Consider the following 576,716-nt stretch of genomic DNA (forward strand, 5'->3'; position numbering starts at 1 on the left):
TTTCTTCTTTTGTCTGTGCCTGTGACTTACAGTGAGCATGGCAGTCTGTGTACAGATCCACTCTGTAAACAGCGACCTTCAAGATAAATTGTCCATATGCACTTTCATCATTTGTTCTCCCTCCTCTCTTTCAGGGTCGCTTTAGCCCCTTGGGATTGTGCAAGTGAGCAGGCATAATGCATGCCGTGTGCCTGTGCGCAGTGTGGAAGCAGGATATGTGTATATCCATCCTAAAGCTATTGCTAACTGAGAAGTGTTTCATCCTGAATGTCTCCGGCGATGTGCTTCAGGTTAGCATGTCTGGAAGAATTCCAGCTATTTTTTTCTCTTGAGTTGCACCAGCCAAATTTTACTTGTGAAAATTTGCACCAGCCATATATTTTGAAATGTCAAATTTTAGCTATGCTTTCTCTTTTTCAGCAGACTCATAGATGCAACACAATGGAACAAGAGGGATTTCAGAAACTCTGAACAACCACAAAGCCATAATCGTCCCACTTATGTAGACATTTCTCAGGCAGTGAGAATAATTATAGACAAAATTACTGTAAGTATTAACCAAGAACATTTTAACCCTGGAATGTGCTTCATCTCCAGCTGCTGGAAGAACCAGTGGTATTCCTTCTCTTGTAGTTTCAGATTACCTTATTTCTAAAAATAGAACTGTAAAAACCAAACTGTAACCAGAGAACCCTCCAAGCTAGTAAAAATGGTTTTTAATTGAAAGGGCATTTTGAAATCCCTATCCTGAAAAGACCGAAATCATTTATGGGTGTCTTGGAGAAGAGGGAAGGAGGAAACGTTTCCAAGAAGAGTGGACTGTTCTTCCAATAATAAATTATAATCAAAATTACTGTTTAGCATTTAGAATTTACAACCTGGCAGTGGCCTGCTACTGCCATATAGGCAGTAGTGAAAATAATCAGTCACACTCTTTGGTGCCGTAAAACCACTTTGCGCTATAAAATAGTGGCAGTGGCTGCCCCCTTGACCAAGTAGCTAGTAAGTAAACAGGGAGGATTGCTTCTTTTGAAGTGTGTGTGTGCTGTAGAAACCATCCAGCCACATTCCTTCTTCCCTCTCCTTGCAGTTGGTGTATCAAAGCAAAGGAAAAGGGCTGAAGGACAGAAATTTTCTGACCAGGTTTATTTGAAGACCTTTCTGATTTTTTGTGGTGAACAAGAAGCTTCCTCTAAGATAAAGGAGGCAATCCTGAGAAACAAGGAGCTGCAGTGATCCTGAGTACAGATGATGGACAGGTTTAATCTTCATGTTTCTATCCTAAGTGTAGAATTGGCAGCACTGAAAAATAACATAGGGTTCATGCCTGGCTACTGCTACAGACACATTTCTAAGAAGCTGAGATTAATATCTGTCCATAATGAAGGCAGTTTTGGTAAGATCTCTTCAGCAAGTGTTAGAAGAAAATGCAGAATTTACCTCCACTCAGAATTAACAACTTGAATCTTAATATATGGTAATTATGATGTGACTGGACTCTCTAATCACTGGTTTCCTTTTTGATTTTTAAAAAAAAAAATTTTAGCTTGCTTGCTGATCATGAATCATAACTTTGTTCCAAGAGGGAGGGGAGATTCCACACTTTCTGCTTTTCAGAGACTTTTTCAGTGACTTTCAAACTAAGAACCCTCAGGACTTACTGTATCTCATAAATACAGTCTCACTTTGAAGTCTAGACTAGAGGAGTTAACTGTAAGCCCAAGTGAAATGCTTTTTTTCCCCCTCTTGAATGTGAAAGTTTGTACTATATCTAGGAATACTGCTACTTTATTGGAGAATTGAAGCAAGCAATTGCTGTAATTAATTCTTCCAAAGAAGCAGTAGACAGCCAGGCCACATATGACTTCTGTCATCTCAGAAAAATCTAACAGAATTCTCTCTGAGTCAAAGGTTAAATACATAAGCTGTAAAGTGAGCATCCCTAGGAGGAAAAAGAGAAGCTGGACCTTAGTTTTAGAGACCTGGGACACTGGAAGGAAATTATGATCCAAATTATGTTCAAGGCTTTTAAGTAGAATTGACCAAAAGAGCAGTTATCGCCTAGAAGATCTTTGGTATCTACAACGGGGAAAAAGCATTGACAGATGAGTGAGGAAATGGTGGGAAATGAGGATATTTAGAGAAAATAATTGCTAGTACCCTGAGGATTTTAACCTGGCCAAGACACTAATGAAAATCTCTATTGTGATTTAAATGCAAACCACCACAGAACATGAAACTGTATTGAATGGGATTTTCCTTTGAGAATTAGTGATTTCCTTGCAAGGGCCAATGTAATTCATTATTCTACAATGACACTGGACATGTAAATAATTTGTCTAGAAAGAACTGTCTTTCAGTAACTGTGTACTCTGGGAGAAGTTTGGGATAGGTTGGTTATCTATATTTGACATTGGATTAGTTTCAAATAAAAGAAGCAGCAACACATTAAGGATAAATGCTATAATACCTGAACTTCTAAATGGCAGAAAGCAAGATGGAAATTCAAGAACTGCTAGGCCTGAGAGGAAAGAGGGGTTGAATATAAAGGACAGAGACGTTTGATGGTGAAACAGTATCCAGGAAGTGAGATAGGAAATGGAGATTGTTTCCTTGCCCAGAAATATGAGAACTAAACCATTTTCTGGCAGCAAAAAGAGCCAGAATACAGAGGAGTAACTGGATGGGCTTCAAGAGCTTGAATGAATAGCGGAAGGGATAATAGGAGAAGATTGCAGGGTATGCAGCATGTGCAGAAAGCGTTCTGAGGCACAGGGGACAAGGAGAGGCTCTGAGAAGGGAGCGAGAGATGCAGGCAGACATTGATGGTATTTTGCATACAGTATGGAGGTGGGGAATAATGAACAGTACAGAAGGAATAATTTCATAGATCCCGAATGGGATGTCAAAAGCAAGAATGAAGAAAACAAAAATAGTGCAAAAAGGGTGGAAAAGATGGAGGCGGGAGGGAGGAGGAGCGGGAGGGCCAGGAAATGTGGGAGGTATTCAAAAATAAGGGAAGGAGTGGGAAAGGCAGATAAGGACAGTAAGGGGGAAGGAGAAATTTTATGATGATCTGTAAGTATGAATCCAGTGAAAAAGGTGATTTATCTAAAAAAAAATTAAAATTGAATACAGTATCAATATACAATACTGTATATAGTTCATTACATCTTTTATTAGATACTCCCTAAGATCTTTGCAGGGCTAGAATACATAGGATTTGAATTCTCTAAGTAATTTGTCTTAGAGAGGCAGTCAATAAATTAACCATTTAAACAATATTCTCAATCTATCAAGTCAAATCCCAGTTTATGGATTTTGTGAGATAGAGTATTTTGTTAGTTGCAGTATCTCTGCAGATCGACTCTACTCCAATAAAATGAACTACTTATTTTTGTGGCCTGTGGTAAATTTCAAAGTTATGCTACAATTTATTACTATATTTTCAAATTATGTAATAAAGTAAAAGAAATCAAACAGTATCTCTCAGCTGATGGACCCCACAGGTGACAAAATGCGTCATAGGGCTCCTGTGTCTCCAGTGGTATGAATTACTTCAGCCTGCTGGAGAAGAAAAGAGTAGGGAAAGAGCACTAAAACTAAAGAGTGAAAACCAGGCATCTTTGTTGAATATAACCCAAGCAGACTCTATGGACTTGATGCATAGATGGCTGTGTTGTATTCCCTGGCCTGTGGTCAGACTAGACAGTCTTTACCAGCATCTTCAGTAGAAGATAACATGGAAGATAAGAAGGTATCAATAAGAACTGGGATACAAGAAAAACAGTAACAAGGAGAAAAACTGAAGTTAGCACTTATCTGTTAAAAAAAAAGGCTTTTCATTAATAGATTTGAAATAAGTTTTCCAATAAATTAGTGGAAACTTCCATTATTCCCATTACAAATCGAGAAACTACACTGAATATTTTATTATGTTATACATTACTAGGTAATACTGTATCCAATGATATCAGGGACATTCTTCAGCCAGTTAGAGAAGCACCATCTGTTTGAATACTGGCTGGGCTTGTTTCCTGGTTGGCTTTGGGGCACAAGTTGTTTGGGCAGATAGGGCGTGGATTTCTCATGACTGTTTTGTCCTCAGAATGCCTCACAAAGCAAGAATTTCCAAACCATCAGTCATAAATCTCTCTCTTCCTTTACCGGCAATGTTAATACATTTTGAAATAATAGAGGTTCAGAAGTTCACTAGGAAAATATTGGTTTCATTGCTCATTGCAAAAGCTTTTATTCGTATGTAGCTGTAATTCAACATCATGTTAACGTCAGCAGGGTACATAGCACGGTAAATGTTCACATGTTTTGACTAAAACTCCAGCTAATTCTAATCTAATTAGTAAAATACAATGATGGTTTCTGCAGCATTCTGCATCATGGTCTTGCTGGTTTGCTCAGGCTTCTCCAAGTCATTTAGATCAGGATGCTGGTATTTTTCCTGAAATACAGCTGTCCAAAAAGACTGCATTAGCTGACTGTGGCAGATAAGATTCTCACGTTCTTGGCAGCATAATTTAAAAAAATTCACCTGGAGATTTTCATGGTCCTGTAATCAAATAAAGAAGAGTTAAGTGGGCTATTTTGAAAAGATTTGGGACTTGCTACTGGAGTTTAGGCTTCTGACTGTAGAGCCAAGAGGGACAATAATAACCTGCTGGAATGAAGGAAAGATCTGGTGTATATGTTTGTAAAGATCATATTAGATTTCTCTAATAAAATCAAATTCTGAGCAGGTTTCCTTCCTACATGGACAGTGTTCCTTCCTAATGCCTCCTTCTAAGCTGTGATTTTGCTCTGATGGAAATAATCCTTCCCTTATTGGTGTTATCCTCAAGCCTGGATTCTTTCTCTGTCTGCTCTGCTGTTTCACTCTCTCTGCTTCTTTGCTTCTCACAAAGAGGCCAAGAGTTGTGACATTCATGGAAACACAGATCTTGCGTAGAGTATATTGCTCCAATCCTGTACCTCCAATCCTGCTTCTCACTACGATGTGGCAGGCATTGGTGCCAAGCTCCCTAACTGGAGTAAGACACCAAGCTCAAACCTCTTGCTGCAGCTATGAGGAATGGAAACATCTCCTGAGACAGCAGGACAGGCTTTACTTCCCTTGGGTCGGTCTGTCTGTGGCTGTGACAATCTTATTGTGGCCATGGCTGAAAAGCTCCAGAACTGCTGTGAGCTTCTGGGAATGTGCTCACTGTGAAGTTGGAGGTTTTGAGAGGGTAGCAGGTGTCTGCTTCTTCTTAAAAATCCTAAAATAGGGAAGAGGGGATAGAGGAAGAACACTAGAAATAGTTTGGATTTTTTCCCTCCCTTCATCTCATGATTTTCTTTCTCACAGTGCAATAATCTGCAGCCCTCCTGCTGCTGCAGCCTTCCTGAGACCTTTCTCTGTCTCCCTGCTGGTTTTTTTTCCTCTGGGACTGTGGCTTCCCTGGTTGGCACCAGCATCCTGCAGCTGGGAAGAAGCCTTTGGGGAAGGCAGTGAGGCCTCCAGGGCGTTTGCCGGCAGAGATCATCCCTGCAAGCTCTGCCAGTCTCCAGCTGGCAGCTGTGTGCTCCCAGAAGCCACCAAAATATAGATGCGGCAGAGCCATTGGGCTGGAAAATTCCCATAGGAGTTGACCACGCTGTTGCTCTTTTATCCAGCTAGGCAAACCCACCCAGGATGTCTAAATTAGTCACTATTGGGAACTTTGCATTTTCCCCAGTATAGCAGAAATAGTTAGTAGCTGAAAAATTACTTATCTCTGTATGAGTGCATAGCTCAAAACAACTTCTGTATTAATCCACCAAGAATATACATTAATCTGTAAGAAGCTCTAAATGTTTTTAAGCTTTGTGCCCCATTCTCTGCTGAAATACCCTGTTTCTCCTTCTGCCTGGTGTTCAGGGCTATGGACTTTCCTCCCTGAGCCTGAAAAAGGAGTGCAGGAGACCTAGGTAAGTGCAGAAGGAGCAGTGATGGACAGAGGACAACGTAAGATGATGAAGCTGATAGATACATTATAGGGATACATTATAGGCTACAGGTATGAAAGCTGGGAGAGACTAGTACGAACTGTAGGACTGGAATGTATGGTTGGAACTACCACCATAAGAGACAGTTTGAATCCAAGCTAAAGTGTGTCAGTGTGAACTGTGAGGCACTGTAATTAATGTCAGGCTGAAAGGGCCAGAATAATTTATGAGACTGAGAAGATACAGGGTTGAGAAGCATACAATTAATTAATGTTGATATGGTAGGCATGCAGGATTGAGGGGAAGGGATCCAGATTTAGCCATTTGGAATTTAGGGAAAAAATGAGTCTTTCATGTGACCAAACAGAAGTCTGCGCAAGTATATGTAATTTATGTGAGTTATAGGATATTTGTCACTATTGCAAAACACTGCCTGTTTTGAAATGCTGATGCCATCTGCATCACTGGGCCAAATTCTGCTTCAGGGACACTAGTGTACTGGCAAATTCACCAGGACTGCTCAGACAAAACAGTAAAATGTAAGCAATTGACTTTTTAATTTTCAGAATCATATTGCATAGCAGTCCTTGACAGCATGCTAAAAACATCTACACTGCAGTTATTAAGTCAGTGTTTTTTCCGAGTTACAGAAAACTTGTGAAAAATCCTAGTGTCTGACTGAAATCACTTACACCCATTTCTCACTGATGTAGAACTAAAGACACCCATAAAGTAACTGCAGAATTATACTGAAAATGGGCAACCATTCACTATGGAACCATATTGTGCAAATTCAAATGCAAAAGGAGATTTAGACTCTATTTAATAACAAAAGGTAAGTCAGATGGATGTTAGAATCCCTACTATATGAATGTAAATGGAAAGAAACACTATGTGTCTCTACTTTCCCTAGCAGTGCCCCCTGTCTCTAGGACCTTGTGTGACAGCTGATGAAGCAAACACTGTTGCAGAAAGGGGAAACATGGTGATGCTGCATGGATTGGGCAATGGCTCCTGGCTGCTGCTCTCAAACCCATCAGTGAGGATCTGTCTACAGCCTGTCTTCTAGGGCAGCATATGGTTTTCTAAATGTTTTTGCAACTATAGGATGGTACACATCCAGGTGGCTTTCATTCCCTGACAGAATTTTAAAGAGATGTTAACAATGTTCACACTTTATGGTTTGACAGTCTCTAAAAATTACCTATTTAAACCTTCTCTCCCTCTCTGACAACACAAAGCCCAGCTCCTCCTTCAGATGTGCAGAGCCACAGTTCTCATTGCAGAACTTAGAGAGAAATCCTGTCAGCAGAGCCACCACTGCCCCTCTGCCCTTGGTCAGTGCTGCAGCTCTCAGTGTTTTGTGCCCATGCCACTTACAACTGAGAGATGGGAATGTTTCCATGCTCAACAAATTCAGCGCCTCAAATTGTTTGAGGGAATACCAGTGGGATTTTAACAGCTGAGTAGCTTTTGTAATGTTCAGCCTTTCATTTTAACAAAAAAAGGGGTGATTGTTTTTAGGAGATCCATTAATAATACAAGTGTACAAGAGAAGCATGCTTGCATGACCAAAGTGTTAGTCTTCATAGTCATCTATCTTTAAAGATAAGGAACTTCCCCTCATTACTAGATCTGGAACTTTCCTCTCATCTCTTTCCAAATATACACATCTCTACTGTCAGAACAATGAAGTCTGATTCTTACAATGAGGGGCAGACTAAAGAAAGCCAAAGAAAGTACCTCCGTCACTAAGTTTAGAAAAGGAAGTTAATGAGACTTCTGGGAGGTGCGGTAAGTGGAAAATTGCAGCACACCAGGGGATGTTTAAATGACATGTAAGCACCAATACTTTTTTTCAAGTTAAGGACAGAGAGCATAGAATGTTTCATTTCCAAATGGACATCTGGCAAATATTGATCTACAATTGTATTTAGTGTGTAATGGAAAGTACAGGTTGTGACATGAGCAGTCAATAGTTTTTTTAGATTATTGATCCTTACAGTAGCTATTGATTGTTTTTTAGGAGATAGCGCAGTCTATTTTTTCATTTAGCTTAGGTTAAAATAATTGAAATTGCAAGTTGTGTGCCTCTGAATGTGTAAAGGGACTCATTATGCAAATATTGTTCCCCATCACTGGGAACACATAAAAATTAAATACTCACTTTTAAGTGGTTTTCTCTCCCATATTATTTAGTAGGGTTACTCAAATATTATACCTTTGATAAGACAAAAAATGAAGTTGGCTTCAGAAGAGTTCAGGTGCCACCATCTCCTCTTTTTTGTCTGACTTGAATTTTTTTCCTCAAAAAAAATTTCTATGAATAAAGTCAACTGTTAGAATGAACACATAAGGGATCTAGCTGATTTCTCTAGGCATATAATCTTATCACTCACTCTCATCCCATGTGATATAACTGTTGCTTTATTCTGAAGAGAAAATATGCTGTTGCCTACCACTCGGGGATTTTATATAAGGTTCGGGAAGTACACTTGCATGTACCGGATTTTATGAATTGTAAAATAAGTTGGTAATATTTTTTGTTCAACTGAAAAAACTGTACATGTAGAAGGACTGGTATACAAGAAATGGCAGTAAACTACAAGCCAGGTCATGCCTTGAGGTGTTAGTTCTTGTGATTGCTATTTATATTTCAGTGCAGACTGTAGTCTTTCTTTTGACCAAGGTGTAATATTCCCACTACTGGCAATTGCCAGCCAATACTCCAGCCATTCTGTAAATAAGTTAATCCTGTGTTTGCATTTGGTCCCTCCTGCAAGAACTAGACACAGAACTGAGATGTTTATTTTACAGACTCAGTGCTCATCTATGATAACTTCTGAAGTAAATAAAATGTCAAATGTATGCATTGAGCAGTGCTATTTATGTTATCTAGACAAGCTGAGAACGCATCATTTTGCTGTACTGCATTTTCCGAGATCCAAGAAAACAAACCACAGATCTTTCTGCTGTTATCTAGCAAGTAACTGTATACCACTTTTAAATCAACAGCAGCAGGGAATAGAGCTATTTTTTCAGGTGTCGTATATATCCTGATTCACTGTCTGTCCTGAAGGTCATGAGTCAAATAATTCTGGGAATAGACTTTTGTCTAGTCCAAAAACATTAATCACCTAAAGTTTTACATCTAAACCCAAGCAAGCAAAAAAAAAAGTCTAACTGAAGTGTAACAAATATGAAAACTTCCCTTATAAATTTAAATTAAAAATGTCTTTTAAATTATGCAATTTCACCACTGCAGAATCAAAAAACAGGCTGAGTATTCTGAGATTTCACCCTTGACATTGTTTCAAGATAAATTTGTATAACACACCTGTGAGGGCTATTCACTGTTACCACTGCTTATCTTTTTATTTAAGAATTTGGGATTAAGAATTCAAGACATTTCATGTTCTGCTAGGATTACATGGGCTATTTGTTTAAAATTAAATATTTCTCTTTTATGAGAGGACAGAAAAAACTGCAAAAGCCTGCAGTTCCTTATCTTAGTGTTACAAAAAGGTGAATCTGACCTACAATGTGAAATCTGAAACTGAATCAAAACTACATAAAAGAACCTAAACTTACTTTGGTCAAGGCCTAGAGTCAGACCTTTCTTAAATGCAATTTGATTCCAGATGAAGGGTTGCAAACCATCCTTCACCTCAGTGATGATTCGGGTTAAGAGGTGTATGATTAGATTGGATCTGAACCTACCTTTGAGAACTGCTATCAAACCCCAAAAATATTTGGGCAAGCTTCTAAACTTTCTTGGCTTTTATTGACATCCAACCAGCAAAGAAAACAGGAAAAAAAGAGCTTTGTTATAAAGACAGCATTTTAGTCTTTGGGACAGTGAAAAGTACTTTAACTTGATGTCTGTTGATGCTTCATTAATTTTGCCTTGATTGTAAAATAAAGGCTTATGCAAGTGGCTGTAGAACCTAAAAGGCTGTTAATATTCTGAAATAACAACTGAAGCAGCTTTCTTCTGCAGTGTGGTCTATTTTAGCATTATAAATTCACTTTGGATAGGACCTCCTCTGTTAGAGAAAGGTTTGGGGGTTTTTTCCCAATCTCTTCCTTTCTATCAAGAAATAAGTCAGCATTTTAAGCATTTAAATGTCCTCTGGGCAGTAGCTGTTTATCACACAAGACAGTATTTCAGGACATCTTTATTTTCTTTGAGAAACTCTGCAAAAATACAGTATAATGTCATTTATTGCTGGATGTGCATACAGAGTAATATTGTTCTGTTGCCTGGTAACAAGCAAGAGGCAGGCACTTTGGAAACACTGATAGAAAAAGAGAAAGGGAAAGCTCAAATGCATACACTTGAGCAGAAGGCATATAAAACTGGTATTTGTTCCAGGTAGATCTGAAGAGCAGTTTGGGTCAAAGTACCCATAAGGTTTTGTGAATTTCTTTCACACTGAAAAAAACAACAGGGTATTTTCTTGTGTTGGAATTTAATGACTAGGTTTATTTTTTCAAGTCATGTTTACAATTTGCATACTTTGGAAAGAGAAATGTTCCTTTTTTTCTCAATATGCATTCTTGAATACTTTTTGAAGGTGTGTTCTCCTTAGAATAGCACACTGAGAGTGTTGTAACAAAACAAATATGCAGAAGTGTTTTGAACTGATATTCTTAAGAACTGTGAATGATGATGAACATATTTTCAAAGCCAAAGTGCTCTGACAGTTTCTGAATTACTGAAGTCCTAGCTATCATAATAAAAACAATCAACAAACAATAGATTTGCTGAGTCAAACAAACAATCATGAAACAAAAACAGGAGATATTTTCGCTGGAGTTCAGTCTCGCCATTGCTTCCTGTTTTACAAGCAACAGCAAGCCAGCATAAAATCAAGGTAGACAAGATTAGTTCATAGGAGCCAATTCAACCTTTGGCCAAGCTCAGGCAAAGTGTTCATGAGGGCTTTAAAAAGCTGGGTTGGGTTAACGTGTTGTTCTCAGATGCCCCCCTGGTTTCCTGCTCCTGCCCAGTGTCAGAGACAGACGGCCTTTTGCAGGGCCTTCCTCACCGCAGAGTGGGCAGGAAGTGCCGAGTGCCTGACAGGCAGGTTGTTGCTGCAACACTGTTTTGAGAAGTGAAAAGGCTTGTGTAGCCCAATTGTGATTTCAGATAGTCTTCAAATTTCAAGGGGCTAATTTGAATAGAACTGAATATAACTTTTATTTTTTTTCTGGCAGCTAGTTAAACTCTGAGACTTTGTAAACTTGTTGGCTTTACCTGTGGAATAGTGTTTTACCTCCTGCTGAATATCAGTATGCAAGCAAGGAGGAGTTACACATCTTTGGATGTTGGTCACTTCACTGATTACTGTGTACTAGAAAACGTAAAATCAGAGAGAAACTCCTCCCTAATAATCTTCTGAGACATTCAGCTGGTGGCAAAGAGTTCATGGGCAGGATGAAGAATGCATAAAGAAAAATAATCGGTGTGTTAGCTTTTCACATTTCCTCTTCCAGAACAACTTGAAGAATATAAAAATATACGTAGATAAGCACTAGATAATTCTCAATTAGGACCTCACTGATTAATATTTCCTGCTTACTTATATAGATAATGTATACATATTAAGACCAAGAAGAAATTTTTCTCTAATAGAAAGCCTTGGAATTTTTCCTAAAATCATGAATCTAACTTATTTTACGTAACTCTGAAGGAAGCTGGAAGATAAGCCCTGTTGTTCTGACTCCATGATCATCTCACTTGTTAAACAAATGAAATTTATCCTAGTAGAGTGGTTCACTGAGATCTTAAAGCCTTGTTCTCAGTATGTCCCAGCAGAAACAAGTTATTTTGGAGTATAAGTGTCACATACAGATGGACTTTCCTATGAGGTCCCTTTCCCTTCTGTGCATGGTACCTCTGAGAAAGAACCTGTAAGTGACAGAAATTCTTTGTGAATTTCTGTTAATGATGCTGCATGGGAAAAATGCATCAGCAATGAGGGCAGACAGCCATTCAGTCAATGTAGAGGAAGAATAAAAACTAAGTCTGAGCTATGTCTCACATAATTGAAAAATCTACTTGCTGAATTATAGGGCAAAGAAGCAACACTCGGCTGTGACATTCAGCAATACCAGTTTATCATTGGAGATGCTGAGGCATCTTGATGTTCTTATTCCATAAAAAATGCTAATAAGTTTGGGGTCTGGTTGTTTGGCCTGTTTTTAAAAAAAACACTCCCTCACAAAGACACAGGAACAAGCCAAGTTGCAAGTGTTTCCCAAATACCCATTTGAGACAGAGACAGAGACTTAGCCATGTTCTGGAGGGCAGGTTTGAGGTCACCCTTAGACTCTAGTATGTCCTATCATTGCAATCTTAACACACCAAAACACTGCAGAAAAACATGATGACAATTAGAAATACCTTATACTTACTGTAAGTAATCATATACCTTTTCTGTGGGGTTGATTGAAATTTGCTACATTAATTATTCACTGAATACAAACGTGCATATTTCAAATAATCTGGAGGGCAATTATTATTGCATAAAATATTTGTGCAATAGTAATAATTGTGTATGATCTCATGGAGAGTTCAATCACTCAAAGTGCTAAATAGTCTATGTCCATTGAACAAAATATTTCAGGGCAGGTTTAGCTTTACACAAGTAAGTAGTCCAATTGACCTCACTAAGGCCTCTCATCTACTTAAATGTCAACATGTATCTAAGTGCTTTCCTGGATTAGGGCCAGAACATTTTGTCTTTTGTAAGACAAGGTCCTAAGAAAACCTGTTGCAAATGGCTGTAGTTTGCAGAGTCCTGGAAAGAAGAAGTAAAAATTAAAAAAGGACAGTATCACATTATAATATTTATTTAAGGATTTATTTATGGTTTATTGTTACTGATTGGCATTACTGCAGAAAGGACTATTGTTATATAAAGACAGCAATACTAGAGAAAGGAAAGGAAACATGATTAAGTATAGGAATGGAACAGGCCTGAAAAGCAGTGGGATTTCAACAGAGATCATGATTATCATACTAGTGACTCAGAGTTACGGGGATCTTTTACACCTATTTTGCAGTGGGGGACTATTTTGTGCGTTACTCCTTCTGGAGACCCAGCAATGGAGCTTCAAAACCGGCTTGCCTGAAGGACTGAGTACACTGTTTCCCTCCTGATCCCTCTCTCTCTGGAGGGTCTGAAGTCCATGAACTGCAGTCCACAAAGGTCCATTGTAGCTGATTGCTCTTAGCAAAATATGGAAAAATCTGAACACAAGTGATCCTCTCTACCTCGATGGAAGTGAATATAAGGTGAGCCCAAGCATGTCACTGAATCAAATAGAATTCCCTTCAGGGAATGTAGATGTGGTTTGCAAGTCATACTCTCAGTTGGTGTGGCCAACCTGACTTCATGCTCATATTAGTAGATAGAGTCTTTAATTTATGTGTTCAATTTTTCAGCTGCTGCTTTTGTACAAGAAAGAATTGTCCTGTATGTAATTCATCTTAGTTCAAAGCATGATAAAGAATACCCCAAGAGCCCTACATTACAGAACAAAATACAGACATTCAGATAATTTCTGTAATTTTAATTAAGTCACAGATCATAAGATGTAAAATATGTAATGTCATGCTGCTGCTCAGCACTTTTTCCTGGGCATAACTGGGAATAACTGTCTTCTTGTTTGTATTATACTGACTTTTTGTCAGTCTGAGAACCAAGGAATCAGTATATCAACTATACCTATATACCTAACTATACATCCTTCCACACACAGCCAGTACTACTCTTTAGGCTAAGGTAGAGCAGAAGAGAGGCTATAGCTAACTATAGTCTGCATTTGAAAGGAAAGAAGCTCCATATGTAGAATAGTTTCAATACTTGGTGGATTTGTAATGGTCAAATTGTTGTGTTGAAGTGTACAATCGAGATGGAAGCTTTGCCTGTCAGATATTTCAGAGACATTTGTGCTAGTGAACTGAAAGGTCAGTCCTTAACTACAAGTAAAAGGAAGAATTACTATGGAATATATCTGTATATCTTACATTACCCCTATTTAAATGTAAAAATACACTAGACAATTTCAGGAAAACTAGTTCACATATAATGAAACTATCTTAATGCCTTAGGTTAAAGATTTTTCTTCCACTGAATGAATTTTGGATTCCCACTGGATTTTTAAGTCATTCATATATTAAAATCATAAGTTGATTTCAAACCCCAGTCAAATAGAGTACCTATTTATGGAACTTACTGTTTTTTTCTGGCCAATTTTTTTCTTTTTCTTGGGCAACTCATTTTTACATTTATAAGCAGTATTTGTGAGGTGTTTTCCATTTTCCATGCTTAGTACTGTTCTTTAGCTTTATTCACTCCTTTCACATAGTTTGTCTTGCTGGAAACATCTGCTTCATGTAACTTCATCTATTTTTTTCCAGAGCACAGCTTTGTATTTTGTTGGTAAAATCAAAGGATACTCAGCACAGAATGTGGAAAAAAAGAAAATAGTTGGGAATTTGTGTGTGTGTATGTGTGCATGCATACTCATAATCCAGAAATCATGCTGATAAGCAATGCAAAACAAAGCATTATTAATAATTCAGCAAACTAGATAGAAAAAAAAGCATAAGAAACTGGTTTTTTCTTCCAGATGAACAATACTTAAGCATTTTAAGTGGTGCCTCTTCAGTCAGAAGAAATTACTGAAATCAGAAGAATTGAAAGTTCTGAGATAACTGGTCAGAAAAAGAGCTGAACTTAGTCCTGAGAAGTTGGGTTAAACACACTTGCATTTCTAAATACCCAGGGAACGTTTGTAAGGCTTTAAAAGATAAGAAATTAAGTAAATCAGTCCCTGAATTCCATTGCCTATCTTATGTTAAAATGCTGCACTTAATGAATATTAATCAAGATAATTTTCCTTTCATTGACACCATCACCCTTTGCACCTGTACAGAATAATTTATGCGAAATGGCTGCTTTTATTATAGTGTCTCTTACTTGAGGCTTCAAATAAGATTAAAGTGTATAAGGTGCCTTAAAATAATTAAAAGAAATGAAAAAACAAAGATGTGGACAGGTAGAAATCAGTGGAGTGAGTAAATATACACTGGTGAATCCTTTTGGCACACACAGTGCTTCAGCTGTTCGCTGCTCTTTATCCTAAATTCCTTCTAGCTATGCATATATACACTGGAAGATATTTTTCTAGGGAAAGACATTCTAGAGAAAGATGATCAAGTGCTCAGGAAGAGGCTCAGACATTTTGGAGGTCCCAGTTCCTAAATTACCCAGAGAATGTCGATGCACTCTTTTGCGAGCAGATGGAAGATCCCTCTGTTTGTGTTCCAGGCTGCAGATGCTCGGTGCCAGCTCAGAACTGGATGATGCCATATAGTTATACTCTATCAACAACACTGAGCCTTGATCTTGACTGGGGCCTTTAGCCTTCTCTGTAACACAGATACAAATGTAATTAATTTTTTAAATATTAAAATCAGTAATCTGATCTTCATAGATATGGAAATTCATGTTCTATTTCTTGCTTAGGAAGAATTTAGGAAGTTAAGGAGGAAAATTGAGAATTTTAAATGGAGTAAACACCTCCAACCCCCCTTTCCCCAGAAAGTGACTTTATTAAGTATTGAAATGACTAGTGTCAAATAGTGAAGAATGCATCTAGGTCTCAGCTGCTTCTGCTGGACAAAACACACATGGAACATATCAATGTTGGCAATGTAGTCTGAAAGAGAAAATCCCATCTTTACCCTGTGTCTGTTACTTCCTCATTGTCTCTGATTGTGAGGAGCTCTGCATTATAATCATTACATATGATTGGTCTAGTTTTCTTCTTCTGTGCAGCCATAACCCTTAACAGCTAAGTCAAGTTCTTTGAATTTTATTGTAATATGATATTGCAACATATTCTTTGAAAGAATATGTCTTTCTTCCATCTGATCAGTCTTGTTTAATTTCCTACTGTCTTTTTCTCTCTTCATATCTGTTTTCCAATTCCAATGATTAGCAGTTCTTATTCTCTTTCTCCTACCATTGCTTTCCATTTACCAATTCCCTGGCTTTATCTCCCTCCCTAATTTTGACTTGTCCTTTCCTTCACTGTTCATTGTTTCATTTTTCTCTGTCACTATATTAGTGCTATGGAATATGATGACAGTAATCCTGAAACTTGTTATAAGTAAATATTAAGAGTTTTTACCATTATGTCATTATGTCCATTCTCTATGCTCTTTCCTTATATACTACTTTCCTAACTTTTCTGGAGTTTCTTCTGTCCTTGGGCAGTGACTTAGGAATGCTCAGAAGATCAAACTTCATTGTAGATTCTTATCTTAGACAAAGGAGGACAAAGAAATTTGTACAATGAGTTCAAGAAAAGTGTATAGATCCCTACAGAGAGGAGAAGCTGGTTGGGAGAAGGAAGGAGGGACAGAAAGGATTAACAACTGAAGGATTAACAGCTGAAACAACTTTGTTTTCACAGCCTCCTGATATATGTAGGAAAAAAGGTGAAATAACTAGAAACTCTTCAAATACTGCTTAGTTTTGTTGTTGTCCCACTAGAGATTCTCCCTCCTGGTGACTTCTTCTAGAAGTACGTTGCCATAGCAAAGAACAGAAGTGCGGAATGTCCTTCTGGTTTTTGGCAGAAGAAAAATGGTGCTTTCCCCTTACTTCAGCTGCTGTTTACTCAGAAAATGAAGTTTCTGTATATTAACACAGAGATTTTGTATATATACAGATATCTGAAATACAGGGAAAGTTACATTAGTGGTCAGGACCCTGATTTTCATGTATGGTTTATACAAAATAGAAATGTTTCAGAGAAATTAGGAAGATTATTATATGCCTACTGCACTCCTGTCAGTTTGTGGTAACGGTACAATGGATGATTAGTTAAGGTCTTCTGACCGGATGTTTCAACCATAAAGCTATTTCTAGTAAAGAAGTTTTGAATATGTATGTGAAAGCATGTACAAAGACTTAAGTTATTACCATTTTTAGAGCTAAAAATAAAGAAAACAAATATGACGGTTGACATATGCTTCAGAAGTTGGAAGACTGGATAAGACCTGTCCTGATTAATGCAACATTTCCCAAACTTACCAGCCCTATGGGACAGGAACTAATATTTGTTGCTAATGTGAGCAACGTAAAAATTAATGGGATTAAGGAACATCTTTACAAGCTTTAGTACAGGATACAATCTCACTGACTGTTTTCTTGTAGTCTACCTGTCTTCCTGTCAAAAAGCATGATAAAAATGTTCCCCATTTGTTAACAAACCTTTTTAAAACCTGATTCAAATAATTTTGTGATTTTTTTTCCACTTACCAATGGAAATTGGAACTTTGTGATTTTTCTCAAATGGCTGAAAAGAAATGCATTTATGTCTTGGAGTATGCAAGTTTAATCAACTTTTTCTCTAACTCTATTGTGGACATGTACTAAGAATAACATGTAGTTTCTTGTAATTCAGAAAAGTTGATAGGCAAAAGCGAATAATGTGAATTTTGACTGGAATTCAATAGAAGAACGTCATTCCTCTTTTATACACATATATGCCTCCTTTTGTGGTATTTTGTCATAAGCTTTCTAACAAGACAAACTGACACCAGCATTTTGTAAACCGTCTATCAGCAGAAGTGTGTCTGTGTTAACTCTCCTATTTAGGTCCTCAAAGGTGAAAACATAACACACTGCAACTCCCACTAAGCACACGTGGATCCTCATGGACATGACGAAATGAAGACAATTTTAGAACGAATTTGGGCTGTTGAAAAGATTCAACCTATTTTATTTACTTACCCACGTGTACTGTAGAATATGCAGTTTTCCTCAAAGGAGTGAAAGTGTTTAATATTCCGCTATGATGAGAATTCACAAAGCGTATAATGCTGAAATTACAAACTAAAAACTTTGTGGGTTTTTTATACGTGCAAATGTCATGAAGGCTTTCGATCACTATTAACACTTTGGTTAGTTTGCAAAAGTTTAGGTTTGAAGAAGTTATAAAAGCTCATTGTGGGTTATTTTATTTTCATGCTGCAGTAATAATAGTCAGATGCTTCAAATTATAAAAACAGATAACATGCAATGCCTTACGTCCTACAATGCTTACTAACAAATGGTAAACTGAAATCCAATCCTTTGCAGAATTCTGGCTCTCAGCCCGTTTTTGTAACTCTGTAACTTCTCCTTAGAGGGCAGAGTACAACGCTGGGAGATGGCAAACACTGTATGCTCTTTTTAATGATGCATCAGAAACACTTCAAGAACAGGTTTGTTTGTCTCAATCTCTCTGGTAAAGCATATGTGCTGCAGCTGAAATGTGCACGATGCAAGTCTTTTCCACTGTGTCTGCCCTTCCTAGTAGAAGAAAATGTGAATCTTGCTCCATAGAAACCTTAGAGACTATAACCGCAAATATTATTGCTACAAAAAAAGTTTTTTTCCAAATGGTGATATTAAAGTAGAACAAAAAATATTTTATTTTCAGCCTTTTCAAGAGTGGCAAACTAACAACATGCTATTAGAGTATAATATGCTCTAATTTCTAGTTAAGGTAACTTCAGGATCCCCAAGAGTTACTCAAAATTAGTGCCTAGGTCAAGACTTTTGAAAAAAGACTTAATTTCTAGTTTGCAAATTGAGGCTTTAAGGAAGGCCTCTGATTTCCAGAAAGTCCTTCCTCTCTGCTCTTTAACTTTTCCTGAAAGTATCATCTCTTAAAAGGGCAGGGAGGGAATACTGTCTTTCAGTTTTTAAAAATCTTGACCTTTGTTTAAACATATAAACACAGAGTCTCATTTTCATAACAACATGATTTAAAGCTATGTTGCAAACAACTAACCACCACAGAATAATAATCTTAATAACAGTTTAGAGAAGAACGTTTGAATTATCTTGATTTAGGAAAACCCTTGTTCTGGATTCAGTAGTCCATAGGGGAAGAGTAGATTTACTGTTAAGCTCTTGTTGATTCTCAGCCATCACATTTAGTAGGCCAGTAACCGAACTAATTGGCTTTATAGGTAGGATAGAGAGTAAACACTCCTTAGGCTGCATTTAATAGGCTAAAATCTTCTTAATTAAAAAAAAACAAACTCCTACTTGGAATCACAGAATATCCTGAGTTGGAAGGGGCCAACAAGAATCATCAAAGTCCAGCTCCTGACTTATTCCTATACTTACTGCTAGTATAATGAACTTTCCAAAATTACAAACAAAATTATTTTCAATTACACAATGTTAATAAATGCTTTGTGGTAAACAAATCTGTCAATTTAGCCAACATTTGCCTACCTATTTTTGCTGACTTTAGTGCACATCCATGAATATTCCCCCACTTGTACGGTCTGCTCTTTTTAGGTGCATATAACACACCTGCACTTTACAGATGTTGTATAAAATAATGCATTATTTATAGCTAAACTTTGCTTTGGATTAATTATGAATCAGGTTCTGTCTGTATACTTAATTATAGACAAGTATAACAAACAAGGATGTGCTAGACTGTGACCTGAACAATCAAGTCAAGCAATTGAAATTATCATCAGAATTGTAGAGATACTTAAAATAATGAAAAAAGTATTCCAAGCATACATGTCAGGAAAAAAATTAAATAAGATAATTACTAATTAAAGTTTCTCATGTTTGGAATAAAAAGCATTTAGTATATTAGTAATAATCTGGTATTTGGCTTATTTAAACACTGGTCATGTAGTCACTGGTTAGGGGTTTAAACATAGCCTGTTTCTTGGCATGTTTCTACTGCCACACTATTTGAGTTAGAAAAGTTCAATGGGTAATATTAGATTAGCTGAGGAACTCTGATATTTAATAGGATTTTATGTAAATAGCTAATATGTGCACATGACAGCAAGTTCTTACAGTTAAATATTGTCACAGAAGTGTCTTTTGATTCCATTATAATCCTTACTTCATTTAACAATTAAACCAATGGAACCCGCTGAGGCCACTATTGAATCACCTTGTGATCTTCAAAAAGTTGTGGCAAAGAAAGTATATGGTTTACATTGGTATTACATGAACTGCTTTGGAAACCTGAGCTCACAGGGAAAAACAAGGTCTCTACAGAGTAAATCAGTCTCTGTAGCCATTTCTGGGATTTGTTTTATCAGAAATGCTTTGTTTTGTATATGGAAATATTTCTCAACTTAGTGCATTGAAAATGCATCTGAATAAAGGTGTGGAAGTTCTGTAAAAGAGAATGGGGCAATAATAAAAATCAGTGAATTGTCATCAGAAGAAATCTCAGGTTTGAAGAATTAATTATTGCTATCTCCATCTTTTGAGCACAAACTTTCTAGTCTAGTGTCTGACACAACGATTTTATCAGTAATTAAATTTCAGTATTTAGAATTAGCATAGTGCCAGTACTATTACACTGATTTGCAGGCATGTGTCCTTAAGATTAGATTCAGAAGTTTTACTCATTGAATCACCACCTTCACAGTCAAAAGTCTGGCAATGTCTGCAGGTCTTGATATCATTCACTATAGAACTGCCAAGGCTAAAGTTAAATGATTTCTTTTTCAGTGGTGTTATCTTGTTTCTATACAGGTTGGACAGATAAGCAGAGTTGAAAAGGGAGGGTTTTTTTAATCTTTTTCTTCCCTGTGATAGGACTGATCAAATTTCGCTAAAGGCCTTAAAACTGATGTTCTAGTTTGTGCATCTTAAGTAGCAAAATGACAGAAAGCACACATGTTCCTCACCAGTTTACTGGCAATGCTCTGTGACAAAGGATTCTAATAATACTTTGTACCTGTTGCATATAAATCTCATCCTCCAGAAGGAACAGCAATGAACCTAATGACAAAGTGCCTCCTGTAGGGATGGTTTGTGATGTCCACATCTGTAGATACAATACTGAACATTCCTTGAATATTCAAGTCTGACTTTTCCTAGTTAAATGGCAAGTGTACCGGTGTTAGGTTCTGAACTTCCTCTACCCAACTACAAATGACACTGAGAAAGAAATATTCTCCAAATACTTTCATTCAACCTGGATCATAATTTATGGACCTTTTTTTGCTGTAGTGATGAACACCATTGCCCAGAATATTGCATGCAAGTCAGGGAGTATATTGTAACAATTTAATATATGTGATTATTATCTACCTGAAGCAGATTTATTCTGTGGGAGTCGTGTGGCACTTCCATGACACAAACCCGAGTGGGTTCCTGTATCTCAGTTCCTAGAATTCTCACCTCAAAGGTGAGTTGTTTGGTCCTTTCTTTGCTTCCAAAATGACTATTTAAATACCATCCATGAGCAGATTACTGCTAAACTGCAGTTACATTCCCATCTTCTTTCCAGCACAGTGTTTTTTGGTTTCCTTTCTATAGTGTGGCACATCTCACAAAGGAAAATGCTCTCACCATAGCAAGTCTGTACGTTGGCAGCTGTTTAAATGGCAGTGGGGATACAGATGTGAACCCCTTCAGGAGGAGGGCATTGAAATAAGGGCTCTCATGCTCCAAGTGATCCAATCAGTAAATGCAGGCAGAGGACATCATCCTTGTGGCTCTGTGTTTTGGAGGAGTGAGCTGTTTCTTCATCTTCTGAAGAGGAGGAGGTACCTCCCCTTTGGAGACAGCTCAAGGCAGTGGGCCACCAAGGTATAGAGGCACTGCACTGCAGTCTGTGGTAAAGCCTTGAAGCCAGGGGATAGAACTGGAAACGTACCGTTTACTCCAGTGTTTCCACCAGGATACTCTGCACCAGCACACTGAAAGGAGGTATTCATGTGGGCTGATTGTAGGTATCGGGGTGTGTGACCTCTGGTGCCAAGGCTCCAGACGCAGTCAGTGCTCTTCAGAGGGCAAATGGGAGAAGCTAAACGAAAGGCGCAGTCCTGCTCTTCAACTATAATTCGTGTTCAGCTCCTGCATTAAGCACTTCAGCCAAATGCTGAAGGTCAGATGGTGTGGGCTTAGGTGTCTCTATGCACTCCTGTTTCTGTGATTCCCAATTTTGCCTGTGCTCTCAATGCCTCCCTGACTGACTCAACTTCTGAATTTCAAGCAGAGGGCCAAGTGCCTCAACTGAGGAATTTCATTTCCCTTTATTCACCTTAATTGTGAAATACCAAGTTCTTGCGGTACGCAGCCGTGTTAAGAGGTAAAAATAAACATGTAGCACTCTGAATTACTCCTCGTACACCAAGTCCCTCCTGTTTGTCTCGCAGCAAACCTAAACGATGGTATATGGGGTATGCAAGGGCTCTCCAGCCTTGCTTATTTTGTTGTGGACATAGGGTAACTCAAGTTGCAGTTTCCGTTAAGCTGTTAATATTCCTGCCCTCCACCACCTTAGTTCCTTTATTAATTAATTAAACAATGCGCTCTCATCGGGCTGTCAGCTCCCGGCAGGGCGCGGGCACGGTGGCTGGGCCGCTGCCCTCCGCCCTTGCTGCGCACCCCGGCGGCCGCGACCCCGCGGGTGGGCAGGGCGAGTGGGGGCGCGGGAGGTGCGGGCAGAGCTGCCGTGCGGGGCGGAGGGGCGCGGAGCGGAGGATGCGGCCGAGCGCGGGGGGGCTGGCGAGCGGGCTCTTTTGTGTCAGCCTGGGGCCCGGCAACAGGCGCGGAGAGGGGAGGGAGCGTGCGGAGGAATCCGGCGGCGAGCGCGGAGCGAGGGCAGGGCGGGCGCGGGTCCTGCCCTCGGGCGGAGCGCCCCGAGCTGCCGGAGGGGGGTGCTGGCGGCGGGGCCGCCCAATCCGCGCGGGGCCGGCCTTTGACTGGCGGGGAGGGGAGGGGGCGAGCCCGGATCGCTCGCTGTGCCTTCCCCGGAGAGTTTCCCCGCGGGGGCGGCCGGGGCTGCCTCTCCCCCGGGTGCCGCCGGCGTTTTCCCGCTGTTGCCGAGAATTGGGCCGGGGAAGGCGGCAGCAGCGGCAGAGAGCGAGGGAAGCAGCCACATGAATCAGTTTCTCTCTGTATCCGGCTCCGGGCAGAGGCGGCGACCATAGCGGGGAGGAGGGGAGAAAGGAACAGCGGGTGCTGCAGCAGCGGCACCGGGGGCTCCGCTCGCCGCCGAGGTGGGTGGTGGGTCCGCAGCGTACGGGAGGGGCGGGCCGGTGCGGGGGGAGCGGCGCAGGGGCCGCGCTGCCGCTGCCCCGGCCGGACTGTGCCCCCCGAGGGGCGGCTGGATGTCGGCGGGCAGCGGGAGGGACGGCAGAAAAGTTGCCGAGGGCGCCTGTGGGCTGCCCCGCGGGGCGGCGGCGCTCCTGTCCCGCCGCTTCTCGCCGTCGCTCGTGGCTGGAGAGGGGCTGCGGCGGATCGTCCCCGCCGTGCGCGGGGCGGGCTCCCCCCTGGGCCGGGGCCGGAGGGTTTGGGGCGTGTTGTTCTGTAAGTTCTCTTTTCGCTCCCGCTTCGTTGCTTCAGCGATTGTGGGTGTCGCTGTGGTCGGGTGAGAAAATACCGCCATCAACGCCTCCCGTCTTTCCTCGCTGAGCAGCCCCAACAGCGCAGTTCCTCTGGTCTCCTCCAGCCTCCCTCGCCCCACGGGGCCGGGGCGGGCCGGCCTCGCTCCCCCCGGCCCGGTGCCCCCGCGGCGGGTCGCGCCTGTGCCCTGCGGGGCGCCCGGCGGGGACCCCTCTCCTCCCACGCGTGTGCGCGCAGGGCAGCGCGCCGCGGTGCGACGCTCCCCCGCCTCGAGTGAGAGCAGCCTGTCACGTTTTGTCTCCTCTTGCTTTCCCAGGTGCTGCGGGACTGGTGCACGCCGACCCGCCACCGACACGTTTCGTCCGTCCCCCATCCCTCCGGGAGCTACGCGGCCTCGGCTGCCAAATGCGCGGAGGGGAGAGACTTGGGTTCGCAATCCCCCGACCGTAAATAGAGAGAAAGCGGAAGGAGAGCCACCGCCGAGCGGCCGCGGGAGGAGGGGAGGGGGGCAGCGGTGGTGCTTCTGCCGTACCCAGGGAGGCTGATGGCGGAGTTTGGCAATGGTGGCGGCACCGGCGGCGGGGGGCTGCCCTCCTCCCCAGGGCCGGTCCAGGGGAAGGTGGCCTTCAAGGCAGGAGATGGGGAAGGCGGAGGCGGCGGCGGCGGGAGATCCCGCTTTGACAGTGCGGGCAGCCGGGTCTCCAACGGGGACTGTGCCCAGCCGGGAGCCGGCGAGGAGCCGGGCTCAGCTCCTCCTGCAAGCCCAGAGAGCAGCAGCAAAGAGAAAGGATTTTCCACTAGTCAACAACGAGAAGGCAAACCCGGCATCCCCCGGAGGAGCAGTATAATTAAGGTAAGAGCTCTTGCTCCTCCCCATCGGGGTCTTAGCTGTTTCTCTGTGACAGAGGCAGGAAGATGCGGGCGATAGATTTGGCTCACAGAGCCTTGGCTCTAGATGAAAGGACAGGCGACTTTTTTCTTTCTCTTCTTTTCCTCCCCCCTCTGGTGGGGGGCTTGATTTTTCCTTTGTCAGAAATGGACAACAGTGAGAGAGGATGGCTTTGTATGCATCCACGCCTGGGGTGGGGGGGCATCATGTTTTGAGGTTTATCAAAGCAGAAGGCTCTAACTCCTCTTAGAAATGGCGAGAGAAACTAGCTGGCTTGTGATAAGACAACATGGGCACCAGCCTGGCAGGGAAAGATGTGAATTCACAGTATGCTTGTTATTTGGGATGCACCTGTGCAGAGCAGTTTTGTGGTTCCACTGACTTGTGTGTGTGACAGGCACACAGCAGGTGATGAGAGATTCAGGATCTCATTGGGCTGGGGGTGGGAGAAGGTAGAATAGGGAACATTCTTCTTGTTGAAAGTGACAGCATGTTTAACAGTAGGCTGTGGTGTACTTCACCTATAGAAACATCTTTATACTTAGCTCTGCATATTCTGAATGCTAATGTTTCAGCTTGAAAGGCAGGAGGAGAATCAATGGGAGAATGTAGCTTGGGAATAAAAAGCATGGGGTTGGGATTTTTTATTACAATTATTTCCACAAGTGCAGTTGTTCTCTTTCCTTACTGCTATGGTTCCTGAAAGCTGTTTTGGATTACCTTTCCCAACTCCAGTGAGAAGGTTCAGAGAACATAGAGAAATTGCTCCATTAGTGTAACAGCTGTAGTAGCTGTAAAATGAAGCGCAACTTCAAGTACTTAGAATCTGAGGTTAATCAAGATCAGCTAGATCTAAATTAAGCTAGATGTGTTGTCTTCTTAGATATTTATATACCTACAAAATCAGCTGTGGTGGGCTGACCATGGCTGGATGCCAGACACCCACTAAAGCTGTTCTATCACTACCCCCCTCAGCTGGACAGGGGAGTGAAGATAGGACAAAAGGCTTGCGCATCAAGATAAGGACAGGGAGAGATTCCCTCAGCAATTGCTGTTGCGGACAAAATATACCTGATGTGGGAAAATTAATTTATTGCCAATCAAATCAGAGTAGGATAATGAGAAATGAAAGTAAATCTTAAAAACACCTTCCCTTCACCCTGCCACTCTCCAGCAGTGCAGGCTGACAGGCAGTGGGAATTGTGGTCAGTTGTTTCTACTGCTCCTTCCTTCTCGGGAGGAGTCCTCACACTCTTCCCATACTCCAGCATGGGCTTCCTCCCATGGGAGACAGTTCTGCATTAATTTCTCCAATGTGAGTCTTTCCCACGGGGTGAAGCTTTCCATGAACTGCTCCCATGTGGTTCCACCATGGGGTCACAAGTCCTGCCAGCACACCTCCTCTGGTGTGGGCTCCTCATTTTCAGTGGGTCCACAGGTCCTGCCAGGAGCCTGCTCCAGTGTGAAATTCCCCCAGGGTCACAGCCCTTCTTCAGGCATCTGCCTTCTCTGCTGTGGGGTCCTCCATGGGCTGCAGGTGGATATTTGCTCCACTGTGGATCTCCGTGGGCTGCAGGTGTACAGCCTGCTTCACTATGGTCTTACCATGGACTGCTGGGGAATCGCTGCTCTGGCATCTGGAGCACCTCCTCCTACTCCTTCTTCGCTGACCTTGGTGTCTGCAGACTTGTTTCCCTCATATATTGTCCCTCCCCTCTCTGGCTGCAATTGCTTCCCCCCACCGTTGTTAAATCTGTTATCCCAGGGCACTGACATAGTCACTGATGGGCCAGCCTTTGCCAGCTTGGAGCTGGCTGGCATTGTCTGCGTTGGTCAAAGGGGAAGATTCTAGCAGCTTCTCACAGAAGTCACCCTTGTAGCCTCCCTGCTACCAAAATCTTGTCACAGAAACCCAAGACATTCCACCCCTTGCCTCTCTGAATTACATATTTGAGAATGACCATCAAAATCCACATTTATCACACCGTCTTCACAAATTTCAGTCACATCAACAAACAAAAGAATTCCCCACCAAAATCAAAACAACGCCATCACAACACCAAACAAATGGGGACAATTTGCACACACAATCCATCCCTGGTCTCTTCACCACAGTTAGAACAGACATTCCACATAATCAGTCTGCGCATTACCTGTTTTACCTCTATTTTTCTGTTGGGTGGGTGATAGAAAATGTGTGGCATTTCAAGACTAGTAGTGTATCAGAAGTTGTGTTACTGTGTCCTGGACCTTGCTGTAAAAACCAAGGGAAGGGCAAGGGCAGTGAGCAGTGGAACACATTTGACAGCCTGCACCCACCCTTCCTGTTTGAGCACTGATGCTGGGTGTGTACATGTGGCGCGCGTGTGTTAAAGAAATTACAATAGACAAGAGGCGACTGAGCATGTTATTGGAACAAGTTAATATTTGCTGGATTTGCCAGTGATTTTTTCACAGGTTTGGGAATTACTAGCACTGTTTTGTTTCCTCTGTGGTAGCCCAAGAAAGGCAGTAGTGTTGCTTGCAGTGTGTATCATGCCACTGTATTACTTTGTAGTGTGTAATTTAATTATACAGCAACCTTCTGCCTCTCTGGGGACCAAGCAAGGTCGCAGTAGCTAGGGATTCGTGATGTATTAAGATCAAGAAGCATGAGATAAGGAAATAGGTTTTCAATTACGTTTCATGGATATGCAAATCAAGGTTCTTAGTTTCTACAGAAATGATAGCTCTTTGGAATACAAAATTATTCAACTTTCTGCTGTTATTACTGATGAATACCATTTTGCAGGTGTGAACAGTACTCTGTTTAGTGGCCAAGAACTGATTACTAAAACTTTGCGTTATTGTTTGAATAATTATCACTAGTGGCAAAATGTGCCAACAATACATTTAAAGTTATGTGATCCATGTTTATTTTAGATCTGACTGTTTTAATACTGCTGGGAAAAATTACTCGTCTTCATATATTCTGAGTATTATTCTGCCTGCTTAGTTCAGCAGTTCACAGGTGGTTTGAATCCAGTTGTGCTGGTGCCTAGTTTTCTCTTTGAAACCTTTTGGAACTTATGGCATAGGTAGTAAACCTTAAGATGCTTCTTGCCTGCTCTTGCAGAGCAGAAGTGTGTAAATAGAGTGGAAAAAGTAAAACGTAATATATTTTTTGGAAAGTGTTTTAATAACATCACTACTGTAAAACTGCACTTAAAAAGGATACTGAGTAACTTCAAGAAACAGGTCTTTTCCATGCAGATGTAGATTTCATACATTCATGCAAAACATGACATTGTTAGTTGATCTGTAAAATGCACCTTTATGGAAAATGTAGCACTTTAAATGTTGTGTCTGCCAGTTACTGTGGAGGCTTTTGAGTTGCAGACAGAAAACTGATATTTGAATAATAGTTCCAGTTGAGATTAAATTCTTTAGAACCACATGTTAGTGCATGAAAATCAGGAGCATAGATATGTATTTTATTTTGGTTTCAATCTGTGCTTCCATTGGTTGTCTATTTTCATAACTCATGAGAGGAGCAGTTGCTGCCAATTTTCCCTTTCTTACTTGCAGTATTTATTCTATCTCTTTCCCTGGTAGCTCCATAATTTTTTTTCTGTCTATTTTTATTTGTTTTGTGTGCCTTTATCATTCTAAGGTTTTTGTTTTTGTTTGGTGCAAGATGATGTACAAGGTTGAAGTGTCACCTAGGATGATGACAGGTGGTAGGGTCACTGTTACTGGAAAAACGAATGCAATCTTCATACATGGTAGTTTACTTGGCCTTTCACTCTCATATATAAACTGTGTTTAGACTGAAAGGATTAAAGATGGTACTCTTCATTTGCAGGAAATTTAATGGCATAGCCTATTTAATTGCTTGCCTTTGCTGAACCAAATTTGAGGGCTAGGGACTACATACCTGTGTTTATAGACACTTTCTCCCTTTCTGTTTTTTAACCCCCTCTCTCTATGAGAGTCTGATTTTTTCAAGAGGGGATAGTGACGATACATTGTGCATCCATGGGATTTAGGCTCTCAGGAAGCTGATTTGTGAACTAATTGATGTACCACTTATTTGTATATAGTGGTTTTGGGGGTCAATGTTTTGTTTTTCCGTAGTGTTTTCATTGGTGCAACTAACTGTGGTTTCCTATAATGTACTTTCCTACAACATTTCCTATAATAATCTGTAAAATCAATTTACGTCTTGCAGTCCGAAGTGGATTTAAGCATCCTCTGAACTTTTCTTAGCTACTCCGACGGTTGGCAGTGAGCTTGCATTTTTGTATGAGGTTCCTCCATGCCTTTCTTCAAGGCACTTTGAGGTGGTAGGCGTTTGAGAATCTTTAAGGCAGCAAATGACTTGTGGTGTATGGGTGTGTTTCCCCAGAGCTTTTTACTTCCAGGGGTGTCCAGTAAATGCCTCATAGTTTCTCAAAGTTATAGACCTAGACAGAAAGAGATCCAGAAGGATAAATGTCTTTATTAGGAAACAAGTGGTAGTAATAAAATGAGAAGAGAGACACTTAGGGGAGACTGCAGTTATTTAGGAAGACAAGGCAGAGAACTATGTAGAGAAAGGTGGCTTTGGCATTCTGTGAGCAGGAATGTTTTTATTAACATGTGTATGGAAGCAAAGTCCAGGGTGTTTGTTTTGCATATACCAATACTGATGTCAGCGTCAATAAATTTCTTGGCTGATAACTTAAACAAATTTGTATCTCTCTTTGTTATTCTGGGTGCAAACTCAAACTTTCATTTTGTCAAGTCATGCACTTGCTGAACATTGTCAACTCCTAAGTTTCAAAGTTTGTGAGGAGAGCCAAATTTAGCAGGTAGATACTCTAGGGGTATAATTTTCAGCACAGCTTTGCTTTTGAAACTAAACATGCTTATGTCTTGTGTCTTTCTGTGACATACAGCATACGCATCAAGATCTTCTTTTTTCTTGTTATAAAGCCAGTATATGTTGCTATCTTGTTCAGTCTTCTATGATCTCTATTTTATAATGTGTACCTTTTTTATCGGGTGTACGAAAGATGAAATATGAGAAATGTTACTCTGTTTTCTACCACTATTGATTGTTTTAAAGGCTTTAATATAAAGCCTTTTGTGTTCATGGTAAACTGTAAAGTAGCATTTTCAGTAGATTTAGATTCTCTGCAGTCCTGAATTACCTTAACCACCATGGTGTGTTTGCAAGTTGTGAAGGCCCAGGAATAGATCATACATATTTGACTTTCATCTAAAATGATAAAAAGGAATTAGATTGCTGGAATCAGTTTAAAGTACATGAAATTAGCTGCTTTTCAGTCATGTGTGTGTGTGTGTATACACACACACACACACACATATATATACATGCATTTATGCCCAAGTAACTTCTCATCACTGTGCCAGACATTTGCTAGTAAACTTGACTGAGCAGCCATAGGCTCAAAGGTGCTAAAGCTCCTTAAGTTCAAAGAAAGCAGACATAGAGAGGAAAGAAGAGAACTGACATGTATTTTGTTTCCTCATGTCCTTTCCTGGAAACAAACTGCAACAGTATCAGCTGAATTCCTCCTAGTTAGGCAAGGTCTGCCTGGAAGAATGACCTCAGTGCTCCAACAGTAGCAGATATTTTGCCGAAAGCACATGTGCTACCTGACACCAACACTGACAGCACAAAAAAAGTACATATATTTAGGAAAGAAGGCTGTGATAGTTGAGCTATCCCTACATCTGATCTTAGACAGCCGTTCCACTAGACAGTGTAGGTTTTTCTGAAAGGCTGTTTCTGGATGTGGTTTTGCTTGTTTTTTAGTTTCTTTTTGTTGATTTATTGTAAATCTGTATCATCTCTCTGGTTTGTCAGATAGTGTGAGAGACCTGAATAGCTGACTGCAGCTCCATGAATCCTGGAGCTGTCTTTTAGAGGATGCTGTCTCTGGGATTTGTTGGACTCTCAGCTAGACTATAGAAGATTATCAGCACCTATCCATGTTTGTATTCCTTTTCCTTCATCCTCTACTACTGATTGTGTGCTGTCTTCCTAATTTTTAAAATTATAATCTATATTTTAAAAGAATACTCAACACCATAACAATCCTAAATCCTATCTTCTGTGATACAAAAGTTGTATACTGTAGCTATTTGCATAGAGTGTCATGTATATACATTAGACATGTATCAGGCAATTTACTACTTGTTAACAGTGACACTGGATTGAGATGTGTCATGGTCACCCGGTGGGTATGGTGTGAATTGCATTTGGTATATATTTTTAATTACAGTAGCAGTTTCTGTAGTTTTATTTGAATACATGGAACACAATTTAAAGAACCACAACAAGGTGTTTGTAGAAATGTATACATGAGGACACCAAGTTCAGTATGTAATTTAGTTAGCTTATGTACTATAGCTCGTGAAGATAAAGTATTTTTTCCAAAAGCTGACTTGGAGCAGGAGCTTAATTTGGATGAATTTAGCTTCTCTGACTTCTCTTCTGGAGGAGCTTATCTGTCTATTTCTGTTGACTGAGTAAAGAGTTTGGCTAGTGTGAAAAATAGTAACTCCTTCACCTCCTCTGCTTACAAAACCTTAGACTATCCACAGAATGTGTTCATTCTGTTCAGCAGTGAAAAATTATTTAATAGCATTATGAATACTTGATGTGTTTTTACTTATGCCTGTTATCAGGTTTTATGAAAGATATGACTATTAGTTTAGCCTATTTTTAAACTAGGAATTAGAGCAGTGGTCTTCTCATGGCTCACAAATAATACATTGCTCCTATGATTTGATTGCATTCATGGAAGATTAAAAAAAATTAAACAGAGACTGACAGGACAAGTTAATTTTGTAGTTTTGTAGCCTTTGCTGATCCATGGGTGATATTGCCATCAACCTTTGTATTGTTTGCACTGACTCTATTAGGAAAACCCCTTAAATAACATTTGCCGATTGTCAATCTTTAAGGGCCAAATTAAGTTGAATCAGGTATTATAATACTAGTACATGGATTGTGAATTATTTATCTTGGCACACAAATGTGGACTTGCACTCAAAATTCAGAAATCTAAATATAAACAGGTTAGCAGGTAGATTTTGGGAGAGGAAGGATATATAGTAATTTATGTTTAATGTACACAGAGAAGCGGAAAATATGATAAAAATCAGTAACATATATGTACTGAAGAATGTTTAAAAATAGGGCTGGAAGAGACCTCAAGAGGTCAGTCTGCTCTGCTCCACTGCTCTGCTACAGGATCAACTGTTAATAAATTTCAGTATGATGCTCTTTGTCTTTTAATCACCTTTTGTTCATGAACCTTCTATGCAGGCTGTTGGCTGATTGTTCCTGTTTGCACTAGGCAAAAGCAATCATCTGCACAGGGTTTAAAAGCTTGTACTTGTCCTGCTAACTGCATTCTAATTATTTCAGATTATATCTTCAGTTTCTCAGGTTCTTTCCAAGTTTAACTTATCTTCTAACATGCAGGCAGCTCTTCCCCCTCCAGGTAAACATCCAGTTTTAACTATGCTCTCTTTTCATGTATCCTATATGATACGTGATTTTTTCTTTTTTTTTTTTTAATTGATGTGGATTATAGATTTGAAATACAAGATCAATTTCTTTACTGCATGGTTAAACTAAAAACTGGTTATTTGTACTCTTCACCAATTGGGCAATATGATGTTGCAAAATCTAGTTCAGAAATACAATTTATGAGAAAATATTGTTCCTTCTAAATAGATTAAAATAAGTACAATTATACATTATTACAGGATTGCAGCATTGGCATAAAAAAGGGTCTTTGAAAGGTACTGGTTCATTTGTCTTTAGGAAGAGTAAATGACCTCTTTCCCTGTTTTGCAGCTGTGTTTATAAAGACTATTGTTACTGTTTTACAGTTGATTTTCACATCTGGCATGCCTTTAAACATCGAGTAGTGCCATTGCTGTACTTCCTTCTCCTTGTTTTAGGAGATTAGGCATGAAAAAATCCTTTGGAAGGATATGTTGCCCATCCTCTTGGCTGCAATACATCTTTAATGTGTACTCAACTAGTTTCTTTTCCAGAGCTGTCTGTATAGACTCATCTGTCCCTTGCTTCTGAAGAGGAACATCCCTGAGTTCCCTCACCTGTTCCCATCTAGACCGTGACCTCTCAGAAGGTCAGCGTTCAAGACAGTGAGTAATGCAATATAGCATGTGACTGGAAATCAGCAGTACTGAGGTTCACAGTGGTGCAGGCTTGGGAAAGTGAAATATCTATGATTCATTTCTGCCTCTCCTGGGATTCTTTTAATGTCATTTGACCCTTTGGAATAACTAATACAATATCCCTGAGTACTTCCGATTGTATACCCTGTTGAGGGATCTTTTCCGATACCAAACGTTCATGTTTTGGAAATAACGGTAGGCAGACAGGAAGTGTCTTTAAATAAACAAACCAACCAACCCCTTTTCAGAATATCAGCTGACAGTTTTATAAAATGAAAAAGAAAAGGTAACAAGATATTAAGCTAGATTTCAAAATTCACAGTAAAAAAATATGCAATAGAACAAACTTATTTGTGGGTTTTATTTTGGTATAAGAAACAAGTACCTTACAAATATATAGCCGATGATTGATATGATGTGTATTAGGGTCATGACTGTCCTAATACCTTTGCTAAAATTGGTAAAAATGGTTTGATGCTTCCTCTAAACTGTGAGATAATCAGTATTGCAGAAGAAGAAGACCTGCTGCTTTTTTGGTAGAAAGCACTTCCACAGAATTTTCAACATCTTTTTATGGTTAAGTTATGATTATACCTTTCCCCCCCTATTTTCTGAACCTTTTTTCTCCTTACTTGTTACCGGCATTATTGTTTTGCTTTCACTAAAAAAAGGCAGAGCATAATGAAGTTCTATATATGCTTTGATGTATTAGCATCCATGTATGTGAACATATCTCCATCCTTACTGCCCCTTTTAGTGTAAGATAAGAGAAAAATGATTGTGAAATTCTGCAGCAGCAGAATGGTCTGCTAAGGTTTTGTTTCCTGAAGCTTCTCTTACGATGGAAAATCCTGGATGGTTTATGTATTTCATTACCTGTTTCCCGGTGACAACAGTATTTGACATTGTCTGTCAACTCTAACTGCAGTCCTTAAAATAAAGTGTAAATGATGGCTCATTTAAAATATATAAATTAATTGCTTAGTTCTTTGTATTGGAGTGAAAGCACCGAAATTCACTTTGCTGTCAAAGCTTTTGTTTAGATTTTCTTCCTGTTGTTGGTGCTTTTAGGACAGGGTGTTGTTTATTGATTTTAGCTAACTCCTGTAAATGGTATAGGAACACACAAAAAAGAAAAAGGCAAGAGATCAGCTTTGTAAACTCTACCATTTTTTTCCTTTAGTAAATTAGAAGCAGAATGAATATCTTTCATGTATGTATTGTAGGAAAAGTTAGTTTCTGAGTTGCTGAAATAAGTCTTACATTCATTACAATATTTACTTGTTTACAAATACATGCATTTTTGCTACAAAATATAGGAAAAAAGTAATAGTTGGAAATAAAACACTTCAGGAAATGTCTTGAATCAACTGAAACTTATTTTGTCATTTACAGAGAATGATCTATAAGTATTTCTTTTTTTTTGAGATACGCTGATAGCAGTTTGTTGCAAAAATCATTTCCAGTGTTAAGTCCTAGACTTCAAGACTGATATTTATGTGAAATAATAATGTATTTAATCATGGCATGTTACTACTACATAGTGGAGAAAGCTAGAGCAGACTAAATAGTTTGAGCCCATGTAGTTTTATGTTTTTCTTGCTTCTGAAGGGCCCTCAAGAGCATTATATGGCTTACTAGATGTACTTCCTTCGTTTGTTAGCCCCAGCTCTCCTTTAAGTTCTCTGTGTTCTTCCCAGCTGTAGTAGTTGCAGTGATCAGTTTCAGAAGCATTGTTTGCGCTTGCTGCTTTTCAGGTTTATTTGTTCCTCATCCTAAATCACCTGTACCTTGTGCCTCCTGCCTGGCCCTTCTTCAGTGAATGGTTGGCCTGATCTGGAATCCACCCTGAGCGGTGGCGTAGTGTGAAGACACTGAGTGCTTTTAGTTGTGTGTTATCTTTTTGTATTTTGTAGATTTAGAAGTATGCTGTGGAAGAATTCATAAGTGTTCCACTATCTTACTCAGCCTGATTCAGGTTTGTGTCACCTTGCCTATTGTGTCCCCCTGCCTGTTCCTTCCATCTCTGGTCTCTCCCCATCCGTCACACAGCTTGGCCTTTTTGCTTCATCTGTACCAGACTGATCATATTCTGCTTTTCTTCTGTAACAGCTGGTGGAGATCCTTCTATTCCCAGCAAAGTACTGGAGCAGAACTCTGTGTGCTCTGTGCAGTACTGCAATAGTTTGTATCTACTTGTGAATCCTCAGAAAGGAGTGGCAAAAAGGGAATACAGGTTCCAATATAAGGCTGTCATGCTTCACAGTGGCTTTAAGTCCCACAGGGTTTGGGGCTTGAACCTATCTATGATGAAGGCTGACTGCACAGCTTGGGGTAGGTGCATCTGTTTCTCCCAGTCTTCAAAAGCTGCCAGCCCTTGTGAATTCAGGAATGGCTGCCAGGGTCAGGCCATTTGGCTCACTGTGTTGCCTCCAACAGGAAGAATAGAAAAAGCCTCCTTTCCTGACATCTGCTTCCAGCTTTAAAAGATCTGGAGCTAAGAAGTCGTTGTGTTTAATGCTTAAGGGGTTTTTTTTCTCCCCATTAATTGTCAAAGGCCAGTTTGCCTTTTGAAAGCTTTTCAGCACTGTAACATTCTTGGAGGTTTAACTGTGAGTTGTGTGAAGAAGTTCTTTTTTTTTTGCCTTGTTTTGCCTGGCAGCCACTTGTTCACCTGCTATCCCCTAGTTCTTGTGTTAGAACACTCGCTTTTCCACAGGTAAGTTGAAAGGTGTTCCTCACATTTGCTTTTTGTAATTTTTTTTTCTGGGCTAAAATATCTTGATATATTTAGTTGCTCCTCCTTACTGAAGTTTTTCTATGCATTTTTTCACTCTGATACCTCTTTGTATATTTTTTCACTCAATTTTATTAATTTTTTGCAGTGCAGGACTAAAGTGGTATTTTAAATGTGTGCCAGTCAAATGTGTTAATACACTATGGCATAATTAAGTTTTAGCAATATTGTGATACTAAGTTGGACTGTAATTTATTTATTTTTAGTGTTGTCATCATCAAAGATTTAAATGCTATCACTGTCGCTAATTGGCAGTGGAAGAGTGCTGCTAAAACCTCTTGCTAAATATTTAAAACCTTCTTTTTGAAGAACTGTGCAAAAATGGCTATGCTGGTGATGATACTTTTGCTGAAAGTGGCTGCCAGTAACATCTTTGCAGGAGATGAAAGTTCTGTTAGAAGTCTTTTAATTTGTTAGAAAATCTTTTTATGGTGCTGTTGACACAACATTGCTGATTAGCACATCTAGTTCCCAGTTGTGGTAGAGTACCTTTATTTGCACAGAATAAAATGGCATGCACTTATTCATGGCTGAGAAATACAGTACGAATAAAAGTGATTTCATTTTATAATAAGCTTTTAAATAGGAAAGATCTTGGTTTTCTAAATAAAATCTGATAGTATTTTGGATGCTGTAGATTTCTGAGTTTTAAGGTTCTTGTCCAACACTCATGTTAATGGATTATTTTATTCCATTTTTTATTTCTTTTGCTTTTATAATGTGTGAGGTTCTTCAGTATGGCTGTGTCAGAGTCCAGAAGAGCCAAGAAGTAATTTCTAGTCTTTAGGAAACTCACACAAAGTATAGCAATCAGATTAGCTTCCTGAAAACAGAATAACATCTAATGCTTCACCTCAGAAAATTATTCATCTGAGGATTAAGAAGATTATGAAATAGTTACAGTAAGCAATGAAGAACAAAAATAACTAGAAGTTTCTGTGTCCTGCAAGATTGATACAACAGCGTTGTCTTGGAAGGAAATCTTCGAACACTTTGTCACTTGTCTGTCTTTCTCCTTTGAGGAGGAAAATTGGTTTGTTTTCTTTCCCTTCAGTACTTTCTGGCTACTGAGAAGGGAAGTAATCCATACTAGCCTATTGCTTCTCAGTTGGGCTGCTGTGTTGAGATGCACCTGTATTATTCTTTTGTGACAAAATCCAGTGTCTTTATGTAGTTAAGTTTCAAAGCTTCAGGTAATTCTGTTGCTTGTTCTAAAATGTCTGATTATGTGTTATTTTTCTTTTGTTTCTAAGTCACATTCAGTTGGAATAGCAATAACAGAACATGGCATGGATTTTTCATTTTTTTACATGTGGAAATTAATATTTCTGTCCATAAATATTGAACCTAACCTCCCAGAGTAGTAGTTTAGGAGTTTGTGCCTTGCTGGGAGAAAATTTCCCTTTTTTGTTCTGGTAATTGCTGATGAATTCTTACATTAACTGGAAATCACTGCTCAAATAGATGCTTTCAGTGTGGTCAGCCATAGAAAATATTTCTTTTGTTCCTACATCTAATCCCAAATCCGGCTCTGTCCTTAGTGAATATATGAAATTTATTATAACCATTTGAGGTGGTGTAAGTAGGATAAAAGCCTGGTGATTAAATCTTTGGCTACTAAAATGATTTACAAGAATTAACCACTTGCCACAGACCTAAGAATCTTTAATGAATTTTATTTAAAAAAAATTGTAATGCTTAGATTTATGGTACAGTCTGCAAACAATCCCTGCATGTATTGAAGATATTCTGAAGTGAATTTATGGAATTACTGAATTTATTTCAGGTCTTTCTCACTTTTTCTGTTGAATTTAGTAAAATTACATTGTGGGATACCGTCTTTTGCCAAGGGAGCCTATCACCTGGTGATTTAACCTAGTGCCTAATTGCCCACTATCAAATAGGTTTTATGGAAGTCTGCTCAGTGTACTCTATCAAATGGTACTTATTGCTGAGGTGGTGGAGAAATAAGAATTTTCCTATGCGTCTGTTAAAATACAGCATAGCTGTTAAATGTTTCAAATGTTTTTGTATAAAATAAATGGAAATAAAATTACTTAGTATATAAACCAGAAATGCAGAGCAACATTGGTTTTTTTCGGTTTGGTTCAGAACCTTTCTTTTAGCTGCCATGTCACTGAATTTTGCAAGAGTCAAAATGAATTGTGGTGAAACCTACTTGCTACTTTTTTCTGTACTATTTAACATATTTAGGATACCATTCTGTGTTCTAGAAATGCACGCCTTATAATCCTTTCTTATTTTAAATGCCTCATCTGCACTGCTTGCAGTGGTTGATGGGAATAAGTCATGGGCTTCTGCTGCAAACTTCTGTTGGCTACTTTGTGAGCCAGGTGGACTTTTGTGTTTATTTCTTTATTCCAGGATTTTTCAAAAATATAATAAAGAGCAAACTCTTGGTCCACTGATTTAAAAATCCTGTGTCATTGTTAATGCAGTTGTATGAATCTTCCTCTTTTTACTTACTTAGAAGACTTTGGTAACAAACTTCATGAAGTCCTTTCAGGACAATGTAAACCATATTGGTCTTCATCTGATCAACTGATTATGCAGTTAAAAAATTCTTAAAATGCTGTTGACAGACAAAACTCCGTAAAAAAAGAGTGAGGCCTCATGTCAAAGCTCTCTGTTTGTTACACTAGAAAGGATAAAAAAATGTTCTGTATTATTTCAGGCCAACAACTTGGCAGGAATTTAAATCTGAGTCCACGGTTTCTGAAACCAGAGGCTTGAGAATGCTAGCAGGTTTCAGGGCTGGTAATGAAGGGGAAATAGGATGATTTCAGAGACAGCTGAGATATACATCATAGTCACAGTGTTTAAAGTAGTTACTTGGAAAATGTAGAATTCTGTATGAAAGCAAACAGGAAGAGATGTGTGAAGTGTTGGTGTTGCATATGTTCCTTGTTGCTAAGTAGTAAGGCAGATTTTGAAAGCTGGTGAAAAAAATAATAGGTTATTGGTTGTAGGTCAGAATGAGTTTTATGGCAAGAATAATGTGACTGAATGAGGGAAAATATTTTTGAGTCATTTACCTACAACTTTGGTAGCTCATAGAAGATTTCAGCACAGTCTACCATTGGGGAAAGGTACACTTTACTAGTATTTTGTGGTGGTGTTTTTTTTTTTCTTTCTGGAATACCAGTGAATTTCTTCCTGTAACGTGTCTTGGGAGATCTTACTGTGAGAGGTAGTTGTTGAGCAGCAGCAAAATCCCTCTGTGACTTGTCAAGTCATTTTCTCACACATTACAGTGGTGGAAATGAATGTGGTATTTCTCAACCCTCCTTCTGGAAATATGGTTCTTTAATGATGGTTCTTAGTTTGAGGTTTGTGTTTTAGTATAAACAAAATAAAATTTTGGGGTCATGTATTTTGTTTCTACCCTGCTTTTAATAAAAGTCATAGTGATCCCAGGGAGTGATCTTGTTCCAGTAGGAAAACAAACAAGACTGCCATTTCAGCACCCACTGCATTGGGGAAAGGGAGAGAGGCAACCCTTTAGAGAACATAAAACTTTTGAACTTCTGTCTTGCATGACGCTACTGCTAAGAAACGAGCTCATCCAGCTATGTTTAGATGGTACAGGTGAACTCTCTTCTCTGTGGTCATTCAGTGTGTTCCATTAGCTGCAGTTCGGTGAGGCAGAGATTGTGCTGCTTGAAACCTCTTTGTTTCCATCTCTGATATTTTTGTAGCTTGCCAAACTCATGACTTGTTTTAAATGAGCAATGAAAAGCCATTTCTTTCTGCCTCCAGTAAATCTTTGTTTTAATGTTTGAATCAGAATTGCAATTTTCCTAATATTTGTTCCTGATTCATAGAATTTATTGGAAAAGCTAGATGAAGGAGTAAAACAGAATTCTACTTGCATTTAAAATTGCCAACCCAAACTTAAAATCAGAGATATTTAAAGTATTTCTGATTTGAGACTAATTAAAAACAGTAGCTACCTTTTGGCTTGTTTTGTGGCTTGGAGATTGAGTACATGGCAAAAGAATATTGTGTTTGAAATGGGCCAACCACCTTCTGCTGTGTAGTGATACCAGTTTACATGCAACAAAGCAAGTCAGAGCATTAAGAGAGAGTGGCTTGTTAAAGGGAAGAGGGAAAGTTACAGAGTACTGGAGTTGCAAATCTCTTATGCTCTTGTTTTAACTTTCTTTTTCCTTTACACTTTCATGCAGTCAAGGATAAAGGAAATGGAAAAATATCTCAAAACTGTTTGAGCTACAAGGGGTAATGATTTTAAGCTAAAAGAGAAGTGATTTAGATTAGATGTTAGGAAGAAATTCTTGGCTCGGCGGGTAATGAGACATTTGAACAGGTTGCCCACAGAAGCTGTGAAAGCCCTGGAAGTGTTTGAGGCCAGTCTGGATGGGGCTTTGAGCAGCCTGGTCTAAGCATGTGCCATTCCTGCCTGTGGGTGGGGGCAGAGGGGTTTGGAACTCAATGATCTTTAAGGCCCCTTCTAACCTAAGCCATTCTGTGATTATATATTCCTCTTCTCCTGGGGCCATCCACAAAGGTGGTAGCGAGGTCCTTGCCAGGAGCTAAAGTAGCTTAATGAATTGTTGCAAAGGCTCTGCATATAAGTTCCTCAGTAAAATTCACTTCCATTGGCTGGTATTCCTGTTGGAAAGAAAGGGTTGGTTTTGGAAGCTTTTAAACGAGTAGTCAAGTGCTGTTCTGTTCAGTGGTGTGCTGTAAGGCAAGCATGGTGGTGCAACAATCTCCATAGTTTGACATGGATCAGAGACTTAAAAACTGGGATATTAATTAAAGGAAACAAACAAATAAACAAATTCTTAAATACACATCTCTTCTTCAGCTTTATGAAGTTTTCTGTTAAGAATGACCTTTTTGCATCTAGTCCACCATCGTATCTCCAGTGGACATGCAGAAGAGTGCTGGAATGCAGGCTCTGAGAATCATGCAAGGAAGGCAGAGCTGAAGATCATCCAGGCAAAGCAGGAGCAAGAGAACAGAATAAACTGATGTGTGTACCCACTGAATAAATACTGCTCAGAAAAGTACAGAAAATAGAGTTGCATGGCTTGGCAAAGAATGAACTGATAATAACTGAAAAAGACAAGTCCGTGCTGGACGTCCGGGCTGCCCTCTCCCTGATCCACAAGTGCTGACTGGATCCTAGCACAGGGAAGGACAAAGCATCAAAGTACCACACTGGAGCCCCTCTGGCAACCCAGGTGCCTCACAGCAAGGTCTCCTGGAGGATACAGTTGTGCTTGGCCCAGTGCAGCCATCACTGCTGCCTTTGCCACCTGGGCTGCTTTGTCCTTGAGATGTTGGCTGCAGTCAGGACTGCCAGCGTAGGGAGCCTGGGTGAGAGCTGCAGCAAGGCAGCTTTGTGAAGCCAAGCATCCAGCTATGCAGCCTCTCTGGAGTCTGAGAGGCCTCAGGGAGGTGCCTGGATGCTGTAACAGCCTCTCCAGCTCCACAGTGCATGGAAGCAAGGGCAGCAGCCCCCATTGTATCAGAAACCTCAGTGTGCAGGAAGGAGGAGGCAGACAGTGAAGTGCTTTGACTTTAGTAATGAAAAGTTCCCTACTTCCCCTTGCCCTGCTTTTTGCAGAGAGAAGTGCAATAATGAACTAACATGTGTCATTATCCCTCAGTATTGGCCTAGTATTTCTCAGTGACCTATTGCTCAAGGGCTCTCTGAGTCAGAGGTGGTGTTCTCATATTTAGTGTCTATATTTAACGGACAGGTTTTGCTCCCATTATTTTTTCCTGGTTTCTTTTTGAACCCTGTGGACTTTGGCATCTGTCCACCATCCTTGAACCCTCTCCACTTTGGCATCTGTAGCACATCCCGTGGCTCAGAGTTCTCTATGTTTGAGATACTGGCTCTTTATTTTGACTCTGCTACCTGCTAATTTAGTTTGATGTCTCCTTAATTCTTTTTGTAGGGTGAGATAGTGAGAAATCATTCCTTGTTCTTTATTTCACTTTTTAATTTGTACTCTGTCATGTTTGCTCTCCTATGAAGTAGCCATGTGTGATCTATAGCTTAAAAGATTTCTTGAGGCCTTGGAATCTTATTTTGAACATAACAGCTATCCAGTCCACTTGGAAAAAATTGAAGCCTTTTATTACTTACGAGCTGTGTTTTTCGGCCTCTTGTTCCTCAGTATGTTAAAGTACATTGGCCACATCTGAAATCCCAATGCATACAGATTGTGGGATATGTTTTGGCAGAGTTAGTTTATCTGATTTAACTGTGAGCCTCCCCTTTGATGGACAGCAGGACCTGTCCACACTAACAGCTTATTTTGACTTTGTGAACTTGTGTGCTGACAGTAATTTCCCACTGATAGTTTTCATTACCTGGGGTTTTCTGAAACATCTGTCACATCAACATCCTCATTTAAAGTTTGGCATTCATATTTCGCTGTCTTGTTTGTCTGTGTTATTTAAATGTCTCCATTCTGTTTTCTCCTCTGTCACTACTGAAGTGTGGTCACTTTCTATCCTCTCTTATTTGAGTATATAGTGTTACTTTGATTCTTCCACAAGGATTCATAATCTTAAACTGTGAGCTATTGAATCTGTAACAGTTTTTCTCAGCTTCTAAAAGGTCAAAAAACAGTATTGAATTAAATCCCTGACACTGTTCTTTTTATTTCAGATGAAGTCTTCTTCCAGCATGTGCTCATGCTGTTTCTTCTTGTTTTGGCAAATATACTTGGAATTATTCTTCCCAGAATTAGCCTCTCTTGGGAGGAATAAGCTATATATTCTTTCATTTATTCTGCTTCCCTTCCATTCACCTTTTTTACCCATATAAGAAAAAAACCCTTCTTATTTCTGAAAATGACTGGAATGATTTGATGACTTCTGCATGTGGGAGAGAGGAAGGTTATTTTCTTCATTCTTGGTGCCTTTTTCTCTTTTCGAGGAGTTCAAGCTGGCCTTTTGTTAACAGAAATTGCTTGCTGCTTGAATCCTTTAATAAAGTTCTTGCACTGAACTGAAGATGCCTGTGGCGATCTCATCATGGGCACTAAAATTCCTCCTTCATGCTCAGCAGAGGTGGGAATTTGTGGTGTGCATAAGAGATGAAAATAAAAAGAAAACTGATCTGTGGTTGTCCGTAGTGTTTAGTAATATACTGATAGGAATTGATAAAATCCAGGCAATTCTGAAAGGTCCTTAGCAGGTCAATCTGAATTATTTGGAACTGGAGAATATTCTGCAGATGTAAAGACAACAATTCTCCATGGTCATCCCTAAAAGCTGAGGCTACAAGAAATTTGTTCCATAGCTCCTGATTAAGATTCAAGCTTTATTGCTGCCATGTACTTACTACTGATTAAAAGAAAGAAGACATAAAAACTAGCTGTATTATTCCATACTTTTTTTTTTAAAAAAAGTATTTTTTATTTTTAAATGTAGATTCATGTTAGATCATAGAATTAAATACAAATCCCAAAAACTTAAGGAAGATGACCTGTAAATCTGGTTTCTTTTAGTAACAGTTTCTGCTTCAAGGATTCCCAGAAACTGTAGTGTTGCTTTCAAGAGACTATTCTTTTGTTACTTTTGATACCAGTTGGAGGCTTTGAACTCTAGTCTCTGTCTAGACCTTTGGGAGAAATCTCTTTTTCTCCCAAGGAAAATATGAAGGATGAATAGTTCCTCGGAAGATTGTTGGACACATTTTCTGTCTAGTGTGCTAGAAACCACAGATAATTTGGAAGGAGAATCTAGAAAAGACAATCTGGACTGTGACTGGTTAGACTAAATAAATGGCAGTTTCTGGGTTACTGAGAAAAAATTTGGAAATGCTTTGGCAACACAGCTGTTGAACAGTGGGTAAAAGGACTCTAATTTAAGATTCTAAAATTATTTCTGTGACTTATAGAAGTGTATACAGGTTTAGTATCAAAAGTAATGAGAATACAACCCCAGAATAAATTGAATTGGTAAGCTTTCTTAGTCACAGACTTACCCATTTTATTACTTGTTCTGCAGCATTTTTCTTGGCTGTTTTTTCTCCATATTGTTTTCCTCTATATATTGATATTTTAAATACAATGAGGACAATGTTATTAATCCCAAGAAGGTACTACTGATGAGCCTTTTAGCAGAAAACAGAGTTGGAAAGGATCTTTAGCTTTCCATGTATAGTGGGTTTGTTGACCTTGGAGTTCAGCCAGGCACCCACACGGCTGCTCACTCGCCGCCCCTCCGATGGCCAGAGGAGAGAGTAGGAACAGCAAAGGCAAGAAAACTCCTGGTTCAAGATTAAGACAGTTTAATAAATGAAGAAAAGAGGAAAGGAAAACAACTGATGCTAAGGCAATCACTTCCCACCTGCAACAAGCAACTTGGTGGCTCTGAAGCAACAGCCACCTTGCAAGAAAGACCCTTCCTTTCTGCTGAGTTTCACTACTGAGCATGATGTTATACAGTATGTGTATGGCCAGTCCTGGCTCTTTTCCCTCCCAGATTCTTGTCCACCCCTGGCCCATTTGCTGGCCTGGGGCCAGAGTGAGGGGGCGAAAAAGGAGCATTAACACTGTGCAAGCTCTATCCAGCAGCAGCCAAAACATTGGGGTGTGATCCACACCCTTTTAATCACAAATTCAAAACACAACTCCATACGGACTGCTATGAAGAAAATTAACTCCATCCCAGCCAGATCCTGGTTTTCCCATGCCCCAAGGTATTGAAGTAATACAATTCTCCCAGATAAATACATGTAGGTATAGTTTGTTCTCTCACATTAATACATGTATCTATGATCTGGAGTTTCTTTGTGTGTGTGTTTCACTTTGGGTACATACTGATGTCTTAAATAAATTAGTTCTTGTGGTTTGATTTTAATGAATGTAGGGAATAGGATACATTTCTGATCAGAAAACTTGGCTACAGCTAGTATGACTTTGAAAAGTGCTTGCCTTTAAATGTTTAACAGCTCTTCAGAGTACTTAATTTTTTAAGTATTATATACATTAATTCAGAATTTTGGCTCAATCTGTCTCAGAGATTGAATCATTGCAAAGTTGGCATGGCATGCAGGGCATCAAGTCTGGCTTTATAATGGCTCTGTCTTCAAATTTCCTTGGCTGCTACTAGGAGCATTTTCTCTCACTTCTGCAATCATACATGCATCTTCCTGTCATTTTGCTAGTGGAGGAGAGTGGCCTTAATAAAAAAATCTTAAGGCTATCACGTATTTCTAATCTTAAGGAAAAAAGACAGATGCCGGTCATTTGGAAAAAGGTGCGGTTTCACTCCTTCCAGTGCCAGAGAGCTAAAATTTTCATAGATTTTTCAAAGTGATGGGATAACTTTCATCAATTCTGCATTTCTTTTCATAGTCTATCAAGGGCATCAAACTTCCTTATAATTTCAGAAATTGTACTTTGTCAGTTTTTAGGAATGATCTAGTACATGTATGTCAGAAAGTCTGATAAGATAATACTTAAATAACATTGTAAAACAGTTAATTGCTTCTGAACTGTAAATAACTTGAATTCAAAGGAAAAGGGCTGTGGCTCGTAATCTGAAGTGCTTTTATTTGGGAAAGGGCAGTTTGTCTTTCACATAAAAACTGTTACACAGAAACTGTAGAGAAATTATCATAGTTATTGTTCCACTGTTCAGATGGATTTATTTCATTTATTATCCAGGTGAGTAGCTGAGCAGGAGTTAGAGAAATAGGTTCTGGATTTTTTATCTCCTATTCTTCCTTTTCTGTCTGTAGGTATTTGCAAAAGAACCTTAAGTAAACTGCTCTTGAAAGCTCTTGTATATTTTTATTTGCATCAAAGTTTGGTTTAGATGGTTGACTTAATATAACTTACAGGTAAAGCTTAAAGTTGTTACCTATGTGTAAACAAAACTATCGATTTTTTAAATTCTCTTAGTGGTTTCTTACTGAATGGGGGGGGGTGGGTTAAAAAGTAAACTATTAGATGCCTACAGAAAAGGCAAATCTTTACTTGAAGTGTTTTCCTGTAACTACCTACATTGGCACAAATAGGTGCAATTTTATACATAAATGGTTTTGAATTAATTGAGAGTTATACCAAGTGCTAAATTAGCTTTAATTGAATTGGCATATATCTATTACTACTTTCTGTAGCCATTGGAATATTGCCCACTGAAGTGCTCTTTGGCTGACATGTGAACGTATATTGTGGATTCTCTGACTGATGGTTCTTGGAATATTGTACAAAACAAGGCAGTGTACATTTTAAATCTGTGTTGCTACAGAGCTCAGTATGTGAGTCCCCTTAGTGTCTTAGGCCCTTCTTGTGGTTTTATGCAACACAAAGGGAGGAATAGGGAAGCGCTTTTGCCTGAACCTGCACATTTGCTGTGCAGTGTTGTAGCTTTGCATGCAGCAGCTGAACAGGCTGGCAAACAGGTCATCAGAAGGCTTGAGAACCAGACAGCCAGGAAAGCAGCCATGGACTGAACTGTTACTGATGGAAAAATACATTCCTGAGCTTGCCGTCCGAGTCTGTCTCTGCCAAAAATATCTGTGAATGGTCTGTCTGAAACATTAGGGAGAAAAGGTTAAAAAGAAGCACAGTATTAGTACTACAAATAGGAGGAAGCAGTGCCAAGACAGTGTTGGATTTATCCTCTTGCCAGATTTCTTTCTAGCTGCAGTAGTGGTAGAGGGACAGTGTTTACTGCAGAATGTGTTTCTTTCACACCGTATGGGAGTTGCAGAGAAAGGACTGCTGTGCTTACACCTGCTGTCAAACAAGTTTTGATCAACTGTTGCTAAGATGCCAAATAGATACTTATTTTGTTTGTGTATTGTTAAGAAAAGTCCGTTAGTCCTACTAAGGCATATTAGTTCTACTAAACTTGCTATCTTCAAACAGGAATGAGAAACTGCTCTTATTTTTAAGATTTAGAAATAGAAGACTACTAGAATTGTTAATGCAGGAGTAAAGATATTGTACCATTGAATAGTTTGAAGTGGGTATTTTTATACTTTTTTTTCCCTTGGCAGTTTTACATTCACAACTTACTCATTATAATTTAACATATAAAACTTCCAAAGTTAAACAGGTGTAGGAAGAGCATACTTCTTAATTAGCATCCATTTAGAAGCTGGGGAATAGTGGTGGGGAAGAGAGTCCCTTTGCAAGATCTATTTCTTCTGCTAGATTCCAGTAGTTATATTTGTTAGTAGGTTTCTAGTATTTGAAATGTAAAACTGTTTTTTTAAAAAAATGCTTAAAACTTCAGAAAAAGATAATATTTAATGGACAAAGGTAGAAAGGATATGTGAGATGTTGTCAAATGTTCAACAACCACTTGGATTTGGTTTTTTTGGTGGAGTGGTGAAATGAAGAAGCCAAAGCTTACTGATACCCCACTTTGTACTCACTAAAGCAGAAGTAAGCAGCTGTTATATAGCTCAGTTTTAAACACTGTGGTGCAAGGGTCATACTGGTGAAAGCAAAAAATTAACTTCCGGTGTGGTGTTGGGGAATTTCTGCATGTGCTGTTCACAAATAAGATCTGACCTGAAAGGTGGTGTTTGCTAGTTCTAAACAACGAGATAATTGTCCCGCTTTGCTGCATTGCCTCCAAAGATACGACTGGGGAGCTGGCTCCCCCCTCACTTACTGAACTTACCTATGGAAGGAAATTTTTATCTAGATTCTGAGGTCAGCTGAACAGTACTGCTTTTTTGACTTGTAGTCAAAAACAATAACAAAGTTGTAGATGAGATTCAGTGCTTTGCTTTCAAAGAAAATGGCATGAGCAAAGGCATTTCTCTAAATTGCAGGAGTATGTAGTTTGAAGACACTTGAAATTAAAAGTATAATTTCTCTGTTTCATTTGAACTTTGATCAGAGTGCTTGTAATATTTAGGCAGGAATAGTATGTTAACAAAACACAGTAAAATATAGAAAAATCACTCAAGCTTGAAAACAGATTGGTGATTCTTAAGTTACTTGTATATAATTAATAAAAACAAGATTCCACAAATATACAGAATGACCACTTTCAGAATCTTTCTGTATAAAGATTTGTAGTCCTGCAGAGACAGTAGCAGACCGTGGCAGACAAGTGCAGTTCTTGGTCTCAGTATAAATATACCTTTGAAAGGAGGAAAAAAGAAATTTTGGTCTTCTTTAGTTGCAGCTAAGATGCAGATGATCAGAACTACTGATTACTAATGATAATCATTACTAATGCTATTAACAATAATTAATAATCATATTCCAAGGAGTAAGAGGGAAAGTAGTTCTGTATTGTCATTTATAAATGTGCCTGCCCAGCCCTATTCTAAGACTAGTGCATTTCTTTTGCAAGGGACTTGTGTGCTGGGGATGGGGGATTTGTCCTGTGAACAGAGTTTTCAAGATTGAGTTTCATTCCACTGCTGTGTTGTTTTTCAGTGAAAAACAGCCCAAAGGTTAAACCATGTGAAACTTTGCTGAGAAGCTTCCACTTCCTTTCTTTCTTACCCTCTTTTCCATGTGAAAGCTCCTCCAGGCTGCCTTTTCCTCCAGTTCCATGATCTTGTGGGTCAAGTAGAACTGCTTTCCAGTCTTCATCAACTGGCACAAAATCCAGTTATAATTTCTTAAGAAAAACGCACGAAAAATCCCAAAACATAAAAAATTAATATGGCTTTTCCCTTTTCACCAATGCTGCTTGTTTTCCTCTGGTTGCTCTCATCAGGCCACTTGCTGTAGTGACACAGTATCTTCTTATTTCTCTGGCTTCTCTGTGCATCATTTTTCTTTTATTTATGCTTTCCCTGGGTTCTAACATTCCCAGTGGGATATCCTCAAGGACTCTTACCTAGCTAATTACAAATGCTGTCTCATTCTCTCTGTTAAGTTCATTCCATGTGTCCTGTCAGCAGTGAAAGGCAGTGTACTTGTACATGATTCAATACTGAAAGATCTGGTAGCTCAAGGGATGATGAAATTCCTGATCTTTAATGGCACATTTAGCCTTATTATTTAGTAGTTTATAGATTGCAGAGTAAAACCTATGGGCTCTTGATTTATTTTTGTAAACTTTGAGACTGGCAGTTTCTATTAACTGTGTTCAGGTTCATTTCCTAACTGTGCCTCTAGGCACTATCACAACATACTGTAGTAATTGTTTAACTGACATAGTTTTGCATCCACTTCTGTTTAAACTTTGGAGGACAGTGTGGAGGTTATGTCTCTTCCTACTGCTGGCCTTCAGGAATTAGCCAAATGTGTGCAAACATTTGTAATCTCTCACCCAAGAGCAGAATAAATTTGCTGAGATGATTCTGTAGTTAGTATGCTTGCAGTGGCTGTTAGTATTTGCTTAGATTTTATGGCATGGCAGCTAGAAATCTGAGTGTGTAACTAACAGAAATTAGTTAATTACAAAGCAGCAGCTTGTACCAATTGTAAATAATGACAGGCACAGAATGCAGCACTGATATTAGCAGCTTGTTTTTGTAATATGTTTATGTAAGTATACTATCTAGATTTTATAATTTAGTAAAACTTAAAAATATTTATATTTGTCTTACTGACATCACAGTTTCCTTGTATTTATTTCTGTGTATATATTATTAAAACAAACCTACAAATAAGATAGTGGATAAGGCAATGTTTTCAAAGCTGCTCCTGCTATTCATATAGAGTATCCTCCTTCACTGAGGACTTTTTAAGTAGAGAATTCTAGTGTTATATATCACAAGGTAATAGTAATAAGGACATGAATTTGGCAAGGTTATATCTGGTGTGATGACAGAAAAATGACTATGAAATTGACTTTCAGGTTTGCAAGTATAATGAATGTAAGTCACTGTTGACCATTGTTAATACTGTCTATAGTAGAAAACATTCAAAACAATAGTTATTTAAAGAGCTTCATTAAAAATTCAGGACTTGAAAATTATTTTTTAACTGGTGTTAAACATTTCTTTATGGTATATTGGGATACATCTAACCATTTACACCATGTTGTGACACATTCTTAGTAAAATGTGAGGTTCAGATGCACTTCTCACTGCTTTGCTGAGAAGCAGGAAGATTTTTTGTTTGTTTGTTTGATTGTCAGTAGTCACAGGAAGTAATTTCTTCCTCTCCTAAGCAAAGCAATTCCAATTCGGCATTCAAAGTTGTCTGAATTGCCCCAGTATCTGAAAGACTTGCATAACCTTTGGTGTTGAATAATTTTTTTGTCTATCAGTTCATTAGGGTCTGTAACACTAGAAAACCAATGTCATTGTTTTCATGTATTGATTGTGTCTGCTGCCCTTGTGTCAGTAAAAAAAACTGGGTGGTGTAATACTGAAAGTGAAATGTGTGAACTACTGATTGCTTAATAGCATTATTACTTCAGTTACTTTTGTTTATCTGAGTACTTGACTGTGCTACTGATGCAACCAGAAGTTTCAGAATAGCTAAATCTGTTGATATTCTGTATAGACAAATACGGGTTGGAAGAAGAGATCTCCGAGGAAGATGATATAAATTCTTTGCTAATGCAAGTATTATAAAAATTGCTCTTAAAGTGCGTGGAAGTTAAAGTTGTCATGTTAGGGTGCACTTGGTTCTAAAGTATTTCAGAAGTATTCTGCAGTATTTCACATGATCTCAGAGGTCTCTTCCAACCCAATTGATTCTATGATTCTATGATTCTGTGACTGTCAGGTACTGACAGGGATTGCATTCTGCCGCAGCATTCAAATCTATTGGGCTGCCCTGTCTGAGGAAATTTTTTTTGCAAATGTAAACATTTACTCAAAGATGAGTCTGCATTTTTTTACATTTCAGGAAATAACATTCCTGGTTAACAAGAACTCTTAATGCTGATGTTGTTCTTAGTTGGTATGCTTTTGTGACCTCATGTTAAGAGTAGGTGAAAATAAAGTTCCTTTTGGGTCCTACCACCAAGGAAATCCTAGAACTTGCAACTTATTGCCAGGAGAGGTAACAACTGTTGACTTTGCCACACTCAGGATGTAATTCTTCAAACTAACTTTTTTCTAAATTTTCAGAACATGAAGTTCTCATTTGCAAATTAATTTTTCAAGGGAAGAATAAATACTATGTGATATTTGGGAAGTAAGGTTGGGAGTCATAGTGTTGTGCTGCAAGTTTTGGTTCAGGTTTTATTTTTCAGAAGCTCTGGACCTGAATAAGGTTTCTATACATTTGTATGTTCACAGGAAGAGAGAGAAATTAATAGGAAACTGGTAAAAGCTCTAGGCAATATAATGACTTACTATGTTTACAGCCAGTTTAGCCCCGCCCCTTCCCCTCTGCCAGCCCCTCATCTTCCCTCTCAACTGAGATTAAAGTCAGAAGTAACAATGCTTGATTCTTTGTTCAGGGTCTCATGCAGAATTGTTCTTGAAGATGTCTGGAAATGAACCAGAATAGAATTGGTTTTAATATATCTCATTACCTATCAGCAGTGATCAAACCTCAGATGTGCCATTTTCTGCCTTGAATAAGTAACATTAGTTCTTAAATGTGTAGAGCTAATTTATTCTGCAAACCAAATCAGGTAATCAGTTTTCATTACTCTTAGCTGACTGCAATTCCGTAAAACTCAAAATATGCACACAGCAGCAGTAGTAAGACAAAACATGCTTTAAAACTGCATTTGTGAATTAAAAATTCTAGTGTAAAATTGTAACTGCATAAGCTTCAGTTGAATCAGACCTTTTTCCAAACTACATTAACTTCATCATAAAAATACTCCACTTAAAAAATATGAGATGTAAGCCTTTGCAGCATAATATCTTTCTGAGCATTCTATAATCTAGAGAAATTACTGATGTTCTGTAATCAGTTCTACAGCCCAGGGGGAAGGGGATATGCTTTATCTGTAGGATGATATACCATGAGAGTATTCTGGAACTGATGAGAGGTTTCTGATTACCATCTGCTGCAACTACTCGAGTTTGAGTGGATTAACTATGTCCACCAGGACCTTAAGATCTTAAATCCAGCTGTAGGCTGTTTATCAGTAGAGGTAGACTATGTAAAATCTCAAGTAGAGTGTCTGAGGCCTTGTTTCCAACAAAAGAAGCTTGGCACTTGGAAGTCACAGTGTTAATCAAACAGTTTTTCAGTCAAAATACAGGTTTTATTCCTTAAATTCTGTTTTTCAATTTTGGAGAAGATCAAATTGGAAATGTAATCCATTGGTTTTAAAGGTGAGGCACTCGCTGAAATGGTTTTGTAGGAGTTTGCCAAATCAGCAGCTATGGTTTTGCTGTCCAAAGAAGCTGAAGATAAAGGTAAATACACTTTTGTTTGAAATTCTGAATCTAAGATATCAGATTCAATGCAGATCTTGAGATTCTTGAACATTTGACTTGTGTGCATCCTTCTGGTTAGGAACACAAGGTGTTTTATGGATAGTTTAAAAAATGAGGCTTTACAATAATAATTGTAACGTTTGATAATTATCTTTATGAAAATATGAACTTAACGACGGTGAAGCTTTCATGTTCAGCCCCATTCTTGAAGAGGCAGGTGTGTAGGTAGTTACAGATAGGCACGTGGGTGATGGGTTTTAGTGAGCAGCTTCATTTTGCCCACTTTTTCAAGTGAGAAATACTACTTTGTGTCTCACTCATCACACCAACTTTTAGGAAAATTGCTGAAATAAAATGATGCGTCTTCTTTTTTAGATTTCTTTAAGATAGGCTAATACATTTAAAAGCTGTAGGTGAGAGGGAAAGACAGACAATTAGGTGAACATTTAAAGTATGTACATAATTATGTGCTCTTAGAGAAACTTGGTTTAAAATACAGCCTTATCTGTGTCCGAAGGAAGAAAATTAATTGCATCAATAAGGATAAAAAGCTTTTTTAGAAGAATGCCAAGACCTTATGTAGCATCTCTTGTGCTTCAGTTGTCAGTCTGTCACAAATTTCTTGCTTGTATGTGGTAGTAATGTAACTCTGGTTCTAATGAAGCCATGTAATTTTTTTTCATCAGCTGTAGTTTGTAACTGTAGCCTGACTGATAAGTTTCCTGCTTGAATGCATTTTGCATTCCTGTGATCTGCTGCATCCTTTATAACTCCTGATGCCAGGTCACTCTGTCAGTTGAACCCTACAAGCCTGAAAGGGGAACAGGGAAGACTTTTAATTATTCTTAAAACAGCTGCAACAGGAAAGAGAATAAACTGTACTTAAACTCTTTTTGGCCCGGTGCTTTTCCAAGCTAATTTTAGTAAACATGTTTTGTACAGGCTGTAAAATTAAAACAGGTGTTCTAAGAGTTGATTTTTAAATTTTTTTTATTGCAGTGGTTGATTAATTAATGTTTGTGGTACAATCAGTGGCCTTACAAGTGGTAGTTAGAGGCTCTTGTGGTGAGGACTTGACAGATACTTATAAATGAAAAACACTTGCTAGTTTTTGCAAAATGGGTGGTAATCTTTCTGGCAATCTAAAATAGCATTAACCAAGGAAGAAACACATTTTTGCTGTTTACTGAAGAACTTGCTTTCTAACTTCATGTTATCACTGACTTAATAAAAAATTGGTTTCAGCCTTTATTTTCTTGAGTAATTGGTTTACAATACTAGAAAGTACAGAATTGTAGAATTTTACAAAACTGTGTTTAGGAAATCATGAATAATTTTGGCTCCATCATGTTTTCTGTTGTTGGGATGTATGCTATGAAGATTTTTGTAGTGTCTGCGAGGAAAAAAAAATCACCTATGAAATATAACTCGTACATACTAGATTCAAGTTCCTACAAAGTTATATAAGGAAGTCCATGGAAATTGTGAACAATAGGATCCCCAATCATATGCTAAAAATGGCCAGAACAAGCTAGCTCTAGTGTAATTTTAGTATTGAGTCCAATTCTGGTTAGTTGCACTGTACTTCAAATCCAGAATACTGAATTTTAACATTTGATTTGAAAGTCTATCAACAAGGGGAATCTGGATGCTATTCTGGAGCTAATAGTTAGAGAGTGCTTAAGCTAAGAAAGTTGCCGTTAGGGAATTAAACAGGGTCAAGTACAAATGTCATAAATTTTGGAACCAAAAGTTCTTATTAAAAAAAAATGTTTTTTTTCTAGTAATTTCCTTAACTTCAGTTTTTACCCGCAGTTTTTTAATAAAATTGTTCCATGTGCTTTGAAGTGACTCCTAGAAGACCTCAGATAGGGTTTCAATTGCTAGTGTTTGGCTAAGAAATTTCAGTTGAAGGTAAATAATACATGCAATAAGAAGAAAGGAATAGATCATTAAGCCAAATGCATATAAAAATGTGGGAATATATTTGATTATATTTGCAGCTTTTATTATTTGCCTTCCAATGGATAATTTTTTTCACATGTAGTCATTCTTGTAAAAGGAATCCTTTCTTACTCCACTGTAGTTTCTGCTTATTTGTGGTTGTTGAGTTTACAGGATTAGAATCAGTTGCAAGGATGGGTTACAGAGCTGACATGATTTTCAAATCACTGGCATTGTCTGTTTTGTGTGAACTAGATAAGGTCATTTTTAGTCATCCCTAATTTTTCTTTTGTCTGTTTTTACAGACAGAATTCTTTCCGGTTAAACCTGTAGATTCATGTGTTACTCAAGTAGGCATACAGAATTAAAAAATTACTGTGATTCACAAGTATATGGCTGGAAATGTCATTCCCTCTCTCCAGTAAGAATGTGTAGCTAATAACCCTTGAAAATGTTTATTCCAAAAGTACAGGACATTCCTTTGGGAGTAATTTGCTACTCCTTGGTAGTAATTGAATATATCTACAAATATTTACATTGAAATGTGAAGGACTGGCACTCTTGGAGGGGGGAAGTTCAAAACTTAGAGAATGTTGGCAATGTCACTTTATGCAGCAACAAAGGAGTTTCTGCTTCCAATCTGTACTTTGATTACTCAGTTGTACATTTAGAAGTGAGAAAATGCCTGGAAGTGTTTTCTGACTCTCATGCCTGAGAACAACATTGCATATCTTCATTACTGTAAAATGTAGAGAATGTATTATACAGATGTAAAGTATTAGAGAATATGTTTGGGTAATACTTAAAAACCAATCTAAATAAACATTTATAATTCAGTTATAATTTTCATTCTTTTTCTGGTGCATTTTACTGAGCCTCAGGATGAATACCAACTATTCTTTTGTATTTCCCACTTATCTAGTGCATGTGATATTTTATGCATCATTTGGGCCTCAGATGTTGTGGATGAACTTGTAATTCAAACAACTTGTTTCATTGGAAGGAAAACACCATTGTTTATAGAAATTCTTGTAAACTTGCTTTTTACAGTGCTTATGTATGTAAATTAGTGAAAGCACTCAAAACTGCCCATCATTTACAGATCTGGGCAATTCTTGCTAATTGTAAAGAACTGAAAAATGAGGTTGAAGTGTGATTTAATTAAGTTGTGGAAGCCTGTTGCTCTGAAATTGGGTCACTTCTATTATGACAAATGGTATGCAAGCATTCTAAACAATTTTGATTCTGTCATATTTGTATCATTAATGCTGATGTGAAGAACGCACATAGTGCAGAAAAACTAATATAGGTGGTGAAATTTGGTGGGTTGCAGTGCCTTGTGCTTGTTTTCAAAGTAGAAACTGTGTGAGACTGGAAGATGTCTATTACCTATCTCATTTATTTTTTGTATTTACATGTACATACATGTACACACTCATACCCCCTAAATTTCTCTTCCTTCCCAGGTAGAACCATTGGAGTTCGGTTATACTCTTATTTTGACTTAGTATAGCCCATGAAGTGTAATGCTCGAGGCTTGGTTCCACTGTTAAAACAGATCCTTTTCTCTTTCAGAAGTTTGAATCTGTACTGTCAGGTGGTTTTAACTCTAATAAATAAGCTATGTATGAGAGATAGTTTTAATACTGGAAATAAAATGTGTAACAAAGCCAGAGTAGTTTATCCTTTCTTTTTTTTTTTTAAAGCGTATTACTTAATTTTTTGTTTTATGAATGGAAAAACTCTGAGAATCTTCAGTCTTTTTATAACTGTTTTTAATATATTGAGAGGTTTGGTGTTTGGTTTTTTTTAATACTAGTTATTGGAGAGTGTGATGATCAGTGTTCCCCGTGTTACCACTGTGCTGAAGAGGAATGGGAGTCAGCTGTTCTAAAAGTGGTTCCAGAGCTATCCTTTCTTCTCTCTGTAGTCCTGAGCTTGAAGGACAATGCAACAACTCTTACTGATCATCTCAGTGTGTTTTGTTGAAAGATTTTATAGATAATAGAACTCCACTGGCTTTTTTACTGACTCATGGCATCTTCTATAAATGAAGTTTGTCTTCATACTGTAGACTGGCTTGGCTAGTCTCCTTCCAAAACCAAGACATAATAAAGAGCAGACACTCTTCTGTATTGCTGGTTAAAAATCTTAGCAAAAGGTTTGTAAAGTATAAAGCTGTGATTCTTTCAGAGAATAGTGCAAATTGGTTTCAAATGTAAGAGTGGCTGTAGTAAAATAAACAAATTAGAAGGTCCTGTGTGACAGTGTGACTTACTGTATGTGCACAAAAACATTTTTGATAAATGAGAGAACGTCCCAGCTCTTACTGTGTTTTCTTCTAGTCTGTAGTTTTTTCTCTCCTATAAAAGATAACTGGTTTTTATAAAGCTAGCAGAAGACAGGTCTTTTGTATGTGCTTCCTGTCTGGAGTGCTCAATATTTCCCACATTATGTGTTTCCCTTTAATGAGCCAGAGATCCAAACAGATTGCATCTCCTGACTTAGCTAGGAGGGAGAAAAACCAAAACAAAAAGTCTCAGCCAAAAGACAACAAGGTATACGATGAACTAATTACCTTGATACCAGAGTTTAATCCAAAGATTTCCAGTTGTTTGTATAAAAGTTAGATTGTTGTTATATGAGAAGATAATTTTTCCAGCCAAGTGTTGTGAGGAAGTGAGTTACTGCATCTGCCTGCTGCTCGCTGATTTCTAACAAATGAGACTAAAAGATATGTCTCAGACATAATGTATTTCTTCTACATTTCATAAACATTTGCAGCTATCTGAAAGAAAGAGGCATTGCTTATTCTTCATTGCAATAACTTGGGGAAAGCACAACCACTATCTGTCCTTTTAGTAGTGACTTTCTGAGAAGGCACCAGATCAGCATTACCCAGCCTTTCCGCGCAAGTGCTGTTCCAAATGAGCTGCAACATGTGCTGTCTCTTGGCTGTCCCAAAGCCATGCAAGCAAAGGCAAGGATCAGAATTTGCTGCATGAGCTAGGTAGGAGCACTGCTGGGGTTGGGAGGGGACAGGGGACTGTAAAAGATGGGAAGAAGTAGTGGAGAGGCACGAGCATGATTGAGAAGATCAGGAACGTGATCGAACAAGAGATTTAGCAGTTGTGGAATCTGGGAATGTGGCAAGATGTGGCTTCAGGTGTGTTGAAGTTGAGAATTACTTTTCTCCTGCCCATGTTCCGCTCTGTCTTTTTAAGGGGAACTCTCCCTGAAGCGCCCTTTCGGACTTGGGCTGTTGTGTACTGCTGCAGCTGTACCAGCTCAGTGTGGTGCAGTGGGCTGCATTCATGCATGGTACATGCAATTTTAACATGAGTTGGAGTCTCTTGAAACTTCTGTAATTTACATTAGCTGATGTGACCTCGGAGGTTGCCCTGGTAACTGGTGTCCCAGGAGCCTCTGTAAATATACTCGAAAGGCGGCTCAAAGTTTACATGCCAATGCAATGTCTAAAAATATTGAGTAATTATGTTTATATTTAAGATTGGTATATCAAGGTGGTTTGGGTTACTCGAGTGTAAAAATAAGAAAAATCTTTAAGATCTCATGCACTTTGAAATTACATGACTTGAAATTCCTAAAAAGGCATCACGAGCACTCTCCCAAATTATGAGCCATTATCTGATGATGCCTTCTACTTTTACTTTAATGACATAAGTAACAAATTAAGTTCATTTAGTAAGGATTATATTTAAGTCATTAGAAGAATGACTTCTGCCTTCATGAGATGAAAGAGGTATGGATCAAGGTACTTTCACACTGTTGGGCTCTAGAAGAAGCTGTCAAGATACAATATTGTAGCTAGGAGACAAAAGTAATGCTGCCTTAAGTGGTTCTTTTATAAAAGCTTCAGTAGAAACCAGTTATGGAATGGTGGGATGTTCAACTGAACAAGTTTCTTCATGTCTAATTCTGCAGTATTCAAGTAGATTATATAGTGGTTGAATTAATTAATAAAATTAATTATAAATATGTAAACAATAAATGATGAAATTAATTAATAAAGGTTGTTTTTCCCCATATGGAAAATCCATCTGGATTAGTGTTATCAGTTGAATGTTTGATACTTTAGCAGCATTTTGGTAAATACAAGTTCTCTTCATTTTAAAGAATAATTCTCTTCGTTTTAAGCATTTGTTCACTGTCTCTCACTCTCTCTCTCTTCCTTGTGAACCTGAGCAGGAAGTGACTGTGTAGTGTTGACACCTTGCATTTGTTTGTGCAGTTCAGAGGAAGAGTGAGCTGTATTACTCCTAGCTTTTAGTTGGAAAGTGTGTAGTATTGCCTATGTCATAGAATGCCCGTTCTGTCATAGTTATCTCAGTTTCTGAAATGCTTTTGCTTTTGTTTTGTGGATTTTCATAACCAGCTATAATTAGAAATTGTAAAAAACAGTCCAGTTTGTTCCATGTAAGACAAAATCGGACTTCTAAATCTATACTTAAATCTTGACAGTAAAATAAGAAAATCACAAATGTGTACACCACTGGCAGTTATTGAATGATGAATAAAAGACTTGAACAACAATATATTAAAATATCAAAAGGTGTAACAGCATATACAATTGATAAGCTTTTGTAGTAAAGTGGGAGTGGTCCATTCCTGAAGGAAATGCATATTTATTTTTCAAAGGGAACCAAAGTGATATTCTTTAAACTAGTTTCTAATAGCAATTTGTCTATTACTGTCTATTATCTAGTAGAAGTAGTTTATCTAAATACTGTTTTTAAAGAAAGAAAAAAGAGTACCAGGTGACTGTATCAAACAAGCTTCAGAAAGTCACTGATTCTATAAACACTGACCTGCTGTGGCAACATAAAAATAAACCTGTACAGAAATACTACTCATCTCTGTTGCTATGTATTAAGGATCTGACTGTGAGGTAAAAAATACACAATCAAGCTCCTTGTCTTTCATATTCCTGTATCTTAGTCTTATCTTTATATTCTTCATATTCTTTATAATTCTTCATCTGAAGACAGCAAGCAAGCCTGTCCCTCAGACTTTGGACTGCCTTTGTAGTTAAAACAAGTGAATCTCACACAGTGAGGCAGAGTTGCAGTCTGGATTTGGAACATTTTCCTGAAACTGGCTTAAGTCTTGGGATGAGAAGCATCCAAAAAATTGCTGTTGTTTAGCCTTCAGGTTCAGCTGTTCAGTTTGTTTCTGGAACCAGCCGATGGCTGTGTGTGCAGTCTCACCATGATCACTCACTGCCATCCAGTTAGTCATTGTTACGACTTCACACACTGACGGATCCTGAGCTGTGAGAAGTCTGTCAGTTTTTCCTGAGGAGTCTTGTATTGCTAACGTGTATGTTGTTCAGTTGTGTCCGCAACAAAATGATGTGTGTGGCAGACTTGGTATTTATAAAGTAATGTTTATACCTGACTTCTGGTTTGGGATACAGTAATTTACTTTCAATCTCAAGCAGAATTGCAATCCTATTACCATAAAACATAGAATTTTAGGAAGGTTGCCTGTGTAAACATTTCTTTTTAGCTGCCAGTGTCTTGAATCAGTGAACAATATACTTGCATACATCTATAAAATGTATCTATTTTCTCTGCATAACATTTGTTCAATCTGGCATATGTGAGCAAAATTAGAATCATCTTTCTGTAGGTGTAATCCTACAGTCACACAAAGTGTGGTGAGCAGCTAGATGGAGAAAATTTTTGGATATGTCTTGAAATATAATATAATATTGTTGGTATGGTGTTACTTTACCAACTATTAATTAGTTAGGAACTAAAAAAGGATTACAGTCCTGTAAGATTTGCCTAAAGTTTAGCATAGCAAGTGATGAGGATGTTGGACTGTTCATTTAGGGATTCCTGACTTCCAGAACTTTCTTAAAAGGTGACTGATTTTTGCTAGGATTCAAGAAACTGGATCACTTGAAAAAGGCATAGTGGAAGCAGCTGAAAGGTGAGCTCCAAAATTCAATAGCTGTTCTAGAAATGCTGTGTCTATGTAATAACACCATTCATAGTATTTTTGAATTTTAAAATGTTTTTAGTGTATTCTAATCTTGCCTAATTTATAGACATCCAGAGTTATCAAGTATTGTTACAATAGTAAAGTGTCTAACATTTCATATATCACTTAGACATTAATGAGAAACTCAGCAAAAAACAGACTGTGAGTCATAAATCTTGAACAGCATAGAAGATGTTCTTATGAGGTTTTTCAGAATGTTTATAATCAGCATTAACAAGCTAATAGGTAAACTGGTATGTGTAGTATTGTTATGAAGGATTTTTTGGCTCTGCTTATATTAACCAGTGAGTAGGCTGTATGCTCTTCCCTTTAATTTACAGAACACAGAAAGATGTGCATTAGCTGATCATTGGCCAGACCTGAAGGGTGGTGGTGAATGGACTTATGTCCAGCTGGCACTCTGTCACTAGTGGTGTTCCCCAAGGCTCAGGACTGGGCCCAGTTCTGTTTAATATCTTTATCAATGACCTGGATGAGGGGATTGAGTGCACCCACCCTCAGTCACTTTACAGATGACACCAAGTTGTGTGGGAGTCTTGATCTGCTGGAGGGTAGAAGGGCTCTGCAGAGGGATCTGGACAGGCTGGATTGATGGGCTGAGGCCAATTGTATGAGTTGCAACAACGCCAAGTGGTGTTTCCCATACTTAGGTCACAACAACACAGTGCACTGCTGCAGACTTGGGCCAGAGTAGCTGGAAACCTGCCTGACAGGAAAGGACCTGGGGGTTTGGATTGACAGCTGACTGATCCTGAGCCAGCAGTGTGACCAGCTGGCCGAGAGGGCCAGTCACATCCTGGCTTGTGTCAGCCATAGTGTGGCCAGCAGGACCTGGGTAGTGATTGTCCCTCTGTACTCGGCACTGGCCGCTCACTGCAGGAAAGCTGGTGAAGGGTCAGGAGCACAAGTCCTGTGAGGAGCGGCTCAGGGAGCTGTGGTTGTTTAGCCCGGAGGAGGCTCAAGAGAGACTTTATTCCTCTCTGCAACTACCTGGTAGGAGGTTGTAGTGAGATGGCAGGTGATCTTTTCTCCCAAGTACCAAGTGACATGGTGAGAGCAAGTAGCCTCAGGTTGTCCTAGAGGAGGTTTAGATTGGATACTAGGAAAATTTCAAGCATTGGAATGGTCTTCCTGGGGAAATGATAGAGTCACCATTGCTGGAGTTGTTTAAAAGATATGTAAACGTAGCACATGGTTTAGCAGCGAACTTGACAGTGTTAGTTTTGCAATTGACTTGGTGGTCTGAAAAGTCCTTTCCAACCTAAATGTAATGCTATAATTCTAGGATTAATGTATGTATCTCTGTAAGTGGTTTTGTTACAATAAAATGCATTATGAATCTTGATGTCTTATAAAGATAAACTATAAACAAAGCTCTTGCGTCAGCTGCATAAATATTACGATAAAGCAATTTCTAACACTATTTGTTAGTCAAACTAATACATCCATTGCCAGTTGCTGTAATTGATAGGCTAGAGAGAAGCAATTTTCCACATAAGAACTAATGTAATGGGAAGGGGCTGTCTTTCCATCCCCTACTCTCTATACTGTACTTGACATTTTAAAGAGTTTTTTAAGTCTTATGGAGCTGCCTTATCTTTGAGGCTGATAATTTTTAGTGTAAAAAGTCGTTAAATAGGAATTCCTAACAATGGATAAAGAAACTATGACCAGCACTGTCACTTTGTTAAGAACACAAGCAACTGCTAAATTATACTGAAATTATAATAGGTTGTTAGACACCAGATCAGTGATTACTGGGTCAGAACCACCTTGTGGGGGTCACAACCCTCACCCTGGCTAAGGGGATAGTGAGTGGTCAGTGAACCAAAGGTCCCACATGGGAGGAGTGGCCACAGTGACCAGAGCAGATAAGGAGGCAACGCGAAATCTCTACTGGGGGCCCTAGCTTAGTCTCCTTGAAGCTGGTAACATGTGACCTTCTAAGTGGTAACCATGTTTTTTCTTCCCTCTTTTTATCTCTTTACTCTTTTCTTCTCTTAATCTCTCTTCCCTTATTCTTTTCTTCCTCTTGGGGGTAACTTCAATACTTATTTTCTGTAAGTGTTGGGTATCTCACTTTAAGTGGCTTGGAGTTTGTGTCTGCTGTGTGTAACTAAAGTTCCTCACTATAGCAATACTTGCTAGTCCTGGTAATCTGTTGTAATGCTTTTGTGAAATTGCACGTTATCTTTGTAAAACCCTTTTTGCCAAAATGCCTATATTGTCACCAAATTAAAAGAAATATCTTCGAGAAAAATGTGTAGTTATTCTCCTGATGTTAACTTGAGGTTCCAAAGAACCAATGGCTTTACAAGGGTTCGTGTGAGGGAAATCTCTTGGAGCCTGAAATTAACATGTACACCTGGTAAAGTTGGGCTGGGTTGTAACACAGGTTGCAGCCAATATGAACCCTCTGCATAATGATTTTCATTCAGTTTATTTCATTGAGCACCACACTACCCTTAGAAGCAGAACAAGCAATTAACATACAAATCGTTCTAACTTGTGATAAAAATTATCAATAGTACATGTGTCACTAATCTGTTAACTTTTCTTTTTCCTACTGTCCTGTAGCTATTTGAGTTGTCCTGTCAGCAAGGTGTTCTTTGTCAGGACAAATAGGATGGTGGTGTTTGTGGTTTTTCCCCCCTTTTTACCTTGTGTTCTTCTTGGGATGGTTTGAATGTGTTTTTTAACATGCCTGATGTCTTGCACTTACCTTATTGTTTCAAGTTTTCTACATATATTCATATTTGTTCTTTTTATGTTTTAAAACTGTTCTTACCCACTTTCCATGGTTGCATTCCTTTGGCTAACAATCATGGACAGTTAAAGCCTTTCAGTGTCAGTATCATTCTGTTCATGCCTTTTCAAAGCCCCTGCCATCTTTCCAGCTCTGTGCTCTATATTGTGTTTTTATTATGGAGTCACAGCCTGTTTATTCTACACAGGTAATCTCTTCCTTACTACTGTCCTTCAACCATAAAAATGTATAGTGTTACATTGCAGACTTTACCAAATCTAAACTGAAGCAGGTAATAATCACCTGGTCATTAGATCATTGCTGTCACAATTAGATAGGCTGAACCAAAGCTTCAGACAGGCCAAAACAAATCCAGACAAAATCTGACATGCATCAAGCTTTTGGTATTATTTTAGCTCAAAGCCTGTTGCCCCTCAGTACCAATGCCTACAGAAGAATGCTCCAGTTAACCTCTTGCAAAGCTCTGATCTCCCCTAAGAAAATTGTTTGAGATTAGGGTAATCTGAAGATAACTTTATTCTTATGGTTTCATTCAGGTGTTCTAATACAGACAAAAGCCTGTTCATGAAAGGAAGTTTTGTGACTTTCTTGTGTGTATCCACCACTTGTCAGTACCTGCTAAGGCCAATAGGAAGGCTGGTTTTTGTTCAGATGCAGTTTACAGCTATCTTGGTAGAAAAAAAAGGTGAATAGTAAGTACAGTGCTGGTTTTAAGCACTTCAGGCAATATGTGAATTTCTTCCATTGAAAGAAATACCATTTAGGGATTTTGACACAGATTAAGATTTGTTCTGAAACCTTTCCAGTTCTCTTTCAAATTTGCCAGGAACTTCTTTTGGAAGACAGCAGGTCATGCTCTGATGAGATAAGCCTCTCTGTGGTGTCTTGCCTAGAGGAGATAAGAAATCTTACTCTGTATAGTAGCAGAGAGCGTAGTCTTTGAAGAGTCAGCTACTCTGCACCTGCCCTTCTTGGAGCAGGGTTTGACTGATAATGTTAAACAACAAGCTTTTGTTTTTCTTATCGAGCCCTTGGGAGTTCTTGGCCATGCCATAATGTCTGCTGAGGAAATTTTAGCGAAAGGCAGTAAAGAGTTCAGGTGTTTAGATCTCAGCATTGTATATCTGCTTCACTTCAGTGAAGCTAGAATGAAAAAAAATAATGTAAAAAGCTGTTCTTTGGGCTAAGATTTTAGTCCCCTCTGGGAGGCAAGACATTGTGGAAAGGAGCAGGATCTTTGCTCTGTGTTGGAGGCAACTGTGCCTGCCACAAGGTTAATGACATGAACTCCAGTAAGATTGCCTCTTCTTGGGGGTGGAAGGAGGTCTACTTAGGGATGGAAGGACATGTTAACTCTTGATGTCTGCTTTTTTGGCAATCTGAATTGTATTGACTCTTCTTTTCTTCCCAACTTCCTAGTTTTGGAAAGCCTTGTCATCTTTAGATCTCTTCTTTTATCAGATTTATTTGAAGTCAAAGAGTAAGTTTTAATGTTAGGAGAAAGAATGCGTAAGAGATAGATGATGTGATCCCTAGGATTATTTTCTTAGGAGACCATCTAAAACATAGTTCATTGGTAGCCCTGGAAACAGCCTGCTTGAATCTCAGTCACTTTTATCATTATGAAGGTTACTCTGCCATAATTTCCTTTCTTCTCATAAATGTTCTAAGAAATAGTTTTTATTGTGACTAAATGCCATTGTGAGAAGTGTGCAAATACTATGATAGGGAAAAGTTTCTATATAAATTGTTTCTATATATTTCTACTGTATTTAAGAGCAGATCATTTAACAGAGATATTTGAAGGTTGAGTTCTTGAGTTCCTTAATGTTCTGGAAATAATATTCTGTTGAATGGGGGCAGCAGAATTATGATGAATATTTAAATGAAAGGTATTTACAGTAAATTACTGAAGCCAAAATTTATCCTTCATGATGGAATGTGTGCAACTGCTCTTAAAAAATGCTAAAATAAATAATCTGGTGCAATAGGCTGGGACCAAATTGTAGTTGTTTTTCCAAATTTGTAAAATGTGTGCACTTTCTCTTGAAAAGTTACTTTCCTATTTCTGCAAGTTCAAATAGCTAATTTACGCTTTGTTAAAGGACTGAAACAGAGTTGCAGCACAAAGCGTTACTGAACTATGGATTCAACATGTATCAAATGTGAAGTTACCAAGGATCAGTGAAATAGTTTTACCACTTATAGTTTGTTCTTTCCTACTGAACTATACTGACAGTTAAAATCCAGTAAGAGGGAAAAATTGGCCAGCAACAAGTTGCTACAGATATGAATAGAAAGTTCTGTTAATATTGCCAGAATACTTTTGGTCTGTTCAATTAACTTTGTACCTCAGAGTATTTGTTGATTTATACCATTTTCTATTATAATGTGACTATTTTTAGTTCAGGATTCAGACTGGATAATAAATAATGAATTTGCTGTTCAAATGTGCAAATATGCAGAACACAATCTTCAAATATTTAATATTTTTGTTAACTTTTCAATTAGCTATTGCATCAAATTAATTCAGCACATTATTTTCCTTTAGATGTATTCTTTCTATTCTTTCTTAGTACAGAAGTGTACATCTTCTAAAGCAGCATTCTGCTAATGACACATCTGCCTCCTCTCAGTTCTTATGCTTCCCTTTGGCTCCTCTGTCATTTCAAACTTTAGTTCTGTTGAATCCTATAGGGCATCATGAGTTTACAAAATTCTGTAGAAATCTAGGTAAAGTTAGTTAAAGATGTGTTTTTAAAATGTTTTATGTACAATCTATTTTTAAAGAAAATTTTTTTTAAAAGCAGGAGTTTTGAATTTTAATGTCAATGCTTTCCCTTTTTTCTTTAAACCTAATAATCTCTTGGCTTTGTAAGAAATTGAAGAGGTAGTATTTTAGTCTCTGTAAGAGTTAAACTATTCTGACAGTTGTTTAATACACAAATTTCATTATGGCTTTTGAGTGCTTGCCTTTCTTTTAGGGTTCAAGTGTACGTATTAATACCGAATGCTTGTCTGCTTTTGAGTAGATATATTGGTACAGGTGGCATGAGGGCCAGCTCTATTTTTAGGGACCACACAGATCCTAACAGGAGGCTTCTTTCCGGTGTAATCCCACTACTAGGAGGAATAAGCTGAGCAACCAAAAGACACATTTGCAAATATAAGTGTGTCCATTCTAGTACTTTTCTGGTCCACTGGTGTCATTTACAGCTGGGATTTTCTTTACATTACTGTGAGTCCACTGTACAGGCAAATCTTCAAGTACAATCTAAATATACTCTCCACCTCCACATCTCGATCATGCTGTCTGCATGCTCGATGTACAAAAGTGACTCCTGTGATATATTTTCTGTTCTGATTAACAGTGTTAGGAAAAGAAAAAGGCCATTTTTTGCACAAAGGTTTCCATGTTGAAGATGAATGTTCAAATAATTTAAAAACAATAAAATATGAACTATTGAAATAATCAAATGTGTTTGGCAGGTTTTGTGAAATCAGTAATTATAACAATATAGAGAGTAAGCAGTTGAACGCAGGAAGCTGAAAGAGTGAAGGGGTTGACTTCTGATGGAACAGTTTAAGTTTCTGTCTCTCTACTATATTGAACAAGAGCAAAACTTCTCCCCTTGAAGTCATTTAATCACTGTATGTTGTCATGGTGGGTGGCTGTAGGGTTTAGATAAGGAAAACTACTATAGTTTCTAGGTATTATCTCAATTTTTCTTCAGGCTTTTTTCGGCCACTCCAGGCATGTACATTTTCTCCTATGGGTTTAGGCAGATGGGCCTTTATGGTGGGACACTGACCTGATTGCAAAGGACAGGCATAGCACATTTTACTGTGGGCAGAGTCAGTGAAGGTGTTTGGTTTCAGAGTCAGCAGCCAGTATTTCAATTTGAAGAAAACAGATGATAAAATTGTTTTGCTTCTGTGATTGGTTTTAGTTTTGAGTGTCATGTGAGTTAATTTTTATGCTCTGCCTCTGACTGTTTGAGTATTTGTGATATGTAATATATTTAGAAAGCTGGATATCATGTATTAAGGTATGGTAAATGACTATTTTAATAAAGATTAATGATATTTCCCATGTATGCCTTAGTGTTGTGTCTGTTATTTTTAATTATCTTTTTCTCCACAAAACACAATTACGATATTACCATGTTTTCATTATTGCCCAAGTGTAAAATACAGTGAGCTCTGAAAATTAAAAGTAGGATTATTTTTGCCTGCCATATTATATGGAAGTTTGAGTGCACACTGTATCTGTGGCCACCCTCCACATCTAGAAGGGTTGTAACCCCTTTTTTTACAATATTTAATTCTTGCATACTTTCTTACCACCCCAAATGCTATAGTGCTAATCTATATTGAGAATTTCTTAGCAACTACTTGCTAAGATTCTGCTGTTGTAGAAGGGAATTGTCTTCACTGTATTTGCTCTTAACTCTTGCATCATTTAACATCTTCAAACTGTAATGTTCTGTAGTGATGCTTACTCAGCATTCTTTACAAGGTAGACTTGTGTCAAACCAGACCCCTTTAAAATACTAAAAATCTGGTGAAAACGGATATACCTGATAATTTTTATTTGCTTAGTTGTAATTATTCGGTAAAGCATAGTTACTGATGCAGACTTATGACTTAATAGGTTTGGATTGTCAAAGCTGTGAACACTCACATAAAGATCGTATGCCTTGCTTTGTATTTTGCTTAGGATAAACAAATACTTTTTACTATTTGATTTTTGTAGTCTCTCTCACGTCTTTCTGTTACAGGTGTCTTGTATTAAATATTTATAGTTCACTGTTCTTTTCTAAGTGCTTGTAACTGTTATGAATAATTAAAGAACAGAGTTAAGAGGGAGAAGGGCATTGATGTAGCATTCAGAATGAAAATTTTCTATGATTTTTTGACAACTGTAAATTACATACATCTCAAAATCAACAAGGCAAACAAGTCAGAGGCAGCCTTATATGGTTAGCAAAGATATTTGGGTACTGACGTCTTCTCTGCTTGTGTGGTTGCTGAGCAGTGATAACCTAAAAAGTACTTTTATCTAATTGATAAGAATTGTTCTCCTTAAAATTCAACAGCTAATTATCAGTGTTTAATTATCATTGCCATCTAAGTAATGAGGCTGGAGTAGCTACTCAGAGAAGAATTTGCAGGATTATATTTGTTTAGCAAGTAGGAAGTTTGTAAAGTTCCAACTTTACTTGATTTAATACTGAATTATGTACATGAACTCTTCATGGCATTGAAGAGTTAGTACTGATAATAGTCACTCTCCTAACTGACAAAAAGGAACTTAACTCAAACCACAAAAGGAGAACAATTCAGCTTGTGAAGTTCCATCTCTTTATTTAAAGTTATCTTGTGAAATTTGTTCATCCAATTACTTAGTCAAGAAGCAAATCTGAAGACACCATTCATCAATCACTGGAATGAAGCAAATCAGTTGGCAAAGAGAAAGCTGCAGGGCAGAGCTGATGACAGTTTTTGGAATGAAAATAAGTTTTACATTTTATTACTCTTAAGCCTGAATATTTGATTTGGATAAAATAATGTTTAGGCTATAGTTTTACTTCCATGTTGTTCCCTGGAAAACACTCAGCGACTGGAAAGAACACAAAAAGACATCAGGAACTTTCCAAGTGAGCTGATGACACTTGGATTGAAATTTGGACAAAGTACACAAACTGACAGTACAGGTGGAGGTGCATATTTTGCCACATCAGTGAAACTGAAAATGTGTGATTTATTAGTAACCTTGTGCTGAGAGGTTGGATGGAATGACCTGTAAGGATGTATGAAAAAAGGCAGTCCTTTAAATTATTTAACACATCCATGGTCAATCTGCTGTTTATTTTTTGTGAGCAAGAGTTGTTGACAGTTCAGGGAATATCATGTAGACTATTTCTCACAGTATATGAGTCATCATACTTTCCTGCTTTCTGGCTAAACTAGGCATTCATAACAAACCCAGTTATTTTCATTTGTTGGCTGTATTTGCAGCATTGAAAAATATGAATCTGCATGGAGTGAGGTGTCCTTTTCCATGTTATTGCTTCTTTTAGTATTTAAATACATGTAACTTCATGGAGTACAAACCTGTGATGACATCCTATGATGCAGGGTCTACAAGCTTGTTTTTGTCAGGTAGTTTGTCCTGGTTTGTTGTGAGTCAGATAGGATAGTGTCTGGGCCTGCTGGGTAGGAAAGTTGGTAAAAAACCAACCAACCAGAACAAAGCAAAACCAACACTTAGGTCTATGAGAAATTCTGGAAAAGGTGCTGGGAGGGCTTTACCAACAGGAGTGGGATGGGGTAGGAGTGCTTGAGCCAGTGCTCACTCTCACCTCTTGCTGGTCATGTCGTTGGCTTCTTTCCTCTGTGAAGCTGGAGAGGTGAAGCAGCTGTCTGCAGACCTGCATCTGAAATTACAAAATAGCTGAAATTACAGCTATTCTGTTCTATTTCAAAGTCACCCACATGCTGTATTTTTGCTTTAAAGCCTGACAGCTGTGTTACTTATTTTGCCAATTCAGTCAAAGTGTTGTTTATGACTGAAACAAGAAATGGAAAATTGCTGTGCTTTCTACCAGGAGAATTGACATGCAGCTATGAATACTAGAAAAAAATCTGATACTCAACTTCCGACAGATTACTGTGATATTCTGCATATTAAATCTTGTTGATAGGTCTTGATTAAAATGCTCATTGAAAGTGCATCTCAGCTATAACGTTTGGGTATTTAAAACATTGTTGAAGAACTGAAAATGAAAATGCTGAGAGTTTGAATAGATGTGCATGTATGCAGGAAGAGCATCTTGCTGGTTTTAGGGATCGCAATGGAGACTCAGAGCTGCCTTCAGTCTTGAGCTATACTGAAACCTGCTGAGCCAATTTGCATGTTCAGATCCTTCAGTACCTTCATATGCAGCTTTGTCATCATCAGTTATAGGTACATATGCTTTTAGCTTGAATATGATAATTGGTGCCTAAAAACCCAAATGGTTATAATTAACACAAGTTTCTCTGTAACAGTTAAATTGGCCTGTTTGTCGTAGTTTAGATATAATTTCATAGTACATGAGAAATTAACAGTCTGAAATACTTTATACTTACTTATCTAGAGCTAAAACTCTTTTCGTGCCATCAAAGAATTTTTAACAGCTTTCTGTCAATGCAGTTTTCCCAGTGTAAGACTAAACAGAACATAGTAACTGCTAGTTTTCATAAACAGTTAATTTATATGAATTTGGTTAAAATATTGGTTGTTTTGATCTGAGATATACATGTATTGCTTTTATTGAGTTTTTGAAAACAAGATACGTCTTTTGCTCCATTGGAAATGCTTCGCAGAAGCCTGAACTGTAAGTGACTCAGTAAGACTAAGAACTGAGATGTTCATGCCAAGCATAACTCAAGCTTTGGCTCTCTCAGTGCTCACAGCAGTCTGGGTAGTTTCCTTAAATGCTTCTTACTTGTTTTCTTTCGACATCAGACGTTTTTCCCCCTTTCCCCTGCTCATCTGTATTGTATGTTAACCCCTGAAAGCAAATGCCATTTTATTTTAGTTTCGTAAATATGCAGATGTACTTGTATATGAAAGAATACCTCAGTGGTATTTGAATTTCATTTTTGCTACTGGATTTTAATATTCAGATATATATCAATATGCTATATAATATAATGTATTATATAGTATAATATAATTATATTATAAAATTATAGAATCCTTGAATAGTGAGTATTGGAAGGGAGCTTAAGGATCATCTAGTTCCAGTGCCTCTGCCATAGGCAGGGACACCTTCCACTAGACCAGGTTCCTTTGAGGGGAAGAGGAGGGGCAGGCACTGATCTCTTCTTTGTTGTGACCAGTGACAGGATCCGAGGGAATGGGCTGCAGTTGTGTTCAGGGGAGGTTTAAGTTGGATATTAGAAACGGGTTCTTCCCCTAGAGGGTGGTTGGGCACTGGAACAGGCTCCCCAGGAAGTGGTCACAGCACCAAGCCTCACAGAGTTCAAGAAGTGTTTGGATGATACTCTTGGGCACATGGTGTGACTCTTGGGTTGGGAGTTTATGGGTCCCTTCGAACTTGGCATATTTGGTGATTCTGTGAAGACACCAATATACAAAAAATAGTAAATAATGGTTTCTTTACTCTTGGTAAACTGATCAAATGACTAAATAAACTCTCCTGTAAGACATTTTTCAAAGAAAACCCGAGTCTATACTTTATTTGCAAAACTATATGCTGTTATTTCCTTGCCCACTGCAGTCACAGTCTTTGAGTTAAATTGCCTGCTATGAAAGCAGCAAGGCCAACACAGGTTACCATTCCTCACTGCCCTTTCTAATGGGTAATATGGAAGTGATTCTCTCACATCACAGAATCTTAAATTTTCTGGTGTATTATTTTGCTGGAAATGACGCATAAGCAAATGAGGCCAAAACCGTGAGAATGCTAATTCTGTTATTTTATGATTGGCAGTTACCAATGTCTTGCTGTAATATTTATAATGTTTATGAAATTGTTGATGCACATTCTGTGAGATGGAGCAAGATGGGAGATTTTGTTTTTCCTAACAGAATTGTTTATTTTGGAAAAGATCTTTAAGGTTGTCAAGTCCAGCTATTAACCCAGCACTGTGAAGTCCACCACTAAACCTAATCACATAAAGCTCTCTTGTCAGGTCATGCAGCATCTGATTTCAACAGAACAGTTTCAACTGCATTCATTTTAGTTGAATTAATTTCTTGATAAAAGTGAATGATTCTGTTCTTTCCTCACATTTGTAAGCAGTTCCCTGATTCTAGGGATTATTTTGAACCAGCTCTGATACTCAGCTGATCACATGGCAAGCTGTTTCACCTCACTAAACTTACAGAAAACCAATTTGGAATAAAATAGATTTTTTTGTTTCCTGAGGTAGTGAGGTTAATTCATTTATTGTGTTCAGACAGGTGCTAATGAGGGCGAGAGGAGCTGGAGTGGGGAGAAGGGAGATGCAGCTGGGGCAGGAGGATGAAGAGACAGGACAGAAAATTAATGTTTTGAAGAGGGAATTAGTTTAATTGTGTCATGAACCACACAATTTGCTCATCTGAAATAATATAGGTCATTTTTGTTTGAAGATTGAGCCAAGACTTGTTCCTGTATCCATATTTCTTTAATCACAGAATTCCTTTATTAAAAAAAAAGGGTGGGGGGAGAATTGTTATTTGTACGACTAATCTTCATATTTTTCTTTCCTTCTCACTGGTATTTATAACATTGTGTAACTGGGTCTGGCTGGGATCAACCCACTACGCATTGGAAAAATACATTTGTCTTAAAAGATTTCTGAAAGCAACAGATATGTCATGAATACCAGCTTGGAGACATATTTAAATGCTGAGCACAAATACAGTGATTCACGACAAGTGGGAGTCCCTGTGCTTTTCAAATAGCTGATGTTTTGTCTCCCCCCAAATGGTTGTTATTTCAATAGAGGACTCTGCTTTGTCTTAAACTGCTTGGTGCTGTGTACAGTTAAACAGCTCCATTCAGAAACTATTGTACACACTGTGATTTAACATGTGCCACTTCTGCAGTGTTTGGGATCTTGTCAGCTGAACTGCTAATTACTTGGAGAATTTTTTCTTGTTTTGGCTTTCACATGCTCTGGAAGCTTTGGACAGCTGTGTTAAAGCATTGCAAAGTTACATGCCTTTTAGTGAATCTGGGTCACTGTGTTAGTAAGGATCATCTAGTAATGGCAAATTAAAAGGTATTGACTAGGAAGGATGTAGATGCTTGGCTGGAGGAATGAGGCTGAGTGGTGGCTGTCAGCAGATTCTTCTTCTGAGTTGTTGATTTCAGGAGAATTAGGCTGAGAGAGGGTGCATTGAGGACACAGAGCTCCTGCCTTTGGAGACATGGTGCCTAATGGTGAAATGCCTCTCCTGCACCACCTTCTTTCTTCTTTCACTCCCCTTTCTTCCATTTTTCTCCCACCCTCTTCCAAAGAAGACTCTGTCTACCTTTAACTGCATATAACTTTTGAAATCAGTGCTATATTTTGTGTAACAAAGATGAAATGTTGCTGATTTGAGTTACCTTTTATTTCCCTTCATTTTTTCTACTGACTTTCACATGAAAACTTGATTAGCCTCTTTCAAATGCTCCATGTTATGTTCCTGAGCGAGTTGGCAGCTTTACATTGGTAAACTATACATGAGTTTTTTTGTGTGTGTTTGCAAAAATAAGTGGTCCTGTTTATTATTGCTGTTTCAGTTAGAAGTATTTTTTTCAAAGAAAACCCTAAATATTTTTGGGATGAAAATATTTATAAACCTAAAGATAATACAATATTTATGTTGCATTTGTAAGTACTTTGCTGATCTATGCCTTCATTTTATATCTCTAAAAGCACAAGGTAAGCCTTGGAAAAGAACAATTTACTGGGGTTATAATATTTTTAACAAAACGCATTTGGAAATTGAATATTTCAAACTACTGACTTTAAGCATCTGTGGGTTTTTTTCCCTTTGATTAGTCTTAACTATACATGGACACACCTGAATGCTTTCTTAGGTATGAAGAAAATGTGTAAAATTCAAGTTTTTTGTTGTACAGGAATCTGAAGAAAAATGCTTAGGAATCTTAAATAAAGTTTCAGTTTTTGTTTTTGAACTAACTACTTCCTGAAATAGGCTTGTTATACATCATATTGTTAAGCCAGGTGATTTTGCAATTGCTGCTGAATTGTATTTGATGAAGATGGGCAGTTTTTGTACTCAGATTGGCTACTTAAATATCACATCCACTATAACAGCAAGTCATCAATGAGTTACATAATGTCAGAAGAGTGGTTCACTCTGTGTTCATCATGAAGATCATTAGGCTGCCTGTTATTATCATAAAGCAGTGAATTATACTGCAACTGTTGGCTACAGATGTACATTAAATTACATCTAAAACAGCTTTTAGACTATGTGACGTGAAATAATTGTATAATTTAAAAAAAAAATTAACCAAACTTAGGCATAGCCTGTGTTCTCACCTACTCGGTAATGTTCAGAGTACTGGCGCAACACTGGCCCTCAGATTCACACACATGTCACTTAATTCAGAACTTAAATGCAGAAAAATTTGATTTATTTAAAAGCTGTTGCAACACTGTACTTCTTGCAGTCTTGTTTCCACACACTTGTATGGACATTGCTATCTTTCCTAGCCTGAATGGCTTACATGCATCTTGTTTCTAAGCCTGTTCCGGATGAATTAAGTAGGCATTCTTGGGACTGTGGCTCTGTAGACTGTGTGCCATCAAGGTGTGTGAGTTTTCTCACAGGTTCTCACAGCTCAGCCATTGGCAATCCAAAGGCCTGCAGTGAGGTGCTGCAGTTGGGAGGAGGTGGGTATATTGTGCCCTGTTTCTTATGTCGTTGTTTGGTTGGCAGAGCACTCCCCTGCTCATGGAGTGATTGGGATCTAGTCACTCTGCCTGGGGATTTTCAAATGCTAAGCCACATGCTCTCAAGACTAGGATGGATCTGCCTTCCATGCTTACATGAACCTCTGGTATATAAAAAAGAAATGGAAGTTTTTTATGGTTAGAACATAAACAAGTTGCAGTAGGCCCTGGCGCCTGGGGAGGTGGGTTATTCCTCTGCAAAGGTAAAATTCAGTGTTCAGGTCCTTGCTACATGGGCTATTTGTACATTCTGCATTCAGGGTCACCAAGTGAAGTGTTTGTGTAGCAGTGACATCAGGGACTTTCACTTCCCAGTTGCCAGGGGAGTACTCTAAAAATCTGTCATTGTGCCACTTCCCCTTGTTACCATTGTCTATTCTTTTTAAAGTCCTCTGTCTCAAAAGCAGTACTTTATTGGGCTAAATGCAGATAGAGGCATTGACCTTCCAGTCCTAGTCAGCAAAACTCTTGAATCAAAGCTGCTGGAGGCTGCTTTTCATGGAGAGAGAGGCAGGATTGCAGACACCCATCTTCAGACTTTGCATCAGTGAGGGCAAGGGTTTTTCTGTCCTGCTCTGTGCTCAGGTTGCAGCCCCACACTTACTTGACAAGCCTTTGCCTTGAGATGTAGGTGTTCTAAATTCCACTGGACCAAGTAGTGCCTAAACATCTTGGTAACACCATGTTTGAATGGGTTTTTTTTTCAAGTACTGCTTCTGGGGCATGATTCACAGGTCATAAGTTCACTCTTTGCTCCCTTTCCTTTAGTAGATGTTTATAGACCTTACACTAGTCATTGTTTCCTCTGTCATCTTGATCTATTAGGTTATCAAATTGCTGTTTGAACTCCACTGCTGTCCCTGTCAGTACCAGTGGTTATTTGAACTCCTTTTTAAGCAATTTTATAATGAAGTTGCATAGATTAAAAGCTTTGCAGATCAGGAATTATGTGCATCTCTCTGTTTGATTCAAGATTCTATGTTGTCTCCAGAATTCTGTTTTGTAGATAGTGTTATCTTAGTCATACGACTATTTCTTTGTCGACACCTTGAGAGAGATAAAAAAAGTTACTGTGGAGATACTCTTCCCTGTTTGTGCTTTTAATCCTTTTTCTCCAACTATCTCTGTCTCTGAAGTGCCACAAATGACAGCTGGGATTATTTCTGTTTTTTAAACTACTAGATGCTTTTCTTTCTGTTGCCAGCAGCTCCTGGATAAACTAAACTCTGTATAGTTGCTTGTAGAGGTTATAAGCAATGTTTCAAAATGGTTTTATCTGGGATCTGGTTTGTTCCTCAAAACTTCTTACAGGTGACCTTGGTTGTGGCACACATAGTGTTAGGAAATGTATTGGTGAGGTTATTATTCTGGTTTCAGTGATTAGTGTCTTCTGAAGCACAGTCTTTTGGCAGAAGTCCTGTTATAACGACAGTACATGTTTTTTGAAGATTGACAACGTGTTCATTGTGTGAGATCCTAGGATGACTGAAAGTTGTTTCAGCACAGAAATGGACAGAATTATGCATGTGCACCATGGAGTCAACATCTCTTCGAACTTCTTGAACAGCAAGAACACTGTAAATCTCAAGAATGCCAAGAAGTCACTTCTGTGTTCATTCAGATGTGTAGCAGTTTTCTAATGTGCCAGTCTTTTTGATTCAAGGCAGACCTAAGACCAGGAGAGACCTGAACCAGTTCATGGATGCCACCCCACTTTCAGGGTGAAATCTTCCATATCATGTAACAGAATATATGTCTCCTTCTCCATGCCAGACTGTATTGCTGAGGCTTGCAAACCTGTTTCACAGTTTGTGTGTGCTCTATGCAACTGCATTCTCAGCTTATGAGTGAGAGTTCCTTCTCTGTTTCTTTTGACAGGTGAAAATTCTCACCGGTGCCTGGTAGAATATCCTTTAAGTTATTCTGTTTATTCAGATTGATAATGACTGCCATGTCTCCATCAGGATGGGCACTTGTACAGGCAATCTGGTTGCTCAGGGTCATTGATCTCTGAACAAGTGAAAACTTCAGAAGGGTGTTCTGGAACTCAGAATATCTTTATGGTCATTTATACTGTTGTGCAGGCTTTATATAAACAAGCTGAGAGGCTAGACTGCTTTACCCTGCAGAAATGCAGAATACTGGTGGACTTGCTTCAAATTAGTCTGGCAGGCAAGCCAAATAATCTTGCAGATGGTAGACTGAATTACTCCTCTGATCCACATGTATAAATTCCAGTTCAGTCTTTTGGTAACTAGAGCTGAGAATGAGGTTGACTTGAGATGGACCTGTTTACATCAGGTGGCATCAAGAAATGGAAGACTTTATTTTTCCTTTGCAGTTCGGTGTCTTGAATCAGATACAGTCCTGATCATACAGAAAGGCATAGACTTTCCTTCTGATCATGGTAAAGCAAGGTAATACTTTCCAGGCTTTGATGGATCTGGTGTCAGGAGATTATCTGTCAGCTGTCTCTGACTGAACAGTCTGAGAAATTTATTCCCCTCCCAGGTCTGTGACTGAGAAATCTGGAGTGTTAAGGAGTTTCAAAATGCTTCATTCCTAACCCTGAAATACTTGACAGGAACATCATTACTCATTTCTGTGGGATTGTTCCTTGCCACTTTTTCTGGGTATGAGATGTAGATAGGTAGCCAGACAAGAAGCTAGGCTTAAAATGGAACAAAAACCTCTGTGAAAAAAATCACATTTAATTTTTTTTAAAGGAAATTTGCTTTTATTTTAAAACAGTCCTTATGCCCAAACTACATGTAATGAGATGCTGAGAGTCAACCCTATGCAGTATCCATTGCAGGTGTTTGATCTGCAGTTAGAAATAAAACAGTCCTCTGCAGCATTATTTGCTTTTACTGGTCTCTTGAGAACTTGTATAAAGCAAATTTTGCTTTGTTAAAGGTACAAGAATTGTATGGTTAATTAATCTTCTCAAACACAGAACAGCAACTATTAAGTCTGCTCGCTTTACTAATCATTGTTTTCAATGTAAGCCTTTTCAGATGCTTATAAATTAAATTACAAAACCAGGATTCTGCATTTTTAATTTAATGAAATTAAAACCTACAGCACATATGCCTTGAACTGGAAATGCATTTTGTAATGCATGGGTTTTATTTGAACATCTGTTCAGCGTAGCAATTGTTAAAGGTTTTCTTTCACTTTCCTTTCTGCCATATAAGCAATGCTGATTTGCACTGGAACACACTTCAAATGGAAAACTGTTTGAGGGAGTATCAACATTCTTTTTTTTATAAAGCTGGCAAAGTAATTTTTGAGCTGTACTCTAATTAAGGTATCTAATGTAAAAAGATAATTTAATGAAAGTATTGTTTCAGACTAAAAGTTAGCTCATCAAGACAAGAAAAAAAAATCCCGCAGCATTTTTCAGTCTCAGGAAATGCAAATAATGAAAGCACACAGGTTTCTTAAATTAAGCTCTTGTGAAATTGATTGTACTTAAGTCATGTGTTACTGATTTATTTGCACGTGTTTGAATTAATTCAGACAGCAAATAGAGGTAGCTAAATAACTTTTTTTTTAAACTTACTTATCTATATATGCCCAAACTTTGACTTGTAAAGTAAGACCTCTGTGTTATAGCTTTAAGACCAAAGGTAAATCACTTTTGCTTCCCTTTCTGACTAGGTCTTCCATTCAATTTCTTTCTAATGATATGCAGATTCTTTGGAAACAGTAAAACTTTAATCCTCTCAGAAGTTCCCACCCGAGTCAGACTTTGTACTGAATTACATCTGCTCCAGTCCAGTCCCTTGTGTTTCAGTGCAGCATCATGGATATTTTCCTGGTATAGGGGTGGGATACATGTGTGAGTGCTGCGTGCAGTCTGTGGGAAGAGCATGGATGGGTGCAGTGGTGACGGAAGCTGCATATAATCAATGCTGTTGATGTCTTGTATGCTTAGAAGAGGATCATGTCTTCCAGATTTTAAGTAGTTAGGACCATGTCCTATGGATTTTATACATGAATTTTATTTTAATGTACGCTGTCAGCATTGAATGGTATTGAAACATTGTATTCTGTTCTGACAAGTTCAGCAATCATCTGTAGGACTCTCTAAGGACTCAGAGGAAAGCTTACTTCCTACTTCTTTGTAGAACTTGTTATCTGTGTAAGTAGGATATTACACATAAAATAAAATGCATCTACGTATACGCTCTAATGCAACATTATTATTTCATTAGCATTCAATATTGGCTTTTAAAAATTTTGTGTTCACAAAAAAGATTAAAAAATATTCTGGAAGATCACTTATTTAAGCAAGAACAAAAATTAAGCTATCATTAGTATTTTCATTATGATAATTCCAGTAAGCATGTCCATCCTCCTGGTCATTGCACAGGCCTCATTGAACTACTTTATGAACTTTCAGCTCTATGTTGAAACCTGTTTCAATGTTGAGCAAAACCATACTGATACATGTTTTGTTTCCCTCCCCCCTCATGTTTACTAGGATGGTACGAAACAAAAGCGAGAACGGAAGAAGACTGTGTCGTTTAGCAGCATGCCCACAGAGAAGAAGATCAGCAGTGCAAGCGACTGTATAAATGCAATGGTGGAAGGCTCTGAGCTCAGAAAGATTCGATCCAACTCCAGGGTGTATCACCGATACTTTCTTTTGGATGCGGACATGCAGTCTCTACGCTGGGAACCTTCAAAAAAGGACTCTGAAAAAGCAAAGATTGATATTAAATCAATCAAAGAAGTAAGAACAGGAAAAAATACGGATATTTTTCGCAGCAATGGAATTTATGACCAGATATCAGAAGACTGTGCATTTTCAATTATATATGGAGAAAACTATGAGTCACTAGATCTTGTTGCTAACTCAGCAGATGTTGCAAATATTTGGGTTACTGGCTTAAGATACCTGATTTCCTATGGAAAGCATACTCTAGACATAATAGGAAGCAATCAAGATAACATGCGGACTTCATGGCTTTCACAAATGTTCAGTGAATCAGATGTAGATAATTTGGGACATATACCCCTATGTAATGCTGTACAGTTTATAAAAGACTTAAATCCTGGTTTAAAAACTAACAAAATTGAACTAAAATTCAAGGAGTTACATAGATCCAGGGAAAAAACTGGTACTGAAGTAACAAAAGAAGAGTTTGTTGAAGTTTTTCATGAGCTTTGTACCAGACCTGAAATCTATTTTCTCTTAGTTCAGTTTTCAAGCAATAAAGAATTTCTAGATACCAAGGACCTCATGATGTTTTTAGAAGCAGAACAGGGTATGGCACAGGTCACAGAAGAAATAAGTCTTGAAATTATTCAGAAATACGAGCCAGCCAAAGAGGGCCAGGAAAAGGGTTGTCTTTCTATAGATGGCTTTACAAATTACCTTACTTCCCCAGACTGCCACATATTTGATCCAGAGCATAAAAAAGTTTGTCAAGATATGAAACAACCCTTGTCTCATTATTTTATAAATTCATCTCATAATACATACTTGATCGAGGATCAGTTTCGAGGGCCTTCTGACATCACAGGTTACATTCGTGCTCTAAAAATGGGTTGTCGAAGTGTAGAATTGGATGTATGGGATGGTCCGGATAACGAGCCAGTGATTTACACAGGGCATACAATGACATCACAGATTGTCTTCCGTAGTGTAATTGACATTATTAACAAGTATGCTTTTTTTGCTTCAGAATACCCTCTTATTTTGTGTTTAGAAAATCATTGTTCTATTAAGCAGCAGAAAGTGATGGTACAACACATGAAGAAAATTTTGGGGGACAAACTACATACACAGTCTCCAAACATTGAAGAGTCTTATCTTCCATCACCGGAATCACTTAAAGGGAAAATTCTAATTAAAGCAAAGAAGCTTTCTGCTAATTGTTCTGGACTAGAGGGAGATGTTACAGATGAAGATGAAGGAGCAGAAATGTCACAAAGAGTGGCAAAAGAGGGGGTAGAACAGCAAAACTCAATGACTGGAAAACGATTTCAGCTCTGCAAAGATCTCTCTGAGTTAGTAAGCATATGTAAGTCGGTTCAGTTCAAAGAGTTTCAAGTTTCATTTCAGCTCCAGAAGTACTGGGAAGTGTGTTCTTTTAATGAAGTGCTTGCTAGCAAATATGCCAATGAAAACCCAGGAGACTTTGTAAATTATAACAAACGTTTTCTTGCAAGGGTTTTCCCCAGTCCTATGAGGATTGACTCTAGTAATATGAATCCCCAGGACTTTTGGAAATGTGGTTGTCAGATAGTAGCAATGAACTTTCAAACACCTGGCTTAATGATGGACCTCAACATTGGTTGGTTTCGACAAAATGGAAACTGTGGCTATGTCCTTCGTCCTGCCATCATGAGAGAAGAAGTATCCTTCTTTAGCGCAAATACAAAAGACACAGTGCCTGGAGTTTCACCTCAGCTGCTTCATATTAAAATCATTAGTGGGCAAAACTTCCCTAAACCCAAAGGATCAGGTGCCAAAGGTGATGTTGTGGATCCTTATGTCTATGTTGAAATACATGGAATCCCTGCTGACTGTGCAGAGCAAAGGACAAAAACTATGCATCAGAATGGAGATAATCCAATTTTTGATGAAAGTTTTGAATTTCAAATAAATTTGCCAGAACTAGCTATGGTGCGTTTTGTAGTACTGGATGATGATTACATTGGGGACGAGTTTATCGGGCAATACACTATTCCCTTTGAGTGTCTACAGACTGGTTATCGGCACGTTCCTCTGCAGTCTTTAACTGGTGAAATTTTAGCACATGCTTCCTTGTTTGTGCATGTGGCCATTACTAATAGAAGGGGTGGTGGGAAACCTCATAAACGGGGCCTCTCTGTGAGGAAGGGCAAGAAATCAAGGGAATATGCTTCTATGAGAACATTATGGATTAAAACAATAGATGAAGTGTTCAAGAATGCCCTCCAACCTATTCGGGATGCTACGGATTTGAGAGAAAATATGCAGGTACAGTTTTATGATGAATTTATTGGTTTTTATGTGTATCTTTGTGTTATGATACATGTAGAATATATGCTTTTAATAGTCTTGTAAGTTATGCTATTTGAGTCTAATTCTGAACAGGTTTAAAACTGGATTATGCCAAAGCAGCCTTTTAGGTAAACTGTCTGCCGATGTATCTGTGAATACACATGTGTATTTTGTTGAATGTGAACTGGAAATATGACTCCAGTGTTAGAAATCAGATCAGTGATGTTGATTCGTCCTATGTCTTTGAAGGAATATTAGAAATACACTAGAAGAAAGTATGCCAATATTTTAGTTTTTAAAAATTAAGTAACAATGCAGGAGGAAAATACAGCAGATAGAAAATGGTGACTTTACTACTTATTAGAGACCTTCTCGTATGTCCAAGTATATTTAGCGTATTGTCACCCATGTTTTTAATTTATTCCCAAAGAGAAGATAGTGGTTTCAGAAAGACCAGTTTGCTTTCCATGATTCTTCCTTAGTAATAACATGTTAGAAATGGAATTAGCACTACAATATTAGAAGGCATCTTCTAGAAGAAATTGCCTTAAAGGTCATGTATGGTAAACACATTAAATTTCAGGAAAAAGTACAGGCTGAGGTGCTTGGTTTTGTGCAAACCCAGAGGTCCACTTCAAAAAATCCATTATTTGGAGATTCCAATAAAGAATCCAGGTAAATAACCCCTTTAGAAATAGATTAAAGTTGAGTTGTAAAGTGCGTTCCATTTAATAAAGCTTTTTTATGAACTTCTGGTGGAATACTAGCAATGATCAATAAAACTAAGAATAATAAATATTAATGGTTAAATTGTTAAACCCTCCTGCTCTTTGGTAGTGTTAAGGGGAAGCTGGTTAAAGGAAATGTCTGAGTCTTAATTCTGGATTTTAGAGGCATATCAGTGTAGATAAATTTTCTTCATGAATAATCTTATATTAAAGAGACTTTAACAGTAATACAATTTTAAAACTATTTTTTTCTCATGTGAAAGAAGAAATTAGTACTTCGTTATGAAGGTCTCGCATTCCACTTGGTATATAAAATTGCTATACTAAAAGATAATTAAAAAATAAGGGGGTGATATTTTAACTCAAATGTTTCGTGTTACAGGCTGCATATAAAGTGAACTTTGTCTATAGTTAACCTATTGAAGGCTAGAATTCTGTCATATAAAGGATATTGTATTTTAAAACAATTTTCAAGGAAGAGCTGAGTTGAGGAAGCAGTGAAAACATGCAGTTTGTGTAGCTACTCTAAACTCTTTAATGTGCATTCTGCAGGAAGCACAGTATAATGATATAATTGAAAACAGGCTCTGTAGTGTGATTTATTTGCATGTGAGATATGAAAAGGTATTCTATGTTTTTTATTCTGTCAGTTTGAAAGATGGGGTATCAACTAAATTTAACATCATCTCTCAAAATGCTATCAAGAATATATTTTAAACACAAGGGAATGTTGCTTTTTAGGGACTTTAACAGATTATATAATATGCACAATTTAAACTCTGCATAACTACAAGTTTTAAAGCTAATAAAAGTAAATCAACCACTCAAAATAAGTATCAGGTTATGTCAGGGAATGTGAGATTTGTTTAATTTCTATACTACTGAAATTTTGTGTTATGAACTGTGATGATTTTTATGACACAGAAGTAATATTGCCACAAGCTGTATTATAAAGGGCAAAGTTGATTGGTTTGGGTTTTTTAATATAAGATGAAAGAAAAGAAAAAAAGAAAGTGTTTAATAGTTGCTCTAAATCTTGTATGCAAATAGCATTTTTTGTTCCTACGTTTCTGTGACAAAAGTTGATGTCATAGCTTGTTGTTACATATTAATCACTGCTAAAAGTATAACATGAGTGACAGAATGTGATGTTGCATGTTTAAATTGCTTAACAGTATAAGGAATAGTCTCTGGATATAGAGAACTCCAAAGGCAAGGGTTGTTGTAGTAGTATATGATAGTCTTGTCCTGCCTGCCATTAGTGAATGTACACCTTCCCTGGTCCTCATTAACCTCTCTGTAAAACTGTTGTTTGTAATGGTTTACTCATAATACTTTTCTCAAACAAAAATGTTTGAATGAACTTTCCAATGTCTGTATTTTCAACTATGTAATTAATGTGTCATTAAGGTGTAGTCCAGTTAATAAAAGCAGTTTCTGTTTCCTGGACATGTAGTAGATGCTACTAAACATTTACTTAAAGTACACTGTAAATTACTGTGGTGGATCCAATTTAGTGTTCACATAATTTTGCATATATGCGTATTTTGAAATGACCTTTGGTATTTTGTCTCATAAGGGGACAGCAAAATATTTCGCATTTGGTTCCAGTTTGCATTAATGTCTTTCTAGAAGACATGTCCACAAATGGGTAATTACCATGCCAGCAAGATGAAAAGTGGTTTGGATTAAAGTCAAAGTCTGTGTCAGATACCCTGCTCGGGTATGACATGAAACAAAGGAACACTGAGCACATTTGAAACTTAAATATACCATATTTTTGGTTTTTTCCTACAGGAACACAAATTCCAGACCTGCCGTAGATCACCAGCTCCCACTTGGTATAAAAATCCTAAATTCAATACATTGCTGACAGTATTCCCATCATGGAATTTCAATGGCTACTTGCAGTCACATTGTATTTCTAATACTGTAAATTTTCCTCAAGTTTTAACATGGCTTTATATTCTACCATACTGGATATAAAATATAACTAATAAATCTTAGGGAAAGGTACAAAATTGGTATTTATATGAAAGTACCTTAAAAATTCACTTAAGTGTGGTTCTATGATAGAAGTACATCGATAGTGGAGTGCTGGGTTTGTGCATCACACCAAAGGGGAGCCAGCAGATCCACAGCACGTCTGGACTGTAGTTCAGGTATGTTTAAAGTTACAAATGTGCTGAATTCCTTCCACTTCACTTTGCTTAATTGGGACATTAAGCAGCTAATATTTTGTTTCTCTTGGTGGCATTTTAAAAATGTTTTTGAAATGTCACAGAATTTTTTAAAATATATAACCAGTATGTTTTAGAAACTGTTTATTTGTATGGTTAATTTTAGCAGTGATATAGATATTTGTTCTAAATAGATTATTTTTTCTGTGACATATATTGAATTGTTTGAATTTTTAATATTTTTTAGAAATGTATGTGTAATATTGGTTGCTTTGCAAAACTGACAGTTCTTCAGGGAAAAGCTGTGGTAATTCGACATTGTAGCTCAACTATAATAGTAAAGTATTTTATCCTGAAAGATGAGACTTCAAATTTCATATTTAACTGTAAAGGAAACTCTTTCTTTCCTTTTTACAGAATGCAGTAGTTTCATTCAAAGAATTATGTGGCCTCTCCCCTGTAGCAAATCTTATGCAGTGCATTTTGGCGGTGTCTATGCACTTGGTTGGGCCTGATAATGCACCCTTGGTAGTACTGAATCTCAGTGATCAGTATCCAACTATGGAGCTCCAAGGGATTGTTCCGGAGGTCTTGAAAAAGATTGTAACAGCATATGAAATGGTGAGTAGTTCTTTGTGGTTGTCTTATATGCTATTTGAAAGGCTTTAAAAATATATCTAATATACAGTACCATGCCTGCTTTGAAAGGTCATTTGAACCTGGGACTCCCTATTTCATGCTTCATTACATGTGCTTGAAAGTTATTCCCATGAATGTGCAGCAGTTAATAGTGTTTTCATACAGAGTGAAGATAGAGATTAATGTACTGCGTGCAGACAAGTAAGTGTACACTTCAGAAAGCAAAGTGATTACAATTAGGAGGATTTAACATGAAGAGGATGTATTAATTTACCTGTGTTGCAGTACCTAGAAACTTACTGTGTATTCATAAACTTCTTACATTAATTTGCTACTACATTTTGCATTTTGTGGACCTTGATTTATTTTGGCTTTGACTCAACATAGAATACAAAAACATCAGGCACTGCTTTTAGGTATTGTAGTTTTATAACCACCTGAAGTGTAAAATGCTACACCTGCTTTTTTATTTTCCTTTTCTATATCTTTCTTACAGATCTCATTTGATTAAGCATTTTTCCTTATGTAAGTGGCTGTAATGTTAACTTCAGCCCTTATATTTAAGTAAATATATAAATTGTGTCTTTAGAGACTAGAAAAACATGTTGCAAGAAGGGAGGAAGGAAGAACTAAATATGGAAAAATACTGATTTACATCTGCTTTGCATTAATTTGAAATGTGGAAAAAAGGTCCAGACGAGTGTGACTTGAAATATCCTCCTTACTTCCACTGAAATAATCTGGCACAGAGGAATTGATTATTTATTCATTTATTTAATGTTTTCTGTCATTTGATACATCATCTGGTGATAAGTAAATGTTTCTAGGATAATTTTGCATTAATTTTGTGCACTAAAATGAGAAACCCCACCTGGCAGGCTCAAGTAATTTGCCACTTAAAAGAAAGAAAATGGAGGAAAAGAAACCAGTAGCCCAGTTTCATATATATCTTGTAAACTCTTTCCTAAAGAAAAAGTAGCTTTAAAATTATTCTATACAAAAGTCCAAAAAGCGCTCATTGATAATTAGCAATTTATGCAGAATTTATATAGTTCAGTAATGCTGTAAATGCAATAGAATTTGATTGGAGTGGTAGCACAGTTACAAGGAGATACTGGTATAACCCTCTTAGTGGTGGCTTACAGGATATCACTATAATTAGGATGGAAAAAGGCTTGATTGTTGGGATTGCATCTGCAAGACATAAAGAAGTTCTATCTTCTTGACAGAGATGTCCCTACCTGCGATGAGGTCTGATGTGGTGATGCTGCTTTTTAGTTATTAAGCTATTCCAGGTAGTTAAGATCTTATTCTAAGTCTGGAATAAATTTTTTGTTTGAATGTCACTTAGAGGTGACTTGTGACTCCAGAAATCTTTACAATCTAAGTTTAGCTTGCTCTTTGTCTCTCACATGTTTCCCCATCACCCCCCATCTTAGAATCGATACATGATTTCAATATTTGTGTACTTGAGAAATCTGTACTTTACTTTCATATGTGAGACTATTTGAATATTTATATAGTGGCAAAAGTTTTTCCATCTTCCATAAAAAATAAAGAATCCATTTCAAATAAAGGGTATGATACTGCTTCTAGCTCTAAATGAGATTTAAGATTATTTTGATAAAATAAAACTTATAAATTAAAATAATGTGATGGATTTTAATTTGTGAAATTTGGGTCTTGCCAATACTCTGTTCAGTCTGACAAAAGATTTTAAGCTATTGAAATCTGTAGGGTATACTGGGAAGTGAAGTCAGCCGTGGGAGCCATATTCCCATGTCCTTATTTCTGAAAGCACATTGTGAAACAGGGGGAGACACCTGTGCCATCCTTTCCTGAGAGGAGAAGAGCTGTGAAGCTGTTTAGTTCATGTATTGGTATTTGCTGTAGTAGCAGATGTTTAGAGTCTGATATTATAATGAATCGCAAGGGGGTTGTATGAATTTGGTGTAAATTAATATAATGAGCCCTCAAAAATTCCATATTTTACATCAATTTTTGGTTTTGGCTTGGGGATATTTTTGTCATGATCAATTAGTATGTGGGTGTAAAATCCTGCTTAATAATGAGAATCTTTATCCAGAACTGAGAAAGGATACATGTACTGTTGAAGGAAGGATTACCTACTTGTCTTATTTTCTGCTGGCTTAGACCTCCATATGGGCTAGAATTATGTGACTGTGTACTTCCAGTGTGTATGAAATCATGTTGATAACAAAGGTAGTGTTAAATGTTCATTAGACAAACGTTGAGTAGTACTGTAAATGCATAGGCTGTCATTACTTTGTGTGCCTTCTCAATGTGGCATATGTAATAGCATTCTCAAAGTATAGCTGTTCCAAGTTCATGATCTTTTCAGGTAATTGAAGGGATTCTCTTATTTGTCAGAAATACTCTTCTGTTTATAAACTGATAATAAACATAGAAAGCAATATTCAGAGAAGATTTTAATTGTTCGGAATTTATGTTGGGAGTACTTAAAGGACTCACTGTGCTCTGTAAAGTGAGAAAGGACCTTTACAGTGAGACAGTCAGTCAACACTGAAATAATTACAAATGAGTACCTTCAGTGTAGTACAGGTCCATGTAGTTTTAAGGAAACTATGGGGGAAATGATAGTAAGTTAGTATATCACTAGATACTTGATGTTTTTTTCCTTTAAGTAAATAGCACATAATCCTTTCTTAAATTGTCTGCATGCACTGCTGTACTAATGGAGCTGTAAGTGATCAAGACTAGTACTATTCATGGTTTAAGACCTTTTGTCCATGTTATAGGAACTGGGATGTCTTTTCAGAATAATGAAAACCAAATGTAAAAGGTATTTTTGTGGAAGGCAAACACTTAAGCTGTGTATTTTTCTTTAGCTTCTCCGCGCTCCTCAGTATTTTTCACCCTACCATTTTTATACTGTTTAACAATGTTTTATTTTTCCCTCTTGTTCATGAACTTCAGCTTCCTTTATGTGATACTTCAGCATGCACTCTGTTGGTGTCATCACACCCATCACTGATCAGTGCTGCAGACTGAAGCTTGGAGTTAAGGCAAGTGCCTCTTCCACACCATTGCATGTTTTATTTAATGTCTTATAACCTTTAAGATAAACAGTAAGTAAGCCTTAAAAAGTTATGCTATGGCAAGAGAAAAAATCTTGCCCTAAGTCTGCAGCATTATTCAGTGATGAGTATAATAGCACTGCAAAGATACAGTAGAGGAGCATACAAATGAAGCCAGCTACTGTTGAGAATTTGACTGTCTCTGTCTGCCCTTAGTGGAGGATGAAGTGCCCCATCTGATGAAGATAAGGTTTTCTGAACTTTGCAAGCAGGCATTTACTTGTAAGAGAAAAACTAACACAGAACAGGCAGATAACTGTACCTGTGTGCAAAAGATAAAGTAATGCTGCTACAATAATTAGGATTAAATGTTATTAAATCCTAATTAGATAATGCTGCTAGTTCCACTTTTTCTTTTCTTTTTTTCAGTTTCTAGTGGTGGTGTGCAGGGTTTTTTTTTTGTCTGCAGACTGCAGTGTAGGAGATCTGTATTGATTTAAATGAAATCAAATTATATTAACAGATTTTGTATACATACCCTAGGGATGGACTTGAGAGCAGGTCTGTGTTTATTGGTCGTGAGGTTGTGAGATAATGAAAATGGGCAGTATTAGAATAGAGTGAAATAGAGTGAAGTTGTTAATTTGGAAAACATCATACGATTGGTGATTAGTAGGTCTGTAGTAAGCTTAAATCCTTATTGTTGGCTCATTTTAGGCAATCATGTAGAAGTTAACTTCATGATACAGAGCTGGAAATTTTGGCAGTGACATAATATGGTAGTCTATATTTGGAACTTGAATGTGTCTGTCCCATAGGGAAGTAGATAGTTTGATACCAAACCTTGTAGTTATGGACTGGACTGTTACTAGTAGGGCCTACTAAAAGACTATCTGAAAGACACTGTGTCAGGGTTTTGGTAAAAGTTAATCATTTTCTTGTACTTCGCCTACGTCACAAAAATTCAGCTACTGCTCAAAATCTTAAATATTCTTCACCTTTAAAACTAATCTCAATGTTAACATAGGTGAATTGGATGGAGCCCTTCTTTAACAGGCATGTTGGATTGAAGCTCATAATTCTGAAGGAAGCAAAGAGTATATCCATTGCCCCTTTCACAGGACCTAAGAAAGAGTGATTAGCAGATGTGTTTTGAGTTATGCTTAGGTCATAAAATCTGTATTAGTTGCCTTGTTGTTGATGTTGGTCCTTGGTTATTTTTGCAAATACAGTAAGAAAGATTACAGTCATTGTGCTGTGGTTACAGATTTCTATCTTGAGAGAAAAGTAGATCAAGACTTTTCTACTTCATCTCAGCCTACTGATGTGCCAGAGTTACTTGGTTGGGAAGCCTTTTTTCCACAAACTGCCCTTTAAGGTTGCAAACTTCTGGGGCAACAAAAAAACTACTGGATCTAGTGCTGGGATTTACCAGCTTATCTCATAAAACTGAGTGGGTGAATAGGTTGCTTCAAGTCTTGCATAACTTTCTTTTGATCTAAATACCCAGTTTCTGATTGTATCAGAGGAGGCTAAATTCAGTGTAGTCACTAAACTCCTGTTACAGAACTCAGTTTGTGGATCTTACATGATTTTAAATTACATTATAGCACCTGACCACTGTCTGCTTTGTGCACTTGATGAAAATCCATTTTTTTCCATCTGGTGCCTTTCCCGAAGAATACCTGACTGGCATAGGCCATGATAGCTGTGGTCAGTTCTCCAGTTGGTTCACGTTTACGAGCCTGTGTTTTCTGGAGCTGAGCTCCAGGGGCGTTCCATGTTACAATTTAACTCCTCAGCATTATCTGGCTTATAAAGAAAATAACTTAGGCTTTGTGCAGAAGATTATAAAAATATTATTCCTTGCTTTTATGCTTAAGAGCTCAACTGCATAAAAATAACCTTGCTAAAACAAAAAGGTAAGAGTAGTCAAAAGAACAGATATCACGGACACTCACTCTTAAGATACCACATGGGGAGCTTGAAGTAAATAGGTACCACTTACCAAAAAAGTCTTGAGGAGGAGAAAAAGAAGGAGGTTCTCATGAAAAGAAGGCAGCATCTTCTGAAAAGCTGAAGTCACAGGCAAACGGGGAAGACAGGATGACAGATATTTGAACCTGCCATGGTTAAATAAGAAAACCAACAGTGAAGAATTTCAATAATGACCTGCATGGACTTAAAAATAACAGTAACATTTCTGAAAATACCAGAAACAGGAAGCCTGTCAAAGAGTGTGTACGATCACTAGTTAATCAACATATGAAAGAAAGCCTCAAGAAAAGAAATAAAACCACAAGACTAAATTAATTTTTGCATCCATTAACCTGTGGAGATTAAGGTTTTATATGAAGTGCTTCTTTATGAAGGACTCATTGGAGAATTCATCTCTAACTGAAATGCTGATAGAAGATATAACCCAGGAAAGCAAGATGACTGAGAAAATAATACCAGAAAGAGGTGATATTTATTCAAGAGTTCTCAGAGATGTCAAGAGTTGACGTATCAAAACTGCTGATTGTTGGGTATATCGTCTCACTTACAAGTGACTGTCAAAGTTGTTACTGTGGTGCCAGTGTTTTAAGAGATTTCCAGGGAAGATGATGAAATTGCAGATCAGACAGACTGACATCTGCACTGTGAAAATGGGTAGAAACTGTTTTTGAAGAAGAAAATTAGAGGAAACATGGAAAAAACATGTCATGTTAGGGAAGAGTCAATACAGCTTTTATAAAATCAAGGGGTCATTATCCTATGAAGTTCTTTGAAGTCAGGAAGCATGTAGACACAGAAGATCAGTCTGATTGTATTTTCTAAAGCATTTGACAAAGTCCTTTTTCAAATCTCATATTGAAATAAAGTTACTGTTCAATTTTTAGCCTTTTTAAATTGTTAGATCTTCTCTGATAGCTGAAGTGAATGTTGAAGTTAACCTGATGTTCCAGCAGGAAAAGAACTGTTAAAGACAGTTGCTTGTGTTGATTTTTGCATTATGGTACATTTTTCCAGTAAGTGGATTAGAGATAGTAGGTATAGCTCCAACAACTTTGGTCTAGCTGAAGTAGCCAAGTACTCTTGCAGATGCATGAATTAATGATGCCTCCAGATTTGCAAAGATCCTCAAGGTGTGAGGTATGTGACTGCTTAGACATTCAACAGCTTTCTCAGTCTTAGTAGTAGATTGCTACAATGTGTTAAAACAATAAGTTTCAGAGTTGGCAATATAAATTCAGTATTTAAATTGTGATTACACACACTCTCGCTATTCCCATTGTTGCCTCTGTCTTTCTACTGTATGCTTGCTTTCATTATCAAGTCTCTGCAGAGTAGAACTGTCTTTATTTAGGTAATAAAGTAATACAGTTCAGTGGTGAAGAGATCTAAGGGAAAACATACATCATTCATTGCAATTTAATATTGCAAATAGCCCAGGTAAGGGGTTTAGCCATATTTAATAAATTATGATAATTGTAGATGCTGTTTTTTGAGATTAATTGAAATTAGTTACTGATTGTGTAGTTTGTCACAAAAACTGATGAAAAACAAAGTATTGATGGAAAATATAGTGAATAGCTTGGGCAGTTTCTTCAGAAAGAGTTATGCTGCTTATTATCAGTTTTTATTTTCCTGTTTTGTAACAGAACAGTGATGAAGGTTGTAATTATGCTTCCAAAAACAGAACTGCAGATGATAACCTCAGTTTATGCTGGGCTTTTCAGTCCACAAGGGCAGAAGCAAACATCTAATTTTGGATACTCAGACTCCAATGCCAAATGTAAATTATGAGCTGTTTTGCATTGAATGAAAAGCTTCAATAATGACAATTTGATCCTTCTGTGAAGGCAAGTTTTCTACCTTTTTTGTTCAGAGCCTGAACGGTGCAGCTTTTTGTATCCTCTCGCTAATCCCATTATGCCTAACGACTGACTCACAGTATTCACAGGAGCATAAAATAATACATGGCTGCTTAGGAAGAGGAGTTCATGTGGCTTACTGTCCTGTTTCTAGTGTAGTCCAATGGAATGTTTGTGGAAGAGCATAAAAATAGGTCAGATGCATAGCAACTTCTCTTAAATGTATTCTATATTTTCAATAGTGGTTCTCTTTTTCTTGATAAATTCTGAATCTTGTTTGTCTTTTTGACTCTCATCTATGTGAAAAAAATTATGGTTATTAGAACTGATACTGGCAGTTTTAGTTTCAGAAATAACACTACCTATTAATTTTTTCACAGAGATGATAGAATCTTCTTCTTGTACAGATAAAAGAAATTTTATTTTTATATGTATATACTTCTTTATTGTGCACTTTTTATATAGTTTTTCATTCTATCAGGTTTAGTTTTAAAAATTATGATAATAATTTTGCTACAACAACCAGAGTGTCAGGACAGCAAAGAGAAATGACTATTGGATTTAAGAGTTTACTGTCATTGGGTGCATAGTTTAGGAGAGAGCTGCTGATTGTTATATATACTCTACCTTCAACCTAGTCTTTCTCATATGCTTTACTCAAGAGAGTGAAAAAAGAAGATTTTTTTTTTGTTATGGATAACTTGTGGACTATTTGTTCCCTTGGTAAATTTTCTTGAACTGTGGGAAATCTAATTCATTTGGGGATACTGCAGAGTTAAGAACAGGCTATGTGATTTTTTTTCTCAGGCCTGAAAGAATTAGTTTTGGTAAGTGGATTTCATCGGTTATGCTCCTGCACTGTTTTATGGCATAATCTCAGCTTGCGTCTTTCTTAGACAAAAATCCCTTTCCATGTATGTATATCCTAGAATATAGAACATTTCATAAAGAGGTGAGAGAGGAAAGAAAGGCTAAGAAAGGTGAATCTGTTCCTGTGTTTTTCCTACTTACGAAGATTTGCTGCCACTATCAGTTAGGTGCAGCTTTGCATTTGTATCATAATATGTTAGTGACTTCAGGAATTATAATGGAAATTTCTTCTGCACTTTTCTTGGAAAAGGATAGTGGTTTAAGTCTAAACAGAAACATAATGCTTAATTATATCATAATATATGTTATGGTTAAGGGAGCTCATCCTTTCACCCTTTTCAGCACTGGTGAGGTCACACCTGCAGTGCTGTGTCCAGTGCTGAGTTCCCCAGTACAGGGGAAGCATGAGCATGCTGAAGAGAGTCAAACGAAGGGCCGCTAAGGTGATGGAGCATCTCTCCTCTGAGGAAAGGTTGGGAGAGCCAGGACTGTTCAGTCTGAAGAAGAGAAGGCCAAAGTGGATCTCGTCAATGTGTATAAATGCCTAAAGAGAGGGTGCAGAGAGGGCAGACAGGCGATTTTCAGTGGTGCCCAGTGACAGGAGAGGAGGCATGAAAAAACCAGGAGGCTCTGTGAAAACATCAGGAAACAGTTTGACTGTAAGAGTGGCTGAGCATGGAAACAAATTGCCCAGAAAGATTGTGGAGATATTCAAAAGCTTTCTGGATGTGCCCTGGGTAGCCAGCCATGCTAGGTGGCTGTGCATGAGCAAGGGCATTTGGACCACATGCTTAGTTGAAGAAATAATTGCCAATGTAGATATTTAGTACATATGCTAAAACCCTTACTGCTTTCAGGGAAATTTGATTTGATATGAGGAGTCTTCTGTATACAGAAGAAGCAGTTCTTTCATACCTTGATGCTTTGGACTATGCTTGGATAGTAGAAACATTGGTTGCTTTTGTTTACAGAGCAGCTTTGAACTTTCTGTGCAAAACCACATGTGTTGTTTATCTGTAATGAAGTTATTACTGATTGTTGTCTTGAGCCAGAAAGCTCAGTTCTTTCGAATGGTGATATCAACTTTACTAAAATTCTTATTTACGTAGAATCACTGAGGTTGGAAGTTACCTCTGGAGATCACCTAGTCCTTGCTTGAAGCAGGTTTGGATAGAACAGGTTGCCCAGAACTGTGTTGAGTTGGCTTTTTGAGTATCACTGAGGATGAAGATACCACAGTTTCTCTGGGAAACCTCTTCCAGTGTTTGACCACCCAAGATTCTTCCTGAGCCTTTTCTGCTCCAGACTGAGCAGTTCCAGCCTTCTAAGCCTCTCCTCATAAAAAAGATGCTTCAATTCCTTAACTCTCTTTGTGGCTTTGCACTGGACAGTAAGTCCATATCTTTCTTGTACTGGAAAGCCTCAAACTGGATTAAACACTCTAGATGTGACCTCACAAGAGGGAGTCTGGGAAAACTCAGCATGGGTTTACAGAGCAGAAATGGGGCTTAGCTAGCCTGCAGCCTTCTGCACTGACTGCTTTGGTGGAAGAAGAGGAAAGCAGTGAATGTTTTTTGCTTTTTAAAAGTCCACTTCTGCTGTTTATGGTGGTCCTGGTTAACAGTTAGATATTTCAGAATGCTTTCAGTGTGGTATCCACACTGTTAGAACAATTCATTTGAGTTGTGAAGTTTTAATATGAGTTTACAGTCTGATTTTCCTTTCTTATTTGCTGTAACACCTTTCTTCTCCAGCAGGAAATAAAAGGCAGTGTGTGCATTTTGAAGCAACTCTTTATGCAGAACAAGCTGACTGTAGCAGTTGGCGCTGAAAGGGCAAGAATAGTTCTTTTGCCTGTTCAGTGCCAGAACAAAGTTGCCTTCTGGTGCGCTGACACTGAACATTGGATGACTTGGATACAATGTATACATGTATTCAATGGTATGTTGAATTGAACTGTGTTTTGTTTGAGTTCCCAGTACATATCAAGGTTCTTCAAGTCAAAGTGTTTATATGCTGTCCCTACCGGAGTTCCTTGCCTTGCTGTTATTGCTTGGGGCAATGGTAGATAACTCTGTGTCACACTTACCTAAGTGGTGCAGGCACTATTAGTGGCTTATGTATTAACAGTTTGAGATGCTGTATGTTTGATTTCCCTTTTTTGTGAAGTGCTATTTGCTGTTGGTGCTGTTGGTACCATCCTGGACTTAAACAGTCTGGAAAATGCAAATTACATTTTTATTATTACTGTTAAGAGCTCCATTTTGGCCTCTGGATACTAAACTGTTTTCAGAAATGGTGTAGTTTGTGGTTTCAGAAATCTATTGAATATGCTGAGATTTGAATGAAAGTAGAATGTGAGCACCATTTTAATGAAGATTTGGTTTATACCTACTGTAAGTATAGTTTCAGTTTTGCTGTTGGAATGTAGGTCTAACAGTATTGGCAACATATATTCACAGATTTCGAGATGTAAGTGTGTGGTGTGCTTTACTTGCTAAAAATAACGTTCACCCCTGGTGTTGCAATTCTGTCAGTTGAAGGTGTTTTCTCTCACTGAGTTTCATCAGCCAGACACAGTTTATCATTGGCTGGTTTTCTGTTTTAAAATGCAGCTGATGTTTCTGTTGGTGTGCTACCAACCAGTTTCACATGTAGAGGAAAGAACAAGTCCTGGGGTTTTTAAGAGATTTCTTTCTCAACCTCTGTAATCTTTGTTAAATACAGGTTCAAAGTATTCAGTGTTAAGTTCAATCTACATATTTTCCCTAAATTGAAGGCATAAACAGGATTGTTTATCTTCTACCAGAAGGCCTGTCTTTGTGAGCCTACAAGAAATTGATCTTCACTCCAAGTCAACTGAAATTGAGTGGTTTCAAATACATGCATATATAAATACATGTGACACTTACATACATGTAGAGATCTACACAGTGTTAGTTCATAGCATTTATCTCTTTCATAAAACAGTTTTGTAAAACAGCCTTAACAAACTTTGAAATGAAATATTATTCCAAAGGGTAGTCTAGACATGTATCTATTTTTAATTTTCTGTAACTGTCTTAATGACTGAGTTCTAATGAGTTCTCTCAGGAGGAGGAGGATATATTTTTTTTCAGTATATGGCTTTTTCATTTGGTTTGTGAAGACAGTGTCACATAAGTGGTGAATGGTACTCTTAACAGTACAGTTTGAAGTAATAATTGTGATTTCTAACCATCAGGAACAATATGTAATAATATAGATCTCCAGTCCCCACTGAGAGCTCTGGATTAATAATTTAGTGTTTATTTCTAAAAACCCTTTATAATAATTCATAATTTTTTATGTCCTTGACATTTATCCTTTTGTTAGACCTTCTGACAGTTTTTTGATAACTAGGTAAAATGTTTGCATGATTTAAGAAATAGAATTTGAAGAATAGATCCAACTGTCAGCCTGGCCTCTGAAAAAATGTTGTGACTTCAAGGCTTATAAAGCATTACACTCTGTATTTCCCATTTTCCACTGGGCAACAAAAAAAAAAAAACAAAACAAAACCAACCAACAAACAAAAAAACCCAAACAAAACCCCCAAAACAAAGCAAAACCAAAAAACCCCCAGCCAAACAAACAAAAAAACACAAAAAAAGGACGATAGTCTGGTATGTAATATTAGAGTACCTGACAAGTTCTCTACGATTGTGGTATGGTGGGAATTGAAGGGAGAGGTGAAGCAATTCCAGCAAGCGTTGTAAGTTCTGTATTTCAAATAAGCAACGTAAGTTAGAAATGGGAATTAGCATTGCAAAAGACTTGCTAGAAAGTATAGCTTACTAAATGTCATATAATATCTGTTCTTTCCTTAGAATAGGCAATACATTTTTAATCATCAGTTGGTAACTCCTTGTTCCCTATCACATTTATTTGCATTTCTATTTTCAGTTTTGTCACTGATAATATTCTTAAGGTTGGCTGTGGTTAGCAAGTACCTGCTTATTTATTGGCTTGTTCAATATAGACTAGTCTAGTATATAGCAGATTCTACCTGGTCTTTCTCCTCCATTTCCACAACTTACTTGCCTTGAGAATTCCATGTCTTACTCTGCTGCCGACATACTGTTTTTCACACTGAAGCTCCTGCTTGCTCATCATTTTCTATTTTGATTTTGTATCAGGCACACACATACATACCAATATCATTTGGACTAGTCTAATTTTCTGTTTAAATATAGCCAGTTATACTCAGCTGTTCCATATGCTGTGTCTACCAAAAGTCTTTCAGTCTCTGTTATTATCTACATGAATGTTTTCATGTTATAATTTTGTCCTGAACACCAGAAAGAATTCACATGTTCAAACACTCTAGAAGAGTAATTTAACAGGTAGTTGAATACATACTAAAGGTGACTGCATGGTGGCAATGTAGGAATGAGGTTATAATGAACTAACACTATTACTTTATTAATCAAGCACAACTAGAAGGTGACACGTACTCATGCACACAGCATAGTGCTCCATTATTTTCTTAGTGAAGGACATAAGAAAATTGGGATGTTCCACAATATGAATTGAATGGTAGTGGCAGGCAACCCCTGAATTATTACTAGCTCAGGCAATTTTGCTTTGTAGTGCTGTTAATCTTAAGTACAGCTCTCTATTTATTTTAGAGGCCAAAGATAAAGAAAGTAGCTGTTACTGGTTTAGTCATATAAAAATGGATATTAGAATAATTTCTATGAAATGCACTGACATTTTTCTTCAAAAGCTGAAAAGTGGGCATTGCTTTTGATCTGAGAGTATTTAGCAGCTTTCCATACTGAAACTGCGAAATATGAAATCTGCGTGTTACAATAAATTGTTCCTCAATGTTAGCCTTGCTGTGATGAAAGAGCACTAATACAGCTATTAGTTTCACTTCTTTTCATCTGCAGATTTACTACAACTTTCTTGCTTTGTCAATACAGAAAGTAAATAAAAAACAGTAATGTAAGCATTTTTATTCATCTTAGAATTCTCTTATTTCTGAAAATCAGAGCAGTGTCTCAGAGTAAGTTTTCTAATCAGCTGAGTCTTGTTCTCCACTGCTTCTAAATTATCTGATGTACATGTAGAGTGTATCGTATGAAGGAAGCAGGGCAGATGAATGTGTTCTGTGTTTGGAAAAGGAGCTAACTGAGATGATTTAGAAAATGCATTATTATACACATGGGGTCAGGAAAAATTAGGGCAGTTGCAATATTTCTTACAGTTCCTATGGAACAAATACCTTGAACAGGCAGCACTATTGATCTCACTGTTTTTATGAACTCCAGTCGAGATGGTGTGGAGGTGAAAGGACTCATATTGATGGAGAATCCCACTCTACTCCTTATTATTGTGTATTAGCAAACTGAAAAAACCAAGAGCCATATATGCTCAACATTTCATTTTTCAAGGTGATTTTCAATGCAGCAGAAAACTACTTTATAGTCTCTTTTCAGCTAGTTAGCAAAAGAAAATCAGTTATTGGAAGTATATTTGTGTTTGGCATCAAATGTTTTTCAGTTCTCTTTAAGTTCATTGCAGAAGCAAATGTGTTACATGACATACATATTGAAACAGCTAAAATCCTTGCCTTTCAAGCAAGTTTTTAGTGACCTTATCTCAATTTCTGAATACTCTTTTAAAAAAGACTGAATAGTAGTGAAACAGTGAAATGGGGCTTTCTCCTTGACCAGTCCGGAATAGTCAGTTTTCAGTGCTCCCTGTGGGAGTGAAATATAGCACTCTCTTATTTAAGTTGTCTTCAATTTGTTACACTTAAATAGTAATCTGCAAAATTCTATTTATAGGTAGTTTTTCCTTGAGTGAACATTGATATTTACATTCAAAGAACAATCCGGTTAAAAATGATTAAGCTAAAGTTTTTCACTTGCAGTTTAAAAATCTGATCAAGTTATTTTTGCTTCATTTATTATAATTTACATTTATTTAAAATTACCCATCAGCTGACATAGTATAATTCAGGCTAAATAGATAATTTGAATTTAAATACAGAGAATCATGATGTGGATATTAAATTCAATTATCCAGTATGATGACCACCACCTACTCAAAGTTTCTTATTTCCATACTGTTTATATGTAGCATAAACTGAAAATTTCAGGGTTTGCATCATTTTCTTTATTGGTTTAAATAGAAATAATAGAAACAGAAATAGACTTATTTTAAAATGCTTTCTCATTTGTTTAAACCAGGTTTTTGTGTAGCTGACAATTACATAAGTCTGTAGAGTAGTTTGTCTATGCAGGTGTTTTTCCTCCTTGCTTGCACACTTGTCATGATCAAAAATCTGAGGCTTACTTGCCTGGTTTTCAAAATTGATTTATGCCTCACTTAGAGGAATGTTCAGACAAACAGCCTCAATGTCATTCAGCTGGAGAAGGCTCCTTATGTGTGAGGAAGGACTGCCATAATAGTCATGCCTCATACAGCAGCTTTTCTCTGAGGAAATGTGTTAGAGAGGTTTGGGTTTTTTTTTCCCTATAACATGGAACATTCCTGCTCATAAGAGCAAATGGTGGTCTCCTACGGACAAGTTCCACATGAACACCCACATAAGTAACATGTCAAACTTTAGTGGTTGTTTTAGTGGCGAGAATATTACCTGCTTCAGTGGACGCCAGAGGCATCAGTATAAAGTGTGTGGCAAAGTTGTTACTTCTCAATACACACAGACTGAAAAGTTTGCCAGGTCCCATCTTAATTACTGTGCAATTATCTGAGTTTCCCTGAAAGGCTTTTTGTTTAGAAAGATCAGGTGAAGGAATAATTTATTTTTCTTATCCTTCAGTACCAGCCTCAAGTGATTTGTTTTCCTCCATAGAGTGTTGTCTCATACATATGTACAGGTCAAGACACAAAAAGGGAAAATGTGGAAAATCTGGAAAAGCAGTGGAATGATTCCTAGGAAAAAGGAAGCACAGGGTGGTGAGTGCTCATCATCCTGAATATTGGAGTGAGTAAGGAAGAGGATCCAGGTTATCTCACCCAAGCCACCAAAGGGAATTACCCGGTGGTATCTTTTTCATCCACTTGCTTTGCTAGGCAATGAGTAATGGAGTAAACATTTTGCTTCGGTGTTCACGGATCCCAGCCCAAAATAATTGTATTTTTATGTCTTTATGCTACATTTAGGGCACTTTTCTATCTTATCATGACCATGAAAATGAACATATTCTTTATGTTAACAGTAAATATTAGATTATTGATTTGAGTTTAATTTTAAGCATCTTTTACAGATTAAAAATTTTAAGTAAAAATTTAATCTTACTGATATTCCTATATATTTTAATTTCTTTTCTCTACAGATGATTCACACCATCAGAACTCTAGTTGAAAATACAGATAGCTTATATGAGAAGATAGTACAGTGTCAGAAAGCAGGTAAGTACAAGCTGCTTTTAAAAAATACAATACAAAACTTACTGCATTTTTATTTCCCAGAACTTCTAATTGAGTTTATTTATTCAACTGTAGCAAAAATAAAAACCCAAACCCAACCAAAACTCAACAATCAAAAAACAGCAAAATCCATACCAAAAATATTATTGTAATTTAGACACATAGAGTAAGGTGAAAACGACATTTCAAACCAGGATCAAGGATCCATAGAATTGCAGCTTGACCATTTCATATATGGACAGTAGCTTGTCACTACAGTCATTTCCACGAATACAAACATAGGATTACAGGAAAGAAAGAGAGTGATCTAATGAGAATGATTTATCCAAAATACTCCGGTGGTTTTGGCTGGGATAGAATTAATTTTCCTCCTAGTACCTGCTATGGGACTGTGTTTTGGATTTAAAACAGGACTAATAATACTGAGATGGTTTTAGATCCTTGGTTAGAGGTAAGGCAAAAGCTATTTGCCCATTTTTCGTATTTTAGAATTACTGCTGTTTTGTCCTGGTTTATATGGTTTCCAGTAGACTTCCATTTGTCTGATTTTCTTGAGTCTTACCAGCTTATTCTACATGAAGGACAGCTGAGTCCAAGAATCCTTTGTTTAAGAATGCTAAAGACTTAAAGCCCATGATAAATAGTAGAGATTTTGATCTCATTTAAATGGGAACCCTCCAGCATGGTGACATAAGCCTAAGTATGGATTATGTAGTAGATACTGCTATTTAGGACAGCTTTAGCCCTGCAGGGTCAAGGTATTTTTAAAGATGAATGAGCTGAATTGAATTACCTTTTAATGTAAATGGTTTTTGAAGATCAGCTCATGACTGATCGATCTCATGATCTCAGTAGATGCGACTTACAAGTATTAATTACAAGTAAAAGATTACATGTTTTCCTATGTAGTTTCTTGATAAGGAAAAAGCAAAATCATGCCCTTGTCTGGGTTTTTTCATTCTGTGCTCAAAGAGTGAAAAAGCTGCTAAAATAAGTGGAAATACACAAGCTGCCAATAAGCAGTAAATTTTTGTTATCATGGACAAGCTTGTAAGAGAATTTTGTTCAATAGGCAAAGTGGATTCGCTCTATTAAACCATTTTCTGTCTTTAATAATAAGACTCTTGGCCTCATAAAGTTCAGAACTAATTTTAAAATAAATGCACTATTATTTTTTTACTTAGATTGATGACCTATTGAGTAAGCAAAGAGATGATTATTGAGATGGTTATTTTCAGAATGCAGGTTCTTTGCTGTTAATATTCTCTTAAGAGCATTAACTATAAGCATCTCTCCTCATTTAGGTTCTTTAAAATTAAACCATATAAAAAAAAGTTTCTACTTTCTTCATATCGGCATATTAATTTCAGCTCAGCACATTCAGTTTTTAATTAAATAGTTACTGAAAGCATTTTAGATACATAAATAATGAAATTATATGGGAACATAGTAATGCTTTGGTTCCCACTGTACTTCTTTACAGAATTACAAAAAAAACCCCACATAACATGAAGATGACTGCAGTGCCATATATTTTGTTGCTATTAAGCCAGTTAAACTTCCTGCAAGAAAGTAGAATCTAGGTGCTAAAGGGAATTTAAAGATAATCCCTAGTATTAAATGATGGGAGGGAAACAATGAGCAAACACAGTTTGCTGGTGACATTTATTTAACATAGTGAAATGTACATATGACTGTGAAACAGTACAGGAGGATCGTTGAGCAACCTGGTCTAGTGGAAGGTATTCCTGCCTATGGCAGAGGGTTTAGATCTGGATTATCTTTAAGGTCTCTTCCAATCCTGAATCGTTCTATAACATCTGTAAGGATAAATTAATGAGGGGCAAAGGGTGCCTTGACAATACGTGCAAGGACTGGTCTCTGAGGTTTCTGTTTTAATTCAGAAAATGAAGTTATTGTATACAGGTCTAGCAATGTCAATTTACTGTTAATATGATACATAAATGTGCATTTCAGCACTGTGTGCTGATAATTCAACCCATAAAAAACATACCATTTTTTTTTCATATGGTTTTAGAGGCACAGCCATCCCTAGTCATCTGTGTTGCCAGAACTCTTGTTCAGAATCTTATTTTCTGAGATCTTGGCTATTCTGTCCATTTTCTGTATTTGACTATTATAGTTTTGCTTTCTGCACATAATTTTCCTGGCTGTTGTTTTGATGATGTCTGTCCCTAGATGAATTTTGGTATTTTTTCCTCGCTGTGCATCAGGACTGAGCTGCTTTTGCTTCTCTTGTCTGTTCATTTGGTGGCAAGAGTTTCCACTGCCTAATAGATTGTCAGCCATCATCATGCTTTCTATCATGTTGTCCCACGGACTCACTGTAAACATCCACCAGGCTACTTCCTTTGAATTTGTTTTTAAAATTATCCCACAAACACAGCTAGATTGACACATGTCCTCCTACCACCTTAACCAAAATAGTTTTCATTGCTTCCCTGTACTCCCTGCTCTGTCCATCTGTTCTCTTTCTTCCTCATACTTTGATTCTGAGTTGTTGGAGCAGGGACTGTCTTATTTATCCCATCTGTACAGTGACTGACTTTTTTTTAATAACGTAACTAGTGAGAGACATGAAACGAGCACATTTTCTAGCATGTACTCCAAAGCAGTCCTTCAGCAGTGTCAGAAACAGGATACTGTTTCAAGAAAGGAAATATTCAACCATTCTGGATGCTGTTGAAGATAAGCACAATACACAATATCTGCTGGCAAAAAGTTGCATCTGAACTTGCATGCAGAAATATATTAGGATGATGGCCATACGAAAACATGGCAAATACTTCTGGTAGCTGAAAACTAAAGGAATGCTATCAATTTTGTTCAAATAGTGGTAACTCTTACTTTCCCACTGTTACTGCTTAAGCTTTGCAGCAAATTAACATGTACAGATCGGTTGAGCTGTTTATTTTACTGTTTGTTCCTTTAACTTGCATTCTACATTGGGTTTTGACTCAAGATCCATCAAAACAAAGCATGTAAAAAAAAAGTAATATTCTATGTTATCACAGATTAGATAATCTCTTAACACAGCAAAAGAAGTTGATATAATTAAATATTGAGGAGCACTTTTGCCTGGATGTATAGGCATGCAATTTATTTTCATTTTTTATATTCAAACAGTGAAAGGCTATGACTAGGTTCCCTATATTTCTGCAGCTATCCCTGACTTGAAAGATAAACTGCATTGTTTATGGTCTGGCTACTATGGAGTTTACACAAATTCTGCAGAACTTGTTAATCTATGCCTACTAAAATACTGCCTCTCATCAGCAAGTCTTGGCTTTTGATCAGAAGCCACTGCACATAAACCATCGTTCTGTAAATAGGGAGTGAAGGAACACTGCTTATCTGTTATTGTTTGCCTTCATAACTGATAATATTTAATTTGTTTGACTGTGTCAGTAGATTCACTGTCAAAAGTAAGGCATCTACAGTGTTTACCACCATCAGATAAACTCCAACATCATCTGCTGTGACTAAAACAGCACTTTGAGGCCCTCTCAGCCAGACAGCATGCTTCTGAAATACCTGCTCTTCTTGTTTTCTCCATGTTCCCATTTTTTCTAAGCCAGTCATCAAATTGTTTTAACTTTCTCAACACTTGTCACATCATCATTTTCAACATTTCTTGGCACAATAAGCTAGCTCTCTCTGATAGTTAAGGAAATAAAGGGCATGTTCAAGATAATCCTTTTATTTTTGGCTCTTAACTTTCTTTCTGTATTCAGTCCATCATTGTTTTTTTTTTTATTTCCTCTTTGTTCTGTCTGCTCCATTTTTTCTATTTTTTTTTCCTTTTTGCCTTTCCTCCTCAAACAAGTCCACTAAGCCTCTCCAGGCACAGCTCCACAACAGCTCAGGTTATACTGTTGTTGCATATGTTCCCTGGCTCTGTAACCCTGTTCCTCTCCTGTGCCTTGAATATTCTTGAAGATGCATTCTACTGCGGAGAGTGGGATATGAAGCCTTGCACTTAGATCAACTTACTGGTCAAGTATTAGTGAATAAGTGATCAGTCATTTTTCTTCATGCTCAAATCTTTTTCACTATGGTTATTCACATCAGACATACACCATATTTTTCCTACAATGCTCCTCACACATAGCTCATTGTAAAACATTAGATGGTATTTTCTGGGGAGGAATGTGATGTATTTTGCACATGGATGGATGATTCCTAGGAGACATGTCTTGTACTTCTTACTGATATCACTCATTGCTATAGGACAAATACTTTACTAACACTAACTTTTGCATTACTCTCTTGAGTTTGCCCCTTCATTGCCTTTCCCCTCCCTACTTGTAATTCTAGTCCAATAAAAGATCAGATTGTATTAATGATGGCTATCTAGAATTGCACATGCAACTTGCAACAACCTCAGTAAGAAAAAGTTATTGGAAAATGTGTTTATGTGCTCAAAATCAGAATAACATTGTAGGAAGCTAAAATAGAATTCTCAATTTTAGATAGCCATTCTCAGTACAGAAATATTTGCAAAATTAATCTTTTATATTAGGTTGTATTTCTAGCTGTTGCCCTCTACTTGCAAAATTATTAAGGAGACAAGATTAATTACATCTCTCAAGATGTAGAGAAGTATACTAGAGTGCACAAATACAGCACACATTTGGTGTACCAATATCTGCTCAAAGGCTACACCGTTACCCTAAATACAGTCTAATCCAAAATGAGAGGGAAGTATGAGCAGTCTGTTTACTCCCCCATGGGCTTTCTGTATCTGCGTGTGACAACATAACTAGTACAACAGGTGCTGACTGAGACCAACCAACAGTTCCAACATATCCGTAGATGGGAATTATGAAAAAGCAGAGGTAGCAAAGTGTTATAATTAGCATGGTTGAAAGACAAATTTTGTAGCATGCTTTATTAGCTCAAGGGCTGAAAAGTTGAACAGGTTTTCAGATAAAGAGTCCTCTTCTTTATATTTTAAACAACAACAACAGATACCAAGTTAAATACAGGTTGGGGAAATGGCTCTGGGTTTAAATTAATTGTGTTAATGAAGCAATTTGAAAGAAAAGGGTGCCACATTTGTCAGGTGCAGAAGGTGCAAGTAAAGAAGGAAGTTAGATTCTGAAGTGAAAGAGATTCATTACTACTGTCAGTGAAACAACATGGGCTCAGCCAGATCTGAACACTGGAGAAATTATAATGTCTTTGATTAAGTCTGCTCTCTAGCATTCAATAAAATCAGAAACTTTTCCATTAAATTTCATTGGTCTCTCTTGAGGATCAAGGCTGATAAATAAATGATGGAAACAGCAGTCTGTGGAAAAAAAATCTGCTCCCTTATACCTCTGCATTTTTGCCCTTTATCGACAGTTCATTCTCATACATGTAGTGGCTTAACTTCACCTACATTTAGAAATACAGTCTGTCTTCATGGAGGAATGTCCTTGTGGAACAAAATTTTCTGTACATTGGAGGTAGAACCCTGTAAGTCAATTTTCTGGAACAACCGTTTTAATATGTGAAGGTCTGGTTTTCTGTGTAGTATTTTGTGTAAGTGCTGTTTTGGAACTACAGAAGTAGTGTTGGTGTGGGTTTCCTGTGTTTTGTCAGGTGATGTTATTTTTGTTTACTTTGGTTTTGAGATGTTAATCTTATATAGAATTGTCTTGAAAGTGTTTGAGGAAGGTAGAGCTGGTTACTTAACTCTTGGAAGCAAGAAAGTTGTAATTAAATCAAGGCCAAATGTTACAGGTGTCCTCTTTTTATCTTCATGCCAGCATAAGCTTGGTGCTGCAACTACTTTCAGTCTCTTGTGACTGGTTCATAAAGAAGTTGGTGACTATTTTATGTCCCAAGTGGATTCCCAACATTAAAGAAAGTGTCTTATACTGAAAAGTGAATTACTGTGGTTGAATATGAGTCTGGATTGAAAGACTACTAGTTTCATCCTTGCAGAGAGGATGGTGTTCAACAAGTTGTGATGCCATTGTCATTTGGGATGTTGGGATAAGTTTATCTCAAGCATACAATTTTAGTTTGCCCCTTATAAAGAATAGTAAGGTACCATGCACCTAAGTAGGGGCAGTACATCTATATCTGTGTCTGGGGAACATTTCCACTTGCTACAGAGCTAGTGTGCATTGCCAAAGAAGTTGAAATAATTAAAAAATACCAAACAACTAATAAAGGTAATATGGTTTTTTATCAGGTATTAATCTAAATATGTTGAATGCAAATAATTCATACCTTGAGCTTCTTGAAGCTGAAGCACAACACACCTAGAATCCACAAAGAAACTCTGATTCCCTAGTTATGACATAAAATATTTTTAGTGACTTCGAAAGTAGGTGAATGGAAGTATTTCAAGATCTAATCCTTGTTCCTGTTAAGAATTTTTTTTGCAGTCAGTAGTGATTCTTAGATGATACAGAGGTACTCAAAGTAATTGATTACGGTTCATTCTAAATCTTTGTGTGAAGAGTGTTCTGTAAGCAAAATAGTGATAATTTCTAAGTATAGTGACTTCAGTAGCTTCTCTAACATGATTTATTTGATTTATTGGTGATGTGATCTGGTAGTCACACTCCTTTCCCAGTCACGTTTTCTGACAAACTTTTCTTTAAAAGGAAGTTGTGAGGCTGAAATACCTGAGTATTTAAAAAATGTAATCTAAACTAAAAATATTTTAAACATATTAAAGAAATTAAAGGCCTAGCTTTCAAAGATGGGGTCAAGAGTAGCAGTTGTATAAACAAATTAAATATTTATGTTTAGATGTATTTAATTGCTTCACATATAATATTAATATTTATATGTGGAAATTACTACTTAGAGCTTAAATTCTTTTCTAGAACTCTTTGTTTTCCTATATTACCATTTAACTTACACAGTACAGGAAGAAATATTTTTCTGTACAAAGCACTTGGATTTTTTTATTGTAAAAAACCAAATCTGTGTATTCAAATTATTCACAGAATCTTTATAAGTATTTGAGATGTGTCTACATTGTAATTGACCTGCAAGATGTGGTAACCTAATCAAGAGCTGTATGGTATTTTCCTTTCATTTAAAAATATTTAACATTTATTTCATTTTTGTTACTTATTTATTACTCTTTTTTGAAAAGTATTTCATTTGCTTTTAAATCAAAGTGCTCTACCAGGACTGAAATAAAACAGATTTGGCTTGACTGCAGTTTAAGTGTTTCCTCCCTGGAGTGTTACCAGTGTGTATCTCATACTGTCATAGTTAAATTTTGTTTGCTACTCATTTTGTATCAGGCCTACTCAGTATATACATTTATTGCCAAAGTTTTACCATTGTACTATTTCCCTGATAAAGTTCTTCGTTAAGAGAAAAAAAACTACACCAGGAGGAGTCCACCTGCTGTTTAGTTCATGTCTCAGCTAGGTTGTAAATCATGCTCTTGGCAAGAAAGCTTTCATCAAAGAAAACAAATGAGTATGTCAAGTAGAGATTTGGCTTAAGAAGAATTTGTATCTCCATTCTCAGTTAAAGAAAAGGTGTGAATTTTTTTCCTCTAAACTGAGATTGTGTGCCAAGGCTTTGTGACAGTAACTCTTACAAAAGCAAATGAATCTCAGCATTCCAAACAGCCTGAACTCCTACAGTACAAACATGCACTCCAGTTTGCCATATATCAGGTTTTTTCACATCTTGATTTTAATAAAAATGTAATTATCGTCAGTGTTCCCACAAGGATACAACAAAAAAGTGAAAACATAAATACATGCAGCTCAGTGACTTAAGGCCACTTTCCTTTTTAAAATATGTTTCTTAACTAATTTAAAAATAGCAGAATAATTTATGTGACATATATATGTCACATTTTAAACAATATCTTAAGTATAGTACTTTGAAACTATAGTGAAAGCCCAGTAATGGGAGGAATAGCCCACCAACTTTCAACAGATGTCACTTCTAGTAAGTAATTAAGGATAGTGAATTTCCTATGAAGTCATTTCATTTTAAGGAAAATAAAAAACTATTTTGTCAGACTAAATACAGTAGTAGATGAGTAACTTTTAATAGTATCTACAATGTTGGTTTTGAGATGCATTCCTAAATGTTTTTTTTAGTGAAAGTACAGTATTGGCACTACAACAGTATGCAGGGAAGCAACAGAAATGCATCTTCTTTATTCCAGCATTTCAAGCATCAGCAAAACAATGACTTGAAGTTATTGAAAATGGGAGAAAAGAATTGTACATACAATTTCAGAAGCTCTTGAATGGTAAGGTATTCCCAAGTGGGATGGACAGTGTTAAAGCCATCTAAAGAATTCCAGGAGTGGGAGAGAGGATCTGAGAGAGAGGGTGAAGCTGAGACAATAATGAAATTCAAACTAGCCTGTTCACTGGGGAACCAGAAAGAGATTCAGCACTGAAGGGAAAACTGTTATTTGGAAGTACTGTTTAAGAAGATGCTTTGTAAGTGTACTGCAGAGGAGAAAGATATGCTGTGAAATCTCCAGTTATGGTTAGGAAAATTTGTTGGCAGTACTTTTTTCAGTTTGAAATGCTGTTGAATCATGCAATTGCTGTTTTGTTACATATATTACAGTGTATTTACGTGACTTAATAGTTGGGTCAATGTGCCACTGAAGAGCTGGTCTTTTTAATGTGGAAGCCTTGAATCAGTTTTTATTATGCAAACACTTAGGAAATTGTATGGCTTCTGTCAGCTTGCCCTTACTTATGGTGGAGTAGGGGTGACTAGACTTACTAATACAGCTTATGCCAACTAAAGTGCTCTTAGTACCCCCAACTCAGAGGGTAATCAAATAGTGATGTCTGAAACCTCATCACACTGTCATAAGCAGTAGAGTTACCACAGCCAAACCAGTTGAAGATGGCTCACTTCAATCCCAGGAAAAGTGGTGGAGTAAATTCTCTTGGAGTAAATTCCAACCACATGCAGAACAAGAAGATGGTTGGGAAGAGTCAGCATGAATTTGCAAAGGGTAAATCTGTCAGACCTGAACAACTTGAGAGCATTCTACAATGATGTGACTGGCTTGGTGGAGAAGAGCAGTGGATGTTTGTTTGGTTTTTTTTTTTTTTTTTTGACTACTGAGGCTTTCAACATTATCTCTTGTAAAGTCTTCTGGAACAAACTAAGTGTAGAGGCTGAAAACTAGCTGGGCAGCCAGGCTTAAAGCATGGAGATCAGGACCATGAAGTCCATCTGGAGGACAGTCACTAGTGATGTGCCCTGAGGTTGATACTAAGAGCTACCGCTGTTGAAATATCTTCTTTTATTACCTGGATGATGCGGCAAAATGCATCTTCAGCAAGTTGACAGAAGATACCAAACTCTATGGAGGGTGGATACAACAAATGATTGAGCTGCTACTCTGAAGGACTTTGCTTAAGTGGGTCATAGGAACCACATAAGAAGGGTTCAGTAAAGAGAAGTGCCAAGTACTGTACCTGGAGAGGAACCACCCCAGGCTGACTGGAAAACAGCTTCAGAGAAAAGGATGTGGGTGCTGTGATGAATAAGTCAAACATACCTAAGAAAGTGCATGGCTAGAAGACTGAAGGAGGTGATGCTTCCCCTCTGGGCAGTGTTGATGAGGTTACATCTGCAGTGTTGCATACAGATCTGGACTTCCTGTACATGAGAGATGCAGACATACTGCTGAGAGTCCAGCAAGAGCCACAACAATGGTTCTTGAATGCACTGGAGCATCTTTCCTGTGAGAAAATGCTTGAAGGGCTGGGACTGTTCAGCGTGGAGCAGAAAAGGCTCAGTGAGGCTCTTGTGTAGTTGCCAGAGAGGTTGTGTAGTCCCCATCTTGGTGATATTCAACAGCCAACTTGACAGAGTCCTGGGCAACCTGTTCTATCTGATCCTGCTTTTGAGCAAGGGGATTGGACTAGACAATATCCAGAGGTGCCTTCCAATCACAGTGATTCTTTGTAAATAAAGATTTTAGTAAAGTTGACCAATCAAAAGAGCTTTTTAGAATTGAGCTTTGTGGCTCCAGATAACAATCAATAATAATTTAATTATACATAAATGTTTATGCAATAGCAAAAATTTAAACAGAAAATACCACCTGCATGGAACACTCATAATCTTCATGATCACTTAGAAAGTTGTGAATAATATCTTTCTTAATATCTGCCACTGTAAATGGAACACATGAGTAACTTGTGCTTTATAAGAAGCAGGCAGTATATACAGAAATACAGTAAGAATGACAGATGAAGTCAGTAGTATGCCTGTTATCATTCAAGCGCTCTCAGGCAGTTTGAAATTACTAATGGACTAATAATTCTAGAAATAATTAGGCCTCATATAAGTAATTTGTTCACTATATCTTAATGAGAGTAAGAGCTGAATTTTCACTTGGAGGAAGATGGAAAATTCAGTGTATTTATAAAAGAAAGGTCATTTATAAAAAAAAGTCATTGTTTTCCTTGCAAGTATATCATAAAGACATGTTTACATGAGTTTATGTGGGCATATAATTTAGTTTATTAATTTGGCTGCAAATGAGAAGGTTTTCCCTCTTTTTTCCACTTCCTGCTATCTTGCAAGATGGCAGTTTAATTTTGGAATTTAACACTTGTGCTACTACTTCGGCATAGTTAATGCAGTCTATCAGGCAAGAGTTTACAATAGAAATAAAATGCCTTTCTACTTGTCCCTACTTGTATGTTTAGGCTTAGAGTATGACAGGTTTAGTGTAGCATGATGAGGAGGAGTTGACCAGTCTGAAAGAGATGCTGAGGGATAGGGAGGTGATTAGTGCTGTTTAAGCTGGAGGCACCTGTTTGCTGAGGGGTTACAAGTGTGTGCCCTGGGGGAATGATCTGGCTTTGTTTCATTTTCTGAAGAAGGGTGATGAGATGTTCCTGCTAACTGCCAAGTATACTTAGCTGGAGTGGAATGGCTTTGGCAGAACAGAAATGTATGATAGCATGAGTCTAAAGAAGGAAGAGCATCACCATGGAAGGGTTGGTGGTGAACAAAAAGGAGCTCTTCTGGCTGGCAGAACACGTGGTCATGTCTGTGATACCAGGGACCTCGTATACATGAGAATAATCTGAAATCTGCAAAGCACCAATTTCACATTGATCGTGAAGTCCCTCAGCATTATTCTTAATACCTCTCTGAGTGACTTTAGTTCAAGGTTATTATCCATCACTAGTGTCCATTGACTTAAACAGCAGTAATTATATAGATGGAAATGAGGTACAGAACTCCAGAATTTTATGACTTTGTCATAGAATTCGCGTACAAATCAGGCAACCTCTATTGTCATAATGGCTCTAGAAATGAAATGTTGTAAATATAGATCTGTACATAATCTTTCCATGATCATATTGGGCGTTTATTTTTTTGGTTGATGTGAACAGAAACCAGGTACTTGAAAACAGTAATGGATTAATGAACTTTAATTTTTCACTTGTTGAGAAATCTGTTTGGGGGAAATATAATATTAACTTTATTTGAGCCTTTAGAGGCAGAGTCATCTCTAAGAAGTGACTGAAAATATACAGTAGTTTAATTCGGGGAAAATATTTGTCATTTATTTTCCTTGTAGCAAAATTCAAAATAGTAAGAAAAGTTAAAAAGAACAATCTTGCCTTGAAATGAATCTATGAATATTTTTTAAAATGTGTGTGTATATATATGTGGGAGTAAGGAAAGGGAATGTACAGTGAAAACATTCATATCTCTTACTTTTAATGAGAGACGTGTGTAGGGTAGAGAGATCATGAAGAGGAAATACTTGGTATCCTTAAAGTTTGGTCTTCTCTTGCCAGCCAGTTTTGAAGTACATACACTCACTGAGCAAGTAGAAGATCTCAACCAACATAGTTAAAATTATAATTTGTACTTTAACTGTAATTTGGTTTTTCATTCATAGATGTGAGTCCAAACCACTTGCCAACTTTTGACATTGAAATACCCCTTAGGTTATTACAGATGGAGATCCTGAGTGCACAGTTAAAAGTATGACTTTAAAAGGAAAGTTGCTGTAATCCATGTTGGGTTGCTGTGTCCCCATGGAAGGACATTTTACTTCCTCTGTATGAAGGAAACTGTTTAAAGTTCATTTTTACATGACTTGTAACAACAGCATGAAAATCAAATCATTATTTTTCTATCTGTGCAGTGTGCTGGGTAAAAATTAAAGCTTTGGTTGGTTTGCTCAATGTTAGGTCAAGCTAATCTGAATTTTGTCAAAAATTTCTGATTTGTGGTTTATCAGATGCAGGTTTTATGGGCACAGTAGTTTGCACAGTGTGGCAAAATGTCCTTGGCAGTTCACTTGGCATTCCTCCTTCACAGTTACTCCTTTTCCTCAGGGGTAAGGTGAGGTGGTTATTTTCTGGGATGGTCCCAGCACATAAGATGTTAGCTGGACAGCTGTGATGTAAGCTTAGTGCATAAAGGAGAAAGGCAGGCACAATATACATTTGTTGGGATAGAATAGTTAATGAAATTACTGTTTCCATCCTATAGTAACTCACATAAAGGTTTTTACATATGGTGCAACAAACTCAGTTGCGCTTAGAGATTATTTTTGCATAGGAAATGCTTGCTGGGCTCCATCTTTTAATAGCAATGACCCATTAGGTCATTCAGTGAATTTTGGCTTACAGATGTTTGTGTCTATTGGCATGTTACATAATATTGCATATTACTATATCAGATAGATATGTGCTTGAAGAATAAAATTTCTGAAGCTTTTGCACTGTCTTTTTACCATATTAGTTTCAAATTGCTATCTCTGTGATCACAAAAATGTATTAAAATAGATACTGTATTCTTTCCTCTTTTATTCTTTACAGCAATGGAATTTCATGAAAACCTGCAGAATATAGGAGCAAGAGAAGGCTTAAAAGAAAGAAAACTGCAAAAATCAGTAGAAAGTTTTACATGGAACATTACAATTTTAAAGGTAATGTGTCTTCCTTTGGTCAGTTACTGTATTTTTCTGTTCAAAACCGACATTTTAATATTGTTACTGGTCATTATTCTGTGTCACAATTCAAATGGATTTATTCACTTCTATAACCATAGTCAGTTTAGTTTATATAACTTGAAACACAGCAAACTGTCAAGGTGAATTTTTCTTCTCTTTTATTGTTGTGGAAGCTTATTTCATTTAGTTTGGCTGACATTTTCGTCTTGCAGTCTTTTAATATTAACAGGATCCTTGCTAATCTTGAATACCTGGGTGAAACAATGAGTATTGATTTCTGCAAAGTGACTCAGGCTGAAAGGAAGCCTGTTTTGTAATTTGAAAGGGAGTAAGGGTGTTAAGGTTAATGCAGTTACTGAAAAACAAAAAGGAAGCTGTTACTACTGCAGTCAGTGATGAATGGTGATTAATGGTAGAAGCAAATTATATTCATAATCCAAGCTGAGTGTGTAAGAACTGGAGACTCCTTACATTTTATTGAATGCATTTGTTTACATTTTGACAAAAGAGTAAGTGATGAAGTATAAAAAAGCTTTCAGTCAGAGACCCTCAGGAAAATGGAATGTGGTACAGTTCAGGTTTGCTATTGCTGGTCTTTCATTTGAGCAGTGTAACAAAATTTATAGAGATAGCTAAACTGCCTCCCTTAATTTATTCTGTTGACACTATTCTTCAAGCCCAAATTATTCAAGCTTTGTGTTTACATCCACTAATGAGTTCTTCTCTCCCACTCAATCAAATATTTCATCACTACATTAAACGATAAAGTCTGTTTTAATTATAAAGAAAATTCTTTTCTTCCACATATTTCTTATTTTTGGTGGTTCTTGAAAATACAATTTCCTATTACCTCTTGGTACAGTGAACTACTACAGAAAAGCATGTATTTATCCAGCTTTTCATGTTGGTTTTAACTGTGAAGCTTTTCACGATGTTGCTTGGTGCTTCATCCTCCTTTCGTTATACTGCACAAGTCCAATGCCAAGGAAAATCAAAAAGGGGAGAAATTTGCTACAGCATGTACAGCTAATACATCGTAAAAAATTGAATGCAGATTCTGCTTATAGGTAAAGGACCAGACTGGCATGTTTCCTTTATTAGAACAGAGTTTCCTGAAGACAGTGTATGGGGTGTGTCACATACCAGTCCTGTGCTTCCGAGGGGATAGAGAGGAGTCAGTTCAGTTGGTTTGGGCTAATGTCGAAAGAAGAAAGTCTTATTTCTTCTTTTCTGTCAAAAGTGTCAGATACCAGCTTGGATAGGCAAATCTGTTTTAATACTGCCTGAAACAGCAGTACCTTTGCTTCATCTCTGTTTTCTATTCAAAACATACAGGATGGTGGAGGGGAGGTTTGCAGTTGGGGAGCGACTGAAATGTGAAGTTATGATTTCTGTGTTAGCCAGGAACTGAAGAAGCCATATGGTAGATCTGGCTTTTCAGAGCACTAAAGGGCTTTTGTGCATGTCCTTAGGATTAACATAATTACGAATTTAGAAGGCCTTCCTTTTGAAGAGATTGTTGAGAAAATATCAATCTGTCCCATAGTGAATATTTTGTTAAAAAAAATGGTGAAATGTTTAATCAGCCTCTTGTTGAAACTTAACAGGAGGTGTTACAGAAAGTTCTGGTATGTTGTTAGATCTTAAAAGTTATTTACAGGTATTACAGTTCAGATGGACATCTGCTAAGTGCTGTTACTCACATTTAGATGTATGGTAAGTTAGAGGTTGTGATTTATCTGAAGCGATACATTGAGGTATTTCACTCCAAATTCTTTACTATGGACTGTAAACATAACTTCTTTTTCTGTCTCATAATTAAGTAGAAGTTGATTAATTTCTAAGACACTATTCCTGTCTGGAGAAAAAGACCTGCAATCATAATTTTGATCTAACTATGTTTTATTATTTCCATGTTTCCAGTTCTCTAAAACCTCTGAGAGAAAAGGGATAGAAAGTGAATGCCCACATTTTTTAAGTAGAAATTGAGCAGGACACTGACAATCCAAGCCACTTTAAGAAGAATTTCTTTTATCTGTTCGATTCCCTGCCTAGTTCAAATTAACTTCCTTCTCAAATAGCACAAAAATAAAAGCCTTCCTATTCAGTGGCTTCAGATTTTGCTGTCCAACAAGCAAAGCCAACCAACACAGTGAAGGCAGTGAAGTGCTTAGATGGATTTAACTTTTTATTCTTCTTGTAATTAGGAAAAGTATTTTGTGTGGACTCTTGGTCATGATTTAGGAATTGCTGTGAGGCTCTGAGCAGCAGTACTAAGTAGTTCTGTGTGAGCGCCATGCTCAGCTCCCTCACAGAGGAGTCGTGGAATGTTCATTTGGTGTAGCTAATGTATTTTCCAAACAGATTAAGCTGCGGTTTACCCTCAAGATACTTATTGATCATTTTCTTTCAATTGGGACATTTTGACTACGGTTGATGCAATGGAAAGTTTGATAAAATAATAAATTGACAGCTTAATTCTAGGGGACATCTCTGTTGAGAACATCTGACATAGCTATTAAATATCTGTAAGTGTGTTTGCACGCATATGCGTTAGACTTACCGTTTTAAAGGATTTAATGTCTCAATTTGAAATCATGTGGCCAAATTTATTATTAGTATAGTATGTTTGAATTCAGCTGAAATATCTCCATCCAATTTGTGTATGTGCATATGCAGACATGCTCATTCTTATTTACCCCATATATGTACATTAGAGACATTTGTTTAAGTTTGAAACATCACTTAGAGTAAATTTAGTCTGCTTTACTGAACTTTGTTGCCTGAGAGATTTGGAGATTGTACACTGTTAGAATATGGATCTCTTTCAAATATGCAGTTTTCAAGATCATTTGCTAGTAATTTATTTATTATTATTACTCAGACTGATAACATTCACGTTTTCTAAGCATAGGGAATTACATTTTCTGCCAGACAGTATACAGTTAGAAAAAGACAATCACTGCAACTGCTCTTGCAGCAGAGTCCTACAACCAACCTATTGTAAAAATGTATGGACTTGCATGGCATAGCAGCTTCGAGGAAAAATCCTCTATAGGCTCAGAATTTGAGATGCCGATAGGAAGAACATAACAGCATCTATAAATTAGTCTTTGCAACAAAGTGCTGTTCTAACACAAAGAGAGAGTTCAATGGAAGTACTCAGAATGAAGATGCGACTCCCAACATCAGCATTTGTTAGATGTTCCTTTTTGACTATGAGTTTTTAGACAGATCACATTAGACAACATGAATTACTTTCTCTTGAAAGAAATCCCAAGGCATGCAGTTCGTGGCATCTGTTATCTCTGTAATAACATTAGTTCTGCACCTACAGTATTTTAAAAAATGTATTTATAAATGGAACATTCAAGGCATTTATAGGACTGCAGCTTCTTACCTACTTAAAATCGTGAATTTTTTCAACAAAATCTCCAAGTGGATTCAGGCAGCCATGGAACATTCATAAAACTGCTGATAGCTGCTGCCTCTTACTAGAGGTCCTTGGAAGACCTCCCACATCCCAGTTCCATTTAAATACCTGAAGCTACGAGTCTGTTGAAGTTGCTGGACTGATGGGATTTGAGCTCCTAACTAAACCCATATTGGGAAGGACTTTATGTCCTGATTCCAAAACTGCACTCAGAGTATGTCAGCTGGCCATGGAACTCTGTAGTATGTCATAGAAACATAGAATCATAGAATGGTTTGAGTTGGAAGGGACCTTAAAGATCATCTGTCTAGTTCCAACCTCCCTGCCCTGGGCAGGGACACCTTGCACTAGACTAGCCTGCTCCAAGCAATGTCCCATTGTATGTAACCCACTGCTCAGAGAAATACTTGGGGAAAGGGTTATGGGCTTCTTGCATTTCCTGGTAAGACTTTGGGTTCCAGAGCCTGAGCTAAAGCCCAGTCATTAATCAGAGTTGCTTGAGATTTTGGGCCAAAAAGGGTGCTCATGCAGTTATATCAAATGTCATCTCTACAGTTTTACCTTCATGCTCATACACCTAGTGAAGGACCTGTTCACCAAAAATCATGAATGAATACAAAACAGCTTATAAAGATAGCTGTGCTGAGACATTCCAGTCGATCCTATATCCAATTGACTCAAATTGTGCCTCATTTCATAGGTATGAGAACAGATAGGATGCATTTTGGTTTTGTTTTTAGTTACCTGTAAGGAGCTATGATATAAGAACACTGCTTCTTAGCCAAAAGCTTTAAAACAAAAGGAATGTTTTTCATGATGATTTTAAAAAAATCAAACCAGACTAGTTGACACAGGAACGTTGGGACAGAGTGGTATGAATTGGACTTCCCCATTAATCCATATATTTTATTGCTGTTACTTATTAAAAGCTAAAAGCTTTTGACTGATATCAGTTGTATTCTTTGATATTCTTTAAGGTATTTTTCATGCAATTTGCTGCTTGAGTCTTCTTTTGAAGCTTGTAAACATCAATACATGAAATAGATGGTATTCAAGTTATGTAGTGCTCAGTTCTGTTAGTGACTTTTAGCCACAGTGAAGGACAGGGAGCAGTGATTGTCATTTGCTGTGGTGAGGAGAGTGCTCTCACAGTGCTCTGCACTTGTGATGTGCAATGCCTAGATCAGCCCCTCTTCCAGTTGGGAACTACCACAAACTGACTGTTAACCACAGTGCTTGGAGTAAATTCAAGTTTTGTGGTATGTTTGCCAGACAACACTAAGGACTAAATTCATTTACATTTTGATTTAATCTGAGATGAAAGCCTGACGAAGATAGCCCTACCACACAGCGGGAAGCATATGGGTTTGGTTCTGCCATGCTCCAGATTCCAGCACTGAGTTCTCTGCGCAAAGCAGCTTTGTTTCTTTGAATGTGGGTTTTTGGTACTCCCTTAAAATGAACCTGCTTGCCTAAAGTTTGAGCTGTTGAGTGGTTTCTTTTATTGATTTTACAGTATGCATTTTATCATAGCAAGTCGCTCCAGTCATTTGGGACTAGTAAGAAGGTGAAGGACCTCTGAGTAGTCCATAGGTCTGCAAGATTGCTGTGTTCCAGTTTGTAGTCAACTTTGCTGTCTCCTTACCTTTGAGTCAGTGGCACCTACTGTGAAAATCAGGATGCATAGAATATAAAGAATTGAAACTGAATCTTAACAGCTCTTGGGCAAGAGTCATTCAATACATATCAACAGAGCTAGGCACTTCACATCAATTACACAGACCTCTCTCAGTTGAGCTTGTGGCATATTTCGTAGCAGTCCTTGGCTCTTGTTTTGTCTTGAGATCAAGACAAACCAGCAGGTCATAACAACACCATTGGTTTCATGAACACCTGTCTAAACATGATATTACTTGGCTAGGTGTGTTTAATCTGAACACCTCTTGTCTGCAGTAATTGAGCCCTTTATCCCAGATTCTCTTTTGTCTGCCAAGTTCACATTCCCTGGTCAGTATTATCGACATTCATAGTTCCCTGCTGAAAATCCTACCACTCCTGATAACCCTTCACTTCCTCCTTCCCACTTGCCTCTATCAACTACTCTGTTCCCACTTGACCCTAATTTTCCCTTCTGGCAGCTTTTCCTGTTGCTTTTTGATTCATATTGCCTCCTCCTCACCACCTCTAGAAATCTTTCCCAATGAGTGTTACTTTTCATTTTCTCATCACCTTACCTAATTATATTCTGCAGTCTCCTCCCTGTTATGTGTTTTTGTTTTTCTTCCTCATCAGCTTTTATTCTCATTACCAAGCTCTCTCACTCTTTTTGAGTTTTTAGTCCTTCTACTTGTCTATAATTTTTAGGCTTCTTTCAACATGATGGATTTTGTCAATCTGTTTTCTTTCTGTATTCTAATCCCAAATGTTTCCTCAGTCTTTCTCTACTCACCTGTCAGATCCAAATTCAATGTTGTTGCACTGTGTTTGTGCTTCATAGTCTCCTCTTTCAGTAAGGTCTAGTATCTGCTTTGTGTAGTGCAGTGCAACTGCCCTTTCTGCAGTCCTAGACTTCTTGCCAGGTCAGTCCCAGAGACTGCTCTTGCCCCCTCCTTTTCTCCATCCACCTCATGTCCAGAGTGTCTGTCTCAGGCTCTTCCTTCCGCTCCTCTGGTCTGGCTTTTGGACTGCCTGCACTCGCAATTGAGTGTTGGTGGCTTGGAGAAGCCATCCTGGAAAAAACAACTTTTTTCCTAATGCACATTCATTATTCTGTGGGAAGGAAATATGTATTGTCTTGCCACATTGCTGGAGCTGTCAAGAGATGAAGGACGATCAAGAATGAAATCCTGAGTGATTATACTAACCACATTCAAAATGTGATTTTTGTTTATTAAAAGCTCATAACTTGGATCCACTACTCTGGGGCCCTGAAGTAATTTGAATTACAAGTCCCTACCCCAAGTGAGAGTAGGGAAGGAAGTATAGAAGATTGTTAACAAAGTTCTGATGGCATTCTCCTGTCTTTATTCTCAGAACTGAATGAACCATATGGATGAGGTCAAAAATTAATACTAAACAGAAATAATAATAAAATTTGCCAATGGCACGAATCCTGCATAGAAAGTACCAGCTTAAGTAGTTAAAGTTTGGCAAGCATATAAGTAACTGAAAACAGGGGGGTTTTAATTGGGAAGTTTTCAACAACTTTATTAATAGACTGTTTGCTAGCAGCTCTGCCTATAATAAACAACTTGATTAAAGTTCCAGAACTATATTTTACTAATCCATGTAAAATGGAACTTGGGCTAGAAACAGATGCACTCCAGATATGACTCATTTAAAGTGCTGGAGCGTTTTAAATTAACTTTTAGTTGTTTGTCAGTTTGGTCTTGGTTTCCTTTAGAATAAAATATTACTGAAGCTTGTGCTGGGATTGGTGAACTTCTAGATTTATTTTTTTCTCTCTAGTGATCAGAAAAGAAGACTTTGACTATTATAGTCTTGGGTAAGGGGAGGGAGGCATTATTTCTTTGAAGAAAATAGAATTTGTTTTCAATTTGTGTGCTGCAGATGCGTAATTCTGCTTACTTCATAGGATAGTATTTATGTTCTGAGTTGCTAAAGAGCGTCAGAAGTATCACACCATGAGTTCACCATGTTTTCATCTGACTGCTGTTCTGCCTCCCATCCTTATTTTTAAAATCAAGATGTAAAGTTGAATTTCAAACTTACTTGGCAGAGGAGGAGGACCAACATGTCTGTAGAAGAAATATTAGCATCTCTTCAAGAGAAGTGTCTGTCAGGAGCCAGAATTTACACAAGACAGACAGGCAAGAGTATCCCAGTTACAGGAGAAGGTGCAGTCAGTGTTCATAGCCTGTTGGACATTGGAGGTATTGACGGTCTCAAGGAACTACAGTACCAGACTTTGTATGTGTGTGTTTCTCCCCTTCAGATATTTCTGAAACTTTGGTGACTTTTCTGTAATCTGTGGAGCACTTCTCCTTTGGGAGCACAGGCACTGCATGATCACTTTGACCCACACAGACTTTCTGCACATTTTTGAACTTTGCTGTGCCCTGCAGTAAGACAGACATGCTCACCACGTTCTACAGCCTTGCTCGTTCCCTGCATGTGGGCAGAGTAGGCAGATTCCAGCTGCAGGGAAGGCCGTTCATAGGCTGCTAGTGAGAGCTGTGGCTGTTTGAGGGCTTTAACTGATACGAAGAGATGAAGTTCTGTAGAACAGAGGCAAATCACCTAAGCCTGGGAGACAATTTCTCTTAGAGCTTTACTTACAGCTGAAGTGCTATGAAGAGGAAGAGTGATGTGGCACTTAAGTATGTGGTTTAGTGGTGGACTTGACAGTGTTAGGTTAATGGTTGGACTCGATGATCTTAAAGGTCATTTCCAACGTAAATGATTCTATGATTCTAAAGAGGGACAGTGATAGCAGACTGCAGACAACCCTGTGAAGTCTTTGTCATCCCTGTCATTTTTTATGTGTTGCTTGCCAACCTGTATTTTCATATTTCATACATTGACAGGCATTGGTCCTTTACTAACCTACTATTGCCTGAATCACATTGCTAGGAAAAAAAAAGCTCTTAAGAACAAAAAAAACAGAAAAGCTTTAAATGTCTCCCTGAAGTATTGAAATCAGCCTCTACAATTTTCTTTATGTGGAAACATTTATAGTCCCAATGGATTAATAGTACAGCACAGATTGCTTACTAGAAAACTGTTAGGCAGAAATTACCCCTCAAATAATCTAATTTCTAGGGATTTTTGTTTATTTTGTGTTTTTTTCCTTATTTTTTTAGTTGGGTTTGGTGCTTTGGGATTTTTGTTTGGGTTTTGTTTTTTGGTTTGGTTTTGGGGTATTTTGTTTTTTCTTTCTTTTGAGCGGGGCAACTATACAAAACAGAAGGGTCAAAAAGAAGAGAATCTTATTATCAATTGTGTATTCCAACTCCATTTTGTTTCTTACAGGGACAAGCTGATCTTCTCAAATATGCTAAAAATGAAGCATTGGAGAATCTGAAACAAATCCATTATGCCACTCTCTCGTGTGGACTAAATAAGCCAGGCACTGAAAATGCAGAAATCTCAAAGCCTCGGCGAAGTCTGGAGGTAATACCTGAAAAAGCAGGTGATGAAAATGGAGAATGAGAGAAGGCTCTTCTCGTAATTTTGGAGTTTATAACTCTGTGACCAATTGTAGCTGCATAGGACATTTGCTTTGCACTTACTGTTGGAAAATATTTGGATTTTTTAAAGCACAACTGGAGAAGCTAATTACAATCTACTGAAACTGTGAATGTATGTAGCAACTCTGCTTGTGAAGGCAATGATATTGTGTAACATGGAAATTACATTATTGGCCTAAATATAACATATATATGTAAAAGATACTGTAATTCAGTATTTGCGTGCTGAAAAGTTCATTGTAGTGCCATTGGGAAATGAACATTTTTAAATGAGATGTAATTAGCAGGAAATACGTTGACAGAATTTGACAAGATGCCTTGATTTTCAAACTGATTTGATGCACAGGTAGTTTATTGCTTTGCACAATTTGTTAATTGTGCTAGTGAGAGGTATTATTCTTTTGAAAATCAGGTCCAAAAAAGTGGAATCCACTTTTCACACTATTGTAATTCAGCTGCTCAGATGTTTGGGTTTGAGGTGGTATTGATTTAATGTTGAGCCATAAATTAAAATGAGAATGTAATTAGACAGTGATCACTGACTTCAGTGCACTATTGGAGAGCCATTATGTAAAAGGAAAATGTGCAATCAATCTGATAGCCTGTGTCAGAAGAAGATACATACCTATTTTGCCTAAGATCTTCTGCAAATGTGTGTAGATAATGTGACCAAATTGCAAGTAAAATGATGTAAATAGTTTTTCATTTTGTGAAGTGAAGTGCTCATATTAAAAAGAGTTTTATGAGATTGCTCCCAAACAAGTAAAGCTTTTAACTAAATTTTAACTTTTTTATTTTTTGAGTATTTTCTTCCTTACAGAATAGGTGATATCTCTATAAGCAGGTTTGTCAAAAAAAACAAACCAATTGCTGTTCTGGTTCTGTTTTGGTTTTCTGACAATATTAGATAAAGGTATTGTAGCTGATAGGCTCATTGTAAAATGATTATTCCAACCTACAGTGTTCTCTTACTGTTTCTGATTTAACAATAAAATGGACTATATAATTACAGAAGCTAATAAATTTGAAGAAAAACAAGCAAAATCTCACAGAGATGAAAATGCAGTTTTTGTTTAGTTGCGGGGAAATGGGGAAGATGGTGATGTCTATTGAAAAGCATTGTTTTAATTAAAGGTCTTCAAGACATGCATTCTACATGGATTTCTTTCTTTTTTAACCAGTTCAAGATGTTCTACATTGAGACTGTGATGAAGACCTACATATGTATAACATTCTGTAAAAGTCAGTAGAGCTCTGAACAAGAACATTGGTATACTTGCACTTCACCTGGATTATTAGAGACTTAATTTTCTAGTCATTATAAAATTTAGCAGGGATAGGACAGAATGAAAACAGTTTGCATAGTAAATGTCACAACTTGAACCTGCACTTCAAATGTCAAACTGTATGGGTTAGGAACAGTTTTAGAAGGTGCTAAGCTCTTTCAGTGTCTAGTTACAGATTGTGTGCCTTAGTATTACGATCTTGCCAGGAGTGAGTTCTGTTCTGTGTTGTACAGAATGAAATGTTTGACCTGTGGTAAATACCTGCAAGTGTTGCTTTTTAGGCAGTTCTTCTCCGTGTTGGCAGCTGGAAGTTTTCTGATTAAACCTGAAGAGATGGGAAGCAACATGAAATTCATGGTTGCTAACTGTTTTCTGAGCCGGTGTGAAATTAAGTCTTCCAGGGCCAAATCTATCACATCTAAATCTGATTTATCTACAGAAAAATAACTGTGTTACATCAGGATTCATCCATGACATAAATACGTGTCAGTTTCGCTTTATCAGAAAACCCAAAGCCTTGGCTGTTGGATTTTTAGTTCTGACTTTTAGTCCTAATTGAAAGAAGCAGACTGTGGAAAAATGTCATCATAATTAGCATTATGCTTCATAGAAGCCTAAAAGTAAGACTCCATTTCCAGTCTAGCCCTACCACTAGGCATTTACAGAATGACATAATTTGTATCACATATGAACCGTTTCTGAAGAGTCTCTCTCCAACCAGGTTATCAAAACCAATGCCCGAGGTATTCTTAGCATTTACATATTTCTGTTTAGCACATTACAACCTGAAAAGTGGTGAGGAAACATTGAAAGCATTCAACGCAGTTTGCTATTTTTTTCTTGGTTTTAAGGCAAAAAATAGGAAGTGAAAAATGAGTATCGCAGGCACTAGGGCTGAGATTTTTTGCATGTTCAACTACAGTATATGTAACTGCTTACTCTGATCCTGTTCTATCTTGTTAGAAAAGATGATAATACTTTTTTTGAGTTATATTGATACATAGTATCTCTTTAAAAAAAGTTAAAATACATGCATTTAGTTAAGTGACTGTCTAAAAATGTTAGAATGTGAGTGTAGTGCTGATTCCTTAAAATGGAGGTCACTTTTCATGCATTATTTATGCTCAGTCCAAATCTCTGTGTACCGTAAAGTCTTAAAATAAGCTGAGTCAAGCAGATACTCTGAAAGGTGATGTGAAACCAAAAATCCTTCAGGGAATTTACATGTTGCAAGTAAAAGAGATCAGAGTAAACACCTGCAAGCAAAGTATCTGGCTCTGTCGTTAAGCCAATGATGATAATTTCAACCCCAAATGTAGTAGTATTTTTTTCTCAGTTTTATTTTCTTAAAGCACTCTTTGCATCCATATTATCAGTACGTTCTTTTCACAAGGTTTACTTTAGATTATATAGAAAGAGGCACCCAATATCCAGTGAGGTATTCCAAATAAACTTAATCACAGTTTAACTTTACACTTTTTTGGGGCTTTTATTTTCTTAAAACAACTGTAATACAGTTGAACTGTTTACATAGTTTTTAACTATGGAAGATGGAGCCAAAATACAGGTGACTATTTATGAGAATGCCTTTTTTGCTTTTGTCTGGGTCCAGTAATCAGTGAGTGAGTATGGATATGTATGGAGACCTAAGTCAACATACTGCTTAATTAAAAAAAAAAAAGCTAAATGGTAAAGGAGAAGTACACACAGATTACCCATGTAGATGCTAACAGTTAATTCTTTTTTTTTAACATGAGAAAAAGGAGGAAGAGTGCCTGTTTGCAAAAGGAGCTTGTCTCTAAACTTCATCTGTGTTCTTCCTGCCTACACTCCCTTCCTCATTGGTTTTGCTTGGCGTTACACAAAGCAGCCATTGGGTATTTACTCACAGAGCCCAGGACCATGCCTTCTACCCTCTGAACACACCAGCCAGCAATAGAAGACAACTCTGTTCTTTAGGAATTCCCCCAGCAGCAGTTACTGAGTGGTGCCTCTGAGCCTACTGATGCCACCAAAATAGCAAAAGTCTTCAAAGCAGAGCTGGGAATCAATCTCTAGTGGGACCAAAGCTCTACTGGTAAATCTGTGGCCCTTCTGCTGTTGATGGTAGTCTTCTACACAGGTCAGTAGGACTGGGATTTAAGTGCAGCGTTGCAATATTTCCCCTTTGTCCAGGTCCTTTTTTCATTTACCTTTTATTCACATTCTTGCATTGGTCCTGCAAAGAATGCTAGTGTGGTGCCCCACACAATTTCACAAGCTTGCCCATGCAGGCATGGTGAAAGATGCTGTATGAGTCAACCTTTTTTTCAGCTACTTTGTATAATACTGGAATATTTTTATAAGGCTCTGTAGCTGATTACTGTATTCACTTTTTCCTGTTTTGAAGTTGAAACAGCAGAGAGCGATGATTCAGAGTTGCCAGCATGAAAAATGGAAGTGAGTTCCAAAAATTTTAACACTGGTCTACAAATCAAATAAAGTAATCTGAAAGGACCCAATTCTTCACTCTTGCAGTGCTTAGATATCTCTTTCATTTGTATGGTTTCGGAGTTTTCTGTTGTATGGATGTTATAAGTAATGCTGATTTCTTCTTGCTATATGTATTGTTTGTTTGTTGCACAGATCAAGGAAACTCCTGAATGTCCTGTGCATGGTGTAATAATCTTCCATTAAGGCTTAAACTACCTGGGTTTGCACTTGTTTTAACTGAAGGTTAAAAATTAATATACAGTGATATTTGCAAGAAGGGCGATCATACATCATACCATTCATGGCACAGTATGCTCTTGCAATGGCATGTCCTTACTGTGAAATCATTCCATCCCTATATAGCTAACAGCCGGAGTGCTGCTGCCGCAGGATGACTGGCCCAGGGGGTTTGGAGACCAGGAGCAAAATTCTGAAAGTGGTGATGTCACCAGTTAGCTCCTTTCCACTCTAATGGGTGTAGACTTCACCACATTTTGTCTTTTTCTATTCACACCTACTCACTCTGACCAATTAGGCTTTCAAATGGAGTATTTAACAACTTGGTGTAAAGATTCATAAATCTGCATGTAACCTTCAGGCTTTTGAACTCCAGTAAACACTTAAATGAAACCCTTCACAATTCTTACCACTCCCTGATTTTTGTTGCTTTCTGTTATGAAAGCAGCTGTGGGACAGGTCAGTCTGATAATTTTCAAATCTAACCTGTGTGATGTTCTTTGTTCATTACAACTTACTTGTTCTTAATAAGAAAAGGCAGTAAAACTCTTGAGGTTTTCTAGTTATTTCTTTTTCTGGATGCTATTAAACTGTCCTTCCTGACTCATCACCTCTGTTCTCTGGTTGGCTGTGGAAAGACAGGGTAGCAGAAAGGAGAACAGCAGAAAGATTAGACACAGGACACTGTATATAAGAGCAACAGTGAGTCCTCACAGGTTTTGGGGAGCATCCATTGTAGTCAACCAAGCTGAAAAGGCATTTAAGAACTGAAATGCAGCATTGAGAAGGAGAAAGATGGGCAGAATTGGATGTAAAAAAAAAAAAGGAAAAAAGAATTTGTAGCCCAGGAGTATAGATAGCCAGAGGACGGCATGGTCCCAATGCAATCCTGTCAGATCCCTAATGCTTCACATTGGCTACTGGTACTTTTGAACAAAAGGTAATGATTTTTTTCCTCTACAGTGTCATCTGGTGTGGCAGAGAGAGCAGTGATGCTGGAAGAGTGGTCAGGTACAAATGCTGAACTCTTTTTTAATTTCTCTTTTTGGGCTCAGCTGCATGTGCCACTTTGGCCTTCATACTTTTCCCATTTGAACTCATAGTACTTCCCACTTAGTGCCACTTTGGCACAGTGGAGTTGAGAGGAAGGAGGGTGTGTGTGTGATCCAGAGGAGAGTGTTGGAGAGGCAGTGTGGGAAGAGGGTACGGAAGGAGGCAGCTTGAGCCGGAGTGGGAGTAGCACAACCAAACAGTGATTCAGCTGTCATGAACCTCTCCTGTTTGTCAAGAGCAATCCAGCCTCACTAAGCCACCTGCAGTCTGTAGAAGAGCTTTCCGAATGAGCTTGGATGTTCTCTTAGTAATCTGTTTTCCATGGAGATAAATGCAGAAGAGCAGAGTTTTTCTGGGCTGGATGTGGCACTGGCTGTGTGTTGGTGACTATCAGGGAGAGGAAAGCAGCAGGGCCAGGAAACAGTGCAGGAACTCCAAGGCCTGGGCTTTGTTCTCTGGCCCTCAGCTTCCTCCATCGACAAATAGGAGGAAATGACACCTACCACTTTTTGAAGTAGCAGAAGAAACATAGTGTGTAGAGGCAGAAAAAACCCAACCCCCGCAGAAGGTGGCTAGGAGCGAAAAAAACTGACTTATAAATAGTGCTTGGTGAGGAGGCAGCACTCTCTGAATGCCGTGTACATTAGGTTTCACTAGATATGTTTGACACAGTGCACTGATGCCTACATAGTGTTTCAGTGGCATGTACTTAAACAGGCTTTCTTAAATGTGCTACTGATTGGTGAAGTGGGTTTTGAAATAGAAATCCTATCAATTAATTATAAACTACAAAATACAAATTCTATTATTTGATTATAAACTAATCATGACTCTGTGGGGTCCCAGGTGCTGGGGAGTTCCAATATTCTTACTGTCTAGTAAGAGAGTAAATAATTTGTTACATTCTTAAAAATACAGACTTTATGATATGGCTCAGAGCATGAAGCACTTCTTTTATTCTCAGATGTTATTTTATAGATTAAAAAACCCTCACAGAAATTTTAGAAAAGCCTTAGGATTCAGCTGTGTCTGTTCAGAATTCTCCAGAACAGATAACTGCTGTGATTTTGATATGTCCTTAGCCAAATAATGATTAAAATTTTCAAGTATGAATATGTAACAAAATCTTCAAGTATATTTTAATATATTGTACTGGTTCTGCTACTTGTGCCAGAATTACTTAAAAAAGACCATTTCTTTGGCTGGAGAAATAAGGATCATGTCTTAGACCAGGAATCTGTAAATGTGGAAGTATGTAGGGAGTTCCCCAAGAGAGTAATGGCTGTTGCTGCATTTCAGAGTCCCATGTGTGTGTCAGGGAGCAGTCAGCAAATGGGACTGGAAACAGCATTTCCTGAGCATCATTCTCCAGGATGCAATGTTTCGTGCTTACATTTATTGGCACACAGTTTTACAGAACCATACACTTTACTCTTCACACCCTTTTGGGGTTTTTTTAAGCCTTGATTCATAATCAGTATTCAAAGTTTATTTTCTGGGAAAGCATTGCATTGATTTGCTAACAGTACTTTTCCACCACTTTTTCTAACGTGATTTTAACAGCTAGTAGCTCACCAATTGTAAGAGCCAGAGTCCTTGAAGAGCACTAATGGTGTCAGCACTGTGACAACACATGGTTCTGGACTGAAAATTTCATCACTATAATGTTAGGCCATGAGGGGAAGGTGGCAGCTGTTAAAAGATTAAGGACAGAACTGGGTATGAGAGATAGGATATGTTCAGTCCTGGAAGAGGAATCAGCTGCTAAATCCAGGTCCTTCCATTCCCCTGTGTCACAGCTGAGACTTCTCAGACATGACAGTTCAAGATAAAAACTCAATTTTGTATTAGAGATAATTCTCTGTAAGTGATGATCCATCACATGTGATGGAGCACTCTGACAGCATCTCCCCAGAAGAACTGTGCAAAAGAAAAATGGCATTTTCTGCCTACATAAAATATCTGCCATAGCTCAATGCCCAGAGGAAAACTACAAGAACAGTGATTAAATATGAACAGTGTTTCAAGCTAATCAGTGGTATGCTTTGCCTACCATAGCCACAAATACTGAAAACAGAATGATCCTGAGAGTAGGACCCTGAAAAGATAGCATGCACCTGTACTGGTAGAGATGCACAGAATGGGTGGGAGCACTGTGCGCTCTAAAATCAATCACCTCCACATTTTTCATAGTCCACATAGGAAAAGAAAACCCCAATCCAGTTTTCAAGCAGTGCTATATTTGTCATGTACTTACTTTCTTGTACAGATACTATACTAGAAAGATAGTTACTAAATAACACTGTAATAAGCAATGCTGGAATTGCAGCTTTTGCAAATTGCCTAGGTATATAACATGCAAATGACGTCAATGCAATTCCCCCAAGTGCAGAATCTCTCTGAATTCAGACCCTCTCATTTAAGATTCTGTTCATAGACTATTCATTAGGAGCACCAGATTAAAATTATCTTATGATCTGCAGTGCAAGTAATAGTACCTCTAACACTAAGAATGGCTATATTTGATCATAAAATATTGCTGTTTCTTAGGTTCTACTGAGCTATTTCAAATACGGATAAAGTAGGTAAGTGGTGAAACACATAGGTAGTAGTCACAGCCGCAGGATTTCACTGAGGCCATCTTTGTGAGCTCAAGAATACCTTACAATTTATACAGAATTACAGAGTTCTAGTGTGTTGCACTAAATAAAGAATGATTACATGTCATGCATTAGGGCCTTAAATAATCTCTATTTCATCATATTTGAGAGAACTGTAAGCTATCTGCTGAAACAACTGATAGAAGTTAATGGCCAATGACAGCTGCTACAGATCTTATGTTTTTTCTGTGGATGTTTCTGGTTTATGTGTAGTGCACATGATGTACAATCGTTTTACCATAAACATGTTAAAAGCAAGCCTCCCTGCTCCAGCATTAGTGACAGTAGGAAGGACTAGACACAGAGTTCAAACCTATCCAGAACCGCATGATTGCACCAAGTCCCACAAATCCTAACTATATACTGGGATTGAGAAACCAGGTTGTGTATCTAAAAGGGTTTTATAGTGGTGTAACAAAGTATCCATGAAACACCTGACATCCAGATACTCCTTAGCTTTGCAGGGCTGCTGCTGACTGCTACATAAAGCTGGAGAGCCAATTTGAATTGCAAGGGACAAGAGCAGTGAGAGGCACCCAGCTGGGGGCATCCAGCTCTGCTTTCAAACTCTTCATTGTATTACTCAGCTCACTGTGAATTTCTGAATCCATTTTTCTTGCTTAGACCTGTGATATTTCTGCTGTTTGCCACTGGCTACCTGTAACACAAAGGTCCTTACACTTAGCACACCAAGAAGACAGCAATCTTTCCTTTCAGTGCTCTGACAGACTCTTCTTAGGGAACCCAGAAACATGGTTTTGTCACATGCTTTTTTCCCAGCCAGTTCCATTGCCATTACTGTCCTCTCCAGCAACTACTGCTGACCTGGAGTAGGCTGCAGCAGGGCTCAAACAACTGCTGTATTGTGTTCTGGGCTCCTCAGTTCAAGAAAGAGAAGAAACTACTGAAGGAAGAACCAGTGGAGGTCTGTGAAGATGAGGAGGTGACTCTTACGAAAAAAGGCTGAGAGACTTGGGCTGGTTTAGCCTGGAGAAAACAGAGGTAATTTTATTAGTGCTTACAAATATCCTAAGTGGGAGAGTGTCAAGAGGATGTGAGCAGACTCTTTTCAGTGGTGCCAAGTGACAGGACAAGGGGTAATGAGCACAAACTGGAATACAGGAAGTTCTGCCTGCACATGAAGAATTTCTTTCCTGCAAGGCTGACAGAACACTGGGACAGATAGCCCACAGATGTGGAATCTCCTTCTCTGGAGGTATTCAAAAGCCATCTCGATCCTGCTCAACCTGCTCTAGGTGAACGTGCTTTAGCAACGGGGGGTTTTGATTAGGTGACCTCCAGAGGTCTCATCCAATCCCAACCATTCTGTGATTCTGTGATCAGCTGTAGGAAGGAATGTTCTGCAAGATCTGAGAAAGAAAGGGCTGAGGTCTGACAGTGAAAGTGCTTCTGAAACAGGACTGAGGGAACCCTGCAGTGTTAGAGAGCAGAGGACCACAGGGAAAGGCATTTGAAAAACTGGTGCTGTTCAGATGCCCTTCTGAACCTTTCTTCTCACTGTCAGTCTACAGTATGTATCAAGTAGCTTGTAATATCTTTGACTAGGAGGAAGAGTAATAATTCCTGAGTAATCACTGCAGAAGAAAAGCAAGTGATGTTTGAAAATGCAAAGAACAAGATAAAATTTTTTATATATAGTGATATTTATATTTATAGTGATTCTATAGGGATATGGTAGAAGAAATAGAAAGGGATGAGAGCTATCTTGATCATCCATCTGCAGTGTGATATGGCATGTTCATAGCTTGGACTTAATTATGTTTTAGGGAGAGACAGACCCTAAATGGAACTTTATCACATTGCAAGTCTTTGCAGCCAAAATCAACAGCTAGAAACAGATAAGCATATATTGTCAAAATTATTCAACAACTATAGCCTGGGTCACTGTTAGCTGTTTCACACCGAGCATGAAGAAAAAAATGAATCCTTTTGCAGTAATTGGTTCTGCTACTGTACTTATCCCCAATTTTCTAAACTGTCAAGCTCATTTCTTCTGTTATATAGATTGACAGTCCTCTCCATAGTAATTCTCATTATGGTTTGAAGGACACCATGGCCTAGTTTCCTGGGGTAAGCACTGAATGAGGGAAACATAGCCTGCTATTACGTTATCCTTGGTGTTCTGTAATGCTGATAGTGATACTGGATTCCTTCTCATACACTGGCAATTTGCTAGACAGGACGGTTGACAGAGCTGTAATTCATCAGCCACAGGCTTGGGTGTAATAGACTGTGTAGATGATTTGAGCTGAAATAAACGGGGATTTCAAAGATCCAGCTGCTGTTTTTATGTATTTTGATGCAGCCACAGGATAGAAAGGGAAAGGATGGGTTACTGAAAAGAGAGGAGGAACTTCCACTAAACCATGTGGTGAAAGATGGGGTTTTCTCTGTGCATATCAGTCCTCCTCTGAAATAATATCCTTCATAGAATTCTATTAGTTCATTACCAATTTGATATGAAAAGGTTATGTTTCTAACCATGCCTTTTGTTCTTTAATTAGATTTTTCTGTTATTGATGCTCTCATAATAAAGATTATGTTTGAGTGGAATTATACACTTACATGACATTTAAAACTGCACAGTAACAGTGTGTGAAGCCATTACATGCAAAAGTGCTATTAACTGCATGCCAGCATCCAATAAACTCTCTGCACTTTTAATCCTTTTTTATGATCTTGAAGCTTATCTGATGTTGTGACATTTTATGGCATTTAAATGTCTCATCAGCAAGACTTTGTTCTTCTCCTCATGTGCACAGCTCTTCTAGGACTGAAAGAGCTCTAACATTGCAAACAAAGCAGGGAAGATTACAAAATAGGATGGATTGCCAAATAGTTCTCAAGTAAATTGTTGTAGTCAGATGAGCTGCAAACACAGGCTGAAAGCTCAGACTTTTCTAGTGGCTTGAAGCATGCTGAGGTGATCTGGAGTTGGAAGGATGCTTACACTAAAAACAAAGCTAAATTCAAATTCAGCTGGAAGGCCTAAAGGAAAGAAACACTAGTCTAGTATCATGAAGATGTATTACCCCATACTGGTGATCCATTGTGAAACTGTTCTCAAAAGCTTCAAACTGCCAACTGGTTTCAGACACAACATGGGGGTTTTGTAAAATCAAAGCTGACACAAGTGAAAATAGTTTAAATGACGTAGAAATTTTATTAACTGTTTCCACTGCAGTGCTTCAAACTCTGATGTATAGCAGTGGGCAGGCAGGTGACCAGCCTAACCTTCCCACTTACCCCAGCACAGCAGCTGCCTCTGCGTCCAACACACACACAGAGCGAGGAAGAGGAGGGCAGGGCAGGAGGGTGGCCAGGTCTTTCCCCTTCGGTAATGCAGTAAAGTGGGATCAGGTGCTTTGCAAGTTGTTATTTTCTCACATGCTACACATTGGGATGCACTCCCCACCAACTCAAAAGGTTTTGGCTTAATGTTGTCAGCAGCTCACATGGGCATGGAGCCTGTCTGCCACTGCGCCTTGTACGCTCTCAGGTAAGAATATGACCAACCACAACTGCATCCATCCTGCACTGCACCTTGGCCATACAGCCAGACAGAGAGGACTCAGCAAATGAGGGGCTGTGAATAGAAAGTGCAGTGAATCTGAGAGTCATGGCAATGGTTGTATTTGTTATTTGTGTGCTTTCCTTGGGCTTGCTCTTCCAAGCAGGATGCTGGTGCACAGCACTGATGAAGGAAGAGCATTCTGAGTCTTGCTGAAGCATTAGATAGAGAGGGCTGCCCTAACTGCTTCTAATATATAAATTGAAAGATTTAACAGCATTGTACAGGTATGAGCAGATCTTGTGCATGGGTCTGGTACATCTCACATGCATCAGAGCCCTTTTGAGGTGAAATCCAGTATGGTATCTTTCTAGTTTCAGTGTCTAAGTCAGCTCATTGCAGAGCTGTCTGTCTCCAGAAACCCATATCAAATGCTCACACTGGGTATGGCTTTACTAGTTGTTCTGTTACTGAGCCAGAAAAACTCTGAAATCAAATGGCTATATCTTGCAAAGAGGGGCCAAGACTCTTTTAAGAAATATAATTTTATCTTTTTCCAAGTAGCATAAAGTTTATGCTTGCTGACCTCAGCTTCCAAATTGCTTTCCTGAGGAAGCAAATTGCACATAGAGGAGTTGTTTAGTGCTTGTATAGAGAGGAGAAATAAGATCTCAGGGGTTTTTGAAGACTGAGCTTAGGCTGGCGTGGCCTGGAATATTTTGAGTGAGAATATATTTTTGTAGACCTCAAACCATACTGTGTTCCTGAGCCCAGCTGAACACATGACTAAGTGTCCATGGGACTGAGCATAGGTGCGCTGGCATCCTGGAATCTGGCAGGAAGACTCTGTGTGGTTTATGTGTAACATGTTACTTGGGGTACACCACAATCTATTTATGGCTACCCTACGGCAGAGCTGTGGATTTTCTCCCTGAGGATACTTCAGCAAAACTGAACCACTTCCATGCTCACTGAGAGATCTTGTGCTATTTAGAATGGACACAGCTCCAGGTGAGCAAGAGCTGGGTCAGGTGAATGTCATCACTGCTGTTGGGAATGGCTTTATGTAGATCAAAATACTCAAAATAGAGCAGCACCACTAAAAATCAAGGTTTGTTGGGCTACACCTCTGGAGCCCAGTCTTTGAAATTACCAGTCATGCTGGAAATAACCACTGGATATCTTCCCTGGGGTACTTTACTCATATAAAACATCCTGACTATAGCCACTGACAGCTATTTATATTCCAATTTCTCCACATATTTTGTGTAAATATTAGTCTCTGGTCCAGACTGAGGTTGTTTCTAACTTTATATCAATTGGTTTCCCTGCCTCTGTTTATAACACTTTTGCCTTCTTCCCTGAAAGTTGCCACAAAGCTAAATTTATTATCTCACCAGCCACTGTTTACTCTCTATCTCTGCAGAAAATGAAAGAAAAAAATCCCAGCTCCATCTCCTCAACATGAGGGATGCCACTGTGCATGCTTAAGTTGATCTCAGATCTATTTTACTGAAAATTTCTGGCAAATACTCTTTCAATATATGAGAAAAAGAGGTATTCAGAAATTTAGCTTGAAACACTTCAGATAATATAGTCTGCCTAACACCACATTTAAGCACTAGTTCACCTAGTGTTTCCTGTCTAGATTCTTCACCTGCAGCAGTTCTTCAAATCCTCATCCCTCCCCAGGAGCCATGACATTATGAAAATGAAAAATTAAACAAGTTTTGTAGTCTATATTTTTCAAAGGCTAATTTTTCTCATGGTAGAACTTCCACTTTATTTCTAGTCTGTGTTTGTCTGTCTGGAGCTTTCACTCATTCACCAGATAAAAGATCCCACTGTAATCAGAAATCTTTCCTGTAGTCCAATCATGATGAAAGATGTATTTTGTATCAGATTGAAATATCTCACTGAAGTGCATTGTCAATGCCTCAAGTCATTCTTTTTTCTTCATTATTAATCCTTTTTGATCTCTCAGCATAAATTCTGGTCTTGACACTACGAAAACATGTTCAGGAATGACAGAGACACAATCCCTGCTAGTGATACATCACATGAGGTCCCGTTGCTAATCAAAGGTTTTTTCTTTCCTAAATGCATTTAATTCTGTCATATAGTCAGGAGATACAAATCCATCTGTTCAAATGTTTTCACTTCACTCCAGTTATATGTGTCCCCTGTAAATCGAATCTTTTTATTTTTTTCAGATAGGTATAAAGAAACTGAAAGCACCCATCAGGCACTACCTGGCATTCAGCTAGAAATTCTTCTTCTGGGTAGTGTCTTCCCATTCAAACTTAATTACATATTAACATCATTAAACTAATTTTAGATAGTTCAAATTATTTTCCATTGAAGATATCAGTCATGACATGGAGCATTTCTGTACAAAATTATCAAGTTATAATTGCATCAAATAAGAAGTTAGGCTTACTTGATATTTTCCTTTGTAAAATAATTTTTACTGAAATGTAGTAAGTCATCATCCTTTGTTTCCCTTCTCCCATAACCCTCTGGCCCAACTGAACAGTGTAAATAAATAGTGTATTATGCTTTCTTTTTTCCCCAGCGTTGCACAGCTGTCTTTACTCCTTGGAGTGCTGCAGGTCTTACAGCTTTTCTGTCCTGAGAAATTTCTCAGTTTACCACACTTAGAAATTAAGTCAAAGGTTCAGAAAGTTTCTGAACAAGTCCTTTAATATTTTTACATGGAAATAGGGAATTCAAATCCATCCTTTTTACTTAAAAGGTACCACTCCTTTGGTTGAAGAGATGTTGTACAACTTTGACATATCAGATTGACACAGTTAGAGCAGATGGCATATTTAGTGTGAAACAACAGTTTATGTTCAATAAACAAAGCACGGAGCAGGGCTTGGGTTTTGCTGCTTGACATCATGTGAATGTTGATGCTCCCTGAACAGGAAATATGAAACAACATTGACTCACTTTGGTGTCTACTTCAAACCCACAAAACATTATTGTTTCAGTCTTACACATCTCAGACTTGGCAAAGACCATCAATTTATGCACTTCTTTTTTTTCTTTTTTCTTTTTTTTAAGTATGTTTTTTTCTGAAGAAATAGGTAATGCTTGTGCTTGCACAGGACTATTATGCTGAGAAACCAGACACAGCCACCCCATTGCCTTGCCTACTTCCCCTTACAGCACCTCTCTACTAGTTTAAGGATAGATTCATTTTACTGAAGCACTACCCGTTGGAAGAACAGCAACAAACAATCCTAAGCTGTATTAATTGCAAGTATCCATTTAAAAAAAGAGAAGCTTTTCAATCTTATTTTTCAGATGTCAGGATAGACAAGAAAACCAGTTTCCAACAATCAAACCACAGCAGTTACCAGTGACTATCTAATGAGTGGCAGGTTTCATTCCAACTAAGGCACACTTTTTTCCCCTTCCTCCTTTCCCCCTTCCTTTCTGGCACTGAAATATAGAGCCAGACTCTTTATGATAACTCTATTTTGCTAATTAATCTAATTAAGTGCTGTATGTAATCTTGCAGTGTAGAGCAAGCTATTCAAGATTGTCATCATTAGGTTAAAGAGCTGACAATTGATGTAGATAATTTTTTCTTAACAGGCTGTAACCTTTCTGCAGGCAGCCCCCTCTCCTGGGGGAGTTCTTCAATTAAATCAATAATGCTTCTGGAGAGAAAGAAGAACTTTGCTTTTTAAGAATCATGTAAACAGATTTTCAGCAGCGTCTCATTGCTTTGCTCAAGAAGAAGAGCAGCAGCTGTTTATTAATACCTGCTGTGCTCAGCTTTGTCAAGCTTGCATTTAAGAATAGCAGCTACTGTCTAGCTATGATGAAAGTTGAAAAATAAGGGTTTTCAAGGTGTCATGCAGGGTCTGGAGAAACCTTGGCAAAATAAAACAGTTTCTGGACTGGATAATTGTCAGGACTTGGAGTTGTTCCTAGGCAGGCTGAGGAAATGAGCTTTAAACTGCTGGTGTATTTGTTATTGTTTGAATACAAGAAGACCTGACAAGAAGATAAATGTAACTGGATGAAGAGGTGGGGAAACTCATCATGATAACTTTTGCCAAGCCTTAAAGCTTTAATGAGCAGGACCTGGTGGAATATTTTGGGTTTGTTTTGGTTTGGTTTTTGTTTTGTTTTGGTTAGTTGGTGGGGTTTTTTTGTTTGTTTGTTTTTTTCGTGTGCCATTATTTTGCCTGCATCAGGCTCAGAAGCCTGGCAAGGCTGAATGTTTCTGTGTCCCTAATGGAGGTAGTCCCTCAGTCCTTGGTGGTGACCAGACACTGATGTCCCTGGTCTAAGCAAGCTCCCAGCAAATTCAGTGGCAACTGCATGCAGCCAGAACAGAGCTGTGCACATGGAGTGGCCAAACCCACATGTGTCCTTCTGAGTGCCCTGGGGGACTCTGTAAATGGGAGGTTCTGCAGCAGCCAGTTATAGATTTTCTAGCACTTAATTCTAGTTAAGATGACTGGTTGCCTTCTCTGAGGAAAGGGAGTGTTGGCAGCTCACTATGCCTGGGTTTCACATCTTTCTCTTGGCTCAGCTCCTTCCCTCTGCTGGCTCACAGTGTCTTCAGGACAGGGCCACAGAGACACCTCTGTCTCCCTCCCTGCACAGCCTGACCTCACTGGTAAAGGCTGGTCTTTGTAAACTCGTTTTGTGTGAAATACCACCTTGCTTGTAGCAAAGATGGCTACTTTCTGTCTTTCTTTTATTTCTCAGCCCTGATCCTTTAACTACAGCAATTGGCAGGTTGGCAGGCACAGGAGGTCTTTGCTGCACAGCCTCTTCTCCTCCGTGGCCCAGTGCCAGCCCTGTTGCACAAGGATCTGGCCAGTTTGGAGAAGTACACGGGAAACACAACAAAACCTTGGCTTCAACAAGAAGCAAGCCTGAAATACCACAGCAGCTTTTGGGTTTCGTGCATTTTAAGATTTTGTATGATGTTATGGATCACCTTTAGCTTGTTTGAGGTGGTTATCTATCATCTCCACTAAATTCTGTTCATTGAAAGCTCCATCAGTGTGATGGCTGGTGCACACTGCTCTGTGAAAGGTCTTTGAGAGTAAGCCACCAATACTGAAAATGGAAAGTAAGATAAAGGTCCCGGTCAGTACTAAACTGGTGGTCAGGGATCCCACTGGGCAGGGAATATTTAGACAAAATGAACTTGGAGAATTTTCAATATGAATTCAGAGAATTTTTCATTTGAATCCTCCTGCCTGGACCTATTGAACTAATTTCTAGCAGGTGCCTTGACTCAAAAGGTTGGCCTTTTTTTTCCCTCTGTCTGCAGCCTTTAACACTCCAATAGGTAATACACAGCTACAAAAACAGACTGTCATTTCTTACTCATTTGCTAAATTGGAATTTGACGCTGTTGTGGACACTACATGTATTCTGTTCCCTGTATCATACAATTACCGCATTTTTTACTTGATTGGTTTTCCATCCTTAGTTCCTAGAGCTAGAAAGTTACTTTGTGCAATAAAGAAAGAGAATTGCAGCTTTTCTTAAAATGAGAAACCAGCATTATAGGGGGTTTGAAGGTTTTATTCAAGTCCTAATTTCACCATCTATGCAGTATTCAGCTATATTTCTCCTACAGATGCACACAGCAGATTGCTCATAGAGAAAAAGTCCCAGTAAAGCCGATTGTGCTATCAAGGGAGGCAGTTGCACAATGTAGCTTTTATGCTATGGCCACAACTGAGAGCTTTCTGTTTGCATCAGAAGGAAAATCTGCTCATAAAAATTAGAGGGAAAAACACTCCACTCATTTATTTTTTTTGCTGCTGTTACGTGTTCAGTGTGGTTTTAGTGGTACAAAAACTATTGACAAGACTCAGAAGTGATATCACAAAAGGCTCTTCATGCAGCAAATGTAGCACACCAGCCAAAAGAATGATACTGAAGCCTGGAGTCTTTGGGACTAAAAAATGGGACTGCAAGTTGTGGAATGGACATTATTTCTTCTATGGGGCATGTACACTAACTATAACTGTAACTATGCTCAGTATACTTCCTTCAGAGGAATTGAATCATGTGCTAGTCAGAGCACAAGCACTGCTGCAAGGCTATTTATGTAGCTACTTGTCTGTGACAGATGCACCAAGGGAAAGGGGGTGCTTTGATCTTAGCCTGAGAGAGCAGAGTGTTGCACACCCGAGCTCTCTTCCTGACGTTGTCATTCAGAGCATCAAATTACACACTGCAGATCAGCTTCCTGAGCTCTGTACCTCAAAAGTGAAACAGATGGGCTATATCAGTTTCCTCCCACTGTTAAATGAGGATGAAGCACATACTGGTGAAAACTCCCCATCGGCAGATTGCTTTGAGAGCTACAGGCTCAAAGGAACACAGAAGGGTTAACTTTATGCAAGGGAGGTGTTTTCCATGTTCTAATTTAGAGAGAAGGGATGTTTATTTTTAATGATTTTTCCATTTGGATTTTGTCTTAGTCTAGTTTTTGAGGGTGGATCTAAATTAATAGAATGTTCATTATGCTCACTGCACAGACATACAGACGATTTTGCCTTTAGGAGGAGGCAGCACATAAATAGCAGCACACAGTGGACATTTCTGCTGTTGTATTGGTGCTATGATGGCTAGGCTTTGTGAACAAAGATTTGGGAAGAGCTGTCCCCATGTGGGTGTGTCTTTCGAGCTTGTGCAGTGGATTTTTTAGGTGAGGCACAGCGTGTGCAAAACTGGCTCCATCCTTTAACTCCTAAGGTTCATCTGCCACAGCCGAGTGAGCTTGGACAGTGACAGTGAAGTCCTCAGGACTAGAACCTAAAGCCCCCGGTACTCCCAGGAGGTCTCCCATTATTTGTGCTATAAAAGCAAAAGTAACCCCTGCTTCTTCTGATGCCTTATGTGATTCAAGGGCAACTAGACTGACATTAAAAGACCCAATTCTATGTAATATATAATTTTAGTCAGAAAATAATATTTGATACACAGTCAGCAACCAATATAAGTCAAAATTAAACTAGACATCACAGATCTATGTTACATTATGATCTCCAAATGGACAAAGCAGCAGTGTAGATTTATATATTCATGTGTCTTGCTTAGCACTGTTTACTTCCTCTAATGATTTCAGTTTACTCAGTCAATTTTCCTCAAGCACAGCTTATGGCTGGAGGGTATTTTGGACTTATTCAGGCATCTCAGAATACTTTACAAATAAAACAGAGCCAACTGACCATAAAGCACATGATATTACCAGTTGCATTATTAACAATTTCTCAGCAAAAGTGATGGAGGAAAGAAAAGCCCGCTCTCTTTGGGGAATGACAGCTACATTTCGGGAAAAGCTAAGAGTGAAAGTGGAATTGTAAATACCTGTCCCGTGTCTTCATTACACAGACAGTTTCTCAGGACAGGACTGTGTTTGGGTAAAGTTACTGCAAGGCTAACATGAGCCGCCTCTATATTCCCTTGAAATCTTGCAGGGATTAGATATATGTTGTTTGTGATCACCTGGTTCACAGAATGTTGTGCTAAGGGTGACCCAAAGAGGCTGCTTGCAGGGGAAACAGGATTGATTTCCTGTGCAGATAAATCTAGGACAGGGAATGGTTCTATTCAGTGTTGAACTGGCAAAGGAAAATAAGGAAAACAAAAAAAGGCAAACACAATATAGGAATGAAAGAGGGAACTTATTCAAAGCAAGAACTAAGATTGCTGGAATCTTGTCTGTTTTTAAAAATAAAATCTTTGTCAGAGTAAGGGGAAAGAGTATATTTAGAGCCAGCAAAACAACCTGGCTTTTCTGGCTCTGTCTATACACAATTTTGCCAGATTCCAGCTAAAACCACCCAGTTTTTCTCCCTAGAAACAAACAACCCTGTTTCCTTCCAAAACTCAAAGAAAGCTTAATTTGCTTTAAACTGTTAAAAAAACCTTCGTGCATCTTGGGTTAGCATTGTGTGCTTGGCTTCAGCATGCTGAGAAATGAAAAAATGCTTTATAATGGAAAAGCTAGTTCATTGCTCACTATGTGGTGCCACAGTAATAAGAGAAATGTGCAAACCTTACCCTCTTAAAGAGGCCAGAAGGAACATGGGATTAATTAAAAACGTTCAGACTCAAGATCACTGTGATCAAAACTATGCGTTCTGACCATTTCCAGCCTCAGAGAATACAGACTTTTTTCGATATTTGGTAATTCAATGAACTACATGACAGAAAGAGAAAGCTACATAAAGCTACACAGTGTTATGGAGTGGGAGGTTAATGAAGTTCATTTAACAGACCAGTGGTGCAAACCTGTTATCAGATGGCTTGTGCAGATCCCAGATGGCTTAAGTAAAGCTGAGAACTTCAAACAGGTACCTCACATCTTGTCTTTGGATTAATAGAGCATCAAGATACAGCTCTTCTGCCGCAAAGTTAATGACTTTCCATAACTATGTGTTTTCACTGAGAAGGAACACATTTTAGCACCACATACCTCTCAGTCATATTTTTTTGTCAGATAATTGAATTATTTTTCTCATAGCAGAACAGTACTGGAAAACCTCAGACTTTGTCCTCAATTGCTGTACTACTTTGTGGATGAAGCAGGGACCATGCTGAGCATGAAACATTACTCTTCCTCCTTTCCTGCCAGTTGAGGAGACATATCTGGCTGCTGGAAGGGAAGAATAATCAGTCCCTCACTGCATCACTGACTGCAATAGCTGTAGAGCAGAAAAAGCAGCAGGCTGGACAGGACAAGATACTCCACTCTGGCTAGGCAGTACACAAGATGCGGAACTAGTTCAGTTTCCAGAAGTCTCTTTGTGTCTGTGACTAAAACTGTAACACTGTCACACATCACCTGGCAAGTTCAGTCTCTATACCACCTAATGTTTGTAGCACCAGTCTTCATACTTGGATATACCTGACATATTTATATTATTGTTTATAAAGTGAACTGTAGTAGTTTATTGTGCTGTTGGCCAGTTGCCCACATCATACAAATACACCAACAACTCTTCTTGGCAGTCTTGGATCCCCTCATATCAGCAGACCTGCAGTGTCCCACTGTCACCCGTTGTCCTTTTGCACACAGTTTTCCCCATTATCTTCTGCAGATCTGTAGGGAGTGTTTACATAATGCAGTTCTTCCAACAGCTGAAAGGAGGGAGATCAAAAGTTTTGTGCCCTTCTAGGAACAAAATCCAAGGCAAGATCTTGCAAGAGTGGGTGTGGTTCTGGGTTCAGGCACGTGATTGCTGTGAAACTGAAAAGCTTCAGGGGGTGTAGACTGTGTGTATATATATGCACACACACATACATATAATCTTCATCCCCAGGGTTATGTTCACCATAAACACCTACAAAGCCCTGTTGAATCCATATTTGTCACCCAGCATCTAAATGCTTTGCTGATTCAGCACCTTGAATGATTACATCTGCATGTGTGCTTGTTGATGAGATGCATGCTTGTGGAGGACTGTAGGAAGGTGCCCCAGGCAACACTTCCAGGAGGGACACCTGAAGCTCCTTTGACCACCCAGCAAGAGCCCCATGTCCCACACTCATCTGGACATAAAATATGTGGCCCTTCCTGAAACTGGGGACAGCAGTGGTATGGAGGAGAGTGGCTTAGGAAGGCAAGAGCTCTGTGACAACAGCTTCCTGCCCTTACCCTGCATCTCCTTGCAGATTTTCTTGGCAGCTGTTGAAGGACAGAGTGGCAGGCACAGACCCCATGGGCTGTGCCTCTGCAGTTTAAATGCTTGCAGGGTGCCCCTTTCTCCATACTCAACCCAGCAGGCAATGGCCGCAGCTTCCCTGTGACCAGAATAAGGCCCCATGTCTGCTTATCCCTAGGGATCTTAAGAGTCAGTACACCCCCAAGGACAGATGTGCAGGCACTAGAGCAAGAAGAGGAAGGTTACTGGTGACCAGGCCGTTCTTCAGGGCATCAAACAGAAAGACATGATTTCTTGAGACATTAAAAAACATTCCCTCTGAGCCCACCCCAAGAGCAAGGCATGCATGGGGATCTTAGCAGCACACTTTCAGGGCACTTAGACCAGCATCGTCTGGGTATGAGAGCAGCCTGCGGCACAGCCAGGGGGGACAGGGACAATGATACCGGGACATAACATAACTATAGGTAACGGGAGTATTAACTTTAATAATATATTGCTTTCACAGGCCAAAACAAAGCATTTTAGTTAAGACATTGCATTACATTTGCATCTGGTGTTTACACAAGTTACTACTTCAATGCCAGACAAATTGTGCATCATCTGTTTGGTAAAGTACTGCTGAAATAGCTGCCTGCAGCATTTCCTCTCTATCTTCTCACCAGAGGCGATGGCTGGTTCTGTGGGCAAGAAAAAGCCAATGACAGTTTCAGTTTAATTTCAGGAAAAATGCTCAGAAACCAGCAACAATTTTATATGTCTCCAAAACTGGATGACTCAGTGAAGTCATGTCTTCAAGGTGGCTCTCTAATCAGCTCTTTTTTATACGTATAAAGAATGATAGCATATGGCGTCTATAAAAGAGGAGGTTAAAACTATGAAAGTTAGCTTTAATCTTGTAGAAGAGTATAAAAGGATGCCTCAGCAGAACTTTGTGAAGGTCATTCAAAAGACTTCTACCAATGTTGCTTAGATAAGAGTTAACTGAGTGATTCATTCATTTTATAGTCCCTGTTTACTTGAAATTTCCTGTTAAAAATACCTTGATCTTTCCTCTTTTCTCTGTGCCTCATGGCTGAGCAAAACCAGTAATTTGCAGTTTTGGGTGTAGAGGGGAGGAGGCTATGGTACAAAAGCAGCTTCAGATGGCACTTCGATGTATCCTTTTTTTTTTTTTTTTTTGCTTTTCAGAAGTTTATTCCATGAAGACACAGCCAGATTGACTTTTGCATTCCTGCACTTATGAAAATTAAAATATGGATATCAGAATGAAGGGAGTAAACAAAATCCTCCTGAAGTGAGATCCTGTTTGAAGGCAAAACTATTCTTTTTCTGTGCCAATATAGAAATGTAACTTGGCATCCTTTGCTGAGATACTTAGGAGTTTGCTCAGACTCTGATACAAAAAAGATATGGTGGTGTGGATAAGACTAGTGAATTAGGGTTAATCTAGCCAACCATGTAGGAATACAACTTAAATGAAACCATTTTATGCCTCCAAAGATAATTCATGAGTAGAATGCAAGTATTTTTCTATACTGTTCAACAGAGGCATATAGAGCATGTCATTCCAGCCAGCAAGGGAAACACTAGTCACTTGTTTTAAATTTGCTTTCTCATAGGTTGCAGACACACTTGCTAAACTTATTTACATTATGAAAGATTGGAGAGATATTTGGGGAATAAAAAGAATCCATAAAAACCTGAAAAGAAATTCAAACAGATGAGTAGGCTGGATAAATCCTTACACAAAACATGACAAACTCCTCACATCTGTGGCAGGTAGTGGATCCATGGATCCATCCGGATTTTCATTTCAAAACCCTGAAGTCTCATGAACTTGAGGAATTCAGCATGGGGACAGCTTGCACAGTCTGCTCACAGAAGTGTTCAGGAGGACCTTAACATCCAGTTAAGGGCAATCCTTTGCATAGGTGTGATTCAGATTCTTCTAGGAGAGCAAGATTAGAGGCTATAGGAGGTTGTGATAAAGGACTGCCACAGAAGGATGAAATTAAGGACATTCCCAGGCAATCTGAAGACAACCAAGTATTAGCCATTCTCATATGTCTAATAACTTTCAAACCTGCATACTTGTTTATGCCATACAAGGCTGATCAAGAAATCTGGCTAATTTAGTGCTAACAATATTGTCTGTCAGAGAGTCGAAGGGCAAAACATGGCTTATGAAAAATGATTGGTGCATAGTGTAATATTTTCAAAAGCCCACAAGGATTACTTTCACCAGAGCCAGAGAGCAGGTCCAGTGCAGCTCTCCAGCTAGCTCAGACATCTCCAAGGTAAGGTGCCACATTGCTTACTACATAACTTTGCAGGACCACAATGCACTGTTGTGGGTCCTGAACAGCACAGCCAGGGAGATTGTTTAAATTATCCTATGTTGCTGCACATGTGCATTGCTCTAGAAGTGTGAAGGTGACTGCTTGCTCTTGCTCAGCTGGCACTCCCAAGGATATTCCTGTGAAAGAGGAGAAGCTTGCTCTGGTGCAACATGAAGTTAACATCAGCCCACTGCTTCCAGCCATGGACATGACCTGTTTGGTGCAAGACAGGAAGGCCACTGCACTGCACTGTGTTGTCCATGTGCATCCCCACTCCACAGTTTGAATAGAAGCTAAAGAAATAAAACTATCTTTTGTGGACAATCAACTCAGGTAGGACAAAAGGGAAATTAAAGCTAAAGCAACCGTGAGCTTATAATGAATAATCCCTCTCAGTTTCATGTGGAAAGGCTTCTGTCCAGAGAACAAAAGGCATTAAAAAAACCAAAACAAAAGCGCTCTAGCTGGTTGTGACGGCAATTGTTGGAGGTGAATGAAGAAGAGAGATACTATGTCCTTGCTTTCCTCGCAGGTGCTGCAAGGGACTGGGAACAGACCGCAGGACCTATCTCTTCTGCCTAGCAGCTCATTTGAACTGTGTTGTTCCTCCTCAGGCCAAAGACCAGTATCAGTCCTTTGCCACTGCATTCAGAAAGGCAACCTTTGGTGAAGGGAAGGGAAAGAAGAGGTTTACATTTTGCTGTCCAGTCTCTGCTAAAAGGGGAAGTACCAGCCACGCTGGCAGGTCTTTGCTTCTCTGTTCTAGCCATGACTCTTTGGAGGAAGCTCCTAGATTTCCTGTGGGATTCATCCCAGACTCTCTAGAAGTGCAGTTGATGTGAGCCACAGTGCAGTAACTCGTGTTAGTATTACCTCTGTAGCTTGGGATGTATGACATTGCAGCATCAAAATTAAATACCCTGAAAAGGCACATCTTGCAGTATTCTTCAAGAGCAGCAGCACTGTTCAGAAGCATCAACAAGCACCAGATAAAAACCCTTTAAAGGATCATGGTAAAACAATAGTAGAGTTAAAGAACAGGGGAAGAAAAAGTCTGTCTCCAGCTTTTTATTAACCTGCCCCCGACTGCCTTCATCATGTTAATTTTGCACTTTACACATGTTAGATCAGCAGGGAGCACAGATGGCTGCACTCACGTGTGAGATTGCAGCCACCTACTGAGGCACCAGCAGCAACTCTGTCACTTCCCTGTAATGTGGGGAGGGGGCTCCTGCCAGCGCAGCACCAGGAGTAGGTCACTGAAGATTAACAAGGGCAGTCAGCACATAATTATCACTCCCCTATTAGCCTCAACCTCTCTGGAATAAATTAAAGTGACATGGTAAGGAGGAGGTGTGAGAAGGTTAGAGTAGGCTGCATCTCTTTATGCTACAGGAAGGGAGGGTCACCTTCCTCGAGGTCCCTGCTTCAGTTCACAGGGGTATTTTACAGGTAACTTCATCTATTTGAGGGGAACTATTAGTATTTGAGCATTTTAGGTAGCTACATTAATTTTCTTTAAGCATTTAATAGTGCTAAATATGAATCCAGAGAAAGTAAATTTTTCTTTCTTTTTAATCCCGTGGCCATAGGTACATCTGTCAGATGGATTGTTTTCACACATCTCTCCATGTTTCTTAATCAATTTATATTACTCTGGGCTTGCAGTATAAAGGACACTTTAAGATGATTAATAGACCTCTAGAGACTACAGCTCCAGAATGCAGGTCTCATTTGCAACAAAGATGACAAGAGCTCAATTAGCAATCTCTTTGCACATGGATAAGCAATGAAGACATGATTTGCTCTGTATCAAGTTAAAGCAGCAGATGAATTCCCAAGGCAGAGCACTTGCAAGGCAAAGTTTGTCAGAGTTATGTTTGCAATCAACTTATGGTTACTTGTTTCATCTCAGTGCTGTCAAATAATGCATGAAATAGCTTGAGCTAATGCACAGTCATGAAACTGGCCACAGCTCAAAAAGGTCACAAGTCACAATTCTGAATGACAGCAAAGCAAAACAACCAAGTTCACTTTTTAGGTGGGAGGCAGAGTGATGTTACAAAAATAAAGCACAAAAGAAAGGGATCCTGCTTATTCTGAGAGACATGAAAGTCAGAAAAATACTGGTCTTGCTGTCACTTCTGCACTTTAATTATTAGTCACTGTCCTCCACACAGTTGTTTTCCCTTCTACTGGTTACACATACAAACTTCTGAACAGCAGCAGAAGCAGCTAAAAAAAAAAAAAAAGGAAGACGTTAAAATCCTAGCATAGCATCTCTGATAGGCCTTGGCACCTTTCTGGTATCCTCCAGATTCCTAACCTCCTCCAGTGAAGGCTGCCATGATATGTGAGTAACATTTTCTCTGTGGGGCAAATAGAAACACTTGGAGGTGTTGCAGAAGACCTGTTGGCTGGGTCACCCTGATGGCTGTGGAGTCTGGAATATCTATTACCCCTCTATGTAGACCTAGCAATCCTCACCACACGGAGACAGCTGCACTGCAAATTTACACAGGTGCAACTTGAGAACTGTTGGTCACCTCTAGCACTAGGGAGGTAGTCAGCCCAGTATCTTCTGTTCTCCTGCAAGCAGGCCTGGCCTCTGTGTCTGCGTGTCCTGCTGTGGCACAGCTAACACCTGAAATATGGCGTCCTTGGAGCAGAAGTCTGCAGCTGGCAAAGCCCATCTGCTGCTGCAGCTACTCAGACTTCTCACAGTAATGTGTGGCTGGCCATAGGGATGGCACAGGCATGTCCTGGCTTTACTGGGCACCTCCTCCTTTTCTCAAAAATAGATTTGTCTTGATACTAGATACTAGCACAAGTTGTCACTATCCTTGGCTGTTTATAGCTATTTTCCACTGGAACAAAGCTATAGACAGAAAGTCAGAAATTGTTTATTGAATAAATAGTTGAATTAAGGTCATGCTTTCCTATGTGGCTGGACAATTTTATCAACTCTCCCTGCAACATTGTAGGGGCAGGAAAACAAATGATAGGATGACTTGGAGTCATTCATTCAATGTTTAGAAGAAGATATTGTGGCTGCAGAATGCTCTAAGCCCCAAAAGACTGAACATCGTGCACGCCTGGATTCTAGTTTGTCAGTGCATTTCTTGCACTTGAATTTCACTATATTTAGCTATTTGGGGGTGCTTACCCTCAAATGCCAATCATCTTGGTTAAATATGCAATGAAGGCATCTCTGAGAAGAAAACTAGTGCGAAGTTCACAACCCCACCATCTACATGCACCAGACTCTGCTGCTCAGCTTCTGCCAGAACTGCTGCCTCTCCTATGTTGCATACAGAGGACATTTTCTTCATGAAAATTCCATGAGTTTTAAGACAGAATTAATAGAAGTAATATGCAGACTATAATGTATCAGTAATATACCAGAGATCTGATGTATCCCCAGTTTGTTCCGCCCTGTATAAGACACTCAAAAGATTTCTGAAGTCTACTCAAACAACCCAAAAGATCCAGAAAACTCACTTAGTGAAATCATACCAGGCAGTAACTTCTTCAGTAGGCAGAGTTCAAACCATATCTATAGAGAGGGGATCATTCTTCTGTGATACTCAATGTTCCACAAATCATCAGAGCCATTTTCTCAAACCTCATGTGTTGCTCGTAGTTTGTCTGTAATTCCCCCTTACATTCTTGGCTTCCTCTTCTCAGGACATTTTCTGGCAATAGACAGTGAGTAATTTCTGCTAAACAAACCAAGGTTTTACAAATTTTACCAGCTGTAATGACCCTTGTGTTTTCTTGCTAACTACAATAAGAAAATGACAGACAGAAAGGTAAATGAAGGGAATGAGATGAAGAGATCCCTCTGTAGCTGCAAATTCCCAAAGCCTGATCCTACACAAAGGTAGGCACCTTGATAATATGAATGGAAGAAAACCATTTCTGCCTTTACACGTCATCCTTTAAAATCACCTCTAAATCTCAGTGACACAGCAACAAACATAATCTGTAAAGTCATCACCAGAAACTTCACAGCTCTCCATATCACTGTGGTGAATACAAACTCTTGTGTCACATTGTGTTCTTAACACTGAATTACAAGATCCTCAAAAGTTGTGCATTCAGGACTTCCTGCAAAAGTTGTTCCCTGATATTAGAAGCAATCACTTATCTGCAGACATTTGCTGCTGAGTGAGTCTGCCAATCATTTCTGTAAAAGGCAATTCTGCCCAAAGGGATTTTTTCTTTTCCCTCAAGAAAGCTCTAAAAGAACATGTTCTTCTGCACAGAACAATGAAAAAACCCACAAACCCTTGAGCAGAGTATTCCTGCCTGTTTTTCTTACTGCTTTTCCACATTTTCTGTAGTGAGCTGGAGCATGATCTTGCAAAGCTGAACACCATGGACTCACCCCACCTTTACCACCTGAACAATGACTGACTTTGGCAATGTAGCTGTTGTACAAAGAGACTCTGTTGGGTACACTGCATGGCATTTGGCCTTTGCTGTGCTGCATATTTGAAAGAAGAATGATTAAAACTCCACTATGAGAATAAAAACTCATCCCTCTCTAGCACAGCTTTGTAGGCACATGGGATAATCTGGCTTGTATTGTCTGGCCATTCAGCAAGATTTTGTTTGGGATAGGACACCAGAAACAGTTAACTCCCCAAGGACTACATGGAAGGTTATACTAGAAACTATCAGAGAAAGTATCTTCATGGTGTTAAATTTTTTTACCTGTGGATCAACAAAAGAATTGAGATTTCAGGAAATTTAGGTGAACACTTTTTTTTTACCACTGCAAAAACATTCATCCCTCTCTTCCTCTCTCTCTCTTAAACAACCTAAAAATATCTCAGCAAGCACAGTTGTACAGCAATGTGATATTTTTACTGTCAGCTCCTTTCCACTGATTACTCTTCCCTCTTGCAGCCCTATTTCAGAATAACTTCCCGTGGCTCACGCTCTGTGCCAAGGGCCTGGTTTGCATAAAAGGCTGTATGCCGTAAGGTAGGATCAGTTTGCCACAGTGCTGCCTTCAGTCATTCCTGTTACCCCATTTTCACCAAGATGTATAAGGTTGAAGTGAAATGCCCCTTTTCCGAGTTGTGCGAGTGCCTGCTGTGAAGATACAGTGATGGCAGGGCTGAATAATTAAGTGATATTGTAATAACTGCGAGTTTGCGCTCCATTAAGTGAGCTCCTGCTGACTGCTTAATGAGCAAAGAAACACTCAAAATGCATTAATATTATTCCTGTTACATTATGTGTAAAAAAGAAGACTCAAGTCCTTAGCAGTAACCACTTGGGAGGCTTTTTCTGAAAATCCAGACCAAGATAGAAATCATGAACCATCCCACTGCTGCACTTTTTAAAAGGCCCAGAAGTTCTTTTCTTTTTGAAGGGTGGAGAATTAGGTAACAATACTGATAGGTTTGCAGTTTCCTCTGTGCAACTTCTGAATCCTTTGTGGCAAAAAAACTCCTCAACAGGTCTCCTCTTCCTGTACCAATCCTACAGTAAGTGTGTCACAAAGGATGTGAAACATGCAGGTCCTTGGCTTGTGTGTGTTAGTAATTTGAGAACCATCTAGATCCTTATTTGTGAATATAACACACTAGATTTACAAAAAATCTAAAAAATCCAGTAGTATTGATGTTGCTGCAAGAAGAAAGTCTAGAGTCAAAGTTTCCCGTCTCTTTCTCCTGCCAGGAGAGTGAGTGAGTGAGTGCAGCATCTTTAGAGGGGAGTCAGATGAGACATGGCCATTGTAAGGAGGCCTAGAGACCACAACAGCCTCAGGCAGCCAGAGCCTCAGGTCACATACAGGTTTTAATTTAAGCTTGCTGCTTTGAAAATAAAGCCATCATGGTTCAGAGATTAACTTGAGGTTTAGGCTTCACATGAATGGTGACAGTCTTAGCACAACAAAGCAAAGCCTTTCTGCTTCACTATTATCTTGTGTATGATCTATGGAAAGATGTAAAGCCTAGATTCCATTATTTCCCCCAGACAGTATTAGAGGAAAAACAGGATGTAAAATTTACAGCTCAGAGCCCTAATTTCTGGAGGTTTGCTAGCTGAAATGGAGCTTTTAACAAAATATTTATATGCTCTTAGAAGCTCTATAATGAAAAAGAAGAAGCATTATTTGCATTTTCACTGGTTCTATTTGAGAATCCTGGTTAACAAACTATTCAATGTATAGAATTTAAAATCAAAGCATGATCTGTATTTGCTTATGAACTCCTTCCTAGAGAAGCATGAAATCTTCCCAAGTACCAGACAGGTGTCATAAGCCTAGTTTCAAGATATGGTATGCTATTAAGGAACTGAAACTTTATACACAAATAATGTGAACTACCTGCTATTTTGGCTCAAAATAACCTGCAGCACCCATATGGCTGTACCCTTGTTTACTCCAACCAACATGCTGAGCCTTATAGGAAATACGGTAAGATAACATGCAAGGATGACATCTCCCCACTTCCTGAAGGACATACTTTTCAGTATATCAAGGACACTGTTAACAGGTAATTTTTTTCTCAGCTAATGTTATTTATCATATCAACTGAAACACAAGGGCTCCATACCCTTAGAAGTCACATTGGTTATTTTGTAAGAAACACAAGAATAACATCTAAAAGGATTAGAACAGAATTGGGAAAATTGCATGTTAATTTTCATTCCATTTTTACAGTGTGTAGCTCCAAGACAGATATCTGGGGTGAAGTAAACTCCAGCTCTGATCTTTAGGGAATGCTTTCCAGTGATGCTCTTGGACACAGCTCTCTTCTCTAGGAACAACTTTAGCAATGTTGGTAAGATGCCTCTCCATCATAAAGGGAATCCTTCCATTGCTCCCACTCCCCAAAAGAAGTTTAAATCAGTCCCAACAGAGCAATATTTCTGCCCTGTGCTGATTTCAGTCTTTTACCATAAGACAGGTGATAAGATGGAGGTTGGGAGGTCCATTAAGGATCTCACTATCTAAGATGTTCAGATATGGAGGAACAGGCAGCTGTTTTGACATAGCAATTGGAAGGTGAAGGTCAAAGTAGAAGACCAGTTTGGCAACTTACTGGCAGTAAGTTCTTTTCATCTTAAAACTTACTGTATCAAAGGCACAGGAGCAATTTGCTTTAAAAACCAAGTTAATAACTGAAGGAAGAGTCTGTCTGTGATTATGACTGTCAAATACCACCATCTTATTTAAGGCCACATAAAGAGGGCAAGCTAGTTATTTGTTTTAATGAGGTATTTATTACACACAAAGGGAACAAGTTAAAATATAGCAACTGCTAAAATGTTTCAAAGCAATTGGGAGCATGTGTTTCTGGTCTTGGGCAGGTCATCTGTGGGTGATTGCCTGATTAAGTCTTGATTAGTTGAGAGAAATGCCTCAGTCCCCGTGGAGGGATGCCCCCAGCAGAAAAAGAGTTTTCAAAGAATGACATGGCCCTCCTTTGTGATATCTTCTATGGCTACCCAAGAAGCCAGCCCCCTCAGGCACCTGTATCACCTCCCAGAACATTGACTTTAGGCACATGAAACCACCTGAAGAAGAAAAAAAAATATATATATAAAGAAGTGCAGTTTAAACTGCAGCTGAGGAGGAGAAGGGTTATGTTTTTGTGGGGGTAACTGTTGGCAGCCTGTCTTGCCTACTTCCATGTCCTGGAACAATGTAGGAGTAAGGTAACCATGTGCTTTCTATGCTTTATATCTTATACTTCACTTTCTTACAAAGTTTATTCCTTTATGCATTCTATTTTACATCTTATGCTAACAGCTACTTTGATTCTTACTCTATAAGCACCTTCTTTACTGTGTTTTGCTACTATAATACTAATAACAGTAACTTGCTTTACACCTTGCTACTTGCAGTGTGCAGTTTCTTTTTCAACATGTATGTTGATGAGAAGCAGCTCTGTTCTTTCCTTTGGTTTTGTGTTACAGAGTGGTGTGCAAGCTATTTTATTGCCCTATGCTATTGAAAGAGTGTCTAGATAAGTGTTTTTGGGTGTCTGTCTTTCTAGTTAATAGTTCTTTGTTGCTAGTTTCTGTCTGTTGTGAAAGTGTTATATGCTGCTGTATTGAAACTTAAGTTTGATATGCTTGTCTCTGTAAATTGTGTTTTTGTGCTAGTTTCTTTTGGGGTCTTTTGTCATCAATTAACTACAATCTTGCAGCTAAATGTTATCACCTGCAATGCAAAACCCACAATAACTGTCACATACTTGTATTAATAAATGTTATTTTGGGAGCTGTTGTGGGGAAAGTTTGTTTCTAGCTATTAAGTGTGGTCTCATAGCAGACGTTAGAAATCCTTCCAACCTGTGTGCTAGCTGTGTTGTTAGGCAGTGCTGGGAAATGTAAGGCTCTAATTTTCTGGAGGTGCTTATTGCTAATAAGTTTCCTTGGCTTAAGTGTGGCCCTCGTAGGGGAGTAAAAAATCTTTCCAGCCTGTGTTCTGTCCAGAGTTTGGCAGGCAGTGCTTGGTTCATAAAGCTTTGATTATCCTGAGGATGCTTATAGCTAATAACTTTATATTAATACAAGTGGGACTAGAAGTCTTTGCATTTCTGTCTCTCTTCCCTTTCACGTGACATCATCCTTGCCCAAAACCCCTTCATCCTTCCATAAAGGCTTACTTATGCTCCCCCAAGATACTAGGTCCTCTGTACATGTTAGAGTTCCCTAGACTAAAGAAGATTATTTAACGTCATCCCATATGTAGGAGTTCATTGGTATTCTTTCTTAGACTTTCAAAAAGAAGTCTTCGTTTCCACATTCAAACATCAAAGCATACCATATTTGTTCTGCACAGACTTCTATAACTTTTTTTTTTGCAGAAAACTTCCTTTCCCACAAAGTAAATGAACTAATGATTCAAATAAAGTTCAACAATTTTATGTAAAAGTAATAGACACCCTGAAATAACAAACCACACATACACATAGAATTGCTTCTTCCTCCTTGCAGAATAGGTTGAATTGCAAAGATTCAGAAATGTACTTTGTGAAAGACTCTGGGGAAAAGAACCTGCTCTAAATTCATTCTCTCATGCTGCAGAGAGATTGCACTACATGATATTGGCTAAATTGGCACGTAACAGTGCAGAGGCTGATGTATCCAACACCCCTTTTTGTCTGTGCTGAATTTATTCCTTAATGAAAGCATAAAGCTGATCCAGCCTTTATTGCTGAAAACCACAGAGGTAAGATAGAGCATGAATTACTTTTCCAATCACTGGCAAAGAATGGGCACTGTCTGTATTTTCAGCATTAGTATACATAGGGAAGTGATAATTCAGGAGAAGTCATGCATCTATCAGTAAATATTTCCATGCCCTGAGAGTTATTGTAGTCACAGAATGATTTGTCAGGGCAGGAACTTTATTTAAATGGAGCAAACACAGTCTAATCCGATTACTTCTGTTGCATGTACCTATTTGATCCAGGCTATTCTTCAAACGTGGCCTTAATCTTGAATTCTGTAGAAAATCAAAGCAGAGAGTAGCCAGTATGCTCTCAGCATCCAGGCCATTGCAGCTTTTTCTTTGCAGCATTTATACAAACAAGTATGTGATATTAATGATATATATATATATATTTATATTACCTTTAAACTTTCCTCTGCAGCCAATTATTTTTCTTTCTTTTCCAAGTTTGTAGTCTTCAGACATGCTGTATTTAATAAACCAACTCTAGCTACCAATCAGAAGTAAAGCATGGTTTCCCCATTACCTCAGCAGCAGAGGACACCATTTTTCATGTATTCATTATGCAACAAATATTAGAAAGAAGCTATAATTATACTCTCCAGAGTTTGGTAAATGGCATACAAAACAGCTCAGACAAGACCTCCAAAGCTGCTGGCAGTAATTTCAGAAGTAGTAAAGCACTTTAGCTATTAAATCCAAATATCCACTTTGGTGGTTTTTAGTCACCTAATCCATTCAGATGTCAACTTCATTGGGTCTTACATCATCAGGAACTTGGTAGAGTGTATTATCCTACCCATGGGCCCACTCTACCCTGGCACATTACATGGGGTTACAACCAAACCAAAGAGCAACCAATCCCTACTCCTGCTTGGTGCATCTTTGCCCACTGACTGTGCTTTCAGACATCTAGCTTGATGATGAGTTGTCACATCAGCCTTCTCCAACAGCAAAATGGAAGTATTTGTCTCCTCAATTCTCTGTATGACACTTGGGTAGCTGATGGACCTTGAAGCAGCTGGGATGGGAGCACAATTTCTATTGGGACTGTAGAGACCATAGCAGAGAGGGTAGTATTTGTTCTTGGAGAATCTCAGAGTCCTTAGTCAAAGGTCATCAACTGAAAAAACCTAGCATGGACAAGTGTACAAAGAGGGACAGAAAAGGTAGTGCTTTGTCTTGCATTGAGGCAATTAAATGAAAAGTGCTTGGCAGCTTCCATTTGTTATGAACCAAATCTCACTTTTAGTCCTCATTTTTTGCACTGTTCCTAGCAAGAGTTATGTGAAAGTCTGAGCTCAGTGTAGGCTTTACTCTTCATTTTAATGGTGTCTGAATTTGCTTCACATGAAGTTGCATCTGGCAAAGTACAGATGCTCCAGGAGAATTTCTAACTTTATGCAATTGATTGTTAATCCTGAAGCAATGTTGGTTAACCTATCCTCGTCTCCCTTTCTAAGTGCCCCATACACTGGACAAATTCAATTCAGGTGCTACCAGACCCGTCCTAGTGAGTTAATTCTGAAGGACAGTGCTACAGGGCTTCTATTTCACAAACACTTCATTAATCCCTAATGTGACTAATGCACTTGTTATTCATGTGTACTTCAATTCATTCTTTGAGCTGTTTGTAAATCTGTTTTGAGGCAACTAGAGTCAACAGCCTTCACATTGCTCTCACGCCGGCCCTCATTATTATCATGGTACAGTTAGTTTTTTACCCTCCCACGCCTTTACTTCGAAAAATTCATCCTCAATCTTTAGCTGAGAAGGTAGTTCACAAAATCACAAGACTCACTCTAGGTATCTAGCTATCATTTCTTGGAAAAAAGAAATATTATTGAACAGAAAATGTGTTCTAGTTGCCAAATATTCCTAAAATTGTCATCCTAATCAATATTATACAAGCATTTTGAGCGAAATCTCTTAGTTGCTTTCATTAAGCTGTATGAAAAGTAAAATAAGGAAAATCAGAAAGACTCTGAATGCAGCAGTAATTAAGTGCTAAAACATGGACTCCATAGCAGAAGTCTAACCAGATGTTAGCTTCTTGTTTACTGTTTAAGAAAATCTATTTAAATGCAAAAGTCAGCAGCAGCAATGAGCTTATGCTTTTCCTTTCCTGTATCTTGAGATCTTTTCTGGTCCTTTATCTTGGGATCTATTTTCTGCTTCAGGTCAGTGTAGATTCATTTTGCCATGGGGCACTTGCAGTTCACAGGGCAGTGCCTGGCCATGCACCACGCTATAGAGGATGTTTGGTAACAGGGTTCTTCATGCTCTGTTTCCTGAAGAACTTGGTTCACGGAGAAATGTGGAGGCTGTGCTCCCCGGCTTGCTGCTGACACTGGTCTGTGGCCAAAGGCTGAGTTTCAGGGGGTGCATGGGATGGGTGAGAGCCATGGCTGTACCTGCTCAGATGGAGATTTCTCCCACCATCACTGGTAGTATCACTTTCCTCCTCTGAAGCACAGCATGGTGGCATGTTGGTGACCTGTGACCACCACCTGTAGCACAGAGCAGCACTCTAGAGGCAGTGTGCCCATCCCCAGAAGGAGAGTCTGTGCACATCTAAAAGAAAGAAAATAACCCCCAACATATTCCTGACTCAAACAGTGAAGAAAGCCAACATAATATCCCCACACTCCCCTGTTGAGCTCAAGTCCCAAGAACAACTCTGTGAAGATTTTCAGCAATAAGCCAATTACAACCAAAAGTGAAACTTTTGTCCCCTGATGTAGCCAGACTGGAGGATATGTGGATGCATGAAAACTAGACTACAACAGCTTGTATGAGGTTGAGTGCCCAGTCCCACCAAAAACCTTTGCAAACTTGTCCTGACCTCCACAGTAGCCCCAGAGCACTGATAGATGATGCTGAGAGCCTGGGAAGCAGAGCATGGGGAGAATGTCTGGCATGGAGCACACCACAGCGTGGGTGCCAAGCACACCATGGATCCCCAAAAATTAGTGCAGCATCTGAAAAAGTGGGCAAGGGCCAGTTGTGTGCTATGTGTATGCTGCTGGTGCTCAGTACTGGGTTGCTGGTGAGTGTCCCATGGTCAGTCCAGTTTGGAGGCAGCTGTTGGCCTGTGATTCTTCCTCTAGACTTTCCCTGAACTGAGATGATCACTTCCAGGAAGCATCAGCTGCTGCCACCCCTTGCTGAATTTTGCTACGTGACTTAGTGCCATTAGCAGCTGTAGCAGGAGTTGCTAGAGAGGATCTGTGGTAAACTGCCCACAGCAGAGGTGTAAAAATGCTTTTAACACAGATGTTTTATGCAGAACCAACCAGATCCATGAGTCCAAGTGTGTCAGTGTCTTTGAAGACCATGGAGTACTTTGCAGTGAGCCTTTCCAGTAACCCTGGATAGGACAAGGACCTGTCACTTTTTATGGGTGTCCTAAATCAACAGGACACACCTGCCATCAGCAGAGATGAACAAGTGCTAGCACATAGCTATTTTGATGGAGTAGGAGGGGAGAGGAAGCTTTCCCCAGCATCCAGGTTTCCCAAGTCACTGGTGCAGCAATTTAGCTGATAAGCAAAATGCTCTCAAAAAGCTTAATCCTCTGTCATTCTCTCTAAATCTCTCAAATTTTAACAGGTCCTCTTCTCAAAAGCAAATAAAAATTTCCCCTCAGTGCCTTTGTTTCTGGAGACCATTTGCAATACCTTGACTTGCTGGCTGCCACCCCAAGGCCAGCAATGAACTACTGATGCACATGGTTATCTAGGTCACCAGATGCTGGATGAAAAAGAAACATACATTGATCTGAATAAGCTGCTGTGGCTGTGGACATCAGTAGAAGTGTGCTGATTTACACTCAGGATGGTCTGATCCAAGCAGGCTCAGTGTCTGTTTTGAACAGAGAAGTCTGAACTGCGGGCTCTGAAAATGGGGATTTACCTCTCCACGTGGTGGTTCTGTATGTGTGGTCAGGTTAGAGAGGACATTTCCCAGCACACTGCTATAACCTTGGGTTAACCTAATGTTCTTTCATCCAAAATATGGTGAATGCCAACCACACAGCTAATGGTTTTGATACTGATACAGCATCACAGTCTGCCATACACACAGATGGCTGGGCATGTCCAAAGACAGACAGGCAGCTTTGTTTGGCTCAGTGTATCCACTGACTCTGATTGCTGCCCACCGGCTCTGCTACAGGAGGGAGATTTTCAGGTCAGAATCCTTCCACATCCAGCAGCCAGCATGATAACAAGCCAGTCCTGGCTGTGAGTGTAAGCTGCAAAGCCCCACTTTCAATTTTAAGCATGTCTCAATTTTAAACTTGCCTGGCTCTGTGCCCAAGGAGCATCCGGTTGCACCAGCCCACCTGCCTGATGTAGATTATATTTCTAACTGGAGATAAGCTCCCTTGCATCCAAAACTCAGTGATTTTATGAAGGAATTTTAAAATGTCATGAATTGAAATGTCTTTATTAATTGTACAAGTTTTGTATATATTTCACTTTTTCTACTTTCTGTAAAGGACTACATAAAATTTCCAAAGGAAATAATTTTGAACCAGGTGGTTGAACTCTCAGACTATAAAAACAGTATATTTGAAGCTTTACAGTTTCTTTCTGAAAGAAGGGGGTGGTATTTCAGTTTGTTGAACTCACCTGTCTCCTACCTGATGCTTCTATTTGTCCTCACCAGCCTTTTTTCAGCAAATATTGGAGCTTGTATTTTTATCACCAGTGCCCAGTGCCTGTACTTATCTTGATCGTGTCAGCATCCACAGTGTGCACTGACAACAAAGGCTGATGAGAGAATTTTGAGCTGCTTCTCTGTGCTTACGAGATCTTTGCTGTGCATTTTCTAAACTTGCTGAAAGTTAGACTTATGTTTCCTGATTGTGAAGGTAAAGGGTAAGTTATTCTTAAATAATGGTACATTGCTCCGTCATGCAGAGTGCTTCCTATGAATGCCTACCCTGAACAGCCTGTGACCTTTGGCATGCTGGTGGCTTTGCAAGGTCAGAGAACCAATGAATGTTTTCTGGCAAGGTGTGACTTGCTCATTTGGGTCAGGCTGTGATTTGTGTTGTACCTTCACATCCTTTGGTGTGGTTTTCTCAAAATGACTTGCAACTGGACCTCTCATAAATCCCACCCTGGGGAAGGCAGAGGTGGGGAGATGAGATGGTTCTGCACATTGTGCACAAGCCAGGAAAACTGGGGATGATAAGAAGGGAAAGTAAGCTCTTGACATATCTATAGAAGCACCACAGAAAGGTATTCACAGACAATGAAAGATTTTAGAAAAGATTTGGCTATTTATATGCAAAAGCATGTACTGATTTTCTTTCTCTAGAAAAGAAATCTGCAGAACCTATACTCATCATATAACTTTTTCCAGTAAGGCCAAATGCACCTTAAAAAGCACTGGCAAAACAGCGACCTGTGCTCATGAAGTTGAAAAATTTTAGACACTTTTTCTCTCTCCAACATGTCTTAATAGGTGTTGGTTTTCTATTCAGTGTAAACTACCAAACATACCAATCTCATCAAGTAAAAAACTCAACACTTAGAAGAATTTTAAAGATACTGTTTCTCTCTCTTTTCTTTTGCTTACTTCAAAAGTCTGATACATGGAGGACAGAAGAGGAGAGTTGTTGCAATCTCTTGGTGGACATACACCAAAAATAACATTTCTTTAAAAACCCACAATATTCACATACGGCAAAAGTGTCAAAACACGGAAAATATTTTTCTTTTCTTCTTATAAGGCACTCTATGATGCGAAATTGCATCTCAGAGAAAGAAAACACCAAGGAAAGCACATTTCAGTGTGTGAAATGCCAGCACACTTAATGATGCTTGGCAATTGCTTTCCCATTTTTATTTAGTCTGAAGCTTAAAGATCTATGGAAGGTAACAAACACTAATTTCCATCTTTTGATCCTCCACCTCAACATTGCAGCCCATGGCCCTTGCACAAGGAGGAGCCCTCCCATGTTCCAAACATGGGGGCACACATCAGTGTGGTGTGACCTTGGGTGTTCTGCATTTGCCCCAAGCACAACCAAGGGCCACCTTCCCCTGTGCTCAGGAGACCCTGCCCCAAACAGGGTTGTGGGCCCTCCTGAGGAACACAGAGAAGTTCTGGTACCAGCTGTACCGACCTCCTGGGTCTGAGGCTGTTCTCCATCTCTGTGGTCTGACCAGGGGGAATACTGAATTTTAAAATTTCTTTTCAAAGAAAATGGCATAGCTTGGTAGAGTGTGTTATTCACACAGTTGTGGTCCAGTGTTTACCAAAATGTGCTGTTTTTAGAAACTCAAATACACACTGTTCCCATTCATACTTCTTTAAAGTTGATGCTTAACTCAAGCCCCACTTAGTATGGGAAAAGGTTTGGGGAAATCAATGTCTTTTTTCAGCATTTTTAAGTCAACACATATCAGAACTTCATCTCAAAAGCAGTTTAAATACACATAGGCTGTTTTTCAAGTAAAAGAATCAAAAGTCCTCAGCAAAGATATTTTACCAGGAAAGGCAGGAAAGAAAAAAAATTTTTTTGAGCCAAGCCAACATTCTTCTATTTTTTTCTTGATTTATAAAAATTACAAAGGAAGTATGGATAGAGAAAATATTAGGCAATAAAACTTACCACAGGGAAGTCATGAGGACTGCTGTATAAGTATTGTGAAATTTTTGTATTATTTCAGATTTTGTATAAGAACAAGGAGCACAGTGGCTGGGTGGTCAGGCTGCAGGCACAGGGTATTGGAGTCCTCAGGTGAACAGCTAAATTTGATCTGAGAATTCAGTTATTCAAGAAGACTAAACACCTGAAGTTTTTATGGGTTATGCCTGGCATCACAAAATTACCAGATGGACTTGACTGGGAAATGACAACAAAAGAGATTTGGAAAGAGGGTCTGCTGAGGAGTTCTCCTATCACAGATTCTTTACAACTTAGTAAACACGTGCAATTAATTGTTTATATACTGGAATTAATTTTCTCCAGATTTTGCAAGTTACTGGTCTGAAGTACAACAAACAAGTTCATTGTGGTCTCAAGCTTCCACCTTTAGGTGCTTCTGTAAGTCACCCTGTGGTATCACCTCGAGGCTGGAGTTCCATCTAACTTTTCTAAACTAGATGAAACTTCATTGAGACCTGATAATCTTTGCAAGCCTAAGGTTTTGTGTTTATTCAAACATTTAAAAAAAAATTTGTGGTGTATTTTAATCCTTGAAACTGTAAGAACGTTTTTAAGAACAGGCTCACATTCGTTTACATTTTCTGCCATGTGTTCCAGTGTGTTGCAAGCCCTCCCATCTATGGATAAAAATGATGCATGCTCCTGAGTAGGGCACAGAGGTATGGATTATCTGGTAGGCTATATGACACCTCTGACAATCTGCCTCTTAGTATTGGTTTGCTTTATATCCTCTCTTATTTTAAACTGCAATTTAATGATACTCTGAAAAAGCTGCTATATTCCCCATCTGCTGCATTCAATTAACACAGCAGGTGGGAAGTAAAGATATTGACAACTATTCTTACATCTCAAAATGATGTAGCCATTTATATTCCAAAATGTCTCATACTGATGTGATAATTTGTAGTATCTTTTAATGCTTCTTTTTATGAATTAAAAATTCAGATAAACCTGATCATGCTACAAACTTTCTCAACTCAAAGCTCTGTGACTGCATGTGATTACTTAAGCAGCGGAGTTCCCACCAGGTCTCTGGAAATGATTACACAGTATTTTGTGTTGTCTCCATGGAGGACACTGAAAGTGTTAAATCAGTGGGATTTGAACAATCAAATTCTTACCATTCATAGAAAATGGAACTGCAATGTCTTCCCCCTACAGCTGATATATTTTAATGCTTCCCACATCCTGTCATCAGCTAGGCTTTTCATAAGTTAAAAACAAAGATAAGTTTGCACAAACCTACCTGATGTAGTCAGACAAGGTACACAAGTGCTACTTGAAGCACAGTTTAGAAAACAGTTCTTATACTTCGTATATGTCTGGAAAGAAATACAGCTTTTTGTATTTGGTAATACCTTTGTCCTGTTTTTGGTGTGGGGTTTCTTTGGTTTTATTTAAGTGACTGCTCTTCAGCTGCATTTATTTCAGCAGTGGGGGACCAAATTCCTCTGCTACCACACTGCTGCTATCAGCTGAGTTATTGGATTAAATCTAGCTTGCCGTTTGAAAGAGCAAAACCTGGTGAAATAATGAGTATAATATTATCACCATCATCTTAATTTTGAGTGTTTGTGATCATGGGAAACTATGCTAGAAGCTTTGTACAAACTCAGAGAAAAAGATGTTCCTGCCCTAAGAACCTATATTTTCAGACAGTTTCAAACTGCATCCCTTCTAGCTCATTTGCTGTTTCTAGGTTTATGCACTTTGCCTGTTGCAGGATCTTCCCACGTACCTAAAACCTCCCTTACCATTTAGTGGTTAAATCCGTTGTGAGAAGCAGGCAAACAAGTTGCCTGTGTGCACGTTTGAAGTTGCTGTTTCTCTGATGATCTTCTTTCATGCTCTTTCATCTCTAAATTTAGCTAACTGCTAAAGCTGGAGCGTGGCAGATTCGGTGACACAGGAAACACTAATGCAGACACTGTGTATAATCCCTCTCAAAAGAATAGCACAGATTATGAGACAGTGTAATTACTATTCTGTAGCCAAATGAAGTTTATTTTATGAAGTTGCACCTTTTCAAGTCTAATAAACCATTAGAATCATTCATTCAAGACCAACACATGCAGCACAAAATCAGAAGTACTATTTAAGGGCTGACACCCAGAATCTGGAAATCTGCTCATGTTAGGATTGCTGTGTCTGTATTGGAACAGATGAGATTGTCACTGCCAGGCACAAGTACACCTTAAATCTGAAATGTAATCTTTTAAATAGTTGCCTCAGTGCCACCTAGTAAGAACATACTGGAGAACCATGGGAAACAGTTAAGAATGTGAAATGAAGTGTTGAGATTTAGAAAAGTACTGTACAGATACAGGCACTGTGACTGAGATACAATGCTGAAACTATACCAAGTTTCATGGAATTGCAGAAAAGTTATACCACGTTAAATTCTGGTTCATTATTTTCAGATACAAGAAATATGCTAAAATATTTAGTTTAGTTGGGATAAATGACAAGCAGTTTTATTCATTATTTTACCACACATATAAAATCTGGTTAAAGTATTAATAAACCTTGTACTTATGTCACTAATTAAAAAGTTTCTAATCACCCTAGTTCTTGGAAATTATACTTCCAGTATTCTAGACAAAAAGCCTCCCTTTTTTTGAGAAAACAGCACAAGCACAGCCCAGAAAGTTTGTTAATTCTTTCTTTAATAAAGAGCGCAAAGATACAAAGCTCCACGACTAAATCAATACCCTGTCAAAATATGATACTGCCTTTCTGCAGTACATACAACTGACATGACATGCAAGAGACTTTAAAGTAATAAATTACAGATGTGAGATACAGTACAACAGTCTCAGATCCATATCTTAATGCTGTATTAGTTTTCACCAACGCATATAATTTTTCTATCTGATTATTGTTATCCATGAACATTATGAGTAGGTCATTTGGAGAAAAAGAATAATATTGTATTTTAAATAAAAATTTCTCTCTCAGTATATTCTTAAAAAACACAAGATGGGGTTTCTAACTTGATGAATATACTAAAATTCTAATTATCTCTGCACTATGACCAAGTATGAGAGACAACATATTTGAGATGTGGAAGGACATGGTACAACCAAAGCAGATTAATTTGCTCTGATCATATTTGTACAATTATCTCTCTGCTTTTGAAGATTTTTATCATGTCCCACTGCATGCTACACATTCAGCTCATTGGTATTCACTGATCAGAGAAAACATCTTGGAAACTTCCAAAATCTTTATAGACTTTTACTGCTGTTTTAAAATATGCAATATTAAAGATACAACTAACTTACAAAAATAAAAAACTTGTACAAATCACACTCTTCGATTGGCAATGAGACTGTTCAAGAAAAGAGTGATGTGATCCCTGAAACAACCAACTAGAAGAGAAATCAAAAGACTGATGCTTAAAAAAAAAAAAAGTAAAAACATTTTCTCCTGCCAAAGTAGTGGAATCTTTGAAGGTCTGTGTATCACAGGATATAAAATTTTTCCCTCTGTCCCCAGAATATTTGTTTACTCTTTCCACAGATACTATTTGAACAGATTCCCCTTTGGTGGTGGTGTGGCAACAAGCCTTGCTGAATGGGTTAAGGCTGGAAAAGCTTAAAAGACCTAAATAAATCAACAGCTACCTAATCCCCTGGCATTCATGCAAACTCAGGGAAATAAAATAAACCTGAAAACAGGCATGCATGCTGAATTCCATAGCGATTTTCCATGAAGCTTAAAATTAAACCAAAATAAACACCTTTCATCAATGTTACGTGTTTAAGATCTTTGATCTAAATAGTCATTTGTTTGCATCGCTCTGTTGCAGAGAGAGATGATGCTATGCCTGCTTGTAACATTCTAGTATTTTAACATTTTACAAGGCACAAATAATCTCCGAAGAACTACAGGACGGCTTTTAAACATGTAAAAATATGGCACCTACCATGTAATTACATGACAATTAACTCTTCAATTCATTCTCTGACACAGACCTTGTAAAATCTAAGACCAGCAAATTACATGTCACCTTATCTTTGGAATACGATGCTTCACTCCATTTATAATTACAGACTAAGCAGCAAATAACTAGCATGTCTTACCTTTCAACAAACATGAGCTTTGCTGTGCAATTATGAAGTTGTTACATGGTATAATGTATATACATCTTAAAAGCAAATAATCTTTTTTTTTTTTTTTTTTTGCTGCTGTTACAGACTGACATACTAGCATTCCTTCCTCAAGCTCGGTGTAGGTCCTGCAAGAGGAGGTGTCCACTCACCACCAGTTTAATTTTGTGAATTCCGACAGAGTTTAAAGGGATCAGAGAGTATAAAAAACCCTCTCATCTACTTGAAAAAGCTCTTATTAAATGTACTATCTACTTGATGGGAAAGAAATACACTTTTCCATAGAAGAACAAGTTACAGAGTTTATTAGAAAATTTCTGTTGGTTAACGCTATTGCATCATTGTGTTTTTCTTGACTAGAAATATGGAAATCATATAGGAATATATGTAAACAGAGTATATAGAAGGTAAGAGCAATGAGACATAAAGTGCTTTTAATTATGAACATTTCATTTCACTTTGCAACCTTCCCTGGTAAGTTATCATACTCCAGCTAGTTTTAGTTCAGCTGGCTCAGGTCTACACTATGAAATACTGTTATTTCCCTTGTACCTACTGTCTTAATTGTGGTAGTCTTAGTAGAATAAAAAATAATTCATGGCAAGGGAAGTAAAAGTAGACAAATATAAAGAGGGAAAGAGGTGAACTGGGAACTCTCAAGGGGAAAAAAAGGTAGACAAAGGGAAATAAAGCTCTGTTGTATAGCTTCCCATTCTCAAGGAGTTTGTCACAGTCTCCTGTAGATGCTGAGGAACAACTACACAAACCTCTGCCTTGAACACACCTCAGGCTATTGCTGGATGCAAACAAAGAAACTAGAATTCCTCAAGGGAGAACAAGCTTACTACCAGGATGATCCTTTAATCTCTCTGAGATTCATTCCCTACTTCTCTAATCACAGTCTCAGAAGTAACAGTACCCTTTCCTACTCAGAATGCCCTGTCATGCATATTTTGTAAAAGGACAATATTAAATCTAGCTTGTCTTTGCTGCGTCAGGTCTGATGCCAAGTATCTACACACTTCCATTATGGTACCTAGCACACCCTATTCTATGTTTTGGAAAAGCAACAGTTCTATAGCAAAAAAGCTCCTATGTAACAGCATAACTAACAGTATATAAGAACTGGGTTTTACTAAGTCTTTATTTAAGGCAGCTATTAAAAGGTGTATACGATTTTTAAAAAGGTCAAATTTGGGTTTTTTTTGGTTTTGTTTTTGTTTGCTGTTGTTGTTGTTTGTTTTTTATTTTTTTATTTTAATGTAGGTTTTTGGCAGCTGAAATGGGTTACCTTTGTCTATTTTCTGTCCTTCTAATCCAAAGAACTATCCAGCTTGTGGAATCATAGGAATTTGAGCTGATTTGTAATGACTGACTTCCCAAACCTCTCCCAGCCTGTTTCTTTAGATGTCCAGTGGGCTGACAATAGCAAAGTCAGAATCTTTGCTGTTATTACTACTGTCATCATCAGGGCTGGAGCTCAGGTTGCTGGAGGAGGCTGAAATGGAACCCATCAGTGGGTCAGAGAATATCAAAGAAGAACGAGATGCAGCTTCTGGCTTTGCTGCTGACTCCTTGTGTGCCTGAAGGGACTGTGCTGGCTCTGGAACAGCACTTTTGCTTCCCTCCTCTTCTTTGCAAACCATAATATAGTCATCAGCACTCTTGCTCTCACTGGTGCTCGAATCAGTCGTAGTCTGTGAGACAATGGCACAAAAAAGGACTTAGAGTGAGTACCAGTTTTACCACATAATGAGTTTTATGATGCATGTCAGGGATATGGAAATGGACAAAGAAATACTTATTATCCAAAAGCAGCAATGTCCAAACAAATTAAAAAATAAAGTTGATATTAACTTTGGATTACATAATTTATTTTTTATTTACAAAAGCATAAAATGTAACATTTTAAAATACTTTATTTGGTATAGCAGTCTTACACATCTTCTCATCACAGTGCACCCATGGAGTGATCACAGCAGCTAAATACCAAACATATACATTACAGTTGTGAAGATTCTCTGTAATAATATGTTTTCTGTAGTAATTAGAAGTAGTTTTGAGTAGTAGTAGTTCTGAGGAATCTTTTGCTCGTTTGCACATACAGTGGGATTTTGGAGCACGCCAGGAGAAGGGTTTGATATAAAATTTCCTAGTAAAACCCTGACCTGTGGAATCTGAGCCACACATAGACTTGGTTTAGTGTGCACCAGTTTGCATTTGAAAGATCAGGGCTCCCAGGGTTAGTGTTGAGTGTTTCCCAACTCTTTCAGAAAATGAGAGCCTATGAAACCCACTTCTGTCTGGTTAGACCTTGGGAAATGTCTTGCCCTGAGCACTCAGGTAGTGAATCAGGACCACGCATCAGTGTATTGGAAAATCCCATGAATTTGCAACCTTATATTCCATTATACTAACCATATGCAGCTTTTCCAGTCAGAGCTATATGTAATTAGAAAGGAAGACTGCCACATAAAGCAGAATAGGATTTCTCAATGTTGACAACTGGCAGCCTTTTAGCTTAGTTGCAACTCAAATGGACAACACTTTATTTTCTTCTGCAAGGGAGGCATTCAATTCCTGTCTAGTGCTATGTTTTCCTAAGAAAAGCATGACTGTTTTCTTGGTTGCTTCCACACAATTTTTCTTCATATTAATAATGGAACCTGCCAAGCAGCCTGTACATACAAGCATCCTTAAGTGGTGTGATACTGAAAACAATATTTTCATTACATGAATGCAAGTCTGAGAAACAGGAGAAGTAAAAGGGCAGCTGGGAAAATGTGTGTGTCCACATGTGTGGCAATACAAGCCCTTCAGCCATGACTCACCAAACAAAAAAATTTAAATTCACTTTGGGGTAAAAGAGAGATTGTGGGTATTACAGGAAAAAAAAAGAAAGCAATTACAGAAGGGAATGACAGGAATGATGAATGAGATACAGCTGGGTCTTCAGCCTGATACGTAAATTGGAGTATGGAGATCACTACAAGCATCAGCAAGCAACAACTGGAGCTATGGTATCCATGGCCTCCCAATAAAATTTACCAAATTTATTACTACAGCTGAAAATAATTTTCTTGCTTTGATTACTGATTATAGATCAGAATGTTCTTGAAAGGGTACTATAGAGCAGGTCAGGGAACAAAACCCACCTGTGATTAAGAATGACTGTGCGATGAAATGAAGGAGCTAGAAGTTCTTGGTTGTAATTTGCATAGCAATACAAATTGTTAAAAGTCGCAATCAAGATAAATATAAGCTAAATGGGAAAATATATTCAAATAAATAATTGTGACTAAAATTTATATGACTAAGGATTCAAATATCTCCTTTTCTAGTAAATTTTGAAAATATTCTGTTTTCATAATTTATAATTTTTGTGTGTCATCTGCAAGTACGTAGGTAGAATAATATTGTATTACAAAATTAGTATTATTATAGGTATAAGATATAGTATTCTGTTTTGTTATTACCTAATGTTAATACTTAATTCAAATGGAACTGTCTTAAATCCAGAGTATTTGTTGTAATTTTACAGGTCCCAGTGTAAGACAGTCATCACACTGAAAGAAATTTAGATCTATTATTTTCTGATACAAACTAATTTTTCTTAATAAAATTCATATAAAACCAAGCAGATTGCTATTCGAAATATCAACAACTAGCCCTTGCTGAGTGCTATCAAAATTGATCTCTAAACTTCCTGATCCATGAAGACCCAGAATAGTTCATATGCCAAAAACTTCAAGCAGTTTCCATTAAGTTATAAACAAATAGATCTATCCCTATAAGGAGAGATATTTCACTGCTTAAACATTTCTGAGCTGAGACATCATCTGTTATTAATTAGCCTTTTGCTTTCATCTCATCTGTTTGAAATGCTGTCTTCATGAGCTGTCAGTCAGTCAGCCGCCTTCTCCAGGGGTCTGAGGACACAGGCAGCACACACCCGTCTGCTCCATCAAAATAGAATCATAAAATAGTTTGGGTTGGAAGGACCTTTAAAGGTCACAGAGTCCAACTACCATAGCACACAGACATCTTCAACTAGATTAGGCTGTTAAGAGTCCTGTACAATCTGACCTTCAGTGTTTCCAGGGATGGCGCATCCACCTCCTCTCTGTGAAACCTGTTCCAGTGTCTCACCATCTTCATAGTAAACAATTTCTTCCTTAAATCTAGTCTCAATCAACCCTATTTTAGTTTGAAACCATTGCCCCTTGTCCTATTGCAACAGGCTCTGCTACTAAGTTTGTCTCCATCTTTCTTTTAAGCCCCTTTCAGTACTGAAAGGCCACAATGAAGACTCCCTGAAGCCTTCTCTTCTCCAGGCTGAACAACCCCAAATCTCTCTGCATTTCATCACAGAAGAGGTGCTTCAGATGCCTGATGATCTTTGTTGCCCTTCTCTGGACCCATTCCTACAGGTCCATGTCTTTCCCCAGAGCTGGAGGCAGTGCTCCAGGTGGGGTCTTACAAGAGAGGAGTACTGGTCCCTTGACCTGCTGGGCCATGTTGTCTTTTTTTTTTGCAGCCTAGGTTATGGCTGGATTTCTGGGCTTCAGTGCACATCTGGGACATGTCCAGCCACTCATCCACCACTACTCCCATATCCTTCTCAGCAGGGCTGCTTTCAATCCCTTAATCCTCCAGCCCAATGGCACTGACCCAGGTGCAGGACTTTGCACTTGGCCTGTTGAACCTCATGAGGTTCCCGTGTTAGTAGCTGCCTGATTTTGTAGGCACCTAGTGCAGTCATTAGACAGGGCCAGGTGAAGCTTTTTTGGGAGCTTCAAATGACATCTTCAAAATTTCAGCACTTTGTTCCCACCCCCTACTCCATAGAACAGAAATATACATTCCTCTGAACAACCACCTCTGCATAATTCACCTGGCTTCTTTCCACACTTCTATTTAAAAGCTCCCAGGAAATGCAGTATAGTCTCATTTTGCAAAATTACACACTTTCATATTCCAAGCTATCAAGAATACTCTAGGTCTTCACATCTAAGATGGCTCCTCCTTGCGAGGGTAACACAGATCTCACCTACTGACACACTCGCCCATGAAGATGAGTATTTCCTTGCTGGCACTCCCAAAGGTGCTAAAAGGGTGTCCTCTCTTTGGCAATGGCCCCCAGCAAGGGCCCTCCATCATAGACACTTTGCACTGGTGTTGCAGTTTTCTAAATTCTGCTTTGAAAAATGCACTCTTGTGCAGTTAAACAATCATCCTGCCCTTTAATAAAGAAAGGAAAGAAAACTACTCATCCCAATTTCTTGTCGTTAGCGTTTGTGCTTTGCAACACTACTTGTCATGCTACCCACACTTTTTGGTTTGGTTAAGGAGACCTATAGCTCACTGAAGTACCAGAGAAGCAGCAAAGCAGAGATACTGACTCCAAAATGCTATAGAAGGGCCTCCTGTATATTTTTTCCTATCCTTGGCATACATTGGTATTTTGGTACTGGTATTTCCAGAGGTAAAATACCTCCTTCCTTTTTCTTCTGCCTGTTTCTCTTTCAGGAAACTCATGCTGACGTGAAACATGTTTTTTCCCATCTGCTGCCACTGCTGAATAAATGAAAAATGACAGAATTATACTTCCAGTAGCTTTGAAAGTTAACAACCTTACGCCTGGTGCCATATGGCTTCTCCAAACAATTTTTCCTGATGAATACCAGCTACTGGGACTAGGCTTATTTCAACTGCCTTCACACTGTGAATGAGTTAAAACTAACTGCAAAGATACAATTCAAGAAATCTTAGAAGAACAGCAGCTCATTTTGCCTCTGTCTTTGAACAGACATAAAGGCAAGATAATGTGTTAATTATCATTCATTATTTAGCAACAGAAGCCTTCTGTTTGTCAACTGCATACTGCTACCAAAGCCAAACATTAAAAAAATGCTCCATTTCTTTAAGCCTTTATCTTAATTTTTTTGCATTTTTAATTTTACAGCTTTCCTTTCTAAAGGGGATTTTGAAGCAAAAAAGAGGACAAGCACTTTAAAAAAAGTGAAAATTATAATTTAGACTTATATAACCAACCACAAAAGACCAGATTTTAATCTGTTACAGAATAGCTACACCTGTAACTTTTTCAGCTGACTTAGAAATATCCCTGTAATTCCAGCAGAGAAAAATCTCTACAGTACAAATCACAACAAACAGAATTACATGCATGGCCAAAGTCACAGAAAATGCAAATACCATAAAATTTATTTAGCAAGAAATGCATTCAATAGTCTAGAAGTGGTTGTTTGTAATCCCCCTTCAGCTCTCAGTAACTACTCCTGGCAACACCCAGGGCACCAGTGCAGATCATTTTCTTCAGCAGAGGTAAAAGCCTGGGCTATGGCCTGATTTGGGCCAAGAACTGATCCCATCAATTAACAGTTTAATTTCAACGTCCTCTAAATTTTGCAGTTTTATTTTCATGTGCTCTATTAAAAGGGATCCAAACTCTTCTCTTTTGGTTTGATTTTAGCCACAGTGATTAAAGATGATGGGCTTGGAAACAGCACATATTAACTAGGGGAGAGTTAGACAGACAAACTACCCCTAACTAACTAGGGATACTAACAGTTCTCCTGGACTGCCATTTCTAACTCTAATCTTTTTCTTTCTGTCAGTGGGACTGCTTCATATTATCATAATTGCAACTTGCAGAAGATAAGAGGAGAGGAGGCTGATCAGTATGAATGTACTGCGCCTCCAAATGTAAATCAGGCTGTTCTGAAGCCTCATTAATGCTCTGCCACAGCTCAGCTTGTACAGCTTCTACGGACATGGCTCACAGTTGACATAGGACCAGTCTTTGAAATTGTGGGACCCACAGAGGTAACTCAGTTCCTGGGGCTGGATGTACATATCCTGACTACACACCGGGATCAGACCAGACCTTACACATTGCCTCAGCAGTTTCCATTGGAAAGAAACCTGTGCAGTTCAGGCTTCACCTGCTCCACTCTCAATACCCAAAGTGCAAATCCCCAGCACCTCCATGACACATGGTTTAGATCAGCCTCTGAGTAAAGGCTTTTCAGCATGAGTTGGGTCGGCACACACACATACAGCATGTTGTCATGTTATAGGTCATTCTACCTTCCAGTTTCTAGAGGTGAAAAATTATCAAAAAACATTATTTGCCATTTTGGGAAGAAAGCCAAAAGTATGCTGTATGAAATGCCAGGAGATAAAGGGCAAAAATAGGAGGTCATTATATGAACATTCTAATATGCTACATCAGTTTAACCTATGGCTTCATTATGGCAGAAAGTAGTGATTGTAATGACAACAGTTAAACAAGCAATGAAAGCTTTCTATCAAAGGTTTGCTCTTTGAAGGTGCCATTACTAAGTATAAAAATATAAATCTCAGCATTGCTTCAAATACTGAAATATAATTAAAATATGTTTTTTAACATAGAGTGTTCTAATTCAGGGGGATTGTGTGTAATAAATCAAAATGATCTTGTGTCATTTTTTGAAAATGAATAAATATTTCCTGCAGTTCCTAAGTAAACTTGTTGAAAGCAAACTGATGGCAGACTCAGTGCTGCCACCAATTTAAAAGTGTGACTAGCAGCAGTGGAGTGGCAGATTAACAGAACTCCAATATAGAAATAAACATATGCAAAAGTACTTGTTTTTAAGATCACATTTGAGTCAGTCTTAGACAGAGAGGGACCTTAGAACATCAAAGGAAAATACACCTGTCTGTCAACTTGTCCTATAACTGTATACTTTGTATGTGAAAACATTATTTACTGATTCATGGAGAAAGTCAATACAATGAAGTAGAAGGTAAAAGCAACTTGCTACTTCCTTTTTGGCACTGGCCATGAATACACTGCAATGCAGTTAATCAGCTCTTACATAATGGGATACTGAAGGACAAGGACAGTGAGAATAATCATGTACAAACATTTGGAGTGGTAACATTTATCTGCAGTTTTTACACCTTGCTATAGGAAATTAATCTATGATTTTGTGATTCAACAATGTCAAAGAGGAACTCCCCCCCCCCCTTCCCAGGTTAAGTCTAACCCAATGCTTAGACTTAAATATCTACATGTAGAGCACAAGGCTACCATAAAAATAATTGACGGGCATAGGACATTAGCTAGAGATACACTTCTAAACCCTCTCCATCTGCACCAAGAATGCTGATGTGTTCCATGTAAAGTCTGGACATGCTAGAGAAAGTCTCCAAAAAATGGAAGGCCACCAATGGCTTGCTTGAGCTATTTTTATCTTACCTGATGTCCTGAGGTGAACTGCTGCTTTGCCATAACTGGTCCCTTTAGGACATCACCTGCCCCCTTGTTCTGATTGTTAGAACAGTAATGATCATCAGCAATAGTGATTTGCTCATTTTCTTCAGCTTCCAGCTGGCTCTGGTTGAAACGCAATGAACCTTTAAGGATATCCTTGATCTGTTGTTGAATGGGTGGGGAAAGGATGCAAAAGTTAAAATTCTACATTTTCTCAAGTTCTGTGCAGAATGCTTTCATACATCATTTCCCCAAAATATTTGCTTTAAAAAGATAAGAAGCAAGTCAATATTCGTATCCACATTGGTGAAAGATACAGACAACAGCGAAATGTAGTTGTATCAGAATCTGGAAAACAACTATGCAAGAAATCTAAAGAGAAAGAAACAGTTAGGATTATTCCCTACCTTATTATACGTTTAACATATGTCACATTTGTTCTCATAAGATGTATTTTGAGAGATCAGAAGACAGTAAATCAGAGCTACAGATGCTCAGCAGCATTCTCATCTTATGTACATAGTAATTTTTCCTTTAATTCAATGGTTTTCAAGTGTTGTTACCTTTAACTAATGGCACAGTTATTGCCTAGCAAGTATATCAGAAAAATGATAGTGTGGCTTAAGTCCAGCTCTCAGTGTTGCACTTCCTCAGTTCTGGTTCGAGGTCACCAAAGCTTGCACAGGAGCAAATACCAAGCAAGTAATTTGAACTCTTTACACCTGAGTTTTACCTTTATAAATAAAAGTACACCACAATGCTTGATGTATTAGTAAAACAGCTACAAAAAGACAAAACAGCAGTATACAAAAAGAATAAAATAGGAAAAAATAGAAAGGCTTAATATCCCTGGTGGGCTCAAGAAGGTTAGGTTAAGTGACAGTAATACCTGCTTCAAACCAGCTAAGGAAACCAGAATTTCATCTTCTTTTTCCAAGTGTTCTTGTAAAATGACTTCCTGAATATTTCCTGCAACATCAAAAGGAAAAAAGGTAAAGAGAGAAAATACCCTAAATAAACTTTACTGTGCTGTCAACTTACCGCTGACTGATGCTTTCAAATAAAATTCCGTGACCTGCAAACACAATTCCCTACCAAAACTTAGAGGCTGACAACCTTGTTAGCTGCAGAAATGAGGTGAGCCTGAGCCTGGCACTACTGCCAGGAGGCTTCCAGCAATGCTCTGCTCCTGCAGGACTTCTATTGCCCCTGTGTACCAAGGGATTCAGGCTACTACTGGCTCCTAGAACACAAAATCTGCCTCTGTGATACATACAGCTTTGAACATGAAAATGCTTTTGGAAGCCTTCAAGCATTCAAGAACATTTAGAGGAATCTGCTGCATCTCATAGAAAGGTTTAAAGTAGAAGTGCAGTATTCTTCATCTTGATCCCATAGCCACTGCAGATGCTAGAATGCTCTTCTTTATAAAAAGATTATATAAAGGTTCATTCCCTTCCAATCCCTTCTTTTAGATAAAAGACCCAGGGCTGAGCAAAACTGACTAGACAGAAGGAGCAGTGCAGTACCAACATTCATGAAGACTCCTGCTTTCCACACGCGTAGCATGGCCCTTCAAGAATGCATTTCAGTACCCTGGCATACAGTGTTTGCAGGAGGCACGAAAACCCCAGGCAATGCTAAGTCCAAACCAGCTCTGCAGACTCTTTAAACTCTGTCAGATTCTTCTTTGGCCTCTGAGCTCTTACTTTCCTCCTCCTCCAGAGGAAAACAGCAAAGTGATGGAGTGGCAGAATGAGATGCTATCTATCAACTAAAAATGACAGGGTACTCCTTTGTGCCTCTCCTGTCTTACATACACAGACTGAGCCCAAATTCCTCAATGACACTCATTTGGGAAGAATGCTTTGCTGCTCTTGAATATCTGTATCTCTGGTACTTCACAATTAGAGCTTCGTACCATTAATCCACATCTGCATTGCATTTGTTTGTTTTTAAAAACATTCTGCTTGTTCAGGGCCGAAATCAGTGAAAAGTCAGAACTGTTGTAATAGATGATCCTCACAAGGATGAATATGATGACACGGCCAAATCTGACACAACATGGGGTTTGAAGTGAAAGCTTTGAGTAATTTGGCATGAGTTTTGTGTTTGCAGAATAAACAGCAAAATAATGAGATGTGGGAGACAGGACAAGAAGAAACATTAAAAGTAGAGAAGTGGATTTAAAACCTCTGTATAAACACAAGTTTGAAATGCAGTGTGGGCCAGATATCACTAATGGGTATAAAGGAAGAATGGAAAGGGCAAAGAGGAGAAAGTATCCAAGCCTAAATACTAAACGAATCACTAAAAAAGCAGTCTGAAAAGTAGAAGGCTAGAGCCATGAAAGGCTGTTGCAGCCCCTGTTTCAGGTGGGTCTGAAGAACCACCTCACAAGTTTCGTTTTCACCTTAAAAAGACATGTTTCCAGCCTCAACCAATTGAAGTCAGACCACCGCAACTGGGGCAGGGTCACTTGAAGTCATATATACCTGTGTTTTTGAATAAACTTGAGATTTGCTTTACATCACATTAGTGTGTGCAGTCTCCCTAGAGCGTGGTCTGCAACAAAAGGCATAGCTGACAAAAGTCAAGGTGGTTCAGTCAAGGCCAAGAGCATTGGTGAAGGTACAAAACCACAGATTTGCATAAGTAGCCTAACTGAACAAGGAGATCTATGTTACTTAGCATGCATTATTTACTGTATTACAGTGACAAGGTCCTGCAGCAATGAAGTCAAACATAGTACAATTGAACAATGTCTACTATTAATTTTACATGAGAAAGACACTGCATTCTGAAGGCTAGAAATAATAAAAAAACTAGATCTTTCTGCAAATATGTAGCATCATGAATTAAGAGAAAACATAATTCATTACTTGCTTTTTTACACTTTATGTCTAAATTGTCTAGTCCTCAATTTGGTAAACAAAATAAATATTTACTTATTAGAGAATAATTTAGATCCTGTTTTCCACTGTTTAACAAGCAATGCGTGATATCCTACTATTAAAAGGTCCAGAACTTGAAACATATCAGAAATCCAAAGTCTTCATAGGCAGGAGAGCCATGCTTGATTACAGCTTGAACCACTGAATTCAACTGTTCTTTCCATTTCTCAGCATTAAAAAGAAAAGCCTTCCATAGTGTTTGAGCCCAACATTAATTAAAACCACACATTAAAAAACTAAGGCATACATTCCTACTAAGCTGATGGACCAAGAAAATAATTCAAAACAAACGTCCAACCTGTTGAAGACTAAACGAAGGAAATCTGAAAAATCAGGAAAATAAGAATGACAGAACTAAAGCTGAAAGACATTCCACATGATCTGAAAAAAATCTACTATTATTGCTATTCTTTAGAGATGTTTTGTAAATGGGTATGGCAAAAAAATGGAAAAGTATTTATCATTGGTACAAAACGCAGTTGTAACTGGGTTTGAAGTGCCAATACACTAAGAAATTTTAAGAACTTATGAATGGAACTATGAGAGTTAGTCAGCAGTAAATATTAATAAAAATATTTGTATCATCACGTATTTACTTAAGAGAGATTAATGCTAGATTTTAATATTAGTTTCAGAGGAGAAAAGATTAAGGGAAAAAAGGTAGAAAGTACAGCAACATTTTCTAAATCTGAACTGTGGAATTTCTCACATTTTTTCTTCCATTGGATTTATCTTTTAAGTACAGTATGTCATATGTCTTGGATATATTTGGTCTATTATTTTTAATTAGTTAAAAATTACTAAAATATATTTTGGAAAAAATTCCACTTGCAGTTTGCTCTAAGACACAATTTTGGACTCAAAGAGCACAATTCCACTTAACCCAGAAAAATGCCCCCTGATGTAAATCCCTGTAAATCAACCACTCTCCCCCCGCCAGGAAGTAACAATTGTGACATAAAGGCATAAACTGGGATATCTTACTCTAGTACAATGAAACAGAAGGAAGGCTTCCTTGTGGAATTAGCAATTAATCTTTCTTCTTAACTATGCCTTTGAATTGCATATGGCTTCTAATCTGCTGCCCTCATCCCTTTTGAATGCACAGTTTTTTAACTATCAAATAAGTTGAAAGTGAATTTATCAGTGCTCATTCTTCCTCCCTGGCTAATGAGTAGAGACGTATTAAAAAAAAAAACAAGAACACTTAGATGAGAGAAGTATACAGGCAACGTGACTGTGCATGAGTGCCTCCTTGATCACATCCTTCTGCTGGGATCACCCTTCCATGTGGACTGGAAGGAGCGGTGGGAAAAACAGGAGTGAGGGCAAGAAACTTGGTATGTATTCTGCAGCTGTCCTGCCGTGAATGCTGCACCGGGGCACAGCAGAGCTCACCGGGGGGACTCCTGTCCAAGCTTCTCCCTCTGCTGGGACACTCAGTTGCTGAGATGAAGAGGGAAACTAAGCTCACATGTTCAGACAAAAGGTTTTTATTTTACCTTTCTGTATCCCAAAAGATACCCATGTAAGTACAAATACTTGTAAATATACTGTTTCAAGAGTTCGAGAAAGCTCTTTTGATATATTGCTCAGCTAAGGGAGTTTTACATTAAGCTGAGATGTAAAATTTAATTATCCTTCCTTCACAAGAGATGTTACTGTACTTTGAGAGAAGTGCTTCATATATATGGATGAATTGGCCACTTACTGATTTTTTTCCTTATTTGATGCTCTATATCAGTACCTTACACTTGTGTGGTTTTTTTTTTAATTAAAAAATAACTACTTCAAAAAAACCCTGCAGTTGTCATTTTGGAAGTGAAAACACGTTCTTACTTAAAAAACCCCAAAACACTGATACAATGAATCAAATAAACTGATTACATAATGAGATTATTAAAAAACAAGTCCAGTTTGATTCTAGGCCATAAATATCTATCTATTGGGATAGCTGTTGTCATTCAAAAGGTATAAAAATCCTACGGTACTTAGGAAACAAGGTTAGGGTGAAATATTCCTGACTGCCTTTTTTTTTTTTCTTTCAAGATTTCATTTAGCTGATGCCAAATGTTTTCTGCTGAAAAAGACAGTATTTTTTGCTATGGAGTTCTCAGTAGAGGAAAACAAGAGGTGAATTTTGCTACTTCTCATCTGGTGGTCAGAGCATGGCTGTGAGATGTACAAGACACCAGACAGCCACTACATGGTTCTGGATTTGATTCAACATAGTTCTAAAAAACCCCTGACTATCACAAAATGAACTATCATACCCTGACTGTGCTCTTGACCAAGACTCAGAATTACTGGAGCTGCAAACCCAATTGTTCTCTTCAGAAAAGTTCTCTCCAGCAATGTTGTCCACTATGATGCATGTCCTCAAATCAGATTCACAAACCAAGGGATGCCTTTTATATAATTGATTAGAATTAATTTTGGGTACTTATTCTCAAAAATGAGGAGATTCATTTAAGTTTGATAGATACTAGATCAGTAAATCGATAATTACTTGATCAGTGAGACTATGATCAGCTGTCTTGATGTACTTTAAAGTCAACTATAGCTATAGAGGACTAACATGCAAATGATTGCATTTATGTTCTTCTTTTCTACAAGATATGGAAAAACACTGTAGCGTATAGTGATTTCATTAGCAACAGTTGAAACAGTCAAAAATTAAGATGAAATATATTTTTAATTTCTTGCTCTTAGAGTTATACCAAATTGTAAATCAGTTCACATGCAAATTCACTGTAGAAGTAATTTTCAAAAAAATCAAGATTTCTATTTCCTCTCCCTAAATTAATTGATAAACTTTAAACTTAAGACATGCTATCATCCTCTCTACAGAGATGAAAGTAGAGAAACACTGACAGCAGCTCCTAGCAGGAAAATTAGAGAAAGCTTAAGTTCTCTCATGGTTGAACTGCTACATATTGCAGGATGATGTGAGCAGTCACAGCTGAGTTCGCAGGCCAGGGAAAGGGGCTGTTTAAAACCTTTCTCTCAGAATGTGGAAAGCTGTTAGGCTTGGTCTAATTATTTTAGAGGTTTATTAAATAAAGTAACTTCACTGAAAATTTCACTTCCATTCAATACAGATTTTGCACGAAATCCACCCAGAGCAGGACTAAATGAATGAGAAAACTAGTCTGCTGCAGATATCCCTCAGATATCCCTTCATGCCCATCCCATCCAGAAGACAGATCTGCACCTCTTCCCACCAAAGAGGTGGGAGGAACAGCTACAGCCCTGCCAGATGAAGGCACAACACACACTTGACATAAAACCAGAAGTAGGTGGAGAAAACTGAACATGGGAATAACTTTTAATGCTCTTGTTCTCTGAGATTGTTTTCTCTTGTACTGCTGCCTTTTTGCAATGCATCTCTCTCCTAATGATTTCTATTTTAAGCCAGTCTCTGTGGGGCTTTTCCAAGAAGATGACTCCTGCTGAGAGGAGCTAACTCGAAATAGCTGTGAGCTGTATTACGAATGCTCCCTTTCTACTACTGGTTCCTGATCAATGACTTCTGAACAATCAACGGTGCCAAAATCATGTTAAATCAACTTTTTTTAACCCTTGCTTTCCAATACTTGGAAGACAGCTCAAACTCAGAATGCAGTAGTACCTTCTCACTGCCAAGGTAGGCAGCAGTAAGGGGAGAACTGAGGCTACCACAATACCTCTTTATTTTTCCAAAAAAAAAAAAAGGAAAAAAAAAATCCTGAGGTTCCCATAGTTGTCAAGGCACAGTCAACTCTCCAGACTCACATTCTAGTACTTTTGTATGACTGTTTTTATGAAATTGGGGTTTACAGAAAATGCTTCCAATATTCACTGCACAATATACTAGTGATATCAAGACTGCTTTTTCAAGAACATTAGGGGGCTGGAAGGGCAGACTTCTGATAATCAATTTTTCTTCTTTTACACAACAAATACTTCTTTCCTACCTGAACTTGATCTGAGCAGGAAAATGTGCTCTCTCCTTAAAATTGGACAGAAAATCTAGAACAGTGGTTTGTGGCCCTTCTAGAAAGACTACACTGTAGGACATAGTGATATTGCTGTTTAATGCAACTCAGGATGTTTCTAACTATTGCATTTTCTTTCCAGCATTAAAAATACAAACAAGAGGAGTTAAATTCCCTTCTAAAACAATAGTGTTCGTGATCTAAGCATTGATGAAGGCAACACTCTAAGTAGCCTAACTCATTTACCTATCTCATTGTGAATGTCATCTCTTGTAGTAACAATTATGCATTATATTAAAAGCATTACTTAGCAACATTTGAGTATTAAAGAATTTAAAGATTTTTAAAAGCTGAAGTATGAAATTATTTGTGAAGTACTGCATTCTTTAAAACATTTATTTGAATATAAATTATGTATTTATATAGTATATACCTCTGATTCATGTGTTGTGTAGAGCACCAAGACTTTATCAATATTTAATGTGTGGTAATGCTTGTGACATCAGAGAAATACGTAGTAAAAAGTCACCAATCAAGTCATAGGAAGGCACAGAATTGCAGATGTACAGAAAATAAGGTTGGTAGGCTCAAGAAGTAATTTTGTCTATACCTTGCTCAAAGACAAGATCAACTCTTAACTATGAACACTCATTTACATGTGGAAAGCAGATTATGCTTAACATAAAACTTACATCTGTGTATTTATGGAAGTGACGGGGAAACTAGAAACACAGTCATATCACAATTCGGCTTCTGCTAAGGGTTTATTCCCTTAAAGATGACATTGCAAGAGAAAGCACTGCCTAAGAGATGCTGGAAAGGAAAGGGTGGATTGTCAGTGTACTTTAGTGGCAGGGAGGTGCTCACCACAGAGCAGGAAGGAGGCAGTGGGAATTCACTGAAAGTTGCCGGGAAAGCTGTTAATTAGGTAATGAGGGGGTGTGTAAACTTCATTATTTTAATCTCCTTTACATTCAGACTACTGGGATTAAAGCATCTGTAGGTGCCTACCACAGCAGGACTTTCAGAACTGGCAGAGTTGTTGTAGAAAGAAAGTAGGCTCTCTATCAGTTGAACCAGTAGTTTTTGACTTTAAGAGTTACCCTCAAGCGACAAAAACGGTGGTTAAAATTCATGTGGCATGAAGAACCACACTTTTGTTCTTTATACACACACACACACACACACACACGCACGCACACATATATGTATAAGTATATATGTATACATATTTGTATATATAAATATACAGAATGACCAGAAGTGACAGTCTGAAAATCAGGCTATACAATAAATATTTGTTTTCCAGTAACCACTCCTATATTTGGTTTAATAAACTTGTAAACATTTTTTATTTGTAAGCTTTTTTTATAGGTTATTTATGGGACTATGTTTGATGTGGCCTTTTTTAGTGACACTTCTAATCACACTGGGTTTATAAACTATGGCTTATTTTATTCATGTCCTAAGCATGAGAGAACTCATTTAATGCACTTACTTCAACAAATTCTGAAGTATTTCATTTCAACACAGGGCAGCAGAGCAATTTCCATTTCATTTTATCCTTACAAAATGTCATAACCTTTCATTTCATCACATGACATAAAACAAGAATTCAGTACTATCTTGCATACATATAACAAGTACTGTATCCAGATCTATATTGGGCAGTATACCAATCCCTAAATATTGAACATTAAATCAACTTTCTTCTCTCCTTCCCTCACTGCAAATGATCCTTATAATGAAATGCATTCTTAAAACAACTGCACTGACTGTTAAAAGAGGGATGGGTATGTCAGTCTAATTAAACCTTTAAAGGTGCTATTTCACACAACAACTAAAATTATACTTGCAACTATATCCTATAGGTTTTTAATCCTTTACTTTTTTATTTTTCCTTCCTTGCTCATGGTGTTTGCAATAATCACAGTGGCAAGGTGGCTTTGAACTGTGTTTAATAAGTCTTCCAAATAATTGTGTGAGAGACGTCAGGAAGTGTTCGTGAACGTTGAAACTGCCAGCATTGCCTGATTGCTGTGGCAGGACATGTCCTGTGATCCCATTCAAAGAACTCTCAAAAGATTGGCTTTCATTTTTCTCCTTACTGAGGTGCCATAATTTCTGGGCATTTTGGAGATACAGAGTTATTTACACACCACCTATGAAAGTTGAGAGCTAACATCTCATTCCAGTGGGAGAATGCTGGTGGTGTTTAGAACTAGGAGTGAAAACTTCACTTTTCCATGTCCCTGCCATAATCTACACCAGAGTGGCAGCGACGTACTGGAATCCTAGTGAAGGACATAGCAATATATTACAGATAGCAGAAGTCAAGCTAGGAAATGCACCATAAGGACAACCCCACCAGCCCTGTATGGATAGCTTTGGCTTAGTGGAGCCAGGATGCCTAAGCATAAACTAACTCGATGTGGATCAGAGCTAGGAGGTTTTAGTGATGTTGCCTTCCAGACAAGAAGGGATTTTAAAACCTGGATATTCAGCAATGTACTTCTGAGACCCACCTAAATGTCTCTCTGGCAGCGGGTAACAGTATGTAGGTGAAGTTAATAAAACCAGGTAGACTTCTGTTTCCTCTTTATAACTGGGTACCTTTGCACATATTTCTAGGGTATTGCGCAGAACCTTGTGAGCTAAATCTTCACAGAGCTGGTATGAATCCTTAGGGCTTTTTAGCTGAGACACTATGCTGTAAGAAAGCAGCAGAATTGCTTCTGAATCTCAGCTAGCTGCGGAAGCAACCTTCTGCATTTACATAGAGCTGCCCTCAAGCAAAAACAAGGGTGGAATGACCTTAGTTTCTCTACTTTTATAACCTGATAAATTGCCCACCAAAAAAACCAAGTTCTAAATATAGATCTCCATATCCAAGTTAATACCAAAACAAAGTTCCTTTAAATTGCCTCTCATGAAAAGGACTTCCTGTGCTACACGTGTAACTATGCGGTAAACTTTCACTTACTTGGAGGTCTGAAACTATGACACTGCTGGAAAAAAATGGTGGTTTCTTCTCTTTCAGAGAACAGTGATGGATTGATTCCTGTCCCTTATAAAGAGACAACACTTTAAATTTCAGCACTTTTCTCTCTGGAACAAGACTGGAAAGTTCATAAAGAACCTTCACAATCTCTCATACTGGCACTTGCCTATGGAGGACTGATACTTCTTCAGGGTTTTAGTTTACTTTTTGTTAAGAGGCTGCCCTAATTGTGGGCCAGTGCTGCTATGGTCCAAACCCTAAAGGTACTAGAAAAGTAGATAATGTCAGATGACTGTGTCATTAACTGGTGTCACGTGAACTGCTGTGTTGGCCTGAGCCTGGGATGCAACGAAGGACAAGTGAGGAATCTTTCAGGAGATGCTATGGGGCCCTCTGAGTCTTGTTTGTATGCATATCTCTTATACAACTTATTCATAATCTGCTCTAAGACATCAGACAGATGTCACATTTACCAGTTACCAGGAAAAATCTTTTTCTGAATGCACTTGCTCTGATGCTTTATTTTGTCATAGTGAAAGAAACAACCAAAATTCAGATGTAAATAACATCATGGCAAAGTTATAATATTGTAATACTTTTTCAGTGTATTATGGCTTTCTGAATCATTGAGCCTTGAGGTATTTATGTGCATTACAGAAGTGTACCTCCCAGAATGAAAAATGCTGAAGAACATTATCATATTACTCAAATCACCAGAGACAATATTATTTGCTGAAAAAGGCCAGTGTGAGAAAGTAACATCAAGAAAATGGATCTGTGATGATGCGTGAGCAGTGATAACTACAATGACTATACTTTTTCACCATTAGCTGAGTAATATTCTGCATTTATATTGTGAAAAAAGCTGCAGGACAGGTTTGCAAGTTTGGATGTATCTTCACTGCAATAATGGAAAAATTGATCATAGGATTTTTTTTAAAGCTATGACAAGCTTGTGAAAAAGGGTGGAAACAGCAGTAAAATCTGCTTCCTGTCTGGCCATTTTACATACCAAAATTTCAACCTTTGTCCTTGGAGGTGTTAAAAGAATTCCCCCTTAGCAGTCCTCCAGTGGTTAATGTAGAGAAGAAAAGTAAAGCTCTTTCTAATGCACAGCCATAAGAAGGAGACAAAGATCAGAGAATGACATTCGTCTGTTTTTATAATCAAACCCCTATTTCTAGTTTCTACACATAGCACCAAGTGGCAATATTTCAGAAACATCATTCATTCCCATGGTAACATCCCCTGATATTACAAGCAGTTAATTATGTCGTTGCCATGTGTTACACTGTGTGGTTTGTTTACGGAAGGAGATAAACATTTAATGAAAGCATCTTTGAATATATGAGAAAAATAAAACTGCCATTCTATTTCTCATAATGTAAATTAGCAGATATCTGTTGAAACCCATGGAAATACAATGTTCTTGGTAAAGAAACATAGTATCATTATAGGGCCAAAAGGTGAAGTTTTTAATTACACAACATTATTTTCAAAAGAGGTATAAAAAATTTGTATAATTGGATTTGATATTAAAAGACCATTAATTACCGGGGATTCAAAACAGAATAGAGAAGGTGGTCATTTTGATAATTTCTCAGCTACAACATGTCATCTCTGTCATGAAGTACCTGCACCTGACTATCATATCCCCCTGGTAAGGAAAAGAAGTCAAGAACAGAGCCAAAAATTCCTAAACTGTCTCACTGTAAGCCACAAAAAGAACATTCTGTAATTGACATTGTGATAGTTTTGTGGTGAATGGCCACTGGATATGCATTTTAATAAGCCTGAATTAATACTGTTTTGTTAAAAAGTGACCTGCAAATATAATACATCAATACAGGAAAAAGAATATTGGCTGAGTAATAAAGTCTGAAAAAAAGGTTTACAGTGTCATCCTAAAAAAAATGTGAGGTTTTTAAGAATAAGAAGCTTAAATTTTATCAAACTTAAAAGGCAGGACTAATTGCTTGACTGACTTATTGACAAGTCTTTAAAATGTTGTCTAACACTTTGTTGAAGGAATTAGTTCTGTAAGGCTCCTCAAATTTTAGGAATCAGTATGTTTTTATCAACAATTTAGAAAACTATTAAAAGTATGATGGTTATGTCTGCAGTTAGAACATTAGGAGAAAATAGAGTATGTTGCACAGTTACCTGAAATAGTCAGCTAAAAAGTCAAATGGCACGAAGTGAATTTTAATATAATCAAATGCAAGGAACACATACAGAAATAAACATTTCCTGATTTTACTCACAGCACAAACGCCTCTGCTTAGAAAGCTGTGATTCACCAAATTTTAAAGGTCATAACGTATTTTCACCTCCACCTAGTGCTGTATCAAAGAGCACTAATGTGATAATGCATTAAAAATGTTTAAAAAGAGGAAGGCCACATAGGGGTAGAAATGACCTTTCATGTGCTGAGCCCATTGCTGTCACAGCATATCCTGGTATCATTAACCCACTTGAAAAGCCATGCCAAACCCCTGAAGAATTCAAAGGAAGACCACAAAACTGATTGGGTCTAAAAAGTAAAAAGTAACCCACGTAAAATGAAACTGAAATGTTCTACTTAGGAAAGACAGCTTTGAAAGATAACTTAATCTTGTATATATGTAAATTAAATGAGGATTTTCAACTTTGCTAAGGAAAGTGCTACAAGAGCCAAAAGCTGAGTGATGAAGGCAGAAAAATTCAGCCCTACAGGAAGACGCAATATCCTTGAAGCTAAGTGTTCTGACAGTTTACAAGAGGAGGCATATAATTCATCAGCTCTGCAGTTCCTGAAAAAAAGCAATTTTCATGCGTAAGAGATACCTGGGGGAGATTCAGATCAGGTGCAGTAGCGCCCCCTGCTAACTTTTCCCTTAACCCAGAAATGACCAGATACACTCTAAGTTTTATTTTGCTGCCCTTCTTTGAAGCCCTGAGCAATGGATGGACACTGGAGATACTCCTCAGGGGGTGTTCTATGATGCTACAGAGAATCCATTTTCTCAGACAGCCTGCTGGAATGTGCTGCTCAGATGAACATACTACAGGTCAGAAGGGATCTTGCATATCAGCAAGAATCTTGGCAGGTCTTTTTTCAAGCCTTCATGTGGACACTTTGCCAGCTCATTTGGGGATACCTAACCTCACCAGCTGGCTACAAGTGCTGTATTTCTTGTGTTGTTTATTGTGCATAAATGCGAATCTCTATAGGATTTAAACACATTAGTGTAATAGAAATTTACAGAGTTAGTAGCCCATGATGTTGACAAGACATGCAGGAATATTGAGAAGAAATACAGGGAGCAGGAGTTAGAAGAAACTAGGCTGGAAGGTTCTGGGAGCACTGCAGGGGTGCCACAATGCCCCAGCACTTCCCATAGGCAAAGCTGTACAAGGGATGGCTCTCCCTGTCCTGTGAGGGTAACCAACTGCTCTACAATGCTCCTGGAGATTACTGGCCCTATATGTTTTTGTTTCCACTATATTTGAGAAAAAGAGTTTAACATCTGGATATGATCACAAATCTTTTGCTTTCAGTTCATGAATCCAGTGCCAAAAGGTAGACTGCTTCAAGTATCTCTATGTCTGGGTTCATTCTGATCTCTAGAGCAGTCATAGCTGGCGAAATACTTGTACTGGAACTGATACCCTTGCTAAATACTCCTTATCTTCTTTCCTGAAGGAAAGAAACTTCAGCTTTTCTTCTTGACACAACGATCTTTTCTCCATCATTTCAGTAGCTAATAATTTATCCCTTTGCTTGCTTCTAATCTCACCATTGTTCATGTACCTTCAGAGAAGGAATTACAATATATCAAACCAAAGCTCCTGGGGTTATAGAGGGTGACTCTGCTTTTCAAGGCTGTGATTCCCAACTTTCAAGTAACGCAATATTTTTAACTTTTCCTAGGTGTATAATAGTGACTAGTAAAACACTCATATAAAAGAAAATACAAATATAATGTGTCTTTCACATCTGAACTTTCTGACTTAGCAAACTTAGATATCATATGCTTAGTTCTACCCACTGAAATATTCAGCTTTAATTTATTGTGTTTAGATGTTGCAGGCCTTAAACAAATCTTAAAATTATTATAATTGTGCCTGGATTTCTTAACAATGGTGCTTTTTCATGAAACTAAATATATTAACTTTTGGAGTTTAGTTCAACACAGTTTAAAAAAGCTACTTTTATCAAAGCCTAGTTAGACATATTTGTATCTGAACAGAGTGATGCCTTTTGTTTACTTTCTCTGACTTGTCTTGGCAACATATAAGTAGAATTTTACATTGGCATATTTGCTGATTCTGTTCCCAGTGCATTGATGTTTGTCTTACAATATTTCTCCTGGTCTGAGCAAAATAGTACAAACTAGCCAGCCTATAGCAACAAATTTTTACATACCAAAGGTGATTGCAGATTGTGAAGCTGTTACATTTAATGAAAGTGTATGGATTTTATACAACTATCCTCGCACATATCAAGTGTCATTGTGGGAATGTTGAACAGCAAATGGACTTCAAATCTGTAAGCTCACATGCTATGAACTCCAAGAAGTCTCTTACAATACAAGAAATCAAAGGGCAGCTGTACTAAAATGCCTCTACCTCCTTTAGCATCATCAGTGGCTATCACTCTCCCAAGTTTAAGAGATGCGGTGCTTGGCAGCATCTGATAGAACGACTGAGTACATCAATTCAATATTCATCATGGCTTATAAAATAATATGCACTGTAGTACATAAATATTATTTTAGTTCTAATACAAACATGAAAAGAGCCTTTGCAAAGATTTACAGGTTAATGCTGGGCACTGCACTTACCAAGATGTGTGTTCATCATCTTTGCACAATATTTGCACATGGCTTCCAAATCGTTTAGCTGTCCTTGTAGGAATGAAATCTGAGCCTCCAATTCTTCCTCCTACAATGAAGAGATTATTAAGATAAAACCCTCCTGACTTTCTGTAATGCAGAATGAAAGTAGTAAATTAACCCTTGACATGCTTAGACCTCTTTTAACTTTTTTTTCCCTTTGTTCTTGGAAATTTTGTCACTTTATGGAAATATGCATCAAGTCTAATTTAAAATAGGAATTAAAAAATATAGTTTTTAGGCCCGAGAGAAGCACTAATATCTAGCCACATGCCCTGTCTAAGCAAGAAGAACTACCTCAGCTAAGAATTCATCTTTGAATGCCTTTGTTGGTTTACAAATCTATCAAGTCTTGACTTTGAAGACCATATTGCAGAGAAAGTTCACCACTGCTTTGGAAAAATTCCTTCAAATCTTATTCACAAACAGTAAATATTAAGCAGGTTTTTGTTTGTTTAAGTATGCAGATGAGTTCAAGATAGTCAGATAAAGCCAAACTCACTTTTTAGAATGTGATTTACTTTTCAAATGAAAAAACCTCCAAAACTGATCAGCAAGAATAGAGGATCAATTAATCTTGATTTAAAGGTATAAGTGATCTTAAACTCCATCAGAAAACAAGACAGAGCCAAGCAGAGGAAACTTTGCACTAATATATCATATATCCAAAAGAGACTGATAAATAAAAAGCAATGTAACCATAACATTTTGCAAGATGTAGCAATATCCCTTTTCCCCTACAGAATTTTTCCTCACACCCACAATCTACAGATCCTAAACATTTTTTCTTTGCTTTTTCTTTATATTATATACTTTTACCTTTTTCCTCTTTACCTCATAGTTTGACCACTTACACCTCAAAGGGATTGACATTATTTGGCAATTTATAGTTGCTGAAAGAGTAACCTCATTCAAAGCCTACAGTTCTGCCACAGCCTACACAAGTGTATTTGCATTGACATTTCTATTCAAGCAATGTTTCTGCAGAAGACTTTTTTCTAGTACATACAGCTAGTGACCACAACAAATAATCTACCATAAATTTTAAATTGCCATTGTCGCTGCCAATACAGCTGTAAGATAGGGAAAGGTGACAATATTTGAATATTCTACTATAAAATAACATAAATTCTAAAATCACTAGCAAGTACTTGAAACTCAGCTTATGTCCTACAGGTGAGTAAGAAAATTTAACCTCTGGTAATAAATATTTCCAGGTTTCCTAGACTGTACTTTTTTCTTATTAACTGATGAGAACTGCAGTAAATTTATCTTAAAATGCTTTTGGACAGCTCACTCCACCCAAGCAGACTCTGCAACTGACCTTTTCAATTGTACAACAGTACCTCTTCTTTTGGCAAGTGAGACTGGTGTTCCATAAACTACATCCACCATTTTCTCCACTCGCTAGGATCCAGCCTGGGGAGCAGCGGTGTTCAGCAGACCTAACATTCACAAAGGAGGGTACTGGGGTCGTGGACTCACACACAGTGCAGGAAGTCTCCTGCCAAGTGGGAAATCTTGCACCAGGCTGAGTGCACACAGGTGGGGTTCCTGACATACCTGGCACCCTCAGGAAGGGCAGCAAGGAGCACTGCCAGTGGGATGTACAAATAAACAAGATAGTGAACTTGACACTTGGTGCATGAGAGATCCATGGCTTTTTGCACAAGATGACAACACTGAAATGGTGATGACTTGGTACAAGGCATAACCCCTGCTTCTGCTGTCACCAGCAGTGCTGTGGGAACCTCTGCAAAGGATCCTGAGGGTGACCTCCCTGAAGGGGAATTTGCTCTGTTGCAGTTGCCACAGCAGCAGGTGAGGAGTTGCAAGAAGAGGCAGGTGTGTTTTATTGCATCAGGGGTTACTACCAGGTGATTGACAAGATCTTTCAAGGTGTAAAACCTCATGCAACAGAAGGGAAGGTGCAATTGATGCAAGACACAGTGGGAGGAAGACATGCACTTCTGAGAGGGAGGAAACTGGAAGCCTGGGATTTCTAGCAGCAGAAAGGCTGACCAGTGTTGCAGAGGGGAAGAATAAGCTTCCTCAGAGGAAGACTATCAGAGCACTACCAAGAAAAAGTGATGAGTGACAGTGAGTGGCTGGTGACCCTCTTCCAGCCTGACTCATCAACTAGGGAGGTTTCTTGCTTACATGGAGCCTCAGTTTATGGTGTTGTGAAAGACTGTTAGGGGTCACCTAACGGTGAAGGGGACAGGAACCCTAGTGTTGTTTCTCTTTAATCTTATGGCAAAAGGGAGAAACCTGGATGGCAGAAGATATATCACGGAGACCGCACATGGTTACGTATCTGGTGGCATTAGCTGGGCTTCAGCTGTTTTGCTTGTGGCACCAGTTTGATGAGGACAGACATCTTAGAGAACAGGTGTACCTGGCAAAGAGAGGGAAGAATCTTTTTGAATGGACTTACTAATCTAGCAGGGAGAACTTTGTCACAGAACAGGGACCTAACCCAGAAATACATGAGGAAGCACCACATACAGACAAGGTATGTAGAAGGCCAGCTTGGCTGAGTAAGGAGCTTTTTAATGAACTAAAATGGGAAAAGCACATATGGAGATGGAAATGGTGGAAATGGAGAGCACATGTGTGGTAAACAATGACAGGAAACAAATGACACAATCATTGTTTGGGCACATGAACAAAACTAGGAAGGACAAAACCCAGCTGGAGCTAAGATTAATGGGGGACATTAAAGGGTAAGTATTGAGAAGGAATTTTATAAGTATGCAGAGCAGCAAAAGGAGAATCAGAGAAAATGTTGCTTACTAGGGGAGATAAGACAACAACATGATACAGAAAAGGTTGCAGCATTCCATACAGTTTTAGACTCTCACTTTTTAGGTCATCTCTGCTCCCAGACTTCTGCATGTGTACAGTTTGGGAAGGAGAGGAATGGCTGGTCGGGGGGAGGAGGAGAGGGGCGTAAGTACCCAAAGAAACAGTATGCAATCGGATATATGGTACCACATGGGTTAGCTCTGTGGGTGCTGAAAAACCTGACCTTGTGATTGCAACATGATCAGCTATTGTGAAAAATCACTGATATTACAGAACATCCTTGATGACTGCAGAAAGTTTAATTTTACATATATATTAAATAAGTGTGAGGAGGAGTATCTAAGGAACTATACAATGGTTGGCCTCACCTTAGTCCTTGGAAAAATCGTGGAGTATGTCCTCTTGGAATCAATTTTCAACATGAAAAGGACAAGACAATAATCGAGAAAAGTAAACAAGGATTTAGCAAGAACAAATCATGCTTGACCAAGCTGGTTGCCTGCTATGATGAAATGACTGGGCATGCAGATGAAAGAGAGAAGTGAATGCAATGTATTTTTACTTTAGTTAGGCTTTTGACACTTATTTCCAAAAGCATCATCATTTATAATATGATGAAGTATGGGCTGAATGAAAGGATTGTATGTAGGCTGAAAACTATTCAGAACCCCAGGCTTAAAGAACGCAATTGATGTCTTGATGTCCAGTTGGTGTGCACAGTAACAAATGGAGTGCTATGAAGATACTGTTCAGTATCTTCATCAATAACCCATATAAGGAGATAGAATGTATACTCAGTAGATTTTTAGATGACACAAAACTGGGAGATGTGGTTGCTGTGCTGACTGATAGAACCTCAACTCACAAACACCAGGAGACACTGGAAGCCTAGGCAAGTGAAACCGGTTTGTGTTTCAGAAATTTCAATAAGTGCAAAATTCTGCACCTGAGAAGAACCCCCAGTGCACCAGTGCAGACAGGGAAGGAACTTGCTGTTTCAGTTCTGCTGAAATGGTTTATGGAGGCTACGGCAGCTGTTGAACTGTTTATAAACCAATAAAGTTCTCTTATCATGAATAATGTAAACAGTTGCACCAGGCTACATTATGAGGAATGTGGTCAGTAGATCCAGGAAAGTCATTACGCCCCTCTACTTTATGCTCATGGGTCCTCACCTTTAATAATGCTTTTGGCCTGCAGTTCAAGAAGGACATTGAGAAACTGGAGAGGTTTCAGTGCAGGGCTATTATGAAGGCTATAGGTCTAGAGGACAGGCTGAGGGAGCTGGGCTTGTTTATTTTGGTGTAGAAATGCCCAGAGGAGATCAATTGGGAGCCTGCAACTACATGGAATGACAAAGATGAGGCAATCAAGCTCTTCCCAGATGATACAGAAGTAATTGTGGCCCAAAACTCCCCCTCAGAAGGTTCAAATTGGTCACCAGGAAAACATTCTTCTTTAGAAGAGCAGTGTAGCACTGGAAGAGGTTACTGACAGAATTCTCTTCTAATCATCATTCTAAGACTAATGTTTTCATAGTACCTTTCTAAAATAGTTCTGTAAAGGTAAGCAGCAAAATCACAAAGCCCCTCAGAAAAAAGAAATTTTTTTTCCAGTATTCTGAATTATTTTTCAGTATTCTAAAGTCAAATTCTTTTTTATTTTGTGTACAAATAGTAGTGCTGATTTGATTTCTCTTATGCATCAACAGAGACTTACAAATTCTTTGAAAGGCTGAGTGTAAGTCAAGAGAAAACCAGTATAGTCTATGCTCCCTTGAGAAACCGACCTTTCAGCTGATCTGACAAACAGCACCAGAAACACATAAACTGTGAGTCCAACTCATTTCAGGCACAGCTCACAAAAGTTAAACAGGTCACCAAAAAACACAGTAATGAGCCAAAATAAAAAAAATCAGTGTCAGCTTACCAAACATGTTCTATAAAGTATTTTCTAATATTGGGAGCTGCATTACATTATGAGGAAGAAAAACAAATCAAGCAGCAAATCAAACAAAGGATTCACTTGATCAGACATGGGAGACCAAGATCCACAAATTGAAAACCAATACTTTCTGAAAATCCAGTTCCAGGGTTCTCAAAATACTTTTCCACACCTTCAGCCTTGCAGATGATGTAGAGCCTTACAGATAAACAATAACATCTTGAACTGAACACGAAAATGAAAAGAAAGTGGGGTTTTTTTGATGCCACAATGATTTACATTTCATTAACAATATAAAGCAGGCTAGAATTTATGTCCCAACCCTCTATTTTAGAGTGCCTCCATATACACATCTCCAATTATCTTCCTGGTTTTGGCAAGACTGAATCTGCAAAAGACTTATATTTATGTTTCTCATATTTGTCTTCTTATCAACATCCAGAACTTTACTTGCATTGTTACATTTCCTTTTTCCTTTTGCCATGAAAACTAATTCCTTTGTGATTAATTATTTGTCACTTTGCTATTTTCCCCCCTAGTCTATACGGTTCTGGTACTCTTCATTTGTCCAAAGCTTGTTCTTCCCTTTTTATTACCTTTCCTTTAATCTATCTTCTCACCTTTACAAAGACAGCTATGGAAATAAATTTTTTATATCCTTCCTTCTCTCCTGAGCTCATAATGAGATCAGCGATGCCTCTACCATGCCTCGTTTTTCAGCAAATTTTACTGTTTCAGAAAAGCAGCTGTGAATAACTGAAAGTGGTCAGCACTTTCATGAACAGATTACACAAAGTTTTATAGCTTTGACATTGTAATCTGATCCTTTTACAGCTCATCGCTTTACAAGCTGCAATAAGGTGTGTGGACATGGGTAAAGACACTGGAATTTGATATCCTACACAAGTGAAGCTCTGAAGAAATACAGTTTTAGAAGAAAGTACTCCTTCTCCAAATGGTTTTTATCAGGTTAAACAAATTGTCTCCCAAACACATGACATGTAGCTTAACAGAGAAGTATGGAAAACAGGGAATATGAACCCAGAAAATCAGGACTGTAATGTCTTTCACAATAGCATTTAGTTTTCAGACTTACTGGTCAGGAAATGAAAGAAAAATTCTACTTTTGTCTGTTTTACCCATGTAGAAAACTTAAGGAAGAGTAAACTTTGTAGTCAAAGGCTTACAACAATGTATGTCCAAGCACTTCATTCATGAATGCTCAGAATGGCAGAACTCCATTTACTTTAAATCTGAATCCTGAATAGGAAATAACTTGGCAGCACTACCAAGTGTTAAGTGTAGTGGAAAAAAATATATCTTCAGAGAGAAGAGTATTTAAAGGTATTTAAGGTGTTTAAACAATAATGCTGCAATTTAAAACATAAGAGGAAAAGTTACAGCACTGTGTTGGCAGAACAGCCCAGTTTTTCTGGCATCTTGTCTGATGTGGGTCAGTGATGGATTGGATGAAGTGTAGTGAAAAAAGAATGTCATGGTACAAACATGTACCACCCAGAATACTCTTCCAGACTACACAGATTTGCAGATCAGGGATGTCTGGAATTAGAGGTGTTTTGTTTTTTTCAGTTCTTACAGCATTCATAGTAAGAGCACTAAGGAAACATCCCCTGAACTCTTGGCAAATTGGCAGGGAAAATTAGAAAATAATTTGTGGAAGTATCAAAACATTTAGAGGAAAATAATGGGAAAAATGACATATACACAGAAATCCTGAAGTCAGGGACTTGCTAAGAGTTTTACGAGTTCTTAAGTTCTTATTCATAAATTACAGAGTATACCTTTTGGATGTTGGAAGCATTTTACCTGTCAAAGAAGATTCAGATGTATGGCATAAACTGCTTTTTCATTTAATTTTATGCAAATTTCCCTTGATTAAAAAGCAGTGGTTACTGTTGCCATTTTGTGAGAATTTATTTCATTTTCTAATCTAAGAATTAAATACAAGATTTAGCCTTATAATCTTGAATCTCTGACAGCTGAATGTTGGTTGACACCCGCATAATTTTTTAATGTTCTATGCCAGCCACAGAATAGTCTGCAGCATATGCTGACATTTAAACAAGAAACCTCTGTTTCTGAGCAATGAATTACATACAGTGGAACTTAACCCAAAATTTTAATTTATTTTATTTACTAATTTAACTTATTTATTATTTAACTGTATCACTCATGGTCTCTTATCAGGACTGAGGACTTGCTCTGCTGGGTGCTGTACAAACATAAAGAAAAATCCTGCTTCTCTGAAGGACTTCACAGTGTAAGCCAAGAGACAACAGATGGCTGGAGACACACATATGGGAGGGACGTGGAAACAATATGGCTATATTAGTCAGTCTTCTAGACATTGTTTCAGCATGAAGCCAAACTGTTGTCGATGGAAAGTGGAATTTTTAATAGAGTTTTCATAAGGCATTTGCTTTGCACATGTTTAGAGAAAGTTTCTTCTTTGTGGAAGGGCCTATGAAATGATTAGATGAAAGTTCACTGAGCACATCAGAGTCAGGGTAGAATGTATATTGTCACTTTTACACTGAGAATTTTGGTACTTGTGAAATTTTTGCACAAAATGGAATTATTTCAAATATTAATATACTACCCAGAGACGACATAAAAAAGTTCAGACACTGCCTTCAGATACTAATTCCTCCAGAAGTAGAGGTTATGTATTGATCTCCTGTGCTGAACAATTACCTGCCAAAATTTCTGTGTTCCTGTGCTACCTGAAGTATCCCCATGCTTAATGTATTTCCAGATATATCTTACTCATGTTTTGTGTTCTTCATAAAAAACTGCCTGTTTTTTATTATTTTTAATCTTCCCTCATCAGTGCTAAACATTTTAAGCACAGTACTTTCAGATAAATCCTACAAAAACATATATTTTTTTTTCCTTTCAACTGCATACACAGTAAATGGAAGCCATTTTATACTATTTGAACACTTGTTAGCCATTTTAGCTGAGACTGCTTTACCATGATGGTATGAGGTAGCTTAACTAGGTACTTTCTTCCCTTTTTTCTTTTCTATTCTTCAAAATTTCTCTTAATTTCACTGTGTAGTGCTAGTAGACATAGTTGCTCAGACTTTATACTTACTGATAGTTACTTATTTCAGTACTTTTCTAAATTAGAACCTTTAACAGCATGAACAGGTTCTCTGTCAGATTAATAAGGAAATTGGGATGCAGTTATCCACCTTAAATAAGGATAAGGGGAATACAAAACCTACAGAAGCATACTTTTGTTTTTTTTAATTAATTGTTTTGCTCCACTGTCTTATCATTACTTTGACCTGTTGCTTTCTAATTTTGCTCTCTGGTAGTGCTGTATATCTCAAAATGCATCAGAGGACATCAGAGTAAGCACAAATAAATTACACAAAGATAATCCTAGAAGTCTGGGTTCCAAATGTAGTGCTGCCAAAGTCAAGACATTTCAGGGTACAATGCATCCTCTTCTGCTCAAAGAAGGAAATTCAGAAGAGCAATTATCTGTTTTAAAACCTGAAACAGAACTGTCACTGTGGACTCTTTAGTGAACATATGTCTGTACCAACCCCCTGAAAGGGGTGGGGGTGGGGAAATGGGACTGAGAAAGAATATGAAAATAAAATTAAAAGTGAAAGAAAGGTCAACTGAATATCCATTCCTAGGAGCCAGGTTATGGACCAACGCTAAAAAAAAATAAAAAAAAAAGCTTCAGAGGGCTGTGATTGAAAACAAGTATCAAAGACAAGAAAGGAATTTTATAATACAGATAAAAAATGTTCAGCTAGAATGAGACCAAGACAAATTTGGCAATAAATTAAAATGCTAGAAGGCATTCACCTGCAAAGGCACATATTTTTGGGCATTAGCACAATCTTTACTTCCTCTGTATGCTTTCAGTAACAACACAGTGAGGGATGGAATCTCATGATGCTTGTCAAAGCTATGTCCATATAAACAGAACTAACAGATTATTAGTAAGGGATTAAATGAGTAAGAATTTCTGCCTTTCCGTAGTTAACATCCCTCTTCAAGATAGAAAACAAGAGCCAACAAAACTGAAAGGGGCTGCAACTCAGATGCAGAACAACCAGTGACCCAGGAACTCTCTTCCAACAGCCAAATTTCTAACACTCTAAAGTTAGTATTTTTGAGGATACACACTCTAAATGCAAGAAAAATTATGGTTTTCACACTTTTTAAATTTGAAGATGGGTGAAATACATATGTGTGTATTTTTTAGCATCATGTATCTGTAGCTTTTCTGAAAAATGAGAAACAAGAATTTGTGATCGACTATTTCTCCTCTTCTTCCAAACTGGAATAACTCTGTTTCTCTTCCTTTCTCCCTAGTTTATATGCTTATTTAAAATTTATAAAAATACAATATTTATTTATACTCCATAGTTATTTACAAACTCTCCTAAGATCAGTGACTTTGAGGCAAAATATCTGTTTTATTGTACTGATGTATGATTATCCATTTATTTGATTTATTGTCTCTTAAAGCTAAAAATATATAGAAATTTGGAAGAAAATGAAAGATGGTGCCTCAGAGGATCTTAGCCCATGACACATACATTTTGTTTCAATTAAAATCCTGAAAATAGCTGAAACTCAGGCTAACAGCTTCTAAACACCAGATCCTGCTGTTGAATTTCCATCTTAAACAGTTCAAAGTCAATTTGCCAGTGTTGTGCTGTTGGAATTAGCTTAGTTTGCCACCTCACACCTTGCCTGGAGATATCAGTGGCAAAGGACTACGAACCTGGAAATTTTCCAAAGCAGCTCCCACTGTCAAACCTATTATTGGAACAGCTTCCAGGTGGCACCAGCCTCACTGTTGCAGAGCTAGTAATCAGCAACTGTACTACTGAAGCACAAGCAGGACTTGTTTTCATCATCTAACCTGGGTACATTTTTCTCTTAAAAATACGTGACTTCTGTACTCAGACCATTTTTCCTTAGCAGGAAGATGGGTAAGGATAAATATGACTAATGAAGAAAGCTCCTGCCTGGAGGCAAAGAAAGCAGGGATGTAAAGAAACCTCTTCTGCAAGCAGACACAAGATGTGGAAGACTTATCTACCTACTGCTTGCACAAGTCCACTGCTGGCACTGCACTGTGAGACTGCCAAGAGACAGTTTAACAATGAAAATCATAAAAATCTGCAAAATTCATGGAATGCAAAAAGCTGTGCATAAGTGACTGTGGATAGGTAGGCACTGAACAACTGAGAAAATAGGCAGTAATTCACTTTATAAGGGAACAGGTGAGAACAGAAGGAGATGTCGGGTACTCTAGAAATTATCCCTTTTAACAGAAATGCTGATAAAAAGTTTCTCTACGTGCTGGTGTTGAGATTTTTGATTTAAGAATATTGGAGTATCTCTTCATAAGTAATAAAACTGATATATTATTTTAGATGATATGACTGCAAATATTTTGGAAATAGTTAAAAAGAAACACAGGCAAACAAGAATGCCATTTTCTCCATTACATTTCATTATCACTTCTGACAGGCTTTCTGCCCATCTGGTACACACATTGCTGGCCTTTAGGACTGCAAAGGCCCACTGTGGCAAATGTAAGAGAAATACGAGCAGGGGAAATAAACTCACCATTTTATGGTTTTTGAGCTCTCTGAAACAATGTGAGAAGTATTTTTGAATGCATATGGGTACGGATATGGAATGATCAATACATAAACATTCTGCAATGAATAAAATTGATGCTCCATGCTTCAATGTTATATTGCTAAAGTATTTGGTTGAATCTTGTTTGAAGAGTTAAATAGGTGTGATGTACTTACATAATTATGCTTCTTGATTTTTTTTTTTGCTACCTGAATAAGCTTTTTAATACACACAGTTCAACTTACACACAGTCCTCTCAAAGTACACCCTTTGTTAAACTCATACTCATTTAAATTCTGAAGCATCAGTTGAAAAATAGTATCATTAAATCTTCCCCTGGTCAGGCTGGATGTGTTTGACCTTTTTTATGATTCCTAACATGATTGAGGATGTAGATCAGAGCAGGATCACTTATCTAGGGGTTTTAGAATCTCTGATTACATTGTTCAGAGTTTAAGGAGGGTAAAATCGAAGTATAATGATTATGAAGGGGCTGTAAATATACACTATTTATATGACATTGTTAAAATAACAGAAGTAAAAATCTTGGTGTTTTAATAGGAAATTGTTTCATTTAATAAAACAATTAAAAATAAGAATCAAGCTATTAAACCATACCACCATCTATTTCAGTGGGAAAAAAAATCTTCCAAACACAGAAACCTTCTTCACTCAAAAACCTCCCAAGTAAAACAATAGTCTGATTTAGAAAGATGATTCTCACCCCCATCCATTTTTTGGTTGAGTTCAGTGCAGATCTCTCAGAAATGGATAGTAATTTTGTGGTGTTATCTTAGACGAGCGGGATAAAGAGATGAGATTTCTACTGAAAAGGAAAGAGGGACAGCTCAAACTACCAACACAGATCCTTGGGTATGTTTTTCTTTGCGACTGGGATGCTGAAACATTAACTTCATGATTAATGTATGGAAAGAGATGCACAGAGCAAGTCCTGTACCTGCTGCTGGTAACATGACTGCTGTGAAGTCTTGTCTCCTGAGTCACTTTGATCCTTTTGTAAACATTGCTGATGGTCTCATTAGTTCATGATTTTGGTAATTTTTAAATTATTCTTGACAGTTTTGTAGGGCTGCCCAATAATTTTTAAAATTCTTACTGACTTCTGCTTCTGTGCAGAAGTTACTGGCAAGTACTATTCAGCTGCACGTATCTGAATCTTTTGTACCAGAGAAATACAACAGTTTATACTAACATTTTTAAAATCCTCCAAATGGCCCCACAGATCTGCTCTGTATACATGTTTATTGCTCGTAATATGACAGAAAAAGCACTGCAGATCCACTTGGAGTTTTCTTCATCTTTTTTTTCCTAAGCAATTAACTTCCTGTTTTTATCACAGTACAGTTTCTTTTGCCTGAAATGAATCACTCCAAAAAAGATAAGGAGCTTTAGGATTCAAAGCTGCCACTCATGCATGCAGCTGTCGTTTTACTAAATTATAAGAAATTTGCAAGTATTTCTAATAAGAACTATAAAAAGCAACTTATTTTTTCTTGTACTGTTTTCAGCTCTTTCATTTGAGGTACAGGATGTCATGTGAACCTAAGGAAGGCAAGCAAGAAAAGAATCATACTTCTAAAATATCTCAGAGATTTTTCTACAAAGTCTGTTTGTGTGACCTGTCAGCATCTGAAATTTAATAGCACTGAAGTATTGACTAAATTGCACCTCTCAGGTGTCTGAATTGTCCAATACCATCAGAATAAGGAAAGCATATATCCTCCAGTACTAACTACTAACTGCAGTTAAATATTAAGACACTAAAGTTTGTTAAACTTATTGGCATTGACAATAACCAAGGTCTTTAACTTTGGGCCTAACAAATCCAACATACTGATCAAGGAATTGGCTGCTGTACACAGACACTAACTTATTCTGGGCACATTTTACGATGCCTAACGAAAAAAGGACATTTCATCATTTAATTTGTATTTCCAAATAAATGTTTGGCATTGGTAAATACTAACCGACAAGAATTTTGCTCAAAACATTTGAAAGATATTTTAAAAATAACAACCACAGAAAAGACATATGGGAATAAAAAATGACTCCAAGAAGTGTACCATGTACAAAACGCATCCTCTTTTTCAAAGGAATTTTTGCATGCATGATTTTTTTATGTGGTTGTCTAGTATTTATTTTACTACCTCTTTGTCTTTTGTATACCACTTCTCCTTGAGTGGAATTGTCAAGTTGGTATGCTTAAAATTAGGTTCCTAAATCAGTAGAGCAGTTGCCTATTCAATTGAAAATAATGGCATACGTTAATTTTCTAACCTGTGGGGGTATTCATAACTAACTCCAAATCAGTCAGACTGGCTATGTAAATCACAGACAGTAACAGTTGTTTATACATGCTTGTGGGGACAATAGCATATGTTGTCAAATTTGATTTAATTAAAAAGTCTGTGAAATCAAAACCAGTGTGATGCATGACACTTTTGATCAGGATATTTTTGCTAAGAAATATGGATTCTGATTGACCATGTTTGTCAATTATTTTAGTAAAGAAAATAAACTGCTCCAGATTTTCCTTAGAAATGTTTCCATGTGGGGAATTCTTTAACTAGTGTATTTTCCAAATGGATAATTTGATTTTACTTAACTTGAAACCTTTTATGTAGAAATTTAGTTATAAACATACAGTTTCTCCAAATCAAACCTTTATTTTGAGCAAAACCATCTTTTCCTGTGTTTTTTTTTAATTAAAGTTTTAAAGATGTTTATATTGTTTGGCTCAAAAGTGTCCTCTCTGGCACATCACTATGCCTGAAAGCTATTTGCAGAATATTCAGCCAGAAACTGGGACCAACCAACCATATTTGCCAGAATCAACATCTAAGCAGTTTTGCTATTAAAAAGAGGGGTAGACTGTCTTTAATGGTTGATGAAGACATAAATGAAACATAATGAGAAATAAATGGACCACAAATGCACCCTATTTCTCAACTCTGCTGAGAAGGAGAGGGCAGTAAAAGCAAGCTATGAAAGGATATGTTCTAGGACTTTATTCTAGCACGCCTGACCCAGCCAGAAGATAAAGAGCACCAGAGTGCATTACAGATTAAAAATTCTTGTGTTTGTTTATGGGAAGACAGTACCATAAACTTAAACTTAAGTTATTCCTGTCAGAAAGCAATAAAGGATACAAAGGGATAGGGAGCCACCTCAATGCCTAGCACAAAACAGACTTTCAAAACCATTTGGTGGACCTCACATTAACATACAGCTGAGTGGCACTCAACAGTACCATGAGAAACAACACAATGCCATGGGCTGCCAAAACATGATCTGATATTGTGCATTCATCCCTGAGGCTGTAGATTAATTTCCTTAACCAAATAGAAGAGGGGACATCTGTTTCTAACAACAGAAGTAAAAAAGTCACTCCATTGATCTTTGTACTTGAGGGGAAAAAATATGTAGAAGAATAAATATAACTCAAATGTCGTAAGTATGAGAAATGGTCACACCCTATTCCTGAAGGCAATGAATCAAGTTAAGTATCAATTTTGATCACAACTCTCAGAGAGGAAGTTCAAAGTGTTGGACTGGCTTTAGAAAAAGAAAGAATTCAGATGTCACATTCCAGGTTATCCTCTCACAGAATCCCAGAATGGCTGAAGTTGGAAGGGTCCTCAGAAGCTCATCTGTCTCAGCTCCCTGCTCAAGAAGGGCGATGTAACATGGGTGGCTGCCCAGTACTGTGTCCAGGGGCCTTCTGAGTATCTCCATGGATGGAGAATTTACAACATGCCAGGGCAACCTATGCCAGTGCCCAGTAACTCTCAGAGTGAAAAGAAGTTTCCTGATGTTCCTGTATTTCAGTTTGTGCCCACTGCCTCTGGTCCTGTCACAGGGCACCACTGAGAGCCAGGCTCTCTCCTCTCTGCACCCTCCATTCTGATATTTATACACATGGATGAGATCCCTTCTGAGCCTTCTATCTTCCAAGTTGAACATTCCCAGCTCTCTCAGCCTTTCCTCGTAGGAGAGACACTCCAGTCTCTTCATCAACTTTATGGCCCTTGGCTGGACTTTTTCCAGTATGTCCATGTCTCTTTTGTACTGGGGAGCCCAGCACTGGACATATTACTTCAGGAGTGATCTGTGACAATGATATTCCTTTTCATCCCATGACACTGTTACAGTAATGCCCTCTGGTCTGTGAAAATCACTTTTTAAAACTCTATGTTGAAGGATGTATTTTTATGTATGTATTCCATTTTTACTTTACTTAGGAAGGGCATTAATTAGAAACACAAGGATAAAGAGAAAATGGATCCTTTTTGACCTGTTGCACCAAGAATAACTGATTTAAAATCACCTTATTCTAAAGAGATTGATGCATGGACTTATTCCAACAAAGGTAATTTTCCCAATAGTTCACAACATAATCTGTGTAATTATTAGATTAAAAATGTAAACCTGTTCAGTTTGATAAATAAAACAAAGGTGTGAATCCATTATGTTTTCAAGTATTCTGCCTCCAAAACAGCTGTAAATGAAGCTGTAAGCCTGGAGAGTTCTGATTCAACTATTTTGGGACTTCAGGAAGAACACTTTGGGGTTTTCTACTCTACACGGAAAACAAGGTATGAAATTTACAGGAAAACAAAAACCAAACATTGTCTTGAGCAAAAGAGAACAGATGTAAATAAACCTTTTCCTCTTGGATCTGCTACAAATTCCATTTTCCTATAATACAGGTCAGTCAAAAACTGAACACAAGGAAATAGATTTTGGTAGCCTAAAAACCTTTCCTAGCTGTTTAATCATAAAATACTACGATATAAATTACATATCACAGTGCAAAGAATTCTTTTGAAAATTCATGCCCTGCTTTGTTTATCATGATTACCAATACACTGAAAATTATCATAAGGACAACAAATCTGTTCCAATGAATATATTTTTGTCTCAAGTTCTTGATGAAAACATTCATATAATATTCCAATATTTGCAAATTATTTACCCGATAAACATGTTAATCGTTAATGGATTTTAATTGAGTATGGATATTGTAATGGCAAATTTTCCTGTCTCCTGTCAGAGAACCGAGAAACTATTCTAAAACTCTAATGGTGCAAAACCCTCAAGTTCTGGCCTGGATAAGAGTTGAAAACAAAAACTGAATATAGATCTTGCTAACTCACTTAAGAAGAAAATTTCAATACTGGTGTATTTACTTTTTTCAACTTATGAGGACAAGCAGAGACATAATTAGTTGTTGTTTTAGCTTTAAATTAAATTCAGTATGTTTTAAATGGTCACAAACCAAAATTACAGCTTTGTGCTGACTAACCACAAAACACAGCTTGTCTTTAGACAACATTAAGGAATTTGGAACAAGAATTAAATATTCTCATTCAGTGAACAAAAACTGAACAAAGTTGCCCAAACTTGTGCATTTTGTTAGAATATTTTGAATATTCAATTGAAGACATGATGTGACTATGAATAAAGATTCTGCTGTTTAAAGTAAAAAAATGACTAGATATTCAGGTTAAATTTCTCTGTAATATTTAGCTCTGAACACCTGAAGAACGCTGTAACATAGAAACTTGGCTATTGCAATTCCTGTTTAATGAAATCAATAGGAAGTTCCATGAGCATACATTTATGAAAAAGGAATGGGGAAAACTACTTGCCTTCGCTTTAAAAAAATACAGCTTGTTACAACTACTACATAACTGTTTTCTAATCAGCAGAGAGATAATGGGGAATGTGTATATAGAATAAACAGGAATCCTCATGTTCCATGGCATACAATGTTTATCAAAGTAGTGCTCCTAAAATATCTTTCCTAGGATGAGAACTGTTTTGGCACAAACCCATAATAAGAGCTGATTTTCTTGGATGAGAACAACCTGTTTAAATACTAGCTTCTTGTGACCAAATGGAAGGTCAGAGCTGTGCAAGAAATAGAACTGTGACTGCAGACTACAGAAGCTACAGACACTGGGAAACCTCTGATGTATTTAGGAATTTCAGGGACAACAGATGGACATGTTTGGATCTGCTAAGCATTCGTGCTTCCTACTGAACAGTTTATTAACTTCAGGACTACAGTAGAGGTCTAAGAAAGCAAATTTACAGAATTTCCCTCCTTCTCAGAGGCAACAGGCACTTTCACAGTTTCTTTTCAGGTAGGATTATGGGATGGAAGCCATAATGGAGATGTCACTCAAGAGAAACAGTTAAAATAGCTTATTTCTGCTTTGGCCTTTAATGTGTGCTTAGGGAAACAGTTCCAAGTGCTCAATGAATGGGAGAAATGAGTGTCTCTAACAAGTAATGCAGTGTGACATTAAAATAGCTTAAAAAAGTTAAAAGAACCCACCGACTCTTTTCTGCTCATGGTTTTGCTTTGTGAACGGGAGCGGGAGATGGTACTGAAAAAGGAATCCTTTTTGGATGCAGACAAAGGTGGAGATCCTGTAAATTCACGTCCTCCAGACAAGCTCTCTATGCTTGGAGATGAACTAATGTTTTTTGAACTTTGGCCTGTAAAGCAAGTATAAAATAACAAAAAGAGTTAATCAGTGGGCAGTTTCCTTTCCCTGTAAAAATGTGCTTGTCTTAATTGACATTCACCAAGATTCACAGATAACATAGAATGAAATGTTAAGTGTGTCAGCATGCACTGAGAGACAGAAGGACTGTTCTCACATGGAACTTAATTTTCGTATGAGAGAAGAATAAAAAATTTTAGTGCGTATATATAGATATATATACAAACACACATTATATAGCGCATATATATATATATATATATATATATATATATATATACACGCTGCACTATGTATATATAAAAATGTAATTTCAGTATATATACCCTATTATATCCACAGACCACGGACCTTCCTGCCCTGTGAGGCATGATGAGCAAAGTACCATCTCATATTAAAAAAAAGTCTGATCTCATCAACACTACAATGGAAGTACTTTTTTCTCCCAACAAATAAACCCTAAAACTTGGCAAAGAAGGCTAAGAACAAGAACTTCAGATTCCAAGAAAGGGCTGGACACCGAAGATCTAGATGACAATATTTAGAACTACAATAGGAAAAAGTAAGTTAAGTTTGGGAAAGAATATAAGTTCTCATGCTTCAAATTTTAAGGCCACCTCCACCTAGCAGATATTCTGATGAAGTCTACTCAATAGTTACTTGTTATTGTTTCATGGAGCTTTTTAAAAGAATCTGGCATTGTTCACTGGCATAGCAATGACATCTGAGTAGAAGCCTGGGGTGGTTCACCATGACAATCTATGCAGTCAGGCAGTCTTTGAGGAGGACCATTTATTCCAGTTGAGGCTCACAAAGTAAGTTTAAATATTTAAATTAAAGTTTTGTTTCTGTTAGAACAAAAAAACCCCCAGTATGTCAGTTTTCATTAACTTTCATTAAGAAAATTTTGCTTTAGGATGTGTGCTAGTTTTAAAATACCTTTCTATCATGTGTATGATGAAGTCAAGCCAGAGTGATTCAATGAAATTCTAGAGTTTTCCATTCTGGAAAAAAGTTAAGTACCACATAAAGCTATTGCTCAGGAATGCTTGCTGTTTCCTGTTTAACAGGTATTCTGATGAGTCTGTTTATGTTCTCCCTTTTTCCTTTGTTTTTTTTTCTGTGTTTTCATGCTGCCATCTAAAGCATCAAGCACGATCCTCTGCAATTAAATCATTCATAGTTTCTTAAGAGAATAAACACAGATTTATTTGAAATAAGCTCTTTGAAAAAGACTGTTAAATGCGAAGAGATTGAACTAGCAAAGAATAAAACACATATCACATGTGAATAAATGGACAAAACCCAAGAAAGTATCTAGGTATAATATTCTCAACATTTGCTAGAAGAAACTGCTTCCCACCTTTGCCTTCAGTCTTTGTTGCCTTATTCTGATCACCTCTCCCATGATGCTCCTGCATATTTTGTCCTGCGCTTCTCCTGCTTCTGTGGACTTTCCTGTCTGCCTCCTCTTCTTCAGACCCCTCCAATTGCCTCTTCTTCTGCAACTTCCTTAGTCTAACTTTTTTCTTTATATATTCTTTACTTCCCACCAACTTCATTCAACTGCATTTTTCTGTTTCTTCCCAGCTCTCCTCCAGTCACTTACTGCCTACCACTTAGTCTGAACAGCTTCCTTCAAAGTGCAGGAGATGGAAGCTGTTGTAGATCTCACATAACTTTTGCCTTCACATTTTAAAAAGAAATGGAACAGGCATTAATCATGTATTTTGTAACTAATCCTACAGATGGAAAAGGAGAAAACACTGCACTACAAACAGCAGAAATAATTCAGTGACAAGGATGTTTTTAGAAGATTTCTAATTTTAGGATAAAATCATGTCACTTGGCAACACAACTATCCTTACAGTAGCCTTTATGTAAGAAGGAGACTTTTTATGCATTTCATAGTGGTAATTTATAATGGAAGTGTGGTTCTGCAGTAGGTAAACTAAAAATAGTTTTGGAACAGATGGAATCACGTATTTTAGCAAATAAAGCATTTATAAAAGCAATTCACACAGCTAAGTCAGAGCAGCCAATAAAAATGCTAAACATAAAAAAAAATCCATTTGGTGTAGAGAGCAAAGTTCAGTGAAAAATAGTTATCATGTATAGACCACACTAAATAGTCTCTCTTACCCAATCTAGTAAAAAGAGGGTATCTTCCACATGGGATCAAGATTAAAAAAACAATAACAGTTAAAAATGAGCAATGCGTGTTTTTCACATACTCTTCACTTCATGACCTGCAGTTGACCCACTCTACTTGCAAATAGGCATATTATGTGATAAAAATCTCACTGACAATATTGAGAGAAGGATGCTTCAAATATATTTGAGGAATCCAGGCACATGAAATAATAAATCTTGGTAAAACAATGGAAAAATTATCTGTAAAGATTTTTTCTTCTGTATTGTCTTTCAGCCATAAGGAAAAAAAAAGTCCAAAACACAATAGGAAATTGTAAACACCGAGAATTGTCCTCATGGCCACTGCAAACAGCTACATGTCAAAAGATGGACCACAGTTTAGAGGAACAAAATATGCAATTGCTTGCATAAAAAACCAAGATTTTGTGTATGGCACAATAAAACTGTCCTAAAAGGGAATTTGCTCAAATAACACCAAGAGCTTTGAACAATCTGGTTTCATGGCCTAGAAAGTATATAATGAATATGAAAAATAAGAGCAATACAAGATACAGTGACACTAAGTAGAGATACAGTAAACCATAAGTGATAAAAGTCCTGTACCTCTATGTTTTATACACAAGTAAGAAGAAAGGTTAGGATGCACCTGGTTCTTCTGCATGAATAAGAAAATATGGGAAAATTATCATTAGGAAGCACTAATTTTTTATTCTGAATCCAACTCTGTGAACAGCAGTTATGAATAATTACAGTGTGTTGCAAGTTGTAAAGCAGAATTCTTGGATTGTAATAGGCTTTTCTAATTTCTAGAGGAGTCACCATTTTTACAACTGTAAATAAGAAAGCTGAAAGAGAAGTCAGACTAATCATAAGTGTTTTCCTTAAAAAAAAAATCAATGATTTTCCCACGACAGAAGTTTAACAAATCACAGAATATTCTGAGTTGGAAGGGACCCATAGGAATCAAGTCCAGCTTTTAAGTGAAGCTGCTGTAAGAACACTTAACTGAGTCACCATGTTGCTTCTGAAGTCTTTCAGATGTATTTTGTGTGCACTGATTTCTGAGGCATTAACAATCCTCATATAACTTTGGAAATAACACTGTAGCACCAACGCAGAGATTCCAGGATCTTGGGAGAATGACACAACTGCCATTTTTGTCTTCTCCGTTGTGTGTCTTAGTGATTATACATCTTTCTTAATAAGCAGCATGATACATTCTCCTCACTCAACAGCCTCACAAGAAGGTAATTTGACAGAGTTTCTAATTTTGGCTTATTCCTCAAAAAATCCCCCAAACAAATAAAAAACTAGAAGTCTTATCCTCCATGTATATCAAAATGCATGATAAAATGCAATAAACTACACTTAATAATTAAACTACTTCATCTCCATCTCTAGCAGCTTAATCAGCAACCTGAGAACATCACTGAATCAAAACTCATTTTCATCCGGTCATTCTGTCAATCTCAGACAAAGACATTATGCCTCCTTGAAAGAACATTAGAGAACTCTAATCTCAGGACATCTATGAGCATATAGCATGTCCTAATGCCTATATAAAACAGGCTGAAGAAACTCCATAAGCATGGAAGTCAAATACATGCTTATGAAACACACAGAACAAATATCTAAGGATCCCTGACATATGCAGTAGTCAGAATACATTGCTGTGTAGGAGGTCTCAAAAATATATATATGCTCACTAAAATGCATAAATAGTTCACAGTAATGATGCACAGGATTTCATTCACTAAAAATATATCAATTTCTGAGGCAAAAAGGAACAACATCACCTCCATGTGCTGACTTCTAAGTGGCTCACTACTTGCCAGTTCCTAACAATGCTGGGGATAATCCCAGGGTTACAAATGCTCTGCTTGAAAACCATTTGGAAAACTACAGTGGGAGTGGGAAAAGGGACAGACCAGTTGGTATTGCAGTGCAGAGGCTGGAGACATGTGATGTCTTGAAAAGAAGAAGAAAAATTCAAATGTAATGTGATCAATAATAAGGGCTTATAATACAGTAAAATGTGATGATGACAGGATAGAAGAAGATTTACAATGAAAGCTAAGCGAATGTCAGGCCTTGAGTAAGTTATGGGGAGAACCATGAACTTTGAAAGTCCGTACTAAACTGTATGAAAAATTCAAAGCTGATGCAAAAAAAAGCATACAAAACTGATGACTTGTCGTGTTTGGTCCCTACAGAGGAAAAGAATAGCTTTCATAGTTATATGGAGAACAAGGACAAAGACACCAAGAAGAACAGAAGTATGGCTCCATATATAATTCAAAACCATTCAGATCTGCTCATCTATTACTCTATTTGCCATAGTCAGGATGTAGGGTATTAAAATTTGCAAAAAGAATGAGCTTGATAAAAAACTTTTCAGATAAATTAGTTTCCCTTTTCCTCCTACAGTGAGACTGAACATCACTTTTAAAATTCATTCAAACCATCTCATCACACAAATCCATATGCCTTTTATTTCAGCCAAGGCAGGTAAGCTCCTCCTTAGTCAAGTGCATTAAAGTAGGTGCTTGACTCAAAATACCCACCTCAAACATAACAAGAGGGAAGTAATGCAGCTAAAAGGGACGCTGATGGTGGAATCGCCCCCCATGCCAGAGAGTGAAATGGGCTACAAAGTGCAGGCACACACAGACTTTTAACGCAGACGGATGCTGGCGCGCGGCGGATGCATGCGCAGGGACGCACACACGGACACACAGACACACAGACGGGAGGAGCGAGCGCAGCCGCGGCTCTCTGCGACACAACAGCGCCGCCCGGCGGCCCCGCGGGCCGTACCTGGGAGCGCCGGCGGCAGCTGCTGCGCCGGGCCGGGCGCCGCCTCTCCTGCGAACAAACACACAGCACACAGTTAGTGTGCCCGCCTCGCCTGCGAACACACAGCACACAGCATTTAGTGTGTGCCCGCCGCTGCAGCGCCGCCAGGGCACAGCCGCAACTGGGCGCGTTCGGCCGGAGCGGAGCACCCTGCTTGGAGCAGAAAGGACATCGTGAGAGAGCGGTGTAGGGCCGGGCAAAGGGAGACAGGAAGGTTTGATAACCAGTGCGTCATAGCTGGCAACCCCCCAGTGCGTTTAAGAGACTGATTTAGATCAATATCTGAACCTAACCAAACAATCAAAACCGTTTTGATGCTGGTATTTCAGCACTGACAGTGTCGTTCTACTATTTGGGAGCATCACAGAATGGCTGAGGTTGGAAGGGACTGCTGGAGGTTACCTCGTCCAAGCTCCCTGCTCAAGCCAGGTCACGCCAGAGCACATTACCCAGGATTGTGTCCAGATGGCTTTTGAATATCCCCAGTGAGGGAGACTCCACAAGTTCTTTGGGCAATCTGTTCCAGAGTTTTGTCACCCTCACAGTAAAGTTCTTGTGTTTGGATGGAACTTCCCGTGCATCAGTTTCTGCTCATTGCTTCTTCTCCTATTACTTGGCAGCACTAAGAGCGTGCCTGGCTTCGTCCTCTTGACACCCTCCCTTCAGATACTTACAGACATTCATAAGGTCCCCCTATCTTCTCCAGACTAAACAGTTTCAGCTTCCTCAGCCTTTCCCCATAAGGGAGGTGCTCCAATCCCCCAATCTTTGTAGCCCTCCACTGGACTTGTTCCATGAGCTCCATGTCTCTCTGGTACTGAGGAGCCCTGAACTTGTATTCTGACTGCCAACAAAATTTCATAGTTGCCTAAGAATATTTGTATGTTTTTTAAAAAGGAAACCCCCCCAGCATTTGTCATTCCTTTAATTGTTACTCAGTTCTGCTATTAGTAAGGACAATTTCTTTACCCTTCTTAAAATGCGTACTCATTTTCTAGAGAAAAACAGGGAGGTAATTTGTTTAAGGCATATTTGGTAACTGCGGAAATTCTGTTCAGTTACAACAAACACCACAGTAGTATGAACTCATAAAAACAAACAGTAGCCTGGAATCTCTTTAAATAGCTGATCACGGCTTTGGCACAACTTCATCTTCAAACTGGTCCTCTAACGTGTCCTTGTGATAAAGCTGGATTCAAAAAATCAAAAGCATTTTGGGTTTCATCATGAAAGGACCTAGAAGAAAAACTGTATCTGGCACTATCAGTGAAGAAGTAAAAGAGAAAGGCTTTTTTTTTTTCCTGGCAATACATTGCCATTTGGTAAATCAAACAGTATCCAGCTTCTGAGTGATCAAACATCCAGTGGAACACAAAGGGCAATAATTCTGGTGTTTTTTCTGTATTTATCAATATTTTTGTCTTTAAAAAACCAAACTCAACTGACATTTCATTTTGAATTTAGGAGTTGAACTGAACTTTCGTGCCAATGAATTACTTCACTGTGCAGGATCAAGAGAATATTTTAATTCCTTTTCTGTTAGCAGCCTACCTTGCATAAGTAATCAGTAATGATACCTGATCTTCTTCTGTGCTGAGGACAGGTTGAATGGGATTAATACATTATTAGGAGGAACTGAATTTCCAATTAGGTGTCTGGATACTTCGTTTAACTGTGATTTGTAATGTTGAAGACTCATCTAGAATTACAGGCTTGCAATTACCTTTTGGTTTGGTTTTTTTTCAGTCTGCTGTTTTTCCATTGACATTCTCTCAGTTATAGGCATTTTTTTCTTACATAATTTCAGCAGGTACCAAAACTTTGGAGTAAGAAATAAATACAACTGACTGTGTAAACCAACCATCCCTCACGTAGAGTACAGCAGCACGAATGATACCTGTCACTGCTGCTGGTTTGTGAGTGGTAATTCTGTCTAAATAGCGCTGTTAAAACTGAGATAGGATTATTTTGCCAGTCCTGCAAGATATTTTATTACCGAGCTCTTCTTCACACTTAAAAGGTAGATCAGCAATTAGTTTAATCTCTTCAGACTTATATCTCTCTACATATTAATTTACATTATCAGCACTCCTTGAGCATTCAAAACCTGAAAGGACCAGTATGAGCAAAAAAAGTATGAATTCTTTTATGCCTTGGTGCCCGTTAGATTTACAGCACTTCAGCCTGTTATACTGTCCAATGTGGCATCTGTGGGTATTAGATCAACTGGAAGTGCAAATATCTATCCATTTAAATCCTAAATCCATACCTCTCCCTACCTCAGCTAAATAACCAAGCTCCAAGATGTTGAGGAGAGCTGAAAACATAGTGAAGACCAAGAACATAAGACAATGAGTGACAGCTAGTTAGTAACTTGGGAGCCTTGTATTTCCAAGTGATGCCAAACAGACACTCAAAAGCTAGAGCAGAATTCAGTGTCGGAAAAAAAAAGCCAGTGCAGAAGCTTAAGAGGCATGTGAAAAGTCCAGCACAAACATAACTGGAATGAGAGCTTCTGACAGCATGGATATATTCTAAATTCCTAAAACTTAATGCATGGGATAGAAGTACCAGCCGCTTCTCATAGCTGTGGGGAGTGACCTCATTCACTGGAGATGCTGCACAGCTCTCTTTAGGTTGTGATACTGTCCTTCTCCATAGAACTGAAAAGACTTATTCTTGCCTTTAAGGTGTGATGGAAATGGTGCTGAGCTGTTTACAAAGGTATATGCATAATGCTTCAGAAGGCTTTTTAGCCTGTCTGCCACAGTGTCATTGCAAATAGATTTTTTTTCTTTGCTAAACTATTCCTACATTTAAACTTACTTCAGAGAGAATTCACTGGGCAGCCTCTAAAAGACTTTGTATTTCCTTTGTCATTTTGTGTGTCTCTTTATAAATTATGACATTGCAAACGCAGTTACTTTCCACAGTTTAAAATTTCTATCCAACTATAGGCAAAATACTTGTAACTATACAGGTCTGAAACAAAAAGCACAGCAAAAATAAGTAAAACAAAACTCACTGTCATCTCAACCTATTAAAAAAAAGTATATTGACATTTTGTTGCCCTTAAATTACTTCTGCAAGAGTTGTACCAAATATGGGTAGACAGAATATGGTGAGAGGAAGCTGCATGTACTGAAGTATTTCAGTATGTTTTATTTACTCTTACCATGAAAATGCTTTGTGCCCTACATCGTAAATTCTTAGTAACTTCACCAAATCTCCATATTCCTGTTGGTAGAGAAATATGTGTGCAGTTTGTACATGACAATGACCAAACATAACTACAATTTTTTATTCTGATTCTTGTATTGAAAGTGTCAGGTGTGTTTCCTAATGATGCAACATATTAATTGGCACATACAAGTATAAAAAGGGTCATCCCTGACCAGCCAGGTCAAGATTAAGCTACAATCGATTCCAACTATAGAAGGTGCTTCAAATGGTGTGCTTTTATGATATTAAGCAGGGAAAGAAAATAACCACGTGTGGACTACTTTTCAACTTGAAAGGGGAAAAAATAATAACGTGATACGGGAACAATGGAAAACTTTTTCAAAAAAGCAAACAAAAGGTCTCTCCAAAACCGTGTAAATAATTTTGGTCTATGCCTAACTTTACTTCTATTGTTGTGAACAGGATTCAAAGATTCACTGCACTTCAGTTTCACATCTACACTGTAAAACCCTTGCTGGAGCAATTTCTGAGATTGTTCTATGATTCTGAGAGAAGCTATGTATTTGGATGTTGCCAAACAGCTGTAGTGGCCCATACTGAAGTGCCTATACCTGTTTCAAGAGAAGGGCTGTACTTTTCATTTCGGCTCCCTCAGTGTCTGCTGGGGATGTGATGCATCATGAAAGGACTAACTTTGGACCATATGGGTGCCACAGGAAAGAGAAAGCACACCACCTCCATCTACAAAGTGTTATTTCCCTTCTCTTCCACTTTCAAATCTGGTGAAAAAAAATGGTGCAATCCTATATAATGGTTCAGGGCAACCAGCACCAGCCCTCAAACTCGTAACAATGACTTAGGATAAGTTGTTAAAAGCAGCAGATATTGTTGTGCTCTACATACTCATCGAAAGCACATCCTGTCATAGGCTGGCTGAAGATGTAAAGCAGCAACATACCTTGAGCATGGCAGAGTATAGGCAACAACAACCAAAGCTGAGCTTGTGAGTCTGTGGTTTGAATAAGCTGTCCTCAAAAAATACAGAAAGAAAGGCTCAAGAAGCACCATTTCCTGAATAAAGTGCAGAGTGTCATCACAAATTATTAAAAGACAAATTCATGTTATTGTTCAAGTAACTTCTTAAATAAGCTTCACACATTCTAAAGGGAGTAAGAATTTGTTTATGGAAATACTATGGAATTGACCTTACTTCCTTCACTTGTATTTAGCTAATATTGTTATGCATGGGATTTGTGCCAATAACCTGAAAAAACATAAAACATGCATGAAATTAGTCACACAGTTAAAAATAGGTTGCATTTAAAAAACAAAAAAAATAATTGGCTCATGTTTATGCTAACAATGTAGTTTGTTGGTATGTCTGATGCAGTTTCTGGTTAATATTTTTTTAAAGGTTTAAAACTTCTTATAGTATTTGTATGCTCCCGAGATAGCATTTAATTCTGTATTACATTGCAAACGTTCTGTTGTACTTGGCACAGGTATCCTGCCTAACAAAATATTTTTTTGGCTGTTTCCTCCAAATATGTACATGATGATATAAAAATCAATAAATATACTTTCTTCAGGCCTTAAGATGTACAATAAAACTTCCCTTTGACATGGCATTGCCACATGTTTCACCTTTACCTTTGCCCAGCTGAACTGGCATGCTTTCGGATTTCATCATCCTCTGCTGCTGTGACTGGTGGTGGTGCTGCTGCTGGTGGTGCTGCTGGTGCTGGGGGGCTTCTGCTGTACTCCTGATGGGCATTGAAGAGGGAGGAAAGCTGCTCCCACTGGCAGGATTGGCCACTGCCCCTCCTGAAACCATAGCTGGAGCAATGAGCTTTCGGCCAAAGTTCAGTAAGCTGTTGGAGACTTTGTTAATGTTCAGAGGGGCAGCCTTAGCACTGGCACTGAGAAAAGAAGAGAAGAAATCATCACATCAAGAAATCATCACAGAGCCATACATGTATCAGTCTCTAAAAATGGGAAGAAAAAATCCAAGATTTGAATGTTATGAAGAAGGTATTTTACAACAGTTGCACTGGAATACACAGAGAGACCACAGGGGCTGTGAGTTTTCCACAACCAGTAGTGGACAAATTTTTTTGGTCCTTTCTCCCTGAAAAATGCAAACCAACCCCAAAGAAAGCAAGTTTGCACCGATTTTCTTAATTTCCATTTTTAAATTAAAAGATACTGAGTGACAAAAATCAATCTAGGCTCTACAGAATAAAAAAAATTATAAAATTGATTTTTTGCACTTTTATTCGAAGACTGCTTTAATATTTACATCTGCTAGATTAAATTCTCTCAAATGTTTAAAATGACTCAAACCCAAACATTTCTTTCAGCAAGCTAAACTAACACTAGACTGAACTTTTAGGTTAGCAGAGCTAGATGTCTCTTGCTCTTAGTTTACCTTCTGCCCAGCCCAACCATTTCAACCCAAGCACTTTCTAACATAATCCTGATTTCTGAAGTGATTTTGCTGAACAACTGCATCAGGATATAATACATACACTGAATCATGATCCTTATCATTGTTACTTTTTATTTTTAACTACAGTGGCTATTTAATTCACTTCAGTTACATGGACCATTAAGAATGAAGAAATTGTCGAACCATTTAATCTGTCTAAACTAAAGAGGCAAAGAACCTTCTGATTCCCAATAGAAGTGTTCACATAACCCATGGATCAGCAAAGCCATTCCTTTTTGTTCATGCAATAATTTCCTGTTTGATGTAATTAATGCTTGAAATACCCTTCACAGAAATATATCAGAATCACAAAGACCTTTTCACTCTTGAGGTTTTATTTTGCTGATTTGTACTTCCATGATATAAATGTCTTTTAAAAATATGAAAAAATGTAATTAAAACCAATACAATCACTGTACTGCAGAAAAAAAATAGCTTTACAATGTTTTGGGAAAGTTTAACTAAAAATAAACTGCAAATGAATTAATATGGGTGACTTGTAACTTGTGCAGGCACCTGGAAAAGTAATTTTGATTTTCCTTTTCATATAATTTCTCCATTTGTCTCCAGAGATGGTTTTTTTAGAATACACAATACAAATGCGCACACACATATACAGCACATCCAGAAAATGACAACAGCTGAGTTGTTTGACTCAGAATAGATACTCAGAATAGACAGAATAGGAGAGATATCAGAATGAAGTATTTGAGCCTGCACACTTGCAAGATACAGCCGAAAGCTGTATGGGGCACTTCTGCCATATACTGGTGATGAAGAGAAGATGGTACATAGAATGTTTAAGGAGGGAACAGCAGTGCAGAGACTGGGGCCAGGTGTTGCTTCCCAGTTTCTGGAAGCTGAGAAGGAATGATTGCTGAATAATAATTAGAGAAGATTTCTGTGTCTCCCTATTTTATTGATTGCTGCCAGTATTTCCGTATTTATCTGAGAATGACTGACAAAGTAAGTACAAAGACAGCATCTCCAGAACAATAAAACACTCTTGAGGACAACCAAATGGCTTCAAAAGCAAACTGAACAGTTGTAAGAGACTGAAATGTTAAAGGTAATGACTCAAAAAAATAAGCCATTTTCAAAAGCAGATTGAAAATGAACAATAGTGAGGTGCTACCTCTCTGAAGAAATTACATTAAACTGAGACAAAGTTCAGGAAAGTAAGAAGACTGTTTATTTCTTACATTTAAATGTCTGATATACTAATGCAAAGGATGATTACAGCCATTAAACATGGATCAATGTCTACATTTTAGCCATCTAAATGTACCAGCCATGTACAACAATTACAAGAAAAATACTGATTGATTATATTGTAGAGTTATCAGCAGATGCATTAAAAAGTAAGGCATCAGTTTAAAAATATGAGTATCAAGGAGACGTGAATTCCATCTATGAAGCAAACAATTTTGTCTCATCACAATAAGCATCATTGACCTTGACTGTGAATGGTGTATTTTTAAACTAGCAGTAGGAAGATGATTCAATCTCTGCAGTTTTCTGCTAAGATAGAAATGTTTTGTTTTAAGGAACCTTATTCAAAGGCATTTCTTTTTTCAGTAAGTAATCATTATGAGTGATAAGCGACAAATACATGAATATGACCAATGAAAAAGTTTTATATATGATAAAATAAGCAATACATATTCGAGATTTGCCAAGATATTTTAAACATGTCATTGAGCCTGTGGAATTGAAGATGAAAAACACCTGGTAGTTGATTTAATCCATCTCTGCTCACTGCAGAAACACTTCCTAATTTTGTGTCTTCCAATTCTCTCTTTAGTCCAATCTTAAACAGATTTACCACATTTGACCTACTCTAAATGTTGCCATTTTGAAATAAATTTATCCCAGCTATTCTGTCTGAACTATTCTAAACAACCCTGAGATTAGCTCAGTTGGCTAAAGTATGGTGCTAATAAACACCAAGGTCACAGTTTTGATCCCTGTAGTGGCCAATCACTTAAGAGTTGGAATTGATGGTCCTTTCGGTGGGTCCCTTCCAACTCAGAATATTCAATTCTGGCTTATCAACAACTTCTCATCTCCTTTGGTGTGTATTCCATGTGTATGTGTACAATTAATTTGTATTTCTACATAGATGCAACCAACATCTTTTAATTAGCCTTTAGGTTTCCAACAGGTGTCATTCTTGTTTGGGCTTTATTATTTACTTATATTTTCAAAATCCTTGAAACATTTCATTTTGAATCTTTAAACAACTTATTTTTCCAGTTTAAACAACTTTTGAGATACTTTTTCAAAAGAATAAATAAATAAAGGATGAAAAGGCAATAGAATGCAGTAATTTTTGACACTCATCCCCAACTTTAAAGCCTGATTTAAAACCAAAAAGATGCTTTTGCAATCACTGTACTTAGCTTTAATTTCTGCTCCTTTGTCCATTTTAAAAAGCTTTTCAATCTCCTCCATTTTAATTTTAGCTGACTTTTAATGTAGTGCATTTAAACAGAATGTGATGGAGGTGCAAAGATCCAAAAGCCAGGAAGTTCCTATGCATCAGCCAGCACAAGATATGACTGGGGCCACATGCAATCCAAGAAACTGACTGTGACAGTGTCAATTAAAGCATCACGTCCTGTGTGGGCTTGCCTGAAGCCACCAGTAATCAGCAGCTACCAGTGACTGGCACCCACCTTGTGGTTACCCAGATAATATGGTCTTGACAAGGAATTTTAGCATTATTGATACAAACCATTTCTAAAAGAAGGGAGGAAAAGTTTTATAAAAATTAGTTCAAACTGGATTTACATTAATTCAACTTAACTTAGACAGCTTCTGGTACATGGATACTCCAGATTGTGATTAGATGCATTATCGGAACTAGTTCAGCTACAGAACTCACATTGGCAGTGTTTTACCGCCTGCCTTTAGTACACACGTCACTGTGTGTGAATGTCCTTAGCCTTAAAAAATGCCAGCAAGTGACTGCCATACTATCTGGAAAACTTTTTTACTCAATAATAGGCAAGGGATAGACTCAAAATAAATGTCCTGAATAAACACATGTGCTTCTAATACTGCTCATCTAAATCCTGTTTGCAATAAACGTGACTGCTGAAACATTTTGTCTATGTAAGGTCTTGGTTCAGTGAACACATATTTGGAAACAGCTTACCGGGTTTTGTTCATCAAGTCTGCTCCACGTGCTTTGTAATAATCTAAATTTTGTTGGAACTGATGAGTCACTGGTCTTGGATTTCGCTAAAAAAGAAAGGCAAAAAAAACTCATTGCAATTTTCTGGGAGATTTAAAGCAGAGACATGAAATATGTTCATTAATGAATATTAGAAACTTAAGAACGTTTTCTTTTCCCAGGATTGTGATTTCTCAAGGCAGTAATATCAGAAACATTAAAGCCAGGACTCAAAATACTTAAAATAATACCAGTTGTTACCAGTAAGTCCATTCTATGCTTACAGAAATTAGTGTTCTTCCACACAGCAATGAGGCTGTTGGCTGCAGTAGCAACATTCCTAATTAAATCAGTAATTCTTGGACAAGTACAGATACCAATATGATTTTTTCCTGCAGCTCAGGTATAGAATTTTACCATCTCCAAGCTAAAGAGATATGTTTTTAAAGAAAATGGTAATAGTAAAGATAAACTATAGCAAACATTTTGAAATCAATACATCACTAGCACTATCTCTTAAGCAAAGAATTGAATTTAGTGAGACAACCTCAACATTCCCACTAGAGGGCACACGGAGCCTTTTTTTTCTCTCCAAATTTCACCCTACTCAAAACTGAGGCCATGAATAAAGAACTGTTGTCTTATAACAAAATGCATATAATTAATACTGAAACCAGAAGCCACTTGTTATTCTCCCGTTGTAACACAATGGAGCTCTTTCATGGAATCACTCTGCCTTCAGTGGTTCTGAACATTAAGTGTAGACCACAGTAAATGCATAAAGTATCTTGATTGAATGAATGCATCCTGAAGGACACTATTTGGAGAGGCAAGTAAATATTTCTAAGTAAAAAAAAATGCATAGAAAGAAAATAATAGAGAATTATAGAGAGGCTCTTTAAACAAAATATATAAATGATAAATGGTTTAAATAATTTCTAGTATAAAACAAAATGTTAAGTTTCTGCATAATGGCCAGATTATTGTATAAAAGAGACCTAAATACTTTCCAAGTATTTGCTCTTAAGATTTAATCATTCATAGGCTATTGCCTTATATTCTGATCTGCCTTCTTGTCCTGCTGGTAGTAAATGCAGTTTTAATGAACTACGCAATGACCTTTCTGAAACAGTCATTCAGAGGTTACAGTTTATTATATTTTTGACAGAGTCAGTCTTCAGCTGTTACAGTTTCATATGTTGTATATTTCCTCAGATTTTGTTATAGACTAGAATACCACTGCCTTATCCTCTCATTTTCCAGATACCTGTAGATAACTCTCCTTCCCTGAAAACCTTATTTTTGGAGGAGGATATAGGAGCTGCCTATTAAAGACCAAAATATTGCATGTGCATAAAAGGAGAGAAGAGGATTTAAAGAGGTGGTAAATAGCAATGGCCAGGATGATTTCTGGGGGCATATTTAAGGGTAGGAATTTCCAGATTGTTTCCTGAAGTTAGACTTGATCCTGTATGAAATATCTTTTTCTTTCTTGAAAAACACAATACACATTTTAAACATATATGATATTTGTAATGTTCATTAAAAAATGAAACAACTAAAAGTTATTAGACAAGAATTAAAAAGGTCCTCAGCTATCCTACGACCCACATCATAAAGACCATTCTACATTTTTTGTACCCAAACAATATTTGTGTAACTCTACCTGTTCGTATAGCGTGTAAGTCAGTGCTCATCAACTGACAGCAATAACAATGGATCAACTTTAGTTACTATTGCTCTAGTTCGGCAATTCAATACATTTCTATGATAATAAAATGAAAACTGACAAGAGTGGGATAACTAATGGTTGTGTAACTTCTATGGGAGTAATAAACAGTGTAACTTTTCTCCCATGAATTAAGTAACTTCTTTCATTACATATCTTGATGACCATTTACAACACGGTGGAAGATTAAGAAATGGTTAAAATAACAGGCACTTCTAAGTTGTAAGACAGCCCTTTGAAAAATACACGTTATCAGGTTCTAGCCAGATTTGCCATTTGCTTGCAATAACAACTCAGTATGTATTGAAAGTTAGCAAAAACATTGAAATTTCTTTTCCACCACCAGTAATAATAAAAAAGATTATTACACATTGTTTCTGAATTAAAAAAACCCAGCAAAAACAATAGGAAAAGATCTTATGGAACAGTATCTTGAAACATATTTATGCAGAAATGACAAGCAATTCCAGACATGAAAGGCTGATCTACTATCTAAGCACTTAAAGCCATTAATAGGAATAATGATCTAACTTGAACATATGAATGAGGCTCAAGCCCTTACTTTCACAGGGGCCTATTTAAACTCCTGTGAGGTTTAATGGTATCAAAGGAAGAAGCAGTTTAAAGTACCATTACATGCAGTGGAAAAAAAAAGCCCTCAGAAAAAATGCTGCTAAAAAAACTTTAGAAATGCAAGACAGTAAATACCAAGGTTTACTTCTGCAACTCCTTTTGTAACACCACTGAGATATCCTTTTGGAAAATTTCAATGTTTAAAAAACTCCAATCTGGCATATATGTTAGCAGCAATACTTCTGAAAACTGAAATTCAGTCAGTAAAAAATATGATTTTATGAACATTGTGATCTTTATGTCACTGTGGTTGTACTTTACATTTTGGATTCTTTTCGATGATTTCAGTAGGTTAAACATAAGAAGCAGAGAGGAAAACCTACACAATTACAATGTTTCTCCCTTAATAATTTTAAACTAGCTCCCCTCTCTAAGCATCCAATTTGAGCTGTCCCCTATATTATATTCCATGTATTAGAAGTAAACGCTAAAAAAAATTATTTACAAAAAAAAAACATAGCTGTTGTTTGAAATATTCACAGCAATGACAGTTTTTTCCTACAGAGTGCAATTTAGAATGATCCATCTTGTATTTTTCATTGCTTAAGCAAGTAAAGTTCTTAATTTTCTTTTTCAATTTATGTAAGTATTTTTACTAGTACATCAGATAATTTTTTTTTGAAGGATGTTAAATTGACAGTGAGACCAGTCCTTCAAAATAGTAGTTTCTTGACTCTCCCTGAGAAATTGTGCAAGGGCATTAGATTAACACATATATAGTTTTCCCCTTCTAAGGAAAGAGAAAGCAGAAAAGCTGTCTGTGCCAATATTAGAACTCCTTTTCTCTACACCCATTTTTTAGGAGCAGGTTGCTGGATTTATAATTCTTCTTAATTTCTATCCAGTGACTGTAGTTTCAACTGGTAGAAAATGCCCAATTTATGATCTAAAAGGACAATGTATGAAATCCAGATATAGAAGCACACATAGAAATTGATGTGATTTTGGACTTTATCTCTTCAAAATGTACTAGCCACAGCCCAAAGGGAAAAGATCCCTCAAAATTTTTCAGGCATCTCTGAGGCACTCCTGCCTCTCTGAGCCCTTCCTGACCTAACAGATGTGCCCCTGCGACTCATTTGCCTGCTGAAGTCCCTCCCTGTCCTCTTGTCTCTGTTCCCAGCCACCACCAGGCCAACTCACTTCAATTCCCACGGCTGGTAGGAGGTTTTTGGGGATTTTTTATTTGCCTGTATCCTCCTCCAAGAGGCCAAGTTAAGTTATACCCACACCTGCACTTTCCCTAGGCTGGGGGACTGATGCTGTGGTCAGAATCACATTAAATGCAGCAGCGATTCCCTAAACCTGCATAAACTGCTGAAAAGCAACTCCCACCAGCTAAGGACCATGCTCCAAATGCTCAAATTCCCTCCTGTAACCCCCTTGTCTTCCCTGGGCTCTGGAGACGTAGCATATTAGAAGTTACAGGCAGGCTGTTCTACAACATACCTAATGTTTCACCCCTGAATACATAGTATTTTTAAAAGTTTACTTGCAGATGCAAGTGGAGGAATATCTATAACACTCTTCTTTGTTGAGGTATTTTCTTTCCTCCCATTTTAGTTTTATTAGCAGGGGGAAAAATCAAATACAGTTTTGCACTAAATCTGAAAGTTCAGAAGAATGAAAAAAGATTTTCTGTATGTCTGACAAAAAATGAAACTTATTTTAGTGAACGTGCTATTACCTCAACACCAAGGAAAAAGCACTTGTCATTAGAGAAATGAATTGCTCAGCTGTTTATAAGCAAAAAGCTCTGGGGGAATTTCTCAAGGCCCAAACCACAAAGCATTGCAGGGTTACGCAAACATATGGTGCAGGTGTTTAGGGTAGACAGGTGGGAAAACCTCAGCTACTGAAAAATATTCCACTTAGTAGACTGTATCTGAAACTAGATAACCTCAATGCAACAGATCAAAACCAAAGAGTAGCAGTGAATTCTACATCCAGGCAGCAATAGGCTTACTAAAATAATCATCTCACTAGTGTCAAAAGGGATTTTTTAAAACTAATTTTTCTAATATATGAAATTCTGGCAAACATTTATTATTTTCCCTAAACTACTAACATTTTATGCCTAAACCAAAGAGCAGAATGAACCAAACATATAGAAAAAAAAAGAGAAGGGTAATGATGTAGTGTTGTTCTATTTATTTAAACAATTATTTTTAAGGAGCCAATATGCTCCTTTTTCCCCTCTTCAGCTGACAGTGCAATATTGGTTTTTTTCATAATTCTTGCACTGCCTAAGTATTACAATTCTATTTTTTAGTTAAAATTCTATTTTTTTTCCTCCTTTATTTATTTCTAATGAAATTTGGAGGATCATGTGACTGTAAATTCAGTAAGGACTCGGAGTCAGGAAAGGTTTACCTTTTCCCGCTAGATTGTCTACACTTCTTTCTTCAATAATGACACAAACATGGCAAAAATTTGGACTAGGAACAGAGCTGAAATATGGCAGCTGAGATGTGGATAACGAGTGCAGTTTGTTCAGTTCAGCAGCAGTTTTTCTATTAAGCACTAATAATTAATATGAAGTGCTTACTAATTATTGCCTTGAGAGAGAATTTCACCTTTCCTCTTTTTATTCTTTTGTCAGATATTCAAGCAGCTGTCTCTATTTCACATGACCAGACTTACACAGTATAAGCAATAGCTTAAGATTACAGAAACGTATCACAATATTTTGTATCCTAGCCAACTGACCCTCCCTAAACTCCAGAGCACTCAAAGCAAACACCATTCTCCCCAAAAAACTTCCCTTTCACCACCTAATTTTCCTCTTCCCTTATTACACCCTTCTGCAGAACAACCAACCTGAGGGAGCACAAATGGTGTTTCACCCACCTATGAACCCATGAGTTAAATACTTATTAGGATGAAAAAAGCCCCAGTGAGACATAGACAACATATTGTGCTATTGCCAATTCAACTGTGGTTCAAGGCCAAGAACAAAATATTATCTAAAACATGGGCTGACACTCTGCATCTCTCAACACTGTGTATGAAAGCGGCACACTATGAAGGGTACCCTGCACAGAACTCGTAAAGAACTTCCTTTAATCGCAGGAGTCAGCAGATCCATGCACTAATACTGGTGTTGGCAAAGGAACACCATAATCCTCAAACTGGGAATTATGCTTCCTGTTTACATTTTTCAGAAGATGTTAAGGATCTCAATCATGGAACTTGTTATTAACAATGCAGTAATAGCATGAAGAGTTATCACATTTAATAGTTTCTTAAGAAAATTGGGGAGTTGTTTTTAACTTTTTTTGCAAAACAACACAATATCCCAGAAAGAACTGAAAAGGAAAGAAAATTCAGTTAATTGGGTCAAGGAAGGAAGAAACCCCTGAACTCTGATCAAGCTGAAATATATTATCTCCAGTTTTGTTATGTGACAACCCTCCATTCCCCTGGCAACTAGAAATTTCAGACACCAGGAAGATATTTTAAATACTGTGCGTTATGGTCTGTTTTTAACTTCATACACACATGCTTTCTCTCACATGGGCATTCTATGAAAAGAGATGAAGAACTGAAAAAAAAAAAAGATATTTAAAAACGCTTTGGTGATTTGACTGAAAGAAATTTCTAGCTGTATATTTTGGCTTCTTGTCCTAACCACTTGGGAAGCCTTTTTTTCTTTCATTTATAGCATTACAGCCTATTGTGTGTTAACAGATAGATCAAACCCTACCAAATCAGCTTTTATTTATATTCTGGACAAAAAGACTCCGACCTGCCAAAGTTCAAGTTCATAACCTGTGTAAAATCCCCATCTTGCACCAACAGAATTGCTTAAGTACCTTTTAAATCTGCCTCTTAATTTAGTTGCCTAGTTTTCAGCTGAACCCTTGGTTTTAAGAAATAAATTAACTAAATAGTAAGGTATAAATCTGACAGTGCTCAGCCCTACCCCATGACAGATTTATGCTTTGGCATCTTGCAGCCCTGCACAGTTAGGAACAGGAGTTTTACAACATTGTGGAGGAAAGCTCCAGGCTTTTGAAGGGAACACACAGCAAGACTCACTTTAAACCCTGGAATGCTCCAAATTATGAGATTTAAAATATGACATCTTTATGTACAGAAAAGCTACCACATTATGGTTTTATTGGCACTCATTTTGGACAACCTGCATAACTCACTGATGGCTTTGTGAGTAATGCAGTTATCCGAAGCTTATACTTATAAAACCCTTCTAACCACACTTACAGCATTATATCTTCTCCAGATACATGCTTGTACACAAATCTCACATATCAGGGAAAAACAAGAACATTTTAAGGTGCTATTTGGTTCTTTCTGCTATGTGGAAAAGAAACAGATTAATTTATGCTCTGCTTGTAATGTGCTATGTAAACCACTTGAAAAAGGTCCCCAGGGGAGTGAAAAAAACTCATTCACAGAGCCCCATGCACTCATCACAGCAAAAGGAATATGACATCCAAGTCCTTTCCTCTAAAACACAGGGAAGAGAAGTTAAGGTCTTCGTGCTGTGGGACAAGCAACTCCTTTCATTTTAGTATTCCAAAAATGAGGATTCTGCAAAGCCACTTTGATCAATAATGCTCCTTAAAAAGATAAAGAACAAAGAAAAAACATCTCCAAACCTGATTTTCCATAAATGGTTACAGCAAAGGATAAAATGTACCATTCCCAGTTTCATCTTGACAGTATTTTTTCTCTCAGCGAAGCACTTCCCAACACAATTGTATTCAAAAATTTTGATTTCAATTAATACATTAATATTTATTATAGAATATGTAGGTATACAAGCAGTATATCTATATCAGAAGAGACTGAACTCAAATTCCATCATAATAGGGTTGATATGATTCAGTAGCCAATCTTCCATATATTATTGAAAAGTTATGAATCTACTTTTATATAACTCACAGTTTGTATTTTGAAAATTTTAGTCAAATAAATGATGATATTAAGAACTTTTGATTAGGTAGAATAAAAGGCTCTAAGTGCTTCTTTTTGATAAATCACCTTGCAAATTAGAAGCACTTAACTGAATTGTCAGGTTGCACATTAGAAGAACCCTAATCACCTCACTAACACTGTTAAATACATTTTATTAGTGTAATTTTATAAGTAACATAATTCTCTTTAGGAGAGGGTCAGGAGCTTTGGATGACTTTTTAAACAGAAGTAAACTAATCATTTGAAAGAAACAGCCCCAAGAAATTCAAAAGCAATAAGTTTTATTGGAAGCTAAATTAATTAAGGGCTTAAAGTGCTTCAACTTCTTGCTTTAGCATGAAGTGCAATCAGAATTGCTTTTACTTTGCTCTGAGGATATCAACTTGCTCAAACAGAAGGAATATTTTAAAATTTTGGCTTCCAAAGAGAACTTTCTCTTCCATCTTGCCTCTCTAAAGTACTTGCCCTCAACATGACAGGTTTTGTGAATTCCCAGTGAAATATTATTGGGAGTGCTAACCAGCATAGGATTCCTTCCCTAATTCCAAGTTTTCCCCCATTACCCCTCTGGCCTGAACGTGATGTTGCCACATGTCATGCCTTCTGATTTAATAGGAAAGACACCTTGATAAAAAGCGTAATTATGGAATCATCAGAGACAATTAAAAATTGCAAACACTGTTTTTTTCTTGTGCTTGCAATTAGCCCAGTGCCTGATTAGCAAGTAGTTGCCTTGACTATTTATTGAAAAATGTGTATGTTACTTGCTGTTCAATGGTAGCAAAAAGTAGAAACAATGGTTCCCAACTCACCTTTAGCAGTCTCCCCTGAAAGACTCTGCATCTCTCCACCCACCCACCCACCCATTCCCAGCCACAACCCCCATTCCTTCCTGCCCTCAAGACCAGTGGCTTTCCTTCCGGCTGGGCTATCCATAATAGGCAATGAGAACAATGAAGTCACCTTGCTGGGCTCTGCTTTTGCTGCCAGCAGTGGACTACAGCACCATCTTGCTTGGCCCCACACAGAGGCACAGCTTTTTCTTAATTATGAGAGGTGTTCTGAAATATTTGCTTTAGTCTGTATTATTTCCCACTACATTCCTATTAATTGAAATGTAATGGCAGTTTAACTTAGAGGCATACAATATTTGTGAGTTCTTAACCAGAAAAACTGGCGTGTGCATGCAACACTAAGGAGAGTGCAACATTTGGGCACTGCATTGCCATTGGCAATCTAAGAGATCAGCTTTCTCCCTCGAGAGATGACTACTGTGTTGCATATGGTACTGAGAAATGAGAAGGACTTCCAAAGATTTCTCATTTGGAAAGTCTTAACTAGATGACTAATCAACCACTTACCAAGGTTTTTTTGTGAAAAGATTGCTTGTGACATACAGGATACATTGAAGATAACTATTTTATGGTGGGTTGATTAAGTGGTTAACATATCAGTAGAGATTGCAATGAACTTTGAGAGAGATGAGAAAGTTACTGTACTATGACTTTTGACCACATCGCCTTTTGAGATTTTAAAATGCACAGGTGCACTGGGAATGGAGGTTTTGAAACAAATGTACAAAAATGAAGCGGATTTTTAATTCATAGTACACTTACTATTTTTATGTGGTACTATGGCAACATGGTTATTCCAAGTAATTTATCATTAAACTCTTAGCTGCCTGTCATACCTTATTCTATTAATGAAACACAATAATGGAATATTTAAATCAATAATTCTCAAAACAAAGCATAGACTATCTCCTTGGAAAACACAAGTTTCTCATTTGAAGAACCTGAACATAAACAAAGAATAAGTTAATATCATGGCTTTTACATGTAAAATAGATGCAATTCTTAGTTATAAAGACCCACAATAAGAAGCTTAGCATACAGTTACAGAAAAAACTGCCTCAATAAATCAATTGTATGTTGATTTATTTAAAGTTAGGTGTTTAAATTACATCTAACTATTGTATTTGCAAATGGGAATGTTAGACCATCAAAAGGCTTGAGTTCCCTACAAGGAATTGAATGTGATTATAAAACTAGAGGTTGAGTGAACATGGTGACCCCTTTTGTTCATAAAAATCTGTCTATCTTGCATTAAACATCCAAGATCTTAAACTTTCAGAAATTGAGGCAAATGGACGTTCTCTGTGAATCACTGAAAGTAAATGCATTTATTTTTTGTTTCTCCTAAGTATTTGTCTTCCAGATAAAAAGATATGTAAGTTAGCTTTATTGGGAAACCTTGTTTCCTTTATCATTCCTATCCCATGTCAAGGAAACTCTCCCTTAAAGCATAGGTGATGTTACTCGTACTGCCAGGTCATAATGCACTGGGATATCCATTATTACCCCAGCATCCTGATAACTTACTTTTCATGCACCTAACCTCCCTAATATATTATTGCTCCTACAGTATCAGCCACATTCTTTATGACCAAAACTAAAAGGAGAAAAGCAAATGTTGGTTCAGAGTCCCCCTCCCCCTTGCTGGTCCCCCTGCACTGAAACGGACCTGCACCCAGCAGTACCTCTGTGTGGAGGTGCAAATTAATGAGCTGCTAATGCCCAAACAGCAGCCAGATCCCAACTTCTGATTGGCTGCAATCTGGTCATTAAAGAGAGGTAATTAATGCCAGATTGCATACACAATGCTAACAAACAAACAAAACAACCCCAAACCTGCTTTTCTCCTGCCACAAACGGCAAAACAACAATACTGACATAACGGCAGCATTCAAAGGACAATTGCAGCTCTGCAGCAGCACCTCAGTTAATGAGTGTATAGAAAAGAATTTATCTAAGAAGAAGAAAGTGAAACTCAACAGCCTTTCAGGCAGATGAAACCAGCTTGGAGAAAACTCTGAGACGGTGGCAGCTACTTAAGAAGAAAATTCAGCTGAAAATAAATGTACAAAGAATTCAGTTCAAAATTTCAGCAATGTGTTTTCCCCTTGTCACATTGCTCAGATAGTGAATAGTGTTAAAAGCTAGAATGCAGATTTCTCCAACTAATCGTTCTATGACTGATCATGACCATATTTTATTGCTTAAGTTTTCTGGCAGTACTTGTACTTTCAGTCACGATGAACTAATATGACTTCTTTGAAATGTCATGTATGCTTCTCCATGGATTTAGTTAGAATTTAATATTATTCTATAGCCACTTTCAATGTCAGCAAATAGCTTAAAATACAATGTTGAGAAAACATCAGCAGCAGTAACTAGAATATTATTAGCATAAGAAACAAATTAATTTCTATCAACCAAGCACATTCTTCTTTTTTTTTTAATTGATGACATGATAAAAGGTGTCTCCACTGAATTACACTCCTAACTAGCTTGCTCAATGAATAGGGTAACTCACCATGTTAAAATATATGCAAGCAAACTTATTTTACAAAAATATTAAGAATAAATACAGTAGGCTCTCTCAGAAAAAGCATAGTTGTCAGGTTCTTAGTATGCAATGCAAAACTGTAATATTCTATGTAGTGCTTTAGTTTTCTAATAAGTCATTGTGATAAGGTTAACACTTCAACATAGAAAAACATACAAATAAGAACACCCAAAGATGAAAATTACTTTGCTTATGTTGCTGTATTAGAATTTTACTTGCTAAAGGGTGGAAACAGATTTTCAAAATTCACAGTTAACTTAAAACAATAGTTTTAAACCTTTTATTCCCAGCCCTGGCTGCCTTCAGGAAGGAAAGAACATCTGGTTATTTAAGGAACACAATATGTTCACATTTTCTATGACTTTTGTTTCTAATTGGTTTTTTAAATTTTTTTTTATTTGAACAACTCTAGTTAGAACTATGTTTTTTAATCACTATATTTTTCCACTGCCCTATCTCTGTATCTCTACATCTTAATTTTGCAGCCTTTGCTTTGAAAATTAACAGTGCTCAGTGGTTTTGATAAGGGAAAAAAATGAAGAAAATGAGCCACTCATAGTGTATTAAATATGCAGACACACACCTTCAGTAAATGCTTTTGGATATACATAAAAGAACCTTCCCTTATTTTTTCATTTCATGTATACATACTTTTAATACCCATTCTTCTGTAAAAAGCTTTACTTTTATATTCAGAGGGACTGTAAGTGCATAGAAGTTACTTTAATATAAATAATTGAGGCAATTATCTGTTCAAATATTAGAAATGTGAAACAAATACTCTGATAAGCAGGTTAACTTCATCACCCTATGCAAAGACAACACCACTGATTTGAGCTTTTCATTCCACATTCTCCTTAGAAGTGGAGCTAGCCAAATGCAGAAGAGACTGAAATTCAATTATTCTGTATTGATCCATACTCATGCCTGTAAAATTAGTCTCTCTCAGACCCCCCCTCAGAGGCAGGTGCATTAACTTGTTTTCAGCTATTACAGAGATGTGTATTTGTCTTCTGTGGAGCTAAAAAAATATCAGGGATGTGGTATCTAAAACATCCTCTCATCTCAGTTGCCAACTGGGGTTCACAGAGTGAAAAGGAGAGTTGCTTGCCAGCATTAGGTTAATAGCAAGCACTAATTACTTTTCGTATTATTTTTAATACTGGATAATGCTAAAGCTTCTAGTATGGTTTTATTCCACGGAAGGTCATGACATAGTACTTGTCCATCTGTAAGAAAAAAATGCCTCCCATCTTTTAAGTATAGATTTCTGCTGACATTTAGGTTGCTCTCCTGGTGATGACTGCAGTGAAAAGAAACAAACAAAATATGACAGGTTCATGAAGCCAAAGTTTAGCTTTCCTGATAGACTACAAGACAAGTAAGAAGCAGATACCTGTTATGTCAGACCATAGAAACAGAAGAAATAATAATGTGCCAACCCAGATTATCTCCAGAACTGGAAGTTATACGTGGAAAGGCATCATCTGGTCCATCTTAACAAGTTCATAATTTAAGAACCTTTCAGTTTTATGTATATACCATCGACCTTTCTTAGTCCAAATATCCTACAACATCCCCTCTGTAAGATTATTTGGCATTTACATAGCTGCAAAAATAATATGAAAGACAACATGTATTAGCAAACTTGCAAGAGGTAGATTCCTGTTTGCTCCTGGCCATGACTTCTAAACTGCATTTCTTGTCCTGCTGAGATGTAAAGCTCCAAGGAGCAGAGAGCAAGCCTCTCTCAGATTTTTGGAACAACACTAAGAATTCTTGGTATGTTCAACAAATAATGAAATAAGCCATTGGACCATGCAAGTGTCCCAGAGAAGAGTTCCATGACTTCATATATTAAACCTAAGTGAAATCTTGGAAGAAACGCTACACAGAACAACTCAGCTCTGGAAAAGGAAAGGTAAAATTGCACTGAAGCAAATCTAATTTCCTATTAGAAACCAGAAGCTGGTGATGGAGAAATGCACAGGAAAACATCAAAGAAGGAAGATAAACCATTGAGCACTGAATTTGCTCATCACCACTAACTAGTTACACTACTGACTAAAATCTTTGTCATTTCTTCTTTTATCTGGAATAAGGGCAAACTGAATTATTTTCATGAAGATAGCAAAAAAAAAGTATACTAATTTTCCCACTTGTATTAGTATATAACCTGTGTACTGACTTTAGACTCCTGAAGCACCTATGTCGCCTTGATTAGTCTTCCCTTTTCTTCTGAAAAATTTTGACAGACTTGGAAAATTTTTATGCACAGGTCTTATAGAATACTGTGACTTCTATTACAGAAATAGGGAAAAAATGGATTGAACAAACATACACTTACAGAGACATATGTGAAACTTAAAATCATACCTAGGAAAATATAAGAGCCAGGTAGTCAAGTCATAGCCTTGAAAATACATTTCTTTGTCAGACACAGGGTTATTTTTTTCTTTTAGAACCATCCTTTAGAACAATTTTACTGTAAGAAGTCCTGATCATTTCATGCAGTCTGAACCCAAAGACCTAACGTAAAATGAGAGGTGGCTTGACGTTCCTTAGGGCTCTTCATTCCCTGGAAATCACAGCTTCCTAACCTTCAGAGTACTTCTGAAGCAGGTAAGTATAGCTCAGAAATGAAGAACAATTGCAACTTATCATATTTAAATTGACAAAGCAACTCCCAGTCTTTGCATCAAAGAGCTTTAAGTACTCAGTCACCTGAGCAAAGGGAGAACTACATGAAAAACATGGTAGGAACTACATCCAATATTTTTCTGAAAGGAGTTCAAGGCACACCTGATAATGTTAATTAATAGGACACTAAGGCCTTATGAGCCTGAGAACTTCATCCTGTTGGAGACAAAAGCATAAAGAGTGGAATAGCGGTCAAGCTCCTTTTGTGTGAAGCTGGTGGTTTACTTTTGCTCTCTTCACCTCATAGGATATCTTGTATGCTGCCTAGTATGTTTTGGAGGACAGCTGAATAATTAGTAAGTACTTTATCTTTCAACATATCTCTTGAATAAATGACAGATTACATATTGAATTGTGTTTGACATCTTAGAAAAATTTTCCTCCCTCTGTATCTTTCTTCTAAAAAATATTTCTATCTTGCTTTGCTAAGAAAGTACATAAATAAATGCTGGGCAGTCTGATTTCACAGACTGCTGCCAAAATCTTAAGAAAGATTTCTGAGATCTAACGTTAGAAACTTTCTTACATACTGAAAAGATGATACACTTTACTTGTCATCATGAAAGAAATCTTTGTGCCTGAGAGGAATGAAGAAGGCAGCTGTAAGGATGCAGATTTCTGCAAAAAACTGATATACACAAAACAAAGAGACAATTTTTTTCTTAATCCATAAGAGTGTAAACATTGGTACTGAATGAAATTTTGCAGAAGGCAGTCAGGGTGCAGAAGTGATGAATTTTTTGCTTTCAAAGATTTTGTGCATCAAGAAGATGAGGGAGATCAGACTTTACACTGGCAACCTACTAATGGGACATGTACAAAGACAGTTCAAAACTGGCAGCACAAATTCTGCTACCTGCCAAAGATCTGAGTACACAAAGGTTATTGTGTACAGCTTCATCTCAAGCACTTTATCCACTACACTGTGGGGGTCTCCTGTACATTATACCCACACATATACACATGCCATTCTAAACCAGCAAGAGGTTTGCTTTTCTTTTAACAGGCGAGTATATCACAAACTGTATGCTAATAATATGTGACCTAAAATTGATAAATTTATACATTTTATTCTGAATGAATCTTTGCAGGCTGAAACACCAGACTCTCATTTTCAGTTGAAAACCATCACATAACTCTTATATATTGGGCAGGGGTAGCGCTTTAAGGATTAACAATGATTAATCTGCTGAAATCCCATGGAAAAGGTCTTTCAGATGAAATTGCATGATTGTTTCTATACAGCTTACCAGGTTTTATATAGTAGCATTAGTGCTACCCTCCAAAGTATACATCATCATGAAAGATGTCTGTGCTGAATACCAAGCAAAGTTATTCTAAAGAGCATAAACACCTGCAGTTACCAGAGCTCCTGACTAACTTCAGCAAAGTATCCTTTAAAGAGTAAAGGAACTTGTTTCTACTCTGTTACCAACGTTTTTTTCTATCTCTTTGTTAGGTAAGAAGAAACTTGAAACTTTTAGTTCCCAAAATGTAGGTTGTTTTTAACTTCATAGCACTGAGGACATTTTATTATAGTGATTTATTCCCTGTATTTACAGAGTGAGCATCTCACCTTTGGATCTCGGAGAAAAAGTGCTCTGAGGATAAGGGAGTGAACGTCTCCAATGGGTGGATAATGCATCAGAAGTCCCAAACAGGTCTGATAATTACTTGAAATCACTACAATGAAAATGAAAACAAAAAGAGAGAGAAAAAGTTACTATCTTATTTTGATACTCCACTATTACCTTTTCCAGTAAATCCATTACAGTTCAGATTCAGCTGTCTTTGCCCACATGGTCTCTCAGAACTGAAGCAGTGCTGAGTGTAAAAGAAGGTATTACATAACCAAACTTCTTGACTACACTCGGTCCAATACAAGTAAGAAAAATGCTAAAGCTATGACTATCCTCGACTTTTAAGTTAGCTCAGATTTAGATGCATAAATTTAGATCTCTGCAGCTCTGCACCTAAAGCCTGCCCAAGTCAGTGCAGGTTGGGGCAAATACAGTCATTGGAGCTTGAAGATCTACACTCCAAAATGGACACTGACTTTTTAGACACTTCTTCACAGACACCTATATTTAAGTAAGATAATTTGTGGCTAAGACTTCATGATAACTTTGCCCCACTCTGACAATTATTTACTGAGAAGTCTTTTATGTTGTTCATGTATACATACATACATACACACTCATATACATACACAAATGTAAAATTATGTCAGCAACTCCCTGTTTTCTCATAAATCAGAAACTTCACAAAATATTCAGGAAAAAAGGAAAAGAGTAGATTTTAATATCATAAACACTTAAAAATATACCTTCAACTGTTTTAGATTTTTTTCACTTATTCAGAAAATTTTCAACATGCTTTGTTAAAGTTTATAATTTTGTTCTAATTCTGCTTGACTGTATCTGAATTTATGTAAGTACACTCTATGGCTCTTTGCTTGCTCTTGTCATCTTTTTTTTTTTTTCCCAAATCAATCTAATTATGAGTGCAATTATTAAAGACATCTTTTCAAGCAGGTCTATGTAAACTACTTCATTTCTTTTGCACCATCTAAATCCAGGCAATCCATCTGCCACAGCTGTCAAAGCAATGCCTGTTAATGATCCTTCCACTGCAACATGAAGACAGCCTTCCACAATAGTAATCGTAAATAAATTTCTAAGAAACTTTACTATTCTGAGAACTTTAGCTGTAGTAACAAATACTTTAATTAATCAGGGTCACTGCAAATAGAAAATTATTTTGAATCCATAAAAGGCAAAATAAGGGACAGTTTTGCAGACAGAGAAATTAAAATGTTTTACTTTTTTTCTTTCATGTGAATAAGCCTCATATCCTCCTGCACCTCACCTCCCTCAACAAGAGGATTATGGGGAAAAGATGCAGGACTGGGCAAAATGAATAATTATAATCTGTGTAAGGAACCACTTTATCATCTTCATTTCCGTTGCTGATCCGACAGCTTGTAATTTCATACATCTGCTTTCATTTGTAAAGCACTCACTTATCCTACTCATTCTTTATCTGTTCTGCCTGTTCTTTTTCCTACCCTTTGTTTTGCTTGTTCGTATTCAGGTACCTGCTTTTTCTTCTTGAAGTCACAAAGCTGGCATAATGAACACAATACAACGGCCTCCGTCAGAGTTCTTTCAGAGAATAATCGAGCACTACATAGTACATACCCAATCAAACTCTCATATGTAAATCAAATTTAAGATACTGAACTGCAGTTATGATAATGCCTTTTTACCAAAGCAAATAAAAACAGTGAATGTTGATATTAAATGCTAAAGAGTTTTATAAATAATAGACAGTAAGACCAGTGTGTTTCTCTTTTGAACAGATAAGTATGTGTTCTATTCTGCAGTGTAAAATGGATTAAAAGTATCTTTTATTTTTCCTGACAGAGTTCTTTGCTGTCCCACAGATAGAGAGAAAAGTAAATATTTAAAAAAAAATAATTTATTTTAAGGGTGCAGGTTTGATCCCTGACACAAAAAACCTTACCATCCAAAGAAAGTCAAGAAACTTCAGCACTTTAAAGAGGAAGACCTGCTAACTTTTCTATATATATTTTTTTAATCTTTGTGGTTTTCCCTATATATTCAGCTGTTCACTTTTCATGTAGAAGTCTTTATAGAAGAGAACATTGTTGCCACTGCTCTGTTTGCTGGGGAAACTGTCATTTGCTGAAACACTTCTTGGTACCTTTGCTTCAGAGTGATCCATATGCTGCCCATGACCCAGAAAGCCAGCACTATCCTGGGCTGCACCAAAAAACAGTGTGTCCAGCAGGTTGAGGGAGGGGATTCTCCCCTTTTACTCTGCTCTTGTGAAACCCCACCTGCAGTGCTGCATCCAGTTCTGGGACCCCAGCACCAGGGGATGTAGACTGGCTGGAGTGAGTTCAGCAAAGGGCTAGGAAGGTGACCAGATTGCTGGGACACCTCTCCTGTGCAGACAGGCTGGGAGATTTGAGGTTGTTCAGCCTGGAGTAGAGAAGGCTTTGGGGAGACCTTATTGTGGCCTTTCAATATATTAAGAGGGCTATGAGAAAGATGGAGACTTTTTACCAAGGCCTGTGATGAAATGACAAGGGGCAATGGGTTTAAAGAGAATAAATTTAGATTGGACATAAGGAACAAATCCTTTACAGTGAGGGTGGTGAGGCAGTGGAACAGATTTCCCAGAGACGCTGTGGCTGCTCCATTCCTGGAGGTGTTCCAGGTCAGACTGGATGGAGCTTTGAGCAATCCGGTCTACTGGAAAATGCCTCTGTCCATGCCAGGGAATTGGACTAGATGATTCCTGAAGGTCCCTTCCAACTCACACCATTTTGTGATTCTTGTCTCTTCAGGACAAAAGGTATAATATTATACAAAATAGAGTTTTCTTAAAAATTATAGAGAAAATAGCAGTAAACCAAAACTGAATATGCCTATTGGAGTTAAAAGAATTTCTAAGAATCATCTGTAGGATGAAGTTTCTGAAAGGAGATTTATCCAGCTTCAGCAGTAGTTGGATGGTGCTGAAGTTCTATGCTGATTTGTAAAAAGCTTGGTGGTTCTTTACCTGTGGTTTTTCCTTCACTCATCGGCTTGGTGAGAGTCATATCTGGATCCAATTTCTCTTGCAAACTGCAAGTTCTTGCTTCCCCAAAGAAGAATCCCACTGGTATTTCCAGGAAAAGGAGTAGAGAAACTCCTCCTCAGAAAAAACAATCTTACTGTCCTTTGATTAATATTTTTTATTCAGTGCTCAGAAGAATATCAAATTACTTTGTCCCTTCTGCTTTGTAACAGATTGACTTTTCTCTCTTGGTCCAATAACCATTCCTGGATACAAGTAGCAATAATAGTGGTGGGAAACATGAAAACTCACCTTACTGTCCTCAACAAAGTCCTAATTTTCTGATACAGGTAAATTCCTAAGAGTCTAATGTTTGATGTCACTGACCCCATATCCAGATGACTTCCTGAGCCTGGAAAGGTGGGACTACTCCCCCCTGCTGCTCTATGCATGGCCATGTCCTCTTTAGTAGGCCCTAAACTGAGTTAAACATAGATGATACGAACATCTTGCACTACAACAAAAATAACTAATCGGTTTCTCTAAGAAGAGGCTGTAACTCCTTTATTTCCCTCAAAATATTCAGAGCACTTTTAGATATGAAAAACCATATTACAAAAAATGACCATACCTAGTCTTCAAGTGGAAACATGATAAAAATATACTTATTCTAACACTGTTCAGTCAAAATTAGCTCCTGGTGCAATAATGGCATTAGTTTACTATGAAAAATTATAGACAGGTCTTCCAGGTTTGTTCATTCTTGTCCTCCTTGCAGGGAAGTATATAAAATACATCTATTTTTGCACCACATCCTTCCATCCTTTCTGATTTTATCAATGACTGCATGTATATCCACACTGGTGAAACAGAAGTAAATACTCATGCTTCTGATTTGACAAATTAAAAAAAATTCTTTTGGCATGGATTTTCCTGAAGAAACACAGAAAATAATGTATTAAAACTCACAGACACTCTAGTACACAACCCTACACTCAGCTTGTGAGGATTACCACTCCACAGACAAAGCTCTGCATGATGTAAAACTGAACAGAGCAGTTTAGAGAAAGGCTGTGTACATGATTATGTATCTGTATCTGTAATCTCTGGAATATATAAACAATAATCTGATAATCTAAATGTTCCCTTTCCTTGAATTGAGCAACAGAGAATTTCAAAACTAAAATAAAAATGAAAAATACAGCAGAAATAATACTTTCTTAAAATCATGCCCTTGAGAGCATCATAACAGAGCACAGAAAAAACTTCATTGATGCCCAAACCAGCAACTTCTCACTCATTCCTAAATCTGTTGGTATAAAAGAATCTGCATAATTTCTTAACTTTCAAATGCTTTTAGGACTGTATAATTATAATTGCTTATATTTGACAATTTTATAATATAATATTTTAGGAGCTCAGTTATTGTTCTTATTGTTGCAAAGTTTTTAAACTAAAAATTTCCTGGCAGTTTATTTAAATTAAAGATGATTATTATAATTGGATGTTTTGAGCTTATGTTTCTTTTCATCAAATAAAGAGAAGCTTTTATAAATTTATTTTATTTAAAAATATTTTTTAAATTATTACAACACATCTTTGAACTCTGTTCAAAGCTGATATATTATCAGCAATAAAAAATGAGGAAAAATGGAAAACTTTTCTCTTACAGATATATAGAAAAATTTTCTTTTATCAAATCAAGAGCTGTAGAAATAGCTGTAGTTTGAGCTTGACTTTGGAAATATATTCAGTTTTTCAGTATTTATGACAGGATATTTTGCTTTGATATTCTGTTTAGAGTAACCAGCTACGAACAAGAAGTTACTTATTACAGAAACAGTCAATATATGAAGTATGAGCTGTCCTGATGAAATGACTTTGCTAGTTATTTGGGCAAATCTGCTCCACTGCAAAGCTATTTACTACACTATTTGCTAAGTCTGGGGAGTTCAGAGAAAAGGAGAGAGTGATTTCATACAAATACCTGGAACACATTTTTAGCTCACATTTTAGTTAACTCATACTGATACTTGTACATGAACACCACAAATCGAAAGAAAACCAACCCGGAACAACTTTGCCTCTCCAAGAAGAGAGAGTGTTCCTACAACCACAGTTCTAATGTGCTTTCTTTTTTCAGACGTAAATAATGACAAAAAATAAAATATTGATATTAAGAAACATTCTTACATGCATTTTCAGTACGTATCTGTACCAAAAATTTTAAGATTGCTTCAGTTTACTGCATGTAAACCAGCAAGATTTAGATCGCAAAACATAATGACCTGGAATCGGATCATCCTGAAACAGCAGCATTAACTTTGAAACCTCTGAACAGAATTAAAAGTCCACTATATGCTGCATGTTTATTAAAAAGAAATTAAAAAACTCATGAAGGCAGGCAGTGAAACGACATGTATGTTTAAAGTACCACGTTATATTTTCATGATTGGGCCTTAAAATAGGAACCACAGATGCTGAAAACTTCCTGTGTCCAAGAATACAAAATTGTGTCAAGTAAGTGATCTTGTTATAACCTAAAGCTTACAGATGGCATATACTTAACTCTGAATCGTATGCTATAGAATTCATATACTTAATGACAGCCATGCATCTTGTTGCAAAATGCATACTTTGTTGGGCCAGAATTTTTTTCAGAATATGATAGGACAGAAATATATGCTCCAATTAATCATTATGTATCTTTCTCCTCCCATTCCCAATTTTATAAGCTAATAATTTCTTGTTTGTCCCAACTTAATATATTTATTGGTCATCACTAAACTGTAAGAATTCACCTGTGTACATACTTAAGGTGTACTAAACCGAAATAAAATAAACTATAATTTTTTAAATATGCCATTCTTGCATAGAATAAACATATTCTGTAATTGTTACTCATCTTTGCATTTCCTTCAAGATGCATCTTCGAAAATTATGAGTCATTGTCTTCTGCATTTTCTCCCTTCTCACTGGGGAGCAGCATAAAAGTATTTCTAGCATCAAAGAGAGGCTTTAAATCAATTCATCAGCTTGGTCGGAAGGTGGAGCTCTATACATACCTGTATCACTTACAGCACATAAAACCTGCAACTCCATATAAAAACGCAGAAGTACGCAGAAAACAAACCTGCATTTAACTCCAAGATACAATTTGTTTCATAAATACAGCAGGACGTGTCTGATAATAATGATCTCCCCTCCTAGTATTTGGAATGATTTACAGTATGTTAAAAAAATCACAATGAAATTTAGCATTTTTTTTCAAGTTCACTTTTTCTTGTCAAGAACAGGCTTTTATTCTTTTTAAAAAATCGTAAGACAGTTGATACTTACAGGCATCTCTGATATATAATAACATGGCTACAAAAATGTAGTCAACTAAATTCAGGGTGATACTGTCAGCAAATAGAGCATCCCAGACAACAAGAAGGTCCTGAAGTGGGAATTCACGTCCAAACAGGAGCCTTACCCATCGCCTGAAAAAAGGGAAAAGTTGTAATTTGTATTTTTCCATTTTGCCAAGTACGATAAAGTCACAACACATATCCCCAGGATCAGCTACAATCCAAAACATTTTACCAGAAAATTTTGCATCAAGATCTGTGATAACTGATTGTACTTGGGGAAATGTTACTGCATCTACGTCAAAGAAATTATATATTACAGACTGTAGAAGCTTCACTGACTAATAATATTATGTGGGTGACCCTCAAAGGACAAAACTTATCAATCTCGTATACCAGATTTTTGAGTATTTAATGTGATAGTGATCTAAGAGGAAAGGTGAGAAAATGTTATGCAAGAATAGCCTGGAACATCCAAAACAGGAGGGTGAAGACAGTGGTTTATGAGAAGCCCTGAAAAGCCCAGTCAAGTGACAGCCAGTTCAGAAGCAGATGCCAGAACAGTTAAAATGGACCAGGTCACACATACTGTGAAGGGGCTTACTCCCTCTTATGGATGACAGTGTTTGAAGCTCCATATAAAATATGCTATGGATGCTATTTTCATTGAATCTAATTTAAATCTTTACCAGATTTCGAGATAATCTGCATGTAGACTATACCATTAATTTCTGTTCATCTCTGTGCTGTTTTCATACCTAGCAAAATGTAAAAATCTGTCTTATTAAATGCAATAGTTTCTTGAGGCTGGAAGCTTGAGATGTAGTAAAAGAAAACTGCTTCTCTAGATTTCTCATTTCTGGTTCTGGCTCTTACACTGACTTTCTTGGTGACCTCTGGAAAGGCACTTTCCTTCCCTATTCCAGAACAAACCCACTAGCTTTGTACCTTTTTAGGCAGGATTATCTAAGGTCACATTTGAAAGAGCTAAAGAATAGTTAGTAACATTAATCCTGAAATAATTATTAAGAAATGGACTTAAAAATAATGAATTACATTTTTAGCTGGGATATGCAAATAGCTACGCATGTGGAATCTGTTTACTCAGTGGCAAGAAAAGATTGCAAATTTCTGCTAAGCAAATTAAGTCATTCTTTAAAATTCACAAAAATTTTTAAAAAGGCAACTTTTCTTCTTCAAGATTAGTTTCACTCATAAGGATTCATGTTTAACCACTTTCGTTCCAGAACTCATTATTGGTTTAAGGCATCTGAGTTTGGTTTTTAACTCTCTTTTTTTTTTTTGACTCCAGTAATAAAAGTTCATTTTTAGACAAATGAATTCCAAGACATCATTCGAGCACATGCTTTGAAGATGGTAGCAATCTATACACAGAGACAGTCTCTTATAAAAGAAATTCAAAGGGATGTTTTTGTAAGTCCAGGTTTGTCCACTAAACTTTTATTCTTCTTGCCACTGGAACCATGTGCACAATCCACAAAAATATCCATGTACAGATTTAGAGATCACTACATAGAATCTTTTCCTTGCAAGACATGTTCCCTTTTAAAAGTGAAATTATGTGATTTCAAAAGGCAGTGCCATCTCATTCTCATATCAAACATTTACATTCCAAGGCCTTGTAAATTTTTATGTTAGCACAGTAATTATAACAGTCCTAATATTAACTATGACAAAAACCAAGCTCTGTGTATTTCCCTCTCTGATCAATCCCCTTTTCTATGAGGAGTTATTTTCAGGCGTCAGAAAGAGAAGTCAGAGGAACTGTTACACAAAAGCAAGGCTTAGCTGGAGCATTTAATGCCATGCCTGTACTATCTACGGGATTTTGCCACATAGTGGCACATTACCCCGCAGTGCGTAGCCTACAGGAGACTATTATCCTGTGGTGACACAAACATTACCCAAACGCTGCGTGAAGCCTATTACTTGCATTAGCAACTCCTCCCACCTGTAAACCCACAACTTGCAAGTTACACAAACTGTTAGGCAAGAAATTTCAGCTAAGCTTGAAGCATTTCAGCTGACTTTGCTTGCAACTATCCAAGTCTCATTCAGAAGCCTTGCTAAGAATCTAATGCATTTCAAGGGAAAAAATACACCACGGTGTAATGGGATTTGCTATTAGTCTTTTATTAGAAATCTCTTTTGCTTCTTTACTACTTCATTATGCAGTGTTAATCGTTTGTAGATGCAGGTTTATTCTGCTCAAGCTGAAGTCATTCCTTTTTTTCTCCTGCTTTTATATTTTCTCCTGGGAAAATTAAATCTCATTCCCCAGAGATATCACGTTTCACAGATGTAGACTGCTGAAGAACAACTGGACTTTCTTCTGCAACCATAATATTACTGTTAATTATTTGAACCTTCCTGTCTTATAGGGAGTAAGCAAGTCATACTGTGGTAAATGCATATATTTTAACTGCTCCCTTATTTTTTCAACAGTGTTTTTAGCTCACAGCATCTATAAACCTAGGACCCTATTGCCTATGAACCATGCTGCCATATGGCAGGACTTCACTCAGCTTTTATATTCATAAAAAAGGATCTTAATTCCTTAACTAAATGTCCACAGTGAAAAGCTGTCTTTCAGACTAACACGTTTTTATTGCTTTTACAAATATTTGCAAAGAGAATTTAAGACACACTTAATAACTGCCTTAGACATGATAAACCTTTTTTTTTTTTTTGAGATGGCAGTCTGTGTTTTAATTATTGTTCTGTCCTGTTAATCTTGCCTTACATCTGTTACACCTGCAGACTATGAGGCTCACAATAGTATACCTTTTATCACATGCGGTAATACAATAATGCATATTTTACCAGGCACACTCAGCAATTAAAATCTACAAAAAAACCCCCAGATTCTTTAAAGCCATAATACACCAAGGTACTACTACCTACACTGTAAAAAATGTAACTGTATCTTCCACTTATGATTCCTATATAATTAAACCAATATTCTCAAGAGATCAGTAATTACTAGCAATAGATAATGATTCATTAATGACCTTACAGTATAGGGAAAGCAGAAGAAAACTGTTCTCCAGTAAAGCCATTAAATAAAGCAATGATCCAGCTTTACCAGTTTTAACTAACACCACAATCATTTTGACTGAGATCTACAGGACAATTCTCCAAGCATCAGAATTTAAACTTACATTATTTTTTCCTTTGTATTTAGATGCTTATCTTCTCCGTCTTCTTGGAAGGCAGAGAATTTCTTTTAAAAAAACTAAATAAGCCCAAGAAATTGTTATAGATGAGGCAAAAGAAACAGTTTAGGAGTGTTCATAAGGCCAAAACAACACAACGAAATCAGAAAGAATAAGAACAACTGTAACACCAAGAAAGGGAAAGCTTCTTCTAAATTACTTCATATAGGACTTACAACTTGACAACAAGGTGCCTAAAAATTCTACTGTTAAGAGCCTGTTTTCAGTCATTTATCCATTTGCTAAACTCAATCTTCAGTGTAATTCGTCTCCAAGCATCTGCTCAAGGCTTGATTTTTTCATTCATTGATACTGTTCATAGAAAAAGGCTAAGAAAACTCTGCTTATGTTTAACTTATTTTTTCCTGCAAGCATTTTGCTAAGGTCTGGAATCAAAATAACAAGGTCTCTGGTATTTTCTTTTTGCTGTGCATATTAAAAACAAAACCCCAAATTTGGAAATTCCTTGTTTGACCTGAACACAGCAGAGTGAAGATTTCCATGGAGCACATTCTGTTTCTTCCTAACTCTTGCCACCAGCCCAAGAATGTATCTGCCATCCTGTCCATCCCTGCTACACTCTCCTTCTTGTGTGGGAAACGGCAAATATGTGTATCATCCCCGGCAATGCCTAGTCCCACTTAGTGGACATGATGATGGAGGATGCTGTTCCTCTGGTTTCCAATGCTTGCAAGACTCATTAGTAGATGTCTTTCAGAGAAATGGAGGGTCAGTAGGATTTTCCAGGATGTAATTTCATTTTCAGTGCAAGTTTTTCTGCTTCTTTTTTAAGAAAATTATTTAAATGGACCATCAGTATCGAAAAGAACACCATTTTTAACAAAACTGAGCCCTTGGAAGCTGAGAAATACCAAAATTAACATCAGTTGTTTACTGACTAAGAAAATTATATGTAAGCTCTGTCTCTTTAAACTCTGTCATGAATTATGTTCAAGCAAACATTTGTAGCCAGTGCAATTTACTATGTAAAGGCATGGTCAATAATTTAGAAGAAAGGGTAGACAGACTTGAGCTGTGATCTGTTTGTTCAAAAGTAAGATATGGCAAAAGGATGAGGAGCAACATTTGTATAATACTTTCAAAAGAACTTAAAAAATTATTCAGAAGATGAAGACTTTAATAGTTTAATGCCAGCCAGTAAGCACTACTCTGGGCAGTCTTGAGCCTGCAGTATTATTTTGGGTGTCTGTGTTTCTAACCTATGGACTCTGGGTGGGCTGCAGATGAAGAAGGCTGAATACCACTGTGGCTGTCCTCCTGCAGAGGTATGCAGCAGCAGGCAGGGCTAACATGGGGCTAAGAGCAAAGAGAGCTGTAAACACACAGTAAAAGCATCCTCAAAAGAAGACATTTGATTCCAGAAACTCTTCCAGATTTGGTAGCTGCAAGAGGTAGTCAGAGGGAAGACAAGCAAGTTCAATCAGAGGATGTGTAAGTTAGTTCCTTTTCTTTTAATGACATGAAGGAGACCAAGCAAGCCAAGCCCGAGCAGCACTGCAGCTTAGACCTGTTATGCAGTCCATTTCTCCAGTGCTCAGTCTCCTTTCTTAATAAATCTTGTTCTTATTAAAACTCTGGTGGCTTTCTACAGTTCAGGATTTTGTCTCGAATGTCATAAAGAGATTAATGAGACCTTCAAATGATACAAGACAGAGAAGGAAACATGCCCATAGCATAATCACAACGTGTTCTTTCAGCTACTCTTCTACAAGGCTCTTGTGGAAGGGCTGTACTGCTTATGGTGCATGAGGAACTCTTAATGATCACAGATGAGTAGAAAGGCAAAACAGCTAAGTCGAACAATTAACAAAATGGCATTTCTAAGATAAACAAAACCTTATTAAAATCCAATATTTTGTCAGAACAGAAAGAAGCATGTAAAATCCCGGTAAAGCCAAAAAAGCTGGTATAAGAAGTTATGTGGGAAGCTCACCAGACTTTCAGGGATTTACAGAGACTTCTAATGTGTTCGATCTAAACACTGAGAATTTTATACACAGCATACCCTCACATGCACACCACCCATGCACGATGTACAGTGTGATATTGTTACAGCATATGCTCCTTTTTTGCCTTATTCTACTTAACTTGTGAAGGGAATGAAAACAGACATCTTGCTAGAAGATGTGTTTACTTCAACCATAAATTCAAATGTTAATTCTGGATTTATTAGATAAAATTATGTGGCCTTTGTCATTTGAGAAGGCAGACAAGATGATCAGATTTTCCTTAGGCTTGTAAAACATTTAAATATTATAGAATTCTACCACACTGTATCCTGCAGCGCATGCTGATTGTAAAAAAGGTGCGTGATAAGGAGGGAGAAATTGTGTGCCAGCATCTAACACATCGTTCTGCTTCTCCTTAGAGATAATAGCAAGTATATAAAAAGACTCTTTTTATGTGTATTTGCCTTACCTCTTTAAGTAATTTCAGAGTTGTATGTGGACTACTATTTTGCTAGAGAATGACATACATGCTTCCATATGACTGTGGTCTAGGTGGGATTGTCCTGTCCTGGACTCCCATGAAGGTTTTCACTGCATCCAGCTTCTTCTGTACTGGCTGCATGACGATTTGGTGGGTCATAGCACCAAGTACATGAAACATTGCCCTAGAGCTGGGTGGATACTCCGTTTCCTTTTTCTGTTTCAAATTCTGTTTGGTTTATTGTCACATCCATTCAGTTTTAAGTTTTATATTTAAAAACCCTCAACTTTAAAAATTATGATAATATACATGAGCTTTCTGTTCCATAGTTTTGATACTTGGATGTTAATGCAAAGATAAAAATTATGGTGCTTGAAAACAATTCAAATGAAAATTACACTAGACATTTAAATTACGGATTCTGTGGGTTTCAAACTCTGCCACAAGTTTTCCTGTCAGAAAAAAAGTATTTAAAATTAAAGAATAATGATAATAAATACTTATTTATCAATATAAATCTACTCAATTTTAGGCTAAGTGGTGAAAAAGAATACTCTAAATAGTTTACTTTGTTGCCTTCTTTCCACTTGGGAAAAAGTTTTGATTTGAAACCTAATTGAAACTTCCTCCTACCTTACATATCCTGAACTTTTTTGTAGTAATTACCTTATCAAACACAGACTAGTGTTATCTCTTTAAAATAAATATAATGATTTAATTTTTACTAATAAGCGACCTGAGCATCTAGTTCTTATGTAAATTATTTCCTTTCCCAATTTGGTTTCTTTAAGATTACTGGCAAAGATTACTCAGTTTTGCATTTAAAAAAAATTCTTTGGGGTTTTTGAAAAATCTATGCATTTCCTTATTAATAAAGATTTTTCTTTCTAAAAATCAATTCCTAATAATTACCTGTTCTCTCCTTCTGTAATTTACCCTTCTCTGAAAATACACTTAAAAACTGTTTTTTTAAGCCAGATCAGTTCTAACATACTCACTTACAGAAATGTGCTGAATTAAAAAAAAAAAAAGTCACTACTATCCTCAGAAAGTTAAAGAAGGACCCAAGGAAGTATAGGCCAGTGAGCCTCACCTTAATCTCTGAAAAGAGGATGAAGCAGCTAATCCTGGAAACCATTTCCAGGCACAAGAAGGACAAGAAAATCATCAGGAGTGGTCAGCAAGTTGTTTTTCTGTAACACTAAAAATTTAAAAAAAACAGAGCTAGGAACTTGAATCCATGTAGAAGAGAAAGCAGAAAGGAATTTCTTAATTTTTCTGCAGGACAGATGGGAGAATCTGGACCTTTACGTGAAAATTTATATTGTGAATGTAACTCTAAGTGATCAAGAGACTTGCACTCCATATAGCATTCAATTTAAACAGACTCTCTGCAAGGGGAGAAAAGTATGCTCTTCAGTTTCTTTTCCACTTCTAAACTTCAACTTTAGTATTACACACACAACACTTTATAAAGGCTTAGTAATTAACAGCTATTACAAGCATTGCACTGACATTGCAGTAAATACAATATCCAGTTACTGAACTACAACAATTTACGGACCGTTCATTAGTATGAAGGATGGATAAAACTGTTGTACTTCACTAGTTACCTATTATAAAGAATGATCATAATAAAATAGCTACCATAATTTTACCCATTGCCGATTTTTTTAAAGGACAGAAGTTCTAGACATTTGTCATGATTTTTTTAAACGGGTGAGTCAAATTGACAACAAATATGATAGCTGAAAGCCGAGGCACCCATTTTTCACATGTTGGCCAAATTACAGAGGTTAAAACATGAAGGGTCTAGCTCTTATACTGTGAGTCATTTAGAAGTTCTCTGGGCTGACCTTTGCTTTTATTCAAAGGAAAAAGACTGAAGAACATTGCTGTGTTTCTTCAAAACAACTAAACAATGCTCAGATTTAAAAAGCAAGGTTCAATGTGATAAAATTATGGTGACAAACAAGAATGAAGAGAGAGGACTGCAACATTCTACTGGAAGAAAACCCCTTTGAAGCCAATGATAAAAACCTTTAAGTCCACAGAATATGGGACTTCATGTCTGACACATATCTAAACCACTCATAGAATGACCAATATCTGCACTCAGAAGAATAGAAGAACCTGAAGGTGTGCCTGTTTAATTCTTACTGCTCTTTGCCTCTGTGCAATTAAAACCTACAGTCCTAAATACTGACGATGCATGTGCATTTTGTTTTGAAAATCACTGCAGTGTAGCAAAAACATTTTCTTTTTTTGAAACAAAAATAATTACAGGTGAATGATTTTAAACAGTGTTTGCTGCAATAAACCTATTGAAACAAAAGAGGCACTTCTAAATTAGTGAAGTTCCTACTGATATCAGCTATTAGCAATTAGGAACTCCACCCCCCATCTTTTCCATCTTTAAACAGCAATGATTAAATGTGGTTTTAAAGAGGAGAAATTATATTAGAAAAACAGCTCTCAGTGTTGCAATTAAAGCACAGTTCTTAAGATGATAAAATAAATTTGTTAATAGCTTTATCCACTGATTCAAGATGTATGCAGTAGATTTAAAAAGATACGACAACCCTTTTGTACAATCTCTTTAAAAATGGAGTCTCTAACATTTGATTATTCCATATTATCAAATCTTGTATTATATACTGTTACTACATTTCTCTGTAGAATCCATTTGGACAAGACTTAATAAAAAAGACATATATTTTGAAATAAAAGGAAGAGAGATAATTTTGTTAATAGCTCGAAAGTAAACAAATAAGTACTGCTAAAATATTATAAAGTTTATAATCTATCTTGGAAACTTCCCTACCACAATTAAATCAAATGTCTTTTCTGTCCATAAAAAACTGAAGTCTAAAATTGAACCATCTTTCTGTTACCCTGTAGTGAAATGTAAGCCCAAATAAACTTTTTTCTGTTATGCTAATGAAAACATATTAAAAATTTCAGTAGATTTAACTTCTTTTAATTCAAAGAACATGTATTAACCTTCCCAGTTCTGCCTCAGAAGGCTTTAGATTTATGATGATTTGGCTAAATTTTTCAGAGATATTAATGAGTGAATTAGATAATCTTGACAAAAGAAAATGTCACATAGGGAGCTGTTGAGTCCCTCTTCCTAGACCAGAAGGAGGGATAGCCTTGGACCACAAATGGGATATGGATAGAATACAAGAAAGCTTTTTATCAGCTGCCATGTAACTCTCCCTGGAACCATTTATGGAACTAAACATGTTATCAATCACTAGACATTACACTGCAAAATGCCACTTCTATTTCCTGGAGCAGAGAGTATGGGCCTTGTGGAAGGATATGTTTGCAGGAGAACCTTTTGCATAAGAATTTTTTTGTATTTTCCATGAGAACTTTGTACACATAGGTAGACTAGCTGAAGGTACGAGTAATCACTCGAATTTTTGTGTTTGTAGCTTTGTTAATATTAAGTGATGTACTTTTAATTATTCAGATCCTATTTTATTCCATGAATTGTTACATTTTGTTTTGGTAATAGCATTGTATTGCATTTGTACCATCCCTCTTCCTTCTGTTCTTTGTTTTCTCCTTCTGTATGCTATATATCTCCCTCTGTATCACCACTATCAAAGATTTGTAGAGCAGCAGCAGAAGAGAAATAACCCTTCTGATGCGGCATAACTGGCTCAACTACACTGGTGTTAGAGGCAGCTGTCATGCCTCAGAAGATGTCATAAACCATCAAAGACCTTCAAAGGGCCCCTGATTTCTATGTTCTTCCACCAGATGACTGCACATGATCCACAGTGTTGTAACAGACAGTGTAAAACTCCCCACTCCAGGGGAGATACCTGGGCGTTCTCACCTGAACCCGTTGAAGTCTCTGTTTCCTGGGCTTCCCCCACCCCTGATGGATCAAGACTGTGACCATAACCTCAACCAACAGAACATAGATGTTGGATCCACAGGTGGTGGTATCTTTTCCCTCCACTACCTACTCTTAACCTTTCTTTCCTTTCCTTATATATTTTCTTACATGATATCTTTATACTATTGTACTGTTGCATTTTTATAGATAATAACCAAAGCAGTGACATACCTCCTTTCCATTGCAACTACATTTTCCTAAAATACTTGTTCTAAAATAAACCTGTTTCATCTATCTGTCTGTCTGTCTATCTCTCTATATATACACACACACAAAACACTAGTCATTCAGCATTCAGTGCTGTTTCACTCTAATCTGCCCCAAGGGATCTATTAACAAGAACCTCAGTTACCCCACCTTCTGGGGCGAGTTGTAACACATGGTAAAATTAAGGATGGCAATATATCCAAGAATATGAATTATAAAGTAAACCGGTAATTTTTAGCTAATTAAAATATATATCAGATTGCCTCCTTTAGCTCATAAAAATGCATGAATATATGTCAAACATATCTGAAGTAAAAGGACATGGCCTTTACAAAGTGATAATCTTTCAGCTGGGCTTAAAGCAGAAGAAATTGAAATTGTGATACTTTGATATGAAGACAATAAAAATCTTGTCAAGTTATTTGGCAGCCATGCTCAGAATAGAACAGGCACAGAATGGCTTTATTAACATTAATAAAATATTACTATACACACCTTTTGCAGGATGCTTATTTTAGTATTTGAAACATTCCTCCTAATTATGCTGAATAGGAACAGAGGTAAAACTAGACTACTACCGATAAATAAAACACAATGTAAGAAAAATATGTAGAGACAATTGGATACCAAAACAGATGGAAAAACCCACAAGATGCTTTCCTCTCGAGAGTCAAAATTAAACAGCAATGAACCCAAAATGGTCAGAATTCCTACTTTCCCCCTGAACTGGGGTTTTATTTCTACAAAACTCTTTATAATAAAGTGTATACTATTTCAAAATCCTTCATGGATCTCCACTCCAAATTAGAAATTTATTTTTTAAAATGAGGAGTGAAGATTTATATCATCGCTGAATTCAATATTACATCTATTGTATGCTCTAAAACTAAATTAAGATGCTGTTCAGAGGCCATATATGCAGCAGTCCATTTCAATCTATTAGTCTGGCTAAATGCCTTCACACATCCAGTGAAAGGAGTCATCATCATCAATCTGCCAGTTTTAGTGACCAGTCAACTACATGTTGATGCATGCACTGAGGAAACAGAAGTGCTTCTTCCCTTCTGTCGTACTCCTAAACATAAGAATCAAGGGAGGCTGTTCTAATAGGTAGCACACAAAATGGTGATTTAGCTCCTTAGTGTAAATAACAGTGTTAGAATCACCACTTTATTTATAACCTTAGTTCTAAGGCAGAATATACGTCTGGAGTCCAATTCCATTATTGGGCAGGGTAAGTCACATATGAGTTAACTTCTTTTGCCTGATAAGTTAATCACACCACTATTATTCAGAGTCTTGCTTTCATTTAAACTGTTAAGCAAAAAAAAAAAAAGCACACTTTCAAGTTGTTTTATCCTTTCAATAAGTACTTCAAAAAAGTTGTTTTACCTATTAGGTACAGGGATATAAGCTCCAACTTTCGTGAAATGAAGTACCTCTGACTGGTGAAGTTTTGTGTTGTGTAGCTGCAGCCTTATGGGAATATGGGAATTCCGCATCTTCTCAGAGATGCACAAGGGCTTCGTGGTCTCATTTAGCTACCTATGTGCCCCTGAAGAAGCCCTGCTAGCAATAAAACACTCTGGTGGCAAACAGCTAATTCATTAATTAACCACAGTATTTGCTGGAAAGGAAAGCACTAAACAACGCTGCACAGAAAGTGCAATTGTGGTTGTTCCAGGTCCCTGTCTGCAGTATGTGCGGCAGAGGCAAGCAATGCCTGTGCTGTTTCTAATTATTCCAATTATCATGGCACACTATGAAAACTTGATTAATAACACTGAAGATATTGTTGTGGCAATTAGCCATATGGTTGTGGGACTTTATTCTGTCACGATTTAGCCATTAGCATCTACTTATGTTTGTCAGAACAGAGCATCCGTGACAAGTTGGAGTTCCGCTCACCTTGCCGAGTCCCTGGTGAGCAACACCAGAGAAATGTTTATTCCTGGGAGCCCCGCGCCTGAGTAAATTTTTCATGTGGCATCCGGTCTGACTGGGGACAAATGTCAAGTAGCTTATGCAACGACCCATCAAGCCAGGCTGTCTCTGCACAAGGTACTTGGTGAGCGTCTTGTCAGGGCAGACTTCTTTCAGGGGAGGATTTGACCAGTAAAATTAGTGTCAAATGCCTTGTATTCAATGTTTCAATGGTTAACTGTTTAGACAGCATGCACCTACCCTTATTTAGATGTGATGGAATGCTCTATTATGATTTTATACACCTATGAGTTACATATTACCATGTGCTTGAAATGTATATCTCCAAGCAGAGGGACCATGGGGCAGCACTCTTGTCAGGCTGGTCAGCTGAACTGACAGATACATAAGCTGACAATTTTTATGAGCCATCTTTTTAAAATGCTAAGTATATGTTAAAAAAAAAAGATTATTTTAAGTGTTCTTTCATTTATTTTGTGGTCAGATTAACTGCTTGTATCTGAAAGTTAGGCTCTTAGACACAAGTAGAAGCTTTAAAAAATTCATTAATAACGGAAGGCTGCCCTGCTTTTCTCCTGAAAGCACAGCAGCAGTTTTAGTACTACTCTAAAACTTTTTGCAGATCAGCTAATGCAAATGTGCTTCTATCAGCACGTCACTCAAAATCAAAATGTTTGCAATCAAAGACAATTCCAAACTTGTCTAGTTGTCCACAGTTAGGAATCAACAAGTTAGTTCTTATTAAAAGGATTAGAAAGCACTCAAGAACTAGCCACTTGCTATATAGGGTTGCCATGCAAATAATGAAAGTGTGCCTACCCATTTTGGACATGAGAAGACAAAGAAATAACGCAATTTTGTGGAAATAATAAAACGACACTATGAAAGAAGTTTTCAAGAAACACACAACTTTAAGAAAAGCCACAGTATTGTAGAAATTCACCAGGCATTGTTAAAACAAATAATAAGAATTGCTATTTTTCATCTATTTTTCTAATACCTCTACCCTAACAGTAGCTTTTCTTTTATAGTCGCTGTCTTCCATCTGTATAGGTCTTTCACATATTCTGAGGAGACAGAGATGTCATTTAAAACCATAAAAGTAATTGTAAAGAAATAAAAATAGAAGAGGACTCAGAGCAGGTGTAATATTTTTAACTAAATTTAACTCGTTATTTAATGACAGGAATTTAATTGACAAGACATCTGGGCATAAAACTTGCTGACAAATGCCTGTGTAAGAAAATGTGCATACCTCACACAGCTTACTACTAATAGGGATATATGAGCAAAATAAATTGGCAAAAGGGAGGGACTGGATCTGCCAGACATCAGACACACAATTTTAATGGAGAGCTAGTTTTAAGACTGAAAAACAACTACTAAAATCTTTTTTGCATTTATGCCCCTTTGATTGAGATGATTGAGTTTGTTTTAAAATAACAGTGTTTGTGGAAAATTATATACCGACTGTCCTAGAAATCCCATCTGTGCACAGATGGAGTGGGTTTGGGTGTAAAGAAGGTAAATAATTAAAAGAGGGAAACAAGGAGAGAAATAAATACTGCACAGGAAAGAAGGAAGAGATGGAAGAGATGAAGGATACACAAAAGGGAGTAGAAGATTTGTCTGGAAAGGCAGTGTCAGTGAGGATTTTTTTCATATTACCTGTGGAGACCAAGTCAGATAACCTACGGGGTAGTTGGGATGCTGGGCTCTGCCCTATGCAGGTGCAAGGGATTTTGCTTTCTCCTTATACATAGTGGATGCTGGCAAGAGGCAAAGGCAACAGCATATGTATGGCCTTGCTCAAAGCTGAACTGAGTGTTCTCTCCAAAGGCATATGCAGAACTCTACCCTTGTCCACCACGTGGATTCTGAGATAAAGAGAGAATACTCTTCAGCTGGAGATTATCCCTGCAGAGAGAAGAGAACTGCTGTCTTCTTGGGCTGTGTTCTGCTCTCTGACATGCTGGAAATCTGCCTTCTACTTTGCAGGCCATTGCAAAAATACAATCAAATGTTACAATTACAATTAAATGGATGAGACTGTAGACGATAAAGTCTTATGATTAGAAAGATGTATCTGTTTTTCACAAATTTTGGACACAGTTTATTTGACTACATGCTACATTTTCAGCTAGTACTGCCACTCTGTTTACAGCAAACCAGAAGATGTTTGCATGTGTAGCAAAGTAACGGGGGACAGGAAATATGAGAGTTTAGGTTGTCCTGAGAGCTGGTCAAACATTCATTGTCACACGCACTCGTGACTGGCCTTGTGTGCACCACAAGTCTTACAGGAAAGACACACTTTAAACAACTCTTGTGTCCCAGCTACAGCCAATTGCAGAGAGACAGTGGGGGATTTTTCTTTACCATTTCTATCTTATTTAGACAGGATTAAGTATTTTCAGGAACCTTCTACTAAGTATATGTGGGTTTCTGATTATTTTTGGTACTGCAAATTTGGCTGGAGTTCTAGACCCCATTTTTGTCTGCTAATTCACTGTTTTAGATTAACTTATTGTTATATATGAACCAAAACCATATGTCACATTTTACAGTGCTCTAACTCAAACAGGTGCTTCATTTCAGAATTGAAAAAAATACTTCTTATTATTTGTTTCTTACCAACCACAAGTATTCCTCCAGCAAAGAATTCAAGTTTTGGTATGCTTCTCAGAAATTTCAGGTTGAAAATAGGCCCTTAAAATCCCTCTCTGACCCTCTATCAGAAAATCTGTTGTACACTTCCAGGTTTGAAATAATACATAACTTAAAATGACACTAATTTGAATTTTATTGTGCTCTTTCTACTTTGATCTGTTTCCTTAAAACTGCATTTAACTTCCGTTTGACGAGAAGCATCTTTTTCTGAACCACTGACTTTCCAATGCTAATGTGAGAGGGACACAATCAACATTATAGGATTGTTTTCAGGCAGCTTGAAAAAGGACCTGACATCCTAATTCTCTGGCATTTCCCACAACTGGCAAGTGCAGATGGGCAAAGTGTCATTCTGATGGGGCTGAGGTTTGATCAGAGGCATTTCCACAAGTGGAGGAGGTAGGCTCTTCTGCAGGCTGCTGCCTAGTGTTTAGAGAAATTGAGATATGGGGAAGGATGTGATCAGATACAGGATAAATGATCCCTAAGAGGTGGTATGGAAAGGGAGGGCCGGAGGCTGGCTGTTTCTAAGGCTCATTTATCTGACCACACTTTTCCATGCTCCAGCATAACGATGCCACAATGTACCTGGAGGGTCAGAAGCCAGAAACACACCTGGTGATGCATCCGGACTAGAGGAGTCAAATGCATCTGCCTGTTAAGCTAAAGGATCATTCCTGGCAGCACAGCACCTAGCACTGGAAACCTGCTGCCAGATGGACTCAAGTATTCCTTTCAGCTTGTGAGAACAGAGTAGCCCTCTTAAGCAGATCACCACACTGACTCGTGATAACGTCAACAGTTCCTTGAGGCACATCCTGACTCAGTTATTGCTCATAGTTGTTTGGGATGTAGGTGGTATTTTATGTGAAGGTACTCATGATATTGAGCATTTAGTTGGTTGTGACAGGTAGAATGCATACTTTGAGAATGTGGCATCTATCTCTGTCAGAACCATGCTGTGAAAACGCTTGCCAACCATTACTATAAACTTTCCTACTGCCCTGGGTGATATTCCACATTCTCAGATATGCGATTCCATGCCTGCTTTTAAAAGGTCACTATTCAGGATACCAATCATTTATGTATTTTACTTTCATACAGAAATGACATGGTCCATGAAGGATCTGTTCACATAAAGTTTTGCATGTCCAAAACAGGCTGACTCACCAACAGCTCTGATTCAGATCAGAGCTGACCATGGAGGTGATCCTTGCAGTATTACCTGGTATTTTTTTTTGTTCCAAGTCTGAGGTTTACACCCAGAGGTTCAAAGAGGTTTATACTCTAAGACCTCACTTGTACTTGAGGGAAACAACTTGTACCACAAAAATGACTGGAGCAATCAGATTCAAATTCCCTGTTCAATTTTCTGTGGAAAATTATCTTCAGAAAATGCACATCATGTCAGACTTCAGCTTGGCTTTGTGAGAATTTGTGAAGTCTTGGGAGTTCATTTTGATTCTTTCCAATCATTAGTAAAAAATGATTTTTTCAATCCAGCATCAACTTCAGGAAAGCACTTGGTGAGGACAGTGAGAAGTACAGTAGGGAGAATAAAAGAAGTGAAAGCACATACATGTTTCTAAAGCAAATGTAACCCACAGGATGTAGCACCAATTTAGGAATTGGGAGGCACAGCCACGGGCAAATTATTGTCCCAATTAATTTTCCTCTCTTTGTGGAAGATAAGCATAATAACTTCCATAAAGAACTATTAAAAGCTTATCAGAGAAGTTCTTCAATTAGAAAGCAGTATTTTAATATAGTGATAAAACAATTATGAATAATTCTTTTCATGAATACCATCATATATAAAATGATGGGGTTTTCAAGCATCAAGCCTAGGGCTGAGATTCACTCATATAAAGGATATTCTTTTCTTAACATGGTCTAAAGTAAGTGAGGGTAATACCTATCAGTTAACCTGACAGTATTAGAAAACAACAAAACAGCACAACTTTTGATTCTGAATGTGTCCTTCAGAAATTTTACATACACAGAAAGAAGCTGAAGATCTGAGGTAAGGGGGGTGCACATTATAAGATAAAATTCTACTGGGAAAAAGGCCCCTGAAGGCTGACCGGTCAAATGTAGAGGTTTTATTTTAGAGATATTAACAAGATTGGATATAAAGAATAAGTTTAGAAAAAAACACCTAAAAGACACAAGTTTTATGGCACACTGTGCTTTCTCTCAACTTTATATTTCAAAATCTGTAAATTGCTTCTCTACTATGCATAGTCAAAATCACCTTACTGTTTGACTTCTCCACTAACAAACTCCACAGGTATCAGATACTTTTCAGATTCTATGGCTAATGATAACTTACTAATAAACTCAGATCGATAGCCTTAACTCAGACTTAGGTTTTCAGTTTGGTAGGTCTACTTCGAACTCGAAAAAGAGCTTGTGTGTGTGAAAGCCTGTGCACTTTATCAACCATAGTGGTTCCTTTAAAGAAAGATTTTAGAACTTACACACCTTGTTTTGTTATTAGTCAACCGTGTCACTATGAACTGTTTAATTACTGGTAAGAGCACATGAATCGTAAACCTTCAGGTATGTATTTCTTGTATTAGGTCAGCAATACTAGCCAAGACATGGACATACCTGTAGTTTGGAAGCATTTTCCCCCCAGTGTCAGAAAACTTCCTGAAGTACTGATGTTGCATTTTTTTAATATCTAATGATAAATTTATTTTTATGATACCTTTTTATGGTTTCAGCCAGACAAGGACTCTATTGACACTGAACTTTCACAGAAACTACTGATTTATCATCATTGCCTTGAAACAAGACATTCTACTGCAAAAAGGGACAAACCAAACTTTGAAATGATTCCATAAACTTTTCCAAAAGTAGTTAGAATTTCCAGAAAACAAAACAGTGTGTTTAATTCTTGAGATTTTTGAGGCTATGCCCCTTGTATTACCTTTTGACTACAAAACACATTCAATTTAATGTTGATAAATGTGTGTATTGAAGCTCAAAGGCATTGAACCCATTGCTGGCAGTTGTGCCACTGCACAGATATACACCATTATTAATTATGTCACAGACAGATTTACCAAGATAACAAGTAAACTCTTAATGGCAAGGATATAGGTGACTTGGGTGCTAATACACTCATGTATCATGGATGATTAAAACTGAAGTGGAAGAAGGATGACAACAATATGTTCCAGTACTATTAGCAATTTTGTACTTATTGATGATGATGCAACTGTGACTGCTGTAGCTGCAAGCATGACAAATGTTTCTAGGGACTGAGGCCAGAGGAGGTGTTTTAACCAAGGAGGTACAAGGCAAATAGCCTCAACCTGCACTGCAGATTGGGCAAAGTACAGGAGCAATGAGCTAGTAGATGCTCTAACTGACATACACACTATGTGGAGCTCGATGACATTTCTATTGTGTAGTTATAACATGGAGTTTCACTACCATGCCAAACTACTCCAGTATAATTCATTCAAGGCAAAAAAGAATGATGCTTCAAAGAGAAAATTTGAAGTTACACAGTTAAAACTCAGGAAATCCACACACCTAATTCCTGTCACATTTTGAAATCGGAGTTCTGCATGTACATCTCCTTTAGCTCTGATTTCTATCAAAAATATGCATAATTTTAACACTAATTTCTATTAAAATATGCCTCATAAAACATAGCAGATGCATGCAGACAATTAACATATTGTATGAACTTCTGCATTTTTTATTCTTTACTGGATCCTCCGTATTGCATTAACTTTATTTTGCATTTTCATTGTTTTCCTTTCACAACCATAAAACCAATTTGGTTTTACTAATGTTATTCTAAATGCTTTCAATTGGATCAATTCACTTATCATTGGGGTGAAGAACTGAGGAGGGGTCAGCACGTACCTTAGCTGCTGAAGTCAATTTTCTGCTAGATTGAGTCAAGAGAGAGAAACTGCATCTGTTTGTATTGTTCTGTATCAGTAAATGAAACTTTCCTCTTTTTTTCCCCTTTTTTTTTCTTTTTGCAACAAAAGCTTGGTATTTGCAAAAGCTGTAAGACTGTGGAGACCATAATCTAAAATCACGAAAGCCACAATTTTTATGACTACAATCTTCTTTTCCTGGTGTTTAGGCAGTGGTTTTGGGGTGGATTGCACTGCATGCGTTCTGATGAGACATTTACAATCTCCTTTATGCAAATTACCCCAGCAGCTGTTTAAGAGCCGTGGTTGTCAGACCAGCAAGGAGAATGTGATTTGGTATGTCACAAATGGGGCAGGGCTTTATTAGGCTCTGCTACAAAGTTTTAGCAGATGCCTCAGCACAGATTCAGTGTGATCCTGTAACCCCATTATAACTTTATTGCTCATGAAAACAGAAAAAACTACCAAATACTATGGGGATTCTCGAAAACAAGCACTTCACACTGCCTATTTCCGAATTAAGTGCAAATAATAAATGTAATCTTATCATTTAGAGTGGAAAACCTGCAGCTTCCCCCAAAAATATCATATGCAGCTGGAGATTTCCTGGGGTAAAACCCAGCAATAACACCCTTAAGACTAAGAGAAAATTTTACAAGTAACCAATAAAGACTTTTTGTCTTTAAAAATGACTCTTCAATAAGCAAATACTACCATTTACAGGTATAAACATTGAGTCTTTGATAAGAGTTTCCATTTGAAAATGTTATGTCTGGATTAACATTGGACATCCCATGATCAGGAGACAGATTAAAAGATCCACAGAGGATTCTTTTAGGCCTGAAAGACAGACACATCTGATTTAGTTCACTTCCCTGTGATTGTATTAAAGGATTTCTTTTACTAAATTTCACCTTGAACTGATGTTTCTTGTTCTTATGCTTGTCATCACACAGCTCCACAACCTCACTTCTACACCATGTCTCAGGACTTACGGCTCTCTTAAAACTTTCTGATATTCAATATATAAATCTCAGGCCATTTTGGATCATTTTGCTTTTGAAAACATTGTCCACCTCTCACTCCCTTTCTGAGCAAATATTTATTCCCTGACATACTTCTATTGATTAGATGTATCTTTTCAACTTGTATTTGACAAATGCTGATGATCAGAATGGGGAAGCTAAATGCTAGTAGCTACACTTTAGCAGTTTGGATTAAAATTCTTTTAATATAGTTAACCAAAAATATGTATGGCATTTCAGGTGAGGTTTTACTATTACCTCTACAATATCATCAACACTTTCTTGTATGTTCTGGAAAGAAAGGTAACCTGATAGCATTTGTCTTTTACACAGCTCATCAATTTGGTGGCTCCAAGATGTTGTGAATCACTTTCATTCTGTTATCTAACTCTGTTGTTAAGCAAAAAAACACAGTTCCCTTTTCTTCTGCTCTATCAACCTGTATTTTGCCAGCTATGCCTCATCTGGCTAAGTGGATAGACGTCACTAATACTGCCACCTAGTGACAATTTATAACATAAAACTGTATTTAGAGGCGAAACTATTTTTGAGGTTTTAAGCCTCTTCAAAAATTTCTCAGAATGCTCCAGCCTTCATTTTTTAAATGCCAATAAGCTGTAAATTCTAAGTCCTCACGTGAGTAATGTGACCAGTCCTTATTCATGTCTACCCAAGGATTTATTGGTAGAATTTGACTGTTACATAAATGCAAAATAATTCCAGAACTTCAATATATTTAACCATTTAGTTGTGTCTGTACGTAAGACTAAAGCTGTCTGCTACTCATCCTTTAAAGTCTGAGTTAAGAATAAAAGAGTTCAAAGCAGATGACTTGAAGTGAAGGAACAGTGAAAACAGCCTTTTGTAACAGAAGCTGAATTTTGACCTCAATTACATTACTTTGCTATGGCAAATATTATAACATGTATAGCAGGCGTCATGAAAAATCTTTCCAGTTGCCACCTGCAAATGCTACAACGGTAATCTATGTACTGAGGGAATTAGGCAAACAATAAAATTTTGTAACGTAACAATTTTAAGTACTACATTCTTTCAAGATAAAAGGTCCATGCTCTGAAAATCTAACTTTCAAAAGTCAACTGAAACTTAAAGGAAAAAAAGAACGTGAATCCACTCTGTGTGTGTGCAAACATATAGTGCAGCCCCTCCTAAAACGTGATTGTCAAGAAAACACATTAGACCACAGAGTGTTGGTTGACTTTAAGACACTGACCACTCAGAACAATTACTAACACAAGCATTGGAATTAAATAGTTTTTTCAGCATGTAGTTTTTTTCATGAGAGATCAAAAGTAACTGCCCCAAAGGGCTTCAAGACAGTATGATTAAAACTAGTAAAATGCAACATGAATGCAACTATCATTTGAAAGTATGATCAGAATAAACTTCTTCCATTAGCTCAAAACTGTGTGAGGATACAAAAGACCTATTAAATCTCTCCTATAATCTACAACTTAACATTTTCTTTTCCCCAGAGACGACTTTCTGCCATTCCTCTTGTACAATAATCTCTTCAATTATTTCATCGGATCCCCCCAAAATGCTGACGTCCATCTTTCACTCAAATTCTTGAATTGTTTGTGCCAGCTTTATACAGAGGGTTGTCTATGACCAATTTAGCATCTGTCTGAATTGAAACTGCCCACAATTTCCTGGGAATACTTCAGTCTTTTTGTTAACATTTCTCTGAACTTGCCTTGTTATCTTTGTAAATACAGACAAGTTTTAAGAACTATCATCTTGAAATGACCATTACAATGAAATACTGTACGAGCTTTTAAACCTGCTGTATGAATTCCCAAGTCAGTTTTCTGACTGTCCAAACAGAGTTGTTTTCTCCTATGCAACACCTCTCCACCTGGACACAATGGAACTGGCTTGGCACTCTCCTAAGTATATATTTCTCCATTTCATATGAAGAAATCTCAGCCTTTCTTCAAGCCTGGTTCAGTTTATGTTACAAAGAGTCTACCTGAGTGGTGAAGGAAAGCAGAAAAGCCCTGCTCTGCACAATATAAAGTTCTGCAGACAGCCTTCCTTAGGTCCCTCAGACTGGATGTCCCACTGTTTCTCCTGCCCACCAAGGCACTCTACCTTAGGCATGAGGAGATCTGAGGGCTACCACTGCTTACAAGTGGCTGGATGAGTCAGCCCAACTGCATTGGCTTCACCTCCATCAACACCAACAGCACCTGAACTGCAACTGCCTCTGTGTTGTGTTTTTGTGAAAATGTGGCTGTACCACTGATAAGGCCAGAAGGGTCAGGCAGGGAACAGCAGTACGGATGTGTTCCCAACTGAAAATGTGTATGTTGCCCTTCCTAACCCTGGTGGTGGTTTCAGCTGCAGACAGCTAAACTCTGGCATTTCTCATGCCTTTAGGAGTAATTATATATTTAAATGATTAAACAAATCAGGAAGAAAACATATCTAGCACAGAATGAAAATAGTTAACATTGAAATTCTTTTTTATATTAGTATCACAAGTTGTTTGTAAATAACACACTCATTTTTGACATGTAAGGAGCTCTGCCATGCCCTGAAAAATAAATTGTATTTTATTGGTGCTCGGGTGTTTCACAACTTCTATTTATTTGCTGCAAGAGTGGAGAATTAAGATAGAGTAGTTTATTTCACCAAAAGACTGACAAATGGCTCATTAGACACTTATGGAGCTGAAGCTAATTGTACGATTTTTTGTTGTATTAATTGTCACTGCCTGCTTAGCTGGCTAACATTGGCCATCAATACAGAGCTTTTTCCTTTCAATCTCCAAAAGAGAAGGGTAAAAAACCCCTAAATTTTAAAATAAACAGAACAGTACTTATTTCCTAATATAAACAAAAATACTATTTGGATTGGAGGAGCATGAGGGAGGAGTAAGGGATTAATGCGCTGGCTGTTCCCCACTGGGGCCACCAGTAACAATCAATCCCAAACAGCAGTCACCTCACATCATCTAACAGCTTGAATCATAGATATTCAAAGATTTTTCTCCCCCCTTTTTTTTGTGTTCAGATTAAATATCATTTACATTGCATCCTCTTTTTTTATTTCGTTAGAGACATAAGGTCAGAATTGATTGAATATGTACTACCTGCATATAATGATTTCCAGTTTTTTACAATCATGTGCTAATGCTGCACAGTAATGGCCTATGGATGAAGAGACAGATGTACTACCAGTCATTCGCTACACATTTGCATTAACAAATCATCATTTAATTGAAGCCCATCCAACAAGTTTATGCTACTTAAATAAAGTTCCTTTCCATAAAAGATGCCACAATGACACATGGTTGTTAACTGCAAGGTAAATAAAAAGTACTATTTATTTTCTTGTCACTGGTTTAGGTTAGTATTAAAATGCCCACTTATTAATTTGTATTTTGCTCAGAAATAAACCACCTGACACCTAACATAGCAATCCAAGCTAGTACTACTATGAGATGAGATAATTCACTTTTAGAAATAATCGTTTTGTAACACCACAATTTCATGCTTTACAGATTTTTATTTCCCCCCAAAATATATAATAGAACATAGTTTATATAAAGCCTATACATGAGTTGTGTGTTAATACTTTTAGGCAAGCTCTAATAATACAAACCTCAAACCCTGCTGCTATCAACATGGGCTACAATTTTTTTTTATGTCTCATTGTTGACTACAAACATTGGCACCACACTTAGAAATCTAGTTGCCTCCCTCTACAATTTAGATATTACTGCTTTCTTTTTAATACTGTCTAGGGAACAATTCAGGTAGGTTGTGATGCCCCTACACGTTTCAGATATAGAAAACCACTATCTATTAATTTCGCCTTTCAGAACGTGTTGCAAAATATTAAAATCTGAGAAGAAAGCATGTCATAAAATGAGGAACCTATAAAACCAATTTTCTCTCCTTCTAGAGATGGTTTAACAGTACTTTCAGCATATTCATTTCATAGTACATTTTTGCATCTGCAAAGCAGAAGAAAGATATTTTGGTACTGTCTGTTAAACTGACAAACAATACTTCGAAGTTAACATGCAGGGACAAGTAGATATATTTTTAATCGTGTTTTTGGCTTAAATCTACATTTTCTAGAAACCACAATCTTTTAGGATGAAAGCACTATATAAATGAAAGATGGTATCACTAATAATAGTTGACATCCTTTACTATGCTGCTATTGGCTTACATCTAAACTCATCATTGCAATCTTTTTTTTACCTAAATACAAAAATAATCAGCTATTTCCCTTTCCTGATGATATACTGAAAATAAAATATTTATTAAAAAAAACCAACCAAAAAAAGAAGTATCTTAGAAAAACTAGAAAATTCTTTCTGAAAGTGGTATAAGGCGGACTTTTTCCAAGCAGAGCAAACAGATTCTAAAGATGAACAGGTATCTTTTCCTTTGCTTCAGGACTGTAGGGATGTGAGGAGACAAGGGAGTCTCCAGGTTGACTGTTTCTTGTTTTTACTGATGACAGAAATGAGAAAAAAATTCACCACACCAAGACTGAGCTACAATGTGAAACTCAGAAATCCATCTTAAAGCTCACTGTGGCATTCAAGAAGAGATAAACACTAAGATTTATTTCCTCAGACAAGAAGTAGTGCATAAAAGCTACAAAATGCAATCCCATACAAAGTAAACAGACATACAAAAAAAAAACAAACCAAAAAACAAACCCTCCTGTGATTTGTCTGCATGTTCTCCAAGCTTTTTTTATATGCTAACACAGAACAGTAATTACAGATCTTGCAAGTTGACTTCTGTTTTCCAGAACTATGAATTGTACGTAAAACATGCCTTTTCATCGAAACAATTACCATTAATCAAAACAGTGAAAGCTAATACCACTCAAGTCCAACCTACTGCTGTGCCCAGCAATATATCAAACTGTCTGTTGTCAAACACACTAAACAAACTTCAACAGAATGTTTTCACTACAAATAAGAGAAAACATGCTTGCTAAGTATTTTTTAGTCAAACTGCAACCTCAGTAATCCATTCTGTCACTGGATTTTAATTTGCAGTAGTCAATCACAGCCTCAGACAGATCCATGTTTGACTTCAGAGAGATAACTCACTGGGACTAACAAATGAGTACCTGCAAATGACTACTATAGCCCCAAATTTGTTTAAGGATTTATATTTATGTACTCAGGTTTGTTTCTTTACACCATCAACTTTTTTCAACAGATTTTGCAATAACAGAAGAAAAAGAATGTACTACTTTTCACTGCTACTGTCCTATGAACATTTACACCTGCTTAAAAGTACTGTATTTTCTTTCATGTTCATAATCATTTAAACTATTACTAGTGTTTCTTAAAATCTTCATTACAAAGAAGGTGCTATCTTAGAATTTGTTCATAAATTAACCCAAGCCTATCTCCAGTAATTCAAATTCATATTAACCACAGATCTCATCTATGATGACATATTATAAACAATCAACAAAACCAGATATACTTACACTTCTCATGGCACCTCCCCTGTCCTAGCTAAGAGTCATAACTATTTTCTTAATAAAGAAATATAGTATTTGGTATCTGACAGAAGAAACTGTTTACCAGTGAAGCCAGTCTTTCTTGCAATTGGTAATCAATGCAGAAACTGAAGTTTTATATAAAAGAAGAGATACAGAAGGACAGGAATATTGGAGTTTAGCAAACAGATCAGGCCTTTATTACCAGCAAGCTCCATTATGGATTTGTGAGCTTTGTAAGCCAAGCTCCCCCAAGTGTAATTAAATTTTTATTTATAATGTGTTTGTGACTGTTAACTTCATGTTGCCTCTGCTTGTTCCCCCCCCCAAATCCAATGTGAAATAGTATTCCATATTTACTGCTGCAGAGAGCGGTGCTTTATTCAGTTGCTGAATTCATCTCTAGCCTTATGAGATGAGGAGTACAAATAAACATATTGTGTATTATTTATACCCAAACACCCCTGTCTTTAAGCATAGATATATACATATACACTCCTGCATGCAGACGCTCTAAGCCAAAACTGAGGACAAAAGAAGTACACGTCAGTTAAAATTGAACACATGTGAGCAAGCATCACTTTTTTTTCTACCAAGAGCACTATTTATCACATATTTATATCGTGGAGAGATAGGAAAGCTTCAGTAAGACAGGGCGATGCAGCACTGCAGAGCACATTTTATGCCGCAAGCCAAGTCTGAGATTAGTGTAAATGTACCAGGAAAAGGTTCTAAACTCCAACAAAGCTGGCACCTACGCTTTATTTTTTGTTCATTTATGAGGAGGACTTCATGAAAAAGCCCTCTGATTCCAAGAATGTATTTTTTATTTTTTTGTATTAACTCTATTCCTGCTTTCATTCAGGTATTACCCTCTGGTACCAATACTTACATAAAAAAAAGAAGCTTAATATAAGTAACCACAGGAGGATCTCTTCCCCCCTTGAAAAACTGCAAATAAAGATGTCAGCTATTGAGTATATTTGTGGCGTCTCCAGCAGCTGCTGTTAAATACCAGCTGGTCTAGCTGATTAAAATTACCTCCGAGTTGGTATTATAAAGATGCCTGGGCAGCGTTGCTGTATTAATGGATTATTGAGTGAGCGATGAAAACCTTGGCCAGCTGATGCGTTTTATTACAGATAGGCTTTATGATGTGTAATCACTGTAATTTTTATAACTAGAGGAAATGGGAAAAAAGAAGAACCTTCTTTCTCCCCTTACTCATACTGAAATCAGTTAAACCAGATTTTTTTTTTTGCCAGTCTGTTACTTAGGAATTAACTAAATAATTTGGGGTTTAATAGTTTCTGCAAATGTAAGACTTTATCCACACCTACACATACACAAAGGATAAGAAGCTATGTTCAAGGCTACCCTGTATTTACCCATTTTACATATGCTTAGGTTTATACATTGGGTATTTATTTCATCCTTTGACTACCAGATGAGTGCCACAACTGGCCAAGTGAGATAAACCCTTGTGCATTAGTTAATGACTGAACTACACTGTAAACACACCTTAATATTCTCCAGGTTCAGCAATTCAAGTGCTTGGGTCTTATGTCTGGTGTCCCTCCATCTTCTCCTTCCCATATTTTTCTCCCCTTCCAGCAACACCTTCATGCAAAATGTCCTTTAACAGTCTCTCAAACTTTCCCCCCCCACACTAACCACACATTTACTATGTTGTCTTGTCATCCGATAGTAGTTTAGTTTTCTCCCAAACTAACTGTGCTAATTATGAAAATCATGTAACTGTTGCCAGTTTTTAGGATTTAACAAAAAATGAATGACTGGGCTCTTGGAAGTTTCAGATATATTGGTGACACATTTTATTATAGATGACTTCTCTTGTGAGGGGATTCAGCAGCCAAATGCCATTTACTGAAAGCATCCCAAGAGAAAATATTTCAATTTTTTCAAGAATAGGCAAACATCAAAAGCTAACTATGGTATCTGAAATTCTTCAGTGGAATGGGAACTGTTGCAATTTAAAAAGAAGAAGTAAAATTAAGAAACAGGTCTTAACCTCTTAAAACTCTCTTAAGGAAACATAGCATTGCTTGTCTTTTCACAGAATAGATAATTATTATTAATACTTCCACAAAGTTTAGAAAACAATTCTCTATATTGTTCAAAAACTGATACAAGTGACAGAATTTTACAGGACCCTACGACATATAGCTGGTTATTATTCCAGCCTATTAAATCTAGAGACAAATTTCTTAGAGATCCTACTACATCTCATACATTCACCTGCAACCTCTACTGAGAATTTTTTACTCAGGCTGGTGGAGTTACGTGAAGTCCTGCAGAAGGATCATTTAAACCATTTGTTAGAAGACAAAGCTGCTCTAAGTCCAACATTTAACAGATCAAAAGACAATTTAGATCAAAGATCCATCAAAAATAGGTCAAACAATTTAATTAACAAGTTTTTTAAAGGCAAGGATGTTACAACAGACAATTTTTTGAAGTTTTTTAATTAAAGGTGAGTCTTAGAAATATTTATGATCCATCCAAGAGTAAAATCACCTAGGTGCTCTCCTCTTTTTTTCATACCAGTAGAACCTAAATTGTCTTATGGTACAAATGTGTGTTTCCAAGTCCGACATCTGATAACCTGAATATGTGACATACATCTCTGACAAATCATCTGGCTGTTCTGAAACACTTCTGCGCTGCCACAACTAGCTGTTGAAATGATGATGCCAGTTGTCTGCAAAAGGATGGAGAAAAGCATTTTTCACTAGGTAGGGATGTTGTGGACGAACAGACCGCTTTCCACTCTCCTAATTTCATAATTTCTTTACAGCATTGTAAATCATTTAGGTTGGAAAAGACCTCTTAAGACCATTGAGTCCAACTGTTAACCAAGCACTGCTGAGTCCACCATGAAACTATGTCCCTAAGTGCCAGGTCTACACCTCCCTTAAATACCTCCAGGAATGGTGACTCCACCACTTCCCTAGGCAACCCATTCCAATGCTTGACAATCCTTTCAGAGAAGGGATTTTTCACAACATGGAAAATTCTTTTGGCAGAACATGTGAACAGGGGTAAGGCAGATGGGCAAAGCCATTAGGACAGGTCAAGAAGTAATGTGTAAGGTGAAACCACACCAAGATGTGAAGCTGCACAGCTCCTGTAGTACGTAATGATAACTGTGAGAGTCCAAAGCACCTCAGCCTTGGGCTGTGCCCACTGCAGAAGGCAGCTGCTCACAGGGGCATCACCATCCAGCACCTGCTGCGTCTCCATTCTACAGCTGCAGCCCAAGTGGATCCTGCAGTCAAGAAACCGCTTTTGGGAGGGAGGCACATTGTCACATTTGTTCCAATAAAAAAATAAAATGAGATAATAAAATAGTGATGGTTTTTGTCTGGCAAAACCCTCATAGTTCCCATTTTCTCAAAACGTGTGACTTTCATTCCTCTGCCTGGAGCCAACCAAAGGTCTGCAGGTTGCTGCCACAAGTTGAAAACCTAGAGAATGGCTGTCTGTCCCAACTATTCTCTGTTTTTCTTCTGTGGTACATTCCATACACTACTGTAAAAGCACATACCTCTTGGGTACAGATCCCACCCCCGACCCTGCAGCCCACTGGTGCTGCTGCTTAGGCAGGGTTCACTGGGGCAGTGATCCAGCCAGGGCCAGGCTGCTGTTTCCTAAGGAATCTGCTGGCACGCCTTGCCTTGCCCTGGCCCCGGGCCAGACTTCAGGTGGTGGCTGCAGAGTCACCAGGACTCTGGTTCAAATCTCCCACGTGGATGAGGAAATTTGGCTTCTCTGGGCTCTCCTGCTGCATATTTTTCATGCATTTAGTGAATGTCCGTCTTGAGCAACCCTTGTAAGAATAAGCAATAAATTCATCCCAAATCCACAATGCTCCAAAGCTCTGTGGCTATTTCCGTGCTGAGTCAGATTTAACATGCAGCACAGAGAGGGGTCTCTCTTGAATCTAACTATTGAGGGCTGGGCAGTGGTGAAGAATAAACAGTGTCAGAGTGGGAAAAAACCATCTCAGTGAAGAGGAAGACATAGTCATAGATAAGACATAGTGCAAATGTGAAATACTCCCAAGTTTCCCACAGACGGACTACTTGAAGCAAGAGTCACCCATGGGGATCCACACAAAGATAGCCAACTGGAAGCACTGAACAAGTAAATTATTCTATCTAGGAAGAAATAATAAAGGAAGGCAATTCTTGAAGTGCTGGAATTATTACAATATACTAAACAAATATCTGCATTTGTAGTAAATACATATACATTGATAAGCTGCAAATTAATGGTCAATTTAACACGCATGCTAAATTCTAAGCAAAACAAGATTCTTAATTCACTTGGGTTAATAAACATAAAATTCTGATAATTACAGATACAATAATGTCATATGAGCACTTTAAACATATGCTGTGGGAATTAAATCCTGGCTATTCCTGCCCACTGAGGACCAGTTTTTAATCTTCGATGCATGATATGCAGTAATGGATTTTACGAGTTGACTTTTTTAAATTTGATGATCAGGTTAATGAAATTTATAATGATATTTTTCACACCAAGTTCAAAATAGTAGTTAACTCCTTGGCAAAGGAATTCAGATTGGACATGTAATGGATGTACCAGCAACTGCTGATGTGAAAGGATTAATCATCATTTTAGACTTTTATTAAATTAGATAAAATGGGATAGGCATGAATCAGAATATATAGCAATTAATCACTGGACTTTATTGAGTCTTTTAAAAATCTTATTTGCTCCTGAGTTGACAACTAATCTAGGTCATTCTGCACCAGTTTGACAAACTCTCCAGATAATGACTGTGACGAGAACATTAATAATATCGTCATTTAACAAAAAATGTTTATTCTCTATGTAAACTATGTTTTTAACATTTGTGGATGCTAAGGGAAATACCTCCATCTTAGTCACCCTACAGCATGGCAATTCAGCTCATTTTTTGCTATTGAAATATCTTGCCTTGGTTTTTTTTCTTTTTTTTTTTTAAATTTAGGTAACAGATAGACCAGTGTGCACAAATGACCAAAGTTTTTGGTAAATCCGACCGGCACTTATTGCAAACTGTTACAGCTACACACACTGGAATTGCTAGAAAATAAAAATTACTAAACTTTTGCAGTTTATTTATTGATCACTGAGAACCACCCCAGTTAAATTACCATAAACCTCAACATCACAACAACTACTAATCCAGCTAATAGGAATTAAGGGAGATGGAAGATACATAATAAGGATCTGGGGAATATGGAATTTATCCCATGAGTGTAGTAGAGAGCTCATAATTTAAGAATGCCAAAACCCAAGTGCATCATGAAGGTCTTGCCTCACAAGTGACATTAATTGCATATCCCACAGATGCTTATTACATATTCTATTTATACCTCTGAGAAGAAAAATATTCGTTTAAAGTTTAAAGGTTTAGTACTGCTTAAACACAATGTAACACAGCTGTCTCATGATGTCACAGGGAATATCAAAGGCTGCCGCACAGAGTCATAATGTAAGAAATAGTTTAGACAGAAGATAAATCAGGGGATGTGTTTCGGTGTGAGAGTCCCAGAGCTCAGAAGTACAGTAAAGCAGAATGTATAACTAAGTACTTTAGTTGGATTTGGGATTACACCATTAAAAAGGTTTTTCTGATTACAGTTATTGAAATAAGAAAAAGGAGAATTAAATCTATTTCAATTATTTAAAACAATTTTTAAGTAACATGTCAAACCACTAATACTAATATATGAATTGCTAAGGTCAAAGATGCCATTATCTTTTCTACTGCTCAGGCCATACAAATAAAACTGTTTCACCATTGTTTATACATATTAAGCACACTGGTATGTTGCAAACTTTCTGTAAGAACTACTTATTTTCTTCTGTTGACTGATTACTCTTTTGTGATTTCTCTCATAGGTAAGTAAGACAATGAGGAGAATTCTTTGATTCAAGATGTCCTATATACATCTACCTAACTATATTTGCATTAGTAAAAATACCAAAGCCCAATATTACTGGTTTTGTATGCCATTCCCCATGTGCCTGCTAGGAAAACTGGAATAAACTGCAATACCCAAGCTTAGACTCTTATAGATCACACAACATTTATTGATGTAAGCTGTAAACAGCTAAAGACTGTGTTTAGATGTTATATGGAATTTTGATTTAAACACTGTAACTATATTTAATATAAAACATATTACACAGTTCTGCTGCTACACTGCACACGTGGGTATGTGCATAGATTTATCCAAAGTACCAAAATATTTTTCACTAACTTTTTCACTTCTGCTAATAAAACCTGGTAGTATAATTGGTAGAAATAATAGCAATCAGAAGTAGGGGGAGTTTTATTATCTTACTTTTTTAAAATTTTATTATATCGTGAAATTAAAACCCAGAAAAGATGACATTTCTTTTCTTTCTCCCCTTTCTCAACACCAACATCAAAATATATTGGTTGTGTGGCATTCAAAGATCATTTTATTGGACACTTTTTCAGAGTTCAAGGACAAAAAATGTATAAAAGGCAATTGAAGTATGCTAACAGTGTCTTAATTTCAAATAAGGTGGTAAGAAATAAAGAAAAGCAGATCATTAAAAGTGACAGATGACAGTGTAAAAGTCTATGATAGGCAATGTTCTCTCATTGACTTCTCAAGTTGATGTTATATTGGGTGATGACATTTTGCTTCTTTGAAATTTGGGAAGAATTACTGTTCTGCTGTCAATACATTCAATACCGAGTAACAAGGTCTAGGTGCATCCCCAGTCTTTCTTACTTAGAAACAGTGTTATCTGAAAATTCAAGGGAGTCATCATTGCCAGTTGATATCAAGCTGCAAATGGTATGTTAAGAGTGTTTTCAGAGGAAGAAAATAGAAGAGCAGCACACCTGGCTTTCTGTAAAAATTCAAGCAGGACTCATTCCTTGATTTCAAAATATGTACTGGAAACCAACTTCTACTCCTGTCTGCTTTTTCTCTTTTTCACTACACCAATTATATTTTTCAATGCTGTGTACAGATTTTCTCTTCTTGCCAGATCTGTGAAGCCTTCATGCTAAGTTATGTAACTTAATCCTTTAGGGCCTTGTGCTATAACATTTAGCATGAGGAGTGATGGAATAGTCTCCTCATTTTCACAGAATTAGTTTGGGGAAATAATTCTATTCTTAGAAATGCTTCTAAAACATCAGTTCTCATGCTTTACCTAGAATAAAATATTGTGAATTCATACAATATGCAAAAGTTACAAAAAATTGTGCACCCTAATTAACAGCACTACACTTGAGCAACCTATTCCTGTGACCTGTGTTAATGGATTTTATTTTTCGGATATGGATGGCTTGCTTTAATATTTCATAGGATACTTTTAAAAATTCTTGCTCAAAACCACATCAGAATCAGCAAAGATACTCAAGGCATGCACCTATTTGGAACAAGATTTTTTTTTTATTGATGAAGCTTCTACTATTCTAGCAAGATGTTGGAAAGAGGTTCACAAGGTCATGGAGACCTACTATCCAGCTCACTCACTTTAAAAGTTAGGGCTGACTGCTGCAATATTTTCAGGGCAGGATCTTTTCCTGTTGCAAAGACTTCCAACACTGCAATGTATCTTTCTAACTCAAGAACTCCCAATAAAACAACTGCCAGAAAAGATTCAGAACATACAACTGGAAATATATAGATTGCCCGCAGGATTCCCCACCTTTCCGCCCCAGCCTCTGAGCTCAGTCTGTAACATCTGGTTAGACCAGAGGGTGCAGAGAGCATTGTCCACAGGGGTAGAAATGGCTAACCAAGAACTATGCTTGGTATCTGAAGTGGAAACAAGAGGCAGACTGACTTGACTGGCTGGTGAACTATTACTTTGGTGGGGAGAAAAAGCAAAAGTCCAAAGTGCTGTATTTTGCTTCTTAACATCATGTCAACATGGGCATGTTAGCACAGTTCCATTTTTCAGGCATATGCTGAGATTATTACTTTCTGTAACAGTTAACTTGACCTACTTATTGTCTTTTTTGTACCAATTTCCAATATGAGTTTTCAAGACTAAGTTCCATGTCATTGAAAGAAACAAAATGATGCACTAAACTAAATAGTATGGGTTAACCTGAGCAGCTGATGTGATTTATGTATAAAGAAAGCAAAAGAGAAGTAAGTACTTGATGGATGGCACCTTAAATTCCTTACTACAGTAGAACTTCATACATTGTTTTGTATTTATCATCAACAGCTATTGTCCACATAAAAGAAAAAAAAACATCAAAAACAGTCTTCCAAACACCTGTATATATTCCTACTAAATTTATCACAGGTCTCAGAAGATACTACTTCTATTCAAATCCACTGGTGTTTAAGCATACTTTTTTTTTAAGGGTATGTGACTAAAGTCAAAATGGAAGCTTTCTTGCTTGCTTCCTTCCCAGGTAAAGATAATTCCCTGTGTTTCACATGAGAAGCACATCACCTGCATCAAGGAGCAACAAAATGACAAATCTGCATTCCATCCTCACACACATCCAGTACTACTCATTACCATCTCAGCACATAATTATGCAGCAGGAGAGTAAAACTCTGACGAACACTTTTGACACCTCAACCAATCCTTCATTCTGTTTATAGAGTGGGCTTTTACATTATTTATATGTTAAAATCTTAAGTCAAAGGTATGACTGAAATACTGTTTGTGACAGTTGGGAAAAAGGATAAAATTGGAAGTTCATCATACTGTAATTTTCAACCTAATACACAACAAGAAGCAGCACAAAATGAAATACACCTTTTTCTATCAATGAACTAAGATTTTTTTAGAAACTCAACAATGAGAAAGAGATATCTATCATTTAAGAATACGAAAGGGTGAGTAGCCTCCCTTCAAAAGAGAAGAAAAGCAGCTTCTAGAGTTAAGCAGGATTTGCTTGCTGCCTGAAGGTAAGACACCTACCCTAATCTTCAAGAATTGTCCACATTTATTTGCACAGAGGAAGTAATTTGAATGAGTAAGCCACTGCAGTACAATTGAGATGTTGAAATAGATGAGGCAATCCCTGTCTGCATCAAAATACATTGTAGCTTTCTCAAGTAGGTCCAGATGTGTTCCTGTCTGTCACCTAACTTTGAACTTAGAAGTTTCTTCTTAAAATGTTTTTCAATATTTGAGACTGAATTCATAATAAAGTCTTCAGATGTCTGAGTCAGCCCCCAAAAGCTCTATCTAAAATTCCAGCAGACTGTATCTCTTAATTTGTGGGACCAACAGTGGACAGTAACCGTTCTTAGAAAGGCTTGTTTATCTGGCATTAAATCCTTAACAAGCTCTCTACTGACAGATAAGTTGGGATTTATATTCCATTAAAATCTGGTTTATATATAACGCTTTGCTAAAATCAAACACAAAATAATTACTGGAAATAAACATCAATTTCAGATATTAAATTCAGGATTAATTTGCTCCTGGACATTCAAATGAGAATTATTACATTGTTCAGAAAGACTTTGGATTTGCTTAGTCTTAGTCATTGCTAGATACTCATTTTAATAGCAAGGCCAGATTTTGGTGGTTCCCCTACTAGAGGCACAATAGCTCAAGGTTGCTTTCATTATAATTGCTGTCCAATTGATTGATGACACTGGATTAAAAGCTACCGAGGAACTGTAATGGCTTTGGACCATGCAATATATTATCTCATTCCTTTTCAGTGAAGTGTGAGAATCCAAAATAAACTCAGGCATCCTGGATAATCTGTAAGGTTCTCCCTAGCAAGACTGATCTTTGATCTACTTTTTATGTGGATCATGATAATTTCTTATTCTTATGACCAGTGGGATTTTGTTGATTTTGTTTTGTTTTCTGGATACAATGACTATGATTTATGTACCTTTACTACACAGGTAAAATCCTTTAAATTTTTCCTCCAGAGACCAATATGATTGCAGAAAAGAATACTGCCTGGTACCATAATGGCATGAGCAAGAAACTAAAACAGGTGGATGCCCCACAGCAGTGCTCATAGCAAAGCAAGTAAGAATAGTAATAGTAGAGCAGCACATCTGCTGTTGACTTTACCGAAACATAACCTTTCCAATGCTATCTTCAAATCTACACTCATGTCTAGTTTCCCTGCAACTTTGTTTTTTTTTAAATTTCCTTGCTTCATGAGATAGGCTTCTTCCTGAGGTATAACGGTGGTATCAGCCTAAAGGGCTGAAACTGCATCTCGAACCGCAGTAGGCAGCGTGTCTGTCTGATTGATCATCACAAAGCAGAGTGGCAGCAGGAGGCACTGAATGTTCTAAGAAGGCCATTTTTGTACTGAGATTAAGCTAGCATGAAATATTTACGCTCACTTCTGCATGTGCTTTATTGTCTGTTGGATATGTGCTTAGAGTTCGCTTTACCAATATAGTACTGCCATCCCTGTTATGATGCAGAAGCTAGTGAGTCTATGCCAAAACTTAATTTTTGTTCTTAAATAAAGCTTTTTATGCTTATGCCTTGTCATTATCTTTCTGTGTATTATTTCTATACAACTGTATCATATATATTTACATGATCTGGCTGTACTTATTGCATACAGTTCTATGAGAAATTCTTTTGATGCAATATAATTTACACTCAGTATATAAAATAAAGTAGTAATAATGATATTACTTGGAACGTTTCCAATTGATTCATCTTTTCAGTGAAATGTAAAAGAAGTCTTCTACCACAAATTACTTTAAATAAAATATCCTAAAATACAGATATTTGAAGACTTTCCTTAAGCCCTGTTTTCTCTAGCTGAGAGCACAACCTGCTTAATTTGTCATTGCAAAGACTGGACACTGCAGAAAAAACAGAATGGTTTTGCAATAATTATTTTGTACTTTCACATGAATTAGATGTAAGGGTCAAAGAAATTAACATCAGAGTACCATTTAATCTAGGACATTAATCATTGTTAACTCATCTAATTCTACAATTATACTGAATATTCAATCTGTCAACCCTCCAGAGTATGCAATCTTCTTGTTCAATCTTAGCATTTTTTTGTTTTTATTTAGAAAAACGCTTATTATCAAGAAGCATGTCACTGAACTGTTAGTATAATCAATTCCATTTTATTTTCAAGCAGTTCTTGTATTTTATAAAGTACAAAATTAGATATGATTAAATAATTATTACAGTTTGGTTAGACTGTACACTATTCACAGTGCTACTAGGAACATGAAACAATGTTATTCTCCAAAACATTATCCTGAGGTCTAACAACAAGCTAGAGACACAGCAAAGAAATAAAACCAAAGAATGATAAGGCACAAAGCCTTAATCTCTGCATTGCTGATTCCATTTCTGCTGGCATTAATAGCAGCTGAATAATTATCACAGGGGTAAGCAGCAGCTGACTGCATGTGAATGGAAGTACGGTCTCTCAAAATTTCCAGCTACACAAATTCCTGTGGTAAGGCTGCTACTTGACACCAACTTGAACAAGCACAGCACAGAAGTGTGGCATAGCCAGGACCCCAGTACACCTTCCTTTACCTAACTGGGTTCCATTCCTGATCAGCAATGAAATGAGATAGCCAGGTAACACAAAGCCCATTCACTGATGCCCCTGGAACATAAGGTAATCTATTGCCTTGAGCTAAAATGTCAAAACATAAACTATCCAGAGAAAAGATTTCTTCTCAACTGGCACACCTCATGGCATGCAGCCTGGCACACCCGGCTGAGGCTGATAGCACTGCAGGTTGCAGAGGATTAACTGAAGAAAAAAACCCAAAGACTTTTCACATTGATATGATAAACACCAAAGTATAGCATTCCACAAAACCAGCGTACAACCTTTGCACTCCTGGGCAGCAACCAAAACTAATGTGTTGCACCACACATACTGCATGATTTCAGGAAGTGTATAACCACATTTTATTTTAAAGGACAGTTTCTGAACATGGAAATGTTCAACCGACTAGGGTACCTGACCTCCTAGCAGAACAAGTTTTGCTAGTGTTTGAAAAATAAAAAGTATTTGTAAACATCAAGGGATGGCATCAACTGTATGAAAATACAAGGACTTGTTTGTAGGTTATAGAAGTTATAGAAGGTTATAGAAGGATGCAAAGTATAAAATACTATATTTTAAAATACGTGAACTGTATAAGGTGCTCAGGTTAGAGGAGACTACCATTAAATACATGCCTTTCATGTTAATTACTTTCTCCAGGAACGACATAATATCTTTGGAAGGAAGATCCCAGTCTTCCTTCTACCATTTGTGTATTTTTGATGTCAGGGCTGACAGATGAATACTTATAGTTGGCAAATCCAACAAACTTCAGCAAAACAATAAACTTCAACAAAAAACTCACATGAATTCTGCACTTGGGTTAGGTTTAGCAATTATTAATAACCTATCCTGTTTAAGAAACGCTGTTTCTAGTTCAAGAAATGCTAAATACAGGAAAAGATCCAGCATCTGAGACTGTCAGCTGGCTCACTACTGGAAATTACTACTCTGAAGTGTTCAGACATCATTAAAGGTGAGAATAATACAACACAGTCATGTTCTTTCCCTTTCTTTTTTTCCTGTCCTTTATATTAAATCAGAAATCAGAGAAGGATATGACCTCACAGGCAACCTACTTTCCTCTTCTGCCAATGCAGGCTCTGTCTCCACGGTACTATCCATTTCTGAAAGCTTTTCAAAGCCTGTCTTTAAAATATTCTGATGGTTTTTCCTTTGTTAATTTTGATATATTATTTTACAGTCTAACAGCTCCCTGTTAGTAAGGCTTTCCTGATAGTCAGCTTGAAGCCTGAAGCTTTCTCTCATAATTCATTCTCTTAACTGTAAATTTCTTTATTCAGATTCAGTTCTATTTATGCCACACCAGACTACATCGTTCTTCTGTTATTATAATGTTATGTTTTGAGCTAAAGTATAATTTTTTCTTTCAATTATTTCTCTTACTGAAAGGCAAAATCTTAAACTGAAGTGAATATCTACAGTACAAATTATTTTTGCCCCAAAGTATCTGTTTGCAAATTTCTGAGGTTTATCTTATTTTCTGCTTGTTTTCATAAACCTTCATAAAAAAGAAACACAGTCCTTTAGTTTACCCTGATATTTATACTGCCTACTTATTCATTACTACCCCTGAAGTTTATTAGGGATGGTTGCTTTCTCTTCCAGATAAGTGAAGATATTAAGAAAACACACAACACTATACTATGCAAAAAATATTGTAATAGGACAATCTGTCCTCTTTGTCCTTTTAATACCTTGAGTTTACTTGGCTTATTTTTCCTATCCCTGTAACCCATGCCTATAAACGGTAATTAAGTTATGTAGAATTATATTTATCTTCCTAATATAAGTTATTAATAAATCTGGGACCACTACTTAGTTCAACTCTTCTCTTGAGAGGATACTATGTTGCAGCACTTTTCATTTAATGGTGACATCAAATTAGACTTCAGTGTTAAGTATTGCAGTTATGGCCTGACATTTACACAGTAACTTTTTCTTCCCTTTCTGAATTTTCTATTGAGTTGTTATATCCAATTCACAATTGCTTTTGGAAATTCACAGCTATAAGTGATTTTTTTTTTTAAATTTAAGGCAAAGTCAATCTTACTTTAAATCCTTGCAAAAAATAATAAAAAGTGTCATTTTTCTGTCACTGCAACAGCACATATGGCTTGCCACCTCCTTAAGGAATTATCAAAATGAATCAAATGTCTAGAATTCCAAACAATGAAGGCAAAATTTTTCTTTGAAACCACAGTCAATTCGCAGTTACTCATGGTTTGTCCAAGTTGCACACTCTGTATTGACCCAAACTGATTATAGCAGGCATAACTGGTTTGGATTAAATGCAGCACAAACACATGGATAAGGCCACATCCAAAATCACACCTAGCCCAATAAGCCATCCTGAAACAGGGTTACACAACACAGAACCAATTGACTGGATATGAAGCAGTTTAACAGACAAAGAACTACCTGGGATGACTCCACATATATGGACAATTTATTATATCCATGCCTTAACTTTTAACATGGCCCCCACTCCTCCCATATTACCAGTATCCAAAACCCCATTATCACAATAGCGAAAAGTTCACTGATTCTGAACTGGTGATAAAATTAAGTAAATAAACCGCTCAATGCTAGTAATTGTTTTGTGTCCTATTATCTCACTTGTTCTTATAGGAAAGGTAGACTATGTACTTGATTCAATATGTAAATACAGACTGCAATGGGAGTCTTCAACAGGGTCTCTAATGTGCAGCTGAATGGACTTTATCTGCACTGGGAATGCCACTATCAAAAATATGGCAATGTGGTGTTATTTACTGTAGTGCTGCAAATCAAGTAAGTTCTAAGAGATAAGTAATTCCTTTTAGTCCCATTCCTCTAATCCAAAATTTAAGGGAAAAATTTCCCAATATAATGAAACAAAAAAAGAAGGAATTAAACAATACTTTGAAAACACTTACAGTCCATAAATCTGTGGAGCAATTTCCAGTCGGTTCAGATGCATGTACAACTCAATATCATGTTTCTTCAGCAGATGATCCTGAATTTGGTTTACCTTTGCTACAATAGCAATAGATGGGCCTAAGTCCTGTGGCCTTGCAAATGGCATAGGTGTAACCATCACATCCTTCTCCTGCAGACACAGAAAAGAGCAGGGAAAAAAAGAACATCCCATGAAGCCTTATTGTGTAAAGGGGTTGTATACAAGAGATTTGGTTTGTTGTAAAAATCGGCTTCCAAATAAACACACTAATAACTAATTTCTTTCATAACAAAGGAATCTAAAGTATCACTTCTGTGGAAGGTATTATAGGATTCCCTTTCCCAGGAACGTGAAGGAGTGCCCCTCAATTCTGCACATCAATTTTTACATGCGCACTTCACTTTTCATGCTCCAACAAAGTGTTGACAGCTTTATTTTAGCTTTAATACCAGCAGTCTGAATCAGTCCAGAGCAAAGCAGATGAATGGTAACTCAGTAGAGAATATATGCCCTCAGAGGACAATAAATTGCACAGCAAACAGGAAATAACTTCTTTTCAAACAATCTTTTCCAAACAGGCTTCCCTTGTTCAGAAAATCTGGTGGCTGTATCTCAAAATCTACACAGCTTTGATAAAGCATCGGAAATTTTTTAAAAGGAAAAGGAAATAGAACAACGAGATGAACCTGATGGTTAGAAGGCAGTTGGTTGGACCTAAGGGTTGTGCAAACTATATCATGATGTACAGCATGATACACACAAGTGAAAACTACTGGAGTGCTTGAACATTATACTGCTTCAAATTTGTTCTTGCAAAAGAGTGAAGCATTATTGAAAAAGAGACAGAATGTGAGAAAGAAATGCAGCAAGTAAAGAACTGCACTGAATAGGAAACATCTAAAAAGGAGGATGAGAAAAAAAGGACAAGTCAAAGCTACCAAGAGAATGAGATGGGAACAGGGAAATAGAGAAATTAAGCTGTCAGGAACAATGTTAAAATTATAAAAGATGGAAAATTGAAACAGTAAGAAGAGAAGACTTTTGCAATGACTTTGTTGCAATTTGTCATCATGACTTCTGACCCAAAACCTTCACTTTAAAAAACAATTGATGTTTTTCTACCCTGTATTGACAGAGAAGCATTATCAAGCTCAAAGAGGTAATAATTTCAGGAGACTTCATTACAGTTTAAGCTCTTGAAAGATAAATTCATTTGGTTTGAAACAGTTATAAGAGCATTATTTTTAACATTCAATATGAAAGAAAGTTTTTTTTTATTGTATAAACTATCCTCAAGGTTGTTTCCTTTGGTTATAGTCCCTTTTCAACCCCATTCCCTCTGTATCAGCATGCTAAGAGACAGGAAGAGAAGTATCGTATTTCAAAATCATTTACAATATGGTTTAACAGTCAAATGGGCAGTGAACATGCAATAATTTCTACCAAAAAAGCCTATTATTTTATGTTCTTCTCCTTTGCTTGAAACACGTTTTCTTAATTATTCTATTTCTGTACTGGACAAAATATGGTATGATGCTGAGCAGTGATTTCAGGTAAAATGTTTTTATTTAAGGATCTGATTGATTATAAATTGTATCTTAAAATCTGCTTAATTGTTGCTTTGCTATGGCAATTGCAGTGAAGGGACTGATTCATCTATTATAGTATCGTGGTTTTGCCATACTATTGTGGTACCAAGGCATACTCATTTAAGATGCTCTAGCAAATCACTTGACAAAAGCTCCCTCAGACTGTCAAATAAAGCTCACTGAAATGGCATGCATTCATTTAAACTCTTTGCTATTCTAGCAAATAGGAATTTAAAATTAAACATCTAGAATCTTAGAGACTAACTAGCAATGTCGCTACTTAGTTAAATACTGAAGTTCTTCACAGTTGCAGGTATGTTAAGAAAGGATATTTCTCACACCTTCTTTTTTAAATTATTCTATTAACTTCTTTATTTCTGAGTAGGGTAGCCTTCTTTCTACCCTGAATTTTATTTCTCCATTGTATGGCTATTTCCTATAATTTCAGACTCATTATTTTCTTAGTCATATGCTAGAATGCAAAATACTGAAAATAGGTATCCACTAATCTCCTTCTATACAGAAATACACTCTTAAAGTATGGTATGATAACATTACCTTAATATTAAATTCCAGTCTATAGTAATTTTTTGCATAAGCATATCAATTTAGCTTTGAAACTAATCATAGAAGTCTGTACCTCTACAGACTCGTAGACTGTGCGTGTCCTATCAGTTGGCACACATCTGGGGTGTTAACTTTATTCTGGTTTATTTAACTTCAGCTTGACCACTGTGTGCATTCATAACTCTGATGACTCAAAAGATCTGTGATTTTAAGCTTTTCTTGATTATTGATATAGAACCTTGATGACAATCTCAACATCAGAATCTCTCTACTTATTTGAATTTGAAATATGAGAAGACTAGCTAGTTACTCAGATTAGTCTTTACATCATTAGTTGTCTGTGGGTTTAAAGTCATCTTTACAAAATTGCAAGACAGGCTATTGAACACTGGCTTCAATGTCGAAATATTCTGAATATCAAACTAATGCAAGCTTCCTCTGTGCCAAAACTGGAGTTATTTGTTGCTTGCAGCATTTGTGCACCTTGGCATAATGCAGAACTGACACATTGCTGACTGTCAGACTGACTGACTATCAAACATGGCTAAGTGTATCCAATAGCACATGCTGGCTTGCCATGTTTAAAAGCACAAGATAAGTAAATGGTATCCATCAAAATGCAGTTTATCAGCATCTCAGAAATTAACCCCATTAACAGAAATCTTCAAAGCATGACAGAATCTGTGAGAACAGCAGCTGCAACCAATAACAAAGCCTTGCCTGTCCATGCCTCCTGATTTGGTGCACTCCACCAAGAGTTCGGTGGATGACCAGAGTGCAATGATGTCATGTCTGTTGTCTCCTCTCTCACAATTTGGTTGAGAAAATGACAATACCTCTAGTCAGTTGAAACTGCTCCAAAAAATCACATAGCTGGTGTGAAATGAACAGCCCAAACAGAAAGATGCTCAAATAAACTAATAAAACCAGACCGCCAAAATGTTTAATTAGAAATGACTCACAGTGCCTGTGTCTAAAGCACAAAAGCCAAGTGGACAACATGACACCCTGCACATACTCACTATATATTAATTTGCCACATGAGAGATAACACCTATTTTCTTTTTGTGAGCTTCTAAATCTTGGAAAAAATTTGAGTGCATATGTTTAGTCATCTATTGATAACTTAAAATAAAAATGATCAATCCCCAAAGGATGCAGTTCACAAGAAAAAGAGGGATGGCTCAGAATGTGCTACATTGTTTATAGAAGAACACCTGATTCACCTCTAAGAACAGTTTCAGTATGAATAGCAGTGAAGTGCAGCTGAAAAAATTATGAAAGTATCACAAACAGTTGCCAAATCCTGTCCCAAAGCATCAACAACATGAACTGGAATGGCTGGTAGTCAATACTAATATAATTTATATATTCATGTATTTAGGAAACAAGTGCTACAGCAGTAGAGAGAGACTAGGACATAGTACAAGTACAAAGCACAGACAGATTTCTCTCATTAACCACTAGGGAATGGAGTAGGTGGAGAAGCTCCTCTAATGGCATTTGGGAGTAATGGAACCAACTGTCAGAGGCTGTGAAATGTACCATGTCTCTCAGAGCACGCACTTCCATTGCTTCCTTTGTGAAGATTCAGACTTTATTATGTAGCTAACTCTCAGTGTCATGATCGTAAAAGGCATATGTACAAGAAGGGATTATTAAAGATTATACGTGTTTGCAAAGAACAAGAACAAACAACTAGATATTAATCCATTCTCTTTGCATTGTTAATTTTTTATGCCATGAAAGGACTGGAAAGGGCAATGTAAACTTTCACCTTCTACCCAAGCACTGCAAATCTGTAAGCAGACCTAGTTATTTCCTGGAATAAAATTCAACTTCAGACTTTATCACCTCTGTCACAGAAATTGTAATACCTTTGAAGACTTTACCACCTTTGTCACAGAAATTGTAACAAACACAATTGAATACACTGAATTTTGAACACTCAGAGAAACATGTCTCACAGCCTCATTGTTGAAATAAAAGTGACTATGTAGCAAGTTCATAAAATTTATATTTCATATGCTTTATCCCTAGCCACTTAGAATTATATCAAAATGCAAGTAGTAATTTATAAGTGCAGATAGCTTAGGCCAAGATGCCAATGCTCCTTATCTAATGAAGTATGCATACAGATACATTTAAATATTCAAAGAAAATAGATGCTTTTATATGAGTCTTGGGTAAAAATAAATTTTTTCAATAGACTGGCAAAACCACCATTCAAACTAGTATTTCCTAATTACAGTTTGCAAACATAGGTTCTGGTGCACACACATGGACATCAAAAACTAACTAAATTCTTATTTTTTTTGATGTACAGTCTATGATTAAAGTTTTGGTTTCATCATATTTGGTTTACATTGTAAACAGCTGAAAACAATTCAGTCTTGACTATGTTAAACACTGCCCACAGGCATTTGTTTAACATGACATTTGCACAGGTTTTGGGCACACAGAAGTGCTTATGACAGGCACTCTTTCAAATGCTACAAACATCACTTATACATACAAAAATCTGTCTTTGCACACTTGGCTTTTGATTACCAAGTGATCTTTCAACAGAGAGGCACTCTCACTTTCCACAAGTGCTTATGACCAAATTCTGAAGAATCTTTGTAAACTTGTTTGAGTCTGCTTTAAAACCAAGTTGCTTAAGAGATATCTTACTAGCTTTAATAACTTCAATCGCATTAAAAATCCCATTTGCTTAAAAATACAATAAACACATCTTAAGACAGTATTTACCTTCTGACTGTCATGTTCAAAAGTTGAAAACCAATGTTCTGCAGTTTTCATAAGACGTGTGAACACTGCACTGCAAGGCAACAACCCAGAAACTTGGTGTTAAGTAATGTATTACAAGTAAGAGCAAATTCAATGCAAAGAAAGTTGTTAAAACTTACTAGGCGTCATGTTCCAGATATTCAGGATTCAAAAGAACTTTCATTTCCTCACTGAAAAAGGCAACAGAGAACCATCCAAATGTGAATGTTTATTTTTGGTCAGCATTGTGCATTACTATTATGTATTTATAAGCCAACTTTCATATAAAGTGCAAATGAGAAAACTAGCCTTTTTAATTAAAAAAGGCAACTCCATTGAACAAATGAAGTCCTTCCTTTTTATAAAGATCAAAAACAAATTAGCTGCCTTGTCTGTACTACAAAGAAGTAACCATCTAATTATTCCAAATAACAAATTACTGAATGTCACAATGTATTATTTGAATATGCTTGATCTAGAATAATTGATTGCTGCACAATCTATCACTGCTTGTCCCAAACAAAAAAAATACGGTTACTGGTCAAATATGCAGTATCAAAACATAAATTCATTTTGTTTTAATAGCCTGTATTTTTATTGTACTTTAACAGCAATTAATCAGTGACAGCACCTCTTTTCCATCTATTTTGCTGCTTAGCTCTACATTTTCAGTACGGATAGAACACAATGGTCTGCATAACACATGGTTATTTTAGGTTACATAGCTCTGAAGAGCATCTTCTAGGTAATTTCAGGATATTTAAGGACAGACATTGAATAAAAGTAAACACTTGTAAATAGTCATCTTTATGCTTAACTGCACTTGGGCAGTCATGTTGAGGGACACCAGCAGAGATTATATTATACAGTACACATAATTAAATTGGTTTTTATTCACTGCTGGACTCCAAAAGAGAATGCAAAAAAACCCAAATGAAATGTCCAAATATCACAAGAAGGAAACTGGTTTTTTTTTTTGTTAAATAAAATCAAAAGCCTTACATATAGAGCAAGAAAAATGCATCTGAGTTTGGTTGTCAGACAATCATGTAATGTAATATTTAATACATATGTGTATGATTGCATTTATACATACATACACACAGCTGAATGAAATGGAAAATCAATAGCTAAACTTAATGTTACTTCTAAGTCAAAGAATAGTCAGATATTGCAGCTACAACACTGAAGTGATGAAAGAAATATCAATCACAATAATCTGTCTACATTGATTATTTTCCCTTTTAAGATATGAAGAAAAAGAGTCAGTGGCAACATGTCTGCTCTGTGAATGTAGTTCTCTAATCTGTCTCCTCTCTGCAATGACAAAAAATCAAACCGCTTCTGGCAATAAGAATGAGGTGAATCTACAGGTAGGTATGTAAGCTTTTTGATTAAGGTTTTCCCTAGGTTTCTTGTCTCCATTTTTTCACCAATCAATGTCTGTGAAGCGGCCAATTTCAGAATCTGTACTAGGGAAGATGAAATAGGGACATTCCCCTCAAAGCATGAGGATGCAATGATTTCTGATATCAATGTATGAATTATAAACAAAGATTTATGGATATTTATAAGTTATAGTCCAGCAAACTTACTTATTTTTTAAGAAAGCAGGTTTTTAATACTGTACAAAGAAAACAAAATGCTTGCCTTGGTTGTGCAGCTTCACTGGCATGTGAAAAAGCCTGGTGATCACAATGTAGGATAAAGACAATGGGAGCTAAAAGTTCATGCATACCCTAAACATAAAAGGAAGCAAAATTATATTTAGAGTTTCTAGTCATGTAATAGCTCCTAATGCATAGTTTAAGACAGATTGTAATATTAGTTGAAGACTAACTAAAAAAATGAACATTTACATTCTTAACAGAACAGTTTCATAATCAATGGCTTTTATGTTAAATTCTGATTAAATCAAAGTATTTATTCTTCTATATATACAGAAGAAAGTTATTCTCGCCGTTTCTAAAACAACACACAACAAATTGGCAATGGTAGGCAACCCTGCACCTGGCAGTTTACTTCAAGATCTATGTTCATAAATATGAATTTTATTTATGATAATTATAATCATGATCTACAGTACAAAGAGCTGCAATAGGGACAAATTACAAAATTTAAAATTATTTTTTATTTTATAATGTTCCAAAAACATAGATAAAAGCATAACAGTATGCTTCAAGGAAGATAAGCGCAACCATTTAGGAAAGAAAATGAAACTGCCATTTCTAAGGACATGACAGTTAAAATAAGTTTCTCGATTTTTTCAGGGTTTTTTAAAGTTGTTATGTCAACATTCAAAATAAAGTCATTAAACATAATGCATAGAAGCTCTGGTACTGTTCCATTGCAGAGTACTAATTATATATGCAATTTGTATTAAGATACAGGAAAAATATAGCAACACGCTGGAATCAGAACAGAAAACATGGATGGACAGCTGAGGACTTGGGCCAGCATTAGAAGCATGACTGGGCCACCCGGGCCAGCCTTCACTACTTTTACCCAGAGCTCAACAGGAACAAAAGAGGAGTCTTGATTTGCCTTGATTCACCTGGGGCTTGACAAAACTGTTATCAGGAGCAGAAGCAACTGCTTCAGGCAAAGCAATCCAGTTAGCAAACAGCAATGCACTGGCAGGTAAGACTATAGACTGCAGAATGAAACCTCATCTTCAGCAGATATTCAGCTCCTTCCCTCAGGTTAGAACAGGGAAAATGAGGATTTAGGGCATCATAACTGGGGACTCTGGTTACCTCAAAGGAGCTGGGATCCCAGTGGTGGACTCGAACAGTGGAGAAGAGCTATGCAAGCTAACAGGGTGGGGCAGGGGTCAGCTATGCCAAAGAAGGGAGGGGAGCCTTTTGGTGATGGAAGGGATGTGGGATGATGGGTTGACATCTGTCTGTTTACCTTTGGACACAAGCATCTCTGTAGGGGAAGGGACTCCTGACCTCAGCCCAAAACCACCAGCTACATCTGGGGCTTGGTGCCAAGTGCCCAGGCTACCCTTGCTGGGTCTGGCTCTGGATGGAGACCTTGCCCAGCTGCAGGAGGAAGAGCATGCTGCCAGCAGTGCTCCAGTTCAAAGGTGCAACTATTTTGAGAAGTGAATCCTCAGTCCCAACTCCAGGTGAGTGCTCTGGGCAGACAGGTGTTCTAGGAAGACTATCTTGTCTATCCTGTTGGCAGAAGAAGCACAAGGGGTAGTCCACCAAGTTCATCCGCATTTCAGGTTGCTGTCAGAAGTAGATGATGAGTCTCCTGACAGGAGCTGTTCTACTTTTACGCTTGCAGTTCCACTTTTATGCTTGCAGTTCCAAGTCAAGAATCCTCTGAACTTGCTTTTTCAGCCCTTTCAGTGAAGGACCAAGGTGAGCAACGAAAGTGTTACACGATTGTGAGCGACCTTGCTGCTTTGATGGTATATCAGTTTATTCTCTGTGCAGCATTTGAGAAGTAGTCAATATCAGTAGATTAGATTATTAGTTTAGAATGTACCAAACAGATCCATTAACTACTAAAAATTTCTAAGTTTTATTGGAAATGATGGAGATTTTCCTTAAGTGATCCAATGACCCAAGTGGCAGATGTGGAAGCCCTCTGCAGATCATAAAGTATTTTGAGTATGCTTGGATGCATGTTAGTGAAGCTTCTCTGTTCATAAGAGGAAATTCCAACACCTAGCAGTGTTGAGGAAAAAACCACCAGTTTTGATAATGCCTCTGTTTGTCATCAACTGAAATCTTAAGCAATTTAATTTTAATTTCTTCAGGATTGAGATGACCAATATAGCCTCAACGGCAGGGCTGAAGTTTGGATGTTTTCTTTCTCTGCCTATTTCTGAACTTTTAGGGACTTTAAAAGGTACTTTAAAAGACGAAGGCTAAATAGAAATTCAGTTAGGAAAACAAAAAATTAATCCAATCTAGATATTTGATCTCGGAAGCTGATGTAAATCACAACAAATGGGTTAGATTACAAATGACAAGTGCAGATTTCAAAAAGTATTATACCCAAAGGAAAAGGAATAGGAGAAACTGGGAGATAGGTCCAGCCTTAAAACAATATATAAGTGGCAATAGTAGTTAAACAAACTGTAAATAACCAGGGTTATTTACATGTACATCTCTTGGTTAATTAACAGTTCCATGTCTAATCTTTTATTCACCCTGATTTACTAAACATGAAATAGGAGAAATGAAAATACCAAAAACTTGACTATCTAATAAAACTACCACCTAAGCTGTAAACATATATGCTGAAGAAAAAGAGAGGGCATAAAATAAGAATTAGTTATAAAAGATAAAAGCACATCAAACATTCTTCCAACATAATAATATACCAACTCTATAATAAAGTAGAATCATAATGTGGCTGCCCATATATAACAAAACCAAAACAAACAGATGATGAAATATCAGGATTTCAAAAAGATACCTCTGATCTTTCAGTTACAAGAGTACTTCAAATGTTTAGAGATTTTTAGCTTGGCAAGAAAAGCTACCAGTGTAATATGCATACACATATTTTTTCAATGCTGCAGTTTACTAAAACTCTTTAGTGTTAATAAGTATGTTGACAGAGCTCAGATAATTTTATGACACTTCCCAGCTACAACAAAATATTGATTTCATAATGCAGTCTATGGTTTAGAAAGAAAACCAGAATTACAGCATTTCTACGATGACAAGTGAATCAATGCATTTCAAAATTATATTGACTTCTCTAAGGGCAATCAAGTCATGAACAAACAATAGTTAGCCTGGTGATTCAGCTTAATTTTCACAATTTATTTTCAGTGTAACTAGGATCAAAATTTTGGCACCAATCTTGCAGATGAACTCTAAGAGTAATTTCTACATATTCTTAAGTACAATACACTATTCTCTTTCGATTCTGTATTTACAGATGCTATTTAAAAAATCAGTGATCTCAGAGAGGATTCTGTCTTTAAAATCTGTAACACAGCTCCACAACATTTTACTCCATTTGACTAGGGACAGAAATATCTTTTTCCTCATCAAATAAAATGTTACTTTACGCTGGCTGAAAACCCCATAAACTCTACTACAAAGATGACTTGCATGCACATATGCATATTAAACAAACATTACTGATTGCTGCTTCAAAGACTATACAATGATGCTATGTAATATTTTCAATAGAATGCTATAAACTCCATGGATGACAAGAGAAGCAATCCCCATGATGGAAACTGCATAGGAGGAGATGCCCCTTAATTTGGGCTTTGTATTCAGGTCACTGTGGAGAGAGCAACTTGTAGGTGATCTCTTCCTGATGAATTAATGGTAACTTTCACTATTTTCTTGAAAATATGCTAGGCTTTGGTGTAGTGGAATTTATTATGGGAGCTGGGGCTTGAGTCAATGGTAAAAGGAGTAAGTCAGGAAGGGTGATTACAAGATAGGTGTTTGCTAAAAGAAGGAAAAACACATCCTGTCACCACCACAAGCTATTTCCTATCTGCTAATTCAGAGAAGGGTAGTGATGGACATGAAACAAATGTTGACTAAAAAAAGAGGGGTATGGGGACAAATAAGCAGGATATTACTAATAAGCTAGATGGAACATTATTTTTAAGACAAAAAGCCCATATAAAACCCCCTTTGTAAAATGAGGTAAAATAAAAAGCAAAGCTCTTAATAAAAGTAACATGTCCACAACAAGAGAAGAAAACCACAACCATTTGCTTTTTTGTGAACTTGACACAGCACCACGAGACTTGTGTGATATACTGAACACACTTGAGACAGGTTAAATCAACAGCTTCCCATGATCCAAATTTATTTAATTTTCTGCATTTCACCTCTCCATCCCGTAGAAATCCCTTCTCTAAACTATGGCATTACTGATGCACACCAGTTGAAAACAGAGGTAAAGAAGTTTACTTCATCAACAGCCTGTAGGCTCGCAAAATTGAACCTGTTCTTTTATCTGCCTATGTTCATTTAGCCCACCAAGCAGTCTTTATTAAAGCTGAAGCATCAGGCAGTCAAAGTTCATTAATACCATTTATATAATCTCTGCAGTTTCAATTAACTCAGCAAGACATTCAACTACATGATAACAGTCTCATTAATTCAATAAAATCCCATAACTATTAACAATATGGTCTATGTTAAACGGGGTGTCACCTAGTAGAAAATAATAGCTTTAACAGCTTGTGATGAAACACAGGGATTTTTTTTTTAAATTTGATCTGGATAAATATTCTGTCCTTATAGAGAAAGGTATTATTTCTTGGTAAAGAATCAAGAGGATTCTAAATGTGACCAGAGGGTAATTAAGTCCTTTTAAGTCATATCAAAGAGTAAAATAAAAATAATATTTCTTGTTCAATAAATGATAGACTAAATGAACAGGAATGTATTCTTCCATTTTCCCATCATCAGTGCTCTGGCCTACATTCACCAGAAAGAGGAGGCTGAATACTGCTGAAGTATTTTCTTCAGCAGTGCTCTTCAAAATACAGCTGATAGATTTCTTTTTTGTTGTTCTCATAAAAGACTATTCCTTGCTCACAGTCTGTCAAACATGAGAAATGACCAGTTGATAGACACTTCATATGTTTAGTAACTATATATTTGATTCTTGATATAATCTGTAAGACAGTTCTTCAGAAATAATTGTTCCTTCAACTCACACATGTCCTTTGTTTCCATGAAACATCCCTGTTCCCTGGCTTGAGGACAGGGTGGTCACAGACCATGCCTGCCTTATTAAATCTTTCACATTTACTGAATCTCTGTATTTTTGTCATGAGAAAAATTTTCTGTCCTCTTAAAGTTGGCTGCTGTAGTTTATCCTTTGTCCATGCACAGACAAGTACCCCTCAGTTTGTTGGTCTCTACTCAGCCTACAGATAATTATGTAAAGAAACAAACACAAGCATCCTTAAATTGATACTCTGCATATCAGTCTTGCTATATGAATTTAGTATCAAGCTTATACGTATTTCAAAACCTTCAGAACAAATGTTACATTAATTTAGGCTGCATCACAAGTGGATGCACAGTTAGTGCAACTTAAAAGGTTTCGTTAGCATTTTACCAAAAATCGTTTGAGCAGACCCTGCTTCAGGTAACACTGTAAATGCGGTATTTTGTAGTAGCCTTATCCTTCGTTAAGAGGATTTTGTCAGCTGCATTGTATTTGAATGCTACAGGCTCTATTTACTAAAATACTGCATGGCTTTAGCACTTTGAGGAAGAACTTAAAATATTACATAAAACTTAAAATAGTGAAATTTGCCTAAATTTCAGAAGTCGTATTTATGCCTTTTGTTTATTCAGTGCCATTTTTAATCCTGCTGCATGCTTTCTTTACCTAAGCAGAGAAAGTCTGTTTTTTTTCACTAATGCTGAAGAAAAGACGTTTATAAAGAAATTAGAAGTTAGAAAACTTAGCAACCTTAAAGAAAACAATTTGAGATACTGTGTTATGAGGAAAAAGCATATGTTATTCAATGAGCTTACTTCTCTTACTATCCAGCTGACAAGCAACTCTTTGATTACTTCAGCATTATGATACAGCTTCAGATACAACAGAGCTACATTATTGTCAAACCATATAGAAAATGTTGAGTCAATGAATGCCACCTGTACAGTATTTTCATTACCTGTTTATAAAGCAACTGCTCATTTTCTCTGGCGTAGCAGAACAAAACATCTGTAAGAATTTTCCTTACATTTTCTTGCTGGAAATACTGCATTTCAGGAAAGCTGAAAATGAAACAATACAGTGAAAGTAAACAATAGAGTGCACAGAATGTCGGTTGCTGGTCTTCTAGAAAAGGTTTTAGATAAGAGCATCTCCCTTGCCTGCTTTCCCACTGCTCTGTGAATTGTGGGTGCTGCTACAGTAAAATGCTTCTAAAGACTTGTTACATTTGTTTTGCAACTGAAAATATGAACAATGTTATTTAATGTACATCACTCTGCTACACAGGTATGATGATATCATCAGTTATATCTAAATAACTAATCCCTTTTAATCTTATGAAAGCTAGAGATCTGCAAGAATGAAATACAGTGGGAGAGACAGAAGAATGGAAGAGAGCACGTCAGAAGAACATACACAAGAGTTCGATATTTAGTGAATTATTTGAAAGAAATATTATCATCTAATGACAAGATTATTAAAATATAATTGACATGAAAACCAGTATCCTAGACTCTAGTATCTCTTACTGTTATCTGTTGTGATACAATACAATTAGGCATTTTACTGTCTTTAACAGCTGTTGCAAATAAACTTTACAATTTGAAACTCTGGCAGGGCAAATCTCCTAAGTGAAACAGAATGAGGTGGACCTTGTGTGAGAATAAGAAAAAAAGCTTCTGTGAAAATCAAGTTATATGCATATAATCCAGAAAAATATAAGTCTTTCCAGTCTGTAACTACTCTGAAACAACTCTCCCCTGTGCATCCTGTTCCTCGACTGATGGAGGTAGGAAATAAAGTGGTTATCAGGACATACTTAAAATTAGAACAAGTGCATGAACAAGTGTTTTCATGGTTACTGAAGAAGCAACCAGATGGCAAAAAGTGTTTCATATAGAAACCATCCCAAACTACATTGCTCCACAGCTATACAGAGCAATAGCCAATAAAGCCAAAAAATCTAGAAAGGTAGAATTCTAAGAAGAAAGGCAAAGGTTTTCCTTTGTCTTTCTGGACAAAAGAAAACAGACAAACACTCAAAAAAGACAACAGCAGTAGGCCTCAGGCTGGGCAGCTGAAATAAAGGTTTTGGTATTATCAGTTTTAAAATTAAATCACATGGACTGAAGAGAAGATTTCTTCAAGCAAATTTTGTTTTTTCCTGTTTCCGAGGTCTGAGCTGCAATGCTATACTTTAGACCAGTTGTATTAAGGCTCTTGTAAAGCCTATCACAGAGAAACAATACAGGAAATTTTAATAAATTACTTCAAATAAGACTATTAGTGTTGATAATTACTGTGGTCATCTTACAGAGGTGGTGACAGGTAAGCACAGAAACAGAACTAATTAAGGCTAGAAACGTGATTTGAAATCTTGGGTGATGGACCTGAATCAAGAGCCAAGGCAGAGGAGACACTGTGGCTTAAAGACAGCAATGCTGAAGTCCTGAGAGAGGCACTGGGATGAGAGGTGTAACGTTTTCCTGGCACCTGGTGGAGCTAATGGTAGACCAACATTTGGAAACTTGTATGCACTTGTACTAATCACATTACTGTAAAGGAAGGACACAGCTGAGACCAAAAGTGCATTACAGCAGATGGCAATTGACATAATTTAGGGGTTTGAAGAGATTATTTCTGAAGGACTGTTATTCAGGCCTGCCCTATGAAGTTTAGGAATAGAAGACTAACAAAGAAAACTCAAAAATACACACAGATATCTGTGAAGATCTGGTAATACCAGAGATTGTGACAGAAAGGATAATAACGAACTCAGAAATAAGCTGGTTGAAGTATTAATTATAGTAAAAGTAAATAGAAGAGATCATGAGGGAACTATCAGTTCAGAATGGATTTTTATGGAGAATGTATAATTTTATGATTAAAGTTCTGTTTTAAGAAATATGGTATCCTCAAATTAGCAAGGTAAGAATGCTTTCCATGAACATGAGAATATTAAATTTAATTACATTTCTGAGAAAGCCTGCATAAGGACGTGGGAATTTTGCAAGACTGTTTTACAACTGCTAAAATCAAACAATGGCACATTCAAGTCCCTGCCTTTGGAAAGTGCAGATCAGCATGAGTTAGTTATAAAACATTCCTTTAGCTGACTTAGTGGTTCCCACACCAGAGGCAGCCACAGTTTGACACAGAAGAAACTCGGTCTCGCAAACAAATAAAAGTATGCACAAAAGTACTTTATGAAAACAAATTTGGTGGCAGACAGAAATGAGACTCTTAACCACTGCCACGAAGTGACCATCTTTACTTCATGAACAGATTCAATCTCCTGGCATTCCCTAACCCTCTGACTCAGCTGGAATGGGGAAAGTGACTAACCAGAAAAAATGGAAGATGCTCTTGCAACTGCAAAGGTTTGGGAAAGAATAACAATAACTGCCCCCTCCATTTCTCACCTCTTTTTTTTTTTGAAAGGGAGTAAATTGGTGTGTAAAGGAAGCTCTCCCTTCTAGCAATTGGTTCTCTTACTAGATTTTGTCTCCTGTGGTCATAATCAATGGTTGCTCTTTCTTCCCATCTCTTCCATATACTTAGAAAGGACATAGCCGCCTAATAGCTTCTCCACTACCTGTTTTATGTTGGATTTTTTTTTAATTATTTTTTTGTTATTTGGGAGATGGATCAGTAACCACCACCACTCATCTTTACACAGCTTCCATTGTCCTAAACTGTGATTGTTACCCCTGAAGCAGAAACGAAGTAGACTAATACATAAAAATACTACTACAAAAGAGAAAAAAATCCACTTCATTAGTCTACTAGGAATGTCCCCCTAAGCATTTTGGCTTCTTAAAATACTGGAAAGAGAGTAATGAAATCTAGCCATTTATAATCCTAGATGTACAATGTGATGCCAACAAGTAAACTGGTATTTTGATTTGAGCTAAACACTCTTTCATCTGCCAATCTGCTGATTTCCATTTCTGCAGAATATTTTTTTAAATTCTTCTTTATCACTTCCCTTCTTAATCATCACAAAATACATCAGCATTGTTCCTTGGTACATCTTTTCAATGACAGTAATTAATCATTGCATTCCCTAGTCTGTTATGAGTTACTATGGTGCTAATTCACACACACCTTCCTTTCTTACTGGAATAACAGAATGCAGTATTATGGTCATAACTCAGTTGGTATTGCTCAGTTAGTATAATCTACACTTAAAGTAAGGCTTTTACTTGCTTTATGATAAGCTTCTTTTACCCTCCTTCCCACCCTCATTTTTAGAAGCCTCTCACTTGAGACAGAAAGAAATGGTGTTTGGTTCAAAATCAAAAGTACACGTTTCTAGACAGATGAAGGAAAATCCATTCTGAACCTCTCAACTACTGCAAAAAAATAAATCAGGCAATTAAATCAAGCAATTAATTAGAAATGCTCATCACCAATGAGTTAGAAGTAACTTATCAATAGCCTTCCCTACTTTGTAAATATTGGAAGTCATTACTATGGAAGAGGCAAAAAATTGTATTAGGTGTTATGGGTTGGATTCCTCTCACCTGACTTTAGATTACAGTTTTGTTAGGCACCAGTGAACTAGAAGCCTTTTATAGTTATTGAATCAAAACATACTTCTCTACAGTGAGATTCATCAGACTTATATTAGACTTTTACTTTAGGAAAACATGACTCGTGTCCTAGAATTGTACAGGTACACAGACTCTATAGTATGATTAGCCCATCTATGAGTACATAGGTTTTACAGGTCTAATTATTAGGCGAGATAAGGATTCTCAAAATGCATTGGATCACACATGTACATACCAACAAGCTTTATCACGTTTCCTTTTAGATAACAAAATCATGAAATTTAAACCAATTTAAACCAACACCAATTTTAACAGCACAATTCTAGCCACTTTTGCTGTCTATTGTTACTTCAGGGAATTCAAATAAAAACATTAGAGAGTAAATTTTTTACTGCTTTGATAGCTGGGATTCCAGTTTGCTACTCTGTGTGCAGTTAGCATCATTCTCTACAGAATTATTTACTTGATGATGTTGGATGATGGAGGACTGAACCAGATGACAAAGAATATAAAAATATGCATTAAATAAGAAACAGAAGCTAGAAGGTAATGATTACAGTAATTGAATATAATTATTTTAACCTTTTATAAAAAGCATTGTAAATTGATGATGAATTTTAAAATTTTAAAATTTGAAATCCAGGAATTGATTTAAAGAATGAAAATGAAAAGAGTGAGTATTTACATTCCAAAGCCAAGGAATGTAGCACTTACTGTTTCTTACACTAATGATAGTTTACAAACAGATACGTACGTATATGTAAAATGCACACGTTGTTTTATGATTAGGCAAACAACAAGTGTACATATAAATGCACGTAGTTTATCAAATAAATTCATGTTACTGACAAATTTTGCTTCTTCATTGCCTGACTTATTTTACTATTCATGACACAATGGACACTGCTATTGTTTCAAGTAGACATAATTTTGTATAAATACATAAAAGAAAATTTCTTAAGTCACTATTACTGATATTAGTAAATATGACTATGCCTACAACTCTGCCATTTGCAACAGTGAGAGCCTGGACTTTGTGTGTATGTATACATATATATATATTTAAATAATAGTCTTACATTTATCATAACCTACATACAACTTTTCATTCTCCAATTATAGTTTAGATATGTATATATTTTAATCTTAGAACATCCTGAACTGTTTCCTTTAACAAACAAAAAATACCATCTGTTGTGAGAATGCACATGAAAGTATACTCAGATTGTAATTATACATCTCATGGCAAAATGCATTCAAGAATGGGTCTAGGGAATGGACACATAAAATATTCCAAAGCCAGACAGCAATGATTTCTTCTGCATGACTTAGTTTCTGTAAATGAAAATGTGTGAGCTTGGGATTTGTAAAATCTATGACTATCACCACTTTTTTCAAGTTATAAGAAAAAATATTTGCAATACAGTAAAATTTCACATAGTAGCAAACCAGTAATTGAATTTAATTATGTTTACACATTACTCAATGCTTCCAGTCTGAAAAGAAATATGTTCAGGAACTGAGTACTTCTAACTCAAACAAGTTCCTAAACAGCAATGACCTAAGGGCCAAGAAGATGAGAACATAATCACAGTAATATTAGGACAAATTTTAAAAGGCATATGTGACAAATAATACTAGAAAAGTGATAAATAAAAATAGAACTGCTCAACTTCTATAGATGAGTGACATTTTCCTTACTAATTACAAATTGCTTATTTTATTATTATTTGAATTAAGTGTTGAGAATTAAGAAAGTCATCTGTTCAGTTTTTTACTATGATTATAATTTAGTTAAAAGGCATTTCAGTTTCTCTTACCTTCTCTTTGCTTCATGCAGAAAACTACTTTAAATTTCACACAGTAGTACATCTCCTAATATCTTAATTTAGAAGAGCTTTTCTTCAATGATACCAATAAATCTCCAGGATTTAAAGTTGAACTAGATTTTCTCATTTTTCATTCCATGAAAGCTGCATTTTTATACATTTAATGTATGTTTCCACACATTCATGTTCAACAAGCCTGACATTTACAGTAACCAAAGTCAGGAAAACACGATATAATGTATTTCACATAAAAAAACAGAATATAAATTTATATATATAGAAATTTCTTTAAAGATCTACATACGTTCTTGTCACATCTTGTTCAATCATTGCTCGAAGCTCTTTATCCTGGAAAAATTTATTCCAGAGACTCTGAAATAAGGAAAAATAATTGTATGAAACCTAATACTTACAACTACATCAGCAAAGTACTGTACAAATATTAACTAATTAATCCTCAACATTCCTAGTAGATAGGTATATCAATATATTGTGAGCAATAAAAAACTGTTGGTGACCAGCATAACATATCTGAGAAAGTCAGTTTAGGTTAGAGACTAAACCATTCAAGTTCTTGGACTCTTGTTCTAGGGTCATTCCATTCGCTCACCAGATGGCTGCAGTTTGTGAGTTACTTGTATGGAGAATATTTAGAAAGGCAGAGTAAATTCAAACTTACCAGAACGAGACACTCAACTGAAAAACACTCAGTTGTTCACTCAAAGAAAAAGGTCCATAACACCAGACTGTACCATATTTTTCCTATGAACATATGGACTTTAATTGGAAGCTGCTGTAATATCCATAATAGGAAATTGTTTGGAAGCAAACTACTTTGTTTTAGTGAAGGAATGTATGATGATCAAACATTATTATTAAAATTACATTATTCTAATACACAGTGAACATCAAGACTGGGCATTCTAAAAAAGATCTGATAGGGAAAACCACGGTGTTTAAAGCTCACTGCAATATAAAAAGTATTAAATGAAAGAATGTGAAGCAGGTTTAGCTTCTTCTATATCTGTTCCTGTGACCATATTTATCCTCTTTCTTTCGTTTCCATGCCTTGTTTACAAATGTTAATCTTGTAAAACCTAACCTGAAAGAAGTCAGAAAGTGTGGTTAATTGTATGGTCCAGAAAGAGTATTGAGAAGTGTATTCTTTATTACAAAGGGGTGGTAGCTTGGCCATATTGATAATGTCTTCATGTGGGTTAGGGTACTTTTCAGACGGCATCAGCACCAGGGAATGAAATACTGTACAGAGAGAGACTCTACCATAGTTCCACAATTTTGTGCTTCCCTGTAAACAATTCTTTGCCATGGTGGCTTATGCTCCACACAAAGGAAAGAGAAAGTAAATTAAGGTTATCTAGTGAGAGGAAGCTAAAATAACAAAAATGTTAATTGGCTTCTATAGTTGTGTTACAACTAGGAAAACCCCTCAAACTTTAGAAGTATTTTTATCTTTGACGTCTTATGTAAAGTGAGTATCTTTTTAACTCACAACTCTTTTCATGCAGCTAGATCACATTTTGAAACTTCCCTGTCCCTACTCCCACCCTGGTCCTTCAGAGCAAAGGATGAAGGAAATGGAAGCTCAGGACACTGAATGGGTTTAACATCAAGTCATGGCAGAGCCTCAAAGGCACTTTGTTCTTTATTCCTACATCTGCTTTGGCCTTTGGCTTTATTTCACAGATTAATCCCCTGCCACACACTCTGACATGTTAACCTTTGCCTTGTCTCCTAAAGACACCACAGGCAGAAAGCAGGTTGTGCTGCTGTGTATAATCACAAACTATAGCAGAAACACTTCAAATCTTCCACATTTGACACAACTTTCTGGCCAGCTGGAGGCAAGAATATTTTGATGACGTGCACAGTCATACCAGCTGCAGAGCTCTCTCCTAAATTAAATAACAAGTACAGTTCCACACTACAAACAAAAGCTTCCATTTGTGGACAAAATGATAGTATCACCAAAGATATCTATGACAGTCTTTTCAGGTGTAAATCTCTCAAATGCAGTCTCTTAAATGCAGCTTCATGGTATTAAGTTATTTTAAAAATTTGATAAAAAAGAATTTTGATGGAAACAGAAAATCTTACAGATATGAGCTATAAAATACTGAGAAAACTTTTCAGGTATAAAAAACTGCAATAAAGAAAACTTCCAAAGCTGAACAGTCTTCCAGAGGAGGATACTTCATTATTTGCTGTTAACAGCATTCACTTCATATTGACTGTTTAAACACTCCTTAAACTAGAGCCATGTTATGTTTAAAATGAAAACACACAGTGATAAAAAGCACATCAGTTAAAGAAATGATATGCTGTGAAATTGTACTTATAGTCCAGCACTGATGTTTTGTTTATCACAGTCTTCCCTCAAATAAGCCCTGAAAAATCAGAACAGCAAGCTGGAAATGAGCACTTCTAGTTGTTCAGCAGAACCTGTGAATCAATTGTTAACACAAGTCAGTTTGGATATTTAGGAGGGAAATTTTAGCACCTGCCATTTTGCCTACTTCAGCAAGAACTTCCTTGTGTCAGTATGAAGATTATGAGATTTTTAGTAGCATGTGCTGATAGAACCAAGGGTGAACTTACCCCCTCGTCCTGAGACAGCGGGTTGTTGATTATCAGATCTTGCTGCCCTGCTTTCCGAGGGTTTGTAATGTGCTAGGTGAAAACAGAAAAAAAAAGTCAAATCCTCTTCTGTTATACTGATAGTATTAATATCTACGTCAAAGTATGAGAACAGTTTTGTACCAACTTACAATTTCTTTGATCTTACTGTAAGAAGTTCTCAAGTCTGAAGTGGTTTTAATCCATTGACTTCTATCTTGGGGTAGAACCTCTAGAAACAACTATGAGCAAAACAAAATAAATTCATTAAGTTTCATCCATTTTACATGGCTTTTCATCTAAATCCCACCAGATAGGATAAACCACCTCAGAAAGACAGAGAAAGCAAAGACCTATAAAATACTCCTGATTTTAGTACTTTTCCATCCATCAATAAGAAGTTAGAAACAATAGCAGTTCTACAGTACAAAATAAAAGCATTAAAGGTTACTGAAGCCACAAATTCAAGATCAATTTCAGTGAAGTTGATTGAGACTTTCAAGGCAGACACAAAATGGAAAGAGAAGAAAATAAAGACAGAAAACTTGAAGCTATTTACACAACACTGATGAGCTAATGCAAGGTGCTTAAAACCAAACATGAATGTAGAGACACTAAGCACTGACAGATATACCCTACCCAACAAAAGAAATATGTCCTAGACTTCTGCAAGACAGTTAGGAAAGTAAACTTTGCAAAAAGTCCTTCAGAATGCCTACATCTCAGTTCTTTCATGTCACTTTAAAAAGGGTTAGAAACATCCATTGGAAAATACAATTTAATTGCACATGAAACAAGATAAAACCCCAGTAATTTCTTGCTTTCTAAACGTTTTTATTTGCACATTGTAAAGTGCTAGAAAATAGTAAATTTGTCAGTAAATACTGACAAACAAAAAATTCCTAAAAGATTAAAAAAACCTTAAAATTTCAGACCCTAACAAAAATACAGATAGTATTTTTAAAACACAGTCCTAATCCATACTGGAACATGCAAATAAACCCCACCTTACTTCTAAAATAAACTACTCCTTGATTTAATTAGCGGCAGGGAAGGATTTGATGCTTTTGTTAGTTCAGGGTTTTGAGTTATGACTCCTAATTTAGAAGCTCAAAAAGAAGAAAACTGGTAAAACAATCCTTGTGACATATATTTATCTGGCTTCCCGAATAAAGTATTTTCATTAATTTTAAATTAGTTCAATACTACATACATTTCAAATTTCAATTTTCCACTTTCTTTCATTCATACATGAAGAGTATTTTAAATTTCTTTTTATAGGTCTCTGTGCCAAACTGATGCTTGAGAAATTCCAAGTGAGGTAATTTAAATGATCTGAGGTAACATACAGCAACTCTATCAGGGAAAATGTTCTTCACTATCATAGTTAGTGCACAACAGAAGACCTGATGGCTGCACAACAAAATTTGTTTGGACTTTATATAGCACCTCAGTATTAGCTTGCTTTCTTTCTTCCCCTCTTCCTTCCCTGCAACTTTAAAAAATACAGCAAGACTCCCAAGGACCTGTTGTTTTTCTAGAAGACCTGGCTTCTCTCTCGATCCAGTCATTACATGAGGAATTGGTCTTTATTTTCCCATTTCACTGGGAAAACCTGCTAGCAGAAGCATCAGACTGATTTTAAGGCAGTCCCACATTCCAAAAAAGATAGTTTTTTAGGCAAACTTCCTTTCTATTTCCAGTGCATGACCTCACTGCACAGATACTGAGAGGAGAGATAGTTGTGTGGCACTCAATTCTAAATGTACCACAAAGACACTGTTCCCTAGGAATCTTTTGCTATCACCTCCAATTCAGCTTTAAAGCAACTTGATGTGGTTAGCAAATGTCCTATGAATTATAAAAATGAGTAGGAAAACATTGGGATGAAGTCTCTTGGAAAATTCATGATTCTTTGCATCAATAATCTTCCAGCGCATCAGGTAATGTGTTGATATATTGCAACCACAAACTGTAAATAAATATTTTCTCTTCTTACCTTCCAGCAAACACTACGGAACCTGCTGCTTCTCAGCTGCCCATTAATCCCCTTCAGCCGTATAGTTGCCAAGTAATTGTTGTTTACAAATAGTTCTTCCCATTCTTTACTGCAAAAGCAAAAGGAAGTATTTTAACAAAAAAAATAAAAAAAAAGCCTTAACTGATTTAAGGACTATACGACACTACGCAATTTTGGGTAAGCAGAGGAAAGGAACTTTTAAAAAATATATATATTTAATTGTGTACCACTTCTAAACGCATGGCTGTTTTTTTGGACACGTTTCTTCTGTGGATTTAATGAATATGTAGATCGCTATAATTATGCCAGCTACTGAAATTCATAATGTCTATGGAGGCTATTCCATTTCCTCTAAAATGTTGGTACTGCAGTTCAGTGAATAAACAAGAAAAATGAATATTAATATAAGCACATTCATGTTTCAGCTGTAGACAAAGAAGTACCTATTCCAAAAATATGCAACAGAAAAGTATACTGTTGACTGTATTAGCTCTTCACATGACGTATTTGCTTAAATGAACCTTCTTTTCTTCTTAATGTCAAGCTGGGCAGTTAAGCATCATAGAAGATGACTTTCTTTAACATTTAGTGCTATTTGCTATTGAAATCATTCCTACTTCTTTCTACATGATCAGTTTTAAAATTTTAACAGGTGCCAGCAACTTTAAAAAAAAACATCAAAATATTAAAAAGCCTCACTGTATAAACTGTTAAAGGCAAGCTTGAGTACTTTGCAGTACCTATGGCTGACTAGATAAACAACCTAAATATGCCTCCCAGGCATGCAGGCACCAGGGGCCTAACACCTGTGCCTCATTAATATACAAGTAAATCTGCTCTACTGGGAAACAATTGGAAATTAATTGTCCCAAACCATCTACAGAGTTTGAATAAAAGAATTAAACGTATATTTCCTGCACCTTCTCCTGAAATGAATCTCAAGAACAATATAAGCCATCTGATAGTCTTAGTAGCCCAAGAGTTGCTCACAGACTTTCTGCAACCACTCTAAATTCCAAAGGGCAATTTCAAGGTAAAGAGCTGGGTGATGTGCAAGGAAATGTTTTTCAGATTTATTTTCAATGTGTGTCCTTAAGGTGAACATCTCCTTCTCTCCTTGTCACATGGGAGACTATTACCTCTCCCTGGGAGACCAAATGAAACCAGGAAGAGGAAAACTACTATTATGACTCCAGGCTAAGATCTCACCAGATTTCCTTCACTAAGGAGGGTCACAGAGTGGGTTATAGTAAGTACCAGCAAACTCTGGTTTTTCAAATTGCTCTAAATACATGCAAGCTGAAGTTAGATAGTGTTGAGCCTTTAAAGCCGAATTGTGAGAGTGAGTTTTTTAAAACATAACTAAATACAGTTGCTGAGAATTGTTGAGGAATGGACTTTGCAAGCCAGGAAATAATGATCACATTCCTCTGTGACAGGCACAAGCTCACAATCCATGCTGAGACCAAAAGTGTTGTGTTTGTGAATGCACCATCTTTCAGCAAGGAACATTTTCTTACAAAAAGGAAAGTGTTTATTTCTGGATCTTGATTATTACTTTGAAAAGTGAAGGTACTTCAGATAAGAGTAAAGATGACTAAAGCAGTGTTAGCTTGCAGGGCTCAGGGCTGCCTTCAGCTTCTCCAAACTGCCAGGGTCCCCAGGTGACCAAAAGAGCAGCAAGTCATTCCAACAGTGTGGGGCAGGTTCCTTCATTCCTGCCACAGCCCCCATTCTCCAAGTCAGAAAGACTATCGGGTCATTTTTGTCTCCCTGTCTCCCACACCTTCTGCAGGAAGCTGCCTACGATTTTGTATCATGATTCTGTCTCCTTTAAATACAACGTATGGTATATAGCAGACACAGCTTGAGAAAAATCTGGGCCTTTCTTTCACAGCCATTTATACTTCAGGAACTACAGTATATTATGCCTATCTAAATAACCCTCCTGTTTCTATCACATATAATATTCTTCATTTGCCATCGTAAATTTTGTAGCATCAATGGTCATTACAACTACTGCCAAGCTGCCTCCCTAAGGTAGCTATGTTTCAAGAGTGACACATTCCCCTGTGCACACAACAGGTCAGAATCTGAAGCTATTCACATTGTTCTGCAAGTGGATGACATTCCCACAATGTCTTTGAAAATGCTGGTGTGTCAGCTAAGTTAGCAAAAGGTTTCAACCAGTGTAACTGTGAAGAGAAAAAACAGAGAGGAAAGAAACTCTTCAGGTTATTTTTCTCACCAACTGCTGGAAGTGATTGCTGCACAGTAAGAAAGTAATTTCATCACTTCTGAAATCGTATTAGTGAAGATATTACGCCTTTTTTTTTTTTGTAAATTTGTAATGCAATTCCAAACACGTTTTGAACCAAATTACATTTAAAACAGCCAAAAGAAATTTGGCAAGATCATATCTCCTCTGCATTTCCCCTTGGCTGCTGGGATCACTAAAAAAAAAGTTATAAGCAACTGAAAAAAAATTACTTGGAAGCTGGAATCTGCCTCAGTTTTAGCAGAGCTGAATGATACTTAAAATCCTTTCAGAACAGCATTCACAGACTCATTTCTCAAATATTCTGAATGAAGGCTAATGAATTAAGCTTTACAATTCTAGAGATTGTTTTAATAGTGATAACACTGTGTAATATCAACAAGCAATTCTAACAAGATATTTAAAATTATATAGCCCTACTATGCAAAACAATACCTAAGAGCCTTGTTAATCCAGGATTGCAGAAAACCTGCAGGTCAAAGTGAAATGAGCAATGAAGACTGGAACTCAAGTCTACCATACCCCATTTGCTTCACTAAAGTGAGAGACTTCAAGAGCCAATTGGAACGACCTAAACTATGAACAAGCACATGCAATTGTTTTTAATCAAACTAGAAAATAAAATGCATAACTAGGTGGTAATAAAAAGGCAAATGCCAATCAATGTTTTGTGATTATTTTATAAATATTTTTCATTTTAGAGTCTTATTTAACTATTCTAATATTCTATTGTACATGTTGTAAAGTCTTCATAATAACATATAAGACCTGCATAAGGAAAGAATTACAGGATTAACATTTCTTTAAGAAACTTAATTTCCCATGCTGTATCTATCCAGTAATTGTCCAGTGTAAAATACTTACTGGCATGAGTCAGGGACAGTTGTATCATGTCATTATGTCATATGCTCAATACGTATGAAAGAAAAAGCAGGCAAATCAATGGAAGTGATGAAGGTTCCAGGTTCGTTCTAGATGCATTGTTCCTAATTCTCATCTGTTCCTTTCCATCTTTTGAAACATACACGTCATAACTACAAGAGTTTAAATCTGTCTGCCAAAAAATTTTATACTGGGGTCTGCTCCAACACACACACTTTCTTTCTTATAAGAAATGAGGTTGACCTCTGATCAAATCATATATAGAAGTTTATTTTTCTCTTTCTTTCTAACAGGAAATGATTTGTGGATGTGATTCTTGTTAAGACAATTACAAGCACCAGATTTTCAGATACAAAAGTCCAAAGATTTGGAACAAATTTGTCTCTCTCAGTTGACTTCTAGAAGGGAGCATAACGAGCAGGACTTTACATCAGAAAGACTAAGTGAAATTTTCCATGTGCCTAAATACTATTTTTGAAAAGGCATTTGAATCCCTAAGGTCTAGTACCTTAGTAAAAGACACTGAACTGGTGTAGTGCTGGGGAGAGGAAACAAAGAATTTCTTCCAGTGACAGACAGGCACAAACAGAACATCCATGTCTGGCTCAGCTGCTAAATTTCAATCTGCAGCATAAGGGTAAAACCAATACATCAAGCACAGATATGTAGAAGAATGCAACGGTAGATCACTTAAGCTCTTTACAAAATAAATTCTCTGTTCAGAAGAGGAAGAAATACAGTGGAGGAAGAGTGGTACAGTACAGACACCAATTACTTTAATTCCACATTTACTGATTTAGAGGATAAAGCTGGTGATAGTTAAGAACGCAGATCCTGCCGAAGTTTAAAGTTAGTGTAAGAAGTACTTTTGTACCATGATGTTGAGACAACACTGAACTCTGAGAAAGACACTAAAACACATAGAAATGTAAAAATGTGAACAGCCACACTGAACTACAACCTACATCACTGAAAATGGGCAAAGATTCAGTTCTGGGACTGTAGGGGCTTAGACCTCCCAGGTAAATATTACTGTCCATAACTACCTTACTTTCAGGTGAAACTACAGGTAACAAAGAAACCAGTATCTATCAGGTCATCACACAGCATGTATCATTATTTTGTCTCATGCATTTTTAAAATATTCCGTGCCAAGTTTTCAAATCCCTTTTATAGTGTCCATGATGAAACAAGACCAATTTAATATTTAGGTAACGAATATTTCTCAGTCCATGTAAGAACACTGCAATACTGCTGAAAGGTATGAACATTTGCATACATATTTAAGATTTCAATCTAAATCTCAAGCCACTCTCTAGATCAATATTAAAGAATAAAACAGATAGCCTCATAACTGATCCAAAGAAAATTCTAGAGCAATGCTGCTAGTATTAGCAAAATCATCTTAAAACAATGGGGTGTGCACTTCCAGAAAGGCCAGTTTCATGTTTTTACACTCTTTTTTGTTTATCTTCAGAATGTTCTTTTTAAAATGTTGAGACCCAAACTTGGCTCCCCAGGGGCACTCAATGAAGCAACAGGCTACTGAACAGGCCATCAGAAAAAACCAAATTCTCAAATTATTGTGTCATATGCTTTGCAATATGAGATTTTTATTGATAGGAACATCAGTAAGTGAATGTAATACCTATATTTAAAAAGTGGCAACAGTTCTTTTCAAACACACTGCATAAACCCAAGAAACATGTATAGTTTGTATTATTTATTATGCCGTAACATCAACAGTTGAGAAAAAAGTGAGGCAACTGCCAGGAATGTAATAAAGACAGAGTTAATTCTATAAAAACAAAGGGAAAAAAAGAATTGAAAGGTAGTATCAAGTAATAACAAGTAGAGTTTCTAAAAAACATTTCTGAAACACACAGATTTTCAGTTGCTACCCTGAAAATCCACTTGACAGCTTTAATGTGAAAGCATACCAATCTGCTTGGAAAATATATGTATTTTCCTCTGTTTCTCAAAGTCCTGCCTCAGGATACAAGGCAGAGCTAACAGCCATGTAAGTGTGAATATGCATGGCTGTGTTGCTGGGAGGCTGAACATTCAAAGGGCAGATTTTTCTAAACAGTTCAGGTTTCATCTACTTTTGGCTGACATACAGTTAAAAAGGTTTGCATTAAGAAAGGTAAAATCACTTTCTTAAGGCAAACATTCCAGCAAATACTTGAAGTTATTAGTTGGCTATGCTCTTTAAGCTACTGGCATGTGTGTAGTACAGTTCAGAAAACCCAAATAAGGCTGCAGCAGCGGCAGGATGCTGTGCCAGCACCCTTCCTAACAGCACTGAGTCAGATGCAGAAGCCTGAGACACCTTTTTCCATATTTCAAATTGTCCACTTTGCCTTGTTGGTTCTCAGTCAGAGCCAGGTTTGGTCCTGAGAGAGCACATCATTTCCAACCCTTTGACAGTTCAGCTTTTGCAGAAGAATTCCTGTTACAGCCATTTCAAATTGGCTTTTGCATACATTTAAAAATGTAGATACTATGTTCAATTATTTTTATATGTATATTGTAAATGAGTTTGTCAGTTGCAGGATCAAAGCTTTCTAGTTTAAATCCCCCCAACACCTTTGAAATCCTTTGCATGCACACCTAGAAGATTTACTTTCTATTTCTCCTGACTACAGAGTTACCTTTTGCTGTTTTACCCTCTGCTAACTCATACCCACAGCTAAGCAAAGATTTATGAATTTTGTGTGTTCACATGCATGCAGCCTTGTTACAGACATGAATTCTTTCAGAAATAAGAAAGGTAAGAGCTTCCTGTAGGACATAACAGAAGTTAGGAGCTACAGCTCTACAAATCATCCCACCAAAAATGAGATTTAATAGTGAGAGGGGAGATACTCGGTTTCTGCTTACTCAAACCAGTTGTAAAAATGCTTAAAAATATGCATCCAAGTTCAAAACTCAGATGATTTTGTGATGTGCAGGGTGACAAATGCAGAATTCTTGTCAGTACTGTTAATTCCATCTTAACTTTGTAAATCCATCCAATGAGATAAGAAAATGAGTGATTTCCTGATATAACTTTAATCTCTTGAACTGACTAGGTCTTATTACCATAACAAAAAACGATGCAGATTCACTAAAAAACAACTTTTTGCTATTTACGTATATTTCAACTGTACCTAATTTTAAAAAAATATTTTATTTTCGAGCTTCTTTTAATTAAAAACTAATTCTTCAAACCTGCCATCTTGCATTCAAGTTTCACATACAGATCTAGAGGTTGTGGGTTTTTTTGATTGCTTTCCTACAGACCAAAATGAAATCACATATCAGATGCATTTTGAGCAGAGTGTAGGAAAATCACAATATTTGGTTTGTCCTCAGTAGTTCTGTTACAAAGGTGTAGCATACAATTCTTTCATTCAGAATCCCACTGAGCTAATGGGAGTGCTGAGGGAGTGCTCAGCACAGAATTGATCTTCTCCAGGTTCTCTTGCTGCTAAACACAAGCAACAACTCTCACAATTCCAAGCCAAGTGTTCTTGCTTTTATGTCACTTCGCATTGCATGGACTAGAAGCTAACACCAACATGATTAAGATCTTAAAACATCAAGAAAAAATTCAATGCCATTCATCTTTCAGTGCTAGTCATGTTTCTGCAAAGACAATGAGACCTCTAAGTTTTAAATTAATAACCAAGATGAAGTTCACTGCATTACTTAGACCCACTGACATGCAGAACTTCAACAAATATTTCACACTCATTATTGCCAGATTTTGTGTTAGAAGGCAGAAATGTGACAAACTTTTGAGGCCAAAATGAAAATCGTAACAGCAATTCAACAACAGACCCCAAAATTGTGTTCCTCTCTTTATCAAGTTTACTAAGGGACTAACAGTGCTACCAAAACAGGAAAATCTTCTTTCAATAAAAAGAAGAAGAAAATACTTCTGAAATTTTTCCAGCCTGATATTTCTGACCTCATATGGCATGCTGCTCATGTGATCTACCTTAGCACTAAATTTTGGTTTGGAAAATAGTATTTTTCAGGAATACAAACCTTATTATGCTCTTGCCAGATGTCTCCTCCTGATTTAAAACAAAGTAATTCCATTTTTAGGATTTTGAGTAATAGGGTTACAGAATGGTTGAGGTTAGAAGGGCCCTCTGCAGATCATCTAGTCCAAATGCCCCTGCTCAAGCAGGGCCACCTACAGCCAGATGTCCAGAACAATTTCCAGAGAGTTTTTGAATACGTTCAAGGAGGGGGAATGCCACATCCACCCTGGGCAACCTGCGCCAGTGCTCTGTCACCTTCACAAGTAAAAAAGTCCTTTCTGACGTTCAGGTGAAACCTTGTGTATTTCTGTTTGTGCCACTACCTCTGATCTTGCTATTGGGCATCACTGAAAAGAGCCCATCTCTGTCTTCTGTGTATGCTCCACTGGGATACTTAAGAGACTTTGAAAAGACCCCCTGAGCCTTTTCTTTTCCAGGTTGAACATTCCCAGCTTTCTCTGCTTTTCCTCATAGGAGAGGTGCTCCCGTCCCTTCACCATCTCAGCAACCCTTTGCTGGGCACTCTCCAGTGTGCCGATGCCTTTCCAGTGACAGGGAGCCCAGCCCTGGACACAGCCCTGCAGATACAGAGCACAGGGTGTGCTGGGCTGAGCTGCCAAAATGCAACTGCCCAACACAGAGAGTCGGAGTGTTCCCTCCCTCCAAGGGACAAGGAGGAAGGAAAAAAACTCAAAGAGGAGAAAAAAAAACCCATAAAACCTGAAATGGCAAGCTTCTTATATTTATGCACAAGAGAGACAATTAAAAACTGAATATGGTGTAACACATATATATATAAACGTGGGAAAAAGCCAACAACAACAAGCACCACTGAGTTGCCCACCTAAATAATGCAGATCCCAACCACCTAGACCACAAACACACCCCAATAGACTTCCTCCAAAGAACATTCAGCAAGAGAGGAGAAAAAATGACAAAAATGACAAATGACAAAAAAAAAAAGTGTACTTCTTGACCCAAACAGCTGTGAAGTGCTGGCAAGGCCTCACACTACCGGTGTGGTGGTAACATGTTCATTCAGCGTCGGCCACGAAGGCGACTGAGAGGGCCCTCCTACACCTGTTTTTATACTTTCTGCAATGTCAGATGATACGAAATAGCTCTTTGGTTGCTTAAGTCAGGTGATGCTTGTCCCCTCTAATCTACGTAGCATTTTCATGGCCTACTAACTGAGGCCTACTAAAATTAAGGCCTAAACTACCACACAGGGGAAGGATCACCAACTCTGATCTGGCGGCAGAACTTCTGCTAATGCATCTCAGAATACTATTAGCTTTCTTTGCTGCAAGGATGCATTGGTGCTTCATGTACAATTTTATGTCCACCAGTACCCCTAGGTCCTTTTTCCAGCCTCCAGCATATCAGCTGCTCCATCACCTCCTCTGGAACCAAGGAGAGGATAACTGGCCTAGTTCCCTTCATGCTCCTTCTTCACCTTCCCGAAGACAAGAGTGACATTTTCTTCCTTCCAGTCCCCAGTCACATCTCCAAATTGCCATGATAGTTCAAGGATTATTGAGAGTAGAAAAGTAAAAGAAAGTAATAAAATGATTTTAAACATTAGTAAATGAAAATATGGCATGAGGTGAATATGGTGTCAATGGTATATATACCAATTTTCAAGTATAACTGAATAGATTGAGAGTAAACTAAAATTTACACTTGCTTTCCATTCAAGTTAAAAAGAAACTACCATTCTCTCTTCCATGTACTTTGTGTACTAAGTCTTTCCATTTTGTAACCAATACATAAAAAAACCATTCTGTCAATAAAAGATGTTGGTACACAACTCTTCCTTTCAGATTTTCTTTGGAAAGCATCTCAACCTTTAAGTAGATTTGTTGTTTGCTTTCTCCTATCACATTGCACACTAAAAGAAAGCAAGTCTAGATTACCATTTCTACCTCTTTAGAAAGTAATATTATTTCACTGGCAAAGTTTAAACAATCCACACTTTATATCCATTGAAATATTTGTATCTTAGAAAAAGTATACTGCATATATGTTTTCAGTTCCTTAATGACAATTTAGTCTTCCTTGTCTTATGACATCCTTTGCCAATTCCATAGGACACCAGGCGAGAAATGTAGACACGATCAGCTGTGAAAAGAAGAAGTAAACAAGACAGAGATGGAAATTATAGGTCCCTTAAACTGGAAAACAAAGGAAAGTAATTTTAAAAGGGTTCATAGAAAACCAGAAATCTTCTAAGCTCTCAATAGATATGACAGTAATCTTGGATTCGGAACAAAAAAAACATTGGAGGAAACTTGTTATCAGTGCAAAGAGTCATTTTCTCTTCCTAGAAAAAGGAGATTTGAAAGATGGAATTCCTAACAACATCACAAACAAGGGAAAAACGAGAGTACTGGCACAGACTGCCACATCCAGAGAAAGACTCTTAGCACATTATGAAGATGAACTTTCAGAAGAATCACAAATTCAAGGAGAGAGTTTACAGGCTCTCAGAAAAAAACCAAAACTCATACCGAAGAGGCCTCTTTGCACATAAATGACATCAACTAGAACAGCGTCTAGCAAAGGGTTTGAAGCAAAACAAAAGAAACATGGGTATCAGTTTTATTACTTCCTTCTGAAAAGACAGGAAGGATTCAAGCACTGAGAAGTCTCTTTACAGAGTGAAGGTGCAGTGCCAACTTGACTGCTCTGCCTTCTGTTTCCAAATTTTTCTATTTCAAAATATTTGAAAAACGCTTATTTTTTACAGGTCTTAACTAAGTAGGGACACACACTGAACAAAGTTAGGAAAAGTTAGATTATAATTGCACAGAGGTTGCTTAAAATTAAAACAATAAAGTAACATCGTCTGCGTATCAACAAGACTAAATAGGCTTGTGTAAATGGAAAATGGCTGCTTCCTAATAGATTAGGGCAAGTTTTTCCACAAGGTGGGGGTATATAAATTGCAGAAATCTTCACACTATGTTTAACGCAGGAAGATGGAGGCTACAGAGCCATTTCTGGCTCAACTGCCAAGAAAAAACACAGGTCAAGGAGGAATCAAACTGATTTCAGTGCCCACTTTTGGAAGGGGGTAGGAAAAAGGAGGAACGGCTTGCACACCTTGCTGTCTTTCTTCTGTATGCCCAGTATCAGTCCTGCAGTTGGCTGGCACACAAGAAACACGGCTCAGCCAGCAGGACCACACCGCTTTTTTGCAGTAAGAAAGGAAACATCTGGTAGGCAGAATCTGTAAGAAGTAAGTGGAAGAAAATGGAATACAGAAATCTTTCTTATACTAGATCTTTGGCCTTCTGAAGTATGAGCAGAAGAAGGAATATGCCTTGTCTACATAACCCACAGTCTGAGCAATCATCACTTGTCATGTAGTTTAGGCCACACAGGAAAGAACTTCATCTTGATACATGGGGTAGAAATTAAACTTTTGTACATGTGCAGAGATGTATTAAGAAACTATTCAGCATAGCAGTCATGGGTCTCTGAATCATAAAGTAAGTTAACAACATGAGTATGAAAAGTGAGCTTTTTTAGGCTATATATTTATTAGAAGCAGTATTAATGTAAGAATCCACCTTGGAAGAAAATAAGTGTCCTTGAGATGTTAGATTCTATCATCCAAATTGAATGTCTGCATCAATGACTCTCCCTAAAAGTCATAATTAGGTCATTAAAATATATTTAGAAAAATAGCCTGTAAAATAAAGTTAAAAAATACTCACCTTCATTTTATTTCATAGGTCACTGTTATACCATCTAATAAGATAATTAAAAACATGCAAGCAGCTGGTACTGAGGCTAAACAGATTAATGTAATAGTCTGTAGTCATATGTGCTGGCAAGGGGTTCACCTCTTTGGCGAGGAGAAGGTCAGCTGCCCTTGGGAAGGGAGGAGAAAGGCAGTATTTCTACCTTCCAGTGGCACTGCATTGCAGATACTGAAACTAGAGACACACACCTATTTTTCTTTTTCCTTGTGGTAAAGTCCAGCCCATTTGGACATCCAGAAAAGGCTTTAACCACAGCAGTAAAATAATATGGTGGAGAGGAGCTCTAATATTTTCCTTAAGTTTCTTACATCCTAAAGATGAAAGTTACTGTATGTCTAAAACCTTGTTCAAATGTTTCTAATAGGGAACTTCTAATCTTGATGACATGGTTCTAGGAAATAATTTTCATAATTTCTGATTAGTAAAGCTTTCTCCCAAGTACACAAAGAATACTTCCATCAAAGCCTAAAGACCAACTAGACAAACTAGAAAAATTCTCTATAACCTGACAAAACACATTCAAAAATTCACAGAATATTTAGAAATATGTGCCAGTCACATGTGCTTTTCACTTACTTTACTTACAAACTTTATGACCTAATGGGAAATGTTCACTATCTGAACACATGCAGCATTAAATCTGTGCCATGATCATAAGCAAGAGTCACAAACTCTAAGGTGACACCATCATATTAAAAACAAAACTATACAAATAGTTCTGGAGCATCGTAAATATATCAAAGGATAATGTTCTATCATCCTTTATTAACTAACACACGCACACACACACTTGGAGTCTTGTACTGGAGAGTGTCAAATTGTCCTTTAAAATCAAGTAACCTCTCCTGGGGTTTATTTTTTAGTGTGGTAAAACAATACACTTCTAAGAGCACTTTAATAACAAAACATATTCACATTCAAATGTTTTTGGAGTTGTCTCTTCTCCTAATAAATTGTAAAGACCTGCTTCTGACAAAATATAAAGTAACTTCTGTTTCAGTAAAAATTTTCAGTCAAATTTTTTATGCATTAGCCTTCTACATATATGACACCTCCCATGATCTAAAGATACCTTTGCCTTTTAGGGCAAAAATTCACTAGCCAGTCTTCTGAACTGAAATTGGGTAAACAAGACTACAAAGTGTTTTACCAAATTACTAATTTACTGAAACAATATTCCTTGACAGTGTCCTAAAATAAGTCCAAATCTCTAATTAATCCTTAAAGAAATAACACTTACCATCGTTACCTTTCAAGGTGCTTTAGGATTCACATTTCATCTTCCATAAGGTATTAGCTGCTCATTTTTACCTAACATGCAGCCTAGAACTACAACTATCAACACAAAATTTAACCTAACCAACATATTTATAGCCAGTCTTGTTCTATGACAGGAGTTACTTACCACTGAGCAACAAATGTTCACTACATGCCTAGAACACTGCAATACTACTTAACAACAGCAATAGCTTGCTAGTCATTAAAAGAGGTATCTTTCATATTTATTATACATATACACCTCCTCAACACACAGGCACGCACACACACACACACGTATGTATCTATCTTCTCTACTATCTCACTTTATCATCTTGACTTTAATTTTAACAATAATACTCTGGAAATTGTATAAGGGACCACTTTTAAAAGATTAATTAACTTTAATTTTCTAAGTTAGGTTATAATCCTCTCATACAGAAGACAATTATTATTCAGTGGAACTTGTAGCCAACATCACATTTATTAAATATGCTTTGGACTAAGGAATATGAAGATACAAAGACCAGCTTTAACCTCCACTTAATTTGTGGAGCAGTAAAGATGGCTGAGGATTCACTACAGTTTAGGCTGATTTAAGTAAATGGTACCATGCGCTGTTCTCCCATTTATTTCCAGCTGTCTGTGCGAGCCACATTCCTTGCGCAGGCACTGATACCCATCCAAAGCTTTGGCAGGAGAATACCGTGAACGAAGTCATCATCAGAAAGCTCTCCCTGCGAAGAATGGGCAGGGTTACCTCCCTAGTTGCCTGGGAGTTGAGTGCTGAGGTATGAGTAGGGCATGGGTAGGAAGAAAGGGTCAGACCCCACACCCACAGCTTAGACTCTCATGGAACTAGAGCCTAGCTGAAGCTGGCTGCTTCTTCAAGTGTTACCCCTTGGCAGGTACAACACATGGAGCTCTTGAGTTGATGACTTTCAGGAATAAGTGTCCTTCAATTAATAGCAGAAAGAGCTTTCAACTTTCATTTGCTCATCTGGCTAAATTCTATCTTGTCTATTTTTCAAAGACTGCTTTGTGGTCTCTGTATCTACAGATGCTTCTCACCTAAAAACCATGAAGGTTATTCTGGATGGTATTTTGAGTCCCTTTTTTAACTTAGATAGTATCCTACATGCATTAGAGGACAAATATGACAAGAAATAGTCAGGCAGAAACCTGAAACGCATCTGCTGACATATTTTTATCAAAATGAACACGCTAACTACCCTAGAAGAGTTTTATATCATCACAAAGTAGGTTTCATTTGAGTGGACTTACTAGGATACAGGAAATTGGAAGGATACCTAAATCAAACCTCCCCAATCCCACCAAGTCCCGGCAGACACACCCTTTTTTCCAACCTTGCTCTGTCCAGAAGCTTCCTCTGGGTGTCTGAATCACAGCAAATTCTTTGCTGTTCCCTCTAGGTCCTTACAAAAGTCTTCCTTTTCAACATCTTCAAGACCAGGCTGTTCACTCTTTGCTCTCCTCAGCAATCTTTCAGTCTCCAGCCTGCAACAGGTTCTCCAGCATCGTGTCCCTCCCTGCCACCCCGTGCCTGAAGGCTCCTCACGACCAGCATAGTGCAGGACCTGCGCCACGGTGTGGAATTCCCCGCCCAGCTGGCTGCAGTCAGGACAAGGCAAACAGGCTGGTTCCTCCTGCCTGACTATACCTCTTTGAAGTACACACTCCAACAGACTACAAACAAAAAATGAATAAAGATGCCAACCGACTCAGTGCACTAAATGATTCCAAAATGATCATGTGGTAAGCTTGCTTTACCCTACTTGAACATCAAAATCAGATGCAACCATTCTGGTTAGCACAAATCATTCTATTAATTTACTAGTCAAAAGGACATAGAATTTTTTGTAGGAAAGGCAGTACTTTGTGGGTGAAAGAAGAAACTGCATAGCTGCTGATAATCTTTCCACGCTCTCAAGCAAAAGACACCCTTCTGGTATATATCCAGACAAGAATCAAGCTCAGTGACATTGCTGCAAAAAGTTACTCAGCATCATGTTTCTTCAACTGGTGTTTACTACCAACAGAATTGAAATATTACTTCCCTGTAAAATAACCTCAAATTCAACTAATCCTGTCTTTGGTTTTTAACCTGCAATAATGATCAAAGAAGATTCTATGAGCTCCAGAGAGCCACTTACTCTGGAGAAGATGAGAAAGGTGACCACTAGTAAGTTGAGTATTTCAACATTTAGCTCAGCTGCTATGAGTTGAGTTGAGACTTTCTACTTTATTGTATACTTTGGAGAAAACAAAATAAAACAAAAAACCCAAAACCTTAAAATATTTAGGCTTATGAATATTGTGTACTTCCAGTAGTTAAACATTTTGAACAACTTTCTAAAGAAATAGTAACAGAAGACAACTTTTCAGATCATTCCTTAATTAAATCCTTCATGTTCTTTAGTCCACTGACTGTTTCAGTTTAGATTGATCAATCTTCCAAAAGACTGTGTTCTTTAAATGGATTTTGCTGCTTATTAAAGCCAATCTTTTTAAACTTAGAAGAAAAATATGAAAAATTACAAACCTGTACGAAATAAAAGTTCCATCAGAATCTGATGTTTGATGTGTGCTTCCATTTTCACTTGATCCTCCTAATACAAAAATAAGAAAAAACACCTTTATTGTAAGACAAACACAGATAATAAATAAAACCATATTGATGAGAATTTCCACTGATTTTACCATGTGGTAACTTATGACAAAACTCACATGAAACTTACAAAGACAAATCTCAACTTCATATCTTCAAATTCTTAGAGCTGTCGTAAGTAGCCTCTGTGTTCAGTTTGGAGTCTGAATGTCTTAAAATTTTGACTGAGTCCCTTCTCAAATTATTAAACACAGTTTTACTAGTATAAGCTTATAGAAGTACACTATGTTTACTCTCCATTTTTATATACAAAAAAAGTTTGCAGTTTACAGTAGAAACTGTTGCTAGTGCAATGTATTTCACACAGTTTCATATTTGGAGTCCTCTTTTCTTCAGAGAGGGCCAGTCCTACCTGAATACTCTATTTGCTCTTGCACTAGATACTACCTTCTAATAATTTTTATTAATAAAAGGCTATCAGCTCTGATTCTGTAGCAAGACAAAAAATTGAAAATATTGAATAAGATTTGTTCAGTCACAAAAAAATAATTCTTTTCTTAAAATCTGAACTTCTCTATTCCTCTTTAAATTACTACACTTCACTAATCCCCATCCTTTCCATTTCACAACATCTTGTGTGGCACTGGATCAGATAGTTTACTGAAGACTTATTGCATTTCCTTAATGTATATTTTGAAAGGTGAGAAGGTTAGGTGGTTACAATCTCCAATTTAACAAAAAAACCTACATAAAAGTTATGCTAATTGCTTTCCTTTTCTCTCTTACTTCTTTCTTAAAAACTTTTCTAAAGCCCTGCACAACTAATGGTCAGCCTGTACAGATCCTTTGCTATCACTTTTTTCCCCTCTTAATCTAATTACAGGTACTACATTTCCACTTCTTCAAATATATGTTATCAGCCATGAACTCAAATACTATAATTTTTTCCATGCAGCAGTATTTGTCAGTATGCTTGAAAGACATTCTCTTGTCGAGTCATATGTGGGTGTGTCGCTCGGCTTCGCGAACAAAGATTTGGGAAGGGCTGTCCCCATGTGGGTGTGCCCTTCCAGCCTGCGCAGTGGATTTTAGGTGAGGCTCAGCGTGCGCAGAACTGGCCCCACCGTTTAAGTCCTGAGGTTCATCTGCCACGGCCGAGCGACCTTGGACAGTGACAGGGAAGTCCTCAGGACTAGAACCTACAGCACCCGGCATTTCCCAGGAGGTCTCCCATCCAAGTACTAATCCGAGGCTGACCCTGCTTAGCTTCCGAGATCCGACGGGATTGGATGTCAGGGAGGCATTTAACTGCCGAGTCATATGCTTTAATCTTTATTAGCTGTGCTAATTTGTAGTATCTCTCAACACTCCCATCTATTTTACTGGTTTTTTTAGGCCTTTGTCTGAAAATGTTTGTATGGAAAATTAAATATTTTCCGATTTAAACCATACCTGGATTACATTTAGTATAAATTGTTCATTTGCACTGCACAATCGTTCTAGTTTTCTTCCCTAGAAACCTTCTTTACATAGTCAAGTAATATTTTCTTGTTAATTTAAATTCTCTTCTTATACTCTAATTCAACTTAACTTTTGCTGATTGCTACCATAATCCCACACTTTCTGATATCCAGGACGTGGCCTTCTTTGCAGATCAAGCTGTTTTTCTGTTTCTTTCAGGATCTTTGCTTACTCCTGGCACTCCTTAAAAATACTTTATCATTCACTTTGGCATAGAACTTCCAAGTGTTTTTTTTCTTATCTAATTTGGAATGCAGGGTTTTTTATTAATTTTTGCACCTTTATCTAAAATAATTCCTAAACCCATGCTACATTTTAGTCTAATATTCCTCAGTCCAGTTGATTTCACTAATTAGCTCTCTCAATTTATTTTGAAAATGGAAATCCTACTCAATCAATCTGCTTTTTGTTTACTAAATTTAACTAAATTAACAACACCCGATATTTCATCCAGGAGCCGACCCTTCCATTATTAATAACCATCTGTTCATTTTTTTCTCCTATCTTGTAAAATAAGTCTCCCTCTCGTATTGGGACAATTCTCAGTAATACGCTTTTTCATATATATCCCATCTCCACATCTGATCCAGAGCATTCAGAGAAGTGACTAACCTATGTTCAGTCTCTTTTAAAGACCCATGTCTAGGTGCAGTGACACTGGGCAACCGTTACAGGAACACAGCACATTAAAATGGGTCCTGAGTGCACTATTGGACTTTATTTATACTGGGACAACTCCTAAGCATCCACCTATGACACTATTCAGACTTCGAAAGAAAACTCATTCACAATGCTAAGTTCATATGCTGAAAATGATCTGTTTTCAAGAATGGCAACACAATCTTCCTCCTTTCTGAAGAATGAAGTTTAAGAATATCTCAAAAAATGCAAGGCCTTTATCATCATTCAACAAAACCATTTGTCCTGCTTGAAGAGTCAACAGGACTTTGCAAAGAAAACCAGGATAATAGCTGTTCTTCCACCAGGATCTCACAAGAAACATTTTGTGGGATCCTGGTTCTGCTACATCCACTGAGCTGTTCTTTACAAACTACTCTAAACATAGCTTGCCTTATTCTGAAGACAATAATTTCCTTTATTTAAATGACCATAAAATACTTTAGCATTCTTAATTATATACCCTTTGTTAATAAATCTCATTATCATCCAAGTTACTGTTGGGGCCTTTTTTGAAAGCTGTGTTTGCTGGTTCATTATATCATTAGCAGCAGCTATCAAAATTGGACAGGACTAGGTGTATTCACTTCCTAAACCCAGGATTTAGTAGAGCAGGCACTTCTGTGATTGCTCTTTTGCTCCATCCCCTTTCAGATAAGTATGTCTGTTATGACACCTTGAAAGATGACTAAGATATCTTTCATTTCATTCAAAGTGATAAAAATCATAAAGCAAAGTGCAAAGCATTAATTGATTTAAAAGAAGATTCTCTAAATTTTACCTAGATTTCTTTAAAAGATTTTCTAGCAAATCCTATTAAGTTTCCATAGTCAATGATACTCGAGGACAAACGGGACTCTGTAGCTTCACTAACTAATGACACTAAATTGTGGAAATCCTTGTCCTGGATCACCTCTCCTCAGGAAACTTCCAGTTACTTCTCCTGAAAGGTATGGTGAACTCTCAGTAGAACAGATATATTACTTCTATCTTCTGCACTGATAATAACCCAACTTCCTGGTAAAAGTGGGAGTGTACTGAGCAGTTATGAATATAAGATTCATGATGGTGGTAACAAAATTTGTGTTCTCCTTTAAAAATCTTAATTGATTCAGTACTATCTGAATCTTTAGCTTCATTTTGAAAGTCAATTATGGGAAGAAGGGCTCTGCTGAAGACATAGAGGATGCTCCATCAACCCTGCCACACATCTTGTGAAAAGCTTTCCTAACTTCAAATGGAAAAGCTCAGCAAAAAAAAAGGCAAAATATATCTTGCCACACTTTCAGAGGAAAGAGAAGGCAAACAAGCAATACCATAACAAGCATCCATATCAAAGTAAGTACAGCTTTCAGCACTAGAGTAGTTACTGTTTTAAATACAGTAATAAAATAAGGCTATATCCTTCCAAAGGGACTGAAAATAATCTGGATAACTTTTTTGCTGTTGCTTTAACTGTAGAAACTCCATCTCCTGGGAATAAAAATTTTCTCTCAAAAGAATTCAGTTAAATTGACTCATTTTAGCAAAACCTGTTTTTGTGCATGAAGACCAGGGGCTAAAGGGAGTTGGGACTCAGGTGGGTAGCTGGGACCTGGCACTACTGGGCAGAGCTGGAAGCGGTTGCAAGAGAATTTGTGTAACTCAGAATTGACACTTTCACTAAGCAGTCAAAAGAATATTTCAAATGCTGGCTTCTTTAGACTTCTGAGATGCATGGAGAAGAACTTACAAACTGCACATTTGCTAGGGTAGCAGATTCACCCAGAACACCTGGGCTTATCACTTGTAGTAACTGTTTTCTTTGTAGAAATATATATGTAAGAATTCTTTGGAAGAATACGTAAGAACATATTTCAGACTATAGACATGGCATAAAATCGGAGAACCCAGAATAAGGAGGATGCCAAATACACTTCCTGAAGATTATCTGAAAACCATGTGTAGAAACTCTAACAAGGAAAAGTCTAATTGAAATATGCACATTATTTCTGTATTTTTATTTTTTAACAACCTATCATACTGATAGAATAACAAACCTATTTAGGTTCAAAAAAACCTCTTAAGATCACTGAGTCCAACTACTAACTGCAAAGTCCAGCACTAAATCATTTCCCCAAGTGCCACATCCTTAAAAATGGCAGGTGTGTTTTAAATACCTGCAGGGATGGTGACTCAATCAGTAGGATCTTTTTCTCAAAAAAGAGCTTTTTCAAGCATAGTTTCCACTTCAGGTAATAAGAAACTGGACAGCATTTCAGAGTCCCAGTCCACAGGTGGGAAGATACTCTGGGTATGCTCCAGGCATAATGAACACCGAGCTTAAGCATCTGCTCAGCAAGAGTAAAAATGCATGTGAAGAATGATGTAGGGATCAGACATTTCTCCCTCATCTCTTTCATTACCTCTCTGAAAACAGCTATTTCCTGTAAGATGTAAAAATTCAGCAGTGGACTTCTTACTGAGGAGGGGTGGGATACTATCACAGCCAGCTGCAAGTTTACGAAGACAAGAAGCCTGAGTGACACAGCCTTGATCTGTGGCTGTACTCCTACTTTAACAAACAATCAAGCTCTCATTTTTTCTTGAGAAAATATGCTTTGATATTGAGGAAACGTCTTTACATATATAGATATTTCTGTATCCATGTATACACCCCCATATGCATGCCTATGTGTAAGCACACGTATATTTACACAGTGATAACCTATTTACCAATCTTGTGTCACCTATCAAAGGGCTTTATGGCTGGCAGTTTAGGAATCTGTGATAAAAGTGATCCTACTTAGGAACTCAAACTGTGCATTTCCCTGCTTACAAGTGTCAAAATGGAGAGAGATTCTTCTGCTGACCTGTTTGCACTCTGCTTAATATTTTTCTTTGTATTCTAATAAAAGGTTAAACTGTTGTTAAAGCACAAAAATTATTTAACAGTTGTAAAAATTCAAGTTGATATAAAACACTCAATCATTAATGCAGTGCTTTTATGATTAGAGACAAGGAAAATTTTCACACTAATCTATGCTTGCAGTCTAAGGTTGTCAATTCTTACAACATGACTTCAAAATTCCATGCTATATTAATTTTCAGCATATTTAAAGCTTAATAATTTAATGATTTATCCAATTTTAATTTATACTTTCAAAACCACTTGGAACAATCTGAGGTGCCACTGGAGATCATAACAGTGGTCCTGGTTAAGTCAAATAATAATTACAGTGCTTTCACTTTAAAGATGAGATTATTTTTAATTATTGAGTGAAGTACTTGAGGTACCATACTTATATAATTACGCTACTCATTAAATGGTTATTGAAAGCTGAAATGTAATTTTAATGACAGCTACCTATTTTTCTTTGCACACTTTATAGATGACAGATCAGTCAGGAATTCTAGTTTGCTCAAAAAATCCTTGCAGCTGCACTGGTTCTTTCAGGTGTAAAACAATTAAGCTGTTCTTTTTTTAAAACTTTAAACATTTTTTTTGGTCAATTGATATTGATATAATACACAGGAACTAGTAAAACCAGAACAATAATACATGGATATTTTTTATTCTTCACAATAGTAACAAAATGCTGGCTCTGAACTATATACACTCCAAACAATATCCCCCAAAAACTAGTGACAATAAAAATATGGAAGAATGATTTCAGTCAAAATGTGTTCCTCGTATAATACAAACAACAACAAAAATTGCTTAACAGCTTGCAGACCTTTATTGTGAGTATAAAGGGGTAATCAACATACAATAAGCATTTTAGTATGCATTAAAACTATATATAATGCCACAAGACTCCTTTGCTTTTTCTAACACCAGGGTTCACAAATCTTCAAACATAAAATTCCTTTGTACTATTTACTCCACAGATAGATATTAATCAGACTGATCTGGATAAAATTAATTCTGATACCTAGGAATCTCTCTGCCAATTGACACCACAGAGCTGTGGTCTCAGAAATGAACACCTAAACACTTACGCTCTGTATTTTGTTCCTTTACATGCAATGTTTGAAATTCAGGGTATTTCTCCATTGTTCCAAAGACTGGTATTTTGTTTAAATTAAGCTTTCCTTTTTTCATAATGAAAACCAAACAGAAGGGTAAATTTGTTTCATTAACAATATTAAAGCAAAGATTTCTGAGTTCGCTGTATGGGGAAAAGGCAATAAAGTTTTGAAGAGGGAAAAACTGCTTTGTTCCTTCAATCCCCTAGTTGAAATTAATTATAGCAAATGTTTATGAAAACATCTGTTCCATACAGTTATAAATTCTTTATTTTAGCATGGGTGATTCCAAGCTCCTCTATAATTTTGAAAGGGAAAAGTCTGACAATTGAAAGGTTTACAAAGGAGCAGACAATTTGTATTTCTACAACACCAAATATGCGTTTGGAAAGTCTTCAGGATTTCTGCAGCAAAGAAAAAACAAAGTAAAATACAAAAAGATGATTGCTTTCAGATTTGGGTCCGCTGATAGACCAAAACGGCAGTGGGAGGAGGGAAAAAAAAAGGAAGAGAAAATAAAAGGAGAAGTAATACCCAAACCACGGCAAACGGGGATACTCGGCCAGCGGCGCGCCGCGGGTTTGCGCCGCGCGGTGGTGCTGGCGGGGCGCGGTCCCGCCGGCAGAGGGCGCTGCGGAGTTTCGGATGGAGCGTCCCGCGGCCCCGCCCGCAGCACCGCACGGAGCGGCTTCACCCACCAAATATAGCCCAGAAAGACACACGGAGCACGCTGGAAGCGGGGCACAACACTGAAAATAATGCCGTCAGCTAAACAATTGAGTGCACAGCACTTCTGATATTTATTAAATAATTATTAGGCTGCAAAGTTGAACGTTTCACTCCGAGCAAGTTCGGTTTTCTGAAATACCATGCAACTTTTGGGTGAACAATCTTTTACGTACAAACATGACGCTATCCCTTGCTTCATGTTCATTTAGCATTAGATGCATACTTTGAACGCCTGCAGTGCAGATTTCTGATAGCATTTCAGTTACATCAGCTCTGCCCTAAAATAATATATTTTGCCACAAATGAAATAAAAAACGTTACAATGAGATAATTAGTGGTATATGCATATAAGGAGTTGTGAGATGAACTAATGAACTTGCCATTCTAAGTACAAAAATCTTACAGAGGCTGAAATATTATGTTTATCCTTCAATATTGACATGAAAAAATATGGTAAGCATTTCCCCATAAACTTATTTGAGTTATTAAAGGAACAACTGTAAAACACCATACAGTACCCACAGAGATAGAAATCTTGCCATAGTGAAAGCTGACTGGTCACATTTGGAAGTAGGTAAGGAATGCTGGAACAAAGGTGCAAAATCAAAGCCTGTTTGAGCTCTGCTGAAAGCTGTTTGAACAATATTGAGAGGCAGGCACACTGGTTTGCATTTAGGAACAAAAACTTCTGGAGATAATAAGAATATTTGGTATTGCATGTTGCTCAAAGCCAGTTAATTCTAGTGTCTTTTGGATTGCTGATTTATGACAATAAAGTGGCATCTTCTATGATCTTTGCATATAAAATCACAATTGCATATGTGGATACGCATATATGAGCAAACTGCATATTCTCCAGGCAAAATCTGTTTAAATCAAGACACATAAAAAAGAGGGTTTTCATTTAAGTGAGAGTGCTGCTCAGTGTTCACAAATCTAAACACCAACCTTGTCATTAAGTTAGTCTGTACATTAACATACTACTGTACCCCATGTAAAACATATGTGTGAAAAAACATGGATAGGAAAAGCTATACAAAGGTCTAGACGATGGATTCTGCAGTTAGAATGTAGCATCAATGTCTAAGAAATGTATTTAAGGGACTTATTTATATTTTTTCTTTTCCTTCTGCATTTACCAAAATACACTGAGCTATAAACTGTACTCTAAAATAAAATCAATATAATACAGAGAATAAGGAATTTCACTCTAATAACACTGAACTAATCATAGCAATACTTCAGGGGAATTCTCAGATGGTTGCAAACTACCAAAATCTCAAATAATTTACATCCAGATGTATTTTAATATAATCTCTGTGAGCACAATGGGAAGACCAAGTTTGACTGTGATAGAAATAGTGATTTAAACACTTCAGAAAATGCACATACATGGAAAAATAGTTTGACTTCCCATTTAGTGGGAACCACACAATACTAGCTTATATAAGCAAATGTGACTCCAGTGAAGTCGATATGCACTTAGTCCAGTAATGCCTCTACTGAATTTGCTACCAGCAGCAATAAGATTGTTTAAACAAAAATATGCAATTCTTCTAACTTGTTTTTTCAGTTACTTCTCCTAGTGCACCTGTCTTTGGCCCATAGTATATTATGTCCATATTACATTCATCAGCTCAGTACTACAGCCTGTATCTGCTACATAACCTGGCTGATGGTTTATGATGTTTAACCTAAACAAATTCCTAGGTTATCACCAAATGTGACTCAAAAGATTTCAGGACAAGATACAGACTGACTGAAGTGGAAACTATATACCTAACAAATAATATCAGTACCTTCAGTAAATTCTTTAAGAGCACACGCAATTTACAAAATTACAGATTAGCAACATTAGCAAAACAGAGAATGGAGTAATCCAGTATAGCCAGGGACAAGTAGGACAATTAGACTTTGCACAGAAAGGAAAAAAAAAACCTGAGAAGCTGCTGAGTTCCCGCATCATTGCTAGGAACTTACACGCTGATGATACACAAATGCCGAGTGACTTATCACTTGCATCCAGAAGAATTTAGCTAATTTTAACTTATAAACAGCCTAAAAGGCCTTTGAGCTATAAATTGCAATAATCTGAAGATGGCAAAAGGCAATAAACATGAGTTAATGACTCAGCATCCTCCTGAGATAGCACTGGTCATGCAGCTTCGCTTAATCTTAGACATGCACAATCACTGTAAAAAGGTGGTCTCCAGAGACCACTTACATTGACAATAAGAAAAACATACCATCTCTTTCTATGTTTGAAGGCTACTATTGTCCTTTAACTTACTTCAATTACATACTAGTTTTAACCAAATTTCTATCCTAGAGATAGATGCAATCTTTCTGTTTGGGATAATAAATCATATGTATGTATAGTCTGATTTTCATATTCAAAAGCAGTAATGCATACTCCATTGATTCTAGGAAAAAAATCCTGAACAAAAGAGATTGAGCAGAAGTCTTCTAAAATTCTGTTGTTTTGCCAAGAATAAATGATAGTAGAAGACAAATAAGAAAGGATTAAGTGCTCTTTTATTGCAATGGAATTGCCCCTTCAACAAGCAGTGAACTCATCTTTAACTGAGAATAACAGGTTTACCAGGTTAAAGGCCAGCCTAACCAAGGAGCCACGTGATAAACAGCCTCATCTCCTAAAGTTAGGGAGGTGGTCTCATGATAACCAGGACTGAGGTTAAAAAGAACAGGGGCAATTCTGCTTTATTTCTTTGTTGTTTATATCAAAGGACTCTACTGCAGCAGGCTGATGACTTACAGCACTACTGATGGATGTCAAAGGCTTCTGAAAGCAAAATGTACTTTCTTGGATCTTCCTTCTTGAGTGCAAATGTGTTTAGGAACACTGTGAAAATCATACCACTTTACTTTGCCCGGCACACACATGCAACGAGAGACAGCCTGAAATCAGAGAATCTGCGTGGCTGTTGTGGTGACAAATGCGTCACTAGCTGCCTTCTTGTCTGGAATGGGAAAACAGATAGCATTTATGGCTAAGAGGCAACCAGAAAGAATAAAAGAATGTTTGAGTAAAAAATTAATAAAAGAAAACATGGAAATTCAGGCATAAGAAACCTAAAGGACAGTGGAGTTACTTGGCATCCAGTGGAAGGGCTGGCACTACCCCCCACAAGACAGCAACAGAACTCTGGGGTTTTGCCCTGAGGGAGAGGAAGCAGATGAGAAACTTCAAGTTAGAAGTTGTTACTGAGATGCAAGACTGGGCAATGACTGGACTCTCATCAAATGCTAAAAGCACACAGTAAGGGATGAAGAAAGTCCCATGTGAACCAACGTGGGAAGCAGCCAGTTACTAAAATGTCCAGGGCCAAAGAGAGGCACTTGGGCACCCACAGCATCCTTTGTCACCCCAGCTTGGCTCTGCCAACTCCTTCCAGCTGCAGCCTCCCCCTTCCCTATCACAGTTCCTCTTAGCATTGCTCAAAGCAGCCAGATCTGTAGGTACGAAAGGCTACTTTGGATTTATATTAACATAAATTGAAGGATAACCTATTAAATTAGTTAGAAATAGAATCCTGCTCACATCTATTTAATAAGTTTTTAATAATGTAACTAAGTAACACTTTTAAGCAGCATTTCACAAAGAAAAAAAAACAAAACCCCAAAAGTGGAGAGATAAACAAAGGCTTATTTATGAAGACAACATACTAGAAGTGCATACATAAAATGTTTTAACTATGAACACAGCATACTAGAAATGCATAGGAGTTTTAGTTCCTTCATCCATCATTCAGAACATAACAGAGAGGACATATTTTATTCCTTAACAAATTGATTACATTAATAGTTTTGAAAAAGCAACATAGTTTTTGGGTAGCGTTTAAAGTTATCTGGGTAAAACTTAAGAGATGTTCCACTAGCAGCAGTCTCTAGAGGAAAGACAAATCAGAAATCCACTGTTAAAAAAAAAATCATGTTACTCTATGGCAGCACCAGTACCTGGCAAACTTGAGCAAGACATCTGAGAAAAAACCTCCAAAACCTGAAGACACTGTCACCCAAACGCAAATATCAACACTGAAAGGGTGTTCCTGCTGCCAAAAGAACAGCCCTTATCCTAATCAAATTAACTGTACAAAAGGAACCTGCACCATGAAGGGACACCTGAGCTTAAACCGGACTAGCTTGGTTTTATAAGATGAAGCCAGAAAGCCCTGGACTCCTAGTTTTAGGCTGTCTTATTAATGCTACTAATTCTTAGAATACATTGTGCATCCAGTAGACCCATAACTGAGAGAACATGAAACGGAGCAGTACCCTAGATTTTCTATAGATTTACCAGAAGAAAAAAACATGTCACCAAACAGTATAAAAGAAGTACTGACCTAGAGCTTTTAAGCTGCCTAATCAAACTATGCCAATGTATAATGTAAACACTAGGTTTTAATCAAAATTCTTGTGAATCAACCTTTAGTCAATTTGGAGAGTACCAACTCTGTACTTCACTGGTGCAAAACCAGATACATGTTATGAATGACAGATCTAGAAAAATCTGAAGAGCAAAGGCATATATGCGTTAGCAGTAAACTCTAGATGTCTAAGAGATGAAAGTCCACAGGTACATCAGAATATAAAAATATATCAAATTGACAGCAAGAATGACAAAACACTTCTATTTACTACAGTTCAAGGTGGTTTGTCAAACAATGATTGCTCTGTTGTAGATACTGAGAAAGAAATTCCCCACAAAACATTTCTGCAATAAAGTATGTAATCCATCATGGGACAGATTTCTGTTTTCCACCCTTGCCCTCCTGTGCAGAAGATAAGTAGTGTCAAAGCCTGTTGGCACTTCATAATGGAACTAAGGATGCAAGTACAAAGCACTTGAAGACATAAGAAATATGAGACTTCTAAAATGCAAATGAGACAAGTATGACTACATTTTTCTTGTGTTTAACAGTATATTGAAGTTCTGCAAAAGGCTGATGATTTAGTTTACACAATAATAGCAAAAATGTTTAGTAGTAGTCAATTTTTCTCAACTGTTACTCCAGTTCTCTAAGACAGAAAACGTCCAACATCTTTTAGCCAAAAAGCAAACAATCTGTGTGCAAGACAATAGCTGTCTTACTCAAGCACCAGCACTATTTGAAAAAGTACTGTATGCTGTAACTGCAGGTTGTAAGACAGAGCAAGAAAGAATGTATACAAGGTTTCTGTTTCCTCTCATAGGGATGACAGTGAATAAAGACGATGAAAATTACAGCATGTGAATACTAGTATAATTACTGAATGGTTCCCCACATAATTATGCAAAACAAATCTATCCATAAGTTAATGTAGCCATTTTCTTTTTGAAACAGAATTTTTGTGCCATCCATCAGTCACCCCGAAACATAAACCTTAGATGACTTAAGTATACAGAATTTACTTATTTGGTCTGTAATATAAGCAATGCATGTGAGTAGAAATAAAGGTTTAATGAAACAAAATAACATACTCCACTAGGGAAAACACATTTTGCCCAAAGAAAAAACTAATGTAAATAAGTGGAGACTTGACTATTTGATAAATATAGCCCCAAAGGTTATACGTTTAGTGAAAGAATATAAATAGTATATGTGATGTAGATTTTTTTTAATTTGACTAGAAACATTAATTGCTTTCTAAACACAATAATGTTCTTTCTTTCAAACTGTGAGGTCTCATTTCTTTTTCTTCAACAAGTAACCAATTACCTAACAAAAATGTTTACATTAATCACAATCACTCTATATTTCAGTTTTTATACCACCTATTTTATTTTTTGCTTAGAACTGAACTCCCTCAGGCATTCTTTTGTGCCAACTGTTAATTTCTATCAGTGATAAAGTTCCCTTAAGCTTCTTTTAACATCTACTGGACATGACCTCATAAAATTTAATGCCACTCATTAACCCCAAGCACTTAACTTTACACAGTAATGTCAGGCATCTGACTTTTCAGTGCATGAGAAATCCAAGTGGGAACCGTTTGAGAGATACAAATTACAAATCATTTGAGTAGTAGAAAGAGTGGCAATGAACAGTATTAAAGGGTGAATAAAGAATTGAGCAAAAGTAGGGTTGTTGTGATGCCTTCTATCTAAAATTATAAAACATTTATACAAACAAGGGGGAGGCTGCGACGTGATTGTTTTGGCTTGTGAGGGGACTGATATTCAGAGCTGAGGCTGAATGCCAGGTTTTTAACACTGTCTGAAGCAAATATGATGTGCTGTCATGTTTTCTTGGCTGTCCAGTCACGTTCAGGCATTTGGGAGGAGCACAGGTGACAGCACCACCTTACATTCTGCAAAGGCCGTGCAACAGCAAGACTGGGGTAAGCCAGAAGAAGCAGTTTCTTCAAAATGCTCCTCCATTTTTTCCTGCCAGAGCCTTGCATAGGTTTAGCTTCAGAGTGTGGTTGCTCCGATTTTGGTTATGTACCAAGAAAGCTCTCGGAGGGACAGCACTGTTTTTATTTTCCCTGAGATGCACAGATGGGTGATGTCTGCTTAACTCATTTAACCATATTTCCCAGTGGCTTCACACATGTTGGAGAAAATGTGGAAAATTCTAGAGGTGAATGGAAAAAAAATACTTAGCAACAATTTCCTGGCTTCTCTTGAACCATTCAAGGACATTCCTTGTGGGGAGTTGAAACTGAGTGACAGCCTGTCATGGCCCCGAGTGTAAAAAAAAAGGCACATTGTCAAGGGGAAAAAAAAAAAGTGGTTTCTTTTCTATTTCTGTTGGCTCAAGAGATATCTAGGCATCCTCATGAAAAAGGACAGTGCTATGCAGCTAAAAACATGGTCCATCAGAGTTCCTGATAGCAATCTGCTTATTCAGCTCTGTTATGAAAAAAATCCCCTCCCCTGCTCTGTGTACAGGGTTCGCTTTTTCTTGGTGTCACATGCTGTTACACTCTGGGTTAAGCAGCTGATGGTGTTGGAGCAGGGATCAATTTAACATTTCTATACAAATTATACAAGGTAGTTATAAATTGCTTCATGAGAAGCCACGTGAGATTTGATGTGATGTGATGACTCTTAAGTGCTACAAGTTTATTTTTCAGCAGCAAAAAGAACCTGCTCTCAGAACTAAGCAGTAGTTCCCGAATTTACTGATCTTAGCTTGAAAATCTATAAATCTAAACAGAAGGAAGTAATTTTGCTGAAGCTGTATTTCCACAGAAAGGTTTTTCTTAGTGAAAGGTAGGTATTACAGATTTGAGATTTTCACATGTGAACAATTGTGACCTCTGATATGAGCCCCATCTTCAATTGCTCTGAATGAGCATTTTAGTTATAAACTGCCCAGAACCAAAATCTACAGTCGATACACATTTCATACTTTTGAAAATGGTTTTGCACCTTGCCTGCCACTGGTCTAAGATCACTTTAGCATAATTACATCTTGATGCAACATCAGTAAGTGTGCATTAGTTGGAAAAGTTTTTATTGCCTAATAGCAGGAGTGGTAATAAAGCAGATGTACACCAGGCCACATGACAATGGCAACAAATTGGTCTGTATTTGGCAAAGCAAAGTATTAACGTTTTATAAACAATGTATGTTATCCTTTTCTAACAATAGGGATGTAAATCTCTGCACAACATAAACACTTAGGCTGATCAACACAGAGATACTGCTGTGATAGGTACTTTGAAGTTGTAGATAAGAGCTCAAGCTGTAAGATGCCAACAAAAATGGAAGTTTATAAAGAATCACTGCCAGACGCTTCAATGTAGTAGTACTTGTGGGACTTTCTATAACAGAAATAGTAATTACCTTCAATGCAGAATGTATTTGCAAAAATAAATATACTGGTGCACATACCACAGCTCAGTTTCCTACTTCAGAACCAAACTTGAAAATCTGTGAATTCTGAGTAAAACAACCCCCAAAATAATCTTTTGCTCAACATCCTCTAACATTCAGTGCCCAAATACGTGTACCTGCCCGTGCACATACATAGGCACCACTCCAATATACATACGCAAACACTACAATCTTAGTGTGAGGGCATCTACCCTGTAGACAATTCAATCAATCTCTCAAGTGACACTCACACGTGCCTGCACACACAAAAGCAGATGTGGCATTAAGATTTACAAAGTTATTGAAACTTTTAACAAGTAAAACGCATCTTTACTTAGCTACACCAGAATGAGGAATAAAGGGGTTTACATATGTTCCAATTCTAAACCTATCAATCAAACCCATGTTATTCCTTTGGGAGCTTATTTACATGCATATTTATCAGCCTCACATGCTAATTCCCTGCTGTTTTATGCCTGCGAGGCATGTTTATGAGTCATAATTGTTGATCTCATTTGATGTATTTCACTGAAGTAAGACATTATTCAGTTATGTGGCCTAATGTCAATGAATTACGATGACCTGATCTTCGACATGCAACTTGCTCTTTAATTTTTATTAGAGAATTACTTATGCAGAAGAAGAAATACAGTAAAATGGAAGATTACATGTTTTTACATTTTAATTTAACTCTTATTTTTGAAACACTCCTCCCTACCTCTAGGCAAAGTTTTAAAAGTGCAATTTCGTAAACACCAAATGAAAAGAATTTTTGCCTGCCTTTTATAGGTGATACTATTTTGTTTTAGCCAGCCACAAGCACTAGGATATGGTTTGCAAAGGGAAAAACAACCACACTCAGTCCAAAACCCTCAAAATTGTTCTTTACCTTAACTTCATAGAAACTGAAACCAGATAAAGACTTCAGAGCAATTGATAAATGAGAACTGCTAAATTAATCCCCAAACTGACTGATCATCTTGGATGCAAAGTGGTGCCTCAATTCATAAACAGAAAATCACTTGATGGTCAAAGTAAAGACCTAAATAGGGGAACAATTATGAGGTGTAAAAACTCCACTGCAGTAGCCTGGGTTGATCCATTAATGGCTATTTGTTGGTGCCAAGCCAGAAATGGCACTAGCAGGTAACTGAACATGGTACTCCTACAATTCTGCTCCTTTCACAAAGACCCATGCTGGCCTCCAACATTTCAAGTAATCTTCAAAGGCCTAAATTACCTTAATTTAATTAATAACATTTCTCAATAATCATGCCTTTTCCCCCCTAACTTGATTATAGCATGAAGGATTCATAAAGTAACTGCTCATTTTTATTCTGTTGCAGCACAGATTTGGTACTATTTTAGTAGGCACCCATGCTGTAGGATCCATAGTGTAAGTTGCTCTTTATACTAGGCCAACAGCAAATTATCACTGTACACATAATTTACTACAGGATTTTCAGATGTTACCACTTCCTATCTTAATAGTCAGTATTGTTTTAATGCAATTATTATATTCTGTTACATTTATCAAAAGTAACTATCAATTGACAATTGATTTCTACTTCACAAAAAAAAAATCAGAAATGTTCAGCTTCTGTATTTAAGAGATTGTCACAGTTAATACAATGTTCAACCTAAATGCATCCTTATGTATTAGTTAAAAAACCAAAACACTTAAGTTTGTTCAAAAGTTTCCAAGTTGCTGCTCTGCACTAGAGCTTATCAAGGACCAAAATAACATGCAAAAAAATAATTCCTTTTTTTAGTCAAGTAATGCAAATTCCAAATGCAGGCTCATTTCTCCATAGGAATCTCAAACTGAATCTGACAAATATGAGTAAGTGTCTTTGAAATCACAGAAAATCTGCAAGTATCTTCCTCAATTTGTGATATCTAGAGGACTTGTAGTATCACAAATATAATTTTCATTTCAAGATGAGAAATCCTTAGGATATTTTTCTTGTCCAGAATTAAATCAGTGGTTTTCATTTATAATTGCTTTTACAAAAATAAAATCTATTTTTCCCTGTAAAAATTAAATATATGAGAAAGAGAGAAAGACCATTTAATACAGGCTTTATATGCTCTTTTTATAAAGTGCAAAGGAGCATTGACTAGTGTGTTACATGTTATTTTTCCAAATCAAAAGTTTGCTCCCGATAGGCATGTATTACAAACAATTTCTTTTTAAAAAATAAATATCTTCACTCAAACAAGCAGTTATTTTCATGGCACAGTTACAAGGGTGTAGCTTTAGTTATGTAAATGCCACAACTTAAACTGTCGTGTGTTCATCATAAATATAAATTTATAAAATACATTAAATTTATTTCTGCAGAAAAATTCCAATTTCAGAACTATTCAAACAGAAGGTTTCACTAGTTATTGTCACAAGAACCCCAAAACAGAGCTAGAGTTTTCCACAGTGTAGGCTGTGATTTACAGCCCTTCTTTCTTTCAAATTCAAATAAGCAAAAGACACAGCCTAATCTGCCAGGGTATTCTTTTTTAATTTTTTTTTTCTGAATAGCAACAATCAATGCTACACTTTTTCTGACAATAAAATCTCAATCTTAATGCACCCAATAATGTTGTGGTGACCTAATTGCAATAATTCAGAAGGGAGCTTTGTACACTTTTGCAAAGAAGTGTTTTCTTTTGTACTTCAAGAAACAATAAACCAATATTGGATTGCAGAAGTTTGGAGGTGGCCCTGTGGCTCCATATGCTTCCTTCCTCCATTAAGATAACATCTGTTCTGGCCACCAGTCAGCAAATCAAATTTGATGAAAATTCATCTGAGTGCAAAGTAAAAATGCCCAATAATGGACAGATTTATGTCTCATTGCTCCACTTTTTAACTATTTCAAATTACGAGGAGCAAAACAACAATGGTATCTTACAAAATTACAACTAACATATAAAAAAATATATCCCTTTATAATGAAACGCAAAAGATTATCACATCATGGCAAACATATTTTCACATGTATTAAATGATCTATCCCTTCAACAGCACTCAATACTGAAACACTATACAGTTAATTTTTCCTAAGGTTAAATCACTGATTACATTACAAATCCAGTTTCTCAGAAGAAAAGAATTATCACCACCATAAAACCTTTATCTGGATGAAGTTTGTGCCTTTTAACTTCCAGGAAAATCAAGAACAATAATTTGTAATGGGATATCAAAATTTTAGTGGAGAAATTTAACATACAGGCTACTTGCTAATATTTTGGTTATATGGTCCCAGTTGCATTAAACTGAATGGGATTTGTTAAAAAATTTGAGCATAGTCTTCCTATTGCAGAGTTTATATATTATTATTACTTTAGTATCCAAGCAAAAGCATTTAATCTGCCAGCTGTTTGTACTGAATTAGGATACTTAGAATTTATCATTAAAGTTGTAACCTCAAAGATCATTGAGCCGAGCCTTTGACCGAACACCACCACATCAACTAAACCATAGTACTTTAGTGCTTATTTTGAAAAACTCTCATCAGAAGTATTTTCCCTCTTAAGACAGGACCTGGCAATGCTAACATATAAAACAATGAAAAAAAATCCAAAAATATGTCCACAATTAGTTCATTAAGCTGGAGTAATATTCCTTAGACTTGCAGCCAAATCATGTTTTAATAGTAACACCCATATATATCTGTACTGAGCCACCATTTACCAAGGTTTGGGGAACAGTTTAAGGAATTCAAAACATTTTAACTTTGATTATTCATAATACTGAAAAGATGACAATGATCTATTTCTTCTAAAATATTTTTCAATTCCTTTACCAAAAATACTTGTAGTTGAAATTTCTAAACTGATTAATATTTAAATTTGTATATAAAACATGAAAAATTGTATGCATGTGTTCTGTACCAAAGTTCTGCTTTTTTTGGTGTATTAGCTACTTGCCTGACAAAAACTGGCTGCAAGAAAGAGTGAGCTGGAGGATGGCATCATCACCAAGGCAGTGTGCTACACCTTGAATGATGGGAGTCAAGTTCCTGGCCCTGCTACAAGCCTCTTGTATGAACAAGCCCTATAATTTCATCAGCTTCAATTTTCTTTTAGCATGAGAACATATAGTCTAGGTATTCCTACCATGTCAGTTACAAGAATTAATTTTGTCATTTCTTTGGTATATGACACCTTCTAAAAGGATGACGTAAGCGCATAGATGCAAAACCAACATCCCAAGTCCTACTTCCCTTTTTTAAGCAGATCAAGTCATGGAGCGCGGACTGCATCATAAGCTTGTCTGATTGTCATTAATAATAAAAATAAGTCTCATTTGCTATATCCTTTTGTGTCATTGTGCTGCAGTTGGAATGTTATAGTCACATGATTACTTATGCAGTTGTCTAAACATCTAACATACTGAAAAAACTGAACAGGAAACTTATGAATAACTAAAATATATTCTAGATCTGACAGAAGTGTTCAATCTTGTCATAAAGCATGTCTGTGTTCATCCATATAAACCTCAAGCTTAAAATAGTCAGAAACAAAACCCAGTGACACAAGATTTAAACACCAGCTCGCACACATGCATTTGAAACATGATGGTCCTTATTGCTTAGACTTGAGTTAATTGGCTATTTTGTTGACTGTGGAAAAAGACAGATAAAAGCAGAAAGGTTACTCACACTTCTCTCACTCTTCCCATTTTTGCACTCAGTTTTGTTTAGAGAAAGGTGTTCTCCCATTATGCTGTATATTTAGCCTTTTTTAAATTACTGTGTATCTTATGAGTAAAATGAAGATGGGACTTTCAAAAATCAGTTATACACACTCTGCCTTTGTGTGGCCATATCTTGACACCAAATGCCTGAAACGTGAACACTTCCAAATCAAGCACTCCAGCTAACCACAATCCTGTACCCAGGGCTAAATGGCTGCTTCCCTTAGACAATAAGGGCACTCAGGCTTGTTACCTTTACAGTCAATTGGAACCCAGCCATTAATTTTAATAGGATCAGGATCAGGTCCCTGACTCTTTTGACATCAAAGAAACATCTTTCACAGTCGTTTTGCTATTAATAATTAAAACTGATTAGTAATAATAAGGTACCTTAACCAAAAAGGTAAACAGTGGAGACATTTATTATCAAAGTAAGAAAAGAAAATTAAAATAATCTCCAACACTTCTGTATGTGCAATTCATCAGGAAACGTTGTAAAAGAACAAAAACAAATGTTGGCTCATTCCAGAGGTTCTTTGTCATCATTAATGTATTCAGGTTTTCACAGCTGAATTGCTGTACTTTGAAAAGATTTTCATGAAAGGAAACTCAAATTCAATGTTTAAACAAAGCTGTCAGGTTACCAAGATTCCTATTTGCTTATATGTCCAGAAAATGTTTTCTCCTTTTTCAAAAACACTCTAGGTTAGAAGTATTATTATTCCTTTGCTTTCAATTTGTTAACAACAGAAAATAAGGTTTTTTAAGCAGCCCATATTTATTTGTTTGCTATTGCAAAGCTGAAACCAGCAGTTGGAAATATCTGTTCCAAAGTGGAGGTGAAACTACCTGGTATGGATATTTTACTTCATTACTAGTTCTGTTCCTCAAATTGATACAAATAGCCTCCTTCTGTTTCTGTCTGTCTGCTTGCCTGATCAGTGGAGCTAATTGTCAGAGCTGGGGAGATCTATACCTAAACAGAAGATATGCAGTTTGTAACCTGCTTAATTTGCCTTATGTCCTGGATGGCCCTCAGTATGTTGTTCATTAAAGTATCAGCTGTTTCAGTTGTAGCAGTGGCAGCCTAAGCATAGACCTATTTTTCTTTGTTAAAAGGCCAGATTGTCAATAACTAATACACATCTTACCAGATAATTTCTATCCACTTGAAATAAATATGATGGTACTTTATTTCTCTACCCTTCCACACCTCTTAGTTTTGCACATTCAAAGAGGACAAGGATAGGGGGTACCCTGGTTACCATGAAGGCTAAAGAATAAGGCTTATTAGCCAATCAGAAGCCTAAAACTAAAGCTTTGCAGTGTCACTAAAGTGAAAGTAGATTGAACCCTTCCCTTGTTAAAATAAGCCATTCCAGATCATATAAATGTCCACACTCATGAAAGACAGGAAAGATCCCATCTGTGCTGATATATTTCTGTTATATAGAGCAATCAATTTCTAATACAATCAAATTTGTGACAGTTAAGCTCTTTAATAATGTTTTAACATACATTTAATCTAAGGTACAGAGTCTGTAACATGAGCTAGCTGCACACAATTTACACACTGCTTTCTAAATTACAATCTTCTGTACATCACAACAGAGGTGAACCCAGACATTTAATTATTATCCTGTACCCAATCATGCTGGCTTCAGCGAGAATTCTGATTTACTAGTCTTTTATGATACATACACAAGTACAATCAAATGTGTACAGTTCAATTTTTTTAAATTAAGAGAATCTGCCTTTTCCATATGTAGGAGATATAGCCATTTAACAGAATTTGATCATTGCTTGGAAACACTTAATATGTGAGGTGTTTATGGGTAGTCACCTTCATATTATAATTTTGTATAAAGTCCGAGTAAAATATTTAAACAAATGATTCCACTCTCATTGTTAGCTTCTGTGTAACTTCTTATAATGAACTAATTCTAACATACTCTTAATTACATTTACAGAGGTCATATTAAAAAAAGATTATTCTGTTTTAATTTTGTTGTTTAGTAGGTTACTATAGTCAAAATGGAAATTTCTTCTTGGTATTGTATGCTCCTCTCAGTAAAAAAAAACAACCAATTTTTCATTCATCTTGCATCCTTTCCTCTTATTCTACAGATATTATGCTACGGCTATACTAGAAAGCAAGAAGAGATCCAACTAGTTGATCTTTAACCTGGATTTGGGAAAAGCTAGGAAAAGAAAAAGAATGTTCAAATCAGCCTTTCCCAACGTAGGGTCACAAGGAATTATTCAAAGAATGACATGAGGCTGACAAGTGATTTATGCCAGTATTTAGGCAGGGACGTATCTAGAAAGAACTGGAAACTCCCAGCTGAGATGACTGAACCTAGGTAGTGTGCCAGTGTCATTAGTGAGAATGGTCTTGCTTTCATATTTAGAGTGAAACAAACACTATTGATTTCACTTGAATCAAGAGAAGTTGTGGATGCTCCATCTCTGGAAGTGATCTAGTGGGTGGCATCTCTGCCCATGGAGGGGGAGTTGAAACTAGGTATCTTCAAGGTCCCTTACAACCCAAGCCACTCTATAAACAGACATTGCTGGCCAAACTGCTCTAGTATCTGCCGTATCAACCACTGAAGGCCATTTCCCTACATGTTATTTGTGTTAGTTACCCATGTCAATCACCTCCAAAATGGATCTAATGTAATGTGCAACTCATGTGAAGCCACCATACAAAAACCCCCAACCAAGCCAAAACCAACCAACCAAAACGCACCAAAAAATGGATGTACCAGTTCTAGATAGGAAAATCCAACTCTAAAAGCCAGTAATCCACAAGCCATGTCAGCTATTCACATTTGCTCCCACAGCTGAAGCAATTAAAATACCCCTGCAGTTCCTAAATACAAATTTGCAGCAAGGCACTGAAACCAAAAGAGCCCACTACCAGCAAATTTCTAAGAGCATGTCAACACCTGTACAAATACAGCCTTTCAAGTAAAAATTGTATGTGTGATGGCTATTTTCAACTACCCCTTTATGAAATGTATGCATTTTTAAACTTGCATAGCTTTTCTGTCTAATACAGAAAGGAGGAAAATGAAGAGTTGTAGGGAAGGAGCTACTGACAGCCTAAGTTAGCTCAAGACATACCGTGCTGCTCCAATAGCGCCTTTGTCACTACAATCCTGTTGCTGCTCAATTAAAAGCAAGCTAAACAGCAGTTATTATTAATAAATGAATATTAAAATGCTTGTTATGTTAGCATATGGCGTTTGAAGATGTAAAAACCATTCTTGCTTATATTCATCCAATATGAAGCAAAACAGACTGAAGACAACCCTTTCTCCTCCCCCATACCTGTGCCTTTAACAGAGAAGCCAAGCCTTGGAGGAGAAGCACAAAGGTTTTGAACAGGATCACTAACAAGAACTGTGCTAGTGGGGCACACAGATTTCTGGCTGGAGGGTGAAACTCACAAATGAAGGACACAGTGCATTCTCAGGGCCGCAGCGTGAAATCCCAAAGACATTAGGAACACTCACAACCCTCAGCATGTTCTGTTCCAATATAATGAAAACACAAAGGTGCATGTATATGTAAAAGGACTCTTTAAAACACAATGCTATACTTCATGCACATGTTGCTTCCTGGAGAGAAGATGAAAGAACTCACATTATGACATACATAACATCATACAATATATCCTGTAGAAAAATATTTGATAAGAAAACAATAAGGCTTCAAGAACTCACTATATTTGCATTCTCAATTGCTTTTACCTGGAAATTACTTCTCACATAGAGAGGTGTAGACCTCTGTGGTTGTCTCCTTTAAATTAAATTATCTCTAAACTCAGAAATAAATAAACGCCATACAGGGCAACCTGCATTAGCATTGCCTCCCTGAGTGAAGGGGCTTGGAAGGGCAAGAAACCCCAACTCATAACACTGAATAGCTATGGACTAATTAGGAGATAATACAATTTGCTGAGAGCAAAAATTTTTTTAACTCTGGCATGAATGTGAAAGGATGTACCCAAGACCAAAACAATCTCATGTGAATTACACTTAAGATTTAGGAATAATGTGCTATCATTATCTGGTTAGGTCCAGAGAAGACAGCATGTACTTTATTACTTCATTCCCCTCTATTTTCTACATGTGTCCTGTATAACACCAACACAAACCAGGTATCTCAAAATTCCACCTAAAGGTGTAGTTCTCCACAGAAATACTTTCTAGTGATCAGGGTTAGGAAGTCAACAGTAGAAAGCATAACTGTCCAAAGACAAGCAATGGAAACACACAGAATATGGTCAAAATGGAAATATGAATGTTCCCTTATCATCCCTCATATGGTTTCATGGCAGCCTTGAGAATCAGGAGGGATGCAACGGTAAGTATGTATGAAGTGGGCAACTTACCTGTCTCACCTGGATTAATTTCAGTCATACACTCCAGTCATTATCTTTGTCCTTCCAGCTACATCAGCCTTCTCTGTCCTCACCACCAACTACAGCCTTTAGACATGAAATATATCCCCGCAAACTCCAAATCCAAAACACTCAGACCCATTAAAGGTTCCCCGTTTCTTCTCTTAAGAACAAAGAACACGTTACATTTTTCTGTGTGAAGTATGCTATTAAATAATAGCTTGTACACTAATTAAAGCAAATGTAATTGTGAGAACACACTGACATTGTTAAACTAAATTACCTAATTTGTTAATAGTTTCATTTCAAGTGACCTTAATTGTATTAATTGTGATATTGAGCAAATTAAATTGAAGAGTATTAAATGCATTGTTCAAGTCTGTTCTTAGAGGATCAACTTTCTCATTGCATCAATGAAATGGGAATACTACCTACTATGCTCTTCAAAACTTGTGACAGAATGTGGTGAACACAACAACTTAGAGTAAAAATTTACAGCAGTTCAGAAACAGTTAACCTAGTTATTTCACTTCAATGTAATGCAAACCTCAAGCATTTGGGAATGACCAAAACAGTTTGTTAGACGCAATGCAGAGAGAGAAGTACAAGAATAAAGTTTCTGAAATTTCATAAATTTACGGCTTATAAAGTGTCTGCTGGAGACAGAGAGCGCTAGGATTCATCAGTTTCTTTGAGATCGAGCTCTGTTTCGGAAAGGATCATTCCAAAAACACTCTTAGAATAAAATAAATAATACCATGAAGATTCTTAGAAGACAAAGTGCATGAAGATGTCATCAACTTACTATCATCAAAAGGAAACATACTAATGTGCATATATATCCATGAATATAAATTCAAATACAACAAGATCCACAAGAAACAATCCAAAATTAAAATTTATTAAAAGAACTAAAATCTTCCGTTTGAACTATCAGATTGCAAAAGTGAGAATTCCTGCATAAATTTCCTAACCATTTCTTAACTATTTAGAAATGGTATTTAAAAAAGCATATATGAGTGAGTATATACAATGTAAATTTTTGTATCTTGAAAAAAATCCCCAAGACACAAGGAAAATAACATAAGCCAAATCAATCAACAGAAAAGGACAAAACCACTAACTTAACTGGGTTTTTTGGCATATTTTAAAGGGATAGAAAAAAAAATCTTGAATCCTAAATTTTTATAACCTGTAAACAAGCACATTCTCAGAATTCATCATAACTCAAGATTCAAAGTTCATCAGTTACACAAAATTTGGAGAGCTACAAATGCCCAGATCTTTCTCCAAATGACACTTACCTCATCTGTAATGATCTACTTTCATTTGTTCAGCTAGGTAACTGTCTCCTGCCTAACACCCGCAACATTAATCCTTGCAGCTGTTCCTAGTGAACCATGCCTTACTTTTCTTAGGTCACTTCTCAGAAATCTCAAGAGTATTTTGAATTTTATGTGCTCTCCATGGTGCTAACAGCTCTGCCCCAAATATACTATGTTTTCTCTCCATTCCTTCACTGAGATTTTAATAAAAGCACTGAGTACTACTAGACTCAACAAACATATTTCTGAAATATCACCCAATATATTCTTTCAAGCTGACAGCAAATGCACAAAAAGTAGCCTATATATGCAGTTTTCCAAGCAGCTATACTTAAGGGCAATCCACGTATTTCTGAGATTTCTTTCATTTTATGAAAACTGTGAGAGAATTTCAGACCTCCAGCTGGACATGACATCTCCTGGTTCTCCATCAAGTTTTGGTATCTGTTACACATACTAAAGATACAATACTTCATGAAGATTAATAAATCTGACTAGCTCTGTAATTAAATATTTTCAGCACCTTTATCAATGCCATGGGGTTTTTTATCACCTCATCTCAGTGAAGGCTCCTATCACTTTGCCTCCAGACAATATTTAAGCATCCAACATGCCTTCAAAAAACCGATTCAGATGTCCTGATATTCCACAGTAGTGCATAGAACATTTCTCATAAACCAGCTCTCCAGCGTTTTTCTGTGGTACGTGATAGAAAAGACTTTATAAAGATTTACACCAAGTTGATTCTGTACCAGGCCTGAAATTTGAGGCTGCACTGAAAAACCTTGTCTTGAAATACTTTTGTGAAGACAACAATGGACAGACTGCACGGGCAGGAAGGACTGTGTAGTTTGATGCCTAAAGACCTAACACCAACTAAGCGCATGCTTTATTTAAAACAAACCATTAAAACTTCAAAGAGTTATTCTGGATATTTAAAGTTTCCAATTAAAATGCACTACGTGTTTTGCAGCAAAAAAGCCTATGAAGATGAAATGGATGCTTTATATAAAATATTTACATAGATAGAACATAAAAAATGTACCATAGTTGGTAACCTTTATGACTTGGGGAACCATGTATTTACATATCTTTATCTTTGCATGTGCGTATGTGTGTGTTGTGTATATATTTTTAACAGTTGACAGCTGTTTTAGAGCATACAGAGATGCCAAGCTGAATGAGGGTCTTGATTACTTCAAGATTAGCTATCTAAAGTTTCTATTCATTTTAAGTGTTGTTAGTGCGAAGAGTCATTAGTCACTTCCTTGTCTCATAGAACATCAGCATACATTTACATTGTTAATGAACATTTGGGGTAAATGAATTAATGGCACTTTTAAACATCAATTCAATCCTAATAACTTTGTATGTCATAGAAATGTTAAGGTTGGGATAAAAATGAGAAACCTTTTCAGTCAAGGTAACTAATCGCTTCTGGGCACAATAAAGGGTAAAATTAATTTACAGTGGTTTTTTAACAGGGTGAAAATTTTGTTTTTTCTTGAAACAGAGTTAAGAGAATTACCAATATTTTTTTAAGGAAAATAGAAATCAGAAAAAATGCTTATCTTTTTCCTGACTGGGATAGACTAGAAGAAAGCTCACTTTCCTCTCAAAAATGGTTATTATTTCAGGTTATTGCAAAAGAGATTACTTTCAAGTTTCTAAAAAATATGTACACTAAAAGGGCTACATATTGTTAAGATGTCAAACAGAATAGAAAAGAAACTGACCTAGAGAAGCTATTTAATTGTCAGATTTTAAAATACTTTCCCCTAGATGTTCATTCTCATTTTCTAACATTGAGAAAGCTTTATAACCAAAGAAGAAATAGTGAAAAAATTAAGTCAAAGGGACAGTGAAGTTTTACCAATATATTTCAAAGCAAAACATCAGCTTCTTCTAAACTCTGTAACAAACCTGACTTAGCAAGACTTGACATAGCTTTTTAATAAGCACTAGTAAACAGAAGATTTATAGATGCATACACCCACCCAGAGTAGTTCATCTGGATGAGGGACATAGAAAATGTGACAAACTTGTTTCAACTCTGTAATTTAAAATAAATTTTTTATTTTGCCCTCCTGATACATGTGTTCAATGACTGGAAAATTACAGGTAGTTAAGGTGCCACTGTGTATAACGGAGTACTTGAGGAATGTTTTCATGACAAGGACGAGCTTTCTCATTAAGCTTATCACTTTCTTCGAACAAACTATACTGTCACTACTAGCAAATAAGTAGAAAAGACGAGTAACACAGACATGCATTGCATTATCCAAGCAGTTTGTTCTCACTGTTCATTAGAGCCTTCAAAATACTACATTTAATCAACTTACTTTATGGTTCATAGTCATTTCTACCTTTAAAGTCTGTTCATTGTATCTCAACTTCAAGGTATTTTTTCAAGTAAGAATAGAGGTGCTGAGTCAAACAAAAAATCAGGCTTTTTGTTTGTATAACCTCATGCAAAATAGCATACTGAACTTTATGGCAGAATTTAAAAAAAAATGGAAACCAAAAGAAATCCCTTAAACCAAAGCAGTGTAAGAGCCCATACTTGAGAAAGTAACATAAAGGCATGCTGCATTTCAATATTCTTATGCTGAAGTCAGTGTTTGGTTTATGATTAAAAAAGGATGACAGCACATTAAACATTTGGCTAATGTTTCTGTCTGTAATTGAAAGTTGACTTTCCGTGGTTTTCATTAGTGTCAGAGTGTTCTACACATACTCTGTGAAATGTTCTTTAAGTTGCCCTGTTCAACTTCATGGAGGGAATTAAACAAATTATGACAGGTACAGTTATCACGACACACTTATATAAGGTTTCTAGCTATAAAGTCCCCAAAAGCACAGAAATACAAAACTCACCTTCCCCTGGCTTATTCAAAAAGCTCTGCAAGGGATCAATGCCTATTTCCTGTTCCTCTGTTTGCAAAGGGTGACTGGTTTCAGACACAGAATGATACATACTGACAATGGTAAATCCCAACTGATGAGTATCTGGAGGAGGAAAACAGAGAAACAAACACTTCAGTATTCCTTTAGCTAAATTTCAAAAACACAAGTCAAGAGGAAAAATCCTTAAAACCTGTGCTTATTTTTCAGGCATATCATCACCATTAGCTGTCTAACAGCAGAACAATTTCCACTCAAATATTTTATTATTTGGAGTCCAAAAAAATTGTTACAGCACTTCCAATTATCACACTGCAAGTAGAAGTCCAAGTGTAGTTTTGGCAGACTGTAAAGCAGGGCAAGAGCTTCTTGCCTTCCTTTTTCTAGCTTCCCCAATTAATCTTTTAGTCTGATTCAAAGAAGCGTTGCTAGTTCTTGGGAATGATGAAGATTATAGAGCAAAACTGAGATAACACCCATCATCATCATCATTCTTCTGGACCAAGACCTCTTACCCCAAAAAAGCTTCCATTGGATGACTTACTTTTTCAGAAATCATGGGTCAAGTATAAGATAACAGAGACAGACACACAAGAAGAGAGAATGGGATAATACCAACTGGCATGATAGGTGAATTTGGTTTTAGGAAGATTTATATTGGCTTTCTAGAAAGATGTGTTAAGGAAGCATTAGAAGAAACACAGTCAAGGATTTACAAGGATGTTATTCCAAAAAAGAAGGCCAAAAGGGGAGAAAGGACAAAAAAAATCTCAGGAAGTAGGAGATGCAAATTCATCTTCACAGGTTCCTGAATGGCATTCACATCATTATCAAGGAATTAACAAGAACCATATTAGAAGTTCATGTGAGGAGTGTTGGAAGCTCGTATTGGCTGTAGCAAATAAGAGAATGCCAATAAAATGGTGAAAAGCAGATGATGTTATGATCAGAGCAGTAAGAAGGAGGAATGACCTTTCCAGTGCATTAACTGTGCAAGAGTACATTTGTCAAGACTGCATTTTAGACACTGTACAGCAATTTATTAACTTGCAACACAAAAAAAACCAAACCAGCTAAATAGGTTTGATTTGCCCAACCACAATAAACACGTATCTAAGACTGCCAGATAAGTTTTAAATATCACTTACTGCAACTGCTTTGTTTACAAGTATCACTACTTTCTAACACCAATAAAATTATATCTAGAAAGAAACAAAAAAACAAACACAAAGTGGTATGCACCTACCCTTCCAGGACTGGTATATTAATGAACCTGAAATCACTTCAATTATGCTTTTCCTTTGGTTCTTACAAGGCATGGCATTGACCATACATGATTTACACCTTTGGTTTACTGTCAATAAATGAAGGGGACTTGGATTCTTAAGACCTTTTCAGTTTTATATACTCTTCTTAATTTTTCTAGTATGTTATGTGAAAAAAAATCCAAACAAAAATCCCTAAATAATAAAAAACCTAGCTCAGCTTCTGTTAGAAATTTCCTTCAAACCAATGCATCTGGGCTGTTTTGTAATGATGCTCTCTCAGCTGTATTCCTGAACAGTTTTGTCCTTTATTTGCCCTGGTACCTGTGTTAGTGAGTGTTGAAGTGATCACATAATCATCTTCCACTTCTTTTTAGCTAGAGGAGAACATCTACAGGTCTTAGGAACTAGAAGTCAGGAACTGAGGGAAGGCAGGACTTACCACTTTTGCAGTGGTACACCTTTAAGTCAAATGATTACAATCGTACAAACATATGGTAAAACAAACCATTAAAACACAGAATTGCCTTGAACAACTCTATACTAGGCTCAACAAAATGTGTTAGGAATGTATGTATACATAATGTGTTTTCTATGTAATTTATAAACTATAATAATGAAAAGTGCATGAATGGTATCTTGAAGAAAAACTTGCTAGCCCCTTAAATAACATTTCAATGTTTACCTGCAGTCCAATGGCTACAAAATATAGAGAGATTTTTATAAATACCTGGTACCTTAAATAAATAAATGAAGAACTAAAAAAATTTTCTTAAAAGGAAAAACCAACAAACACAGAAAAACAACTTTGCAGAAACAATTTTCTCCTGATGGAACTTTAGTTGTTGCTCTCATTCCTTTTGCTGTACCATTTTAAGTATCTTTCTACTGATCTGTTGATTTTGTCTTCACAAAAACTGAAAGCTTATTTTGAAGTATGCTGTCCAAGTTTAACTTTTTATTTTTTATCATCCTTCAGGCATCACTAAGCGTTCTGACCAAAGCCTAAAGCCAAGTGCCTTTGAAACTGAGAACGAGGCACAGAATGGCCTTACCAGCCACTGTAGTTTCAGCAGCCACCACTTACACTATATGCTGCAGACTTACGTTGTCTTGCACCTGCAGTACAGTATTAAATTAGCCCTAGTAAGATTCTTGTCTGTATTCTTCTCTTCTGTATCCACCTTATCTTTTTCAAAATACTCCCCAAATGCCATATCTTTACAGCCTGTAAGAACCATAATTTAGTTTACAGACGGTTAGAGCAGTTTTAAGAAGCTGAATAGATTTACTTTTGATATTCACAGTGATTTCATCAGTTACTTGTGTTTGTTTACAGACACGTAACAGTAGTGTTAAAAAAATCAATACCTATTAGTCTTGTCACTCCTTAGTCCAAGCAATCGTCTTTACTATTTTATACTTGTTCTTTTCTGCTTTACTAATACAGAGCAGAGAAAACTATTAAACAATTATGATTACACTTGGGATCTCACTGTGAGACAGATTAATTCTTTACAGGTTTGTGGTTGATTTGTAATGGCCTATAACATATTGTTCATATTAAATAAGATGCAATTAAAAACCATTCTCAATGTGAAACAATAAAAATGTTATAAAAATCTGAAATTCAATTATTGGATTACAACAGTTGATACTGGCTAACCCTAGTATCTCAGTGAAAGATAAAAGTGACTGCCTTAGCTATTACACTTTTTCGTTTACCTCTAAAGACAAATGGCTAAAAAACTTGAACATGAGGCACCCTTTGCACCACTAGAATTTCAACTATTCTTTAATATACATGAAAAAGGAATTATGGATATTTATGAAACATTTCTCTAGTTAGGTAAATTAAAAGAAACACTAATCCACCAGTGAGCCCAAGGAGAAGGCAGGCATATAAACTCTTTGTCTGGCTACTGTCCTTAAGTGGCTGGGGGAGCCCTCATGTGCCACCAAGGATGGCATTGCAGCTCTGCTCCTCTCCAACCAAAACTTGCAGACTGAATTCAGTCTGCCTTTCAGTGAAGGCAGCTTCTCCATATGTCTGTTCTCATGGGAGATGAAAAATCCCTTCAAAGATAGGCTTATGGACTCCAACACAGAACTCCATCAGGCTCCCTGGGGATACCTGCTTATAGCACAGCATCCTCTCTCCCCATGACCTCCTCCATAGGTAATAGAACACCTGTTTCCATTAGGAAAAACTTAACTGATGTTTACTGACATCTACCTTACTAATAACCTCTTTTTACATAGAAGAGAGTACGAGGAAAAGAATTAGGCAAAGCTTTTACAACTATTTCCCCTCTCTTCCCTTCCCCCAGAGTAAAATGGAAGGAGAGGAATTGCAGGCTTGAGGATGTAGTTAGGTTGAGGGCTGAAGAACTGCACAAGTCACAGCACTTGCCCCACTCTTGCTCTCTGACATCCTCTTACCTCCAAACAACCAAGCAAAAACGCAAAACATTTTATACTTAAAAAGGAAGAAGAGAACTCACTAATTCTGAGGAAGAAGCTGAACAACACTGTTTAATCTTGGATATGCTAAAAATAAAAATTAGATTCCATCAGTAGCAGCAAAACTACTGGAATATGACATTTCTTAAAATTACTGAAGCATACCAAAGTATTTAAATAATACTTTGCATTCATTCTATTAGACTGTATCAACCACCTTCTCCAAATTATCTTTGGGCCTTTATTTCATGCCGTATAGCAAAGTTTACAATTTTAATTACTTAAATTGATGACAAGTAGAGGAAATACTTGTTTAGCTAAGTGATAAATTAGCTGCCCTGTGAAGTCAAATTACGACTTGACTAAAAGCAAATGTCTGATGTGGTAATGGTCTTATGCATGTTTTGTTAAGTTTGACAGCATCATGTTATGAGGGTTCACAACTCTGCCCCTCATTTGTGACTTATGAAGCAATCAAGCATGTTAGAACACCAAAGTGAGGATTCTCCAGAATATGAAAACATTTTTAAGTAGATAAGAAATTAAATATTAGGAGAATAAACATGCATTGTGTTTACTTAAAGCAATGAAGTACAGATGTCTTCCAAATAATCTAAAAATAGTTTCAGATCCTGAGTTTTCTTAACAAGGAATTAAAAAAAACCAAACAAAAACCCCAACAAACAAACAAAGGAAAAAGAATGCTTTCTCTGCCTAGAGGGCTGAGTAGGAGACAGTCCTAAACATGAACTTCAGAAAATGAGGACAATTTGATCAAGACACTCATTAATAGTAATTTTTGAAAGATTTGTTCTAAACTGTAATATTCACTGCTTTCTTCTTTGTTCCAGGAGTGATTTTTACACAAGCTACATGAACCACCTATCTCATAGCACTGAAATCTACTCTCCATCAATCGAGACCTTTACTACCACCATCTCCTTTTAAATATGAAAATACTAGTTCAAGTGCTTCCAAAGGACAAACTCCAAAAAAAATTCCCCACCAGACCCAAACACCCCGCCTCTCCCCCCCGCCCCCGCCAGAGCGGCTCAAAACTAGCCATTTCCATAGGTTGCCAGTACCCACTAAAGAAATATGGCTAAGGAAGAACACTTACAAAGTCAGAAGAAAAGTGCACAATTTGAAAAACTTTGGATAGCACAAAGCAAGTCTGTTTTCTTTTATAAAATGTACCAGATTATGTATCATTAAAAAAGAATGATGCAAACATAAAAAATGGTCTGACATGGTAGAGCAGATTAACATTAACATCAGCTGGGGTCCAGAACAAAACAAACAAGATCATGCCACTGATGGACAGGTTAACAGCCAGTGAGTCTGATGATCACGAAATGCAATAATTTTGTCCCATTTAATAACATTTCCTGCATTTTAACTTCTGCCTGTCTAATCTCTAATACAAAAACAGAGTTACATTGGACTTTAAATAAGTTAATTAAGTATTAAAATCAATCATGTGAAAGTCTTAATATTTAATATTGTTAGATTGTATATCAAAGTGGTTTTATTATTTATTTACTCCAAACCTTTCCAGAATACTTCATGTGGCAACAGGGAGTCTGTATCTCACAAGATAAATGCATTTACAATGCCAAATAAATTATATATAAAAGCATTTGTCTTAATACATGTCATTCAATATTAAATATCACCCATTGGTACCACCCTGAAACCCTAATCCATTTTTACCAACCACACATTTGTATTATTCAAATGTTGTCTATTAAATAGTTGTCTCAAGAGCCACAGTAAAGGAATACATACCTAAGAACAATTATCATAGGAGCTTTAAAGCACTGTCTACAGTTTTAACCCTACAACTTTCATGTCTTACCAGTACTAAAACATGCAAAGTATAAATCCAGGAGCGAATTAAAATGTCAGGAATAAGAAACAACACAAATAGCCTGGGACCATGGCAATGTATTCTCTTGGTAATTCAGATGATAGTTAAAAAAAATAGGACAAAAAACTTTATCATAAATAAACCCTTCATATTCTATTAATTTGAAAGATAGGAAATCTTCCACACATTTGTTACAAGCAGGAAACAAGTTCACACAGTTGCTGGCTTTCAGTTTTCTTGAGGTTTTGTGATTCAGCAAGAAATGATAGTTTGACTAAAGAAGAACTTGAATAATGCAGAGAGGATCAAAATCCTTATGTCATGCTGACCACAAAGTTCAATAGCCACAGCCCTCTCCTAACCTAGGTTACATTTCTCAGTGCTAAGAACAGTGACACCTGACATTTACTGTGAAGCAATTTCTCTCTTCTGCAATGAAAATGGTTACAATTAAAAGTATAAAGGGCATCAACCATCTTCAATTCCTAATACTGCAGTTATGTGTTCAGTATGGTCTCACCTCATAAAAAAACCCAACAAACCCAACATGTCCCCCCCAAAACCAAACCCAACCAAAACCAAAAAATAAACCAACCAATCAAACCAAACCAAACCAAAAATGGCCAAAGCCAGCCTTCATTTTGCAGTTTGATTTTCCTTAAAAACCCCCCAAACCCTACACCTATTTTTAATGCAGACCTATGTGACAACCACAATGATGCTGTTAAGAGAGCACATCTTTAATATAACATTGACTGCAAACAAGAAATACCAGCAAACCAAAAAAACATCCAAAGTCAACAGCTAAATGTAGCCCCTGCCCTGAACATTCCTCCCACCCACTGAATCTTATACGTTTAGCACCAGATGTGAAAATTATGTTGCTGCACTTTCACCTTATTATTTCAGCTGAAGACCCAAATAGTTCCTCGCAATCGAAACAGTCAATAAAAATGAGATGTGTTAAATCTCCTCCCATCATCTGATTCTGCTCAGGCATGGAGAAGAGGAGACTGAGGGGAGACCTCACTGCAGTTACAACCTCCTCACAAGGAGAAGAGAAGGGGCAGGCACTGATCTCTTCTCTGTGGTGACCAGTGACAGGACCTGAAGGAATGGCCTGAAGTTGTGCCATGGGAGGTTTAGATTGGATATTAGAAAGAGGTTCTTCACCCAGAGGGTGGTTGGGCACTGAAACAGGCTCCCCAGGGAAGTGGTCACAGCACCAAGCCTGACAGAGTTCAAGGAGCATGTGGATGATACTTTTAGGCACACAGTGTAACTCTTGGGAATGGTCCTGTGCAGGGCTAAGGCTTGGACTGCATAATCCCTATTCTGTGATTCCATGAATTAGTGTATCCATCCTTAGTCAGACAGCACAAGAAATAGACTGGCTACTGCAGTCCAGAGAGGAGCAAGATGACCTATTAATAGCCCAGAAACTATAACCTATGGCTTAAGACTGAAAGAAACAATGTTTTACTTTAGTGAAAGGAAGATGGGAGAGGAGAAGGAAAAATGCTGTAAGATTTCAAATCTTTACATCATTTGACTAGGAAGCTACTCCTTTTTCTTAAAGTAATCTGGAGGTGGTGAAAACCCTATTCATATTAAAACTATTCAAAAAGTTTGAAACCCATTAAATGAAAGAAATTCCTTGTTTGCTTCATTTTAGAATATATTTTATTTACCTGGTTAAAAAACAATTTAATATAATTTAAATTAAAGCTTTGTTCTTGTAAAGATGGTTAGGTTTACTGCTGCTTATGGTAAGGGAATGACTCCTTTTAACTATTTAAGAGTTTTACTTTCAGGAACACGCAGGCACCATGCTATGCTACACACTTTATGTTTTAGTAATACATACGTAACTCAAAGGGCCAAAGAATGTCAAGACTGAAAGAAATCATCAAAACAGTGAAGTGGAAAAAATGGCAGCTTAGCCTGCAGCCTTACCCAAAATGATAGTAACTAGCTTAGACACTAAAAGTGTATTCAATGAAATAAGTTTCTAGGATATCACAGCTTTAATGTAGTAACCAATTAATCTAGGATACAGCCTTTATTCTTTCACTATTTTTAGAAACCAGTTTCCTACAGGGGCTGACAGAATTTTTATAGAAACACCAGCATGTTCATGCACACACAGAGGCATTTACATCAAATCTTTCTCTTCTAGTTTTCTCTTCTAGGTTTGCAGATGCTAAAGCAGCATGGTATCATGCTGAGGTACAACGAAAGTTGGTATCAGCCACATTTGCTAAAGGAAAAGAACAATTTCATAGGCACTTTCAAAGGAGCAGAGAGAAGCAGGATTTGTTGTGTTATCATACCATTAAGTTTCTATATAACATGATGAACCATAACCCATGTTCACCTATGGGATCCAATCCTGATTGGTGAATTAAAATCACAGTTACACATGAAAATGGGGTGCAAGGCAAAAGCAAAGACAAGGTGCTATCTGAAATCTAATTCTGCTGCAGTGCAATGACTGCAAACTGCAAGGATTTTCCATCACTTCTGCCAGTGGGAGCAGTGGCTTACTCATGTCTAAAAGTCATATTCAGAGAGCAAGAGGTTCAAAGTAGGGTTCCCCCACTAAAAAATATGCTGAAGTTTCTTCCCCTGAATGTTCCCTCTCACGCCCAAAGGCTCAGCCTACGTCAGGCACAGTATTCCTGTCATGTACTCCCTCCTCATGTTGCTTCTCTTCAGCCTTGACACACTGGGAGTAACAAAAACCTTCCAGGGGGCTCAGTATTTCTGTACAATGCTAATTCATACCTATGATATAGTGAGTTTCAAACAGCAGTATCTAAAATAAAATGTTAGAAATTAAAATATCTCAAGCAAAGGAAAGCTCTAAGACTTGGAAATAAGGTATAGACAAAACCTGCTAACTTAGCAGACGGCAGGTATTATATCAAGATACCGCTACTGTATTCTGTGCTACTAAAAAGATGACAAGGCAGTTCTTCCTTTAGCAGGCAGTGAACTTTGCTGCTCAACACATCCTGATGCACCTCTTTTTTCCCAGTGTTCAGGAACTCTTAGTACTAATTCCTGCCAAGGCCTGTAATATTACAAATAGGAGAAAATTATAGAGCAATAATGTTCCTTCTTTAATAATCTGATCTCTTAATATAGTGTTATCTGTTACAAATTATTTTCCCATCCCTTCCCACTCTTCTATTTTCCATTCAAATTTTTGAGCAGCTGGATGAAACTTTCTACACTTTCCTGTACACGCACATCAAGGGAACAAGTGGTCTTGGTGAAGCGTTCAGAAATAGAGAAGCTGGGCAGACAAAGCCCCTGTAGCATGATTTCTATAATGCGCTATTACTTAGAGACATTGTTTCCTCCTAAACATTTTCTGGGCAGTCTCTGCTGCTTGCCAGAGCATGTAAAACACAGGCATAGAAGTCACCAGTGCAAGCAGCATGGTACATCAAACACACTGGCTGTATCACCTCAAAACCTGAACTACATCAAGGTCTTAAACAGCAAGTAGGAAAGCAGTATTTTGAAAGGTTATAGAGGAACAAATGTCTGGCTATTAAAAAAAGTTTTTAATTCTGCCAAACTTAACTAGAAATTTATAGTAACAGTAAGAATTCGTAACAAATTAATTCAAAACTAAGGATAAAATACATTGTTAAAAGGGGGAAATATTAAAAAATGTAAGTTGCAATTAAAAGGGCTTCTTGGTTTGGCAGTAAATTTGTCTTATCAGGAACATTTGTCACCAACTTCTATTTTCTTTACCCTGAATCCTGTTTTTCTTCTGCTTTAGAAGTGGGTCAGCACATACTACACAGAAAGAAAACAAAAGCCTGGTTTTGCAGGACATTTTTCCACAAAAAAAAACCCTTACAGAATTTCTTGTAGGCTGAGATCAGTTGCCCTGAAAGCTATATATGCTCCTCTGCTCCAAGGAATGAGAGCAGAACTACACACAGATTCCCTAAAGCTTTTTGATTTTTATTAGATAATACAATAGATTGATGGCTCCTAAATATGTTAGGCTTAGTTGAGTGTTCTCTCTAATTCACCAACCATTACGGCATGACTGAATCTCCCAGTGTTCTCCGAGTACCAAGTTTTATACCAACAAAAAGGATTTGGAATTCCCACAAAACAGTGAACAGATTTGAAACATTGTACTGAAACAAGAGCTATCATTATACTTTACAGAAACCTTGCAACACCACTGAGCTAAGCTTTTAAAGCCCATTTTATTAAAAAAATATAACAAATGTAAAAAAGGTATGGTTAGGAAACTCCTTGTTTCCTTTTTTCTTTTTGTTTTTAGAACATATTTTCAGATAGTTTTCTTGTCTGTGTTGGAGAGACCAGTACAACTTTTTAATATTTAAGGTAAATATCATGATATCATGATAGCATTAACATTCTGAAACATCCTAGACAAAATAGCTGTTTTCACGTACTTCTTTTTCAACTCTTTTTTCCTTTCCTGTCCTTCTGACCAAATTTATTAGTTCTTTCTGTCCAAACAAATGAAAGACCAAAGGCAGCTTTCAGATTTCATTTTCCTGAGATAAACTGTATGATCTCAAACTAGCCATATACAAAAGCCTAAAAAATGTTTTTTTGCTGTGTCATTGCATTACAGGTAATAGTTAGATAGAGAAGTGACCTAGTTGAGGTGGGTAGAGAAGTGACCTAACAGCAGCCAGGCTATGGACCACTCAGTGCATTAAGAAGAATGAAATGAGAATTTTGAACTGGATCCAGAAGTAAATGGAAAGAAACCAAGCATATAGAATATAGGTGTGATCTGTTCTCACTTTTCTTTCTTACTTAATAGTATGGCTGTGCATCTGAGGGCACCTAAAATTAGTACTTACTTTTGAAATTTTGATCATGTATTATTCATCTTTTTCTCCTAAAAGGAAGACATAAGACGGCAGTAGCAGGTGTTGTTAGCTTCCTGATGGAAAAGGAGGAAAAAGTTGACCAATGGGACAGATCTTTCTTCAAAGAGAGGTTAACAGACAGATTGCCTAGCTGAGATGACTATTCTCTGTTGAACACATATCATAATTCTGTCTTTTGCCAGGAAGGCTTGAAGGCAGCAGATCCTCTGCCTACAACTCCTGTGTTTCAGAAGTTCCTGTTCTTTGCTGAGAAAGAAAAAGGGAAATCCTGTTCTGTTTTAGCAGCCACATTTATGAGCAAACTACTGAATACAACAAACTCAGAAAACTAATATTATTCATCAGTTTTGGTTTAGAGGTTTTGACAGCATTTTATCAGAAATGAAAGTCACAACATAAAAGATAAGTGAAATAAATTACTTAGACAGAAAATCACTCCTTCACTATGCTATTCCGAGTCAGGTTTCTTTCTCTCAAGGAACCCCACGTTAGACTTCCCTGACCCATGGAAATAACACAGTATTTTTAATATAAAGATTTATTTCTAAAAGATGTCATCTAGTATATCTGTGTGCAGTTAGCCTACTAGAAAGAATATTTCCTTGCCTGCTTTAAATTCAAGATTGCCGCTGTATTTAGTGGAGCTCTTTCACTGCACTGATGTCAGAACAGATGATGAAGAAAGCAGACTCACCTTCCAAAGATATATACAGTTTGCCTTTTAAAAGGTAACACAGGTGACTAAAGAGTATTTCAACTAAAACTGTTTGCATTCTCAAAGGCAGTAGGAATGATCGTGAGAGATGGGGGGGGAAGAAGAGAGGTTTTGGTTTTGTTGTTTTTTTTCTTTCATGACCAAACTATCATTTGCCCACCAAGTTCCTCAGTTCATGGATAAGATGCTTTAGACCTTATCCATACTCTAACGCTACATGCTAAACTTTTAAACCTATTATTTCCTTCAATCTAAGACCAGTTTTCCAAACTAAAGGCACACACAGTCTTGTCATCCCCATCCCAAGACTTACTCCCGCATGGCACTTTGGTACAACTTAAAATCAATTTACTCATTTTTATTCTGGTTTATAGTTAGATAGTTCATCATGAAAAAGCCAGAACTCTACTGTAGACGGGGTCCTCTGTATACCATATGTATATGCAATCTACTACATCAATCAAAACGGCTCACAGTTCAGATGATGTATACACAAATAAATGTACTTTACCTAGAGGTCAAAATAATTTCTGTAAGAGCACAGTATATTCTCTTGTTTTTAGCTACCTCCCACAACCATGAAGTATAAAAATTTAACAAGCTGCAAAATAACAAACTGAACACCATACATCGAGTTTCTTTAGTGTCATGCTACAAGTGCTATAATTATAATCAAGAATACACTTCACTTTTAACTATTTTTACTATATTTTTCTGTCTTATGGCCCACAGTGGCCTATGCCTGTTTTATTTTTAAAATATGGTTATGGGGAGGAAAGGGTAAAAAAAAAATGACACAAACTTAAAAAAAAATCAATTCTGCTACTTTGAGATCGTATGTGCAGGAGCTGAGGTGTGGATTTTCGCTTTTTAAGATAGTGCTTATATGTTTTACCCTTATTCCTGTCTCAGCTTTTGCAACCACATAATACTGTCTGGGGTGATACCATGACAGTGGATAAATTAGGATTTCACTACAATTAAGTATGAATTGCTTCTTAACAAGGCTGCGAGTCAGCATAGCTCTTATTTGACAGAACTGGAAGACTTTCAAACCTATACACCTTCAACACATTCAGTACAATAGGTAGGATTTTTTAAAAACGTTTTAGAAATGCTGAGAAATAAGGTAGGCTGAAATGCATGAATATCACTTTGATAGTTACATGAAGAGAAAGCTGCTACACAAACGTCCTGGAAAAGGCAGAAATACTTGTCTACACACACCAGGGGAAAAATCCACATTGTTGAAATACTGATGGTTCAATTTTTTTTTTTAAATGGACAGTAACTTTCTTTCATAGACGTTGAACAATATCAGAGCATATAAGTTTTCTAAATCTGTTATCTATTCTTTGTTCAAATTTGACTGAGAAAATAAACATATATGGCTGAAATAAAAAAGAATGGACCCATTATATATATATGACAATTCAATTAAATGTCTAATATAAATGTGTAAAAAATACTTTCTGAGTTTGTCATGAGAAAGTGCAGAAGACTAAATCCTGGCTACTCTAACACTCCCTTTCATTTTATCAGTTTGGATATCCAGCCTCAGTGCTCTAATGTACATGTGCAAAGGTCATTGCTATAGATTCATGAGGAGCCCTGACCTTGAGACTGTTTAATTTTATTTGCTTTTCTGAGTCCATTACGTAGCTATTTTGGGAAACTTTCTGTATTTCAGTATTATGCCTATTTCTGCTAAAGATTTAGGCATGTAATTTAAATATACTGCATGTTACTGTGACTCATAGGTATTCAATTAGTAAAGGAGATGTCTGCACTTGTCCACCTCACATTACTCTCTGGAAAATAATTAATACATACCAGATGCTGTGTAATGACTTACTGAAATATGCAAATAAAAATATTCAAAGGACCTTCACTAATTTTATGACAATGAAGTCCATAGCTGTGATATTCCAAACAACCCTAATTCTTGTTTTCTTGAGTACACATGTACAATGAAACATAGAAGCAAAATCTTAGCTTTCTTTACAAGAAAACAGGATTTGAGTTAGAAGTCTTAAATGTCAGCCCTGAACATTATAAAATTATACACAATAAGGAGGAAGAAACAGGGCTGATAGTGCATATAAATATGACAGTGTATTAGGCTGCATTTAATTACCAGTTCAAACAACAACCTGATCTAACCTTTGACAAGCAAAATAAATGTTCTGAATAATTTAACCAAAGCAAACATTTGCTGTTAAATGCTGGCTAATTATAGTAAGAGTTGTACTGAGAGGGGGGAAAAAACCCAAAAGAGATGGTAATTTATACACTTCTCCTGCAATTGCTACAGCTATTCCTTGAAACCCTTGAATTTTTTTTTTCCACATGGGATAGCTATTAAGTGTCTACTTCTGGAAAAAAAAATCTATCTGTATTTAAAGGAAGAAACACCATATTAGAATAACTAGCCTTGATTAACGAGCACTGAAGAAACAGTTCAAATACAGAAAGTAAGGTAGCATTAGTTTCAAGAATATCCCCCTTTTCTATGGATGGCTCACCGATATGAAAGGTCTCAGTCTGAAATGCTGAAAGGTAAGAAAGGGTAGAATAACTATTAAGTCTTTTCCAAAGTGTCAGTGAAAAAATCACACAAAAGCATCATTATAAGATAAGGGAGCATGATTCAGTCATGTCCAATGCACTTCTGAGAACAGCAGAGAAAAGATCTAAATTCTTTCTTTACATAAATATGAGATCAAAGTTAAATGACATAAATAAAACAGAGAGATTCTTTAAAACAATTCCACCACATTGTGTAATGATGAAATAATTCCACCACCATGACTTTACAGGTATACTATCTATAGCCAGATATAGTATCCATATGAGACATTAATCTTTTTTAAAAAGTACCTAAATATCTTAGAAAAAAAAATGTGACAAGTATCTAAAGTCAGCATGCTGTGAATATCAGAACAGCAATAAAGCAATAACCATGAAATTAGAAAAAACGGTGTTTTTTTTTTCCCTGCAGCATATATGCCTTCCAGTTGTAGGCTATTTGTAAAGAAATGAATGGCTTTTGCTATATTTGGGCCAAGAGTTTCACTTATTTACATGATGAAAAGTTATCAACAGCATCAGCTGTCTATCTCCATGCACAATAACTATGATTCAGAAGAATCAGAAGACCATGAAAATTTCACGGACAAGCAATGTATGGTAAATGAAAGAAGCCTATAAATCCCATATCTTGAATATATATTAATATTTGAAGGCTTTATATAATCTGCAAAATAAAAAGTGAAAACCATTAAAAATATTAAAACTGACTGTAAGTATGCTCCTCTCTTTTCCCAAAAGTAATTTGTGTGCAGATAAGTTCTGGCCACCAGTTTCTAAGACAAACATATTATTTTTAAGTTACCTTTTATATTTTCATAAATATTTAAACTCTCCCTGAAATTTTAAATATGTTTATAGAGACACAGATGCTAACATTCTTAGCCTCTTACAATGAAAAAATATGAATTAAATTATTTCTTGCCCACAATAAAAGAGAATTTTTTTTGAAGAAACAAATAATAAATTAACCAAAAAATTTACCAAAAATTGTTCAGTTGATAATGAGTCAGGTGGAGTCATGAAATTGAATCAGATTTTCTAGCTTACAGAGTAAACTGAATATCGGAAAATTGAGTTTGAAAGTCATTATTATTCTTGCTCCATAGCTGAGGATAAAGTCCTTAAGCAAACAAAGTAGTAAAGAACTTGACAAGATCCATGCCTGACACTCTGGAGGAATCCAAGTACAGAAAGAATTTTACACTGTATCTAATGCTTCATGCCAAATGGACATGATATGCACTTATTTTTCTTATGCTGAGGCACCCATAAAAACAGACTCGGCTGTATTTGGACAGGACAAAGGGAAATCTTAGGCAGTCATCGGTAAATGCAATGAATCAACTCTTCCCTGCTATCATACTGCACATAAAACCTTGGCCTTTAAGCATAAAGCTGGAATAGATCTTCTCTAGAGTTATTTTTTTTTGTTCTGCATTTGAAATGTTAGGAGGTCAGTAAGGTAAAGTTCTCTAAGATATCCTTACCTTTCTGTGAATTAAAAGGTAGCAAGAAACAAAGTAGCCACTCAATACTAAAATTTTATGTTCTTAAAAATACTTACATTTTAGATAAGGAATGAAATAAACAAACCCATCCACATCATAGTTGCGAGGACTGATGTGAAGACTGCTGACTGGTGGAGAGTTCACACTTAATGCTAAACACTCGCCAGTGCCAACTATACCTTCCTGGTACTCCTAATTTTCAGAACTGTTGTGTACTTCTAAAAGTACAACATTAAATGTCTAAACAAGACATTTACTACAATAATTTATATTTAAATAATTAAATCGGATAGAAACACTGATAGAAACGCTACTGTACTAAAATGCAGATTTAAAAAAAAAACCAACAAAACTCTCTCCAACATAGCTGTAAGAAATATGTGTAATTCCTGAACTTCATCTCATGTTTGGTCTTATATAGCAGGTGGTGTACCTGGAAGGGTGATTATAAGCAAATAATGCAGTTAAATATGTACATGTCCTTTGGCATAAACCCATTAATACATATACTCAGTGTGGTCCACCTGGAGGACAATTTATCCAAGTCCAAAAGGTATCTCCAACCAGACCATGAAAGGAGAAGAGGAATTCCATGATACTGAAGTTAGTCAAGCTTCTCCTCTGATTTTATGCACCAAATTTCAACACTGAAAACCACAAGAAGCAAAGACTGCGTTAGTCCTTTAGATCCATACTTTTGTGCAATAGGTTATAGAGAAGTCAGAAACAGCAATAAAATAAAACTGGAACAGATAAACCAACAGAAGTCATAGCAGAGCTATGACTGTGGCATTCCTTTTGAACTAATTCAACATTTCACCATGGTAGTCTGTTACTGTAAGTAACAATTAATTTAGTCTGTACTGGAAGTTTCCTACATATTTTAGTTTGCATGTACTTGTAAGGTCTTCCTAAAGAGAATTCACTTTTGTGTAGAATGGCTTTGTGATGTGGATTAGCCTCCACAAGGGATCTAAATTGACAATAATGAACTCATTTTATATAGTAGTCTAGACTTAAATGAGAAGTGAAAGGCCAGTGCCAACAGAGTTCAGTGATCAGCCACTGTTGTTCTCTATATAATTTACTGGTTGAGTTTAATAATTACAGCAGTGCCTTCATAATGTATATCTGCAGCATACTGGAAAGAGAGGAAGAGAAAAGGCTTCTTGTGTTAACAGGAGAATTGAATTTTTTTATTTAAATGCAGACCCATATAAACTGCAAATGGAGTATTTATAATGAACATCTAAGAACACTGACACTGGTTTAAACTAAAATTAATTTATATCACTCAAATCCGGAAAAACATAATTTCAAGCCTTGATCTTATTAGGATACTTAATGTAATCGTATTAGAATGTGAGCTTCTATATATCAAAGTGTTTTATACTTCACAAATATATTTTAAAGAGCTCCAATAAACATTACTAAACAATTCACTACTGATCTCCAAACCTAGTTTCACAGGGGCAGATTATTGGATCTGAAAGTAATACAGCAGGAGAGGCAATGCCTTCACACAAGCGATATTACTGCTGCTATACACAACCGGCTGTCACATGAGTGCTAAGTAAGTTTCCAGGACTTTCTCATCTCTTCACTGCCTTAGATTTAGCACTGAGCAGCATGCTTTCCAAAAGGACAGAGTACCTTCAGCTTCAGCGGAAGCAAATGGGGATCATAGATGCTTAAGATTTCAGAAAATCAGGCCTGGTGCCACATACAAGGAAAATGCTGCCAGAAATGTCACTCACAGAATCCATGCCTGCCACTCCACAGGGATTCATATTTGCTTAATGATGGCTAGCAAGTACAGAGAGCAGACCTAGCTAAGGAAAACAACAGAAAATCAGGCAGCAGGCAAGCGATGAGCACTCTGTCTTCACTTGTATCCCCACTGGCAAAGTAAAAGTGAAATGGTTAAGAAACCGGTAAGGCTGATGCCAAAATCTCAAATGTTTCTAAGGACTATAGCAGACCTTAAAAGATAGTTTTTAATTTCATTTGAAAGAGTTTCAATACTTCAACATTAATGTATGCACATATATATTAATGAAGCAGACATGTTAATCCCCTCGATGTCGATGTCTGTGAAGCATCTTAGCTCTTACTTCCTTCACCACCAGTCATGTGTAAGTAACATACTGTGGCAACATATGAATAGTTCATAGCTCCAGCAACAAATGAATGAATGAACAGTGACCTAAACGCAAGCAGCATTAAGGTTTCTGTTTCTTTACCCATCAGCTGCTGCATCCACTCTCGGCAAACAAGTGTGTTTTTCTGACATGCACACTTGTCTGTTAATAAGTTAAAAAACTATTTCAGTCAAGAGCCTTGATGTTTTTCCTCTACATGCTTCGTTTCTTGTTACATGTACTGGAGTTTTACTCTATTAGAGATGTTGATGACAGGCCAAAGAAACGGAGGTGATGCTGCCAGGGATTAAGGCAAAAAATGCTACAATACTTTGCAGAAGCACCAAGGGTCTGCCATTGCTTCCCTGCCCTTGCTGAGCACAAGCATTCTGAAAAGCACAATGAGAGCTTCCAGTTAGCAATCCAATTTGATTTTAGTATGTAGTTATACATCCCTTGCAAGACTTCAAAGTACTATAACACACTATCAGGAAAGATAAAAAAGAAGAGGGAATATACCCACATTTGAAATTGCATCAAGCATGAATAATTACAGTGTGCTGGGGTCTTTTTGTTTCCTGTTTTGTTGTTTTCTGGTTTTGTTTTTGTTTTTTTTTTTTTTTCTGAGGGGTATGTGTTGTTATTTGGTTTGGTTGAATTTTTTGTTAGGGGGTTTTTGCTGTTTTTTAATTATTTTTTTGACTTGGGTTTTTTTATACTTTATGGGGGAAGAAGAGAGGAGCAAAAACACCCCAAAAAGAGCCAGGGCTGTTCTTTTTCACAGGTTCAGTTTGAAATAATCCTACTAAAAAATAACCAAGTGCACATTATCAATACAGGGAGTTCAGAGATTATGCTATAATTATGCTATAATTAACACCAGTGAAACTAAATTCCAGCTGCAGAATCTTCTAACAGGAATCATCTTTACAAAAACCACTGGGTTTTTAAGAGATCAGCAGGTACAATTTTAAGTAAAAGTAGTTCACAAAAATACTTTCCCAGTTTTAAATAGAATGCCACAAACATACCTGTCAATGAAAACTCTACAGAAATCCATTTTTCAAATCTTTTATCTCAGTTTAAAAACTGAATTCATTTTTCCTGTTATCTACAATATATGGATCAAAATTCTCAGCCCCTGTCAGTCTTGCAAAATATGATCTCTGCAGAGATAAACTTAATAAAATTAAGACAACCCGGACCAAAGAAAAGAAACAAATCCTGGGAGCTGTTAGTACATTAAATGAGCATTACACTACTGCATTTGTCTTTGTAGAAAGTAGGGAAAACCAGAAGGAATGCTATCTGCTTCTGGTAAGTAGCTTTGTTTTTCTCTTCTACACTAAGCTTTTTATATACAACAGTGGAGTTTGATTTTATTTCTTTAAAATCAAATAATCAGTGTGGATAGTTGGTCAAGGGAACTAAAAGTTACTAAAGTGAAAAGTGGCTCATTTATCCTTGAAGGTTGCATTAATTCTGCCTTGTAATTTTAAAGCCAAAGTTTGTAAGGAATAGGTATACAATAATTAAAGTTTAACATCTTAATAAACTGTTTAAATTCCATGAAAACTGTGTGTATGCTACAGAAATTATCAATCCTCATATTTCAAGATTGAGATTAGCTCTGCCCCTTCCAGCATCAATCCTGACCTATGTATGAGGGATGTAAATTTTTTTCAAACAGCACTTCAGTTTACATGACACCAGTTCTCTCCAGCACCTCACTATGTTTTTAGATCAACAGATATGACTTTTCAAACATTTGTTTCCTCCCATCCTTTAGGTAGGCAGAAATATGCGTACGTGGGGGTATGAGGTGTGTTAATACAATATATATATTACTGTATAGGCAAAATACTACCTTTGCAGGACTCCTTTTACCACAAGAAGAGGTTGCAAGATCTTATCTCTCAGAACATAATGTAACGTCTTTCACAAATAAAGAAAATAATTGTCAGAAGCCACTTCTTATGAACAATAATTTAATTTCCCTGAACTCAAACCCTACAGCATTCAGCTAACCCAAAAGTAAAATGACTCATAAACTACCAAAAAAGCAATATGGGTGAAAACAGAATTTTTTCTTGCTGTCAGAGGCAAATCTAACAAAATGGTAAAATGAAAACTTTATTTTAAATTGTAGGTAGCAGTAACAAAGGTCTGACTGAGAAGAAAGGTATGGCTGGGCAAAGAAAAGGCTAGTTGATCAGGCTGACAAGAGCAGAACAACTTGGAAATTGCAGATTCAGCTGCTCCCTACTGCTACTTTACCCGAAATACATAAGGGGATTATATCTATGTAGGAAGGGGAACAAATCTGGTGAAGCCATGGCAAGGGAGTTAAAGTCATAATGGGTGGACTTCTCCACTTTGTGTAACACCCTCCTAGACATACAAGAGCTGCTCTGCAGCATCATTTCCTGGATGCTTGGAATTAGATTACCAGTTTTTCTGCAGATTTACAAGGCATTAAGGTAGCTTTGGACTGCCTTCCTCTCTCCTTTCTTTTCCCTGTCCTCCCCAAATACTAACCTCACCTTTATCCTTGAAAGTTATTTACATTACAAATTAAAAATAATGTAACTGAGATTATAGGAAAGCCACCAATTCAAATTTTAACTTTCATACATAATGATCTATTTAGGCTTCTTCATTTTAGGACTTCCTTGTGTGTATTTATGGATTTCTTTTCAACCCTGCCAGAGGTAAGAGATTGAATGGACATTGACAGTCCATTGAAGGAGCATAGGTTCTTTCATGATAAGCCAACATAGCCCTGGGCCAATTTTGGACATTATTTGGCAAGCATTACTGTATTAGGGAAGCAGTTTTTCAAGGTTCACATGCACCAAGTGCAGTGTGTATTATACAGCTATTAAAAAGTAGCATTACCTAAGAGTGACTGTATCATATTCATGTAATTATCTACTCAATTCAACATGCCCACAGAACATTTACACACAACTGAAAATGTACAAACTAACAAAAAGTAAAAACCTCTACCGAATGATGGGTTTGGTAGCTTAGGCTCCCCTTTGTTTTTTAAGTGACATCCAGTAATATTATTCAAAAAAGAAACTCACATGTCACATAAGCAGCCAAGCTTGGGAGTCCATATCTACAAAAATTATCAAAAAGCAGTCAGAAATTTCATGGGCAGTATTTATACTTACTAATATGATCTGTTTTATTAGGTTTCAGTGAAAACATCTTATTAGTTCTACAATTAAATGATTCAGAAACCATCCACACTATCTTTGCCTTTTAACAGTTCCAATCAGTAGCAGATCTAGGTGTAATCAACAGCAGCAGGGGGCTTTAGGAAGCAAAACAAAACAAAAACAGTAGGGAACTTTACTAGTTTACAGTAATTGATACAAGGAGATGTTACATGTTACTGCAAGTTAGTCCAAGTTATGGAAAAGCAACATGAAAATTCCCTATTATTTACAACTACCATTTCAATTTAGCAACAGCAATACAATAAGATTTTTTAAAAAACTGAGTATTTAAAGTTTACTGAATTTCTTGCTGATCTAGAACTTCCTTATCTCTTTTTCGCTTCCTCCATTTTACATTTACTGTAACAAGATCAATATTTGGGTTACCATGTATTCCGAATCCATGGATGTAAGCCCTTAAATTTGTGAGTGGGCTGCACGAGTGATATAAAGTCCCTCTTCTGTAGGAGTTGAGCACATGGTCTGAACAGCACTTTTAGCCCCTGCTATGCATGGTAGTGAAACTATATTTCCCATATGTTAGTGCTGACAGGCTGACTGATATAAATTCAACTCAAAGAAACTTACATACAAGTTATTTTTATGCTTTTTTAATCCTTTTCCTCTATTAACAGTGTCCCAGATATAAGAGAGGAATACATTAAAGGGAAATTGATAAGTGGTGCAATAATTTATGCACCCTTTGAGTGCTAGGACATCTGCATAAAACGAGGCCATCGCCTTTTTGATGTCAAGGATCTTGGGATAGTTCCAAATTGCAAGTATTTAAATCCTAAGCTCTTAAATTCCCATTGATTTTAACACAAGTGTGAAAAGATAAGCATGCAAGTATCTTTTTGGATCTGCCCTTGTTAACATCTCTGAAAAAAATGTATCTAGCCACAGCCACACAGCACTCATAAAGGACAAACAGTGAACACCTTACAATGAAAGCCCACATTGTCACATCTGTAACATTCCTTCTAATTCAAAGTAAGTTTGCATAAAAAGAGCAATTGCACTTTTGAACTGAGGAAAAGGCAGAACTGCAGAGAGGATACACTCTCACCACCCCTCTCCTTTGCAGAACCAGAGAAGTTCTGATATTCTTTTTTTCCCTCCCCCACTTTAAATTTTCTGTAACAAGATCAATATTCAAAATCCTTTATATCAGGCACCCTGTGGGATGCTTTCCTGGTGGCCAGGTGAAGACAGATGAAATTCAAACTTTCTGGCTCAGTGACCACAAAAAGAGCATCACAAGGTCTTACGCTTGCTTGAGTCATCATAGCTGCTTAAAGAGAAATTCAAAACTACAGAAATACACTGAATGAACTACTTATCACGTGGATAATTTAATTCTTTTTAACACTATAATATACTTTGCAGCAAAGCCTACAGATCTAGCACACAGCTTTACCAGAAACATGTGAGCAGAACATGCTGGGGTCAAGCATGATGGAAAAAACACCAAGTGGAATCCCCACAATACTGTTGCAGGAGTACAGCAATTCTCTCCCATTAGCTGCCAACAGTGGATAAAACAAACTACCTATCTCATATCTGTCCTCAAAAGAGGACATTTTCCAAAGAAAATGTATATAATTTACAGAAAGGCACTTACTGAGCCAGCTAAGATGCAGTTATACAAGTGCAATAAATTCCAGGATCAAAAAGCAACTTCCTTACACTCATGGGTGAGAAGAGAAGCAGCTGTAAAGAGAGGGACATTTCACCAAATGCTAGAGAAGAACAGGGCACTGTCAGGGGGTAGTGGTACAGCTTGCTACAGCTTTTGCAGGTCATGGTTGATGAGTTCAGGTGTGTCAGGGCATCTATGAGGTAAATACCCTCATTTACTCAATTCTTCACCTTGCTATCTCACATACTACCTGGTTCAAAGCCCCTCAGAGAAGCTTTTGAAGGGAAGACTTCAGACACTTGTATTAAGGACAGTGAACTTGACCATAATCAATTAAATAATTTCATACTGGAACTGTTTCAATGCAGTTAAAACTAAAGAAAAGATTCAAAGCTAGGTCACAGATGCTCCATCATAACCAGCTAACCATTTGTGAAATAAATAATCTGCCAAACACACAAAAAAAGCATCAGATTTCTTTTTAATTAATTGCTTTCCAGCACCAAAAGTGATTACCTCTCCATAAATTCTACATCTCACAAAATAAAGAAATGTTAGTACTTGCTGGTAAATTCAGTGTCTGCTCCACAAGCTCACTTGAGTCTTTTGGACTTCCAAACCTGAACATTTTCTGCTATAACACAGATATGGCTACACTGTTCCAAAATTAAGATCTTTAAAACACTCTCAAAACCATGAGCACCAATGATGAGAACTTTACACTATCTCTATAAACTTCTGTTTATTGACTTTGAATGTTAAGTGCTGGTTCTCACAAGGCACAGAGGGCTCCAGCCACTTCTAAATACTATTGCAATAGTTTGAGGTGCATCTGAGTAAATAACATCTTTCCTCCAGTATTTCTCCAGAACTCCAAGTCAAAGTTCGTTCCCAGGAATAATTTTAGGCTGATGGTTTCAAACATTTTACTTTCAGTTTGAAAATTGCTAAAGGCAGCAGCTGTTATTCACCACTAAGTCTGCAGTCAGTGTCAGCTGTGCAAAAGCAATCAGTTGAGTAATAAAAGTGTTCACAGTTTTGACACTAAGGGTGAGTTTCTTGGTGGCACCAACTACTACTGCTCCTCTGGAGAACTTCTGTGATGTGGTGAAGCCAGAGCTGGGGGTCAGGAAGAGGATCCAGGAGATGTTTTTCTTGAGTTATAAGCACATTCTACATGAGTACTTCTACAGGTTTAATGAAGAGAAAAGTAATTACATGAGTGTGTTCTAAACAAAGATATATACTCATGGATGCAGCATACACTGCACCACATCAAAATCACTCTCTTCATCCTTTTCTTACCAGACTACTGTGCTACTGTAGCTCTGCAACACTAGAAATCAGTGCACATAATGTACAGTACAACACCATGATTTGCTTCAGAGGTCACATACACAGCACTGAATCTTGATTAATACCACAATCCACAGTTGTTTATAACACATTCAGTTTACAAATCATAGAAACAAGAGAATACAAAACACTGCTCTGATTTTTACTATAGAAATTTCTGTTTATAATGTCTGTAATAAGATTAAATAAACATTAAATTATGATTTGGTTTATCTGATTCTGGATAGATGGGAGGTTTCAAAATACTTTTCCCCTTTATCTCTTTCCAAAGTTTTGAAGGTGAAATTGAAAAATGAAACTGAAATAACTTGTAATGCACTTCAGCACATTTAACTGCACTCCCTGGACTAACTAATAAGGGATAAAGTCACAGAATATATAGGAAAAGCCATGCCTACACACACACACACGTATGCTCACTTACACACATGCACACAGATGAACCATACCTACAAAAGACTTCCTCCAATGGCTACACCGTTGCTTTGCAAACAACAAGCTAATTTGGGTTCCTATCATGCATCTGATCGGTCATACAGCAATACAAAACAGAAATAAGTAAAGACGACCATCTGCTTGTTAGCTGAAACTATAAAAGTACATCTTTTTAATAAACAATAAAATTAGTTTGACAGGGCAGAGACCACCTGAATAGAAAATCAAATATTTCATGTTATTTAAGGTGTATGTCTGCTGGCTATTAAAATACTCCTCTTTAATTTATTACAGCAACACACACAATACTCATGTCATCCTCATTTTCTAAATCAATAATCAGCACAGCATGCTTCATTAACAGTGACCAATCACGAATGAGCTGGGGATCTCATTTTACAACATGAGCATTCCTAAGACATAAACCATCTGCTACTTGTAGTAACAGAAAAATCAAATTAATCCATTCTTATCATGCATTCAGATTTTAAAGCAATTAAAGATGCTCTTAGTGTAATCGCAGCCACAGAAGTAGTTCTGTAATGAGGAAAGCAAACTCTTCACTGAACTTTCTGTCATTCTCAATACATTTGAAAACTTTACAAGCTTTCTGCACTCCAGTGGGCCATTGTTCTCTGAACACAGATGTTGAAAACAACAAGCAATTTTTATTAAACATTTAATCTTTTCACATTTGAAGGAGTTTAAATACTGAACAGTGATCAAAAAAGGGTATAAAACAAAAAAAATAACTGTACAAGTAAAACAATGTATAGGGTCTAACTTAAATCAGTAAATTTGGAGGAAAGATTCTTTTTATAGCCTTAACTCATGCCAGTATGGCTATCTTTTGCAGCACATATGGTCTGTAAGATCACACAATAATTTTATACACCTGCAGTATCAGAGTACAGTAGTATAAGATGCCTTAGCTTCAGATTTGCTGGATATATAGGGGAAAGAGGGAGCTGGTAAATGTTACTTCACACTTTTGCACTTTTAGCTTTTCAAAGAGTATCAGGATGACAATAAATTTTAAATCCCTTTCCTACCAGGAAGGACAGACAAAACAGCATGTGGCACAACCTTCCTTCATTGACCATGTCATGTGTCTTGATTTGACACAGTAAGAATGAAGAAACAGTGTTACCCTAAGACCTTGACTCTACAAAAGAGACCCATAAAAATGCTCCTTTATGATGTTATATATTATTTAGAGAAACCAGAATGCCAAACAAATATTCAGTATTGGTAAATATAGATTACTGTTGACTTCAACTTCTATGCAATCTGTAACATTATCACAACAATTTGTACAGATCCTTGAAAGAACCTAAAGAATTTAATCCTGTTAAAGATGGACCTCAAATATGAATATAGGAAAACATGTGCCAAGTGTCTTAAAATAAACTGTGTAGTCATCAAAACAACCATTACAAAATTAAAACAATAATGTTTCTCTTTTAGGGAGGACCACCATCCATGGCAGTTCTTCATGACACAGTTTCATGTAGACTAAGCTGACACAAGCCACCACTGTTGCCAGAAATAAATATCCTTCTCCCCTCTTATCATCATGGTTCTTTGGAGTTCAAACTAACTCAAGGATTTTTTCTTCTACTATGAACAATGTAAATCAGTAATTTTTCAAAGTTTCTATTCTCATAAATGGACCTTGAAACTGGAGTCCTAATGGGAACCGCAGGTTCTTTTTCACTTGATCGCTGGCCATTGTATGTCCCATCATTTTCACTGAAATAAAGTACATTCCCTACTAGGGTTTGATATCAATATGTTCTAAAAAATATAAAGAAAACACGGGGAGAAAAAATCTCACACTTTTATATCAAGAGGAAGACATTTATGGCTAATCAGCTCTTATTTATTACACCTTTTTAAACAGAGCCCTATTCATAGATGATTGTTAATCATTGACACACACTCACACCTTGCAACTTGCCTCATCTTTCTCTGCATTTCTGATGAATTCAAAATTATATTATGCACATTACTTTCTGAGCAAAGGATCACTGTAAATCCAACTGAGAACTAAACTCAATGAGAAAAAAAACACAGGAAAAAACTTTCATGGATCCAAGAATCGTGTAGGCAGTTTCAGAACAGCTCTTAACTAATCTTACTATTTATTTATATAGATGCTGACCTTAGCTATAGCAGCAACAGCTAAATCTGAAAAAGGGGACTAGAGATGAAAAGAAGTCTCTTTGTTAAGTACTTGTCTCCTTATATGATACTTATTCTTTCAACACATGGGCCATTTTTGTAGACAATTTGACAGCATGTATTAAAGGTTTATCATATGCTTTTCATATTCCTTTAGACAACTATGATAAAGTACACTTATATTCAGTGAAGACAAGTTTTTCTTCCAGAAGAATTGTAACCTGACTATTCTGTACCAGAACAACCATCTCTTGGCAGTAGATTTTTATTTCATATTGATATTTTAATGCCTACCCTGAATGGTTTGTCCAATCATTATCAAAGGATGGTGTGGATAGCAACTTTACTGATTAACAAAAAAGCAGTGCCTTTTATGAAATCAAATGCCATAGCATGAACATCCCCAACACAGTTAGTTTAGGTTGAGCCATTTCTCCCACACAGTGCTATAAACCAACTAGGTCTGTTGTATTTCATGCAGTTAGAAAGGCTGCTTATTTGATGAATGCCATGTTATTACTCATCTTCTATAAATCTTTCTTTCTTGCTGTTCTTTTTGTAAGAATCCCACTTCTCTTACTTGAAGTCTCCATTTGCATAAACAATAAGCTTCACTCTAATTCTAATACATGATTATCTGATGTTCACATTTCCACTCCCAGGGTTATTCACACTGCCTAATTTGAGCTGCTTTAAGTCTTCTAAGTCAAATTAGGCTTTACAGACTAAAATTAGAGGCTGAAGTTGCTTAGACAAAGAGGAAAGAAATAGGTGTCTCCACAGAGGAGATTCAGAACTTCTCAGTCTGATACCTGAGGCAGACCTGGCAAAATGGCCAAGAGCTGAGAAATTACAGAATGTCACTACTGGCTGCATTCACTATCAAAGCACCCATACAAACAGATTGTATTGAACTGTGGATTTTTCATCTTATCCTTCAAAATCTCTTTATAAATACAAGCATGAAAACAGAATTATTCTGGAAAGTATAAATGGCACGAATATTCCAAACAAAGGAAAAGAGTGAAGCTGAAGCCCTGCCTGGCACTGCAATAAATTGGAAATGATGATTCAAAACTCCCTAATGGACATCAGAAAACTTTAATGCAAACACACCACTTCTATTTTCTTCCCAAGAAACAAACAAAAAAAAATTATCAATGAATGATTGGCTCCAAAGAGTATAAACTATTTTAAAAACAAAATTCATGCTACTATATTTCAAAATCCTTTTTTTTTCTGTGTGAATGTTATGAAAATGGGGTAATTTTGTTGCGTAAGCAGGCTTTCTTAGAGAACATTTCAATGACCCAGTTATGTCTCTGTTTTATTTTTGTAATATTTTTATATGAACTAGGGTAAGACTGCAGTTAAATGCTGTTCTTCAATTTATTTTTCCATCTGCTTTTAGCTGCAGGATAGCATATTTTATCACATTTGATACACAGGGTCAAAGGAATAAAAAAATTAACCCTGTATTTTTGCATAAAATGTATAAATAAATTCTGATGGTGCAAACTCAGCAAGTAGAATATTTTTACTAGTTCTATCTTGTGATAATGTTTTTGTAATCACTTATATCGCAACCGCTAACAACGGAATGCCGTTTTTTATGTTATTAACACAGCTCTATAAATCACAGGGAAAAATCCAGTATCTGAGCAAAAGAGGATAAAAGGTCACATTTTCAGAAGGTAATCTTTTCACACATACAAGAGGCAACAGGCCAAGTCACTTAGCTCTTCCTAGCTAATCAAACTGCACAATTTCAGCATAGTGGTTCTTTTTTAGATGTAGGTGGCGATAAAACGATCCTCGGCTTGGGAACACGTCCAAGATACATACACACTCCCAAACACCTCCCCCTACTCACCCCACCTCCAGTTGATTTGAACACAGACATACTTATCAATACTTTTTAAGGTAGCAACCATGCTGATGGGGACAATTATGAAACAAGAGAGAGGTCACAGTAAATCCAACTCAGAGTACGTGACCAAAGTTATGTGGGAAAAAGCTGAACTAGTGTCAGCGTCAAGCATCTGTTGCTGCTGGTGTGTGGACAAAGCGAGTGCCAGAACAAGGAGGCAGTTTTGTAGATGTACTGTTTGTCAAGTCGCCCACTGAAGCAAGCCTTGAAATCAGTGTGTGTACTGGGGCCATCTGTTTACTTTTCACTAGCAAAACTCTGACTCTTACCATTTCTTTGAAGTCATGGTCAATGTCAAAGAACAGGTACAGTTCTGATGATCATGCATGTTTTTTGAACTTGGCAAGGGGACAAAAGGAATGAGGAAGGAAAGCAGAAGTATGTAATTAGCTCAAAAAAAGAAGGGGGATTACAGGAAAAGCATCTTCATGTACTCAGGTAATATCATGCCCCAAAGGGATTAAGCTATCATGAAAGCAACTAGTGAAAACAGGAAGACTGGCCTGCCACAAAATAATGTTTTATTTACTTAGCTTCTGACTTGATCTGGACTTAAAAAACTTGTCACTGAACTCTTCCCTCCAGTGACCAAAATTGAAATAATTCAAATTGTCTATGATAAAGTGGAATTAAATGCTCTAATACTTTTGTATCACTACTAAACCACCCACAAACACCACATTGCTAAGCTCCATTCCTGATTAGTTTCACTGTGCAAAACTCCCCACAGAGAAAGCCACTGACCATTCACCAAAATTGCTCATGCAACATCTCACACACAAGTATACTCAATCTTCACCCATTTTAAAGCTCTCTTATTTTAAGAACATATACTTCCTCCAACCTGTATTATATAATCTTGTTTACTTAGGTACCTTTGCTTTCTTCCTCTTTCAATTGTGTTATGGATTGCCTTGCATTTCCTGTCCTCCCTCAGGAGCCCCAAAACTTCCAATTGAGATTTTTCTTTGAATTTTTTTCAGTCTCTTTCTCTTTTTAACCTCAGAAGATATTTCCCTTATTTTCACTTTATTTTTTCTTTTCCTCTTTAACAGGTCTTAAAAGGTACTATTTAAATGAGAACCCCAAAACATCACAAGTAAGGTACCACATGATTTCCATACTTGTGTGCATGGCTTACAGTGTGGGCTGCTCTGCACTAATTCCAAAACATCCTTAGGCAGAAGCCACACTTATATTGCATACAAGACTCAGGAATTTAGGTAAGCTGCATCAGCAATAGATATTGCCAAAGAATGGGAAAATGTTCACATACTGGGTGAAGTACATGGTATGACTTCTACATAACTATAAATTCTGAAAAATCTCAATTACCTTTTACATTTAAATGGCTGCTGAGTGTGGAAGAGATTCCTGTGTATGGATACACGTGCATGCATTTAGGAAGCACCAGTCAACAAATGGATATGCCGGGTTTTTCAACCCACTGAAACTTGAAAATGAATTCTGTGCAGAAGCTAACATATTTACAGTTGAGTCAGGTCTTTCACCTCTGAAAAAACTGCAGCACTCTTTGTGATAAAAGAGATATTGCCCCTGAAAAATCTTATACTCAACATTTAGGAAAAAAGATGTAAGCTGATTGTCATGTGGGTAGTATAGAGGCTATAACTTTGGAGAAATACAAGGTGTATTACAACTTCCTCTAAAAAAGAAAATGCACCTTTTGGAGCTGTGGTTTGAGTTTGATATTTCCATAGAACACAAAAAGAGTAATCACCAAAATCAGTGAAATGTTTCAAACTTCTTATTCCACAGAATAACCTCATGAAAGCAGACCACTCACTAATAAAGTGCAACTTAATAAATCATGTGAAATCTTATTTTGTTCAAACCCTTACTAACTCCTAGCACCATCTGTTACCATCAAAACTATATGACAAGATATGATATATAATTAATAGGTAAACAACAATCTAATTAAAATGGACAAATACTCCATGTTCCTGCCATTTGGGAGCTCTAATTACAGACTAAATTTTAAGCTTGAATTAAATATTTAAGCTGGAAAATTAACTTTCCTTCTCGAGCCTTGAATACATTAATACAGATATGTGAAGCGACTTCCTGATGGGAACTTAAACATGTAATTTAGTTTCATCAAAGCAGTTACTAATTGTTAAGCAGCAGTACCTTACCATATGTACACAATAGCTATTTAGAGCCGAAAAGGTGGTTTTAAAGTACCCCTCTGCAACCCTTTTCTGACATAAATATAAAATGTATATACAGCACAGCAGTTTACACTACACACTGAAAATAAATTACATAGAGACATCAGCTTTCAGTGGGTCTTAGCATGCATAAGTCTGAACAGATCTAGACAAACAAATGTGTATTTTTGCTGCTTAAGAAACTAAAGAATGTCTGGAAGAGCTATGATACTTTTATATTCTACTTACTTACAGAATTTTGAACTTCAGAGTAAAAACATGCAATTTCCCTGAGCCATCTAGCAAAAAAAAAAAAAAGGTGAAAAAACCAGGTGTTTCATCTAACTTAATAAGATGATCCAGATTTTCTTAAATACTAACAGCAAAAGGAAATAGGAATAAAACCAAGAACAGCATTACAGAAAACATTGTTTAAAAGGTGCCAAGTATGCAAGTTGCTAAAATTTATCTAAAATTTATGTAACACAGTAGATATTATTGTATCAGGAATGCAAAAAATTATGCTAGACTTAGGGACTTCAGAGTATTTTCATTCTGACCAGTAACTGGATTCTAGGTGTTTAACAGTGCCCACCACTCAATAACAGGCTTCAGTATTTTAGAAAAAAACACAACACACCCCTATTCTTTATGTAAACCACACTGATTTCCAAATACTGCTGAGTTGAACCACCTTGTAAAGTATTTCCCTCATCTTGTGGATACAGAAAGCGAGGCACAGGGATGCTAGGTGACACCCACAACCATATGTCAGGGCTTCAATGGTGTAAAATACTCCATGTATATGGAACACTAAGATTTTCTGTGTTCACGTGGAACTCCTTTAAAGGAGGCACACAAAGATTTCAGTATGGTTTCAATCAAGACTTGGCTCCTACAGGATCACATGGCCCAAGTCAGTGATACACATGAAACAAGAACCCAGATTTCTTCATCCTCAATATTCTCTTCTAGTCCTAATACTCTCCTTCCACACAACAGAAACACATTTGACTTGCTTTAATTTAGATTCACCAGGACACAATGTTAGGAGAAATAGTGCATTTTTCTCTTTAAAAATCCTTGAAATGGTATGTGACTTGAACAATGAGGAAAAGAACATAAAAAAACCCTTCGTCCACCCATCCATCTAACCTTAAGAATCCTTATATGCAGCATGAATACAGATGACAGATGAATTACTGGGCCATGACTTCATCAAGGGATTCTAGTGACATCGTAACCAAACCTCTAATAGTTTATGATGTCACTACAAAGCCTCAAGGGATTTCTCGTTCCATAATTCAGAAGAACACGACAGCTTCTCAATTTATGTAGTTAATGGACTGGAGACCCAGAATATGCTTTAGGACCTACTCTGCTTCTACCGCTCCCTCACTTCTGTCTTTTGTCCCATTCCTACATGCTTTTTTGATTTTACTCTTCCTATGTGATAGAAGTACATGGGCAGTTTACTTGAAACTTAGGTACTCTAAGTATCTTTTAGAGCCATAGTTATATGAATTTCACCCATGTCAGACCATCTATCATTTACCCTTTGATTTTCATCAGTACTGCTGAGCTACTCAGCTTTGAGCAGGCCTATAGCTTATGCTTCTATCCATATTTTCCAAGTGACTAGGTTTGTTGTTATACAGAGTCATAGCTATACAACACTCTGTAACCCCCATTCACTGTTGTGCTGGTGCTGAAATCCAGCATGGACTTCTCTAGTCATACACTCTTAATTCATTTGGCCAAGCCAACTCGACAGGAACACCACACAATTCTGTCATTTCAAAGTGGGAGCAATGAGCAGCCTGGTGAGAGCAGAAAAAACCTTTTTCTCCCAAGCCCAAGCAAGGAAAATAACTGAAGATTCATTCTCCTTGTGATGGACACAAAACAGGTCAAAGACATGCTCTGCTACTTCGCAGCCATTAAAATCTGCCTTCTTTTAATTACATTAGGTTATGTTTTGAACCACTTTCCAACTCCAGGGAAAGATGGCTGCTGGTCAAAACCACATACCTAGTTCTGGGGACCACCACCATTTCCTCTGCAGTCTGAGATAGAGTCGTATTCTCCCCAGGCCTATTTATAGAACATATTGTACTGTACATGTGCCATGGATCCTAATGTGAGGAAAATTATATAGATATTCAAAGCATGACATATTGATTCAACATATTGAACGGATTGTTTTTTCCTCTATTTATTTAAATGATTATAATAGTTTATAGTGAGCTTAGCCCTTGAGACAGATGGTTGTAAACTCAAAATTTAAGTTTTAAATAACTGTATTAACATGAAGTAAATGGTTTTATTCACCATCCTCATTAGAAGAAGAATGAATTTATCTTAACACAATCTTTAACCCTCTTCTAACTTGTTCTTCACTATTTATCAAAGAAAGCGAACTTTGCAGCTCATTGACTGGGATTTTAAAATGTGTCTCATCAAAATATTTCTAGTATCCACAGTATTTCTTTGCATTCTGTTGGGAAAAAGTAACTTTGGTTTTAGGGCAAAGAAGGGAATTCTAGAATTATCCAGTTTGAAACTGTAAGTCTACAGTTTATATCTCATCTAATTCTCTCCTAGAGAAAACTTCTAAAATGTCATGAACAAAAGCATAAAGTAAAAGCCTCTATTTGTAACTCGGGGAAGTGAATAAAACAGTTCTTCCTTAAAGACTATGGTACTATTAAGAGTTATGTCTTTGAAAAATACTGAATTATATTTATCCTACAAGAGCTTTATCCTTTTGTATCTCTGAATTTTATAAGCATCTCCTTTGTTCTTTCTCTTTTAGTTCTCCATCATTGCACTTAATGCTGACTTCTGGGTTTCACTCCAGGATGATGTCAAAGAAGAACAGATAATTTGCAAGTAACTCAGTATTTAAATATGACAGCTAAACTTCCTGTCAGTAACTCTATTTGCATAATTTAAAAAACATGCATTGATAATTGTGTTACCCATCCAAGTCTGATGATCAGTCCGAACTTTGCACAAACCGGTTAAGAATTCCACTGGGCACCTCTAAGAGATTCACAAAGAGTGGATCTATCTCAGCAAGTGATAACTGCTCAGTGTGGGCTGACAGGTAGAACACGACTGCTAATCCATAGGTCCAACATTCAAGTAACACATCTTTTAAGGGAGTTTAATTTGGACTGGCCCTGTTCAGGACGAAAAGCCCACTAGCAGCTAGTACAAAAGAAGTTTACTGACGCACTGCTGGGTGTGCAACTTCTGATTTAGCTTAATCCAAAAGAAATCAATTTTCCCAATGCTGGCACAACTCTGCAGTATAAGCACAGGGGGGACAATCGGCTTCAAAGATATGTTCCTGATCCAAACTGAAAAGCTCTAACTTAGGACCACACCAGGAAAATCAAATGTGCTTTCAGTTAAATTGTTTACTTAAGAGTGCACATAAAGGTCCACTAGAAATGTTAAAGTAATACCTAGTGAGTGAGGAAGTTTATGTACATGTGTTTTAGGCTGCTTATTTTAGTGAGTAGAAACTTAAAAAAAAGAAATATTAGAAAAATAAGATTTAGGAAATCAGACTTAGTGAGACATTTGATAAAGACGAGACTTTTTTTCTTTTTTTCTTTCTTAAAGGCACTTAATAGGGGCAATTGCTATTTCAGACTAATTCTGAAGAATCGGTCCAGTTAAATAAACCAGTGAGGCACAATTTGTATTGCCAGAGAGGTATTATCAGTAATAAGTGCTTACTTGGGATGGTCTCTTTTACACCCTGCTTACCTTCCCTGACTTCAAGAGCATAATATCAAAGTCTTAATCATAAGTCACTTAATTCAGCATTTTTGGTAATTATTTAGGAGTTTTTTGAGAGAGAATAAAGATCTTCTTTAGATACAAATTCCTGACAATTCAGAAATTAGTGTATTCCAATACCATGCAATAATCTTGAGTTCCACACCAGTTAGAGAAACTTGGTCAATAACAACACCAAATTAGGTACATGTTTAATTAATTATTTAAAAGAAATAACATAATAGTAAATAAAACTCTGAGCCATTGGCCATGAATAAATATGTTCTTTCTAAAGGCTACTAAAAATTCCTCATAGTAATTATTATTAATAATAAACTCTTTGGCCAAAGGAGTAAACACTGTCATGAATCACAAAATAAGTGACACAAAATGAAGTGAGAAATATTCATCCGAGCAAAAGAACTAGATATACAAAACTGATATTGTACAGGAATTGCTTTTGGGTGCAATTATCTTCCTCACATGTTAATATTATTTTGGCATCTTATTATATGTTTTATCCCATGGGGAATTTTAATTCAGAAGTGCAATTATCAATAAACTTCCCTCAAAAAACTATGAATTTCACCTCCCAGTCTGATTTCATACAATCCTGTTCAAAAAACAGCCACTGGTTTTATATATCTTGAGGTCAATCCAGTGTCTGACACTGTTCAGAAACAGAAGTTTAGGGCTTACATGTTTCCTATAATGACAAACATTTCTCTTGTTTACTATGCCACACAATTTGTAACAGCTTTCTATTAGATGGTGTCACTCAGAACATACAGGACCCATTTCATATTGATTAAGAAGTGTTTTAAAACATTTTATCACATTTTTAAAGACAGCCTGCACCTTCAGCTCCATTTTTTGATATGCACAAATACAACAGATACTAAGCATGGAAGGCATCATGAGCAGATCATAAAACAAATACTTTGGCCAAAACCACAGGGCATTCTACTCCTTCAATCAAACCACAGCAATTAATATGAAATTCTAAATACAGAATATAATGCCACATAAATAGTATAACAGCCAAGTTCTGTCTAAGAAGCCATATGTTTTTTCCCATTGTTCAAAAAAAGGAGATGACTTCCCGTCACTTATGTTTCTGATTAGCAAGGTGATTTATGCCACAATCACTAAAAATGCCAGCAAGTGAATGAGAAAATGCATAGTGACTGCACCAGATGTGCACAATAAACAGGAATCCCATTGTAATCTCTGGTACTTAGTTTATATGAAGGTAATGTAAGAAACACTCTTGGATATGGCAAAGTCACTCTTTTTTTACATTTGACTATAAATGATATGAAATAAATTGTGTGTTTTATACTTTATGGCATGCATACATTGATAAATTAGGTACAGTTTTGTATCCCAACTTATCTACGAGACAAACCTGGCTAAGATCATGGGGATTAATTGCTTCAGAAGTGTGAAATGCAGCTTTTCCATTCTTTTCTGCACACTCAGTGAAGAAACAATGATTAATCACTGTTTAACTATTCTCCTGAGGATCTACAAGATTGCCAAAGCAGGACTTATCCTCATAAATCCAAAAAACACCGGTTTAGATTTGTTGCCAGCAACTGAAAGAACATGAACTTAGAGCCATTCGTTATCAGATTAAAACAATGTCAAGGTTTTAGAACACCCTACCACTGCAAAATTCTTTTTAATCTGCACCTAACAATAGGAATTGGAATATCAAATCAGATTTAAGAAAAATATATGCATTTGTATATGTGAACACATCCCCCATTACTGGAAGTAAAACATTTTGATTTTAATACAGCCACTTACGTTATTCCAGCATAAGAGAAGTAGCACCTCTAAAAGAGGAATGCTTCCATTGATATTAATGCTCAGTAAATAACTAAAAACCAAACAACTCAGTTAAAATTGCATCCATTTCCATTTGTTTGCAACAAATCTCACTTATGTATATAAATAATTTGTTTAAACATGTGAGAATTTGTTTAGACATCTTTACTTGTTGATAATGTACTGATAGCAGTGCTATACATTTGTCTTACAACTTGATAATCAATATTTAATAAAAATCACTTTGTTTAATAAATAGTTCACTATGTAAACAGATCACATGATCAGATGAGAAATGCATGTTACCTGTTAAAAACTTTATCAGTTTAAAGAAGTTATTTATAAAAATGAGAAAATTTATTACAGAAATAACAGACACTGCTGCACAGACTCTGTCTGTATAAAACAGCATCAGAGAAGTGACAGTCTTTTCTAAAAAGTTACAGGTTAAAAATCTGAGTATCTTCTGTTATGCCTTTATCATCATCACGGCTAGGCTTTGTGAATGAAGGTTTGGGAAGGACACTCCTCACGCTTGCTGCAAGTGTGCTGGTGACTAAAGAGGCCGATGCAGGATAGGCAAGTCTGGTCACAAAAGGAGCACCACAGACATGGTATTTGTTCTCTGAAAACTGCAAGAGAAGTGTAGGGAACAGAACAAAGGACTCTATGTAACTTTCACTGACCTCACCACAGCTTTTGACACTGTGAGCAGCAAAGGCCTGTGGCAGATCTTGCCTTTATAGGGTCACAAGAATAACTGACATCAAGCGCTGTCTGAAGATTCCCGCAGGGGGGAAAAAACAACAGCTCACAACAGAAAAAAACCACCACATTCAAATGATCGTAATGTAAGGAGAGAAATGAGCGTTTCATCCTTCAAAAATGCCGTGTCAGTAACAGGCACACTGCTATGGGAGAGGAAACCATGCTGGATCTCCCAGGTGCCAGGAGCCAGGGTGGACAGGTGAAAGTTGCTGCCCACAATGGTGCTGGCCCCCACTGGCCCGCGGCTGGTCCCCACTGGTCCACACGGGCCGTGTCCTTGGGGGGCTCTGCTGTCTCACACAGCCCCAGCTGCTCCAGGTCCTCTATTTCCCCATCATGCTGGGGTTTTCCCCACCCCCCCCAAAAAAAAAAAGTTAATGCTGATAATGTCTCCTACTGGCTGTAGGCAAAGTCTAAGAATGCTGAAAACCTCTGGAACTTAAGCCCTACTGTCCTGCAGCATCCTGCCACAGGGTCAGGGTCTCTGCAACGCCCCATCAGTCCTGTCCCGGGGACAGTGTCATCACTTAATGTTACTACAAGTCACAGAAGTGGCAAGCTTAGCCATGGAAACTGGGGCGCTAGAATGTTGTATTGTACTTTAAGAGCCATTAGCTGCAGAAAATCCACCATAATTTAGAGCTTAATTTCTTAATGTTCTTTCTATGAAAGTCAGTAAGCCAGAAGTTACCAGTAAGGGACAGACCTCTCAGTGACATTGACTTCACTGCCAGGATAACAACAAACCAGGAAACTGAGTTTCACCAAGCACTGTAAGCACACGTCGCATGGGCTGAGGTGCTGGTCAACTACACAGCAATAAATCTGGAGTACTCCTTTGCTTGCAGAATAATTTCGAATTTTTCTGCCACTTCTCTTAGTTTCACAAACTGAATGACCTTGATTGAGTTCCAGGTCAGTGAAGCTGTTCAGAAGGTTGTATCTTTCTTAAAGAAAACTGAAAGCTAAGTTTATAAACTCATTAAATTTAGTCCAAAACTTCAGGCACTAAAGAAAATGTTTCACTGGCATTTCTGCTCTCCTTTTTCAGATCAGTTCCCAGGGAGGACTAGTGTTCGCAATCGAATGCCACAGTATGACTAATACCCACTCTTGTTTGTAAAGCACTTTAAGATTTTGAAGTACAAATATTAACCAGCCTGTGTTTACTAAGATTTTCACATTTAAACAGCCCAATATATACTTCTTCCTGTTGCAAGAAATATTTGAGAAATATTATTCTACTATTATCCAGTATTATCTACTTTCTGAGGCTGAGGTACAATGTGAAAAGACACAACGGACCTTGTAATATATCCCTTGCTTACACCAAGAAAATAACTCACTGCTAACTTGGTCATTAGACAGAAGTCTTTACAAACTCACACATACTGGGGTTAACTGCTCATAGAAGTGGTTTTAACAATAGGTTTTAATCTTATTTACCTAGTTGGTATTGAAAACTATTCCTTCTTCTTCTCTCCAGATGTGCAACTTCCATATAATCTAATTAGGAGGAGTGGTACATTAGAGTTTAAGGTCTGTTTTAAGTATGTTTCAGAAACATTTTTACATACCTTCAACTATCTTTCACTTGCTATCCAACTACTGTAATAACTTTCCTTCCTTTTGGACTAGTCATCAAAATATTACAGTTTCAGAGAAACCATGAATATATAATACTACAAAACTGTTTTTGGAAACATGTATTACTTAAAAAATTCCTCCGAATATTTTTCATGAATCAATAAAAATACAGTATTTGCTGCTGTTCAGTGATGCTTCTCACTACACTGTCACTTTAATACCTACATTAAGAGTACTCTTGGAATGTTGCTCCTGTGAGACATTCATATTGCAGTAACACTACACTTTTTTACCCCTCACATTTTCATTCAGCTAATGAGCACAGACAATTTCCAGGACTCCTTATTCCAGTCAGACTTCCAAGAGGCATCATACCTGGGCATAGAGCTTTCACTAGTTACAATGCACCTGGTGAAAAAATTACTAAAATACTCTGCAATGTCTCTCCAGTAATACCACTAACTACTTTCTAGGCAATAATACCACCCTGCATTTATTTCCCATAATTTGATGCATTTCCCAGCCTCTTGTTTCTCAGCCCTGTATATACAGGGGCTAATCTTCAGGATCTCTAAAATCAAAAATTCCTTACAACCCTTTTCCTTGGACATGAATCGGCTTTCCTCAGTAACAAAAATGTTCCTCTATATTCCGCTTTGGGATGACTCCCAGACTACAGAACCAGCTTCCACAGGAAAAAATTTCAAGCAACAAGTTAAATTGCTTTCCATATCACTTTGTTGCACATTCTCTCCCTACCCCACGTAACTTGCATACAGACACACATGCACAAGTAAGAGACATCCAGATTCCGTAGGTCATATAATACTACTCCCCAGAATACAGATGGAAACTAAAAACATTAAAAATGTTTAACAGAGGATATTTGGAAAAAAGCTTCTTTTAAGATACATTATAGAAAGAAAAGGTCACATATTAGCTCCTTAAGCAGCACTTCTGACCATCCACACATATCTTTGAGATGGAGTTTTGCACCGAGACCTCCTATGTGAGGTTGGCACACAGGGATCCTCAGCTTTCACAGGGATCACTGCCATGTCACCCCTCAGAAATCACCCCTAGCTCTTTGAAAACGTCAGCTAGTACTGAATGCTTCAGAGCACCTTCTGAGCAACAGACTCCAGTATCAGAAGAATCAAAAGCAGTATTTATGTCTATTGAATACAACAGGAACCTAAAGCTGCTGAATGGTATGTCTGCTCTCCCACACATCTTGTCAACCAAAGCAGAGTTAGTTTCCTATGACAAGATTTTTTTTTTGGTACCCCAGACAGAGATCTCTCAAAAGCCAATCAGAAATCATGAAACAAATTCACAACAAAATCTAAGTTATGGCCAAAAGCCTTACTACCTTCTGTTTCAAACACAAGGAACATTCCCTACAATTCGGCATCATCTAGCATTGACAGATGGAAGCACATACCTACAAAAATCATAGCCTTCCCAGAAAAGTGAATGAGAACTTCTCCATATAAAAATTCTAGTCATATTAATGAGTATGAATAAATAGGGATATAGTATTAAAACCAGTCATGCTAAGAAATATTGCTGAATTGGAAAGGACCTTGAGATTTATTAATGAGGACTGGATGAAAATCTGTACAAAAAGAACTGCATGAGATACAAATACTTACTGTATTACAAACAATATTATCTTTACTACTACAATCTGATTTGTGAGAAAGAAACATTCATATCTATGTGTATGTATACACTTTTTTTTTTAATCAGAGACATGATATTTAATTTTTGTCAAGTGCTTAAAGTGCCAGTGGTCATAATAATGAGAAATCTCTGAAATATAAATCACTTGGGTAAAGCCAGGCTAGATAGCTGGTTGTATTGCAAATCCTTTTGCATTTTTGTGATAAATACTTAAACAAAGTAAGAATGTCTGCAATGTTTTCTAGCTTTTTGACTACTCAAAGAGTTATATATTGAAATAACCAAGTTTTAGCTGAACACAAACTTCCATGCTTTCTTCATACTGGAACTTACAATAAAAACATGATCATAGAAATATTTGGAAGCAAAAATATCTTGAGCATTATTTTTCATATTTTTTTTTACTAAGAAAGCTTTATCATTTCCATTTACAGGTCTCGCATTTCATTCTTATCTTTATATTTTATCTCATGAAACAGAAGAGCAATGATGCAGCCGAAGTTGAATATTTACTTTGGCATCAGTAATGATCCATGTATTTCACCACAGATCCACAGAACTATGTGGCCAGACCAGAACATGAATATCCAATTCTAACTACAGTTTTTACATACCTTCAACTATCTTTCACTTGCTATCCAACTACTGTAATAACTTTCCAAGACAGATCATTATCAATGGCACTGCCAGGGTTAATATACAGTATTTAACTTACAAAGTGATGTCATCACTTCTTTCATGAACTTTCCCTAATTCTTTTTTTGTCATTTAATGATGTCTGAATGGTGGCAGAGATTCTTGGGAAGTCTGGTTCTGACAGCGTTAGGCTATGGTTTTCAAAAACAAAGTAGCTGCTCCCACCTAATTTCTTTCAGAATCTGCAAGGAAGGTCACTAAGCCAAGGAATAACAGAGGATCCTAACTGAATGAATCACTGCTTACTAGCAGGAAAGTAATTTCATTATGATCTATGGTCAAATAACATGTCAGTAGTTGTATCTTTTACTGAAGCAAAATCATAGAGGTTCATAATACTTGTGGAAATGCATTTGAACTGCATACATTCACCCTACATTCAACTACAAGGTTGGCTGAACACATATGTATTGCTCCCCTCCACCATCACAAAACTAACAGAGGATTACTATTTTGAGCTGGAATTACAATTTTGCCATTATTAGTTTATTAAAGTTGGCAATAGTAAGAGGACCAGGGTACAATGACCATTGGTTTTTACTTTCAGCTGACTAGAGAGAAAAACTAGGACACTTGCACCAAAGCCAAAACCCACGCAAGTGCACAGCTGAATTACTTTCCTAAAATGACCAGAGCAGAAATGGCATGGAGGGGATTCTAACAGGTTTGGGCTCAGAGGTTAAGGCTGCACTTATTCCACTATTAACTAACAATAAGAGATATATCTTTCAGGGAAATGGAATCATCAGTACGCGCTGCCTGCTCACAAAAATATACAAAACTAGAAAAGAACAGGCAACAATATCTCAGAGAAAAATGGTGGCTCAAGCAGGCTTAGAAGTCCTCACTACTATTGGTTTGAGACTGAATACTGAAGTTTTCAAAGTAGTTTTTTCCTGAAAATCAAAGATACACAGCTCGAACAATTTTACTCCTTTTTATACAATTTCCTTTTCCCCCCATGAGATCTGACTCTTGCAATGTGAATGAATACATGTGCAGCAAAGGATTAACACATCACTGATTTTTTTCCCCGTTTAAATAATTTTGTGTGCGTAACAGAATTTATTGGTATAAAGTAGGATTTATGGTAATATATTTCCTCTTCAAAACATAAATAAGATTTCTTAATACTTTTCTGTAATTCATTTTCTGATATTACCACATTCTCATACATTTACTGGCATAATGCATCTGCTAGAACAGCAATTGCATACCCTGAACACTATTTTAAAAACTCTTCAATACTAACAATCTGCTAGAAATATTGTTATCCATCTTCTTCCACAATTCATTGTCTGTCTTGCAGCCTTTTACCTTCCTACTGCATATGCTGGATTTTACAAAAATTAAAAAAAAATAAATTCACAAAACAGAAACATACAAGGTTTCAAAGAACATGAAAGCTATCAAACTAGAAAAATAGAATGTTATACTGAAATAATTATATAAAAATTTACAGAAGGGGACAGGTCTTTATTTTGCAACATTTCCCCTTACTGCATGTTATATTGCCTTCATTTTCTTAAAAGTTAACTTTTCAGTCTCTGGTGGTGATAATTAGAATACTAACTGCACATATGTCTGTTTTTTAACATGGACAGAAATTATGTAATTATTCAAATTATATCAGACTTTATATTCAGAAAATTGGTTGTCAGTCAGAAGTGTCTTCTTTATAAAATGACAAAACTACTCCACTAAGAGCAGATGAATTCTAGCATGAATATACACTTACAAAATTCTCTCCTCTGTTAACATGTTCTCAACATTTTAGTTGTCTCTGTTGGAGTACCTTCTACTAGAAAGCCTGATGAATGTTTTTTTTCTGCTGCTGAGGAGCTAAAAGAACTAAAAGAGACCAAAGTAGAATGGGTTATGTCAAAGGTAAATTTTAAAATTTCTGCAGTACAGTATCAATAAGCATGGAAAAACGTTTTTCACATAGCTAATGTTAGTTACCTGAAACACCCTCCATGAGCCTTAAGATATGACCTATTCTGCTGGTAAGTGCCTTTTTGAGGAACTTTCTTTCGGGACCTCAATGGATAGCATAACAAAGGAGAGAAGCACCTATAAATACATGTGGTGTTCAGAAGGCCTACTTAAGCTAGAAGTTATTTTTCTAGTGCTTTCCAAGTAGCAGTTGTGTAAATGTTGCAGATACAGACATACACATACATGTGCACGTATAAAAGTTATTGTCAGTGTATAAGTTACTACTATCCTGAGACTGAAATAATTTACGTAACATCTGTTTTCATATTTTTCTAATTTTTTCTAATTAACATGCATATTTAACGCATAAATGCTCAGACCACCTCATTTTCTGCTGATTTTGTCCCCTTCCTAAGTCATGTGCTCCTGTGTGGTGCTCACTATAGATGAAGCATTAAATTTGTTCGGAGGAATAGTGGGAGAATAGTAAAGAAAATACTTCAAACTATCCAAAAGAAGAAAATACACTAAGAAAAAAATATGAAAAATCTGCTACAATGGCTTACATTATAAAAATAAAGGGACTTCTCAAAGAAATATGGTCTTCTGTTCATGAATTAAAAGTGGAATGCGAGTGACCCCATCCCTGCCCAAGAAATGCCGAGTTTGGCCTCTAAATTTTCAGCATTTCTACATTCAGCTAATAGCAGGGAGTAAAACTGAGCCAGTGCAAATCAAGTTTGAGCAATGTAAGATGCCACAGCTGTGGGATTTCTTTTTCTTTTCTCACTGTCAATACTTAAAATATTCACTTGACATGAAATGCTAAAAGCATTGGAAGTCAACTGTATCAGAAACAGATCTAAATACACAGTAAATGTTGCTATTACATTGTGCTGTTCATCCAGTATCAAATTGCTAAAGTTAAGTTCAAAATCTAAAACCTTGAGGAGAAAATAAATTCAGGAGAGTGGAAATAATTTATCCTGTTACATTTACAGGACTAGGGGAAAAACAGTGTACACTTACACAATCAAGTTCTTTCCTAGTAGGCCTTAGAACTGTGAATATATTTCAGTTCATCTTTCTCCTCCTTCCATCTTGCTACAAATCTAAAATGAAGAGCAAACAAAGCACATGCCATCTCTGTATATATTTGACATAAACACTGCTGTACATCATCTACATTTGTGTGAATGTAAAAACCATAATGCAATTCAAAACAGAAGGGGTGGGGGGGTGAAGGTCTTTGCTGTTTTGTTTTTCATGGCAGAAGTCCACTCATCCCTACAGACAACATGGTCTCCCTTATCCAAGCCTGAATCAACCCATTTTGCTCTTCCTAGGTCTGAAAATCTCTCATGCCTAACATTAACATATTCGTGAGCTCATTTCTCCTTAGCTATTATAAAGAGAGAGACATATTTGTTGTTTGCCAGCTCACCAAGAAGAAGAAGACATGATCAGTACCTGCCACCACCAGCTTTAACTCTTGTCTCTCAGCCACTTTGCCCTAGAGGTTTCACAAAAAGCAAAGTTGGGAAGCTAATTGCATACACCACGCAGCCACACTACACCAATAAAGGCAGGTGATCCAACAAGGAGCCCTGAAAAGTGTGCACCTCCCACCTTTAAGCAACAGTAATCTGGCAGTAATGGCATGTCAGTTAAATGCAGGAAGCATTTATCTTTCTGCTCTTTAGCCCCTTTACAACCTCAGACATATATGTATTTTAAACCAGCAACCTTCTTGATTGCTATGGAAGGGAACAATCAGTCTTTATGATCCCCAAATCAGAGGCTGGACAAGTAAAATTTTCTTTTGAACACTCTTAAAGGATAGCAAACCTCTGGGTGAAATAGTAATCCTCTCAGAGAACAATAAAAATTAGGAATATGAACTCTCCATCCATACTTGAATAGCAATGTGACACATGTTAATATCACAACTAAACAAAGTGCACTTGATGAATATATAAATACTGCAATCTTGTGACTACAGTTATTATAGGTAGGGTGGACTTCAATGAAAGTGAAACTTGGATCTTTGACTGTATTTACATGGGAGCATAGAGGCACATTCGTGAGCAAAGTAGGACATACAATACAGCCAAAATCTCTGCAATGCTCGTATTTCCTCAGCATTCAGTTGATGTCCTCCAAACTGAAGCACTCTTCAGCTCTTTTGAGTTTCCTAAGCATCTTCCTTTACCTTTGCATGTTTTCAGCATGAAAAAATGTTTTATCAGCTTGAATACTTAAAAATGTAGATTTGTAAGAAGTGCAAACTGCAACTAATTAATGCATTAAAATCCAACACTGATCCTCAGCTAGAAAGCACCCCCTTGCTGGAATGGGTTTGTTGTTGGCTGGTCTTGATTTTTTACTAACAATGCTAAAGCAGCCTGTGAGTAGCTTCTTCACCAGTGTCAAAGGCCTTGTTCCCTCTTTCTAATCCTGCCCCTCTCACACTTTGGTGAACAACTTGGCAAGCCAGCTCCTCTTCCTCAGGTGGAATGGACAGGACACCACTCCCTTTGCCTGAGTTGGACACAAATTTGAAAAGGGTTTTATTAACCAGCATCCTGTGGCATCACTGAAAATTTCACCAGTTTGTGTTAAAACTGTGAGGTATGGAAAAGGTTAGCAGTAAGTAAGATGCCACACAGCTATCATTGCATCACTGCAACACTTTTTGACATCCTAAGTCAATATTTTCCCAATAAATTAAAAAGGCATCATTATGGTCCCTAACAATGAAACTATGAAAACTAAGTCTGAATTATATCAACTCCTACAGAACAGAAGGAAATTGCTGTTATCCTAATTTGGTTCACCTTGATGTAGTTTTTTCAGGGAAAAAACCAGGAGGGGAAGATTGTTAATGTTGAGTTAGAGGAATTTCTTACAGCTCCCATTTAAGGTATACTTGAGATTCTGTATTAAAAAAAAGTATATTTAGCACTTTTTACATTTTAACAGTAAATTCTGAACTAAAGTTTCATTAGCTTTGAAAAGATATTAATTACTCTACTGTTACTATGAATGAATCTTAACTCTTGCAGGTGAGCCAACACGCACAGTTCCCATCATGCTCATCATTAATACTCATCTGCATGTTAACTAAAAAGGTATACTGCAGATAAGCTTCCTAGAAACCTCACTGACTTTTCCCTTTGCCAAGTCTAGTAGCCCAGGGACTCACAAAAAATAGAAACGCAAAATGCATCCAAAAATGCAAAATGTTTCAAAACAATTCAGTATGTTGCTAATCAGAGAGGATGAAATCCACATGAAGTCCTTAAATATGTAAGCTGCAGTATCTCTCGTACCTAACTTTGTTGGTAAGTACTTCTCACCTTCTCTGAGCTCTCTGCAGGGCAGAACAGCAATCTGACTGCTACATCCCATAGCTACAAGCACTGTGGTAACACTTGCATAAACTAATACAGCTACATTTCAAAAACACAATTTTCATCGACACGGAATCAAGTCCAAACCAACAATTTATATCTTATTAAGAAATTTCTGACTATCAATTTTGCTCAATGTTCTCTGTCAGTTACATTTATAACCCTCACATTAGAGATTTGAGCATAACTGCATTAAAAAAAAGGCTGAAAAGCCTTTGGTTTTGCTGGTGCTAGCACTGACAAATGCTCAACAAACCACTGCATTCATTTACCTGGTAAAGAATGCCTTTGGAAGTAGCTGGGAAAGGTGGTTAGATCTGTCATCAAAGTTTTTTTCTATGGAAATAAGGTTATATGCTCACAAATTATATGACCAACCCACAAAGCAGTTTGCACATATGCACAGACAAAGTATCTGCAAAGAGGAATTAAGATTCCAAAGCATATCAGCTGCAGGAGTGCGTATCAAGGTTCAAGAATATCAAGTTAGAAGGCAACAAGCTACTTTGATTATATCCAGCATATTAACAAAGAGCTACCATCTCATCTAATTACTGTCTCTTCATGCAAAGATTGAAACTGTGGACCACAGAGCACCAATTAACCAACGTAGTACATTTTTCAAACTATGTATTATGCTTCATCGAGACTTGACTTGGTCATTGCAGTTGGGGTATATTAGGTTTGCAAATGGATATTGAAAAGTTGTGCATTTAATAATGAATGCATGACTTTTGGGCAGGAAATCAGAGAGTCATGAGTGTAACAATATGAGAACCTGTCTGGATAAGGTTTTTTTGTTTCAAGTTCCTCAAGTGGCACTAGCATCTGCTTATCTTATCAGGTGTTTGAAGCAGTCTTAGACGTACAAATAAAAACGAGTCCTGAACAAAATGTTTACCCTCCAACTCCTACACATTGAAACATCTGATAAAGCTATTAAGATGAGCAGAGAAAAATCGCTTCCTTTAAAGACTGTCTTTATTCCTTTCTGCCTTCTCTTCATCTACATTTCTTCTGGACTTCAAGACGAGCCAACATAGTTGTCCTTCTGATTCCCAGGCACCTAATGGACTGCTGCACAACCTTCTGCATCTTTCTTTCCTAGGAGCACAGCTCTTCCTGCTGTGGACACCAAACTTGCTATAAGATCACAGTTTTTCTGGTGACCCAAAACTTCAGCACAGCCAGGTCAGGTGGGAAATTTTTCTGCCGTCATCAGCAAACTAGAATCCCACTGGATATAATATATGTAAAATTCACATTCTCAGGTGGACAGTGGATGAAAACACATAACAGGAGAACCTACTTCTTTAATAATCAGAACAGAAACAGATTACAATAAGACCTTATCTGGAAAGATGGGGAATAGCTTTGAATGTTCAGCCTTTTCAGTTGCAAGGGGTAGAAGAAAGATCATAAACTCGATGCTGGTAGTGAGGCTGAGAAGAAGTAGAAAGTTATGTGGACTCTGTGTGATTCCATATTTGTACAGGAAGGACGACTCACACTGAGCACAGTATTGTCAGACAGCTGATGGATTAACTACTTATTGCTGTCGGATTTTTTATTTTCCCAAATTCCACTTTTCAAAATTAATTAATTAATGCTTCTGATATACTAAACATCGGACAACTGACTTGACAGAAGTTTCTTCTCTACCTGCTGTATTTTTGAAGCACATCAAGAAAGAAGTAATAAAACCTTTGACTGTACTTGGGAATGATCTCTTCCAGTGCCAGATTTTAAGGGAAAATGGATGAAAATTACTATCTCATTTATAAAGCCACGTTGAAATGGATGAATGTGGCCATCTTGATCAAAATGCCATGAAGAAAATACCACTGTTAGTTTGTTTAAAACCTCTGAAGCGTTTATCAAAATATGATCACACGCTGAGAGGGAATACACACATACAAGTTACTGAATAGCATGATGATACCAGCAGCTGGAAAGACAAGCACAAACACATGCTATCAAGTAGTGTGCATCATCATCTTTTTTAAGAGATGCTGTCCACAGCCTTGTTGACCATCATGCCTGCCTTCGGCCTTCACAACATGATAGAAATACTTTTGCTCTTTAACTTTCATAACAGGAGTCTGTATTTTCTTTTTCATGTTCTGTCCCGTCCTGATAAATACTCCACATGGTAAAGGGCCAGTCTCTTGAGGAGCCAAATTAAGCTAGTTTATGTTGCCTTGGTAAGCTGCAGATCCCCAAAAAGCATACACAAAGCTAGCTTCTTTACAATGATTTACTGAAAGCAGCAGCTTGTTTTAATAAAACCAGCCCAAAACATAAAATTGATTGAACCAACTGCTGTGCAGGGCATATACAACAGCTGATCAAAATCATTCAAGACTTTTATTCCTAAAATATCTTCTGAGCTTGTAGAGTTTTTCCTATTTTATTACTTCAGTTCTGACACACAACTCAGGCAGGCAGAAAAATTGAGGCTAAGTGATATTCTGATATTTTTAACCAAAAAATTCAGATAAACTCAAAATAATCTCAGGTGTTTGAAAAACAACAAGGAAAGCCAAATATACTTCATAATTACCAGCAGTTTTCATAATGTAATACTATTACCTTCCCAATTATCACTCTTCAAATTATGCAGCGTGCTTTGATTAATTGTATCCCAAATAAGTTCCACAACACACCATGATTACTCCAAAGGACACAACATTTCTTCCATTTATAATAGCATTTATATATAAATAAATAAACACACAAATAACTACATACACAGATATATATAAACATATACACATGTATATAAACCGTGCTTTAAACAGGCAGGAAAAGTTTTTCCAAACTGCAAAGATCTGCTTGCTAACTTTACTTTTCCTTGTACAAAATATCACTGATAAGAGTTTATCTATTTTGTTACACATAACAAAAAGTTCACCGTTTCAGAGTGTGCTACATGAAGTTTTCCTTGCCTTTTATATAGTAAAGTAATTTTATGGTATTGTGTCACAATGAAGGACAAAGATAAGCCAACTGTTTAGATTCCTCTCCTTTATGTTGTGGCTTTGATCACTAACAATGCTGCATGAACAGCCAACAGAAGGCTGACATTTCATAAAATATGCAGTGATAAAAGCTAATACTGTAGCATCTGGGAGTGATATATAAAATGCAGAAATACACCTAATAACTGTGATCTTAAATTACAAGTTACTAAGAGCTAAATAAGCAGCATACCTAAAAGAAAGATTAAGACAGGATTTTTGTGGTTCCGCTCCTAAAAAGAAATTTTAAAAAATTAATCCAAGATATCCTATCTATTATTCTTAACAATTCCTCTGGTTCCCTTGGATCTTAAAAGCAGCCTTGTAGAAGGCTGCTTTTTTGTCGTATCATTAGGTATCAGCAACAGCTAAACACATGATAAGCCTTCTTTGTGCTATATTAATGTTCTAATGCTTTGTAAAGTCCCCTTTATTGTCTCTTTTAAAATATCAATCACACAAAATACATATAAAATCTGGTGACTGACTCTTCAATGTTATGTAAAAAGCTGAAGCTCTATGATGACAAAAATAAGTAAAAATCCTTCCAAAAAGCTGCATACATTAAGTAAATCTTAGAGTAGAAATTACATTATTTTAATTTATTTATCTTAAGAACAGTAGGAACCTACAAGACAGGCCACATAAAATGGAGGATTACATCCTAGAAAGCAGTGAATCCCTAAAGAACTTACAAGACATTGTAAATAACCAAATGCTTTTTTTGCTCTTACTATGTTGCTGTAGCTAAGAAGCTAAAAACAATCCCTGGGTGCATTACAGGGAAATATATGGTAGTACTAAGGACCTGAAATTATCTGCACATATGGCATCACTGGAATGCTATAACCAGGCCTGGTATCTTTAATTTAAAAGGAAGTTGAAATTAAAAGGGCCAAAAAAAGGAGTTGCAAGAATTACAATCAGGAAATCCTTCTTTTTATTGTATGAGAGAGATGGATACAAGATCAGTAGATTTAGTTTATCTATGATAAGATTAGAGATAACTTGATTCAGATCTACAGCTCAGTACATGTGCAGAACATATAATAGCCAATAACTCTCTAATCAAGCATAGAAAAGGACAGCAAGACTGTATTACTGAAAAACATTATCAGACAAATTTGGTCTAGAAATACAACATCTTAATAATTATAACAGGTTAGCTAGGGACATAATGAATCTCTTTTTGCATCTTAAATATCAAGGCAAAGATGAAGTAATGATTTTGATTTTTTTATTGTTTAATGATCAATTATTTACCTTGATTTATATCAAAGACAGAATGGCTAAACAATCAAAATGATCTCTCCTGCACTGAACACAGTTTAATATCAAAAAATCTGCAATACTCAACAGCTTTAAACACCAGTTCTGTTCTCATTTATGATTCCATGCATCATACTTTTATCAATTACCCATTATAAAAATTATCCAATGTAACATAAAAATAATTTTAGGAAAGGGTGCAAGTATATTATCTATCTTTACAAGAATACATCATTAAGAAACAGAGTAAAAGTGACTTACATGGTGCAACAGGTTAAGTAACCACTGGTCATCCCCACGTGTATATTACATTAATATGAAGCTGAAACAATTCAATAAAAATCAAATTTAAAGTAACTGCTCCAAATATTTAAAATGTAATGGTGCAACAACTGCTTATGGCACCATAAAATGGGTAGGACTTCTTCAGCATAGTTATGAGATGTAGAAAAATACAAGGTCTAAAAGATCTAATTGTACCAAGAAACACTTAATGAATTCAGCTTTTTAGTATTAGGCCCTCATTTAATAGCAAGGAAGAGAGAATCATACATCGAATGTAAAAGAATGCAAAACAAAATCCGTATCTGGTGTTTGAAGGAGCACGAAGTGTATTTTCAGATTGAGAACACATACTGAAATTACAGTTTAAGTATGTGGGAGGCAATTGTCCTTGTGGTTACAATTAGCGTCCGAATTTAGGGATTTCACTGCTTAATATACACCCACCCGCCTGTAATTTTTACCATGTCTTTTTATGTCACTTAATGGAGATGAATACGCTTTTCCCACCTCATATTTACAGCAAGGCTATTTAATTTCCTTAGGCTGTTATAATAGGTTAACACTCTTCATCTCCCACTGGACAACGAATGGCATTATAAGACCGAGAATAGATGAAGGCATATTTACATTCATAATGTTCTTGACTATAACATTTATGTAAATTATGATTTTATATTTGCAAATACTATAATTTTCAGTTTCAATGAATATTTTACTACTCTTTCATCGTTAACTTTCTATGTACATTGCATGGAGAGAAAAACTAATGAAAAATAAAGAAACTAAATGATGTGATCAGAGATGTGCAGATCTTCTGGAAAATGAAGAAATGCTTTGTTTCTTCATTGATCTTACCCCTGTACACTTGGGGGCTGGACTACACCTTCCTGAGCATCAGAGTGCGCAAAACTTACATGGGTTTTTCAGAAGATAATAAAACTAAATTTCACATAGTGGCTTATATTTTAACTCCTCCAAAATCTAACAAGTGTACTGCTGATGAAAATGAATTTTTTTTTCCCAATTGTATAAAAAATATTTTCTCTCTCTGTTGTTGAAACATCGAGGAAACCCTACGTTAATGACAGAACTGCATGTAGAGTTTGGGAACATGTTTACAAATGTTATGCAAGAATCACAATATCAAATTTCATTAACTAATCTACTGCTCCAATAAATGGATAGAATGGTTTTTAAATATCCTCATAGTGGAAGAAGAACTTTTCAGTTAAGAAGAACATTCATCTCTCAGACCTATCGTAACACTTACACACTTTACAAACAAAACCTGCATATTTCTACACACACGATGTCGCAATTTTTCTGTGATGGTCAGCTAAGTATTTTCTTCAATTTTATAAAATGAAAATCTGACTCCAAAAAATCTATGCTTCCAGAATAAAAAACTGGCAAATCAAATTGGTCCAAATATTCTGACATATTTTTAAATGAGGAACTTTTTTTGTGCGTTTTGGTAGGAGCTTACTGTGACATTTTCAGACTGTAAATGCAAACATATGTAATGAAACAGCTCTCAAACTACCACAGTTTCAGACACATGGGCACAAAAGATGAGTCCGCTGTGTATAATGAAATTGCTGGTTATATTGTTTTTCAAGTTAATCAACTTATAATTATTAGAAGTCTCAAACTGAAATGCCTGGACTGTGTATACATTTGAAAAGAACCTCTTTAAAAGAACAGTACATTTTCTGGTCTCTCTTACCTTTGTGCCTTGTAACATAAATCAGTCTAAAAGGGCTTCAGGACTATGTTCCAGTTTGACAAATGGACAATGAACAGACTATGACAATGGTCCAAACCATCCGTCTCTTCTATTAAATATCACTTCTCTTTCCACAGTTTATTTTTCTGTGTAAAATACTAAACTTCCTAAGTTTCTCCTGAATGCCTGGCAAAACAGAAGTCAGTAGGGTATCACTGTTATACCAGACCAAATTATGGCTACCAAACAGGAAACCCTTCCTGACAGCACACTACAAATACTGTGAAAAGGGAAAGCTACTTTGTGGCACTTTTAACAGCAAAACCTTAAGGGATATTGAAAAGACCTTTCCAAACTCACAGAGTGAGTTTGCACATGAAACAGTGAAATCAGGCTGAACCACTCCCTAGTATTAGCTGCAGAGAAAATAGTGAAACCTTAACCTAACCTCAACATTAATTGCAAAACTTGAGAGTCACAAGAAACAAGATGCTGAAAACTATTTTAATAGTGAAAAAGTCTTATGTGAAGCTTTTGCCACAATTCTGCAAAGAAGCTTGTGTATGAATTCTTCTGTTTCAGGTTCCTGCATTTTAATTTTGCCCACTAATGATATATTCAGGAAAAGAAGAACATCAGAAAAGGTAAGAAAACTACATTAGCCAAATTTTGTTTTCAAAAAGTCTCGAAGCATAAGGCAGATCCCTCTGTAGAGTAAAAATGTCATGAATGAGAAATCTACTGAATATCAGAACTTTTGTTTTCTATAAGAAATAGGTCATTCTTTTCATGATGTGTTTCTTACAGTATCTTTTGGAATTAAAAAAAGATTTTGTATGAGAATATCTTAATAGCTATACTTGTATCATATAGCCATGCTAAAAAATTAAACATGAAAGTAAATCAAAACCATGATTATTTGCCCCTAAAATGCTACAAAACTATGCAGCTTTCATAACTACAGTTTTCATGCACAAGGATAACCACAATTTCATTCAACATTTACATTTCATTCATAAAAGTACATTTAGTAAGTGAAATGAATCTATATATACAATTAGTCACTCACTATTCATCTAGCTGATCACTAATCACCTGGAGCAAAATTTTACACTATGAAATATTCTCAACTGGAGCACTAAATCATGATAGAAATAACTAGATACTGATTCACAACTTAAACATTTAGCCATTTCCTTTGCTTTTGTCAAAACTTACTTTTTTTACAGTGAATGCCTTTTTAAAAATTTTGAAGCCAAAATCAGACTGCACGTATTGTATGACTCCTCTGTTACGAAAAAAAACAAATCAAACAAACCCATCCACAAACCATTCCACTAAATTTCCATTCTTTTCAAGTACCTGTATTCATACAGAGAAAACTCAGTAACAGTATGACAATTCAGAAAGTACTCCTGTATTTCGTTTAAGTTAAATACTTTCCAAAGTCTGAGTCTAAAGGACCAAAGAGAAACTAAGTGCAATCTGTGCTTACAAGAGCAATGTGTAATTAAGGTCTCCCAACCATTTACTCAGGAAGAAATACTGTTGTTCTGGATTTTAAATTAATTAAAATCACTTTCCTGTCAGATGGTATGAGTGTCTCCAAGCAAGAGAGTCTTGATCTACTTTTTGTTGTTACATTTCATGAGAAGAAAACATTCACCTAAAAAGGAGAGCATTTTCTTCCTTTTCTAATCCTACTCCCCTCTTCCAAATGACAGAGAATGACAATTTCTTTTTCTCTGATCCAGCCTGGATCCCACTATAAAGTATATTTCTGGATTTTAAAATAATCTAGATTAATACAGCAAGACAAATTTTGAACATTTGTAATACAAAGAAATTCTTGCAACTGATCTACAACTCCCTTGCAAAAGACGAGAGATTTGGCAAATTTCAAGACACAAGTAACCTTCTGATTGTGCTTTTCTATGTCCTTAAGGCATGCATGTTCCTGAAAAACAATGATAAAGCAACATTCAACCATTTATTTTAAATCTAGTTGAACCATTCATATCAGAATCAATTCTTATTAAACTGATGCTTATGAGAAAAGATTTTACAAGATCCAATACATAACATTGAGAAAACTACTGCAAAAGCTGGTGGCAAGACTTTAACTTTCCTTTAAAACTATAAATCTGTAGAAACGTTATGCTTTCAAAGAAAGTTTAGTATGAAGCCATGTATTGTACATCACTCAATGCAACCTTGAACAAAACCACATGAAGTTGCTGAGAAAGTTTTGAGTCTTTTGTAAGTTCCACCTTAATTTATTCAACTACAAGAGAACATTGATAATATAGAACAACTTCTGACCATGGTGGCTTCTATTACCCTCAAGAAATGTATGAAGTTCTATATTTAATATATGTGTTCATTGAATAAATAGCACTCAGCAATGTGTGGAGCGTCTAAAATTAGTAGGCAGTTGGGCATCACTGTCACTTTAATTTGGCTTTATTCATCTGCTTTCCATCTAATTACAAATGCTGGCCAGTCACAACTGAGAAATGCTGCTGCTTGCATTGCAGATCAGCCCCTAATACTGGACTCCAACTGCACACGGCACATCTACACTGGTACCCTCTCAGTATCACTCACTCTATGTGTAGACATTTAAATCCATGTAAGTTAAGAGCAAAACCAGCTTAAATTCTGTGAATGCCCTTTAGAATTTGTCCTAGAAGCAAAGCAGTCTGAAATGCTTCTGAAAAAGTTTGGAAGTCAACAAAATGTGGAGGAAACATAATATAATGAAACTACATAAGAGACATAATAGTACACAGGTAACAAAGCCAAGAAGTTGCTGCCCTCAAGCAGAATCACAGACAGGTTTGGGTTGCAAAGGATGTCTAAAGCACACCCAGTTCAGTCTCCTGTCATAGACAGAGTGGGGGATATCATCCACTAGACCAGGTTGCTCAAAGTCCCATCCTAGCCTTGAACAGTTCCAAGGATGGGGCATCTGCTATTTCTTGGGGCAACCTGTTTCTGTGTCTCAACACCCTTACAGCAGAGACTTTCTTCCTTAGATTTCATTTAAATATACAGTCTTTTACTTGTAAACCAAAGACCTAAATCCGTATAGGCTCTGCTAAAAAGTCTCTCTCCATCTTTGTTATAAACTCAAAGTATTAAAAGGCAGCAGGAAGCACTTCCTTAGTATTGGGATTTCCAACTAGCAAGGCTGGTTTCCTGGATTAAATGAACTATAGAGCAGGCATCAAGTATAATGAAAAAAGCTCTGCCAGACCTGGCTGGGCTCTGTCCAAGTCCAGCTCAGGCTTCAGAGCCCAAAGGCGGCTCAGGAGGCAAAGGGGGCAACCTGCCAGGGGCAGGGGGGCAAGGGAGATACAGTGCACAAAAAGCATTGCTAGAGGCAACTTGAACTGACAGGGATGTGAAACAGTACCAGTTTTGTGAAGTGAGGAACAGCTACAGAAAGTAGATAAATCTAACACTGTACAAAGAGGTTAAATAGAAGTATGTCTTAAAAGATGGGCTAATAACACGCAGTACTGCTAGTCCTCAGCACGAGAATCTGACAGCTACTCAAAATAAAGCTATGGTAATTACTGGTGCCAAGTTGGTAACATGTACCCTCATCAGGAACTGATGAAACTTAATTTTAGTGCTTTGCAAAATACTCTTAATCCTGGACTTGTTCTTCCATCCTAGTGTGACCTGCAAGTTTTGCTACATCTGAGAAAAAAGTCCTTATCTTATGGGTACCTCTCTCCATAACCGATCTCTGCAACACAGCCATAAATTTAACACAGGCGTGTGGACCACCAGTGCTGTAGGAACAGCAAGAGAAACACTGCAATGAATGCTGGTTGAGTTTTTTAAATACTTAAATGTTCTGCTCATACAGATGTGTGATGACCTCTATGAGCTTCATAACAGTGTAACAAATGGGTAATTCACTTGCTCCACAAACCACAGATTATTGTACTATTTACAAAAATATGCCATCTGTGATATAGTTGCAATTCACCAGTGCCTTTTAGACTGATACAGAAGTTTACTTAAAGAAGTAAGTGACACATTATAAATTGCTTCCTATTCTAGAGCCTGTAAGAAAGTACATAAACTTGCTTAAAGATTTCTTATTAGAAAGTACTGGATTTAAAATTAGAAACACTTTCTGCAGTATTTACAAACCTGAGATAGTCCATTTGGAAAAACTCAGGTCATTTTTCTTGATGCTTCAAAACCCAGTTTATAAGACAAAGACTTTAGAATCAACAGTTATCAACTATTATATGGGATTTAATTACTCCCTAAGTCAAAGGAACTAAGTTTATAGCTATATAGTACTTCAATTTCCTTATAAATCACTTCAATGGTGAAACTTGTTTGATCTGTTTCATTATTATGTAGACATAAAAATATTTGAAACATAAGAAATCAGTGAGTATTCAGTGAAACCAATGTCAGAGAACACCGGAAAAATTTCAAGCCAAGGTAACTACAGGAAAATAAGTAACTGGTATTTACAAATATTTTGTCTTCAGAGAAATTATCTGTCTTAAATGTAAGGTTTAAAAAATTAGAATAATAAGTAAAGCACACTAAATAAGCCTTATCACTTTCCCACCAAAGAATTCTTAACATGATTTAATTCAAAGTCAGAAAAATCTACAGCACACCAGTCCTGAAACAACTGGATTGACAGAGGAGGGAAGCATCATACTGCTAAATTTGGCTCACTTTGAAATCACTATGAGGTAGAAGGCATGTTTGTCAAAATCCTTAATACTTAAAAAAAAGACCTTCCAGGCTTCTTCACAAGTATTTAAAGATTGTCTCATGTTAAGTGTACACTGAGCTAACCAGAAAAGCTGGTAATCTGCTGAGGCAATGTTCAACAATTTTAACTAGTTTTTGAAAGACACATATTATCTAGTAATAGGAAAGAAAGCTACCTTAATTAGTTTTCTAGGACACAAAATACAAAGACATTCCTAAAATTATGTAGATCAGTCAAAGGAGTTCATTATAAGTACTTAGAATAGAATTATTGTGTCATTTTTTAATTTCATGAAGCTGGATGCAATGAAAAATGATCTTGATATAACCTACAACAAGCAGTCTAAACACTTGAAAATGGTGAAATCATATAAACACACATCCACAAACAAAAAGACTAAGCCACCAAAAGCACAAATCTTTACTACTCAACTCCTTTGACAGTTCCAAAATTCAGGCAAACATCCAGAAGAACTTTCTGCCCCACGTCTGGTCAGTAAAGGAATTGAGGTTAACCTTTAATTTTTAATGTCACCTGCAGCCAGTGACTGCTTTTTCTAATGCAAGTGACAGATAAACAGCAAAACACTCCCAAGATGATACACAAAGCACCACATACCATAAGTGCATTTTTATTTTTATACCAACTCAATTTCTCAAATGGATAACCAATGTTCCTACTAATTTACATTAAGAATTGAGTGAGGCATGAAAATTGTTCTGATGCATAGGCTCTATTTCTTTAATGTACTGCACAGTATTCTGTGTTTTATTGCAACACTGGAAAAAACTAACTACACTTAAAAGGTACAGAAACTACACATACAAAAACACAGGCACATATACATCTTAAAAAATCACTTCAGAAAGAGTTTTAAATTATCCAGAGTGTGGGAAAGAAAAATAACTAATTAAAGTCACTGATGGAAGTCAGTAAGAGCAAAAAAAGATGTTCCTATTAAAATGAGTTTTCTGACCTTTAATTACTTGAACTAGTGTTTTTCCATAGACCAATACTAGTACTTGAAATCTACGTTGCTAGGATTTCAACTTTATAATTCCTTTATACAATTCAGTACTATTACGGTAACATTTGCAAGGTAATTCCAAACTAAACAGAGGGAATATGGCAAATTGAGGTAATATAGTCTAGCTATTTAAGGCCAAATTGGCAAGTCTTTAACAGTAAACACTGTATCATTACTAAACACTGCCATGTTGTTAATGTAAGGAGAGGTTTAAATTAGAGAGTGAATTGCCCCTTCAGGTCGGGACTTAGGGCATATTATGGGAGAAAGCAAAGTTCCCACTGACACTGTCTATGTCTCACCAGTTCTGTGGGAAGCAGACTGCAATACAGCTATCCCTCACTTTTAAAACCAAATACTACAGTAAATGTTTTTATTTGTCTTTTAAAAGTTAATGTAGTGAACTGGGGAGAAAATCCCCGTATTTGTTATGTAAGATTTCTTCTCATACAGAAAGGGTACTGAAAATGGTTTCTGGCCATCTGCAGGAGACACATCACAAAGACAATTTTTATAAATGTTAAATATGTAACTATGACACTAATGAAAATGAGGCAAACTCAGTTGGATTTTTAAAAAAAATATAGAAAAATTAACTCACACAGTAGCGGGTGCTCAAACACAAAGGAGATAGTTATCTTCAGAAGAATGTTCTCCACACATTCAATGGTTAAGCAGTGTTGGGATGTGGCCCAGCCACCAGGAACAAGGAGGAAGCTGGAGTAGCAGTCCTGGTACCAGACTTCTGGAACTGGCCTTCAGAGGGAGAATAAAGATACTTGATGAAAAAATGCTCAAAATATTTTTAATTTTTTGTTTGATGTAACAGGATTTAAGTACCCTAAGGCACTGGATTTCTTCTGGACATTTCAATATGACGAAAACACAAGTGACTGAAACTAGTTTTATTTTTCAGGTCAAATAAGCATTTTACACAATCATGTATCAGAAGAGATAGAAACAACATGTAAAATAAGCCCACGTGGTTCAATTTATTTATTCCTAAGATGGCAACAATGTCAGAGAGACAATTCTAACAACTTTAGCATTATGAAGACTTACTCAGTATTCAATGTGAAATTTATATCAATATGCGATTCATGGCTATTTCTCAGCATTATTTTCAATTTTTCCTCCTGTGACCAAACTTCTTAAAAACATGTATCTTACAAATTTCAGTAATTTGATATTTTCTCCAAAATTGCGTAAGGTTCAACAGCACACTATAGCTGGTTATAAACACACTAAAAATGTTGAAGGCTATGGTTCTAAAAGAAATTTAACAAATGGAATTTCAGAAACTGAACAGCCATCTATCTTCTATTAATTCACTTTAACTGTTCAATCAAAAATGCACTTGTAAGTCATGAAAAGAACCTCTCTTCAAAATAAGTTTATGCAGAATTTGCCAGCTACTGAGGTAAATTCACATAATTATGGGATAAACTGGTATTTTAAAATAATTTTTCCTATTATAAATATAAAATGCTAATAGTGTTGCATTGGAAACACCACTTTCTCTTTTTGAAAAGCTGGTACTTTACTGTTTCTGCAGTGTTTCCATCAGAAAACATAAGAGCACAACCATCTAGACACACTTTTTATAAAAACGTCCTAAATGACACTGATTTTGCAGGTAAATACCCAAATAGCTCCTGAAATCTGTCAGATTACAGTGTAGTCTGAAACTGTAATATTACAGTGTTCCAATATTTAAATATATACCACGAAAAACATACTCACTTTGAAGAAATAAATTTTGGGATTTCTTTTTTAAAAAAATAAATTAAATACAATTGTCTACTATTGAGTATGTTAAACAGTTGCAAGCAAATAGTGGGCTTGTTTTGCTTTGTTTCTGTTTTGTTTTTTTGGTTTTTTGTAATTTGGATTAGATCGTAGTTGCAACATACTAGCACAAAAATGTATTTTTATTCCAGAGCATACTTTGAGTTATTAAGCCTGGCATTAAATTTTGTAACAAGATGTAATATATCTAATTCAAGAGGGCTTAGAGTATTCCCGTATTACTTATTAATATGTTAAGTGAATGTTTGGACAATTGATTTCAACTAGGTTTTGTGAGTAAAACAAGTGACAAAATACTGTTTTCAAATTATATAGTCCATTTGTCATACTACTGTTCTGTCTGATTTCTATAGGTGTTAACAAATTAAGCAAAAAAGCCACACCAACTCAATAAGGAGCAGTAGCCAGAGCAGGATTTTAAAGAAACCAGCAGAGTAATTTATATACAGTCATTAACAAAGTATCCTTGCTGTTCTGCTTTCCTATTTCCTTCTTTTGTTTTTATACCCTCCTTCCTGCATTTCCCCCAAAGTCTGTATGTGTATTTTTGCAGAGGACTTACTACAATGAGACCACAGCCTTGTACTGAAGAAATAATAACAACAAATGTATTGCTTGAGTATCACAACAAGCCAATTCAGACACAGCTGGATCCAACCAGTGACTGGTCTGCTTAAGAAAATATATTTAACATACTAATCCTGTAAATTCTTACCGAAGCAAGCAACAGAAACATCCCCAACCAATGACTTCAATAATATTTCTGTAGCAAAAAAATAGAGAATAAAACTGTATGTAAGTTCTGAAAATGGGTGATGACAATGTGTTTCATACCAGTTCAGCACAACAATTTTTGTGCAATTCTTATAGTTGTGGTAGTTGCTTTCAACAAGTTAAGACTGTAAAATAGTCTTTATGACTGCACTGATGTTTTCTGAGTTACAAATGAGTCAAAGAGAGTACGAAGGATAGGAAAAGCATGATCTTCATTTGAGCATTTGGACTAGCTGAAATCAAAAGATGGACTTCCTGTGAACATGAAGACAATTATATCGTAAGTTACTGGAATAAAATACAAAAGAGAATAAAATATTATGTTACGATTTATATTAACATGACACAAGATACAAAGATTATTTTTGTTGAAAAGTAAGAGAAAGTAACTTGACTACATGAGCTAAAGTATTAGAAGAGGAAAGAATCTGCCTGTATTTTAACAAAGGGATGGCAGCCTCATGTAGACAGCTCACTTTGAAGAATCCATACTAGACACTTCTGGAACCTATATGGGTGCTGCATAAATCAATACTATGGTGAATGCAGACCATCTGTCAGAATTTTTTAAAAATTATTTACAGAAAATAACCTTCAATATATGAATACAAACATTTCCTCACTTGTTAAGAGGAACAATTCCTTTAAAAGCAGAATATGCAGTGTGTTTAAAGTACAGAATGTGGTTACTGAAGAGAGCCCCACTTTTGCACATACACAAAAGAGCATTTTAAGATGCCAGAAGCCGAGTAAGATACTCACTTGTATAGGTCTATTAAATCTGTGAACGCAGGAGCTGCTGCATTTCACAGTCTATTATTTATATGACAGAATGAAGATCTGAAAACATGAAATATAGCTTTAAATTATTCACTTATTCTTTTCACAAAAGGAGAAACTGTCAATCTAACACTAAAAGACTTCAAGCATATTTCCAAAGGTTTCATGAAAATTGCCTTATTTATCAAAACTTTATTCCCTCCGTTTGTTCATTAAATACTGTAGCTTTGCATTAAGGTCAAGCAGTGTCAACCAATTACCGTTGCTGGAGAAGTCCTACTTCCTTAATACTCAGAGACCATGGTATATAGTGAATTATTTTAATAGGCAAACTGAACACTGTTTACCCAAAGTACATTTCAACCATAAAAATGTATTTTAAGGGTTTCTATCAACAATCAATTATAGTACTATTTATTATCACAGCAGCATTAAGCACGACTCTTTGTCTGCTTAAATGCCAGCCTTAAAAAATATACATCTATTTTAGCATATTCAGCAATATTCTGTTCTTAGCTCATAAGTGACCTAAAAAACAAACTGAAAGGTAAAACAGAAAACATTGAATTTTAAAGAGACAGTATCAATTGGTATAAACATACTGGCTTCTGTCCTCATTCTCTGTTGGTGGGCAAGACAGCTCAGTTTATATGACAGACCAGAAAAACAAATCCACCCTGAGTTCACTGCCTCTAATTTTGTGGGTTTGTTTTAGGGTAAAATTCTCCCTCTTGCAACATACAAGAAAAAGAGTAATTTAAGTGATTACCTACAAATTTATTGAATACCAAGAAAAAGCCACCCATAAGACATCATACTCAATACCAAAGTCACAGTCATTTGGGATAAAAGGACTTCCCAAAGTATTTTGATGCAACAGACTGGGGCAGAGTCCCCCATCCTCCTACCTCAGTCTTCTACCCGACCCATTTTAATGGCCTGTAGTTCAAAAGGCTAGAATGATGATTTTATTATGTAATCATCATTATCTTTTCGCTTCACAGAAGGAAGATTCTGGATCTCATTTCCCTTTGGAACTGACCTGTTTATTCCCATTATAGCTAGTACATAAGAAGTGATAAAAGAACACTTAATTTTCATTGGTAACCTTTGAAATCTTACTGCTATGAGCCTAACTGTGCCTTTCTGAAGTTATGAAACATGCATAAGCAAAAAACAAGTTTTCTACACATCCTGTCAGCTTGTCTCACTAGAAAACAGTTTTCATCCATGTCCTGTATCAGCGATCAATGAGACCTACAGTGATACAAGACACACACACACACTGTTGCTACAAACAAGGAGAGGAAAGAGAGCAACAAAAGGAATGGAAAAAAACCCCTGAAAAGAGTCATGCTGAAAATTATGAAGGAAGAGAGACATAAGAGTATGGAGGTTGTCTCATTATTTCTTAGAGATCAAAATAAACAAATCAAAAGAAGTAGAAAAGAAAAAACAAACAAAACACAAAAACCTCAAAACAACCAACCAAACTTAGACAAGTCCTCTCTAGTCTTCCCCAGGGTGAGCTAAGTCTCATCTTTAAGTTACAGTCATTCAGTGAAACCTGAAAAACTTTTAGAACTCAATATTGTGCAAACAAATTTCAAGAAGATAGAGAAAAAAATATTGATCCCTTCAAACACATCCGAATTACTTCTAGTGGGAGGGTGTTAACTGGCTTCACAGGCAACAGTAGATGTGATATGAGCCTGAGATAAGAGAGATTATTAAAGACATTCTGTATTGCTGATGCCATATATAACAAAATACTGTGCAGACATAACCATCATAAGATGGACACAAAAATGATTGAAATCAGAGAGCAATTGTTCTTGAAAAGATATTTTCAACAGCTCTGTCAAACTGAGTATATATTTCAAATGTAATTCAGAGACATTTGTTTAATCTATCTGGTATTTTCATAATAAGTCTAGTGACTCCAAGAACAAGAACTTATAAAATTAGCAGATAATACAATGTTGCTATAAACCAGCAGCACATCAGAGGACAGGATCCGATTTGCACATGCTTTTGAAAAATGGGAGATATGGTCAGAAATAAACAAGGGGATTCAACAAAGACAAATCTGATGCACTGTATTTGGAATAGGCACATCATAGATATGAACAAAATGGACTAGTAATAAAATATTACACAGAAAATCAATGAATAGAGAAGAATAGGAACCAAAACAGTAGATTTTGTGGTATCTTTGAAAGGCTCATCTCACTGAAATATGTTAGCAAGCATGGGATGTGCATGTGGTTGCCTGTGTTCACACATGGGTATACATGCATTTCAAGAGCTCGTAATTAATTTTTTCCATCTCTTACTCTTCTTTATACAGTTTTGGACATCATAACCCTTAGAAAGATGTAGGCAAACTACAAAAAGTGAGTGTGAGCTTCTTTTCAGGAGAGGACTTTAAGGAGTGCTGGGGTAACTGAAGCTTTTCAAGAAAAGGTTTGATCAATGTACTTGATCCTGCTGCAAGAGAGATTGAAAAGAATGGTAATCTGTGATCTTTCCAGGCAATACACTTCTGCAGTACCAGTCCACCTGCCACAGGCATCCACAGTAGCAACTAGAAGAAAAAGGAGTACTGCTTCTTGCACATCTTCAACATCATACACTCTCTCTTTTCTCCTATCTTCAGACTCCCATATCCAAAACCATCACCTCCCTTGCTAACAGACAGGTGTAGAGGAGAATACTACTCTGCACAGTTGTTATTAAATTTCCTTGTCATGAGCCAATACTAGATTGAGAACATCTGTCAATAATTTTTCTTATTTCATCATTCCTTGGCTAAAATCATGTAGAATTTCATATAAGGAAAAAATGCATCACTGATCATTTTTATTTTCATGTTACATGTATGCTCTTAAAAGAAGCATGAACAGCTTCATATATGAAACTAACACACAAATAGTAGAAAGAAACTATATTCTGAATTGCACAGCAGGAAACGAAAGTGTTTTTAGAAGGTCTCCTTTCCCTGCACTGGCTTCTTCAGCCATTTCATGGATAGCTTTTTATAATTCCTTACCTCATCTCCTGTAATAACAATTGAAAATTGTTTGTAAAATGAAAGTGGCATACTAATCAACAGCACTTCTATGAATTAGAGAGCAACCTTCAGCTTTAAAGGACATGTCATTTGAGTATATTGGATCAGAAGAAATGGATCTTCTGTACTGATGAAACCATCGTTGAAAGGACAGAGAGAATAAACTGCATTTCTAGATCCATCAGTTCTACTGGGTAACACTAGCCAGCAGTGGGAGATATGGAGGTGGATTGTAAGATAAGGAACAGGCTAAAGGCAAGAGCTGTTATAATTATAGCTGCGAATACAGAATTCGTTAAAGGAAGTCTACTGTATAATTACATTTGAAAATTTAGCAAGATGCCCAGAGGCTGGCTTGCAGCTGTCAGAAACTGGTAACACTCGAGTCCTGCTCAGGAGGCAGCCACTACTGCAGCTAAGCACCCCTCCCTCTAGCTGAGCCAACTTTGATAGGGCAAAGGAAGGACTTCAGCTAAAATTAGTAAAATTACACAACACCTGAGATTATACCCATTCTCTGTAAAAAGTGTTCAGAGATTGGGCATTATTTTAAAGGAAGTTAAAGTTTTGATACTACATGAAATATTTTTTTAATAGGTATCAATGGTAGTATTTTGTGAATTGCATATTTTATCTAATGACAGTTAAAATTCTGGTTTTTAATGATATTAATTCATAATCAAATAAACCTCATCTACAGGATAATATTTGTTTGCATAAAAAGTCATAGTTCTCTCTTTGGCCCAATGAAATGAAAATGAAAGAATTAAATGCAGACAGAGTGCAAGAATAAAAAAAAAATCTGTATGTCTGCTTGTTCCTTGGATTTAGAGCTAAAGTGATGTTGCTACTGAGAAAAACAAATACTTAGTCAAAGTGTTACTCTAGACAAACCGGTCAAGTAGGAAATATGATTAAAAAGTAGGATTGAACAATTGAAAAAACTGTTCATTTTAGATGAAGTTAATGATTCTACTTTAAAAAGTATATCCTGCTAATTCAGATATTAGTAAATGAAGTGCTGTGCATGTTGGAAAACATCACCAACTGTATTACTGGTGTTTATTTAAAATACATCTGGGTAAAAAACTGAGCAGGAATCATAATACAGTCATAAATTTGACCATATAAAATTGTGATATTGACCTCACAAGAAAAAAGAAAGCTCAGGAAGATAGAGCAGAGTCCACAAGCCTAAGCCCCAAGTCTAACCCCAAACTTTACAGTAGAATTATTTCTAAATGCTGTGATATCTGCTTCTTTTGTTTCAGGTCTATGCCTTTCTGAGAAATTTAAGTATATATGTCTAACTGGCATTATGGACTTAAAGTAGAGAAAACTGAAGGTCATTTCACCTTTATTAAACCTGCTACAGCTTCCAGATTGAAGTGCTTAAATCCTCAAATCGTGTTTAAGTGTTGAAACCAGAAGTGCAGGCAGCACATTAGCTAGTCCATATTTGTTTGATATGCCATCATTAAAATAAATACTTCAGATGTGTTTGCTATAGAAAGGTAGAAATATTTTCTAAATATCATAAGCTTTGCTTACTTAGAAAAATGTTCTCAACATAAGACTGAATAAAAAGTTCCCTTCTGCGCATAAAGTCTGACTTTTGCTCAGAGTAACAGGACTGCACCGGGACTGACTTTTGCTATCTACATTTCATTTGAGGAGAGGGGAAGAAAACTACACAAATAATCAGCTATTTTTAAAAAATTTCTCTCCTCTAATTTTCATTATATGAAGATGGACATCTGCAGAGTGATCATTCCAACAAAACAGGGTTATCTATTGAATAGACAAAGTTTCAGTTTTGTTTGTCTTTTAGAGATAATTAATTTTTTACAATTTAACATATCCCTTCGCTTTAAATTCGAAATTAAAATTTAGTCACTTTAAAAATTAGGCTTTTAAAGACATACAAATTAAAACTAAGTACATTTTTTAAAAACTAGAAATTAAAACTCATTTTGAAAGACATTTCAGGAGTACAATACTGATTTCAGACAGTGACCTAGTTTTGATTTGACTTATAATTCTTTTAGGACTAACTACAAATACTCTGAGCCTTGGTCAATTCTGGTTGCACAGATACTGCAAATGTAAAAGAAATGTCAGACTTCATATTGATTGCTTCTACTTTGAGCATAACACTTTCCTATGTTGACTTTTGTCATATTCATCTAAATTACATTACATAATGCAGCTTTAAGGACTACAATGATCCCTTCACGAATGTACAGAGAAGAAAGAACTCAGTCTTTCATCTAAAATATTACTGTAGAAGAAAAAAAGCATTTTCATGAAATAGTTACCTTTATGTATCAACAATTCCACAGTAAAATAAAAGAAAGGAAACTGATTACACTGCTGATTGTTGCACGTTCTTACTGTAGCTCTGGACAAAGAAAAAAAAAGACCTTTAAACTTCCAAATATTGATTTTGAAAGAAAAAGAACATCTTATATGGAAGGTTTCTGTAGATTCTAGTAAATAAGCAAGCACAAAAATCTATAAGTCTAGGGGGCACTTTTACTTTAATAGACAAAAACAACCCAAATATAAAAGCAAAAGAGAAGAAAGAAAAGTCAGAATGACCTTCCTTGCTGATGCATAATGCAATATGAACACAGCTCACATTTGTAGAAAACGCCCTCTTTCCCATATATGAACTTTTCGAGCAAAAAAGCTTTTTATGGAAATAAAATTTTCCAATACAATTAAAATGTGCTAGTTTCCCAGTCTGGCTGTGCTTCCAAGTAGCTCTGCTTCCTCTTCAACGCGATGTTCCCAATCATCACAAGCATGGTGTGTACTCAGAACAGTTTGGACACACAGGGATGTACAATACTACACCCTAAATGACGAGGGCCAAAGACCATTCACACTAAAGCTCAAAAGCTGGGCATCAAAAGGCAGCTTGATGTGTCTGTACCAAAACTCATTTTGACACTGCCCACATCTGCAGATGCATATAAAAGATTTCCCTGTCTTTTAGATTATAACTCTATTGAGAAAGAGTATTTACCAGTTTTATATTTTAGCTAAGGAGTTATGGTTTCTGTTGCTTTTATCACTAGATGTATCCGTAACATATGATAACTTGTGTTTTCACCCTTTCTTATTTGCACTTATCCATGTATCCATCCATTGAAATCAGCAATTTTCAAAACAAGTTGCACAGCATAACTTAGTATACTGAGTTTTAACATGTATGACTGTTTGTCTGAGCTTCAGGTTATCCATCCACACAAAGGTAGACTTTAACATATTGTTAATTAAAATGGGAAGAAAATCACCGACTGTTTCTAAAATTGCTTTCAAATATTTCAGCTTGCTTCTATTCCTTTCCTCATAAAATAGGGGATGTCAAAGAGCATATAAAAATTCCTAAATTAAGGAAAGAAAAACAAGAATGCACATTATATATATGTGGTAATAGGCAGAGACAACTTCACTAGCCTGTGACATATGACATCTGGTAGACTATTATCATAATAAATGGGAAAAGTAGGTGAGATTCTGTCAACAGCAAGGTATGAAGAAATGCATCTTCATCAGAATGACAAACATATTTTCCTTTGACAAACATAGGTCAAACTGAAATTCAAGTATCTATGAACTAAGTATTTTCACTTTATTTAATCCCCTTTTCTTTTTGATTTTAAAAATGTTATTGAAGTACATCTTATCACATATATGTACTTATGTAATTAAATTTCTTTTTATTGAGGATAAATTAATCTTGATAATAATGAAGGGCTAAAAACTCACAAAAAACAGCCCATTACTTTTTCACATTTTAAAAAACCACTTTAACGATGCAAAACAGTAACTTAGCAATTGTCAAACAACAATTTAAGTATACTATACATCAATCTGTGACTCCTATTGGTATAACTGTGCAGGTATCACACAGGTATTGAAATAGCTTCAGCTTTGCAGCTGACCAGCTGAGTGGTAAAACCACTAATCTCCTGGGGATCATAGGTGATAGCACGTGTGAGCTACAAAAAAAAATTCTCATAGAAGAGGAAGAAGAGGGAAACCGTGACTTCCTAAGGGTAGGTCTTGTTCCCATAAATCATGTTTCTTATAGTTCATTTTGCCCCATTCTTTATTTTTCAATTTCATGTCATCAGAAGAGAATAAATGAAAAGAACTATCATAAAATTCTTATTCCATGGAGACTGAAAATTGTCATTGGATGCTTTAAAAAAAATGTCAATGTTGTGACTAAAAGCAGGACCTAATTTATATTTAGTCCTTTCAAAACTAAATATGTAGCGGCAAAATAACATTTCCCAGATTATAACAATTTTCTGAAAGTAACAGAAGCTTGAGAGTCACCGAGTGAACAGTCAAGTCACAAAGCAATGAAGGGTTCTGTAAAAGTCATGAATGGAAGAATTCAGGAAAGTAAATGAAAAAGATTTTTGCTTTTTTTTCACTTGTTTTTGATATGAAAAGTTACTTGGAAAAACAAATTTGCTCGAGGTACTATAACATAAAATATTAAAAGAAAGATGGTGGAAGAAAAGGTGGAATATTATTATCACTGTATTCCTAGAAATCCACCTGCTTGATACTGTGTTACTTTTGGGGTCTTTCCAACACTTTGTTGGTGAAGACAGTCTATGACAGTATTTACTTTTCAACCACTTTCAAGAAATGAAAGAGTGATTTGGTCACATTTTCAGACTTCAGTACAAGCTGATGGCATTAAGATACCAGAGAGATTGATTGGGCAACTGTGTCTCTCTCTTGTATGCACTCTCACTTCGTAACTATTGTTTCTTGTAACACATAAACGAGGACATTTGAAGTGCAAGAAACTATGACAATTTTGCCATTTCAGTACACTCTAATAAATGCATCTGTTTAACACTGATTTAAAGGGATTTGACGTGAGACAGATAGCCCATTTTGGCCCTGTCAGTGCCTCCAGAAGACAGGTTTCTGCTGTGAAACAGCTTCTGTGTGCAACCTCTCCCATTCACTGAAAAAAGAGGAAACAAATCTGTCTAGACTTCCTCAAGAATAAGACAATGGAGCATGAATGAAGATGGAGATGCTAGCTAATACATCCAAAAAAAAGATATGTTATGAAAGTGGAGATTTCCTTCTATATGGGCTGAATGGCTAAGCCATTTTGTACAGTTGCAATTCTGCTCTCATACCAATTTTGTTGGTTTTAAATCAACTATCAGAAGCATCTAGAACGTAAAATAAATAACTTCTTTTCTTCCTTCAACAGCAATCCAAATGAATGCATAGAGACTTGCACAAGAACTTCATGAAAGAGGACATGGAGATCTAACTCTGCATGAAGTTGGAGCAGGGACGATGTCAGTGAGCCAGGGCCCAGATTCCACTCTTGATGGTAGATGTTGACACCCATTCTCCAAATAGTTGGGCAAATCACAGTCTGCTGGAAGTGGTGAGAATGTTACTTGTACTTCTGAAGTTCTACTTTGCTTTCTGTAGTGTAGCACAGTTGTAAAAGAAAAAGTAGATTATTAAATGGACTTAACACTTGGTGCTTACCTATTTACTGACTGAACATGGATAAGTGCTTACTGCTCTTCCTCTCAGAAGTGAAAGAGGAAAAAAGAGAATAAACAAAATACAGTATCACTGGTAGTCAGATTATCAAAATTTCAGGTCATGATACCTCTGTGGTTTTGAAATTTGTTCATGCCCCAAACTGAAATAAGAAGAGTATCTAGTGAACATTAGCATCAACATACACAGCTGCCTAACACCTCATAACTTGGTGAGGGACTTTCATAACAAAGTAGGGAGCATTTCACAAATCATGTCTTAACAGAAAAACTGCATCAGCTTGCTAATCCAACCATCTTTTGTAACAGAGCTGGTATTCAAAACAGCAGTTACACTGAGCTCAAGAAGAAGATTTTAAACAAAAAACTGTAATTAAATACAGCACTGAGAAGTAAGAAAGTCACAATCACTAACTATTACAGATACAAGAGAAAATAAAATAGAATACAGAAGTAAATGAATGTGGTGTATTACAATGTATTTGAGGCATTCTTTTCCATTTTACAATCCAAATAGAAAAAGAGGTATCTCAAACTTTATTCACAGAAATTACTTAGAATTATGAAAACATTACTATTTTATAAATAAAAATATAATCGAATCATTAATGCTAGAAAGCATCAATTTAGGCTCATCTGCTTTCAGAAGGAAAAAAACTGAACAGCAAAACCAAGCAACTATATTTGCCTTGTTAATTCCTTTGAGTAAGCTTGCGGCTGATAAGGTAAACTTGAAGAACATGGAAATTCAATCAGAGTAATCTAAATGACCAGCTAATAGCCAAAAAAAATAATAGATCTAGTGCAGATTTTACTCTGTGGCATAAAGTTGTTGACAATACATTTCTCAATAAAGAAAAATTGAATTATAGCCTTAGGGTGGTTTAATTTGCTACAAATTTTGAATAATGTTATATACATTTCCAAAGCAGATGCTAAGAGACTCTAGAAGGACACTCAGCTCAATCAGAAGCCAGATTAAAGTTCCATCTGGAACGAACCAGTTCCACAGCTCTATTACAATTAGCAGAGTCACTAATGTCAGACTCAGAAGTTGGGCAATGTGAAACTCTTTCTCTTCAAAATACAGCCATGAGTCCAGAAAACAAAAAAGGACTTCACATATCTTTAAAACAGAACGTTTTAAGCAGTCACAAACTTGTACTTTTACCATAAGGATGTAATTTGTATTATTATGGTCATGTGAATCACGAAGACTATGCAGACACAATGTTTTTATATCACCTCTCCCATCTCAGGCATGTAGCATTAAAAGTCACAAGTGTTCAGGTAGCTGCAAACTCAAAATGTCAGCAGGCTGAGAATGGCACAGAAGCTATTTGTATGAAATAAAATTCCAAGATTGATTTCAAATTGCCCTGATCTTTGCCTTCCCAATTCCCATACTTCTTGTTACGAAGCAAAGCATGTTCCTAGCGTGTCATGCTGAGGAACTACACGCTGAAGTGACCCATCGTTAGACAAAATAGGAACAGAATTACCTATGAAACCTAATGGCTGAAAGTGACAGTCTAATTCTTTAGTCAAGTATTCAGTGTAACAATGCTTTCCTGGATGTAAGAAAACCCCATATTTCAACTCAAGTTTACTAAATGAAAGCATCCTTTCAAAGCACAGTTCAGCAAATGGTAAAGCTGATACACAGACAGTAAAAAACAATATATGCCACATGCCTTAAATTTACTATTTTACCATTTAACTAAATAATGCACTACACAAACAAGCAAGCCTAAATGCAGAAATTAGAAATCAAATGCTCACATTATGCATCTCCTTCCCCCAAAATAAATCCACAATGGGTAAGTAGCAACACAGACTTTTTAAAAATTACATCTCATTACACACATTTTCATTGAGAAAAGACTCGGTTAAAGAGCTTATTTATATTTTTCCAGTTGTTGGTTACATTAATCAGCCTGATTTCTATTATCAAATAATAAGCTGCTAGGTCTGAAAGTATCTACAATGTCAATATCCAGGTAAGAGCAAAGTGAAGAAAGAGATAACTGCAAACACTGTCCACCTAGCAGCCTATACTGCTCTGCAATGAAGAAGTAAGTGCCAGCTTCCAAAGAGAACAGCAATATTCACAATTTTATATTTAGTACCTTTAATTAGTGTTAAAATACTATCCAATAATGTCCACATCTGAATTCTAATCTTCTAAATCTTTAGAGAGAAAAATTAACAATCTGGAGCTACAACACAACTTTGTCCTTAGTCTGACTCTGCTGTTATTTCTGCAAACAGTGCACAAGAGAACTATTGCCAACACCATGCAGCAGGATGGAGGCATTTACAAGAAACAAAAAGGAAAGACTAGATAAGTAAGATATCAAAATTAAGATCACTGAAATCCAATCAGTGCCTTTGGCATAACATTGCCTTTTTAAGGCAGTGGTCAACAAGAGTGTCCAATGGTGCTGGCTAAACCAAGAAGGGCCAAGGGCATCCACAAACTCCAGCAGTGATGAAAACACAGTGAAATGATCAGTGTTTCAGTTCAACACATGAACATAGCAGCTCATCACAATAACCAGCTTTCCAATTAGTAAACCCAGGTTTTCTGAAAGATTAAAAAATACAATGGCACTCAAAAATTTAATGTTAATTGAGAGAAAGTAAAGGATTATAACTGAAACATCTCAAATCCTGGGCTGGGGCCACACCACAAGCCTAGGGACTATTTCCAACAGTGTCCAGGAAACAATCAAATTCTTCTCAAAGAAATACCCATTATGGTAACTGATTACTCATGACAGAGAAATGTTTGGACAACACAGGTCCTGGTCACCAGCTAACTGCAGTGATACAGAATGAAGCACAGGGCTCAAAAGGCTTCTCCAAGAATTACCTTTCTCAATGTTGATTACATAAAAACCTTATCGAAATCAGGCATACATATAAGGCTTTTCCAACAATAAGGAACTATTTAGCTCATTCCCACAAGTAGTAATCACCCACACCTTCAATCTTCAGCACATTTTTTATGAAGGTCTGCACTGCGATGTAAAGATTTTCAAATATAACCCATTATCTGTGAGAGACATGAACTTGCATAGCTCTGGACAGAAATAATGAAGTACCTGAAGAAGCTTTCCTTCCTCTTTCAAAACCACAGTAACCTAAAAGTGAGCAAACATAACCATAAGTAGTTTGCTCCTCAGTAAAACACAACCTGTCCCCCAAGCACATAATGAAACTAATTTACAAAGGCCAACTACAAGCATATTTAGTTTCAGACCAAGCAAGGGACTGGAAGCACTTAGCAGCATCTCTGAATGATGCCTTTGTGAAGACGAAAAGTATTTCTTTTCATTATTCTGTGTATCTCAACAACTCTTGACCTATGATGAACCATCACTTTAAAAGATGTGGCACAAATCGTGGTTACTCAAGTGATCTGTGCGATTCTGGTAGAAAACTCCAGATGATTCCCAGTAGCCTCTTGTCTGTGAAATTTCTGAAGTATCATTTCTTTTTCTGCTCCTTCTCAAGAGCTACAAGCAGCTGTTCTGAGACTTGCCAAGTGACACAGGCATAGGATTAACAGCATACCAATGCCCCATTCCAACTGCCTCCAGTGATCAGGCCACCACCTTAAAGCATGTGGAGAAAACCACATCATCACATGGACAAACAGCTGGATGATGCTGAATCCAGTGAAGAGATGGATAAGGGATGGTGAAAAAAAAAACCCAACTGAAAACATTATTTTGTAGATTTTTTTTTAATCAACAGTTCACCAATCTACTCTGTAGCCTAGCAACACTCTTACATTCTTTGTTGATGCTAACCTGGTATTTGGCAGCATCTGCAGAAAAAACACTTATCACCACTTCTGTTAGCTGGAAAACTCTACTCCATTCTAACAACAACTAAAAGTTACTCAATTATTCATATCTTCATCATTGCTCAGACTATAGCATATTTCAAGATCAAGGCATAAAATTCTGGGTTTGAGCTCTCCTGTGTGCTTGCCTGATTTCAGTTTCAATGACTACCCAAATTTCCATGGAGAAGAAAATTTCCTGTGATTGGAAAGACAAAACTCTTCCACATGAAGGACAAAATTTTCCTGGAGCTTGGTCCAAGAACACAAAACAAACATTTCCATCAAGTAAAAACTACTGTAATCAACTTCAAGCCCAAAGTGCTTTTCTTGCCCTTGCTAACCTACACAATGTTTTTAAAATGCTTAAACTAACCAAGATTCTCTTCTGTTAATACGTATTCCCTTGGAAGAGAGTGATAAACAAAGCACTTACTGCACAGCTGAAGCACCACCAAACACTACTATGGGGAAGAGACTATTAGGCCTCAGCAGAGAGACAAGATCCCAGTCCACACTGGTATTACAACTGTCTGTCAACAGCTGCCTTGCTCCTACTGCCTTCCTTACTATTACTGGCAGAGGTTTACTCCTCTTTTTATAACATGCACTTCTCACTTCTTCAAAAGGAAACAAACACTAAAAAGCTGACAACCACCTTCACACATGAATGACTTCTCATTGGCAAATACCTTTACTATGTGTTCTGGATACGTGCTTTAAATGAAAAAAAACAAGACAGATTTAAAAATTTAAAAACTGCTCTAATGCAGAAGGTAAAAGGTTGCATCTTTTTTTTTCAGCTCTATCTTGTACTGTGTTCCATAGCTTGTTAGCCAAAATTGTTTTGAACAGTTGATTGCACTGTATACAGTGCACTCCTCCTACCTCTTAAGACAGAAATATAACAAAGAACTCCAGTAAATTAGGTATGTATGACCTCCCATGCTTGAATCAAGCTTAGCTATCCTTGGAATTTTTTCCAGATAGACTCCTAGCACAACTCTTAAAATAGTTTCCAATAATTACTCTATAAGGGATATAAGACTTATTAGCTCTATAATCTATTTCTGTTTTCAATAGAAAAAAAAGCATTAAACCTTTGGGAATACCTCCTAAAATTAATTTCAAAAGAAAATGCACTACATACATATTTAAAGAAGTGATAAACTGTCTTTAAATCAGTATTTTAATCCCTATATGCAGTCTACTTCAGTGAATCAACTGACATCTTCACCAGCAGTTTGGAATTGATGCTTCACTTATTTTTAAGGAAAACAGGGATAACGTCCTTTATACTTTAGCATGCAGATTACCTTGACCACATTATTCCATTCTGCAATACACAAAGATAGATTACTAATTATTTTTCTGAGGAAAGCTCTTCTATGTCACTTGTTTTTTGCTGTACATGTATGTAAGATGATTAAAGGGCCATCCTAAGGAGACAGACTAATAAAATTATAGAAACATTTAGCTTGAAAAATACCTTTAAGATCATCAAGGCCATTTCCTCTTGTCCTACCGCTTGTTACCTGGGAGAATAGACCAACCCTCATTTCACTACAAGCTCCTTTCAGGTAGTTGTAGAGAGCAATAAGGTCTCTCCTGAGCCTCCTTTTGTCCAGGGTGAACAACTCCAGCTCCCTCAGCTGCTCCTTATAGGACTTGTGCTCCTGACCCTTCACCACCTCCACTGCCCTTCTCTGGACAGCTCAGCTACAGCACCTCAGTGTCTTTCTTGTATTGAGTGGCCTAGAACTGAACACAGGATTCAAGATGCAGCCTCACCAGTGCCAATTACAAGAGGACAATCACTGCCTTGGTCCTGCTGGCCACATTATTTTTGCAACAAGCTGGGATGCCACTGGCCTTCTTGACCACATGGGCACACTTCTGGCTCATGATTCAGCTGTCAACCAGCACCCCCAGGTGTTTTGCTGAGCCACTTTCCAGACACTCTTTTGCCAGGTTGTAGTGCTGCATGGGGATGTTATGACCCAAGTCAGGACTTGGCACTTGTTGCACCTCATGCAGCCATCTTTGGCCCACTGATACAGCCTGTCCACCTCACTCTGTGTAGTCTTCTCACCCTCCAGCAGATCAACACTCCCCGTCAATTTGGTCTCATCTGCAAAATGACTAAGGATGCACTTGATCCTGTCATCAACATAATTGATAAAGATATTAAATAGGGCTGGTTCCAGTACTGGGCCCTGGGGAACACCACTTAGGACCAGCTGCCAGCTGGATGTAACTCCATTCACCACTCTCTGAACTCATTAATCCATCCAGATTTTTACCCAGCAAACAGTATACACATGAGCATCCAGTTTCTGTAGAATGCTGTGAGAAATGTTGGCTGAGGCTTTACTCATGTCCAGATAGACACCATCAACAGCTTTTGCCTTATTCACCAAATGGCTTACCTTGACACAGCAGATCTGGTTAGATAAGCAGGACTGGCCTTTCATCAACCCATGGTGGCTGGCCTGATCACATGGGTGTCTTGTACATGCCATGTGATGGCATTCAAGATTATCTGCTTCATGACTTGTGCCAGCATCAGGTCAGGCTGACAAGCCTGTAGTTCCCCAGATCCTCCTTCTGACCCTTCACGTAGATGGGCATCACATTTGCTAAGCCTCAGTAAACTCGGACCTTTCAAGTGAGCCAGGGCTGATGGCAAATGTTTGAAAACACCTGGTGAGCATTTCTGCCAGCTCCCTCAGTACCCTCAGGTGGATCCCATTGATCCCCATAGACTTGTGGGTGTCTAAGTGGTGTGGCAGGTTGCTGATCATTTCCCCTGGGATTATGGGGACTTCATTCTGCTCCCTGTTCCTGTCTTCCAGCTCAGGGGGCTGGGTACCTAGAGAGCAGTGGGTCTTCCTTTTAAATACTGAAACAAAGAAGACATTAAGTACCTCACAATTTTCCTCATTCTTTGTTGCTGTGTTTTCCCCTCATCCAATAAAGGATGGAGATTCTCCTCAATCCTCTTTTTGTTGCTAATGTGTTTAAAGAACCTTTTTTTTTCTTTTATGGTAGTGGCCAAATGAAGTGCTGCTTGGGCTTTGGCCCTTCTGATATTCATCCCTTCATAACCTCATGACATGCTTATAGTCCTGAGTTGCCTGCCCCTTCTTCCAAAGCTGATACGCTCTTTCTGAGTTCAGCCAGGCTCACATTCTTCCTCATTTTTCCATTTTAGGGTATAAAATTGGAGAATGGGAAAATTTAATGAAGTTAGTAAGTGGCATTTGAAAAACAAACAAAAGGAATTATTTCTTCACAGAGTTACAAGTCAAGCCATAGAAATCTTTGACATGGGAAATTCAAACTTTACAGAGGATCAAAAAGTCACCACATTTTTGGAGGAGAGGGAGAAAAGCAGAGTGGGGATGACCAACGCTAAAAAAAAGTAACATACACACATGTGCTGGTTTCAGCTGGGATAATTTTCTTTACAGTGGCTAGTATGGAGCTATTTTGGATTTATGTGAAACACAGGGCTGATAATACAGAAATGTGTTTGTTATTGCTGAGCAGGGCTTACATAGAGCCAAGGCCTTTTCTGCTGGGAGGCTGGGAAGAGACACAGCTGGGACAAGTGACCCAAACTGACCAAAGGGATATTCCAGATCGCATGACATCATGCTCAGTGCATAAAGCTGGGGGGAAGAAGAAGGAAGGGGAGTTTTGGAGTGATGGCATTTGTCTTCCCAAGTCAGTGTTACATGTTTTGGGGCTCCGCTCTCCTGAAGATGGATGAACACCTGCCTGATCATGGGAAGCAGTGAATTAATTCTAAGTTTTTCTTTGCTTGTGTATGCAGCTTTTTCTCTTCCTATTAAACTTGACCCACAAGTTTTCATTGCTGGTTCTCCCTGGCAAAAGCTTCCAGATTTCCAGAAGGCATATGTGGAAAATAATGTCACAGACCTCTCAAAATCCTAAGCAAACCTCCTAAGAATCTTTCCTTGAACAGGCTGGAAAAAGGTGATTAGCTTTGAAGTGTGTCTGGTCTGAGTCACTCTGGTTATCACATGCCTCACTGCTAAAGGTAAAAGGAAAAGATAGAAAAAAAATGGAAATAGTTTGCTCAGTTATTTATCTGGCATTCTAGACTGTGACAGTCTCACAGGTGGATGCTAAATAACCTATCTGATTTTTTCAGGTTTTTGGATGGGACAGTTCAATGACTTTCAAAGTTGTAAAACAATGGGAAAAGCAGAAATATTTGTTCTTCTATTTTAAAATAGAATAAAAAAATTGTCTGAAGGTAAAATTAACTTTTTTTTTAATACAGAGTTAACTGTTCAGTTTATTATAAATGACATCTCATAAAAGAAATTCATTTTCATTTCAAAATTATTCTTTTTGCTCTACCTCTTTTAATATATATCCAGCATACTTATCCTGTAAGTGAAATTACTTAAAAAAATAACGTATCACTATCTTTGTGCACTTAACTCAAAATAAAATGAACATAAATGATGTACTTCAGAAGTCCTAAATATAAATTAATTGGCTTTTCATTTTCATGCAAAACTATAAAAATATTAATTTTGTACATATTTTTATGTACATGCAAACATTATGTACATATTTTTGTACATGTAATTACTTCAAATATGCACTAATGTACCTATTGTGTTTAGGAATAAATAAATATGAAACTGCTACAGTAAAATATATTTATTTGAAAACCAGAATTTACTACAGACTCCACCTTTCTCTGGGAACATTAAGAAAGCAAAAGCCTGATGATTAACATCCAGATAAGTCTAGATGTTTGAAGCTGCACAAAAATTCTACTGATTTTCTGTTACCTTCAGATATACCATGCTTACAGAAATACTCTAATAATAATACAATTATAATTATACAAATTACCTCCTACAGCCTTGTCCTTTCTATACTGTCATCAACATTTGCAAATAACAGAAAATGATACAACAAAAAAAGCTTTCAGGAAATTCAGTGAAAAATCCTGCCCCCACAGATAACTTAACAAGTACCCCTTGACAGAGCTGAGTATGTTTTTATGGCACCTAGTGTCTACTTTCTGGAACTTGAAAAGATGTATTCATGGAGCTTTCTTAAAGTTCACAGATCTAGAGCTGAAATTCTGCAGATCTCTGTACTGAAGTCATCAGGGGAAGCAAGGTGACTGTGCTTGAATTTTCCATGATTCCTTCCTGACCTACAGAAGCACAATGAAAAAAACAAGTATGTCTGAATTTAAGCAAGAAAACAAAGCCTTTTTAGTACTGATTTTAGTCAGTATGGTCACATCTCCGATTTTTTTGAATTAATTACCTGAGCCAAAATACCACCACTTCCTAAAGACAAAGATTTCACTTAAAATTCCAAGCTGGGACCCACTAATGGAAAAATGGAAATCAATACTTAAAAAACCTCAAATTTTTTTACTTTCCAAGGGCTGAAGTCTAGGTTGTATTGACTCAAAATATTTAGAATTCAATGTTATTTGGATGAATGAGGTTAGGCAGATAATGGAAAAGATGATGAAAAGTTGCCACATACCTGTTAAGTTACAGCATTCAACATTTACAAGCAATTCTTTCAGCACTGTATGTAAGATGCATCTTTCATTAGTAACAGAGACATGAAAGAGAATCCCAACAGCTTTAAGCTGACTACTTTCTACTCTAGTAATTCTTCATAACAATGTAATTTTAAACCTTTGCAATCTTCCCCAAGACAAACAGAAATAGAACAAGTTGACTGCACAACCAGGAGCTTCCTTCTCCCCGTCCTTCAGACAACACACAACACTAACTGAGTTCAACTTTCTAAGACTTTTTTTCCTAAGATGACAATTCAGAAGCTTGCAAGTAATGCCTATAGAATGGCATTACTTTTTTACCACTTTTTCAGTTTGGAAAAACAAATATTTTCAGGGTAGGCAGGGTAGGCCTGGTTCTTTTGTCTCCAAGAAAAGGGTGGCCAGGCTGCAGCTACCTGAGACAATGACTAAAAATGATTTATACTCAGTGAGGTGTTATAAAGAAACTGCTGCCTTTCACTAAACCATGCCTTTTTCCTTCACCTTTCAGTCTGTTTCTACCAACAACCTTAGTCTTTCCAACATTTTGCTTCCTTCCTTTCTTAAAAATTGTTCCCTTGTTCCTTCTAAATATTTTCTCCACTCCAACTACTTTTCTCTGCCCTAATCTATTTATGCAAGCATTGCATGCTGAGGATGCAACAGCAAGGCCTCTGTACACGTAATCATAATTTTAAATGAAGACCTTCTGAATAAAAGCAGTTGAAAAGTTTAACAAGTGACAAAGTCAACCGATATTCCAAGTCTGTCTCCTCTCTAATTTCAGCACTAGCTACAACATAATCCTCAAAACCAGAGGATGAATACTAGTTTCCATACCTCAGAAACAACTGCTGCTCAGAAAGATGAAAGCCAGCCAGCCTTTCAAGGGTACATTTACACTCACAGACACGTCACCCCTCATCCTTGTTCCTCAGTGGTTCCATCAACCACACCTGAATGTACATTATGTCAATAAAATTCTACATATATCATCGATTGTGCCTGTTTCATGCATGCAATGAAAAAGGAGCTTAACCAATGGCGGAAGAGGTGACTGAGAAAACTAATTCTCTTTCCAACCTGAGGAAACTTTAGACAAATTTGCTTTTGATAATCGACTGAACACGCTGCACTGCAAACATCAAGGGATGGTGCAGGGATATCTAGCAGGTGCTGCAGTTTATCACAAAACCGTCTAAAATAATTGGAAGTGACAACCAGCACTACCACAAATGATTTATTAGTCTTTCACTCAGCTTTTCAGCTTCCTCAGGGCCAGAATAAATAATTTACCAACTCTGTATCTTCCAATCATTAATTCTTCCCTGTGCATCCAAACTGCATTTAACTCTGCCGCGTTCAGTGGAATTAAAAACACAATATAAAGACTTTTTCCCCCCCAAGTATAGTATTATCTGACTTTATCTAAAAGTAAAATTGTCAATCAAAATTTGTATTGGTGATAGAAAGATTAGAGCCAGCAACTAACACCGAGTTACAAAATATCTGCAGAATAAAATGAAAGCTAAACTGAAGAGACATCAACAATGAAATGTTCCCGGGGGTGAGGTGTGTTCTCAAGTTATAAACACTGATAATGTCTGAAGATATTGATGAGCATTGTTCTTCTGATCCATAAACTAACATTAGTTTCAGACAAGCATCTTACATGTCCCACATGGTAAATGCAGGATGAAAACACTGGACAGTAAACATTCAGAAAATAAATGAAAAAGGAGATGTGAGCAAAATGAAAGGATTAAACATGAACAGAATGGTCCTATAAAAAGGCAATACTTCTGAGGAAATACATTAAAGATACAAGATTTATTAATGCCCTTGTGTTCATATCACAAAAAGGGATTAAAAAAGGCAGAATTAGAAACCAGGAGTATAAAATGGCATAAAACCAAAGTACACCTTCAAATTTAAAAGAAAATATATAAGGTACCATATTCCTATTAATTATGTAGAGAAAACACAGAGAAAACAAAATCACACCCTAAATCCACTTTTGATGTAAGAGAGCCTTCTCTCATTAAATCAGCATCTATGATTAAAACCAAGATCGTTTTTGGTACATAACGTATTGCATTGTTAGAGCAGCATCTGTTTGTTGCACAGCAACACATTTTTCAGCTTTAAGAAACTGTACTCACACAGAAAAAACAATCTAGACTTTGAAGATATAAAAATATTTTTACTTCCAAAAGCATTTTTTACTAAAGGGGTTAATAACATTAATGTGCTAATATTTTGCATTCCAAGAAGAGGCTTCAAGCTGTTGGAAACATATAGAAGAAGAATTTCATGGTACTAACAGCTTTCTTTCAGTCCTATGGGACTGAGACAACTCAAACTTTAAGTGCTTAGAAGAAAAGCTCTGTAAAGCTATGAAGGCTAATCAATAGGGCTTTCACCAAGTGATAATACAGTCTGAAATTAAATAAATTGACCATAGCAAAAATGCCTTACCCTTTTTCTCAACATTAATCTCACTATAGAGAAAAGTACAGTATGAACCGCAAGTCCAAAATAGTTGACATACAAATGTGTTTTCACATTACTTTTAACAATACAAAAAAAATCACAAATACAGAAAATTTAAGATGATTTATTTCAAAGCAATTACCCTATGTTTTTCTCAAACATCAATTATTCTTTTTAGTAAGACTGTAAAATCTGTATTTCAATTTTACTCTATAGTAAGGTATTTCCTTTCCTCATTTAAAACACAAGAGCATCATCTGCTGCAAACAACCATGCATAAGCTGAACTCAACCTCCCAAAATTTTCAAGAGAATGACACTGTTATAACAGTTGAGGAATTTTATCATTATGACAAGGGATATTCTAAAACAAGCCTAAATCTAAAAAGATGCAATAATGTAAATAAAACAAAAGTTGGAGAAACTAAATCACAGGCAAGGTATTAATATCTATGCTCTTCACAAGATGGGCCAAAAAAGCCTTCAAAGACCATAGGTCCCAGCAGACAGAGGGAACATACTTTGGAAATCCTACCAAGACAAAAGTACACTTGATCCCAGCAGGAGACCACTGAGCCAAAAGTCATTTACCCTTGGAGTCAGTTACATAAATCCATAAGAAAGCACCTACTGTTGTCGGATTAAAAAAAAAGTCACATAGTAGGCTGCCTGTTGTTCAGAGAGTTCAAATATGGGTCCTATAAATGAACAGGTCCAGGAAGCTATTTTGTCATCTAACTAAATGCCAACTTATGACATCTTTCTTGAAGCACAAGGACTTTTTGACTTGGAGAAAAACAGATTTGGACATTGATTTCCTTAATAAAGAGTCCTGAAGGCAAGTATGCAATCAAGATTTATTGCTATACAGATTTCCTTTCAAATTCAAATGAAAACCACAAGGCCAAACCAAAAAGATCCACCACAAAATAAACTGTTTCAATTCTTCACTTCCTGAGTTTGTTCATACTCGTTGGGTGAAAGTATTCCAAAGTGACAGCTGATTACAGAAAACAATGTATTAATCAGAGGCTGAAATAATTCTGGTAAGAAACAGCATTCAATATTTGATCTTTTCGGATGAAAAAATTATAGCTATTGATATGATCGGGTACTCTCCACATGACCTCTCTCACACATAAATGATTTAGTAGGCTTTCTTCAAAGGTTAAATAAAAAAAGTTTCTGAGATTAAAAACTGAGGGTGAGAAGGATCAAGCCCAAGGAGGACAATAAATCAGCCTTAATGTACCCAATTAGAAAGTTTTGTAAAATTTTTTCACTGCCTCTAGAAGAATACAAAGGAAGCATACAAGAAATTCTGATACATAGTTTTCAGTGTGTAAGAAGCTAAGTGCATTTCTTCATGCTCCTATCAGTTCTGGATCTCTCTATAGGCAATAAGGTCTGCTTATAGGACATATTCCTACAGGAGTACTGGGCAAATTTATATTTCTATTTATCCCAAAAGAAGTATCATGTTGGCAAACGTCAGTTTTGACAAAACATCCTCACCTAAGGCATAGGTTCACAGATTTTCTCACTCTCAGTCACTGTTGGTGTGATTTTTCAACTCTATCAATCTAGTTTCCTTTCCTCACATTTTTTCATCACAGCTAGTTGTACGTTCTGACAAAACCTTAAGGAAGAAGAAAGGAACACTCAGTTTTATCTGCATTCACCATTCAGTAAATCTGTCATCTCCACTCTACCAAAAGGAAGTGAGGCAGAAAAGGGCCACAGAGGTCACATGGCAGTGAATTAAGAACTGAACTTGTCATCTCCTCATTCTCACAGCAACACTTTCTGAGGTACACAAATCAACAATGCATCCCTCATTACCATTCTGGCAGAAAGCATAGGTTCAACTTCCAAGATTCTCCAGAGCTCCATTTCAACCTGGGCCACCAAAAACCTTCTTCTGTCCACAACCACCAAAAATATAGCAACCAGAGCCAACTACAAGGTATGAAACATTATGAATCCTGTTGGGTACACTTCCGAATAGGAACCTTGAACAACACATTTTCAATAGACTACAACAAATGAGAGAGACTTTTATTCAGGAAAATGCTAATGAGAACCCTACAATGTCTGTAAACACCTGCGCAAGCTATTAAGAATCTGATAACTTCTTGGCCTAAGTCAGGGTTAAAATCCAGTGTCTGAACCATCACTCGATGTTGAAATGACCTCTGAGACATCTGCATTAATTATCATAAAGGAGTCAAACCACCTGAAGACTCTGGGGAAAGGAAAACAAACACAAAACTCCAAACCAAGCAGTTCACTCCCAGGCGTTTGATCAGTGGAAGCCGAACTACATCAACTTAGAAATGCTTGACAAAAAATTGTAAAAATGGCCTATTACCATCCTTCTCTTGAAGGAGGCTATTGATTGTTTTATTTTTGATTTTAATATTCAAGTCACTCAGATGATCAGCCCAGTCAAATCAGCAATGTGTAAAAGTCTAATTTTCAAGACAAAAAATTCATTATCTCTGCTCAGACATTCAGGTCTATTCTCCTGTAAAGTCTTCTTTACACCCCTAACGATCATCCTCCAAGACTGAAATGGATGAAATAAATTGAAATAGGAAGTGACATTACATAGGGGAGTATGATATTAGCCCAGACATTAGCTCAGAAGTTAGCAGGGCTCATTGAGAGAGCTTTAAAGTACATTTGAAGAGGGATAGGGACATAGTGGGCTCCACAGACACGGGGTGTAGGAAAGGGAGAACTACAGTGACCTCCTGAGCACCACAAGGAGGCTTAAGAGGGGATACCTCCAGCAAGTACAACCTTTCAAGGACATAACCACAAGACAGGACAGGACACCCCTTTCCAGTTCCACTGGCATATCAACACAATCAAATACTTCTATGAAGTGCCTGTATACCGATGTGCACAGCATGGGGGAAAAACCGGAGGAACTAGAGAACTGTGTGCAGTCACAGGGCTTTGATCTCAATGTGATTATGACAACATGATGGGATAGCTCACGACTGGAATGCTGTCATGAAGTGCTACACACTGATTAGGAAAGACAGATCAAAAAAGCTGCAGTGGTGGAACTGCCCTCTGTGTGAGGTAACACCTTGGAATGTATCAAGCTCTGTCTTGGGGTGGAAGGTGAATGAGTTGAGAGCTTATGAGTTAGACCAAAAGGGCAGACCAGTAAGGGGAACATTGTGGATGTTTGCTACAGCACACGTGATCAAGATGAGAACGTGGCTGAGGCCTTCTAGAGAGGGAGTCCCCAAGTCACAAGCACTGGATCTTGTGGGGGCTTTTAACTACTCTGACATCTGCTGGAGAAGCAACACAGCAAAGCACAAGTAGTCCAGGAGGTTTCTGGGAAGGACTGATTATAACTTTTTGACACAGATTGGGAAAGATCCCACAAAGAATGCCATGCTGTTCAACCTTGGAGATAGGAAGGTTGAGGGCAGCCTTGGGTTCACTGATGAGACCAGACTTCAGGAATCTCTGACCCAAGAGACCAGGGTAAAAGGAATGCTGGAAGGAAGCTTTTCCCTTGGTCAAGAAGGATCGGGTTAGAGAATACCTAGCTAAACTTGACATCCACAAGTCCATGGGCCCTGATGGGATGCATCCACAAGTGCTGAGAGAGCTGGTGGACACCATAGCTAGATGCTCATGATCACCTTTGCAAAGTCAATGCGATCAGGACAGATGTCTGAGGACTGGAAGAAAGCAAATGTCACCCTGGTCTTCAAAAAGGGCAAGAAGGAGGACACAGGCAACTACTGGCCAGACAGCTTCACCTCCATCCCTGGAAAGGTCACGGAATGCCTCCTTCTGGAGGACATCTCTATCTGGATGGATGACAAGAGGGTGACGAGTCAGCATGGATTCATTACATGTAAATCATGCTTGACCAAGCATGCCTGATTGCTTTCTACAATGAAGCAACTACCTGGATGGATTAGGGAAGACCACTGGGTATTGTCTACCTTGACTTCACCAAGGCTTTTGACACTCTCTCTCACAGGCAAAGTCAACAAGTGTCGACTGGATGAGTGGACAGGGAGGTGAATTGAGAACGGTCTGAATGGCAGATCCCAAAGGGCTGTACTCAGTGACACAGGGTCTAGTTTTGGAGGCCTGTCAGTAGTGGTGTTCCACAAAGTTTGATACTGGGCCCAGGATTGTTTAACTTATTCACCAATGACTTGGATGAAGGGGATAGAGTGACTCCTCAGCAAGTTCACCGATGACACAAAGCCAGGAGGAGCAGCTGATAACCCAAAATGTTCTGCAGCTCTTCAGAGGGATCTTGACAGGTTGAAGAGATGGGCAGAAAAGAACAGTCTGAAATTCACCAGGGTGTCCTGGTGGAGAAGAAGCTGTCCATGAGCCAGCAGCATGCCTTTGTGGCCAAGGACAGTTGGTATCCTGTCTGGCATCAGGAAAAGCATTGCCAGCAGGCCAAGGGAGGTGAGCTTGCCCCTTTACTCAGACCTAGTGAGGCCACATCTGAAATATTGTGAACAGTTCTGTGCTCCTCAGTACAGGAGAGACATGGAGCGCCTGGAGCAGGTCCAGTGGAGGGTGACCAAGATGATTAGGGGACTGAAGCATCTCTCTTATGATGAAAGGTTGAAAGAGTTGTGTCTGTTCAATCTCAAGAACAGATGACCAAGAGGAAGGCTCATCAATGTCTACAAGTACCTGAAGGGAGGGTGTCAAGAGGATGGACCCAGGCTCTCCTCGGTGATGCCAAGGAATATGCCAAGAGGCAATGGGCAGAAACAGATGCACAGAAGTTCCATCTGAATATGAGGAAGAATTTCTCTATTGTGTGGGTGACTGAGCACTGGAAAAGCTTACCCAGAGAAATTGTGGAGTCTCCCTCAGAGGAGACATCCAAGAACTGCCTGGACACAATTCTGTGCAATGGTGGTTGAGCAGGAAGGCTGTATCAGAAGACCCACTGTGCCTTCCAACCACACCTTTTCTACGATTCTGTGATTCTGAGTGAAGGAGGTTTATTTTTTAGTAGAAGCAGGCCTCATGCAAGTTGTTCACATCTAAGGGGGTGTACAGCACATCCTTGAAATAAAACAGACATTTTAAGTATATACCAACACCAGCATATGCTATGATCTTTTTGGTATTCTGACCAAATAAGCACCATGCAAACTGCAAATCATTTTGCTATTTCATACAACAAATAAAAGGCACAGAAAGTGTGCAATGACAAATTGTGCTCTACGTAAAGAAATGTCCAGACTTAGGGAGCAATATACTCTTGCAATCAGCATAACAAAGGCAGCATGAGAGAAAGCAACTCAAGTTCTAATCACGTTTTAGCTAACAGGTTGGTAGACACAACCATATGGAACAAGTAACGCCTCTTATCTGAATGAATGGAATAAACTTCAGCTGTGTCTTTGCTATTCTTAAATTTATAAGATTATGGGCACACTATATACTTGAGCACAATGTAAGAAAACTAGAACATTGCAACTTCCAAAACCTTCAAATCCGAGGTCTCTAGCATGCTTTAACTGTCCTACTCTAAAAATTCACCCCCACCCCCTCCAAGGTAAATTGTTAAAATTCAGTTATAGTTCTAAAAACAATGTATTTTAAAATTATAATTGAAGGTAAAAGACTGAAAAAGACTGAATACCAGAGAAGAAACAGTGACAAAAATGAAACCTTGCATCACAGGACCGCTGACAATTCTGCTATGTGACCCCTTCTTTCTCCAGTCTTTCTTTCACATATTTAATCATCTGTTAGTAGAAATTTTGGTAGAAATGGCTGTCAAAACGAAATAACGAGGATGATCATGTTTTCACAGAGACACTGTTAATAATGCATGAGGAAATGAAAAATATTTAGTTGCAATTTCCTAAGCTTTTTAGCAAAGGATTCACTAATCTTTAGCTTCATAGTACTTGGGCAAAAATAAGATCTCTACCCCAAATCCCTTCTACCTAATCAGACTAATTCCTAATATGAGACAAGCAAGCAATTATTTTTCTAACTTATTCCATATATTCTACCCTTTCTCCCTTTTGAAAAGGAACTATTTCTTCTTATCTTTACCAACTTAATTTATGAGTGGAACAATTCCTGGGGTAACACTCCTGTGAGTCTCCTCACATTTGCAGGACCTGGTCCTCATGGTGGACTTTACCCATGACAGTACCTGCTAAAGGAACAACATAACACGGAATGAGCAGTCCAGAGGTTTTCTGTTGTTCACAACTTCATTACACAAATGATCAAGGATCTGTTGAGGGGAAGACTTTCTGTCAGACCCCATACATACTGAGATGTTGTCCAAATACGCAGGGATAGGGCTAGGAAAGCCAAAGCCCAGCTGGACTTGAATGTGACAAGTGATTTGAAGGGCATTAAGTACATCGGCAGCAACGGCAAGATCAGGGAACATGTGGGCATAGTGCTGAAGAAGAACTTTTTCACACAAGACAAATAAAACGACAAGATCCTCAGTGCTTTCTTTACCTCAGTTTCTACTGGTGAGACAAATCTTCAGCAACTGCGTATCTGTGAAATATGTATGAGGTGGAGCAGGATCAAGTCTTGGAATGTTTAAACAAACTGCATGTATGGATGTACATAAGATGTACACAAATCCACAGGCCCTGAAGTAATGGACTCATAGGTGCTAAGGGAGCTGCCTAATCTCGTTCTAAGGCCACTCACAGTAACATGTGAAAGGGCATGGAGATGGCAGCAAGGTCCTAAAGACTCGAGCAAACCAAATGCCACTTGTCTCTTGAACAGTGCAAAGGAGGATCCGCAGAACTACGGGCTGGTCGGCCTCATACCAATCACCAAAAAGAACTGCCCATTACACTTGTGCCACACTACAAGCTGAGGGCAAAGGATCTGGAGAGCAGCTTTGCAGAAAAGGACCCAGGAATTGTAGTGGACACCAAGCTAAACACGTGCCAACAATGAGCACTCACAGCAAAAGAGACCAACACCATTAGGAAGAGTATTCTCAAAATGTCAAAGGAGGTATTCTTCCTCTTTAGACAGCATTGGTGATAAGCTTTTTGGGTACTCAACACAATTTTGGGATCCCCAGTATGAGAGACATGGACTTACTAGGGTGCACTCAGCAGAAAGCCTGAAAGATAATTAAGGGTTTGAAGCATATGAAATAATGACCAGATGCCAAAAGAGCTTGGACTATTCAGTCTTGAGAAGGGAATGCTCAGGGGATTTTATTTCTAGATATTTCCGATGAGTAGGATTACAGATAATGAAGCTTGATTCTTCTAGTGGTAACTAGTGAACAGACAAAAGTCAATAGATACAAATACAAGAAAACTCACTCAAAAATAAGAAAAACTTCTTTTAATGTGAGGATAAACAGAGATTTTAACAGGTTGTCTAGAGCAGTTGTGAAGTCTCTACCCGTGCAGACATTCCAAATCCAACCAGACAATCTCCTGAGGAACCTGCTCTAGCTGACCCTGCACTGAAATTAGGGGTTTCATTCTGTAAATAAACTCTAAAGGTGTCTTCTGACCTTCTATTTTCTGTGTTTCTGTAATATGATTTATGGGGAACCATCAATCCATCTAGATTTTTGTTCAAATTATTTATACTCAACAGATGCTTATACATCTCTAGTGTTAAATATATAGAAATCTGCAACAGGACCTTAAATAGTTTGTTAATTTATGTCTTCCTGAATCACTGTATTAACCTTTTATTTTTCAAATATTCTAACAGGAACAGTATTTTTCTGTTGTTTTTAAAGGACTCTGAAAGCATCATGTGAACAAAACACTGTACTTGATAGCATGATCTTAAATAATTGCACAAAAATATTTCTTTAAATTAAAAATATATATACACAATTGGCGCATATCTCTAATTTAACTAGGGCATGAGTTTTAAATACAGAGGCTTTGCACATTCAATCATGGTTGTGCCAAAACAGCACAAGAACTGGAAAGAAATTTTTTGTAGAGAAAGATTTTGGTAAATGTTGAGAACCAAAGGCTTAGCAGACAGATGAACTAATGGAGGTGTATATGAGAAAAACTGTAAGATAAAATTTGAATTTCTGTACTCAAGATGTCAATTAAGCCTTATAAATTATGCATACATTTTACCTTAGACAACTTAGGAACACTGAAGAAACAATGTATCACAGAAAATTTGCTTAAGAAAAGTCCTATCATATTGAGCCAAATGGCTCATCTTTTCAGACAATACAGGATTTTTTTTTTGCATTAATTTTTTTGGTGTCTAAGAGTTTTAAAAATAATGTTGTACATTCTGAAGAAGATCAACAAAAGTAGAAATTAGAGTTAAAAGTAACCAAACACCTTATAACTTGCACTCCTGCTGCTGCAAAATACAGTGGGATAAACTTCAGAGACTATAAGCGATTACTACCAGTGCATTTTAAGTACTTGACAGCACTATAATTTTCACCATACCTGAGCACTGGCTCAGAGTATTGCTTCATGACTGCCTCCTATCCCCTTCAACTGCATTTTTCTAACTCCCTCCCTAAACTAGGACTGGCACCACCGTAGTCAGATCAAAAAACTGATAAAGATTAAAAGTAGTACAGCAAAAGAATGTACAGATGCACAAGCAGCGGACTGCACAAAGTGATGAAAACACAAGATTAGGCAAAGGGGCTTAGCACAGCGACCTTCTCCAGTACCTGACAGGGTTCTCCCAAACAGTTGCCCTTATTATACTTCAGTTTATAATGCAGAGTAGTATTTCTTCAAACAATAATTAGACTAGCTGCCCCAGAACAAAGATGGCTGAGAAAGCGCTTCATGTTGATCTAGAAAGGATAAATGTTCATGCTATGCATATCATTTGAATTTTCAGCGAATGCAAAATCCAGTCACTCAGTAGTAGCCAGAGTATTTCTTTTAATCACTTGCATAAACTATTTTGAAGTTGCCAAAGGAATTTTAAGACTGCAAACTGAAAGCAAGGTGCAGAATCTCTCCTAAAACATAAACATGTAAAGAACCAACAAACTTGGGCTCACTTTAAGATTTGAACATTTTACAGAAAAAGAAAAAAAAAGAAAAACATCAAACTTTTGGGTTCTTTAAAAAAATTAGCCTTTCTAAAAGATTTTCCATAATTTCCATTGGCAATTATGTGAAAGCTGAGCTGTAACTCCTCCAAAATTGCAAACTTACACGTCATTGGTTTGCATTTAGCTATTTAGCAATATTGCCTTCCCGAGGTCAGCTTAATCCCATAATTAAAAGTTTTATACCATTAATAGCCTTTTCTTCTCATGCAGAGCATTTTGCCACATGATCTTTTCCCACTGCTGGTTAACAGATCAAAGTATCTACCTTCTTGCTTCTGAGTATTTCTGAACTCAGCTCTGTCCTAAGACACCATCAACAGATTCGCCTTCATTCTCACAAGTTAAATGAATGCAATTAACTCAGTTCAAGATCAGGATACTTTGTCCATAAGCACCACAGGCAAGACCAAGATTTCCTTTGGAAAGTAAATTTAATTTGTGCTTTTTCTACAGTGCTGACATATGCCTTAAACCAAGACAACCAGAATAGTCCTATGGTCAAAATTACCCAGTAATTTTAAAAAATCACTTCTTTAAATTTAAAGAAAGAGTAAGTCAGAAAAGAAAAAGGAAAAAGATCTTTCAAAAACAGCTGTAGCATGTAGAAGAAATTAGCATGAGTGAGTGCATGGAAAACATCAGCAATAGGCTTTGAGGAAATCTGGCCTGGGTCACTGAAAAGAAAACAGAGGCAGATGCTAGGCTGTCTAGCCCAGGTCACTGCAAGGGAGAACAACAGCTGGTTATGTGAGTCTTGCCTGGGACACAGAGTTGGTGCTTGATTCTACTGTGCAATTATTCACTTCCATGATGATTTTAGTATGGGACAAAAACTGAAAACCAGATGGATTTTTTTGCAGGTGGATCTATGACAAATTAAATTATTTATTTATTAACAATACTTGGTTTTAGTGTCTTTTACAGACATCCAACAAAAAGAGTTGACTGACTACACAGATAATGTAAGTATGAGTTTCTGAAATGCTCTATGAAGTTATCAATATTTAAACAGCTCTTATAAAAGTTGTTTCCTAGCAGTGCAGATACTCGCAGGACTGTAGGGTCTATACTCACTCCATATTAACTGTAGTATACTTTAAGACATTTTATTTTCACATTCGAATTGGGTGCAGAAAAGAGAGTGTCCTCTGATCATTGTATCCATGATCACTTTTAGCTGATACTTAAGTAATTCCTTTTTATAATCCACCAACCAATGTTTGATTCAACTTAAAGGAGTTGCTGCTCATCCATCCAAGGCTTTTATTAAAAACTCTACCATTGTAATTTCTGGATTGTTACAGAAAACTGAACTCACATTACAGATCCTGGGAAGCACAAGAGAGTTTTTAAAGTGAGTTTTTTCCATGATTGCCCAGCTTCCCATTTCATGACTCATGCATTCCTTCCAATCACATTATTCATCAGTCCTTTTCATGAAGGCAAGAGATTATAAATGATTACCATCTTGATTTGTCTGAGTACAGAGAAAAATATCTTTAGAATCAACGGACAACTCTACTCCATAGATCAGCTACTTATTCAAAATACCTTTCACCAGAAATGCAGAATATTCCTTCAGATGTGCCCACAGTTTTACAAATTGTTTGAAGAATGTATTGCAGGTACATGCATACAATAAAGGCTTTCTCCAAAAAAGAGTCTTAAGACTAGTACTTTTTACAGGTGATTAAAGAAAAACAAATGATTTTTTTTGAGGTTGTTACCAAAATATACTTTTCAATCCAAAGTTATTTTGACATTTGCTCCCAGGTAGCACAGGGATTAAGAACATTCAGGCATAGCAAGGCAAAGAGAATTTTTCATAAATTGCGAATGACAATGTTAAAAAAATTATCTTTTAAGCCAATTAGAGGAAAGATAGCTTAGACATACCAGGGCAAGAAGTTCCACAGTTCAGAAACAAAACCAGACTGTAGAGAAAATGAACTGCATAGAAACAGACAAAAGTAGAAGTAAAAAAGGCAAAGTATAAATCATATGAATTTAATGCTAAAGTTTACTACACAAAAGTTAAGTTCTGCAGTATTAATCTAAATCATTAATATGAAATGTTAGAATTGAGATAAATATGATAAAATGGAACTGTACCAGATGTTCTGGGTCATTTAAAGTTCTGGTCAACTGAAACATGGCAGTAACTTACATTCATACACACTCTGACACATAAAAACATGAGAGACAATACAAAGAACAATCAAAAAAGGGAGAATAACAAAGCTCTTGGCACTTGATATTTTTTGATGGTTTTGCAACCACTATAAGGGATGTTTTTAATGTCTGTTGATCCTCACAACAGAATAAGGAATAGTAAATCCAGCTATAGCCATATGTCAAATGCAAGAGTCTGGAATAAGGAAAATAGCTAAAATTAATGTTTACTAAATATAATGCTGGAAAAGAACATATTTATCAACATTGGTGCTACTATCAGCTTATCCTAACTTATACTCAAATGCTTCCAGGATCAGAATTTCAGCTGAAAGGGAAAACATGTTTCAGTAGAGACAAGTCCCCACACTGTGCACAGCCTTCTTCACTGTATTACTGATAAGATGTTAGAGGCTCTTTCTGGTAGACATCTTAATGTATACGGGAAGATATTATACCTACATGTGGTAGGATAGAGTATGCTGGTGATATTCCACAAGTGTGCTAACTTCATGCAAATAAGGGGAAGTTACACTAGAAAAACTGATTTTTAGCTTCTCTCAGCACTGGAGACAGAATGAAAACATATGCATGAATAAGACTAAGGTATTCTGACTACCACACTGCTAGTAAGTTGCACCCAAGGCCAATGTGCATTCTTAGTATAAGCAAACTTGCAAAGCACTCCTGATGTGCAACCTAACTCATTAAAACATATTTTGATGAGAAACAGAAAAATATTCTGGATTTGAAGCTGATAAACAAAATGAGCTATGTTTCTGAAGTTACTAGTTGTCTTCTTTTAGGCGCTACTCATTCCCTGCAGTTAATATGAATTAAAAAAAACCCCCACCATATACTGCTTAAAGTTCACTACCACTATAGAGATATAACTAGTTACTATAATTCTCAAAAGAATTTATTTCACTGCCTACAAAATAGGAGGTGTTTTCTCTCCAGGAGAGTTTATGTCAGGTGACTTCATGAAAATCATACAGAAGAAATGAGAAAGGGACATGTTGTAAACCCCAAAATTATTAGATTGCAGTTTACCCTATGAACATCTCAGAACACATGTTTTGCATAAAAATACAAAACAATTAAAACAGTGCAAACAGAACAATTCACAACTTACAACTGGAGTGTTTAATCATGCAGCCATATCTTTTAAAAGTTCTTTCATATAAAAAAGTAACATCTTTTCTACTGTGAAAGATATGCATATAATTGCATAAATACATTGTTGTAAGGAGGAGGATATTTTGATAATATAATAAAATTAATGAGCTCTGCCACTGCTTTTAGATGTCCAAGACCCCATGCATGATTCTTAATAACCCATTGTTGCTACCATCATTATGTCCGTAAGTTCTATCCTCATACTATTGCTTACTATGGTTAGACTATTTCCTCTCAAATTCCATCTTTCTACAGATCCTGTTTTCCCATGGGATAGTTAGTTCAAGTTGAGAACAGCTGCTTATTCCTTTTTGCTTGTAGTATAGAATGCAATCACAGACCAGCACTGGTAATGTCTTGCTGGCTGTACCTATTTCCTCTTGAAGAGATGCTCTTTCTAGGTAGTGTTGCAAAGATTTCCCTGTGAAATACAGAGAATTTCTACTGGCTTGAGGCTTTTTGTTTCGTAAGGCTTTTTTAGCAGAGGTCCTACTCCCATCCATATTTTAAATAATGATTGTAACATTTCTTTTTAAAACATCACACTTTCATCAATGTCAGCTCTGATCAATCTGACATCCTCTAACAGAGACTTCCAAAATGCCTTGCAAAACAGCTACCCTACAAAGTGAAACAGAACTTGAATATCCATTTTACAGAGCCAATGCATGTGTTTGGCTACAAATACTGGAGTATTTCTATAGTATTTCCTTCAAAGGAATTTTTTTTTAAACTTGTAAAGTTTGATTTGAAAGAGTGCTGATCCCTATTCTCTAAAGCAAGCCAGCGTCATTAGGATGACAAAATCAAGTCTTATTGTGGCAAGAAGAAACATCGTTTAGTGCCAACAACACACTGCTATTGATTTGAACTCCTCCTTGCCTCACGGGTGAAATAACAAGCTCCTACACACAGACTCTCTAAGCATACCAATAGAGGAAAGAGGCAAGAAAAATACTAAAAATGGCTGTATTAAAGATACAACAGGAAATATGTGACTCATGAGATGCAAATTCTTTTATCTGTATGACATAAATTGAAGAAGAGCTTAATATGGCTTCTGCGATTTCTATGGAGTTAGATTAGAACAGAAATACACCTACCAATAATATACCAGATTTAGGCTTCCCAACCAGTATCTCCTAACTATTCAGCACCCTCTGAGAAACAAGTCAGCTTCGTTTTCATTACCTAATACTTACTAATCACTTTTCTAAAATGACACCTTATTTTAGCATCCTGGTTGGCCGTTTCAGTGCATCCTTTCACAATACTGGCAGGATTTCTTTAAAGCAGAGCTAAGAAACTGTCTGTCAACACAAACAGGTTCACTCTTTTCCTATTTCTGAACAGACTAATTCAGAAAAAAATCTGTATCTTTCTTTTTAGAAGATACAAAAAGAATAAACCGATAGTCATGCAGTACCCATATAAATACCACTTTGCACACTGCCCTGGTTTTGGCTGGCATAGAGTTCATTTTCTTCCTTAGTAGCTGGCACAGTGCTGGGTTTTGGATTTAGGATGAGAATAATGTTGACACACTGATGTTTTAGTTGTTAAGCAGTACTTGCTGTAAGTCAAGGGGTTTTCAGTTTTGGACAGCTGATCCAAACAGACCAAAGGGATATTCCATACCTTAGAACGTCATGCCCAGTATATAAACTGGGGAAAGTTGACCAGGAGGGGTTGATCTCTGCTCAGGGACAGGCTGGACATCAGTCATCATGTGGTGAGCAATTTTATTGTGCATCACTTGTCTTTCTTAGGTTTTATTCCTTCTCTCTTTTTGCTTTTCCTCTTCTCATTATTATTAGCATCATTATTGTCTTTCTTGCATTTTATCGCTCCTCTCTTTTTGCTGTCCCCCTTCTCATTATTATTATTATTATTATTATTATTATTATTATTATTATTATTATTATTATTATATCATTATCATTATTTTCATTATTATTACTGTCATAATCATTATCATTATTACTATTATTATTGTTGTTGTTATTATCATAATCATCATTATTATTATTATCATCATACTCATCATTATCCTCATCATCATAATAATTATTTTATTTTCGTTTATTTCAACCATTAAACTGTTCTTATCTCATGGGTTTTACCTTTATTTCAATTGTCTTCCATCCTATCAGAGCAGACAGGAGAGCAAGCAATCGGCTACAAGGTACTTTAGTTGCCAGCTGGGTTAAATCACAACACACATCAATAGTTCTTTTTCTAGAACTTAAAGCTATGTATTTAAGCAAATCTCCAAACAAAAAATTGTAGTGAAATTAAGTACCACTTGTGTTGTCTAACTGCAACTAAAATTTTAGCCAATTTCAAACACTTTTGCAGCATCAATTTAGCATGCTAGAATTCCATCTCCTAAAATATGAACTAAGTAATATACAAGGCATAAAAAACTATTTGAAGATTACTTCACTTTTAAAAATACTGAAGTATAAGGAACAAAGCTATCTTCATACCACATCCAGAAAATGGATGAGGTGTGAAAGAAATCTCTTGTTTAATACGACCTTTGGCTGTACTTCTACTTGTCATCATTATGAAGTAGCTACTTCCAGTGCCAACACATAAGCTGCGGTATATTACCCCATAACAGTAGTAGCACGTCTTTCAGGGAGTGTTTCATACTCCAAGAAACTAGTGGCAGAATGCATTGGCAGCACTTACCTTTGTAACTGCTTATAATAGGTCTTATTCAACAATAAGATCTCATTTACAAAAGGAAATAAGAGTGTACTAAATTTCACAGAGCATGTCGCATAAACTAGTATATGTTGAGGAACTCCCTTGGAGTTCTCAGCTTCAGTGAAAACATTCAAATAAGGAGAAATGTAAATTTCAGATTGGAACTATGCCCCAAATAATAACATTAAGAGCTTTGTTACTGTGCACAGACCAAAAATACTGCATCATTAAGTTCTGCAACATACTTGACTTTTCTTAACGCATGTAATTAAGAAAATATTTCTGGAAAGCAAATGAATTTGAAATTCAAGTAAAATTAATAAAACAAATATGACAAATTTAAGTTTTATACAATGGTAGCAAGCTGCAGAATAAAAATCAGTAGCTATCATTATCTAAAGCTGTTCATCTAACACTACAGAGAGAAAAAACTACTGATACATACTGTACACACATTTTTATCCATGTATATAAATCAAAGAAAACAGCTTCCTTTAAGGCAAGCATATGAAGATACTAAAGCAAGATACAAATTAAATATTCATACATTCAATATTTCAAAATAAGAAATTTGGATATACACATGCATAATTTAAGTTCTATAGTGAAACCTGTCTACAGAGGCCATTTCTACTGTATTTCAACAGCACTGAAACTTGAAATGTACAATGCAGCCTTTCCATGCAGTGTTAAAACTTTAAAGTATATAGTAATTCATTTCAAGCACTAAACACAGAATAAAGGCCACATTATGCAGACGGCACTTTTGCAGAGGAACTGCTGCTTTGCCCTATTCATCACAGCCCTGAAACAGGGCTGTCAGTCACAGCCCTCTCCTGCAAGGTGGCCTCTGACTGCCTGAGGAGCTACTCATTGGGAACAGAGGCCAAATAGGCAACAAATAGGAACAAGGTGGCTCACTGGTCCTGAAAAGCCCATCAGTCAGAATTGACTCCAAGTCAAATTCTGATCCAGACACCAATTTCAAACTGTGCTGAGCTGGTGTTCATATGCAGAGCCTAAAATTGGCCCCTTACACTGCTTTTATACATTCACTCAAACCTCTATGGAGTAAAAGATAACATTTCAGACCTTTTTGATTGGCAAAAGAGAGGAACACAAAAACAGGCTTCACACTATGTTGTGCACTAGAAATGATTCTTTGTAATCACAGAACCAGAAGGTAGTTTACGTGCAACACCAACATGTTGGATTTTCAGAGCTTTGAAAATCCTATGCATGCAAAAAACACCATGAGGGGGAAAAAACCCCCTAATATCCACCTTCCCCACCCTTGGCATGTATCTCCTTCTGTATGTGTCTAAAGACATCACCATTCCTCCCCATGTATTTAAAACCTTGCCACTAAGAAAGAACTCTTCATATGAGTTATTATTGTATTTCATTTTCTTAGTAAAAATTAAATGGATTAGTTCAAATATCAAGAGTCTCATTTTAAAAACATCCATTTTATTGGGACAAAAATATCTCAAGTTAACCTTAAGAACAATTAAAGAGTACTTATTAAGGGGAAAATAAAACTATTTCTACATGTTTTAAAGCAAACATTTATCTTTCCCCCTTAAAGATCACTCATTTGATCTTGACAGACCTATGAAATCATAGAAGCAAAAGCTAAATAAGTTGAAAAGTGGTGTTAAGCAATATAAAACTAAACAAAATTAGTATCTACATGGTAAATTACTTCATTGAAAACCATCTATGGATTCTGCAAAGAATATACTTTTGCCTTAGAGCTAGTACTTTAATTTTCAAGAACCAAGAAAAAAAAATCAAAACTAGTCAGTAACAATGCAGCGTCGAAAAGCAATAAACTCAAAATTAAGTTATAAATAATTTAAAGCATGTCATGAAGATGTATTAATAATTCATCAGATAAATAATTTACTAAATAATCAAATAAATAAATAATGAAATACATAAATAAATCAGCAAATAAATAATTCTGCAAAATAACCTAAACAATAAGTCACTAAAACAAATGACAAACCTACAAAAGTACAATGATTTTCTAAATTCTGATAGTTTTAAATAAACAAATGTATATAAACTAGATCAATCTTTTGGTGGATAGAGAAATATTTTTCACTGCTATTGGTGAATTCCTGATTACACTGCACAAGGATACAATTTTAGATTTTACAAGAGTGCAGTTTTTCCCTTGTAAATTATTAACATGATTGCTACAATACATCCTGCTCTGTATTTTACACATAATCCCTTTATGTAACTCATTTTTCCCCCCAAAAATGAAAATCTCTTTACAACATTCTTAATTCACATATTTCTTATTATTTCCTTGAGTGCAGTACTTACCACACTGCAATAGCCTTCTTGGTGGTTCTCTTATTGTCTTCTGCAAACCTTCAGAAGTTTTGCTGCAGGGGGAAAACAAGTAGAATAACCTTAATTATTACAGATGGTATCTCATTCATTAGCAGATGACAACATTTTATTTGAAAGCACAAGAAAAGCTGTTTTATAATTCTACAAAGCAACTTAATGTGAAACAACCATTACAGTTTGCAGACTACCGAAAGTTTTTAGAAGTCTTTGGTGGAACGAGTTCAAGCAGACTGAGGCCTGTTTTTTGTATTTAAGCTGACACACAATCTGTGCAAACTGGCACTAATTCAGAAGTAAAGACAAACCACAAGAAGGACAAAATACTTGGCTGACATCTAATGTTATCCTTGATTTTGGAAGTTCATAGTCCTTGAAAGAATACAGTGAGATCATTTAATATCCACTACATAAGTACATTCACAATTTAATTAGAATACTGCACTCCAAATCCAACACTGGTACCACAAAGGTCATAATCCCCTCTTCTTCTGAATCAATTTTCATTCACCATTTATTTTAATGAATAATATTGACAGTTGCCAGAGCTTTCTTCAAAGTGGTATTCTGTAAGTACAGCAGCTGAAGAAATGTGCCAGAAGTGTAATCATGTTATCAATTTTTATCCATTCTGTCAAAAAGGTTTACTTGCTTTCTTCTGAAACCCACACTGCACGCAGGAAAGAGTGAGAGAGTTTTAGAAACCACGCTACTAACACAGATTCTTCATTACTATACTGGACTGTATAACTTAAGAAATACATCCAACCTGAGGTTATATATTGTATATACACATAGATTTTGCTGCTTGTTTCAAAGGAAATCAGTATGCAATGTTGTTTCTGCAAGTAATATCTCAAATTGCTGATGGTGTTCCTGTATTTCAGCATTTAAAAGCATAAAGGATAATATACTCTTAAAACTACCTGGGCACGTTATATTTAACAAGTCTCAAAGTCTCTTTAGGGATTATAATAAGGAAACACTTTGCTTAATCATAAATTTTATATTTATCTTGGCTAAACACCCTCCTCTGGATTGGCTGCCATGTTTTGTCAAGAAAAATCAACACAGTGGAAATGAAGTACTTGTTCTGTTGTGTGGTCATTCAAAGGAGTATGTAGAAGTAATGTAAATGTGCACCAGTGCTGCTGATAATTTCACGCTCTCATAGACTCATTTCAATTTGCTTTAAAAAGGACTATTCCTCCTGGCTAAATATAGTCATCATGAAAAAGCATACCTCCCCTTTGAGCTAATAACACTGCAAGCCCCAAGACACAAAAGTACAAAAACTTCTATATTTTAAGGAACATGAAGCACTCTCTTCTCACAATATGTCTTTCTGAAGTGGGACAAATGAGACTGTTTTTTTACTAAGGTATTCTCTTTTAGTGCACAGATTTCTGTTTGAAAATGACAATTCATTCCCACACCACATCTGTGAATCCCATCCACACCCTAAACAAATCATATATATCCCAAATGTTTCTTTTTAAAAGCAATGGATCCTTGTAAAAGCAGTCTACAATTTCACACATTTAAAGATTTTGAGGATTAATGGGACATATGGCTCAGGAATGACACTGAGGTTCTGGAATACGACCTTCTATAGGAAGATCCACTTAGTCAGAGATCATTCATCTGTAGCTTTGGACCCTCTGGTAGCAAAGTGTTTTTTCACCAGAGATTTACAGTACAGCTAAAATTATAACTACAGTTAGTGACATCTGAAACCCAAATTTTTTCTTCCTTTTAAAGTTTACTTAGTTTTTAATTACTTTGATCTTTAATTTGGGCTTCTAATCCGTGGTTACAGAACTCACCTTCTCACACAACTCCTTCTGTCTAAGTTGGAGGGTCATAATGCCCTGCTCAAATAAGACATTTTAAAAAAGGACATAAACCAGCCAGTTGGGATACTGCCACCTTTCTCTCTCTTGCAATTACATACAAATTGTATCCTACACAAGAGGCAAAGGACAGAAACTGAATTTGATTCCATTGCTCTCTTTTGCCAGCTGATCCTTTTCTTCACATCCCTCGAACATCCTATAGGTGCCATTATGCACCAAGATCATGAGACACATTTGTCAATAGAAGCCTAAAGGAAAAGGCACTGCCATACAGGTGTGCTTCACAGAGACAGAACAGCAAACATGAAGTAATTATGTTCGTTCTGTGCTCTGCCCAGTCTGAGAAGCTGAGTGCTACAATAAGGAGGCCACCTTGCTGCTACTCAAGTTAATTTGGGTGATAATGCGAAGAACTGGATTGTACCACATACCCAAAACCAAATTTCAAATATTTACAATGGAAAAACTATAACTAAGACCCACAGTAATAGCACTGAGCAACAAACCATTCCATTCTCCACCTTTCACTATTGCCATAATCAGAAAGGGTGTTACTTAGCAGGTACAAACCAGATCAAAAGAAACCACATACTGCTGCTTCTTTGCTTTGGGAACTCATGAACATAGGAACAAGAGGAAATTGTAGAAAAAAATGAACATATAAAAATTTAGGACTTTTTTTTTAAAGTTCAAGAGCATACGCTGGGGGAAAAAAAGAAAGGCTGGACAGACCTGCTTAACTAAATTATGGTCAATATAAGGTACTGTCCACTATATTCTGACTCACTTTTCAAGGATTCTTGGAATTGTTGTAAGTTACAGAAAATATTTTGCATTATCAATTAAAAAAAAAAAAAACAAACACCAAAACCAAACCAAACCAAACCAAACCAAAGAAAAAACCAAAAAACAAAAAACCCAAACCAAAAACCCTGCAATGCATTATTATATTCAGGAACTTAAACAATGCATAAATCCTTTCCAGGCCAGAAGACTCATTCTTCTGTCACAAGTCCCTCCCTGTATTTATTACAATAGATCAGTTAAATTAAAAAATAACTGTTTGGTTCACTTCACATAGAAAGATACTTTTGTGACTCTACAGTACTTCATTAAAATTTTTAACATATCTCTGATTTCTTTTAATCATAAAAAGTAGAAAAGTATTTGTTATACATATTGATAAGACTAACAAAAAACTGTAAAAGTAACTCAATGTTACAATCTGTTATAGGATAATTTTGAGGATGTTCTTGGTAAGAACTTTGAGTGTTTCTGAGTAACTTCTTAATTACCTTCTTCCAATTGTCTCTTAGTAAACAATCAATTTTAAAATATTAAAACACAGTAACATCCCAAACTACTGAATCAACTGCTACCAATACAAAACACAGACCATTTCATTGTTATGACCCACGTTTCCCAGTTGATTTTTAGATAAAAACAAGCAGATTACTAGCAAGGGTTTATCTCAAATTCCCACATGTATGGCATGCCACATTAAATATATGCAAATTAACCTCTTTCTCCTCTAGTTTTTTTGAGCTGACAACTCATATAACCTGAAGCCATGGTTAACGATTACAATTATTTGACTTTCATATTTATACAATCAGTCATCAGATATGCATGTTAATTGATTTTAACAGATAGTTTTGTATTCTAATGACCAACAGTAAGTGTACATTTTATCAATCCCTTGATTTATAAGAAAATAAAACATACATCAGTTGCCAAAATTAACCCTTCACTGTATTGATTTGCAGTATTCACAATGCTTATTCAAGTTCCTAGAGTGGACCAGGGACAGAAAAACTCAAAGTTATGTTACCACAGTCATGAACAAGCACCTTAACTGCTAAAACACTCTTTAATGGACTTGTCTGTTTTTTAAAGAGTGTTGATTTCACACTGAATATATAGAGAAAGTTAGTGAATATATGATAGGATTCTGTTGCTTACTTAATAGCTATTTTCCTTATACTAAGGTCTGGCATCATGACAAACACTGATAAGGAAAATAAATTCCCTTCAATCTTTCCCTTATTGGGAAACACCTTCTTGGTTTTCAACAAATCTTGATTTTATCCCGAATCTAATGAGAAAGTCTGCAGGCCTGCAGAAAGAGGGAATCCACTCCACACTGATCACTAACCCCATTTTAAGATGGGATACCAATGCAGAAGACTTTGGTTTCTTTTGTGCAATGCAGTGATACAAGTTAACCACCTTGAAGACAGTCTACAATGTTTATACTTTTGCAGCCAAGGCAGACCTTACATGTGAAGCTTCAACGTGAACTGACAGAATTAAATTGTGGGAAATAGGTTAAGACAAATACACTAAATAAAATCTACATCTATACCTTAAGTGTAAATATCTAATAAACTCAGAAAATAGATGGAGAAAAACAAGTGAAATTTAACAGCTGCATTAAGTATGGGCTGACTGAGCCAAACTAGCCCTACTCTGACTCTGTCCTAGTTCAGCTGGAGGGACCAGCTAACCCTGTGTGGTGGTGATCAAACCTGTGTATTCCACCCCCTCTATTCATTCCCCAAGGACAATGGGCCATTAGCAGCAGCTGCCCAGGGAGCCATTATCACTTCACACCCAGCCTGAGGGGGGCGGAGCTGCTAATGGGCCATCAACAGCTCAACAACCCCTGGCTCCCAGAGTTAATCACCCATTGTGTGAGTCCCCGCCCAGGGGGAGGGACTGAGTGCTCCCTGAGGGTACATAAGTGGTGGGTAAGAAGACCTCAGCCCCTTCTCGTCGGATCCAGAGCAGCAGCAGGACCTCGACAGCAGGAGATCACCGCTCTCGCCCAGACCACAGCCCTCGCCTGCACCAACAGGTTTTTTCTTTTCCTTTTGCTCTGGACTTGGGGGAGCCACAGGGGTCTCAGCACAAGGGCAAACAAACCCCCTTGGGTTTGTGCCCCAGGACACTGGGTTATACTGCTGGGGTATTGTGAGTTGAAAGCAATTTCCCTTGTGTATCAGTGTTGTTATTGTAATATTATTATTAAATTTTAGCTCTGACTTATAATCTCTCTCGTGGTGAGTTCATTTCCCCTGCTGGTTCACCTTCTAACCAGCACATCTTTTGGCGCCCAACGTGGGGCCCGAGAGAGAAGTCAGAACTACAATTTCATTTTGTGTATTTGGGTACAGAAACTCCCTGACTACCATGTTGCTTGATGTATTCATGTGGATGGTGTATCTGGGCCTGTTCATATTTCGACACATGGGGAACCATGTGCCTGTTTTGATGCTCTCTTTAATACCAGGGAGAAGGATCAAAATTGCTTTATTAATATACTATGTTTATGTTGTCATAACATCAGAAGCAATGAATTTCATTGTGAATGTATATTCAGTCTGGTCTGCCTGTCCTGGTTTGGGTTGTTACCTCTGGGGTCTCATTAAAAATAGCACCCAGACTGTGGGGAAAACAGGCGGAGATGGTTACTTCCACCTTTTCACCTCTGCTACAACAATCATTGAAAATATTGAGCTTCCTTTTGATGTTAGGGACAGCATAATCCTGCTGTTAGTGTTGCTTTGTCTCCTCTGTACTGTATACACCATGTTTAGGGTCAGAACTGGGCTCTCTAAGGAGACTTGCTGGAGGCCTGCCCTGGGAGTGGATGATGTTGAGTGGCACGGGAAGTGGGAAGATATGGGCCAGTATTTGGAGACCTTCTCTCCTCAAATGATCTGGAAATTCACCCCGGAACAACTGCAGGACCCTGCCAAAATGCTAAGCTATGTGAAAGGAAGATGCTCTGGTAGTCCCAGAGATGTGCAGCTCACAGCAACCTGCTGGGCCCTGGCCACTGCCTACCGCACACTGCTTGGTGTGGTACAGCATCATCAGGAGGAGGAGAAAAGGAGCAAATCCACAGGCACCATGTCCACCCAGACCATGACCGAGCCAGAGAGGAAGAGAGATACATCAACTAGCGCCATGTCCACCCAGACCATGACTGAGCCAGAGAGGAAGAGAGATACATCAACTAGCGCCATGTCCACCCAGACCATGACTGAGCCAGAGAGGAAGAGAGATACATCAACCAGCACCATGTCCACACAAACCATGGAGGAGCCAGAAGGACAACAGAAACCGATAGCAGTTGCCCCTGTCCAGAAAAGAAAATCAAAGACCAAATCAGTTCGTATAGTGCATGACGAGGAAGAGTCAGGACCTTCATCTCAAGCAGAAGAAATGGAGCCAGAAATAATCACCCGGTCCCTATCCCTGGGAGAGCTGCGTGAGCTCCGGAGAGAGTTCACACGACAGGCAAACGAGTCCATCTTGACCTGGCTACTTCGAATCTGGGATGCTGCAGCCAATGATACAATTCTAGATGGGAGTGAGGCAAGGCAGCTGGGATCCCTGTCTCGAGATGTTGTCATTGATCAGGGCATTGGAAAGAGACAGGAAACTCTCAGCCTCTGGCGGCGACTGTTGTCAAGCGTGAGGGAGAGATATCTTTGTAAGGAGGACCTCCACGTACAGCAAGGACAGTGGAACACGATGGAACAAGGTATCCGGTGCTTAAGGGAATTAGCCGTACTGGAGATAATCTTTTCAGAGGATGAGAGATTCCCTAAAAGTCCAGATGGTGTCCAGTGCACATCCCAGATGTGGTTAAAATTTGCACGACTTGGGCCAGAAATGTATTCTCGCTACCTTGCAACATTGCAGTGGAGAGAGGGAGAAGACAAGGTGGGTGCACTGGTCAGCAAACTCAGGATTTATGAAGACACTGTCACTGCTCCATTACGAGCCCATGTCTCAGCTGTGGAAACAAAACTGGCCGAACTGGAAGAGAAGATTAAGGAAGGACTCTTCCATATCTCTCCAGAACAAACAAGAGTCTCCGCCATCAGAAGCAGGCGTCTTCCAGCTAAGGAGAAAGGGTACACTCCACGCGGCAATCTGTGGTTTTACCTCCATGAGCATGGAGAAGATATGAGGAAGTGGGATGGGAAACCCACCTCTTCCTTAGCAGCTCGGGTACGTGAATTGCAAAGAGGCACAACTAACACAGGGAATTCTTTAAGGTTGAAGGCTGCTCCGGTCTCTCGTGGGCAAGGCTCCAGACAGTATAGGAATGATGATGTTATGCCCGATCCTCTTGAAGGAACCTCCCGGTCATATTCACAGGGAGAGCGCAGTGAATACCATGACCAGAACTAGGGGGGCCCTGCCTCTAGCCAGGTAGAGGAGAGGGACAATCGGGTTTATTGGACTGTGTGGATTCGGTGGCCTGGCTCATCAGACCCACAGAAATACAAAGCTTTAGTGGACACTGGCGCACAATGCACGTTGATGCCATCAGGATACGTCGGGGCAGAATCCATCTCTATTTCTGGGGTAACAGGGGGATCCCAACAGCTGACTGTACTGGAAGCTGAAGTCAGCTTGACTGGCAAGGAATGGCATAGACACCCCATTGTGACTGGTCCAGAAGCCCCATGTATCCTTGGCATAGACTACCTGAGGAATGGATATTTCAAAGACCCAAAGGGACTGCGTTGGGCCTTTGGCATAGCTGCTGTGGAGACAGAGGAAATCAGACAGCTGAGCACCTTGCCTGGCCTCTCAGAGGACCCTTCTGCTGTAGGACTGCTGAAAGTTGAAGAACAATTGGTACCGCTGGCCACAGCCACAGTGCACCGTCGGCAATACCGCACTGACCGAGACTCTGTGACCCCCATACACAAGATGATTCGTGAGCTGGAGAGCCAAGGGGTGGTCAGCAAGACTCACTCACCCTTTAATAGCCCCATATGGCCAGTACGAAAGTCCAGTGGAGAGTGGAGGCTGACGGTGGATTACCGTGGTCTCAATGAGGTCACACCCCCCCTGAGTGCCGCTGTGCCGGACATGCTGGAGCTTCAGTATGAGCTGGAGTCCAAGGCAGCCAAGTGGTATGCCACCATCGACATTGCCAATGCCTTTTTCTCCATTCCGTTGGCAGCAGAGTGCAGGCCGCAGTTTGCTTTCACCTGGAAGGGGGTGCAGTACACCTGGAATCGACTGCCCCAGGGGTGGAAACACAGTCCCACCATTTGCCATGGACTGATCCAGACTGCATTGGAAAAGGGTGAGGCCCCAGAACATCTACAGTACATCGATGACATCATTGTATGGGGGAACACAGCAGGGGAGGTTTATGAGAAAGGAAAGAAGATAATCCAGATTCTCCTAAGAGCTGGTTTTGCCATTAAACGAAGTAAGGTCAAGGGACCTGCTCAGGAAATTCAGTTCCTAGGAGTGAAGTGGCAAGACGGGCGTCGTCAGATTCCAACAGAGGTGATCAACAAAATAGCAGCTATGTCCCCACCGACCAGCAAGAAGGAAACTCAGGCTTTCCTAGGCGCCGTGGGCTTTTGGAGGATGCATATCCCTGAGTACAGTCAGATTGTAAGCCCTCTCTACCTTGTGACACGGAAGAAAAATGATTTCCAGTGGGGCCCTGAACAACAACAAGCCTTTGAGCAGATTAAACAGGAGATTACCCATGCAGTAGCCCTTGGGCCAGTCAGGACAGGACAGGATGTGAAGAATGTGCTCTACACTGCAGCCGGGGAGAATGGCCCATCCTGGAGCCTCTGGCAGAAAGTACCTGGGGAGACTCGAGGACGACCGCTGGGATTCTGGAGTCGGGGATACAAAGGATCTGAGGCCAGCTACACCCCAACTGAGAAAGAGATCCTGGCAGCGTATGAAGGAGTTCGAGCTGCCTCAGAAGTGATTGGCACTGAGGCACAGCTCATCCTGGCACCCCGACTACCAGTGTTGGGCTGGATGTTCAAAGGAAAAGCTCCTTCTACCCATCACGCCACTGATGCCACATGGAGTAAGTGGATCGCTCTGATCACGCAGCGAACCCGGATAGGGAATCCTAATCGCCCTGGGATTTTGGAAATCATCACCAACTGGCCGGAAGGTGAGAGTTTCGGATTGTCCTCTGAAGAAGAAGAGGAGCAGGTGACACGAGCTGAGGAGGCCCCACCATATAACCAGCTACCAGAAGAGGAGAAGCGATATGCTCTCGTCACAGATGGCTCCTGCCGCATTGTAGGGACAAGCCGGAAATGGAAAGCAGCTGTATGGAGTCCTACACGTCGAGTTGCAGAAGCGACTGAAGGACAAGGTGGATCAAGTCAGGTTGCAGAGCTGAAAGCTGTTCAGCTGGCTTTGGATATCGCCGAACGAGAGAAGTGGCCAAGACTCTACCTTTACACTGACTCGTGGATGGTGGCCAATGCTCTGTGGGGATGGCTGGAGCGCTGGAGAAAGGCCGGCTGGCAGCGCAAAGGGAAACCCATCTGGGCGGCTGAGATGTGGCAGGACATCGCTGCCCGGGTAGAGAAGCTGAGTGTGAAGGTCCGTCACGTAGATGCTCATGTACCCAAGAGCCGGGCTAATGAGGAGCATCGTAACAACGAGCAGGTGGATCGAGCTGCCAGGATTGAAGTCTCTCAGGTAGATCTGGATTGGCAGCATAAAGGTGAATTGTTTCTAGCCCGATGGGCCCATGATGCTTCTGGTCATCAAGGCAGAGATGCAACATACAGATGGGCTCGTGACCGAGGGGTGGATCTAACCATGGACAGTGTCTCACAGGTTATCCATGACTGTGACACATGTGCTGCCATCAAGCAGGCCAAGCGGGTGAAGCCTCTATGGTATGGTGGACGGTGGTCGAAATACAGGTATGGGGAAGCCTGGCAAGTTGACTACATCACACTTCCCCAAACACGCCAAGGCAAGCGCTACGTGCTGACCATGGTAGAGGCAACCACTGGATGGCTGGAGACATACCCCGTATCTCACGCCACTGCCCGGAATACCATCCTGGGCCTTGAGAAACAAGTCCTGTGGAGACACGGCACACCAGAAAGAATAGAGTCTGACAACGGCACCCACTTCAAGAACAGCCTTATAGACACCTGGGCCAGAGAGCACGGCATTGAGTGGGTGTATCATATCCCCTACCATGCTCCAGCTGCCGGGAAAGTTGAGCGATGTAATGGACTGCTGAAAACAACCTTGAAGGCGTTGGGTGGGGGAACTTTCAAACACTGGGAGCTGCATTTGGCAAAGGCCACCTGGTTGGTCAACACCCGGGGCTCCATCAATCGAGCTGGCCCTGCCCAATCAGAACTCTTGAATACTGTAGATGGAGATAAAGTCCCTGTGGTCCATATGAGAGGTATGTTAGGAAAGACTGTTTGGGTTAGTTCCACCTCAAACAAAGGCAAACCCATCCGAGGGATTGTCTTTGCTCAAGGACCTGGTTGCACTTGGTGGGTAATGCAAAAAGATGGAGAAACACGTTGTGTACCACAAGGGGACCTAATTTTGAGCGAGAAGAGTTTGTAATGTTTCATTGTATACATGTGTATATATATGTATAGGTAAAAAGGGGGTTAATTTGGGAATGACTAGATGGAGTGGAATAAGGGGTGGATAATGTCCTAGTTCAGCTGGAGGGACCAGCTAACCCTGTGTGGTGGTGATCAAACCTGTGTATTCCACCCCCTCTATTCATTCCCCAAGGACAATGGGCCATTAGCAGCAGCTGCCCAGGGAGCCATTATCACTTCACACCCAGCCTGAGGGGGGCGGAGCTGCTAATGGGCCATCAACAGCTCAACAACCCCTGGCTCCCAGAGTTAATCACCCATTGTGTGAGTCCCCGCCCAGGGGGAGGGACTGAGTGCTCCCTGAGGGTACATAAGTGGTGGGTAAGAAGACCTCAGCCCCTTCTCGTCGGATCCAGAGCAGCAGCAGGACCTCGACAGCAGGAGATCACCGCTCTCGCCCAGACCACAGCCCTCGCCTGCACCAACAGGTTTTTTCTTTTCCTTTTGCTCTGGACTTGGGGGAGCCACAGGGGTCTCAGCACAAGGGCAAACAAACCCCCTTGGGTTTGTGCCCCAGGACACTGGGTTATACTGCTGGGGTATTGTGAGTTGAAAGCAATTTCCCTTGTGTATCAGTGTTGTTATTGTAATATTATTATTAAATTTTAGCTCTGACTTATAATCTCTCTCGTGGTGAGTTCATTTCCCCTGCTGGTTCACCTTCTAACCAGCACAGACTCATAAATACTTTAGGGCCAGTGCTCTTCAATGTCTTCATGAACAATTTGGATGCAGGACATTTGCTGATGACACTAAACTGCTGACTCCTTCAAATGGCAGAGAGGCCCTGCAGAAAGATCTTGGCAAATTAAAGGGCTGGGCAATCACCAGCCATATGACAATTTACAAGGGTAAATGCTGGATTCTGCACCTGGGAAAGGGCAACCCTGAATGTATGGACAGAGTGGGAACATAAGGTTGCACAGCAGCCTCTTGGAAAGGGATCAGGGGGTTCTGGTGGACAGCGAGTTGACTATGGGTCAGCAGTGCCCTGGGAGCCAGGAGGGCCAACCTGGGGAACCTTGGGGTACAGGAGACAAAGCATCACCAGCCAGCTGAGGGACGTGATTGTCCTGCTTTGCCCTGCACGGGTGTGGCCTCACCTTGAATATTTGTGTGCAGTTTTGGTCACTGCAATATAAAAAGGACATTAAGCTATATGAGAGCGTCTGAAGGACAGTGCAGGATCTAAAGGGGAAGACTTATGAAGAGTGACTGAGGTCACTTGGTTTATTCAGCTTAGAGAAGACTGAGGGGAGACCTCATTGCAGTCTACAAGTTCCTCACAAGGTGTAATGGGGGGCAGACACTGATCTCTTCTCTCTGCTGACGGTGACAGGACTTGAGGAAATAAGGTGAAGCAGGGGAGGTTTAGGCTGGATATTAGGAAACGGTTTTTCACTCAGAGGGTGGTTTGGAACAGGCTCCCCAGAGAAGTGGTCATGGCACCAAGCCTGACAGAGTTCAGGAAGCATTTGGACAATGCTCTCAGGCCCATGGCATGACTCCTGCGGTTGTCGGGCAGGGCCAAAAGCTGGACTTTGATGATCCCTGTGCGTCCCTTCCAACTCAGGATATTCTATGATTCTATGATTCATTTAAGTTAGAATTTATATAAGCATTTTCACAAGATGCCTGAACTTAAAGTAGAAACAAAACACTATTTACAACTCCTTTTTTTTAAAAAGTATGTTAATTGCTCATCATGAAGATTGATCATTAGAAGTAGCATATGACTAACAATACTCAGTGTACTTACTAAAAACTGAGAGGAAACAAAAAGTAGAAAGAAACTGCTGACACCTTTGATGGCACCTTTTACGTAAAGAATTGCAACTACAATAAATTCCACAGCTAAAGGTTAAATTAAGGCTATGTGTAGGAAGAAAACCAATAAAATGCATTTTGGAAACTGAGAAAGTAGCACAGCTAAAAATTGTTTGTAAGACAAACATTATGAGTACAGGGATAGCATGCCACCACCCAGACACTGTGGCCAGTTTGGATCACTGACACTCTTAAGGGCATCATGATAGACACAACAGAGAGAAAAAAACTACAAAAGTTCAATACAACTTAGCTGGCTTAGTATCCAACTGTCTATGCGTAATAGTCACAAAAAAAAGAAGCTGAACCATGAACTACAGAAAACCACTCACTATAGTGGCCCTGTAGCACAGTAATACATTCTTTGGCACTACTTCACACAGAAGAAATAAACATGAAAATTGGTAAGTTTAACACAGCTAGGTACAGAAGTTTAACCACCTGTATCCACAGGTGATCAGATTTGATTAAAAATCATAAAGGGTAAGGGTTTTCCATTGACCCTGATGTAGAAGGTATAGTTTACAGAATGTTTAATTAACTTGATACTAAACACATTTAACTACTTTGCAACTCATTGTATACATCCTCCACATCTATCAGCTGGATCAGTTCTGGACAACCATGTGACTCCGGCAAAGGCTACAAGGCATGGACGGAAAAATATCAAAAAATAAGAAAAACGGTTGGACAAAAGACATATGGATCATTTTGATGAGAAATATAAACCCACACAGAGATTATCTAAATTTGATAAAAATCACATCCATAAACCCCCAAGTGTCAATTCATGAAATGGAAGATGTTACACCACCATCAGGATGTTTTATTCCTACCAACATTGCACTCCCTACACCTCATTACAACAGTGACTAAATTTCATTGGACTTACTAACATTAAAGAAGAGATTAAGAAAAATGACAATAGTTAGCTTGCACAAAACCAACCTACTACTTTCATGCACTCTGTCTGTAACAAAGTGGCATGTGAATATTGCACAAGCAGACACTCTTCTGACATGAAGATTCCTTCTGAGACTCCCGGTGTCACCAGAACTATGGCTTGTAGTCTCCAAATGGACAAAACATGGAAACTTGACTGCTAAGAAAAATGAAATGCTGCACAGTTTCTCTTAGAACAAGCGATTACTTTACACAGAATCACCAAGTTAGTGAATGCAAACCACAGCAGAAAACTGCTGCAAATTTCAAGCCTGTCAGTGGATAGATGAATTTAGGGAATAGGATGTAAGTATCATCAGTGTAGGGTAAAATTGCTGTGTTTTATTTTAAACATGCTTAAACTCAACGTTTTAACTTAAACATTAAGAGTGATTTTAGTCTGTAAGTTTTACATCTCTTGCCACCTGAATCTGGTGATCTGAATGTCTATAATAGCACATTTGAAATGCTGAGTTATATTAATCTCATACTAACTATAGCAGTTCAATTTCAACAAATTTCTCAGGGTTTTTGCATATCGCTGAATAAATTACTCTGGAATTAGCTTACTTTTCTTGGAGGCATTATATGAGATTATTTCTTAGTCTCCTCCTCTTTGATTTAGTACACATCTTCAGATAATTTATTAATGTTTTGGATATCTCATTCATCATCTATTATTACCAGTGTCATAAATTAGAGGAATGGAACAAAGCACTGGACTATACACTTTTTCCATATTCATCAAAAGAATAGCCACTTCTGCTAGCAAGCACTGTGCAAGGCAGTTAATCCACTAAGGTGAGACCAGGAAGAGTTTTTTAACTCAAATCCCCAAACAGATTAAATTTACAGATTAATATGTTATTAGTGAAATAAACATCAGGGCTTCACCTTTAAATATAAAAGGGTAGGGGCACTTGGTCTTCGAAAGGCAAAAGCACATGCCAGATGTTGCCATGTACTGTAAATTACTCAGATGAATTAGGAGGATGATGAACGCCAGTTTTATCTAGAAAAAAAACTGTAATTTTGTCAGCATACTATAAAACAGTGAAGAGAAGGAAAGAGTCAACTAACAGAAATTTAAATGTCAGTATTTAAGTCAGTGGTAATATTTCTCAGGAAGACAAGTTGACTAAACCAGTGCTAAGTAAGAAAAATGCCATCCCAACCAACCAACCAACCACTGAGAAGTAAACAAAGATAGCATTTGTTTGGTTAGAACACAGAATAAAAATGAAAACCAATGAAATCCTGAAATAAGTAACGTTCTTTTTTTAAATTTATTTTTACTGAAGGTTCTGCAAGACAAAAAGTCCTGTCTTCCTTTTAACATCAGGCATCCGGAAGGCTTCAGACGTTTACAAACCTGCTACACAGGATCAGTACTCATAGAGGTTGACTCTTAAGGTGGTTTTAAGGGACATCACTGTTATGTTCTCTAATCACAAAAATTACATGAAATTTAAACCCTTGCTTCTCAGCGACATCATATCCTCTAAAACCTGCTGAGTACCTATTCTCAGACAGACATATATTTCCAAGCCCCATGTGTTAAAAGTTGTAGTTGATCACAGCAATTATCTAACACATAATTTATCACTGGGACAAAAGGCCAAGCAGCACATTTGAAATCCAGTGACTACAAAGGAGTGGCTAAATGCAGGAGGAGAACTGGGAATATGGCACTTTGAAGCAAGCAGACAGGTAGCAGTGGAGGACCAAAGCTGATACCATGAGGACCAAAGATAAACCCCTCCACAGGGGGCTGTGATAGGCTGCAATACTGATTTCCTCAGCAAAATTATTACCCCTAGTAAATAAGTTTACTACAGGTACATGATTTAACAACTGTTAAACCAAAATTACTAAATCCAGAAGCAACTAAAAACATACTACAAATTGTTGCAAAGAAATAGGGCTTGTTTACTCCTCATTACAGTGTCAGTGAGTCAAAGAGTTGATCTTAAACAACAAAAGTCTGACAGAAGAAAATGCCGCCAGCTCTGTCAGACTCCTGGAAGAGAAAGTCAAGGCTCAAATGATTGCGTTGATCTTTGACTGAAACTGTAAAACAAGTCAGTTTCTTCAAAGCCAAACATGACACCACAGCCAACAATAAGGAATCTTTTCGGTTTTAGCACACAAGGGATTTTTTGATGTCATGAGCTCTGGAAGTTTTTAATCACACTGAAAAAGCACTAGCAACGCAAATGTGTATGACCCAAGCCCATAAGCAACCACAGGACTGGTTTTCCTGACTGATCTTACTTTTCCTTCTTTCACTTGAATGCCAGTACCACTATTTCTTACTAATAGATACGTTGAAATTTTTAACCATGGGGTTTTTTCTTTCACTGTCTAAACCAGAACAATAATTCATATTTCTTCACTGACTAAACTCCAAAGTATCTGTGTTTTATTAGTCACATGGAAATTGGATTGCTACCCACAAGACTTCAAGATAAAACACTTGACTGATACAGATCAGAACCAAAAATTCATCCCATTAAAACACTAATAGCCTTGAAATACATAATTTCAGGCTTTTAATTCAAATAAAAGTAATTAAAAATACCATATTTTCTGTTCATAAGTTATTCTTAGTTATCCTTCCTGAACTCCTGATTCTCAGCATCACCTCCTATATCCCTTAAGTCTTCCCATCCTTTTCTTAAAAAGCCTGTATTCACTAAATCCCTCTCAATGTATTTTCCAGTGCAATTTTATAATGTATTTATAAGATTTCTGCTGTTACCCATTAAAAATCAGTTTCATTAATGTTTACTTTTTAATTTTAGATATGACTTTATTTGAAGTAAAATTTTAACCCATACCAAGCAGAACAGATTTTATATACTGCAGATGTCGTAACGTGGACAGAAGAGCAGCAGCAGAAATAAACAGTTAAGGACTAGAATCAGAGACAGGAACAATGGACAGACAATAGTTTAATTTAACCAATTGCTGCACAATCTCTTCTTCCCACCTCTCACCTCCAGTAAATTTATCTTGATTTATAATTACAGCTCAATTCAAGTGTGTTTAGCTGCAAGTCTTTCCATCATTGACATCAACAGTCAAGTCACTCAGGAATCACAAGTACAGACTTTCGGAACAAATCTTCCTAGAACAAATCTTAAGCATCCAGAAGCTCAGGATCTCAATGTTTCACTTCAGGAACTAAGTACTTAATAGACATTCTAGAAAGTAATGAATTACTTCACTTAGTGTACCAGCACTTTATTATCCATTTTACATGAGAATTCATAATGATAACAAGCATATTGCTTAACATGCAGCAAAAACACACAGGCAACCAACAGGTATTTCCTCTGACCCCTGTCAGATCAATTAATTTTGGTAACAGAGACAAATGCCTTCAGAACAGCACAGCGAGACAACAAATACTAGAAAAAGCCAAACAATATATGCTGTGAGGAAATGAATTAGGTTTTAAAAATTAACTTCACTGAAGTAATTCTCTATACCACTAGTAAAGCTGTTTATAGTAAGGTACAGCATTATACACAATATTTCATAGTAAAATAATTTCATGAAAACTTATGTTTGCCAAAGATGGCAAGGCTACCTTATCCAGAGTGCTTATAATTACAAATATTCATTTAACAAAATAGAATTGTTTAGCTTGGAAAAGACCTTCAAGATCATCAAATCCAATCATTAACACTGCCAAGCCCACCATATCCCCAAGTGCCACATCCACACACCTTTTAAATACCTGCAGGGATAGTGACTCAACCATTTCCCCGGGATGCCTATCCCAATGCTTGACAACACTTTTGGTGAAGAAATTTTTGCAAATATCCAATCTAAACCTTCCCTGGCACAACTTGAGGGTGATTCCTCTTGTCCTGTCACTAGTTACCTGGGAGAAGAGACCATCCGCCATCTCACTACAACCTCCTTTCAGGTAGTTGTAGAGACCAGTAAGGTCTCTCCTGAGCCTTCTCTTCTCCAGGTTAAACAGCCTCAGCTCCCTGAGCCGCTCCTCACAGGACTTGGGCTCCTGACCCTTCACCAGCTCCATTGCCCTTCTCTGGACATGCTCCAGCACCTCAATGTCTTTCTTGCAGTGAGGCGCCCAAAACTGAACACAGGATTCGAGGTGCAGCCTCACTAGTGCCAAGTAGAGGGGGATGATCACTGCCCTGGTCCTGCTGGCCACACTATGGCTGAAACACGTCACGATGCCGCAGGCCTTCTTGGCCCTCTGGGCACACTGCTGGCTCATACTTAGCTGACGGCCAACCACCATCACCAGATCCTTTTCTGCTGAGCCACTTTCCAGCCACTCTTCCCAAAGCCTGTAGCACTGCATGGAGTTGTTGTGACCCAAGTGCAGGACTTCGCACTTGGTCTTGGTGAACCTCATACTGTTGGCTTTGCCCCACTGATCCTGCCTGTTCAGATTCCTCTGCAGAGCTTTCCTACTCCCCAGCAGATTAACACTCCCATCCAATTTAAGAGTCACCTGCAAACTTACCAAGGGTACACTTAATCCCTTCATCCATACCATTGATAAAGACATTAAACAGGGCTGGTCCCAGTACTGAGCCCTGAGGAACACCACTAGTGACACATCCAGCCACCACCTGGATCTAACTCATGCACCAACAATCTCTGGGCCTGGCAAGACAGCTTACTTTTTACCCAGCAAAGCATCTGCCTGTCCAAGCCACGAGCAGCCCGTTTATGCAGGAGAATGCCATGGGAAACAGTGCCAAGGGCCTCACTAAACTCTAGGTAGAAAACATCCACAGCTTTTCCCTTATCCACTACGCAGGTCATCTTGTCCTATAAAGGGATCAGGCTGGTCAAGTAGGACTTGCCTTTCATAAACCTATGGTGGCTGGGTCTGATCATGCAGTTGTCCTGTTCATGCCATGTGATGGCCCTCAAGATTAGTGCCTTAAATTCACACTTTTTAACCTTAAATTTCCACACACAATGCAAACAATACGTAGTATAAAAAAAGAGCTTACCTAATCAAATCAGTTAAAATCCGAAATCTGATGCCAAGTCAACCATAAACAGCAAGAATGATGCCCACATAATTTTTATATCCTGTTGTGATAGTTTTGGCCTTAGTTTTAGCTAGGCCTAGATCAGGCCTTAATTTTAGCAGGCCTCAGTTTTATTAAGCCCAGATGGTGTTACGTAGATTAGAAGGGACAAGTGGTGCAAGCAAAGAGATATTTCATATCATCTGACCTCAAAACAAGTATAAAAACAAGCGAGGGAGGTGCCTCTGCCTCTTTCCTTCATGGCTGCTTGACTGGGAAAGACATGTGTGTTGTTCTGGGGAACCAGGATTCACTGCGCTCAACACAACTTTTGCAACTGTTTTGGTTCAGGAAAGTAAGTACCTCAATTTTTTTCTCTCCTCTCTAGCTGGGCGTTTTCTCAGGAAGAGTCTTTTGGGGTGTTTTTGTGGGCTGGGGTGGTGGAATCTGTATTACTGGGTGGGCAACTTGGTATGGAGTTATTGTTTCTTTTTACCTTTGTATATATCTGTTATATTGTAGTTTTAATTTTCCCTCTTATGTGTAAATATATAAACCTGTTTTAAGTTTTAGGATTTTTTTCTTTCCCTTTTCCCTTTGGGGGGAAGCTCTGACTCTGTGTTTGGATACTTGGCATTTTGCCAGATGAACTGAACACACCTGTATTTACCAATCTTCTGTACTTAATATTAACGTACAATACATCAACTTAGAAAATGTAACCCAAAGTTAACAATTTTTACTATGAGGGATTATCTTCAGGATCAAAAGAGGTAAACATTTCACAGGATCTTAAAAAGTAAAAATAAATCTGCTGCATCTCCATCTTCCAGTCACATGACAAGATAACATGAATCATTCAAGGATTACCAAGATAGGTGGGTTAATTATTAGTCTGGGTCACCATTCAAAGCCCTCATTACTCATTTACCCTCATTTATTTCACATGCTGAACTAGAGATTCCTTGAACAAAAATTCCCAGTTAACTGACTGTAAACCTGATCAAGTGAGTGAGATGTAGAACTAATCTAAGATACAAAGTTCTTAATAAGTGCAACTCTAACTTACTTTTACTTCTGTGTATTTCAAAACATTGTTGTGTTCTCACAGTCCAAAACTAGGAATGAACCATTTCATTAGCTGTACAAGACCAGCTGCCATTACATTGTCTTCATCCACACAAGTCACTGAGGTGAGCAATGCCTATAAAGTAGACTTTAGAATCAATGAATACACTGAGTTGGAAGGGACCTGTCAGGATCATCGAGTCCAACTCCTGGCCCTGCACAGGACACCCCAAGAACCACATCACGTGACTGAGAGTGTTGTCCAAACATATCTTGAACTCTGCCAGGCTTGGTGCTGTGACCACTTCCCTGGGGAGCCTGTTCAGTGCTCAACCGCCCTCTAGGTGAAAAACCTTTTGCTGACAGTAAATACAATCCAACTATAGGACTGTAGGAAATTTCTGAGGGCCTATGACAGCAGTACCAGCATGAGGAAAGAAAGTGCATGTTGTGAACTACCGCACAACAGTTATTCCAGGCTTCGTTTTCCCCATATATGTACATTTCAATGCTGTCCTAGGAACAGCAGTGGTTTTCTGTCCAGAATGCTCCAGATACCTTCTTGGGATCAAGATTCATCAAAAGCAAAAAGATAACTTGCTTATAATAGTATGCATATAGATAAGGTTTAAGTATCTGATTTAGAATTCTAAAATGTTTATATGTATGCGCAGAACCTCTTACACTAACTCAATATTAAGTATCTCCCCGTACCTACTATGGCTTTATGAAAGAGTTGCAAATAAAAAAAATCCACCACCTTCTTTTTTTTGTTTTGTTTTGTTCTATAGAGAATTAAGAGAACAAGCTATACTTGGATATGCATTTCATGAACTGCCATAATCAAGACAGACCGTCTGACTTAAATTTCACCACAGCTGAATGGTCAAAGATGCCCAACAATACGTATGACTATTTCAATTAATGAACAAAAAAAGCTTTTCTTAGTCAGTAACACATTATCAATTGGCCCTATATCAGCCTTACTGAACATTAAAAAATGTGAGGATCAATGTATGAATTAAAAATCAAATTCAAAGCAAAAACAGAACTCAGTTTTAGACAGAACATGATCAGGAGACATCCAGTTGAACAAAATGAAGGTGGATTGTTCTAAGCTATGTAGAGTCTAAGACTTCCATTGTGCCCAGTCAACAGGCTAGGACTAAATTCAAGTATATCTATTCACATCTAGTACAGTATTGGATTTTATTTGCTAATTTTTGGTGACAGATGTTTCCTTTTAGATTTCCTGCCAAATGTCACTTGGTGGGATCAGAGTGTTTACATCAGGGCAGACACTGAGCATCTCACAGTTACCGAGAATTTGTCCTATTTCTGCAGAAGGGCATTTCAAATTAAGGTTTAAATAGGCAGAGGGAAACAAAAGTACAGTTTTAATCTCACCTCATCACTGTTATTCCCTCTAGACCTGGAGCAAACAGATCTCTGCTATTCCACTGTCAAGGTGCAGGGTCACGAACAAGGGGCAGTTATTCAAGAAGATGTCAGACCTTTTCAATTAGAGAGGTCACAAAGCAATTTTCCATGAGGCCAGGTCAGTTTAGGATACAGGGATTTTGCAGGTTTGTTTGGGCTTTTTCTTCTTTTATCATAGTATTAATAAGATAATTAGTCTTTCAAGAACTATTTTAACTTATACATGCCTGCCCAGCAAGGTCGGGGGCAGTCAGATGATTCGTGACCAACTGTCATGGCTGACAGAGTTTACAGTAGGGTGTTGAACTTCGAGCTCTTTCTCTAAGTCCACTTTAAAAACACTAAAGAGGTTGGATGGTAAAGCTAGAGCTCTGAGAGTAAGGTATGAAACTGAAAATTTCTCTATCTTTCACCCATGTAAGATGAGAGATACCATTTAGATGTTTTTTCATTTGTTCATATGTACATGTGATTAGAAAGTCTGTGTTTTGATTTTATTCCACTTTTCTGGAAGATGCTGGCCTCTTCCATGCTTAGGAAAGTCCAGGGCTACAAGCATTAGGGCAGAGTAAGACTTCAGAGAAACAGTAAAGAGGGATCAAAAATAAATACCTAGTGCTTAAAAAAGAAACAAAAGGAAGAAGACTATTCAATGCCTGTTAATAAGCTTTATATTGAAAGTTTTCCTCTTAAACTCACTGGTTTAAGTGCTAGTCACCCACTTTCTATGCAGCCTATATTCTTTCTCAAGTTCATATGGCTTGAGCTAGGCTGATCCATTACTACTGGAAGAGGACAGTGTGAGTCTGGAGCTTCTAAGCATAATAGAAAATGGAAAACTATCCCAAGTATTATGGAAAGCTACCTTGGAACACTGGCAAAAGACTCACTATCTGTATTAGGAGATGTCTAAGATGCTTATGGACTAAATGATAATTAAAAGCAACACTACACAATTGAGCACTCCAGTCTATATACAAAAATCACAGCATGAGTCTAACAACATACTTTTATCCCAATCTGGGTAAGCTGTTATGAGAAGTAAAATGATGTTCACTCAGCCCATATTTGCCCTCTTCTCAGATAAAATTACTCACAGTGGAAATTATAACCATGACTGATCATACACTTTTACTGTAAATTAATGTAAAAATCTAGTCTCCCTCAACAGCTACGAAACAGCAACAGCATGCTCTAATTCCTGGCATATGTCCGTCTTTAATACTGACTTATAGGTAGAACTACATACTTTTCATCTCATATACAAGCACTTTGACAGTTTATCTAAAAATCCCTAAAGACCAGAATAAAAATGTTTAACATACTAAAAGTAAGTTAGGACTTTTTCCAATCACTGAAGCTTTGGACTTCACAGCATCTCAGTGGGATTTGCAACAGCTGATAGTGCCACTTATTCATTCTGTATGTGTACCTCAATCCATCCCAGCTGTGCAGAATGTCAAAGTGGAGCTATGTCCAGTGACAGAAGCTGGCTGCCACAGTCCTTTGCTGTTGGAGGAGACCTAGTGGATGAAGACTTTATTAAATGGCAAAAGTATTACAAGCGCTGGGTGGATGAAGACGCAGAAGTTCAAGAACCTGGAAAACCTCAAAAGAAGCTCGATAAGGACCATGGGGGCTTTAGGAGCTACTTGGACATTTCCCCAGTTTGATTGTTATAAACCCTAAGATGGCTACCCTTGTCTTTTTAACTTAGTCATCCCTGTCCAGGTTTCTCCTTCCCACAGACCCTTAGGGCATTTTCCCACCAACCCTCTCCTGATTGGTCCCTGTTTGGTGCAGTGCACCATCTCCTTTATATGGTTGTGTTCTTACCCAGTTCTCCGATTGGTTCTTCCCTTGTTCCACCCCCTAATTTGCATGCCCGCCAATGAGATGTGTCGCTCCTCCCTGTCTCCTCCCCTTACTCCGCCCATGTTCTGGAAGGTCCCATGCTCCCCTATATAAGTCCGGGCACTCCAATAAACTTTGCTTCTCTTCGTGGACTCTCGACTCATGTGGACCTCTTCCTTTGGGGGATCGTCGCCGGGTTGGGAGTGGGAGGAGCCGTCCCCGAGCTCCAAGGAGCTGGTTCCTCGAGAGCATAAGCTATTGCTCTTCGAGCCCTTCTCCTAGGAGCGCCACTTCAATTCACCGTATTGGCGGAAATCAATCATTCACCGATACTTTGCTCCTTCCCACTCAGTTTCATAAGGACCAAATCCCGTGATAAATGGATTCCACACTTGTGGGTAAAGACAGCATGACTGCATCAAGTGTATGTCCGACATCATCAACAGACATAGTCATTAAAAATTAATATTAACTTGTATCTGTCCAATGCATGTTTTCATTTCTTCTCAGGTACAGAATTCCTCACACTTCACCCCAAAGAACATGCTTAAAGCTCAAGACAAAAGTTCTAAGAGTCAAAAGACTGGGCACTTTTCCATCTCTGAAAACTGAAGTTTGACACTCTGTCTTGAAGATGTGTCAAATCAGCAAACAACTTCACTGATCAAAGGTGGGAACCAAAAGCAACCAGCAAACTGCATGGGTCCATATACAGTTCTGAAAAATGTGTAGTAAGAAAGGGGCCACAAGCAGGTGGCAATCAGCTGGAAATGCAGCGGGTACATCCTGCCCTATACATATCTCGTTCCATCTGTCCCTTAAACCTCTTGCTAATTCCCTGACTTGCAGTTGAGACTCAACTATTATCTTGCACTTGAATCAAGCAATCTTTAAATCAAGACTCACAGGCAGTAGAATAAGGAAGAGTTAGTATCACTGCACAAACCCAGAAACCAAAACAGCCTTCTACTAGGTGAAATCCACCCTGACTACAGAAGGGAATCCTGTGAGAACGAGACCAAGTGTAAAATATTTATACTGCATTATAGTATTTTTCACAAATGCTGTATAGGAATGAATCTTTGGTTTGAAAAGAACTGCCCAAAACAAACTTATTTAAAGTAATACACAAAGTATCAACTTAAAATTTCAAAGAGCATTTCATACTGATGTGTTTCTCCAGAAAATTGTGAAGTAAATTCTCAAACACAAGGTGAAGTTTACACTCATTCATTAAACATCCTCATTTATTCTAACTGGCTGCCACCTTTGAGAAAAAAGTCAGGAAGTCCTAACTGTAGTGCACACACTTCAGCAATCCAAAATGATAGGTTTTTTATTCCTTTGGTCTTAGTTCTCAAGGCACTAGCTTTTGACTGAACAGATTAAACGTGTTTTATGCACAATGAGCATATACCACTGATGTGTTCGGAATAAACCTTTCCCTGACTGGGATATCAGTTTCCCCTTATTACAGGAAATCAGAAACTTCTTGCTGGTTGTACTTTCCTCTACTTGCACTCAATCCCTGCTCTCTCATCCAGCCACAAAAATTAAAACTTACAGGAATCCAGACTTTTGCATGCTGGAAAATAAAAGAATATCTTTGATATTACCTACTACATATTTTCAGGAAGCAGTAAAAATGGCAGGGACAACCACTGTAAGTTTTACGTACAAACATGAATCAACACGGAAATCAAAGGAGCTCAAATCTTTGACCCGTTAGCCTAGACTGCTTAACACATTGTACATAAAAATTATGGGGTATAATGAACTTTAAAAGGTATCATCACAGGCAGCACCAGGTTTAGTCTACAAAAACATACACATTTATATACATATATAAAAGAATTGCACAGTTACATATTTGAATTTATTAACTTTTCCCCAAAGTCTGTATATTTATTAGCAACATAAGCCTACGTATAAGTGATGTGAACTAAAAATAAGTCAGGCCCAACAGAGGAAACACTATGTTACCGACTTATGAATATCTGAAAAAGAAGCAGAAACAATAATATATGCTGCAGGTGCCCAAGCCACTGTTCTGAAAGCACAGGTAAGTTTTATAGGAAGCAGGACATACAAAACAAGCATGAGTATAAGCAAAGAGCCACTTGTCTCACCACAGAAATTAATAACCTCATTATCATTCCCAGCACAATTATCAAATAACTTATCTGATATATATTAGGAGAAGTACAGTAAATGTTTACTTGCATTTGTCCCATAAACATTGGTACTATTCTTATTGTACCACAGAAACACAGAATTGGTTTGGGCTGGAAGGAACCTGAGAGTTCATACAGTTCCAATCCCTCCTGCCATGGTCATGGACATCTTTCACTAGACCAGGTTGGTCAGGGCCCCCATCCAGGCTGATGTGTAATAACAACACATCCAGGAATAGAGCACAACAACTTCTCTGCACAACCTGCTCCAGGGCCTCACCACCCTCACAGCAAAGAATTTCTTCCTACTATCTAAAGCTACTCTATTGCAGTCTGAAGCCATCACTGCTTGCCCTATTCACTGCACGCCCTTGTAAAAAATTCCCCTCCAGCCTTCCTGTAGCCCTGCTTTGAGTCCTGGAAGGTGTCTTCTCCAGGCTGAACAGCCCCACCTCTCTCAGCCTGTCTTCATAGAAGTGCACCAACCCTCTGGGTCATATTCATGGTCCTCTTCTGAACTTGCTCCAGCAGGTCTGCTACTGGATCTTCTGTATCCCTCTACTTCTCAAATTTATTTTACATAGGTTACTATTTAACTTGTTGAAATTACTTTTTAATTTCTCCCATTTAACCGATGCATTCAAATTGAAGATTTATTCAGTATTTTACAGTGCACTCCTCTATTAGCGGTCATGGTATAGTATAAAATCTGGGTTTACTGAAGCTTCCTCTTGGAGTTGTCTGGCCTTGAGTAAGCCACTTCCCTCTCTCTGAAAATTATTAATACAATTTTCATTTAGAGATGAAAGGCTCTATAGAACTACTAACCATTAATCATGAATACTTCAGATGAAGATTAGTTAATAACAAGGTACAAGAAATCAAAGTATCAGCTTGACACTCTTGGATCCTCTTACTCAGCTTTATATTGCAAGCAAGCATGCTGATATAAGTCCGGTTATGAAATAAACATGAAACATACCACTCGGGGCTTAAAAGTCTCTGTTTTTAAAAGAGGTCCAACTTACATCTGAAAGGTCAATGGGAACACTGAGGAAAACCTTTAAAGCAGAGATGACAAAAAACCCATTAACTGTTTAACAGACTAATTTTGAAAGAGAGTCCATTGGGGGAGATCAGAAAACACAACAACAGTTTTCATACATGCAGCTTGTCAGGCTTCAAAGTAAAATAGAGGCAGATCTTCTGCCACATATAAATGTTGCCTTTACTGTGAACAATGAGAGGTGGCAAAAAAACCCCCAAAACAAAGGTCTGAGGAGAGAGTGTGCACATCCAAATCATACCAGAGGGAGGGGCCACTGGGCACATCTTCCAGTGCTAACAGAAAATCTCAGGACCCAGAACACAATCATCTTCACCAACACCATGTGAAATTAATGAAGTTCAAAAATAAGAGCAAATGGCCAGCATGCCACATGGAAATCAATTTGCTTGTTGGCACATCTAAAGCGTAGTGGATAAGAAATAATCATCAATGCTTCTCAAGTATTGAGCTATTGTTAAGCTACTCTTAACAACTGAGGAAAAGTGCTGAGCATTACAGAGGAAAGGCAGATTATAAACACAGCATTGTAACATTTGCAAAACAATTACATATTACCATGGATAATGAAAACACCTATATAAAATTACATATCAACAAGAAAATTATTATGGTAGAACAAAACTCAGGATCAGCATCATAAGCCCTTATAAACTGACTAGAATATGAGCAGCTCCATGATATGGCAGTTAATCCACCATTGGTATAAGTTCCTTTAAAAAAATCTGCTGTTGGTCAGTAAGTGACAAAACAATGGCCTGGATGAAATTCATGTGACCAGGTACAATTCTTATGCTAACATCAGAGTCAAGTATAAATGCTAAAAATTCTCTTCTACAGTTCCAGAAATACTCTTTAAAACTTTCAAAAAATTCCCTACCTTCCTGAAATTCAAGTCTACTCTGCAAGCATATCACACAGCTGTACATCTTCCCAACGGGAAAAAGAAAAACCCAAAAGCTCATTTGTGTAAAAGCCAGCGACTAAATAAAAATAACACTTATTACCAAGCAAGTACAATCCAGATTTCAAGAAACATCATTCAGACATTCATTATCTGATAATTCAGAACCAAAGCATCCTGCCTATACTTGGGTCTAAGGATTAACTACAAGAGCTCACTCAAAAGGTGGTGACAGTAGAGGCCTATTACAGACCAGCAGCTCAAACTAGAGAACAGCAGGATGTGGGTTTTTTGTAAGCCCCTATTTTTAATTTGCTGAAAGAAAAATCTAAAACTGAAGTCTTTAATACCGAAACCTTGTATCTCAGGATCTTAAGCTGCCAACAGTAAAAACATCCATTAAAAAAATTATTATCAACAGTTTTCTAACAGCACTCACCATATGCAATACGGAGAAATTATCATATATTCCATTATAAAAGCTAAAATGAGTAAGTCACTGGAGTAGAAATTGGGCGTAGTCTAAGAATTACTAATCATGATTGGATTACACAGCCAGAACAGAGATTACTGACATTTATGTAAACGTATACGGTCTATCAATGCTCCTATTCCCGAGTTTTCAAAATTTCAGAAGCTAAAAAGTATTATGAACAAAATTCATCAGGAAGAAAAATCTTAGACAGAAAAACATGAAAATGGGAACTTCCTTAAGAGTGCTTTTATCTTTAGTCAGGCAATTCTACAGCTAACAAAAAGGACAATTTTTGCTACAGCTCATTCTAGTTGCTCAAAACCCGACGTTTTTTAAAACAGAAGTGAAAGTTAAAAAAAACAACAACAAAGGTGGGATCATCAAGGGAGAACAAGGAAAGCTGGATCACTATCAACATAAATTACAATTACAGAGTGTAGAAACTGAGAGACATAAAACATGCACCAAGAATGGTGTCAGCCACTCAACAACAGCAGAGGCTCATGACTAGACAGAGGTGACACAAGTGTTAAAAATTGTGAGGAAAGATCAAAAATAATCAATAAATGCTTCCACACTATAGTTGGAAGAATCCAAAATGGTATAATCGTATCACATTATATTGATTTTCTTTTCAACTCATTTGTTAAGCAGATGTTCCAGATAAGATGTTAAAAAACACTGTGAGACAGACATTTTAAATCAGCGTCCCTGTTAAACTTATCCCAGAGTCCTAGAGCAGCCAGCCCAGCAAATCTATGATCTGTTGATGCTCTCTTAAAACTATGTATTTAAAATCTCTGCCTTTAAATGCCAGGGACTACCACCATGCAGGAGTGAAAACAGTGTCAAAGGGACAAATCGAGTTTTAAGCCAGTCTGATATGATAGAGAATTCAGATGAGATAACGAGAACCAGAGAAAGACAGATGCATTCAAATGTATTCAAAGAATAATTGCATGCCTTATTTTTAAATAGTAGCAAAGATGAATCACTGAAACAAGTCATCCAGAAAAGTAAATGGTAAATTCTCAGTATCCTGATACACTTTAAAAAATAAACCAAAAACCAACAAAAAATAGTTTAGCCAACTGGAAGTCCAGAAATCAAACCCATTCAGACAAAAATTGATGCTGTAATACATTTCAGGTGAAATGTTCATGTGCTAAGATAGATCCAGTACTAAATGCAAGTCAACATAAGCAAGCACATGAACTTTTCACATACACAACTAAATTAATTAGTAGTGTGGTAATAATGGTCTTTAATAAACCTAAAATAATGATTTGCCAGCCCATTAACACAACAAAAAGCCTCTCAAATCAAGTATGTTGGAGTTTTTTTAATAGAACACCATGATACTGTCTCATTTCTGCTATATTCAGTTCAGTATCACTGACATGTGATTCTTCCCAGTATTTTTAGACGATTTGCAAACACACTTCAGGTCATATTATGACTCAGTGCTTTTGGGAAATCTACATCTAACCATTACCAGAGGCAAAACACTCATTTCTGTTCTGTTTGGTAATTCATCAACCTTTATCCAAAATAAATGCTAAATGTTGAATGTTCATCTCCAAGGTTGAGATGCAGTTTAACTTAACTGCTTCAGCTTGGCTCTTGCTTATTTCAACTGCCAGAGTACAAGTACGGTCAACCATTTCTCCTAAAAGAGACTGTCACACATAGATTCCCACAAGATTCAGAGTAACCGTACTTTTTCCCATTCAACATCATTAAAAAGTGTAGGGGGTATCATATTATAATGGGGGGACAGCAAACTGCATCATTTTCAAGTTCTTGTTAACATTTTTAAGTAAAACACAGACCACAGTAACCGTCTTCCTAAAAACTGGAAATGGTAGCAGGAATGCCCCTTCCTTTCAAAGCCAAAACCAGAGCACAAGCCTCACTAACAAAACAACCCAACACAGACAAGCAACTTCTCCTCTTCTGAAAGCACAACTCAGCCAAAGATCAGTGTTTTTCTAGACTACAGGCGGAACGGCTTTGAGCTCTTTCCTGGGCTAGAAGAGACAGCACACAAAACCTATAGCTTATTGACTACAGAGGAGTGTAGAGTCTAAGTCAAACGCTTTAGATAACATACCACGTTTGCACTCAGCAGACATCACCGGCTCCCGATCTCAAATGTTCTTACACGTGCTAATCAACAAAGCCTCAAATGGACTAGGAACTGATTATCTTAGAAACTGCATATCCTCCTCAATTCTCAGCAACAGCTGTGGTCAATTACAACAGCATACCTAACAGTTTAAGATAAAACTCCTAAGGATGGAACGCAAAGTAAACTTTCTAAGGCTTGTCAACAGAATTCCTTTCAAGGCAAAGTGTAAACCAGTTCTTTGCACAGCCCTTCCCCACTGAAAAACGTAGTTGTAATAGCAGCAACAACCTGGAGACAGCAAAGATGATCTCTTCATCAGTGTAAATCACAGGGAGGCAGAGAATAACACATTTCTACCACATCACATTCTTCTTGCACATCAAGGCACATACAAGGTACCAAAGTCTAAAAGCTGCAAGTGCAAACAAAACAGAAAAGAACAACATTCGAGTAAAGCCAACACAGTTATGCAAAGAAAGAAAAATGTGAGAGGAATGTTTCCAATTTCATTTCTCAAAGGTAAGTGCAGGTGACACAGTACTTTCACAGAACCTCTAAACCACTTCTGTGTGACAAGTGAGCTTAGCTAATACTGCAGCTAAAACACAAAAACTGCTTGTAAAAACTCAAGTTTGTGGCTTTCCTCAGATTTACAAGAAGGTAAAATGAAGCAAAACGTGCAAGAATCTCATCAGTTTAACTAACTGTTGAACAAAGCTACCAGTATGAACCTTACTTAGTCGCCTTCCCATCCACAAAACTGGAAAACAAACGCTTGTATTCATCTCATTAACAAAAGGATGCCATTAATGTCTTTTGAAATATTCAGTTTTCACAGGGGTTTACCATGTCTGTAGTACCTAAATTATAAAACTATCATAAAATCTAGAGGGCAGAAAAAATACGCCATCTTCCCAGTATGCACTTACACATAAATACAGCAATTGCTTGTGGTCTCATACTTTGCTATGCACTGAAATTTACTATGTAGCTTCACAGTGCACAGAAGAGTAAGCTCCTGTTGTTGACTCAATAGCAGTTGCCAATTTCAAGTAGGAAAATATACAAAAAAGTTTAGAAATTGACCAGTTTATTTGGCATAGGTTATGTGTTTACCTGACAGTCTGAAGCTATTACAACACATTAATTGCAACAACTTCAGCAATGGCTACTATTTGTATACGTACATACGGCTCTTAGTTACAGCATTTAGGCCAAACATGGGCCACATGTCAGTAAATGAAAAGAGTTTGAAAATAAATAGAAACCATGATGCCCCATAATCAATGCAATTTTCTTATTGTCCAGTTTTAGATCTTACAGTATAGTATTTCAACCTCTGAGTTGCAAATGTGGATGATGATTTAGAGATGTGGGATCTTGAACTAATTTAAATGAAAGTTTCATGAATTTCAAATTCTTAAAAATATTTAAATAACAAAAATTGGTACACATATAATTGGAATATATTTTTGGAATCTTCAGTTTTCACAGAGAAAGTATTACCAGTAAATAGCTGAATTAGCATGTGACAAGCAAAAGACCTGACAAAGAACAACTGTAATGAAGTTTCATTGGTCTGTCGTGCTTTTTAACCAAGTTTCAGAGTGCTTTGTAAGGGATGTTAAGCAGGATTACTGAGAGTAAAGTGGAGAATGGATGCTGTGGAGCTTAATGGCAGAACTAGAAGAGTATTCTTGTCTCCCGAGTGCCATCCCAGTACATTTTGGAATGTGATTCTTTCACCTGTACACATCTTACACGCGTATGTACCACCAAAGCAATGCTATGCCAACATGATCGAACAACTGTTTCTTAAAAGCACACCATAGACCTTCCGGGGTGTGTAATACCATAGGACTTGTAGCTAAACTAAACTACTGGTGAGTATGGTACAGCAATCTAGGCGTTTAAAACTCTCAAACAGCTAAAATGTGCTCTTGCAGCCTTTGCACTAAAACACAAAACTTCTGCACTACTTGAACTCCTGTATCCTAAAGAAAAACATGTGTGATAGTTAAATAACTACCACTGATGGCAATGAACTGGACAGCTAGTACAGACTGAGTCAGGCAGGTGAGAACAAGGAGGAGGAGAGGTTCTGGGGCAGGGAAGCTGGAGAGGAACCAAGAGCTAAGAACTCTCCTTTCAAGGCCTAGAGGGGGAAAAAAATAAACAAGAAGACCTTCAATTTCGTTCGTCAGCCACCGGAATCGCTAACAACAGTTTAAAAAATAATAATAAAAAACCCCAAACAACCATCCAGAGGGCAAAACCTCGTGACAGATCTGCCTCCTCCTCCCGCCCTGCTCTCACGCCCCAGCAGCGAGGCTCTGGCCGCACAGCTCCCTGCCGGGAGCCCCTGCCCGGGGCACGCCCCGGGCCGGAGTCCCGCGGGGGCGGCGGCACAGCCCGGGCACTGGCACAGCCCGGGCACTGGCACAGCCCGGGCACTGGCACAGCCCGGGCACTGGCACAGCCCGGGCACTGGCACAGCCCGGGCACTGGCACAGCCCGGGCACTGGCGGCGCGCAGGCCTCGGCCCCCTCCGGCCCCGGCCCCGCCGCCTCCGGCCGGGACAGGGCCCAGCGGGGCCGGGGGCGGGGGGCGGCGCACTCTGACTGCGGGGCGGCCGGCGGGGAGGGGGGCAAGCGGGTGAGGGGGAGCAGATGCTCCGGGGCTGGCTTTACCTGCTGCTGCTGCTGCCTGCAGTGGCATGAAGATCTGGCCCAGCCTCTCTCTCTCTCTCCCTCCCCGCCTCCCTCTTTCCTTCCTTCCTTCCCTCCCTCCCTGCGCCGCAGCGCAGACCCCCGAGCCGGCCCGACGCCCTGCGAGGGACGCGGGGCCAGGGGGAGGCGGTGGGGGAGGCCCGGGACAGGGCAGAGAAGCGAAGGGAAGGGAAGGGCAAGGGGAAGGGCTCCCTGCCTGCCCGCGGGGACGCGCCGTGGCGCCGCCCCGCTCCTGCCGCGCAGGCGCCCGAGCCTGCGGCCGCCTGAGCTGGTCCCGGTGCACTCTGCTGCTCCCGGCGCCCGATCCCGGCGCCCGATACGCGCTCCCTGTGCCCGCTCCGTGCTCCCGCTCCGCGCTCCCTCTTGGGCTGGTGGAAAGGGAAAGGCGAGGATGGGTCTCGGCCGCGCCCGCCCCTCGCCACCTCGGCGGCAGCAGCAGGAGGGCGCCGGCTTTTCTTTGAATTCGGGAGGGTTTGCGTCCCTTCGGGGCCGTTCGTCCTTTTGAGGAAGCCCGAGGCTCTTGTATTTCCATAAAGCGTGCGCATAGTTGCCAGTCACGCAGTGCGGCGTGAGGGGTTTGAAAGGGGGGTAATTTAAAGGCAGTCCGTGTCTGGCCGGGATCAGAGCGCCTGGGCCCGGGCCCGGTGCAGGGGCGGCCTTGGCTCCATAACGCGGGCGGTGCTGCCGCTTCGGGGCCCGGGCGCTGCAGCAGCTGCGGTCAGTGAACCCCCGGGCCCGGGAGCCCCGCACTGGGACAAACAGTTCCATTCCCAGGGCAGCCTTGGATCGCTGATTTGAGCTAAGCTTAATCAAAAAGATCTCTTCCTTAAGTTTTGGGAAATCTGGTAAACCTGCCACTTGCTTGGCATTGGCCCTTACCGTGTTAAAAATCCTGAAAGAGTGTGAGCCAAGCACTACCTAGTATTGAAGAGTTCATTTTACTTGCAAAAAAACATACAAGGGATGTATGAAGATGTCATGAAGCACCTTGTGACTAGTTTGTGTTTTGTGACCATTGTACAGTTTCTAGTTATGTGTGATCCTCCAGCCTTTTAGTCCTCTAGTACAAGATTGCAGACCCTCCATCATCCACGTTAGCTGAAGCAGAATTACTGTTTGAACCTGAGTCTTGGAAAAATGACCCTAAAACTGGCACGTTACAGTATTAGATTGTGCTTCAGGGCAACACAGGAAGAAAGATGATCAACCTGAGAGATACTTAGAAATGTGAAACGGGAATAAAACTTTGTAAGTTTAGTAGTAATTGCATGATGAATGTATGGTAGCTAATCTCTGAAAACATTTTTTATAATCCCCCTGATTCCTTGAAAGGAACTTTTTTGGTTTTTGGGTGATTTCAGGGCAAGATAATCAGCCTATCTATGTGGTTTTGCCAAAGATACTTAGAGAGGAAGTCTTAACTCCTTGTCAGGCTACAGATGTTTTTGATTCCCAGATGTTTGATTAAGAAAAGAGACCAAAGTAGGTTCCGGCCTGCTGATGATAGTGTTTTCAGCAATGCATTTACATTTCTTGCTGCATCAGATTGTTTAAAGTTGAAAGAGCCATTGTTGGTAGATTTAAAATTAAAATGCTTAGGACCAAAACCAATTGAAGACATGAGAATTTCCTTGCATGTCCATATATCTATTAATTTCAAACACATAATTTCATTTTTGTTTGCAATAATGATTTTCTATTTGTCTCTCCTTACATTTATTTTGTGTTAGAGCAGATCTTGATATGAAAAAAAGCCAAATAGTCAAGCATATATTTCTTGTCTACTCATACCATGTTTTGAATACTTTGAACAGCTCAGTGATGGAATTGTAACTTCATTTGATACAGAGCACAGCATTTGATTTAAAAATAATACAGCCATCTACAGTCAGTTTGTGTATATCACAGTGACCTGTCCACTATAAAGATGTGGAAATACCTATTTTCTGCTTTTGGAATACAGTGCATTTTAGATAAGAAGACATGCAAAAGTCTTGCATGAAGATGCAATGGCAATGCGAAGAATTACAGCAAATTATGTGTTGAAGATACGGGTGTATAGATGGGACTCACTAATAAAAATGGTATTGAAAGTATTGAAACCGTTTCTGTATAAGAGTGTAGATTTGTGCTACTGTTTAAAAAAAAAATGTACCTGCCTTTGGCAGATACCCTCTGTGTACTCGTCAGGCAACTGCGAGTTGTGTAAACAACTACTGGAGTAATTATAGGAGCATAGGATATCTAATTGTGTGCGCGCTTAGGGGATGTCTTAAAAGATTTGGCCCTCTCAGTATTCTCAATATGAAAAATTTCCAATGGAAAATAAAAGCTGGAACAAAAGCCAGCAGGAAAAACACTACCAGAATCTGCCAAAAGTAGTTTATTCTTATTTCATTAGCAATCAATTGTTGGGCTCATCATAACACTTAGAGTGCCAATTTAAATTAAAACATTGTAAGGAGATTAATCCCTTTTACTTACACACCAATAAAAAGAAAAATAAATTCCACATATTATTAATTTCTGTATTTGCAAGACTATGGAGAGTTAATATCACACTGCTTAGACCGTCTCAGTTTATGTTCACTATACATCCTACTGCAGACACAAGTAGAGGTGTGTAAACTTTATAAAGGTGAAAAAAATTATGTTTCTTATATTAAGTGTTGACTGAAATACTCTTACAGTTAGAAATATTTTAAAAATTTTTCTTGGTTGTGCATTGGAATTGTGAAAAACCTTGGTTTATATACATTATTAGTAGCATTGTTCATTTAGGTGGTCTAGTCTGTAATGTAGCTAAGTTTTATACAAGTTCTTAACATCTCACATGAAGGTGGTATCCATAGCAAAAAATGCATATGTTGCTTGCTAGCATTCCAATTTCCAGTCGTTGGGAGTGGAAGGGCATGTCCAGTTTGGTTTTGAGGTGTAGAGTAAAGCGTATCACATGCATATGAACTAGTTAGCAGGATTTCATATATTGGAATAAAATAAAAAGCAAAAAATCTTAACTTTTTGGCTTAGTCAACTCATGCATGCAAACTGAATATAAAAGTTGCCACAGATTTTAGATACATATTAATGTGAATTATATACAAAACATTTTATTGAATGCATATGCATGTGTGATTGTGTGCATATACAAATATATTTATAGAAATATATATACACAGTTGTATTTCAAATTGTAATAGTATCTTGTTTTAATTTCATATTTCACTGGTAATCCAGGAAATTTTGTAACCTCAGCAACCTTAAAAAAAATCTCAGGAAAATTTTTATGACTGCAACTTCTCATATGAGAGAAACTGAGAAATACTTGTGGAGTACTTCTGCCATTTCTATACTGAGATATATTCTATGCATACCGATTAAGAACAAAGTTATATTGATTTTAAACTTGAGGAATTTTCTTCCAGTAGAGTCTCTTTGGCACCATTGTATTCACTTAATCACTCTCAAGTTCTGCTTTGTATGTTATTTAAAAATATTTACCAATTGTAAGAAAAAAAATAATTACAAGTTCTATTCTGTCCTTTTCATTCTTCACCTAAGCCTTCTTGTGCAAAAAGAAGGTAAAAACACCCGTATTGCTTCTGAATTATAGACATTTACACCATAACTTAAATGAGTTTTAAATAATTTTAAAATTGTCAGTTTTAGTGGTGTTTAGGTAAGTTCTTCATGAATCTGAATGTCAAATGATAGGATTCACTGCAATTCTCCTGCTATTAATTACACTTCCCAAATACATAACACAAAATACTGTGTCTTCCTCCAGTATACAACCAAGCATCTTGTGCCTACTTAGTAAAATACACACCTTGACATCCTGGCAGTTACATTAAACATGAGGAAATTCATCACATAAATTTGACAAAGAGGCACTACTTAATGTGTTCTGAAAATTTTAAAGGAATCAACAAAAGAGTGGGCAAGAGGAATAAAGACTGATGAACTACTGTTGGAAAGAATATAAGGAACCATATACTCCAGACTAGCTCAACTAAAATTTGCCACATGTGAGATTTTTCTGAAAGATGTACAGAAACCAACCTCCTGATCTTGAAACACACAGTAGATCAGCAGACTTGTGTCAGCATAATCTGATGTACTACATAGCTGTTAGACCAGTGCACAGAGAGATGGAGAAACTTTAGAACAGAGCAATACCATATACAGATTCAATGCAGAAGGGCAAAAAGAAAATAAGGTGGATATCAGAAAAAGTTCATTCTAAGAGAATACAAAACACCCCCTATGATTACTGTGAATATGAGTGTCCAGGGCAACATATTTGCATGTGGTGCCTTTGGTCCCAATTCAGGCAAAACCACCCATTAGCACTTAAGTTCCATTGATTCAGCAGAGCTTAAGTGCTTTCCTGAATCGTGGCTAATTAAGTGCATCACATACAAATAGTTGTGAGCATAAATTGTTTACAGGATTGGGGCTTTAGGGCTTGTCTAAACAGAGACACTCAGGAAAATTAATCCAAATTAACTAAAGGTATGAATTTAAAGTGGATTAGTTAAACCACATTAAACCCCAGTGTGGACTGGGGTTTAATGTGGTTTAACTAATCCACTTTAAATTCACTGTTTTAATTACTTTGGATTAACTTTCCTGAGTGTCCCTGTTTAAGCAAACCCTTGGTGTGTTGAAAAAATTCCTCAAATGAGTCAAAATTAAAGTAGACCCCAAACTAAGTAAATAACATTTCTGCATTGGCAAGGTATACAATCTTTAATTTTTACAATTCCAGTGACTGTGTACAGCCAATGTACCGAGGAACAGCAGCAATGAGATCAAATATCAGTTAGTGAACATGACAATGGAACTAAGCTGTGAAACTCCAAGCTGTGTAGGAAAGGCTAATCCAAAAAAAAATGGTAATAAACCCTCAAATTTTCAAATCAGTCTTGTGTACTTCAGCAATACTAAACTACAGTTCAAAAATAAAGATCAGATTTATTTCCACTTAAGCTGGCAAGACCAGTGAAGGTACTGTGGTTGCCAGTACAGGCTGTGATGGCTAGCAAGGAAGCCAAAACTGGCAAAAGAAGTAAGACATGCCTTATTTATGTAAATAAGAAACCATTTGTATTTAATAATAAGCTATTACTTCTGATTAGCCACTTAGATATGATATATAAATAAAGCACTCAAATAGCAGTTGATATTTTAGTAAATGAAGATTTGTATTCTTTTGAAAACTACAGTCTGATTCCCAGGCTAGTATTTGTTTAGAATTCTGCTGGAATTGGTGGGATTGCATTAGACTTCGAATTGGGGACCAGCACAGCAAGCATGGTCTTCAGGTGCATAAAAATAAAATGAGGGGGAAAACATGGGATTGTAAGCTATGTAGACGAAGTAGGTGTGAAGAGATTTTAATTTTTTTAGTAAGTAGATAGATAGATAGATAGATAGATAGATAGATAGATAGATAAGCCATTGAAAACTCCTCAATTTGACATGAAATATCAGGCATTCATGGCCAGACACCCAGCTGGTGTAAGTGGGCAGATGGTCCTATCTTTACTTAGAAATGATAAGTTTGGGAAAAAAATTTATTTGATTTTTTTTAATTTAAGCAAAATCTGTTCCTCTGCTGAAAGTGACAATTCTTTAAATAAAAATAATGTTGAAAAAGGTTAGTCTTTTTGTGTTTAAGTTGTGCAATTCAATTTTGATACTTGAAAATTGCTATGAGACTAGTAGTGTCTTTAGGTACACTGCTGAAAGTGCAGCCTGGCTGCTCTCCAGCCCTGGTTGGATATACATGCATGGGGCTGTCACAGCCATACTTCCATAAAATAAAAATGTGCCTATGATTGAAGGAACCTTTACCCCTTATGGTCGTATGTGCTCAGTGCTTGCTAACCAGTGATGCCCACTGAAAGGGCAAATTTTAAGAATTATCTGCCTTGCCCGTTTATTTAAAAGTACTGCAAAGCAGTTTGGATGTCACAGGGATGATGTGTGCAGTTTGCTTTTTTCCTTAGTCTCTTTCCACATATAACTTTATGCTATTCTTTTTTCCTGAAAATAACCCTAAAACTTAAAGCTGTTGTTCTTGAACACTAATGTGCTGTGCCAATAATTATTTTATGCTGTCCTTTTGCTAGCCTAGAATGTATTAAGAATGTCCCCAGCTGTTCAGTTCTTGATGCAGAAGATTTGTTCAGCTTCATCAGAGTAACTGGCTGCGAAACTGCTGCTTCTGTGCAGGTAAAGTATAGGTGGAAGTTAGGAGCAAGGTTACAGAAAAAGGAAAAAAGGTGAAAGAGACTGCTCATTTTCACTTTGATTTTTAGATTTTCAGAATTTATTTCACAAAATAATATCCTCATGGACAGTGAAAAAGCACATTGGCTTTTGTTTAGGCTGAAAATGACTGTTCCCCTGAGAAGCAGAAAACGGTAGTTTTCATCCATACCCTATTTTGGAGAACTCTTAATTTAGTGCCTAAAGGAGTCTCAGGGCAAGAGCACCTCTTTCATTACACTGACTACCACTTGGTTTTTGCAACAATTAAGTGTAAGCCCTACAGCAGCACAAGTCTTAAGATTTTTATGGCTCTTAAAAAGGACACTGACAATATAAAATGAGTGAAATATCATACACTGAATAGTACCATTCATTTATGGCACTCTTTCCATCTTTCAGCATTAAAAATCTGGTTTAAAATGTCTTTTTTTTTTCCTGATATGTTTTTTGTGTGAGCCAGACAACAGCAGAGTAATTGCCCTCTGGCTCTGCTAAATGTACACAGGATCCTCTGTGCTCGAGCACATTCTCCTCTGGTGATCTGATGTAGCAGCATGCCTCTTCACCAGAGGGGTGTCCTAGAAAAGGAAGGAACTCCCTCTCTAAGGTGTTTTCAAAATAATATTACTTTTTATTGCCACACTTTCATTCAAGGATTTCACAAAAGCTTTAAATATGTCAATGAATATTCAGATTACCCCTAAAAAATGTTTGTCAGTCATAAAGTGTGGGAAGGATGAATTTATGAGTTCACAGCTACAAAGTCAATCAAAAACAAAGAACACTTCTGCTGAATTTATCATATCCATTAACCTCATTATGATAGTGATTGTCTGGGGTGCATTTCAGTGTAATAACCGGTGAGAGATTGGGAAGGGATGAAGCAATGTTTCCTCTAGAACACGTTATGCAGTGCTGCCAGGGGAAGATCGTCATATTTCTGTTCTCTCTACAATTCTTCTTTTCCCTCTGAGTGAACTGGGACAACTGGCCATATTCCTCTTCAAATTTTGGTAGCATTTGAGTGAGCCAAGAGAAGTGAAAAAACTTCACTTTGCCAGTGTGAAGACAGCTAAAGACAACTAGCATTATTCATCTCTATACTTCTACTCTTTCTGAACAGCTTTTTGTTTTTTCCCTTGGTCTTAGGTAGAATTGTAAGTGATGGTAAGTTCATCCAGGAGTCAAACTACCAAGAAAATCTTAAGGGCATTTATTTACACATAGCAGGGACAGGACACAAACAAGTAATAAACTGCAGAATATAAACTGGTTAATATTCTTTTTGCCTTGGCTCTGAATTGTAACAAGTTCAAAGCAGTGGTTCCTAGGACAAGGAGACTGAAGCTGAGGACAAGGGAATGGCAGTGGATGTTGTATGCTTTGGCTGCAGTGAAGCATTTGGTACATATTACTGTAATCTTCCGACCACCAGCATGCACTTACGTTTTTTTCCCAGCACTTGGAAGACTGCACCTGGATTAATGTGCCTAGTTTGGGGCACTCTAGGACAGGAAATGTGTTGACACACTGGAGACTGCCTGGTAAAGGCCAGTGTACTGGTTAGAGGGACTGGAGGACATGAAGGACATGGAGAGGCAGAGAGAGCTGGGCTTGTTCAGCCTTAGAAAGAGAGGAGGAGACTTTCTAGCTGTCTACAATGACGTGATCAGAGGATCCAGGGAAAAAAGAAACAAACTCCACTTGGAGCTGCAAAAAAGCAGTAAGGAAGGCAACAAATACAAGTCAGGAAATTCCCATTAGGTATTGGGGTTTTTGTTTGGTTTGTTTTGGTTTTTTTATGCTATTACTTTGTTCTAATAATGCAAGAATCTGCTCAAAGAGGATCTCCATTCTTTGAGCTATTCAAGACTCAGCTGGATAAGGTGGTGAGCAACTTGATCTAGTTAGACCTGTTTGAGTAAGTGGCTGGATAAGACAGCTCCTAGGGGTCCCTTCCAGCCTGTTATTCTATGAGTCTATGAAGCTGCAGCTCTCTCTTGTTTGGGTGTTTATAACATGTTCTACAAGTGGTAGAAAAGTTTGTTTTGTTTGGACATCTTGTAGGAAGTGTTGAAGAAATGCAAAATCTCTACAAATAAACGTAGATGCAGAAATTATGTTCCAAACCTCTTTTAGTGTCTTAAAATGAGTCAGACAGTCCACCATTGAATTTGATATCTGAATTTAAAACCCAATTTCTTTGGCAGAAATCTGAACTATACAAAGCTCTTCAAGAAGATCTATTTTAAGCAAAATTAATTTTTTTCTGTTTCTTTTTCTTCAATCTTTACAGGGATGTATGTCTGAAGACTTGCAAAGATTTGCAGTGAAGAACAGAAAAGGAAAGACAGATGACTTCTGTTAATCTTCAAAATGTTGGGAAAGTGAATGATCTATGAGTTTGTTAGGGCGTCTCTGTCATTTCAGACGTGGGAACGCTTGATCTCTAGAATCATCTCTGAACAAGAAAAGTGCTGAAACTTTAGCAATGGTATATTTCATCTGAAATGTTCACTAAGTTAGGGTTTTGATCACTGCATATGAGGACAAACCCAAACCAGTCCTCCAATTTTCTGCTTAGTCTCATCAAGCACTGTGAAATTTTTCACGTAGCTAGTCTCTTGATTCATGTAACACTGTCAGTCACATGGTCATTAGCACAAAGTCTTCCAAATTTTATGGATCATAAATTTTTACTATAAAAAGATGCCCAGGCAAATGAAACATATCCCTTGAGCACATACACATGATTTTCTTTAAAAAAGTAAAATTCTAATATGTTTAATTTTTTGTAAAAGCACAAAGAAGACTAGGCTTTTTCCTTTGCTATTCATTTCTGAAATGTACTAGTTAATTGAATCTAATTATAGTGAAAATATTCGTGAGATTACCAGAAGTCAATCTATTACACATTTTAAAAATGTCTCTCAGTAGGAAAAACCTTGCTGTATACTTAGCTAAACAATGACTTCAAACCATGATTTCTGCATTGAGTTTTATTAGTGGTCAGTAAGCAAATTTGAAGGTCCTGATTCTGTGTTGCTGACACCGTGCTGGATGAGGCAGAAATAAAACAGCACACTGGAAATTAGATTAAAGGCTAAGTCTGCAACTGCTATTGAAATCCAATAATTCAAACTGCAGTCTTACCAGTGGTTAATAGTCCCCATGGTGCTAAATAATCATAAAGCTTGAGGATATCTACTATTGTGCCAGCACTCCAATGAGATGCAACCATCCCTGCCCCAAGAGTTGGAAAACAAAACCCATCCTCCATCAAATACAAGTTTTCTTGAGGGATGGCTGATAACCTGTTTAAAGAACTGCTAATGTCTTCTATGACCTTTTGTAATCCCTTTCCCTATCTTTACCAAGTCTACAACACAAAAACCCTAGAAAGGACACCCAGTTTTGTTGCAAAAAATGCAAGTGTTAATCTGTAGCTTTCTCAGCCAAAGTCAGATAGTTCAAAGACACCACACAAAAGACTTTATTTTTGGCTAGACAAGTGTAAATATAGCCCTTTTAGTTATGACTGATCTCCAGACAATGTATGTTCCTGTCCTAATCTTGAACACTATTCCTTTTGACTTCCCCAGGCACCAGGTTTTTTCATTTTACTTCAAAGGAAAATGTAAACAAGAAAAAGAAAGAACTTAAAAGTTCTAAACTTCATAGAAGGTGCTTGATTCTCCTTGACTATCAATTTTATGCTGAGCAGAAGAACATGGGACAATTGGAGTGGGCTGTATATGAGACCAAGAGTCATGCAGAGACCAAGGGTCCCGTTCTCATCATAAATCTTTATACAAGATGAAGAAAATTTCTTCAAGTAGCATGAGAGAGAGGTAGGTGAGTTAAAAGGAAGACATCTGAACATCAGTATTCCTACAATGTCACTCTGCTCCTGAATAGCAAATGTTAAGTGGAATAAGAACTCATTCACCAAGTCTGTTCTTTGTAACAGAACAGATAGAGTCGGAACAATATGAAAATAACCAAATGCTCATAGTCCTTGTGGAACTATCCATCTTTGCCTATGGTATCAGGCAAAGAAGACACAAATAAAACTGAATTTTCACTTACTGAGGTCCCTGTATGTTTGGGTACTAAATTCAGCCAGAGGTGGTTTTGCTCATGAATACAGACAAATTCTTTTTGAGAGCTCTGAGGAGGCTATGCCTTCTAATATCGACTTCTGTCAAATAAATGTTGAGTTTGAGGACTTCACTGAAGGAGAGCTTTTGGTCTCAAGAGCTGCCTTTTTAAAATACTGGTTCAAACAAACCTATACTCTCCTGTTAATCATGCTGCTCATACAGTCTTTCAGTAGCTACTGCAGCTATAAGTTAAGGGAGAAGAAAATATTTTGGGTGCAACTATTGGTAATGTTAAATATCCTATTTGTATTCTATGGTAGAAGTCTTTTTTATTGAGCCAATCTGATCTTCCTGAGTATTTTCTTACTACTTTGCTTTTTCTGCTGATTAAATATTTTGATATTGTCACAAATGAGAAAAATAATCTTACAGCTGAACATTTACAGAGACCTTGTTTTCTGTTTTAAAATAAGAATTATTTAAATAGTGTAGTAGGGACAATTTATCTCAATTCAAAAGAAAATTAGAAGATCTGTGGTTTGAAAAGGCCAAATACTTTGAATACAGCACTAAAAAAACCTGATGGACAGCCATCCTTGCCCAGTGTCACTGAGGTCTGACTGCTCCCAGTGTCTTTTGGACCGTAGCCAAACTCCTTTTTCCAGTATTAAGAAAAGAGAGATAACATTCAGTTTCTTCATTTTCAGTCCCCAGGTTTGGATATCATCTTCAGAAGTTTCAGATTTATGTAGTCTCATAATGTGCCCTGGAGATATCACATATCTAATTCTTCTTGTTCATTATCACCCCTTGTTTTGTATAAATTGCTGTTATGTTGAGATTTCTCTTCCCCTTTTATTAAGGCAGTTAACCATTTACCAGTTTTATATGAATTATCATAGAAAAATTTATTTGTTCTATAAAAATAATTGGCTTCCTTAACAGCAATATTATTCAATAGTGCCTTAATCTATAGCAATTCTACATAAGCTTTTTACTATGGGATTTTTGATGTTCTAATTTTTTATTGTTAGGTTTGCTAATAGCTCCAATTATTCTTGCCTTTGGCATTTCCTAATTTCATGACATACACCTAAAATTCAGTTTCTAAAAGTCACTTTGAAAGCCTTCAGTACACTATAATATGAAGCAGAGACCAAATTAAAATTTATATATTCCTTGATTTTCGTTTTAATGGCTATTAGAAATTCTTTATCCTTAAGTAATAGAGTATTGAATCTCCAATGCAAACCATTTTTATTCTCCTCTATTGGAATTATCTCTATTATTTCACTGGCATATGATCAGATAAATGGGAACCATGCACTTTAATTGTCAGTTTACTCCCAAACAGATTTTTGTCTCTGAAAAAATGCCATGTCTCATGTAAGACTGATTTTCCACAGAAAGAGTCTGAACTTATTTCATTGGGGTCAGTAGAGCTACTCACAGGTTCAGAAAATATAGATGCTTATCTTCGGTTTATAAATTTGAGTATTTCAATAATTTATTTAATTTATATTTTTAACTACAAAGTACTCACATTCCATTCAACGTTCAGATGAACTTAAGTAGTTTTTCTTGATGATTTACTGTTATATATGCACAGGACAAGCTTATGGGAATATTCTGTCACCTTTTTTTATATTGACATGGAAGCAGAAGAGCTCCTCCAGGAGTACAGTATTTCTGAATGCACACTGTAGCCATACAGCTTAGGTCTCATGATGACAGCAAACCCCTCAGATAGTCAGAGTTCTTCACTATATCTCCAAATGAAGGACATTATTACTGAAATTTATTCTGCTTTTAGAAGAGATTTTATGCTTGACTGTTTATATATGTTTTAAGCAGATGAGATGAGAATCCACCCCATTGAATGAAATAGATTGATGCATTTGGTGCACTTATAATCAATTGCAGATGAGTAAGATGCTTTTCTCTCTGTATAGAGCTTCTCTGTGAAGTCTTCACTGAGGTGAAATGTAAACTATATTGTATATTGTCATTTCATTTGGTATTTTTACCAGTTTTGCTGTTTGAATTATTAGGATAGAAACTTTGTTCTATTACTCTTTTGATGGCACAATTGGGTTTGTAATAAGTATTCATATTATTACAAATATCAAAGCAGAGTGAGATGAACATGGACAAATAAGCTGTGTAAGATAAAATATAACCACTATAGGAGTGAAACATTTTTCATTTCAAAGGCTTCTTAGTAAATAGGTCTTGGTCATTCTGATTTAAGTTTCACATTTAAAGGTAAACTAACAAAGAGTTTGTTTTAAACAGCCTGTCCTTTATCGTTTGATGGAAAAATAAACATTAGTTAAGAGGCTATCAGTCTGACAACATGACTTGCCTTAAATGTTAATTTGGAAAAAAACCCTCACTTCCTTCAGTGTTATTGGTTTGATTGAACTGATGTTTCTCAGAGCAACTGAAAAGGAAGTTTTCCCAATCTGTTTCAAGCTCTTTTGGTTTTTGGGTTTGTTTTTTTAGGTTGGGTTTGGAGTTGGAGGGGGGGAGGGGGGGAGGATGGTTGGTTTAATTTTGTGCAGCTTTTTGTTGTTGTATTTGTTTGCTCGTTTGTTGGGTTTTTTTTCCTTGCTGTGTTGTTTACTGCCTCTCAACAGTGTCTTTTTGCCTGGAAGAGAGCAGTTAAAACAACATGATGTATGTATTGTTCTACACAGACCTGTCTGTTTCTTGGATACTGTTTTAAAATTTCTGGGATAAATGTGTCATCCTCCCCCTTTCCCGTAGCCATCATTGATCGAGAAAGAGAGTAGCCTTCATGGGTATGTTGGCTGTAGTGGCTCAAAGCTGTGTAGGGCTGCTTTGGTAAGGCTTCTAGCCTTTTTGTGCTATGTGCAGTATTTAAGGTTCCTTTCTCTGGAGTTGTCATCCAGCTTATAGTGCATATGGGAATTTAGAAAATACACCCGTATAGTCATGAATTAGTGGAAACTAAACCCTGTACAAGTTAATAAACTGATATATCAGCTTCTGCACTTGTATTATCCAGCTGTATTATCACATGCTGCCTAAGAGCTCTGCTTGTGGAACAGGAATACTTTATGCTGGAGTGAAAATAAGATGGAGTGTAAAAATACAAGATAAAAGAATTTGTCACAAAATTGTTATCAGGTGCTTGGGTCAGTTGAGTGCTGATATTTACAAGTTTCTAAATGCTTGTTTGTTTTGAACAAATTCATACTAAAGTAATGGAAAGCATTTTAATAACTTTGGGATAATCTGGACCAGGCCCTCTGTGAGGAAGGCTGGATACAGCCTCTTAGAAAATTTTGAAAGCCATGGTCCTTTTGCTCTCCCTTTTGTGTAGAACCCATGTAAATTAATAACATGTAAAAAATAAAGTGAATGAACAGTGACGGAGATGACAATAAAATGTTCACTGTCATTGCTGAATTTGCAAACACACCCATTTTTGATAGCAGTGTAGGGTGACTACTCTTCAGTGAGCACAACATATATAGGGTAGATTGTTCCATACTTAAAATTACATTTGTTTGAGTTTGTCGCCTTGTGTCTAGGTGCTATTCCATAGTCTGTCTTCAACTGTTAACTGCTGATGCACTATGTCTGTGATTTATTTTTCTCATAATCAGTAATATGTCTCTTATGTATATGCTTTCACTTTCTTATCTATTGTCTCTGATGGTCATATAAAAAAATCTTGTAAAGGAAGTCTGCATTTTACCTTTTTATACTCACAGTAATTCCCTCTGCAGTTTGTTTAAAACTTGAGATTTAGCTCCATGAGAGGGAGAATGACCTAAAAAATCATTACATCCAATGGAATGCCTTGAGTTCAGTATGCAGAGAGAGGGGAAAGCTAATTTGCTGGTGCAAGTCTCCCATGCTTGTTGAAAGTTAGCACAATGTTTACACCAGGTGCCCATGAGCCTTAACCTCTGCAAGCAGCATCACTTTACCCATTTAACCATTATTATGAGTCTTTTTCAACTACATGCGTTCACCATATTTGAGTAGTGCCTCCTGCCTTGTTTGCTAAGTGTAACAGACTCCTTATTCTACATCCATTTGCTCGCTTGCAGTCAAATGGATCCAGAGAGTTAACTGGGTGATCTCCAGAGTCGAGCCACAGTCTGCCTGTTTTGGTTTACTGAGTTGTTAGTAAGAGTTTCCCTCTATTCCAAGTTGCAGCTCAGTAAAACAGCAAGTCTGGCCAACGGAGTTTGTCACTTCACAAAATACGGTCATATGGAAATGGCTGTATTTGAGGTGTCCAGAAGACATAAGTTCAGATGCTTTTACTGCATGTAGGTAAAGGCTGCCCTTCTAATACTGAATCTTCCTCACTCACTGCAACACCAAGTGATTCCTGTTCACAGAACAAACTCACCTAGCGGTGATGGGGATATTGGGTGGGGTTTATGCTGTTCTATTTTAGAAGACATTTTTGGGGCATCTTTTCATTCTCTTCCTGCTCACGCTGCAGGGGATGATATGGCTCAGTGTGTTCACTGCCTGCACGACTTCCCTCTGTTGCATGCACTGTGGTGTGTAATTAACAAGCAACATGCCTTTTATACAAAGGAAAAGCAATAGGTGGACTACATGGCAATTTTCTAGTATGCAATTGTGTTTCCAGAGCTATGCACATTGCTGCTGACACCTTTACAAATATAATAGTATGAATTTAACACACCAATAGAAATGCAAGGAAAAGGCAAAACCATGCTGGCTCCTAGAAAAACAACAAATTAAAATGTTTGGCAAACAGAGGACAAAATTCATAGGGAAAGGCTTGTACTTTCAAGCTTCTCAGGGTATATCAAGCAATAAAATTTTAGAATTTATTGCAGCTTTGTGTTCTTGTCATTTTTATCCTTCTCTCTTTTTCCCCACCTCACTCCATTAAGCTTGTTTATAAAATTATCAATTAAAAGTACTCCATGTACAAGGAATGGTAACAGAGTGTTCCTTTTGAGTCCAAAACGTTGCATAATTGCATAAAATCACATGGAGTTTCTGTGCACTTTAATAAGGTCTTTAATAATCTGATAAAAATATTTCTGTGAAATGGTCAAGTTGTCATGAGATGTAGTGTCTAAAGGGCAAAGTTGCAGTTCTCTGAGTAGGTATATAAATTTGAATTTTATGAATGATGGCTTTATAATTCATGAAAATGGGCAATAGCTAGTCTGATGTATGCTAAGCCCCAGGTAGCAAGTGTTACAAGTTGCCATATTTGTCAATATGGAACCATATTTCTGCTTAAGCTCGTTGAAACACGGGTAGAAAAGTTTCTTCTCATTTTTAATAAGGGCAAAATATTCACTAGAAATGGAGGATCAGACCAATCCATTTATCTGTATCATGGGATCAATGAGCTAAGAAACCTCCCCCCCCACCAACTAGATGGCACTAGTACAACTATATGTAGACAACACAGAAAGACTCCCCAAAAGATAGAGCTCTTTTCAAGTAAACCATAATAATTCATAGGTTTTTTTTCTTTACTCATATGAGTAGTTTAACTGATTACTGGCATAAGGGAGATGGTCTGGGTTTGCCCCAATTAGATGCTGTTTCTTAAAATTCCAACAATAACATTCCTACACATTATTCTACAGAGCTCTTGCCTCAGGGCCCAATCTTGTCATCCTTCCACACACAGCATTTCCATTGAAGTCAGGATCAAGAAAATTATAAACCATACAGCATAAAAAGATATGCTTGGTTTATTTGGCACTGGAAAGCTCTACATACAGGCCTTAGGGTGCCATTCCATGATTTTGACAGAGACAAAATGGGAAACAGGGGAAGGTTAATGTATGCGTATTATCAAAATTGTAATAAAGACCATATAGTTCTGGTTAGAGTCAACCAGAATTGACCTGTAAATTTTGGAATGGACCTCCTGAAATGAAACTATTCTTTGAAGATTAATACTGATTCTTTTCTCATAACATTATCCTCCCGTCCTTCAGGCTGACCAAGTAGGATGGATGGACAAGAAGCAGTGGATGCTTACAGTCAACTGCACTCTGCAAAAAATAAGTCTGTTAGTGGTTCTTTCATAAATGCCCTCCAACTGTGGTTTCCCAAACTTTTGTCACCTGTAAACCGCACTTTAAGGATATGCTCCAGATGAAGTTGCCCTGAAAATCTTTAGCTCAAATGTGACTAGATTCTGTGTCTCTTATGCATAAGACGGTTTTATGCTTAGTCCCATGATGTGTTACCAGATATCTGGATGAAGAAGAGGTTGATCTTGACCTACAAGCCTTAAATGGTTGTGAGTGGTGTGAGAAACTCTCTTTTCCCCTCCTGAGTTTGTCTGAGATGTTCATGTGTGCCATCAAGATATTTGCACATACTTTGACGTTCCCAAGTTCAGGTTCAGAAATTGTCAGGATTAAATGCAATGTGATTATTTCTTCCAGTGTTTCCTTGGAGTGTCAGCATATGGCCTGAGAAAAAGGACAAGTGAAGTTAAAGCATGAAAAATCACCTCATAAGGGTTTTGACTTATTTCTAAGAGGACCAGTAAAACTTTAGGCATACAAATGTGCTAAGAAACCATAGAAGTGTCTAAATAGTTTGGGGTTTCTGATGCTCTCAGTGGTTAGAATTTTCTAAAATTCCTTTATAGTTTCATTCTCATTATCTCTTCTATTTTATTTTTATTTCACATGTTAAGAAACAAAAAGTATGACAAACAATGCCTCAAGCATTACAGCATGGTTAGGAACCAGGTTTCTAAATGCCCCGCTTAATATAATGTATAATGTTGCGTTCAGCAGCAACTCATCTGATTGAAATAATTTGACTGGAATTAAACTATTGCTACTAAAATTTATGTAAAACTAATGAAAAATTTATTGGTTTATAAAATCCTTGCTTTCATCCAGGACTAACAATTCCTATGCAATGCTAGTGATCCTCCCACAAATAGTTGAGAGAAAAAAAAATAAAAGGGAGTTCATCAGTTCATATTCCCTGAGATCCTCACAGTTACTCTTCTTTGTGATCCAGTCTTTTAACTTTTTCATTACTTTAATCTTAAAAAATAGATTTTTAATTAAATTCAGAGCTATTATTCCCCTTTAGGGGAGGTGGGAAAAACAAATGCAACTCTGCTGAAGGACCTCTGAGCATAACATTTTCCCTCTCTTAACAGTTCATTTTGGCATTTTTATATATCTTCTGCTAATAAAATGTAATGATTTTCATCTTTTACTTTGACATCTGAGTCTGTATCTTTTATCTGTTGTTTACAGTGTTTCAGCCCATAAATAAATCATATGACAAAATAAATTACTTAATCTTGTGTTTTATTTGGAAACACATTAAAGCCTAGCTTTGGTGGGAAAAAAATCACTTTACACCTTACAATTGCTTATATACTTTTATGACTTTTGTGTCACGTTCAAATACTATCAAGGTGTCATATCAATACCAATTGTTCACAAGAGCCACATTTTAAACCTTTCAAGTTTTCTGATGGATTTTGATAGGAATTCTTTGAAATGAAAGTACATCTGTCTTTGACAAATGGCTTTTTAAGTTCTGAGTGTTTTTTTTTAATATATTGTTATAGTGCATTACAAAGACAATATTAATCCCCAGAACTTTCTTCAAGTCAGTATACATGTGATTATAATGAAGTCCGTTTTTCCAGTTGCCTGTATACATGGTTGTTTGTTGTCAGCATCTGTTTTTTTCATCCACTATAAATTCAGTTATTCTGCAGATTCCCAAAGTTTTTCTTTTGTCTTTTTTTTATGTCTGTGTAAAATAAATGGTACTGTACTGAATTTCAGGTTGGGCTTTTACTCTTATGTACTTTTAGACATATTTTGCTTCCACAATGAGAAATAAATGATAAATATTTTCTCCACTGTTGTGAAAGAAAGAAAAGTTTATAACCTCACTGCATTTATCATGTTTTTACCTGGCCAAAGAAAGTTAAATCAAATTATGAATAATTTCTTGCATATTTCTTCTAGAAGCTTCTTTCCTTCACAAATGCCTCTCACAAAACTATCTTTCACATAGAGAGTGTGCCCTCTTTTCTTAGGTTAATTGCTGAAATATGATGTGGTTTGGTTTCATTCTTAGTAATTTCCCGATTCCATTCCAGGACATTTGGGATAGAGCCCAAGAGCTTAGCATGTTTTCCTTTTTTCATGGTAAAATTGTGCAAATATGCATTAGAGTGTGAAAACAAACAGTCTAATACATTTTTGCAAAGCTCTTTATGTTTACTGTTTATTGCAGATACCAGATCCTAATTAAAATGCGCTAACAAAAGCCAAGATACAAAGAACAAAGATATAACGAAGCCTCATCTTTTAAAAATACTTGTGATTAATCCCAGAGGACACTGTGTCATGCATCATTATTATAAAATTCCAGAAAGTTAACTACATCTTTGGAAAGGATATAGTGCCAGACACTGTATCCAATCCATAGAAAAATAATCATATTATGGTCATGTTTTCTAAGGAATAATCTTTTCAGATCCTATAATGGCATCCAGCTACAGTCCCTCTTGTTTATGTTTCCTTGCACTTCTCAGTGAAAACTTCTTGAATAGGTTTTTAAACATCTTGAAATTCTTCTTTCTTTTACTCTTATTTGCCTGTAAATAGATCCCTCTCATTATTAAAAAGGGGTGATTTATATTTGATCCCAGAAGGCATTCTTAAAGAAGAAATTTACTTAATATGCTTGTTATTTTTAACTGTGTTGAAACATTACTGCTTAATTTTAATTCCGTTCAAGCAAAGATCTAGGTTTTAGAGATCATATTTTGTATTCACTTCAGGTGAAATAAACTTCTGGTCCAGTAATTGATGCCTACAATGAGGTAGGATTGCAGGGGTCCTGTTACGCTTTGGATCTGGAGATTAGAGCATTCATGCAAAGTAATTCTCTTTTTCTGTACACTGTGGTACCAAAGCATAGAAACTGGGAATATGCATGGATTAGATATATTAACAAACACAAACTGATCAATCTGTTCACAAACTGTGAATTCACTGATCAGAAATTCAAGTGTATGTCAGCCACGCAATGGTTTGCAGCAGTGTTGTAGCATCTGAACAACTCTTTACTGAATAACTGGTGCCATCCTCTCTCCTAGATATTGCTGTTACTTCTTCCCCTGTAAATAAAGCACTAAGGATTTGGGAAAGAGATTTGTCCTCTAAATGTGTTAGGCAATGAATGCCTGTAAGACATAATGAACTCAGCACACACTGGAGATTCTTCTTCAGGTGGAAGGCAAAGGGTAGTATTGGTGGTTAAAGATACTTCTGCTTGTTTGGGAAGGAGATGTTGCACCTCAAGCTTGTATTGTCCTGAAACAGAGTACAGATAAACAGGCAGAGGTCAACACTGGAAAATAAACTTTGCAGGAAAGTCTTGATTTATTACAGGTGGATCAGAGGCCAACACAAGAATGATCTGTGTAACTCATTTTGTGCTCGGTTAGGCTGGTTGCCTAATCACTGTCCAAAAGCTTTCGTGTGATTTTCCCTTTCTTCAGAAAATTCAAACATTACTGGGACTTCATTTTTGCTGCTCAGGATAAAACAGATCATACTGGAAGATCTTTTGGATCTTCTCTGTGTCTGGATGTTTCAGTTTTCTCGTATTTTAAACTCCCTACTTTTCATTCTAGGACTTCAGGAAAAAAAATTTCAATGTGCTCTTTCTAAAACATCTTGGTCAGTATTGTTCTTTTTCCATTCGTATATCAAATTCTTCTGTTACATGGGATTATTCCTTTCATACAGCAGCTGGTATCTATTAACACAAAGTTATTTTGAAATCCTGACAAAGTTGTGCCACAGACTCTGCCTGGTTTGTGTTTAGATTGTTTCATAAATTAAAAATCCTTCTGCCTAACCTAAGTAGGCACATCATCTCTCCTCGTTTCGTTTTAATAAGTAGCTAATATCCCATTATTTTATTATATAAACTATGAATATGAGAAAATCTAATTTATATTTCTGTTGTTCCCATAACCTCAGACAACCTCAACCACCTCAAACCACCTCAAACCTTTTCAGGTGTTGAATGGAGAGGGCCACTGTGAAAGATTAACATTGTCCTGTCTCGTTACATTTCCTCCAGGGACCACAAAGACAGACAGGCTCTCTGGGGCCAGGAAACTGCTAAATTTACTCTCTAAGGAAGCAGTTTTCTATCCATTAACTATAAAGGCGTTTTAGAGAAATATGACTCACTAGTTAAAATTAACCCTCAAGAATACTTCTCTCAGTTGTGTAAGGATAAGGGTAATTTTATTTGTTCTTAGTTAAGAAGCTTGTAAAATCTTCAGAACTACGTTTGAATGAAATAGTATTTTCTAATGTAAAAAATAATTTTTGGGAGGTATTTGCTAGTATTGGCAGACTAGCATTAAGCTTCTCAATTGAAATAATGGTGAGGTTAAGAAGATATTTAGGAAAGTTAAGATTTTTCAGCTTTACTTTGACAGTACTAAAATATTGTTGAGATCCAGCTGGTCGCTTGTCAGCCAGGGCAGCTCCAAACACACTGTGTCTGAGAAAGGTTCAAGTGAGGCTCTTTTATTCGAACTACTCTCCCTCTAATAAAAGTCCCTGCAAACTCCTTTTGTCATTAGTGTATCTCAAAGGCATAGATCAGCAGTCTGAGGCTACCCCTTTTAATGCAAATAATTTGTTAAATACACTCTATATGGTGTCGTCTTGTAATGGGAGTGTGTAGTATATTTTTTTCCTATCCTGGATATATCCTTTTCTGTGGTGTTTGTTGTTGAAAGGAGAACAGGTACTACTGGCAAGCTGAAATAAAACAAAAATTTTAATTATTTATTGTTCGCCAGGTGCAACTGAATTTACAGGATGAAAAAAAGACATTTTTTTTCTCTGTTCAAGAAAGCCTCAGATGTGATTATTTTTTCTCTGTTTTACTTCTATCTCAAAACTTCTAGAGGAAAGTAAGGGAGATGGGGAACATGCATTTTTTTTCCCTTGATGGAAAACATTGGATAAAAAAGGAGTGAGGGCATTTAAATTCCAGGATAGATGTAAAGAGTTCATACCTCCTCCTTCTCGCTCTCTCTTCCCACTTCCCATTTACAGGTACACTTTGGACCTGTGGAATTAACAGCTTTATTTTTTGCTACTGAGCATTGCCTTTTTTCTGAACTTGGTGGCTACTCACCAGAAGTGTGGACGTAAACGGGAGGCAGCTATTTGACACAGTAAGTAACTATGCCACAGTAACAGAGCTGTATTGTTGTATTGGAAAAACAGGCTAGCATTCCATTGATCGTGTTTGTCATGTGAAAAGCCATACTGTGCTCTGCCAATGGCTCCTGAAAACAACTGCTGTTTGGCAAAAAGGGTAAGTACAATGGATTCTTCTCTAGTGGTATAAAATACTGAGTGGCAAATTCCATCAGAAGTCAGTACCTTGTAAGAGTGTAAAACCCTGGAAAGAGTTTGGCATTCAAGTGTCGTTGAATAGTCTCTTGATGGGAGCACACTAACAGTTTAATTTGGACCTGATAAAATCTCACAAGGTTTGTGTTTTTGTCTTCTCTTGTATGTGCCCTTTTAGATCTTGCTAATAAAAATAAGAAAAGAAAACTGTAAAGAAAAAAGTACCTTACAAAAGTACGTGCTTGGACTGATTCAGGCACAATTAAGCGAGAACATGCCAGTCTTAACCTGCTGAGCTGTGTGTGGGTGTAACAGCATGAACAGAATTTGACACCCTCTACTGCCCGATACCACTGAAATATCTATGCAGAGTGATAAGCAGATAACAGATTGTCAGCCTTTTAGCTGAATTTCCTATTTTTGTTGATATAAATGAGACTCTTGTTTTTTTCTCCCCTCTTGTTCTTCACCCTTTCCCTCTCCTTTGAGATATCCTGAATCCTTGCTGGAACCCTGCCAAATCCTTTGCTGGCTGTGTCATTCATCTCTTTACACACTTTCATTTTTTAGACTTTGTCTCATGCCATCCTTCTCACCAGAGATCTTACTTCTTCTCTGCATGCAGGCATCAGTGAGGCCATACATTCCTTCTTTCTTTCAGCTTTCCTAGTAGCTCAACACATTGCCTCTTTGACACTTGCATCCTATGCTAGTCAGGGAAATGAGACTCCAGATTGAGCCCACCCCCATGTCAGGTGCCCAGCTACTGCTCTGCATAATGCATACTGCGTTCACTGCTGGGATTCTGATGGAGAGATAAGTAGCCTTCAAAAATGCTTAGGAGATGTTATATTTCACAGGGGCATTGCTTAAAACATACAGGCCTTAACTTAGGGCCAACCAAGAAAGGCATGTGATTGCTAATTTTTTTACATGTACCTCTTTGCTTTTTTTGGCTTGATTGGGCAAATTAATATTCTTATGAAAAGACATAAAAAGGTATTGAAGATGATTAAATTGTCCCTTTGTATACATGTAGAGTAGCCCATGTATACATAGAGGAAGTTGGCTAAGTTGAGGACTGTGTATATGTTCTTGAACAGCATTCAGCCTGCCCAATACTGGGACGATGATTTGCAACTTTAACCAGTTTAGAGAGCAACAAAATTTGAAAACTATGCTAAGGGCCAGATAAACTTCTCCATTTCCAAAAAGGGACAAATAAGAAGGAATGTTCCTTCCCTAATGCATAATTTCTCCTTTCTAGTGTAAAATATAGTAAATTACTCCAAACACAAACTAATCATCTAGAAGGCAACAATGCCGTTAATGGTTTAAGCATAGTACTCAGCCTGAGTTTACTCTGCCTTATGGAAATATCAAAGTAATTTTGATTATGCTCAGAGGTTTAATATAAATATTAGAACAACAGCTACTCTATTGGTGTTACACCATTGGATTTGTTAAGTTGATTCAGCACTAGAACTATGACTCTTATTCTTCCAGTTGCATTTGTGAATTTGTTTTTGTTTAAGTTTGAGTAATTGAAGTCTTGTGGGAAGTAAAGTCATTGTTCATCTGCTTATTTCAATCTGTGCTGGGAAAGCCAATTTTCTCTTGTTAAATTATATTTCTAATGTTCAACAGGGATAGTTGCAGATACTTGCTGTCATGCCTTGCTTTCTTTGAAATATGTCTTAGCTGGCTCTCCAAGCTGTCTTATCACCCCCTGATGTTTCAGCAGCAAGATGATTCATCCAGAATGGTCTTACCCCATTTCTGACATCTCAAATCCAAGAGCTGAGATCATCTGAGAGGGATCTGAAACTGATATTCTGTAATGTGGTTAATGCAGAGCTATTATCTAAGCACAACAATGAGAATGGGGCAGATTTTTTTTAATGAGCTTTCTGCTTTGAAGCTGCAATCCCATATCCATGTCCCCCCTTTCTTTGATACTACATTTTTCACACCTGTGGCTCCTCAGATACTATTACGGACTAAGCATAACCCTTCACTATAGGGAGGAGGGCAAATCTTGACCTGAATATTCTGTTAGATTAAATGACACTTGTTCACCATGTTGAAAAAAAAAGACATCCTGCCAACCAGAACACTCTGGCAGAACATTGCAGCTTGCAGTACTTGAGAACTCTGGTTGGAAAACAGTTTTTGAGAATCTGATCCTTTTGCTCAAGTGCTTTATTAACGCAAAAGTCTTTTGGAATCATTTTATGAATTATATAAATGCAACCATATAAAAACATGTGCAGAGACAATGTGTTTGTACAGTATTTTACCATAAACTAGTAAAAAATGTTTTGTTTCTGAACAGAGGACAAGCCTTTGGTCAAATTTAATGAAAGAACAGAGCAGCTTTAATGAATGATAAAAAGTTAATCTAAGTCCCCTTGAAGTTAATGAATAGCTGTTTATCAGGATTCTAATGCATAGAATAAAACAAATGTCTCTGTTACTCTTTGATTACTGAACATGTTTTGCAGATTCTGAAAAAAAGTGAATTGTTTAGTTTTCTCACAGCATTGAAGCTGACCTTAAGCATTAATAATCTTTATTTCGGAACATCTTTGAATGGAAAATAGCTGAGTATGCAATGAAGCTGTGCAAATGTTCAGGTATAGAATGAGGATACATTTAGCTTCTTGTTTGGTTACTTGCTTTTCTTTTTATTTTTTTTCTTCAGATAAGCACTTAAGGCATATGAGATGGCATAGACATTCTGTTAAGGCATTTAAGGAGATATCATCTGAATCTCTTATTTTCTCAAGGTACTGAAGGAGAAAGTATTGATTAGTGTATATGCTGGAATTCACATCCTATTTGTGGAGAGATAATAAAAAAATAAAAAGACTGTGGTCCCAGTAGAGTTTTAGCAAAAGTAATGGTGACAATAATGCTTTCATATGTTTGGAAATTTTTCTTTTCTCTTTTAATGGCTATTAGACTTGTTACCCTAAAGTATGTAGACTTAAAGGAAATTAAAATGAGAATATGTACACTGTTGCACTAGTGTTACACTGTTTCTGGAGTTTCATGATCTAGATTTACACATTATCTTAATGTTTAATTCTCTGCCCATGCCTGCATTGGTCAGCTGGAGACAGTATCCCAAATTCATCCTCTCAAACTAGCAAAAATTATTGAGAGGAATATAGCTTTATGAAGACAAGTAGCCAGTAGCCATGAGATTTGCTGTGTAAAGAACTCTTAAAAGTTTTGTCTGCAGCAAAAGCCCACAAACAAAGCTCAGGCAAATTTTGAACAAATCTTCTGCTGCATGAGAATAAATTTCAAACATCCAAGGAAAAATGTTTCTCGATCCTGCTTATGACAGGTCATTTTGTTTTGTTTGTTTCACTGCTGTAGCCCAAAGACTGTTTCCTCCTTCACAAGGTTATTTGAGTGAAATACTTCAGATCTATCATTGAATACATTTGTTGAATGCTGAGTAAGAAGAGAAAATGTTTTGTGAACAGCTAAATTATTTTGCCATATTTGTTCCAAAGAGAAATTCTTCCAGTACCTGTAATTGCAAGGGCTGGTTTCTGAGCTTGCATTAAAAAAACGTGGTTCTGCAGCTGCCTTGCCATAAATGCATATATATATATTAATGCCTCAATTAATAATTCAGATTAATTCACAATAAGACTAAATATTAAGGGAAATATTCTAAAAATAAATATCAATAATTCATGATGTCTTTTTGGCTAGAAAGATAATTTCTCTGAAAATTATTAGGAAAGAAATAATTTACACAAAGCTCTATCTTTACAACCTTACACTAGTATAGTAATTATTGTCGCTCAGATTGGCATGAGAGTAATCATTAAACAGGTATTTAGTTACTGGCAGATGTCTTGAAAACCTAATAATCTGTTGCATCAGTGTCATGAGTGTTGTCCCATTTTGTAGAACTATCCTTCTTTATAATTTGGGAACCAAGAAACATTTTTCCTTGTCATAAGGTAGATGTATATACACATACACACACATACACACACATACACATAAACATACACATACACAAATACATATACATATGCAAACACATATATGTACACACACACACACTTATGCTCTTTAATTAGTCTTGTTTGGTAAGAAAAAAGACAGATGCAAAAACATAATCATGGAATCACAGAGTTGCATAATGGTTGAGGTCGGCAGGGATCTTTGGAGATCACCTGGTCCAACACACCTGCTCAAGCAGGGCCAGCTAGAGCAGGCTGCCCAGGACTGTGTCCAGATGCCTTTTGAGTATCTCCAAGGATGAAGACTCCACAAAATCTCTGAGCAACCCATGTCAGTGCTTGATCAGGCAACGAAAAAGCACTTCCTGATGCTAAGATGGAGCCTCCTGTGATTCCATTTGTACCCTCACTGGGCAGCACTGAAAAAAGCTTGGCTCAGTCCTCGTAGCATCCTCCTATCATGTATTTCTTTTCTTTAATATGATCAATCCCACTTCTCTCAGACTTTTCTTGCAGGAGAGATGCTCCAGTTACTTCTTCACTTGGTGTCCCTTTGCTGGGCTCTCTCCAGTTCAGAGAGTCACAGAGAGCTCTCAGCTGTGGAGCTCAGAACTGGACGCATTACTCCAGGTGCAGCCTCATAAGTGCTGAAGAGATGTAAACACTCAGAAAAGTAGAGTGAAGTGGAGTTGAGTAGATTCAAGTCAAATCATGTCAGGTCAAGAAAAACACTAAACAACTGAGTTTGCATTGAGCAGAAACATTTTTTTGTATCCAGAATTTCACAGATGGGATAACACTGATTTGTGTGTCTAATAGCTAACCTTTTCTTTACCTTAAGCAAAACAGCAGTTCTTAATAGAGAAAATTAAATAGTTAAGGTACTAGATGCTGAAAACTTAAGCATGTTACTATTCTTTTATATGTATGTGAAAGAAGCATATGTGTATTTCAATAGATATATCTTGAGGGAAGCCTGACAATCTTTGAATTTGAAATAAACAAGGCAGAATTGTTTAGTTTACACTTCCTGTTTACTGCCAAAGTCCCCTTTAAGCTATGATTAATTTTTTTCAGTGGATTCCGTGTTGACAAGTCCAAAGGGTTACAGTCTTCTGCCTCCTGCTGGACATTTTGTGCATTGGCTTCTGAGAACCGTCTCCAATGTGAAGGAATTGAAGAGCTTGCATAGATAATCTTTTCTATGGCACATTTATGGGTACAGTCCGTGAGGTCCCTGTTGCTCTGCTGCTACTCCCAGTAGCTCAGAATAATAAAAACCTCTGCAACTTCTTTCTTTAGTTGCCTCTTTTCCAAAGAATCCTTGTCTACTTAGCACACTTCTCATGGAAGCCATTGCAAATGTGCAATTATTGTTGTTCTCTTTTTTTTTTAATTTTTTGATACCTTCTTTTTTTTTTTTGCGATAGTGGGGGGCCAGAACAGTACAGAGTAATTAAGATGTGACTCACACTAAGATATATAATGTTGTAATGACCATTTAAAATATGTTCTTATAAGCCTGTTAGAATCCCAAGTCCTTGTTTGTGAATAGCAATAACGGTTCCACATTTTCACCACCTTTCTGTAGCTTTTTTTTTAAAATTTCATCTGCCATTTCAATACCCAGTTTTTGATTCTTGCAGTGCTGCAGTCAGTTCTTTGGCTTAGCATCATCGTCACTGTTACCTTTCTTCTCCCTTTGTCTTCCATATATTTAGGAATATGTAGCTCTGTAATGCTCTGCTGGTAGTGGCCCTCTACATGAAAAGTGCATTGTCTATTTCTTCACCTGGTATTTTGTCCTCTTGAGTTATTCTTTTATAATTTTATCCCTGAGAGGATCTTTTACTTAAGAGCCTTTCCTCAAGGGACCTTAATTTTATAAAATTAAACAGAATAATAAGTTCAGAGAGTACCTCCTCGCAGGAAATTGGATTTCAAGTGAGAGTTTAAGCATTCATCACTCAAAAACTCTTAACTTCCCCAAATCAGCTATTTTATAAGGTTAATGCAACATTAACATCAATGCAATTTTGTTTTTTTTAACCAATCACAAATGTTTTGCTCACGTTTATTTTTAGTGTAGACTTAGCTAAGTCAAACTTATCTTATGCTGTGGTCAAATGTCCTTGTGGTTTAACATGCATTTAGTTTTTTTCTGGACAAATAAGAAAAGCAATGAAATATGTTTAGAAGAGAATGGAAACTGCTATAAACTTACTTATTTGGGGTTTTTGTCCTGCTTCATTTTACAGTTTCTGCAAGTTAATTGATGTAGGTGTGGAGCAGAGTTACATCTTGGTCAAGCAAAACCATACCATGTACTACACTTGTGTATTGGAGGCCATGGGGTTGATGGTTCAGCTGAGGCTCAGCAGGGGTCGGGGAGTAGTCCTGCCCTCCATTCAGGTAGAGATGTCTGTCTTCATGCTTCTGATGTTGTGAGCGACTACATTGTCATCTTCTGCCGACTGTCTTTGGGGAAGTGCCACTTCACTACCTCTCACAGAGGCTTGGGAGGATGGCATTCTTCTGGCCCCCATAATTGCATTCTGACCTCATAACAGAACAGTTATTTACAAATGCTTTACTATTTTTTTGAGGCCTCTGAAGTATAAAGTTCAGTTACAGCCCTCTTTTCAAATAACTGGCAAAATAAAGTGAGAAAAGGATGTGTAAGATTGCAAAGATGGTGCACTAGGGATAGATAACAGAGAGGAGACCACAAAAATCTAGAACAAAGGAAGGAAATAGAGACGGAAGGGTGTGAAACTGGATAAAGCACTATGAGACAAACAACATAAATAATTCTGGTGATACAGTTTTTTCTATCTTTGCTTTTTTGCACCATACCTAATGTACTGTTGTTTGGGGGAAAATATAATGTTATGTGAAGTGGGATTGCTGGGTGATATAGTCTATTCAACTCTGAAGCTTTTAGAGTTACTTACACGTAAAATATTTTCTGTAAGTTTCTTTCATTTTTACCCACTTACGCAGGTTATTCTCTTTATTCACAGAATCACAGAATATGCCAAGTTGGAAGAGAGCCACAGGGTTCATCCCCAGAAGTCACATCATGTGCCCAAGAGTATTGTCCAAATGCTTCTTGAACTCTGTCAAGCTTGGTGCTGTGATCACCTCCCTGGGGGAGCCTGTTCCAGTGCCCAGCCACCCTCTGGGTGAAGAGCTTTTTTTTTAATATCCAACCTAAACCTCCACTGGCACAATTTCAGGCCATTCCCTCGGGTCCTGTCACTGGTCAGCAGAAAGAAGAGATCAGTGCCTGCCCCTTCTCTTGCCCTCATGAGGAAGTTGCAACTGCAATAAGGTCTCCCTTTGGTCTCCAGGCTGAACAGACCAAGTGTCCTCAGCCACTCCTCAAGGCCTTTCACTGCCTTTGTTGCCCTCCTTTGGATGCTTTCTAATAGCTGGATATCTTTGCTATATTGCAGTGCCCGAAACTGCACACAGTGCTTAAGGTGAGGCTGCTCCAGTGCAGAGCGGAGCAGGACAATCCCCTCCCTCAACCAGCTGACAATGCTTTGCCTGATACACTTCCTGCTTACCAGGATGCTAAAAAAGCTTGAAGAAAACTTATACATGCAACCAATTTAGCTACATGACATAGAATATCTAGAAGAATAGTAAATATCTAGCAATTAAAAATTGGAAACTTTCTATGGTTACCTTATGGAAATTTATTTTGCACCCCAAAGAGATTGCCAGGTTTTGTGTTACTATATTTTTAAACAATGGTCTCATGTATCACCCCTTCCTCATTTTTGCTGTTACTTGTGTATGCTGCACAGCAATTTTCAGTTATTTATTCAGCTTTAGCCACAGCATAAACATCTTTACCATCAATGTACAATAATGGGGTGAGTACAGTTTTGTTAAAATATCTTTAAGTGGAGAGATGCTGTCAGGGTTTTATAAAGAAAAGAAACTGCTGTATTCACTACAGCTACTTATTTATTGTTGAATTCTCACCTTTTCATATTTTCTGATTGTGTTTATTTTTAGCATTTTCTTTCAGGATGCTTAAAATCATAGCTTTGGTTTTATCTTACACCTTTAGATTCTGTCCTGTTCTTGGATACATGGAGCATTCCTTCAAGTATCTGGACTGTTTGGTATTTGAGACCAATAGATTAGTTCAGCATATTTCAGTCTTCCTTTCAGAATAATGTCTGTGATTCTAAGATTAATTCTATGTTTAAGAATTTTCAAATGGTTACATCCTTGTGAAAAATGTCTGGGTAGTTTACCCTTTGTCCTACATATCACTGCTGTCAAGCCATTGTAGAATGCCACTATTTTGGTCAGGCAGGACTTGCCCTTTTTAAAGTCATGCTCACTGTCCTGAATCAGCTCCCTGTCCTCTATGTGCCTTAGCATGGCTTCTGGGACAATCTCTTCCATGATCTTCCCTGGCACAGAGGTGAGGCTGACAGGTTGCTGGTTCCCAGAGTCCTCCATTCCACCCTTTTGAAAGATGGGTATAATGTTTTACTTTTTACAATCACCTGGGACTTCACCTGACCGCTGTGACTTTTCAAATATTATGGAGTGGTTTGGCAACTACATCAGCTAATTCCTTCAGCACTCTAGAATGCTTTTCATTGGGTCCCATGGATTTATGTACATTCATGTTCCTCAGATGATCATGAACCTGATCCTTACTTCCAGTGGGAAGCACTGTGCTCTCCCAATCCCTGTCTACTTGAAAGATGTGTGAAGAGATGTTGCCATTGAAGACTGAAGCCTGTTACTAAATGGAAGTGGAACTGTGGTAACTGCGTCCTCACGCAGAGAAGGCAGAGTTAGTGAATGTGCTCTTTTCATCAGTGTTCACTGACAAGACCAGCCCTCGGGAATCTCTGACCCAAGACACTAAGGCAAAGGAATGTTGGATGGAAGGCTTTCCCTTGGTCAAGGAGGATTGGGTTAGAGAACACCTAGGTAAACTTGACATCCACAAAGTCCATGGGCCCTGATGTTGTGCAACCACAAGTGCTGAGAGAGCTGGTGGACACTATAGCTAGGATGCTCATGATCAGCCTTCAAAAGATCATGATGGTCACGAGAGATGTCTGAGGACTGGAAGAAAGCAAATGTCACCCTGGTCTTCAAAAAGGGCAAGAAGGAGGACACAGGCAACTACAAATATCTGAAGGGAGGGTGTCAAGAGGATGGACTCAGGCTCTGCTCAGCAGTACCAAGTAATAGGACAAGGGGTAATGGGCAGAAACAGATGCACAGGAAGTTCTACCCAAATATGAGGAAGAACTTCTTTACTGTGTGGGTGACTGAGCATTGGAACAGGTTGCCCATAGGAGTTTTGGAATCTCCTTCACAGGAGATTTTCAAGAACCATCTGGATGCAATCCTGTGCAATGTGCTCTAGGATGACTCTGCTTGAGCAGGAAGGTTGAAACAGATGACCCTCTGAGATCCCTTTCCACCCATCACATCCCATGATTCTGTGAAAACAGTTTTTGAGTACCTCAGCCTTCTCCTCATCCATTGTTACGAGTTTTCCAGCATTGTTTATCAGCAGTAGACATTTTTTGACCTTCCTTTCTGGTGAACATACATGTAGAAGGCCTTCTTGTTATTCTTGGACAAGTTCAGTTGCAGCTTTGCCTTGGTCTTCCTCACCCCACCCCTATACAACCAAACCATCTCTAGACTCTTCCCAGGTTACCTGTTCTCGTTTCCATCACCTGTACATTTCCTTCTTTTCCTACAGTTTAACCAGCCATTTCCTACTCACCCATGCAGGTGTCTTGCCTTCCTTGCCTTGCTGTCTCTCAGTTCTGACAGTCCTAGTCATCTGCTTTGACAATCCAAGTTCTCTGCCCCTTCCCTGACTGTGTCCTGCCTTGGCTTCTCTTTGCCTTGCTGTGTCTATTGGTCACTTTTTGCCCATCATCTTTTTGCCTAACTCTCTTTGCACAAACATCTCTCCACATACCTTGCCAGTGCTGGCTCTTCCTCCATGAGGTCTTTTCTGCCTCTTCTTATCCCTAACACTTGACCCAGATCACTGACTGGCATTCTGTCCCCTTCCCATCTCTCTCTCCTTCCTTCCTCCCATTTCCCCACTGTCTTGCATTCTCTTCCACTTAATTTTTCTTCCTGTTCATAGGCTCCCTAGTGAGCTATTTAAAGTATAAAATATTAGTACTGCAATAATGTGAAAGCAGAGATTTTGAAAATGTGACTAAAAGTTATTTTTTTTAAAAAAAGAATGTATTTCCAATTATTTCTGCTTGTCTCCTGAGTTCATAGCCTTTACAGTGTATAGTGTTCATGGGCTAGAAATTTTTTTCACATACTAAGTGCTAGAAGTGTGCACACCAAGAAAATGGAAGCAGATGTTCTCATACAATATCTTGATTCCAGCAGCTGAGGTTTCAGAAGGACTATCAAATGTTTCTAACTCTCATAATAAGCTATGCAACTTGGCCCTAATATACTGATAGTATGCTGTCAGTGGTGCAGATCTAACAACTCTGAATTATTCTCACTCTTTAAGGCAGACGTACTGAGGTGTGGGTTCCTTTGCATCATGCATTTAGGAACTGAAAACAGAACAGCATGGTTGTGATGTCTGTATTAAATAATGAGGCAGAACATAGTCCTCTAGAGCAATAGGTTTCCCACTGTGTTGAGTCACTAAGCAAGCTGTCACTGTTGATGATGTACTTTTATATTTAGAAATCCTTCAATGAAAGTCAAGCTGAACCCTGCGATGCCATATTTTACATTGCTTAAGTTGTTGTGTTGCCAGGTTTCATTATTATTGATGTTAAACACTTAAAGAATATTTCTGGGATGTGCAAAAGGTCTTCACGCATTTCAATGATTTATGAAGCAAATAGGCTTCCTAGATGTCTGTGAAGTGCCACTGATGGATTCAGTGAATGCAGCAGTAAGCACCCATTACTGCACCTAGAACACAGTTTCTAACTGGTTTTTGTTCCATTAACAAGTTGTGAAAGAGACTTGATGATGCTTTTAGCTGAGAAATATTTTAGAATGTAATGTTTTTTCTGAAGAATAATTCTAGCTGAAAAAGCATGGGAAATGACAAACAGCTTCAAGAAGAAAGAAAGCGCATTGTGCTACTGTTCTGTGAACCCTGGCTGTATCATATGGCATCTTAGGATAGTAATATGATGTCCCAAGATAAATTGACAGCCTACTACACACACTCCCTGAAGAGGCTTTTATTTCTATCAGGCTAACTGCAAATGAAAAGAAACTTTTTTACTTTAATCTGCTGACCCACACTTTTCCCCTGCCCCAAAATTACAGTATTCATCTTAATTATCTGTAGTGATCTAAAAGTGAGATTTCTAAGTTTCATCTAGTGTTGATGGATAGAGACACACATTTCCAAAGGGGTTAGCCCCCAGTGGTAGCCAAAAGAAAATTTTTCATTGTCATTTTCATCTTTAAAGCTATGAAATAGAAGAGATAATACAAGATCCTAATCCGGTTGAACCATGCTTTTTTGCCATTGTGGTCTGTTAGGATGGTTAAAAGTAGGTTACTTCTTACATTGTCTTTCACTCAAATTCAGATATATTATTGTTAAAACAGTTACAAGAGCTTCAGCATCCACAGGTTGCTGCAGAAAGTTGGAACATTTAATTGATGAGGCAAGACAAGAAACAAAGCAATCCCCTCCAACTCAAGCCTGACATAAACCTCCCCAAACTTATAAACAAAATTACAACTATCTCAATAAAACAGCAGCCACAAAATCTTTTTGTTTCCAGCCGTTATCAGAAGACCATAGTTTTGTGAGCCTTGACTGTGTCCAAGTTCTAGCTGAATAGCAAGATATGTAGTATAGACCAGACATCACTATAGATAAATATATATATATATGTCACCCATTATAAAAATATGTATATAGTTTTTTCTTCATATTAAGGAGGCGTAGATTTTTAAGTGTGGAAGAAACCACTTACACTGATTTGTGCCTGATTTGGCATAGTTGAAAACTGGGAATATGTAAAATCATGGCTATTTAGTAAGGCAAATTCAAATTAACTGTGCCCTCAAATTTGGAACTCTCTTTTGTAAAAGATGCAAAAAGCCCATAGTTAAATAAGAAATGATCTTCAGACTGTGACTACCAAGTAAGATGTGAATCCAAAGACTGGATTTTGTTATACTCACATGTCATACTTTTTAGACTATAAACTTGCTTAATCATGAACTCTTATAATTCATGTTGCAGTATTTAAAATACATGGAAGATATTAAGTTCTGCATAGATTACAAAAGATTTTTAACCAAAATAAAAGGTCCCGAGGCCTTCTTATTTTCATCCTACTTCCCAGAAAAATTAAGAGAAAACATGGTCTCTCAGATCAGTCCTAAAGTGTGTGTATTTTCTTCCTTCTCTATAGCAGTGGACTTATAATAAACTGCAGAGTTAAACTTAGAGAAAACTCACACTGGTATTTAGAAGAATACAGAGCATGATATAGTAGTGGGTAAGTGCCTTTCATTTTCTGAGTATTGAAACCTAAAGTAAAGTACAATGAGACATGTTTTTTTAAAGTATCTTGAGACTTAATTCCCCATTCCTTGGCTGACAGATGAGGCCAAAACCATACAGTTTTAAAGACAATAATCAGAATAGCTAATAACCTGATTATTAAAGTATGGAGCTAAAATGCAGTGCAAGTCACAGGTAGAAGTCAGTTTGAATTACTGCAGGAGTGAACTGAAGCAGAAGGTCTCCTGCCTGAGGCTGCTTGCTCTTTGGCAACAATTTTTTTGATTGCTTTAGAATTTTTCACATTTTTGTGGTCAAAGGGCAGAATGAGAAGAGAAAGCAGAGGAAACGTTTTCAGTTCTGTCTTTGAACCAAACGCTGTTCATACAAAGGTATTGGCGCATTGCAAAAATGAAAACAAGAGAAGAATGAGTGAATGGCAAAAATGAAAATTCATTTAAAAATTTTAAATCAGTATATTGACAACAAGAATTTAAACACTGGACTTTCATTAAAAACATCTAAACCATTTTTAACTTAATATTCTGAGTAGGTGGCAATGGTGATGCATATAAACTGTGACTAATGCTGGTCAAAATTCTTTTCACCAATGAACTGATTGATAAAAGTGGACAAAATAATGCTATCCAGTTTTCCCATGAAAAAAATCTAAAAGCCAGTCAAGTAGTGAAAAAATTCACTTGCAAACCTAATATTTCTGAAACCTTCTCTGGATTTCCTTATCAAGCTCTTGTTTGTGCATATAGGTTGGTCATGTTAGATCTTACAAACTGGAAGTCATCTTTAACTTTGGTCAACAACTAGTGCCAGTACTGTAAAACACTGTTGGAGGTGATGAGATATACAAAGTCCTAATTGCAAATCTGTGTCATTCTCCTTTCTCATTTCAGTACATGTAGATGTGCATATATATGTACATTTATGCACAATAGTGGGTCCTTGTTTGCAATTCCTGCCTTAGAAATGCTTTCATAACTACCGAGGTTTTTGTCCTTTTTAACTTCATGTATAAAAATTTGCAAGAAGTTCAGGTGATCACCTGTCTCTCTCTCCCTTTGTCTCTTGAAAGCTTGCCAAAAATCCAACCACCACCTAGGCTATTAGTGCATTATTCTGTACTCGTCTACCCCCATGCCAATTTTAAAATCCTTTTCATTTGCATCTTTTATAACTAATGGATCATACTTTGGGGAAAATTACAGTGACATTTGCAAAATGATGCTACTTTAAAAGACAGTGTTATTTGTCAATTGAACATAGTGCAAAAATAAGCAATATATTTACAGAAAAAAGGAAGGCTAATGTATGCTCAGCTTAACTTCATCAGAAACACAAGATGACATAAGGTGATGCTTTTTATTCCTTTCAGGGTGGTAGAACTTTTACCAGGTTTCAAAGGATCAACCTGGACTCGGGCTTCTGGTGCTGAAAGCTCATTCATCAAGCCATCATGACTGAGAAAAACACTTGGCAGTTCATTGACTTGAGTGGGTTGGTACATCCTGATGACTTTAATGAAACTTGGTCACCTGTTTACAGCTTGCACATGAAACCTTTTCTGAACTAGGATCTTAAGATTGCATTGAGCAGCTCTTTGTAGTTAGTAAGTCCATATAAGATAACACTGGTAGGAAGGTTATTGAGTCTTCCACTAGAAGCTTTTTGTTGCCTTTAAATTGTACCTTTCCCCGCATCATTCATTGGTACAAAAAGTGTATTTGTGGTGGACAGACATTAAAGGTGCATGTTTGGCAATTCTGACTTTAAATATCTGTGAGGAGACATTTGTAAATTGTGATTAAACAGGTATAAAAAAATTACTGAACTTTGATCAAAGTTTCTTCAAAAGCTATTAAAATGTGGAAATTCTGCTGTGTTGCATTGTGTTTCTCCCTCACCAGATCTGTAATTGAATTCAAAGGAAACCTGCAATGCAGCTGGTGTTGGTATTGGGCAAAGTCCCTACCATAGTGACATGAAGGGAAAGAAAGGGGCTGTGTATTCTGCAACCATATCTTGTAGTGCAGGACCTTTCACCATTAATAGTGCAAGTCAGTGGCAGTTTAGACAATAGTTTTCTAAACCTTTCACCAATCATTCTAATATATCTGGATTTTCAATTGGTTATTAAGGCATTGAGCCCAAAGATGACAAACTTAAAAAATTTTAATGCTGGCTTTCCATGGTGGTCTGTGCTAAGGTAAACATGCAGATTCATGACATTCCTATGAAAAGGACCACAGGAAAATGTTTTGTTGAAATTCAGAAGGAGCTGCAGAAAGATTTGGGATTTAAAAGATTAGGTAAAGAATAAGAGAAATAGATGCAGATGAAATATAACTTCCTGTGCATGGTGTATTTCAGGGAAACATTAATCCACCTGAATATGAGCATAAGTTATATTCACAGTATTGCACTAGAATGTCTCAAAAAGGATATTTAGATATACTTGTGAAGTTAAACATGGTAAGACCGTAAAATATTGATTATTTAGCACACATAATGCAATAGACTATCCAGACCATATTTTCCATGGGGAAGACAATACAGTAATTAATCTTGCTATGGCTTAGCTTTATTTCTGTTTATGTATTTTTAGCACAAGAATATAAAATTATTTTCATTTAGGGATAATTGATGGCCAAAACTGAATTAGGAATGTTTAGTTTAAACAAATGTCTTCTATCAGCATATTTAAAACAGATCATGTTTTCTTCTTTCTTTTTTACAATAAAAGACAGAAACTGCTAATAAAGCAGCACTTGGATTATAAAATCTGGTGACTGACTTTAGAATTCTGACCTTCTGAATTGCACTTACCGTTCACCAATGCTTATGACATTAGGAATAAATTAGGTAGTCAATGATGTGAATCTTCAAATCAAAGCTTGCACTCTGGATTTTTTAAGATTTTCTTTTACCTATAGAAGTACAGAGGCAGTTAATGGTAATATTGTTAGCTTGCTGAGGTTTTGCTACAATAAAAAGTAGTTTTCTTGCTGCAATCTCTTCCATACTTTTTGTACCTTTAGGAAAAAAGTATTCTATTAAGTTGAAAATTACTGTACCAGACCTGAACATAATCCCATTATCTTGATCTGCAAATACAAAAGGACAACATGTGTAGTACAGCACCAACAGAGCTGAACTGAATGCCACACACATTTATTCTAGCTAGTCTAGGGAGGAGTGTTCCATAGAACTGGCACACCTTGGAATGGATGTACCAAATATGGGGGGTTTTACTGTTGAAGTACCCGCTTTAAACAGCAGAGTGTATTCCAGTATGGAGTGGATATCTGTGATAGTTCATATAATTCACAAGCGTGTGGCTAGAAAATGATGCATTTCTTAGTGCTTGACGTTTTGGGTAAAATTTCACATGTATTGAACTTATTTATTTACACAAATCACATTAACTTGGAAGCCGAAGATCCAGAATAATTCTCAGGGTCTCTTCCTGTGTGGAGCAGTTGCACCTTCTCAGGCCTTAGCTTTCCTGAACAGACAGGTTCAGACTGATTTACAGGCAATAGAGCTCAAGAAGAGCTAAGCTGCCCAGGTCTATCCCACCCCATTCCAGGGGTTCATACCTTAATGGAATCTAACAATGTGACTGCTTTCTGAGTTACACCTATGCCTCTGCACCACTGTTTTCCAAACACTGCCAAGGGCAAGAGCTGGCTTAAATGTAGCGATGCCTCATTTTGAAATACAGAAATAGCAATTGAGATAGATAGGACCATAAAGAAGTTGGAGAACGTATAATGCTTGACATTTGTCTAACCTCTTCCTAAAGTCTTGTAATGGTGGAAGCTCCACTAGTCTCCATGGCCCTTTATTTCAACCTGTAGCCATTTTTAACATTATAGAGATTTTCCTAATATCTGTCTTCAGTCCCTCTTGCTGCATGTTAATCTTGTTATTTTACATCAAGTGCACCTTATTTTTTTCCTGTTTACAGTATCCTTTTATACCTGAAGATTCTTACTATGGCTTGCATCTCCATAATTAAATGTTCCTGGTTCTGGCAGTCTCTCTTAATAGAATAAATTTTCAAATTTTCCATCATTGCTATTGTTGCCCACAGAGTCTTGTGTCTCCCCCACCTTTCTTGAAGTATGCAGGGCAAAACTGTTGTCTCTGTTTCCAGAGCTGACTTCTATCTTCAGTCTTAACAGGCATCAGTAGAGCAGAAGGACTGCATCGAGGCACTTGTGTTGATATGTAGAAACCTATTTCCATTTCTGCATGCCAGTACATTTCTTGACTTTTTCACAATAGCACAGAATTTTTGGCTTGCATTTACCTCATGATGTGCTACAAACTATGAACCCTTTTCTAAAAAGCTGATATCAGCTGTCTCTTCTCCTTCTTCTGGGTACGGATGATTGTCTTCTTGTGTGTCTATCTTTTGATTTCTTTCATGAAATGTCTCCAGTTTCTGAATGAGTTTTTAAATTTCAGTGCTTACTACAGCTTCAAAGTTGGTGTGAGCGGCAGGTCACAAAAGTATTTAGGTTCTGAAACATTAATAGAATTATGACATCATATTGGGTTCAGAATAGCTCCCTGTGATGCCCCACTCTTCCACGATTGGAATAAAAAAGGTTATGATTCTCTTGTGTAAAGTTTTTGAACAGTTTTGTAACCACTTTGCAGTAATTTTGCAGCGTGTCTTTACTGAGTTTGCCTGTGAGGAAGCCTTGTTTAAGTTTGTGGAGTACTTATTAAAATCAATACACAGAGCACTGACTGCTTTCCCCGTCTACATGCAGTTTTCCTTTCATAGAAGGAAGTTAGTCTGACATGATTTATTCTTAATAAATCTACTGTGACTGTTAGTTATTTCCTTTTTACCTTCCAGATAGTTTGGTTGATTATTAATTCTGAGGTTTTTCTGCAGTTAAATTAACTTACCTGTACTTTCTTGTCTTCTCTTTTCACAGACAATACTGTGGGACTACATCATTCTGATATGAGGAATAAGATATACATGGATGCTGCTACTATGGGTGGAACTACAGCTGGATCAGCAATCCAGCCCTGACAGATGTTGGCATTGCTGCCTTCAGCTCCTCAGCAAAGACTCAAGTCATTCCAGCTGACTTGTGTCTCATCAATACACTCCTGTAGTATTTAAAGGATCTGTATTCCACAGGGAAGATACTTCAGAAACATTATTCTACAGCTGAAGGGAAAGATCCAGATTTTGAAGGTGGATTTCATTTCAGGTTTATTTCTGGTCATAGTGGATAGCAGTGTGTTGGAGAGGGTGCAATACAGGAACCGAACCTTAAGTAGCAGAGAAAAAGCTCTTTTGGACTCCTTGTTTTCCATGTCTTCAATAAAGTCAGAAGTGACTTGTTTTAAGGGAAGTAAAATATTAGAATAAAGCATAAAATTAAAAAGAATTATTTATAGACAGTTCAAAAATGTAGCTGTTTCAATTATACCTTTGGCCCCACACCACTGAGTGTCAGAAGGGACTTAGAGCAGGTGTATTCCTGCTGTCTTTTGTGAGGAGTTTTGAATGAGAGGATGAGTAAGTGCAGTTTCCTTTCTCCCTTGCTCTCATCTCCTTTCTTTCTCTCCATTCTACCAGGCAAACACAACTGACAGAATTGTGGAAGCTTTTAAACCTTTTCGGCCAGCTCCACTCATGACCTGCGGTAGATTAGCAGTGGCACATTCCATTAAATGTTCATGTGTAACCTGAAAGCTGAGAGCTGTTTTGCCAGTCCCAGCTGGGATTTCAGAGCTTGGCACTGGAAGCTCTTTTTTTGGCTTCTTACACCACTCACCATGTATTTGAACAGTGTAGTTCCTACTTACAAATTGGGCAGGCTGTTTGACTAGAGCAGAGATGCCAGGTAGGGATGACTATCTTGCATATTACCACAAAGATTATTGTATTTTCTTTGGGAAAAAATCTTCTGTTAGCTTTTCCTGCCCTGTAGCATTGCTCACCATGCTGCCTACACCTTATTGTAACAATAAGAAACACTTGGGGAAAAAAGTAAACCAGAAAGAGTAAAGAGCTTGAATTGTGAACAGCTATGGTTGACAAGATTCTTCTAGTGTGACAGATATGGCAATACTCTTCAGGATTACTTGGGATGTCATCTGATGCTTGTAATAGTATTAATGTCAGAGAAACAGGTTTCTGTGCATTGATGACAGCCCTGTCTCATACAGTACATTTTACACCATCAAGAAAACATCAAAGTTTCCAAAGAATGGGGACCTAATTCACCATGGCTTCCAATTCAACCTGACCTACCCAGAGCTGATGTCACTGTGTCACTGCCTAGAAGTGCCTTTAAAATTGTGCCTTAACATGCCTATTGTGATATCAGCAGGTATCTTCAGATAACTTTTGAAATTATTTTTGAATGGGTCAGTACCAGAAGGATGTCATCTGCATGGGACATATGCCCTATATGGGCCTGAGGGAAGATATTATGGTATTCCCTGTGCTGCCTTGATGTTAATTCTTGCTCCAGTCTAATAATTCCCAGAGATGCTGTGCAAATGCTCATCCTTTTCTGCAGTCCTGACATTTTCCTGAATAGTAATTTCAATGATTTAAGATTGGGAAGCATGCTTAACTCATCCACATACAGGAAAGCACATGCAGACTTTGAAAGAAAGTAATTTTGCATTCATTCCTGTTTCTGTTTTTCTCTTCCTTTGTTTTTTGCTTCTTAAAAGCTTGCTGGGAAGCAATTGAGTGGACTCACCAACTCTGAAACCCACTGATTGAATTTGGAGAGTATAAACGGGAAAGGTGTAACACTGATAAAAAGTAGGACAAAGGAGTAACACTAATACTAGTTTGTAAGCAGAAAAGTCAGGAAAGTGCAGCAGGAGCCATGTGTTTTCTCTTGTTCCAAGGTGATAATGGAGCCAGTAAAGATAAACATTTGGGGTGAGGAAAGAATATTTCCTCTGATTCCTGCTGCCAGGTGGAAAAAAGAGCAAAACTGTGCTATATGCTGTCAACACCAGGTCACCACCAGCCAATGGTGTTATTTAGAGTCTGCAGATATGGTTATGTATGTTCATAGCAAAAGAGCAGGAGGAGCAAAAAGAAGAGATCAAGATGACAAGGAGATACCAGAAGTAGGAAGAAAATGACAACAGCTATTGAAGATAGGGATGGTTTGCAAGTGCTATGAGGAGTGGGAACATGTGAAGTGGGATGTTTAAGAGGAGCACAGGGACTGCAAAACATTTCATCTGACCAGTGAAGATGTAGCTGACTGGTCAGCAAGTCAGCCCACCTGAAGATAATACGGTGTGTGTGTGCATTGTGAAGGGAGTGAAGATGCAGACTCAGGTTGGGTCTCTCAGTGTTTATCAGGTCAAGTACAGGAAAAAACTCTAGGCATCTGTGATCATATTGATGTAGCCCCCAAATTGTAAATTATATACAAATGTGGCCTCTGATAACACAAGTTGGCCAGTTAATCTCTAAGGAATTATTTCTATTTAATTTACCAGAAACATGGTGATCTCGTTATTCAATTCCAGCAAACACTCATTGCCTCCATTGCTATTCATAATGAGTCCATGGAACCAAATTCAATCCTTGGCCCATTTCATGGACCTCAGGAGTTTTGTCACTTTTTTTTTAATAGAAAATTTGTTGCTAATCTTCTCAATTTAATACCGAACCCCGATTCTGCAGCTAATTCTCATGCAGAGATGCCTAACACTATGGATACTGGACATAAGGTATGTTCTAAGTAACACGAAGCAAAAAGAAAAGATTGTACAGGGTTTTCTTTTCTTAGTAAGCAAAGTTCTATTCAGTAATCATCTAAACAGAGATGCTATTCATTTCACATCTCTGCAGGAAAATGTTAACATAGTAATGCTTTGTGATCATGTGTTAGTTATTAGGTTCATAATGAGTATAATACTGTCTTAGTTGTAATGTCCATTAATACAGCAGAAAAATACAGTATATTAATGTGTGTTCCTTCAAGATTAGCTCCAGAAAGTGAAAGTGCATTTCTGTGCTAATACAGTAAAAATCTATTAAACCCCTAACATTTGAGCATGGAAAAGGAATTATTTTAACAGGTTTGTTCCATTAATGGTTATTTGTTTAAGAGGGCTTCTTAGTACCAGACATTTTCTGACTGCACCCTCAGAATTTTTTTTCCACTGGACACATCTGTTTCTTTGACAGGTTGTGTTACTGTGAGTCACAGGGTTTTTCAGATTATATTGAGGATTTTCTTACACATTTCACATGCAGAGTGCTTTGAATATGTATTGGAATTTCACACTGAATCCAAACTTGCTGGGGTACCACAATAATTCAGTATGGGTCATGGACCAGATTGCCTTTCTCTTTCTAAAACTTTCATTGCCACAACAGAGGACACCATATTGCAGTTATTATTTCTCCTTCACCCTATGTTTCTCTCAACAGCATGCCCCAAATTGCCTATAGCAAGGAGCTTCATCTCACTCTCTGTTTCTTGGACTGGCTATAGAAGCTTTTTTGAGCTTTCTCTATCCAGCTTGATCCATTTTGTGTTCCCCTTTTAGAGGAGCTACTTTCTGTTACTGCAGCCCTGGATTGAAATTTGAGCCAAAACATTGCATACTACCATGGAAAAGGTATTATTTTGGAGTAGTATGTTAAAACTGCACTAACTGGAGGAAGAGTGTGCAAGCCCATTCTATTCCCGGCACTTGACATGATGCAGCAGAGGATTCCCAACACTGAGGGGTCAGAGATTAGGCTGCCAGAGAAGTAAGTCCAATTCCTGTCTCTTCAGTCTCATAAAGCACTGAGAAAAGAGAAGAGAGCTGAAGTCGATGTCTTTTAGGGGTCACATATGGTTCCCACTGATGAAGTTGTTTGGGATTTTTTTTGATCCCTATCAGTATGAACCATAGAGTATCTGATGTTTATAGTTATTTGCTCTTGGAAACTATGCATGTGAGAAGTTCATACACTTTGCCATATCCTGTAGTAAGTATTCATATCAGTTCTTTCCAAAAGATTGATTCCTCGCTTCCTGCAGCACAGTTCATCAAATCCTTAATACAGAAGTGAATGGATGGTAGTCTCTTTTTCATCCAAACAATTGTAAGCCTGCATTTGGCTAGCAGTTATGCTTGTTGGATGAAGCATGACTGTTCAGTATTCAGTTTATTTGCTATTGCCAGCAAACAATACGTTGGCAAGTGTTTCATTCTCTTGCCTTTTTTTTGTGCTATACAAAGCTAAGCACGGGTAATGAGTGTCCAGGGTGTGTATGTTAATTCCTGTATAGATCTAGATATTAATGCTTAAAAGGAGAGCAACTCATTTGAGGTCATGCTGTTATCATGTGTTATGTTCTCTGCACTGGTTAGATTTTGTCTAACATTGTTTAAAGTTACTGAAGAACATTTGCAGCTGACTTCTTCCCTTTACATCTCCCTCTTTTGTTTTCCCATTTAGATTCATCTGTCTCTCTGGTGATGTTAAAGGGAAACAACCAGGTAGGCATAATTTTTCTGCAAAGAAAAGCAGTGAAGAGCCTGAGAATGCAATGGGATTTGGCTTCTGAGTGCATTCCTTAGTTCCTTTGTAAGCCTCTGTCTATATTAATGTATTCCTGCACTTTGCAGAATAATATACTCACATGGGCTTCATAGTCAGCTTTCCCTCTTTATTCTGAGGACCAACATGTTAGTTTTTCAACAGCTGTAATCAGGAAAATAAGAGCTTTAGAGTTTGCTTCAAACCCTGTATCTCTAGGCAATCTGCTGCTAGAAAGCTACTCACAGAGTTAGAATGAAACTATTCTAAGTCTGTATTAATTGCTGTAATTAGTTTTTTTGCGTCATGATCAGATCAAGGAAGCCTAGAGAGAAAAAAAAAGAACCCTCTTTATCCACAGCTCTCCTAAAATGAGGCTCAGCATTGCCATCAAAGGCAAAGGCAATGCAAGTCAGACCTTCCCAGCTGGGGGAAAGCACTCGTCTTCAGAGATGTCAGGGGCAGTTTGGTTCCAGTTGAGCTGGAGTCATTCTCAGCAGGCCTGATGCAGGCTTGCTGATTATTTTTGTCCCAGTGAGTTCTTTTTGGATTTCCTGGCTTGCTTAGATCTCTCAGTTTTGGAGGTTTTTTTGGTCTTTGTTACTTACAGGCAGACATGTAATTTCCTTTCATGATTGCATATCTGCAAAAGGTATCTATGAAGAATGATACCCCCTCAGGTTTCTTCTGACCGATTTTGAGTGGGAAACTGTTCACAAAAACACCTGGTTGCAGTCTGGGGGAAGTTCCCACTCTGAGTCTCAGGCTTTTATCGTTCCCTGTGATGCAGGATGAGCATTCATTTATAGTGCTCTCTCCCTTTACACAGCTGTTGTTTGCTATTTCCCTGTTATTAAATACTTGCACAAGGAAAGAAATATAAAAATGCTGATACTTGCCATTAACTATTTTTGATGCAACAACTAAGTCTGCCAACTGCATGAAGTGAATGCATTTTGTTAAGCACATCAAAAATGCAGTTGTAAGAAAAGGCTCATTGGGTCAGATAAGAAGGACGCAGAGTACAGTGGTAGCAAAGTACCTTGGTTTCCAATCCATAAAGTGTGTTTTTCTTTCTTTGGTTGTTGGTGTGCTTGAATTACTTAGACTAAACTTTTATAATGGGAACTGCCTCTTAATCCCAATGTGTTTATGCAATGGCCACCCATCGACCAGCTATTAACAGAGAAGTCTTTTCCTCCCACTCATTTCTCTTGTAGCTCACCCCTTTCTTATATTGCATTCTCACCTAAATGTGGTGTCTTCTACGTGGCAGCCTTTCTGCATCCTGTTCCTCTCCATTCTTTCTCTCTCCTCCTACATGACCTTCTCCAGATGGTACATCTATATGAAAAGGAACAGATTTAGAAATGGTTGGTTTTCTTTCAATGGGAATTAAGCTGCATTAGCTCCTCGCCAATGCTTTAATTTGGGAACAGGCTAATCTGCTAGACCTGGGCAAGAAATCATGTTTCTATTCAACAAGAGCTTTGGAAATGTAAACATCCTCTTGATTTGGAACATCACAGGAATATCTGCAAAGTCCAAATCCAAGGAGCTGGGAGCAGAGGAGGGCACACTGGACTTACACTGTCAGAAGACCAAAGACCCCATACTTTTAAGAATGTCAGAATGCTTTTTTTTTTGTAAACTGAGAGACATCAGTTGAAAACAGCTTGAAGAAGGAAGGTGAATTTGACCAAGCATCCAGATTTTGTCTGAGCATGTCCAGATCCTCTTATGCTTTTATCTTATTTCTTATGTTTATTAACACTATCTGTTGATGTTCAGGAGACTTGAGGTGGGAGATGAAGCAAGGGAATGCAGCAGCGTACTGCTCACCATTCCATTCACCTTGTTCCATAAAATCTCAGATTTTCTCTCTGATTTCAGGAAGAAAGGAAAGATTGGTACAGCTGACAGGGCAGAAAGTGAGGTTTGAAGGCTCACAGTGTGCTTGTTTCAGCATGTCCGAAAGGAGGGTCATTCTCAAAAAGTCTCAAATTTTCCTTTTCTTGAGTAAGTGACCATCTTTCATGGCAGGTGCCATTTCCCTCTAGCCACTTCCCTATGGCCCTTCTCACCAGAATGGTACCAATACCTAATGTTAATTGTTCCTAAATATATTTTGAATTTTTTTTCTACATATTTATACATGTTATGGACCTCTATGGAAAATTTACTTTAGCAAGAATTATGGGATTGGGTTATTAAATATTAGTAAGCAATACATTTTGGATCACCCAAATTATAGAAATACCATTCCCAACAATGTGACCATCAACTCTCTTGCTCTGCTTTTTTGGAAGCTGAGGAATATGAATCTTTTGTGTGTTAGTTTGTGAGGATACCATCAGCGATTCTTTGAACACAGAATTTTAGTACTTAGATCTCTGCATTTGAACACAGTCTGTCTGTTGGTTTTTCCATACCAAATGATTTGTGGTGTAGTATGAATCCATTTGATTTATTTTACCACCTAGTACAGTATGTGTAGTAGGTATAGCTCCTGAGAATATGTTTCACAGCTCACTCATGTATGTATGGAGATGTTATGAAACTCAAACATGTTTTTATCTGAAATTTCATGAGCTCTCCCCTTAAAAAAATTCTAAGCAATGACGCAAATAAGTTTTCAAGAAGATTCTTGTATGAATGCATGTGCTATACTCACTCTTTTTAAAGAGTAGAAATCATATAAATGACAGTTCCAGAAACTGTAGATTTATGACTTTTTTTAACTTTCCGATTATGTTGGCAGTGACTAAAAAAAAATAAAATTTTGTAATTTTGAGGAGAGAATAATGTACTTTTTTATTAAAATAGAAATGACACACTGCTGCATATCTAACTTGATTTAGTGTTTTTATTAGTTATAGAACTGTTTTAATACCTCACTAACTATTGCTTTCTCCCTTAAGGTTTTCATTGTTCTCATACCCTAGAAACAAATTGATAATTCTGAAAAAAATAAAGTATTTCTTGGTTGTTTGCTAACAGCAAAATAGCAATCAGTCACCACAGGGTTACTACAATGGGCATCATTATATCTGGATCCTTATCAATTTCACTATATGGGTAAGTATTATTGCTGCATACCGGAACTCCTTTGGTGTTATTGCTTAATTTTAATTGTGATTGTAAAATGTGAAAAATGTGGATATTTAAACCACAATTAAACACCTGCTATACTTGTTGTGCATTGGCATTTAAAGATATATTGAGTATTTAAAATCTGCTGAATCAGATATTACATTGAGGGGGGAAATAAAAAATAAAAAATCAAGGATTGGTTTGTAAACAAATGTTTGCTTAAGGAAACAGTTGCCGGGAAATTTAATTTAGCCAAATACGTGATGCAACATCTGAACCTTAAAACATTTTGAAGAGTAAATTTTGACATCATGCTGTTTCTCATGCAGCTTCAGAGAGGCTGCCAGCCCCTTGCAGCTTCCAAGAATCCCACTGTCCTATGTGTGTCCCTCTGACATCCTGCAAATGGAAAATCCTGCACTGGAAAACACCTGCCCAGCATTAACAAGATGTAAATGGCAGAAACAGTGGAATGTCAAGTTGAAGACACACAAAGAAATGAAGGTTTTGTAGAAAAAGCCACTGCTGACTACTCTTAAATTCTTAATTTCATCCAAAAGTGAAAACATTTCTAAATTGCTTCTGGTTCTGTGGTGAAGAGTACAGAAAAACACATGAACACATGATATTTGTTAGGCATGTGAGTAATCTGAATGAGTTAGAGCTCAGCACATGTTGATGTGCTTTGCTGCCTTGGATCTGTTAGTGGTGTAAGGTGGTTTAAATCTAGCAGACATAAAGAGAGGCAGAAGCTCTCAGTACAATTAAATCTGCAAGCAGCCTGTGCTGCTGCACAGCCTGGCTAACACACCTTTCCACATCTTCTCTCTTCCCCTTCCATAAATATAGGTTGGAAAAATTGTGTGGTCTGAAAGAATGACAGATTTATCATCTCAGTAAAGCCTGTTTTTCTGATATTGGAGGGGCAGTGTTTACAAGCATTCAAAAATTAACAGTATTTTATGTGTGAATTTTTGTCTATTGCTGTTTCATATTTATTAGCCACTTTTAACTCAGAAATAAAATCAGGATATTGACCCTTCCATCTTTGCAGATTTGGTAGAAAGGGTTTTCTGTGTCTTCAACTAGTTCTTGCCCATTCCACAAGGTTGTTCGGGAAATCTTTTGCTTCATGATTTATCATCTAGTCAGGTAAGGACCTGGAATCAAATACCTCCCCTCTCCCAAACCAGCAGGTGTAGGAGAAAAACCATTCCTCTGTTTTGGAGAGGTAACACCAGTGGGGTTTTTTGTGCTGTAGAAGAGAGCTTGTTGTCTCTTAGTGATCTGCTATTAGACGTCCTTGTTTTTCAGAGGTTTTGCATTGACTTAGGTTTGTGTTTCATGCAATCTAGACTCCTGGGAGGGTTCCCCGGCTTCTTGCCTCTATACTTCTGTTGAGTTTGCACTGAACTTTGAAACTGATTCAACATGACCTGCTGTCAGCCTCGTACTACACACTGGGTGATCAAAATACTTCCCTTCCCCTTCCTGGAACAGTAGGGTTCCCAAGGTCACTTCACTGTACTTATCTTTTCCTGCTTGCTAACTTGAAACTGGTGACACCTGAATAATAGTTGTGGAAAAGCCAACACTATTTTGATAACTAATGCATGTAATAAATTTGACAAGTTCTGTATTTAAATTTTTTTGTGAAATTACCACGTCAGTTTGGAAGTAGAGTACCCCCATAACTCCTTTCTGCAGAGGCCAAACAACTCCTCAAATGCCTTACCACAAATAAATCATTTAAGTATCTTCTTCTTGTCTTCTAGCATGTTTTGGCTACTAGCACACTTTCCTGTCAATCTTCAGTAATGACTTGTGTCAGGTGAAACCTCCTGGGAAGGAAATGGGTTTATCTTAAAAAGGTTATGAGACCATCTCCTATATCTCCAATGCGTGTCATAGAAATGGATTATTAAATATAAAATAAATAACAGACAACTGTATTATCGGGCTTTAATTCCATTGAGGGGTTCCATTTTTCAAAAGCAGATTCAGTGCTCATGAAAGCTGTCAGGTTGAGGTCGTTGAAAGCCAAAATGGTCTTTTAACCCACAGATTGGGTGAGACATTGGTAAGAAGTGTGCAGGCTCTCCCATGCTGTCCTGCCCTGCAGCAACGGGATTTGTGCTTTAACCAGTCCATATGAAGGAAATAGAAGGGCAGGTCCAGGAGGTGTGATGGAGGTAAGTGTAGCTAATCTGAAAGGACCTCTGAGAAGGCTGGTACCTCCACATGATCCGGTGATGTGTACAGAGGCATTAGCTGGGGTCCCAAAGTACAGTAAGCCCCCCTGGAGCTGTGCTGATGGGTGTGCAGCAGCTCTCAACATCAGGCAGGCACTGCACTGCAGGGGGAATAAACCCAGGGCAGGGAAGTCTCTAAACCCCACAGGCAAAACGGTCTGACTCAAAGGACTTCTCTCATCTCTGTAATAGGGTAACCCACAGAGAGCTTCACATTCCTCAGGCTCAGCAGGATGTGTGGCACATTGAGGCTTACATTTAAAGTCTACACCTTTATAGCACAAGGCCTATCAATTAATTTACCTGCTCTTGTGTCAACTCTGGCAGCTTTATAAATTGGAAAAAGAGATTCATGATCTAAATCCAGCCCCTCACTCTGTGATGCATTGATGCCTATAATTCCTCATAGAAAATATCTTTCCTGAAGTCTGCAATGTGTTATAATCTCTAATTATGAATATGTTCACAGAATTTGTTCATCTCAAGATGCACTTGTGCATCTGTTATTTATGCACTATACATTAAACTTTACATATAGCTTTAGAAATATTTCTGCAGATGTGCACTTGTGCTTAAAAGACCATAGAAAAGGATATGTTAAGCTATGTGATGAAGTCCTTGGGTATGGATTATAAAGCACTGGAAAGAGTCCCATTTTTTCCCCATGATGGAGTTGTAACTACAGGTAGACAACCTCTGGTGAAATTATGGGGCAGAAGAACATCTTCAGAGTCATGACTACTGGTGATGTTGCAGTCTACCTTCACCTGCACCATCTGCCTGTCTGCCTCACAGTCTGTGGGCTGTGTGTTTCTGGTCTTGGGCACTGTAGGGCTTGGGAAATGTTCCTGCTTACCCCAGACCCCAGGAATAGACAGTGTTTACTGTCTGGGTCTTCATGGCAGACAAGCCTGGTATGAAGGGCATCCTCAGGCCACCCTTTGAAGTTGGTATAGCAAGAAGCCAGCGTGTTTGTGAGGGCAAGGAAGTCTGGCACTAAGCAAGAGAGACCATAAACTTATTAGGGAGTCTGAACTTTATGTTTAAATAGCACATAATGCAGTGGGGACTGGTCCCTGCCTGGCACTTTTAATTGCTGCTGTAATAATAATACAAAAAACAGAGCCACTGTTCTGTACACAGCCATATAAAAAATGATAAATTGTTATTATTCTTGTTTGCCTATTGTAAAGTAACGCTGTCAGTATTTTAACTGGAAGATAAGTCCTCAAATATTACCTTAGAATCTGAAGGGGAAAAAAATACAATTCAGCACTAGCCACTGCAAGAAAATTAGAATTAAAGATAATGTAACTTAAACAAACAAACAAACAAACAATTATTGGAGGGCCAATAAATGCATGATGTACAAAAATACACTTATCTTTGAGCACACCCCAAGGTCTCCTCTGGGCTCTGGTTCCAGTCAGTCCCCGAATGACCTAAATGCCGTCTTAAAGCTACGACTGCTTCAGGACGTGATGCCTTTCTAATAGTACTTAACTGCAATGCAAGGGTTATCTAATAGGTTTTAATAGGGGACAGGCTACCAGACTTTTCAAATGTTAGGCCTCCTTGAGAAGCTAAGTTAGGATTCACATGGTTCACAGAGATGAACCCTGCAAGATTGTGTCTATGGAAAGTACTGAGGTTCCTTCATTCTGACTGCAAGTTAATAAGGACACTGTGCCGGAAAGGAATACAAATCTGTTGTGTTGGGTTGTTTGGGTTTTTTTCCCTTGCCTATGTGTAGGCTTCTGTGCTTTACAAACAAAAGCTTTTTCTCCATGGACAGAAGACACCAATATTTCTATACAATGTGCACCAGCATCACCTCAAACAGACATTTGCTTGTTAATCTGGAAAATAGCAGTGTACTACAACTTCAGTACTCTATATTTTCTTTTCACCTTACAACACTGTTTTGCGTTTCATGTTATGTTATGCTTGATAATAGAAGTACCTGAAATATTTGACAATTGACAGAATAAAGTATTTCTTGCTTTGCCTTGAAGCATCATATCTTTATGGAATCATAGAAGCTGGAGATTGTAAAGGCCTTTTGGGTCACTGGAGCCACGCATGTGCTGATGCTGGATTGACACTCTTTTCCTGTGGAAGCTACTTGTGATATGGTGGTGCAAGGAAATTTACACTTTAATAGGACCCATTTTCATAAAGGCTCAACCTGATTTTGTCTCAGTTTATGGTCCAGATATATACAGTGCTATACAGGCCGTATGAAATTACAGCAAGAAGTTGTGAATGATGTAGGAAATGAAAAATTCGTCACAAAGAGCTAGCAGGTAGCAAGCTGTGTTGCACTTTACCTTTTGATATTAAACTCAGATATAGCCAGGCAAGGAAACTGGACTCAAATGATCTCAAGAAAATATAAATCCCACAGAATAAAAGTAAGAAAAATAAAAAGACTAATTTTAAAAAAGATTTTAGCTTGTCTTGAAAGTGTTTATGCTCTCCTATTAAAAAACCCCCAAACACTTCTCAGCTGAAGGGAGCACTTCTAAATATGTCTTTGTCCCAAATCAAGGCAAACCGAAAAGGCTTCTGACAGTTCTGGGAAGTGCTAGAGTATTCATACCAGAGGAAGCTGTTTGTTTTTTGTTGGATTTTTGTTTGGTTTTGGGTTTTTTTCCTTTCAAGGAGAGTGGAATAATTTATTCTAGGACTGGTAAGTAGCGCATGTAGAATTTAATAGCAGTATACATAATAAAAATGAATCTTACTACAGGTGGCTTCTTGAAATAAAATCAGTTAAAAGATAGGTAATGCTTAGCCTGTCATTACTGCAACTATTCTGACCTGGTTTACTTCCACTCCATTGCATAAGTATTCCATACCACCCTGTTTTGGGGAAATAGCAAATGTTAGAAATTTCTCTAATGTGCTATTCAATCCTTTTACCTTCCAGTTGGGCAGACAGATTTCATAAGCACTTGCAGAATCCTTAAAAACTTTTCTGGTCACAAGGAAAGCAGAGACCCCTTCTGAGGCCAAGTCCATGCAGCTCTTAAGAAGGTATATGTCTCTCACTGCTTCAAGCCATGTGTGTTCTTCAACACTTTGCAGAATTAGATCCTTAATCATCATCACCATCAACAGCTACCACTTACCTGGTCTCTTTACAAAATATGACTTTTTAAACATGCAGCCCTGGGACTTTGTACTGGTCAGAAAGCACTCATGCTGATTGATATTCCCTGCTCTCTGCATACACATTGCTTAAAATCACTGTGGTAGCTCCAGTACTTAAACCTTTTGCCAGTGAGCACCTGCATCGTACATGTGGGATTCTAATCTTCATATGTGAGATGGCCTCAAATAATTTCTGTGGGTTTTATGGGCAATTCTGTGGTGATCAAACTACTGTAAAGAGAGACCTGCATCAACCTATAATTTCCCCCCTCAAACATATAATCTAAGCTTGTGGGTGGCCCTTCTTTCTTTTGTGCCATGGTAATTTCTTCATAGGTGGTACCTGACAAGTCCTTTTTTACCCTTAGAGTTTTTTGTTCAGATTCCATTCACTTCAAAATATCATTACCATTGCAAACAAGGAAAATGTGTTTATCAGAAACTGCAAACTCCTTTAGGGCCTCATAGGATTAATCACGGTTATAAAGTTTTATTAAACACAATTTTTGTTTAATGACAAGCTCCACCAGTCCTTCCCATTCCAAACCAATCCTGTCCTAAGGGTGTATCTAGCACAGCAGATTGTTTTCAACAGACTCTCAAGACAATCCCTATTACTTTGTCATGCACAGAGATATTTTTCTTCCTGGATAATTTGAACTTCCTTAAAAATCACATCTGTTTCATACTTTATTTATTTGTAATTTAAATCCTTAAATTGAATCTTTCATTACTAACATCTGGGCTTGAAATGCAGCCCACTTGAAAAAATACAAATTTTATTTTATTTGTAGTTACCCCCCTTCACTCAGTAGCAGTGGTACAAACATTCCCTGGCCAGAGGCAAAACAGCCGGGTATCTTAAAGCTGTGATGCCGTACCACGTGTAATATGGCTCACTTGAATGTCCCTGAAGTGACTGGCAATTTGCCCAGAATTAGACTGAATGCGAGTAATAAGCTGTAGAAATTCCACAATATTGACAATTAGATATCTCTATACAGCAGCAGCTGTGTATTGTTCTCATGGTATATTCCTCTCAAAGCACCTCCTAAAAAAGGGGGAAAAAAACCTGGCAGAAGGTTGCAGGCAGCAGAAAGGTAATATACATTGTATGAAATATCTCAAATTCAGAATAATAGGAATGTTTCTATTAGCACAGTTTTCTACATTAGAAATAATGGCTAAAGCAAAATGCTGAGGAATTTTCAGTTTATAATACCAGATCTGTACTGAAAAATTTTTATATTTTAAACTTTTTTTTTTGAGAAAGATGCCTACCCATTCTTTCCTTTTATAATGAAAAGGGGGAAATGTGAGTATGGGCTTCCCTTTGGATGCTGCTTGAGAAAAAGCTTCACAAGTCCTTTTGAAAATTGCCCCCTAAACAAAAAGAGACATTAGTCTCCTGCACATTGGGGTCACCACAAGAGGTAGCAATATGCTTCACAACAGAGAAGTAGGGTTAGAAGAAAATGTGAGGGTTTTGTTTTTTGTTTTTTTGGTGTGGTTTTTTTTTTACCTGATTTGAGAAAATTCAGATAGCTTTGAGGGACTTGCTGGAATAAATACATTTATTTCCTATCAATTATAAATTCCCTCATGTTTCAAAGTTTATTTGTCAGTCTTTCTACAGAAAATGTAGAAAATTAATTCACTGAACATTTATTTTATTTTACTTACAAGAAGCAGCTGTCCACAGTGAACAGATTCAAATTTTATTTTTTAAACCATACTTTTGAAGTTTGTATTGTGAGCTATCCATCTTTGATATTTTGCCTAGTGGATATCAGTGGAGCTTGTTTCTGTCAGCTACTAAGCTTGTCAAACTTTGGTTTTGGTGTCTGCCTTTTTTGTAATAGAAATGATAATTTTTTAAAATAAGCTGCTGTTTGGTTGTTTTGTATTTTTTTTTCCCAGAACTACCATAAAACTGAGGGAACAATAAGATGTCAAGTTTTATATTGCAGATGCTAATTTATCAAGCTAATTACCAGCAAAATGCAACTAAATTGCTGATAATCTTGAGACTGATTAATTCAGCAACAGAGATATTGATGAGTATTTAAAGGTTAGGAATAGGAGCATTATGATGCAGGATCCCCTTCCTTCTTTGGTGCTTACCACAGAAGAATTATCTCGGCACCGCATGGCGTGCACAACATTTTGACAGATACGTGTGCTGTGTGCCAAACAAATTGCTGGGGAAAGGAAAGGCCAGTTTGTGCATTTCTCTGCCTGGTGTGACCATGCTAAATATTGGTAAAATAGAGGGAAAGGTTTTGCAAGGCACTGAGTATTCAAGTTCCCTGTCCACAGCTCCTTACATTATCATTTCCTCTTCTATATTACCTGCCTTGGTGCAACTTTTCTGCCTTTCTCCCTCTCTCCCCTGGAAAAAACCCTGAACTACTTGACAAATGCAAACACGATAAGAGATCCTGACTCAGTCCTTTCCAGCTGCAGGGGAAGTATAGGTGTTGGCTGAATCCATCTGTCCTTTGGTCAGAGATAACTTTTCCTCCCTGGGCAGTGGGAAGTGTGTTTCTTATGGGCTTTATCTGAGTTCTGCCTCCTCTTCTCTGGGTGCTGAGACTGCTGAGTCAGTGCCGAATGAGGTCAGTCATGATGCCCATTTCTTGGAACTGCACACCAGACCGAAATGTCTTGAAATGGCATTTCTTGGGCTCTTCTGCCAGCAGCATATCAGGTCCCTTTGGTGCCGAATGTATTCCAATAAAGGAGGCTAAAAAGCCTGTTCATTAATTGACTCCAGCACACAGTGTGTCCCTTTTATAACCTGTGTTATCAGCAGAAGTACAAGCATGGTGTGGTAAGAAATGTGATTACGGACAAGATTTCCTGGGAGAGGAATTAGCTGGCTCTGGTGGCAATCTTCGTTGTAATGAGCACACTGCCATCTTTATGAATGCAGTTATAGATGTACTCCCACAGCCCTGAAAAACATTGAGCTCCTCTGCCTTGCTGAGCAGCACCAGCCAGGCTCTCAAAGGGTTAAACTGCAGTTTACAATTGAATAACATAAAATGAGCTGTAAATAATGTAATGATATGTATTGTTAAGCTACATATACTGTACCAGGTGCAAGTACTCCCACTCCTCACTTAGATATAATCTGGGGCAGTCAACAAACACAGATGTATTTTAACAAAAAAGAAAAAGAGAGGGAAAAAAGATAAAGGAAGTATGAACAAGAAAAAAATTAAAACATATGTAAGATAATTTAACTGAGATAACGATCCAGGTAAAACCTGGCCTATTTTTCAGAGCCACTTTAACTGCGCTGTGTAAAATACAATGGCATTTTGACTTGTTTTTGGAACGTGCATGAGCCAAACACGTGTGGAAACACCTTGACAGGCCTTTTGTATAACTACAAGAAAACTGATAATCCTAAATCAATTACATGAGGGGAAATATGAATCTTTGAATACCAGTAATTATAATGGTTATTTTTCATTTTTGTAGCACCTGCAAATGATGCACTGTATATATAACAATGGTTCAAAAAGCTCTAATTAACTGTTTATTTTCTTCTTCTTGTTTGCTGGCTGTAACCAGTCCACATTAATTGACAATTTGTTTGTGTATATAGATAGAGACATATACTCTCTCGTGCGCCACCCTCCGTACCCAAATATTTTCTATTACTTATGGCTGCCTGGAAATCACACATTAGTGAATTTGCTTCTTCTAGATTCGTTCTTAAAGCCTCATTGGAGACTTTTTTATGAACTTCCAGAAACATTCAAGGGATGGAAAAATGTGGTGGAATATACTGGGCTGATCCTACCTAGTGGGGACAACTGCAGTTCCTTCTGTAGTGTGATGACATGGCTCCCAACTAATAGTGCCAGTCAGAATTCCTAACTGCTCCTACCAAATGCAAAAGAGCTGATTTTGGAAGACCTCCAGCCACAGCTTTCCATTGCTGATAGATTACTCTGGGCTATTCATGGAGCAAGATTAGCCTGACCACCATGAAGAAAACTCTTTGTTCCGTGTCATTACCTAGGACGGGTTGAACCGTGTTAAGGCAAAGCTGCATTGGTGAGCAAAATTCATACAGGAATTGGATCAGCGGTTATTCTGAAATTATGCTATTATGGCTGAAGGGAGCGGGGGCGGTGGATTTGTCAGGGTTCTAGGTAGGTAATGTGAAGCACAGCGAAGCTCAGTGGAGGGGGTGTGGGGACAGCTTGCAGTAGGCACTGTTTGGATTTTTAATGTGGGTGCGAGCACACAGTTGCCATAAAAGCAAAGCACAGCAGAGCTTTGTATTGAAATGAAAATGCAACTGTGCCTTGGCAGCAGCCAAAGGGTCCTGAGCCCTGGGTAGGCACCACGCACTGCAGCAGCTCCAAAGGCACCGGGAGCGAACCAGTCGGTGCCTGTAAGGAGGCACAACAGCGCCACGCAACGCGAGCGCAAGATGGCTGCTGTAACCATCTGCAGGACATCAAAGTCTGCTGCCTGATGGCAAGTGGGCTGCCAAAGCTTCTAAAGGCTTTGGCGCCTGCATGTAAATCGGATGCAAACTGTCCATCTGCTGCATGGCACAAGTGACAGCTGATTCTTTTTGCAGTCCGTAAGATGAACTAGACCTAAGCCAATCCGTCCCTGTTCCTAATCACACAAGGTTTGTCCTACCAGTTTCATTAGCCAGACACACGAGATACAGTATGTGGTTTTTCATTTTGCTCGGTACGTGACACTATAAAAAACAATGCCGGGGATGGGCTGTGAAACCAAAGGGGACACACTGCTGCTACTGCAGAGAAAGCATATTGGCAATGTTCAAAGCATATTGGGGCATAACAGTAGTCTAAAAACCCCAATATGGATTAGGACAGCTGACCAGATGTCTTGACTGACATTTTTTAACACGATTCAAGGGTGTCCCTGCAGTACATAAATGCAAACTATACATCTGTGTACTTTTTTTTTTCCACTGGAAATACCATACATGGATGCTTTGATTGTGGCTGACAGCTCCAGTGTGAGGAGAGAGCCATACAATGCTGCAGCTCTGGCCTTCTCCTCTGAGAAGCTTGCTGAAAGAAGTTTGACTTGGGCTTCAAAGCAAACAGGCAAAAGAGAGAAGTTGTCTTCAGCAGAAAGTTACCTGTCTCCTGTCCTCATCAGATGGATAGTGGGAACTCACTGGAATGCTGTGTTGAAAGTGAGGGATGAGATGTGATATGCTGTTATAATAAGGGAATGTTGTTCTTTTCCGGGCTGATCTCAAATTTAGAAAGTTGGATTACTATCAAAATGGGATTACTCAGCTGTGCAATTGTTCATGAGAGGGAGTGATCAGGAATGGTAAGGGAGAGGAAAGCACTGCAGGTATATTGAGAAGCGAGGAACAAAGAGGGTGAATGAACAAAGAAGTTTCTAATTTCTCACTTTGCAGTTCTTAGACCAGAGGTCAAATACCAAATGTAGACCCCCTTCCTTCACCAACCTCCTAATCAAATCAAACGTGAAAGGTAGCAATGATCAGTTTGAGCCAGTGCACTGAGTCTGGACAGCTTGCCCTGTGTGTTAGTGTAAGACCAGTCAGCATTGCTCGCTCAGTTTACAAGGAGTGCTTCATGTGTATACTTCCACCCTTCCATAAACGTGGGTCAGTACTTTTCCCCTATTGTTGCTTGATACAGGATTAGGAATTCTACAGGTAGGAAGCCAGTTTTCCCACCTGCCTGTCCAGAAACAGCTGGAAGCATGGCAAACACCATTCTCAGCAGCTAGAGTTTATTCCAAAATACTATTCTTTACCCCTGCCTCAGCCTCAAAGTGCAGGGAAAATTGAAATCTTGCCTTCTTCAAACAGGGTACTGTATTATAAGCTAATCATAGACTAATCTCTGTCCTCTCTGGGCTACAGTGTGGAATTTGGTCTCTTCTGCTGATACTCCTTGTTAGTGTGTTAGAGAGGACAGAATTACAGTGTTTGCAAGGATATAACCAAATATATGTTTGGTTTCGGAGTGTACTCTCTGATTGCCTGTTAAGTGTAAAGTGGTATCTAAATTTCTGTTTGCTTTGATCCAATTGTTTCCTTCATTACCCTTTCCTTTTCCCAGCAACTAGGTCCAATCTGCATGCAGAAACAAGATGTCTTTAAAAAACAAAAGGCTCTGTAGTATGATGAGGCCACAGATAAAGTTCTGCCCAGCATCTGTATGTACATTTTCTGTGCTGCCATTTGCTTGGCTCTACACTTCATGGACTTCACTTAACACTTTTGATAACATAAAGCTTGTGCTTGCCAGTGATAAAGCTTACTGACACTTAAATTTGACTTTTAGGCACCTGTTCAGATTTGTAACATATCCTTAAAGCAAGCGTTGTCCTGTGACATGAATTATATTCGTGCCTATACAGATATTGTACCTCAATCTGTGTCTGGTGTCTTAGATGAGTATTTCAGTGTAGGTAGAAAGAGTTTCTTTGAGGAACTGTTGAATGTTAAACATGCAGCTCCAGTAGGTCCCTGGACTGGAGGATCCCTTACTTGACTCCAACTCCTCCTTGCTGCTGCAGTGGTTACATCAGAGGATCTCACGGCAGCAGTGGACTCCCAGAGTTCCTGCCACTCTCCTCCCTCTCTGCAGATGTTTGTTTGGCTCTGGAAGACTCTCCAATGAGCTGGACGTTGGCACTGCTGTGTCAAGCATCCTCCCAGGCTGATCAACCCTCAGGCAGAGGGACTGCAGGTATCCTGATCTGTGCACACCTTGCAGCTGCCCAGGACAGTTACACTGCCCCATGGAAAGGATTTTCCTGCTGTGCAGGCAAATTTTTGGACGTGTGTGCCAGAGCAAATGGTCTGTGCCTGCTCTATCTTGTTCAGTAATCAGCTGATGGCTGCTATGTCGATCACCTACATTAGGAGGGTGGAAAGAATGAAAAATGAGGTATATGGGGTTTAGAAGAGGCAGCACAAGCCTATGAAAAGATAGCTGTCTACGTTCCTGTGAATGGCAATCAAGAGAAAACTCTATTCTTGAACACAGAAAATCACTTTAAGTCTGTGTAGTGATAAGCACTCATGTCCCCAAAAATTAAATACCAGCACTGGCAAGCTACTGATAATGTGCTAACATGACTGTTATGCTTGTATTGTTAACTATAAAACTGGTGATACAAACTTAAAAGTGCTAATAACATACATTGAACTGTGGAAGTACACCACAATTCATTTGTCTTTCCCAAAATAACCCTCCTCTTTGCCGACTGATGAAAAATCACAGATGAAAATGTCCTGGATGGAACTTATGGGAATTTTCCTTCTTTTTGGTCCTGTGCATGTACTGTGAGTTTCAGAGAGCACCTGAAATTGCAGGGATTTTAATGCTGAGACTGTAGGTCCTACTGTAAATCTGCACTAAACAGGCACACGTATAAATTGCTATCATGTCGTTGCATCAGTACATCAGCTTACAGTCCCTTTTATGTTCTCTTTGTCTTGTTATTTTTATTCTATTCAGGAACTGAGCATCAAGATGGAATTTCAAAATACAGCTTTCGATTTACTGATCTGCAAATATACCTCTAACCTCCACACGTCAGCTATTAAATCTCACTGATTCATCTTCCTGGACTTTTCTTAGCACTATTTCCATGAAAAAGCCTATTCTTGCAAACTGGATGTGGATTTTGAGCCAAAAAAAATCTCTGACTCAGGAATGTGCCTGTCACCAATGGTCATTGGAATATTCAGACCAGACTTCCAACTCAGCAGCTCTACAAAAGTAGAACCCGTCATGACATCTACTTCAAAGCAATTCCGAGTCTCTGAAAAGTACAGTTCCCCACATCTCTGAAAGTAATAATTAACATTAAATTCAAAAATATAAAAAACCCTGTTTGCTAAGGATGCTCTATTTGTTCCCCATACTAGAAACCTTACTTGGAGCATGAAAAAGGGTAAAGTAACTCACATATCTCTACCAGTGAATAATGCAAAATGAGGGTAGAGCTATTGCACAAGCAGGTAATACACCACACTGCGATTCAAGGGCCAGGGTGCCTTCATGGCAACAATGGGAGGCAGAGGTACATTCTGGTGATTGATTGCAGTTCTCATTGCAGACTTGTCTTGAACCCATGCCAACCATACTTCAGCAGAGGGGCCACTTAGCATTCCTGTCTCTTTTATTGCAATGAGAAAATGCAAAAATGGGGGGAAAGGCTCTTAACAATGTAAAGGCAGCATTTTCCCTTTTCTTTGATCTCAGTTCAGATCTATTCTTTCATTCTTTTTTGTCAACAAATGAAATAACTCAGTCACTGAAGTTTAGTGCTCTGCTATCAGGGAATGTACTTTGTGCTCTTTCTGCTTTTTACAGTGCCAGTAGCTAGGAGTGATGCAATAAATACAGAGGGATAAAGAAAAGTACTTATGGGTATACATATGTATTGGGATGTATGTATTTGTTAAAGCCTGAATATCATGCAGTATATTAAATAAAATCATCTAGCTGTCCCTCTGTCTGTCCATCCATCCATCTGTCCATCCATCCATCGATCTGCCCATCCAATCTCAAGGTTATCTCCGGTACTACATGGTCTTTAAATTCTGAATATCTCCCTACTATCTAAAATAAGGGCCAAATGCTCTTGTCACTCATTTTCACTCAGACGACCTCCCTTTCTATGGCACCTTTGCAAGCCAATGGAGATGCAGTGCAGTCTGCACGCTGGCCCCAAGCTAGAACACATTATTGCTCAGACTGTGGAAAGGCTGATTTGGATACGTTCTTTGCACTGCGGCAGTCCTGTGTGATCCTTGCCTGGCATGAGCTTCCCATCTCATACCAGCTCCTTTTGGGTTCGTTTTTGTGCAGAGTTAAAATAACACAAGGGTTTGTGTTATATTTTTTTTTCCTTGTGGAAAGAAAGTGGCTTCTGACAAGATCAGAGAATACATTTGGGACACTGCTTGTTGACATTTTACCTGAGGAAAAAGAAGATTGCAGCATAGTCAGTCACACAGCAAAGGGAATGTCCTCATTTTAAACTGCAAATCAGAGAGGCTATGTGCTGTAAATGCTAAGGTAATGGTTGCTACTGCTCAACTGTTTCCTCGAAATGCAGCCCCTCTGCCTTTTTATATTTGGGCACTTTTGAATGCATAATGATATCCATCCATTTAAAGGTAAATGTCCTCTTAGTTTTAATGGGCTTCTGTTCATGGAATACTGGCAGATACTGTCTTTACTTTGATTTTTTCTTTCTTTTTGTCATTTGGAGATTACTGTTGGTTTGTCATGACTCTACATGAGGTACAGGGTACCTGTGCTGTTCAAGTAGCTGCTCAGCATCTTTCAGGACAGGGCTACTTTGTGTACATTGTGGAAAGATATAATTTTTTGTGGTGTAAGTGTTTTTACAATGGATTTAGCACATAAATAAGGAATGAAAGAGACCTTGCTAGTCTTTTAATTTACCTCTCTGTAATATTAGAGTATTCTCCAGAGTGCATTTTCTAGATCCATGGACAGTCCAATTTTAAATGGTGCAAATGATGGGGGTTGCACGACTTCTTACAGGCAAATTCATAGCCTTTATAGCCTCAGTCACCTTTCAAATATTTACATGTCCTCTACTTACTTGCTTATTTTTTATTTGAATCAACATGATACAGACATGAGCTTAATTTTTAACTTCTATTTATACTCTATTATCTCCCTGCCTAAGAACATTTACTGGCTTTTCGAAATCTCTCTCTCTTTTTTTAAATACTCTTTTTTTCTCTTCTACTATCAAACTCAGCTCAATCAAGCACTGCCTAGCATTGCCTCTACAACAATGCAATGGCTGAGAAGGCATATCTGTAATTTTAAAAGGACTGAATCCTTTCCAGGTGTCCATTTTACATACATAACAATGTATGTGGAAGAAAAATGCATTGCAGAGAAAGCACAATTCTGAGAAACAAAGTTTCAAGTAATTATTAGGAAGATTTAGTAACTTTATTTGTTTTCTAAATTAAAACATGAGATGTTGTTTTCTCTTCACTCACTGTGAATATTTCCACTCTCTGTAGCTCCCAATTAAAAATCATGTGTAAATTTACCACCTTTTTCAGAGCATTAATAAACTTTACTGAGTTAGATTCCAAACAGGCTTTTAGAGTATATGATAATTGTAATACTTTATGTTAAGGTGCATCTTCAAAGCTGGATTTAATGAGTCACAGAACTTACCTGTAAAATTGTGTCTGGAATGAGTTGAAAGGGGAATCATATTTTTTTAAAACACAAATATTTTTTGCAGGAGCTCAGAGTAAGAAAAAAAGAGCAATATTTCTTAAATCTAGCTATCTCCCAGCTTTGCTTTTTTACATTAAATTTTTATTTAAAAGTTTTTCATTCCACTTGTCTTGTGAACCTTGTAATAAAGTGCTTCTAGGATCAAAGGAAGCTATTTTTAAAGTATTACCTCATTTTCTTTTATTAAAATAGAGAACAGTTTTTTGTTATACACATATTTGGTCAAAATAATAGAAGCCCTAAGCATACTTTCCATAGTTTTTCTAAGGCACAAATCATGGTCTAAATTTTGGGTGACAGTAATTTAAAGGGGCACGGGACCTCATCTGGAACAAAACAAAGCCATTCTTCTGTGCAGTGTCAGAAACTCTCTATGGCATTTTCAGAAATCCCGTCTCTTAGGCAATAGCAATATTTTCATACAATGTAATTCCAAAATAAAGGCCTTGTCTTTCATTTTGTTCATTGCAGTGGAGTATAGGGTGCTTAGGAAATGAAGGCCAGGACCCTAGGTAATAGTCTATTCAGGTCAGGAAGGCTAATTAATATGCAGACACTAGCTATGTTTCCAGTGTTGTGTTAGAAGACTTGGTTTATTTGGTCAATGACAAGTACAGTCTGATAGAAAAGATTCTGCCTTTGGAATAGCCATATTTACTTGCATGTAGCCATGTTAGAAGGTGAGAATTGTGTCCTGTGTACATTTTTGAATAATGCAAGTTTTGTAAAAAGAACTATAGCTGAAAGAGAAATAAGCCATACTACATACTGGCCTAAACAAAGATGAAGTGAGAGATGTGAGATTTATTCCGTCATTCTTTTACAGATTTCTTACTAGACTTTGAATAAGGCATGTAACCCTTACAAGTCATGCTCTTCCATAAAAAGTACATCACAGTAACCCCTATTGCAGATACATGTGTGTTTAATGAAATGAATTCAACGAGAAAGACCTATAGCAATGTATGTCTTAGAGACTTTCTCTCTGTTACTCCTTTCAGAAACAAAAACATAAAAGTCACGCAACCCTTATTGGTCTCAAAATAAATTCCAGGTGCAATGTACCGCAACATATCAATCTTAATGGCCTAGTTCAGCAGGTGGGACCAGTTTATCACTGTGTGGGTGTGACCACAGCTATGTATTCTACACCCTCTAATTATTTCCCATGAACTGTTAACAATGGACCATTTGAAGTAGCTGCCCAGGGCATGCCTGAACCCTCAGGCTGTGAGCTGGGTGTGAAAGACATTTGTGAGATAAGAGCTGTGATAACTCCCTTCCAGGAAGTCGTTAGCACCTCCACACTTAGACTGAGGTGTCATGTCTGCTAATGGGCCATCAATGATTCCAAATACCCTATGATTCACAGAGTGAGATCACTCATTGTGTAATTCCGCGCCCTGGGGGAAGTACTGGGTGCTACCACCTGGACCTGAGGGGATATAATCTTGGGGGTTTTGGGACTTGGGGACCTTTTGTCAGATCCAGAGGAGGACCAGAACTTCAACAGAACTGCAACCGTCATCTGTACCAACAGATTTCTCACTTCTTTTTACTTTGGACTCAGGGGGAACCACATGGGGCTCAGCACAGGGGCTAACAAACACCACTGTGTTTGTGCCCCAGGGGGCTGGGTTATACTTCTGGGTTTTGTGGGTTAAAACCAACTTCTGTTTGTGCTATTGCATTTATTGTAATATTGCTATTAAATTGTAACTCTGATTTATAATCTCTTTTGTGTTGGGTTCATTTCTCCTGCTGGTTTACCTTTAAACCAGCATACTTATGCAGTAAAATAAGATATTGGCAGAGGAATTTTGTGATTAATATAGTTCTTGATCATGAAAGTTATGCCAGTGGTTACAAGGCCATTCAGGTACTCACAGACTGTGTTTGCCTACTACTCATGCTTACATGCCAGCATGCACCCCTGTGCCACTGAGGCCAAGGTGGGAATCACGTGTGAGTAGAAACACCAGCCTGAATATTGCACTGAGCACTTCATCTCAGATTAGGCTCATTCTGTCTTTGTACATTTGGGTTGGGCACAAACCAGTTTAGCGTGTTGTAGCCCAGTTCGTCAGGTTTCCCAAGACTGGCTTTTCCTGAGCACAGGGAATCATTTGAGCCTTAGTCATAGCTCAGCTAGTAGTCAGTGATTTCAGTGCAGAACACATGGGTCACGGACCATGGTTAAGTCTGATCCCTGGTCTATGCTTCTGTTAACATCACAGAGCTGGTAACTGCTGAGCACAGTACCAATTATATGTCACCTTCTATTTAATTAAATAATAGATGCAGATCTGGCCGAAGGTTTTTCTGACAGATATTGCAAAACTAAAGAGGAACTTGGAAAGCAATTCTGATACATGAATGGGAAATCCACGTCACTTATAGAGTTAAATCTACCAAAACCAGAATCGGTTGCAGGGTAATGCTGTAAGATGTATCGGTGTGTGTAGCAATCTATTTCTGGAAGCCACATCACTGCAAACCATTTGTATGTTAGACTCATAAAGCTACTTGTGGATTTAAAAGATGTTATTCTCATTAATGATATATAAGTAACGAGAGTCAAGACATTGCTTGTCACTTTAATAGAAGTCAGTGGCTTGTCTGAGAGATGGTGTCTTCAAACTATGTACAAGAAGGTACACAGTGAAATACAAAAATTGACAGTCAGTTTTGACCAATCCAGACACCATTTTACAGATAACATTGTATTTTAAAAATAGAAGCACAGGCTAACAGCTAAAGGTACCAAGCATTTTACTTTGTTTTATCAATCACTGGTTCTAAAATACAGCAACAGAGAAATAACCTGGGATAATACAGCCAATAGGCTGATCAAGAACTTCTAGGCATCAATGGAAGCACTTTTATTGACCTCATTGTGGCTTGGATTGGGACCCAAATTTTTTTTATTTTTGCAGTTTAAAACTGCAATCAAACTGATTCCTGCACTGTATGGTTCACCAGGAGCAAAATAATTGTAGTGACTGTGGATAAGAAAATGAGTATTTTCTTAGAAAACTAATAAATAGTACATAAATGTTGTGTCATTAATTTAAAATTATTATATGATTAAACATTGATGCTTCGAATTTTTATACTGTTTGGTTTTATTTTTCATCAAGAGGTAATAACAGGGCAATAAATATTTCTCAATTCAGCGCATGTATAAAAGAGATTGTTATAAAAATATCTTTAATTTAGGTTTATTTATACAATTTTTCTATGTAGAAGTCATTTATAGTTATATATATTTTAAGGTTAGGACTACTGTGTTTCTGTTGTTTGAACAGACTTTTTTGTTCTGCCCTTCTTTAACTGTTTAGAATATAAATTGATTAAGAATGTTCTGAATTGATGGAGGCTTTTTTGTTTTGCTGTTAAAACTTAGCTCTAAAGTACATTTTCCTTTACAAGCTTTTGATATATTCGTGCCTGTGCCACTGTTACTCAATATAAATAATGTCTGGCCACTGGGAAAACGTATATTTATTTAGAATACAAACTGACATATTAATTATTTCATTCAGTAGACAAGTATCATCATAAAGGCTGGGTTTATACAACATACAGGCATCATAGCAAAAATCATAAATACTGTACTTCTGTTTAGCTTGACAATGGCAGGTAATAGACTATCATTTCTGTTCCCTTAGCTACAGTATCCTTTTCTATCCATCATTCTTTATTGTTATTATCACACTTATTTCAGCATTCTTATATCAGCAGCTTTTAGTGACATTGCAAAAACATGGTTCAGAAAGGCTGAACTTTTAATTGTGATGAGAAATAAGTTAGCTTAATTATTCTATGTAAGTAGAAAAGATGTGGTTTGTTCTTCTTCCTAAGTCCTTCCTTCCTAATCGCAATTCAACACCCTTTTTAAGCATTGCTATGTATGAACTTCATGCTGCTAGACAAATAAATTCTTTGGGAAAATGCACATTTTTATTTGGAAATAATGCCATCTCTTTGTTAGATTTGCAGCAATCCTATTTTGCCTCTACTGTTTTTAAGTCGAAAATGAAAAATTATTTAGAAGATGTTTGTGCATCATATTGTGCTGAATGGTATGTAGGTCAGCATGCTGCACCATAGCAGATAAGGCGCAGTGAACAAGTGTTCTATGTACTTACAAGCAAATATCAGTCATAATAGAAGTAGACAGATCTACAAGAGCGTTTTGGCTTAGGAAATGTTTCTTGTCATTAGCATTTAAAAAAAGCTATGAGATTCAGGCCTATCAGCACCGATTCACAGCAAAGCCTGGCTTGCACAGGTTGTTATCTGTTCAGTACAGAGGTGCAGCTGGTTAGCAAATGGATTTGCAGATTTTTTTTTTTTAGCAGGGATGAGTAAAAAGGCAAAGAATCAGGTACTTACAACCCATTCAGAATGTAACAATTTTGTTTGTGTTATAAACCAAACCTTCTGTTTTTTGCAAACTGCATTATTTTTAGAAACAGAACCAAGAAAAAACGGCTGATTTAAAAAAAATCTTTATTCATATTCCAGTTTCCCTAAGGGCTCCAATATCCATGAAGTAATACCAGCAAAGGGAGCAATGAAGACTGCAGACTTCCATGATTCAGTTTATGATGCTGCTTTATTGTGTTAGCAGCCAAGTCAAAAGGCAATATCTAATATTTTTAATTTTTTGTTTCTTCCTCTATGTGTTCTCAGAAATGTGAAGGGCAAAATATATGACTGATTTGCTCCCTAATGCTGTGGCTGAAGCTTACGGTAATTTTTATATTACGTGGAAGTGGAATCATTCCTCATGAAGATAATAATCAGGGCTGATACTGAAAGTAGCTCAGTTGCACCTGAATTGTAGGGTGTTGTTCTGCACAGCTGTTTGCAAGGTGGTAGAGATGGATTCCTTTTTTAAGGAAAGATGCCATGCATGAGCTAATACTTATCAGGTATGTGAATGCTCTTCTTTCCTGTATGACAGAGAAAAAGGCTATAAAGTGAATGGAAATGGTCCTCTCAAAAGACTTTCTTGACCAAGATGGGGCTGGTGAAAGGGCTGTGTAAGTGCATGTCCTCCTGCTAGGCCTGTGTGTAAAGGTAGTGACAGACTGAGTGACACAGTGAGGACTGTGCTTGACCTTCCACCCAAGTTTGAAAGGATTGTGGGATGATTGTTAACCTGTCTCCAGTACTCGTTTGCTGAAAACCAGATCCATAGTGTATTGAACTTACAGAAAATGGCTTAACTTGGAAGAAAAAAAAGGAAATTTATAACCAGTGTTTTTCCATCACAGAATCATAGAATATGCTGTGTTGGAAGGGATCCATCAAAGATCATGGAGTCCAATTCCTGGCCCTGCGCAGGACACCCCAAAAATCACACTGTGCCCCTGAGAGCATTGTCCAAACACCTCTTGAACTCTGTCAGGATTGGTGCTATGACCACTTCCCTGGGGAGCCTGTTCCAGGATCTCAACTTATGCAACTGGACCTGAAAACATGTGTCAGACAAAGTTCCTGATTTATTTATAACAGCATCAGCATTCACTGAAAGGAGGATGGAAATGGTGGCACACCTGAAAATCTGAGCAGTCTTTCAGTCAATGTGCATGTGAGCTCTCTCAGATACCTGCCAGACAAGAGCCTATCAGCAAAGTTGGCAACTAACCAACCAAGAGAAATGACAACACAAGAGTTCAAACATCCCAAACAATAAACACAAATGGGGCCAGCGAGTCATTCGCCCTCTCCAACTTGTTTTTATCAAGTGATCAAAATGCTCCAGATTTTAGAGCAGTGTTACAGGTATTTCTCCTATGTTTGAATCAAACATTAACATTTCATGAATACCAGCCTTGGACAGTGTCCAAACAGGAACTAGAAACCTGTACATTAAGGAGTACATTGCTGAGTCCCTGCAGGCAGAGAACCAAATCTTAGAATGAAAGGAAAAATACTAGTGAACAAGTAGGAATGAAAGGATTTGAATGGATGTGTAGGGACTATATAAGTGCTGAAACTATGAGGTGAAATATACAGTAAATATTTGTATTGTTGACTTGCAAAACAGAAAGAAAATATATTTATGGCTGGACAAGTGAGAACAAAAAGGAATCATAAGTAAAGTGCCATGGAAAGTAGTGCAGCTTAATATTTAGGTTTTGATTTTGCACAGAGAAGTACTAAAACTTTTTAGGATACTGCTGCCTTATTCAAGGTATTTTAGATGTGAATCCAATGACTCACAAAGTGTGAATCTCCTGACAACATTTTCAGGTAAGACTGAAAACAAGAGAAGAGCCTCTCCAAATTAAGTTAGTTACAGTGTCTGCTGGTCTACTGTAAAATTAGTTCAAATTTGCGAAGCTAAAATTATGTTCTGTGTTTCCTGGTCTAAATACAGCTCCCTGAATTTAATGGACATTGTATGAGTGTAAAAAAGAGCAACATTTGGCTCAGGAACTACAATAAGAAACATCTCCAACACAATTTTATTCCCTTAGTATCTTACCTTGAGCATCCTACTGAGCATCGACTATAGTAGCAGGTCTCTACTAGTGCATTCTTTGCCATTCACTGATAAGACACATTTATAAGGTATATCATTGATAAGATTCTCACACTTGTTCATGAAAGATGAGCAATATTCCCTTGCTCTTATGTCTATTCAATAACAATACAGAAGGAGGTAGAAAAAATTCTATGCAGATTTTTTTGAGATAAGTATCCTACAGTATAACCATTTTTAATGCATAATCATGTGGGAATGTCTGTACCATGAATTTAAAATTTACTTTGCTATTGGTTTGATGTAAATTTTTCAATTAAGTATTCATAGCTCTATAGATTTTGTAATTGTTAATTTATTGCTTGCCTTAACAAAGTTTATTTACTAATGGAAAGCATATTCCCTTACCCTGAAAAAGCCAAAGTAGGAAACTATGATTTTCCTAGACTGGCTGAAGTTCAAGTAATAAAAATAAGGTAGCAAAAATACTGAACCATCTAAACAGAGATATGAAAATGTAGTGCAGATCACCTGGACATTCATGTGAACTTCAAAATAGGTCCTGCTCCATAAATACACCATGTCCTTTTCATTTGCCACCACCTTTTCCTTTGCCACCACCTATCTAAACAACTGACAGTATTTAACAGCTTATGAGATGGACTAGGCTTAGCATGCAGAAACACAGGGTTGCACACACACAGAGGGAACCTTGCTTCAACAGAAATGTATTTATATCAAATCATCAAATTATGGAATGCAATTTTGCACTAAAGCACAATTTAAAGGTAAATAATAAGAAATGCAACTCACTTAGGGGCCAATTCATAGATCTAAAAATAACTCTTTTTATAGTAATGGAGATATATTTGATTGTGCACATAAATTTATAAATAGTGTAACACATAAATGAAAAATAAAGGAAATTCCTAGACATCAGTGAAAAAAATCCCATTCCCTGCAAGAGGTAGACTTTATGAAGTGAAATGGCCATTTAAGCCAAAATTGTCTGTGATGTTCCAAATTCAGTGTAATTTTTTGTCATTTTGTCTCACCGTAAGTTTGACATTTTCAGATTGTTGTGGAACAACATGTCTGAGGCACATTAGGAGACAGTTTAGTTGTAAGATCTTGCATTAATTCATGCTTGTAACGTCTACTACCTTAGTAAGAGACATGACCAAAAATCATTGCTAAACCCACAGTGTCAATTAATGAAATGTCACTTTGCTCATGCTGTAAAACAGGTGTCACTCCAGGGAAATAGATAGGGACAACAGCTCAAGACTCAGGGTGCATTAGCCAAGCTCTGGCCATGTGGCAGTGTTGTGTAAGGTGTGGGTGGACCAGCACCTGGCCCAGGCAGCCATCTGTGGTTAGCCCTTGAGTCTGCCTGCTCAAGGCTTCCTGGTGCTGTTCCAGCAATGGCAAAATGTGGGAATATCACCTGCAAGAGGCAAAAATTCTCAAGGTAAGCTCATTGTCTCAAAAGCTGATAACTGCACAGAAGAGCTGAAGGCCTGTTGAGGTAGAGTGATATAAGTGCAGTAATAAGGCAGGTGAAGGCAGTCTCCCTGGGGAACATAGAGGACTGAATAGTTCACTGTGTTTCTGCCTCTTAGGACCTGCTACCTCAGTCACACTGCAGTCAATCTTAAGTTACCCAGCCCAATTCAAATCCACAATATCCTCCACATCACAAGAAGTGCAAGGCTGTATGTTAACTAAAGAGCAACCATCCTGGCTGCTGAGATAGTTGCTTTTGTTATGAGCATGGGTAAGTTTGTTAAATTGCAATGTAATAAAGAGACATGGTTCTGTGTGTCAATAATGATGTAAAGTGTTTCCTCCTGACTTGTCCTGCTTCTCCTGCTTACACAGGAGAATGAGGAAATGAATGAGGAAAACATTGTGGGCCATGTTTGCAGTAGCATTGTAGCTGGCTATCCATGTTTGGAAAACAGAGGTCAAAACATCAGCTGTTGTAAAATGATGTTATGTCACTGCGATAAACTGAATTAAAGCAATTTACACCTGCTGAGGACTTGGAACCAGATTTTTAGGAAGATCCGATTGAAGAATCTTAGAGCAAAACTCTGTCTTAGGCAGTTCCACATTTTACATGCAATGGGGACACGTACCCGACATATTAGAGTGAAAAAAGTAAACCAAACCAACAAAAGCAGTACACAATTAGTCTCATGAATCTCATGCAATTGGTTTCCAAAGCTGGGTAAGTCAAACCCATACATGTAAATAGAAATTCACTGGTTTTATAATTTCAAAAGCAGACCAAGAGAACTTAACCTTGCTTGCACCAGTACTGCTGATATCTTTGATCTGAGTGACAGCAGGATCAAGACTTTACTCATCACAGAGCTAAATTCAGCCTTACAGCAAGTGGAAAAAGGGATGAGTTGATAAGGAAATAGAGCTAATAATCTCGTTTTAGGTTTCGTGTTATTTTATTGTAGCTGAAGTATGGCACTAAAAACTGGTAAAACAAATCCTCCCACTGAGGACTGATGGAGGGCACCTGGTTTTTCCTGTATTATATAAAAACTATGGGAAAAAATAACAAAACATGAGCAGCTATTAAAAGGTAAACCATGAAAAATACCTATGTTCAGGGACAGAAAACAAATGCCAAACAGCTCATCTCTTGTATGGATAAAAAATATTGTACATATTGTCAGTAAGCCAGCATATACAGCATATTATTCTTTAAAACATAATGGATCAAATGTGTAAAATCCTTCACACTTTCTTTTTTGCTCAGAATATATTTTGACTTATCTAGAGTCAATCAGAGGTAGGATTTTCAGGGTATATCTGAGCTTGAATAGTTCCATTTCCATTCAAAGCTGAGATTCAGTTTCTTAAATCTTCTTTGAGAGTTATTAGTGGAGCTTACCACATTGGAACAATAGGAAAAGAGGCCAATTTTAATCAAATAAAAATGCACAATTGCTTGCTGGCTAAGTTATAGTTATTAGCACTTGTAAAGCTGCAGATACAATTAATAGAACATGTCTGGGACCTCCCCAGAAAATCAGATGTATTGCTGTGATTTGACAGTGCTTCCATATATGTCTTCCATATAAAACTAAGGTGTAGGTAAGAAAATAGGCTAAGAGGAAAGGAAGAGAATTTGAATGTGGCAAAGAGAAAATGTGATTAAGCAGGCTAATGAATTTCTAGAGAGGTTGGTGGTGTGGATACCCTTAGTAGGTGTGATTGATAGGTGAAGATGCATCTTTTAGAAGCTCCCAGGAGAAAGACTGATTCCTGTGCTGGTAGCATGTCTTGAAAAAAGAAAGGTTTCAGCACTTTGTTACCTTGCCTTGGTTGGTGTTTTAATTTACTCAGCCTTTTAGTCACACAAAAATACCCCACTTACCACAACCCCTGGACTCAGTCTTTGTTTCACAATTAGATCCCATCCTGGTAGCACCAAAGCAACATAGATTATTTAGAATACCTTTCTCTGTTACTGTAAGGTCTCATGGTAACCTCTTTTGGTTTATAATCAACATTTAGAGAAGTTCCTGTAACTGAACAAGGCTCCTATCTTAAAAGACATTCCAGAAGTGAAAAGCAGCCTTCACTGGATAACTGGCTCAGCCAGCCCTTTTGCAGGCTTATTCTTCATCCCAATCCCTTTTGCCTGTTTGCTCACATGCAAACCATAGAACTCACTATCCTGATGTAACACAAAGGAACTAACTTATTTAGGCATTTTCAGGAAACATCAACGTCTGAATTAAATAACTCTGCTGGATGGCAAATGTGGGAAAGCATATTTATATCTATATATCTATATATATAGATATATACAGGTGTACAAATACACACTTTTAGAAATGCTCATTTGGCAGATTAATAGCCTGAAGACTCCTAAAACAAAATAAACATGCAAGTAGTGATTGATATAAAAAAACATTTTCTTCTGATTAAAGTGTCAGTTAAGTGTAAACAAGGCAGAATAGGGTTTTTAAAGGGAAGGTGGTGAAGCCCTTACTCACAGTGCCCTGCTGCTCCTCAGCATGCAGTGACACAGGGGTTTATGCAGCTACTTTTTGGAGTAATTGCTCATGTTGTTAAACAGAGGCTTACAAGCTGGGGCTTTGTCATTTGGTTATGAAATTAACTGATTTGTGCATGTATTCCTGTAGATTCAAGTATTTTATCAGTATGGAGTGCGAGGCATGAAGGCCATTCCTGTGCCCGAGCTGTGTGAAGTGTATATGTGAGGTAAACAAAATGAAGTGAAAAAGAAATTTATGCGCAGAAAAAAAAGTCCAAAAAAGGAAGGGAAACTGTCCTTGATGTTAGTGCTTGTCTTGCTTTATGCAGGAATTCTGTTGTTACTTTTGAAAATGTAAAATCGGTTCCAAAGCACATTGGCACATGCACGAAACTGCAATACTCACTTGGCACGGCCTGTTCCCAATGCTGGCAGTGTGGCACATAGACCTCTTTAGCCTCTTCCTCTGTTGTTTTCTGCACAAGAGCCAACCATTGTGGCTACTCATGAGGCAAGGCTGGCAGCTGAAGAACCCAGATGCCAAGCTCTGGATTGTCTGTTCAGTTTGTGGCTGGTCTCTTCCTTGGCATCTGCCCTGGCATTGCAGCAGGCTGTGTAACCGTCTGTGGAGTTGGGTTCAGGATTAGTCTTCTGCTGGATAGCATGCTCTCCTGGTCACTGTTTGCCTTTCAAATTACTCTTGATTATGAGGAATACGTTTCTCTGCTGCAGACTCCACCCAGGATGCGCGTGCTTGTGCAGCGTTGCACAGTGGATGAGAAAGAGTGGGCACTCCATTCCCTTGGCACAGCACAGTTTTTGCTTTAGAGCAGAGCGTGGCAATTTCAGCCACATAAACCCAACCATATCCTCTCAGCCGGGAAAATTTTCAAGTTGAATGTGATAACACACTTGTATGTCTTTTATGTGGCTGAGCCCCCAGGCCCCAGCAAAGGCCTGAAGAATGCCATCTCTGGTTTGTATTAGCCCAAATGACTGCAAGACCCTGCTTGGGCTCTGGCTGATTTTTAATCCATTGTAAGTGTCATAGCTGAGCAATATGAGGTGGTTGGTTGTTTCTCTTTTGGGGTATTTAGCTCTGATATCGAGAAAGTTCAGCAGGCAATTTAAGTGAAGAAAACTTTGAGGACAACAGAAACACTGCTAGTGTGTGCCTGAAGGGGTAAACAGTCTCTTCTTGTAGTTATTAGTGTAATGTTGTTATACCTCATGACAAAAATACTCAATTTTTAATATGTATTTTTCTGCCTTTCTTCTCTTTCACTTAGAGATTGGCAACTGACCAGAATCTACCAGACTCTGGGTCAAACTTCTATGTCACTGTATCTTCCTAATGCTGGGGTGATCAAGGGAAAGGTTTTCTGTATTGTGGTTAGGCTCTTTCTTTCCTCACTCTCACAACACTTGAAGCTTGATTTTCAAAGGGTGTTTCTTTCCTCTAGAGTCCCTTCTATGTTAATCTGTGGATTGGAATAACTCTAGGTCACTGCACCCACATGTGCATATGTTGAGAAAGGCAGGAAAAACTGGCTAAAACACCTTTGATGCAAAACCTGTATTGAACTCTCATAGTATTATGAGGTTGTGTTTATAGATGTTAGGCCAGAATGTTTCTAAAAGAAAGTTTTTTCAGTGAGAAAACAGAGAAATTGATTGTTTAGCAGTCCTTTTGCTGTTAAGCAACTCTGTAAGTGTTACAAGAAAGATGTGCCTAATTCAACATTTGTGAATCCTGGGCTAGTCACTGCATCATAGAATCATAGAATAGTGTGGGTTGGAAGTCCCCCTGTCACTGTGAGGCACAGGGACCTGTTGAAGCGAATCTGCTTGCTCAGGGCCCTTTCCAACTTAACTTTGAGTGTTTCTGAGGCTAATGGACAATGTAGGGAGTTCTATATATTTTGTAAATATTATTTGTTGTGAGAATTCTGAGAAGACAATACTGGGATAGAGGAACCATTTCTTGGCCCAGCTGTACATTGTATGCCACTGAACACCATCATGGCTGTAACAGTGGCTGAAAATGAAGGCAATGCTGCACTATCTGCATATATTCTTTTCTCTCTTGTCCTGGCTCATTCTTCAGGTGTCTCGTACCCCTTATAATGTTTCGTGCAGCTAGGAGTGTAGAAATGCAGGAGGGAGCAGCACAGTGCGGCTGTGTGATTGATGCCCCAAGGGCACAGCCAGTAGCATTGGTATGCTCTCACTGCATCAGGAGACATTGTCACACCATCTATCACAGCCTGCCATGAGCATTGTGTTGCCTATCCAGTCGGTTCCATCACATCCAAAGCTACTACATATCTATTCTGACTCCAGGTTTTCTTACTAGAAATTACTTTCAAAAATATTTCTGCTTAGAGCTGAAAACACTCTGAGAAAGGCCAGTGTTCATGTTATTCTTTCTGACTGGAGGCAAAAAAAAAAGTGGCTTTTCAACAATTCATCAGATTCTGTTTGGACCAGAGAACTTTACTGTGGTATTGTGCCAGGCTACAATGCCAGCTTTCAATAAGATGTCAGAAGATAATTCAAACAGAAATTTCATAGAATACTACTGAACAAAGCCTTCCCAATATTTTAAGAATTAAGATTGTCTGTAAGTCTCAGAAAGAGCATGTCATATGGTCACAACTAGTAAATAAGATGCTTATTAATTTATTTCCTAGTTAACACCAATTTTAATATTACTAAAACCAGTTCTCTTTGTTTATAGAATACATTTTTGCTACCATGAAGAGATAGAAAAGTTTCAGCCTCCCATAATGATTAAGTTGTTTTAATAAGCTTTATTACAAAAACCTGTTGGTGATTTCTAATGTGTAATTTTCTTGCTGTTGGAATAGAAAATGGCTCATAAAATTCTGGAAAAAAGGGTAATTTTCTAGATCTAGTTTGGATTCTACTTCAACTTTTAACAGCAAATACAAAATCTGGCAACAGGTAAATATTTCTTGCTTTGAAATTCACACTGTATAAAACCCTATAAACTAGTCATAAGCCTCTTGTGTAGTTTGGACCGCTAAAGTTTTTCACTGAAAGCTTCTAACCTATGATGGCCTTTAAATCTATTCTTAAAGTTTTTCATGTCTGTAGCCTGTGCAAATGACCAGAATTGGAGAACATACATAATTGTATTGGGTGTGCTGGTTGCAGGGAGCCAATGTTCACATTAAAGAGGGTTGTGATCGATTGGCTAAAAGTGCCCTCCTGCCCCAAAAAGGAGAGTGATGCTGCAGCATGGCTTCAGGATGGTATGTGAAGTGCTCTGAATTGTAGCTGGAGACAGAATCAAGAGATTTTCATTTTACCCACAACATGTTCTCTGCTTGTTTCATACTCCTTTCACATTCTGATATAAATCACCAGAGGCAGATGCTTATCACTTTTTGCATCAATAAATCCATTCTCAAAGACTGAAAATATATATTAGTCATCAAGACATCAGTTGTTTTGAAAATCCAACCTAAAGAACAAAACAGGGAAACATTATCATTATTTGAAATTATATTTGGAAAACAAATGACAGATGTATGCTGGTGTTGTGTTTACCTCTTGTCTTTAATCACATAATTTTACAAAATATGTAATTTTGGTCCCTCATCCCTGAAGAATTTAATCAGTAGTAGCTGAACTGTGTTTATAGTATATAGTCAATTTTTTTGGTGCAAACCCCTTTAAGAATAAGTTGGCAGAAAAAAAATTGTTTAAAACCTCATTAAAAGGAGCAGCTAAGGTTTGGCACAAACAAATCTCAGTGTGGGAATTAATTATTTTTCACCAAATTAAAAAATATCAGTTTGTTTTTTTTAAAATGATATCGGTGCAGCAACCCTCCCCCTGCATACCTCCTCCCCCAAGTAAAGCTGATCTGCTGGTTTTGATGCTTTTTTTGTGCTTGTAGAATTCCTATATAGCTTCTATTTAAGATGAAATTTGGCAAGTGATTAGACCATAATATGTCTAAATGCTTTGTGTATTTTGAAGAAAAAAAATTAAAAAGAGCTGAGATAATAAAGCTCCAAAAGTTGCTGCTGTGTATGTACTGCAAGTGCTTTTCAAAGAAGTTTCTTAAGATTTTTAATTAGGTGGCTAAGACTATACATGATAGATTCGAACTGTTTGGTCTGTGGGGTAAATAATGTGCATTTTAAAAACATTTATAAATACATATTCCCCCACTTGACAGTGCTATTCCAGTCCACTGAGTAAATAATGCATATTTTTAAAAATTCATAAATACATATAATATGTAAAAACGCTTCCCAGATACTGTATTTGTGGGACCTAGAAACTTGGATGATGCTGTAACAGACACAGTCCCCAAGGATAATAATACATACTCTTTAACCTCCCATGAAAATTTTCTTTCACAATAAAACAAGAAAGGAAATTCTATGGACCAAATGACACCCAAATAAGATGAAGTCTGTGATGCAGGCCTCCAGAACCGTGCAGAGTCAAAGCAAAGTTTGCCTTTGTCCTCAGATCATGCTGTTGAGTTTTTTTAACTCCCTTTCTTTTCGTTCCTGTTACCTTAAGAACAGCATGATTTAAGAAAAGAAAGTCAGCATTTATGTTTCATTTCTTGAGCCCTGTGAATCTGAATATGCATGATTATTCAGATAGAAATGTTTTATTTCTATTCATTAGTTTTCTGGATTTGGTTTTTTAAAATTAATTCCTCAATTAAAGGACTATAGGAGTAATCTCAAGCAGCCAGAAACCCCTTTTTAAACGTAGGAAATGCAGAATGTCTAAGTAAGATATATAAATGAATAGGTCAGGGCTTTCACTTTTGTAGTCAGTTATACAACAAAAAAACTGAAGCTTTTTTACTCACTCCTATACAGCAAAAAACTTAAATACATCCCCCAATCAATTTTAACTGGAGCACACGTTTATATGTTTTTCTGAGTCAGTGCTTAAAGTTACACTGATAAATGAGCCCTAACTGACTCTCTATCAGCAAGACTGAATGTTATTATGGTATGTAGACCTGCTGGAGTTGTGCTATGTGGTGGTCAACAAATCTCCTCTCTCTTTCTCTGTGCATTTATTCACAGGTATGCAATAAGGTGTGCCCACTGGGAGCAGATTCTGCCCAACCTGAATGGCAGCACTTCATGTCATCCTGAATTTTATATGGAACAAAAGAAAATTAGACCCCAAAGAGACATGGATAGCAAAATTGTCCATAAAATTACAGGGATCGAGTCTGAGAGGAGATGTTATGAATTTTAACCTGTGTTTTGTTTCTTTTTTCTCCCTCCTTCTACACAGAGGCCACCTTCATGTGATCTGGTTCCTTATTGAAATTATTCCTATGTGTATCTTTATATTTTTTTCTTAGCTTCTAACTACTGTATTTCTGCGCAGTTTCGTATCTGCTAGCCCCAGCATTTACAGCCTACGAAAACCTCATAAATCTACTTCATTTTTCTAATAAGACATGAAAGTCCTTAATTGGCCTTAATGAAATGCACTTAAAGGGCAATAAACGTGTTTAAGCCCCTCTTTCAGGGTGAGCTACAGTACTCTCACTCTGCTCTGTTTTAGCCTTTGTGGTAATTAATCACTTATTCATATGTGGCACATCAGTAACAAGATCAAGCAACTACTGCACAATTGCATGATAATAAGCTGCTCATATATGTGTCAAGATTTAGCAATCCTTTTTAAAGCCTAATTTAAACTCATTTTACAACTAAGCAGGCTGCTTCTCTGAAGTATTTCTACCCCGTATCTTTTTTACATATTGCTACTGAAATGCCATCTTTTTATTTTGTTTATAGAGCTGCATTTGCCTTAAATCTACTCACAGCACCAGAGTGAATTACAGCAATGTGAGAGCCTTCCCATTGTATTTTTGCAAAGGCTTTATCTTTGATCCAAGACCACAGTCACCCTCACACAGAAAGAAAGGCCACAGCATTAGAATCCATTAGGATAACATTTTTTAAAAGTAATGAATTACATTGAAGGCTTATTTCCCAGGCTGCTGAGGCTCTGCCCCCTGTGAATCTCATTCTGCTTGCCTCTGTCAGGGGGCAAGAACACAGTTTGAGTGAAGGGAATCAAAGTTATTTCCTAGGAGTCTGGCCTTTGATTCCTGACAATGAATCTGCTCCTAAAGTCTGAAATCTCATTTGTGTTTGCTGTAGTTTCTAGGATTTCCTTCTTCAGACACAGAGAAGTATATATATAAGAATCAGAGTTCAAGTAATATTGAAAATAGCTGATGTCTTTTGCCGATCCAGTTGCCTTGAGAGAAAAAACATCAGTGTCCAAAATGTCTCTGAGATAGATACTTGCTCTTACTAGCCAGGTGTTGTACCCCACAGTGACAGATTCATAGGAAGTGACCTGACCATTTACGTTTGCGTTCCAAACAAAAAAGGGGTCAGGTCAGTGCTTACTACTATCAAAGTGTAAAATGTGCATGTCATTCTCCATGGACTATCTCATATGGAAGAGTCGTTAAGAACTTTATTTTCAGTTTCAGTTTTGGAATTCTGGAGCCTATTTTGTATGAATCTATTGCACAACAGCAGTAAATGGAGCCTGCAAAGTCATATTTAAATTTCTAACAGTTATTTGATGTCTTGTAGGCATTCCTAGTTCTTCAAAAGTTGTCTGTTGTCATATTTGATCTACAAGAAGCAGTTTATGTTTTTTATTATGAGTGCAGGCACTTACAGAGACCAGTGTATGGGCACTTAAAAATCACTTCTTAATCCAGCTTCCCACAGTAACCTGGATATAGTAAAAACAGAGATAGTCATCTGAGTGTGTGCCTGTGGGAATGTGTGTCTTGGCTGTGGTAAGGTTGTCAATAAATCTAGAGACATGTCAAATTTGGCAGCTCAAGATCAACAACCATGTATATTTTCTGTTTTAGACTCCATTTTACTGTAGGGAGATGGGAGAAGGAAGAATACAAGCCCTTTTCCTAGTCGTGCTCCCCATACAAAGAAAATGGACCCATATAATCTATATTTAGAGGCTTGTGGGAAACACCCTGATTGAGGAAACTGTTTCCAGAGGGATGATATGGCACTTTGAGAAGTCTGTCACAAGGCAGATCTTTTTGTTATAAAAGCTTCTTATGTTACATATTGTTGATCAATTAAAACTCAGAAGCAGAACACAGAAGGTTTTTGTCATTCTTGAAATAGCCTCATACCTAGAGTTAAGCAATTTGAGGAAAGAGCCAGATTGGGAAAATGGAACAATTAAAACCCTCTTAAAGTTTAAACTCTTTTCAAAAGTAGAAGATAACAAAGGAAGGTTTAAATGGTTCCTCAATCTGTAGCTGTGAGCAACTGGGACCAGCAGGAAGGAAAGCAGTCAGGAGATGGCCTTATTCCAATGGTTGCTCATTCTTCAGTAACTGATGTTGTCAGTACATTGCTAGCTCAGGCAGAGGAGGCTAAGCTATGAAGCACAATTAAAAATGAGATGGAAAACCATTCATTTAACAGAGGATATAAGAAAGAAGGTGGAAACAATGGAGAATTTAGAACTTGACTAAATCTGAAGACTCCATTTCAGTTCTTGAGGCACTCAGTCTCTCTGATAAGAAACAGATGGTGCCCACAATCTGGGACAAGACACTTTGAGAGATGTTATGGGAAATCCTAAAATTAACGTTTGTCAAAGCTATTCATATTTCTCAAGCACGGGAAGCCACTAGGTCGTAATAGATTAGGAGAAGCTTATGGGAGGTCATGGGTGCTCTGAAGTGCTGGATGTGACAGAGAATGTAAAATGCTACATCAGGAAGCAATGGGGATAGAGATTGGGAGAGGGAGGAGAAAGCTGCTAGAAATATCCTCAGTACACACTTCAAGGAATAATTCTCAGCAATAGATATGGGGATTTTTAAAAAAATTAAAAACATGATTCCCAAGGTGTTTCAGAAATAAGTATTAGAAAGAATATACAAATATAATTTAGATGTCAGAAAAAAAATCTCACAGGATCACTAGAGAGTTTTACACTGGGCTTGCGTCCTTGCTAGAGTGTGCCATGAAAGCCAAAATTGATATGGGTTAAAAAAAGGGACTGTACTACCAGTCATCAATTGAAACCTTTGGTTCAAGAAGCCCTTAAACCAACTTCCAATGGAAGCCAGCAAAAAAAGTATACCAGGGAATCTGCTCATGCCATTGCTCATCCTCTTTCTGTTAGGATCCACTGGAGGTAAAGTATTGGGAAAGATGGACTTTTGATATGACCTTGTTTAATGACATTATACTAAACTGAGAAAGCTATAGAAGTTCATTCCTGTGCCAGAAATGTAGTCCAAGTCAAAATAAAATAAAAAGAAAATACCAGAGGCACAAGGAAAATTGGCATTAATTTGTTTATATTGGCTAGAAAAATCCTTGTACTTGTCCTTAACTGTTATTTTTATTCTTGCTATTTCTCGGCATATTCTACTAGAGAGACAAAGGAGACTGCCTATCAAATCTATACACTTCACACACCATTCATAAGTGCCTGATACTGGATACAGGATAGTTGTCAGGAATTTACACTGTTTTAGATTTGAAATAAGGTTGAAGATGCAACACTACTGATCCCATTATGCAGCAAATTTGTAGAAAACCACAACTGAAAAATACGAAAGAGTCTCAATTCATGTAGGCTGTAGTCAATCTCATCTCTATTTAGCAGTCTTAAATTACAGAGCAGCACTAATGAATCAAACATGGGTTATCAACTGCTGCCATTTTGTTCAGCTGAAAACTGAAAACTGGGATACTTACATTGTTAGAAAGTAACATCAGAATCCCCAAAGACTTACAGAAATAAAAAGGGACAGATAAAGCAAAATAGGATTACTTGGAACATGGGAATTTCCACCATGTCATGAAAATGATGCTGTGTGTAGCTACAACACAAGAAAAGAGGCAGAACTAGCAGTGGTGTCAGAAAGACAAGCCTGAGGGTTGCAGATCTTTGTGCTTTTTTAGTTTTTCTTCCCTGAGGAATGTATAGTAGGGATGAATTGATAGCTGATGGGCTTAGTACTGTCTGTCAGCAATGCTGCTGATGCAGTTACCTACAGGTCTGCAGAACAGAACAGGGCACTGGTCCAAGCTTTTTCTTGCATTCTTATATTCTTAAAGAACTAGCTTTCAAAATTTTAAGTTCTGCAATATTTTGATGATTCATTGTTGTCATTTTCACATCTAGTAGTGAAAGAAAGTTCTGTATTATTTAAGAGGTTTGAGACAGATGAAATAATTGATAGACGCTTCTGTTATATGCTGCCTAGCTAGTACTCAAGTGCTGAGCAAACATGGCAAGAAACGCAAGGAGCCTGGTCCTTTGCCGCCTACAGAGTAGGCAACATGTGAGTGGGCTGTACATTCGTGTTTCTGAGCAAGCACCTTGCTCATTTTTGTTAATGTGAGTCCGTGTACCAACTCCTGCTCTTAGAAAGCTGGTTGTACCAAGTTACATTGATGCAGACCAAAAATCTCATACATTTAATTAGGTAGTGGGCTGAAATGAGTGGAGGGAAAAGATCTATGTGGAAAAATCCAACTTTGTTCTGGATTCTTGTAAACAAAGAAATTTCTGCTCAGAAACAGAGGCAGACCTTTAAATGAGGAGGTTGATGCTGTACTCTTTAGAGACATGGAGAAGTGTAAATTCATTTGATTTCTGAAAATCCACCATCTATTTAGACTAGCTTAGTAAAGCTGCTGTTATTTATTTGCTAATATGATAATGAATCTAGCCATCTGTTCCCTCCATACAACTTTTGAATTTTTTGGTGAACATCAGCTAAAGGTGATGAGGCCATGCTAGCCAGTGCTAGCCAGTGAGCAGTGCTCTCCGTTCAGGAGAAAAATGCTGCTGCTATTCCAGGTGCTAAGTGAGGGAAGAGGAAAAGATGATACTGTTGGGTGGACTGGTGGAAATGAGAAAATGAGAGGATGTCTTGGGAGACTTAGGGGTCCTAGAGTTGGTGCCTAGGGTGAGTGTTTACTTCCTGGTGTTTAGTGTAAAGGTGAAGAAGGGTCAGTGTCCTGGCTCTGATTAGAGCCAGAAGTGGAAATGTAATGAAAGAAAGTAGAGAAAGGAAGCTTGGTGTCAGGTTTAATGACTTTTGAGAAGAAGATTGCATCTTCATGATGGACTTCAATTAATTTTCCAATTGATTTTTTAAGTAATTTATGTTTTTCTCATTACATTCTATGGTGTAATTAAGTATGGGAAAGTATGTCCCCTTTTGTGTTTTATAGCTTCTGCTTGATGGAGTCATACAGTACCTGCCAGTTTGGATGGTATGAGACATAGTGAATTACCTTTCCCTATTCACCTTTCCTACAGTGCTTGTGACTGCTCATGACTGACATGCTCTTCCTCTTAGTCATTTCTTTTTCCAAGCTGAAAACCACTCATCTAATCACTTATTGTATGGCACTTACTCCACACCTCTGATCACTTTTGTCACTATCCACAATACTTTTCCTGAATCTATTGTAACTTTTTAGAGGTGTCTGATTACAATATTCAGTATGTGCAGTATTCAAAATTATAGCTGTACAAAGCAGAGGCAGAATAATGTTCCCATTTTCTTCTCTATTTCTTTCCTAATAGTTTTCAATGTTTTACTGGCCTTTTTTATGTATTGCTGAATGTTGAACAGACATTTTTAAAGTACTATTCAAAATTACTCCAAGAAATCTTTCCTAGTGTAAATACCAGTGAAAAGCCTATGCTTCAATCTGTGTAGTTGCAATTATTTTTCTGTTTGTTCATTACTTTGTGTGGGTCAGTACTTAATTTTGCTGCTACTACACTGTGGAGTTCCTAAGCATTGTAAGAATCTTCTGTAACTCTATAGTCAGTTTTAGTTCTGAGGATTCTAAAAAACTTCATGCCATCAGCAAACTTTCTTGGCCTCTCCGTTCACTTCCTGTTCCACATTATTTATAATATGTTGAAACACGCAGGTTTGCATGTGGGTCCCTGGGGCACTGGTAACCTTCCTCTAACAGGAAATCACCACTTTAACTCTTTGTTTCCTGTCTTTTAACCAATTATTAAGTCATCAGAGGACTTTGAGTCTTATTCCACATTGATTTAATGTTTTTAAAAGCTTTCGGTAAAGGATCTTGCCAGACCTATTTCTTTCAATAAAAAAATACTTTCTCAGTTGTATCGCTTACTACTGTTAACACTTTCATTACATTTTAATGGATTGGTGAAGTATGATTTCCCTTTGCAGAAGCTGTCCCAATGTATCATATTTATTTACACCTCTACCGCCCATGTTCCTTATTATTGATTGTACCAATCTTGACCCTAATAAAATCAGACTTGTGAAGTTGGAATTCTCTGCACCTTCCCCTGGGTAACTTTTTAAAAATCCATCAGAGTTGTCATTTTTCATTACCTGATAGGAGGAATGAGTTACTTACAATTTTAGAAACTTCCTTTAGACCTGTGACTATATGAAATATGACAGAGTTTATCCTATTTTCTATTTTCATTGATCTCTTATTTTTGAAAGTTGTATACATATTTTGTTTAGCTTTCAAACTTCTTTCATACTTTCCTACTTAAGCTAAACCAACTTTCCTGTATTTTATAGTCTTTTTAGATAGGTGATTAATGTATTTTCTAAGTGCCATTAGATCGGAAATTTATCTGCTCCTTTTAGATTTTTTTTAGTTTAATATTTGTCTTTATTTGCATCCCATGTTGCAACTAGTGAGAACCCACAGTCTATTATTTTCTAAAGTCTTATGATCTGTAAACAAGTCTCATGATTGTGCAGAGGGTTTGATTACAGGGTTCCAGCTAATGGAATAATGAAATTGCTTTGTCTGTGTATCAGTAGCCTCTTAATGACCTATGAGCCTGCTGCCAGTTGCAAACAAATTTGATAGAAGGGTAGATCCTAAATATTGTTGCATTTTTAAAGTTTCATGGAAATTGTCTGGGTACTGGAGAGGGACCTCAGCTGAATGATTGCACTGAGATGAAAGTCAAAATGGTAAAACAGGCATTATGCTGTTTCTCAGATGGATATATAGTCAGAAACAGAGCAAGTGCTGTCTCTTACCTCATAGAGACAAGAGACATAACAGAACCTAAGAGTCTCATGCTGGGAGAAGCTTTTAGAGAAGGATAACACAGATAAGTATAAAACCTGGTTTCATTAGTTCTTCAGCTTTTGAAGTCAATTTCTTAACGTTTGAGTTGACAGTATGATTTAATTATGGCTAAATTATGTCTCTGCCCAAGAATATTCTTTAAAGAAGAAAGACTAGAAGTCCATTTGCTGTGACTCCCTACACTACTTTGTTGGGTGAGACAGCTAATTCTTCACCCCCTGCAGTAAAACACTCTTAGAAACATATTCTAAAGATGTCCAGTCTTTTGGGCTCTTCATCCCGAGGGAGGACATGAGAAAGAACAGGTGCCTGTATGGCCAGCTCTGTATTCCCCCCCAGGCCAGTCTCTGGCCTCTTTCAGGTCATGAGTGCTGAGACAGGCAAGAAAGACTTGAGTGGAGTCTGATAATAAAATGCTGTGTCTGAAGGGGAGATTAGACTGCCATGCAGCAATCAGGTATCTGCTGGTGGGGGGACCCTGTTGTTTTGGGGTGCCCTGATGCTGCAGTGAGGGTGCTTGGAGATGATCCTCTTGTCCAAATGAGCTCATCTAGCTCCAATGTCTGCTCTGAACCATAGTTCTCCTTGCTTACTCACATGCTGCTTAATCCCATGCAGGATCACCCTGCTAATTTGGAATAATTAAAAAAAAATCAACAGAACCAAACAACTTGATAATATGTGCTAAGGAGAGCTGGCACGATTTGCTTGACTGTAGCACTTAAAAATGAAATGCTCCATCAGCAGGCTTCCTCAGTGCCATTCAAGGTGATGTAAACATGTACCAAAAATCTGAATTAAGCCATATTTCTAACGGTGCAGGCAAAAATTCTGACCTAGTTTAATCAGTCACTGTGCTTTTCTGGTTGTTCTGATTTGTTGTTCATTTATGTTGGGCAGCTGGACAATAGGATTTTGCATGGGTCACAAACAATGATATAAAACAGCAAGATGTACTGTATTTTACTGAAACATAATATAAAGGGCAGCAGGGGACTAGTCAAAGCCCAATATTCTGAGACTGTAATTTTTTATCACTAGTTTATTTCCTAAACCAAAATGTTTTTGAGTATAAATATTGGATGAAAGCAACACTGCACCACATTTGCTGTCATGAAGGCAAGACCAAAACCTACTTTTTATTAGAATTAAATTAATATGGCATAAGTAGTTTTATAGTTTCAACATTTTAATATTATTTATGTTCTAACTGCTCTGCATAAATAGAACTGTTCCTTGCTTCTTTTGGTTTTACTACTAATAAAAAGTAATGGGCATAATAATTCAGAGAGTGTTTGCATTTCCAGGCACTTTTGTTCTGTCATGTTTACCTACACAAGGAGACATACCAAAAGCCAGACTGCAAGAAGCTTTAACATAAAATACAGCAGCCACTTTTCAACCAGACTCTGGAAGTAGGAGAAGCTTAAAAACAAATACCTACAATTAGTATTATTGATGAAAGGGCTTTCCAATAAAAAGAGGATTGAGCAAGTAGCTCTGGGCAGAAATCTACTAGGATGGCTTTTCAGTTTTATTCAGTGCATTACAGTAATTACATTATAGGTATATTAACAGACATATTTCCCTAATTACCAATTGATTTCCCAGCATACTCAAAAATGTGCAGAAAAATAACCCTACTTGTGACGGACATGAAGGTAATTTTTCAGCACTGACAACTTTTTCATTCATTTGACAGTACAAGGAATTTTTAAGTATGGAGAGATGCCATCAGTCCCAGTGCTAAGTCAGTAAGAATCTCAAACCATCACCAGAAAACCCATGAAGTTGGATTGTGCTTCTAGATTCACTAATAACAAAGGAACAAATGTACATTTCCTCTGCTAACATGACAAAGGATGTGGTGTAGGGGCATCTTTTTTACTTTTTAAGGTATATTTTTCAGTACAGCTTAGAATACATAGAAGAAAATAGGTGATGTTCTATAGCTCATAAAAGTTTTTCCTTGGACTTTTCTGGAGCCAGGAATGTAGACAGTAAGCATTGTACTGCTGATAGATTTATGTAAAGCAGTCTATATGTAACCTCTTACTAGTTAACCCTGAAAGGTTTGGCAATGTAGTCTTTTCACAAATGCCGACTTCAGAGGCTGTAAGCCTTCCTAGGCTCTTACTGCTGCAAATGCCTCCTAGAAATACCCCAGAAACCTACAAGGTTTAAAACTTCCTGTCCTGACTCAATCGCTATACTCTTCCCTGCCTCACTGAAACTTGGGAAACTAAGCAAGTTGGGCTTCCTTAGCTAAATGCAGCTTTCTAAAAAACCTCTCAAAACCTTTGATCAGTGACTGATTAATTTGGAATGATACCTTTCCACTTATCCATAACATGGTACCACTTCAGAAATTTTTCATACACAAATCATCTTGCGTTTGTGGGACTTCAATATCTCTCGCCAGGTAAAGTATGTAAATTAGCAGATTATTTGATGTCACTATTTTGATGCAGTACTTTCAAATTTCCCTCTATTTCCATGAAGGGTATGGTCCTCCTTTTGTACTTGTGTGGTTTATGGGTCACAAACAAAAGAGAGTGAAGTGGGTTTTTTGGTGATTCTTAGGCATATTGAGTAGAATGGGTTACATCTTTATCATTGCCAGTTCTGGGCCCCTTCATTCCACTGATGCCACAAAAGACAATTGAATGTCCACTGACTTGAAAAGGCTTTGAACATAGTTTGCAGAGGCATATAGTTTATATAGCATATTATCAAACCTAAGGATCAAATTCAGCTATTGACTCAAAAAAACAAGCACTTTGATTTTGACTTCTTCTGTCAGAGCCTGCTTTTGTTTTTGCTTACATTAATATAGCAAATACCACCACAGAAGTCTGCAGAATTGTTATACAGGCATAAATTGACTGAAAGTTAGAAGAAAATTAGGCTCTAAGTCTCCTTTGCCTTAGTCATGTTTTAGTCATTGATCATTTTATCCCCAATTTGGGATAAGCCTCAATGAAATTTTGCACAGCCCTATCACGTTTGCAATCTAAAAAGAGGTTAAGGAAATAGCCACACTGGGAGGAGTGACAATATGCAAATGCCTGTGCAAAGCACATTCATCCTCAGCAGAGTTGTAACATGTCCCATGGTTCTCATTAAGGGTTCTTTGCTAAATCTTTTTTGTTTTCCCTGTCTTACTGGCAAATGTTTACTATTCCCAGATACTTACTGTATTTAGCATCAAACTGTAGCTGGTATCACAGACAGCTGCTGAAAATGTTGGTGAGCATGGAAAATGCTGCAAAGAAATAAAAGCTGAAGGTGCGAAAAGGGCAGGAATTCTCACAGCCAGCACTGGTCAAAGAGGAGAGAATGGGTTATGCTTTCCTCCGTAGTCATAGTCTTTCACAGCCTGCACAGTGTCCCTTTAAAAATTGAAATATTCTCTGAAGGTCTCCCCATATGATCATAACTTAAATATGCATCCTCCAACAGCATTCAGAAAATGAATGCTGCTGTTGTCATACATTCACCTGGAAACTCTCTCTCCTTCCCAAAGCATCTCAATCTCAGTGTCTGACCTGCTACTGCTGGGCTCACCACGGCTGCTGGGGCTTCTTTAGGACAAGCAGGGGTCTCACGAAATCCAGATGTTCTGCAACGGAAAACAAGACCTCAAAAGGCTTCTCTCTCCCTTGTACCACCATGCCTCAGAGAGTGTTTCATTTCCTCAGTGAAGGAAAATCCTGTGGCACCTCACAATCCGTGATGTGAAATGCTGACTTCTGCTGGCAGTTGCTGCCAATTTACATATTTATTTCTCAGCATTTGCAAACTTGCTGCTGAAGACTCAAGCTCTGGCACCAAAGGCCTGGTATGTTTGAAGTCCAGATCCAAGAACTGAGTATGTATGCCTGAGAAGTCTGGGCTATGCCACTGCAGTCTGCACATAAAAGAAAAAAAAATGCAGTGAATGGACTCCTACATTTAAATTTTGTATTGGAGATTCAAAACTGCATTCTGCAAGATCTAAAAAGTGGCAATGACTGCTCCCAACATCTGAGGGAGTTTTTTTGCATTGATTTCAGGTGATTCTGTATCAGGAGGTAGATACCAGTTTGAAAATGCAAATGCTGGACTCGTATATCCTATTAAAATACTCCTGGCTCAATTACTCATCTCTCTGTTGTACATTACTTGACTTTGCCTTATCCTGTTCCCGAAAGGGAAAGTTCCCATCTGTTTGTACTGTAAAGTTATTGATCTGTATCGTGTCTATGTCTGGGTCCTTGGAGACATTTTGCAGGAGGCAGGGGAATCAAGCACTGCAGCGTGAGTTACTGCAAATTCACAGAGTGTCCAATTTTGCTTACAGCCTGTTGAGGCCTCAGCAGTCTGCAAAGCTCAGAGATACAGCAAGATTTGGATGGTAAAGGCTTCACTATGAGGGTGGGTTTTTGCAAGTGCAGCAGATCTAATTTTAAGGTCAGAACCCCCAGGTGTCCTTCCTCTGTGCAACGGACATGTATGCGGTTCAGAGTGAAAATGTGTTGGCTGGCTCAGTGAGAAATAAACTGCCACACAGTGATGTGGGTTGCTTTTATGTGGAGTCTATGGAACCAGTTACAGCTCAGAGCAAATACAGCCACTTCTCTGTAAATTGTTTATGCTCCATTTCTAGTAGTTCTCTTGCTAGTACAGACTGTTCAGCAACCAAATAGCAGGTTTAATCCATGGGGTTTGAAAGAGCAGAGATATGCTGAGGACAAATTTGGCCTCGTGTTCATGTTGAAGTTATTGGCTCTTTTGGATGTTTTTCTGTTGGCTTTTGCCTCTTTCATTTGATAAACCTCTCTCCTTCCATCTGGAATTCCACCTCCTGTGTCCAAATCTCATCTAACTTTTCTAAAGTTTAGGAAATAAAGAAATGTACATAAGCTGGAAAACAAATGCTGGCCCCACTGAAGGAAGTAGAAAAATTGAGACTGATTGATTTTGGACCTAAATGTTTCAGGTGGAGCACTCAGGGACTCTGGCATCAAGAAAATACTGGTACCATTGAAAAAAATGTGCTTTTGTGACTATCTGTGTTTCTTCTTGGTCCATGACTATTTGCAGAAGAATATGGAAGACTTTTTCCCTAGCAACATGATATTTTCCCCTGCAAAAAAATTATAAGCAACATTCAGTAATATTATTGTATAACTCTATATTTTTTGTCTAAAAATCTCCAACTATATGACATGAGTAACTGAACAGCATAATTCCTGTTCTGGGGAAAACAGAAACTTAGTATTGTGCATTTCTTGCTCTGTGCCACATCCATTGAACTACAACGGAAGAGCAAATTGCGAGTCCAGTGTTCCAGATAAAACTGCAAGGGCAGACAGAACTGCAAATGAGAAAGACTTAAGCAGGTACTTGCCTGGTTTTTTTTAAGTGCTTCTCTGCCAGGCACCAGCAGACACTCTATTTCCCATCTTATGACTTGAATCCTCTCTTATTTTAAAATTTACTGTAAGCAAGTGTTCAAGCATGTAAGCTTAAAATTCTCTTTCTGGGAGCGTTCATGTGAACATGAATGAAGTACTTGAATGTTTGTGGAAAATGAAGGCAAAAGAGGCGTAAGTGAATATTTTTGGAAATTGATTGTGATATGCACCCCATTCTGTCGGACTAATCAGAACAAGATTGACTGTGTTAAGGCATTGCCAATGTGTTGCAGAGGCCACTTGCCTTCCAGCTCCATAGCAAGGACCAGGAGTAATTGCTCCAAGGAGAGCAGTTGCCACCCTTTGTGCATCCCTGTGACTGCACATTGCTACCCAGATCTAGGTGAGAGCCCAAGGGGTGGGATAGGCTCACACTCTCAGTTTAATATAACAGCTTCTTTTGAAAACAAGATCATATATTTATTTCCTCATCATATGACTAGGGGGAAAGTAAAAAAAAAAAGATAAAGAAGACAAGAATACTCTCATTTATTAGGCTTAGGGAGCTCTGATGTTCAAGCTTGGTTCTTGTGGGAACTGAAGATAAGAGAAAAAGCTCCCCACTGCCAGATATAACCTCTGCAGCAGGATCTTTAGGAAAAAAAAAAAAGAAGCACATCTGAAAATATTTTCCTTTGTACTGTTGGGGTTTTTAATGTTCCTAGGGACCAGCTACATGAATCTGGGAATTATATGATAAACTTTGGATTTATGCCTTCAGTTTCTATGCCTCTTATTTTTCACTTGCTTAGATTCTGATCTCAGTGCGTTGCTACTTTTCACAGTACATTTAAGAAATCCACTTACACACACATGTGTTTGATATATATGTCATACCCTAAGGACCAAAGTCTGGCCAAGAGATTACCTTTTAACATTTAAAAGGAAGGAAGAAAGGAATAAAATCATTTCCACATTTTAATTTTTCTCTTGGTCATCTTCATATAATGGCTACATTGTGCTCTTGCAAACTATGACTGCTATCTATTTGTGCCAAAACAGCCTTGAAAAGGCTAAAAATGTGACCCAAAGCAAAGAGAATGGTAGAATTGGTTCGATAGCTACTGAAGATCTTTGAAGCAGGCAGAGAGCAGACATATTGCTGTTCAGAAGAAGGAAAAAACAGCACTGAAATAATGAAAAAGGATTTAGAAAAGTATTTTCTGAATATATTTTGTTTGATTCCTAAAGATTCTTAAAGAGTCAGGAGTTGTCCTGATTCTTTAAGGAATAGGTGTGTTGCAGTCCAGCCAGGCACAGAAAACAAACTACTATTCCTTTTGTTGTATTAACAGGCTAAATACAATAGTATTTAAAACAAATATTTTATAAACATATTAGTAAGTTGTGCTGTGAGAAGTATGCCTCTGAATTTACAGTTCATTCCATGAAAAAGAAGTGATCATTTATTTTAGATTATACAGAACTTGTATAGGGAACTAAGTATTAGGAAAGATTGCTGTGAATTAGCTTGTCATTGTGTTCTAGCTTCGGGTTCTGAGTATTATTCTAAGAGATAATGCTATGGTAAGTAAACATGTCTCTTGATTCAAAAGGAACAAATTCAGGTCCTGCAAAATATTGACAGAACTTAGACAAAACTACATACAAATGCAACTGGCAGAACGAGATGTCTTCAGAAAGGTGCATTATATGTAATCTCCTGGTGAGCCCCAGTGGCACACCTAGTTTGTCCTCTTCTCTTAGTGGTCTGTGTTTTTAAACAGATGTAAAGTAGTCATCTTCTCCAAGCATTTTGAGGTGTACCTTTTGGTTCATGAAATATATGCTGAATATGAATATTTTCTTGTTCAGAGTTAACCAAATATGTGTATTAGGAGCTGATTTTTTTGGACAACCTAAGGCCACCTTCTAAAAGATATCAGTTAAAAGCAAGAAAATTCTCTTGTAATAAATTCTGAAATAATTTGGACATAGATATAATTTGGGAGAAACATTTTTTCTACAGCTTTTATCATAAACAAACAGTGATTCTGTCCCAGGAAAAATATATTTCACTTTCATGGGCTTTCATTGAATAAAGAGATTTTGAACTGAGCTCCTTAAAATATCAATGCTCTATATTACTCCCCAGATACAGATATAAATCTTTATAATAGTGCACTTTACAAGCAGCACTCCTGAGTCTTTTTTTGATTGGTAATCACAGTGTTTCCTTATTAATACAGTAAAAAATGTAAAAGACATAAACAGTTTGCAATCTCTCTGTTCTTTCTGTATGGATATACATCAACTTCTGCTTTAAACAGTTCTAATGTTTCAGCTATCATATTTTTTATGGGTTTAAACGGGAAGAAAATTGTACCAGAAAACTGAATTCAATGACAGCCATTCTGTGAATAAATCCAGTTATCTTTTGTATCCTGGATATAATAAAAATGTACAAAAGTTAAATTTCTACATCATCATAGAGTTAAGTTGACTGTTTTTAATGCCAGTAGGGAAACAAAGTTCCAGCCAACAGTTTTTTTTTCCCAAAATACTGCCTGATTTCAGGTTATGTTTTCATTATAACAGTGCCTAAGACACACTGTATGCTTTCTAATCCTGACACCAAAATATCTGATCAAAATGTAGAAATATGCAGGAATAAAACTTCAGATAAAATGCAAGTCCAGATATTCCTATTATTTTTAAGCCTCATAATTTTCCTATGTCCTTGTGCCATGACTTTGATGAAGCCTCTGATGACAAAACTGCTTTTCCCCCCACCATTACAGATGCAATATGTCTTTCTTGCACTTTGATTAATGTTATGTTTGTGTTTTGTGGAGAGCTATGATTATGTAGGTTCCAATATCTTGGCATCAATTCTAGTAAACCCATGTCCTTCCCACTAACATCTTGTATTTCTGGAAGAATTCAGCCACATCTAGCACACTCTCATTCCTTACCTTCTTTCTGTATGCTTGGAGAACATTTTAAGGAAACCTTGTCTTTTCCTTTGTGAAGGCAGAAGAATTGGGTTTTTTGGTTGTTTTTTTTTTTGTGGAGGGTGAAGCGGGATTAAGAGGTCTTTCTTACATCATCTGCTGTGTGCTGAGGTAAATGTTATGAGACTCTAAGAACTGGATGTCTCTAGACTAAAGCACAATTTTGGCAGTGTCGAGCGTTGATACGATTCCCATTTCAGAATATTATTTTGGCTTTATTACTATTTGCTCTTTGCCATCTGTCGTTACCTGTTAGAGTCACCTACAATGAAGACAAATGGAAAGTGAGCCTGTTTCTTAGACTCAAGGCAAAGTTAACGCAAAGCCTGAATGCACCATTGCTATTTGTCACTGTCAGTAAGATACTTCCTTAATGCTGGTGGAGCCTGAGCTTCTCTGGAACAGGTAAGGCACGGGTCTACAAGTGCCATGCAGATGCTAAACCCACCATATTCCAGAAAGTATTTGAGAAGTATTTGAGAAGTAGGGTATGCTAACCTTCTGGAACATGAGCAGTTAATAAAATGCAGACTTCATAAACCACACACTGTGGCTTTAGGAGCAGCTTTTCTGGAGTTTCATAGAATATTCCCTAGTTATCCCAGAAAGATTCTTGTGAGGCCATTATGTGAATCTGTATGTAATCTTTGAAGGGACGAATGCTGAAGTCAATAGCAAAGATAAATTCTGTGGTTCTGTATTTTTGCTCTTCCATGGAATTATACCCTCCAAAAACTGTGTTTACATCTTAGCTGCATAATTTATAGGGTAACCCTGGGAACTTACTTGCTATTTAGTCTAAGGGATAAAGAAAAATACTTAAGTATTTTGTCCCCATGTCATAGGATATTTCATAGGAATGCCATGGAAACAGTTTGGTTAAAGAATCTATATAGCACTACAAAATCTGGCTGGATGACTACATGAGGGTCATGAAGTGAAGGATTTCCTGTTAAAATGTGAGTTTATGTTGATTAAGATTTTGCAGGGATCTTGGCAGTCTTTTTGGTCTAGTTCAATGTGATACAATATGAACCTTATGGGAAATGTATGCCTGCAATATTTTCAGTTGATATGAAACTGAGGGACTGCAAGAGTGCTGAAAAACAGAACTAATATTCAAAATCATTTTGAAAAGTTGTAGATACAGCCCGGAAAAAATGGATGAAAAATCAAATGATACAAGAAAGCAGGTATATCAGGTAACAAAATACAGGACAGGAAATTTGGTTAGGATCAGCTTTTCAGAATTAGTTTTGGGGTTAGTGTGGATTACAAACTGAACATAAATTATGATGCTGTGAGAGAGACAAGATTAATAATGGGATTTATAGACAAGAAAGCAGTCTGTCATGCAGAAGAAATCCTTGTACTCTGGTCAGAATTGGTAAAACCTAGCTTAACTGCTAGGTCCATTTATTGAGACTTCCAAGTAAGAGCTGGATCATACAGAAAGAGTTGAGAGAAGGTATGTGGAAATGACAAAAGTTCCATAAAGGGACTTCCATGAAGTACTGTAATACCGTTTGTAGAGTTTGGTGATGACACATAGCTGGAGAGAAAACTAAGGCACTGAAATGTAGGCTTTTCTGGTTCTGTGTAGAAAAGTCACACCTGCAGTACTGTTTGAAATCTAGATGTGAAGAAGCAGCTTTTTGCAGTCAATCATGTATTGTTCATGCAGTCTGCGGAGGGTATTAAATACATAACCCTAAGTCTCCCCAAAGTGACACACAGATGTCCCAATTAATAGACATAAATCTTATACTTTCTTGTGCATCATTATTATTAAGCATTGCTTACAGAGTTCATCGGTTGGCTCTGGCACTCTGTAGATGTAAGCTAACACATTTTTCTCTGGCTCTATTTCCCTGCAAAATTATCAACAAATTAACATTGGAAATTTTAGAAACTATGATGCCTGCTTACTCAAAGTAAAGCTTATTCCAATTCTGAGTGCCTCATCATGGTAATAGCCCAGAAAGGACTGAGTACAGTATGTCTGGGGAATAACACGAACAGTGGAAAGGGGATGTGCTTAAGACTCACAGTGGCAAAACAACTGACACATTGATTGACTGGGATGAACTGTAACATAGCAGAACATAACAGGGAAACTGGATGGTATAATGCTGCAGAAGTCTTCAAAATCAGTTAGACCACGTAAGTAATCTAGTTTCTTCTTTTGCCTAAGGTGAAAGTAGTGTATCTAGATCATTCCTGATTAGGTTGAATTTATTCTGGAAAATCTCCCTCCCTTGCTGAAAATTCTACATAGTTCCTAGTTTCCAGAGCTATACAGTTTTTCTTATACATACACAGACACACACACACACATATATATATATATATATATATTTATATGAATTTTCCACTGAAAAATAAACCAATTGCCAACTGCTTCTCTTCTCATGACTTTACTGGTTCCTTTATTACCACACCAGAGTGTGGTGGTTAGGCTTTATTATAATTTTCTTTCTAATTATATCCCATTTTCTAAACTGTTCCTACTGCTCTTCTCTTCAGTCTTTTCAATTTGTCTACATCTTTCATAAAGTATGACACTGAGAGCTGACACAGAAGTATCGCTGAGCTCGCTAGCAATGAGGAGAGTGAGACGATTTCTTCCCTTGTCTTACACAGGATGTTCTGGTTAACACATGTCAGAATGACATCTGTCATTTCTTTTTTCTTGTAACAACGTTATACCACAGGCTGAGAATTAGTTACTCTGCAGTCTTCCACCACACCAGGCCCTTGTTATACCACTGGCTTCTAAGTAATTAAGCACATCAGTGCCTTTGGTTGATTTTGGTATTTTTTTCTCCGTAGATCCTATACTTTCAACCTGTCTGTATTAGATTTTGTTCTGTTGACTTAGGAGCCATATTAATATGGCTAAGGAAGGATTTCAGGCTCAACCAGAATAAGCAAAGTCAGTATTTCTGAGATATTGTCTGCTAGCAGCTAACCAGCTAGGAATAGCATTCTCTCCTGCTGGTGGATGTGGCTTATTCTCGTGACACTCTGGGTCATGTCAAGGACTGAACTCTCTCTCTATGCTTTGCTGTTTTATTCCTTGCATTATCTGTGTACTGTAGCAGCTAGGACACCAGACATGGGGCTGTCTCAGGAACCAAAGTGAATGTGAAAGCTGCTATTGGCATGTAGTATGAAAGAAAGTGGTGAACCCTGTCAAAATTAAAGATCAGACTGGGCCCCTGTACCTGTTACTTTGCATGAAAAAAGGAACAAATCCCAGGGCTTTCTTCCAAAGGACCATGAGCATTGCAATCCCAGATAAAAGAGGAAATATTCCACTATTTAGTCACATTTAGTCTAGGTTTCCATAAATCCCTGATCATGGGTATCTTTACAAATTGCACTGCATGGAGAACTAAGCTGTTCTTGAATATAAATAACCCAGACTAGCCAGTTCAACTCTGTATTAAGGTCATGTCACTCACTGTCTTCTTGGTGATGTAAGGGCAGGTTTAACAGTCTTTAAAGTACCATGTAATTTAAGGCCATGAATGCTAATTAAAACTTTTGGTTCCATTAATGCACGTGTTCAGGAATGACTTGGGATTGTGTAAAATACTGGGCTTTTGTCTATAATGGGAACATCAGTGGAAATTCATAGGTGCCAAAGGCTTTGCATGTTCTGCCCCCAGCTTTGGAGCATGGTGCCAGCTGAGACTCAGAATGTTAATTCCATAAATGCCTTCAAGTCAAGACTACAGGCATGTTTGTTTTATCTGGCTTTTCCTGAACAATAACTCTGTCTCTGGGTGTATTCTCTGAAGTGCTCAGAGATTTTTTTTGTGTGTGGGTTGTTTTTTTTTCATGAAAAGCACCACATACGTAAATGTATAAAATGCGCAATGTATTTTTAATGTGCAGTGATACATTTGTCTTCATCACCCTGTACAAAAAAGGAAGTTTGCATTCATTTGATTCCAAGAACTCAAGAGAATTTTTTATACTAGCAATGAAGTTAAAAAAAAAAGCAGCCCCTTCTAAACTTGTATATTACATAAATAATGAACATTAATGCAGTTTCAAAAATGGCAGCAATCATTTCTCAAATGTATTGTTATTCTAATACCCACAAGAGATTACTTTGATTTTCTGAATAATATCTAGGTTTACAGCGGGAAACTGCACAGCCTATGTGAGTAATAAGAGACCTAATTATGTTATACTCTGAAATCAATACATATGTGCTTTTAAAAGTGAGTTATCAATGCCATTTGAGCAAAATCACCTTACCTAGACTTTTGGTGAAAACTTGGATGCACCAAATTTGGTTGGAGGAAAAATCAGCCTTTTCAATCAAGGCTGATATTTTGATTATTTTGCTTTCACCTTCACCTCAAACCCTCCCCCATCTCTTCTGCTTGCCTTCACCTGGCTGCCTTTGCTCATTTGCAAATCTCAATTGAACACTTTTTTTTTTTTTAATTTGCAAGAAGAAATGCAAATTGCTGAAATGCAAATGCTGGTAGTGACAAGAAGCTATATGCAAAAATATGATATAGGACTTTGATACAGAACCAATTGTGTCTGTGGGAATGACAAATGATACTCATATAGTTAAAACGCTGCATTTATTTTACCATGACTCTCCATGTGGACATTCTCATGTTTACTCAGAAGTAAACATGTTTTTTGTTTCTAGTTTAGATAAACTGCCTTCAAAGCAACAGAAGTTAAAATGGATAAAACCACTCATTTTACTCACATGCTACACACATTCACATCCTTATGGAGGAAAAAGGGGTTATATTGTCCAACTACAGTGGTTTAAATTCCCATATTACTATATATTGTTATAATTTCTGATATAGGCGGGCTCTTACATTCCATATGGCTTCCATATGCACAAACTCTTGGTTACTGAAGATGGATGAAAGCCATATTGTTTTTTAATGCATATGCTGAGGAAAAAGAGATTTCACTAACCTGTGAACTGATTATACCTGGTATACTTAAACTTATGTTGTTAAACCATAACTATAGTTGCATGACACCATGGCTATGACAGAAACCTTAGGTAGCATACAAAGGGCAATTAAAAGCGTGTTACATTTTATTAAAAGGAATTTCCATTACTGGCAGAAGTTTATAAAGACATTTTTACTGGAAAGGAAATGTTTTTGCTGAAGCAGCTCATTTTATGGAAGGAGATGGCAAAAACTGTGCTACAAGTGTCCTTTTGGTGGTACAACAGCAGTTACAGCAGGACAGGTTGCTTCCCTGACAAACCCTTTATACCGCAGACCAGGCTTCATGGTCTATTTCAAAAGATGTCACGTAAATGGGATGTTAAAACCATGGTGACAGCAGAGAAACACACCCCGTTCCTTGAGGGGGAATGAATTTGCAAAACTATCTGGGGACCATCCAACACTTTGATGAGATTGTCCTCCTCTGCAAGAATCTGGGTGAAAGAAGCAGGCAATGGCTTCAGTGAGCTGTGGCAGGGCCATAAACCCCCATGAGGTGAGGGGGTAGTCAAAGTCCAGGGGTGCCTGGGAGCTTTGATTTGTAAAGGTGACTGAATGTTACTGAGTTCAAGCCCCATTTTGGGCCCCCATCTTGTTTTGCTGGGCCTTTAGCATGAAGTGGAAAGGTTGCTGTTGTGGAGACAGTGTAAATGTTGGAAGAGAGGTGCAAAGTCTTGTGCAGGTACTTCCCACAGTTTTGCACAAAGGGAGGATGAGCAAAAACATGCAAACGCACATGGCCCAAGTGTCAGAGGTAACTTTCACAAAGCATGCAGACATTTCATGGTTCATTTCCCACAAGTCTGAATCTGTGACCCTGGAGACGTCATACGCAAAGATCTGCTGAGAAGCAGCTTATTTCCTGCTGTTCATCCATTTACCAAGCTATGGTCAAAATAGTGAACCAGAAGGAAGAACAAGGCTGTAGGTAACCTTGGGCAGAGCAGTCAATAATCATTGCTTTCATTCCACTCCCTCCTGCCTCTGTGCACCCCTAGATGCTGTCTGGATCATGAATTAAAGTCCATGCTGGGATTATCAGTGTCAGCATGCAGTACAGCCTGAGTCCAACAGAAGTGCTCTTGATCTATAAGCAACATGAAAGAAATATTACACACCACTGGCAGCAAGCAGGGGAAAAAACAAATAAAATGTTATTACAATATTTCCTGTGAAGGAAATTGGGATAATATTGTGGCTGGTAGCTGACCAGCTGCTTTCATTTAATATTTTTCTAATTTTAGTCAGTGTTGGTCAAACAAACACAGCTTTCAGGGGATTTCCTTCAGTCTTAACAGACTGTCTTGTAGATGGTTGAACAGAAGCTTTGCAGCGTGAGGTATGATCAAGAAATGTGTCCTTTTTAAAAACAGTGCTGCATTCGTACAATTAGGTGTTCTTGAGGGAGCCAGATTTTCAAAACCTTGGATCCTGATTGTGCTATTCAGTGGCTTTACCCTGCAGCAAACTCACACCTCATGGAAGCTGGATTTAGATGGGGCAGACCTGCTTGTGGTAGTGCAAATCAATAAGGAAAATAAAGAAATTCCATTTTACATCTCTGCTGATGCCAGAGTTCTGGTCTGGGTAGCTCAGCCCCTGGAAACAGCAGCTATAGCTGGAGGTGAGAATGTGCCGCCTCGCACCTG

The 576,716-nt window shown here is 37.4% G+C and overlaps 2 protein-coding genes across 9 annotated transcripts; one reads left to right on the top strand and one right to left on the bottom strand.

The window, feature by feature from the left end:
* The first annotated feature begins 22,777 nt into the window (after window positions 1-22,777).
* On the top strand, window positions 22,778-122,326 carry PLCL2 (phospholipase C like 2). 3 transcript variants are annotated; one of them, XR_011698320.1, is made up of 7 exons: window positions 22,778-23,056; window positions 23,719-24,255; window positions 78,293-80,779; window positions 84,129-84,332; window positions 87,309-87,397; window positions 99,468-99,543; window positions 112,395-112,407. XR_011698320.1 is itself a non-coding variant. In XM_071561046.1 (7 exons), exons 2-7 carry the CDS (start codon window positions 23,947-23,949, stop codon window positions 121,131-121,133), a joined length of 3,366 nt encoding a protein of 1,121 aa, XP_071417147.1. In that variant the 5' UTR covers window positions 22,778-23,056; window positions 23,719-23,946; the 3' UTR covers window positions 121,134-122,326. The 3 variants fall into 3 exon arrangements, 2 of the variants coding, with proteins under 2 accessions (XP_071417147.1, XP_071417148.1); XM_071561046.1 differs by lacking the exon at window positions 87,309-87,397 and adding an exon at window positions 120,954-122,326 and having other exon boundaries at window positions 112,395-112,504; XM_071561047.1 differs by lacking the exons at window positions 22,778-23,056; window positions 87,309-87,397 and adding exons at window positions 23,417-23,427; window positions 120,954-122,326 and having other exon boundaries at window positions 112,395-112,504.
* A 40,627-nt stretch (window positions 122,327-162,953) lies between these two features.
* TBC1D5 (TBC1 domain family member 5) lies at window positions 162,954-476,462 on the bottom strand. 6 transcript variants are annotated; one of them, XM_071561052.1, is made up of 25 exons: window positions 476,199-476,462; window positions 444,268-444,329; window positions 403,449-403,603; window positions 344,616-344,747; window positions 316,480-316,546; window positions 314,528-314,653; window positions 301,675-301,783; window positions 299,828-299,917; window positions 299,658-299,729; window positions 297,346-297,413; window positions 291,615-291,717; window positions 285,623-285,711; window positions 284,113-284,163; window positions 283,955-284,024; window positions 279,025-279,197; window positions 239,638-239,780; window positions 233,288-233,394; window positions 218,283-218,368; window positions 214,285-214,553; window positions 209,413-209,460; window positions 204,270-204,433; window positions 187,457-187,556; window positions 173,588-173,667; window positions 172,684-172,860; window positions 162,954-166,114 (listed from the first exon to the last, which is right to left on the bottom strand). In XM_071561052.1, the coding sequence occupies exons 4-25, from the start codon at window positions 344,713-344,715 to the stop codon at window positions 165,821-165,823; spliced, it is 2,586 nt and encodes an 861-aa protein (XP_071417153.1). In that variant the 5' UTR covers window positions 344,716-344,747; window positions 403,449-403,603; window positions 444,268-444,329; window positions 476,199-476,462; the 3' UTR covers window positions 162,954-165,820. The 6 variants fall into 6 exon arrangements, with proteins under 6 accessions (XP_071417153.1, XP_071417155.1, XP_071417158.1 ...); XM_071561054.1 differs by lacking the exon at window positions 403,449-403,603; XM_071561057.1 differs by lacking the exon at window positions 314,528-314,653.
* Between the last annotated feature and the right edge of the window lie 100,254 nt (window positions 476,463-576,716).

Source organism: Pithys albifrons, chromosome 7 (assembly GCF_047495875.1).
Source record: "Pithys albifrons albifrons isolate INPA30051 chromosome 7, PitAlb_v1, whole genome shotgun sequence".
Lineage (NCBI taxonomy): Eukaryota > Metazoa > Chordata > Aves > Passeriformes > Thamnophilidae > Pithys > Pithys albifrons.

Excerpts from the sequence above, each read along its gene's own strand:
- TBC1D5 (XM_071561054.1), bottom strand. The coding sequence starts at position 344,715 with ATGTATCATTCTGTGTCTGAAACCAGTCACCCTTTGCAAACAGAGGAA. Across the intron at positions 284,164-285,622 it reads AGTGAAGCTGCACAACCAAG|TGAGGAAATGAAAGTTCTTT; the intron begins GCAAGCATTTTG and ends TGCCTTTTTCAG. Across the intron at positions 166,115-172,683 it reads AGTTCACCTCAGGACATCAG|ACTACGACTGATTCGAGCAC; the intron begins GTAAGATAAAAA and ends ATTGTCTCACAG.
- PLCL2 (XM_071561046.1), top strand. The coding sequence starts at position 23,947 with ATGGCGGAGTTTGGCAATGGTGGCGGCACCGGCGGCGGGGGGCTGCCC. Across the intron at positions 24,256-78,292 it reads GGAGGAGCAGTATAATTAAG|GATGGTACGAAACAAAAGCG; the intron begins GTAAGAGCTCTT and ends CATGTTTACTAG. Across the intron at positions 84,333-99,467 it reads TTGTAACAGCATATGAAATG|ATGATTCACACCATCAGAAC; the intron begins GTGAGTAGTTCT and ends TTTTCTCTACAG.